This window comes from Dermochelys coriacea, chromosome 15, assembly GCF_009764565.3.
Source record: "Dermochelys coriacea isolate rDerCor1 chromosome 15, rDerCor1.pri.v4, whole genome shotgun sequence".
Classification (NCBI taxonomy): domain Eukaryota; kingdom Metazoa; phylum Chordata; order Testudines; family Dermochelyidae; genus Dermochelys; species Dermochelys coriacea.
The window spans coordinates 20,562,572-21,139,287 of record NC_050082.1 but is presented as its reverse complement, the minus strand read 5'-3'; the positions used below and the strand labels follow the sequence as shown (position 1 = coordinate 21,139,287).

Sequence of the window (576,716 nt, the reverse complement as noted above, 5' to 3'; positions counted from 1 at the left end):
GAGCAGAGCAGCTTCAGTTACTCCCTGGAGCTTGAAGAGGACTAGTTGCCTTGCAGGCTGAAAGCAGCAAGCACCCTGGGCAGAGCAGTGCTGCAGGCAGAGACTGGGGGAGCTAAAGGCAGCTCCTGGCAGGCTGCAAGGACCTGCAGGCTGAGGTCATGAGGTAAGGACAAAGAGGGTGCTGGAGCCGTGAGGAAGTGGCCCAGGGAAACCTATTGAAGAGTCGGAGGGGGTGCCACAGCAGCAGCTTTCTACAGGATTCCAGTGCTGGGACCTGGAGTAGTGAGCAGGTCCAGGTCCCCCCTCACTCACCACTGGGGAAGTGGCTAAACGGTAGACTGTGCTCACCACTGAGAGAAGTGGCTGGACAGTGACTACAGAGATTTCCCCTGGAATGGGGAAGCACCAAGTGTGGCATGGCAAAAAGGCTGTGTCACTGAAGAGGATATTGTGGTCCTTGGAGGAATGTGGGTCCAGGAGCAGAAGAGGTGACAAGTGAAGCACCACCAAAGCAAGGCACACTGGCTACCAGAGCTAATTCCCATATTGGCTACGAGGAGGCACTGGAGTGGTGAGCGTACCATGTCACAGTCACATAGAAACCTATGGTCTCAGAGTGAGAATAAATGAAATCAGCCTATACAATTCAAGAACCTCAAGAAGCTGAGATCATCTGTTCAAGACAGCCACTCTGTCTCGTGCAGTTACTTACACAGAGAAAAGGATTTTTAACTTAGAAAGTAGCAAAGCTTATTATCACATCCGGCAGTTCCTGTTCAGAATCCAGGAGGAGGATTGTATCTAAATGTCCGAGACTTTAAGTTTGTTGGATGCTGTGGAAGCAGGATGCAAGAAGCCCTTTGATACAGCTACTTGACTGATGGGGGGGGGGGGGAGGAGGGGAAGAAACAACAACTTTTCATTCACTAGCAGATTTATCAGACAAGGTTCCCTGTTCTGAGCCTGTGCATTCTGACTATTATTTTGCCATTCTCACACCCTGCAGTGAATTCCTCCCCTTCACTCTAACTTGATGCATTGGAATGTTTAACTAACAATGTGAAGTGATGTGTTTAAAGAGTCACTGTACCATTGTTACTTTTTGCTACAGTGAGTGAAGGTGAACAATACAACAATAATTCAGAAGCAAGAGACTGAAGGAAATCAAGGGGTAGGAGAGAGGGTTGTGTAAGGGAATGCCTGGAAGGAACTGACCTTTGGAAGAACTAAAGAGGGAGTGGAGTCATTATGACTCAAAACTGATGTGAATAAAAGGGGCACATAAGCCGAATGGCTTTCAGCCAGGGATTGGAGGAGAAAGCAGCTTTAGAAATGATGGCTTCACCCATCCCACCATTGGTTGGTATGGCCCATTTTTTATTAGTAGTATTATTTTTAATAATGTATGTATTTGTATTGTGGCAATACCTAGGAGCTCCAGTTGGGCCAGATGGCATCGTGCCAGGCGCTGTATGAATAGAACAAACAGATCATCTGTCCCTTAAAGAGATCATTTGTCCCCACTAATACAAAAGCACATAAACTGGGCCATTGCGCTCCAAGAGGCAGACAGCAGTAAGAGCAGGGTAGGACCAGACCACTGCCACTTGCCCCCTGAGATCTGGCTTCTGTAGCCCCACCCAAGAATGAGTGAAGCAGAGAATTAGGCTGTGGGTGGAAGGGGAGAATTACTGGTAAGGAGCTATCGCATCTCTGGAAATATGTATCCCTCCAAAATTTATCACAGTACTTTGCCAGCAAAAGCTGGTATAGCTTAATTTGCTCAGGAACTGGTATAAATTATATTGGCTAAAGCACTTCTTTGCCTGTATAAATTGCATCTACACTACACTATTATATAGTGAATTATTGTCAGAGTAAGAACTGATTATTCTTTGTATAGTGCAAATGGATGTAAAGCAACTCTACAAAATAGTGACAGGTTTCAGAGTAGCAGCTGTGTTAGTCTGTATTCACAAAAAGAAAAGGAGTACTTGTGGCACCTTAGAGACTAACAAATTTATTAGAGCATAAGCTTTCGTGAGCTACAGCTCACTTGATCTGATGAAGTGAGCTGTAGCTCACGAAAGCTTATGCTCTAATAAATTTGTTAGTCTCTAAGGTGCCACAAGTACTCCTTTTCTTTCTACAAAATAGTGTTACTCCCCTCTACACTTTTTGGGTTTTACTTCCACTGTCTCTTTTTTTTTTTTTTTTTTTTCCTTTTCTGACTACTGCTTCATGTTCACTGTCATCTTCCTGACCAAATATTTTTCATCACAGAACCAGTTGCACTATGCATTGTATCCCATGCAGGTGGCCTGCAAAAAGCTAACTGATCACATGGTGCTGGCTATTTGTTTGCATCTGTTTAGATGCACTAAATGAAGTTAAAAATGCATGTACTATTTCCCTAATAATCTTATTTTCACTAGTAAGCAACTGTTGGACAGTGGGGGAGGGCCAGGGGGCTGGGGGAGAGTTGGTCCATGCTATCATGAATGGGAAGACGGGGCATGAAACAACTTCCTGTTAAAATGTGGTCTATGCTCTGAAGAGGTTTGAAATCTTCTGGTAAAGTTCCAGATCTCTCAAAACACTGAAAGGCCACTGCAGAGTTGCTAACACTGTTATTGTGCCAGTCGCAAGAAGATGCCAATGAGAGTTATTTGCTGTCACTTTCAATCCAAGCCAGCAGGCATAAGCTAATGAAGTAGCTCTGCTGAGATGACAGACAGCACAATAAAAGCCATGACTGAATCCAGCTTTTTTGTCTCCCATGTGTATAAAAACAATGCTACTAACATAACATGGAATGCCCAGTTCATTCATTTGCTCACAATGCTTCTTCCTTTAGAGGTGAGGCATGGCTACTGCATGGATGTGGAATGACTTATTCAGCTACAAAGAAAAATCTCTTCCTTTTGTTTAGATTGTTCTCAAGCTACGGTAGCTGCTACTGACACTGACCTAGATAGTACAGGTTACTTGTCTTTCTAAGAGTGGCTGGAAAATGGAAGATCACAATCTGTTTTGTCAAGTCTATGAGATCTTAGTGCTGCTATGCTTGTGCCTATTGCATTTGCTAACCAAAACTAAGGAATATATTGGGGGAGTCTAGACGAGAGAACTTTAAAAAAAACAAAACAAAAAACAAACAAACAAAAAAACCCCATGAAAATATTTGCTCCAGTGGATGAATTGTGTATTACTAAAGCTAATGATAAATACAAATTAGCAGCTTAATTGGGCCAGAGGGAAAGTAAGAATCAAACTGGGATTTTAATTACTATACTGATGAATATAATAGAAGTATGAAGTACCTTCACTGAAGTCATTATGGATATATACTGGAATAACTGAGAGCAGATTGATGTTGATCAAGTAACCTGTGCTGAAGTCAGAGTTCTTCATGTCTTGCTTGCTATGTTCCTCTTAAATCACAGAGACCCAAATCCCATAATGTACTTGAGTCTTCTCTGACCCCCACCCCCTATTTTAAGGTTAGGTGCAAACTGGATTGGACAACCTTTCAGGTTTTTGTCTCTCATTCTTCAAAAACTTAGGAACACATTACATTTTCAGCTTCTGAGTGGTTTTCCCCAGTGGTTTCAAATGGGACTGCTCACATATTTAAAGGTTTCAGAGTAGCAGCCGTGTTAGTCTGTATTCGCAAAAAGAAAAGGAGTACTTGTGGCACCTTAGAGACTAACACATTTATTTGAGCATAAGCTTTCCGTGAGCTACAGCTCACTTCATCGGATGCACGCATCCGATGAAGTGAGCTGTAGCTCACGAAAGCTTATGCTCTAATAAATTTGTTAGTCTCTAAGGTGCCACAAGTATTCCTTTCCTTTTCACATATTTAAAGTTAAGCTTATGTGTATGTGTTTGCAGGGCTGGAGCATTACTAAAATACTAAATTACTAAAATAAATCTTTCTTTCTATGCTCTAGTGATTCTGTAATGGAAACTCTGGTGAGCCATCACTTGACTTGATCTGCTACAACCAGTAATTGCAGGTTAGCAATTGCAGGTTAGCAAATAAGGATCTCTTGTGTAGCAGTCTGGTACAAAAATGAGCATGCTATGTTGTGGCAGTGCTCTCCCTAGCAACTAGTTTGAATGTTGCTTTAAGAGCAAATGAATTTTAACAGTGACTTCTTTTAGTATATGCTATTGAATGAATGAGGGGTGCAAATTCAGATGCAAAACATGGTGAAATATAAAGTTTTTCCATCTTCATGTGCTGTCTTGTGCATGTTTTAAGTACTGGCTATATTTTTCCCCCCCATGTGCCATAATCAGTGGGCTCAGTGACACCATCTTTTCCTCTCTGAATAATATGCATATGATCGCAGACCTAAGAAATTTCCAGATCCATCCCCTCCACCTCCAGACTCTCTTCTGTATTTCTAGCTGACACAACAACACTCCATAAAGATGATGAATTTAGCTCATTGGGCCCTTCCTGATGATTTTTTTTTAAAAGAGGTTACATCCATGCAAGCCCTCTGCTGAGCAATTATCCTAGCAGCAGGCAAAGTATTGCAAGTACCACCTACACCAGTTGCTGTAGGTGGTTCTTAAATTTTAAAGGCTGTATGACGTGACTCTTCAACTAGCCTTGATCTTCAAGCTAAAACTCATTTTCCTTCTTACAGTCTCCCACCAATCCCGTCTCAAGCTCAGCCCACTGGAGGTTTTTCATAAGATGACATGCATTTGAAAGGCTGAAAATAGGGCAAATGAATCTGAAAGTAACTGCTTTTCCCAGACCCTTTAGAAATAAACATTTACTGATTCAAAACCAGGTGCATTTTAAACGGTGTTGTCTTTTTTTTTTCTAAAGTTGCCCTTGATTTTGTGTCTGTTCCTGATTCCTCCCCCATCCGTGTAGTACTGTCCCTGATTTTTATGTCCGTGCTGAGTGCATCTGATCAAAACATAGCAAAGTTGCTGGTTCAGCACACACAGCAGGGGAGAGAAGAAATGGGCTATATCTTATCCTACCTTTGTAATCGCTGTCACAAAGCAACAATGCTGCCAGTTGTAACAATGGCAGATTTTGGTGTGGAAGATAATGGCAGGTGCTCAGACTTCATCTGGGACAGTGTGTGTTTGAAAACAAACCCATTAACAAACTTGTTTCAGGTTGTTAGGTTTTTTAAAATGTGCTTAGGGCTCAAATAACAACCTGCCACATAGTGTGCAAAGTACTGAAAACATTGGGAAAACTAGCGCAGACTCCAGAGTAATGTTTGAGTATGTGATTGTGTTAAATTATATTTATATTCAGCTCTGCTTTGAATGGAGTGGCTTTAAGGAGCTGAACTAGGTAGGGTTTTTTTTTTTAACTTCAGTTTAAGAAAATTTTGTGGGAGGAGTCACTTTGGAAAGGTGGGAAAGCCTTTACCCTCAGGTTGCCTCAGTAAGAAGCTCCTGCTGTGATACTTGAAAGCCCAATAGACATGTCTGAATTTATAATGCACTCTTGAAGTATTCACTCATAATCCTGTAGGGATTTTGAAAGCCATGAAGCGGATGTATTTCTTTTAACTGGCTACAAGAGAAATATTAGTTCCAGCTGTAATAAACAAATAGCCTATTTTGGTGAAAGGGGAAGAATTTGAAGAGCTGGAAGAATTTTGAGAAGTTGGAGCAAAGAATGGAGCACACGGTACTTAGAATTTTTGTTTTACTGAAGAAATAGTGCCTCTTGAAGCATTTGTTTTCTGAAACATCTGGCAGTGGCCACTGTCTGCAGACAGGATACTTGTCTAGATGGACCATTGGTCTGCCCCTGTATGCCATTCTTATGTTATGTTCTTACCAAGCTGATATTTCTGAGACCTCACTACTGGGGTCAAGCCAGAGTGCCTCAATAGGCCATCTGTGTTTTTCTTTCTCTCCAGAGGCTATGAACAGTTGCCAACAGTCACAAGTTCTTCAAGTAGTGTCCATGTAAGTGCTCCGCTCTAGGTGCACTTGGAGAAGTCTCACAGCAGTTTCTGTTTAGCCCACCCATGCATGGTACTCTGTGTCGTGTTCCATGCTATTTTTACGTAGCACTGCATGAGCGAACTGCCCTCAGTTCCTTCTCAACCACCTTGGCCTGAGACAATCACTACAGACAAGTGGGTTTTTGAGATCATCTCCACAGGGCACTCCATCCACTTTACTTCTCTTCCACCTGCTAATCCTCCTTCCCCATCCCTCTTCAGGGACCCCTCTCACAAAAACCAGCAATGACAGAAAATAGACTCTCTCCTACTCTTGTGTACTACAGAACCAGTTCCCATGCAGCACAGAGGGAAGGGGTTTTATTCCAGATATTTCCTGATTCCAAAAAAGAACAGTGGTTGGAAACCCATCCTAGATTAAAGGCTACTCTTCACCTTTATGAAGGCACAAAAATTCAAGATGGTGACACTTTCAGCAATAGTCCCATCACTGGACCAAGGGGATTGGTTCTCAGTCCTTGACCTTCAGGACACATTTCCATATAGTGATCCATCCATCTCACATAATATTCCTATATTGTACTATCATTCAGGACCATTTTCAGTACAGGGTGCTCCCTTTTTGGCTTTTCATCTGCCCCCAGGGTTTTTTCAAAAGTTATGTCAGTAGTAGCGGCACACCTCTGCAGAAACGGAATTCTGGTGTTCCCTTACTGAGCCAATTGGCTTCTGAAATATGGCTCTGTAGACATAACTTCATGGAAAACTTGCAAAGCCATAGACCTCTTCCTCAAATTGTGCCTACAACTGAATTTTTAAAAATTCACCTTGTCCCTGTACAAAAGTTAGAATTGATAGGAGCTCATCGTGATTCAATAGCAGTAAGACCCTATGTCCCAATGCACAGATTCCTGGCCTGAACCAACATAGTCAAGACAGCTCAGATCATCCCTCAAACCCCAGTCAAAAACTGTCTTCAGCTGCTGGGCATAAGGAAACAGGCACTGTCATTATAGACTATGCAAGACTGAGAATGCTTAGCTTTCAAGGGTGCTCAGGACTATTTAGTCACCAAACAGACAGTCTGACTACACTACTTTCCATACCCATCTTCATAAAGGAACTTCTCAGTTGGTGGAAATACCCTCAGAATGTTTGTGCAGGAGTCTCTTTTGCCTGCCTTTCTACAAAGGTTGTCATAACAATGGATGCATCCCTGGTGGGGTGAGGAGCTCATCTAGACACCCACATGGCTTGGTGCAGGTAGATGCCTCAAGAAACCACTCTGCAGATCAAGCTCCTGAAACTCAGGGCAGTCAGACATGCCTGTCTCTAGTTTCTACCATTAATCGGGGCAAACACATAAAGGTCATGACAGACAACTTGTCAGGCATGTTCTATATAAACCGGCAAGGCGGGGTAAGATCCCTCTCCCTCTGCACCAATGCTGTCAAGCTTTGGAACTGGTGCATATGCAATCAGATCAAATCCAGTTTAAAGGAAGGTAGTGTAATTATAGCAAATGAATATGGATTTATGGAAAATAGATCCTGTCAAACTAATTTGAGATCTTTTTTGGATGAGATTACAAATTTGGTTGATAAATGTAATAATGTTGATGTAATATACTTAGACTTCTGTAAGGCATTTGTCTTGGTACCACATGGCATTTTGATTAAAAAATTAGAACAATATAATTAACATGTCATACCTTAAATGGATTAAAAAATGGCTAACTGATAGGTCTCAAAATGTAATTGTAAATGGGAAATCATCATCAAGCAGTTGTTTCCTGTGGTGTCCCAGAGGGACCAGTTCTTGCTCTGTTTAACATTATTATCAATGAGTTGGAAGAAAACCATAAAATCATCACTGATAAAGTTTTCAGATGACACAAAAATTGGGGGAGTTATAAATAATGAAGAGGACATGTCACTGATTCAAAGAGATCTGGGTCTTTTGGTAAACTGGATGCAAGCAAACAATGTGCATTCTAATACAGCTACATATTAATGTATACATCTAGGAACAAACAGTGTAGGCAATACTTACAGAATGGGGGACTCTATTCTGGGAAGCAGTGGCTCTGAAGAAGATTTGGGGGTCATGGTGGATAATCAGCTGAACATGAGCTTCCGCTATAACTCTGTGGCCAACAAGATTAATGCAGTCCTTAGTTTAGCAAAGAGAAGTTTAAAGGGTGACTTGATCACAGTCCATAAGTCTCTGCATGGGAAACAATGTCTAATATTGGGCTTTTTCATCTAGCAGAGAAAGGTATAACATGATCCAATGGCTGGAATTTGAAGCTAGACAAATTCAGATGGGAAATTCAATAAATTTTGAACAGTGAGAGTAATTAACCATTGAAACAGTTTACCACAGGTCATGGTGGATTCTCAATCACTGGCAATTTTTAAATCAAGACTGGGTGGTTTTTCTAAAAGATTTGCTCTAGGTATTATTTTGGGGGAAGTTCTATGGCTTGTGTTATACAGGAGGTCCGACTAGATGATCACAGGGGTCACTTCTGCTCTTGGAATTGCTGAATTCCAACCCACAATAATACCTAAACTTTGCATTTAGTGTAATGGAGTCTCAAGATATTTAATTCAATATGGTTTTTCAGTGATGATATTGCAGGAAATTGCCACGTCAGTTAACTTCCCCTGCCATCCCGCTGTCTCCCGCCAACAGAGAGCCCACAGGTGAAATTCACCCTTCTGCAGCAAGCTAGCACAACTCCTGGATTGTGAGATTTAAGTGATGTGTTGACCTCGTTCTGTCCCTGTGCAGGTGGGTGAATGTCACCAACAGAACACAGGTACTGGCTAGGAAATGAAGGCAGGATGGCTGAAAGCTGACTGTCCTGACTTTGCTGGCATCTCCTCTATAACCTCTCCTTGTGGTTGGGAACCATGAATTTAGAACCAGGCTTTCCTATGGATGTCTGGCGTATGTAGCCTTCTCTGGTTCCACTTTCTGCTCAGCCCACAGTCCTGCCAGGTTGGTGGAGGGGAGGGGGAGTGAGAATGAAAGCCCAGCAGCTGTTCATGAAAACCTGTATCCCCCCCCTTCTTCATTCATCGGGAAGGGAGTATCTGGCCTATTCTTAGTTATTTGGAAGTATGCTTGATTTATACAATGATATTCAATAAATACAGGAGCCAGTCAAATACAAATTCCTTTATATAGTCCCTCTTATTTACATATCCTAGGTCACTTTGCTTACCACTGAATTGCATCCGCATCTTGGATTGAGAATAGCAGCTGTTTAACTCTGCACAGCCACATTGCACCGCAGTGGAGGACAGACCGAAGGAAAGTGCTATATCTAATTAAAGCTGCAGGGGAATTGTAAGTAGGTACAATGTAATTATCTATTTTGGAATGTGATCAGAGCCTTTGTTTTTGTTTTTTAAAGTGCCTTGGAATCCTTTAATGATCATAATTAGTCAGGATTGAGTTGAACTTGCTGCATCACCAAGTTCCTTGTAGCACTGGTGGTTCTTCCTAGAAATCTGCCAACGGAGCACAGAGCCAGCCCAGGTCTGTTCAGCTTGTGAAATCACAGCCTGAGGTGGAATGGCTACAGATCAGACTATTTGCCCACAGCAAAGGCCCTCCACGAGATACACATCTAAAGTAAGATAATGGAGAGAGAATTAACCTTTGTATTACCAGTGGTTTTAACCTACCCGAGTTACCAGTGGCTCCCCTGAAGAAGGGAACATCTCTCAAGGTGTCCCTGGTGACTGTTTCCTTAATTATACAGCTGCAGTCAGTGTGCTGGTAAAGACAAAAAGAAAAGGAGTACTTGTGGCACCTTAGAGACTAACAAATTTATTAGAACATAAGCTTTCGTGAGCTACAGCTCACTTCACCGAATGCATTTGGTGGAAACACGGCTGCTACTCTGAAACCTGTCATTTGGTAAAGACAAGATTCCCATTGCTGTGTTGTAACTTTCTATTTGATTAGCCTTAATGAATTAATTTGGATGGTAGCCTTGTATGAAGGCTTCTAGAAACCAAATAAATTCTAGCCAGCAAAATAATTCTAGCCAGCAGACTGCAGTATAAGCACTTCAAATTCACCAATGCTCATTCACTTTACCATCTGAACCTCCCTTTGCCCAGTCTTCTCTTAGCTTATTTGGAAGCTGAGTGACAGCAGGGTTTTATGTTGGTAAATCACTCTCAACTCAGTTGGGAAGCAGTACGTTGGAAGAAGCACTTTCCATTTTAAACACATTAATTAGAGGTTTCAGAGTAGAAGCCGTGTTAGTCTGTATTCGCAAAAAGAAAAGGAGTATTTGTGGCACCTTAGAGACTAACAAATTTATTTGAGCATAAGCTTTCGTGAGCTACAGCTCACTTCATCTGAATGCATCCGATGAACTGCGCTGTAGCTCACGAAAGCTTATGCTCAAATAAATGTTAGTCTCTAACGTGCCACATGTACTCCTTTTCTTTTTACGTTAATTAGAGTCCACTCTCCTCACTTGCCAATGTATAATCCTAATGGGAGTTACGCAGGCATGTTAGGTGGCTGGAAACTTCCCTTTGAGCCAGTGTATGCTGAAATGTGTCTCATTGTGTACAAGGTACAGCTTTCATTTTAATCACATTTCATTCTGCTCTGGGCAAACAGAGGGTTCTCTCACTGTTACTATTTTAAGACAGGGCCTGAATCAAAACCCAGGGGTCTTGGGAAATTCAGGTCCAGATCCAAAACTTCAGTGCTAGTTCCCACCAATATAATAGACTGAATGAAACCCTCCAAAGTTTGGTGGTGTTTGGATTTGCATCCCAACTTCACAGTTTATGAACATTTTTTTATCATTTATCATTTTACTTTTATTTATTTAAAATCATATTGAATGAGGAGACTAAATTTAGTTACAAAATTATCTAAATGATTAAATAAAAACACTCTTCCATAGCTTAGTTTCAAGCAGCCCTCTTTATCCTGTGTCTTTTGGATCTTTATTTCACATTTGAGCCTTTGGGCTGTTGAAAGATATGGGATGCATGAAAATTCAAGCCAACAAAACACACTAGGACAAATTTTACTTTCATTTACTCCTATTCAATTCCATTTGCTTCAGACTTTCCTCCCAAGCCCTACTGAGGCACCTCCCTAGTTCTAGGCACCACTAACATCCTATTTAAGCCCTATTTTCAGAATTTGGGTAAAGCATGGGCCTTTTTCAGGCTCTTTGCACAGGGGTAATTTTCATTCTGAGAGCAGAATTTGACCCATTCTCTCAACCCCTTTGCAGATTAGTTCCTTCCTTGCCACTTCAGTCTTTTAAACAACTGTCCTTGTTCCCTAAAATCAGCAGTTAGCAATACATATTTTTGAATCTGTGAATACCATCATTTTCCATGCATATAACACTCTTTCCAATCCCCAGGAGGCCTGCATCCACATTCAGTTCCAGAAGCCTAAGTATGAATTCCTCCACAACGTGTATTGATTTGGAAAGAGGTTCCTTCACAGGCTGAAATATCAAGTCTCAGAGCATTTGACTCACAATTGAATTTCCTCTTTTCCTTCACAGTTATCACTCTAAATGCAGTTCAAAAAATGCTCTTTCTTTCACACAAATATTTCTAAAAATGTCTTGTCATCTCCAGTTAGGGAGTAGCTCACTGCTAACAACCTAGACTTCACAATACTTCACTCTGTAGATAGAAACGCCAGTCTGTTTCTGTTTTATGGCTTTATCCAACTATCATTGAAGTCAATGGTTTTAGGATCTATCCAACTACCATCTTTCCTCTCCAGTATCACTCTGTGGAATTCAGAAGCAAAAGAAGCTTTTTCAAACACTGAGCTTGCAAACATGTTGACAGTCTGTAAATTAAATAGGGGCTCCCATAGGGCACAGGCTATGAAATTGAAACATAAAGCACCTTAGCTGTGATAAGTTCTTCAGCTCTAAGTGTGATTAGAACCTATCCGGAGCCTCTCAGCAATTCCGCAAGACAAATAACAATCCGTAATTAAAAATCAGCTTAGCCAATCAGGGAACTCTAACATATACCATGTGACTCAAATCGCATGATCTAGCCACACAATGCAAAACTGAAACACACCAAGCCATTTTAATTATCCGAGAATTGTGCAAGTGTGGGGTTATTTTTTTTTTAGACATTTCACTTCCCTGGTTGATAGTGTAATCAGAACAATTTCCTTGTAACCTAACCTATCTCACATCCCAGCACTCCCTTAGTCCTGACAGTTCTGTGGTGTTAGTTGCGTATTAGACCTAACCTTCTTATTGTTGTGATCTTTAAAATGTATCCGTCTGTGCACAGCGCCTATTTCAAGGCAGCATTTTGCATTTCCTTTATTATTCGGTTCAGAAATTCTTTTTCTTAAGTATGGCTTAAAAACATCAATATTGGATGTCCAAGCCTAGGTTCGCAATCCAGTTGATTACTTCAGGTGACGAGGAGAGGATGGACAAGCTACCACATGGGACATCGGTTGATGAAGTGCTCCATAGTTTGAAGTTTGTTTCTGCAGTAACAAATAGGATTGTGTCTCATTTTCCATTTATGAAGGATGTAGGCACATCTGCTGTGTAAAAAGCAGATGTGGTTCATAATAGACCATATTTTCCATGTAAGTTAAAAGGCACTGGATTTGTTTGACTGGGTCCTTGATGAACTGTTTGTTTGGGATGTTGGTGTCCTTCCCACCTTGCTTACCACTGATCTTCGGGGGAGAACCCAGTGCTTCAAGCTCTATTGCTGCAAGCCAAAAAGATTTTCAGGATTTGAGTTGGAATCTTGGTATGCTATTTAGGTTATTATGCATTAGAAGATTCCGCCCCCCCCCTTTTGATGGAACTGCCAAAGGAATCTCATGTTGTGATGAATTTGGGATGGCTAGATGTACACTCGTGTGAGAAGCCATGGTTGTCGCATTGATTTCACCATGTCCATAATGATACACATGACCGTGTTAAACTAAGAATGGGCAGGTGATGTGTGGGAGCTATGTGTCCAGATAGGGGAGTAGTATTTGTGGTAGAGACCAATATCCAGTGAAGAAGTCTTTAGAGATTTTGCATCAGCTTCCCAGGTCATTCTTGCCAGTTTCTGAATGAGATTTTCATGTATCTTTATTTTGTAATGGATATTTTTCAGGTGCTGGTGATACGTGAGGCTTCAATCTAATGTCACAACAAGCATTTTTGGGTGGAATCACAGAATCATAGGATTGGAAGGGACCTTGAGAGTCATCTAGCCAAGTCCCCTGCACTCATGGGAGGACTAAGTGTTATCTAGACCATCCCTGACAGGTCTTTGTCTAACCTGCTCTTAAAAATCTCTGACAATGGAGATTCCACAACCTCCCTAGGCAATTTATTCCAATGCTTAACAGCTAGGAAGTTTTTCCTAATGTCCAACCTAAACCTCCCTTCCTGCAATTTAAGCCCATTGGTTCTTGTCCTATCCTCAGCAGTTAAGAACAATTTTTCTCCTTCCTCTTTGTAGCAACCTCTTGTGTACTTGAAAACTGTTACATGTCCCCTCTCAATCTTTTCTTTTTTCCAGACTAAACAACCCCCCCCCTTTTTTTTTCAATCTTCCTTCATAGGTCATGTTTTCTAGACCTTTAATCATTTTTGTTGCTCTTCTCTGGACTTTCTCCAATTTGTCTACATCCTTCCTGAAATGTGGCACTCAGAACTGGACACAATACTCCAGTTGAGGCCTAATCAGCGTGGAGTAGAGCGGAAGAATTAGTTCTTGTGTCTTGGTTACAACACTCCTGCTAATACATCCTAGAATGATGTTCATGTTTTTTTGCAACAGTGTTACACGGTTGACTCATATTTAGCTTGTGGTCCACTATGACCCCCAGATCCCTTCCCACAGGACTCCTTCCTAGCAGTCATTTCCCATTTTGTATTTGTGCAACTGATTGTTCCTTCCTAAGTGGAGTACTTTGCATTTGTCCTTATTGAATTTCATCCTATTTACTTCAGACCATTTTTCCAGTTTGTCGAGATCATTTTGAATTTTAATCCTATCCTCCAAAGCAGTTGCAATCCCTCTCAGCTTGGTATTATCCGCAAACTTTATAAGTGTACTCTCTATACCATTATCTAAATCATAGATGAAAATATTGAATAGAACCGGAACCAGAACTGATCCCTGTGGGACCCCAATCATTATGCCCTTCCAGCATGACTGTGAACCACTGATAACTACTCTCTGGGAATGGTTTTCCAACCAGTTATGCACCCACCTTATAGTAGCTCCATTTAGGTTGCATTTCCCTAGTTTGTCTATGAGAAGGTGATGCGAGACAGTATCAAAAACTTTACTAAAATCAAGATATCCCACGTCTACTATCCACAACGCTGTTACCCTGTCAAAGAAAGCTATCGGGTTGGTTTGACACAATTTTTTCTTGACAAATCTATGCTGACTGTTACTTATCAGATTATTATCTTCTAGATGTTTGCAAATTGATTGCTTAATTTGCTCCATTATCTTTCCAGGTACAGAAGTTAAGCTGACTGGTCTGTTATTGCCCAGGTTGTTCTTATTTCCCTTTTTATAGATGGGCACTATGTTTGCCCTTTTCCAGTCTTCTGGAATCTCTCCTGTCTTCCATGACTTTTCAAAGATAATTGCTAATGGCTCAGATATCTCCTCAGTCAGCTACTTGAGTATTCTAGGATGTTTCATCAGGCCCTGATGACTTAAAGACATCTAACTTGTCTAAGTAATTTTTAACTTGTTCTTTCCCTATTTTAGCCTCTGATCCTACCTCATTTTCACTGGCATTAATGAACTGTTAATGTGCATCAGCAGATCTTCATGGACAGTTAGTTCGCAGCAGCCTAGTGCTGGGTAGATTCACACCCTACCTTGCTGGAAAACTAATTGTATAGACAAGTCCTAAGAAAATTGTTCCAATCTTAACTTTTTCCTGGAATCCCACCTTAATGTATGTTAAAGCTAATACATGGTCAGCGCAGCTGTGGCCTGGTCAGAAACCTGATTGTTCATTCAGTAACATTGCTTCTACAAGCAGTGTTATCCTTGCCAATAATATTCTCTTCATGAACTTATACAGCATGCAAAGGAGTGATACATTATCTGGTATGAGGAAGGAAGGATTATTGTTTGGCTTTCCAAACTTGACAATGGCAAAGACCAGAGCCTTGCACCAGATCCTTGGGATAAGCCCTGAGGAATGGCTATTGGAGGACAGTGTTGCCAGCCATTTCCATCCATTGGCTCTGATGTTTTTAAGAAATTCTGGAAAGACATCATCAGGTTCTGCAGCTTTTCCAGCTTTCATGAATGAGAGGGTCTTATTTACCTCCTCAACTATGAAGGACAGTGATGGTGGGGTGGTGGGTAGTGAGCTAGCTGTTTGTTGGAGCTCTCTGCACACTTTGCACTTAGATGACTTGTGCCCTGGTGCTTTTGAGTTCATAAGAAATGTTCTTGTGATTGCATCAGCTGATTCCTCAGGATTTCAATATTTCGGTTTGTTGTTTTTGCAACCTCCAGCTGATATAACAATGGTCAGGCTTTGCAATTGGAGTGACTGAAGTCCAGAGCTTCACCCATCTTAATCCATCTTTGATGGTGCACTAAATTCAGTGACTCTATTAGGGATGTTGCAGTGATCAGGTCACCAGATGTGTGGTGCTCCTTTAATAGTCTTTCTGTTTCTAGTTTTCAGCATGGGATATATCTTTTTCGATAGCCACAAGAGATGAGTTGTTGTTGTTTGTTTTTTTTTTTTGTTTTTTTTTTTTTGCAGCTATTTGGCTGAGCCGGGTGAAATGATTGAAGTTTTTGGGCTTTGGTGGAATCACATCAATGGCAGCCTCAATTATCGAAGTGAATCCTGTCTAAGTTGCCTTTTGAATGTTCCATCGCATTTTGGGTGATGACATGATTACTGGGAGTTCAGTCCCAATGTGGATTATCACCGGTTAATGCTGACTATGTGGGAAGTTGCCAAGAATAGTTCTGGAGGCGTTCTGATGGATTCCAAACTGGTCTTTGGTGAGGAAACAATCAGCAGAAATAATAAGCATGAAAAGGTCAAGGAGCAGGACTGTGGTGGAAGAATGCACAAGGAACTGGCAATTCTGTGTGATGGGCAGCAGAAAGGGACAGAATTGCTGGGAATCAAAGAGACCGTGTGCTTCTGTTGTAAGATAACTGTCACTTCTAATTAAGAAGAGTGGAATGTGAAAGCTTGGTATTCTGTGTGAGACAGTTAGAATTTGTCCTTCTTAAACTCCTTTTGATTAAAGCAATTACTTTTGTTTAATATTTAATAAATAGAGACTTGATATGTCTCTGCAATAGATAGGGCAATGCCCAATTCAGCGTTTTCCTAATACAGAAGCTTTCTGTTCAGCTGGTCTCAGAAAGTAGCTGCTGGAATATAGCTCAGGCCCCAGCTATATAAGCTGACTTGGAGAAATACTGGGCAGAGTGAGATGGGCCAGAGGCAATGACCTAACTCAGCGATTGGCAACCTTTGGCACATGGCCCACCAGGGAAAGCTGCTGTCAGGCCAGGCCAGTTTGTTTTCCTGCAGCGTCCACAGGTTTGGCCGATCGCAGCTCCCACTGGCCGCGGTTCGCCATCCCAGGCCAATGGGGGCTGCGGGAAGTGGCACGAGCCGAGGGAGGTGCTAGCCGCCCTTCCCGCAGCTCCCACTGGCCTGGGACAGTGAACTGCGGCCACTGGGAGCTGCAATCGGCCAAACCTGTGGATGCTGCAGGTAAACAAACTGGCCTTGCCCGCCAGCAGTGTTCCCTGGCAGGCTGCGTGCCAAAGGTTGACAATCCCTGACCTAACTTATCAGAGAGGAACAGTCTGCTGATGAGAAGAATGGAGGGAAATATAGAATAACTGTAGCAGGACCTGCTAAGGATGAAAACACATTATCTCCCTTTCATTCCTCTCTGGTATTTTGTTCCTTCCCCTTCATCACCCAGCTCCACAAGCAAATTTCTAAGATGGCCACCACGCTACATCTGTTTCCATCTGAAGTGGGGTTCACTTGGGGCTGGCAGGCTGTGGCTCAATAGTCTCTGAGTCTTGTGATGCAGCCTTGTGAGGTAATCAGAAGGCCTGGCAGCTGAGTTACAGTCCACTGTCCCCTGGTGCTTCCAGGTTCCCCTAGTTAGGCAGAGGAGGGGTATGAGAACTTATACCCACCCTCTCCACCAGGTCCCAGCCTAGTCCCCTCTAGCTGGTACAACAGATCAGCCCCCTGGGCCACTTCCTACCTCACCCTGTTCTCTCTTCAGTTTGGGGTGTGGATGTGGTGCTGGGTTTCCTTCTCAGCAGAGGATTGGTGCCACAGTCTCAATAATTCAAACAGTCAGTTGGGCCTTCCCAGTTCACTTTCCAGTGTTTGAGTTGTTCCCCCTTATTAGGGAGAAGTGGCAGGGGAGAAAAGAGTTTAGGTCTTGGGCATCCCTGATGGGTCTTAACCCCAGTCCAGACCCTTCCCCTTTGGATCCCTCTTTCTCAGAGGCTACAGCCTGTCTGGCTGCCTGGAGCCAGACTCTCCTTCACTCTTTCCTCTTGCCTATCTCCTTTTAAGCAGGCCCTCCATCTGGAGCAAGCTCTACAGCTGCTGAGGAGTGGGGCCTTCTTGGCCCAATACTGCTCCACAACTCCATTAGTCTTAGTGTGGGGTCTGTAAACCCAGTCACACCATCAGAAATGAATTTTGTTTTGTGTCAAATGACTTAATTAAAGGATGACCTCAGATTAATTTTCAGTCTCAGTTACAACTTTCATAGTTTCTGGGTTACAGAGGAAATTACTGAAGGCGACACAGAAAGGATGAGCATTTCAGTAGACGAAGATTTTTCCTTTTCTCCACTAAAATCCATGATAGCTGGCGTTGACTACTGAGAGTCCATTGATTCAGAGATTCCGAGGCCAGAAGGGACATTGTGATGATTTAGTCTGACCACCCGTAAAGCACAAGACAAAGAACTTCCCCAAAATAATTCCCAGAGCCAATCTTTTAGAAAAAACATCCAGTCTTGATTTAATAATTACCAGTGAAGGAGAATCCACCACCATTTTTATAAGTTGTTCCAATGGTTAAGTACTTTCATTGTTAAAAATTTACACCTTCTTTACAATCTGAATTTGTTTAGCTTTCAGCTTCCAGCCATTGGATCATGTTATGCCTTTGGCTGCTAGATTGATGGGCCTATTGTTAAATATTTGTTCTCTATGTAGGTAGTTATAGACTGTAATCAAGTCACACTCCTTAACCTTCTCTTTGTTAAGCTCAATAGACTGTGCTCTGAGTCCTTCACTGGAAGGGATGTTTTTTAATCTTTTAATTATACTCGTGGCTGTTCTTTAAACCCTCTCCAATTTATCAACATCCTTCTTGAATTGTGGGCTTTAGAACTGATCCCTGCCGACCCCACTCGAAACGCACTCATTCGATGATGATTCCCCATTTACAATTACATTTTGAGACCTATCCATTAGTCAGCTTTAATCAATTTAATGTGTGCCAGGTTTATTTGATATCTTTCTAATTTTTTAATCAAAATGTCATAATGTGGTGATCTGGAGGAATTAAAAATAAAAGATGTTAGGGCCATATTATGAAGTTATTCTGGATTTACACTAGTGTAACTGAAAGTAGAATTTGAACCTGTGCCTTTAGTGGTAAAAGGAAAAATTCTGCCCTCAGATATGTGATGAATAGCACCTACTGATGCCAATAGAAGCTGCACATGTGTTTCTGAGAATAGAACAGTACAGCTGTTTCCAAGAACAAACCTAGGAAAAAATATGTTGATTTTTAATATTGAAAAAAATCTGGTGACCTTTCCTTTGAAAACCACTAGCTACTTCATGCTTTGTAGTGGGGACTTCAAATTTGGCAGGGGATGTCCGTTGGGTTAGGGATTTGCCTTCTGCCGTCCGTACGAATATCCTCCCAAAATTTGGCTAAGCTATAAGACATTGAAAAATAGCAGTTCACACATGCTAGCTCAGTACACATACTAGAGTTTAATAGCCAAAAACTCCAAAGATTCTGCCCTCACTGACCACAGTGAAGTTTCTCACAGCGGTTAGTGCTGACAAGATTGCACATGCACCATCCCCACAGAGCAAATGAGCATGCTGCAGTCCAAGGTTACAGGGGCAAAGTCATCATTTCCTGTCATGACCACTCATGGATGCTCCAGGCCAGGGTGGGACTGGACACTGGAACTGAGAGAAGGGAGTCTGTCTCTTCTGTGCTCTCAATGACCTCCCTGTTGGCACACAGGCATAAGAACATAAGAATGGCCATACTGAGTCAGACCAAAGGTCCATCCAGCCCAGTATCCTGTCTACCAACAGTGGCCGGTGCCAGGTGCCCCAGAAGGAGTGAACCTAACAGGTAATGATCTAGTGATCTCTCTCCTGCCATCCATCTCTACCCTCTGACAAACAGAGGCTAGGGACACCATTCCTTACCCATCCTGGCTAATAGCCATTAATGGACTTAACCACCACGAATTTATCTAGTTCTCTTTTAAATCCTGTTATAGTCCTAGCCTTCATAACCTCGTCAGGCAAGGAGTTCCACCGGTTGACTGTGTGCTGTGTGAAGAAGGAACTTCCTTTTATTTGTTTTAAATCTGCTGCCCATTAATTTCATTTGGTGGCCCCTAGTTCTTATATTATGGGAACATGTAAATAACTTTTCCTTATTCACTTTCTTCACACCACTAATGATTTTATATACCTCTGTCATGAAGGAGGAAGGAAACTGACTCAAATAGAGAGGAGACAAGAGCCAGACCTAGGACATTGAGGGATAGACCATGGGCAGTAAACTGGGACAACGAATCCAGGGGGCAAAGACTGGGACTGGGAGGTGGCGAGTCAGACTGGAGGTTGGCAAGAAGGTGGAGACTCAGACTGGCTAGATACAAAGACTAGGTTTGGAAGCTAACAGGGCGTTAAACTACACAAGCAACCTTAATTCTGGGATTTCTTAACTTTTGATTACATGACTTTGCAACTTTAATAGTGTTTTTAATGTGCCTGAACTCAGCCCTAGTGCAGTTACACTGTTGTTGGAGGCTGTTCTAATATGGGTTAGGCTTGACAAAGCCCTGGCTGGGATGATTTACTTGGGGATTGGTCATGCTTTGAGCAGGGGGTTGAACTAGATGACCTCCTGAGGTCCCTTCTAAGCTTGATATTCTATTCTATGGGTAGCTATTTTTCTGTGCAGATACACCTGAATGTGCAGCATTGGCTAGAGCATTGCTTGATTCCCGCTGGACTGTTTTTTATACATTTTACATAGATTATTGCCCAAGACTGAGATAGTTGTAGCCATAACAATAGCACACAACATTTTTGTGTCAGCATTGCAAGGAAATTGTATAATTGGGTTGAAATATGCTGATAGTGGTACCTCTTTATGGGTTAGGAATCCACTGAAATTAGAAACTGAAAAGGTCTCATCGGTCTTCTAGTCCATCCCTTGGCTAGTACAAGATTCTTACTTACAGTCTGCCCACCCTTAGGAAATGATGTAAACCTTCCTCTTTGATAAAGTTTTTTCTACTCTAACCAGAATGATGCCCATCAAAACAATTACCCTGCCCCCTCAAATGTAAACAAAATATTCCCCAAGTAGAGTTTTCTGTAACTGGAAAATGAAGAGGAGCCAGAGGCTCCTTAAAGTCCACTAGAACAGGAGTTCTCAATGTGGAGTTCATGACCTTTAGAGATGGGGTGGCAAACAGATGTCGGTGGGTTATAACCACCTGGCCTTTTCCATATTATTAAATGGGAGGAAAGGGGTCCCAGCTACAGGGGAGAGAGGCCCAAGGGGGTTTATAGTACAGAACAGGTTGAGAGCCCATACAGGAGGGACTTTGCCAATCTAATGAACATGGATGGCACACAGCTAGTACAGAGCTGTGAGGCAGCATCAAACTTAAGAGAGACTGTGTTTTTCTACAGATTTTCCCAGTTCATTTTTCCTTTGTGTTTATTTTGCAATATCAGCTATTATTACAGCTTATCACCATTTCTAACATCTTTGAAAACCAGCCAAGACAACCTTGCTATATGCCTTTTGACAGAGTTTTGACTTGGAATTACTGGTTGTCTTGTTCCATTCTTAAAAAGAATAGCTGCTAAGTTACGTGGATGTGAGTCATAGTGGAAATATATTAACAAAATGGGCATAGCACTTCAAATGATGAAATAGATACAAGTGTAAATGTCTGGCATTGCTGCTGTTTTACAAGCTGATTGGGATAGGCACTTTATGCCTCAAAGTCCATCATTATGGAGAACACAGTAGCAGGACACACATCAAGGATTAATGCAATGGATTGGTGCATTGCTAAAGGCCTGTTCTGAAGATTTAAGTGGGACTTAAGTGTTGCGTAAATTCTGTTATGGAAGGCACATTTTAGCACTAGTTGGTCCCCAGCCTCTTCTGATTTTCCTATAGTCTCTATCAGATTAATGTTAGAGATAGGTTTCATGTAAAGACTTGTATACTCATAGTTTTTGTACTGCTTTAACTATATCAGTTTGAAACCAGTAGTGGATGCAGTCATATCAATATAAAGATGCTTATATCAGTGTAGCTTATTCCAATATGTTAAAATAAGCTATACAATTATAAGGCAGCCTTATATCAGTATAACTGTGTTCACACTAGGGGATTGTACTGGTATAAACCTAGCAGTACAAAAATCACACTCCTATCCAACCTAGATAAATCAGAACAAAAACTGTGTAGACCAAGCTTTACAGTCTCTCTAGGTGCTTATGGTAATACAAATAAAATAACAATAATAGGCAGGAAAAGTGCTCCAAAAATGTTAACATATCACTTGAGAAAAGGGCTGGAGCATAGATGATTGGTTTTGTGTCTTGACTCTTTCCCCCTGTCACCCACTGTCCCATCCTGAATATTTAATCGGATAAAACTATGTATGTTCCCCACAGTAAGCTGTCAGGCACAGCTAATGGGCCAGATTCTCAGCTGATGTAAATTTCATAGTTCCACTGACTTTAGTGAAAGTGTGTTGATTTACGCTGGCTGAGGACTTAGCTTGTTACATTTTATATTTTTGATTTATTTTCCTTCCGTAAAGGATTACATCTTTCCAATTTTACATAAAACTACTGTTTGGGCAATAAAGTAACCCTTGTTTGTTGTGGCACATTGAGTCTGTCTGAGTTATTGTCCTACAGCATGGAAAAAAACAGAAGGGAAGAGGATTTCACCCTGGTTTAATGTTTTCCACTAAAGTCCTGTGGCAAATCAAGAAGGAAATGTGATCCATGGCCAGAGCTGGCTGAAAATAGGAGGATCCCTTTTTATGAAAATGTTCAAGATTTTGAGAAAAAGTTTCATCCCAAAGAGGGACAAAACATCAAAATCCCCCAAATTTTCACCAAAAGGGATTTAAGAGAAAGCCAAAAAGGAATTGTTCAGCTTCCCATCAGTGAAACTGATGAGCATTTGCTTCTTCGAACACCCAACTCTGACAGCAGGAGCGGTGCTACCCATCCACTGGCCCTGGGGAGAAGGCAGAGATCTACAAAAGTTTCAATGAATTTGCACTAGATTTGACAGAACACTTCATTAGGCTGAATAAGCATTTTCTGAAGAAACTAAGTGTAGCTGGAAAATTTCTGATCAGCTCCAATCATAGGATATATTTGCTGATAAAGGAGTGAGCTATGGGTGTTAATAGTTAGTTAATTGATAAGGTGCTAGTAGCTGGCATTCAAGAATATATAACACAATTCCTGAGTTTTGTAGGAGCAAAAAAACAAGGTTGTGGATTGCAAATGGCTTCCTTTGACAGCTCTTATATCCACTCTTAAGACCTGACACTCAAGCTCTTTGGGAAGATTTCTGAGGCCCTCCCGCATGTATCCAAAATCTGAGCATGTCCTCAGGTATTAAGTGAGGGTAACACTTGCTGGAGAAGGAATCACACCAGGGATCCTGTCCAGGCTGGCTTCAGAGAATGTGATTCTTGAATGCATGAGCTGCACCATTGTCTATGTATATTTTACATTAGAGGACAAAGACCACATTATTTTCTTGGTTACACTGGGCAAACTGGAAAAACCTCTGCCAAAGTTGATGGTGTTACACTGGTGTGTATGACAGCAGAATTTGACCCTATGTTTTGTTTTGCTTAGTTCTTCCCCAAATGTCTGCAAGGAACCTAGGTTTGGCTGCATATCAACAGGGAGGAAAATCCCAGGCTCTTCAATTTCCTATTGCAGGCAGATATGTCCAGAGAGGATGGACCAGAGACAGCAATGCCTGATACTACTTCTTTTCACAGGTTGGATAACAGAATCACCTTTGCCTGAGTGGGTGAGTTGCAAGACTTTTGCAATTCCCTAGTGGTGACTAGATTATTGTACCAGTATTTCATTTTATCCATGCATTGGAGAAACAAAACCCAAGTGAAGCAATTTCTGGTGAAGGGGAACCCAAGACTTTGTTGAGGGGTGAATGGGAGTTTATAGCACTATTACTTTCATCTGTACAGGAGGATTTTGACTATTGTAACAGGATTGAGCCTGTATACTCCTAGGTGATTGGGGAAAGGTACAGAAAGGCTGCCCCATGCTAAGCAGGGACCTTTTATACTCTGTGACTGTCAGATCTGAAGGAATGAAAACCACTGGATAGCTTTGTCGTAGCTAAGGTAATGATTCTTGTTGACTGTTTTCCTGTTGCTGGGAGAAATAGGAAGAGTCACATTGTCTGACATCTAAGGAGATTCTGCAAGTAATTTGCCTGAGTCAGCAGGCCCTTTGCTACAGCTTGCAGATAGAAGGAAGCAGCCAGAATTCTGCTATCTGCATCATACCTCCAGGAGAGTACCAGCATAATGTCTAGAAAGAGGAAGGGGTTTTCATGCCATACTTTTATATATAAATAACATGTATATGGCTTCATTCTTCATGATGTTCTTCCTTCCTGATTGGTTCTTTACTACCTCCCTCTTTCCTAACTGCAGGTTGTCACTTCTCTAAACCCATCTTCTCCCTAGCCGCTTAAAGTTAACACCTCTTTATTTCAGAAATTGGCTTTTTAAAAAAAAAAAAATTTATACTCCACTAATTGGCTTTTTCACACTCTGAACTTCTTTTGCTGCCTTTTGCATGCAACTGGAACCCTTTCACCGTTTAATCCCCACTTTTCACACTCTGATTACACTATTCTCTCCTTCCTTCCTTTTATTTCATTTCCAGATTGGTTTGTTCCCTTTTGCTACAGCTCTGGTGCTAAAAATCACTCTCTGAATTTCTATATCTGCCATTTGCAAAATAAGGATTCAATCCTGTAAACATTTATGCACATTCCTAGTTTTATGCGTGAAGTCAGTGAAACGTGTAGCAGTGTTGCCAACTCTCTCACATTTTATGGATCTCATGATATTAGGGTGTTTCTTAAAGCCCATATCCCTGAATCCATATGATGAGAGTTTCAGCTTTCATTTTAAAATAAAATTTAAGTTTCTAGATCTCTTGTTTGTGGAACAGTTGGAAAATACAAACTCTACAGATTCAGGAACCAGGAGGCAAATAGAAACAACCCAACATTTATTATTTTTAAAAAATCTCATAATTTTCAAGACAGTCTGATTTGTTGGAGGCTGACTCATGAGTTCTGAAAATTTGGAGTTGGCAATACTCGACTGAAAATTAAGCATGTTTATAAATGTTTTCAGGAGCACAGTCTGTCATTATTGATTATTACTACTACACTTTGCCCAAGATTTTTGTTAACTCTAAACCTAAAAGTCAGCAAGATGGGCTGCACGTAACTAACAGAACAATACTGCATGCAATGCATTCAAAAGGTTGAAAAGAAGAATACCAGGGAGCCAAAGCCATGCTGCCCCAAATATATTTTAGGAACATCTGATCCCTACTGGAAAAAATATTTCTCTAAATATGTTTATAAAACAAAATCTTTACATATATTCAAAAGAAAAACTTTAATGAACAGACTTTGATCTGCAAATGTAATTAGCATTAGAATTAGAGATGGAATTAAAAGCATTAATTCAAATCCCACTCCAGATTTTTCTTATCAGTGCTGTAATTCTAACAGTGCCTGTGGCAGATTCAGAAATCGGAAGAAAGGGACAAGGGCAGTAGGTCTCCCACTGGCAAAAAAAAAAAAAAATAAAAATAAAAATAAAGAGAGAGAGGAGTGTGAGATGGAATTAATCTATAATATCCTCAACCCAACACTGTTTTTAAGGTATGAATTATTTATCTTCCAATCTCCTCAAAATGCCAGTAGAGCTGTAAGCACCATTACTTTGATCTTACGGTGCTTTCTGACACCACAGCAACTACAGTAAGATTGCAGCTAAAACCTATAGGCTTCAGGTTTATTTAACTTTCATAACGGCGCACATCTCAACAGCTGGTTGCTTTCCAGTAATTTGGAGGGTAACCTATTTGTGTCAAGCTGTTGCTTACTTCATATTCCTATCAGGATGGACATGTGTACAGGACCAAGTTCTGCTTACAGTTATACCAATCTAAGCTTTGAGTTACTCCAGATTTGCAGTGGTGTAACAGTGAGCAGAGTTTGACCTGTGGTACACAGAACATGAACTGAAGCAGAAAGGTTAAAATGGTCTTCTTTGTAATGTGTGGTCCTTTGTATTAAGATAGCTAATCAGTGTTTGAAAGGATGTTTGAATTTAGGATTAACCTCTTTGCCTAGTACCATGAGCATCAGAGCATACAGACTTTCAGACAAAGCTTTTTGTTTAGTCAACAGTAATACCCTCTTGTGCCCTTTTCAAAGGGGAAGCGAAGGCTGCAATGTGCTTTAATTCATATATAGCCATAGGTATAAACACATAGGGCCCTTAGGTCTATTCATGAACACATTTTCCAAATGTGCTTCTCAGTAGTCATGATAAAGCTGTAAAAACCTTCCAAACCGGTGACATACATTCAGTATAATAGAGTGTATTCTGGCTAACTAAATGACTGGACTGTCTGCTGCCAGTCAAAGGTTAAAGCTGATATTCATAACGTATTTCAAATCTATTTCCAGCTTATTCTCTTTCTAAACTGTCCCCATGTTCTCTTTAAAATATATGTAAACACTTGAAATTTACCTACTCACCATGGAATATGTCCATCCTTTGACCAGTGCATTAATGGATTTTTTTAACTTTTTTATTTATTTTTGGAGGGTGGGTTGGGGGTTGCTTGTTTTTTGTTGGTTTGTTTTGCTTGATTGTATTACATTTACAGCTTTCACCTTCTCCCCCCTCCCACCCCCTGCAAGAAAGATAATAACTTCAGTGGGAACAAAGGCTGAGAGGCTGAGCAAAAGGCAGCTGTAAGAGTCTTATCAAAGCCCTAACAGAGTGGGAATAATTATTCACACTCTGTTGGGGGTTCCAGCAAGACCATCTGAGGAAAAGGATCACTCGGTCTTTTCAACAAGAGAAATTAAAAGAAAACCACAAGAAATTCAGGGGTGGGGGAGGCCTGAGGGAAAGATGTGAAAACTCCTCCCCTACTTTCTACACTGTATTAGCTGCCCATTCCTAAGACCAGGTTGTGCCAGATAATGACAGGAGTAGTCATTTCTTAACAGATTTCTATTAATAACCTTCGTGAAATGACAAATAAAAGAGTTGAAAACCTGACCTTTCCCTTTTTATGAGTCCAACTGAACTGAGGTGTTCTGTTCCTCTTCCAACACTGACCCGATTGCTCAGTCTGCATATACAGGTCCAAAAAATATTCAAAACTACCTCTGGGTCGGCCTGGTCTTTCAATCCGCTGATTTCAGCTGTGGTTAGTAATTGCCATCAAGAGAGTATTTAGCAACAGCTCTTTAAAAAAGCTCTTTTAAAAAGCCAATTGATAATTAAATAAGTATTAGGAATTGTACAGCCATAGCATTTGCAGCAGCTAAGGTACTTTCTATAGTAAATAAAAGGAGGTATAATATATTTAAGGTACTTATATGGGCCCTGTTACCTCAGTATTTGAATCCGTCACAATCTGTAATGTATTTGTCCTCTCGACACCCCAGCGATGTAGAAGAATAATATTTAAAGAATAATTTCTCCGTTCTACAAATGGGGGAACTGAGGTGTAGAGAGACCAAGTCACTTGCCCAAAGTCACACAGGATGCCTGTGTGAATGCCAGATTTGAATGCAAGTCCGCCCAGTTTTAGCCGAATGCCCTAACCACAGAACAATCTACCTTATTTATTTATCTTAGAGAGAGCCACTTGAAAAACGTTCAAAATCTGATATGTTCCATGGAAATTTTGACCAAAGAAAGGACAAATTGCATGTTTTTTGCAATTTTTTTTTTTTTTTTGGACTGACTATAATCTGTGGTAGAACAAACACCTTTGTAAGGGCCTACTGTGTGCTGTCGCCTGGAGGCAACCCTTGATGTACTAGAATATTAGGCAAAGAATGTTTTGGCATTTCCCCTCCCAATTTACCTGTAATCCAGGTTCCCACTCCAACGTGCAGCGATGAAAAGACCCCTAGAGAGAGCTCACATTCCTTATCAGAGTTCCCTTAAATGTGGCATGCTAAGGGGTCACTTATACTTAACGCAGGCTTCAGTTTAACTGGTGTTGCTACAAAGATTGATTCAGAGATAGCAATCTCCAGGTTTGACTCTGAAATATTTTGTATTATGGCTTTCTTCAGAAAACTGCTTGCACTCACTGGATGGAGTGTGCTGCCACATTTGTTCAAACAACTCACAATCAGCTAATTCAGCATGTTATTCCATTCTATAGATGTTTTGTTTAATAAATATTAATACAGCATTTGTGAAGGTTGCTTTACATTAGTGCATGATTCATGTCAACACTGGCAAGTTTGAAATCTTCAGCTGTAGTGAAAGATCATTGTTGGTCCTTATGTGAGTGGGAATTATTTTTACAAATAGATCCATGTTTAAAATTGCTGGCTGATTTTCATTAGAGATAGGTCTGTATAACGGCTGAGATATCCTTAGCAGGTTCATTCACAGTTTCTTGAGGCTCACTCTACAATTAGACATGCCCACAAGGACATCCCTCTTCCCCCCTCCCACTCCCGATGAGCAGGCAGAAGACTCCAGATCATGACTATCATCTACCCTTCTCCAACACACTAAGGATGAGACTATCCAAGCCCTGGACTGTGCAAAGGATAAGGGAGAGTAAGGCCCCACCTTACTCCCTATTCAAGTTCTGACTCTGGCTCTGATGAGGAGAACATAGGCTGCTTCCCTATATTCCCCCCCATTGTGAGCAAGTAGGTGGAGAGGAGCAGGGAGTTGTAGTCCTGTTCACCAGATGGAGTATCTGGCCAGCTCTCTGACTCTCAATTTTTTTCTCTGATCAGATTCTGAAACAGGACAGAGTGTAAGGGTACAATATAGCCCTAAGAGACGCAAGAGGCTGCATCTCCCCAGTTACTATTGTGGTGTCCAGGGAGCTCTGTACCACTAATTGCCTTTGTGGGTCTGTGAGGGGTGAAATTCATTTAACCCTACAGGTTATTTTGGGTTTGTGCATCATGGCCCCCCCCCCCCCCCCTTTAGCAAACTTCAGAAACAGTATCTTTGGGCATGGGTACCATTCCCGTTAGAATAACTGTCTCATATGGCATTATGGGAGGGCAGAGCCTGTGACCCTACCCCAGGAATAAGATATTGGGGGGGTTAGCTCCAGCATCCCTAACTCAGCATTCTATGGCTACAGGAGATTGAGCATTCCTGTCTCTGAACAGGGAGAAACCCTGACTACAGTTTCTGGGGCCTGGGCAGGTGAATTTATTTGTCCAGATAGGGCACAAGCTCATGCTTTATAAATACAAAATGTCTGACTATGAAGAAATGGCAACCAGACTACAAGATGGCACGTATACAATAAGGAACAATTGTGCATTGGCTGAAGGGATGAACTAGATGACCCTAAGATCCCACAGACAAACCAGTAGTATCTAGATGCCCCAGCAATGATTGGGGCCCCATTGTTCTAGGTTCTGTATAAACTATAAACACACAGTAAGAGACAAAGCAAAGGACAGGAGGGGAAGCAAAGTCACAGAAAGAGAAAGTGACTTGTTGGAGGTCAGTGGCAGAGCTGGAACTAGAACCCAGTTCTCTTGAGTTTGATGTAATGCTTTCCCCACTGGCTGTGCTGAATCTGTGTGCTCAGTCTGGTTGGGTCCATGTTAGTAAACAGTAAATCTCCAGCAAAAAATTGCTTCTGCAATATTCTGTTATAAATATGTTATAAATGTGCTGGATACCAAGGGAAAGTGTTCTCTAGTGTCAAAAATTGTTGGTTTTTTTTTTAAATAAAAATACTTTCAAAAAGAAAGAGGATTTTTTTCCTTATTTTAAGGGGGAAAAAAGCAGCAGGGAGTTGCTTTTCTAAATCCATGCCCTTTAAAATCCAGCTCAGAATACCCTGTTAATTTATTATCTCTTTCTTTCGTAGCATCATTTTTTTTAAAAAAAAAATGCCCATCCCATTGCAGATCTGTGGCTAAGTTATTCTTAGACCCAGTTCAGTGGTGGAGAAATTACAAACAAATTTTTCCCCAGTAGCAGTGACTGGTGACCACATGGAAGAAGCCTGCTGATTTTTCCACCAAAGCAAACTAAAGCAGATAAGGTTTGTTTCTCTCCACTGACACACAACGTAAGGATGTGCCACTGGTGGACTCCCTGTGCCACAGCTATTGTTAGCAGGTCAAAGCACTGAATATCAATAGACTAATTCTTTCACCCCTTCAACTCGATCTCTGACTGGAATGTAAACTTCTGTTGCACAGCTTTCACCTTTGGCCTTCACCATCTTCATGGCTCCACACTTCAAAGAATGCTGTTCATGTAGAAAATGCCTTATTGAAGGAATGGTCATAGCTACACAATTATTTCAAAACACTCCACATTGTATTTCAGCTAAGGACAGGAGAACTGGCTAAAGTCTGAATCACTTTCAAGATCCAGATCTAAATCCTAAGGTTTAGAAATATGAAAGTCAAAACTACAATAGTCCAAACTGACAGCGCCTATTTTTTGCTCCTTGAAATGTGGGGAATTAAAGAGCTGCTCTCAGTTTGACTACTCACCTTTCCATTTTTGAGGCACCCAACAAAGTTATCTGTGCTAATGAATACATTTTTTGATTGTTGGATTACACAGATTATTTTCTGTCATCTTCCAGTCCTTTAAACAATTGCTTCCTTTGAAATCCCTTACTCAAGAAACATATGACCTTACAACACTCTTATTTCTCTTTTGTATTTAACATCACAGGCCTCTATCTGGTTATACACAATATGGGGAGTGCTACAGGTCAGGGTTGTGAGGTGGTAGCTTAAAGCACAGAGTGCTCGATCATTGAAGTTAACACAGGAGATACAAAAGGAGAGGAACTTGGAAGATGATTTAAAAGTAAACACTTTTTTAAAAGATCAAATATAATCATGGGTAGTTTTAAAGCTTCATAAACAAGAAACGTCATTGAGTATATGCAGGACAAGGTATAAATTTGTGGGGACAGCAGGTAATGAGATGAGTTATGAAACAAATATTAAACCAATCTAAAATGAGAACTGATTTGGAGAGAAGCCAGTGGGTCCCTATTTGGTTGGAATTTATATTGACAACTATATCCTGAGCTCTTTGTGCTCCCCCAAACACTCTCTTGTTGGCCCCTTAATACTTTCCTATCATGACTCTCCCATGAATCTTCCTATTGTGAATCCTCACCTGACCAGCCTGTCTTCTTCAACATTCTGCTCTCCTCCTAAGTCGTATTCAGCTGCTTCTCTAGGGATTTTGGCACTTCCACTTTCAATTGTGCATGCAGTCATGAAAGCTGGTCTAGAGCACTGAAGAGAGAAAATGAAGTCACTGCCCCAGAGCCTAGCAGAGAAGCAGCTAGTCCCTGCCACTAATACTAATAAAAAGAAAAGGAGTACTTGTGGCACCTTAGAGACTAACAAATTTATTAGAGCATAAGCTTTCGTGAGCATCCGATGAAGTGAGCTGTAGCTCACGAAAGCTTATGCTCTAATAAATTTGATAGTCTCTAAGGTGCCACAAGTACTCCTTTTCTTTTTGCGAATACAGACTAACACGGCTGCTACTCTGAAAACTAATACTAATAAATACTTTACATTTCTGTAGTGTCTTCAATCAGAGGATCACAAAGCACTTTACAAACAGGAGTTAACTTGCCTTCTTAGCACCCCATGCAAGGTGGTAAGTATCACATGGGGGAAACTGAGGTACAGAGATATTCAATCCTCTGAGGTGTTGACAACCTGCTGAGATATGCTGAATACTCTCAATTTCAAATGAAGGCACAGACCGGATTTACACACAGTGGGGCATATCTTCACAGGTGGGAGTTTTGTGCAAGTCCTGGATGTAGGATTTTGCCTGTTGTATGGAATTTAGGTTGGGATTTAAGTGCAGAGAAATGCTTTGGGCATAACAGGTTTGAAATAATAAAACAATCATAACTAAATCTTACTTTCGGTTTAAGATTTCTGTTGACAGAATCATGTAGTCAAAACCCAAAATTATAATTCATCAGAAATATTTTGTTTCCTTTTTCTCTGCCAATGGTCCATATTCATTCCATGTACATAGTAAACTATAAATCAGAGCTAATCAAGAACTATATTTTCTGTTTCATGGGAAATGGCACAATTTAAAAAAAAATTCCATTCCAAAATTGAATAGAAACAAAACACTTACAATTGACTGAAAAACAAAATTCTGAAAAAATCATTCGTTTCAGGTGAATTGAAATGGTTAGTTTTGATCAAATCAAAACAATTTGTTCCCATTTTGATCTTGTAAATCATTACAATTTTTTAAAATAAAAAATGTTTTTTGTTTCTCAAAGTAGTTTCAAATTAAAAAAATTAAAATGTTCCATTCCAAAGATGTCAAAATAAGAAGTTTCAACATGATCAAAGTGCTTCATTTAGATTTTTCTTTACAAAATGTCGAAATTGATGCTTTTTTGAAATGTTTCAATTTTGATGAAAATGACGTTTGTCAGAAAACGTTTAGACAAAGATTTCTGACCAGCTCTGCTATAAATCTGAGCTATAATCCAGTCAATAAGAAATTACAGACTAGATTCTGATTGCCTTCGAATAGTACCATGAATTCAACAGGACAAGTAGTGGAGTCAGGTACTACTCTATGGGTATGTCTACATTGCGATAAAAAACCCTCAGCACCAAATCTCAGTGCCTGGGTCAGCTGACTCAGGTTTGCAGGCTTCGGGCTACAGAGCTAAAAATACTAGTGTAGACGCTCAGGCTGGAGCCCATGCTCTGAGGCCTTGGCTACACTTGCGAGTTATAGTGCAATAAAGGAGCCCTGGATGCACTAGCTCACTACCCGTCCACACTGGCAAGGCACGTAGAGCGCTACAGCGCTGCTGGTACTCCACCTCGGCGAGTGGAATAACATTTGCTGCACCTTGGCTACAACATCTGGGTTTCAGTGTGAAAGAGGTGTTGCATTACTGCGCTCTGATCGGCCTCCGGAAACGTCCATAATCCCCTTAAGTTAAGTGGCCACTCTTGTCATTGTTTTTGAATTGCTGCAGGAATGTGGATATGCCCTTTCAAAGCTCCGTTTCTGACAACCGGCTGCTTATCTGCTTCGAGACAAAGCAAGCATTAATGTGGAATGCTGTGTGTGAGAGAGAGAGGCGGGGGAGGAAGAGGGGTCTGCTGCTGTCTGAACTTACAAGACAGCATGCTGACATGCTCTTAGCCCCCCAAAAACTCACTCTCTCTCCCCCCACATACACACAACACACTCCCTGTCACGCTCCACCCCACCCCACCCCCCATTTGAAAAGCACGTTGCAGTCACTTGCATGCTGGGATAGCCACCTATAATGCACCTCTCCCAATGCCACTGCAAGTGCTGCAAATGTGGCCATGCCAGTGCGCTTGCAGCTGTCAGTGTGGACAGACTGCAGCGCTTTCTCTACTGCGCTCGCCGAAGGCGGGTTTAACTCACACCGCTCTACATCTGCAAGTGTAGCCATGTCCCTAGACTCTCCCCTTTCACAGGGTCTTTTATAGCCCTTCAGCCTGAGCCCCGCGAGCTTGAGTCAGCTGACCCAAGTCAGCTGTGTGTCTTTTATTGCAGTGTAGACATATCCTATAGGCGTACAGGGTTTCAGAATCTGACTTTATACATATAGTATGAAAAGCAGTAATTGCTGAGAAATCAGATGACAGGCAATTAAAAGTAGGGTGACCGTACAGCAAATATGAAAAATCAGGACAGAGGGTGAGTGGTAATAGGCACCTCTATAAGACAAAGCCCAAATATCGGGACTGTCCCTATAAAATCAGGACATCTGGTCACCCTAATTAAAAGTACTACCTCAATGTATCCAAAACCAATTGAAGTTAGTGGGAATCTTTCCATTGATTTCATTGGATTCTGAATGAGGCCCTGAGGGCCACATTTTAAAAGAGCTCAGCTCTCATTTAGGCATCCAAATAAACAGCCAGATTTTTGGAAAAGCTCAGCATGTTGGCTGTTTTGAAAATCTGGCAAAAAATGTCACAATGGGAGCTCCTGAGCGCTGGGCACTTTTAAAAATATGACTCTTATTTAGATACCTAAATGGGAAATCTCACACTGCTTCCACTGAACACTTGAAAATCTGGCTCTGAGCTCTCTGAAAAAAATCTGTCTCCACCTGCTCAGAAAGGCCAATTTCCCAAAGCTGTTGCTTCATTCTGAGCAACACTTTTCCACGGTATTGGCTATGGGGGAACAGCAGCAAATTCTGTGCCACCATGTCAAAGAATGGTGTAAACTGTACCGTCAGGCTCATCACATTTACTGTGCGTGTATATATATTAACAAATACACAATAGTGTAGTGTGGTATAATGGTTTTATCCTTTAAGTTACTCACAAAAGACTTTGCCATGTGTGAGTAATACAGTTGTCCCAGGAAAGTACCAAAAAAGCCTTTATAACACCCTACAGCACATGTCACATATTCTCCCAAGTAGTAGGGAGCCCAACTTTTGCACATCTCAAAGCTGGGCCTTACATGTGATAGAAGAAAAGGGCAATGCTGTGGTTAAGGCACAGGACTTAAGGTCAGGAGCCCTACATTCAGTTCCTATCCAAACTTACTATGTGACCTTGGGCAAGTCACTTCGCCTTTCTGTGCCTCAATTTCCCCAGCTGTAAAATGGTAAAAATCTTCACCTTCCTCAACAGGACTGTTGTGAGGCTTAATTAGCCAAAGTGCTTGGAAGTCCTCAGCTAGAAGGAGCTATAGAAGAACAAGTAAGTCAGACAAAAAAGGTAAGCAATATGCCTAACTGTCTGTACAAATACAGCTTGTATGTATAGTTCCAAAGTTTTGCACATGCAAATTTGGATGCCACAATACAGAGGCCAAATTTGAAAATATCCTTTTGATTTGAAAACACACTATTATTTCACAATCACTGAATTTTCCCCAATACTCACCCATCTCTATAGGAAAGTAACAAGAGCTTATTTATAGTTATGGTCACAGGGGGCTCTTAGATAGAAGAATGTCCCTTTGACTCACTGCAGAGTGATTTGAAACAGGAGGCTGTTCTGACAGGAGGCTGAAATGCTTTAATCATTAATTGGATTGTGGCTGGTTTTGCAAAGAATGCATTACATATCCTTTTGGGGACAGCATGTGGTATGCACTGGCCATTACTTCATAAACGTTTATGTTTAACCTGTTAATTTTGTGCATAGAAGGTGCTCAGGACATCAGAGTGTGCCATGTGGACTGGACTAGATGACCTCTCAAGGTCACTTCCAATCCTACCATTCGATATGCTTTTTGTATGTGATTTGGGTTTTTTTCCCTTGTATTCAGATCACAGTGGAGTAAGTCTAACAATTTGCATCTAGTGACCAGGGGATTTTTGTCTACCTCACAAAATTCCTCAGGAGAGCAGAGCTCTACTCTCCATCCTCCTGTCTGATTGCAAATCATGCATCGCTTGACAGAGCAGCATGGAAAAGCTTGCTCAACTCTCCCTGTCTCTAGCAAGTTTGTGCCAGCCTGTGGCTTCCACCAGTCATAAATGCACAACAAATTCACCTAAAATAAAAAACAAGGAACACTTTGCAAAAACATTGGGGCACTCTGGGTAATGCCAAGTAGGCACAAAAATCTTTAGCCATGCCCACAATGCACCAAAATTAGGCGTGCCCATCCCTGGGTACCAGGCAGTCATGGATGCACCTGGCTCTATCCCCTGGAAATCATTTAGGAAACTAATTGAAAATGACGCACCTGCTTAGATGCCAAAACTGCTTTGAAAGTTCTGGCCCTAGCTTCCAGAGCATTGCAAGGAAAAAATATTTTGTTCCCTGTGGTATTTGATCTTACACAGACCTACAAGTTCACCGTAACCCCTTACACATCCAAGGGTTAACAAACAAGCAAACAACAGACTTTAATCTTCTGAAATAGGCACCTCTCCAAGAACATAGAATGCCATCCAAAAGCTCTATGGAAGAGTCACTGAAAACTTGCATAAATGACTGAAGTGCTAGTACCGCTGAAAAGGATCTGGGAGTTATAGTGAACCACCAACTGAATATGAGGTGTCAATGTGCTGCAGCTGCAAAAAACGTTGATATCATTCTGGCACGGGAGGTAATTGTCCTGCTCTACTCGGCACTAGTGAGGCTCCAGCTGGAGTACTGTGTCCAAGTCAGGGCACCACAGTTTAGGAAGGATGTGGCCAAATTGGAAAGAGTCCAGAGGAGAGCAACAAAAATGAAAAAAGGTTTAGAAAACCTGACCTATGAGGAAAGGTTGAAAAAACTGGGCATGTTTAGTCTTTTGAAAACAAGACTGAGCGGTGAACAGTCTTCCAATATGTTAAGGGCTGTTATAAAGAGGACAGAGATTGTTCTTCATGTCCACTGAAGATAGGAAAAGAAGTAATGGGCTTAATCTGCACCAAGAGAGATTTAGGTTAGATAAGAAAAAAATTCTTACTCTACTGGTAGTTAAACTCTGGAATAGGCTTTCAAAGGAGGTTGTGGAGTCCCCATCGTTAGCAGCTTTTAAAAAGAAGTTTGACAAGCACCTGTCAGAGATGGTCTAGGTTAACTTGGTCCTGCCACAGTGCAAGGAGCTGGAATTGATGACTTCTTGAGGTCCCTTTCAGTTCTATGATAATTACAGATGGACTTGTCATAAAAGTGCTGTCCCCTGACTGCCCCCACAACCGGGCAGGAGGGTCTCGTGGGCCACCGTAGTGAGTGCCCACCCCACCCCTAAGAGGCACCCCTAAGAGGGGGATGAGGTGGGGAGTCCTGGTGGTGCTTACCTGGGGCAGCTCCCAGGAAGCATCCCGAAGGTCCCTCTGGCTCCTAGGGGCGGGTGGGGGGGGGCGCAGCCGCTCCCCCCACTGATCATATCAAAAGTGGCACCTTAGGCGCCGACTCTCTGGGTGCTCTGGGGCTGGAGCACCCGTGGGGAAAATTGGTGGGTGCAGAGCCCCCACCGGCAGCTCCCCACCCCGCGCCCGGCCCCAGCTCACCTCCGCTCCGCCTCCTCGCCTGAACCCACCGCCCTGCTCTGCTTCTCTGCGCCCCCCCCGAAATCAGCTGTTCGGCGGGAAGCCGGGGAGGGCTGAGAAGCAGGCGGCGGCTTCGCGCTCAGGCCGAGGGTGGCGGAGGTGAGCTGGGCCGGGGAGCGGTTCCCCTGCGTGCCCCCTCCGGGTTATCTGCTGCGGCGCGGGCGGCCGTCCTCGGGCCCCCCCGCCTGAGCTCACCTCCGCCTCCCTGGGCCTGAGCTGGAAGCCGCCGCTTGCTTCTCAGCCCCGCCCCCGCTTCCCGCGCTAACGGCTGATTCGCGGGAAGCCGGGGGGGGGGGGGGGGCAGTGGAGAAGCAGAGCGGGGCGGCGCGTTCAGGGGAGGAGGCGGAGCGGAGGTGAGCTGGGGCCGGGGGTGGGGGTGGGGCGGGGAGCTGCCGGGGGGTGCTCTGCGCCCACCAGATTTTCCCCTGGGGTGCTGCAGCCCTGGAGCACCCGTGGAGTTGGCGCCTAAGGCGCCACTTTGGGCAGGTTAAATTTAGAAGCCCTTTTAGAACCGGTTGTCCCTCCCGGAACAACCGGTTCTAAAAAGGTTTTTAAATTTAACAACCGGTTCTAGCGAACTGGTGCGAACCGGCTCCAGCTCACCACTGCCTTTACCTTGTGCAAATTGCTGTGCTGGTTGGTGTAAAATCTGCGTTGTTTCTACATTTAGGTATAAACCTTAATTTCACACTATTACTTCAGCCACAGGCTTTTACTATCTCCTGAAGTGATTTAGTCTTTATTAACTTTGACAATAGTTGTGCTTCTTGTCATGCCAGTAAAGTTATTGGAATTGTTTCCTCAGGCTTGCTGATAAGCACAACCTCTTTAGCATAACGCAGACTGCAGCATGTCTCTATGTTTGTGCCATCATCATAAACTATAAAGCATAGTAAACTAATTGAAGGGATTTACTTGCCCCAGCCTGTGGCACATACAAAGGCAAACAAAAGAATTTGCTGTACGTGGTCAGCCATATACAAGTCCAATATCAAATAAAAACCCCTCTTGAAATTTCAGTTCCTTCTCTGAGTACATCTGGTTCTGATCCTGCAAGTCTTGCATTGAATTAGACTACTGTTGAAATCAATGGGAGTTTTCTGCATGAGATGACCTTTCAAAGTAATTATTTCTAGTTATGGAAAAGTCCTGCAGAAATTAATAGGGATGAAACCAATAGGGTTCTACAGAAATTACTTACTCTTAAAGTTATACAATTCAACAGAGAACACAACACTTTCTATAAGTTTTTTAGAACTGTCATATAGCATTTATAGCAGGGACATAATTACATTTTGGATGAGTTAAAAACACACAATTATTATTTTCTATTAAATGTTGTAAGGCATAAAGTCTAAAAGAAAAATTAGGGCTAAATTCTCAACTCTGCACTTGTCATGTTGTTGTATACGATAGCCATCGGAAGGCCAACTTGATTCTCCACTGCCTTGTACCTTGGGCAGACATTCATACCTGGGTGAAGTGGATGTAAAATGCTCCCATTCTGATTTTCTAGCATTTTATATCCACTCCAGATTAGCGTATGCAAGAAGCAAGGCAGTGGGGAAGTTGGGCCCTAAGTGCTAATTTAAGGATCCATATTTGGAGTTTGGATAGCCTGTTCTGGCAGCCTTGTCTGGAAATTAGGTTCCCTTTCAAATGCTTGTCCATATACATATTCCATTACTGGTGCACGTGTACCTCATATGCCAGAGATCAGAATCTTTTTGGACAGTAAAAAGAAAAGGAGGACTTGTGGCACCTTAGAAACTAACAAATTTATTTGAGCATAAGCTTTCGTGAGCTACAGCTCACTTCATCGGATGCATAGGGCACACATTCAGTCCTTGTGCGTCTGTGTCACTGAGAGGCCATATAAGGGTGTCATTCAGTTTCTCTCACTGCCTCATGGCTTAGAGATGGAGCCCAACAATCAGAGAGACTGCTTTTAGATAATAGCTTTTACAGTTAGTTTTATACTGTCGTTTTAGTAGTTTTAGTCTTTCAGTTGCCTGTTAGTAACTGAGGGTCTGGTGATAGGGCCTATTGGACTAATTGAAGACTGACTAATTGAGAACTGAGCCCAGGGACAGGGCTGCAGACAAAGCCTTTGTTGAGGGCTCCAGAAGGGCCCTGTTGGATGTGTACCCTGGAAGGTGTCTGTTTGTACACCCACAGATTGTTAGTGCTGAGTCATCGAACACCCGCCTGAGAACACTAGGATGATTAACAGAGGGCACCTCAAGCAGCACAAGCTGTGAAGAGTGCAGGCACACGCACACCCAGCCAGGGGGCACTCATAGAACTTCCTTCTTCTACATCCCCATGCACATGCAGTAAGTTCTAAGGGCATAATTCTTCCCTCTATACCCACAGTGAGATAAAGATTAGTGTAGGGGGGTGGCAGAATTGAGCCCCTCAGGGGTCACTCACAAAATAATGTACCTCTCAGTGTGGGTGATGGTGGCAGAATTCAGCTCTCAAGAAGCCGTGTTTCCATTCCCTTATAGTCTTGCAAGGCTGAATTGTTGGAATTTGGAACTTTTTGCTGATTAATATAAGTCAATCCATAGGCTTTATAGGTATTCAAGGTTTCATATCCCTATTACTCCTTCCTGATACCATAAACTGAGAGTTACAATAGCACCTTTCTAGAAAGTACTTGATACAGTCAGTTTCTTTAAAGAATAATCAAAAATATTTTATCGACAGCTGTTAGAAAATTCAATAAAAATACTTCATCTGGGGAAGTCAGTGAATGGATCATGATCAAACTTTTATATGGGATTTAGGCTGGATTTCAAGTTTCTATTTCAAAGCATAGCATCTCCTCCAAATTCCTACAGTGCACATTGGCATCAGGATTGCTTTTGAGAGGGAGCACGTGGATACACTGAAACTAAAGCTAAGCTCAGAGTTTGCCTGCTAGTAGAAAAACAGGAATGTCCTTCATATTCTCTTCTGAATACACAAGCAGAACTTCCATTAATGCTATTTTGAAGTTAAGTATCAGGTGACTCACACATCACAGGACATAGAAAGTGCAGATTTTGTCCTAGCAGGGCCAGACTTAAGCACAAACAGTGGCTTGCCACCTCACTCTTTATCAGTCTCCATGTCATATGTAAATTTTGCATCTCACAGGCTATGCCTGTTTCCTCTTACAACTCTTGGACCAGAACTCACCACCCTACAACAGCCAGACTAGAGGGGAGACAAATGCACGGCTTGATTTCCCACTTTCAGAAACTTGTGGCCCCACCCTCACTGAATTCCCACAGAATAGGATGGGGTAGGGGTGGATCCCAATTCACCTGCATGTTTTTGTTCATAAGTTGGGTGCAAATCAGAAAAGGCCCTGGTTTTCCAGATAAGGTTCAGATGCTGCCAACATCTTACAAGAACAGCTTGCCTCACAAGGACTGCACCTTTCAGGATGGCAGAAATCTTACAAGATCAACACTTGGCCAAAATCTCAAGGGAACAGCTCAAGGGAATTCAGGGTTGCCAGGGATATGTGCTGCTTTCAAAGGAGCAGTAGTACATACAGCTGTGAAGCTCAGCTTTCCAACCTGAACTATCCTGCCCTGCCATGCCAGGAGGATGGTTGGAGTCCCACAGGTCCAGCACCTCTCTGCTCCATGATTCCCTCAAGTAGGGAGCCAGAGTTTGCTATATATGTTCACAATGAGAAGTACCTTGTTCCTTTTTGCTGGTAGAGCTCCTTCTGGTGTTGGATATTACTCCGCATGAGTAAGCATGGCAGAATCTGAGCCTAAGAGCATTATTCTTCTCCCATGTAACATTATAGAGATGGAAACGTTTTCAAAATATCCTTCATCTTTTCCCAGGGCCACTGTGCCACTTCTTGGGGGTACCCAGGGTTTTAGGGCACCTAGCTACCATCTGCCTTTAGCAAGAGGAAGCCTTGCCTATGCCTGCCTGGGTCAGGTCCCTGACTCCACTGGCAACACAAGCCCTCCCATCTCAGCCTATGCAGGCTCCACTGTCTCTTTGCAGGTTAGCAATAGGAACACTCCAACCCCTGTAAAATTCTGTGCATCTTCTGTGCCCTCTGCCAACTGGCATCAAGAGGTTCTGGGGTCACTTTCCCCGCCTTTACTTGATGCAGTAGGGTCAGCGACTAGCTAATCCGTATGCATCGGCTCGGAACCTTCTTGCCTTGACAGTGCATCTGCCATCACATTTTCTTTGCTTTAATGTGTACAGTTGGTACATATCATACTCCTGCGGTGCTATGCTCCAGCATAGCAGTTTGGAGTTGGTACCTTTTGTTCTGTGTAGCCACACTAATGGAGAGTGATCAGTTGGACCCAGAACTTCCTGTTAAACAGGCAAAGCCTTAACTGCTTGACAGCCCACACAAGTGGGCTGTCTAACATTCTCTTTCTATGACAGAGTCTTTCTGTTCACAGAGGATTAGGGTTTTTTTAACTTAAGAAAGCAAGAGGATGTTTTTTATTGCTTTTTTCTGCTTGCATCAGTTCTGCTCCCAGGCCTGTGTCAGAAGCATGAGTGCACAGTTCAAACCCCTTGTCAACATCAGGACTGTCAAGAATAAGCTTTCCTGGGTCATAGCCATCTCCACGGTTCTGCTAAACTAACCCAGCTAAACATTCTATCCCAGCAAGCTTGCATTTGGCAGCCTGAGCAGAAAGCACAGTGTGAACATTAGGGGCTGAATTCACCCCCTACCCCCGTAATTCCACTGGTTTTGTAACTCTCACCCCAATACCGCTTTGTACGCAGATATTCTGCTTTATAGCTCCCATCTGAAAGAAAGTTCTCCCCCTTTCCAGTGGGGCAAAATTGTGCCGACTTTACTTACTGTACAGTACCTCCCTCCTCGGGTTGATCCATGAAATCAACAGGGCTACTTGGAAAGCAAGATACTAATCAGTGTGAGTGAGACTGGCAGAATCTGGCTCCATAGAGGCTCAAATTGTGGTCTAACTTGGGCAGCTATGCTGGGGGAAGAACAGCCAAACCCAAACATGTGGGTGGGGAATGGGTGAAGCATTGTCTCTGCCCCTTCATGTTGTACCAGTAACTATGTGTCTAGTCCAGGACATAGGTGGCCAGGCCTAGTGGTTAGCATGGGGTGGGGGAGAAAGAGACAGGGTCAGACCCAGATGATCAGGAGCGGAGGTGAGGAACCACAAGTCAGATACCAGGAATCAGAGGAGGGTTCCTGCAGATCTGAGTTCGAGGCCTGTGTATCATGACACTATGCCAGGGGAGATAAGCTATGCTGGGTATAGATGTGATGCAATGTACATCTTCCCTTTATGCTCAGAAAAAGGGAGAAAGTGGGAACTAGATTGTTGCAATCTGTCTGGTTTCCTTCTGGGATAGCACAACAATGAATGGCTCATGGAAAAAGCCACAAGTTAGCTCATAATTAAATCTGTGGAAATATCTAGATACCAAATGCAGTGGACTAAGTGCAAAGAATTTCCTCCAAACAGTTACTGGGCCAAATTTATCCCTGGTGTAATTAAATGGGCTCAAGAAATGTCATTCAGCTTTCTCAAGTGGGTAGATACAAGGCAGCCAAATGCAGCTTATATACAATATGACATTCAAAAAACACATTAAAATAATATTACGGTTGCAAAGTCAAGAACAGCTAGGAAATGCCATAATTAAAGTTCCCCTTCCCGGTGCTGCTAGCCCCCTGGGACTAACAGAGGAGTTATCTCCCCGTTCCCACCCATCCTGCATGTGTTCTTCTTTCCCTCCTCCCCCCTTCCTTTGCATTCAAGTCAGGTGGCTTCCTCTTCCTCCAAGCTGCCTGGTCACCGTCAGGAGGCCCTGTGAGAATACATTTCTTGTGCCTGGCACCTCAGTGACCACCACAGAGGAGTAAATACAAGAAAAACCCTGCTCAGCCCGTGCAGCCCTAGGCTGGAGCACTCACGGCCAATGTACCATCCAATCAGAGTTAGGAGTTGCAAGGGATGAAGCATGCTTAGTGCAGACAGAATCTTTGGAGAATTTAGCTACCAAACTGAACATGTGTGGACAAAGATTTTTTGGGGGAGATTATAACTTGGCCCCGTTTTCACTAGGGTGGCAAAAGCACATTCCTCACACATTCCTCCCTGCCAAATTTCAAGTCCTTGAACCAAACCATGGAGGCAACAGAGCTTCTTAGCGAAATGGTTATAAGAATAATTTTAACCTGGGGGAAAATAATGTATGTTCCCCAACCTCATTCTTGGAAATGGCTGAACCATTTTAGCTGAAACTTTTTAAGAATGTTCTGTCTTAGTGAGATGTCCAGCATGAAAAATTTCCACTCACATGCTTAAAGTATGGAAAAGCTTTAAGCAATTCAAAGCAGAGTTTTATAATGGAAATTGTCAGGCACCTTTAGCAGTAGGTTCCGCTACCTATTCTACCTATAATGAACAGTTAGTATTTTATTTATTGTTAAATATTTGTCTATAGTGTCTAAATTAAACGCATGTTTGAAAATCATGGTTTAAACTCTAACTAGAATATTTCATGATTCTTCATCCCAGGGCTGAATCCATTACCATTGTTTGTAGCATGTGCTTAGATAATAAACACAAGCTGACACACAGCATGATCTCAGGGGCGCTTTCCCATCCCCATACTTAGGAATGTGATGGTAATGTCCATTAGTGCCAAGCAGAGTAACATGCATAATTCTCCCATTCACGGAGACAAGAAAATTACACAACCTGATATTCCCATTCAGCTGTTAAAATTTTCCAGCTGTTAAACAGTTCCCTGGATCCAAATAAAAGTTTATAGCTGCTGTGGGGTAAAGATGCCAATGAACTAATAAAGCAGTCAGGATGGAATTGCATTATGAAGAACATTCATGATGGCTCCATGGATCTGATTGGAAGCAGGTCAGCTGCCCTCAGTTGAATATGCTACATAGTTATGTCCTTATATCCTTGATATCACTGTTTCTCCTAACATTTTCTTTCTTTCTTTCTTTCTTTCTTTCCCAACACCCCCATCTCCCATTATTTTATCATTAAAAACTAACCTTTTAAAGGGATATTTCCAAACTGATGTGCCACTGGAATGTAGTCATATGTCCGTGCCATCCCTGTGAACGTACATCTTTAAGGCAGCCCCAAGCGTAAGGCTAACTTACACAGGCAAACAGATTTACTTGTTTTCATTTATATTTCCTTATGTAAATGTTTGTTGTACATCTTTATTTGGATGCCAAGTGTGTGAATCTTTTATTAAGAAACTGGAAGAATAACGGATTGCAGTTGTGTATTAAGAGCCAATGGAAATAAAGTTTAGAAAAATGAATATGTGATTATCCTGTTTTGGCTGATTCAGCAAAGCAGTAAAGCATATGCTTAATTTTAGGCACGTGCTTAATTAAGTCCTATTAAAGTTAAGGACATGGAATAAGTCCTTTATTCAGTAGGGCAGATTGTGTGTATATAGAGTGAAATTCATCGCCGTACAGAGCTGCCCAAATGGCCACTAAGGTTTAAGGCCCAGATTTTTAAAGCTATTTGGGCATTGCCTCATTCCACAGTGCAACACCTACCTGATTTAAGAGTCTAAATCTCATTTTCATAAAGCAATTAGGCACTTGGGAACCTAAATCATATTGACTGATGGAATTTAGACACCTCAGTGCCTAAAGCCCTTTTTGAAAATGAGATTTAGATTCCTAAATCAGTTAGGCGCAGAGACACTGAGCAGAGCAATACCTAAATAGCTTTAAAAATCTGGGCTAAAGGGGTTAAATGATGCACCAGCCAGCTGCCCTGGGGAGAGTTTCACTCACAGTGAGAGATAACCTAGTGGAATGAACACATGACTAGGAGCCAGCCACTCATGAGTTCTAACCGTGGGTGGAACAGCAACTCTGGCCTTCCAACAGTCTCTCTGCCTCAGCTTGCCCATCTGTAAAATGAGGCTAGTAGTGCTGTTATACCTCCCATGATGCCTGCCAGGATCACTTGGGTCAGCTTCACTAATGGATCTTCAGTGATATAAATGGGAAATATCCTTGCACAGCACCATTGTGTCAGAAAGTCTACTGGGGACAGGAGTCACAGCAGTGCAAAATGGATGCAACTTGCGATAGACATGGGGAGGAAGCCAGCAAAAAGTGAGCAGGGCTGGCTTGAAAGAGGCACAAACCTAATGGCAGGGAGATATAGCTCTTCATTGCATACCCTGAACCGCCTCCCTGGCGGGGCTTTCATGGGGCGCTATCATGGATTATAGATGTCCCCACGCCTCCCAGCAGAAATCCAAAGGGCGGAGAGGGAGTAACACCCCCTTGGGACAAATGCTCTCCAGGAGCTTGGGAAGAGAATGGAAGAGTCATTTAAACCACTACTGAATCCAACCCAATGTCTGAAAAGTGTTTTGAAGAAGGAAAACCTTGTGTAAATCTTGATAAGTATTATTGGAATCATTTAATTCTGGGGTTTTGTAGGATCAGCTACTGAAAATTCCATGTTTCAGAGTAGCAGCCGTGTTAGTCTATATTCGCAAAAAGAAAAGCAGTACTTGTGGCACCTTAGAGATTAACAAATTTATTAGAGCATAAGCTTTCGTGAGCTACAGCTCACTTCATCGGATGCATTTTGTGGAAAAAACAGAGGAGAGATTTATATACACACACAGAGAACATGAAACAATAGGTTTATCATATTGTATCCAGTTTGCAAATTTAATTCCAATTCAGCAGTCTCTCGTTGGAGTCTGTTTTTGAAGCTTTTTTGTTGAAGGATAGCCACTCTTAGGTCTGTAATTGAGTGACCAGAGAGATTGAAGTGTTCTCCAACTGGTTTTTGAATGTTATAATTCTTGATGTCTGATTTGTGTCCATTCATTCTTTTACGTAGAGACTGTCCAGTTTGGCCAATGTACATGGCAGAGGGGCATTCCTGGCACATGATGGCATATATCACATTGGTAGATGCGCAGGTGAACGAGCCTCTGATAGTGTGGCTGATGTGATTAGGCCCTATGATGGTATCCCCTGAATAGATATGTGGACAGAGTTGGCAACGGGCTTTGTTGCAACGATAGGTTCCTGGGTTAGTGTTTCTGTTGTGTGGTGTGTGGTTGCTGGTGAGTATTTGTTTCAGATTGGGGGGCTGTCTGTAAGCAAGGACTGGCCTGTCTCCCAAGATCTGTGAGAGTGATGGGTCATCCTTCAGGATAGGTTGTAGATCCTTGATGATGCGTTGGAGAGGTTTTAGTTGGGGGCTGAAGGTGATGGCTAGTGGCGTTCTGTTATTTTCTTTCTTGGGCCTGTCCTGTAGTAGGTGACTTCTGGGTACTCTTCTGGCTCTGTCAATCTGTTTCTTCACTTCAGCAGGTGGGTATTGTAGTTGTAGGAATGCATGATAGAGATCTTGTAGGTGTTTGTCTCTGTCTGAGGGGTTGGAGCAAATGCGGTTATATCGTAGAGCTTGGCTGTAGACAATGGATCAAGTGGTATGATCTGGATGAAAGCTAGAACATTTCAATCTCTCTGGTCACTCGATTACAGACCTAAGAGTGACTATCCTTCAACAAAAAAGCTTCAAAAACAGACTCCAACGAGAGACTGCTGAATTGGAATTAATTTGCAAACTGGATACAATTAACTTAGGCTTGAATAGAGACTGGGAATGGATGAGTCATTACACAAAGTAAAACTATTTCCCCATGTTATTTTTCCCCCCCACCCCACCCTGCACTGTTCCTCTGATATTCTTGTTAACTGCTGGAATTAGCCTACCTTGCTTGTCACCATGAAAGGTTTTCCTCCTTCTCCCCCCCCCCCCCCCCCCCGCTGCTGGTGATGGCTTATCTTAAGTGATCACTCTCCTTACAGTGTGTATGATAAACCCATTGTTTCATGTTCTCTGTGTGTGTATATAAATCTCTCCTCTGTTTTTTCCACCAAATGCATCCGATGAAGTGAGTTGTAGCTCACGAAAGCTTATGCTCTAATAAATTTGTTAGTCTCTAAGGTGCCACAAGTACTGCTTTTCTTTTTGAAAATTCCATGTATCTCTAAATTCTGAGCCAGGTGGGATAGAGCAATGTTCACCCCCTGCAATAAGGCCTGTGATTGCATCCCGGTGCAAGATTTGTTATACTAGTGCCTAATTTCAAAATTACAGAGATAAGGGACACTTCCACTGCAGTCTCTTATCAGTGCTGAAGACGCAATTGATTTCCCTCTATCAGCTCTTCCAGATGTTTATTCTGACAGAGTGGGACAACAATAACTGACATCTGGGCCATGCCTGACTCAATAGTATCAGTCTTTTGTCAATATCTGTACATGCCAAATATCCTTACATTCTGTATAGGCTCCAATAATAGTATACAGCACATAGGCCGCTTAGGGCTATGCAGGGTAATGGTACCTATTTCCAGAGGAAAATTTAGATTAGAGTGTTTGGGGTTTGTTTGTTTGTTTGTTTTAATATCTGAGGTATCAATGATGTAGTGGAAAGAACATTTCTGAAGGGAACAGCAACTTTTAAAGGCAGCAGCTAATAAGGCATCAATAGCAGTATTTTTTTTCTGCATTTTTCTCTGGTTATTCAAATCTTTGTTTTTAAAGATTTAATTCTTTTAATGTGGATTTACCACAGGCAGAAGATGCTGGACTGACAGCCATGGTGAGTTACTGCTTAGACATCAGCAGGACAAAATACCCAAACTCTGTCCCAGCATTGTCCATCGGTTGTGATCGAGAGTTGTGGTTCTCAACCTGTTCTGAATTGGGACAAATGGGACATGCTCCTATTAGCCAGGATCTAGCCAGGATCCCGCCCCAGAACACCTCTCTTTTAACAATATGGTAAGGTCAGGGTGATCATGATGCCCTGATACTTTGTTACCCCCTTAGGGGGCATGACCCCCAGTTTGAGAACTTCTTACCTAGAATAACTGGCTGTGAAAGGATAATTGAGTCTCCATGCTCATTCCATTGAAACTTTAGCCTCTATTGAGACTGCCAACAAGGTTGCATCCAATGAAGTGAGCTGTAGCTCACGAAAGCTTATGCTCAAATAAATTTGTTAGTCTCTAAGGTGCCACAAGTACTCCTTTTCTTTTTGCGAATACAGACTAACACGGCTGCTACTCTGAAAGGTTGCTATTGATAACTGTGACTTTTGTTATGTGGGTACCTGTCCACAGTCAATTGGACTGAGGCCACCAAAGTCACTTCATAAAGGCCACTTAAGAGCTGGCAGACAGTGATAGTTTTGGTCACTATTAAAACCTGGTAAACAACTGACAGTGAACAATTATTTAACACATCCTGCACCCTTTGTGAATTAGATGCAAACTGACTTCACTTTTTACAGTTTTGTAATTTGCACTTATTTGACTGGTGTTTAATCAAACCTTCTGTGGCTTATTAGTTGCTCATCAACAACTTCCTGCTGGCCTAATTCTCAGAGGTGCTGACCAATCCCACAGCACAAGCAGCAATTTGCAAGCAGCACATACTCAAAGTAATAGCCCTACAGACTCATTCTGAGGTGCTGAACATATGAAGCTCCCACTGAAATAAATGACGACACTCAGCACTTTGGAGACGTGGCCCATAAAAGCAAGCTAGAGAGTCCTACCAGAACTTTGACTGAGACCCGTAATTACTCAAGACAATTTAAACATTCAGTGGGACAGATTGTGACAACTCCTGGAAATAAGGATAATGCTGCCCCCAAATGAGGACGGTAATAAGCTCCTAAGAATAGAAATGGATTACAGGAGGAGTGGGTGCTCTGCATAGGGGAGTTGTCTGATTAGGGAAGATGAATATGCACATAAACACATACAGACTATGCTCGCTGGACGACCAGAGCTGCCAAAGTTCCTTCTGTGCCACTTTGCCCCTGCTTTCCCAGCTCATGGGGTGTGGCTTGGAGTAGGGGTCATGGCCAAAGGGGGCATATCTACATCCCAAGATACCCAGCTACCGGAATGGCTCTTGATGGTTGATCTACTTTATATTTGGTCCCAGGCCAGCCCCAAAATTGGGAGGTGGGCATGAAAGTAGTTTCACATCACCCTTGTCCACCCCCATCCTCTGAGCTGGTTGGATGCAATCCAAAATCAAGGGCTCTTGACTTCACTGAAGCTGCTCCTGACATACAACAATGTAAGTAAGAGAAGAACCCTAATGAATACCTAAGTGAGATTACTGTGGTTAGTCCAGGTGATTCACAGCATGTGGCTACACGGAGTTCCATCTGAACACCAGAATAGCAAGCCCTTGTCAAACCTGGACTTAAAGTCCTAGATGAGATAAAGGCTAATGCTGAGCCCACCAATAGTATTCACACTTGCCTTGGTAGGAAAGAATTTCTTAATAAAATTAGATCCAGAAGAATTTGATATATTTTATTTAATATAAGCAGCTCATCCATGTCTCAAATTATGAGATTTTTCTTTACATTAAAAAAGGGGGGAAATTTGACTAGGCTGAATGTGTATGCTGTATATGCTCAAGCAGGCTTCAATAATAAATGACAGATAGTTCTCTCCTACCTGCACTTGATTCTGATTCAAGTAGCCCCCCTGCTGGTCCATGAAAAAACTGTTTTTATTTCTAAATTCTGCTGCTTTCCTTCAAATTGCAATGCACAGTCTCCCCAAGATAGCGCAATAGGACAGAAATTGGAAACCTGCTGTCAGTTAGGTATAAATTGCACTACTTTTGCCTGTGCATTTGCTAGTTTTTATTCTTTCTTCTTTAGTGTCTTGCATAGAGTGGAAGCTGCTTATAAGAACACCAGCTGTGTGAAGGGAGTGAGGCTGCAAAAATAACAGTGTGTATTATCTATGCACCCAAAACAGAGAAATATGCTGCAGTTTGCATATTAACGTTAAAAATAATCTGCAATGCTATTGCATCTTTCATTTGAAAATCAGAAAGCCCTTTATAAACATTAACTGACACACACAATAGTCTGCTGAGGTAAGAAAGGCATGCATATGTCATATCAGCCATGTCCCTGGTGAAAGCAGCACCTGTTAAAGGGCAGATCATGCAAGGTGCTCAGCACCTCACAGGGCGGGACCATAGGATAGAAAGTGAGGGAGAACACTGCATCCAAATGAAAATACAGGGAAAATTAAAGTCAGCAGAACATAATTCTTGGAGTTACCATTTTGCCAGGACACCAAGGCTAGCACCCCTTCCGGTGTGGATCTCCATTTTACATCTCATGCAAAGATCAGCAGCTCAAGCCATGCTGGAGCCCTGGTTCAATGCTGACTTAGGAGGAAGAGTGCCCCATTGGGAATACTTCCTGCAGAATGTAGGTCATCTTAAGGGAGTTCTTTGAAGGCCTTCCACCCCAGTAGTGGCCTGACTGTGACCAACTAGTAGGCTCACTACATAAAGTAGTATGGCTGATAGATTAATACCCTTGTTGAAAGACAAGACATAGAAAATGGAGCAAGTGAGGTTTGAATTTTATTTTATTTTTGTATTTTGCGAGTTCACAATTGCCTATTACAGTTTTGTGAATTTCATGAATTTTGTGAATGAAATTTAAGGTTGTCTGTTTTGGTGTAAATTAAGTGTGATGGGATCTTTAGTGAGAGGGGGGTTTTTATGGATTCGCGCAAATGGAAATTTTGTAATGGCTTACTGGCTATTTGTCTTTTGATATACCAGTTTTATATGGTTCTCCTGAAATGGGATGGATTTTAGTTTCTCTCTCTGTTTGAAAATGTATGCAATGTAAACATTTTCCCTGCAATCAGAAGGTGGAAAAAAGCAAAGCATGAGCTGAAGAAGAGGACTTGAAATGGGACTGTTCATAAGCTATTCAAAAGAAATAACGCCCGCATTTGTATAGAAAAGACATAAAGCAGCCAGGACTTGGGGCTGAAGAGCATACAGAGCTGAGGAACTGGAAGGTTCTGGGCACAGAGAGAAGCAGAGACTGTAAACAAAATTGAAGAAGCCCTTAAGAAGTTGGGAATTTGTGGGGCGGGGGGGGGGACGGACTTCATTCTGCATGAAATTGCTCCTGTATAGTCTTGGCTCAGGTAGGACTTTTTTAGAGTGAGGTTAATTGGACAAGCTGTTTTTGAATGCAGAGACTCTGATAAAGTGCTGGGTTCTCAGTTCTTTAAAATGTTGTAATTGTTTTTCTTTTGTCTACTCAGAGTGCCAAAATGATGATGTATAGGCTTCAGATTTGTTTTATACATTAATCTTCTGGGAGGACTAACACACAGAATCGGTTTTACTAAATTGGAGTGCGGTAACTGAAGGGAAGTTGAGCACTTTATTATAATCGAAGAACAAGGAAGCATACAATGATGAAAAAGGCAACAAATTTAAAACTGATAAAAGAAATACTTTTCATACAATGATAATTAGTCCATGGAACTCATGGCCACAAGATATTATTGAGCCCAAGCATTCAGAAGGATCAGATATTTATACAGCTAATGAGAACATTCACAGTTACATCAGAGAGGATAAAATGAAACTTTAAAAGGGGGTTAAACCTTCCTGCTTCATGGCATAAGCTAAACATTAATGGCTTGGGGTCAGGAAGAAACATCTCCGATGGGCAGTTTATTCCATAATTCATTGGCCACTATATGTATCTTCTTCTGAAGCATCTGGTACATCCCTCTTTCAAAGGCAGGAAAGTGGACTTAGATGGTTTGATGACCGGATCCAGAATGGCAATTCCAAAGTTCTTATGTAAAAACTTGTAGTTCTTAGAGGATGAATCTCTAAGTGTGTTATAGCTTCCTTCAAAGGTCTGACAAATGCTTGCAAGCTCTGCTCCACCTAATCTAAGCTATCATTTCAAAGAAAGTTTCTAGCCTTTTCACTGCAAAGATAGCTTTCATAATGAAAAATATCCACTAGACTTTTAAATTTGTCCTGGTGATTTTATCTACATACCACTGTTTATTCAAGGTGACTTTTAGGCAAATGAAAAGTTTCTTTTAAATTACATTAAAAAGCCCCCCTCCCTCCCCCACAATCTATGTGTTAGTGTTGAGCTACCTTTCAGATAAATAATCTGAAGATGGAATGAATTGGTACTTTCAGATTCAGATCAGCTTTTGCTAATAATAAGAACGATATCTGGCTCTTATATAGCCCTTTTCATCTGTAGATCTCAAAGTGTTTTTCAAAGGAGGTCAGTATCATTATCTCCGCTTCACAGATGGGGAATTGAGGTAACAGAGAGGTGAAGTGACTTGCCCAAGGGCCCACAGCAGGCCTCTGGCCAAGATGGGACTAGAACTCAGGTCTCAAGAATTCCAGTCTAGTGGTCTATCCATTAGACAAGGGGTAGTCAATTAGTTTTTGTCAAGGTCCAAATTTCTTGGTCAAGGTATAGTCAAGGTCCAGCCCCTAGAGAAAATAATAATAAAAATAACAATAATGATTATAATAAGCAAATAAAAAGAGTTCAGCGTCCGTTCAAAAGTGTTGGCAATCCGGATTTGGCCCACAGTCCTCTTGTTGACTACCAACCAGTGTGACCTGAGTAACTGTTTACCCGTGCGAGTACCAGGTTCACAATCTGGCCTTTAGGAAGCTTGAGATGGTGTAAATTACCTTCCTTCTGTTCCCCTCAGTGTACTCATTACACTACTGATTCCCTTACACCTACTTCCCAGTATGAAGCTTACACCATCTTAAAGACCACCTCTGAATTTAGCCCATTCTGTCTGTGGATGTGCTGGGAATAGACCCCGGGTGAAATCCTGGCCCCAGTGAAGGTGATGGGAACTTTGCCATTGACGTCACTGGGGTGAGGATTTCACCCCACGAATCCCATCTCCCAGTACCCTATTCATCATAATCAAAAAGGCTGACAAAGGAGGTGCTGTCGTCTAGGAGGTGCTAGGCAGCTCTCCAAACCACTTTCTACAAGCCATTACCCTCTGATCCCACTGAGGGTTACCAAAAGAAACTACATCATTTGCTCAAGAAACTCCCTGAAAAAGCACAAGAACAAATCCGTACAGACACACCCCTTGGAACTCCAACCTGGGATATTCTATCTGCTAACCAAGATCCATAAACCTGGAAATCCTGGACGCCCCATCATCTCAGGCATTGGCACCCCTGACAGCAGGATTGTCTGGCTATGTAGACTCCCTCCTCAGGCCCTATGCTACCAGCACTCCCAGCTATCTTCGAGATACCACTGACTTCCTGAGGAAACTACAATCAATCGGTGATCTTCCTGAAAACACCTTCCTGGCCACTATGGATGTAGAAGCCCCCTACACCAACATTCCACACAAAGATGGACTACAAGCCATCAGGAACAGTATCCCCGATAATGTCACGGCAAACCTGGTGGCTGAACTTTGTGACTTTGTCTTCAGCCATAACTATTTCACATTTGGTGACAATGTATACCTTCAAATCAGCGGCACTGCGATGGGTACCCGCATGGCCCCACAGTATGCCAATATTTTTATGGCTGACTTAGAACAACGCTTCCTCAGCTCTCGTCCCCTAATGCCCCTACTCTACTTGCGCTACATTGATGACATCTTCATCATCTGGACCCATGGAAAAGAAGCCCTTGAGGAATTCCACCATGATTTCAACAATTTCCATACCACCATCAACCTCAGCCTGGACGAGTCCACACAAGAGATCCACTTTCTTGACACTATCGTGCTAATAAGCGATGGTCACATAAATACCACCCTATACCAGAAACCTACTGACCTCCAGCTTTCATCCAGACCACACCACACGATCCATTGTCTACAGCCAAGCTCTAAATACAAGCGCATTTGCTCCAACCCCTCAGACAGAGACAAACACCTACAAGATCTGTATCATGCTTTCTTACAACTACAATACCCACCTGCTGAAGTAAAGAAACAGATGGACAGAGCCAGAAGAGTACCCAGAAGTCACCTACTACAGGACAGGCCCAAGAAAGAAAATAACAGAACGCCACTAGCCATCACCTTCAGCCCCCAACTAAAACCTCTCCAACGCATCATCAAGGATCTACAACCTATCCTGAAGGATGACCCATCACTCTCACGGATCTTAGGAGGCAGGCCAGTCCTTACTTACAGACAGCCCCCCAATCTGAAGCAAATACTCACCAGCAACCACACACCACACAACAGAACCACTAACCCAGGAACCTATCGTTGCAACAAAGCCCGTTGCCAACTATGTCCATATATCTATTCAGGGGACACCATCAAAGGGCCTAATCACATCAGCCACACTATCAGAGGCTCGTTCACCTACCAATATGATATATGCCATCATGTGCCAGCAATGCCCCTCTGCCATGTACATTGGTCAAACTGGACAGTCTCTACATAAAAGAATAAATGGGCACAAATCAGATGTCAAGAATTATAACATTCAAAAACCAGTTGGAGAACACTTCAGTCTCTTTAGTCACTCGATTACAGACCTAAACGTTGCAATTCTTCAACAAAAAAACTTCAAAAACAGATTCCAACGAGAGAGTGCAGAATTGGAATTAATTTGCAAACTGGATACAATTAACTTAGGCTTGAATAGAGACTGGGAGTGGATGGGTCATTACACAAAGTAAAACTATTTCCCCATGTTATTCCCCACCTCCCCACCCCCCACTGTTCCTCAGATGTTCTTGTCAACTGCTGGAAATGGCCCACCTTGATTATCACTACAAAAGCCCCTCCCGCCCGCCTGCTCTCCTGCTGGTAATAGCTCACCTACCTGATCACTCTTGTTACAGTGTGTATGGTAACACCCATTGTTTCATGTTCTCTAGGTATATAAATCTCCCCACTGTATTTTCCACTGAATGCATCCAATGAAGTGAGCTGTAGCTCACGAAAGCTTATGCTCAAATAAATTTGTTAGTCTCTATGGTGCCACAAGTACTATTTTCTTTTTAATAAATTATGAGGCTTTTCAATTTAGGACATTCCATTGTCTACTTTACCAACGTTTTAAAAATTATTTGACAGCATAAAAGCAAATAAAAATACCTTGCACTACCCAAATGACTTCAGGCGTAATATTATGGGCTAGATCCTCTGCTGGGGTAAACCAGTATAGTTCCTTTTTGCGCTACACTGGCTTATATCAGTGGAGGATCTGGCCCATATGTGGAAGTCACTCTACAAATAGTCACATATGTAGAATAAAAAAAGGAGTACTTGTCGCACCTTAGAGACTAAGAAATTTATTTGAGCATAAGCTTTCGTGAGCTACAGCTCACTTCATCAGATGCATTCAGTGGAAAATACAGTGGAGAAATTAGTCCACTGAATGCATCCGATGAAGTAAGCTGTAGCTCACGAAAGCTTATGCTCAAATAAATTTGTTAGTCTCTAAGGTGCCACAAGTACTCCTTTTCTTTTTGCAAATACAGAAGTAACACGGCTGCTACTCTGAAACCTGTCATAATTTATTGCAGATCTATGGGAGAACATTTGTAGAACCCATTTAATTCATTTAATAGTAATGCAAACATTGATATAAATTAAGACTTCAGAATGCTCTCTCACATCTTTTCTCTCCCCATGAGAGGTGAGTGAAAATGGTTTATTGCTTGTGGATTATAATTGCTTAAAATAGGTTATTGATGTAAAAAAAAATCTAATCCCTTCTACTAGGCAGGAGCTAAATTCTACAGACAGAAAAATTACATCAAACGCCAGTGCATTAAGGAAGAAAACATGCTTCTTCTCCCTTTGGGGAACTCTCGGAATGTCTTTTTAGAACCATCAAATTCACAAGCTGTAATAAATTATGCTTTTCATTACCCATGTATTAAGTAGGCTGTTTGGTATAATGGCAGAACAATTCTGTTTAATTTTTACAGTATTACATGACTGTGATTTCTGATTTTGACCAGACTAGAGTTATTAAGAGAAGAGATGTGTTTTGTTTTATAATTGGGACCATTTTTTCATCAAATTCGATGAAGACAACTTTTTCAGCTGTTATATTGCTGCCTGTCAGAATGGCTGTGGTGTTGAGGAAGCAGGCTGGCTCAATGGGATTGCCAACCTCAGGTTAGATCTTATGAAGAACTTTGATTGCAAGTTCAGTAACTTGCGCACACAGTATCAGATGACACATTTTCCGCAATCTTTTAATATGTCCAGAATGCTCAACACCCCTTTATATCACTGAGCACCTATGGTCTTTACCTATCAGAGCACAGGTTTTGGAACAATTTATGGTGAAAGGAATCCACCCCACAGCTTGCAGTAGTTTCAAAAAGGGACCGAAGTACATTCTAATATATATTCACTCTCTTTGTAATTACATGAAGAATGAAAATAAACTAAAGGGATGACATAAATTGGGCTATTGTGTTGAGCAGGAAAGTGGAGGAAAATTCAACTGAAAAACAAGTGAGCATAATAACATCTTAAAAATATTGCAAATATTGCTCCTTTATCATATCACTTACAAGGGGTATCACTAACATTAAGTAGGTGTGAAAAATCATCTACAGCTTGTGAGAGAGTGTAGACTAGTGGATAAGGCCCCAGCCTGGGAATCAGGAGAACTAGAATCTATTCCTGGTTCAGTCATTCACATGTTGAGTGATCATGGGTAAGTCTATTATTTATGTTATGGCTTGCACCCAGATGCACCCATCAGGACTGGGCTTCATTGCACTGGGTTCTGTACACAGAAGAAGACATGGTTCCTGCTACAAAGACCTTAAAATCCAGGCCAAAATAAACCTACTTCTCTCTGCCTCAGTTTCCTCATCTGTAAATTGTGGGATGAAAATGATAACCCACCTTTATGAATAATTTTGTTTGAGATCTTCAGAAGCAAATACGATATAAGTGCTAAGTTTTGGTTTTGGGTGCAATAGGAACTTGTACTCCTAAGTCCACTTAGGCAATTTTGAAAAATCCCACCCACATGAAAGGATGGGGATTGCTTTACTGGGAGTGGTTGGGTCATTATAAAACCTAAACTTAATTTCCCCAACACTAATTTCTCCCTACTGTTACTCACCCTTCTTGTCAACTGTCTGTAATGGGCCACTCTCTTACCTCTTCAAAAATTATTTTCCTCCCTTGCTATCCTGCTGTTAATTGATTTATCTCTTTAGACTGATCTCACACTTGGTAAAGCCAACCCCCAGCCTTTCATGTATTTATACCTGCTCCTGTATTTCACTCCATACATCTGATGAAGTGGGTTCTAGCCCACGAAAGCTTATGCCCAAATGCCCAAATAAATTGTTAGTCTCAAAGGTGCCCACTAGGACTCCTCGTGTTTTAGCCAATGTAATGGGCTATGATGATTTACAGTAGCTGATGATCCAACCCTGGAGCCTCCCTGTGTGCACACTCTTCCTGTGATCCACTGTGTCTCCTGTACCGGACTGTGTGTACACTCATCCATTCTAGCCCCCCAAAATAACAGCAGAGGGAAAGAAAAATGACAAGGCAAGGCTGAAGTGAGATCTATTTTCAATGGGATTAATAAAAAAGAAAAAGAAAAAAGTGGAAGATGGGTAAGGAATAAAGCAGAAAGACAGAAGAAAAGCTACCTCGTCCTCACACCCTCTGAACTATAACAACAACCTAGGAATACTTGCTTGTTAGCTTGGTCTGAAAATATAATAAATAACTAATAAATGGTGGTTATAAAACCCGCATTGTATCTCACAGCCAGAAGCGATGCAAAGCTGCTTCTTCAGCTAGGAAGTGGATTACATTTTTTATAACTAATCCCCAGCTCTTTAACTGAAAAGACTTGATAACACCTCCCACCCACCCCCTTTTTTTCTTTTGCCAGTGTGCTTTAAAAACATGATCCCACCTTCCCCCGCCCCACCCTACAGCACATGCCTGGAGTGTTTTTTTGAATTTACCGAGCATAACCTCATTGTGCCCAGTGTTGGTAGGACAGAAATCAAATTGGAAAAAAAAATACTTAGGACTTCACTGATCCATAAAATTGTTATAGGCAGCATTTCAGTTTCAACAAGTGGCCAAAAAAATCTTTTTTAGGATATAAAAAATAAGCAGAAACAAAATAACACGGCTATTATCTCTTCATTAAGTTAAAGGGATGAAAAGGAATCGCTTAAAGTATCATTTCTTTACTTCACCACAGATTTGATGCCCCCTGCTAACTCAAATGGCACTAAAAGCAGTGGTTAATATTCTTGGCACAGAACCAGATTGTGGTTACTGTAGTTTTTACATTATTTTTAAACAAAAGAAACGTTCAGGGTTGGTACACTCATTGCTGAGTATTGAAAAGGGTGCTGTTTGTGCTGCTACTAGCAATATGTCAATTTGCAGACATGTAATAGCAGCTCAAAAAATCACATCGTCAATGCAGAAGGATAAAGTCTATAACGGTTGCCCTGTTTGTTCTGTGGTTTCAAATCAGACATGCAATCACTGGTTCTCTCTGTCTTGGCATGTGTCTGGGCTTGCAAGAGGCTTCAGTGAAATATGGACTGTGTCCATCCCAGAAGAAGTTGATAGATACCCCCTAAGAGGTGCAGTCTCTCACGGCTTCCCTGTGCAACTGCCATTACATTTCCATCCCCCTACCTACTTTAGGTTTGCAATAGTGTCACTTGAAAAACAAAGCTAATTGCTAATGGAGTGACATCATTGTTGTGGTTTATGGTTTTTGTGCTGGCATTTCTTTACTGTGGGGCCAGCTGTTAAGACCACTGATTGTGGTTGCTCCTGTCTGGCAAATGGTAAACAACAAAAGTAGGGGAAAAGGAAGGCTCAGATGTTTGATCATGTGCTGATACTTAATGGATGTGTTTGGCGGAGCTGAGTTGAGCAGGCTCACTTAAATCCATGTTATTGGGTTGCGGGGAGTGAAGAGTGTTTGATCCTTTTCAATGTGAGGGTGGTTTAGTCTCCATTGCACAGTCGGTTTTTTAGCCTTTTAGGTTGACGACAAGGAAGTAAAGGCCTGATCCTGAGAGATTGCAATGTCTTTTGAGTGGTGATGAGCACTTAAACTCAATTGGCAGAATCATGAATTTGCCTGCGCAGGGAGTAAGGAGGCCATGAGGAGTCCTTTTAGTTCCTACACAGGCTAACTGTATTGTCAGATCCTGCAGAGCAACTGCTAGCATGCTACCATTCCCCTTCCTGTGCAGGTTAATGGGGGTGGACAGAATATTGACTCTGCCACCCATATGTCAGCTGGTATTTCTGAGTCAGTAAAGAGAGGAACATAGGAACAGAACTGGTGCAGATTATTCCTCCATGGAACAAGGAGGTATTAGGGACTTTTGAGTCACAATTCGGTCTCTGACCTTATTCAGAACAGATTGCAAGGGGCCACCTTAACCCAGAGGGAACTGAGAATGCTCAAGGCTTCTCAAGAGGTGTTTATGCACCTGGCAGGATGCGCTCTGTTAGTGCCAGTTGTGATGCTGATTTTTATTATGTGGATGCCAGAATCTGGACTTCCGTTTAGCTGCCTCAAATATCTGGTTTCTCTCCTGAGATGAGAGAACAAAGCACTGGAGAAGTGGTATGGCAGTTACATGGAGTTTTCTAACATTTGGTATTTCTGAAAATGTGTCTGAAGTTAAAGAGGTGCTGGTCTTAAAACAGAAACTGTATAAAGAGAGGACACTATGATTGAAATACCTTCTTTATTTGTGTTGCTATAGTTTTACAGGCCCTTCAGTGATCACCATGGCTCTTCCCCGTGACTTCACATTGCAAGAAAAAAGCAGACATTTCCAGTTAGCCCATTGGAAGGCCTCTGTTATGCCATGCTGCCAGTGCCTAGCAACTAAATTCTGGTATTTTCTTAAGTTAATTTCTTCTGACATCCCCTTTGACTCATCTACATCTTCTCTCCTAACTGTTCTCTGTGGGCTGGCTCCAACATCCCTTGAAAAACTCTCAGTGGTCTTTGCATCAAGCTCCTATATCTCCTTCTACCATGCTTGGCTTCCCGTGCACCTTGCTTGGAGCAACCATGGTGAGGGGGGTCTTATCAGTATGTTAGATAAAGATACTCTGCTTATCTGAATTAGACCATAAGCTGATCAGTGCAAGCCTCTTATCCTCTTGTCATCTATAAGAGGAAGTGTACATTTCCCACATTGTATTATGAGCAAGCTTGTAGCACTGCCTATTATTACACTTGCCATTATAAGACCTTGTTTCAGTTGCTTATAGATTTGAGAAACTTAGATTTGACTGGGCAGGTTATCTGCCTCAAGATGGATTTTTTTTTAAGTTTCAGTCAAACTGAATTAGCTGTTTCAAAACATGGGGTTTTTTTGCCCATGTTAAAACAGTGTGTGACCTTTTCTTTGAAAAAATTAAATGCCCCCATATTTCAGGGCAGGGACTTGAAATTTAACCAGAGGTGGTCTTTGTGTCAAGGATATTCTTTTTGCCATCTCTGCTGCCCAAATTTGCCCAAGTTATAAGTCTTTGAATAATTACAGTTTGAATATGCTTAGTAGAGACTTAAATGTTAGCAACTAAAATCTCCGAAGATTCCATCCTGACTGAGCATGCTTGACCCTCTTGCAACTTCTAGTGTGGACAAGACTGTGCATAGAGCAATTGAGCATGCTCCATCCCCTCATAGTTCCTACATGTGACCACTCTGCACATGCGTCATCTTCCGGCCTAGGGCTACATTGATGAAGCCAGATAGCCCTGTAATCCTTGCTCCAGGCTGGGGTGGGGCCACACACTGGAAATGAGAGCAGGGAGCCTGGCTATCCTGTGCTGTCGGTGACCACCCTACTGGCACGCAGGAAGTGTGGAGGAGGAAAGCACCTGACTCAAATTCAAAGACCAGGGGAGGGAAAGGATTAGATTAAGACAAGGAGTCTAGTGAGATGGGGAAAGGAAGGAGGGGAGAGAGAAGGGGATTGGGACTGATTGGACAAGGAGACTGGGGCAGGGAACCAGGAGGAGGGAGGCTGGAACTCGTTGAGCAAGGAGACTGGGAACCTTTGAGGAAAGGGGGATGGGACTGGGAGCCAATTGGCTGAGATTGGACAAGGAGCAGAAGAAATGTAGGAGATTGGGACTAGCTGGACTAAGGAGACTATGTCTAGGAGCCAGTGTGAGGGAAAGTGAGGTGGGGGTGGGGAGACATATCTGACAAGGAGCTGGGGTGCAGTGGGAACATTGAGACTGGGACCGGTTGACCAAAGTGACTGGAAGAAGGAGCCAGGAAGGTGGTAGGGAGGGACACTGAGATCATATGAGGAGCCCGGGGAGAAGATTAGGACTAGGAGCCAGGGAGGGAAGGAGGTCAGGAAAGGGGAGAGAGAGATCAGAGGAGGAGTCAGGAGGGAGGAATTTGACTGACTGGGAAAAGAAACTTGGACAGGAGGTGGTGGGAAGCTGGAAGTGGTCTGGAAGAGATTGGGACTCCGACAATGAGTCTGGAGGGTGAGACTAGGCCTGGCTGGGCAAGGAGACTGGGATTGGGTTGAGAAGCCTGAAGAGTGAAGACTGTAATTGTGTAGGCAAAGAGTGGGACTGGGATGAGGAACCCAGGGTGGGGAAGAACAGGACTGGGACAAGGACAGGGTAGAGGGGATGAGGCATGAAGGGTCAAATGGACAGAAAAGTCTGTGCCCTCCAGAGCCTGGAATGGAACTCAGGGTTCCTGGATCTCACCGTTCCTCTGCTGTCCAAATATCTGTGAAACCACTGACAAAATGTGTGTCTCATGCCCCTCTGGTATTGGTACCATGTAGAGCATAATCATCTACAATCTGTCACTCAATTAGCTCAAGGGGCAGAGGTATCTGTGGTTGGATCTAAAGGTTCCAACCCTGTGATGTACCATGTGTGTGTCAAAATTGATGCCACATAGTGGCATTTCTCTCATATCGATTTGCCTTTTTAAAAACCTAGACAATTACACACACACAAATATTTTGTTAAAATTATTTAAGCTGCAGAGGTAAAGCATGAGATTGCCTGTGCAACCTTAAGTTGGCCGCTTTGTGCCTATGCATTATGACCCAGTCTTTAGAGGGACATGATCATGTACTAATTTCCCATTGGCCCTCCGCTCATTCAGCACACAACTCATTTTATAAGTAGCTATTCAGGTATCTGCACAGACAATCTAATTCTGGCATTTCCTAATTTTTGAGTGCTTGACTTTTCAACCTGAATAATATTCTTCTAACATCATTTGTATGTGTAAAAAAAATATACAATAATAACAATAATCCAATATGCAATTATTCCATGTAAATAGCTGCATTAATTGCATATCCTTGCATCAGCTTGGTCCTGGGACCACAAAAGGGATTCATTCCCGGGAGAGGACAGTAGGATTTCCACCACAAGTATCCCTCAGGAGTTTCACTGCGGGAGAACAGAGAGTAAAAATAGCAGTGAATATGCGGTGGCATGGGTTTCATTGGGCTAGCAACATGAGTACTTACCCGGGTTCCCAGCATGGGCTTGTACAAGCTCGCACTGAAGCCTATGCCACTGTGTTTTCACTGCCAGTTTTAGACATGCTAGATTGAAGCTAGTGCAGGTATTTGTGCCTACGTTGCAATCGCACTTCTGACTGCAGTGTAGACATACCCTATATGGGCCTGACCAAAGAGTCATCTGAAGTCTTTCTTTTGAAATGGGCTTTGGATCAGGACTTTAGGCATGAGGCCCAGAGGTAAGCCTCAGGGAGGGCCATATTTTACATCCTAATATAGTACAGTTTCATGCTGCATCTTGCTGATTTTTTACTGCATTTATGTTTCACTTTGTGAAATGTTTATCTTGAAGAGAAGGTTTTTTTTTAAGCTTGGCTAAGCAAAAAGCCTTTTCAAGAGGGGGAACGGCTGGCTTACATTTGAGATGGCTGTCTGTTAAATGTTATATTAATGATAAGAACCTAAAAGACCTAGTTGGGGGAGTGCAATCTTTTTCTTTTCCTTTTCACACTATCTTTGCTGGAGTTCCTTTTCCATTAGCAGTGGAGGGGAGCAGTTTTCTTTTTCTTTCTTTTCTTCTTTTTTATCACGGACTTCAACTATAGGGTCAGCTTTGATTTGGGTAAGTCAGAATCATATTTATCTCTGAAGTTCTCCCTCTGTGCCTGGGAATGATGTGTATCTCTGCATCTCAGAAGAAAAAGACAACAAGCGGTGCCAAAAAGAGTGGCAATGATAGCTATTTGTTTGACCCACTACATTAGAGGCCTGATTTATATGCCTACCAATGCGTATGATTTTATACTGTTTTAATTCCTCCTTGATGATGTTTATACTTTGTTTATAGAAAGAGATCTTCACTCCAGATTCTGGGATGAACTCTCCTAAACTCAAATGATGGCTGCAGCAGGTAGAATTGACCTAGTGCTCACTCGGTGGAAGAGCTGTTTTATTTTTGCAGGCATTCCATTAGTTGCAGGAAGTACTCAAGCCTTAATCTGGACCACTTGTCTGATAGTGAAAGGAAACAACAAATTCAGGGAGAAATCCTCTTGAGAAACCATATGCAACCTTTATAAACAGCTCAGCAAGCCTGCAAATGCTGCAGGCTTGCCTTGAAATCCTCAGTTTAGGATGAGCTCATGAGATTCAAGTTTCTTTCTCAGTAGTCCAGAGGAAAAGTCAGGTGCAATGCTCTCCACAAATACCAATGAGCATCAATAAGTTTAAACATATGTTTGCATGCTCTGGTCTGCATGTCCTTCATCTGTGTTCCTCGGCAAGGCAGGTGGACAGGGAGTTTTGGTTCTGCAATATTTTGGGGATAGTGGGATATTTTGGTTCTCAGTCTAGAACAAGCATCTCCAGTCTTTCTAAGATCCTGGGCTATTTTGGTCCTTTGTAGCATGTGCCCCAGAGCAGAAATACATGCCACGGACTGAGATTTCATCATATCTGTGCTGAGGGTTATGTATTGTCAGTGCTTATATGTGCAACATCTGCTATTCTTGACAGTAGTTCTTAGTGGGTAGCAGATATCTTGACTGGAGTCTTAGTAATATGACTATGGCTTCTATGACTCCCATTGCTGTGTCCAAGGTAACTGTGCTGTATATATACACCTAATATTGCCTGTACCAGGCAGTCTTACCTGGGGTCTTTCCAGGTGTATGGGGCAGCCTGACAAGGAACTAATACAGTACTGAGTTTCACAGCAAGCAGTGTGTGCCTCATCTTTCCCCAGGATCTGGGCTCTCCCTCTTTTCTCAGCAGGTAGATCAGATTACACCAAGAGTGTCCAAAGTCAACATTGGCAACTTGCCAGGAGTTACCTTGCATTTTGTTAGTCTCTAAGGTGCCACAAGTCCTCCTGTTCTTTTTACGGATACAGTCTAACACGGCTGCCACTCTAAACCTTGCATTTCTGTTAACCTAAATTCTTACACTCAAAAATATTTACACTCAGCTGCTTTTCACACCTTGCACAGGCAAAGTGGGTAATTTGCTACCAAATCAGAATTCTCCACTCATTCCAGGGGTAATGTTTAACAACCTCTTTGCACGAGTGTAGATGAGAAGGTGCCTCTGAGAAGCATGCCCCTCGTATCAAAGTTCTCTGTAAGCACTCATTCAAGCAGAGTTAATTGTATCCAGAAATAATCAATACATGGCCAAATGAGAAAAATGATTGGGACTGCGAATGGGGTGAATCATGCTTTTCCACCCTAGCAGTCTGATTCTTTTTCAGTGAGACTCCTGATGTAAGGCAAGCAGGATGTTAGTCCAGTATTTAGAAACAAGCAATGTTTTGAAACTAGCAATACTAGTCCAGTGCCTGCTCTGAGTGACACAGATGCAGCCCCAGTAGGATGGCCTTCTCCAATAGCAATTTTCCTTTTATTCTCTGTATAAGCCACTAGAGATCTTCATTAACTTAACGTCTTTGAGACCAAACAATGGTCTGATCAAAGATAAATGCTTTTCTGTGTTTTAGTGAATTCCTATCTAATGTATCTCACTAGAGGCCTGTTTTTCAAAGATGCTGAGCACCTGGGATTCCAAATGAAGCCAATGGCAGCTGTTGATACTCAGCACCTCTGAAAATCAGACTCTAGGCTTTTATACTACCCTCATCACAGGGGCTTCTGCGCACCATACACATTCTAAACGTACAATAAAAGAGAAGAGGTGAAGATTTCTCAGATTAATCAGGGTCCTAACCAAATTCTTCTGATGCATTGGTTGCATAACTGGGAAATGGAGACCAAAATTATATTGTGAACAATCTGAAGACAGAACTCTGAGTTTTACCGTAATTTATCCCATTGTATCTAGATAGATCAAGGAAACAGGTTCCTCTAGTAATTCTTTGAAGTAATCTTTTGGTTTCTCCATAACAAATCCCATTTGTACTGTTGCATTTACTACATTTCTACGTGGTCTACTCATCTAATGCTATTAAGATAGCTCCTTTTATACAACTAAACTATTCTCGTGGAAAATGAATCTATGGTGAGGAATTAGGTAACACAAAGAAAAGGGACAAGTAATACACAGGTATGAAAACATGAATAGAAGTTATTTTAGATACTGCCCTGCTTTTCTGTGCAAGTATAATGCTATGAAGCAGATCTTGCTTTACCAGAGTGTCTATCTTATGATAAGATGCACACTGCTCCTTATGGTAAACACCGAGTGTTAATTTAATGTGTTATATTGGAAATACAGATCTTCTTTCTTCAATGATGGGATCTCAGCTGCCCAGAACATTCTTTCTAGCAGCAGGTTATATATTTGATTAGCAGTTTCATTGAAATGGACACTTCTTAATGAATCAGAGCCAAATTCAAAGCTGGTATAATCACATGAACACTTAAGCCCAGGATTTAATTTCACCCAGTGTGTTAAATACTACAACAACATGTTCTGTCCTATCACCAGACAGTTCTTGGTTTGCTGAGGTGACCATTGAAATATTATTTCATAGAATTATGTCTAGTAAAAAATATTACTAACATATATTGACATTAAACTTCTAGTCACAGTGCAGTTTGGGTTACAAAAGGAGTTCCTCTTGTTACCATTAAATGTTTCTTCAACTGTTTTAATATAGATACTTATGACTAACCTCTGAGGGCTTATCAGTGTAAATTGTCACCATTCCACTGAGTTCACTTGAGCTATGACAGTTTACACTAGTCCAGATTCTGATTCAGAGGGTCCAGTTCTCCCACCCCCACTTTCATTGAGAACTACCTTACTAAATAAGTAGTCTCCTTAATGTCAGTGACTATTTGCAAACCCAATCCTGTGATCCTGTCCCATGCAGGCAGACCCATGATTGGAGGGCTAATGAAGTCAATAGGGCTCAGTACAGGCATAGATGTCTGCCCATATAGAACAATTGGATTGGAATTTAGAGTGCTACTCTGCCGGAGTGAATGGGACAATGGCAGTCCTTAGGTCCAAAAGCAATAGCCATCCCCTGCATGGGTTATTCCCACACAAGGACAGGAAATTCTACAGCATGAAAAAAAAGTTTTACAAAGTAGTGCTACTAATCTGATGCATGTTTAGCTTCACCCTGTGTTCACACTGCATGTCCAACTGCCTCCAATTCTACCTGTCTCTGAGCCCAATTCTACCACCCTTACTGATTTCTCAAGCATAGAAAAGGCCATGGAATTTTGGCCTGACTGTTGCCACCACCACATGCCAGTCACTTGCAGAACCAGCAGTGATTTTGTCCCTGGAGATTAATAAATCCTTGAGATGTGCACAGTTCTTGAGAGACCATGGCAGTCAGTGTCATCCATTCTGCTACTTCTTAGCACGCCCTTTCTCCTGGTTTCTATATCACCACACCTCCTGTGGGAGCCCTATTGCCTTAGTGTTACTGAGTCCCTTCACCCCACTTGGGTGGGGTGAAGGGAAGCAAGGGTTCACTGACTGGTGAGGGCACCGGCATAACAAAAAAAGATAGGTCAACATATTCTGGAAGTGTCTGTGGGACCTATGAGGGGACAAGACCAGGGAGAGCCCAGGCTTTCCCTATTCATGGACCCTAAACCCATAATGCATTTGCACAGGATCATGGCTACAGAGCTGGTGCCCCCTTCATGTCATCCTCTCCTTGGATCTGTTTGTATCCAGATCCTCTCTACTTACAGGAACAGCTGGCCCTGAACACAGACCATGTGAATGTACAGTTTAATCTTTCTTCACAGTTAGCTTTGGATGAGATTTAATGAATTAATGGGTTAAGGAAAGGGATGTAATGGAAATAATTTATCTTTTAATACTTTGTTTTAAAAAGCCCCTCACACATCCTATTCTTATCAACCTGAAAAAACAAATGGAAAGTTAATGAAGCAAACTACTCAGTCTAACACAAAGATTACTAGACACCCTGGCAAAATGACATACATAAATAAACAGGCTCTGTATTCCTCCTCCTGACAACGCTGCCCTCTCATGGACCTGAGAACACACCCAGTGCAATGAATCATTCCTACTAGCACTGAACGGAGTGAAAGGCTAAGTGAAGAACTGAATGACAGAATTGTCAGATCATTTTTCTCTCATAACTTAGAGCACACACACCATGATGCATTCCTCAACTGTTATTAATTTAAAGGATTTGGGGCTGAAGAAAGGAGATGGTGGAAATGTCATGCTGGCCATTTGTGGGTTAGCTTAGGTTGAGGGATCTGTGCTTTTATTCTGATTACAATGATTCAAAGTATCTTGCTGGAGGACTCTCATTTGCTTTTTTCTCGCTAGTATTTCTCTTTAATCTTAAACTGAAGAAGACCAAGATGTAATGTTCTGTTCAGTGGATTGTCAGTAAAACATTAAAACTAACTCAGACCTTGAAACATAAACTGCCAGTAAATCATTACAACACTACTAATTCAGAACTTGAAATATAAATTGTCAGTATATCAGTAAAATAAAACGAATTCAGACCTTGAAACATAAATTAATTTTTTCAAATACATGCAGGTAAATAATAAAGTAAAGGATTTTCTGCTTTGATATTCATAGCAACCTCTGTAAAAATAGGATCATTTGTGTATCATGAATGTATTCTTTGGAATAATGTTGACCTTCGCAGAGAAGGGAGCATAAAGATTTTGGCTTTTTTCCATCTTTGAGATATGTGACAAAGAAATATATTTGTATTTGGCAAATTAAGAAGAGTTCCTTTGGGGTTCATTTTAGTAATATGAGCCTCAATTCTGTACTGTGATCCATGCACCCGCAAGGAAGCCCATTGACTTCAAACTGTTAACGTGATTTGAACTTGTTTTCAAGAATTAATGTGTCTTATTTGTGTATTGTATTTTCTTGTATTTCTTGGTCCTTTTGGGAACAGTATAGTTCTTTCTTCACATCTCTGTAATGGAAGAATATCCCACTGCTTAAAAAAGTCTCCATTGCAGAGTTCTGTTTTCATTTAGGATCATAGGAAACACTAGACTGGATCAGGCCAGTGGTATATATAGTCAGGTATCCTGTCTCTGAGAGTGGCCAGTGCCAGATGCTTCAGATAAGGCTGAAAAGAATGTTTCAGTTGGCAGTTATGGGATAATCTTCCACCAGGAAAAGTTGCCTTCTAACCTCCATTAGTTAGAGGCTATCTTATGTCCTAAAGCCTGAAGCCTTTCTAGAACTCGTGGGTTTTTTTTAATAGTTACTACTATATGTTCAGGTTTCAGAGTAGCAGCCGTGTTAGTCTGTATTCGCAAAAAGAAAAGGAGTACTTGTGGCACCTTAGAGACTAACAAATTTATTAGAGCATAAGCTTTCGTGCTTATCGGATCGGATATCACATCGTGCTTATCACATCGGATGAAGTGAGCTGTAGCTCACGAAAGCTTATGCTCTAATAAATTTGTTAGTCTCTAAGGTGCCACAAGTACTCCTTTTCTTTTTACTATATGTTCAGATATTTTTGTTATCCATATTAGTGCCTAATCCTTTTTAGAATTCCCCACAGCTCTTGCCCTCAATGGTATCTTGTAGCAAAGAGTTCCACATGCCCTCTGCACACTGTGTAAAATAGCTTTTTTATTTTTATCAGTTTTGAGCTTGCCACCATTCAATTTCATTGCCAATGTTCAGACACATATTAAAAAGAGACATTGCTCATTGTAACTTCTCACACAATAGAACATTACATTTTTAAACTTATTTTGAATTGTCATACTGATCAGAGATTGTTTAAACAACAGAATCATTTGATGAGACACAATATTTTAAAGATGCAATTTTCTGTGAAAGAAGCTAGTTAAACATGTAATTTTCTTCTGTCTTTGATGGATCATTTGCTCAGACATAAAGAATTCTGCTGAATCTGATAACTTTATTTCTAGTAAAGTAATCATCGTAAAATAATGAGCTACTGTACCATGATTTTTGCTTTGTTTTACATTGCTCGCCTTATTCACATAAAAAAAGTCCTTGAGCTCTTGATTAGTCTTCTTGGCTTAAAGGACTTGTCTTTTTCAGGTTGAAAGAAAAATTATTCAGATTCTTCACTTTTTGTCAGCATTACTCAGAATAATGATACTGTCATTTCTTTTTATGACCTGAAACATCAAATGTAGCCCCCTAGTCACGACAAAAAGGTATAGGTCCGGCTTTTTTATTAGGATAAAAATTTGTTAATAAATGTCAGCACAGTGGTTCAGATACTTTAGCCTGTTAGACTTCCAACAGGAGAGCCTTAGATTTTAAGAAGAAGAAAAAGAAGAAAGAGAAACATAGATTCATGGGAGAAAAGCGAAGGGGGAGGGGGGAATGTGATTTCAGATGCTGTGAAACAAAAGGAGAGGATGTTCCCGTTTGTTCTCTCCCACCAGATTTGCTTCTGCCCAGTTCAAGGTTGGCATCACTGTTCAGGTCAGAGATTTATTAAAATGCAATAAAGTGGCAATGTTTCTGGAAGGCTCAGTGTTCACCTTGGGAGAGAAAGGAATGCTCTGAAGAATCCTCACTAAGGGGCCTGATCCAAAGACCACTGAAGTCAACAGGAGTATTTTCACTGACTTAACTGACTTTTTATCAGGCCCTAATTTCGTATAGTGTTGAAACAAATGCTGGAGTAGCTTGTTGCCTGAGTGCAGGAGTAGAGGACAGCTACTATTGCTATTAACAGAATTTCATCATTACTGGAACCAGAATATCTCTCTGATGTAGTGGGGATAGCTCTCTGCCTGAAACCACCGTACAATGAAAGATATTACAAACTTGATACAGTTGAAAGATTTGGGATTGTTTTAAACTTAATCAAAAGGCTGACACCCTTTGTATTGGCACTTTCAGAAAGTTTTTTCTGAAGCACTAGTCTTTATTTCTGTTCATAAATATTTTAAAAGTATATGTGCTTTTCAAATGCTATTTCATGTCCCTTTCTAGAGAATGACCTCTAGTATTCTGTTAGACTTGGATATTATTTTTACAGAAAAGAGATCTCTTTAATCAGCTTGAAAAACATTGTGAATGGAAACTGCTCTTATTTAAAAGTTTAACTTTACTTTCATCAATTTATAATCAGAGTCCTTCTGGTATGTTTGATTCCTGACAAACAAGGATAAAGTCTTGTACCCCCATTGCTAATGAGATGATAAAACAGCAGGGATCAAGTTTTTAATTACTACAGGCTATGCACTGGAGAGGTACCAATGATATTTTCTATTGCATGTCTAAGTTGTAACTTCAGGCTTATGACAGTCATGCTGTGTTCCTCTGCCTTTGATGATCACTCATCTTTGTCTCCTGAGAACATACAAAAATTTCTGAGCTCGGATCCTGGGGGGCTTGCAATTATTGCTGTAACCTGGCACAGGTTCCACAGTAGTACCATCATTGCTCAGTGAGGATCCCATGTCTTAATGCTGCCCATTATATTGAAAGGAGAATAGGTTGTTCAAAACATCCATGAACTTTCCTACTCAGACAATATGGGCTCTCAATCTAGCAGCATGGGATTTCTATTAATAATTAGATATTTAATTAAACTGAGAACCTTTTAGTATTAAATTTCACTTTTTTTCCAGTAGGTACACAATCTCTAATATATGTACATATAAAGAGTAATGTCTGTGGACGTGCAGTCACGTGAAATTTTTCAGCACTAAAAGACTCAAGACTTGGAAAGTTGACAATATGTGCATGTTGCATTGAAAGGGTTGCCATTCCCCATACACATTTATGCAGTGTGGGGAGAAGTTTTTGTCTCTGTGAATAAAATGTTGAGGTAAGAGATTGAAATTGGTGGTGTGCCAGTGATAAATAGCACTGTTATTAGGGATGGCTAAATTGAATAATTAACCCCACTTCCTCCCCCCTCAGTAAAAATCACAAATCTCACCCACATTTGCCAAACAGAATATTTTTAGCCACTGTTCTTTCTATTCAAATATTTATTTGCCCTTTCACACTCCATCCCTGGCTCTCTACGCAAGCATAAAGATTTCCTTTGGACCTAGTGTGACACAGCTGATTGAAGAACCACCATTTGAGCACACTCATATAGACAAGGCCTAAGTGAGCCCAGAATGAGGACTTTGATAGATTATGTGGAAAGATACCTGTGAGATACCCAGGTAGCTGGATCACTCTGCCTCCCACTATAAAATTGTGGGAAGGGTTAAAGGAGGGGGAAGATTCTGTGGGGTTCAGCTCAATGTTCCTACCAGTTTTCCATCTGGAGGCAGGGTTTGCCCCCATCATGGAACAAGCTGTGAAGACTGCCCACAAATCCTATAGCCTCAGAAATCAGCAAAACACCAGCTAGATGGACACCCTTCGCCTTCAAAGCCTGCTCTGTGCCCCTGACAGCCCTCCTTCCCCACAGAACACCACTGCCCATACAGTTCCCCATCCACGAGAAAGATAATACATCCCAAGGCTGTTATTTTTTCTGCTTAATCTCCACAGGGCCAGAGGCAGTGAGGATTCTGTGTGTGTTTGTGTGTGTGTGTGTGTGTGTGTGTGTGTGTATGTATACTCCATCCAAAATGGGGCTACCCATTCCATGCCCCAGCCTGCTCATTGCCTAGTTACTCTCTGCGGGTAAATCCTAATCCCGTAAAGATCCTTCTGTGAGGGGAAGAGATGATACCACAGAGATGGCTGATATCCCCTTTCCACCTGGAAGAGGTGAATCTGCATACAGAGTGTCCCCTCTGTGTATCTAGGGAAGATGATCTGGCCCTAGGAAAAGCTCTGTTTCCTTTGTCCGAACTTTAAGATGCACAATATTTTCTAATGGAGTGGTCCTAGCCCAAAAAGCATCAACAAAGAAGGTGCCATTCTTAGTGATTCACTCTCACAATGCAGAGGCACTGGGAATACTGCATGAGAACAAACTTTAACTAATATATTCATTTCAGCAGGGTCTGTGTATTCTGACTTGGATTCTCTAGAGATTTCATGTCAGATGAGCTCTAGGGAAATCAAGAGATTTCAGCTTCTCTTCAGCTTGAGGATAAAAAAACAACTGCTTTTGTAGCCTCATCCAAACTGACAGTAAATAATCATTCTTTTAAAAAAATATGTTTATGGGTAGTAACCCTAGATTCAAAAACTATTCAAAAGTTTGGAAACTTCTATTTAACAACGAAACATGATTAATGAGTTAGTTGTAGCATTCAAAAATAAATCATCAGGGAAACTTCAAACTTGTTTTCCTTTAACATTGATGTGACAGATCAAATATGTGAATGCTACAACTACTGTATTGACTAGAAACCTCATATACTTTAAACACACCAATTTATTTTACAAATGCAAACTGTCCAAGAAATAGACTATTATTCTATCGAGGAAATCAATGCCACCTAAAAATTATATTGCTCATATCAATTCATATCAATGTGTAAACAGAATCGAGGCATTTAATATGCTACATAATAGAACATGAAATGAAATTGGCCATAAAATGTGTAATCTAAACTGCAGAAATCATTCCAGTTTTAAGGACCTACACACTGAAATAATTTAAAAGATTGAGCAAAACATGCACACCGACAGAATAAATAATTCCAGGTATCAGCTTATTATATCATGAAAATAGTATACAGATCTGATAACTTCAAGGACTCTAATAATTATAATTAGACTGTAACTAAAATTTTCTTAATTTTTAATGAGTGTTTTTCTACCCACAGATTAAGTCTTGCTGAGGCCAAAGAAGCCAAAAGAATCTGGAATTAAAAAAAACTCCAAAGCCATTTTGACATGTGTGCAGAAAGAGCAAATTGTGCCACAATGTGTTGGATTCAGGCCCAGATCCTGTTCCATTTACTCACTCAGTGAAAACATACATGGGATAAGGCAAACAAGATTGGGTCTTTATTACAGAATTGTTAAAGTTAATGCTGTTAGCAAGTTCCCATGCAGTGAGAACTCAAAGCTATGCTTTATTAAGGACCAGTCTATACTAAAGAAATTTGTATCAGTGTAACTACACTGATGTCATTTCATTATTGCAGACCTCCAATGAAGATATACTGTACCAATGTAAACTCCAGTATCTTACAGGGTTTGGTCGCACTACTGTAAATCCTACTTTGTGTTGGTACATCTACATTAGGAGTCTCAACCAATGTAATTACATTGGTACAAAGAAAAGGAGGACTTGTGGCACCTTAGAGACTAATAAATTTATTTGAGCATAAGCTTTTGTGAGCTACAGCTCACTTCATCAGATGCATCGGATTATACTGGTACAAATTTATCTCATCTAGGTAGGGCCTGAGATGAAATTTTATGTCAAGCACAGATGATCATTTGGAGGACTCCTAAAATATTGCAAACAAAGAACATGCATTCCCAATTGTCGTTTCCAAACATATTGAAATGTTGGTAATTTAATAATTAAGGAAATGGTCCAATGCCCATTAAAGTTAATCACAGATATTCCATTGACATCTCTGGCCATTGGATTGGCTCTCAAAGGAAACGTATAACTCCAACGGCCAGATTTTTGAATGAACTCAACTGCCGTCATATATGAAGTTTTATTCACTGGGAGCTGAACACCTTTGAAAATCTGGCCCTAACAGCATCATTCTTACTTTTTTTAGTTTCTGTGACAGGACTTGTGCAAGAAAAATCCTAAGGCTGCAGTAAGATCAAATCTAACCTAACCATTCCAGGCCTACAGCCCAGTCCTACTCCCATTGAAGTCTCTGGCAAAACTTCCACTGACTTCACTTGGCCCCTTAGGGCCCAATCCTGGAAGCCTGTACTCCTACAAGCCCATGTGCAGGCATCTAGTTACCTGGACTCGTGAGGAAGAACTGCAAATTTAATTAAGGGGGTGCAAATGTAGGCCAGTTAGGATATGGTCTATTTCCCACTGAAGTCAGTGGGAGTTTTGTTGATGAGGATCTTGGGTTGTTAGCCCTTGGGACAGAGATGGGGATCACATGCTCTCTCACGTTTAATAAGTTTGTATATTATTTATGTCACAGACAGTGGAGATGAATGAGTGATATTTTATGTTGACAGTGCCCCTTTTAAATTGAGAGGTTTGCTAGCAGTTTGCAAAGGATGAATATCTCACCTGCATGCGGTAATATGCAAAAAAAAAAAAAAAAAAGAAAAGCTGTGTTGCTTTCTTCCTACGTGTTAGGAAGCTATAATATTTATGAGTCATGCACAGACAGATGACATCTGTCACGAAAGGGCCTCCTGCTGTGCCTGACTCCCTATATAATTAGTTGTAGTTTTTAGGTCTGTGGTAACAGGCATGATTATGGTTGTCAGCTGACATAAGTAGAAATGAAAAGACCAGTCCTACATCCCTTATATTTAGAAAACTCGCTTCAAAGTTTGCATAAGGATTGCAATATCAGGTTCAGAGTTCTGTATGGGTGTGTGTAACAACCTATAAAACTATGTTATTGCAATGTTTAATGTATATATTTAATCAGAAGAAAGTACCATTCATACAGAAGTTATGGGCGTCAGATCCTCCGCCCTCATTTGGCTGTGTTGCATTGTTCTGGTGGCATAAAGTAGCTGTAAAACTGGTTTAACTGCCTCTTTGAGGATTTCCCCCGCAAAGAGGAATCCCCACTTGATATAGGGCTGCTCTAGTACCTCCTCCTATTCCACTCCTCTTCCAGTCACTATGGAGCATGGTCAAGGAAAAGGCAACTGGATATGCCCTACTGGATATGTCCTAATGATCTCCAGCAGACAGAATTGCCCCTTTGGGCAGTGAGCAGCCACCAGCCAGAATAATTTAACAGCCTTCAGCAAGTCTAATCAAAATGGCAGCTGCAATGCATGTGCACTATTGGGAACATTTTTATATGTGGGCATAAGGGCTCCCATTCATCCCTGCATTGGTGCTGATCTCAGCGCAAAGAGCAGAAGAGGGCAGTATTCCTCCTGTCTCTGTGAAGAAGGCATATATTTTTATTCCCCAGAATAACTAGCCATTGAAGTACTATAATAAAGCAAAATTCAGTGGTGTTTCATAAAACAAGGTTTTCTTTGCCATTGTCGTATTTGTTGCATAGTGTAGTTAAACAACTACAGTAGAACCTCAGAGTTATGAACACCTCAGGAATGGAGATTGTTCGTAACTCGGAAATGTTCATAACTCTGAACAAAACATTATGGTTGTTCTTTCAAAAGTTTGTGACTGAACATTGACTTAATTCAGCTTTGAATCTTTACTATGCAGAAGAAAAATGCTTCTTTCCCTTTATTTTTTTTAGTAGTTTACATTTAACACAGTACTGTATTGTATTTGCTTTTTTCCTCTCTCTCTCTCTCTGCAGTTGCCTGATTGTGTATTTCCGGTTTCAGATGTGGTCTGTGGTTGACCAGTCAGTTTGTATCTCTGGTATTCGTAACTCTTAGGTTCTACTGTAATCAAAACACATTGGTGTTTTCTTGGTGAGATGATAGCTGCGGATCTGGAGGGAAGGCTTGGTATGAGTTGGTTGGCTTCTTTCTTTTCTTTCAGAAAGACAAGTTAGCTAGTCCCTGTGCCATATGCCAGCACTAACAGCCTGCAGGAAACAAACCCTGCTTCCAAATGGATTTAGGAGAATGATAAGGCAGAAATAGCTCATCTGAAACTTAGTCTTTTACGAGTAAATTTAGCAAATGTGGGATGATTAAGGGCCCAAACTGCCAGTCCTTACTCAGGAAAAAAAACTCTCTCATTGACATCGATTTAACAAGAAACTAAGGAAAATTGATATTTAGAAAGAGAATTTCTTTTCCATAGTGCACCACTGGAAACTGATGATATATATGAAATAGTGAGCAGAGGGAAAAAATCACAAAAAGCCAATATGCATAAATATTATGGCCTAACTTGCAGTCACAGACTGACCCTGGTGATGATGTTAATTTCCATGAGAGAATTATTTGAATAGGAAACTGCCAGAGAGAAAGAAAGAAGGAATACAGAACAATAACTACAAAAAGATATTTTCTGCTTTCTAAAAACAGGCTAATTATTCACCACTCATTTTGTTAAATAAGGAAGTTCTAGTGGTGGCTATATGCAAGGTACTTAACCCAGTGAGACTGAGTTTTTTATATTATTTGTGCCCAGGAGACAAATGTGTAACCATATGATTTTTTTCCCCCTGCTATGTTAAAATGCATTTATATTTTTTCAAGCCCACCCCGATTAAGGAGGGCACATCTGTTTTAAGTCCATCTTTATGAAAATGACTGAGCTTCCTCGGAAAGCTTATCTTTTAATTTCAAAATTCTTTGTAGCAATAACTTAGATAATAACCAACCATATTTCTGTCTTCTTTAAAAAGAGAGAGAGAGAACCATTTTGAGCTTTGAACTCCCCCTCCCTCCCCTCTTTGCATCCCCTTTGAAAGAGCCCCCCTCATTTGCGTTTAAAATGGATGTTTCATACTGGTTGATTAGTGTTAGTATGGGATACCAGCCGCTCTGAGCCCAAGGCTCAGCTTGAGATCTGCAGATTATTCATCAACTTCCCCAGCAGGGGGGACCGTTTCTCACTTTCACTGCACAGCAGCAAAGTGTTCAGCTTTGCTTTTTAAGATTTTTTTTTCTCCCTTTTCACAAACTTTTTTCCCTCTTCCCCCTGAAAGGGTTATGTGAGTGTACATAACACCAGATCGCTTTTTAATACCAAACACCCCCACTCCTTCCAGCATTCTTGGTTTGAGTGGCGCATAAGGGATGGGCCATATTTACCATATGTCTGTCTGGTTACGACTATTGTTTAAGGCTAAGGTTGTTTAAATACATGATCTGGGATTTGGAGAGGCACTCGATGTTAACACTATATTATGGTTATGTTACAGCATCTTCCTTTATTCTTAAAAAAAACAACAAAAAGAACAAACACCTTGGACCTAACTGTTACAAGTTAGAAAGATATACAGAACGAATCTTAGGTCGTCTGTTCTAGGCTTATTTAGCTAATATCTCTCATCGTTGCTACCACTGTTTAGAGTACCATATCTAACCCTGCTTGGAACAGGTCTATGTGACACTGTGGTTAAAACATCAGTGAACTTGTCTATATTAATATTTCCACAACTGATGGAGCTGAACCAGTGGTAACACTAGTAAGAAGGCAAGGCCATTAAATACAGAGCTTCCAGGAACAATCTAAATAAACACCTCTCTGGTACGTGTTTGTGTATATATATGAAAAATGTCACTTAATAAAGGTCCTTTTTGTGCCCCATCTACCTCTACTTCTGTCAGTGAGAGCTCTGTCTAGAGGATCAGGCCTTTATCATTATCTAACTATATGTAGATACGAGTAATATTCCATTATTACTTCCTTAAGAGATTTACACATTTTCCTTGTCAGCATTTTTTTTCTCCTGCACTTCCAGCTGCCTATAGAAATTCATCCTTCTTTGAACATTATGACCAACCAGAACAAAATGACAACAAGAAAGTGAATTATGATCAATGTGTTTATATGAGCAAAGGCAAGGTTAAAAAAGTGTGTCTTATATTTGGAATGAAAGGTGGTGAACTTTGTAGTGGTTCTTAGAACTAATTTAGTAACTTCCTACTAACCCAATTAGAGTAGTAACAGAGGTGTTGGACTCCTGCTGTCAGGCGATGGGCATTTTCTAGCAGAGACAGAATATTCAGTGATGGTGATGATGACTGGGGAGCTGGCAAGTGAATGCATGCTGCTAGAAATGGCAAGAGATATTTTACAGACTGTGCTGCAAGGAGGGTCACAAATAAGACAACGAGCCTTGAAGGTTTCACGAAGGACCCTGAGATTTTATCAGAGTAATATCTGGCTAATTTCTCATACTCAGTTCATGTAAATTGGTGCAGCTCTCTTTACTTTCATGCTTTACTTTATGCTGATTTACACCAACTGTGGATCTGGCCATATAACTATTCTTTTGTCAGTCACTCTTCTAAAAATTTCTCCAGACCTCCAGATAAGACACTGAATAACGTGGCTAATGTTTCAAATAGTTTATTTTCTCTGTCTCCTGTGTTGCAACTTAAAATAAGTATGTCTTTTTTAAAATCTAATCTGTTGAAGTTCTGATTAGAGAAATCCTAACTTGTCACTGTTCTTGAAGTGTGTGTTACTGACCCATCCACAATTCCAGAAATTAATAATGCAAAAAGGCTTTAACAAGAGGAACTGCTGCTCAGGCAGAGAGGATGGTGGGAATAGAAGTTGTCCTGACTCAGCCTAAGGATACGATGAGGACAGAGTCTAAGAGAACATTTAGATACAGCAAGTAATGGAAATTGTTGGTTCACTGTTTCATTAGGGAAGATGGTAAACTTTGGGAGGCAGGGACAGTGGTTTTGTTATGTGTTTGTACTGTGCCTAGCACAATGGGGCCTCATTCATGACTGGGGCTCCTAAGTGCTACAATAGTATAAATAATAATAAGCTTGGTCTTCAACATTTCTTGGTTTCCTCCCATCTGAATTTTAGGTGTGCTATTCTTTTCCCTTTATTTGACAGTTGCTTCCTCTGACCAGCTAGCATGATGCTTGGCTTTAGAAAGTCAATCCATGGTATATCTTTTCTAATCAGTGCATTGCATGCCCTGTATTATATTGTGTGTGCGGTACAAAAAGTATTTTGAAGTAAGACAGTTGGGGTGTTGTCTCCCTAAGACTCTCAAAGTAAAGAGACAGGTAATTTAGGAGGCTGCCACGGTGAGCAAAACTGCAAATAGGTAAATAAATACAAGAACTCAAAAAGCCTTAGAAGGTTGGAAAATAGGATGGGGAAACAGTAGGATGGAGATCTTAAAGGGCACGCAGTAATTCAGATCTAGGCTCCGATCCTTGGGTCTAGTAAAGCTGTGCTTAGATCTACCTTTACCCTCTCTGGATCCCAAAGACAGCATGAGTCCAAACTGGCTCCCAGTATAAATTAGAGCAGAGTCAAGACTACTCTAACTTTTATGTTAGCTTGTAACAGTCTATACTGGGGAAATCCTTAGCTATCCTATTAGGACAGTTTTATAGTCCCTTTACATGGCCAGACCAATGCAATGAGTAATATCAGGACCAGAATCTGGTACTACTGTTCTACAGACTGTGCCAAATTTTTAATTCAGTGGAGTTACTGCAGATTTGCACTGGTGTAACTGAGATCAGAATCTTTGCCACTGTGCTTGATATCACCACTTTCCCATTCTGATCTTTTGGAAATTAAGCTATAAAGCAAGGGCATTTATAATATAGTCAATCAAACTATGACTTGAGGATATTTTTCTCCTTTCCAAAGACATAATAAACACTACTAAACCACTGGTTTAAAATATTAACCAAAACAGAATTCTCCGAAACAGCTCTCTGTAAGTTTTCAAAAGAAGGAGTGCAAAATGATTATGAGTTTGTTGAGTATAGATAGTTTTATACTTTTAGCCTCACTTAAAGTGAAATGTGTGGGATTCATTTAAATTCAGCTGCAAAAATTTGTTTGAAAAAAGAATTAAAAACACCACTTGGTCTCTAGAGATTGTTCAAAATAAAGGTAATAAATTAGCTGTTTATTGTTTTGCTTCAATTTACAACTGTGCTATAAATAGCTGACGAGAAATGATGACAAATAAGCTATTGTAACCCTTTGGGAGTTTATTAGGTCATTTGTGAGAGTGTTGAATAGAGTCATTTGTTGCCCTCAGGTGTCTGAGAGCCTCTTTACCCTTGGGAAAGGAATTTAACAAAGGAGTGTATTTCAAAGAAGGCACTCTGTGTTTTCCACCCTTTTTCTGAAGTGTTTTCAAACATACTCCAAGATAAAAATTCTTAGAAGTGAGAAAAGGAGGTATATATCAGACAACCCCTGAAGCAGCTGACAATCCCAGGGAGCTGAAGATAGGGTCAAATTCTAGATGCTTGAATCCCAAATACATTTTCACCATAGGAGGCCCTGATTTATTTTTGCCCCACCCACTGGGTCCAAACTTTGAAATGCACAATACAAAAGCTTTGGACTAATGCCCTACTTGCATTTTTTATTCTGCTGAAATGTGACATGTCTTAGTTTTGTCTGCTTCCAAAAAAACAACGGGCAGGTCCTTTGTTGCAGAAGAATATTGCATCTGCCTTCATTCATATAGCTTCTCATATTAATTAAGGGTTAGCATTTGTTTAGGCTATAATAAACTGGGTTGTTAGGAGATATCAGGACAGCTATTGTATGGCATTTGTTAAACATAGATTTTAATTTTTGTTTAAAGCCAACTACTGCTGTAATTATATAGGCAGAGCTAAGAAACAACAACAGGCTACATCACTCCTCTGGCAAAAAAAAGCATGAGAAGGGAACCAGTGGGCAGGGTGCGGGGCACAGGAAAATGCTGAAGTGAGTCTTGCACTGTTCTGTCTTCCTTCTTTACTTGCCTGACTAAGAGAAGCAAGTTTTAACTAGGTCTGTCTATCTAAAATACATAGACTGATAGATTCCAAGGCAAGAAGGGATCACTGTGATTGAATAATACAGGCCATAGAACTTACCCAAAATAATTCATAGAGCATACCTTTTAGGGAAAAAACATCCAATTTGATTTTAAAATTGTCAGTGATGGAGAATCCACCACAACTCTTGGTAAACGGTTCCACTAATTGCTTACCCTCATTGTTAAAAAAGTATGTCTTCTATTCAGTTTGAATTTGTCTAGCTTACACAAAGAGAAATCATTTTTAGCATCATCTACCTTACATCAACTTCACAGAGGTGGTATGAAGTTTAAGTCATTAGTTCTAATTAATTAAAGTGCTTTGAGATCCCAGATGGAAGGAGCTGTGGAAGTTCAAAGTGTGGTGGTGATGACAATGAAATAACAATGGAGCCAAATTGGTGAGAAAAAATTGGAAGCATGTTAGCGATACATGTAACAGCAGTTGGTGGAGGCCTGCTGGTAAAACAAATATTTTACTCCTTGTTGGATATTGCCAACAGGTCCTGGAGAACTTTATTTATCCTAAGAAAGATCCTTACCTACCTTGCATTGTTTCTGCTTTACATGTTGTTTAAAACATCTTTGATCTGTTCATCTGTTGGTGAGCTTTCTCAAATACAAACAATAAAAACCACAGATTAAGAGAGACAAGAAAATTGCAATGTTGTGGGAAGGTGCCACAACAACTGGAGTTGTGACCAGTCTTGCTTGCCATATTCATTCTGGACAAGGCGGCAAACAGCATGTTAATGAGATTCACAGATTGCAGCTGGGAAGTTCTAGTGGATACAGAGAGAGATTAGAAACATGGGCAGAAAATAACAAGAGGAAAATAACCTTGAAAAATGCAAACCAACACACCTGAGCAAATTTAATGCAAGACATAGATATTCAATGGGAGGGAGGAACCTGGAAACTAGTAACACCAGAAGGTTAATAGTTGAGATCAAAATATTCAGCACAATATGGCAGGAAAAGAGGTCCATGGAATTTTGGACTGTTTGTACCTTCACATCATGGAACAGTTTGCAGATAGTTCCTTTTTCTACTTACTTGGTGGGTCTGCCCCTGAAATACTGCACTCATTTCTGGGAACCTAATAATCAGAAAGATATAGGCAAGCTAGACAGATTTAATTAAAGAGCAATACAAATAATTGTAAAAAGAAAAGGAGTACTTGTGGCACCTTAAAGACTAACAAATTTATTTGAGCATACGCTTTCGTGAGCTACAGCTCACTTCATCGGATGCATTCAGTGGAAAATACAGTGGGGAGATTTATATATACAGAGAACATGAAACAATGGGTGTTACCATACGCACTGTAAAGAGAGTGATCAGGTAAGGTGAGCTATCACAAACAGGAGAGCGGGGTGGGGGGGAGGAACATTTTGTAGTGATAATCAAGGTGGGCCATTTCCAGCAGTTGACAAGAACTTCTGAGGAAACAGTGGGGTGGGGGGGAATAAACATGGTGAAATAGTTTTACTTTGTGTAATGACCCATCCACTCCCAGTCTCTATTCAAGACTAAGTTAATTGTATCCAGTTTGCAAATTAATTCCAATTCAGCAGTCTCTCGGAGTCTGTTTTTGAAGTTTTCTTGTTGAAGAATTGCCACTTTTAGGTCTGTAATCGAGTCACGAAAGAGATTGAATTATAACATTCAAAAACCAGTCGGAGAACACTTCAGTCTCTTGAACACATTCTTGTCAACTGCTGGAAATGGCCCACCTTGATTATCACTACAAAAGTTTCCTCCCACCCACCCTGCTCTCCTGCTGGTGATAGCTCACCTTACCTGATCACTCTCCTTACAGTGTGTATGGTAACACCCATTGTTTCATGTTCTCTGTGTATATAAATCTCTCCACTGTATTTTCCACTGAATGCATCTGATGAAGTGAGCTGTAGCTCATGAAAGCTTATGCTCAAATAAATTTGTTAGTCTCTAAGGTGCCACAAGTCCTCCTTTTCTTTTTGAGGATACAGACTAACACAGCTGCTACTCTGAAACAAATAATTGTGAGGCTTGTGAGGCAGGAAGGATGGCTATTTTAGACCAACATTATGTATATGAGTGTGAGAGAGAATATGTGATGGTATGGTGATACTCTGGGTCAATCAACATGAATATGCACGCCTCATTAATCACAAGTGGTAAAGTCAGAAGTTGGTCACATAGCTCATCCCAAATGAATACTGATCCTTTATGCCATACCACATCATCTGGCATCGTGTATGTGCCACATACCATACAGACAAGTTATGCTAGAAATGTTTTAGAGTGTTTGTATTAGGACCCTTCACCTGTAAAGCCAGGTGCCTTAGTTACCATGAGTCCAACTGTGCAGGGCTCAGAGTGAACCATTAAAAACTCAGAATAACCTAAAATACATTTTCCATACCTAAAAAATGTCACTTCTTTAAAAGCCTTTCAACTTGAGACCTTCCAGGGCTGGTTACAAGTGCTGGTTATCTCATTGGGAGTCTCAGGAGTTTCCCCTTTCCAGTGACATAAAGCTGCTGTTCTTAGTCCAGGACTGCATGTTGCCCAACACAGGCTTAGGACAGGTGTAATTTCTGTAAGGAGATTCCACATGAAAAGGAAGAGAGAAATCTTGTAGTTGGTTCATTTAAAAAATAGCAACCATGTTAAGTTACTCAGATGTTTGTGCTGTTGGAAAAAGTCTTGAGGTTCGAGGAGAAAGAATTAGTGATTAGAGGCATGTGAGATGGCCAAATGTGCATGATAAATTCATTGATCATGTGGCTCTGCACCACACATCTGATGTATGTGTGAGCATTCCTCACGTGGTACTTCCTGAGTTAGGACTGGACACAACTGCAATCTCTGTGTTCTCCTAGATGTAGGGCCTGCATCCTGCCAAGTAGCCCCAGAAGGGAAGGAGCCTTGTTTCTACTTCCTACTTTCCAGCTGTGCAGGGGAACATAGACTGCACCTACTTCAATGCCTTCTAGTGCTGCTCTAGCCCTAATAGACCTCTGTGATCCGATGGGCAGATTAGAGTTAACTGGGTGTTTGAGGCTGAAAAAAAATCAATATAGAATATCAGGGTTGGAAGGGACTTCAGGAGGTCATCTAATCCAACCCCCTGCTCAAAGCAAGACCAATCCCCAATTTTTGCCCTAGATCCCTAAATGGCCCCCTCAAGGATTGAACTCACAACCCTGGGATTAGCAGGCCACTGCTCAAACCACTGAGCAATCCCTCCCCATAAAGCAAAATCTTTTTAAAAACCCCCACCTCTTTCCATATTCTGGATGGGCTTTTGTTTTCCTAGAACAAAATCTGAATTAGTGGGCATTTCTGGCATACATTTCTGGGAACCAATCATTGCCTGTCTCTGCATATATAACACATAGAAAATAGCATAACACGGTCTGTGTTCTCACCATGTACTGGCATACAGGGATTTGTTCACTTTCCCCACCCGTCATAGCTTGCTACAGATATTCCCAAACAATCCCAGAACACTCTCACATACTTACCAATATGTTCACTGCATAATTGTTTTATCACTCGAAAGTGATGCTTGAGGAAGTTTCTAGCTACAAGAGATATTGAAAGGGATATTGGGCTCCACATCCGAGACTATATAATCAGGAGGAGGTATTAAGCCTACTCCCCCATTGACCCTAGTGCACAATTGGCCAAACATCTGATGTAGGTGATTTAGATTATTATTTATAGAGGGCCAATAGGAGCCTCATAGTTTTACAGACAATCAGTTGCATACTAGAAAATACAGAAACAGGCCATTTCCTGAAACTGGTTACCAGATTGAATGGACTGTTTATGTGTGTCAATTCCTATTGTCCTGTGCACCTACAGGGAATATCTATACTGCACTGGGGAGCGAGTCCCGCAGCCAGAGGTGTGAGAGTGGGATTGGTTTGAGAGCCCAAGCAACAACATCAAAGCCACATCTACACTGCTATTTTTAGCATGCTAGAAGGAGCCTGTATACCCAAGCTGGGAGGCTCGCTCCCAGATGCAGTGTGTGTGCTGGTAGTGGTTAATCTGTCTTGGGCTGGTCATGATGTCTTCAGTGAAATGAGTTTGGTGGTCAGAACCCACTTCTCATCAAAGTGCAGATTACAGTTCCCCATACTCGCCAGCTAATTGGCACCCTTGCTGATAATCCAGACAGAGAGACCAAAGACTGAGGAGACATAGGAGTTAAGCTAACAATCGGCCATCTAGATAAGGTGGATATATTAAGTCAGATCCTGAACTGAAATGGGCTCAGGATTTGGCCCACTGGGGTGGCATTATCTAAATTTGCACTTTAGTACCTCAGACTGTGCTCATTCAGTCTAGAACACTGTTAATCCAGCCTCTTTTAGAAATACTAAATTCACACAATGAATAACTAACACGGCTGCTACTCTGAAACCTGTCAATAAGATCTTTGTTAGAGATAAGAAAGGATCTTCCAGAAGTTAATTACATGGGGAGCCTAAACATTATGGTACTTATGTCCTTCCGATTTCAGCTATGGGCAAGCTAGACACAAATTTACTCTGGTTCTACACAAACTGTTTTTGCACTTACAATGTAGATTATTTACATCAAACACGCAGAATCATGAACCGAAAGTTATGGAAATTAATGTTATTAAATTCATGTTAAAGGAAAGAAACCCACATCATTTTTAGCATCTTGCCTTAATATCCATAATTTATGTGGGATTGGTGGAACAAATGCACTAAAATGCAAACTAAGGCCTTGATCCTGCAAACATTTATGAACTTGAGTAATTTTACTCTCCTGAACAGTCTCAATTAATTCAATGAGGAAAAGGGTAAAGACTAAATTCTAGGGGCTAGATATTGAACTCAGTGAGACAACTCAGATGAGTAGTTACTTATGTGCATGAGTGTTTGCAGGATCAGGCCTTAGCGTATAAACATATTTCAGAATTACTTAAAAGAATCCTGAAAATCATGAATCATAGTTTTCAGACAATGTAAGTCTTTCCGAGTAGCAATTGGTAACTTCAAAGTGCATCAACAACCAAATCAGTGAAGTAGCACTTTTGTAAAACTCATCAAGAAAATCAATGCTGCCTGAGCCAATGTACGAAATGGTAAGATAATAGTAATTTCCTATCCTCATAGCTCTTGGTCCCAGTCCTATAATAATTTTGCTAATGACAGCCTTGCACCAGTGTGCCTGAGGGCAAGATCTAGTGTTTGACATTTTATAATAAAATATTACAGAGATTTTTCTTACACTCATGTAACTCATGCACTGGCTGAATGTGTGGTGCTCAAGTTTTTAATTCATTTTAAATGTACGGGAAATATCTTGCCATGTTGACAAATGTTCTTTCTTTATGTATAATACATAGCACTAGAGATTGAGCCCTATTAATTATACTACACTGGTTTATGCATCGCATTATCATGATCGATTAATTCTAAACTAGAGATGTTAAAATAAGATTTATTATATGCAAAAGGTATAAAACTAAGATTGAGTCTTGGGTATTTGGGTGTAAAAATAATTTAAATCATCAGCAGCAGTTCAAAAAAAGGCTAACAGGATGCTAGATTATATTAGTAGAAGGATGGAATACCAAATAAAAGAGGCAATGCATTTAATCTGTGAGGCATTTGTGTAGACTACATCTGAAATAATATGTGCAGTCTTAGTCAATACACCATAGAAAGAATCCCATCATGATAGAGAGGGTGCAATGAAGACCAAAAAATCCCAATACCGGGTCTCCATAATCAAAAGTAGGAGGAAAAAAGTCAAGGAAGCCTGGTTTATTGTCATTGGAAAAGCTTTAAGGTGATCTAACAAAGTTTTTTAAAACTCTGGATTTATAAACAAATGGATAAACACTGGCCTGGATCCTAAAATGTGGCTTAGTCATCACTGAAATACTACAGGATCCTTTTGGTTGGACCTTGACATCTGCATGGAATCCTATTGAGTTCATAAGGGTCCACCCATGCAGATGCCTTTGAAAGATGGGGTCCATAGAATGTACGTTCTTTGAGGCAGGGAGTGTATCTAATATGTTTGGACAGCACCTAGCACAGTGTGGACAAGACTGTGGACATCAAATAATGAATAAGAATAATGATAGTTTGAGGTTCATTAGTTTAAGATTAACGTTAGTTTAGTTTCTTTGAGATATTGCTATAAATTCTTACCTGGTTATCTAATTAATTTTTATGACACATACTGTCGTTTTATCCTTTGACTGCTCCCTTCTCTCCTATATCTCGTCTACCCTATCAAAAAATCATTAAGGATATGTAAATGATTCCCTAATTCCTAATGCTTCTCAAACATGGTAGGTGTCTTATTTGGTAAGACAGAATTCACAATCACTAAGTACTGCAAATTGTTGCCTTTACTGATAGCCTGTTCCAAACGCTTTGTAACTGGGAGGTGAAAAGAGCCATGTGTTCTTGGTAAGGGGACTGGCTAGAGAACATAGAAGCAAGCCAGATCTGTGACAGTCTGATTTGTTCCTGGAGGATAGAATTAATAGTCATAATTGCATGTTGAACTCATAAAACAAGACAGCCTAAACTCCAAAACACTCAGAACAAGGCAGGGATTCGTGTCCAGTGATTACAGCAGAAGACTGGAAACAATGACTCTTTTCTTGACTCTGCCATGAATTTGCTATGTGACTTTGGGCTGGTAAGCCTTTTTTGTACTTACCCCTAAAAAAAGTGTGACAAGCCTTTAAGTGATGTTCGTAAAACATTGAATTTCTTGTATGAAAGATGCTAAAGAAATATATAGTTTATAACATAAGTAGTTTGGAACTAACACGGACATATTCTGTAACTTTACAGACAATATTATTTTTGTCTATAGTTCTTATTGCTGTATTTTCTCCTTTGATTTATGCAAAATATCATCAGTAAACACAAATGTGGCAATAAATCTGAATACTGATTTTTTTAAAAAAAACCTTTATAATATGTTTACTGGATCACTTACATGGAAAAGGCAACAGAACTGTGGCTAAGTACTACATTTTGTGGAAAGAGTGGTGCAAGATTTCAATGGCACCCACCTTGAGGAGGGCCATCAAATGCTGATTTTACATTCTTTCTGTTAGCTTGAAAAAGGCTACTGTTATGCAATCTACTTCATTTAGAATAAATGAATTACTCAGGGAGTTGTGTACAAGAACCATGGCAGGTCCACTGTATGTGTAGAAACATGTGGGCCAGGCACTGTTATGCTCTTCCATTATTCCTTTCACAGAGGCCAAACCAGACCCTCCGTCTATTTGTAGAAAGCCAGAATTGCAGTGTTCTTCTATTTAATCTATCAGTTTATGACACCTAGGCATTTATTCTACATTTATCACCATACTTCTCATATCTGAGCATATTACGTTCTACAACACTTGGTTTGTGTGCTTGGTTTTTCCATTGGCAGCATATACATAGATAAACCAAAACTTGACCCAATGAGCTGCAAAAAATCTTGGACTGGGTCTAACTACAAATATTATTAATTCACTTGCTAGCGTAGTCCCAAGAATCCTGATTATGGGCCTAACAACTTCAATGGAAATTCTGTGCACAGAGCAGTGGCAAGACTGGGCCCTATATAAATATCTGTGACAATGCACAAATCTATTACTTTGGTCACAAACAAATGCTGCTCTGCAAGTCCACTCTTCTCATGCAAGGCATTGATGGAGGTTTCAAAGAAAACATTTCAAAACTGCTTTTGCAACTTAAGAAAACATACTTCAGCAATTACCATTTCCTTTGCCATGTAACCAAATTCACTGTACATGACAGGTTTAAAGCTAAGATCTAAGGTTCAGATCAACTCTTTAATCCTGATTGTGGCTTTGGGTACTTCCTGATATTTATGAGAAATGCTCCAGGCCTGCAGCTGGGCTTTGAACAAAACAAAAACAACAAAAGAACTTACTTGACTGTGAACAAAGTTTTATAGTATTTTTTCAAAAGTGAGGCTATGGCATTTTTAAAATCCTATACTAAATGGCATAACCCAATCTCTCTGCACAATGCAGGAATATTCAGGTCAATCAGAAGACAATTAGATGTAACCAGGCTGCCAGCGAGCAGCAATCAACATATGTCACATAATCTAAACTCTAAAGTACTGATTAGATTCTCTCTGCTGAAATATGTCCAGTTTCTTTTTGGACTAATCTATTGTTTTCTGTGCCATATACTGTATGATGCCAAAATAAAAAAGCTGTCGAAATATAATTAGGGCTTCTGGTTTTTTGGGTTGATTAATTTTATTTTTCATGGTTTATTTTTAGCAATTTTCGAGTTTCATGTAGATGTCCAAAATCAGGGTTTTTCAGGGCTTTCTCTTTGCACAAAGTGTCATGAATAATACATATTATATACATTACTCATTAGAGCAGTATATATGGTAATGAATAATCTCCTTGCAATGTTCCCTGGTGCACTCTCATGTCGTGCTGTTTCAAACAGCACTATGTTAAAGCGGACTAGGGGAATCTTTAGAGTGCACCAGCAGCATCTACATGGACAATTAATGCACAACATGCTAGTGTGCTTTGGACATCACACTCCCATAGTCTGCATTATTGTTCCGTGTAGACAAGCCCTTAGATACAGGTAACCATTTCCTGTGTTTTTCTGGTGTTTAATGGATAAACACCAATTTCTTTTTTTCATACGGGGGGCATTTTATCTGTGATTATCAGCGGGTCAGGGCCTGAATGAAAAAAGAGACAAGAGGAGAAAGTAGATTAGATAATCATAGGTGGAATCCAGTTCTGAAAAATACGTCCCAAAAGGGGGATGCATTTATTTGTATTTGTTATGCAGCATATTGTAAGTTATACTACTTAGTTATAAAAACTCTAGTACATGCATGTTACATTCTGAGTCATGATTTCAAAAATAATGTACCTTTCTCCCCACCAACGGTGTTAATTAAATACAGACATTCCTGGGTAAACCCATGTCAAAGTTCATCTTTCCATAAGTACATTTATAATAAATTGGATATAAGTTTGACATTTAAGACAGTACAATTAAGAAGCAAGGCTGTTAATTCATGACTTATCTCAAACAATGAAACTCACTCGTAAAGCCTGGTCTTTCTCTCTTGCCTTTCTGGTTTAAAAAGCTCTAAAAGGAGGTGCAAAAATGCTGTAAGCCAGATTTTCAAGCATGCAGCATTTACAATAGGAGCCAGAATTTCTAAAGTGTTCTGCACCCAGCGGCTCCCTTTGTGACACTTATAGGCCATATGTATTTCTGCATCGTTACAGGTACAACACTCCTGACAAGTGAGATTCCTTCTTAGATACATTGGGGTGTCTTTCCTTCTGGTACTAGAGTGCACAGAACCATTGAAGTTTGGACTTCAGAACACTTGCATGAATGCCTTTAAAAGAGTTTGAAGGCAAAACATGCAGATTGTTTCAATGGTAGTTTCCAGTACGCTTGAACATCATCATAAAGATAGTGAAATGTGTGTTCACTGTATGCATTCATATCACACAATTCTGTATCCCAAAGTGCTGCTAACAACACAATTTAACAGCTGTCTGCTCGTGCAGTTCCTGACTCCTGACTCCCCAGGCATCGTTTTCCTGTTTATACTTGTATATCAAATGGGCCTTTGGAAAATTCCCTGATTTTCTTTTGTTCTGTTTTCTTTGTTCTGTTTCCATGCAGTCTTTTCCCCTTTGGAGATGACATGTATGGGAAATGGCCTATTGTAGCAACAGGAGACAGAAGGCAAAAACAATTGCATCATGGGAAAAACAAACATCAAAGCAAAGTTCAAGCCAAGTAGCTGTGAAACAACTATTTCATATTTTGGTGTGTTTAAGTACCGGAGTTGGATTTTTTGGCAACATACCAAAATTAGAATAGGAACTTCCCCAAAGCTGCCATTTTCAAAATGTCATTTTCCTCTACATTTCTACTCAAAACCAGCCAGAACTAAATATTTGCAGCACCTGTTGCAGTTTGTACATTGCCATTCACATGTTTCCTGTGACTGTTTTGTAGAAATTATGTATACCTTTAGAGTTACAACTGTAGCTGGGCTTGAATAAGTAAAGCATCAGCCATCTGTGCAAATCAGAAAGACGGTCAAAACCAAATTGCCATGTATCTTTCATTAGACACTAATTCTCTTAAGTCTTCCAAGTCAAACCACTCATGAGTAAGAACTAGGGGGCTGATTTGCTGATGTTTATTTATTTATTCAAAAAGGATTGCCATAGGAAAGCAATGAATTGATTCAGCAACTTTTAACAATTTGCAACTAAAATTAATTAGGATCTGCCGTGAAATGTGAGAAATTTGGATTTTTTTTTAAAGTTACAATTAGTATGGCAAATGCCTATGTTTATTTGTGCATTAAAAAAAAAAAGTATTTCCCCTCACACACTTTTGTTTTCTCCCCCAGTTCATGTCACTTAAGTGGGTGTGAATAGATCTTTATATTCTTTATATTTACCTTTTAAACAGTGTTGATCTAAGACAATCTCCATATCATGTTTCTGCAGCTTTAACCCTCTGACTGTCTGGAGAGTTCTGCAGTAATAAAATTTCCCACTGGGGTAAAGAGCATATGGCATGCAGTAATCAGTAATCTTAAAAGCAGCGAACATGCCTTGCATAAGCATATGTGCTGAGTTAAATATTTATCCAGATTTATATTTGATTAATAAAAACTACATGCTAACTATACTGTAACTTTCTCTGTGTAGTGATACTCCCTCTTAGCCATGACATTTTCAGTGCCTTCTTTTTTAATTTATAAAAGAGAATTTGGTTTTCTAAATGGGATGCTATCCTGTCCTCAATTATAAATAATCCAAATTGAATTTGGAGACAAGTCACAATCTAAACCAAGCAAATGGAGAAATTAATGAATATTGTTTATGTCTTTGTTACAGCATGTACCCATTACAGCTTGGGATAAGAGAGAGCAAAGGTCAGTAGAGAAGGGGGCCAAACCCTGTACCCATTGAAGTCAACTGCAAAATTTTAAATGGGAGCAGAACCAGGGCCTTGTTGTGTTACAGTTTGTGGGCTGATTTATTTAAGGCTTGATCCGATTGGGCAGTTGAGAAGGGAGGTTGTATAGGCTTCCAATTTCTATGCACAAAGAATGGAGAAAAGTTGGGCACAATTGTCTCCCCTGCAGGAGTGCTCAGTTCCTAGTCATGAGATTTGTTAGTTCTGCTAGGTGTGATGTGTCTACATCAGAGGGCATACTTGTAAATGAGAGGCTGTGGATTGGTAACTGAATGGGGTTTGGTATATAGAAAAAGTAGTTAACATGAGTATATTTCTGATCTACTAGAGAATGTAGAGTATCTATGGGGCAAGGACTGCTTCCTACATTCTTAGTTTGAATTGTGTTAACATTTCATTAGATTGTGGCCTGCTTTTCTTTCCAATAACTTCTGTATTTGTCCTCTGTGGTTGGTAGCTACGGGTGAGGTGCTCTGCTCTGGTTCGATGATGATAACAGTTGGCTGCGTGCGTGTTCCCTCTGTGTGCTGCCCCAGCTCTGCACAGATAGCTGACACAGCAAACCCTGAGAGAACCCCCAAAGACCACAAACTCTAGTAAGGTACTAGAGTAAGGTACCAGGTTTACTGTCAAACGAAGCACAGTAATAGTTTTCTATAGACTCTACAGGACATACTACGAATTTGTGCCCCCTGGCAATGGACACAGCTCAGTCAGTGTCGGGACACTCCACTGCCCCTAGGCTGGACAAAGATATGTTGATCCTTGAGCGGATCACTGCGGACTATGTGGCTCTGGGAAGAAGGATAAAGGAGTTGGAGGCGCAAGTGGTGTTCTCGTCCATCCTCCCCGTGGAAGGAAAAGGCCTGGGTAGGGACCGTCGAATCGTGGAGGTCAACGAATGGCTACGCAGGTGGTGTCGGAGAGAAGGCTTTGGATTCTTTGACCATGGGATGGTGTTCCATGAAGGAGGAGTGCTGGGCAGAGACGGGCTCCATCTTACGAAGAGAGGGAAGAACATCTTTGCCAGCAGGCTGGCTAACCTAGTGAGGAGGGCTTTAAACTAGGTTCACCGGGGGAAGGAGACCAAAGCCCTGAGGTAAGTGGGAAAGCGGGATACCGGGAGGAAGCACAGGCAGGAAGGTCTGTGAGGGGAGGGCTCCTGCCTCATACTGGGAATGAGGGGCGATCAACAGGTTATCTCAAGTGCTTATATACAAATGCACAAAGCCTTGGAAACAAGCAGGGAGAACTGGAGGTCCTGGTGATGTCAAGGAATTATGACGTGATTGGAATAACAGAGACTTGGTGGGATAACTCACATGACTGGAGTACAGTCATGGATGGTTATAAACTGTTCAGGAAGGACAGGCAGGGCAGAAAAGGTGGGGGAGTAGCACTGTATGTAAGGGAGCAGTATGACTGCTCAGAGCTCCGGTACGAAACTGTGGAAAAACCTGAGTGTCTCTGGATTAAGTTTAGAAGTGTGTGCAACAAGAGTGATGTCATGGTGGGAGTCTGCTATAGACCACCGGACCAGGGGGATGAGGTGGATGAGGCTTTCTTCCGGCAACTCACGGAAGCTACTAGATCGCATGCCCTGATTCTCATGGGTGACTTTAATTTTCCTGATATCTGCTGGGAGAGCAATACAGCGGTGCATAGACAATCCAGGAAGTTTTTGGAAAGCGTAGGGGACAATTTCCTGGTGCAAGTGCTAGGGGAGCCAACTAGGGGGAGCGCTTTTCTTGACCTGCTGCTCACAAACCGGGTAGAATTAGTGGGGGAAGCAAAAGTGGATGGGAATCTGGGAGGCAGTGACCATGAGTTGGTTGAGTTCAGGATCCTGACGCAGGGAAGAAAGGTAAGCAGCAGGATACGGACCCTGGACTTCAGGAAAGCAGACTTTGACTCCCTCAGGGAACAGATGGCCAGGATCCCCTGGGGGACTAACATGAAAGGGAAGGGAGTCCAGGAGAGCTGGCTGTATTTCAAGGAATCCCTGTTGAGGTTACAGGGACAAACCATCCCGATGAGTCGAAAGAATAGTAAATATGGCAGGCGACCAGCTTGGCTTAATGGTGAAATCCTAGCGGATCTTAAACATAAAAAAGAAGCTTACAAGAAGTGGAAGCTTGGACATATGACCAGGGAAGAGTATAAAAATATTGCTCGGGCATGTAGGAAAGATATCAGGAGGGCCAAATCGCACCTGGAGCTGCAGCTAGCAAGAGATGTCAAGAGTAACAAGAAGGGTTTCTTCAGGTATGTTGGCAACAAGAAGAAAGCCAAGGAAAGTGTGGGCCCCTTACTGAATGAGGGAGGCAAGCTAGTGACAGAGGATGTGGAAAAAGCTAATGTACTCAATGCTTTTTTTGCCTCTGTTTTCACTAACAAGGTCAGCTCCCAGACTGCTGTGCTGGGCAACACAAAATGGGGAAGAGATGGCCAGCCCTCTGTAGAGATAGAGGTGGTTAGGGACTACTTAGAAAAGCTGGACGTGCACAAGTCCATGGGGCCGGACGAATTGCATCCGAGAGTGCTGAAGGAATTGGCGGCTGTGATTGCAGAGCCCTTGGCCATTATCTTTGAAAACTCGTGGCGAACGGGGGAAGTCCCGGATGACTGGAAAAAGGCTAATGTAGTGCCCATCTTTAAAAAAGGGAAGAAGGAGGATCCTGGGAACTACAGGCCGGTCAGCCTCACCTCAGTCCCTGGAAAAATCATGGAGCAGGTCCTCAAAGAATCAATCCTGAAGCACTTAGAGGAGAGGAAAGTGATCAGGAACAGTCAGCATGGATTCACCAAGGGAAGGTCATGCCTGACTAATCTAATCGCCTTTTATGATGAGATTACTGGTTCTGTGGATGAAGGGAAAGCAGTGGATGTATTGTTTCTTGACTTTAGCAAAGCTTTTGACACGGTCTCCCACAGCATTCTTGTCAGCAAGTTAAGGAAGTATGGGCTGGATGAATGCACTATAAGGTGGGTAGAAAGCTGGCTAGATTGTCGGGCTCAACGGGTAGTGATCAATGGCTCCATGTCTAGTTGGCAGCCGGTGTCAAGTGGAGTGCCCCAGGGGTCGGTCCTGGGGCCCGTTTTGTTCAATATCTTCATAAATGATCTGGAGGATGGTGTGGATTGCACTCTCAGCAAATTTGCGGATGATACTAAACTGGGAGGAGTGGTAGATACGCTGGAGGGGAGGGATAGGATACAGAAGGACCTAGACAAATTGGAGGATTGGGCCAAAAGAAATCTAATGAGGTTCAATAAGGATAAATGCAGGGTCCTGCACTTAGGATGGAAGAATCCAATGCACCGCTACAGACTAGGGACCGAATGGCTCGGCAGCAGTTCTGCGGAAAAGGACTTAGGGGTGACAGTGGACGAGAAGCTGGATATGAGTCAGCAGTGTGCCCTTGTTGCCAAGAAGGCCAATGGCATTTTGGGATGTATAAGTAGGGGCATAGCGAGCAGATCGAGGGACGTGATCGTTCCCCTCTATTCGACACTGGTGAGGCCTCATCTGGAGTACTGTGTCCAGTTTTGGGCCCCACACTACAGGAAGGATATGGATAAATTGGAAAGAGTACAACGAAGGGCAACGAAAATGATTAGGGGTCTAGAGCACATGACTTATGAGGAGAGGCTGAGGGAGCTGGGATTGTTTAGTCTGCAGAAGAGAAGAATGAGGGGGGATTTGATAGCTGCTTTCAACTACCTGAAAGGGGGTTTCAAAGAGGATGGCTCTAGACTGTTCTCAATGGTAGCAGATGACAGAACGAGGAGTAATGGTCTCAAGTTGCAATGGGGGAGGTTTAGATTGGATATTAGGAAAAACTTTTTCACTAAGAGGGTGGTGAAACACTGGAATGCGTTACCTAGGGAGGTGGTAGAATCTCCTTCCTTAGAGGTTTTTAAGGTCAGGCTTGACAAAGCCCTAGCTGGGATGATTTAACTGGGACTTGGTCCTGCTTTGAGCAGGGGGTTGGACTAGATGACCTTCTGGGGTCCCTTCCAACCCTGATATTCTATGATTCTATGATTCTATGTGCTCCCGGACCTTTTTTTATACAGTTGCGGGACAGATTACTCATCCCTACTGACGTATTGAGGTACAGTCCCTTGACTCATTAGGGTGCTGTCTCCCCCTTTGATCATGTTAGTTCAAACAAACAGATCTGTCCATCATGCTGTCCTTTTGACCCTGTCTTTGGGATGTACTTGGCTGTTCCTTGTTATCTCTGTGAAGTGTCCTCGTATCGGGATGTCCAGGTGCCATCTTGGCACACGTTCCTCTTATTACTACTTATATCATTAGCGCATGCTTTCTAGGAGCTCTTTTCTTGCCAAGTTCTGCAGTTAGGGCCTGCCTCTGGCTCACAGCCCAGCTTTGCTTAGCAATGCCTGGAAGTACTTTGGTTCAGGCTTTAGGCCTCAGACTAGACCTCTGATACAAGGGTTATGTTTCAGGGTCTCTTACTATATCCTCATTTGAGCCTCCCTGTGGCAAGAAACAGGAATATACAGTATTGTTAAGAGTGACCGACACACACTGTATTAAAATAAGAACTATTTACAAGCCAGGCAATCAGCTTAGCTTTTGTACAAAATGTTGCTATATTTATTTGGAACTCAGGATCAATGAGGTGTTATAAGTCAAAAACAATTTTCATGCAAACAGTTGTGGTTTTGGTTAAGGTGACTGGAAAGCAACAATATAAGAAGATGATGGTGTATGAGAAAATCACAATAAAAATGCATGACTGTTTTTGAGGTATTATTATACAGCAACTGGACAATGGGAAGAGCACTTTCCAAGAGCATTGGGAATTGGATGTACAAATCCTGTTAACAATAATTCAAATTGAGTATCAAATACACACTGCTCTGAAAATACACCTCCTGCCCCCCATTTCTGTAACGCCTCCATCTTGTTTATCTATATGCCAATTCTGCTCCCTCTTTACAGAACAAGTAATTCTAATAAGTGTCTGGATGATGTAAAATGAGCATGAATTAGTATGTGTGTGTGCATGCACATGTCCATCCTGACCAAATAAAGACATACTGGATTTCATATATTTGGTATAGGAAATCTGTTTTTGTCTCTGATAATTACATACCCACATTCATTCCTCAGACCTACTATGTGTCAAGTGGTAGCAACCAATTCTGGAGCAAAGAAGTTCAATCTGAATGTTAAAACTGTATAGTTTGGTAAAATGAAATAATAGAATCGTAGGACCCAAAGGGACCTTGAGAGGTCATCTAGTCCTGTGCCCTGCACTCATGGCAGGACTAAGTATTATCTAGACCAGTGGTTCTCAAACTAGGGCCGCCGCTTGTTCAGGGAAAGCCCCCGGCGGGCTGGGCCGGTTTGTTTACCTGATGTGTCCACAGGTTTGGCCGATCACGGCTCCAACTGCGGACGCGGCAGGTAAACAAACCGACCTGGCCCGCCAGGGGCTTTCCCTGCACAAGCGGCGGCCCTAGTTTGAGAACCACTGATCTAGACCATCCCTGACAGGTGTTTAACCTGTTCTTGAAAATCTCCAGTGATGGAGATTCCACAGTCTCCCTAGGCAATTTATTCCAGTGCTTAACTACCCTGACAGTTAGGAAGTTTTTCCTAATGTCCAACCTAAACCACCCTTGCTGCAATTCAAGCTCATTGCTTCTTGTCCTTCCCTCAGCGGTTAAGGAGAACAATTTTTCTCCTTCCTCCTTGTAACAATATGCTCAGTTATATTTAGATTTCACTTTATTATAGTTCTCCAGAGATTTGTTTTTGTGATGCTGATTTATATCCATAAGAACATAAGAACGGCCATACTGAGTCGGACCAAAGGTCCATCTAGTCCAGTATCCTGTTTTCCGACAGTGGCCAATGCCAGGTGCCCCAGAACAGAACAGAACAGAACAGGTAATCATCAAGTGAACCATTCCCTGTTGCCCATTCCCAGCTTCTGGCAGTTTCCAAGGCATATTAAGTGCCAAATCAAGTCCTTTGGTCCTCTCATAGTTTGGATCTCTGACTCCTGTTGCCAAAAGGGGTGTAGTGGGGTGGAAATCAGCCACTTCGTTGGCACTGTCCTCTACTTATGGAGAGTTCTGTGCAGGGCTGGGATTATGTAGGTACAGAAGAGTCGGGGACATTCATCATCTGCCTAGGTTTAAAGATGAAGATGCCATTCAATGTTCCTTCTAATTTTTTACATCCATGTGCAGAATGAATTTTGTTATGTCTACCAATATGTAGGTGATGTGTGCGGGGGTGGGGCCAAGGGGTTCAGAATGTGGGAGGGGGCTCAGGGCTGGGGCAGAGGGTGGGGGTGCAGGGGTGTGAGGGCTCTGGCTGGGGGTGTGGGCTCTGGGGTGGGGTCGGGGATAAGGGAGGGATTTGGGGTGCAGGCTGCCCCAGATCTGCGACAGGGAGAGAGGACTCCCCCAACCCTCTCTTGCCGCAGCAGCCCAGGGACAGGGGAGAGGCACCTTTACCCAGCTGTAGCTGCTCCAGGGCTGGGGCTGAGGCACCTCTCCCCGGCCGTAGCACCTCCAAGGCTGGGGCCGGGTAGAGGTGCCTCTCCCTAGCCGCGGCAGCTCTGAGGCTGGGGCCCAAGAGAGAGGCGCCTCTCCCCAGCCGCAGCAGCTACGGGGTGGGGCCAGGGGAGAGGCGCCTCCATCTGACTGTGGCAGCTCCGAGGCTGGGGAGGGAACTTAGATTCCATTCCTCTATCTCCTTTTACCTGAGCTCTGCGAGATGGCTAAAGATTGGGCGCAGGCACAATCAACCAGAATCTGTGCTGCACCTTTCATCTGTGTTTCTAAGGGCTTGTCTCACTGGTGAAATTTACTGGCATAATTATATCAGTTTAACTCTTCTTTTGGACAATCTGATTCTGGAAAAAGAACGTCCACACAGGGAGTTATACCGGTATAATTATGCCTATAAATTTCTTGATGTACACAACCCCTAAGACATGTTTGTGCCTCCCAAATTCTTAGTATGCTCTAATTTGTCAGCCTTGCCCAGCTCCTATGGGCTGCAAGGCCACCCAGAACACTGATAGCAAGAGCTCTCTGGCCAGTCTCCCTCCCATACCCAGCATGTCCCTTAATTGAGAGTTGTAAGGGGTTCAGAGGAGCTCAGGAGGGATTCCCCAGGAAGCTATTCTAGCTTCTTGACTAGAAGCTGCTTCACTCCAGAATCTACCTCACTCAGTGTAGAATCTAATCCTAGTTTCAGTAGCATTTTTGTAGATCTTAATGTTAATTATCAGATCTGAGGAGCAGTTCTTTCACTGAAGTGGCCCCACAAGCGTTAATTTCTTGTTTCATTGCTCCACCTTCTGGCAGAATTATATAATGTTTATTTTCCAAAATACAGATGGCAGGGACACCCTTTTATCCCACAAACTCTCCTCTCTCTCACACACATATACGTACATCCCTAAACCATTACTCTAATATTTTACTTGTCTCTTCTTTCATAGTACTTTATTGTCCCTGTAAGTGGTTTTAGTAGCATAGAAACCAAACTGTTTATGAAGCCATGCCATCTGTAAAATGAAACTTTAGGGGGGAAAATAACCCAAATTATTTGTCATTTTCTTCTGAAAGATGTGCCCTCAGAGTTTTACCCTCTGATTTCAGCAAATGTTTTGCTGCATTGCTCACGGAGATTAAAACTGTATTTAAAAAGTCCAAAGAACTGCCCGGTCACATGCTTTCATGTTATGTTCATTTAGACCTTAAATAGGCAGGGATGCAAAACCATGCTCTGAACAGTCCCTAACCTCTGTTTGCTGGAAGCTGGGAATGGCTGCCAGGGAATGATCAGTCATTGATTACTTACATGCATCCGATGAAGTGAGCTGTAGCTCACGAAAGCTTATGCTCTAATAAATTTGTTAGTCTCTAAGGTGCCACACGTACTCCTTTTCTTTTTGATTACTTATACAGTTCATTCCCTCTGAAGCATCTGGCACTGGCCACTGTCAAAAGACAAGATACTAGGCTAGTATAACCATTGATCTGACCCCATATAGCCGTTCCTATGCCATCACCAATACTCAGGTGTCACTTTCCACACACAAGGCAAGGCAGTAGAGAACAGGGCCAGTATACGTATTAAGCTTTGATTTTAATTTAGGAAAATGGTGGAAGAGAGGTTGCAACTCCACTGGAGTTTTCATTTATGCCTTTGGTAAATCTGGCCCACATACTCTCCAAAATGATTGCCAGGCAGAAGAAATATCTGCCAGGATGGCATTATTCATTGATATAATAGGGTTAACTGTTAATTAGTAACACTAGCCATTTGATTAAGCATTAACGGTGCGAATTAATAATTTAGTTAACAATACAAAGTAATTAATTTGATCAAATACTAATAACAACAACTCTGCATTGGGAGCTGCACCCAACACGTGGGGTCCCGCTTTCGGAACTCAAGTCCCGCTCTCCGCGCGCATGGGCCGGCCCAATGGGAAGCCGGCAGGCCAGAGCCCTCCGGCACTTCTCGGAACCCTCCGCTCCCTCGCCAGCCCCCTTCGGAAATCTTCGGCAGCCTCGACTCTACCACCCCGTCGGGAAACTCTTCGGGCGCACGCGCTAGCCCCATTCGGAAATCTTCGGAAACGCGGGGGTGCCCGTCGGCTCTCCGGGGGCGGGCACTCGCGGTGTCGCAGGCCAATCAGAGGCGAGCCCGCCTGCCGCCGCGTTCTTGCTGGCCGCCACGCGCCGCTCTCACGGCACGAAGACCGGGTCGCTTCACCGTCTCCATGTGATGTGCGCATTCGCTCGGAAAACGAATCCCCAGTCTCTGCACCGCCACGAGAGGAGATGAGCCCGACGGGTACCGAGAAACCCCTCGCCTAATGCGTAGAAGCGGCGGAGGCGGATTCAGCTGTCCTTAAGGCAGCGGCAGGAGGCGGCGGCGCAGCCGGCGGAGTGAGCCTCACGTGGCTCGCCCCAGTGAGGCGGCCGTGATAACCGTTGGGAAGGCCGGTGCCTGCTTTGTATGGGGGCCGCGCGGGGGGCAGAGGGCAGGTACTAACAGCCATTCTCCCGCTGCTACCGAGCCAGGAGGAGCCCGGCATTGGGAGTTACCCGCCGCCTGCAATCAGATGCCAATGGGTCCCCTGCCTCGGTTGGGGCTGACGTAGCTAGTCCCGGGGGAATGGAGGCGGGCGGTTGACTGAGCTGGGTGAAGGGGAGCGGCCTAGGGCTGCGCAGCGGGGTAAGGGGCAGGTTGTAGGGAAGGGGGTCTGGCAACGCCAGCAAGCGTGGGGGAGAGCGGGTCGCTAACACTGTGGGTGAGGGGAGGGAGAACCCCCAGGGCTGAGTAGGGGCGGTACTGTGGGTGGGGAGCCCCTACTGTGGGGAGGGGGTTGCTAGGGCTGGGGAAGGAGAGCCTGGGGGCAGGGGAGCTCCTTGTGGGGGGGGGGGGGAGGTACTAGGGCTACGGGCCGCCGAGGGGGGGATTGGGGCTGGAACAGGGAAACAGGCTGTGTGTGCTGCAGGGAAATCGGGGTGAAATGCAAACGAATTCTGTTCCAGAGGGGGGGGCATTCCTTTGCCAGGCTGCCTCTTCCAAGCTACTTCTGATATTAGGGATTGCGTCTCAGAGGGAGCTTTCTAAGCTGAACAAACAACTAATATGTTCGCAAAAAGAAAAGGAGTACCGGTGGCACCTTAGAGACTAACAAATTTATTGGAGCATAAGCTTTCGTGAGCTACAGCTCACTGCATCAGATTCATCATGCATCCGATGAAGTGAGCTGTAGCTCACGAAAGCTTATGCTCTAATAAATTTGTTAGTCTCTAAGGTGCCACGGGTACTCCTTTTCTTTTTGCGAATACAGACTAACATGGCTGCTACTCTGAAACTAATATGTTGTAATACTAGCAGACTGTATTTATAAAGTGCCTGCCTGCTCTGATGATGGATGATATATTGGTTAATACTGCGCTTTTTAAGTAACTAATAGGGGGCATTGCAGCTGCTCAGTTTAAAAACACATGGATTTGTAGGCCATTTTTCATTAAGCCTGAAAAGTATGTAAAAGTAACTGCTTGAGCACTGACTTACAATTGAGTAAAGTCTGTCTTATGGTGTCATGTACTCCACTGCTTCTGTGAATTTTGGTATCCAGACTAAACACTTAATTTGCAGTTGCTAATTGAAAATTTTTCTCTCCATCCAATTTGTGAATTCATAGTTGCATATCATAAAGAGAAGTAGGCCTTTTCAGTGTAACTTAGCAGTAGGTCACTCTTGGGAGAAGTTGGACAGGTTTGAGAAACCAGTCAAAATTCTGTGCAATGTCCAGTATATTCCTTACTCAACCTTGCCAATTTCAGTTTTGCTCAGAAGTGCTTTGTTTGTTTAACTTTTTGGCAAAGTTTTAAAATGTTCTCTAACAGTTTTTTTTTTTAATTATGTATAGGAGTAATTTGCAGAAGCTGTCATCAGGGTTGCCTAAACCATAACTTTTTGTACCCCCCCCCCCCATCATTGCTACAGGGGACTGGATAACTGTCACTGTTTGAAGGCCCGGGTGCCTAATGTTCAGACATTTACGCATGTGCATAACTTTACTTAGTTGTAGTGATTTCAGTTGAGTCATGTTGCATGTGTTTAAATGTTTGTAGGATTGCATCAGAGCAGAGCTGTAAAACCCACTACTGAGAATTCTGGCAGCTACTATCACCTTAACTAAAGTAGTGATCCCCTTGGTGGCAGCAGCAGAAATCTTAACCAAAAAAAGTAGTGTAAACAGGGCCCTAGAGCACAATGGCTGGGCTAATATAGCTAGATTAATCTTTCTCTTATACTGAACAAGAGACCACAAAATAAAACAAAAAAAACCTCTGCTAAAAATTATACTGTCAGGTTTTTTTGTGAAGATTGTGTCATATAACTTGTAGCTGGTTTCTCTTAGAAAAGAAAATGACTGGAAGAGCTAGAGCTAGAGCGAGAGGAAGAGCTCGTGGCCAGCAAATTGCTGTACCTCCTGTAGGAGCAGCTTCTGTGAGTGTTCATTTTTCAGATCCAGCACATCTACATTTTGAAATATTAAAATTCAGAGTTGTCTGCTTCCCATGTAGTTGTGTATGCATCAAGGGCTTCATTTCAATTCAAACCTTTTTGCCTCACATGACTGATAAGCAAATGCACTGCCACAGTAAAGCTGGTATATTCCTCTAAAGCTTTGTGGGTGTAGGTGTTATTGACTTGCTAATGACCATTGTGCCTTCATAGATAGGAATTACTTTCCATAAGGACATGTAGGCTCCCTCAGATGCCTGAGATTGAGTGCTGTATCCAGCAGTATATGGAACACAGAAGATGTTGCCTCCTGCGTTGCACTAAAATATATATAATTCTAAAATTGGGTCTGTTGGGTATAACAGACTTCCTTTCTGCAAAGTCAGCTGCCTTTTTTCCTGTAGTTTTTGTGGTATTTTCTGTAGTATCTTGGGGGACGAGGAGTTGCATTTCGTGTTCCTCAGATTGCAATAATTGCGGAGCTTTTTTTAAATATAGAGGATGTGGTGGAGAGCAGCTTTAAGCCAGCTTCAGTTGACCAGTGATAGATACAGTATTGCTACATGCAGAATAATCACGCTGTTTTAAGGCGGGGAGGGTGCATTTCGGTAGTGCTGGCTTCCAAACTGAATGAGTAATTTTACTGAATAACTTTTTGGCAACTTAGGTTAATATGTCACTCTTTATTAAATAACCTATAGGCAATTTATTTCCCCACTATATTAAATAACTGTCATAGGGACTTGGCTATGCAGTACACCCTCCGGTGACTTCATTTGATAGTACAGGTTTTTTTGGTGATATCAGTGAGTGCTGTTCCTAAGTGCAGTGGACTTTGCAGGGTCAGCAGCCACCTAGCTATGTGCAACCTAGACCTTTGCAACCTCAATCACAGCCGCCATCAGAGGGAGAATTTGTTGGCCGTGGACGACAAAGAGGAGCTCCTAATCTTCCACAAGGTAAGATGGAGGACAGGGGGAAGTGAAGCTTACTGTCTATAGAACAAGTATTTAGAAGACTTAATGGTTTAACTACGATAATTAAGTATATATTGAAGATGGCATTTATGATTTTTTTACTTCGAAAACTAGTTAAATCTGAAGTACTGAATTTTTTTCTGATGTGGTCTCATAATGGCACATTATTTCTCAAATTGCCTGAACTTTGATGGAGCTAAATAAATAAAGCAAAGCTTACCATAGACAGGGTGGATAAAAATCAATAATTTAAAAAAAAAATTAAAAAAAATCTTTTTTAAAAAATTTAAATAGGATTTTTTTTGATAAAATGCGTGTTTTGGGGGGGAACTATCTAAAGATAGATACATTATAGCTCAAAGATATTTCATCATGGAATAAGGATTATAAATACTAATTCTATAGTATGAGACAATATATTCATGTAATATTTAAGAAAAATTTTGTAAATGAGTTCGAATATTTCATGGATTAGGGACCCAATCTTATGGGGTTCCAAAGGCTTCTTTATAGATTATTTAGGTTAATCTTTCTATCTACCCAATGGGACTCAGTGCTCAGTCTAGAACAGGGGTCAGCAACCTTTCAGAAGTGGTGTGCCGAGTCTTCATTTATTCACTTTAATTTAGGGTTTCGTGTGCCAGTAATACATTTTAACGTTTTTTAGAAGGTCTCTTTCTATAAGAGTATATAACTAAACTATTGTCGTATATAAAGTAAACAACGTTTTCAAAATGTTTAAGAAGCTTCATTTAAAATTAAACTGCCAATCTTATGCCACCAGTCAGCTCAGTCCGCTGCCAGCCTGGGGTTCCTTTCACCTAGGCCGGCAGCAGACTGAGCGGGGCCGGTGACCAGGACCCTGGCTGGCAAGGGGCTGGCGGCCGGGACCCCAGACCGGCAGCGGGCTGAGCGGGGCTGGCGGCCGGGACCCCAGACCGGCAGCGGGCTGAGCGGGGCTGGCGGCCGGGACCCCAGACCGGCAGCGGGCTGAGGTTCAGTCCGCTGGCTCCTGCCAGCCAGGGTTCTGGCTGCTGGCCCCACTCAGCCTGCTTCCGGTCTGGGATCATGGCCCTGTCCACGTAGAGCGGGTACCTACCGTCTCCCTGGTTCTAGCCCAGTCTCTTCCTCTCCCTCTGCACTGAGCTGAGTGTGGGAGTGCACTGAGCACAGGGCTGGGGGTGAAGGAGCAGGCTGGGGGTTGGGGTGTATGGTCTGGCCAGGAGCTAGAATGAGGGAGTGGGCTCAGGGTTGGGTTTGGGTGTGGAGTGCTTACCTGGGCAGCTCCCATTTGCTGCTCAGGGTGGGGGTGTGAATGTGGGGGGTGCAAGAGTCAGGACATAGGGGTGTGAAGGGGCTGGGGGCATGTGTAGGGGGTGCAGGAGTCAGGGTAGGGGGCTGGGGGCATGTGTAGGGGGTGCAAGAGTCAGGGCCGGGGTCATGGGGGGTGCAGGGCTCATGGCAAGGGGCTGGGGTCGTGGCGAGGGTGCAGGGGGCTGCGGGTGTGGGCTGGGGTTGTGGGGGTGCTCCCAGCTTCCTGTCCAGAGTGGCTCATGGCAGGGGGCTGGAGGGGATATGCTCTGATTCCACCCCTCTTTCCCCAAGGCCCTGTCCCCACCTCATCTCCGCCTCCTCCCCGGAGCAGCGAGCGTGCTGTGGCTCCACTTTTCCCCCACCGGCTCAAGGGCCATCAGCTGATAGGGGTCAGGGAGGGAGAGGAGGAGGGGTGGCAGGAATGCAGCACGCTGGGGGAAGAGGCGGGGGTGGGGGGAGCTTGCCTGCCCTGCAGCAGCAGCTGGCGGGGGGCACAGAGAAGAGTGGGCCGGGGCGGGCAGGATTTTTAATGGCATGCTGCTCCCTGTCGGGGTCCCGACCTGGGTTCGGCAGCAGGCTGAGCAGGGCCGGTGGCTGGGACTTGGCAGGCAGCAGCGTGCAATTAAAAATAGGTTCGCGTGCCATCTTTGGCATGCATGCCATAGGTTGCCGACCCCTCGTCTAGAAGATACCATCAGGGATGCTTAGTTTTGCAATTCTCAAACTGTGGGTTTGTGTCTCCAGAGGTAACATGCTTGTTAACAGCAAAAATGTTTAAAATAAATATATAGAGGTGAGAAATAATAGATCTCAACTCTGTTGTCCCTCTGCAAATTTGTGTACACAGAGTCAATCCCTTATCTCTCTCTAAAAGAGCAAAGTTTCAAAAAGTTCAATCCAATAGAAGATTATTGGGGACGGACTAAATCTGGACAAGGAGAAGAAGTCTGGAGATACATGTGAGAAGCGAGGGACATATAATAATATAACAAAACAAGCATATGTTTGCTGTTGAAGATAAAAATGCAAAATATGTAAAGTTGTTTGTGTTTAGTTAAATAAAACAATTTAAATGTCTGTCTAGTAATGTTCTCCTGTTACAGTATGGCAAGAAAATCCTCCAAATATTAATGATTAACCTGTTGAATTGGAGATATTTATGAAGTCATTGGGAGGTGAACTATCTGCTTCAATTACCTTTGGTAAATAAAATAACCAACCAGCCAATCATTCATTTTCTGATATAGCTATAAAACTAATCTGAAAAGTTTTCAAAATAAATCACTGTTTAAAAATGTATAGTGTGTACCTTCTAAAAATGAAACTTGCATCTATCTCTGAGTTGTGAAGAATGTGTATTAAGGTTGTAACAACCAACAAGAATGCACTTTTATGTAGAAATGATTAAATCGAGTCTTCCTGACTAGTGATTTAAACCATGATTTTAAATCAAATCCACCCTGCCATTGGGTCCTGCTTATTCTACAGCCAGGCTCTAGTTGTCCTTGCTGTAATAGAATTAATAGTTCTGAGTGTATCCCTTCACTTTTTCTGCAAATGGTGCAGATTGAAAGCTCTGTATAAGAAGCTGTTTTTCAGAGCACATGGTATTCATTGGTTTTGCCGGTTGAGGATTGATGTTAAACAAGCAGACTGGAATTTCTTGTGATTAGGAAATAGAATATATTTACATAACTTGTTTTACCTGTTCCATTTTTTCTATCCTGAATTATTAGTAAATACTTGGGCTGTCAAACAGTTAAAAAAATTAATTATGATTAATCACAAGACTTTAAAAAAAAAATCACAATTAATCGCAGTTTTAATCTGTCTGGAGCAGCTTGGCCGGGGTGGCTCCATGCGGGGGAGGAGGAAGGAGCAGCAGTGGAGCAGGACAGCAGGAGGAGGGGCACCCCTGCCCTAGAGGCATGCAGCGGCCCCCCATGAGCATAAAACCCTGGGTGGTGGCCCCCTTATCCATTCCTAAGGCTGGACCTGTCATGGTGGGGAGGGGATGGTTTGGGGCGGGCCTGGGCTCCTCTCTTCCCCCGGCAGGTTTTAAACCAGCTCTCCCAAATTGCCCACAGACTATGGGATATGGTCATGATCAATTAGTGCAGTGGGGGAAGGGGGACTGATAGTCATCCAGGGGGTGGGGTCCTGTGGCAGTGGCTCCAAAGCACCCTTTCCCTGCTTTGCATCCTTGTGGCTCCTGGTGATTACCCTTACCCCTCCCCATCTGTAAAACAAATCAACAGGGGGATGGGTGTGAGACCAGCTCAGAGGAATTGGGAGGCATTTCAGTAATCTGCCCTTCTGGTCTGGATATTATGGAGTCTCACTGGATATTATGGCTGCCTCCTGCTTGCTGCTGTACCTGGTGCTTCCCTCTCCAGAGGTGTGCAATTAAAGCTTGTTAAAAATAGTGTTGTTTGTTTTGAGTTAATCACATGCGTTAACTGCCATTAATTGACTCTTTGCCACTATCCTAATGTAAGTATTTACTAAGGGCCCCAATGGGGTCCCATTGTGGTGGGTACTGTACAAAGAAAAGACCATCTCTGCCCTGATGATGGACATTTGTTCTTTAAGAATGGCCTGTGCTGTTCTCAGCTCCTGAGATGCATGTGTTTACAGTGTTGCAAGTTCATAATCATCTGGAAAGTGAGTATTGGGGCCATACGCAGGCCCCCTTGTGGATTTGAACATTTCTTGGAAGAGATCTAAAAAGCTTAAGTAACTTGGATCTAGTGAAGTCTGTGTTGAGAGAGGCGGTAGACAATGTCTCTGTTCTTTGCAATGAAGTCTTTGGATTGTATCCAAATTGTTTCATTTCCCTCTTTTTTTTTTTTTTTTTTTCCCCCTTCCTCAGTAGTTCATGTTTTGGAGGTTTTAAGATATCTCCTGGTACTGGAGAAGTTGATTCCTCTTCAGTGCAGAACTTCTCCCTCAAGCCTGTCTAGTACCTTAATTCTTCTATAGGTCCACTGTTGGACTGAGATTCACTTATTCAGCAGATTGGCCTAACAAATTTGTAGGGCAAAACATTCAGCAACAGTGGGAAACTCATGATGATCTCATCACAGTCACTTCCTGCGTTGGCCAATTCAGCTTCCTTTAGTTGCACACTTTATTTATAATTTTTAGTTCTTTTCTTATTATATATTGGTCTCTCATTTCCATGCTAATTCTCCTCCCCCGTCAGTTGTTAGTTCAAACCAGTTTCTTCTAGCTGCGTGGCTACTTTTATTTTCCTCATTAACATGATTGTTCTGTATCTTTGTTATAGCCGCGCAACAGTAAACATGGTTACTCTGCAATTTCTTACGCATGCACAGTTCTATTAAAGAGCATGCTGTTAAATCTTTTCAGAATAGAGTCTTAAAATTCACGGCTGACTTCTTATTAGGCCTAAATATGCCCATGCTCCTAACATCCTTTTATTCTTGTGAATACTTGGGAGTCTGGCATTAGTGCGCAGTATGGTTAGAGGAAGTGTCAGATATGTAAGGAGACTTTTCAAATTCTCATCACCAACAGGCCACCTTATCTTCAATGAGAACGTTTTCTTTACTTGGATACATTTTGAAAGATGATCTGATGAATGCTTTTGAAGAAGGGTTATGAAAAAGAGCATGCTGGTGGAAGCAGAAACTGCCCCCTTTTCCTCATCTGATGGACAAGTGGAAATCACTTCAATCTCTATCCCTCATAACTTCTTGGAAGCAATACTGCTTGGGGTGTATTTCTAAATATATGGATAATGAGCTCTTTATGATCTAATCCCTCTGCCTATTTCACAGAATATTAGGGTTGGAAGAGACCTCAGGATGTCATCTAGTCCAATCCCCTGCTCAAAGCAGGACCAACACCAACTAAATCATCCCAGCCAAGGATTTGTCAAGCTGGGCCTTAAAAACCTCTAAGGATGGAGATTCCACCACCTCCCTAGGTAACCCATTCCAGTGCTTCACCACCCTCCTAGTGAAATAGTTTTTCCTAATATCCAACCTCCCCCACTGCGACTTTAGACCATTGCTTCTTGTTCTATCGTCTGCCACCACTGAGAACAGCTTAGCTCCATCCTCTTTGAAACTCCCCTTCAGGTATTTGGAGGCTATCAAATCTCCACTCACTCTTCTCGTCTGCAGACTAAATAATCCCAGTTCCCTCAGCCTCTCCTCGTAAGTCATGTGCCCCAGCCCCCTAATCATTTTGTTGCCCTCCACTGGACTCTCTCCAATTTGTCCACATCCCTTTTGTAGTGAGGGGACCAAAACTGGACGCAGTACTCCAGGTGTGGCCTCACCAGTGCCGAATAGAGGGGAATGATCACTTCCTTTGATCTGCTGGCAATGCTTCTACTAACACAGCCCAATATGCTGTCGGCCTTCTTGGCAATGAGGGCACACTGCTGACTCATATCCAGCTTCTTGTGCACTTTAATCCCCAGGTCCTTTTCTGCAGAACTGCTGCTTAGCCAGTCAGTCCCCAGCCTGTAGCCGTGCATGCAATTCTTCCTTCCTAAGTGCAGGACTCTGCACTTGTTCTTGTTGAACCTCATCAGATTTCTTTAGGCTCAATCCTCCAATTTGTCTAGGTCACTCTGGACCTTATCCCTACCGTCCAGCGTATCTACCTCTTCCCCCCCCCCCCGCCCCCCATCTTAATGTCCTCTGAGAACTTGCTGAGGGTGCAATTAATCCCATCATCCAGATCATTGATAAAGATGTTGAACAAAATCTAAATTCGATAATTTAGAAGTGGATCTAGAGAAGTATGTGGCCCTTTCCATTAATGAAGGATTCATTCATCTTGTGATCTCAGGTGTTTTTCTGCATTTATCTTTCTTGTCCAACAATAGATAGGCTTGACTGGATTCTTTAGGCCAGTGGTTCTCAAGTAGGGGTACAGTACCTCTGGGGGTATACAGAGGTCTTCCAGGGGGTACATCAACTTGCCTAGATATTTTGCTAGTTTTGCAACAGGCTACATAAAAAGCACTAGCAATGTCAGTTCAAACTAAAATTTCATACGACCTTTTTATACTGCTTTATATAATACACACTGACATGTAGTACAATATTTATATTCCAATTGATTTATTTTATAATTTTATGGTAAAAATGAGAAAGTAAGCAATTTTTCAGTAATAGCATGCTGTGTCACTTTTGTGTATTTTTAGGTCTGATTTTGCAAGCAAGTAGTTTTTAAGTGAAGTGAGACTTGGGGTACGCAAGACAAATCGGACTCCTGAAATGGGTATAGTAATCTGGAAAAGTTGAGAGCCACTGTGGTAGGATTAGGTTTAAGTATTCTTTACGCCGGCCTTGCAGAGGTTTGCAAGAAACTCTTTATTAATTAGGAAGGAAGTTATGCTTGTTAGCAATATTGCAGCTTAAATTTGTCCGGTATCTAACAGTACTGGTGAGATGACTTTTCTGACTAAGGCTGGTTGTTTATCACATATTGTGTGTTTGGGAGGGGGAGGGGAAATGGAAAACTCGCATCTTAAATCCAAAGCAATGTTATAGTATCTTAAAACAATTTCATAACTCATAGCTTAGACTTTAAAAACAGATTACTATTCTACTAGGCTGGATATGCATAGATCCAAATTCATATTTTTGAAAAAATATGATAGCATGTTCCCTTTGCTCTAGCTTATTCAGTAATAGGCTGGTTGGAATGAAAAAGACCATACTTGGCAAATCCATTCACATTTTTATCACAAAAATCATGATGTTGACAAACATTTGTCCCTATATTAATGAGGGACGGTTTGTCTCTCTCCTGGAATGTTTTATAAAGTATGCAAAGAAGGAAGCAAAACAGATTGTAGCTGAGGGCCACAGTCTCCAAACAGGCTCTGGGTTGCCTGTGATGTCTCTGTAGCTGCAAGCATGTCAAACACAACAAGGATTGGAATGAGGTGCTCCTCTTGGTTGAACTCTTACTTCCTATTGGAGCCTAATTGTGGTGACAAAACAATCGGTTAAAAAACACCCCACCATTTGGCCCTCTTTTTGTTCCCTTTAAGATGGGCAAAAATTTTACTCTGAAGGGGACTGGCACTTGATACTGGAGTGTGTACTCCGTCTCAATCCTTGATTGACAGATCTGATAGAAACAGTTGGGAGGCTTACACAAGAAGGTAGTATGTGGCTATTATGTTTTTAAATGCACTAGTTACCATATGGCTTGCTTTCAGCATTGCTTGGTTGAGGAAGTTAGAAATGATGCAACGCACTTCTAGAACCACTACAGTTTCTTCTCTTTGACAGCTTGCATGCACAACTATAGTTGTAATAACTACACAAATTAGATTGAATTTAAGAGTTAACACTCTAACGCTGAGAAGAATTAGAGCATTTAATCTCTATATATGCCCCCCAAATAGTTTGATGTTGCCACTTTGATATCACTGCTCAGAGGTTCATGCTCTTTAGGTTCCAGATATAGGCTTATTACCAGGAGATCTTAAGGCATACTAGTACTACACAAAGCAGGCTTGTTTTGTTTGCGTATAGAAAGAAGAAAGTGACAACACATTGGTTCTATGTAGCTACTGCATATGGACCTGGAAGTACAGCCAATCTAATCAGAGACCCATGAGCCTTCAGGCAATTACACACAAGAGAAAACAGTTCTTATAATAGTAGAATGTAACTACCTCAGTTCACGGGGCCCCAGACACCTGTAATAGAATCTGACTAGTAAATCTTAAATATTGGAAAAATAATAGTGCAATTTCAATCCATGTTGCCATATTTCTCCAAAGGAGTTTTGAGTTTCTAGTATGAGTGCAGACAACATAATTTGAAAACTCAAGTTACAAGTAATTTTTTTCCCTTAAATATTTTGTTGAAATGCAGTAGATTACAGGAAAAATATCTGAGAACCTAGGTCGAAATTTGGCGTATTTCATAATTGAAATTAAGTTTTAACGAATAGTACTAAATCCCAAATTGGAAGAATGAATATGTTGAAAATTGGATTTAAAGTATATCTAGCTCTCTTCATTGTTATTTGAACTCTGTGTAATAACTGTTTCAGTCTAATCCTTATAAGGTCTTATAGCACTTTTAGAGTTGTAAAATACATTTCAAATACCTACAGATATTTTTATAATGACGTTGTTCTGAGAGTTGAAGAAACCTTGAGGCTTCTTCAGATTGATTGTGCTATGGCAACTGCTCTGGCTTCTTCTGTTCAAGGGTTCAGTTCTTAGCATCCTCAGCATTCTTTTGTTTCTATTTCACGTTGTAATGGTTTGGTTAATTTTACCATGATTTATATTAATTTATTAATTTCTCCTCTCCCCAAAATTCCAGGACATGATATTTCAGTTGGTTTTCAGGAACTGTCATTAGCAGATAGGGGTGGACGTCGCCGAGATTTCTACGACCTCGGGGTAAATACTCGGCAAGCCATAGAACATGTTAAAGAGTCAAAAACAGGCAAGTTAAAATTATATTGTGGTTTCAAATATAAAATATGCTCATAGAAATATAGTGTACTGTTTGCCATTGGCTTTGTCTCTACAGTTGTTAAACTAGGATTATTTATATTTCTGTAGCACCTAGAAGGCCAAATCAGGGACCAAGACTTCATTGTATTAGGAATGTCGTAAAAGACGGGGGAGAAATAGCAGAAAAAAACTGGCCTTGCTCCAAAGGGTTTAAAAAAAGTTTAACAATTAAATTTTGGGGTGGGTGGTTCAATATTTAAAAGTTGTTGAAATGCTGTAAATTGGAAAAACTTAATTTTATAACTAGCTATTTTTGTCATTTTAGGTACTTCAGGTACCACAATAAGATTAAGTACGAACCATTTTCGGTTGACGTCTCGTCCACAATGGGCTTTATATCAATACCATATTGACTATAATCCTCAAATGGAAGCTCGGCGTCTTCGCTCAGCTTTACTCTTTCAGCATGAAGAACTAATTGGGAGGACACATGCATTTGATGGAACAATATTATTCTTACCAAAAAAACTAGAAAATAAGGTGTGTGTGTGTGAGAGAGAGAGAGAGAGAGAGAGAGAGAGAGAGAGAGAGAGAAATGCGGCTAGATTCTATTTGAGTTTTATTCTTGCATAGTACTTTCATTCTATTTGGGGTAAAAAGAAAATGAGTACTTGTGGCACCTTAGAGACTAACAAATTTATTTGAGCATAAGCTTTTGTGAGCTACAGCTCACTTCATCTGTAGCTCTCAAAAGCTTATGCTCTAATAAATGTGTTAGTCTCTAAGGTGCCACAAGTACTCCTTTTCTTTTTGCGGATACAGACTAACACGGCTGCTACTCTGAAACCTGTCTATTGGGGTGAAGCTCAATGAAGTATGAGTAGGATTGCTATAAAATATGCAGCTTTTAATTAGGTTGAGTTTCCAAGAGTTCATTATTTGACTTGAAGTATGGGAACTTGATGGGCTAATGAAACTCAAATCATACTAGCCCGCACCCAAATTCTTCAGGCCCAAATAATCCTGTATTTCTGCACAGAGATAATGGAGTTGAGTCAAAACTCCTCTTCTGACCTCTAGTGCCTTTAGAAGTTTGAAGGTATCAAACAAAAAGAGCATCTTAAAGTTTTAAGACTGACTTGACTGTTCTGGTGCCTACAAGCTTGGGCTTCTGGTAATAAGCAAAAAACTTACCTATGCTCAGCACCAAGCCACCTTCTTCTAAGCCCTCTGGGTACTGCCACCTCTTGGCTCAGTACAGGCATGATGATGGCAAAACTTCAATTTTGTCTAGTCTGGCAGAGAGAATAATCTCCGCTTTACTGGCACTGAAGAACTGGTACTGACTATGCCTTTGATTACTTGTTTGTTACTGTCCCTGTCATTATTGATGATTTCTCTCAGTACTGTTGATGCCACAGGCAGGTAGGACAGCTAAGGACTCAATGACACCCTGACTCTCAATTGCTTTTTTTTTTCCTCAGTTTTTGGTGGGTGGTAGTCAGGAGTACTGGTACAGACTTTGTTGCATGAGCCACCTAGTATGGGAGAAATCTTCTGAGGTTATTCCTCTAGCTACTCCATCTGGTACCACCCTGCCTTCACCAGAAGATTATTCATTTTCATCTTCTGAGTCAGCCAGGAGCAGGGAGGAATCTCCATTACCATACTTGGGCAAAAGACACTCATCTCCGATAACTCCTGGATGGGATTCCAGGGTGGAGTTCTAACACTCTGGGCATAGATCTCATTCCAGGGAGCCCACCCTGCTGACCTCCAGTGACGTAGGCTGGCCAACCTACCTTGGCTTTATTGGGCACCCTGTGGCATTTACTGTCCCTCGAGAACAACTTCAATAATGCCTCACAGCCTCCAGTTTCCAAGGTACAGCCTGAGGAGGAGCTAGAAGATGACCAGCACAAGATACAGCTGTGTTTATCATCTTCCTCAGTGGATGAGGTAATGGGGCTGATTCTAGTCCATCTCTATCTGTGGACTACAAAGCATTCCAAGAATTGATGAGGAGAGCAGCTACAGCATTAGAGCTATCTCTGGAGGTCTCTTCAGTCAGCTCTCGATGGACCAGAGAAAGCAGCTTGATCTGCGGTCACAGCCGTTGTAACGATCATTGTGGTGAACACTTTGGGTATCCCTAAGGAAGTGGAGACGACTGCTTCCCAAATGGGTTTTAAACAACTCGGAGACAACTACTGAGAACCTTCACCTTGAGGGAGACATTATTTGTGGTAAGACAGACAAGGCCTTGCACACTCGTAAGGACTCTTGTGCAACCCTAATGTATTTGGGGGGTGTATGTACTTCCATTCAGAAGGAAGCAGTATAGGCATCAACTTTACTACCAATCGCTCTCTTATGCACCCAGGCAGCCTGAACAGGCAAGGAAAAGGCATAAGTTCCCAAGTTGGAGCTAGTTATCTGTTCCTGCCTCAGCAGTCTCACCAGCAGCAGTCTCCTAAACAGTAGATTTGACTGCCTCCTCAGGAACAGAGTTTCAGTTGCTTTAAAACCCATTTGGGAAGCAGTTGTACCATTTCTGCAATGTCTGAAATACCATCACCTCAAATCACTTGATTCTAGATTTGGAATTGGGATACACTACACAATTTCAGTCTCCACCCTTCACTATTTCTATTCAGGAACCTCATCAGATTGCATTGTTTCAGGAAGTGCAGGCTCTTAAGTCTTGGTGCTACCGAGGTGCCACCCTTCAACAACACTAGAGGAAAAGTGTTTTTATTCTTGTGACTTCAAAAATAAAAGGGGGTTAAGGCCCATCCTACATCTGAGAGACCTGAAATCTTAATAAAAAAGAGAGTTTGGGATGGTGTCCTTGGCCTCCCTCATTCCTTCCCTGAACCTGAATGACAGATACACAGCTGTCAATCTGCAGGTCACTTATTTTCATGTGGCCATTCTACCCTGCCACAGAAAATTCCTTATATTCATGGGGGGGGGGGAAAATATCATTACCTATATACGCTTTTACCATTTGAGCTATTATTAGCACCTCAAGCTTTCACTAAATATGTGGCAGTACTAGCAGCTTATCTAAGGCATGTGAGCATCCAAGAATTCCCTTATCTGGGCGACTGGTTAATCTGTGGCTGCTTCTGCCAGCAATTCACAGGGAACACTTGTCAGATCCGGTGTCTTTTCAATCACTTGGATCAGAAAATAAAAAGGGACAAATCCATATTGACACTTAGGCAGAGAATTGAATTCCTCAGTGCTTTTCACAACTTGATAACTGCAACCACTTATTTTCCTCGGGAGAGATTTTATTCCCTCTTCTACCTGTATGCTAGTCTCCAGTCTCATTTGTCAACAGTCAGAACGTGGGTTGCTTGGTTACATGTGACATCCTGTACATATGTGACGCTGAATGCCAGTCTATACCTGCAGTGTTTGCAAAGCTGGTTGAAGTCTGTATGTTGTTGTTCAAAGAATATCTACTTGGACATGCTAATTCACATACTAGTGCAAGTCTTGTCTTATTAAACTGGTTGATGAGTCTGGAAAATGTGTCCCTACCTTTACCTTTAAAGACATTAGTAGCAAACAGTTCGAGGACAGATTGTGGAGCACACATGGACTGAGCATGAACTTCAGTATAGACCTTTGCAGAGCAGCAACATGGTAATCTGTTCACACAATCATGAAACACACTATTTAGGCTTTGAGGACAGATGCCAAATTTGGGAATTCTATTCTTTGATCTTTGCTCAAGTAACCTTAGAGTACCCACCTCCAGTTTAACTACTGCTTGGCAGTTTAAAGTGGATTATGTGTGTGTTGTGCACATACATATTCCACAACCTGTTGTCTGTCCCCATTACTCAGTCTAATTACATCCAGAGTCTGGTGCCAAGGAATAGAGATGAGGTTGGGGCAGCCCTGCCCTTTTATATCCTCAATTCAAGGAATGAGGATATGCACCTCCAATAGTACTGGCTTGAATGTGCACACATCAAAAGTGAAATATATATGTGCACTATACATCTCAAGTACCAGAGTTACTGTACAGGTAAGTGTTTCTTCTCTTCGCTAAAAGGATGCTGTAGGTTAAATCCTGCTCTAAGTCTGGAGCAAGATGGATGGGGAAGAGTAGAATTAGATGGGTGGAAGGAAGCAAAACGGGAAGGGCATTCTGACCCATCAGGGTGTACTCATGGCAGACTGATTACTGATTACTAGCTTTACTGTAAGGATTTAGAGTTAGTCTGACGATAATATTACTAGGCTGAGACTTGCAAAGCAGTCCTAGGGGGTTTAAGCATAAAAATTAATGGAATATAAGGCTACATTTTCTAGACTGCTTTGAAAAATTCAGTCGTAGCTTATGTTTACATAACTCAACTTCAATAAATACTCCCTTTCTTAGCTTACTGAAGTGTTCAGTCAGACCCGAAATGGAGAGAATGTCAAGATTACTATCACCTTGACCAATGAGCTACCACCTACTTCACCTACATGCTTGCAGTTTTACAACATTATTTTTAGAAGGTTAGCTTTTTATTTTACAATTCATATCTTTCTTACAGGAAGCTAATTGAAAAGTTTGGGTTTAATCTTTAGGAATGGGGGGGCTTAACTGCTAATCTCATGGCAAATATTACATTTTTTTTATTCCTTATCTGTGGTGGCCAAAGGAAAAGGCTTGTCAGCTATCCAATATTGATACTTATCATAACCAGCTACAGTTTGGCAAGTGATTAGACATATCTGTTGGCGTATCACTTTGAAATAGGTTACTTCTATATTCAAGAATAACAAGTAGCCTCTGATGTTAGCAGAGTCCTGGGTGGGAGCTCTGCAAACAATTTCTGTTCTGCTAGAGGCATTAGCTTATTCTTAAAGGCCTAGATGGCAGTGCAGGGCCTCTGAAACTGGTATGTTTCTGTTTGTGACCTGGTCTTTCTGCTCATTTTGATGCCTTCATCTGAATGGGGGGGGGGAACCTGCTGAGGCCGCTGTCAGGAGGCATGTGACTCAGCCCACGATAGGGGGACGTGTTCTTAATCCGTTTTACTACGAGAACTGAAGGATTAAGTAATACCTAAACTGTAAGCATTTATTTAAAGGTCGCATTGAAACAAAACTCTACATCAGCATCTTTGTTCTAGCTTAATATAGCAAAAGCAAGGCATGTAGCTCTAAATGTAGGCCTACAGTATTTTGGATGTTTTGATAAACTAAATAGTGCTATTATTTGCCAATTACTCATTCTTTCCCAACTTCTTTTTAGGCTTTTGAAAATAATGAATTTGCAGCAAATTGGACGTAATTATTATAATCCAAATGACCCAATCAGCATCCCCAGTCACAGGTTGGAAAATGAGATTACAAGTCTTGCAAGGGAGAAACGGTCTTTTGATATTACTTCAATGATTTATCATGTATTAAAATGATTTTTTTCAACTTGTATAGTCTTGAGAGTTCTCAACACATGTACCTAACTTCCACTTTCTTCTAACTATGGGGGTAACTATAAAATCTGACTTGATCTAGATCCATCCTTGTGTGTTCTACGTAAACAGCTGAGTAAAACACGAAATCTCTCATCTGTCTATTTCTAAGGCTTATTTTCAGCTGAAATGGAGCCCCTTTGAGTATTTTCTTACCATCTGCTACATAGGCAGCAAAAAATTTAACATTCTAACATAGGCAAATAGTGTCTTGTAGACTTGTGTACAAAGTAGTGATATTTAAGGCATTTATTTTCGGGTTACTTTCATTAGGTGATTTTGTAATCTTAGGGCTAGATCCTGAGGTTCTCCTTTCAGTGCAGCTTATATTGCTGCATTGCCAGACTAACAGTCTTGCATCTTAAATAGATTAGATAGCTACATAAAGCATTCTCTAGAGATGAACAAAACACAAAGGCTAAGGAATCTGAAGTTTTTGTGGCTTCATGATTTTCCAGTTTCTGGGAGAGATGTAAAGAAATAATATCTAAATAAAGGATAGAGGTATTTGATATTAAAGCATTCCTTTTTATTAAATTCCTTAGTTGATAATGTTAGTGAATTCTAAATCTCTCCACCATTTACTTTTCCACTTCAGAATGAATTAGCTTTGGTAAGTTTCTTGTAACTTGACACTACAGTATTTGAAAAGGAGTACTTGTGGCACCTTAGAGACTAACATTTATTAGAGCATAAGCTTTCGTGAGCTACAGTTCACTTCATCGGTGAGCTGTAGCTCACGAAAGCTTATGCTCAAATTTGTTAGTCTCTAAGGTGCCACAAGTACTCCTTTTCTTTTTGCGAATACAGACTAACATGGCTGCTACTCTGAAACCTGCAATATTTGAGTTGCAGATGCCATAAGGCAGTATTTAAATGAAAACAAATGGCTGTTTGACATTTTTAACTTAATAAAAATCTTTAATTTGTAGTTCTGTAAAACTAATGAAGGTAAACTTGATCATCATTAAAATCTATAGAACAAATTGGTAGTTCTTTTAGATATATGAAAAGTCAATTTGTGTTCTAAAATATTCTGTTTGTTTTCCAACAGGTTGATGATTTGGCCAGGCTTCGCTACTTCTATTCTCCAGTATGAGACAAACATCATGTTGTGTACAGATGTGAGCCATAAAGTTCTCCGCAGTGAAACTGTGTGGGATTTTATGTACAACCTGTATAAGCAGGTTGAAGAACAAAGATTTAGAGAAACTTGTGCTAAGGAACTGATAGGGCTAATTGTTCTTACAAAGTAAGATGATAGTGATTATTTTTAAAGTACAAACTGTGACCATTAATGCTGTTTTGTAACTGAAGCACAAACTATTTCAAAGATATTTAGGTACCTAGAGATGCAGATAAATGCCTAATGGGATTTTCAGGCATCTAACTTGCTTGGGTGCTTTTGAAAATCCCCTAGATACCTATCGGTATCTCTAGGTGCCTAAATACCTTGAAAATCTGATATTTTAGAAGTTATTTTGGGATTTTCGCAAGCTAATCTTAACTATAGCAGGTGCAATGTGTATCTATTTACAGTGGAAGTCTTGGTTGGCTCTTAGGGCTAGATTTTTCAAACAGCTGGTTTATACTTCATATTTTAAGAATGTCTCTTTCCTCTTTGCAGATAAAATAAATTTTAAGCATTTAGAAAAAATTCTAGGCTTATTCTTGGCACTGATTTACTGATACTGCAACAGTTCTAATTCCATTAGTATTTTAGCTGATAGCTAAACAATGTTTGACATGTAAAATGTAATATAAACACTCCTCAAATGTTCAACCCAGCCTTACAAATTAAGCTAGTTTTAGGCCTTACTGTGGCAAAAAAGGACTTTTAGTGACCCAAGATGAGACGTGGTATCATCTTGGTAGATGCAGGCTCCCTTATGTTGAGCCTACTTCTCTTTCCCTTGTCTTCTTTTTGAGACTTTTCTGGGGTGTTACATATTTTGCAGGGAACAAGAGGCTAACAGAAGGCATGAAGCTAAAAAAGCTCTTAGTCCCCTGCTCAAGTTAATGGCTAAACCAAGTTGATAGTATATGAAATTAACTGTATATATACCAGTCTGCTTCCTGACGTACTTAAAATCAATTCAGTGTATTCTAACATAAACTGCATTTGAAGCTAAAGTGTATCAATTGTAATCTGAACATGGAAGTTATTATCAGCAATAAAGTAACAAAATTTCTATTAAAATTTTAGATTACCTGATATTTTCTGTAACTTTCTGCATTTCTCTCAGTCCTCCCTGGCCTGTTTCCATGCACCTGTGAATAAACTGTTTACTATCTACATGTAAGACAAGATCAAAAGAATTTTTAAAAATTTTTATTCAGGTATAACAACAAAACATACAGAGTTGATGATATTGACTGGGATTCCAATCCAAAATGCACCTTTAAGAAAGCAGACGGTTCTGCAATCAGCTTTGTAGACTACTACAAAATGGTATGAAATTATAACTAAAAATGTCATTTTCATTCTCCTTACTAGATTTTGTTGGACTTCAGAGCATCATCTGTGGATAACTATTACTATTTAATTAGCATTCTGTCAGAAGACTATGCTTGGTACTTTTTTTTTTACTTTCAGATGTTAGTTGTTTACATAACCATGCTTCAAAGTGATTTCTAGTTGTCCAAATTTTTAGAAGTATCTTGAGTCGTACACCAATGGTCATTGTTATCGATGTCAACTATTGTAAAAATCTACTAAATATGTTCCTTTTTCTAGGATTACTAAAGGGACATTATCAACTATATATCTGTTTTTAAAAATCCAAAAAATTCTGGCTCACCTACATTTTAAATAGCATGTCATGAAGTGTTTTAAAAACCCTGTTAAACTTTTTTAAGGGTTTTTTTTTTTTCTTCTGCTCCACAGCTTAACATCTTTTTTTCAGCAAGTCTAACTTGACTACATAGGAATATATTGAAACTGATCAGACAGAAAGTACTGTCAAATGCACAAAGTAAACCAACTTAAGTGTTTTTTGGTAAATTCTTTGCTATAGTAATCAAAGGTAATACTTTTAACTAGTAGGTACAAAATTTTCAAACAAGGTTTGGGGTTTTCAAGTTAATTCTGTCCCCTTCCACTCCTGATGCCAGTATGTGTGAGTGTGAATTTTGTTTTAATAGCAGTATCCATTGGGTCTCCGCCCTGTGCTGTAGACATCCATGTGTCCCTTTCCACCCAAGGGCGGAGCAGGCCCAGCTATATCTTAGCTCCTTCTTAATACCTGTGGCAACAAGACCAAACATCGGCAATGTCCACTTCTCTGCACACTGCAAGTTCTAATTCTATCTAGTTATAGAAGTTAGTGTAGTCATTAGTATTGTTTATGATAGGGTAGTTTTTATGTCCATTACGTAAAAAATAAATACCCATGCTCTGTAATTTATTCAACGTTTTTCCCATACCATAGCTGCTCTGGGATGGCAGAATGTGTCTCCAGGATTTATATTGTTTCTCCTTTAAGGCGGCGACTTTCTGTCAGTGATGGACACTTTTTTTTTTTTTTAAATGCCTCGTATTTAGTGAAACACGTATTGCAGATAAGTGTCCTTTTATACAAAGAACAACATAAAGCAGAGGACTTCTGTCTTAGTCTTAGTCTTTGTCTACACTACGGGGGGAGATGGATCTAAGTTAAGCAACTTCAGCTACACGAATAACAGCTGAAAACACATACTTAGATCTACTTACTGCGGGATCCATGCTACACTATGTCGACGAGATGCTCTTCTGTCAACTCCCCTTGCGCTTTTTATTCAGGTGAAGTACAGGAGTCAACGGGAGAGTGATCTGCGTTTGATTTAGTGGGTTTTAACTCAACCTGCTAAATTGACTGCTGATGCGTTGATCCCCTGGTAAGAGTAGACAAGCCCTTAAACTTCTCTTAGCATGCTCCATGAGGGCCGCCTCTGAACCTGAGCAAAAGACGACTGCCAGACTGGATCATACTATTTCAGTGAGTGCTCAGATAAGCTCTGGGTTTACCCTGTGTACCAGGGTGCTTTTTCTTCCTGAACTAAGCTGCACACTTTGACTACTGAGTCTGGGCAGAAGAGGACTTAGGAAAAGTATCTATGGTAGGAAAGAGCACTACTCTCAAGATTACAGCAGACACAGATTTCCTTCTCCAGAACTGGGTAAATCAAAGCAGAAATCTTGCAATGTATCAGCTCCACCTCATGCTCCTTAGCTAACTGACAACTCAAGTCCCAGATTGAATCCAGCTGATGCTTCTGCACTAGCTGGTCACTGAACAAGAATGGTGCTGTCTGAGGAGCACCTTTTCCTCTTTCAATACTAATGTATGGGCATGTGGCACTGCAGCAGTGTAGTATCTGATGATGTGGAGATTCTTCTGCCACTAAACTTCTAGGTATCTGAGATGTACGATCCCAAGAGACATCTCTCCCTCTTAAGCTCTTGGCCTCATTATTCCCTGCAGCTGAGTCCTCTTTTACTAGTGGAGGACAGAGTGATCAAAGCTTTTCTGGTATTTGGTTTTGATGAATCTGTCAACAGTGTCTGATCTCACACTACCAGTTCAGCCCAGTGTAATTATTCAGAATGGGGCCAGATCTTACATCCAGACCTAGCTAATGATCACAGACAGAACATCCTCCACTGAAGTCCAGAACACTTCAGCTTTTTAGCAGAAAGGACTTCTCTAGAGTTACTTTTGCACCAAAATGGAAGAGGTTCTCTGGGCAAAAATACTACAAAAATATTTACTTCCCTTTGAAAACTCTCTAGAGTGACTATTTATTGATTGCTTGTTAGCTCTAAAACACTTCAGAATCTGCATCAACGTCATAATAACCCATTTAACAGCACTCTCAGATCATCACCTTTCTATTAAAGGCCACGTCGGTTTCTCACACTTGACAGTTGCTAGGTTCCTCAAGGGCCTCCTGCATATCTTTCCTCCAAGCAGAGACCTTACCCTCCTGGGATCTTAGTGTGATTTTTAAGAAGCTTGATAGGGTTTGAACCTCTCTCTGCCTATGAAGATTGTCTAGTCGCTGTAACTTCATCTCAACTAGTAGGAAAGAGTCAGGCTCTCAGGGTGTTTCCACCATACAGTAGAACCTCAGAGTTATAAACACCTCGGGAATGAAGGTTGTTTGTAACTTTGAAACTTTCGTAATTGAACAAAACATGGTTCTTTCAAAAGTTTACAACTGAACACTGATATAACACACCGTTGAAACTTTACTATGCAGAAGAAAAATGCTTTCCTTTTTTAATAGTTTACATTTAACACAGTGCTGTGTGTGTGTTGTGTGTCTCTTTGCTGCTGCCTGATTTGCATACTTCCAGTTCCAAATGAAGTGTGTGGTTGACTGGTCAGTTTGTAACTCTAGTGTTTGTAACTTTGAGGTTCTGCTGTATTTGGTATTTCACAATGACAAGACCACACCCACTATTTTTGCCAAAAGTTGTTGGACTTTCCCCTGAATTAAGTGATCCGTCTTCCAGTTTTCTTTCCTAAACCTTGCTCTAATCAAGGCTAACCGTCACACACTTCTGTCAGGACAGGACAAAACCCTTAGGGCTATATGTAGACATGCCCTAAGTTAGGCTGACTTACTGCCACCACAGTGATTACTGTGGTGGCTGGTATCCACACTACCCTCCTTATGTTAGTGGTGCACATCCTCACCATAAGCGCTTCTACCCACTGAAAAGTGGCACTGTTGGGGGCTGAGAGCCAGGGCGCTAAGTACACAGCTCTGCCCCTCTGGGCTTCTCGCCTCCCAGCTGGAGGTGGGGGGGGGGGACAATTGACCAGCTGAGAGAGGGGAACCTCTAGCTGCTCAGCCTTTTTGTCAATATCATGGCTCCACACAACTCATGTAAGTAACCTGCTGTTTAGATAGACTGTGTTGCCCTAACTACAGTGACAAAAGCCCTATGCCTCTCATGGAGGTGGAGTTATGTCGGTGTAGTAGGGTGCTTACGTCGGGCAGGACAAGGCTGTAGTGTGTACACTGACATAATCAGTGTAGCGTAGACCAGATTAGTGTGTACACTGACTATTTGTGTAGTGTAGACCAGGGCTTAAACTCTCCCAGACTATTTCTGGCCTTTGCTGACAGGTGAAGGATCAATTTACATCCATCCAAAGGCTATCTAAATAGGTGTCTGACTATTAGAACTAATTTACTTAGATTCCAGTCTGCAGATTACAGCCCATTCTATCAGAGGCCAGGGGAGCCTCTAGCTTCTCAAGGAGACATTCTGATCTTGAGATGTAATGCAGCTACCTGGAGTTCAGCACTACTTCTTAGTAGAGGGTTCCAGATTTGAATCTCGCATTGACAAAGCTGTCCTGCAATTGTTAAAACAGACTGACTACCGAGAACTTGGCTATGAAGTCGCTGCTTGTGAGCTATCAGAAGTGGAAGAATACAAATGGATAGTCACTCAAAGGAACAGTAACTGGTGGTTCTTTGGGTTGGGTTGGCCTCTCATAGTCCATGAGCGACCCTCATTTTCCTATGTACATTCTTTTAATAGCTGGATTCTGTTTTAGTGAAGCATCTCAGCATCTGTTGGGCCTACTACTCCCTCTGCGCTGTTGGGTGCAGGGCACAGGGGGATCTGGGTGCAGGCACAGCTCCAATAGTCACTGCTATTCAAAAGAATCTAATTATGTGTAGTGGGTACAAGGCTACGTGCACACCACAAGTGGAATTAATGCAGAATAAGTAACCCTTCTTTCTTAATGGCAGGAAGGGCAAAATGTGCTTTTCACCCTTCCAAAAGACATTTCCCATCTATCTTTTACCAGTAGTATTGACTTTTGAGTAGAATGACACTTTTACCTATTCTAGTGCAGGATGACTGTTTTTAGGGTTCAAGAATTCATGATGCCATTTTGTTGGCTTGTCTGTTTCTCTGGACAATCTGCAATTTTTCCTTTTATAATGCTTTCTGACTGGCTGAAATGTTTTGATATTGAGGTTTTCCAGGAGTGCAAGAGGGTTTAGTGGCTAGAAAGGATGCTTGCTTACTGTCAGCATGCACAACACAGACATTCCCTTTCTAGATTTGGGTTCTATGGTTGGTTGAGAGATTGAACAGCACCTGTAGAATGCAAAGAGAGGCCACAGGTCACCTTGATTTTTATTGCTGTCTCACCAGTAAGGCAGTACTGCTCTCATATGTACAAGCTGGAGAAGGGAAGAATATTGGTGTACTTGGGCTTATACATTAATATGTCAGCATGAACCTTAGTATGTTCTTGGCTATTGGTGACTTTAAATTTTATTTTATTGGCTACCCATCTTAAGCACAGACAGCTTCTGCTGTCTGCTTGAATAGGCGCAGGTCTGGGAAAAGTGCTCAGTCTATGCATTTGATACACAGTCAGTACACAAGGTAATGTGTTTCCAAATGTGGCTTGCTCCTTAATATGTGGATTCTACCGTTCATCCTGTCAGTAACTTTATGGAAAAAACCTTAGATAGACCTGAGTGTCTGGCTTGTTTTGAAATTAAAGATACAGTACTGGTATCTCTACTTGTTAACAGCTGAATGTTTGAAAAAAGTGTGATGTTCATTTAGTCTCCTAGAAGCACTTGATGTCTGACTAAAGTGTACTATGTAATTTCTATACAGCAATATAACCAAGAAATCACTGACTTGAATCAACCAGTTTTGGTCAGTCAGCTGAAGAGGAGGAGAGGACCTGGAATGCCAGGACCTGCAGTACTCATTCCTGAGCTGTGCTACCTCACAGGTATTCTATTAATAGTTTCTCTATATAGAAGTACCCGCCATGCAAATTGTATTAAAATATACCTTTCTCCTGTGACACTGTGATGGATTGATAACTTTTTTGATGAATTAGCCAGGAATATTCCTTGATATAAACATAGATTTGGTGATGAAACCTGTAAATGTACTAATTAGAGATTTGTGTGTTAAAATTTAAGGAATTACACACTATTGTTGTATGCATTGTTGCTGTCAGTCCTAGGATGTCACAGACCAGGTGTGTGAGGTGGTAAATTTTTTTTTTATTGGATCAACTTATGTTGGGGAGATTAGACAAGCTTTTGAGCTTACACAGATCTCTTCTGCAGGTCTGTGTAAGCTCAGAAGCTTGTCTAATCTCGCCAATATAAGTAGGTCCAAGAAAAGATATTGCCTCATCCACTTTGCATCTGTAAAATTTAGCTAAACATTTACAATAGTGTGTAATTCCTTAACTCCACAAAATTAAAACATTTGTGCCCCTCTGTAATTAAGACTTCCTCCTTTTAAAAACATTTTCCCCTTCTTTCAGTAACTCTAGCCTTTCCAAATGATGATTGGACAGAAGAGGAATACATTAAGCACAATTGTCAGTGACTCTGCAAGCTAACACCACCTTGTTTGATGAATCTAGCTTGTGTATTCAAATCTTGTTTGCTTTTCACTACTGCTTTGTTTTTTAGAGTAGCAGCCGTGTTAGTCTGTATTTGCAAAAAGAAAAGGAGGACTTGTGGCACTTTAGAGACTAACAAATTTATTAGAGCATAAGCTTTCGTGAGCTACAGCTCACTTCATCGGATGCATTTGGTGGAATGCAGAGTCCCCTCTGTTTTTTCCACCAAATGCATCCGATGAAGTGAGCTGTAGCTCACGAAAGCTTATGCTCTAATAAATTCGTTAGTCTCTAAGGTGCCATAAGTACTCCTTTGCTTTGTTTTTACTTACCTCTTGTTAACACCGCAGAGTACATTATGTGTGAGCTACATACTGTTCCTACTCGCACATCAACATTATTTAAATTTCAGTTTTAATCTTCATTAGTGATTTTTTGATGCCAGAAAACACCACTTCTTTCAGGTACCTGTTTGAGTAGTGGCAGTTAACGATGTATCTTTTTTGAAACTTAATTTCCTATGAGAGTCAATGAAGGTGGTGACTTCTCTAGTGCTGTGCAAAGGGGGCTCATGCAAGATTTTCTTCATTTGTTTAAAAAAAAAGTTTAAATTTTGTGGTTTAGGTAGCCTAGTGCAGTCTTTTTATGCATTGGCACGAACTGTGGCTTGAGACCGATGTGTGGAGCCAAATGATGGTTTTTAGATTCTTGGTGACGGGTAACTTACTGCAAAAAATTAATATATTCCCCCATGCTTTTTCATGTGTGTCACTAAGAGCACAGCATATCTCGTTTTCTAGAGGATGGAGTTAATAGCTGTCTCCTTGCTAAGTATTTCATTTAAAATTTTGTGGCTCTATGTTCAAAATAAACTGAAGACCAACCTTCCTAAAAAGGATTTTGCTAATTTTTAGGATTGACTGATAAGATGCGTAGCGATTTTAATGTAATGAAAGACTTGGCTGTTCATACAAGACTGACACCTGAGCAAAGACAGCGTGAAGTTGGAAGACTCATTGACTACATTCACAAGTAAGTTACTTCAGAACTTCCGGTTCTTTAGGAATGAAGGGTTTTGTTTTGATTAGTTATTTTCTTTTTGGTAATGACTCAGTTGACTCCTTTTTTTTCTTTTCTTTTCTTTCTTTTTTTTTTTTTTTTTAAAGCTCCTGTCAACGTTTACTGGAGAATGTCACTTTAACTCTTTGATCCTGGAAAAGTCTTTCCCTTCATGTACAAAATATATTACAATTTAGCCAGAAATCCTGACTCTCACTAGGTGATTAAGTGATTAATGGTTTTATAATTTGTTCTTAAATTTTAACAGGGATGATAATGTTCAGAAGGAACTTCATGACTGGGGTTTGAGTTTTGATTCCAATTTACTATCCTTTACGGGAAGAGTTGTTCAAGCAGAAAAAATTCATCAAGCAGGAAAAGTGGTAAATAAGTAATATTTTAATAAATTAAACATCTTTGAACAAAACAGATTTTTTTTTTTTTAAAGGAGCACTGTAGGGACATGATGATTCACCAGCATGGCGCCTCCTGCTGGTCGTCCTGGGAATTTGCTCTTCCAGCCCTTAGCGCCCTCTGCAGGTTGGTGTCTCGCCTGCTGCTGGCCCCCTGTGTCCTTCCCAGACCCCAGTGCCTTTCTACATCAGGGTTCTGCCCCAGCAGTAACCCCACGCTCTGGGTCTCCCCTCCCAGGGGAACCCTCATCCCTCTAAACACACCTTGCCTCAGTGGCTACTGACAATCATCATCTAGCCCCCGCTCACTGGGGCAGACTGCAGTATAATGGCCACTCATCATTGGCAAGGGGTTAGGACCTGCTGCCTTTGCCTATCCTCAGGCTGCCCCTCTGCAGCCCCAGTACCTTTTGGCCTTAAACAAGGCCTGCAGCCTGGGGGTTTACCAAGCTGGAGTCCCCAGCTCCTTTTGCCCTTCCCCAGCACGGCTCCACATCAGGTACCTTGCTCCCAGGCAGCTAGAGTGAGCCTTCTCCAACTTCTGGCCCACAGCCCTCTTACCAGGGCCAGCTGGGCCCTAACTGAGGCTGTTTTCCCAATCAGCCTAGCTTTTCCCAGCCAGAGCCCTCTCCAGGGCTGCTTTTAACCCCTGCTTACTGGAGTGAGGCAGCCACTCCACTACAGGCACTTAATGGCAGTTCAAAATTTTTTAAAGAAACATCAAGAAATTCAGTTTTTTACCGAGCACTCTCTAAATAGTAGTCCCAGAACTTTCTAAAAGTTCCACTAAAAGCCTCTTGAGGGTTTTTCTGTTAACTTATATAAAAGCCTCTTGAGCAAGGGAGAAGTTGACCAAAGTATTTTCAAATGCACAGAGTAAACTGGGAAAAATAAATTCTTTATTAGTCATCTCAGATGTTATAACCAATAGGAAAACTCTTTTCACTTAAACATTTTTAAGTTCTGTCCCTTTCAACTTAGGGGACTGGAACTGGCACAGGACTTTAATTACATCAAGCTACGTTGAATTTGCAAGATGGGTAACTTGGATTATGGTTCCCACAGCAAGTGTAAATCAGCATTTTTATTATCGCTTGTCTTGCTCTATTTTATTCTTTAATAAGTAAATACAGCACTAGTTTACTGGGGACTAATTTTTAGTTTAATAAAACTTGAGACAACTATAAAGTTGAATTGTTCTTGCAATACCTTAAGGCTTGATTGAGCAAAGCGCTTTCACACATGCTTATCTTTAAGCATGTTGATAGTCCCAGTGGAGTCAGTGTGCTTACGTACATTGAATCAGAACCTCAGAGAATTGAGTATATGTTCAAAACCAGTGTGTTACACTTTGTATAGCTGTTTGACTTGTCTGCATACTATTTTTTATTTGAACATTCTTGCCCATATTTGGGTCAAACATTTAGACAAATACAACTGTATCCATCAAATTTAATATATTAACTTTTTTTGGAATCATGGTTGTTATGCACATACAATACTCCTGGGGGGATTCTGTGCCAAAAAAATTAATGCAAAATTCTGCATATTTTTTTGTCAAAGTAATGCAATATAATCACACCAGTTTCAATGGTTTTGGTAATTTTATTTAAATTACAGTACAGAAAAAATTCACTAACTATTCAGCATTTCCTGAACATATGAAAGTTAAGTTATGAACACTTGGAATGCAGCGTATTAGTTACCAATTACAATCCTGGATTTTCTTTTTTAAATTACGTTACAGAACAAACAAAAAAAAGTAGAATGTCATTTTAAATTGCTCAGACTTTCACACATGAAAGTCGTACCGTTTTGCTAATCATTGTCCTGGACCTGGGTGGGTACTTAGGACAATCAGAAGCAAGCACTTCCCGAACGTTTTATTGACTGCTTGGTAAACGTTTTATTTGCCCTCAGTCTGTTTTTTTTGTTTTTTGTTTTTTGTTTTTTGTTTTTTGTTTTTTGTTTTTTGTTTTTTGTTTTTTGTTTTTTGTTTTTTGTTTTTTGTTTTTTGTTTTTTGTTTTTTGTTTTTTGTTTTTTGTTTTTTGTTTAAATGGGTAAGTAAAATAAATCCTGAGCTGTAATCTAGCCCCATTGTGCCATTTGGCTCAGGAAAAAAGTGAAAAAGCACATAAATCTTCCTAGCTGATGGGCTTGTATACACTACACAGCTAAAAGTCGGGCAGTGTAGCTGCTGTTTGTTGGCTCTCCTGCCGACAAAAACCCAATGAGCAATGCTATTCCAGTGCTTACATTTTCTAGTTATAAGGATAGTTTTCCTGATATCTAACCTAAATCTTTTTTGCTGAAGATTAAGTCCATTACTACTTGTCTTGCATTCAGTGGATATGGAGAACAATTGATCACAGTCCTGTTTATATATGCTAAGGGCTGTTACAAAGACTATTATTGAGTTCTCCCCTCAGTTGTCTTTTCTCAAGACTAAACAAGCACAGTTTTTTTTAACCTGTCCTCATAGGTCTGGTTTTTTAAATTTATTTTCCTTTATGTTGCTTTCCTCTGGACTCTCTCCAATTTGTTTACTCTCCGACCCTCCTCAGAACTGAGCCGGTCAGACTCTGCACCTGGTACCTGGGCATTTGTGTGGAGTGCTCCTCCCACTGTGAGAATCTCTTGGCACGGTTCTCCATCGCTGGTGCCAAAAAAAAAAAACAAAAAACAAAAAACCAAAACCCCAAAAGAAGCAGCTGGCTGAGAGGGGAGTACTAACTGACTCTGAAGAAAGCCAAGCATGGGGAGCACAGCAGAGTGCGACTTGAGTCTGGCTATTCCTCTGCGCCCACTCTGAGAGAGGCACCATTGACTCCTTCATATATGCAGGTCCATTGAGTCTGGTCCCATATCAACTTTTGGCGCCAGAGGGACAATGCGACACCAGCAAGACTGTAGTACTGTCTACCCCATAGGAGTTCGTTGCAGCCAGGGACTTGCTGGACTTTTGGTACTGCCAACTCTTGCACTTCCATCAATGGCAATGTCGAGCAGAAGCGACCATGTTGCCCTGAGCTCCCTGGGTACAAGGCCTCTCAGTATCACCTAGAGGGAAACCATCCCTGCTGGCCTTGATGCAGGTCTCCATGTCTTGGCACCATTCCCCAGCACGCCTCACCATGGTGTCCCCAGAGGAAGGCTTGTCATCTGACTTGGAAGTGCACTCATATCCCCAGATCCCAGTACCCCGCTGCTCAGTCTTATCTTGTTGTGGGTCTGGGTGCAGGGGTACCCCTGAGTGCTTAGCACAGTGGGTGCTGGCCTATATAGATGCAGTGGCCTTTTTGGAACCTGTGGGGTTTTCCCTCACTGCAGGGGCCCCCATCCAGGCACTCGTACTCTGTGGTCTCAGAGGAGAGCACCTCTATCCCATTGAGCAGCACCCGACCAAGATTCCAATACCAAGCCCGGTACCAATTATCAGGACCTAGAACCTTGGGACTGGAGTGGTGCAGAAGAAAAGGACCCTCTGCCAGTGCAGGTCTCCTTCTTCCCCCAAGGCAGTGTCAGGGTTGGTGCATTGCCTCCACATGATGACTTAAAAGCTTACTCTTTTCGACAACTCCTGGTGGCCTTTAATCTTGAACTGGAAGTGGAGGTAGTTAGTCCTCACACAGCCTGGTCGATATTTTGACTCCGTGGCCACATTGAAGGTGGCTCTCCTGCTCAATGTGGCCATCATGGGACCAGTTAAAGCACCGTGGCAAACCCCACCCTCCCACCTCAAGGAGTGCTGAAAAGAAGTATTTTGTTCTGGCTCAAGGGCACGAGTACTTGTACTCCCACCCCCCTCCTGGGTTCCTAGTAATCTTGGCAACTAGTGAGAGAGACGGACAAGGGCAACAAGCAGTGCCCCCTCCCCCCCCCCCAAGAGAAAAGACTCAGACTTTTCAGTAGAAAGGTCTGATTCTACTGGGGGTCTGCAGCTCCACATCTCCAGCCAGCAGGCATTGCTGAGGAGGTACGACTTAACTTAATGTTGAAATTAAGGACTCGCTTTACCAGGAGTCCAGGCAGGAGTTCTCTCCTCTGGTAGAGGAGAGGAAGTCTGTAGCCAGGGCTTCCCTGCAGGCCACCGTGGACTCCAGTGGTTAGGGTCCATGGCTTCTGTGGTGATCATGCGCAGATGCTCTTGGCTCCAGTCCTCGGGACTGGTAACGGAGGTCCAGCGGTCCATTCAGGGCCTTCTGTTTTGAAGGTGCTTCGTTCTTCTCAGAGCAAACGAAAGCAGAGCTCCCTGGCCTGAAAGACTCCCTCAAGTCCCTACGTCTGTATGCCCAGGCGCTTTTTAGGAAGCACTTCAGTCCCCAGCACTCCAGCCATTTCTCAGTTCCATTGCCCCATCAGGACCTGCAAAAGAAATGAAGCAGAGGTTTTAGTTGCAGGCAGCTGCCCTCATCCACCTGAGCATCCCTGCCTGGCCCTCCCAGATACTTTGAGTGGGGGGAGAGAAGAGAGATAAGTGCGGGAGCCGCCAAACAGAACTTCTGATGGGACGCCCGAGGGTATTCTTCTAGTTCCCATGCCACCAGATCGTGTCTCCCTTTTTGTTTTCGACAGCCTGTCCCACTCAGCGTGGCATGGTCTCATATCACCACGGACCGCTGGATGATGAATACCGTGGAAAAGGGTTATACGCTTCAGTTTATTTCCACATGCCCTCCCTCCCCATCCCACTTCAAGAACCCTTCTCACAAACAACTTCTGGCCCAGGAGGTGCAAGCCCTTCTCCGAATGGGAGCTGTGAAGGAGGATCCGCAGGACTTAAGAGGGAAAGGGTTTTACTCGTGCTATTTCCAAAGGCCAACGGCGGTCTCCAACCTATTTTAGACCTGCGTCGTCTCAACAACTACCTCAAAAAGCTGAAGTTCCACATGGTCTCCCTGACCTTGATCATCCCCTCCCTGGATATGGGGACTGGTATGCTGCCCTTGCCTTGAGACACACTTACTTATTTTCACGTCTTGATTTTCCAAGGCCACAGGAGGTTTATCAGATTTATTGTAAACCAAACTTGCTACCTATTTATGTATCGGAGGGGTAGCCGTATTAGTCTGTATCCACAAAAACAACGAGGAGTCTGGTGACACCTGAAAGACTGACAGATTTCTTTGGGCATAAGCTTTTGTGGGTGTAAAAACCCACTTCTACAGATGCAGGCAGAACTATACCGACACATGAAGAGAGGAGAGTTACCTTACACGTGGAGAGCCAGTGTTGACAGGGCCAATTCAATCAGGGTGGATGTTGTCCACTCCCAATAATTGATGATGTGGTGACAACATCAAGAGAGGGAAAATTTGCTTTTGTAGTGAGCCAGCCACTTCTAGTCCCTATTCAAGCCATAAGAATGGCCATACTGGGTGAGACAGACAGGATACTGGGCTAGATGGACCCAGTCTTTGATCAGTGGCCAGTTCCAGATGCTGCAAAGGGAATGAACAGAACCATAGTGCATGTTATACACTTCTGCTGACATGTTATAATGACATAGTAATTAAATTTTATTTCAGCTGCTGCTTATCACTGAAACATCTTATCTTTTTCTAGATCAAATTTTCTACATTTTCATTATTGCACAAACAGGAGACTTTGAAATAGAAAAGAAAAGATGTTTCAATCAATGCTAAGTGGCAGCTGTCTCTAATGATTTTAAAAATAAAACAGGATATTTTTGTCATATTATGCCCTACTACTTACTGATGTCATTAAATAATATAAATATTAAAATGTAAAAATTCAAAACAAAATTTCAGAATTCCAAAATAAGAAATTTCTGAAACTGAATTTTTTAAAAAAACTTGTTCCATAGGAAACTCTTTTGTAAATTCTCAGTTTTGATCAGCTGGAACTGCAAAGGTAGATGTTGCTATATTCTGGAGTGTATTAAGACATAGATTTTGTGAAAGTTAGTTATGCTCCAGCAGAACTTAATTTAATCTTTTCTCATTTCCAGTTTGACTACAATCCGCAATTTGCAGACTGGTCAAAAGAAACTAGGGGAGCTCCCTTAATTAGTGTAAAGCCACTGGATAACTGGCTGCTAATATACACACGGCGCAATTATGGTGCTGCCAATGCACTAGTTCAAAATCTATTTAAAGTCACACCAGCCATGGGCATCCAAATGAACAAGGCAATCATGTAAGTACTGTAGAAATGTGATAAATAACTTGCTCAGAAACTGATAGCTCTTTAAATTTTTCAGTAATCGTGTTAAATGAGGAAGGAGTTCTCATATTATCTATTTCTGTAAAACTCTTTTTTTAATTGAATAAATCTATTTATCTGAAGTGCTCCAGAGATGGTTAATTACTTAGCAAAAAGATTAGGTTTTGGAGCTAGTGTTTCAGTCCATGGAAGCTTTAACTGACGATTAGAGAGGGTGCTGCTCAGAGGAAGGATTCTGCTGGATGTTGAAAGTTTAACTATTCTAATTGGTGGAGCTGCTGTTAATATAAACAGGAGTAGCAGCGGCACAAATTCAAGTGTACAGTAACTCTTCGGTTAATGTTATGTCGCTGATCTATTAGAGAACATACTCATTTAAAGTTGCACAATGTTTGCTTTATAATGTTGTTTGGCTGCTGCCTGCTAGTGAGTGGGGGCTTGGAACCAGGGTGGGCCGGCAGCCCCCCATCAACTCCACTCTGCCTCCCCTAGTGCCGCCTGCCCGCGGATCAGCAACTCCTCCCCCCCTCCCCCCCCCGCATCTCTCGCTTGTAGCAATCGGCTGTTTCGCAGTGTTCAGGAGGCTGGGAGGTTAGGGTTAGGGGGGTGGAGTGGGGATGGGCTGGTTTGAGCACTTGATTTTCCTTTATTCTTACGAGAAACTCTGGTTCAGGAATGTTTCCTTTTAATTCTTAAGTGGTAGAGTGAACACCTTAGTACAGTGTGAATACAGTAACTTTGCTAAAAGCTGTAAATTTAAGCTACCTTGTACTTAATTTCTATTGTTGCATGGGTAGCTTATGTTCTTGTTGCTGCTTCACGAGCTACTCTAACTTTAGCTACAGCCATATCACTTTTTATTTTCTTGCTGTTCCCCTTTTTAGGATTGAAGTAGATGATAGAACAGAAGCTTATTTGAGGGTCTTGCAACAAAAGGTTACCTCTGACACACAGATAGTATGTATGCTAATTCCATAATTTCAAAGCATGTTAATCTCTACTTTTGGCTATGTATTGCAGTAATATCCTAATAATGAAATTAACTCTGTGGATTTACACTTACGGAGTTATGTGACTAACCTCCCAAGTGTCAGATGATACTTATGAGGCAAGGCATGTGTAGAAAATTATGTATTTAGGTAGTGTCAGTGCTTAAATATAGAATTGTTGAGCACCCACCACCGCTGGAAATCAGACCATTAGTTTTAGGCACTGGAACTTAAGCACCCAAACTGTCTATATATGTCACAGAAAACACTTGGGATTTTTCTGTTGTGCTGGAAAGGGAGCTATAGCAGTGTACTGTATGCAGATCTTTCAAACAAATAATAAATTTGATTCTGCTGTAGTTTTTGTTTTTTAAACTCTTCATTTTAATTTTTAAGGTAGTTTGCCTTCTATCCAGTAATCGTAAAGATAAGTATGATGCTATCAAGAAATACTTATGTACTGATTGCCCAACTCCAAGTCAGTGTGTGATAGCTCGCACTCTAAGCAAGCCACAAACTGTAATGGCTATAGCAACGAAAATTGCTTTACAAATGAACTGCAAGATGGGTGGAGAGCTCTGGAGTGTTGAAATCCCAGTAAGTAGCTGGCTTTGTCTTCATTAACCTTGAGACAGTTAAGTCCTTCTATTTTTTTTTATTTTTTTTTCCCCTCTGAACTCTGATCACATTTAAAGAAAATACTAGAAGACTTTCTTAACTTGTTTGGTACAACTTTTAAACATTTAAATGAGTATTCAGAAAGGCACAAGATGATTGATTTACTACTTCTAAATTTCAGTTGGTTACTTGTAGTGTATCCTACCCAAAATAACTTGCTTCCAAAAAGAAAATGCCAACATGGATAAACTTAACGCATAGGATACATGAGGAAATAAGCAGCTGATAGAACTTTTAATTGAGGATGCAATTGGAGGCATTAGACAGTTCAGTTGTAAAACGTAGGCTTCTGGCTGTCAGCACAGATACTTTCAGTAGGCACTCCATAAAAACAGAGTCATTATTTTAAAATAAACATTTTGGAAGTAAACAGTATCCTGAATAGTGAAAAAGCTGTGATTATTTTTGAAGTTGGTGCTTTGTGTGTAATACTTCAGTGCATAAATGTTTGCTTTTTGCACTTTTTGTAATATACTGTGAACTATTTTCTTAAAGTTGAAACAAGTTATGATTGTGGGAATTGACTGTTATCATGACACTACAGCTGGGCGGCGATCAATTGCAGGATTTGTTGCTAGCCTGAATCAGGGAATGACACGGTAAGATACTTTTTGGCATTTAGTATAAACCGAAAGAACTTGATGGATCTGTAATCTTAAAGAAAAAGCCTAATGTGATGAGCAGCCATTTAAAAAGTAACCTTGTCTATGTTGGTTTAACTTAATATTATACATTTTTACGAACACTGAGTAGGCAAAAGCTCCTGATTAGCTTACTACTAAGTAGCTGTACATTATTTTCCAGACTTTTCAAGAATAAGAGGATAAACTGACTGACCAGTAGAGAGAGTTCTCTCACTCTCAGGTGCACTGCTGTGTAAATATTACTTCAAAAAAAGCATGCAACACTGCCTTGAGTTCAGAGACATGTATGCTGTTTGCCTCACCTGTTCGCTGCCTACCACATTTTATTGCAAGTGTAAATAACTCTGTCAGTGATTCTCAGACTTACTTGATGGGGTCCCCTTTCTTTGTGTCTGTAGTAGTTTACATAACTCTCAAGTTAAATATACTACTGCCCAGCTCTGAATGCAGAGTGAAGTATAGCGGTTGCTGCCTGGGCGACCAGCTCTGAAGGCATCACTGGGCCATCAGCAGCACAGAAGTAAGGGAGGTAAATGTGAAAAGTGATATTTTCCAGTATCACTTTTCACAGCAGACTTAGTCCCATGGCCACCCTTACTTCTGTGCTGCTGCTGGCACCTTGGGGGTGACATCCAGAGTCCCACCGGCCTCCCAGTGAAGTTTGGGAGGGTAGGGAGGAGAGCCGGGGTAGTGGGGCTCTTGCACAGCCCTTCTGCATGAGCTCCCAGCCATCTGGGGCTGACAGCCAGAGCTCTTAGAATAATTAATAATAAAAAACCCCACACAGCTCGTGCCTCCCTTGACACATTCGTATGTCTCCTTTGGGAGGGCCGCCCTATAGTTTGAGAACCGCTGCTCTATGTGGTAGAATCTATTATCTGATATATCTGCATGACAGATAAGTTGACAAGTCTTCCTTTGCTGTTTGCATCCAACACAATGAGGATCAAAGATGACCCCTTTTGTATACGGGAAATGGAAAGACAGTCCACCATTAGAGAATCTCTTCAACTTACCACTTTTGGTGGGGGAACAGAAGGCTAAAAGCTTGTGCTTCGGTGCTGTGAACTCCAGAAGCACTTACATGCAAGCCCAAAATACACTGCTTTTATGTCTTCTTATGAATCCAGATGTTCAGTGCAAGGCTGTAAAAAGGACTGGCTGCCAATGCAATTTTATTTTAATGTTTGCTCTTATCCATTAGACTCTCATCAAGGCCAGCATTCCACAAGGAATACATAATTCTATTCATATACTCTGGTCTGTAGCTCAACCAAAGAAGTCCATTTTTTTTTTTTTTATGATGCATCTATGATCCTATATGATCCAATCAATTGCTGGTCTTCCTTGAGAGTCAGGAAGGTGAAGCAAGATAGCGCATTCATTTTAACTTACGTCTCTGGCGTAAGTTAAACGGACTGATGGATTAAAGAATACGCTATTATTTTTCTCCAGGAGGTGGTAGCTTCTAGTTCAGAGGTGGCCAGCCTGAGAAGGAGCCAGAATTTACCAATGTACATTGCCAAAGAGCCACAGTAATATGGCTCCCCACCTCCGCTCCCAGCACCCCCCCACACCCACCTGCAGCCCCACTGATCAGCACCTCCCCCTCCCCCCATCAGCTGTTTCGTGGTGTACAGGAGGCTCGGGGGGGGCAAGGAGTGAGGGCATGGCAGGCTCAGGAAGGGGTGGAGTGGGGGCAGGGCCTGTGGCAGAACCAAGGGTTGAGCAGTGAGCAGCCCCCAGCACATTGGAAAGATGGTGCCTGTAGCTTCAGCCCTGGAGTTGGTGCCTATACAAGGAGCCACATGTTAACTTCTGAGGAGCTGCATGTGGCTCCGGAGCCACAGGTTGGTCACCCCCTGTCTCCCAACAGTGGGGCTCTCCAGAGACTGTACTTGACATAGAAAGGAAGGCTTATCTGTAACTAGCAGTCTCAAATTACTTTAATTCTGCAGATCTATAATTTAAAATTCTCTTTCCTGCTTCTCAGGGAGTTGTTAGCTATTTTGAATATCTAAAATAACTGAGGGAGACTGGGCTGTGGTCCCTTTATGTAGCCTCACATTCAGTTTGGATCTATAAAGGGAACCGTAAGTTTGGCCCAAGGTACACATCTGCTCCAGGTGTCTGTGGAGACAATGTACATGTATGGTACTCAAATTCAAGTTAGTGTGATTATTCACATTTTTGCCTGTTGACTGTATAGGACATACTTGCCAAAATTAATTGTTTAAGTTTCTAAAGTGATATAGATTGTAATAGGTTTTCTTGATTTTTCTCTAAACAGGTGGTTCTCTCGCTGTGTCTTCCAAGAGCGTGGACAAGAACTTATGGATGGACTCAAGGTCTGCTTGCAAGGTAAAGTTTTCTTCCTACAACAGATAAGGCCTGATGGGTGGCAGCTGTTCCTTCTCAGAACAGGCTTTTGTGTTCCATTGAGTAAAACATCAAATTACACTTGAGTAAAAATGGATTGGACGTTTATATATAATTATCACTGACAATTATCAGATTGTTTATGTAGCTTCTCCTGATTTGCATGGTCCTAACAGATACCTTAATTGCTATATACAGTGTTGTTGTAGCCATGTTGGTCCCAGAATATTAGAGAGAGAAGGTGAGTGAGGTAATATTTTTTTATTGGGCCAACTTCTCTAGAGATTTTATATATAATATATATGGGGGAGGGGGAGATAGATAGGGAGAGGAAGCACGCTCCTTTTCAGAGAAGACATTGGTCCAATAAAAGCCATTCCCTTGTCACTGTAATTGTCAACAGGGACATAAGCTATATCTGCACTACAAGCACCACAGTGGCACAGCTGTGGCATTGCAGCTGTGCTGCTGTAATACTTGATACAGCAATAGAAGGAGTTTTTCTGTTGTAGTAAATCCACCCCCTTGAGAGGCAATAGTTAGGATGATGGAAGAATTGTCCCATCAGCCTAGTGATGTGTACACTGAAGCTTAGATCAACTTACTTACGTTTCTCAGGGGAGTAGATTTTTCAAGGCTTCACAATTTATTGCCATTCATTGAGTAATACAGATCCATTCTGAATTTTAACTTCTGAAAGACATTCCCATTATAGTTGCATAACTTTAATTTGGTTTTCTTAAAGCTGCTTTAAGAGCCTGGTTCAGCTGCAATAACCATATGCCTTCTCGCATTATCGTGTATCGTGATGGTGTAGGAGATGGTCAGCTAAAAACCTTGGTTAACTACGAAGTACCCCAGTTTTTGGATTGCTTGAAATCTGTTGGAAAAGATTATAAGTAAGTCTCTTATGATGTATGCAGTGATGCAATGAAAGGCTTTAGTGATATAAAATGTGCACTGTCATGCTTCAGAAAAGCAATAAGGCTGCTAAAAGATTGTATACCTCTTTACACTAGTGTGCACTTGTATCCGATAATTTAGTAAGTGACGCAAACAGCTTCTTTCTTACTCATTCAGTTTTTATGATATTGGGTATTCTTTTACAAAGAGCATACCTCATGTTGATGTGATATAACTGGATAATTCCATAAAGATATCCTTACTCCTTTTGATGCTTGTGATTTTACGTCTTCAATGTACATATAAATTATGAATTCTCCCTTTGAACTATCCAGTCACACCTCATCATGACCACATGTGAATTCTAGATTAATCATGCTTCCCTCTTTTGGAAAGATTACCAGTTGTCTAGTTATTTGTATTCTCATAGTCCTCCATCTTCAGTAGTTTGGGTAATAGCCTTAAATTAGCTCTAAAATCTGTCAGTGCTGGTACAACCGAGTATTGAAACTGTCACTGGAACAAAACAGCATGCTAAACAAAAATAGGCCAGTTACTGCCAGTGGTGATGGAAATACTTACTTTTTTCTCTATTTAGCATCTGGCAATATTTTTTCTGCATATATTTTTAGTGTATATCAATAGATGTGTGCCATGTTGAGTACACCTAAAATAAGGGAGAGGAAGAGAAGAAACCTTGTATAGTATAAGTATTGTTGTAGGGAAAACTTCTACTCTTATGGTCCCAGGTGTTTGCAGCTATGCAAGTGCAAAAGTTAATTTGGTACCATGGTAATAAATTATGCTGAAATACCTGAATAGAAGCAATATATTGAGTGAAGGCTTAAAATACTAAAACCTGCATATTATAGTTTATTTAGAAGTCTGGTTTCTAATGGATCAGTAAAGATGTAGTTTCCAAAATCTATTTTAAAGAACTTTAATGGGAAAGTTCTCTAAATTGAAGTTTCAAAAAATTGCTCTTATGTTGCTCATATAATCTTTTCTAGCCCCAAACTTACAGTAATAGTGGTGAAGAAACGAGTGAATACTAGGTTCTTTGCACAGGCTGGTGGAAGACTTCAGAATCCACCCCCTGGTACAGTTATTGATGCAGAGGTTACCCGACCGGAATGGTAAGTAATCCTTTTAGGGAGATAATAGCTCTTTGATGGTAGGAATCAGTTGTTTGGCTTGCATCCTGCTACCAAAAATGGAATCTGATGCTCACTCAAAAGAAATGAATAGGCCAAATTGGATGTATTGTTAATATGACTGTAAAAATGGCATTGCTAGCTGGCAAATTTATGCAAATAATCTTTCATACTTTCTCAGTCTGCAAGTTCTTGTTGTCCACCACTGAAAAACCAATCTGGAATATGAAAGTCATTGTACTTCCTGGCTGTTGCCTTTTTCTCCCAGTAATAACCAAATTCTGAATGTAGAATATTTGTGTTGGTGTATGAGCCATAAAATAATCCTGCTCACTCTCCCAATATCTCAATTAATTCTTCATTGCTAACAGTAATGAATTTTAAGTAAAACATTCTGAATACATACAGTGAGCATATCTGAGTAATAACGAGAGATATAACATTTCTGAAAACTTAGAAGGCAAGGAAAAAACAGTTTCCCTCCCCCTCACCACCTTCCCGTTTTTATTGGGGGACAAATTATGGGAAAAATCAAAATATCTGCAATAATTACTTATCAAAACTAAACTTTCATTTTTTAAGAGTGAGAAATGTTTTATGTACAGTTTAGCTAGCACATAGAAAGTACTACTATGTATATTTATAAAAGCATACATTTTTACATGCTGCAGAAATTGGAGCAATATGTGACAGATTCCCAGATTGCACTCTTGGACAAAATACCTTAATAGGTTCTGTTCTCTAACTTTTGAAAGTACTTTTCTAGTCATCTAGTTAGAGATGTATTGCTTGTTTAATAATCCAGTCAAATATTGTAACAATGCTAGGCATCACTAACATTACTACCTTTGAATCTTGGATCTAAGAGGTTTGCAGCAACATGCTTTCCATCTACCAATTAAGTCCTTTGCTTGTACTTCTTCCTGACTTGTGAGTGGAGAGGCACTTAAAATGAACTGGTTTTGAGCAACTGTCTTGGCTGCAAGTAGAGGAATGTCTGACAAAAGTGCTTTGTCTGATTCATATACAGTGATTGCAGAAACAATTGGCTGTAGTCTTCAGAGAGTTCTGCAGGTGAACCCAGAAATTATCCTCAAGTACAGTGTGTTATACATTTAAACTACTTTAAAATCTTCTGTTATCACTGTTCCTTGAAGAGCTCTTCTTTATTTTAATAAACTTTCAGGTGAAATCTCTATAGTTCCCCATCTTGTTTTGCTAGAAGTTTTACCACTTTATTCTTACCATGCTTTCCTTACTTTGTTTTAAAGACTGTATCTACAATATGCATAGTTTTCATATACTTTAGAACTTTTTTGCTGATTCATGGATCTTTTTGAGTGTTCCACTTCATGAAATCATTAAGAAGCAGACTTAGGCCATGAGAAACACCTCCTACTCCAGTATTCAGAGTAGCAGCCGTGTTAGTCTGTATTCGCAAAAAGAAAAGGAGTACTTGTGGCACCTTAGAGACTAACACATTTATTTGAGCATAAGCTTTTGTGAGCTACAGCTCACTTTTTGTTAGTCTCTAAGGTGCCACAAGTACTCCAGTATTACATGGCTATTTATGATGTCTCATGCTGCTTTCATCTTGTTGGCATTGTCAGTTAGTCAGTCAACAAATACTTTCCCACTTCCAATTTTCTCTAGTACCTCACATATTTCACTACTAATATACTCTGCAGCATGTCGGTTTTCATGCTCCTGTAACCCCTCTGCCAAAAAAACAAAACAAAACTGTTGAGGTGTTATCACGAAGTTTGATTCCTTCCCCCAGTTCATTTGTCCACCCATAAGTAAGTACTGCCAGGCAGTGCTCCACTGATATTTTGTTCTTGTACAATTTGTATTATATAGTCATATTCTTACTGTAGAAGAGGCTTGCTCAAAGAACATCTGCTGGGTAACACGTATGATTGTTTTAATAGTTTAAATGCTGCCTGCCAATAACTGTTTTCAGTTACTGATAATGGAGTACCAGAAGCTCTTGCCAGAGCTTGGTCAAATTTTTATCTATTATCAGGTTTCATCTTTTCTATAAATGAAGTCATTATTGGGAGTCTTTTGTATATAGTTGATTGAGATAAGATGTTTTCCTGATTTGATTGATTTGTTTGAGTTGAACTTGTACAATACTTTCAGAAGTGATGTTGCAGAAACAAAAGTACTCCTGGATTTGAGAACATTTTGTTACAAGTACAACCGCTCTGTGTTCCCTTCCTCACGCTCTTCTTCTTGATGTTCATTTCTACTCATGATGGATTTTTTTTAATGTCTGCAGGACATTTCATACATGCAGAGATGTTTTTGGTCATCCTGGTAATATTTGGAAATGCATGGTTCCATTGGCAATGTTTACAAAATACAGGTTCTCTTTTGTTTGATTAACTTGGTGTGGAAAAGTTTCCTTCCATATATTAGAAGACTGTTGCACTATTTTTGCTGAGGGAGGAGAGGGGAAAAAAAGAACTCCTCCGTACCAGTTGCAGTTGGTTCCTGCTGTGGATCTAGGGGGACTCGAAGGATGATCTACCCCTGCTCTCAAGATTCTCCTCCAATGCCCTGCAGGTGCACACCTCTTGCTATCTGCCCGGCAGGCAGCAGACTGTTTATTTCCCTGAAGGACTGATGTCTGGCATGAGTGGGCTGCTCACCAGGGCCAGTCAGGAGCACCTTTAGGGTAGCAGCTGCTTCCATTTCCAGAACAGAGGTTGGCAGGAAGCAATCCACGCGAAAGGGCCCTGTACTCTCTCCTGCTATCTAGTAAAAAGGGCAGTGCACGCCAATGACTGAGGGCTCTAATATGCCCCAGGGCTTACATCAGTGTATATATGGTATATAGTCCTGCTAGTATATAGGAGTTGTAATTGCCTAATACCATAGGATTTGAAATAAAGTAATTTCATTTGAAATACTTTATTAGGGGGAGTTTTTTTCTGAAAGTTTCCTTTTTTTCCTGACCCTCACATCTTTAGTAATAACTAGTAATTGTAGAGAACTTTTCATTCCTAGACTTCCAAGAGCATGTGTGTAGAAGAGGAATCTGAAGTATAAGAGAAATGAATTATCTAGTGTCACACAGGAAGTCAGTTGCAGAGCTGGAAATAAGCAGCTAGTTTCCTGACTCCAATGTATTGGGATGATGGTATGAGAAATAACAATTTTTACACAGGCATAGTCTACATGAAAACATTAGGTCAACTCAGTTGCGTCACTCAGTGGGCTAGACCTAACCTCTGGTGTAGATAGTTCTAGGTCAATAGAAAAATTCTTCTGTCAACCTAGCTACCCCTCTTAGGGAGGTGAATTACACTACTCTGATGGGAGAGCCCCTCCCATCAGGGTAGATGGTGTCTACACTGAAGCTCTGTTACTGCATTTCAGGTGTAGACAAACCCATAGTAATTTCTGAACATAACTGTACTTAAAAGATTGTTACAAAACCTAATGTTAAATCTTGAACTGACCACATGTAAAGCTGCAGGAAAAGTACAGATTTTGTTGGAGTGTGTAGCTTGTATTCATTAAGGAGCAGTGGTTCACCGCCAACAAAATAATTGGCTAGGAGGATAGAGGTTAGAGGGAATGGGAGAAGAGAAGGGTAATTTAAGGATTCTAAAAAAGATGACTTTATTTTATTTTTAAATTGCCATTGTGTTTGGTAGTATCTTATACCCATATTACTCAGAAAGCTATGTTAAAAGAACGTAAGTAAGGTTGCAAAGTCAAGCACTCAAAAATTAAGAGGACAGAATTAAGGTTTCCTGTGTAACCTTAATTCAGCCCCCTTGTGCATGTGTTATGGTACAATCCTTAATTATATTTTTCCACAGGACCGCTGCTTCTTTTATGTACACTTAATGAACAGCTGTTTAATGTCTTGTTTTCCTCTTACTGTTCAGTGGGTGGTCCCATGCCTTATGAATTATTCATTCCCTCATGGGTTTTTCTATGCGAAATGCTTACCAACGTTAATTTATTTTCACACATCCCCAGTGAGATATGTGGGTATCATTATCATTCATCATCATCCCCTTTTTACAGACAGGGAACTGGGGCACAGAAAGATTAAGGTCAAAAGTATCCACTGACTGGGTGCCCAATTTGAGACACCTAGAATATGATTTTTTTCAGAGTACTTAGCATTATATAGCACTTCATGTTCCAGTTACAGCTCTGTCTGACATTAATGGCACTTGATGGTTCCAACACACACAGAATTCCTACTCTGAGGAGGTGACAGAAGTTTATATATAGTAGAAAACCAATGACATGTCACATTTACATTTAAAAGTGGAAAAGACTCCCCATCTGCTGTATTTTGAAACAAATAACCTATCTTCCCTCCCATTAATACTAAATTACATCCAACACCTCAAAAAGATGGGATTATATCTCAGCTTGCTAAAGGTGCACTTCGTGGCCAAAACGGTCTTCCACCAGCAGATAGACAGATATGCAGGATTTGCACACCTGTCAACGAAGAGGTTCCTCAAAGGTATGAGTAACCTCTGCCCACAAATCAGACATCCCCCACCAACATGGGACCTTAATTTAGTCCTCAGGAGCCTAACCTTTTGAATCCATGGACGCATGCTCCCTTGTGCATCTGTTCATGAAGACAGCTTTCCTAGTAGCCTTCACCTTGGTGTGAGAAATAGGAGAAATAGTGGCTCTAATGGCACACCCTCCTTTCACTATTTTCTTTAAGGACAAAGTCTCACTGAGACCACAACCAAAGTTCCTCCCCGAAGTAGCCTCATCTTTCCATATGAACCAGTTTATTCACCTTGAACCGTCCCAAAATCTGGGTTATTGCGGTGAGGCAATACTACATACGCTGGATGTCAGGAGATCCTTGGCATCCTACCTGGACAGGACAAAGGAATTTAGGAAATCCTCTAAGCTGCTCTCCATTGCAGACTGTACCAATGATTCTGCAATATCATCTCAGTCTCTCAAACTGGGTTTTGAACTGCATTAACCAGTGCTATGGTGCCTATAATCTGCAGCCTCCATCTGGTATACAAACACACTCGCCGACAGCAGAGTAATAGTGAGGCTCAGGAATCGTGGATTCATTCCAGACTCTAGAGAAGAGGTCTAGCAGTCTTACTCCTTGTGCTCGGTCCTGTCCCTCACAAGCTTGACTCCTGGTCTGTTCCTGTCAGAACTATATCTCCTTACCCACTGCTCCTTATTCTGGTCTCCTTGCATGGTCAGTCTTAGTCTCCCCCCTAGATTCCCAGTCTCTCTTCCTGGTCTCCAAGTCCATCTCCTTACCCAGCCAGTCCTGGTTCCCATTCCAGCCCCTTGCCTGAGCGGTCTCCCTTCCTTCAACCTGCACTCATGTTTTCCTCCAGTTCCCCTCTTCCCATGCTCCCTAGGCTCCTTGTCTCACTCTGCTCCCTTCACCAATCCATCTATTACCTGTTTGCGTTTGAACTGGGTAGCTTCCTCCTCAATGTTGCCAGGGTCCAGCATGGTGGAATTGAGACCAGAGGCAAGACAGTCTCTGCTTTAAGTTCTGGTGTCTGGACTCAGACCCTGTATAGGCTGCAGCCACTCAGAGTAGTACTTGTCAGGAAAGTCCTGCTTAGCCCTAAGCTTGAATATGCCCAGTGTGGACAGAATCTCTTCTGAGGTTTTAGCTGTTAAACTCTGTCTCTATTCAACAAGTGCAAACTGCAATTTTTCAGACTCAGGTTGTCCAGTTTTGAGTGAATTTTCACATGGATGGCAAAAAGCATATCCTGATACAAAGGCCACCGCCTATCAGATTTCAAGTCTCTGCTCCAGAGCGTGGAGTCGCTATAGCAGTTGAAAGAAAAAATATCAAGAATTTAATATGATCAAAACCAATATATTTTTCTCTAACCTCATTATTGGAAGCAGCTGAACCATTTTGGCTGAAATTTTATAAAACTTCAGCTTGAATGGTTGAAGTTTGACAAAGTTATAAACTGAAAAGAGGGTCTTGTACCTGAAGGTATCAGGCAACCTTAATAGACTGTTAACTGCAGAGCCTATAATGTATATAAACTTGCTGCATCTTTCTCACTTTCTTGTTGTGCTTACCATGCTGTAGTTTTACAAAGGCAAATAGGTTTTCGGTTTTTTTTAAATGCCTGGTAAATTGATTTAAAGGCCAACTTTATATTTTGTGTGAAGGGCTTGGATTTAAGTACAACTTCTAGTTTGTATTTTTTTTTCTTCAATTTACAGGTATGATTTTTTTATTGTGAGTCAGGCTGTGAGAAGTGGTAGTGTTTCACCAACCCACTACAATGTAATCTATGACAACAGTGCATTGAAACCAGATCATATGCAACGTTTAACTTACAAGCTCTGCCACATGTACTATAACTGGCCAGTAAGTATCCACTTCTGCAATGCATAAGTGCAAAACAAAAAGATACTTTTTTCCTGTCCAGGAGTGATATTCTGAGTATATCATGTTAAATAGCCCTTATTTTGGGGTCAAGGCTGAAAATCTTTGGGAGAGGGGAAACTATGAATAAAAAACTGCATACTGAATATGCATAGGAATTTTTGCTTCCAGAGTAATGACCTGGATATTATTTGGCCTTGAGCTTAAAGAGCTCAGGCACCCATAAAGGTTTAAAGTGATTTAAGCTGCCTTGCTCAGCTGCTGTCTCTAGCCTAAACATTCTAGTCCTTACAGTCTGTACATGATCCCATAGTCTCTCATTGGAAAAACGTTTAACTCTGCTCCAGTGAACTTAAATACGACTGGATTATTTTTACTAATCTGTACAATGTCAGACTTTTTTGGGGTGCAGGAGGGGTTCTGGGAAGGAACAGTAGTGCAATCTTGTCTCCTCCTGGGATTGCCTTAGGACCTTTTTCCCCATATTTGGCTAGCTGGTTGGTCTTTGTGGGATAAGGACTCTGGCTCACTTCTGAGAACTTACTAGAGCTGTAGGCACAGTATTGATAAATACTACACAGGAACTTCCATGACCTGTTCAGATACCAGTGCAGGACTTACAAAATCAGACCTTTGCCTCCAGCAGTGTGCACTTGTTTCCTTTTTCTTAGTGTGAGGTTTGAAACACAATGGGAAACCCTAAGGTGCCACAAGTACTCCTTTTCTTTTTGCGAATACAGACTAACACGGCTGCTACTCTGAAAAAAATGGGAAACTAAGTGAAAGAAAAAGGTAATTCATTTAAGGTTGTACAGTTAAAACCAAGCTTGGGAACTGCAGAAATTAAGGTTCATATGATAGTATAAACTCAGCCATAGTAGAGTAGTGTTCTTTTGTTAATTTGCACTTCATATGTATCAGTTTATAATCGAAAAGTGACTCAGGGTTCTGCTCCATGGTTTCGGAGACGTGATGGGATTTTCATAGATTCATAGATACTAAGGTCAGAAGGGACCACTCTGATCATCTAGTCCGACCTCCTGCACAGCGCAGGCCACAGAATGTCACCCACCCACTCCTATGAAAAACCTCACCCATGTCTGAGCTATTGAAGTCCTTAAATCATGGTTCAAAGACTTCAAGGAGCAGAGAAGCCTCCCTCCAGTCAACCATGCCCCATGCTAGAAAGGAAGGCAAAAAAACCTCCAGGGCCTCTCCAATCTGCCCTGGAGGAAAAGTCCCTCCCGACCCCAAACATGGCAATCAGCCAAACCCTGAGCACATGGGCAAGATTCACCAGCCAGATACCCAGGAAAGAGTTTTCTATAGTAACTCAGATCCCATCCATCTAATATCCCATCTCAGGGGATTTGGCCTATTTACCCTGAATATTTAAAGATCAATTACTTACCAAAATCCCATTATCCCATCATACCATCTCCTCCATAAACTTATCGAGTAGAATCTTAAAACCAGATAGATCTTTTGCCCCCACTGCTTCCCTTGGAAGGTTATTCCAAAACTTCACTCCTCTGATGGTTAAAAACCTTCGTCTGATTTCAAGTCTAAACTTCCTGGTGGCCAGTTTATACCCATTGTTCTTGTGTCCACATTGGTGCTGAGCTTAAATAATTCCTCTCCCTCTCCTGTATTTATCCCTCTGATATATTTATAGAGAGCAATCATATCTCCCCTCAACCTTCTTTTAGTTAGGCTAAACAAGCCCAGCTCCTTAAGTCTCCTTTCATAAGACAAGTTTTCCATTCCTCGGATCATCCTAGTAGCCCTTCTCTGTACCTGCTCCAGTTTGAATTCATCCTTTTTAAACATGGGAGACCAGAACTGCACACAGTATTCTAGGTGAGGTCTCACCAGTGCCTTGTATAACGGTACTAAAACCACCTTATCCCTACTGGAAATGCCTCTCCTGATGCATCCCAAAACCGCATTAGCTTTTTTCAGTCATATCACATTGGCAGCTCATAGTCATCCTATGATCAACCAATACTCCAAGGTCCTTCTCCTCTTCCGTTACTTCTAATTGATGCGTCCCCAACTTATAACTAAAATTCTTGTTATTAATCCCTAAATGCATAACCTTACACTTCTCACTATTAAATTTCATCCTATTACTATTAATCCAGTTTACAAGGTCATCCAGATCTCCTGTATAATATCCCGATCCTTCTCCAAATTGGCAATACCTCCCAGCTTTGTATCATCTGCAAACTTTATTAGCACACTCCCACTTTTTGTGCCAAGGTCAGTAACAAAAAGATTAAATAAGATTGGTCCCAAAACCGATCCCTGAGGAACTCCACTGGTAACCTCCCTCCAACCTGACAGTTCGCCTTTCAGTAGGACCCGTTGCAGTCTCCCCTTTAACCAATTCCTTATCCACCTTCTGATGTTCATATTGATCCCCATCTTCTCCAATTTAACTAATATTTCCCCATGTGGCACGGTATCAAATGCCTTACTGAAATCTAGGTAAATTAGATCCACTGCATTTCCTTTATCTAAAAAATCTGTTACTTTTTCAAAAAAGGAGATTAGATTGGTTTGGCACGATCTACCTTTTGTAAAACCATGTTGTATTTTGTCCCATTTACCATTGACTTCAATGTCCTTAACTAATTTCTCCTTCAAAATTTTTTCCAGGACCTTGCATACTACAGATGTCAAACTAACTGGCCTGTAGTTACCCGGATCACTTTTTTTTCCTTTCTTAAAAATAGGAACTATATTAGCAATTCTCCAATCATTCGGTACTATTCCTGAGTTAACAGATTCATGAAAAATTCTTGCTAATGGGCTTGCAATTTCAGGTGCCAATTCCTTTAATATTCTTGGATGAAGATTATCTGGGCCCCCCGATTTAGTCCCATTAAGCTGTTTCAGTTTCGCTTCTACCTCTGATATGGTAATATCTACCTCTATATCCTCCTTCCCATTTGTCATGCTACCATTATCCCCAAGATCCTCTTTAGCCTTATTAAAGACTGAGGCAAAGTATTTGTTTAGATATTGGGCCATGCCTAGATTATCTTTAACCTCCGCTCCATCTTCAGTGTTAAGCGGCCCCACTTCTTCCTTCTTAGTTTTCTTCTTATTTATATGGCTATAGAACCTTTTACTATTGGTTTTAATTCCCTTTGCAAGGTCCAACTCTACTCGACTTTTAGCCTCTCACTTTATCCCTACATCTTCTGACCTCAATTAGGTAGCTTTCCTTGCTGATCCCTCCCATCTTCCACTCCCTGTATGCTTTTTGCTTCTTCATAATCACCTCTCTAAGATGCTTGCTCATCCAGCTTGGTCTACAACTCCTTCCTATGAATTTTTTCCCCTTTCTTGGGATACAGGCTTCCGATAGCTTCTGCAGTTTTGATTTAAAGTAATCCCAGGCCTCCTCCACCTTTAGATCCATAAGTTCTTCAGTCCAATCCACTTCCCTAACTAATTTCCTTAATTTTTGAAAGTCAGCCCTTTTGAAATCAAAAACCCTAGTTGCAGATTTATTTTTGTTAATCCTTCCATTTAGTTTGAACTGAATTAGCTCATGATCACTTGAGCCAAGATTGTCCCCTACAACCATTTCTTCTATGAGGTCCTCGCTACTCATCAAAATTAAATCTAAAATGGCATCCCCTCTAGTCGGTTCAGCAACTACTTGATGAAGGAATCTATCAGCTATCGCATCTAGGAAAATCTGAGCCCTATTATTATTACTAGCACTGGTCCTCCAGTCTATATCTGGGAAGTTAGTCTCCCATGATCACGCAGTTTCCATTAGTATTTACTTGATTAAAGACATTTAAAAAGGGCTCTATCCATATCCAAATTAGATCCCGGAGGTCTATAGCACACCCCAAGCACTATCGTAGGAGAGGCTTTACTAGTTTTCTTCCCCAATGTAATTTTTGCCCACACGGACTCTGTCTTATCCATTGCATCGCTTCTTATTTCTTTACATTCTACCTCATCATTGATATACAATGCTACTCCACCCCCTTTACCTTTGTTTCTGTCTTTCCTAAACAGTACATACCCTTCAATACCTGTAGTCCAGTCATGACTACTATTCCACCATGTTTCTGTTATCCCTATAATATCTGGTTTCACTTCCTGCACCAGTAGCTCTAGTTCCTCCATTTTGTTACCTAGACTCCTCGCATTGGTGTACAAACATTTTAATTTTTGCTGTTTGGCCTCGCTCACATTTTGTACCCTATTAGGCACAGTCATTCTACAGCCAGTATAACCTATTAGACTAGTATCCACACCGCCCTCGCTCCTTATATACATTCTCCTACCCACGGCTGTATCCTTTCTTACTTCATCTTCTTCCCTCTCAATGCTAAAATCTGGCGTGGAGATTTTCTGGACATCTCCCATCCATCTCCCCCCAATTCCTAGTTTAAAGCTCTCTTTATCAGTTGTGCCAGCCTTGATCCTAGAAGTCTATTTCCTTCCCTACTCAGATGAAGTCCATCCCGAGAGAACTGACCTCTGTCCGTGAATGCCTCCCAGTGGCCATACATCCCAAAGCCCTCCTTATAGCACCACTGCCTAAGCCATCTGTTGACGGTCATAATCTTATCAGACCTTTGTTGCCCTTCTCTAGGAACAGAAAGGATCCTGCTAAAGATCACCTGAGCCTCAATTTCCTTAAGCGTCTTCCCCAGCCTAGCATAGTCTCCCTTGATACTTTCCAGCGAGAATCTGGCTGTATCATTTGTTCCCACATGAAGGATAATTAGGGGATTCTTTCCCGCTCCCTTGAGGATCCTTTTCAACCTCAGGTCTACATCCCGTATCTTAGCACCCGGAAGACAGCACACCCTTCTATTCTCAGGATCAGCTCTAGTTACAGGCCTGTCTATTCTTCTCAATAAAGAGTCCCCGATCACATAGACCTGCCTTTTCCTGGTGACAGTGGTATTCTCCAGTCTCTCCCCTGTTCCCTCTGGCTGCAAGTTCTTTCCATTCCTATTTTCCCTTACAATCCTCTTCAACCCATCCTGTGTCCTCCTGGGGCTCATATTTGGTGTAGTCTCCCTTGACTCTTTCCCTTTTCCTATAGGACTAGCCTCTCTTCTCTTCTTCCTTACCGTTCCACCTTCAACAAGTACCTGTTGAGCCCCTTCTTCATTTTCCAACTCTGCAAACCTGTTCCTAAGCTCTATTTCTCCTTCACTAGCCCGTCTTTTTCTCTGCCTGGTTCTTTGAGTCACATGTTTCCACTGACCACTTTCCTCACCCAGTCTCTCCTCAAAATTCCTCAGCCCTGCTTCCATCTGTGAGTCTGAGCTTTTCCCTTCAGATACCTCGTGTCTTTGCTCCATCATTTGCTCAAACCCCTTCCTAAACTCAACCAGACTTTCCACCTGCATCTCCAAACCTCGGATCTTTTCCTCCATCAGCTCTATCAGACGGCATTTCATGCAGAAAAAACTCTTACTGGTTCCCCCCCTCCAGGATCATGTACATACCACAGCTTCCACATCCAGTCATCCTCAATGTGTCTTTCACTACAGGAGTCACTCCCACAGCTGCCTCTGTATCTGTCATCTCCTTCCCACCTAAATCCTGTTAATCTGGGAAACACAAGCCACACCAAAAAGACCACCCCACCCCAGCAAAAGCAAACCCCAAACAAGCACCACAATACAAACTCCCACTCAAACTCCCCTGTTTAGAGCTCTGTTTGCTAGCTCCTGTGCCGCTGCAGCTGTCTGTGTTTTGCTTCCCATCTTTAAACTCCCAAACTTTTTTCAAATCCTTCATTTTAGACACATTGTCCCTAAGTGGACCTACCTTCTCTGTTCCATAGTGTGAACTCTTAATCATCATCTTTCACATCATCTTTTTGCAGTGAAAATAGCATTTAGTTCCCATACCGCCAGCTTTTTGTTAGCTAGGGAAATCTCCAAAACGGCTCCTGAGTCCGACCCCGATAGAGAAGGATGTCCATTTCCAATACACAAAGGGTTTTTGGCTACCATACTCTTTTCTGTTGGATGAAGCTGTGTACACTACACTAACTTGGTAACATATGGGCAAGACTCGTCTCTGCCAGTGAAGTTCCACTTTACACCATGGTATTTCCATGATCTCGGCTGAGAAAGCTGAGGCGTTCACAGTAGAAATCTGTAAGGCAACTTGCATGAACCTTGCATCACTCTTTAGTTATCTGCTACCAGGTTGATATGGATAGCACACACAAACTTGGCTCTTAAAGCTGCTTATTCAATAAAATTGCCATCTCTTATGGGTCTGCTCACTGCCTTTGTTCTCTGGAAACTTGTACAGGATGGGCGAGGGAATGGCAAGGGGAAATTACATTCTGGTAATTCAGCTTGTTGAAGCTTGTCCCCCTCTTGTATTATGAGGAGTTGATTTTAAAGCAGACAAGGGCTGGTGGATGGGGTCTTAAGCAGAGTGGTAGGAGGGACTCAACCAGTTGAATCTACTGATTAATTTTTTCTTCTAACTATAACCACCTTTTATGTAATTTAAACTATACAGACTGTACAAGAATCTAGGAACATGTATGTGTGCAATTTCTGACTTGAACTGTACAATCTCAATATTGAATTAATGTGACTTGCATTTATGAAATGTGTGTGGCAGACAACCTGAAACAAGCACTTCTGAGTGGATTTTTTTACATATGGAAAACGTATACAACTATGAGTACACAATTTTATATGTATTTGTACAATATATTTGACACCAAGGGAAAAACAAATGTCAAATACAAACTTTGAATTTCAAATTTTTGTTTGTGTAGCTTTTACTGAATATGTTAAATGGCTTTTTTCTTCTGTAGGGTGTCATCAGAGTGCCTGCTCCTTGCCAGTATGCCCATAAACTGGCTTTTCTTGTGGGTCAGAGCATTCACAGAGAACCTAATCTGTCACTCTCAGACCATTTATACTACCTTTGAGCTACAGAAGTGGATACTGGATACAGAAGTGGATGAAGTTTGTGGGACTTTCTATGGTACCTGTTTTTCTTTCTTTCTTACTGAAGTTGTAGTTTTCTACAAAACTTTTTTGGTGTAAATATAGTAAATGTGCATGGGAAAAATGCATAACTTTGCACAAGGGTAGTGTTTTCATTGTAGACAAAACTAAAATAGCATAAAAAGGCAATTAAGTTCAACTACCTTTTTAAATTGACAAGGCAAAGTTAATATCTTCATATAGCCTACATGCTGATCTAAAAGCATTTTCCGTGTGTATGTGTGTTAGGTTTTTTTGGCAGGGGAAGACTACAGCCATCACAGTTGCTCTTGTGGGAATCTGTGCTTATGTGTACTTCATGATTTGAATACACTAAATATAAGTTGCACTAAGCTAAACCAGACTTCTTTGGTTCCTGTACTAATTGTTGACTTCTTAAAGCTAGATATGGCTATCAAGTATATTGAAAAAAGGCAAGATGTTGACCCTTAAATTTTGCATACCAGCTGTCTCCTTGGAAAAAAAAAATATATATAGGCATTGTGCTCAGTGTTCTTAGTTATCAAGGCTTATTTTTGTGATGTTTCTTCCAGTCACTGAAAGCATGATATGTCACTGCACTTGTCATTCTGATTTTCCTCTTGCATATGCCAATAAAGTTAAAATATTAAAAACGGCCCAGTGCTAGTTTCTTGCTGGTCTTTGCAGCTGGAAAACATAGGCTTAACCAGTTACACCAAACCTTCAAACAGAGGTGCTCCAATGAAGCATATAGTGAACATAAAGTAATTTTATTGGTTAGTCAGACAATAAGTTTAGAAATGAAAAATACATATTTGAAATGGACTGGATGACCTGCAGGAGCAGGACTGGTTCCCACTTGTTGGCCCAGTCTACTTTGAAGTCTCATTGATGGGGCTTCCACCAGTTCCCTTGGGGAATTGGTGGAACAGATAAAGTCAATGTTTTCCATCTGCATAGAGACAAAATATCCATGAAGATGTAGACAGGGCCCTCAAATGTTCTGTGATATTTAGCCCAATTATCCCTTTCTTAATTTCATCTCACTACTTCCAATTACTCCTTTATGTGATCCAAAATAACTTCTGCAGCAGTTTCATTTTTTTATGCTCATTGACTAGCACTTGGTGTTTTGTAATATTTGGGTTGCTGTGCTAATATAATATGGACATATGAAAACTAAGACTTTTCAAGTATTTCTGTAACTAGTTTAAAATTTAAACTAGTTACAGAATAAATTCTGACGTGATGTAAAGTACTGTAGCTTAGGACCACAAGTATCATCCTTTTGTTATTATTTCAGGTACTTCCTGTGTACTTTTTATATAAAAAAGCATCACCAAACAAAATTGGAGTAGCTTACTTATGTGGATGTCTTTTGGATTAGTTGGACTGTTTTATTAGAAAGGTACATTTTGTTTAAATATAAGCTCATTGTAGTAATTAGGAAGAACTTTCAAGTTTTCTCTTGATAAATTTCAATAAAGTTTTGTTTAAAATATTGCATTTGTTTGCTCATATTACTTTTATATACAAATATAGTTTGAACCATACAAGAATCCAACCTTTTAAATGCCCTCCTATCTGAAGGCCCCATAGTAACTTTTAACATGAGTACAACATCCATCTTTGCATATCCCCTTGTTTAAAGCACAGATTTAAAAATCTGGTGGTTTGGGAAAATGGCCCAAATTAAAATGACGCCTTATCCATAATCTATTGTGTTCAGTCATATCTGCTTGTTTTAGTAATAAAACAAGTTTTTACAGCAAGCCTTTCAGTGCTGGTATAGATAAGTAAATTGGTGTATTCTAGTCCTCATTTGTGTATTAATCCAAGTTGAATTTGCAGGTCCTGGATGGGAGTGAGGAAGGGCGTTTAGAAAAAAATATTTAGACTGAGCAAATGCAGTTTGGTATATTTGAGTATACGTGATCTGGAAATCATTTTTAACATATTAATAACCACAATGCCAATTTTTAGAGTTGCTTTTGGAGTAGAATTCTCCTTGAGATCAAAATTTTATTGTATATATTGCAACCAGTACTGGTGGAATGCAAAATTGCACTTTATCTGTATGCACCATTTGGAATTAGAATACTGTATTATCAAACTTCATTCTTCCAGCAACGGTTAAGGTTGAGTAGATATGATGATTTGAGTAAAGCCATTATAGACATTTTTGTAATGCTTGAGTTTTGAGATGTTAAAATATCCTCAGGTTGCAGAGTAGCAGCCGCTTAGTCTGTAGTCACAAAAAGAAAAGGAGTACTTGTGGCACCTTAGAGACTAAGAAATTTATTAGAGCATAAGCTTTCGTGAGTTACAGCTCACTTCATCGGATGCATTTTTTTTCCACCAAATGCATCCGATGAAGTGAGTTGTAGCTCACGAAAGCTTATGCTCTAATAAATTTGTTAGTCTCAAAGGTGCCACAAGTACTCCTTTTCTTTTTAAAATATCCTCATAATGGCTTTTACTTGAACTAAATTTTTAATGTATTTTTGGTCTGGAAACATCCTGGGTGCTTTATTAAAAATTTAATGCATGGACACTAACATGAACTTTTTAATCTTCACCCTACTAGAAATAAACCAACAAGCAAATCAAAGTTTAACTTCAACAGTTCATTCTGGCCTTTCCCCATCCTAACAAACAAGTTTACATCCAGCAAGCAGAAGTGGTCAGGGACATGAAGTAAAGGGCACTCCATTTGTGGAAGACGCATAGCTGCTCCTGGGTAGTAAAGAATGATTGATTGTGACATGTTCAGGAGTTGTGGTAAAATACAAAAATGGGTGATGTTCCTAGTTATACCCATTAAATATTTTTGGGGGAAGGGGAGGCATTTGTCGCTCCATAATCTAAAAATATCTATAGGTAATTCTCCCATACATTTTGCAATGGAAATTGTTCTGATGATTGCATTACAAATTGTAGATGGTCTCAGGTTGAGTGTCCATAGAATTACTCATCCTTTGAGTCAAAGCCCAGCTGCTGTTAAAGATTAAGATACACAGGACCAAGCTCTAAACTAAAATGTTAATTTGGTCTGTTGGCTTGTTAATGGTAAACAAATTAAAGCATCAGAGTTTGAACTGCAAAGTGAGAAATTTTAGAACCCAAGGGATCACTTAAGTATCCACATTACTTAAATGTAGAGTAGCAATATGCATATTGAACTGAACACCACCGTTTAAAAATGCACTACCAAAAAAGCAGAACTGCACATAACATTAAACAATGCATACAGGCACTGTCTACGGTGTTGTTCTGAACTTAAGGGAACTGGCTGTGGCATGAACACATAGGAATTTGCTTCCCCAACAAACTCTACGGAGTGAGGTGCAGCTGGAAAGGCTGATATGAAATAGAGGATCAGGGAAGAGTGATCATCTCTAAGGTGCCATAAGTACTCCTTTTCTTTTTGCGAATACAGACTAAGAGGGCTGCTACTCTGAAACCATCATTGAACAGTGTTAAGTGATAGAAATTATAAATAAACATGTCCTGGACCAGGATTTTTTTTAAAAAAGAGTAATCTTCAAGGGCAGTTGATACATGTTACAGCTATATTGTCACTGCAACAAATCTGTCAACTAACTGATTTTCTTTTTAATCAGTGGTGGTCACTATAAGGTCCTCTACGGCACGTGACTCTCTTAGGACCTTCTCTTCTAGATATCTGGAAGCAGCTACTTAAAGAACTTCTTTACCTGAAAATTATTCTTTGCATCTGCATTGCTGTACACTTGTCTGAATACCTTAACAGTGTTGGGATACAGCCTGCCATTAGCTAGTTAACATTTGATGTCATGGTTTTGTTTTTTTAAGGGTAGGGGAAGGCTAGCACAGTGACTATTTGAAAGTAAACATCCAGAACAAACATTCTATAAAATATCAAATTTATTTTATAAAATATTTTACACATGAATAACTGTACACATGCACACGCCCACACAATACTTTACCACAAATTTAGGCCAGTAGTTTTCTTTAATTTCATAAATCTAGCACACAGTATCTTACAGTAATTTACATTATAATTCTTTGAAGACACAATGGGGAAAGCTTTGATCCTTCATTTATAAACCTTCCATAAATTACAAAAGAAAGGCAGTCTGAAAAGTATGTATAAACAGTAAAAACAATTTACAAATGGACAAGAATTACAAAATAGTAACTGCCAATGTCTGCCAGCAAGATTGTTTTAAGCAAGAAGCCAATATTAGAATTAGTGTTTTGAAAGATTTGTAGTGGTAGAGCATTTTAACTGGCTACAGCTTGTGTGTATAACATACACCTCTTTCATTGCTGCATCTAGGACATGCATTTTATCTTGATTCTGAGACATCAATAACATGAAAAATGATTTTAACTTAAAACTGCACTTCACAAGAGAGAACACTTGGGGAGCAAAGATGATTATTATTTAGAATACTGAAATGTTCACACTAGTGCCAGGAGCTATAAAACAAGATTTTGAATGATTAAAACACTGTGTGCATTCTCTGGATAGTTTAGGCGCTACATCATGTTAGTATACTGAACGTTTGCTAAAGGAACTCATACAAATGTTTAAAAATGCATCCTGCACAACATTTTCAGCCTCCAGAAAATTACATCAGACATTAAATGGAGTCAATAACACATTACCTGATCTTAAATTACCATGTCTGTGAGGTTGAAAAGACATTTGAATACACAGTACATACAAAGTATACGCTGTATATTTAGACAGTACGAATGGTGTATTAATAAGGCAAAACATCAAGACTGAGTAAACTAGGAGTTTCAAGACCATTTTCGTTTAAGATAAACGTTAGGCTAGTTTGGAGTGAGCATTTTTGAAGAGAGCTCAAATAAGATTTTACTGCTTCCCCCAAAGTTAAAGGAGAATAAAGGCAGAGATTTATCCAATAGAGTTAGAGGTGTGGAGGTGCCTTGAAATAAAAAGATGACATCCTTCTAGTCTTAATTCCCCAAAATCTTTTTTTTGAAGAAAAACAGATATTGACAACATTGCTCTGAAGTCCACTTCTTTTTTTCTTGCTGTTTTGATCAAACAAGTCTCATGATTCTCTGGTGTTAGAAAGGGTTAAAAATGCAAAGGTTCTGTAAAGATGTATGTTATAGTCATGAAAGCCCTAGTTTGAAGTTCTGTTTTTTGTTTTTTGTTTAAAAAAAAAAACAAGCTTGGAAGCTTTACAAGTTGTCCAGAAGTAAATGAATCATTTCACTGCACCCAGCTTTTTCAGCAGTTTCTTGCCTTTGGAAAGCAGCCCCTTTTTCTTTTTCGAGGACATTTCCCTGCCTCTCCCAGGACTACCAGAACCAATAGATGACGTAGGTGACCCAGAATGGAGATGGACTGTGGGAGATGGTGCTCTCCTTGATGTACCTGTATTCTCAGGAGGAACCTATTAGGTATATTATTTTAGTTTACTGAATGTTTGAAAGCACTCATCATCAAGAAAGTTGGTAACAATTTTTGTCCCATTACCCACTTAAAAAAAAAAAAAAAAAGGGCTGGCTCAATTCTTCTTTCAATAGTTTTAAGTATGCCATAGGGAAATGCAGACAATACATAAATACAGCTTCCCACAAAAAATGGTGAGCAAAGGTATAGACAGCAAAAAATACACACTTCAGTAGGTCCTCAAGTTGGTTACATTTTTAAACAGAGCTGGAGATTCTTACTTTGCCATCGTTTTGGCAAAAATCACAAATTTTGTATTTCAGCACTCTTAAAATTAAACAGCAAAGTGGATTATATACTATAGATCCATCTATATATACCAAACAATTTCCAGAAGGAATTACTGTATGTTCAAACTGTATACGATTATCACTTAGTTTTTGATGTCCTTTGAACATGTTTTGTTAAAACAGGTTAGCATACTGTATATACGTATTTGAGAAGATGGCACAGTGGTTGAAAGAAAGGGGGGGGGAAGCTAAAATGAACCTTAATTGCAATCAAAGAAAGCTTAAAGACCCTGATTGCTTGGTGTATGCTGCAGCTATATGATTTCCTGGTGAAGATAAACCCTTGTTGTACAATACTGAGAACATGACAGCATTCCTTAGTATTTTAAACAAAGCTATTTTAATCATCAAAAGCACTTGAATGAAACTACTATAACTATTTATACGCATCCTATGGCAACTACTGTGCCCTGCTGACAAAATGTGGTACTGTATGTTGTAAGATGATACTGTGTAGTATAAACCATGCCTCAGGGATCCCTATTATCTTTAATTCCAGTTAAGACAACATTAATACATTTAGCAGTTTGCTGTATTATTGTGCAACAGTTTATTAAGCAAAGGGACTTCAAGCCTACTTTGATTTTTAAATCAAGGTCTAATTCTAATGAAAAACAACTTGATAAAGCACCCCAACGTACACCTGAAGATACCATATATTTAGTCTAATGCTTCATTGGGTGAGCTGCATGTTTCATATTGACACTTTTTATTGCATTGGTAAACCAAACCACTGCTAAAGTGTTTCATAAGCATTTGCACTAATACGGACAGTCCTAGTAAATTGTGGCATACGGGGGGGGTGTGTGTATTATTTCAGAATTACTGAATGGATATAGTCATAGCAAACGGGGGTACAATTGATTGTGGGAAACAGATTTTAAGCAGATATTTGTGATTGCGTTTCAGAACTCTATACATCTGTAAACTTCTGTACTTATCTGCTTACAACTCATTTGCTTATTATTTAAGGGTGGGTGTTGTGCTTTTTTCCTGTATTTAGGAACTTAATGAATTTGTGTATCTCAGGTTAGCTAACAATGCAATAGGCAGCTTTCGTCTGTAGCACAATTAGACATTGAACACTTCTTTTGATGTAAACAGAAACATTTAGCTCATGGAGAAATATGTTCCAAATGCTGACTTTCATAAAGTTAATCCTAATTAGATGGGGGGGAAAAAAACCCTTTAATAGCCATGTCAGAGGATTTTTTTGTCTCATGCAAACACTGACTTACAAGTACATACAGTAAATGTCTGTATCCTGTTACTTTGGGGCCATTGATTTTTGGAGACATATTTCTTTTTTTCACAGTTAAGTTTCAAGTCTGTTGCATTAGATATTGTCAGGTGGCTTTAACTGATAACTTTATTGGTATCTTCAGTTGCTCACTTACGTGAAGGCTACATTGCCTTATTAAGGTGTGAAATGAACACTCTTCTTCTGTTTCCAAGCAGATGAGCAAAAAAATAAAAATATATATAAAATATATAATATATAAAAATATTGCAGTGATGAAACAAAACAAAAATGAAATACTCTGTACATGAATAATTTTTCATAAAGTAGAAGGTTTGGGCAGTTAACCCTTTTAAGATTTTAGTCCTACTAACAATAGTTAAAATTATTGTTAATCAGCTATCTTTACATTTTATATTTCAGAGAGTAGTTGTCCCACTCCTTCCCCATCCCCAGCTACTTTTCCTGTTTTAATCTAGGTAATGTGTATGTGTATAGTTTTAATTTTGAGGAAGTAAGAACTTTCACTAGGAAAGGCTAATGAAGTTAAAATTTTATTTCATTCACCAGAATCTCTTAATTTAAAATTTAGGTTCATAATTATAAATGCTCATGATACATTAGTGTGAAAGATCAGTGCAATCTTTCCATATTTAAGAAGACTCTTAAAAATACCTAAAATGGGTATGTGGATTTTAAAATGTCATAAATAATATCCAAACTAAATGAGATGGTATAACATGGAAAAATTGAAAAAAAAATTTTTTAGTGTAGTTGCTTACCCTTTTTGCTTTTGTACGCAGTGGTGTATCTTGAACATATCGTGATGGTGCATCAGAAAGATAGACTTCTACATCATCAGGCACTTCTTCAAGAAAGTTTGAAGGAACCAGCCCCTTCTGTCCATTAAGTTCACCCTGCAATATGATAAACAATTGCTCTTGCAGTTATTTACAAATATGAATGCCTGTAAAGATGCAACACTCCTATGAGATAGAGAGCTAATCGTCTGTATTTCATGAATGGAGAAATGAAGGGAGCAAAGAGCAAGTGACTTGCCCAAGATCACACAGAAAATCTGATGGAGCTGGAAACAGAATTGAGTTTTCTGGCTCCGATCCTGTGATTCAGGTGCAAATTATCTTGCAGAAAAGAGGCTAAAGAAAGGCAGAAAGTGTTCTGTAATTTCTGGTGAAGTTTATGGGTCCATTATATTAAAGGAATGTGTTTAGATCACCTATGGTTAAGCTATGCATCCACTTCTTTGACAATATTAAAGTCACTGTGGGGGCAGAGAAGGCTATGCCTTGTATTGAGTAGCGAAGACCTTTTAATATCTCCTTTTGCATTTATTTTTTTGACTTTGCAAAGGGATGTGCAAAGCCCTCCACACCATTTCTGCCCTAGATAGCAGATGCACAAGGGAAAACAGGTGAAGCAGCCTCTTAGGGGTGTTTGCCCATTTCCTGTCCCTCCTGTGCAATATAGGATAGAGATAGATGGAGAAAAGGTGCCATGTTCTTGTTTACATGGATCCAGGGGATGCAAACACCTTTACAGCTACTGGGGAGGGGCTGTGGCTCTAATTTCAGCAGACAACTGTTATTCCAGCTGCTAACCATGGGTGAGAGGGGTGTATTTCACCACCCCAGTTGCTCTGCACTTTTCCCCCATAGAGCCGTAGTGCACAGGCTTTATGTAGATGGAGTGGATTTCACCCCATGCAAGTAACCATGGTTTACTAACAATCTCAGTGTAGTTCTAATCTGTGTCCCTTTACCGACTGGAGCTTGCAGCAAAAGGGTGGCTAGAAACATTTGATTGGAACAGTGTTACTTCAGCTGTGGAAGTTACAATTTTATTAGCTATTTGGGCATATATTCACATTGCCATGCTTCTCACTTGCCGTTCAGATACACTTATTGCAGCTAAAGTCACTAGACCAATGTTCTTGTAACTTGTAGAAATGTATGAAGACAGATACAAATCTGAGATGCAGGAACAGCACTATTTACATTGTCACTTTGTACCTAAGAATTAGGGTATAGCATCACTAAGTGGCATGTTTAATAAATTTGCTGATATAGTAAATATTCAAGATGAAATGATAACCTGAATGAAATCCTCCCAGATCATGCTTAAATAGTAATTGGAGATGCTGTTAGTAGAATGAGCTATTAGACACTGGGGCACTCTGCTTCTTTAAGAAACCAACGAAAAGAAAACTTACATAGTAAAACCCATCTTCATCTATTTCACCAAAGACAGTGATAATGTCTCCTGTACAAAAGGTAAGCTCAGCCTGTGGAAAGAGGAAGGTGTCTGGTTATGTTGTTTGCACAGTAACACATTAACATTTTCTGCACTGAGGGCACATCAGGTTCATAATTTTTTTCCAATCATGTTAGTAGACAATGGAATGAATCTGCATGTTGAATTAGCAAAATATTCTTCAGAACAAACCAGAAAGCTTTTTTTTTTTTTTTTTTTTTACTATCATACTCTGGGCATTTTCTTGACGAACTGAATGTTAAATCCCTGGGTTCAGCTCATCCTAATGTGTGGGAGGAAATCACAGTAAGGATCCCCCTGTGGAGTTGGGGGTGAGATATGACCTCCTACAATCTGCCCCAGGATGCTGGTAACATAGCTCTATTGGAACCGTGCTACTAAGGACACTTCCTCGCTGCAGCAGCCGCATACTCTCTGGGAGGTCACTCTTTCAGGGAATCTCTGTGGGGTTGGACAGAAGACACTGCATGACCGCTTTGCCCCTGCACAGACCTGGGCACAAACAGCAACCTTTTTGGAGAGGCAGAAGGAGGAGATGGGGGACAGTGCTCCTGAAGCAGAGGGAGAGCTGAATGCAGAACTGTGGGGACAATCTGGGCCCTGTTTATTTAAAGGCTTTACAGTTTTTCCGTTTACGATAACAGAGAGAATGCTACCGAGTTTGAGAATTAGATCTGATTAAGTGATGGAGATAATATGAATTAGTAGGATACCAAGCACTTCCAACGCACACTATGTAGAAAACTGTTCCACAGACAGGCTATGGTCTGTTTTAAGTAAAAAAATATGGGGAGATTGCAAGCTTGGTAGGTATATTTTGCTTTGCCACATAACTTCATGAGTAGCCTGCTACTCCTAGCACAATGAGTTTGGCCTGCTCTCAAAAGCATGCTTCAAATTCTGTTTGCTGGAGGAGCTCCAAGATGACATTGAAGGTATCATATGCAGGGGAGAGAAAGAGAGCCTGTTGGACTGGGCCTGGTACAAGACCCGAGGCCTGAACCATAGTCAGCAAAGTCAGGCCATATATTGAAGCAGATGCTTCCAGTTCACAGGAAGTTGGCACGGGCACTACTAAGAAGTAACAGATACTGGGTATGCGTGTGAACACACTCCAAAAAATTAGCACCAGATAAAAGGGTTTGACAGAAGTGATGAATAGGGATGTTTTGCCCAAGACACCTGGAGCAAGATACAAGGTAAGGTAACAAGCAGATGTCATGAAACACATAAGTGGTACATAAGTTGTTTTTGTCAGTCTATAAATGTTGGGGTGTTTTGCCTTAACCCTTTGTCCAGCCGAGGTGGGCAGTGGAAAGTCCCGCTGCTGAGCTGAGTCCATTGGGATGGGCATACATATTAGTATATCTGTGACAATGGACAATAAAGCCGAGTGCCTTTACTACTGAGCTGCGTCTGTGGTCTTAATACCGAGGTCTGCTGGGCCAGCTATCTGCACAGAGCTGGTACAGCACATGGAGAGAAGACACAGACACACCAACTGACAACTTCATAAACGGGCTTCATTGCCTGCTTTGTTGCTGATGGGAAATGTATGAGGGTAGAGCATAGGTTTTCAACCCATGGCCAGTGGGCCACTTGTGGCCCAATCAGCACAAAGCTGCAGCCAGGTGACAACCTCAGGGCCATACAGGTAGTATATATATTGTGTGGATGTGACCCACATAATACACACAGCTGCATATGTGGCCCACAAGTAAATAGGTTGAGAACCACTGGGGTAGAGGGAGGATAGACCCATGATGAGGATTTGGGCAACAGTCCATAATTTCTTAAGATACCATTAAAAGGGCATGATACAGACAGATTACATAGAGAGTTAGACGACATACATTTCCATGAAGCCAAGTGGATCACTAAGGGAGAAAATTTGATATGTTATGAATGCATGTGTTTAGGATTTTTTGCATCTCCATGTTTCAAAATCAATTGTGCTTCAGGCTACGTGCTTTTTGGAATGAGTTGCGACACTTCTGACAATCATACTCTTAAGGAAGGATGCTATGTGCATTTGGGATTAAATATTCTTTCCCTCTTCACTTTGGGAAATGTTTATTCCCATAATTTACCATATTTTCAGGTAGGCCTGTGATATAATACAATCATGATTTTTTTGGATCCACAAGTCAGCACAGTGGAGCCGAATACTGAAAGATGTTCATGAACATGTGTTTAAACCAAACCCATGAATTCAATGGATATATAAATGACAAACAAAAAAAATTGTTTTTGTTTAAATCAATACCTCCACGTCAACGTTAGGAGAACTTTCTCTTGGATCATAATCGTATAGTGCCACCATCCTCCGTGTTGACACAGAATGCTGTCTGCCACTCCTTCTGTTCCTTTCTGTTCCAGTCAGAGGGAAAGGGGAGGAAAGCTATCAAAGTTACTTTGAAGAAAAAAAAACAGCATGGTGCAATTTTTTCTTCTTGTTATTTTCTCAACAGTGTAGTAATCAACTCAAGACTATTTCTCTAGCAAGCTGGACAGGTGACCAAAGAGACATACCAAATCTATTAACATAGTCATGGATTTCTGATGCAAGCTGGACATCGAGTCCAAAGCAAGCCTTTAATTTTTAACAGCTGGGTTGATCCTACTGTTTCTAAATCATCTCAGCAATATATATAAAGCTACTATTTGTTATGCCTTTTTTTATCTTTGTGGTTAGAAGACTCATCAGGTGCTACTCCCCCAGGCTTTTGGATAGTAGATGTTCAGGATTCTATCCTGTTTAACTTCAAGTAGAATATCACTTTTACTCGCTGGTCTTTTTTTCCTGCTAAAGCCAACAGGAATTTTGTGCCTGGCATTATTCTTCCCCTTCTTGGCGGGGTAGTTGGACAAGAAACAGAACTGTGCTCGCTTGATCGAAGACAAGTGATTTATCAATTTTTTTAAATGAATCTGAACATTTCCATTAGTCTTGTGGTTACAGAAACACACTTTCAAGTATTCCATGAGTTTACAGCTTTCCTTAGCAGGCGACAGAAGGAAGGAGGTGAAACTTACAGCTTCCAGAAATTAGATGAAATGTTTACTGACTGACATTAAACATTTACAGGGAAGCCTGTGATGGGCTTAATTTTAAAACTGAATGAGAGCAGCATGATTCTTGCAGATGATGCCACAGCAAGAGAAACATGCTTGTTAGTTTTACTTACAACAGGCATAGAGGGCAGTTCTGATGAGCTAGAGAAGAGCATTATGAAATGCGATAAAGGAAAACTGGTTAGGAGCAGTTTTAGGACTCTTGGTCCAGTGAGCCTGGAGCATTCTAGGGTGGGCTAAGGTAGTAGGGGAAGACTTTCATCAGTGGGGAAGTATGCAGCATGCACTCTGGCTTTCACACCTAATAGCTAGGAATGAAGCATTCAGTCAGAAGAGATTGCAGCACACACCCAGTCAAGGGGAACGTAAGCAATCTCAGCTGCTGATGCAAGGAGGGATTTATACAGAGTGCAAGGAGAAGTCCAAAGTGAAGGGCTGGTTTATTACATAGTTAGGATCCAATTCCCCTGTGGCTTGGACCACCTCATAGTGACTGCCTTGAAGAAGCCATGGGTCCCTTTGACATACTACTCTGCTAGGACAAGGGAAGGCCTGTTCTCCAGTGCTAGGGGCCCCTCTGCTTCTAAAAGATCTAAGGCATAAAAAGTAAATCTAGACAGCTCAAAGCAATTCAGCTAATTTACAGCTTGAATCAAGTTATTGTTTCTTAGCACAGACCTCTTTTAGACTTTCTGGATCTGCGGTGTACAGAGCGTGTGCTCTCTTTGAAACGGTCACAGTTGACTTCAGGAAAGGAGTGCATACAAATAAAAGAAGAGGAAAAGATATGAAGCTGTTCAAAGTTCTTAATTTTTAAGGATTTAATGTGGGCAAAGGATTAAGCAAAATTAGTCATAGCTGAACACAGCATGTTAATTAAGTGTTTGATCTGACATTCAGACTGAAGCATGTGTAATAACAGCATAAAACAGACTGGAGATTTAGGGCCTGATCCTGCTAGCAGTGTCGCGTGGGCAGACTATGTGACAGAAGTGGGTCTGAAAATGTGAATTTGTTTGCACATTCAGGCACTTGGTTTGTATTTAATTCAAAATTAAGCCAAACTCTCCATATTCTCTGAACTCTAGGGTTCTTTGTGCATTTACTTTAAAGTGTGACTAGAAAACTTTATCCAGATTTAAGAGAAAAGCCACTTGCTTTTAAAGTGTCAAGATATTTAAAAGTGAACTGCAGTGGGGGGGGGAGGGGGTTACTAGCAGTTAGCCCACTCTGGAACATTCCAGACTAAGAAAAGTATGCTTACGGATAGAGTGGCAGTTTAATATACAAGTGCTTTCCCCCTCCTGGAAAAATCTGAGATGCAGACTTCTTCATTGCTCTGCCAGAGTGAGGGACATCACCAGTAGCATAACAAAGAAGCCAATGGCGCTTGCAAAAATAGCTCGCAGGATCAGATCGTTAGAATGGCCACAATCTGCCGGGACTAAAGTTAGGCTCCTAACATTGTATTTAGACACCTAAATAAATTATCTCATTTTCAAAGATGTTCAGCATCTACAACTTTCACTGACTTTGACAGGAGCTGAGTGCTCAGTACTTTTGAAAATCAGGCCACACTGAGTTAAGTGTTTTTAAATATGGAGTTGGGGTAAAAGATTGCAGAAGTGCGTAAGGGTATGTCTGTACAGCAAAAAAAACAAACAAACAAACAAACAAACATCGGCAAGTCTCAGAGCCTGGGTCAAATGACTCAGGCTTGTGGGGCTCACGCTATGGGGCTAAAAGTAGCAGTGTAAATGTTCCCACTCGAGCTGGATTCCAGGTTCTAAGATCCACCTCCCACACTGGGGTTTCGAAGTCCAGGCTACAGCCCACATGCGAACACCTACACTGCTCTTTTTAGCCCCATAGCCTGAGCTCAAGTCAGTTGACCCAGGCTCTGAGACTCGCTGCCACATTTTTTATATGGGTTGAGTAAGCCTAAGAGGCTAAGGGCTTGTCTACACTTAAAATGTGCAGCTGCAGCACTTGAGTGCTTCAGTGAAGACACCACTTAAGCCAACAGCAGGGCTTCTCCCATCAGTTTCGGTACTCCACCTCCCCGATAGGTGATAGCTAAGTCGACACAAGAACTCTCCTGTCGACCTGGCGCTGTCTACACTGGGGGTTAGGTCACTTTAACTGCATTGTTCTGTGGTGAGTTTTACACACCCCTGAGCGATGTAGTTATACCAACCTAATTTCCTAGTGTAGACCAGGCTTTAGGATCCTAAGTTCTGTATTCAAAAGTGACTTAGTGCCAGATTTTCAAATATATTTGGGTGCCTAAAGATGCAAACAGGCACTTAGTGAGATTTACAAAAGCACCCAAGTGGGTTCTGCACCTACCTCACATCAACTGCAAGGAAATTAAGTGCCTAATCTACCCAGATGCTTTTGTAAAACTTACTAGATGCCTATCTGCATCTTCAGTTTCCTAAATACTTGTCAAAGCTAGGCATTTAGGAGCCTATATCCCAGTAAATGACTCCTAATTCACTTAGGCACTTTTGAAAATGTTACTTCTAGGCACTCAGGTTTGAAACTTTTACCCATGGTTCTTTCACTCCCTTTGTTTGATACATGTCTTAAGTCCTTCTGCTCTGGCACACAAATGGGGAAATAGTGAGCTGAGAATTCCGAGGATCTTAAAGAGCCTATAATTGTTTCATTTTGTGAAAAGTACTTTAAAAAAAACCCCAATGGTAAGACACTATTTTCATTTTATAATCTTGCAAACAATTCTGGAGAGATTTTTTGTTTGTTCGATTGTTTTTGTTTTTATGTAGCCACATTTACAGTTCACTTTTAAACAAGATTGAACCAATGTTAGTAGTTTACTGTCTTTTGTTTTATTGCTCCTTTGAAAGATTTAAAATTTGTTGATGGCGTTTCCTCAAAATATATTTGTGCATAACTACAATAGGTCTCTGTACAACATTGAACCACTGATTTAAGGTTACTGGTTCAAAACAGGAAAGGTTGGTTTGTGATCTCAATATCTTTTAAACTTTTTGACTATGCAATGTTAACCTGAATATTGTGAGGCATAACCCTTTGCCACCATCCCTTTAAATTTATGGTAAAGTAGGTTAAAGTAGAAGAGTAAAAAGAACAACAAACAAGTGATTCTTTTTATGCTTTCCAGCAGTGAGCCTAACATTTATCAAACATATCAGCACTGCATATGCCAAAAGCAGAGGGATCTTGTTCTGTGTCTACAAATTTTTCAGAAAATCAGTCTCTTAAAAAAACAAACATATGTGCAGTACTGAAATGCAAGACCTCATTTGTGTTGTCAATAGTGAAAATGCTTAGTCTGAATTTTTTTAAAAACACAATCAAGATACTGACACAGAATGTATCCCATAGTGTAGCAGACTGCTGTAAAATTTAGACACATGTTCCAAATAATCAAAAAAAGCTAAAGCGCAAACAGCCAAGTTAACAGCACTAAATCGTTATTTTCTAGACATATATTTTCCCCTACCTATTTTTTCTATAGGGGTATTCAGAGGAAGAAACCCTTGTTTCAGAAGCTGATCCATCATTTCTTCATCATCTGCTTGGATTTCAGAGACCATATTACATGGAATAAGGCCAAGTCTTGTGCAAGTTTCTCCTCGGTAGAATCCATCAGCATCTTTATCTCCATAAACCTAAATATTCAAAGCATAAAAAATGGATCAATCAATGTTGTTTTGATATTTGGGATTTATTACAAAACAATCCCTGAAGGATTGCAAGGTTTCTATGAATTTGGGTTTCTTTACAGCTACTCTGATTTTTCTTTTTTTAACAGAGCCCTAGGTTTTTTTTAGGTACCTCTGAATTGTGATACCATACATTTGAGCAGAAATCAGCTGTTTTGTTACCTATGACATAAATATAATCGAGGAATACCTTTAAAACCTTCCCCCCCCAAAAAATTTCTTAATATTATTTGCATCACTATTTATGGTGGTAGAGGCTATAGTGAGCATTTGAAGAATTGGATCAGTTTTATTATTTTAAGTAGATTAAATTTTTGGCAAAATCAAGGTTACGCCAAGAAAACATTTAGTGTGAAATATGATGTGTGTATCTAAGATTTATGCATATCTCACATACCAGATGCATTTGAAGAAGTGTGTTTTTTTACCCATGAAAGCTTATGCCCAAATAAATCTGTTCGTCTTTTTAGGTGCCACCGGACTTGTGTTTTTGTCACATACAAGAAAGTATTTTACCTATAATAGAACTGTATCCGAAACTCCATTCCCAATAACAGGTGAATCCAAATTAAATCAGTTTGTCCCATCTTTGATACTAACCAAAAGCTAATGAAATGAAGCTTACAGTAAGAAACTGTCTTTGTGAAAATATTTGAAAATTCAGTACTGTATGATTCATTTATTATTTCTTTGCTCACGATTTGTACCATGCTAAATTTGGGTGGTAACTGAAATTCAATTAAAAGTCACAAATTGCATTTTCAAATTGTAGTTAATTAAATAAAATCTACTTAAATGTGTGGGATACCTAAGAAAAAATAAGTATCAACACGTTTCGCATTTAAAACTAACTGATTTAAGAAACAAAAGACGTGTAACTGTGGTTAGTGAATTGAACTGATTGTTTCTGGAATTCAGAATTTTAGAACCCAATAGATCTCATCCTCATACTTCATTTTTATCCGTAGCCTGTAAGAAGAAAACAAACATTCCTGTTTTTTCAGCTCCCAGTTTCTCAACTTTGAATGAACTAGTCATTGAACTGAACTGGTTGGATACACTGAAATGAAGACGATATTCTCTTTGCATCTGCAGAAAGAAGTACTGCTGTCAAAAGCTGATTTAGCACATCAACAAATGCTGATTCCAGGTGCTTAGCCAGTGACTTCCATCAGTTCAGTGGTTTGACTTTCTTTAAAGTTTTGGCCGCAAACATGGACTGCTTGAATATTTTTTATTTAAGTTATTTTAGTATATTGTAGTAAATTTAGTCCTTAATATGGATTGTCATAATTTCACATTTAATTTTAAACAGGTTCATTTTTTTAAAAAGAAAGTATTTAACTTAAATAAAAAATGGATTGAAATGAAAAAAAAATCTCATTTAATTTCAAAATATCAATTTTTATCCACTCTGCCAGGAAATACAGGTCCAGCGTGTTTGGTACCCAAACATAGCAGCCTGGTGAGTGTCCAGAAAAGGGAGGCTGCTCGGGGCTGGCATCATAACTGCCAATCCTGCAAGCTCTGCCTAGAATTTGAGAGGCAGTGAAAGAATTTGGGACACTCATTGTACTGCACGAGAAGGGGCTTCGCTATGGCCCTGATTCAGGAAAGGAAAACAGCACCTAAGCCTGTCCCATTCATAGAGATTAAAGAACATGCTTAGGTGGCATCTTGACTAAGGATTTAAGCACATGCTTTCCTGAAGAGGGGTTTATAAGCTGTTTCATAAGCTTCCCCCTTGAAGGTACTTATTAATCAAGCCTTATATTTTATTGTAAACAGTTATTCTCCTAAGCACTTAGTAAAATATACATTTTGTTTTCAAAAGTGTAATTCACATGTTTTGTATCTGCTAAACAAATACATAGAGCCTGATCCACCCATTGTTACGGTCTTTACAAGTAGGATGTCAATTAGCTTACATTAGGAAGTGAGTTAATGTCATTCTTATCTGGCAGTGGATGTTTTGGGCGTGCAAGAAATGCAACATAAAGCCTTAAGAGTGCCCCAGACCACTGGCAATGCAGGGCTCGTACAGACTAGTGATGTGGTGAAGATATCTATCTAACACATATGTAAACGGAGAAATCTGTCAGATCCCTCAGCAGGAGGGCCAGACGCAGTCTACCCACAGCAGTGGGGACATCACAGCACTTGCACAAAGACAATTGGGGGCATTGGGAAACATAAGGCAAGCATGAGCAGGAGCGACATTTTTTCAGCGGCTGGGACATGGGCTACTTAAAGGGCTGAACTGGCTTCAGTGTTTAACTCAGGAGAGGAGAGAAACACCTATCATCAGCTGGGTGGAGCCGGTCAACTGCATAGGTGTCTATGCCCTGACCCTTTCTGGGACATTTTGTGCTTGGCTAGTGTAGGTGGCTCCCTGCTCAGCTTACTGGTTTCTGAGGTGCCTAACTCTCCCAAGCACTTAATGGGGAGCCTAGCTCAGGACTGATTATGCCAAGTGGTAGGCCACCTAGGGGGTAGGTATTGCAATGGTAAGCAGAGCACTGCCTAAGCATCTTTGATGACCTAGGTCTAAGTAACTTTGGAGCCTGCCATGAAAAATTTATGGGATGTAGGTGCCTAAATCACTTAGGTGCTTTTGAAAATTTTACCCCAACTATCTCATTTTTTAAAAGCCATCAGTACTAAGCATGAGACAGTTCTCAACCCCGTGATACGTAAATGTGTATGGCTCTAAAGAAAAGGTCTTGGCACTGATCCTAGAAACTCTTGTGTGAATGGACCCAGGAGGGCCAGTTTGCATGATCAGGTCTTTGGTTTGCTTTGTTTTTAGATTCCCACCTTAATGATCTGTCCTTCTTTAAATGGTAGCTCTTCTTCTGCAGCATCAGGATTGGGGGACATTGTCAGTGGATCATAGTCAAAGAGGGCAACAAATATTCGAGGAGAAATATCCTCTGTGCCAGGATCTGTTTCTGATTCTTCATAAATATCTGGAGAAAGATGGTCCCGACTACAGTATCCATCTGTGAAAGTAAGATCAAAAGGGAGCAAAAATTCAGCAATGCAAGTCAGAATAATTTTTCAACTTGTTCAATTTAGGTCTGAAATTTGTTCCTAAATCTCTGTTTGAAATGGGACTAAATTACTGTGCACTCGGGAACTTATAATGTGCTCCAGCAGGGTCTACACAGGCCAGTTAGAGTGTAGCCCGCTAGTGCACATTAGAACTTGCATCCCTCTACCATGCACTAGTGCACTGTGCAGACAAGCCCTGTGTTTCCAGTGCTCAGAGGAACGGCACTAGAACACGACTAGCCACAAAGGTGTTTAAACAAAGTTATTGCTAGCATGGTCCCACCTTTCATGTGAATGGGACTAAGGTTAAACCAATACTATAAAAACAACAAAATATGTTTATGGTTCCCATACAGTTGTTTCTTGCCTACAGTTGTGTTGTAATCCATCTAGACCTTTGCATTTAAGCCAAATACATATTGACCATATAAATATATATATATTAAGACACTGATCCTGCATTGAACTTTGTGCAGGTGAAAGAGCCCAGTGCAGGATTGGGAATTATACCTTTGTCCAATGCATAGTAAAAGCCAGGTCCCTTCAAAGTACATCAAGTTGGGCACCCAAAACACAAACCACCTAAATCACTCAACTATTATCAAATTTTTTTTTAAAGGCCTGCTTTATATGTTAAATATATATATATTTAGGCCCATATTTCTGCTTTAATAATATCTGCATAATACAGATTGTATATTTATTGAAATAATTTAAATGTTTTATTTAGGATTTATTATAGAACTTTTTTTAAGATGACCCTCTCCACTTTCCCTACTCCTAATGCCAGATCACTGTTAAACAATTTTTTGTAATTAAAAAAAGGTCAGTTTAGAGGGGTACAGCTTCAAGGGAATGGCTACTGAAACTTGTGTCCAGAACACTAGAAAGAAGGTGGTTAAGGAAATGCAGAACAGCCAAAGGGTGGGAAACACAGTTCAGCCAGGAAGCTTTACACAGGCACAAAGCACAGAAGGGAAGTGGAACAAGGACAGGACATGAACAAATGACTATGGAGATTTCCCCCCAGTTGCAATGATGTTTTATTTCCACTGTCACATGGACTGGAAATGCAAAACAGGGTTTTTCTTCAGAGTATTGCAAATTCTGTTTTTTAAGTGAGACAGGTCAAATTATGCCCTCCTGGACTGCCTTCAGCTGGAGTTAGTTACAAGCATGATTTGTGCACAGACTTTATCAAAACAGTTCTGAACCGGAATGGTAATGATTCAGGATGGTCACATGTCTGTTTCAGGCAATCAGACATCTTGTGAGCAGCTCAGTTATTTATATTCTGCTCAGAGGCTATATATATGCTGCTTGACTGGCTGCTGTAGGCCAGATTTTCAGCTGATGTAAACTGAGCGACTCCTTGAACTATGTTGATTTATGCCAACTGATGATCTGGTTCAAAATATTCAGAGCTTTTTGCTCTCAAACCTAAAAAACCTAGATACCTACCTGTAACTGTTGTTCTTTGAGACATGATGCTCATGTGTATTCCATGTGGGTGTGTGCGCACCCTGGGCACTGTAGCTGGAGAACTTTGCCTAGCAGTATCCATAGGGGTGGTGCTCACACTCTGGAGCCTAGCCCTTCCTCTGCCCCAGCGTCCTCAGTTCCTTTGCACCGAACATCAGAAGTACAGACTCCGATGCCGAGGGGACAGAGGATGGACTGTGGAATATACGTCTGCATCACATCTTGAAGAACAGCAGTTATGGGTAGGTAACCATTTTTAGTTCTTTGAGTAGGTCCAGTTGTGTATTCCATGCAAGCAATATTTGCAGGAGGTGGGGCACAGAGTCTATTTAAAGGAGGACGGCAGGACTGCCTTCCAGAAGTTTGCATCTGATCTGGACGTAGCCATGATGGCACAGTGGTTGGCAAAAGTATGCTCAGAGGACAAGTTGGCCGCCCTGCAGCTGTCCAATATAGAAATGTCATTTAGAAATGCCATTGACGTTGGCTGAGCTCTAAACTAACATTTAAACTAAACCTAATGTACTACTACTGCTATATACAAGAAAAGGTTTCAGAAAACAGAGCAAAAGCGTCTGGTGAAGACACCACACAGCATTCTGACTCCAGCCATGGGCGGAGAGAAGGAACTGAAGGGGTTGGGCCAGCACTGCTCTTATACAGCCAGAGGAGGGGCTAAGGCTGCATCTACTCAAAGAAGAACACTTTTTTATTATTGATTTGTTTAAATGTTTACTTTGGCTTCTTTTTTGCTTCATTTGAAAGATGAAAACAAAACTTAATGCTTCTCCCAGCTTCAGATCTGGCCTAAGCTACTTTTAGGTGGGAACTGTGTAAAGATCTGAAAGGTTGAGAATTTTGTACAATTATGCAATGGCTTCTTATGTTGATGAAGCAGCAAACATCAATAATGGGTGGGAGACAATTACTACCTTACATATGTCAGTTAGCACTTGTAGTGATACAAATGAGTACACATACTTTTTAAAATAAATTTTATTTTTACTTTCACTTAAGGTCTGATCCAAATCCCAGTGAAGTCAATGACAAGGCACCCATTGACTCCCAGGGGCTTCAGATCAGCCCTAAGCCAAACCAATAAACTAGGAGTGATGACTGAGTAGCGCTGCTTCTCACTATGGAACGTTTGGTGATAATGAACCTCCCCATTTTGTCTCTGTCTAGTGCTAGATTTATGAATCAAGTTGAAAGCTGATCTTTTAGATCAATGAGTGTTCAAAGGTGCATACATTAGGTGTTAATTGATGTTAAACAGCCATGGAGGATAAAGGAGTAGCTTCACAGAGGTTCATGCAATGCAGTGTGCTTTGACTTGTTTCAGTATGGAAAGCTGGTTGCATGACAGTTATCAGTGGATGACTAAGGGCTCTTCCTCCCTTACAGCTGAGCTGAATAAACTTACCTGGAAGCAGGGCAGACAGGACTTAAGAGTTAGCTCCCCTTGCATTCTGCATTGCATGCAATGTTGTCATACAGAAATGGCACTCATTAAACACCCAGCTCTAAATGTGTCTGTGTCAGAAAGGAGGAAGAAGGGTCGGCATACCGTATCTATAGTCAGAGGCCATGGTACGCTGCTGAGACCATTTCTTGTGTCCATCAATGCTGCGATAATAAGCTTCTTCTTTTACAGGTGAAATATTTCCCTCACTACCTGACCGAGACCGACCGCCTTCACTGTTACTGTCCATTGTAATTTCTATGGAGAAAAAGGGAACGATCTATTAAACATACTTTATAGTCTTCTCAGTGGAGGCTCCTGTAGGACAAGCTTTGCCTACCTTATTTTCTGACTCAGTTATAGCAGGATGGTTAACCACCTGCAGAACTGTGTGTGGCAGTTTTACTGACTGATTCTCCAGTGATTCTTCTATAGCAGAGGCACACAGAAAGGGGAGTTTGTTTTTTTAAAGGGTCTTGCCTTCGTGCTTTTTAAAACTTGCCTGGATTTCTGGAGGGTAAATGCAGACTCTGAGTTCTGTGGGGCAGGAAACTATATTTTTGTTCTGTGTTTGTACAGTGCCTAGTACAATGGGATCCTGGTCCATGATGGGAGTTCCTAGGCGCTATGATAATACAAATAATAAACAACAACAATCAGTGTTGTAATCCTATGTCCCACTTTGGCAAGGTCAAGGTAAAAATGTAAAATACATTTTATCTTTGGAAGTAGATTATCTAAAACCAGAATTAAGTTGAAAATTTTCTGTTTCCAAGGAGATGTTAATGGAAATACCTTCGTAATCTAACAGGGAAATAATCTAAAATAAGTTTAAAATTGGGGGCCTTTTGGATAAAAGATGTGTCCCAGGAAATATTTTTCGTAGAAGTATCACAATTTTGGAGTTCCCACCTGCTAACTATTCCTTCCGGAGTTGATTTATCACTTTTATGGACTTCCTTTCATTTTATATCATGCAGGCAAATTAATAGCTGGAAACTCCAGCTATCACCATAAGATTTTAACTGTGTTGTTGATTGACTTGAAGCTAATTTTCAAGGAGAGAACAACATATGAACAGTGAAACCCTTATAAAAACAATATTACTGACCTAAGAATAATAGTAACATTTTAGTGATGCTGAGCAAATTTGCAGTGCTCAATATATTTCTTAAGGGAATAAACTGTGACACTGTAATTAAACCCATACTGATAAATGTAGGCAGCCCTATGTTCTTTGGGCCTTAATGGAATAAAACCTCTACTAATTGCAGTCAATGGGAGTTTTGCTCCAATAAAAACTTTAAAAAAAAAAAGTTGGGCCAAATTCTAAAGAACCCTCTTTTTATGATGACAGAGCCATATCTGTTTTATTCAGTCCTCATTCAGGCAAAACTCCCTTGGAAGTCAATAGGAGCTTTGCCTGAGTGAGGACAATGTGATCAAGTTGGTACAATGATCTGTTACAGGGTTTGATTGGATACATTGGTTTTATTCAGTCTATCTGCTCTGCAGATCTATTCCCTTTCTATTCTTCTGTAGCAAGCCTTCAGAGGATGACTATTTTGTGATTTTTACCCAATCCTTGTCTTGACTGATGTACATTATTGACGTGGGTAATTATTACATCATGGGTACATATTTATCACCAATTAGATTTTTAATAGCTAACAAATCGGTTATGTTGATTTTATTAAATACCCTGCTGAGTTAAGAGAGCCATGTGTACTGCATGCCTGGTAAAGCAGCTTCACATTAGTTCTGTTCCTGTGAACACTCTTAGAAATCTGTTCTCTTTGTTTAAACATGGCAATAACATCAAAGAAGTCAGCAGTTAGGAATCCTGGACCATAACCACATCCCATTAAGAATGATACTGGATAGGGTCTTTCATCAATTTCACAGAAGACTAGAGGGTAGTTCTTTCATTAGATATTGAAAATACTGCCACTGTGGATTATGTCTTATCAGTGTTAGACAATATTGTAATTCAATCCTAATGCGACTTCCCCAGAAAAGCATTCACAGAGCATACTTACTGCAAAATACACTAACGCATTCTTGAACTCACACTAAAGAAGCAGATTAGAGCCTTATATTTTATTCTCTGTTTAATTATCAATTTGAATGTGGACTGATTATAAAAAAATGAATTCCTTCTTATCTACTTCATAAAATGCTGCTCTTTAGCTACCGAACAGTGAAGTCATTATTTAATAGTTCCTTGGGTTCCAGTCTTGGTTAGAGAAAGCAAGGCCTCCTATATTTATTCAGGCTCCCGCCCAATCTACATCTTTCCATTAAAATCAAAGTTAAAGGAAAATCCAAAGGATTAATTTAATCAAAATTATTTCAGATCCCACCCCCAACTATTTGTTGTTAAATTATAAAAAAGAAAATCTTAAATGCACAATATATTTTAAGTATTCCAGGCCTAATTCCCCCCTCTCCCCCCCAAAATATTTACTCTTGGGGGGAAAAAGCTACAAAAAACAAAAGGGAGACATTGATCTAGCAAACATCAGCCTAAACGGAGAATGTTTATCAGCTGATAATTATCTGGCTCAAATAAGTGTCACAGGTTGATATTTGCATATGCACTTTCTGGACCTGATTTTCTCTTTACACTTTTTTTTTTCCTTTAACACCAGTAATTCCATTGAGTGAAGTTACTTCTGATTTGTAGCAGTGTAAGTGGGAGGAGAATCATACTCTCTACATATACTTATTAAAGGCACTTGGCATGCTTTTATGAATTACAGTTGTATTTTTTTTAAAATCCACAGTTATCATAAATTACTATTGTGTCCTTAATATCCATTAGTTTTCCCCTTCAGAGCAAAATCTTGCTAACTTTACAAATCTGTAGAGGGTGCTATACACCACAGAAAAGTTTTTGTTTAAATTTCCTATATGGTTATTCTGCTGTGTATCCATTGGAGGAACTGGGAGAAAACATTTCATGTTTAACAATTAAAAAACCCGTGTTGCTTTATATTAAGTATCACTATGAGGTTGCTTTCTGTGTGGAAAGTTTCTCATTCACAGATAAAGTTTTAGGACAGAACTGCTTAATGTTGCCTTGAGTTCTCTGGATTTCTGTGTACACTGTTAATAAGGAATCATCTAATGTAAGCACAGGCACCGGAAGAATTACATCACATGAAGATTTTATTTTTGTACATAGTCTACAGTTCTCCATTTACACGCCTGTGATTCTTGCATTTCTGTGTGGTTGTTCCTAGTTGTTTGTGTGGTTTGCAAGTTTTGGTGAAAGTGTTTTTGTGCTTGGTGTCTTGATTCCATTATCTTGTCTGCAGTACTTTTTGGAATTTCTTGCACATGGCAAAATATATATTTTAGGTCATGATTTAACCAGAACAGAGATGGCTTGATGAGAAAAAGCAAATCTAATGGACATACTTCAGTCTTACTTGCTCATTTAATTTAATAACCTCAATTTTCCTTGCTGAATTCCAAAAAGTAGTTAAGAGAATGGAAGGTGAAGGCAAATTGATGGTAGATGAATGGAATGATGGATGGATGGATGAGTGGGTGATTGCAATTATTTTAGGTATCATATTCATAGCATGTCCACGCCTTAATTTATTTTAAAGAATGAACTGTCTACTGTAGGGTTTAAATTGTAGCTATCATCAACCAAAGCATAGATATTGATCCAAAGCTCACTGGAGTCAATGGAGAAACTCCCACTGATGTCAGCAGGTTTTGGTTCAGACCCTTAAAAAATCTTCAGTACGCTCATATTTAACCTAAGACAAAGTTGGTTTTAATCTTCGTTCATCTTATATGAAGGATTTAGAGTTATTGTGGTTGAAAGGTTTTGGGCTTTGTTTGTTTGTTTGTTTTACCAATCCCCCAGCTCGGCGGCTGTAAAGAATAGAAATGCACCAATCAGGCCAACTAACCAATGGAAGGGACCAACATTGGTCGAGACCTTTGTGGGACTGCACTGGCATGAGACAACCTTCGACCCGTGTGCTCCACCCTGTCAGGTCGTCCAGTGGATGATGGATTCCCTAAAAGCTAAAAAACAAAAACAACAGGTTTGCAAGTTACACAGCTGGGTGCATAAAAAGGGCACGTTAATCATGTCAATCACTTTCCGAAGCATAAGCTCTAAAGGCAACTAAACTTAGTTTTTAACTGAAAGGTTAGCTGAAAAGTTCTAGTGATGCCTTCTAAACCTGCAAAAGAAAAACGGTTCCCTGAAAAATGGCGCACCCTTTGTAAACAGCAGTCACACATTAAAACAAAGAAATAATAATAATAATTTTGGAAACATTCTTTTGCCTTTGTCATTGCTACTAACTTGGCTCAGAGCACTTTTAACTCTCCCTGAAGAGGACTAAGACCACTCATATTAGAGCTGTGAAGACAGTATATGATGGGGTCAGGTCACTGCATTTAGTTTTTTTACCTAGATTGTTTTGCACACTTTGCAGCACACTAACCAGTATATGTCCTTTTCCTCTTGGGGTCTTTGAGAACACTGCTCCTCTCAAAATGCCTTTTGTGGTTACAGGCTTTTTAAAAGTCACTAACCCTTGCAGAAGAGATTCATACAAATTTCACCTCACACCACAGCTGGTTCTCTTTCTGTTCACTAATTTGCAATAAATATTATTTTAATGCTTTCCAGGGTGTCTCTTTCAACAACTGAGATTAAATGCAGCCTTGGCACCAATTTTAATAGGAGAATTTTTAAATGATCAATTCAGAATAAACTGCTGGGCTAGACATACAGCAGCAGCTGAATCTACTCTTACATAAGACATTAGATTGGAGACAGCCAGTCTTTGGACAGTTGCAGACTGAGAGGCTAAAAACTTGTTTAGTTCTCTTTGGGAACAGAGAGGCCTAAAGATGCAAGTTCATGAAGGCTCTCTTGTGGGTTAACATACAGAAATGCAAATAGGCAGGATCACAGAGGCACCTTGCGGATTAAGATGTGGAATGGCATTGGCTTGTCCCTCTGGTAGAAGCTGTTTGCCTGCAATCTCATTTGGAGATGCAGTCTGCAACTTCAAAGGCAAGAAGAGATGGTCTAAAAAAGAGGGCAAAGAAGTGACAGTGCAGGAAGAAGGTGGAGAATGGAAACACGGTGAATCCTGTGACTCCAAGAAGCTTGCTTGGTCACTGTCACTGGGGGGAGAAGATATTTTTTGGTACTTGCCCAGAGAGAAGGACTGAAGATGAAGAGCAATTCCTGAAAATCTGGGAGCGAGGAGAGCAAAAACAACATGACAAAATGGAATCTTAAAGACAGACCATCAAAATAAAAATTCGTGAAACACTTTTTCTTTTTTTCCAGTTAAAGATAAAACCTATTTTTACTTTTTAAAGCAATATTCTGATAGTCACTTTAAAGATAAAAACAAACTTTTGGAAAATTATAGTTCAGCTAACCCTTAATTAAAATTTAGATTCAGTTGTCCTTTAACAAAAGCAGCCATTATTGTAATTTGTTCTGTGGGAAAATCATTGTTGTAAAGCAAATTAAACTGATTTCAGCATGCTACAAAAGAAGCTTGTGAAGCAAAATGCAGATTAATAAATAAAAAATCATGGGGGGAGTAAAGAAATAAAACCACCACCAGTAGATAGGTCCCAAAGATGGATTTTAAGAAAAAAAATCAAAAAAGTGGGAGGAGGAAAAGAAAAGAAAGAAAAGAGATGGATTTGACAGGCAGATGTTAGAAGGAAGTTTTATTTCACACACCAGAGAGTTTTCTGCATCTCTGTGGGATGGCTCTGCATGTGGAACAGCTGCCCTAGAGTCATTCACTTGTAAGTTGATCTTCCAGAATCGCTGAACATCTTTGCTAGTCAAATTATCTGTTCTATTGCATTTTTGAGTCTCAGACTTCTTCTCATAACTGGGCTTGGCCTCCTCACTTCTGGGCTCTATAAAGGAAGGACCCAAGTCGTCAAAGTCTTCTTCAATGCTGCTTTGCCTGGTTAAAGTTTTCCTGCGAGCAAGCAATGGTCTTGTGCTTTTTCTGCATGAACAGTTATCTGTCTCTGCACAACAGCTAGGCACAACATTGGCAGAAATCAAATCATAAGCATTTCTGAAAGTAAAACGAGATTCTTCTTCCTCACTTCCACAGTCTAGTCCGCTGTCAGGGCTTCTCGTTAAGGATCTACTGTAGTTATAGCCTTTGTCTTCTGAAGCAAAATTCTCCATGCCTGAAATTCTGTGCTTGGCTGGGTACCAAAAGTTATGCTGTTTGTCTTGATTGTAGGGTCTAGGTGGTCTAGTGCATCTAGCTACCATAGGTTTCATTTTATAGGGCATACCAAAACCCTGTTTCTGCAATAGTTCAGAATATTCAACATCCTCTTCGGCTACTTCTGGGATACTGAAAAGCTTTTTACTGTGGTGTATCTGCTGTGAAAAGTCAGGCTGTTCCAAAAAAGCAGCTTCAGTGGTCCTATTCTTAGAGCATTCCTTAACAATATGTGATGTTAAAAAACAGGTGGGGAACAAACAGCGCGTGATAAAAATAAAATGGGAGGGAAAAGGGGGAGGAGGAAAGAAAAATAAAGACAGAATTAGTTTTAGAGCAATGGCAAACATAAGGCATGCAGTTTATTCAGTGAGGGGGGATGTCATGCTCTGAACAGGAATCTGAAAATAAAGACATGATTAAGTTGGCTTGGTGTCAGCTAGAACACGGGCGGTCAGTAAAAACACAGCTGATATTGTGATGCTTTAACAAGAATAAACCCATGCATTCAACACAAAGCAATAAAAGCTGCATACAAGTTTAGCCGTGGTGAGAGTGGAGGTGAAGTTAGAATATGGCGCTAATGCTTAGTGTTCTTTGTGCTCTATGCCAAGCTGGGATTGTTTTAGTCCGTGGAGCGTATCTCGGAAAGCTTTCTACTGCAGAGTTTTCTCTCTTGCTTTGCATCTGTTAAAGTATCCTAGGTGATTAACAAGAAACTCCACAATGCCATCCTGCCCAAAGACAGCAAACTCAGGGCAGGTATGAAGTCATACAGGGTTCCCTGCAAATGTCAAAATAGGAGTTCTTGTGTCCTCCATAACCTCATAAAAATTACACCCTCGTTAAGCGTGGCTTCCACAAAAAAGATCCTGAGAACTGGGGGCTACCTGCAGCCATTGGTCCATGCTGGATCTGTCATCCTAAATCGGCTTAATAAAATTCTTACTTGACAAGCAACCTGTTACTTGACCCAAATATAAGTCTCGGTACATACCAGATGTAAGTAAGAACTACAGTGGACAGGACAAAATCTGAACAGCTTAGATAAATGAAATAAAAGACACATTTTATTTTTAGGCTTACAAAAATTGAGGAATAGTGTAATTGAAGGATCCTATGCAAGTGTCTCTCTCTGGGACTCTGAAGCAGATGCTGAGCTATCCAAATTAATGAGAAAAGAGGTGTTGGCTTTGATCTATGGAGTCCTTAGCTATTTGGGTCATGGAGACCACCCCTCTCTGCTGTCATTGGGGTAAAGCACAATCAGCTTGGGACTTCTGAGCAGATAGCGCCTGGATTCATGCACGTGGGTAGTGAGGGCAGGATCTTTCTTAATGCATCCGATGAAGTGAGCTGTAGCTCACGAAAGCTTATGCTCTAATAAATTTGTTAGTCTCTAAGGTGCCACAAGTACTCCTTTTCTTTTTGCGAATACAGACTAACACGGCTGCTACTCTGAAACCTTAGTGACTTTGGAATTCTCCTTCCCCTTTGGTCCAACAGAGCCGTAGTTTGCTGACATTCCAGGGACATTACAAAGCCCGTTGCTCAGGCTGTCTCTGAGCAGACAGACTGAGCTGGCTATTGCTTTATTTTTCTTCAAAGGCTAGGGAGTTTTTAAAAAAATTAATTTTTGACACTACAGTAGAACCGTAGAGTTACAAATACCAGAATTATGAACTGATCAGTCAACCATACAGCTCAGTTGGAACTGGAAGTATGCAATAAGGCAGCAGCAGAGACAAAAAAACCAGCAATACAGTACAGTGCTGTGTTAAACGTAAACTACTAAAAAAATAAAGGGAAAGCAGCATTTTTCTTCTGCATAGTGAAGTTTCAAAGCTGTATAAAGTCAACGTTCAGTTGTAAACTTTTGAAAGAACAATCATAACGTTTTGTTCAGAGTTATGAACAACTCCATTCCTGAGGTGTTCCTAACTCTGAGGTTCTACTGTATTCATGTGAATTATTTTTTAATACACTTTTTAATTGTCTATTGTGTTCAGAGCTTTTTTGAAAAGGTTTCATAAATATGGAAAAAATATAAATAAATGTGCATTAGGAATAGTTTTGAACAGACTCCAAACATCCTCAAGTTTCATGGATGCTCCAACCTGATATTCAAGTTTGGATCTCTTTCTAGATTACACATCAGCCTTCATCTGAAGAGCAACTGAAGGGAATAATAACCACATAGTAAAGTGAGTCATGCATCTGGTACACTTTCCTTTAGCATAAGGGTATCTATTAACTTGGTACAGAATACTGAACGTTAGCTATCTGCAATCATAGCTCAAAGTGCATGGGTTGGTGTACTTTCAAATGCAAATCACATATGCATTTGAAAGAGTTCAATTCGCTTAATGTGTTTTTTGTTTCTTTTTTAATTACAGCAGCTGCAAAGCTGAATTGGATTTAGCAAAACAGGGACACAAGTATTTTAGTTCTAGAACCTGATCTAAAACTTAAAGTAATATAGTTATAAATGCAGTGGTAAGTGTCCTCCAAATTCTAAACTTACTCCCTCTGCCCTAAATTTATGTGCTTAAATTCTGCTTCTGCACAGCCATTCAAACAACAGATGTTAACCATGAACCTTGGGGCTGATCCTCAGATTGCATTAAATCAGCATATACCCACTGACTTTAACATAGATATGGTGATTTACCCCAGCTGAGGATCTGGTCTGTGTGTTCAAAGTTGGGCTGATAGTACTGTTAATGCTGATGTAAAAAGTAGTAGTAAATAAGCTACTGATTCATAAAGAACTAGAGAGGTCTAGGGATAATTCCGTGTTTGTCTAGTGGCAGTCAGAGCCATTTCATTTTCAAGCTTTTACAAGGATACTAAAGAGGAGAATGAAAGATTTTTTTCTGAAAATGTACTTGACAGTATCTCTTTATAAGTTGCATAAATCCTAAGTCTGTGTATAAAATATATAGAAGCAGTTATAGCAATGGTTACAATATCCCTATGTATGTACTTTGCATAAAGGTATAGCATGTTCTTTAGTAACCCAGCATTTTGGTTGTGGGAAGAACGGCCTGTAGGTTTCTGTATAGTTTCAGTCATATAGCTTGTTAAGAAGAAGCATCTTAGCATGGTAATGGTATATACATAAGAGGCAGTTACTCCGTCATATTACAGAAAACAGAAATTCTATGTTGGGAAAGTTTAGTGTTTGCAGTGTGTATTTTAATCAGATGAATAAAATCACCTTGTAGGATGAATCCTCCCATGCAGTGTTTGGGACATCATTCCTGACATATGTTCACCATTGTCTTCTCTGCCACCAGAAGCTCATTAATGATCGCGACACTAAGATTAATTGACTATGGGCTTTATCCACGCTATTGGGAATCCATATTGCACTGAATAAAACTCCCCAAATCCATTACCAGCATGCACTAGAAGGATCCCGTGGGGGTAGTTCCAAAAACCTGGTCAGTAATATGGAGAGGATGTCCACAGGATATTTAAATTCAAAGACATGTATGTGGATGTGCATGCATGCACACATCAGAAAACCTCTAGTGGTCTGGGTACACGTTCCATATACTGCAGCACAGCTGCACCCCCAACTGTGCAGCAAAACAGATAATGGCATAACAGCCCAAGGACAGTCTTCAATATGTGAAGCTCTTGGCTAACACCAGAGAACTGAGTATTAAGTGGATTTCATAAGGGGTACTTTACATTATGAACAGCATTCATCCCAGTTCTAGTCTGTAGGCCACTGTGAACGGTAATGTCCACAGCAGACTAACAAAATGATAGGGCGTAGAAAGAAGGAAGAACTTGGCTTGCCCTTCTCTGAAGCTTAAGCCCCCCTTTTCCGTCACTCTTACCTTGAGTGTGTTGTGTGATGTTACACTGACTCGTCTTCTTCCTCCATCCTCCAGCTGCATTTCTGAGTACAACTCTTCTTCATCTTCCTCCATAATATCGGACAAGTCGGAGCCCCTACTGCTCTCCGTGTGGTACTCCTCACTCTGGCAGTAGTGTGGCTATTGGATGGGATGGAAAAGAAAAAAGGCTGCAAGGTTTAAAATCTGAAGTGACAGTGCCCCCACAAATGGGGGGCAAGGCAGCAACTGGCAGCTTGAATATTGCAATAATACCTTGTGTAACCCACACTAACCAGATGCAACTCTCGGTAGCCCTCAAGTGGCTAGATAATATACAAAGGTTTATTAGCTTGCTCACACTTTAAATTCCAGAAATCGCAGATTCAGTCCCTGCATATCACCCAACCAGGGGCATCATTACACTTGCACTTCCACTACACCACAAACCTCATGAAACCCTGATTTAAAAAAAGCTCTTTGATTTACAGAGGCCCTGCATGTGTCAGTGGATTTGCTGACCATCTGTGAAGCCTCCAACTGAGATAGTGAATTCCATTCACATGTAAGCTACTCTTCATTGTCATATCTGATGTTTTCTATATCTAACAGTAAACCCCACGTGACTCTTCAAGAGTACCATTTAGTTCTTACATAATGTTTCTATATTGTAAATTTTCACTGGCTGATGAGGGTCAATGATCTCATTCTATTCAGGCATCTAGGGAGCAGAATTGATAGAATTTTAATGTCCTTCTAGAGTTAGTTCCACTAAATTAAGTTGTCTGTGTTTTCAACTAGGTGGAACGGATGGAAGAAATGAGCTATGTTATTGAATTGCTGGTGTTAAATTTAATCGTCTTTGGTAAATTCTTGTTTTGTTTTACTAGTGTCATGATTTATATCCACAGGCCAGATAACAAACCAAACATTACTGTGATTCTACATCTACAGGTACATTTTTAAAATGAGGCATCTAATTTTCTGTACAAAATCACACTTGTGCTTCAGATCTGTCAGTAGTTTCATTTGCTTGTGCAAATGCTTAAGTCGAGGCCTACTTAAAATTTATAGGCCCAAAAGTCTCACACATGCACTGCATAAAAACTAAAATGCAAATCTCAATGTAGCCGATAACACATCTTCCTACTTTGTTGGTGTAATCTTCTCATTCTCAAAATACGGACAGCAAAAAAGTACAGATCTTTATATACAGTTTGAGTCTGAAGCATAGCAATTCAGGATAGGGTAGGCCCAAACAGAAATTCCAGGTCTGAATATACTTTAATGTGAAGTTTGGCTCCAGATCCGAATTTCATGGGGCAGATCCTCAACTGGTGTATTCCAGTGTACACTGATTTATGTTAGACAAGGATCTAGTTCCGCATCTCTATAATGGGCCAGATCAGAGGCTCAAATCCAAACACCCTTCCATCTAGATATGTTCAGATTCAAATGTGAACTACATAGCTCAGTCCCACCTTCAGTGTCAAGGAAGTGGTACTATATGCTGTAGAGACAATTTCCTGTTTGCCTCAGAAAAAGGATTTTGGAGAATAAGTTACTGAAATATTAGATTGTCAGAGAGCAGAAGTTACTCTTTCCCCAGAAGAAATACTACAGCAGAAGCAATTTTCGTAGAGCAGAATCACTTCCTATAGTTCCATAATGTATTGGCATCAATAAACTGCTGTAAACTTCCAGAAATGAAATGAAATGTCTGCAGTAAGCAATTATCCTGAAGTGAAAATATGTTCACTCTCCAAATATTACAGCAGACTTGCACTCTCTTGATCCCTAGACAATAGTTCTGGAGATCTCAGTGTGTATCTCTACAATGTGCCTCAGCTGTATGAGATGTTCATTAATGCTAAGATCCTTCTTTCATTACTTATGGGAGCCAGCTTGGTCCAGTAGATCAGGCACTGGCCTGGGAGGCAGAAGACCATAGTTCTATTCACAGTTCTGCTGCTGACCTGTATGACTTTGGGCAAGTTACTTCTCCTCTCTAAGCCTCCATGTCCCCTACTGTAAAATGCAGATAATGATACTTACTTTCCTCTGTAAAATACTTTGTAGTCTATGTATAAAAGCTAAGAATCGTTATTATTGCTATCCAAGGGAATGGGATCAAACCCATGAATGTTTTCAGTTTCCCTTAGTTGTATTACATGAGGGGGTAATTCTAAGAATAAAAGCCACTGCAGGAATTAATACTTTCAGTTAGTTTATGAAATGAAAGAGTCCCAGAATTTGGTCTGATGCTCTCACTTTCACCCATGCCATTCCAATGGAGTCTTGCTTCCAATTTCAGTGAGTCAAACCCTGTTCTCGGTTATAATACAGACAATACAAGGGAGTTCATTGCGGACTGCACTGTGTAAATAAGAGCCACGTTTGTGATATCATGTAGATTATCAAAGGTTGTTATTGCCAGAGAAAAGCTGCACAGCTACATAGCAGGAACCTTTCAAACTATATCCAATGCTTATCTGCTGTTGATTTAATAACAGAGGTGTCTGTTAAATACCCACCAATTATTTAATGAAAACCTTCTAATTGAGGTGTTAGAACTTGTTAAGACATGTAATGCAATTAGCTCAAATTTATGTAAGAATAATTGTACAATTACATTCTGTGTTAGTAATAGATTAATTCGTTTCAAAATATTGAAGCATCTAATGGGCATGTAACAAGATATTGCAGCTCAAACAATTTGAACAGACTTTTAAAAAAATCATTGTGTTTTGGGCCCCCATCCTGCAAACACATATGCACATCCTTAATTTGAAGGCAGTGAGTAGCTGCAGTGAAGTCCAGGGTAAGCCTTGAATATTTTTATTTCAATGGTAGTTAGCCTTTAAAAATCCTAATTGCCTTGCCCAAAGTCACACAGGAAGTCTGTGGCAGATCCAGTGACTGTTTTGATTTGGAAGGGATGTGATCTATATAATCACAAATGGAATTTTTTAAAATCCATATATTATGTTACACAGTTACAGAAATATAGACCACAGCAGTCATCTCCATTAGTATCAACAGAACACCACTGTTGAACAACATCGTTTTAACCTGTGTTTGTGGTTGCCTGCTTTGATTTCTTTCTTTCTATCTACTTCATGCATGAGACACAGCAAGTGAGACTATGCCAAAAGCTTTTAACTGGGCATAAATGCATAGTATGGCATCAACTTCAGAATACCAATGAGTACACACAGACTAAAGCCACACTATAATAAGCTAACAAACTATTGATTGCCTTATAGTGAATTAAGCTACCAGATTCTTTCAAAATCACAATTACGCCTAAAATCTTATTAAAAAAACACCTCCTATTAAACTTCCTGGTTAGGTCTGGATGTAGTAGAATTCCATACAAAAAGTACAGAAATTGGCTCTTTACTAACAAATTATGCAGTACAATTTTTCAGTTTTCTTAAATAGTTAAAATGAGCAATTAAGCTGCAAGTAGGTGCCTCTCTTATATAGCTGAAATATAAACAGGTAATAATCAATTTGTATTGAATGAACACAGAACAGCTGCCTCACTAAACAGAATTCATCTGTTGAACTGAGAAACTTTAAAGTGTTACTTTTTAGGGGAAAGGAGTAGGGTATTTTGGCACAGTAGGTGTAGGGTGACCATATGTCCTAATGTTAGGGGCTTTGTCTTATATAGGCAACTGTAGCCTCCCCTGAAAATAAAAGTGTCCCATTTTTTTTACACTTGCTATCTGGTCACCCTAACTGGGTGTGACCCTAAGAACCCCTCAATGTGAACTGGAAATGGGTTCACTGTTCCGTAACAGTAACTCCTGAGAGGCCTGACAAACTCACTACACCCAACATGTTTTTATAGTAAGAGGGTGAAGTGAGGTCTAATAAAAGCTTATGTCATACTGGTCCTCATCATCATTGTGAGATATATGTAAGGACGATATTTAAGGAATTGTGTACGTATTCGGTTTTAAAATCTGAATCAAAACAGGGTTGTCAGGCAGGTTTTGACCAGACAAACGATGTATATTCACCTGCCTGCCTCAGTTCATATGTAACAAAGGCACTGTAAGCCAACACAATGGAAGGCTGTTTGCATACAATGTCAACATGTGGCTGTGTGGCCAACATGGAACCAACACGCCAGGGAATAAACCAAGGGGGTTCATCCTGACTCAGGGAACAAAATCATGAACTTTGGGGATATAAAAAGAAGGCCAAACAGGACACCTTTTTATCCTTCACGGAGGAAGCAAAAAGGACAGTGATTTTTGCATTCATGAAAAGGGGGATCCCAGCCATGTTGGTTGGAGATGCTGAGAGAGAGCTTTAGGGAGAGAAACTAGTTTAGACTGTTAGCCTGTTAAAGTTAAATTTAAACTCTAGGAAATGTATTATACTTTTTGTTTTATATGTATTCATATCTCTTCCATTGTTATCCCTACTCACCATCTCTTAAATCTTAGCCTTTGATAATAAACTTATGACTATTCTCACCATAAATATACCTCAGTGCTGGGATGTTGTATTGGAGCTGATCCTCACTAAAACCAAACAAGCGGGTGTGTGTACTGGTCTTTTGGGACAGCTTCCCTGGTAATTTCTGTGAGTGTGAAGTGGTTAAGGGCTGGACACTGCAGGGGAACACCATAAAGGGGTCTGGAGGGTACCTATAGCTAACCTGTAAGGCAAAGCAAGGGCTGGCATGGCCCTGAGGAGATTGTTTGGGTGGTGTCACAGATCTGACACCCAGTTAAGCACAATCAAGTCTCTCTCTCTGAGACAGGGGTTACAAGGAGATTCACAATCCTGGGTACCCTAAGAAATTGTCACAATGGGTTAATGAGCTTAGAAAGTGTTCTATCTCTAGAACTCAGTAAAACAGAGAGGGGGTTCAAAGTGGGCTTATAAAAATGGAGACAACCAAAATCGTAGTTTTCTATATGATTCCCATTATTGTAGTGTCTGAGCACCTTACAATTTTTAATGTCCTCTCAACACCCTTGTGATATAGGACAGTGCTACTGTCCCCATTTTACAGTTGGGGAAACCTAGGCAGAAAGATATTGAGCGACTTGCCCAAGGTTACACAGGATGTCTGTGGCATAGTAGGGAATTGAACCTAGCTCTCCAGAATGCCAGGCTAGCACCTAAATAATGGAGCAGACTTCCTTATGAAATCAATAGTTGCTTTAGAAAATCTTGGCCTAGAAGCACATAAAATAATTTTAAATTGTATTATATCTATTGGTTTAATCAACCTGGTGCACCTTTAAGTTTCACCTGCAAACTGCTCATTTGCTGCACAAGTCAGGTAATTGCATGTGCAATCAGATACTTCCATTGTGTTTTGAAACACAATTCCCGTAGCTGCAGACTCAGATGCACCTTGCACATGGGTCTGGAGAGAGCGTATATAGTTTGTAGGTGCAACCTGAGTGCAGGAGTTCTACAAATTTGAACTACCGCCTCTACAGATGGAACCAACCCCCCAAGTCAAACATCTTTAAGGGGATTTGAAATCCAAAACAACATCAATATCTTACAAATGTCACTCTCTTGATAACGAGCTGAACCAAAATCCCAGAACACCCGGGTAACCTGCGTGTGCAAAACACATGTCACTGCTTGGACTCATCTGTAGCCACTGGTTTTTTTTTATTTGTTGTTCATTTATTGTGTGATGTTATGATTAACTAACATTCTATGTCATATATAATCATTGTATGCTAAATAGAATTAAATTGTAAGATTATAGAAGTATAAGCTTGATCTGTAGTTAGAAGGGATAAGTATGCATTAGTTATCTAAGTAAATAAGGCTGAAATACAAGGCCTACAGGCCTTTAAGATTTTAGCTTAGCCATACTAGGCAATTGGCTTAAGAAATGTTTGACATAAGTAAGTGACCAAAGAATGACCCTATGCTACAAGATTACGGGAGTGGGTGATATTGCAAAAAATTAACAGTAAGAGTAATTTTTTTGCTTACAAGATACCTGGTAGTCACATTTTTCTAATACATGCCCTAATTGCAAGGTGCATGATGTGCCTAACTGCTAATGAGGTACAGTCAGAATCACAGTAGAAAAAGGGGGTGCCCAGATTAGGAAAACTGAGCTTCCTACAAGAAAACTCCAGCAGGAACCATCCCTCTACTGATGATCAACCCATGAAAGATCCATCAGACCCTAACATTATCTAGGAAGATGCGATCGTAACCATATTTGTAACTTGTGCATAGGTCTGTAAAGAATTTCTATATGCTTGGGCAATCATGAATTTAATTGTGTAACATTAACAAAACTTGTACAACAGACTAGACCTTGTACTTGTGAATGTGTGTGTGGTCACTAGCCTTGGTCTTTATGTGTTACTAGAGACTCTAAAACTGAAGCAAGTAGCAGAGGTGACTTTCACTCTGTTAAGCTTGAAACTGTAGCTACCAGAGTGGTGTAATACCACATTAAAAAAGTCACTTTAAATAAAATGAAAGGCTACACATCTCTAATTATGTCCAATATCAGAACTTGGAAGTATTCTGCCAACAAGGTATTGTAACATGCTAAGAAAAAGTTCCAGCCCGATTTTTACTTTACTGTAATAGGGGGCTCAGCTCACTTGAAAGTAAAAAATTAAATTGTCTTGTAGTGCTTTCAGTAGGGTGAGGCTGAAGACTGGCTTTAGGAAATTCTTTTGAGAGCATCTTTCTCCCTGCTGCAGCATGCCAGGGACATATTGTGTTAGCTCCTTGCTTGTAAGGAGGACATTTCATGGCTTTCAAATGACACAAAAAATTCCAAGCCCTTTTTTTGTCTTATAGCACTTCAGTATACGTAAAAATAAAGCATAATGCAGAGAAAGCCCAGATTAAAAAATATCTCCACTTACCTTCTTTTTCAGTATTAAGGTTGTTGTTAGTTGTAACTATCAGAGATTCATATATCAGCCTTTATAATATACCAGCCTTTATAATGAGCAAAGGGCCAGACAGTTAAAAAGACTTTGCAGCTTCTAGTATAATGCTGTAGGAGTAGAAAAGCCTATTCATCGAACTCCGTACAGGTCTGGTTGCTTAGCCATAGAGCATATCGATTTGACAGTTAGCAGAACGATAGTGCTGTGGTTAATGTGTTGAGCATCATAAAATATTTTCAATACATTGCAGACCTGCATCTCTCCTTATTACTATAACGAGGTCACATTAATTACCTGCTTTCCAAGCTCTGAGCCTTTCAGGAAATCGTCGACTGAAGCCCCTCTCCTTTTAATGCTGGGAGAATCATAGCCATCTTCCTCCTCATCTGAGTTTGCATAATGCACCATGTTACTCCTTTCGCTAAACACACTCCTCCTCTCCATCTGGCAAAACACCAACATGGTAAAGAAAAGCAGGCACCCCCCTTCACCTCCATTGTTCCCAGCAAGCCAACAAAGAGATGTTAATGATTCCAGGTCTGCTGCCTCTACGACTCCTCAAGAACACATTAAATATCCCTATGTCTTAAACTCGAACGATAAACTTCTGGTTCCTTTAAATCATAGCCCTTTCACTGGTCTCGCTCACCAGCATATACTTCCTTGTGCTAGAATCCCATCACATTTCACGAGTTAAGCGAGCGTAGGCTGGGTGGGTACTTGGATGGGTAATCTCTAAAGAACACCAAGATGTTCCAGGAAATGGTGTGGAGGATGCAGTAGGTAGAGCTCTTTCATTGAGTCATTACTGAAACAAATGTCTCAACATGATGTTGAAGGCACAGTGTTTTCAGAGATGACATAAAACCAGAGTTCCGCCCCTGAAGATGCTGAATTTAACTGTGGACATTACTACTCAGTGCCTCGAATTGTGTGAGTTAGGACTAAGTGGAGAACAATCTCTCCTTTTGCATGTGCCACTTTCCTGAAAAGCACAGGACTTTACACCCATAGGGCACTCACTCTTGGGGAGAACAGAAGGTGTTTCTTTTAATTTCTATTAAATCCTTTCTTTAATCTCTCCTAGGGGATCCCACAGGAGTCCATTGGCAGAAATTGCCTAGACAATGCACAGATGGTGACTATGTAAAGGACTATGGACTATGCAAAGGACCAACACAATGTCTGTGCACCACCAAAACCTCACTAACACTTTCTTATTGTGAAGGTGTAAGCACTTGTGGTGATCCACTGCACCAAGGTGAATTTCACCCTCAATCACTAGATCCTGCTGACCACAAGCCCTCCTCACTCCACACCATCCAGCTTTCTGGTTAGAGGTACATGAGGGCTCCAGCAGCTTACACCACCGCCACCCAGTACAAAAGGGACTTTCCACTACTGAGGACTATGTACCATAGGTGTTGCTGGCAGAACCTGGCTTACCCCAAAGCAAATCTAGCCCCTGAACTTTTGCACAGTCCCCTGCATTGAAACTTTGAAGATTTACCAATTACTAGCCCAAACGTGAATCTAATTAAACCTGTTTTGGAATGTAGATCAGTGATTTTGCAAAAACTAAAAACAGTTTCTCAGCCCCCTTTCCTTAAACTGCGGTCATTCTCTAGCTAATCACCATTGCTCCATCTATCTTACAATCAGGCCAGTAGCCATCCAAAACAGACCCACTTGTCCTCCTCTAATACATAACCTTGTGTCCAGGTCATTGGACCCTTCTTTCCGATTTGCCATTTGCTTTTTTAAAAGGCTCAGTGGTCATGCAATTGGCATCCAAACTTGCTTGTCATTATATAACTGGGTTTGGTGTTTTTGTTTTCCTTTTTCCCCTACCCCCGCCTAAGAATTTTAATTTAGGACAGAATCTCATTCTCATGAGCTGAGCTCAGCTGTCAATCAGATAAAGTTTGTGCACTTTTGACAAACAAATCAAGAAAAAGGAGGCTAATCAATGTGTATTGGCCCAGGTGGCTTTTCTCGTGTTGCATTCATTTTGTAGCGTTCAAAGGTCTCTTCTGTTGCATGAGGTATCCAGAGAACATACCATTAATAGGTTTTTGCAGTGTTGTGTATAGCAGGTCAAATAAGAGAAAATAAAATATTTGGTGTTAATATGAACTAATGGGCTAATTTGACTTACACCTCAATCCTGCCAACAAATGTTTAACTTTACAGACCTACGTCGCTCCACTGAGGTCTATAGGACTTTATTCTGGTGGGCCAAGTTATGCCCATGCATAAGGGTTTGCAGAATCAGAGCCTTAGTTTGCTCACCCATTTCAGTGTGCAGTTTTAAATGACCCTCTTAGTTGTTAGGGCCCTGTTTAAGCAAAGCATTTAGGATTAGATTTGAAAGATATTCAGGTACCTGAGGTGCCTAAAAAACCTTTAAAAATCTGAAAAGTAAGCACTTGTTCAACTTTTCTCAGATAGGCACAAGTTTATCTTTTGACTTCTATGAAATATCCCTCAATGCTTTGCTGACCCAGAGATGGACATAAGCATTTGTTTAAGTGCTTTGCAGAACTGGGGCCTATAACACTTGTTCCATCCCACCTCAGGGAACCTTTCTCTCTGCCCTCTTCCCAATCACTCCACTCATCCTCCTGTCTACACTTGCACCATTGCTGGGGTGACATCCTTCTCCTTTCAAAGTAGTAGCCGTGTTAGTCTGTATTCGCAAAAAGAAAAGGAGTACTTGTGGTACCTTAGCGACTAATAAATTTATTTGAGCATAAGCTTTCGTGAGCTACAGCTCACTTCATCGGATGCATTCAGTCTCCTCTGCAGCTCTGCTGTGCGGAACAGCCTCTAGGTGAGATCTCTCCATCTCATTGACTGCCCATAGTTTTTGAAATCTCATCCAAAAATGTATACCCTTTCCCCCTAAACTATATCTCTCCACTTTACTCTCCTTCTGCTGTTAATTATTGCTCTAACATTAAAACTGTCTTATTTAATTGCCTCATGCATTTGTGGGGATAGATTGCCCCAAAGACCCTGCAGCATTGTATCATTTAACAGAATTCATCAAAACCAAGAAACCATTCTCAAGAACATGAGCCACGATACACCAGCATTCCTTACACTGCCTCCATTTCTGACGGTGTTCCCTGTGGAGTTTGGGTGGTAAATAAAGCACAACATGACAGTCATGCAGAGTTATTCCTAGACAGAGCATACCCATGTGCTAATAACTTAATTTAATTAGTTCACAAGGAATTTCAAGCAAGGATATGAAAAGTAAAATTAATTAATTAAATATGAGTATCACCTGACATTTTAAAAGCTGCGGTCTTGGGAAATTGCCCCATGTGGGAAATAGGAAATGATCAAATGTTTTCAGAAATGTTTTATGGTGGGTTTATTTTTGATACTGTCCAGTTCATCTGCACTGGGCAATGCCCTGTGGCTGCCAGGCAGATTAATTTGAGGGCAAGATGAAAGCAACAGCTACAGGATGCTAGTTTCATCTCACTCTACAAGGGTTTGCTTGCATGGTTCATTGGTCATTGAGATGAGCACATTGATTCAGCCCTTTTTTGGGGGGGAGGGGGGTTTGTTAGATGTTTACCTCAGGATGCTATTGCATAAAGGCCAGATTCTGCCCACAAAAGTAACAGCGTCCTATGGAGATCCAAATCAGATGGGACAGGTTAGTGAAAGAAATTCTTTAGCCTTTGGGGTTACAGAGCTTCAGCTGGATCTAATGCAATGAATCATCCCTTCACACTGACTGAAACACAGTGTTCTGCACTACCTATTCACATCTGGTGGTGTTTGATGTGTCGGTGATGATGTAACAAGCCCTTCATGCGTGAGTGTTTACATGGGCTATGAAACGTCACCTCTCACTACTCTCCCTCTTAGATGTTGTATTTAACCAGACTGCTCTTGATGTCTGTTCCTGGGGCTTAACTCTCTGAGACTGCAATTGCAACCAACACAGCGATTTCAGTGAATAAAGGGCCCGCACCTCTGCAACCTGCTCTTTCTAGTGACCTGTCAGAGCTCAGCATCAGTGAGCTCTGGGGGCTTAATGTATAACAGCTCTTTGTTGGTCAAACTTTCGCAGAGATTTTTCTTGTTACAGATCAAGTGGCTCTGTTCACAAGCCTTGAGGCTGAAGGCTTAGTATTTTGTTATTGACTGTTTTAACTGAAGTAAGAAGCCCAAGTGACACAGTGTGGGGAGCCAAATGTTGAACTTAATTGGCCAAAAATAAACCAGATTTTTTAAAAATATATTTCCATTTTTAAGAATCGTTGGAGTTATCAGCAAAAGATCAAAGGATAGCACATTACAATATCTCTGTGTTTTATGGTCAGAGTATCCACTCAAACACCTGGGAGTAGATTTTGGTCATGGTTTATATTAGTGTTGAATTTATAACTGGTTTATAAAAGGTTTAATCAATTATGCAAGCTTTAGATTTAATAGATTTCATTCATATAAGATTCCATGTACAGATATGATGTTCCAGATGCTTGAAAGCACATCAGTAGAAAGAGTTATAGATTGTTATTAGACATATTATAAATAACCTACAGACCTATAACAATTGATTGACTTTTTATTAATCAATTAACCCTTTATAAAGTATTTATAAATGGAACTTTAATATAAAAGGTGATCTACTTTTTAAAACCCTTTTTCTGCCCTAAATGATTTGCAACCAAGCCACTCTATGATAGGGTATAAGAAAGAGCTTGCCTTACCCTGTTGTTCTCTGCAACCCGCTGGGCAGCTTCTCTCGCCATGGCTTTAGCAACAGTGTTGGGGATGGGTGTGCCTTGCGGCTGAGGGAGTATTCGATTAGGCGAGGGAGACCTCCTTCCTTGAAGCGGGCTTTGAAAGATGGGGGCAGGAGGCTCCAAAGTGTGTCCATGAATGGGGGATGCTGAACAAGTCTGTTCCCATGACTCATCCATTTTTAAACGTGGACTTAAATGTTCTTCTTTGGTATCTGGGGCCCCGGCACTTGCTAATGGCTTCGATTTGGGAGCTGTCCGAGGGTGAGGGATTGGAGGCACCAATAGGTCAGATGGAATGGCAGCAACACAAGAATCCTCAGACTCCCCTTGTGCAGAAAGTGTTCTCACGGTAACTTCCTTAGCTTCTACATTTCGTATTCTCATTAGCTCCACGCAGGTGTTCTCTGCTGTTGGAAAGATCACCTCTGCCACCTGAACACATAAACAAGCAACTTAAAAGTGTGAAAAGATATTTCCTCCCATAGCCATCTTGAAAGGCTTCCTATGCTCTTGCAAAGTGTTGCCCATTGGCTGCAATAATCAGCGCCGCAGGTCTGTATCAATTCGCACCAATCAGCTGTAACACTTCCACTAGGCTTGTCTGAACAGCTCTGTCTTCCTGATGAGTTTACATTCAGGAACTCCACAGCCAACTTACAAACCAGGCAAATAATGAAATGACAAAATAGCTGCAGTGAAACCCAGAACAACTCGGCAAACCTTGAACAGCTGCCTTTACCTGGTAATCTATCTGCATACCTATAGCTGCTGATCACTGTAACAAGCAAAAGAAAGCTTACCCTTTGGCCTTTTGCATAAACACCATAGCCAGTAACATTTGCTCCATTGGAGGTCCCTGTGGATGTAAGGGTTGGTGGTTTCCAGGACACCTGTATAGTAGCTGGTGTGGACCCAGCCTGTATGGTAATATCTTGAGGAGGAGCTGGAGGACCTGGGAGAACAAAAGCCTTGTTTACCATTCAATTCTTTTAGGTTTCATGCTTTAAACTAGGCAGACCACTTCAAGGTCTGCTGTGATTCTTGAGGACTGCAGATTTATCATCACCCTCTCTGCATATAGGGAAGATACATTTTCATACATAACAGGGCTAATTGTCCTCACACCTTGAACAGTGGGAAAGGTTTGTATTGAATTCATTAGCCAGACAGGCTTTCCTTGCTTTTTTTTTTTTATAATGATTAGGAAAATATATGGGTCAAACCCATCACTTTTAATTTGGGTCCATGATTCTCAAAGCACTTTAACAAAGGAGAGCTAAGTATCACTAGCCCCATTTTGTAGAAGGGAAAACTAAAGCACCGAGATGTGATGCGACTTACCCAAGATCCCAGAGCAGGTTAGTCATGGAGCCATGAATGTGAACCTAGAAGTCTAGTGAAACCAGACCCTGCTCCCTCTCCCTCTCGGTTGTTTTAATCACAAAATGGAAAGGGAAATGCATTGTTTCTCCTCCTGTACTTACTTTTTCCCCTAGCTCTTGTACAAGTGCTTCAATTCTTCTGAATGTGGGGAGAGGTAAATATTAAAGGTGGTGGGAGAATTTGGCAAGGAGAGGCATTAGTGTGTATGGAAACCTGTTATGACTGGCTACAGACTACCTCGGGCCATGTCTTTGAGACACAGTTCAGTACAGAGCACTGCGTGCTGGGAGCTGATTTTGAAATTTCAAAGCACCACCAGTAGAAGACGCACATGAGGAGGAGGAGATGGTGGTAGGAAATGAACCAGGCTCCCTGCAGACCAGAATTTTCTTGAGATACTTGCCAAATACAACAAAATTACAGCAAAACAGACCCATTTCAGCAGTGCTCTGAACCAGTGAGGCTGATACACAGCTGTTTCCTCATCCCTCCACACCTTACCCTTTGCAATATCAGCAGTAAACTGGTGTTAGTTTAATTACCAGCAGAAATCACTCGCCTAGGTGATTTACACTGGTGTTTGTGGTACAGTAGAACCTTAGTGTTATAAACACCTTGAGAATGGGGGTTGTTCGAAACTCTGAAATATTTGCAACTTTGAACAAAATGTTATGGTTGTTCTTTCAAAAGTTTACAATTGAATATTGACTTAATAAAGCTTTGAAACTTTACTATGCAGAAGAAAAATGTTGCTTTCCCTTTTCTTTTGCAGTTTATGTTTAACACTGTACTGTTCTTGCTTTTTTAATTTAATTTATTTATTTTTGGTCTTTGCTGCTGCCTGATTGCGTACTTCCAGTTTTCAATGAGGTGTGTGGTTGACCGGTCAGTTCATAACTCTGTTATTCTTAACTCTGAGGTTCTACTGTACATAATCAATGCCCTTTGTTCTGCATCAGTGATACCTGGAAGGCTGCTGCAAGGAAGGGCTGGAATAGTGCCTATATTAGACACCATCTTACTTCAAATATTACTGATTTCTTTTCCGCTTAGTGGGTATTGTGGGAGGGCTGTGAGGGAGGACGACAGGAAAACATTTCAAACCAGCTATTGCATGAAATTCAGAAGCACCATGCACTGTATCAGATTGCTTCTTGCTGAGAAAAACACAACATGGGGGTCCTCTGCCTGCAGAAATTCCTTGAGTAATATGCCTTACAGAATACAGCTCCATTTTAAAAATAATATATGTGCTACTTACTGTCATTTTTATTATGCAGAGAATAACTTTTAATATTGCCTGCCATTCTGGACACAATCGTGGTTTCATTTGTAAAGAAAAAAATAAAAACGGTGAATGCAGAAGTCCAGAAGAAAGCTTGCGTCAAGAGACACACAGAATGCCAGCCAAATTCAAGGACGTGGGGTTATGGCTTTATAAAGCATGGGATGGACCATGGCTGGGGATAGACTGTAACTGCCCCTTGTGAAAGACTGTGTATTGGAGGGGCCAGAGGGATGAAAGGGGCAGGCTGAATCCTGTTCTCAGAGTGTAAATGAGAATTAGGCTTAAAGCCTCCACTCTGCACTGGAAAAAAAAATTAAACCAAAACTCAGCCTTTTAAGGCATTTAAAGTACATTAACCTACTAGCATGTTCAGTACATCCCTAATTAAAACACATTATTGAACCTACTCTAAATAGTCCTGTGTTGGCTGGAAACCCAAAGTAAAAATATCTTGGAGATTATTAGTTCATGTATATTTCATATAGCCTGTTGTGTTAATTTAACTGTCAAATCCTGGTAAGTTTATCATGTTAAAAAGCTCGCAAAGCGGGGGTGACCTGCGGCCACCCCCATCTTTCTGGAATTGCTCGTGGAGGACACAGTTGAGCAGTTGCAAATTTCTTTTTTCGCCATAGAACTTAACACAACCAATTTCAATTTCTCTATCAAGGGTAACACAAGAACCAACACATGTCGTTCCTGTGTGCACTCATTTTCAGAGAAAAGAAAACGATGAAGCTGTAAACTAGGTAAAACATGGGTCTTGGGAAGCTGGCAAGAAGCCAATAGGGCCATCGATGTTACCAAGTTCTGTCCTCTGGAGGGCATCAGTACACACTGTAGCCATTTCGTTACAGTTCAGGCCATTATAGGCAGAAGGGGGCTTTACTTAGGTAAGGTCAGAGACAACTAAACAGCCTCTTAGCACCTCCCCCCCGTAAAAATAAATGTGGCGTGATCCATGCTGCGTCTTTTCTCCTGTGTTTTTGGTTAGCAAGGTGGTTCTCTGACTACAATGGCGCTTGCTTGTAGTGCTTCTGTGAGCAAAGTCCACGTGCAAGCCAACCTTCCAGTTCGTGGGGAAACCACAGCTGAGAAGAGGAGAGGGGGACAGGAAATTTTTACACTGAAAGATGCAGTGGCTATTTCAGCTTCTCCAGTGCAAGTCAGTTCCTTACGGCTCAGCCAGCAAGGCAAAGGAGAGCTGTTCAGTTTTCACGTCAGTCCATCACAACCCAAAGAACCTCTTGAGACTTGTACTAATTCATAGCTCCATGTGGGCGGCAGTCAGTCATGAAACCCGAGTTTTAAATAAGCACTTTGTAGGGCTTTGTCTTTACTTGTAAGTATAATCATAATTGCTGTGTTTGCCAAAGGCTGAGGAATATGTGGTTTATAATGAGTGTCTCTCGGCTAAGTATATTTAATAACCTCACAGGCCCTAATACAAACACCACAGAATTTACACCTCCAGGCCCTGCTTTTAAGAGGTGCACTTAAAACTCCACAAGAAGTTTGTATGAAATGGGGGTACCGAGCACATGAAAATCAGGCAGCTAGTCACCACCTCAGTGCGTAAGACCCCCCACACACACACACAACTGGTTCCATCACACTGGTGGGAATGAGTCAGCCAAATTGATCAGCGGTGTGGAGGAGTCATTGAGTGAGCAACTTTCAAAACTGAAGGGATCATGGGGCAGGTAACGGATATCAAGACTAGATTACAGTAGGTTACACATTTGAATTTTTCCATGGCCCTGATTCAGCAAAGTACTTAAACCCCTGGCTAACTTTAGCATGTCTGTAATCCCAGACTTCAAAAGGATTCCTCTCATGCTTAAAGTTAAGCCTGTCCCTATGGCTGTGTCTACACTACAAAGTGTGGTAGTCTGACGTTCTGTCAGCTTCCAAAAGTCATCAGCTGCACGTCGCTTGAGTCCATGCACTTGGCAGCTTGCACTGATGCTGCACAGCACCTCACACTGATGCTGCACAGCACCTCACAATAACTTGTCGCATCAAGAGACGATCTGGTGCATCACGGGTAGGTATCCTAGTCCGGTGTAATGTCTTGTGGGAGATGTTTGCAGTGCTTTGTAGGATACCAGCAATTTACCCAGGGATTTCTGGAAACTAGGAGTGAAGTTCCCACAATGCCACTTTCTATATCCCATCATGTTTATTATAGCCCATAATTTTTGTGCCTTTTAAAAACTTCCCACAGTTTCATGTACTGCTTTTTAATCTCTGCTATCTCTCTGGCAGAAGCCTGGACTCTGCACAGCTTAGTGCTATTCTCATGTCTGTTGCTAATACAGGAAACATGATACCCCTGTATCTGCTTCAACAACTACCACTACAACTGGTGATCTGATGACGAAGACAAGATGCCAGAGGACAAGGAATGGATGATGGAGACAGCGAATAAAAGTATCATGTTGTTGGAGGCATTCACAGATTAACTCCACATAGTGGACAGGCACTTCTGGTCCAAGAAATGAGCACTGAGTGATGGGATCACATGATAATGCAGATTTGGGATGATGAGCATAGGTTGCAGAACTTTCAGATGTGAAAGGCCAAATTCCTGGAGCTGTGTGCCAAACCTGCCCCAGCCCTCCAGCGCAGAGACACTGGAAAGAGAGCTACAATGACAGTGGAAAAGCAAGCGGTGATCACGCTGGATGTCTATCAGTCAGCAGTTTGAAAATCCACAGTGGGAAGCACTGTCATTCAAATGTGCAAGGCCAGCAAGCATCTTCTGTTGCACACAAGTGCGACTCTTGACAGTTGGCAGGAAACAGCAGAAGGGGATTTGAAGCAATGGGGTTCCTGACTGTAGCGGGATGATAGATAGGATGTATCTCCTTATTCTAGCACTGACCCATCTTGCCAGCAAGTGCATAAACCAAAAGGGATATTTTTCATGGTTATGGAAGTGCTAGTGGATCACCAGTGATGCTTCACTAGTATTAACGTGGGTGATCAGGAAAACTGCACGACGCTTGCAGTAACGTCAGAAACTTACTGAATAAGCATCTTGGTTTGTCTCAGATTTAAAACTGTTGCATTATTTTTGCAGTTCTCTTTTTAGTTCCATTACACTTTATGCTACAGTTTGACCTTCTTGTCAAAATAGAAAAAATCAATTACATCAATACTTTTTCAAGGTCTTTGCAAAGGGAGAAGGTGAAAAGCACAGGAAACAAAATATCCTCGATTCCCATAGCAGATATTTCTCCCTAGTTCAAGGCAGCAAGTGGCTAGCTTATGCTGCATCATGTGTGTTTGTATACTAGTCCTCATACAAATAGATTCATAGATACTAAGGTCAGAAGGGACCATTCTGATCATCTAGTCCGACCTCCTGCACAATGCAGGCCACAGAATCTCACCCACCCACTCCTACGAAAAACCTCACCTATGTCTGAGCTATTGAAGTCCTCAAATCGTGGTTTAAAGACTTCAAGGAGCAGAGAATCCTCCCTCAAGTGACCCATGCCCCATGCTACAGAGGAAGGTAAAAACCTCCAGGCCTCTCCAATCTGCCCTGGAGGAAAATTCTTTCCCAACCCCAAATATGGCAATCAGCTAAACCCTGAGCATATGGGCAAGATTCACCAGCCACATACTACAGAAAATTCTTTCCTGGGTAACTCAGATCCCATCCATCTAATATCCCATCTCAGGGGATTAGGCCTATTTACCCTGAATATTTAAAGATCAATTAATTACCAAAATCACATTATCCCATCATACCATCTCCTCCATAAACTTATCAAGTAGAATCATAAAGTCAGATAGATCTTTTGCCCCCACTGCTTCCTTGGAAGGCTATTCCAAAACTTCACTCCTCTGATGGTTAGAAACCTTCATCTAATTTCAAGTATAAACTTCCTGGTGGCCAGTTTATGCCCATTTGTTCTTGTGTCTACATTGAGTCTACATGGTGCTGAGCTTAAATAATTCCTCTCCCTCTCCTGTATTTATCCCTCTGATATATTTATAGAGAGCAATCATATCTCCCCTCAACCTTCTTTTAGTTAGGCTAAACAAGCCAAGCTCCTTAAGTCTCCTTTCATAAGACAAGTTTTCCATTCCTCGGATCATCCTAGTAGCCCTTCTCTGTACCTGCTCCCGTTTGAATTCATCCTTTTAAACGTGGGAGACCAGAATTGCACACAGTATTCTAGGTGAGGTCTCACCAGTGCCTTGTATAATGATACTAAAACCTCCTTATCCCTACTGGAAATGCCTCTCCTGATGCATCCCAAAACCCAAAATGTCTAATTCCTTTTAAAGTCCAGCTAAAAGGACTTTATGTCAGCCTTAGTGTCAGCTTGTGGCAGCGAGTCCAACCAGCTGATTATGTGTTGTGTATAAAAACAATAATAATCCCAAAGCAACACCATTATTTCCTTTTGTTTGTTTTAAATAACCTTTCAGTTTCATGGGCTACCTCCTGTTCTTGTATTAAAAGAAAGGGTAGATAGGAATGCCCAATTTATCTCCTCTGTATCGATCATCATTCTGGATACTTCTATCATGTCACCTCTTAACTGTCTCCTCTCTAGATTAAACAGTCCCAATCCTTTCAATCTCTTCTCACGTGGACATCTTTCCAAATCTCCAATTGTTTTCCACTCTATGACCATCTCTATTAAATTGGACATGGACATATGGACATTAAATGTCCATCTATAGACATCTTCGCTATCATGGATATTTTCATGGTCTTGTTTCCCTCTCTCCCAACCCCTCCAATCTCATTCAGAATTTTGTCCTTCCCTGTGAATTAAATGGCAACTTTCTTTAGCCGCTAATTGAATTCCCAATAATACCTGCTAAAAGGGATGAAAATAGTGCTATTTTTTAAAATCAATGAACTGCCTCCTGAAGTTTTGATCAAACTAAATGTAGAATCAAAGCCTAAACAGTGGCTGAATTAAGCACAAGGCAATGGGTGCAACTTCTGCCTATATGGGAGTTTGTCAATCCAAAACAATTCAGCTAGTGCCCTGATAAAACCAATTCTTAATTATGCTTAGCCACGTCACACAGCTATTAAAGTACATGCACCCCATTGTAATATCTTCAGAAGCTGGTTTCTTGAGTTTTTATACTGTACCTAATTTCATGTGAATGACTGATTACGCTAATAACAAATTCATTGCTAAAATTAAGAGCGGTTTTCCCTGGGAACATTTGTTACTCAGCAGTTCCATTATCAGCATCAAAGCACAGTGGCAATTCATTTTAAGGGACAATGATGAGCATTCTAGGGCTTCTTTGATTTATTTTAACGTAACATCAACACTTTCAAAGAGCTTAATCTGCTAAACAAGGCACTAGGGTGTGAGAGGAGAAGAAACAATGGAATGATATAGAATACATATGGGTGACACACAAATATTTGCGGCAGGTGTTTACTGATCAGGACATGCCGTTGACTGAGGCATGGGTTAAAGCAGCAGATCGTAAGTTTATTAAGATAACACTGAGAAGGAGTGCTAGCTGCCACATTTCCTTGAACTCTCACATACCAGGCATTTAATTGAGTCCAGTGCAGGAGTTACAGGGCTCCCATCATATAACCCATAACTCAGGATAGACTCTCCTGAGCCTACCCCGATGATTAAGGTTACTTTTCTGAATCCTCTCACCTTTTAGGGGTGACCAGCTAGAGGGACAGAGGGTAACAAAGAGGGACCTTTGTCTGTGAAGACTTCAGGTCTCTCCTCTCCCACAGGCCCAAGGTCCACCAACAAAATTCCAGGTATCTTAGTTCTGGGAACTGGCCCTTTTGCCTTTCATCCGCACTGGACACTGGCTGCAAGTTGTGATGAACTAAACATTAACACAAATGACTGATGCCTAAATCCTACTCCTATTTAATCTAACTGTGCCTCCTAGAAGCTGACAGGTGAAAAAACCCACCAGACCGCTGCCAATTTGGCCCCAATGGAAAAACTCCTTCTTGAACCTAAAATTGGTGATTGGTCAGACCAGATATCCTAAAAACACAGTTCCTATACTACGATGACATGGAGGGAGGGTAGGACAGGCAGCTAAAATGGAGCAAGAAGAGCAAGAGGCTCCCAAAGATCCAGCCAAAGGTTCAAATTAAAGGAGGGGAGGGAGCAAAGGACCAATTAGTGTTTAAATTTAAGCACATGCTTAAGTGATCCGCTGGACCAAGAACTAAAGACCAACCTTCGCAGCACTAAAGAGTCACTTAAAAGCTGTTGATCAGATAAAAAGGATGTGTGTTTTCAAGTATTAATCATGCAAGCATATGACTTTTTGTGCTATGACAGGAAACAGTGAGGGGCAGCCTCTCTTGGTCCTGTATTTTAAGGCAGTTGCCCTCTACTGCTCTGGAACTTGGCTGGTCGCCTTGTTCAGCATGCTAAGAATTCACATAGCACATTTTTTTTTCCTTTTGAGTTTCCAGAAAGTCTCGTTGCATTGTCTGTGATCAGCTGTAAGGACCACTATTACCACATACAAGTGGTTTTCCCTTGAGAGGGTACACACTACTGATCAGGAGAGTGTGAGGCTTTCCAACCGTCAAAGAGAGTAACACCATCTATTCACCAGTAGGCACCTTTGAAACCTTTTGGAAAATGCCAGCATGAAAGTTAACAGCTGCCTGTGGCCATTTATGCTGTGCTTCACTCTGTACTGTCTACTAAAACTGACATTCGCTATGGCAACACTAGATCCTGGGACACCTACTCACACATATGCATCTTTCCTCAAAACAGCACAATAACAATGTGCCCTTCAGACAAACTATCTTTATTACTTTCTCAGCACCTTTTAAAATAATCTTTGAAATACGATCCTTAACAGTATAGATCATAAGGTTGTGGTTTAGGTGGGGGAACAGTCCAGGGTCACAGAGTAAATCAGTACATATAAGATGGTAAGAACAGCCCTGTTAAGACATCTGACTTTCTTTCCATCCATGTTCGCTTTCTCCTCCTTTTACCTGGAGTTTAGAAGCAGGGAAACATGGTTGCTTACTGCTGGTAATACCTGCAAAAGAAAAACATGGAACATGCTGTAATTTTAACTTCTATTCCTGTCCCTTATTTCACAGACATCTCTCCCTTTGTTTCAATATCTATAATGCTGCAATTTAAGAACCAAACTGTTAACTGTTCCTCATGGGCAATTTTACTTTACTGTGAAACAATCAGAAACTGACATGGATTTGCAACAATGACCCTGGTTGGGTCATCTGCTGCGACTGACCCTGGGGCACCTGGATCTGAAAGCATGAGTTTTTGCTGCCTGTTAGCTCCTATGCAGTAGCTGCCTGAAACCACTTTACATGATCTAGCAACTAGGGGGAGACAAAGAGCTACACGGGCTTAGAGCAGGACACGTCATGTCATCAGCACTGAGTACAGTGAAATTTGGTGAGCATTTTCACCAGGGATGTCTCTCAGGTGCGGGAGGGTTGGTAAATACTGATGAGGCCCCCTAGTCACTAACTGACGTAGTCGTATAACTGGCCTTATCTGATTCCCATTCAATGACTTCAACTGACAGATCAGGCCCTGTGAGCTACATACAGTCCATATAATTTCAAACACATTTGGGGCTTTTTAAAGCAAAATTGGACATTAGGATAAAATGCGCAAACCTTCCATTCTGACATTTTCTATTTTGTTACAAATATTCCACACAGCCCTAAGTGTCACATGTCAAGTTTCTTCCCCTTGCTGCAATTTACTCTCTTGGTTGTTGAAAATACCATATTCATAAGCACCATCACAGCATGCTTATTTGGCTAGCTTTGTATAGCATTTGGGACTGGGAAGTTGTCTCTAAGTGGGTCTCTTCAATGCATACAGACCTCTTCCTTGCTGTGTTTTGTGGGTGAACGGTCAAGCTACCTTCTCTTCTTTCATTGGTCTTTATGATGAAAAGAGAAATAATGGGAACACTTCGGATTGCTAAAGAAATGGACTGTACTCAGTTACTGCTGTACAGAAAATGGTATGGGGATATCTGTGGGCTAAATCTCCTCAGATCCTTCATTCTTACTTACCCCATCCTTATTTAGGGTATGTGTACACTTAAACCGCTACAGAACCACGCCTGCAGCACTGCTGTAGCATAAACTCTCACTGCAGCAACGGGAGGGGTTCTGCTGTTGCTATAGTTAATCCACCTCCCTCAGAGTCGGTAGCTAGGTCAATGGAAGAATTCTTCTGTTGAGCTAGCGCTGTCTACAACAGGGCTTAGGTCAGTATAACTATCTCTCTCAGGGGTGTGGATTGGGAGGAATAGCTACGCCACTGTCAATTTTCAAGGTAGATCAGTTCTCAGGCAACTTCCTACACTTCAACAGAAATGTGCCTTAGTAAGACAGAGTAAAAGCCAAGGAAGGCCCTCGGGATTTGGACCTATACTACTAAGCAGCACTTTCTTCTGTTTATGTTCAGCATATGAAATACAGATAATGTTGAGAGAGTGACTTGAACTCACAAAGCAAATCAATTCAGAGTTGAACCTGAAACTATCTCTCTGCTAATAGGGCTTGCAATGCACCACATACAGAGGTAACAATTCCCCCTTGGGAGAGTACATCTGTGTTACCACCTGTAATGTCATTGGAATTTACACACCTGTGCAGAGAAGGGTTGGATGATGCCACAGACTTGGAAGCCGAAATCCTATGCCAGTATGATGCCAGGATATGGTCCATAGCATGTAACTCACTATGATAGTCAGCCTGGCAGCAGCCACGGCACCCAGATGTACTGATTCAGAGCATCACCTGGGCAGCCTCTGCTGGCTCCTGTAGAGCAGAGGTTCCCCAGCTCTTTTTGCTGCACCCCCTCTCTCCATGGGAGTCGTATAACCAGCCCGTCTGGGGCACAAAGTGGATCAGCAAGGGGAGCTGACAGCTCACTTCCAAGGTGGTGGCAGGACCCAGCTGGCTCCATCCCCGGAGAAGCCCATGGCACAGCAGCATGGAACGAACTGGGGCTGGACTCTGCAGCCTCTATTCCTCCTGCCCAGAGCCACTCACTCCCATGGGCTCGGGAGGGTTTAAATGACATGAGGCTGCAGCTGGCCAGGGGTCCGAGCCAGGGCAGGGCAGCAGATGGGAGAGCCAGCATGGAGTTCCCAGCAGTCAGAGAGGGAAAGAGGTGAAGAGCAGCACCTAGGATGGGCAAGACTGGGTTGTCGTCCCCCGCCCTCCGAATACTGGGGGGACATTTTTCACTCTCCCTGCTGCCTGCTCTGCCCAAACAGCCCCACCTTGCACCTCCTGTTAGGCTCTCCACCCCAGGCTGTGCACCACACCATATAAAAAGCAGTGCAGTGGAGTTTACATCTGCCAGTCCCCCTCCCCTCCTGCACAAGGCATAGGCAGCGCTGCCACTTGCCCTCCCACAGCAATAAATGCACATTTCAGCACAGCTGTCCCTGTGGGAGTAAGGGTGTGCATAACACACCCCCCGCAGGAAGGTTGGGGGGTGGGGAATCAAGCCCAGTGTTTTTATACTTGACCAAAGAGTCCAAGCTGTCTTTTATGTTACTCTTTACAAGCTACCAAAATGATTTAAAGCTGTATTTCTTACAACACAATTCATGCCTGAGCTGAGGATATTTTTGTGCAAAGTTATAAACCAATGCACTTTCAAAACCGTTGAGTTACAATCCTATTGGCTCCCTACTGGACACCGCTATTATCCTGCATGTCTCCTTATACGAAAACCACCTGAACGAGGAGGGTGAGGAGGAAGACAGAATCGACTCCAGTTACTTTGCTGAAATCTTATCACAACAGGCAGCCAATCAAGTCACAGAACAGTACATGCCATTGGACTGAAATTTCACTCACCTTGAGCCACATGTAGTCCATCTCTCCTCTGAACCGCATCTAAGGCAGTCAGTCCTCTGAAAGTCTAAGTAGATGAGGAGTTCTCTCCTTGCAAATGGCTCCTTCTAGTAGGTAGATGAACGAAGGAAAGCAACTGCATTGCAGTGCAGGTGGATTGTTGCCATTGTCTTTATTAGTAACGTTCCTCACTGGGGAGGTGTTTGAATTCTTTTAGATATTGTTGGCGATGATCTCTGGATCGTGCTGCTGCTCACGTCACACATACCACTGATGCTGTGACTGTCCTTACAAACCATTTTGTGTTACATCATTTCAGCTTCATTTCTGAAACATTCCTTGGTCTCCTTCAGTTGCTGGGGCAAGTTTGATAATGTCGCTCAAACGTTGGTAATCAAACACAACATGGAATAACACAACCAACTACCCCTGGCTTTTTAAAGTCTGTCAGATTTATTAGCTTTAAAAATTCAAGTTGTGCCTGTGGACAAGGCCCCAGACGGGAATCAGGAGAGCTGAGTTCTACTCCCTGTGCTTCTGCTGACTAGCTGCGTGATCTTGGAAAACAGTTAGCATCTCTGTGCTTCAATTTTCCCAATGGGAATAAAGATAGTGACCCACCTTTGTAAAGTGCTTTCAGATCTACAGCTGAAAAGCACTACAGAAATATTATTAACTGTAAGCAAAGAAAATGGCATTAAAATTGGTAGCTATTCACATTTCTATAGGTAGATCAATTATAAACCCAGGGAGGTTATTCTGAGTAGGCTCTGAATGTGCAACATACAGGAACACAGTACTTATGGGCTCAATGATGATGATAAACTTGGCTGTCTCTAATTTATGATCTGGCAGGGGTATCTTCCTGAAACACCCCAGTCTCTAGACAGAGCAGGGGACAATGCTGTAGTAGCTGGACAGGGATGAACTAGAGATGCCCTACAAGGATTTTTCCATCTCTAATTGCTAGGTTTCTATAAAATGAAACATTGTCTACTATATTTTAATACTGTGGGCCCTTTAACTTCAATTAGCGGAACCACTAAGGTGAGCAAGTTTTACTTCATGTAAGGGTTGCAGAATCAGGCCTTAGGTTAGGAAAATGTTGATGGACAAGACCCCTGTAATTCTAATATCACAAGTATTTTTCAATTATTAGGAGCTTTGTACCAATCTGAACCAGAGTCGTAGGTGCAGAAAACAGTTCAAATGTTATCCATTTTTTTAAAATGATGATCTCTTTAATATCAGTTAGTATTTACTTCTCCTCCAATCCCCCACAGAAGTCATGGCACAAATAACTGCAGGATTATGCAACTTGGCATACTCCAATTATGCTAATTTACCACTCTTGGCAGTGAAGTATTTTTAGTAACATAATAGAAATCTCATTAGAAAAACGATTATCACTGTGAGATGCCAAGGTTCAGGAGCTTTGCTGCAAGCCACTCAGCTTTTGTTTGTTACTTAAGATGTGCAAAATGTATTTACTTAATAAATGTCTGATTTTCATTTTCTAAAATCACAGATTAGTTAAAACCCATTAAGTTCAGTGGAATCAGACCAACTTTAGATCATTATTAATAAAACCTCCCGACTTTTCAGTGCGTTGAGACCGAGAAATATGTGGTGGTACACACAGTGTTCTAACAATAAGGGCAAACTACGGCCTTGCTGCAACTGAATCTACACTGAATCTAAAGATGGTGGAGTAGCATTGTATATCAATGATGAGGTAGAACGTAAAGAAATAAGAAGTGATGCAATGGATAAGACAGAGTCCGTCTGGGCAAAAATTACATTGGGAAAGATAAGTAGTAGAGCCTCTCCTACGATAGTGCTTGGGGTGTGCTATAGACTTCCGAGATCTAATTTGGATATGAATAGAGCCCTTTTTAATGTTTTTAATAAAGTAAATACTAATGGAAACTGCGTGATCATGGGAGACTTTAACTTCCCAGATATAGACTGGAGGACCAGTGCTAGTAATAATAATAGGGCTCAGATTTTCCTAGATGCGATAGCTGATGGATTCCTTCATCAAGTAGTTGCTGAACCGACTAGAGGGGATGCCATTTTAGATTTAATTTTGGTGAGTAGCGAGGACCTCATAGAAGAAATGGTTGTAGGGGATAATCTTGGTTCAAGTGATCATGAGCTAATTCAGTTCAAACTGAATGGAAGGATTAACAAAAATAAATTTGCAACTAGAGTTTTTGATTTCAAAAGGGCTGACTTTCAAAAATTAAGGAAATTAGTTAGGGAAGTGGATTGGACAGAAGAATTTATGGACCTAAAGGTGGAGGAGATTACTGGGATTACTTTAAATCAAAGCTGCAGAAGCTATCGGAAGCCTGTATCCCAAGAAAGGGGAAAAAATTCATAGGCAGGAGTTGCAGACCAAGCTGGATGAGCAAGCATCTTAGAGAGGTGATTAAGAAGAAGCAGAAAGCATACAGGGAGTGGAAGATGGGAGGGATCAGCAAGGAAAGCTACCTTATTGAGGTCAGAACATGTAGGGATAAAGTGAGACAGGCTAAAAGTCGAGTAGAGTTGGACCTTGCAAAGGGAATTAAAACCAATAGTAAAAGGTTCTATAGCCATATAAATAAGAAGAAAACTAAGAAAGAAGAAGTGGGGCCGCTAAACACTGAGGATGGAGTGAAGGTTAAAGATAATCTAGGCATGGCCCAATATCTAAACAAATACTTTGCCTCAGTCTTTAATAAGGCTAAAGAGGATCTTAGGGATAATGGTAGCATGACAAACGGGAATGAGGATATGGAGGTAGATATTACCATATCTGAGGTAGAAGCGAAACTCAAACAGCTTAATGGGACTAAATCGGGGGGCCCACATAATCTTTATCCAAGAATATTAAAGGAACTGGCACCTGAAATTGCAAGCCCATTAGCAAGAATTTTTAATGAATCTGTAAACTCAGGAGTTGTACCAAATGATAGGAACTATATTAGCAATTCTCCAATTTTTAAGAAAGGAAAAAAAAGTGATCCGGGTAACTACAGGCCAGTTAGTTTGACATCTGTAGTATGTAAAAAAAAATTTTGGAGGAGAAATTAGTTAAGGACATTGAAGTCAATGGTAAATGGGACAAAATACAACATGGTTTTACAAAAGGTAGATCGTGCCAAACCAACCTGATCTCCTTCTTTGAGAAAGTAACAGATTTTTTAGATAAAGGAAACGCAGTGGATCTAATTTACCTAGATTTCAGTAAGGCGTTTCATACCGTGCCACATGGGGAATTATTAGTTAAATTGGAGAAGATGGGGATCAATATGAACATCAAAAGGTGGATAAGGAATTGGTTAAAGGGGAGACTACAACGGGTCCTACTGAAAGGCGAACTGTCAGGTTGGAGGGAGGTTACCAGTGGAGTTCCTCAGGGATCAGTTTTGGGACCAATCTTATTTAATCTTTTTATTACTGACCTTGGCACAAAAAGTGGGAGTGTGCTAATAAAGTCTGCAGATGATACAAAGCTGGGAGGTATTGCCAATTCAGAGAAGGATTGGGATATTATACAGGAGGATCTGGATGACCTTGTAAACTGGAGTAATAGTAATAGGATGAAATTTAACAGTGAGAAGTGTAAGGTTATGCATTTAAGGATTAATAAGAATTTTAGTTATAAGCTGGGGACGCGTTAATTAGAAGTAATGGAAGAGGAGAAGGACCTTGGAGTATTGGTTGATCATAGGATGACTATAAGCTGCCAATGTGATATGGCTGTGAAAAAAGCTAATGCAGTTTTGGGATGCATCAGAAGAGGCATTTCCAGTAGGGATAAGGAGGTTTTAGTACCATTATACAAGGCACTGGTGAGACCTCACCTGGAATACTGTGTGTAGTTCTGGTCTCCCATGTTTAAAAAGGATGAATTCAAACGGGAGCAGGTACAGAGAAGGGCTACTAGGATGATCCAAGGAATGGAAAACTTGTCTTATGAAAGGAGACTTAAGGAGCTTGGCTTGTTTAGCCTAACTAAAAGAAGGTTGAGGGGAGATATGATTGCTCTCTATAAATATATCAGAGGGATAAATACAGGAGAGGGAGAGGAATTATTTAAGCTCAGCACCAATGTGGACACAAGAACAAATGGGCATAAACTGGCCACCAGGAAGTTTATACTTGAAATTAGATGAAGGTTTCTAACCATCAGAGGAGTGAAGTTTTGGAATAGCCTTCCAAGGAAGCAGTGGGGGCAAAAGATCTATCTGGCTTTATGATTCTACTTGATAAGTTTATGGAGGAGATGGTATGATGGGATAATGTGATTTTGGTAATTAATTGATCTTTAAATATTCAGGGTAAATAGGCCAAATCCCCTGAGATGGGATATTAGATGGATGGGATCTGAGTTACCCAGGAAAGAATTTTCTGTAGTATCTGGCTGGTGAATCTTGCCCATATGCTCAGGGTTTAGCTGATCGCCATATTTGGGGTTGGGAAGGAATTTTCCTCCAGGGCAGATTAGAAGAGGCCCTGGAGGTTTTTCGCCTTCCTCTGTAGCATGGGGCACGGGTCACTTGAGGGAGGATTCTCTGCTCCTTGAAGTCTTTAAACCACGATTTGAGGACTTCAATAACTCAGACATAGGTGAGGTTTTTTGTAGGAGTGGATGGGTGAGATTCTGTGGCCTGCGTTGTGCAGGAGGTCGGACTAGATGATCAGAATGGTCCCTTCTGACCTTAGTATCTATGAATCTACACGGGCAGCTCCAAAGGCAGGATCATGGTCTATACTGTTAATTAATATACAACAATGGGAAGGAATGCTTTACATTACTATTTTTGTGCATGAGGATGATTCAGAATTTCAACACTAAAGGAGTTTTATTTGGACTAGTCTTAGTGCACCTGTCATTTCTAGAGCAATTGTATTGCAAAGTTAAGGAACAGGAAAAAAATATCAAACCTGCTGGCAATGTAGAAAATTCCACAAAGGCTTCCTTTTTTTCCCGTTGCTCCAGAGGAAGCTGCCAGGGCATCTGATGGGGCTTTGCCATGACCTTCACCTTGTAGGCCAGGTTGGGCTTCAAATTAAAAAAACGGTACTTGTAGCTAGCAGACTTGACAATGTCGAACTCTTCTTCATTCAGAAAGATCACATGACTGTAATTACTATTGGTAGGAAGCCAGAACAGCTCAGCAGAAATCTGGGTTATGTTGTCCACCTTAAGATGAGAGGGTGCTACAATTACATCCTTCCCAACTAACAAAGTGCACAGTAGCTCATCTGAGGTACCCCTGCTCGTAATGCTCTGAATTGATATTCGGTATGTGCAAGTAGCAGTGTTAAGTTTTTCTATAAGAGCTTTAGTTCTGCTTCCAAAGGACACATTCATCCGTATTTCTTTGTCAACCAGGACATTGTAGCTATTAATGGTTCCCCATCCAGGTGGCACTACTGGTGGCTCCCAGCCCACAATAACACTTTTGGCTAGTTGTTTAATAAGGGTGATTTTTCTAGGATAAGGCACAATGTCTTCTCCAATTTCATCAATGTTCATATCAAGAGTTCCCGTGCCATTGTTGATTACACTGGACTCTATGTGACTCGGCGGATTGAGCTCCAGTAGACTATCTCCTTCCAAAGCATGACCCGAATGGTTGATAAAATTCTGATCCTGCTCGCTGCCTATGGTGCTTGACAAACGGGACTCATTATCTTGAACGAAATCCACAAAGTTTGAAGGGACCAGTCCTCTTTGTCCATCTAGAAGTTCACCTGGTGAGAAAGAACAACCCAAATATCATTTGCAAAAGAACACTCCTCTCACACTACTGGCCAAGCTGTCTTCTAGAGCAGTGCTTCTCAAGCTATCTGATGTGGGGGACCGGCAATTTTTTTCCCAATGTGTGCGTAGACCGGCAGCCGATGGCTCGCGGACCGGCACTGGTCCATAGACCACCACTTTGAGTAGCGCTGTTCTAGATGACTCTCTCCTCTGGTAGTGTTGGGTTGAAGAAGTACATTAAATAATATGAAATACTGTAGATCAGTTTTATTAGGTGAAGATGAATTAAAGCAAAGCTATGCTATTGATTAAAATCCCGTTTAAAAGTATAAGCAGCCATATTTTGTGTTGTAGGTCATTGCAAGGCACTGAGAGGTCCCTGGTGAACAACGGGTTAACTGCAGCTCAGATATCCTCCTTCCCTGGCAGAGAGGCTCAGAAAAAGTGCCTTAAGAGGCTGATTGTGAAAGTCTGCCTTCTCAGACAGGAATCAAAGGACTAGGTTGAACTCCGAAGGTAGGGAGTTTTCTGTTTATGCTTTTTTCGCTTTTTGCTCACTTACTTTGCTCTCTTGCTACAGACATTATTCTTTAAGAAAAAGAACTGTTTTGTTCTGCAGAGTTACTGATCCAGCTGACAGTTCCAAGTGGTTATAAAACTCAGTAGAATACTGTTAATATCCATTCCCCAAATACACTCAGCCTGTAACCTGCACACTAAAGCCAATAGCCTCTCCCCACCTCCCATCAAAGGTTCAATAGCAGTGTCCTTCATATTACAAGGACTCCATTACTGTTACACAATTAAACCACGTGCTAATCATTTTCACTGAAGTCCATGAGAATCTCAGGCATACGACACAACCCAGGATTCAAGCAAATGAACAGGATTATTTGATCTCTCATATTATGAAGTTGCTTTGAATTTATTATTGCGTGTCTTTCAGTAGCCCTGAGAGGCCTCAGCTGAGATAAGGGCTACATAGCTCTAAGCATTGTAGAATTACACAATAAGAGATGATCCTTGTGCAAAAGAGCTAAAAGTCCAAAAAGACAAGACAGACAAAGACTGTATCATCATCCCTATTTTAAAGGTGAGTAAATAAGGCACCGAGAGACTAAGAGACATACCCTGAGTCACCCAGGGAGTCTGTGGCAGAGCCAGAAATTGAACCCAGGACTCCTGAGTCCCAGTCCAGTGCCTTGACCACAAGGATTCATTTCAGTGGGGATCCCTGATTGCATGTGTAGTCATATTTGTATACGAGCATGTCTCAGCGACTGCTAATTGGATTTCATTAGTGAAATACCACACATTGGCGGGTCTTTCTGAGTTCAAAATGTGTATTAGCAAAAGTCTATAGTTTTCATTTAGGCCACCAAATAAACTGTTTTGTCACTAGCTAATACTGAGTTATTTGAGGTACAAATGAAGTTGATACATTTAGATAATGAAATTACTTATCAACTGGTTTATCATTGTTAATGTTCATGAAACACAAGCCCAGCTTTAAATGTAGGTATTAGGGAAGCAAGTTAAAAAGTGGGTCAACGTGTTGTCTCGTACATACCTTCCCATGGGAAGCAAAAATAAAAGAAACCAAGGCCCCAGTTCTGCAGGACACAATCACTTATGTAATTTTCCTGATATGCAATCCCACTGTAGTCAATGAGTATGTCTACACTGCAATGTAAGCCCAGGGCTCAAGCCTAACCTCTCTTCTGTCTACTCACAAACCACACTAACCCAGGGCTCAGACCCCGGATCCCATGGAGGTGGTGGGTCTGAGCCTGAGTCAAGCCAGGACTCAGGGTTCAAACCCTATTGCTTTGCTGTTTAGATGCAGCCCTACTGTTCTCGTGCTGGGAGTCCAACAAAAGTATCCCACAATCCTATGGGCTGACTTTCTTTGTCCTCTGGACAGTCGAATTGGTGGACAGTCAAGTTTTCCCACACTGCACCACAAACAAAGGGTTAGAGCAGCCACATTTTGGGAGGGCACTAGGAAGTCTGGGATATGGGTTGTTGGACTCGGGCCTACACAATGCAGTGTAGATGTTGGAGCCTCAGGTTGGGACTAAGGGTTCAACCATTTCTAACTGGAGTTACAAATAAGTGTAGATGCTCAAGCCATAGGTTAACAAACCCAGAATCTGCTAACTTGAGTTCTACTAAACCTGGAATTACAGTGTAGACATACTCAACGAGGCTACTTATCTTAGCTAAAAAGAAAAGGAGTACTTGTGGCACCTTAGAGACTAACAAATTTATTAGAGCATAAGCTTTCGTGAGCTACAGCTGTAGCTCACGAAAGCTTATGCTCTAATAAATTTGTTAGTCTCTAAGGTGCCACAAGTACTCCTTTTCTTTTTGCGAATACAGACTAACATGGCTGCTACTCTGAAACCTATCTTAGCTAAGTTATGCATCAACTGCAGTGCTTTGCAAGACTAGGTCACAAGAACCTTTATCATATTGCTTAAGTTGTCAATTCAGAAAAGTCACTGTGTGCTAATGATGTTTGATATCTGCCACACTGCTCAAGACTACATCAGCTTAAGTGAAGAACAGCCACCTATGGAAAAGATAAGATATGAAGTCGATGTTGCAGGGAGCAACTTCAGAATGAAAGGGAATGAAAAGTAAACAGTATTTAAGTGTCGTTAATCTATTCGTATCAAACCGCTACTTGCCACCTCGTTCCAAGATGACTTTGTATCAGTGTCTAGCAAGAGGAAATTCTACATAATTAGAAGAATCAAACATTCACAGCTTGAGGAGAGTCAAGGATCTTTGAGGCAAAAACTGAAATCTCACTAAGCTTTCTTGTCAGCACAAATCTTGCCAAATGGGAAATGCTGATGGTTCAGGAAGTCTTATAAATTAGCTATAAGCGGAAGGAGCTGCTTTGCTGGTGTGCAAATTCTCTTAATTAAAGGGATGATCATGGGGGTCTTTATCAATTGATTTTGGTCGTAGATAAATCAACATGGGAGTTACATTGTTTCAAATGAACATAAATTAATAAGACGATATAAATAAACAAAACCTTCATAGAAGCCATCTTCATCCATGTCTCCATACACATAGAGGTATTTTCCTGCTGTAAGGGGGAGCTCTGCTTCTGGATTTTCATTTGGTCCATCAAACGGGTTGTAACTGCAGTGAAGCACAGATGGAAACTTCATTCACGCAATGAGTGTTTTGAGTGAGTTACAACCCACACACCACAGAATAATAATCGTACAGCAGAATGTAGTTCTAAAAACTGCACGAGAGTAGCTATACAGTCCCATCTTCTTGCCTCACCTTTTGAAATACATATTTTGGCAGGAAGCCTAGGGGAGTGGAGTCCCCTTTATATTAAATTATTATTGTTATTTATTATTCGTATTACTATGACACCTAGGAGCCTTAGCCATGGAGTAGGACCCCACTGTGCTAGGTGTACACAGAAGAAAAAGAGGGTCCCTACCCCATAGGGCTTACATAAGAATGGACACACTGGGTCAGACCAATGGTCCACCTCAGCCAGTATCAAGTGAGCTGTAGCTCACGAAAGCTTATGCTCTAATAAATTTGTTAGTCTCTAAGGTGCCACGGGTACTCCTTTTCTTTTTGCGAATACAGACTAACACGGCTGCTACTCTGAAACCTATCTTCTGACAGTGACCAACGCCAGATGCTTGACAGGTAATGAACAGAACAGGGCAATTATCGAGCTATCCATCCCCTGTCATCCAGCCCCAGTATCTGGCAGTCAGAGGCTAAGGACACCCAGAGCAATGGGGATCCATTTTGTTAGTTTTATACCTGCTGTCTATTAATTTCATTTCATCAGGTGACCCCTGGTTCTTGTGTTATGTGAAGGGGTAAATAACCCTGCCTTATTCACTTTCTCCACACCCCTCATGATTTTATAGACTTCTGTCATATTTCCCCTTAGTCTCTTTTTAATCTCTTCTCCTGTGGAAGCTGTTCCATCCCCCTCATCATTTTTGTTGCCCTTCTCTGTACTTTTTCCAATTCTAATATATCTTTTTTTGAGCTCAGGTGACCAGATCTGCACACAGTATTGATTTATATAGTGGCATTATGATATTTATTCTCTTATCTATTACTTTCCTAATGGTTCCTAACATTCTGTCAGTTTTTATGACTGCCGCTGCACACTGAGCAGATGTTATCAGACAACTCTCCATAATCTCTTTCTTGAGCGGTAACAGCTAATTTAGACCCCATCATTTTGTATGTACAGTTGGGATTATGTTTTCCAATTTGCATTACTCTGCATTTATCAACACTGAATTTCATCTGCCAGTATGTTGCCCAGTTTTGTGAGATCCCTTTGTAACTCTTCACAGTCTGCTTTGGCTTTAAGTACCTTGAGTAGTTTTTTTATCATCTGTAAACTTTGCCTCCTCACTGTTTACCTCTTTCCAAATAATTTACCTAACTAACCCTTTTAGGCTCCTTGAATATCCCAGCCTATGTCTTTACTGAATTTTAAAACAACTATACAAAACCTTATATGGGTCTTTTCCTAAATCATCTCTATCAGGATCTGCTAATTTTCATGAATTATTCTTCTCCATAAAGCAATCAATTATAGCAAAGTCTGACTCACACTCAGAGAAAAGCTTTTAGAAGGCATAAAGCATTTATCAGATATTTGCACTACATTATGAATTGGCAAATCCTGCTGAATACCCATGATGGATAATCATGCTAGTAATAATTCCTTGAAATTCTTGTGCTCTTAGTAGGCCAGCAAACAGTTTATACCTTTGCATCCATCAGAACTTCAGGATTAAGGGAACATTAAGGGCCCAATACAAAGTTTACTGAAGTCAACAGGAGGCTTTGCATCAGGCCTCAACCCCTCCAGCATAGGCCATGTGCTGGACTTCCATCTGTGGATCAGGAAAGCATTTCACATGCATTGATGGAAGAGTCCTTTCAATCCCTCTCTGATGAGCTAGGCAAGTAACATGACCCACATTTATACATATAAGGAATGTGAGGGCCAAAGGGATTCTGGGCCTGCCTAAAGTCAAACAGTGAGGAGGTGTCAGAACCATGCTCAGGTTCTAGGTCTCTGACTCCCAATTCCTCCGCTCTAACCACAACACTGTGCTGCCTCTCTAGCACTTGGAGATGTTGTCGGGGGGGTTTTTGGTGGTTGTTTTTTTTTTTTTTTTTTTGGCATTTACAACAAATACAATTTTCCTTTTCTTTAAAAAAAAAAAAGAACATAATGTCCAAATTGAACGTAAATGTTCTATGTTGAGCATGCCATGTTAGACTTGCTCTGATGTTACAAGCCAATGGAAAGTGCATTATTTTAAATCTAGCATAAAATAGAAATTGCACTGTTACCTATAACAACAGGTTTGGGTTTGTTTGTTTTTTAAAGCCTACAAAGAAAGCAATCTTCATCTGTTCTTTTTCTCCCGGCTCTTCAAGTATGACTGCAACCACTTAAAGTTGATATATAAGGCATTTAGTCAATCAATTAATAATCTTTTAGTTTCATGCTGGTTTGTTTAGGAACTTTCTTCAGTTGGGTGAGCTTTATAGTACTTGTTGCAGAAATGAAATCATGTTCCTCTAGAGAAAATGAGTTTAATTTGAGCTCAGCATGGGCTCTGCCTTCCTCTGGGCTCTGAACTGTCTCCTCTAAACTCTGCAGTCCACTGAATATTACACTGTAATGGAACTGGGACTGGCATGAATCCTCCTCTTTGTTAGCCAGGTTAATTCTAGGGAAATTTAGACTTAAATTTAGTATTAAAACATTTTGATTACTGAGATTTGCAGTATCAGGGAGTGGTACTCGTGACGGCATTCCGCGCCAAAATATTTAAAATTCTGCACACAATATTTTAAAATTCTGCAAATTTTATTTGTTAATAAATAAATAAATGTGGAGGCTCCAGCATGGCGGCAGGGAGCACAGGCCACTGACTGCACAGAGGTAGGAGATAACCCTGCATCCTCCTCCCCCGGACATGGACTCGGAGGTAAAGTGGCACTTGACTCTGACACAGTGCAGGGACCAGGGCTTTCCCAGAAACATCCCGGGGCCCTGCCCCTCCATGCCAATCACACTAGATGTAGACAGGCAGGCTCAGCACACCAGGATCCAAGTATGGAGGTGCTTAGTGTAGGGAGATCCAGGTGTGGGGTGATGGGTGGGGCCCGGATGCAAAGGAGATCTGGATGAACACGGGCTCATGCGGGGGGGGGGGGGTTCTGGGTGCAGACACAATGAGACTCTGCAGGGGGATCTAGGTGAAGGTGGTGGGGCTCAGCACAGGGGATCTGGGTGTGAAGGGCTCAGCAGGGAGGTCCAGGTGCTGGCTTAGTGGGGTGCAAGTCCGGGTGCTGGCTTGGTGGAGAGTGTGGGTGTGGAGGGCTAGTCAGGTTGGTCCAGGTGCAGGTGGGGTGAGGTTTGTCGGGATGTGGGTTTGAGTTCAAAGGGGTCAGTGTGGGGGCATTCTAGGTGCAGGAGTGGGATCCAGAAGCAGGGATGTGGAGTTCGGTGGGGGGGGCTAGGTGCAGGGGGGCTCCAGATGCAGAGGGTGAGTGAGGCTTGTCGGGATGTGGGTTTGGGTTCAGGGGGGTCAGTGTGGAGGGTGTTGGGTGCAGGGGGTGAGGTTTGGTGGGGCAATCTGAGTATGAGGTGGGTCTGGATACACAGGGGATTGGGCGGATGGGGAGCAACTCTCCATATAGTGACCCCTCCCCACCATGGCTAAGGAGCAATGGGGGCAGGGAGGGGGGAGGTGCGGTGCTTCCTGCAGCCAGAGAGGTTTCTGGGGGTGAGTCTGACCCAGCCCTGGCTGCCAGGCCCACAGCTGGGGGGGGGAGGAGGGGGAAAGGAGGCAATTGCCCAGGGGCCCTTTTAAATCACTCCAGCAAGCCATGCGCATTTGACCCTCTGGCCCCTGTGCTTTAGGGGGCCCCGTGGGCCACTGCAGTCAGTCCTGGAGAGATGGCATCCCTGGAAGTTGACGCATTCGTCATTTCCACCCAGGGCCCTGCACCCCCCCATCCTTCCCAGCCCAGCTCCTTACAGAGGAAGAGGAAGTCCCATCCTTCCCAGCCCAGCCAGGACTAGGTGAGCCTGGTACAGGGTAGGAGACACTGGCTGGGGCATTCTCCTCCCCAGTGATTTACCACTCCATTGGCTAATCCTAGTGCCTGAAACAACGCATTCATGTTGCTGGGGAGTGATGTACGACCACTCTTGCGGCTTCCCTTTGCTTCCCTGTCAGAAAGTCATTTTTCTTTGGGGAAGCAAAGAAATCTGCAGGGGAGATGAATTCTGCACCCACACAGTGGGGCAGAATTCCCCCAGGAGTAACTGAGTGCCAGCAGGCTCAACACACCCAGATCAGTCAGCAGACAAGCCACACTTTCACAAGAGCTCCCATGCCATCTAGAGAGCCTGTGTGCAGGTGCACTGCTGGCACTGCTCCTCTCAGGAAGGAAGGAAGCTGAAGTAGAGAAAGCACTTCTAAAAGATTAGGCTTGTGTCTCTATTGAAAACCTTTCTGTAATGGTCAGACACAGAGCCTGAATTAATGTAGAATGTTATCATTTACATTCTGAGACTACCCTTTGCTGATTTGAAGCTATTTATACACTGAGAAAGACACTATTAGCAGGATCCCTTCTGACAAATGTTGTTTGCTCTTCCCTGACCTCCATTTCCCAGGCCAGCTGGTCAGAAAATGACCTGGGCACAAACCCGACCCCCATCTGTCTGTAGGCAAGTACAACCCAAAAGGCAATGAAAAAAACTGCATGGTTCCACTGTGCAAGAGCATGGGGGTAGGATGCGGAAAGCCTGCACAAGAAAGCCTGCACTCTCTGTGAACCACACAGCTGTGCTTTGTATTTGCATAGGGGAGCTCCATCCACTGCAGTCATGAAGTTGCTTGGGGATGAATGTGGGAGGGGTCTTTGCAGATGCGAATTCACCAGACAAACCCATTTGCATGGAGGGTGGGGCACACCTTTTGCCCAGGTTGTGGAAGTAGGGTGTGGTTAGGATTCTGTCCATTTCCCTAAACCCCACTGTGATTCGCCCCTTTACTTAGGGTTGTGTCTGAACAGGACTGGGGCCTGGACATTAATTACATCTCCAAAAAAAAAAAAAAAAAAAAAAAAAAAAAGTAAAAAAACCCCACAATTTTGGAATTATATTTTTTTCCCCCAGCTGTTTATGTTACCTATAACGGGCGATGCAAAGATGGACTTTCCCAGAATATCTTTGCTTTGAGGTATTGGAATTCCGTTCATTATCCATCTGTAAAGAAATAAAGACAATAGGATTTATACTGTTGCACCCACTGCTATCCTGAAGCTATCCTATATAAACTAGCCTGAGTACATGCAACACTCCATATGACATGAAACAGAGTCAGATATAGGCTTTCGGCAATTCATTTTTATTTAGAAATATGTAGACTAATAATTAATAGTAATTTATCCAAAGTGTGCTGTTGTATTTTAAGTAAAACTTCAGCAAGTTAGTCCCAAGATGACTTATTGTAAATGATTAACCTAGCATTGTATACAGTGTTAGTTGCCATTAAAATGTCAACATTTATACAGTTAGCTCATAATGGCATCCTATAGTTAGAATAGGAAATAACTGTGGTACCTTAGATACCATTGACTTGTAACTGTAAGCGAACGTTGATTTTTTTAAGTTGTGACCAGTGTTAACTTGAGAATCACACCAAATAAAACTCTCCTAAATCAGTCCCCATCTGCTGAATTCCATCCGCTCCACTAACCCAGTGGAAAAATATATTAGCTCTGAATTCACCATGATGCTTAATTCAGCACAAAATAGCAAAGCCATAATTTTGACTCCACCATAAATTGATGAGTAGAAAACCTAGTGATTAAACTGTTTCGCTGAGTCAACATAAACAGATCCCATGTATTTTGCATCTGCATCAGATACGTTCTTGAAATTCAGTGTACTGAAATAATAAAAACTCTGTTTCTCCTGCTTGATACTGGGCAGAGTTCGTAAAGGAGGGATACGTTTCTCACTGTCCCGTTTTACGATTTGCTAGACACCTCTAGGAGAACTGGGATAGCAACTTCTCCTTAAAACAGAAGTACCAAGTTAGGCTATGGAGTCAAGCAGGGAAGCTTTCAGAGGGCTGGATGGTAACCTCATAATCCAGGAAACAGGCAGGTACCAGACTGTGATTTGGAGTCACCCTCTAGTTCCTGCTGCCCCCTAGTTCCAGTTATGAAGCAATGTGCTCCAGCAAAAATGCTGGTGCAAGTCATTTTCTTCTCTGCGCTGGCTTTGGGGCATGGGCTACTCTCTTGGTGGGCATAACCAAGACTCCGGACACTCCCCATGCTTTCTTGCCTGCCTGCCTACTTGTCACCCACCACATGGGAATGGGAGCAGCAGTTGGCACTGGTGATGTGCGTAGCCTGTACAGTGGTGTATGGATGCTCCTTATGTCCCGACTCCCTACATATATGTGTGCAGCTTAATGATTACCCTAGAAGCAGAGCCAGAATTCTTACTAACTGTCATGGAAGTTGCGGGGATGTCTTTGTGGAATGGACTGAGCTCCCTTTTGATGTCAGAAATTACAACAGCAAGTACCACTCAGATTTTATATTTAAAAAAGACTGATTTCCTTAAGGTGTCATTTATATACTTTTCTCCTTGGATACTGGATATGGTACCTTGGTGTGTAACTAAACTTCCTTGTGTATGTGAGAGGTATGCAGGGACCACATAATTACACTTAGAAAGGCAAACAATGAGCAATTCAATTAAAAACTGCTTGACATTCTCAGTGAGAGACAACTGAAAAATAATAGAAGAAGGGAATTAAATGTGACATGCACTTGTTCTGCTCTGTGCTGTTAGTTCTGCTTCCTTACATTTGGTTGCTATGTTGCCTCTTCTGGCTTCACTGCTCCTGATGCAGCCTATTCACCAAGCAGGGACTGCTCACACCTCCCACTAATGGTATTAAGAGTTTATCTGTATGTGTTTCTTGGTCAATAGACCCTGAGATGTGGATATAGAGTGGCATATTAGTAGAAGCTAGTAGGAATCTAATTCTTTTGTAGAATATCCTGTATTACACTTGGATTTTTAACGATGTCCACAAGCATTTTGATGTAATAAACTTCCTGGGGTTCAGCTGCAATCCCTATGTTATAGCCACAGCATCTGAACACAATTTCAGGCTATTTACTTTTAAAATGTTTGACAGAGGGAAAAATCAGGACTGTATCCAATAAAATATCATTCCAACCCTCACTGTATTATAGTTCTATTTGCCCTCATGGAACAGTGTTACAGAATTTAATGTAAAATAATAGCCTTTTTATAGATTTTTTTAAAAAATGATCCCATATATGTTTTTAATAGAAAATGAGATCCCACTGAGAGAATTCTTTAGCCTGGTTAAGGACACCTACAGATAGGACCTTATTCTCTATTAAATCTGACTGGGATTTAAGAACATTTTTATAGAACCCTATAACATTTCTACAAGAGGCTTTTGGGTTTCATCCTTATTCACGTCTATAGGAGTTTTTTATGTGGGTGTTGAGACTGTGCCCATGGTGAGATGAAGGAAAAGGAGTCATAATCAAGTACATTGAAGAACTTGAATGGTGTTTCAGTGGATTTCCTGCTAGTCCTGGGATGTGTGAAGATTAGCAATAATAAAATATTGTGAAGACCTCTGCTGAATTTTTCAAAAACTGCAAATAAATGCAGATATGGTAGGAAGCTGGATGGCTGAGGGGATTTTCCAGTTTATAGGCTCAAATTTAGCTAAGAATGGTACCCTAGAAATTGGTCCAGGTGGCAATATCATTCCAGTTACTAATGAGTGGATTTCCACATCATGAAAACAAAGCAAAGAACAGGTCAAACAGAATGATCCACTTCTCACACCTAGAAGTGGCCTTTCTAGAACAGAGCTGAGGCACATTGGCAGGGCATCGGGTGGAATAGTGCTCTTACAGGTGCATTATCTGTCCTGTGAATAGAGGATTTACGTCAATCTAGCACCACTAATGGGCACAAAAAAGATAGACAAAAATGTGATACATTTTACAAGGACTAAATAAACAATCTAAGCAAAAGACAAGAATGCAAGGCAGTCAGCAAAGATAAAAAAACATAGCTGATTTTCATCCTACGTATATATGAGGCTCAGAACAGAACAGCCGTCTAGCTATAAAACACTGCTTAAACCATGCTGTCAAGGGCTGGGATTTTCAAAGACATCTAAGGGGCACCTAACACTCTCATTGAATGAGTGGGATTTGGGCACCTAACTTGTTGAGACTCCTTTGAAAATCGCAGCTCAGGTTTCCTAGGTGGGATTTTCAAACCCCCTATGGGTTTGAAAATAATAAATCCCATTATTTGTGCTCCCAAATGGGTGCTTTTGAAAATCCCAATCCTTGACTCTTTAGAAGTGCAGTTAAACACTGAGGTGCAGCACACCTGTCCCATTGAAGAAGGAAGGCTCTGGCCGATCAAACACATTCCCAATGTCATCAACTTAAAAAGACTCACGTCTGAATCAAATCTGCATCTTGGGCTGCCGGATCTTGACCTGGACAGAAAAGTAGGTTTGACGGACAACTGTTCTGGTTTGTCACCGGATATCTGCAGGGGTCGTATAAACTCCGAAATCACACAACGACTTCCAGAGGGGCTTTCGTTACCTACCCGTAAATAAAAACACAACAATTGGTGGCACCCTGGTTGGCAGTCACAGCAGAGGCATCACATGCTGAATGGGTCACAAAGTGTGAATGACATCTGGCCCCTATTAATGGCCCTTTCAGAGAGGGGCTGACAAAGAGTAGCATGGAGCAAACATCCATTGCCACTTCCCATTCTGTACCTATTCAGTGAACTAAAAGTTCCGAAAAACTTCTAATGGACAATTATAGGGAATGTGAAGACATTTTAATTTCAAGATCAGAGCTAAGGAGCAAATAAACATGAATCACATCCCAATTTTTATCGACCAGTTGGAAAAGAGAAAAGATTATTATATGAGATGACTATGTGTTCTAGTAGTTTCACACACATGCTAAGATTATTTTTCATGTTGGCATGAAAAAAACCCAACAAGCCTGCTTGTAAATACTGTCTATTTATTGGCAATAATAATATTTAGCTTAGTACTTTCATTAAAAAGTTTTAACTAATTAATGTTCAATACCCTGTAGGGAGATAGGTACGCACTACTGGTCCTAATCCTCATTTATAATAAGGCACTTTTACGTCACCGTGCACGTGCAATGGGACTTAACCTAAGTGAAAATATATACGCAATTTCAGATCTTTTCACTGCCAGAGAACAACCAAGTTCTACTATCTCCATTCTGCAGATCAGGTAACAATGTCGGGTAAGTGTCTTGCCCAATGCTACATGGTAATCAGAGTCAGAGTAGAATTAGAATTGGGGTTTTTTGTTCCACAGCCCATATTCTAAGGCACAAACACAATCATTAAACTGTCTAAAAAATGCAGGACACACATTAAGGGAAAAAGGATAAAATTCTGGAGACACTTTGAACATTTTTTTTTGCTTGTAAAGATGATGCTAATAAAAGATAGAATACACCCCACTGTTAAAGGAAAAAGAGACCTGATCCTGCAAGATGCTAAGCAGCCTGAAGTATTCCCAGGGTCAAGCCCTAAAGGCTTGTGAAATACGCTTTTAAAAAATGTGCTACCCAAGGCTGCAAGGGGGATTGATAAACGTGGAATATAAAACGCTGCCCTACGTTTTCCTTCACCAGACTACTCCTCTGGAACCACAAGAAAGAAAACAGGAAACAACAAGCTAGGGCTAATTATATCTAAAACAGCAGCAGCTGCAGCAAAACCACAGCAAACAATTTGGGCACTGCTGCCACAATCAGATTTCTCAGCCTTCCTTGCCTTTCTTTTTAATACAACTAGTCCAGGCCCTTATTTTCAAGTCCTGGTCACGTGTGAGGTTGGCAGCTCCTCTCCAGTTGTGCTAGGAGTTTGAAACGTGGTGTTCTGTTCTTGAAGTGCCTGCTTCCTCCGGTTACATGCCCCTGAGAATCATCCACTGTACCACAGAGGAGGATGAGTTCCAAAAAGACATTGTCAGAGGGTTTTTTGGTATGTTCCTTGGTCCAACTTGATTCATTCGCTTTGCACCATTTTAATTTTACAGCACGTCCACTTAAGCACCTTGACGGCAGGGAAATATACAAGGCCGAACAAAAGATTTATTGCAACCAGCCCTGGTTGCAGCAATCTCCATACTGGCAAAGGGCACATTTTTTATTTTTGGAATTTCTTTCATACTTTTAATAGAATAATGATCCCCTTTCAGAAACCTGTTGCTAACTTGGCTCCTTCCATTCACTGTTAATGCGTTTGCCACACCAGACTGTCATTCTAGAGTCTACAAATAATTGCTCCAACTGCAACAATATATTAAAAGGAAACCAGTTCTGAGGCTCATGTCTATTGAATTTTCCTTGGTTTCATTATATACACTGCAGTGTGAGTTCTTCCTAGGCACCAGGTGAGTGGAAAGTTCCTTCGATACCCTACCCCTTGCTGTGTACCGGATACAGGGGATTGGCCAGAATTTGAGCCTACATTAGATCAGACAGAACAACCCAAAAGCAAGATCCTGGAACACTGTTCATGTCATGGGAATTGATGGGGAACTCAGAAAGGGATGTTGGAAGAAGTAAGCTTTAAGGAGGTATATGAAGGAGGAGAGAGGGTGCTCAGCAGGAGATAACAAGGAGCAGCATGATAGAAGGTCCAAGGCTGAGAGTGGAAACATGAGATAAAAGGCAAAAAGGACTGGGAAAAGCAAAGACAGAGAGAGAGAGACAGAGACACAGAGACAGGGGAGATGGGAATAAGTGCCCAGATGAAGAGGGGAGCCAAATTATGGGGGCTGTGAAAGTCAGGACATGGTGCTTGACTTTGATGCAGTAGAGAACAGAGAGATGCAAATGCAGATGATGTGGTTGAAGCAGCAGAAGACTTTAGCAGCTACATTTTGGACAGACTGGAAAGGTGAGAAGCAGGGGAGGTAAGAGAAAAGGAAAGATCACAACAGTCAAGCAAAAGATGATTGAGGCATGGAGAAGGATTTTAGCCGTGACGGACAGGAAGGTAATGTGGGTTTTGGTAACAGAGAGAAAGTAGTGACAGGACTGAGCAAGAGACTGAATGTGGTGGGGGGAGAGAAGAGAAGAATTACTGCTCAATTTTAGAAAGAGGGAAATAGAAAGAAATTAAGTAACTTGCCTTGAGCTTCTTCATTCTACTGGATCAGGCATGCACCTGAGAGACAAGAGGCCTGAGTTTTAATCCTGATTCTGACATTGATTTGGTGTGTGACCTTGGGCAAATCACTCCTACCCCTTCTGTGTCTCATTTGCCACACCTGTAAATGGGGACAATGATGTTTTCCTACCTAGGTCAGCGAAAAGTGGCAGAGGGAGACACTTCAGCAGTAATTCCAACCATTCAAGAGGGATTTGGTTTCCAAATCTGATTTACTGCTTCCTGAAATGTCACTTCCCTCTCAATTCCCCCTTCTCATTCAGCTATATCCTTTCTCCCTTCCTCTAACAAGTCCTATCCTGAATGCCAGCAACTGTTAACTTCCTATGCAAGAGTTTGTGAAATGACAACTGCTGCTCCTGAAGAAATCCCTCCTCCCTGCACTCTTAGCCCTACAGGGCGTCTTCCATCTCAGACTGTAATAAAAGCAATTTCCTGAACCAGCTTAAATCCATCACTCTATTTCCAAGGTACTGTACCATACTAGGTAAAAGGTAAAAATATGAGAACAAACTATGGACTAGCTACAGTGTAGATTGTTAATTGTTAGCTATTGGGGACTTTGTACAATTGAAATCATTTTTTGTTGTTGTTGTTGTTGCTGCTGTTTAAGGTGATGATTACTTATTTTTAAATAAAGTGTCTTAATTTGTCCAAATTCCAGCAACCAAGTAGAGTTTTATGGTTTTTTAATTCAACAGAGATTTTATAAAAAGCTACCGTAAGTGCAAATGACTTCATTAACAACAATCAACATCAATTAGCAAAAAGGCAAATTGAAACTCATATATGAAACATGTTGTAAACCTCTTGAACTCTCTTGCTCTTGGAGTTCTATAGAAGAAGCCAGCCCCTTTGGATTAAGTATGCATAGATATAGTAACATAATGCTGCATCTGTAACTAAGATTAATTTTACAATCAGAATATGTTGGGATCGCAAGTTATATTCTCTTTTCACTCTGGTGCAATGCCTGTGGCGTCACTTGGTTTGCATCACAATAAGTACCAGGAGTTTTTGGTCTTATACGGACGCTTCTCCATTTATGAACTCGTTGGAGACTAGGAATACATACATCCTTCCCCTCAGCCCAGTAGTCTGAAAAGTAACAGTAATAATAATGATAAGGATTAATAATAGAATTCACTGGAGGACAACAATGCGTACATGTTTCCTGAAGGCGAGGGTATTGGCCTGGTTGAAGTCACTGCTCTGCCTGATTCTCCACAGTTTTTCATATCAGATCAGTTCCAATCAGGCAGAGCAGAGAGTCACACCTTTTGGGAGTCTATAATATGCAGGCAAATATTTTTTTCACCACCAATTTCCAAGCAAGAGAAAGCTTGTTCTCATAGTGTTTTCAGTTAGGACCAGGAGTTGCACTGCTAGTAAATTTGCAAGATAAAGCCTTGTTTTATGAAATTTTTCATAAAAAAATATGTAGTTTTCCTTGTGAAAATACAAAACCCAAATCTATGTAGTTTTCCTTATGAAATACAAAACCCAAAATATGTAGTTTTCCTTGTGAAAATACAAAACCCAAAATATGTAGTTTTCCTTATGAAATACAAAACCCAAATCTATTTTACTTTTCCAGCTTCTCTTCATATTTATTATAAAGCAATTGTTCAAGAATCCTCAAAGCCTGATAAGGCAATGAAAAATTATCTCACAGCAACACAACAACTGTGAGCATTCTATTGCAATGTTAGTATCTCAGAGTGATGCCTGAAGAACATTACAGTTTGGTGTTATCGATCCCCAAATATCAGCACACCAATTGTCCAGAATTGATTTTCTTTTCTCCTCCTCCTTTTTAATTGGTTTATTCCCTTGCATCACGGAAAATGCCTCCACTGACAAATCCTTCTTTCCTTTAACGTATGTAGTTTTCCTTGTGACAAAATCCACGAAACTAAGTCAGGAGGTGTTTGGAGCCAGATCTTCTTCTGGTGTAAAGTGGTGTAGCTCCATTGACTTCAATGAGGCTATGCCGATTTACACCAGCTGATGATCTGACCTGTTAACTTAATTGAAAAGAAAGAAAGAAAGAAAGAAAGAAAGATCATGATAGAGAACAAATGTCACTGATTATGCATTATATTTAATTATTATTTGCATTGCCATAGTACCTAGAGATCCCATCCAAAGACCAGGGTTCTCTTGTGCTAGGCACTGTACACATAATCACTGCGCTTTTCAGCACTGACAGTCAGGCAGCTGGGTGGAAACTACATTATGGGTCCCTTCCAACTATCCTCAGATAACCTCCTGACCAACAATACTGCCTCAGTCTTTAAAAATTGTTTATGCGTAAGAGGCAGTGAGCAAACTCAATTAGTCACAAGGAGGAGTCGCCTTTGGCAAAAAGAAAAGTCACCTGGCAAAAGCTCAACACGCCTCTTTGGGAGACACACAATGAAGGGAACAAAGTAAAATTGAGACAATGATATGGACCTCCCTTATGAAGCATTTCGAGATATACTGCAGAAAACCACTGTATAAAAGCTAGGTGATTATTATTATTATGGTAAGTAAGGCACGATGAGAATGGAAAATATTTAAACATATCTTCCTTATTTTTAAATTAAATTCATTCATTTAAAACCTTGTTTTTACCTTCTTTTTAAATTAAAATAAAGGGGCATTTTCAGTCAAGTTTCACTGTGGCTAAAATGGCACTTTAATCCATCATCACTACACTGACCACATCCTGTTAAGTATAATCAACATTCTAGGGAAAAGTAAAAACCTAACAGATGTTATTTGCATGGAGGGCTTCTCAAAGTATTCCATCCAAACTTTTTGGATGGAAAACTGAGTTTTCATCAAAACTAACATTTTTTGTGGAAACGTTCTGCTTTCCTCATTTTTATTTATTTATTTATTTATTTTTCATCAGGTTTGTGGTTTTTTCACAAGTCAAAATTTTCTGCTGAAAGGTTTGACTAAAAAGAAAATATTTTCTTTTTTGTTGAAATTTTCCACAGAACACCTTCATTTTTAAATCCACTCTACCTACAGATTCCTTTCACAGAAGGAAAGAGAGGGGAAAAAAAGCAAATGTAACTGACACTAAGTCAGGATGAGTCTCTGCCCCCCTACAGTCTACTGCTGTCTCCAAGCTAGTGAGACAGCTCCTTTAACCCAAGGACCTTCTATATCCAGAGGTCCTATGATCAGTTCCCACAGACAATCCACCCAGGGGATCATCACACAAGTGGTGACCTATACTGGGATATGAACTGCTCTTGATCTCTGACACTCAAGACAAGCTTCCCAAAGGCTGTTTTTTCACAAATAACGAGGAATGATCGTTAGGTCAAATTTTACTCTCAATTACATTAAATCTCAGTAAATTCATTGCAACTCCAATGAAGTCAGAGAGCTACTCAGAAATGGCTCCAGGGTATACAGCTGAATCAGAGCCAAATTCTGCTCTCTCACACACACACAAGCAAATCCCATTGGGATTTGTTTATATGAGGGTTTAATTTGACCCCTAATTCAGCACATTCCTTCAAATAAAAGTATCAGCTCTTACCTTTGCCTATGGAGGTGGCTATTCCGTTCATTAACTGGGACAGAGATTTACTAGGGGAGCCAAGAACATCTGAGGATGCTACTGAGTTACTGCTCAAGAGATCAATCTTTCCAGCTTGCTGCCGAAACTTCTCCAGTTCCTTGGAGAGGAGGTTGAACTGTTCACTCTGTGTCCGACATTTCTCCTCTAGCTCTCGTACCTTGGCCTGCACAACCAAGACATAAGAGATGCATCTGAATGGGATCACAGAGAGCTTTGGTCAGATCAGACTGTCAGAGAGTATCCAGAAGCAGGGATGGGCAAACTAGTTTGGATCCCCCTCTTCCTCCTCCTAAACATTTTCCCATATTTAGAGTCACACCCTTTGGGAGTCTATAATATGCAGGCAAATATTTTTTTCACCACCAATTTCCAAGCAAGAGAAAGCTTGTTCTCATAGTGTTTTCAGTTAGGACCAGGAGTTGCACTGCTAGTAAATTTGCAAGATAAAGCCTTGTTTTATGAAATTTTTCAGCCCAAATATTGCTGATTCAGAAAAGCAGCCCAGCTTCTCAATGATTCTCCAAACCAACCCAAAATTCCGGATCTCTTTTTGAGGTTTGCCCATCCTTAGCCATTAAATCACAGCTTACTTAATTGCTATACTAATGTTTATAGAAAAGCAGCGATGGTTCATGCAGAATGTTGGTCTAGCTGTTGGCTGAATTCTATTTCAAAATTAATGTACACAACTAGATGTGCCAATCTGTCCAGAAGTAATCCAGACACCAGCCAACAGGGTATTACTCATAAGCTTGAGTGTAACAAACATTTTGTCATTGGCAGGCTTTGCCTTTTTGTTTTAATTCTGAGGCATCAAGCTGTGACACAGCAGAAATTATGTGGAAATTATGTAACAATCTGATGCATTATTTCCTAATTTGATGTTTTATCACATACCAACATTCTTTTCATCCCATTTAACCTCCTTCCCTTCCATAGCCCAAGGAAAACAGCCATGATAATGAGTGTAAACTGGCTATGAATTAGATCCATTTTTCCCCATTTAATTGTTGCTACTGGAACTTTTTTTTAGGGGGGGGGAAGAGCAGAATTTTTCAAGTGGTGCATGAGAAAGACAGCTGAATGGCTACTAGTTTCTACATAAAAACCATAGCTGTATTACATCCAGATGCCTCACTATGGGCACCAAACAATTATATGACTCATGGCAAGGCTAATGATGGAATTCATTCGCGGGCTCTCCTGATGATGAGCCTCAGTAATTTAAAATGTTCAGTAGTTTCACCCACATGCCCCCTGGAAGAACACATGCATTAAAATGTCCCAGTTTCCTGATATAGAATGGAGTATTATTTTCTCATTAATAAAATATTTCTAAAAATACAAGCAAATCCGAACGTATAATTAATCTCTTCAAATTCATAAAATGCAAATTGGTTTAATCTTGCTATAGAAATATGAACACATTTGGCTGATGTGAGTATTCTGAATGGAATAAGAGATAATTGGAAAAGACAGAGACAGTGTGAAGAGTTCTAAACAAAGTCGAAGCGCCTTTGTTTTTTATTCTTCCACTGTTGGCTTAGGGTACCCACATACGAGCCTTTTCTATTTGTCACTTTGCCACTGATTAGCAATTAGTTGAAAACTGGCAATAGGGCTTCTGCGTGCAATTTGAAAAGAAAATTAAATAGGCAACAGCAGTAAAAGGATTTAGGTTTCTAGAATCCCAGTCTTTCCAATGGAGAGCTTTGGGACTAGTTATCAACTCTGTGTGCAAGAAATACCCTGAAGCTTTCCAGTATACAACCCAAGCATTCAAAAATCATGAGTCAGACCCTGAAAAAATCATGAGATTGGAAAATAAATAAACAAACATGGGGTTCTTTTTATTTGCCTTTTGGGCTTTGAGTCATTAGCATTCACAATTTGAACTTTTCTCGGCAACCTGGAGGGCTAGAAGCTTTTTTTATTTTTTAAATGGAAGAAAAGATTCTGATATGATCACAGAACTGATGCTTTAAGGAGAAAAAGTACCATGAAACTTGCAATAAAACAGAGCTGCCAACCCTGCATGTGCTTGTTTTCTAACACTAGACAACTGGTTGCTTGACTATTAATAGCAAAAAATGAAATTCAGATCTGTGCAAGGGCTCAGCCCAAGGCCTATACACCACTTAAGTCCCATTTAAGACCTATTATGAGGACTTTAGGGAGATTTAAATGCTGCGCAGACCTTCTGCACAAGGATGAATTTCACCCCACTAAAATAATGTCTACAGAAATCAAAACAGACCTTCAGAAAATTACACAAACACATCTTGCTGTCATTGATAATCTCTGACTCATAACTTAAACACAGCTAAATAACCGACACAGTCTTTTCATTCATGTCACCATCTTTAATATTATATGTAATATTTTAAACAGGACTTAATTTATGAGCAGATTTATGTAAAAATGACTGTTCTTGGCATATACCAAAAATGGCTTTAAACTTCACACTGGTAATCTGCTAACAAATGCACATATGGATTCAGATTACATTCTAACATAAAATACTCCTGTGAATATTTGAAGTTATTTACCGGTTTCTGACGTATGGTGAAAAGCTCTGTAGATTTCATTTATAATGATCTGATTTTAAGTTAATGCTCTTGCCCTTCCAAATCTAAATAAAATGGCTCAGAAGAGGCTGGTAAATGGCAAAGGTCATTGAGTTCTTACTGAAATTAAAGTATTAGCTACAATTGTTTGAAAAGATGCATGGGAAATCTGCAAGTCAGGAATGTTTCTGGTGGTACTAAACACAGTACTGTGATAAAATAACACTGAAAAGCTACACAGAAATAGTTGCATTATTATAACTCTGCCTATTGCTAACAGAAACCACATGCTAACCTCCCTGAAAAAAATGTAACAGTCTTCCCCACAAAACCACAATCAGCATATACTCTCTCCTACTACAACTCTGCTGCTCACTTCCCATTTCCAGATCATTCAGACAATATTGACAACCACATTCCAACATCACATGGCAACTGCCAACATCCTAGATGCTCCCCAATTGTACTTCACATGGCCATACAGCAAAACATGGCGACAGCCCTAGTGGCACTAAAAGAGGACATCCTTATGGCCAAGGAAGGAGGCCGCATCTAGAAGCTCATACTACTTGACCTCTAAGCAATTTACGATGCAGTCACTCACATTCTTTGGTTGGCCTTTCTGCATGACAAGGCTAGAATAGAAGGCTTAGCATTGGTACAGTCATTCCTCTCCAATGGGACTAAAAATATGGCAATAGACAAGTGCTCTGCTTCCTCAATTGCCCTCGCTTCTGGAGGCCCTTTGGGAGCTACTTTGTCCCTGCCCTCTTGAATATCAAAATGAGACTCCCTGGAAGATGTGGAAAGATGCCATAGACTGAGCTGCCAACAATACATTGATAACACCCAGCTGCAATCAACACCATCATGAAGATGTCATCATACCTAGAGGAGAGCAGCTCCTGGTTGAAGAGTAGTTGGCTCACACACAATCTGGGCAAAACTGAAGAAACTCTTTGAAGAACTAGCCAGGGTCCATATGCCCCCCGTCTCCTGTTCTTCAAATTGGTGAGAACTCTGACTAGGGTGACCAGACAGCAAGTGTGAAAAATTGGGACGGGGAAGGAGGGGGGTAATAGGAGCCTATATAAGAAAAAGGCCCAAATATCGGGACTGTCCCTATAAAATCAGGACATCTGGTCACCCTAACCCTGAAAGTCCTGTTCAAAACAGCAATTAGCTTAGAAAACCAGTTGGCATCAGTGACACTGAAAAATGTCTCACTAAGAAGCTTCACCTCTTACTGCAGATGGGGACTGTGACTCACTGTCTCTGGATCCCAAGGTAGCATCAACTCGAGATTCCAGCTTGTGCATAACATGTTTCTCACCTTACTCTTATGCACCGATCTTTCCACTCACTCCTTATCTGCTGCTGTTGATAGTTCCAGGCTTTCGTTCTGATCATCAGAGCCATCAACAGGTTAGGACTCAGCTACATCAATGACTACGTTTCCATCCACCACTCACCAAGACAGCTGTGCTCCTCTGGGACAATACAGTTCACAACACCATGGGGCAGCCACAGACAATTAGCTCTACAATGAGGGGGATTGGCTGTGGAATGAGCTGCCATACACCAGAGTCTTGCCAACTTCAGGGTATGCTGCAAGACACTCCTCTTTGACAAAACTTTCCCACCATAACAAAATTAACAGGATGGGGAAGAAGGAAAGAAGCAAAAGCAGAGATTTCTGTACCAGGGAAAGGAGAAAAGCCAAACACTCTTGATATCCCTTAGGGACCTTGCTATGAAGACCTAATTGATCTGTGCAGTGATCAGCAATATAGAAAAACCTAATAAAAACTACAGATAGATAAATTCGCCATATTCCATATTGATAAATCACTGTTTACACTGCCTTGTATCTTCTATTAAATAAGAGCCACCTGCAGGATCAAACTTCTGGAGTCTCTGATCTGAAATCCTAGAGCAAGTGGGGGTAGTACAGTACGTGACCATAAGAGGCTACTTAGTTCTTTATATAGCACTTTTCATCGTTAAAGAGCTTTACATTTGTCAGAGCTGTCAGGAAAGAGATCACAGCAACAGAGACTTGTCAGTAAGGAAATGGGGATTAATAATATGAAGAAATAAAAGCCCAGTGATGTATTTTCTGAGAGTTCTTTCAACGTGTATCTTCATTTTCATAATACGTATTTACAGTTTGGAAAATTTCTAATAGGCACTGTTTGTTTAGTGCCAAATTCTCTTTTTAGATGGCCCTATCTCCCTGAATAACCAGAAAGGATTGATATCACCTTTCATATTCAAGACACGATCCCCTGAAATTCTGTGTCCCCTTCAAAAGCATAGGGGAAAGATTTTCAAACAGAGCTTAGTACCCAGCAGCTTCTATTTTGGAACCTAAATGAAATATTTTCAAAACTGTTCATTACTTTTGACAACCAATGGGGCTGCTGGGTTCTGAGCACTTTTGAAAACCTGGCCACTTAATTTAGGTCTCTAAACTGGAACTGAACTCTTGAAAATACAGTTTCAGATCATAAAAATAAGAGCAGAGTTTGGTCAAAAGTGGGCAGTTTACAACAAACCTTGAAGATTTTTCTAAGCTACCCTCTCAAACGGGTGTCTCTCTAATTCATTTCCTATGCATAAATGCAGACGCCTTTATGTATCAAAAACAGGGAAGATGTGTGAAGGTTCTATTTGACTACAAGACTTTTGCCCCACTTTTTGCTGTATTGGAGAATCAAATGGAAAAGTGATTATATACTCACTTTTCAAGTACTCAGATATCAGGTGCGTTTCTGACATAACCTGGAAAACTTTGGATTCATAAATCAAGGAGTAAACCACCATGATTCACATATACATAGTAGTATATGATAGTGCATAAGTAGTGATCAGCAAGCCACAAAGTATTGAGGTACAGTTAACCTCAAAAAGTGTAGATATCTAATAAACTGTGAATATCAGAAACAAAGGATTATGATTCCATTAGAGGATAAAACAGAAGCCAGAGCGTCATGGAGAAAACTCATCACAGATATGCTGAATTACCAATAGTAGCAAGAAAAATACAGGAAATCACAGCAAAAGTAAATTGCTTTTTGTACAAATGCACAAAATGTTCAGATTTCAAGTTTTCTTTTATGCAAAAATTTATGTTTAAAGATATTTATATACAGTATGGCAAAAAATACCTTTCATCAGCTTCAACATTAGCTTGTTATATTCTGCTATAGTTCTCTGATGACTTAAAAAAACTCATCAGGCATAGAGACTCAGACAGTGTCATACCACTGACAGTTTTTAGGAAATATAGAATGCACATTTTACATTTCAGATATAGTGTTATCTTGATGCATTAGGATTTATACATATAGAAGAACATTCATCCCACATACAGGACATACATAAATATGCTGGATCTCTTATGATGCCAGGGGTCTCACTGATTGCTAAATTTTGTTGGGTGGCTGGAAGGCATTTTTCTCATATGGCAAAACAGGCAAATGGCTGTGTGGGTATTTTCCACCTTCCATCCAGCATCCCAAAAGTCCCGCTCTGGGGTTTACAGCATTACATTTGTTGCAACTTTAGCAGGTTCCAGTGTGGTGGTGGGTTTAAAAAAAAAGGGGGGGGTTAATGCGAGTCCTTGTACCCAATGGGCTTCTTGGGCATGGACCCCAAACACAACACGATATGGTGAGGGTGTATACTTCTCTGTCTTGCACAGCCAGGGATTCCCCATTACTCACCTCTCCACTTCTGGTGAGGATGAGGGGAATGAGTTGGGACTCTGGCTTCCTGCCAAAGTCCCTAGGCAGCCTTAGTTCTGTAGAGACTGTGCCATTTGTGCCCAGCTGAATTCCACACTGGAACAACCCTCCTAGGTAGCTCCATCAGTGGTTCCTCATTGGTTAATAGTTTAATAAAGTTGCTGCCGCCACATTTAATCATATGATGGTGGGCATGTCTCATTGTTTCTGTATCTGCCTCAAAGTATCCCAATGCACAGAGGCAGCACAAGACCTAAGCACCACTTCTGAATTTGATACTCCATTCCATAGCTTTATCAATCCAGCTCAGCTCTAACCAAAATGGGATACTAATCCATGGTTTCCTTAAATTAGAGACCACTTATTGTGCCCAACTGTGCAATAGTTTTGTGAGAAAGCCATTTTCCACAGCAGACTGGATTGAATCTATTTCACGTGTGACTTTCCAAACTTCTTATATAAATATTATGTATAGTGAACACTGGCGCTTTAAAGCCTAAAATGGTTTCTAAAATCTAGAATGAAGCAGATTTCTTCTATTACAGGATAGATACTGTTTGCACAAGGCAGACATAAGACTAGATGAGCCGCTTTCCAGGTGGATAGTTTGAATTCAGGCTAATGATGAAATCACATTTTCTGCTCCCAGAATATCACTTTATAGATTTTATCTTTTCATGTAGCCGCAGTACCTTTTGGTAAGTGGCTGAATAATTTAGCCACAGGTGAATACATTTGTAAATTACTGCATTGTAAAATTTCCTTTACATTAACAAAGAATCTATCTCAATTCAGACACAATCCACACAGTCTGAAAGTCACAACTTTGCATAAAACACTGAACCATTCTTACTGAGCATACTCATAAGAACACTACTTCAAGTTTGGTATCTGAGCTGCTATTAAGAAATCATGCCATGTTCAAAGGCTAGCCTCTTGCAGAAAGAGTTGGTGGCTTTGGTAATTTGACTTGCCCTCCTCCCTGGGTTGTAACAATACCAGTGCCAAGCATGCTTGCATAACAATGGTTCTATCATGTATTCCATGCAAGGGAAGGCAGGACTATCACATACATTTTGAATGGAGGGGAATAGGGAAGGGAGAATTTATGCCCTAAAATACCTGCATGCTGTCCAAGGTGTTCTGGGTGAAGTGCAAAGCAATAAATTCCAAACAAGACACAGTAAACAAAGAGATGTGAAATAAAGAAAGAAATAAAATACAGTTTTGAACACTTTTTTTTTTTTACATTTCTGAACAAAATATATTGAAACAGTTACCACAAGTAAAAACATGCATTAATGCAAATCACACTGTACATTTCAGAAACCAGAAATCAATACTGCTGCTGATCTTGAATTCAAAAGGCAGATTAAATAAACACAATGGTAAAATGAATAGGCTTAGTGAAACATAAAACAAAAGGCTAAGAAACTTTGTTTGATGGGGTTATGCAAAACAGAGGTAGCAGACAAATCAGGTAAACAGAAATTTTGTTTGGCTTTCAAGGTATATACATTATCATTTGTCTGCTTTATTTCCACTTATTTCCCCTGGTCTCATATACTTTCCAGAAGGCACTCAATTATTTTTTTAAAAAAATCAAATATATATGATAATAAATTAAGCATATGAGTAAAGCTTTTCCTGTGGAGAAATACACTTTTCAAGGAAATAATACATAAATAAATTAACTAAACAGAATCTTTTTCTATAGATGATCACTGCAACAAAAAGTTCTGTCTTCCATCAACACATGGGAGGTAGGTGCGTGGATGGAAGAACTGGTTGCACAGAAGAAAGGGAGGACTAGAAAATATATATTTTTTCCAAATGAAGCATTGAAAAGGTAGTAGCTGCAGCCAACCTATTTATGGGTATCGTCTTTCTAATGAATTTATATATTATTAAGTGGTCATTAATTCATAGTGACTTGTGTGACATTTGTGTCAGGCAGAAAGGAACAATTTGTTACTCATCACTGACAATCTATTATGTATAAAATAGAAATGAACAATAAAAAGAAATCTGGCTGCAATTAGACTGCCATTTTACTATTTCATATATACTTATATATGTTACTCATCCAAGTGCTACAAATAACACAATAGGAAGATAAAACAAAACCAGAATATGTAGTGACCAATACTGAAATTAACTGAGAGGTATTGCTTACCACAGGGACTTATTCATAGCACCCAAGTGTATTAGTAATATAGACCTCCACAACCTTTTCAGCCATCATAGGACTATGGGCCAGAACCTGTGAGGTGCTGAGCACCTTCAACTGCTAGAGAAGTAAATGAGAGTTGAGGGCACTTAGCACCTTGTAGGAGGTATTCTACACTTCCAAACATCAACCACAGGTTTCAGAGTAGCAGCCGTGTTAGTCTGTATTCTCAAAAAGAAAAGGAGTACTTGTGGCACCTTAGAGACTAACAAATTTATTAGAGCATAAGCTTTCGTGAGCTACAGCTCACTTCATCGGATGCATTTGGTGGAAAAAACAGAGTAGAGATTTATATACACACACACAGAGAACATGAAACAATGGGTTTATGATACACACTGTAAGGAGAGTGATCACTTAAGATAAGCCATCACCAACAGCAGGGGGGGGAAGGAGGAAAACCTTTCATGGTGACAAGCAGGTAGGCTAATTCCAGCAGTTAACAAGAATATCAGAGGAACAGTGGGGGGTGGGGTGGGAAGGAGAAATACCATGGGGAAATAGTTTTACTTTGTGTAATGACTCATCCATTCCCAGTCTCTATTCAAGCCTAAGTTAATTGTATCCAGTTTGCAAATTAATTCCAATTCAGCAGTCTCTCGTTGGAGTCTGTTTTTGAAGCTTTTTTGTTGAAGTATAGCCACTCTTAGGTCTGTGATCGAGTGACCAGAGAGATTGAAGTGTTCTCCAACTGGTTTTTGAATGTTATAATTCTTGACGTCTGATTTGTGTCCATTCATTCTTTTACGTAGAGACTGTCCAGTTTGGCCAATGTACATGGCAGAGGGGCATTGCTGGCACATGATGGCATATATCACATTGGTAGATGCGCAGGTGAAGGAGCCTCTGATAGTGTGGCTGATGTGATTAGGCCCTATGATGGTATCCCCTGAATAGATATGTGGACAGAGTTGGCAACGGGCTTTGTTGCAAGGATAGGTTCCTGGGTTAGTGGTTCTGTTGTGTGGTGTGTGGTTGCTGGTGAGTATTTGCTTCAGATTGGGGGGCTGTCTGTAAGCAAGGACTGGTCTGTCTCCCAAGATCTGAGAGAGCGATGGCTCGTCCTTCAGGATAGGTTGTAGATCCTTGATGATGCGTTGGAGGGGTTTTAGTTGGGGGCTGAAGGTGATGGCTAGTGGCGTTCTGTTGTTTTCTTTGTTGGGCCTGTCCTGTAGTGGGTGACTTCTGGGTACTCTTCTGGCTCTGTCAATCTGTTTCTTCACTTCAGCAGGTGGGTACTGTAGTTGTAGGAATGCATGATAGAGATCTTACTACAGGACAGGCCCAACAAAGAAAACAACAGAACGCCACTAGCCATCACCTTCAGCCCCCAACTAAAACCCCTCCAACGCATCATCAAGGATCTACAACCTATCCTGAAGGACGAGCCATCGCTCTCTCAGATCTTGGGAGACAGACCAGTCCTTGCTTACAGACAGCCCCCCAATCTGAAGCAAATACTCACCAGCAACCACACACCACACAACAGAACCACTAACCCAGGAACCTATCCTTGCAACAAAGCCCGTTGCCAACTCTGTCCACATATCTATTCAGGGGATACCATCATAGGGCCTAATCACATCAGCCACACTATCAGAGGCTCCTTCACCTGCGCATCTACCAATGTGATATATGCCATCATGTGCCAGCAATGCCCCTCTGCCATGTACATTGGCCAAACTGGACAGTCTCTACGTAAAAGAATGAATGGACACAAATCAGACGTCAAGAATTATAACATTCAAAAACCAGTTGGAGAACACTTCAATCTCTCTGGTCACTCGATCACAGACCTAAGAGTGGCTATACTTCAACAAAAAAGCTTCAAAAACAGACTCCAACGAGAGACTGCTGAATTGGAATTAATTTGCAAACTGGATACAATTAACTTAGGCTTGAATAGAGACTGGGAATGGATGAGTCATTACACAAAGTAAAACTATTTCCCCATGGTATTTCTCCCTCCCACCCCACCCCCCACTGTTCCTCTGATATTCTTGTTAACTGCTGGAATTAGCCTACCTGCTTGTCACCATGAAAGGTTTTCCTCCTTCCCCCCCCTGCTGTTGGTGATGGCTTATCTTAAGTGATCACTCTCCTTACAGTGTGTATGATAAACCCATTGTTTCATGTTCTCTGTGTGTGTGTATATAAATCTCTACTCTGTTTTTTCCACCAAATGCATCCGATGAAGTGAGCTGTAGCTCACGAAAGCTTATGCTCTAATAAATTTGTTAGTCTCTAAGGTGCCACAAGTACTCCTTTTCTTTTTGAAAACATCAACCATTGACTCAATGAGCTTTTAATCAGTCTCTAGCAGACTACATTACTACATTTCTGCTAGAGCTAGGTGGGAAACAGAGCTGGAAATTTTTTTGAGATTTAAAAGGTTTTGCCCATTCTGAATCAGGACAAATCACCAAAATCTTGAACATTTTTACAAACCAACAATCATAAAATTTTTTAGTTTGGGTCAATTGAAATGGTTTGTTTGGATTTTGACTTTTTTTGTTCCTTTTTTTAAACAGTACAATTTGCTTAAATTTCAAAATCAAAAATTGTTTAGAACAGAAAAAACAGAATTTTAAATTTGGACTATTTAAAAAAAATCCATTTTTTTTTCAAAATTAGAAGTTTGTCAAAATCGATCCTTTCCTACAAACAGTTTCAGTTTTGACAAACTGGCATTTTCTGATGAAAAAATGTTTTGCTGAAAATTTCTTGACCAGCTCTAATTTCTGCTGCCTTTGGTTGCCACTTGCCCTGGTCCAGCAGAATATTTTGGGCCACCTTACATGCCAAATTCACCACACTGGGAGGTAAAAAAGGTGAACATTAATCCCCAGGAAATGCTCTGTGCAAGATCATAATTGCTATAAGAAGTTGTTAATGAAGCAAATATAGATTTTTTTAATGCTTCCCTTTTCCTCTATTCTCCCTCTCTTTAACAGTAGGTAAAATTTTAAGGGACTTATGGTGAAATGTGTAAAAAGCTTGATTTAAAGTAAAAATAAAGGAACTTTTAAGCATGTATTTCTGTATTTTTTCTCCTGATAGATGACTAGAAGGAGTTTTGATGGACACATATTGCTAATGCAATCTTACCATTAAATGTTATGATCTATAAACTGACCTTAGATTCTTTTGCAACAGAATGATGGAAAATAAACAATAATAATACTTATATAATAGCACTTCTCATCCATAGATCTCAAAGCAGTATACAAAGAAAGGTATCATTATCTCAATTTTATGGATGCAGAAACTGAGGCACAGAGACGTGAAGTTACTGGTGGTAAGAGAACACAGGTTTCTTCGACTCCCAATTCAGTGCTCTAGCCATTGGACCATAACAGCATCCTCTAATGCATACATGAGTTAAAAATGAAGAGGAATATTTACCCATGAATTACTACAGCGTGCTAGAAGCAATCATGGTCTTATATTACTATAATGAGAAAGGAACTGGTATAACGGTCGCAAGAATAAACAATGGCTTCCTTACCTCTAGCAGCTGAACTGCGCCTTCATGTTCTTTCTTTGCTTCAACCTGAGCCTTTTGTACAATTAAAAAAAAGGAAGAAACCAGGTTACTTAGTCATGCCATATTCATTTTGCACTAGAATAAAACATAACTACAGGTTTGCCTGAATATGATACTTTTAAATCATATTTTTATAGTTTTATATTCAAATAAAATACAATTAAATCAAGTTTAATAATCAGAGCCAGCATTATAGAATATGTCACTTGTTAACTCAACAAAATGCCACTGATTACTATCCTGTATATGGGTCTGATCCAAAGTCCATTAAAGTCAATGGGGGCTGGACCTGGCAAAACACTGAAGACACTGGCCACAAACCAACACAATGTATGCTTAACTTTAAACGTAAGTAGTCCTATTGAAGTCAAGTAACAAAACAATTCATAAAATGCTGCAATGCCATCAGACGTTTTGTGTCAATGTTATTGAGAGTACAACATTTAGGGTTCACATCAAATGTGCCCTGATTGGATTATGATTCAAGAAAATGAGAGCTGTCTTGTGATCTGTTATAACCTAAAACCATTAAAAGATTTTCAACGTTTTTTTTAAATTTAATTTTGCTACATAGCAGATAGATATCCTTTTTGTTTTGCAATTTAATTGATAAAGCCTTAAAATCCTAGTGTTTGATGGTTCTCACCCTTTTTTATTCCAGGTCCATACTGAGACCCCCGAGATATGCCTATCCCATCAAGATGGGATCCTTTATCCATACAGCAGCGTGAGAAGGGTAAACTATTGTTAACAATTCCAAACTTTGCTAACAATGTCTCTCTATAGCATGTCTCACAGGGGTTGGTTTTAGCTTCTCCACCAGCAAATTCAGCTCTAATTCATTTTCTATTGTGCCTTATTAAGGGCCAGTTTAATAAAAATTTATCTTAAAACTATGTTCTGGAAATCTGAAGTAATGCAGAGGTGCTGAAAAACAACCATGTGCAAGATTTGAAGTGGAAACCAGTTTTATGTTAAGAGAATCTTTCCCTGCATCAAAGGAATAATTTAGGTAAATTACTGCTTGCCTCACTAATAGGAGTAGCCCCATTAAAGTCAATGGAAGTAGCAGCATGAGGAAGACAAGACCTTAATAAACAGATGATCTGTGTCCCCAAATATGTCTGCATATCAGTTATAGACAGCTACACATTGATGGTACCTGCAAAACTGCAAGTGTAAACAAGAATGTAGGATTAAGAATGATCTGAAAGCTCAAACCTAAATATCCAGGACCTGATTCTGGGAAAATTTTGCCTGGCAAGGATGCAGACTTTGGTTCCCTTATTGTTTACCTGTTATCTCTGAGAGAGAAATATAGGATTCTACTGAAGTTTCTGAAGTCAAACTAAAACTCATTTTAAAAGCCCTGGTATAGCTCATGTTCATTTTTGTCTCTGCAAAAACTGGACAAATCTGCAAATTTATGATTATATGACAGGCATCAGGGATATGTGGGGAAATTAAGTCAATTAACTGTTCTTATATCAACTTTATGGTTTCACTGAAACTACCATTTAATAAAGATTTTTTTTAAGGTAACAGATATGGCTGGCTGCCTGCTTCATCACTTCTGGGTAGGGTCTCCTTTAGAACCGAGATTTTGGATTAGGTGAGAATGAGTGTGGCTCTGCTCAAATACTGAAAAATATTGTCACTGCTTAAATAAACTAAGAGAAGGACCCTGGAGATGCTACATGAAAGCCTCTCAAAAATTCAAGTAACAAAATATAATGGCTAATAAAAATCTCTCTATATCTATATAGGACTTTAAAATAGCATTAATATGCTAATGTTTCAAAATGCTCTATGAAATTAAATTTTAATTAATGAATCCAAGTTATAAAATGTTTAATCTTAATGAATGGATCTTAATCAAATGAAAAATGTTGACGAAATCAGCAAATTAAACTACAGCTATTTTCCGCTGGCAATACATATGGCATGCTTTTTAAAAAACAAGCAAACAAAAAACAAAACAACCTCTGATAAATGACCATTAAAATCATCCAAGTTAAGCGACAAAAATTGTTTCCAACAATAAATTTCATGCTAAAGGTGTTAAATGGAATAGAATTTTGCCACAATGCAAAAGGTGGTGGGCAATTATGTACAACAACATTCAACTCGACAGTATAAAAACTGGCAATAGTTAACATTTGCTTTAATGGGGCTGTTTGATTATTGGTAAAACTGTGTTAACTGCTGATGAAAAAATGTTCCATTTCATTGTAATAAGATATGGACATTTAACTAGTGCAATGGATTGGAAGCAATATTTAAGACTAATGCCTGAAGGACATGACAGCTTAAATGTAGAGGAAAGTTTCGGCAGCTAGAAATTCAAAGAGAAAATGTACATGTGCATAACACTTATTTAGTCTTGGGGCTCAAATCCAGTAACAACAGGTAGGTCCTAATTTGGCAAAGCACGTAAACACTTTGGTATCTTAGCACACGTCAGATGCATTGCATCTGTAAAGTCCTTTTCAACTATTTAATCCTTCCCTGACCAATTAGCTGTTTGCATGCCTCTAGCAAGTGCTTCATAAACCACAGGTGGCCCATAAACAGTTTGGGAACTGCTATTTATGTTATAGTTTAGTTAAATTAAAAAAATATAAACATACTAATTGTAAATGGGGCATGTAGGTTTCACCAATGGACAGCACAGAAGATTATATATATAAGTAAAATCTCTATGCCCATGAAAATATGGTGAAATTCAGTTAAAACATCAGTTTCATGACAGGTATCCCAGTTTATATAAAATTACTATCCGAATGTCACATATTTAATCAATAGGTTTAAAAACTCTCAGTGCATTTGGATAAGTCTAAGTTTAGTTCTGGGTCCTTGACAATCTAGGTTGCTACAACTGTAATTTCACAGAGAAATTGTACAATTTTAGCAGACATATAGTGAAAACTCTACCCTAGGTTTATTCCAAATTGAATGAACTATAAAAGAGGGATTTTTTGGGGGTGGTGCACGTACGTACTGTTATGGTTATATAAACACTTTGTGTATCTGGAAAGTTTACCCAAACTAACACTAGTCAATATAAACATGATCTTAAAAAATAATGCTCAGTGGGGTAACTACCCAAATGCAGTAATGGGCTACATCATATGTTAAGGTTATATTGCACACTACAAAGTAAATAAATGTATGTTGATTGATCTGAGTTAACACTTGAATCAACACCCTTCCTAAACCAGTAGGGGGTGCTCTGGTACAAGAAGTGTGTTTTTCAGATGGCTGTGTGGCCATTAAAGATCTCAGAACATTAGCGTCCTGGCCAAATTACAATTTTATAGTTTGTCTAGCTAAACAATGCCTGCATTTCCATTTGTACTTCCTGTCTTCAACTGTTGTGCAGCATTCTTGCGCACTGTTCCACTCCAGAGGTGACTGTATTTCTAGTGGGTAAAATTTTATCAGTCTCTCTCTTTCCTGTGTGCTGGTGCATTTTGGGGGATTTATTAACATTTGTAAATTGTTTTATGATCCTTAGTTGAAAGATGCTAGAGTGTGATCCTTTGTAAGGGAGGTAGGCCTAAGCCTGGGCTTTTGGTAACACTGAAAAAGGTGGGGAGAAGGGGGTTCAAGAGGAGAGACTGTGGAGCATGGGTCGACCCCCCCAAACAACACACAAGGTGTTTTTCACTGTACATAAGTGAGAGACAGAGAGAGAGAGATGTCTAGCATAGAATTTTGTGTTTTGTCCTGTCAATCACAGATTCAGTTATCTGAGTCTGGTTAGGAAGAGCCAAAGGCTTTAAAGAAACCTCAAAGGAATCCGACAGGTTTCGGAGCAGCAGCCGTGTTAGTCTGTATCCGCAAAAAGAAAAGGAGGACTTGTGGCACCTTAGAGACTAACACATTTATTTGATGCATCCGATGAAGTGAGCTGTAGTTCACGAAAGCTTATGCTCAAATAAATTTGTTAGTCTCTAAGGTGCCACAAGTCCTCCTTTTCTTTTTTCAAAGGAATCTGCAGCAGTCAGTAATTTCCTGCTAACCTCATTTTATCTCCCTTTCAGTTTTTCCATCATGAACTTTAATGAAATTTGCTCCAGATTTGTGAATCTGTCAAAACCTTTTGTTAACCATTATGCCAGGCAGACAAAATGGCACACTGGCTATCAACTTGCTATACAAGCCTTACTCCTGCACATACACACGATTATAAGCAATCCTCATTAGGACAACCATTTCCTATAAACATTCCAGTATAACAGGGCAGAACCTCCACTGATGTACATGCTGCACTAACTTCTCTGGATTTGACCCATTGGCTACAAAGGCCCGATCCAACTCTCATTAACATCAGTGGAGAGACTCCTATTGCTCTGTATTGGTGTTGGATCCGACCTTAAAGGCACTGTAGAGGGCATATACTGAAACTGAACGCTAATCTGTTGCACGATAACCATCTCCCTTGGCACTGATAAATATTCATATTTCTTCTTGTACTATAATAATAAGTCTTCTTGCTAGCATCTGATAAAATATTGATTCCTAGAGTGTCAGGAAACATATTATGACAGGTAACAGAAAGCGGCGCATTATCAATCATCACAGGTTTAATAAAATCTATCCAGAATACAAGCTCTTGATAAATGATCAGGAAAACTGCATCAATAGTTAAATCCCCCTTCCATTGCACAGGCTCGTAATAAACTTTGCTGGTGAATCACTGTTTTATCTGAGTCTGTATCACAATAAAGTCTGGATTAACAATATTATGTTCTTCTTTTTGGAGATCAAAGGACTGGATAAACACAGCGTGGTGGGGATAAAAGCATCCATGTACATATAAAAAGAAGAATTACTTATTATTCTATCAAAACAATACAGCAAAGGTACCAGAAAGCAGCAGTTATTGGCTTAGTTTAATAGGACATATTATCTTGGAATCTCATCATATTAATACTGGTGATATGCAAATTCCAAATCTATCACACCATCACATTACATCCCCAATGTATGCTGGTAGTATTTGAATGTGCCTATCTAAAGCAATTAGATATATCCAGCAAAAACAAGGGGCAAGGTGAACCTAATGAGAGCCTAACAGACAACTGGAGAGGTTAGCCCAGGTTTTGAATGTGAGCCAGTGCTGAATTTTCAGGGAGCAGATCAGTGCAGCCCTAATGTTAACCTCTGTTACTAATTAATTTAGATGCCGTTTCTCACATTGTCTTTCAGTGCACGGAACAGCCTCCCAGTTCTGGTCAATCTATCTAAGTTCTTATATGGCCCCCACTACTATATATCTCAGTGCTCACAATCTATTAAGGTATTTATTTTCACAATACCCCTGTGGGGTGTTAGCTCCATTTTAGAGACTGGGAATTGATGCACACAGCATCAGATTTTGAAAGGTATTTAGATCCCTGAAGATACAGATAGTCTCCTAGTGAGACTTTCAAGAGCACCAAAATTGGTTAGGCATTTACCTCCCAATACAATCAACAGGCACAAACCTGCTTAGGCCCTTTTGAAAATCTCATTGGGAGCCTAAATATCTTTGAAAATCGGGTCCAGAGGGACAAAGTGGCTTGCCCAAAGTCCCCCAGGATATCAGTGGGGGAGCAGGGAACTGACCCCAGGTCTCCTGAGTCTCAGAGTAGCACCTGAACCACTTGGACCTCCTCATCCATCTGGTTTGCCAAACCAGGCCCCTCACTTTTGCATTTCTACAGAATATTCGCTTTAACATTATAATTATTTGTATCACAGGAGAAGGTAGAAGCCTCAACCAAAATCGGGTCCCAAGGTGCTAGGCTTGGTACATACACACAGCAAGAGAATATCCCTACCCCAAATAACATAATCTAAATAGAAAAGCCATCTCTAGCCTTTCATGAACGGACATGTTAAGTTGTCAGGAATCTGTGTGATGAAAGACAATGGAAAAGACACACCAAGAACCTCAATTATATTGTGAAGGAGAACGTATGGGTCAAATTGAAGCCAGGATGATCAATGTGCCAACTATTGACGCTCGCGAGGGGGTCGTGGAGGAGGTTTGTTACAGACCACCAAATCAAAGCAGATAACAGGATGCATTACTCCTTAAGCACCTGTTTGTTGTATGTGAAGGAAAAACAGTGTTGTTTTGGGGGACTTCAATTTGGGAGACCTTTGCTGGAGTCTCAGGCAGCTAGTAGTAAATCATCAAAGTTTTTAAAAATTATAGACGATAAATTTCTAACAAAAAAGCATTACAGCCAACTTGAGCTACCTATTTTGGACCTCATTATGATGGCTAAAGATGAATTACACTGGACTGGAAGTTGGTGGTCGCCTAGGGGGATCCAGATTTCAGAGTAGCAGCCGTGTTAGTCTGTATCCGCAAAAAGAAAACGAATACTTGTGGCTCCTGCTGATAATAGCTCATCTTAACTAATTAGCCTCTCACAGTTTGTATGGTAACTTCCAACTTATCTGTATGTGTTACCATATGTTCCATTCTATGCATCTGATGAAGTGAGCTGTAGCTCACAAAAGCTTATGCTCTAATAAATTTGTTAGTCTCTAAGGTACCACAAGTGCTCCTGTTTTTCTAGGGGGATCCAGTGGACATAGTGTACTTAGATTTCAAGAAAGCCTTTGACAAGGTCCCTCACCAAAGGCTCTTACGTAAATTAAGTTGTCATGGGATAAAATCCTTTCATGGATTGAAAACTGGTTAAAAGACAGGGAACAAAGGGTAGGAATAAATGGTAAATTTTCAGAATGGAGAGGAGTAACTAGTGGTGTTCCCCAACGGTCAGTCCTAGGACCAATCCTATTCAACTTATTCATAAATGATCTGGAGAAAGGGATAAACAGTGAGGTGGCAAAGTTTGCAGACGATACTAAACTGCTCAAGATAATTAAGACCAAAGTAGACTGGGAAGAACTTCAAAAAGATCTCACTAAACTAAGTGATTGGGCAACAAAATGGCAAATGAAATTTAATGTGGATAAACGTAAAGTAATGCACATTGGGAAAAATAACCCCAACTATACATACAATATGATGGGGGCTAATTTAGCTACAACTAATCAGGAAAGAGATATTGGAGTCATCATGGATAGTTCTCTAAAGACGTCCACGCAGTGTGCAGCGGTAGTCAAAAAAGTGAATGGGATGTTAGGAATCATTAAAAAAGTGATAGAGAATAAGTCGGAGAATATCTTATTGCCCTTATATAAATCCATGGTACATCCACTTCTTGAATACTGTGTACATATGTGGTCTCCTCATCTCAAAAAAAGATATACTGGCATTAGAAAAGGTTCAGAGAAGGGAAACTAAAATGATTAGGGGTTTGGAATGGGTCCCATATGAGGGGAGATTAAAGACATTAGGACTTTTCAGCTTGGAAAAGAGGAGACTAAGGGGGATATGATAGAGGTATATAAAATCATGAGTGATGTGGAGAAGTGAATAAGGAAAAAGTTATTTACTTGTTCCCATAATATAACAACTAGGGACCACCAAAGGAAATTAATGGGCAGCAGGTTTAAAACAAATAAAAGGAAGTTCTTCTTCACACAGCGCGCAATCAACATGTGGAACTCCTTACCTGAGGAGGTTATGAAGGCTAGTACTATAACAGGGTTTAAAAGAGAACTAGATAAATTCATGGAGGTTAAGTCCATTAATGGCTATTAGCCAGGATGGGTAAGGAATGGTGTCCCTAGCCTCTGTTTGTCAGAGGGTGGAGACGGATGGCAGGAGAGAGATCACTTGATCATTACCTGTTAGTTCCACTCCCTCTGGGGTACCTAGCATTGGCCACTGTCGGCAGACAGGACACTGGGCTGAATGGTCTGACCCAGTATTGCCATTCTTATGTTCTTATATTCTAGGGAGCAGTGATCATGATATGATTACATTCAATATGGGTAAAGAGGACAGAGATGCTTCAAAAGGGCTAATTTCCTAAAGCCGAAGAAAATTATGAGAAACATTGATTGGGATGAAATATTTAGACAGAAAAATTTGAATGAAAAGTAGGAGTTCTTTAAGAAAAAAATTATTAACTGGGCAAAAAGCCACAATTCCACAGTCAAGAAAGAGGACAACTTTGGTTAAAAACCCATCCTGGTTCAGTAATGAAGAGAAAGCAGCAATTAGAAATAAAAAAGCAATATATTACATATGGAAAAAGGAGTTAGGAAGTTCAGAAACTTGATAAGGGAAGCAAAACAGATCAAGGAAAATTCCATGAATAGCAGAACTAAGGACAATAAGAAGGTGTTTTTAAGTATATTAGGAACAAAAGATGGAGATGGTCAAATCGTTAATAATAATGCAGTAAAAGTCTGTAAAAGAAGTGTTCATTAAATATTTCTGTTCTGTATTGGGAAAGAAGAAGGATTTTTATCATATGAGAATAATGAGGTACTTTTCAGTCCATTAGTAACTGAGGAAGAGATCAGACAAATCTGTAGGATTAAACATTTTTACACCAGCAGGCTTGGACAACATGCACCCAAGAGTCCTAAAAGAGTTGAGTGAGGAGATCTCTAGCCCACTGTTGTTAATTTTTAATAAATCTTAGAATACCAAGGAAATTCCAGAGGACTGGAAGAGCACTAAAGTTGTGCCAATACGCCAAAAGGGCACCTGGGGTGACCCAGTAACTATAGCGGTTAGCATGATATTACTCGTGAGCAAAATAATAGAAAAGTTGATATGGGATTCAACCGATAAAGAATTAAAAGATAGGAATACAATTAGTGCCAGCCAACCTGGATTTATGGAAAATAGGTCTTGTCAAACAAACTTGATTTCATTCTTTGATGAGATTACAAGTTTGGTTGATAAAGTTACCTGCGTAGATATAATATACTTAGATTTTGTAAGGTTTTTGACTTAGCACTAGATGAGATTCTGAAGTATTGGTCTTAAAATACAACAAAGAAGATTTAGGTTAGACATTAGAAAAAACTTCCTAACTGTAAGGGTAGTTAAGCACTGGAACAAATTATCTAGTGAGGTTGTGGAATCTCTGTCATTGGAAGTTTTTAAGAACAGGTTAGACAAACATCTGTCAGGGATGGGACTAATTAATATTAATCCTGCCTCAGTGCAGGGGGCTGGATGTTGAGCTTCAAAAGTTAAAGCTTTATAGACACTAAAACACAAATTGTCAACATCACGTCAAAATATACAAAGTAAATATCCTTAAATCAAACTCTAATATGTTCTCAAGAAGAATATCTCTTACTTTGCTTATGTGTAATTTTCAATTTCAAATCATCAATGGAAATATTTTTTCATCTCTTTGGGTGTGTACAGTAAAATAGATTTTTTACTGATATTAAAAGAATAAAACCTTCCAAGCCTAAATATAGCTATCTACATCAAAGACTGAGACACACATGCACTACTACTGCATGAGAAGTCAGTCTGAACATTTTAGAAAAAGAGGAGACTGAGTTTTGGAAAGTAGATGCTGGTTAGATGGATACAGATTACACTAAACTAGACTCAGAGATCCATTTCTTTACCCATGCCCAATCATGGCAATTTGCCATTTTACTTGGTTTTCTTCACTTACCTTCTGCAGGAGTTCAATTTCCTGCTGTTTTGCATTGAGAACAGCCAAGGCTTGCTCATGCTCCAACTCCAGCTGTTGCCGCCGTTCAGCAGCCTCTCGCATATGCTGTATCGGGGAAAGAAAACCAACTCATCAGGAGTTTTTAATGTCCTTTTCTGAAATCAGATATGCTAACATTTTAAAGCATGATGCTGATCTCAATATAAAATCTCTTTGGTATCCAGGGTATGCAAACCAGATAGAATTTTTATTCTATCAGGCCACAGGGGCATATTTCTACCGCAGTGCATGGTTAGTTTCATTTGAATCTCCATTAGTTGATAGCAATACATGGTCCATGGCACACAGTTGAGCCATTCAAATTCCATCCAGTAGAGGGCAGAGTTACTGCATACCCTAGACACCTCATCAGAGCACTGTAAACTGTATCATGATAAACAGTTTCATCTCAGGAAAATTTTAGCTTGACAAATTCCCTAATTAATTCTTTATTTGGAATCCTGTTCTCTCATTTGCTTCATGCATGTTTATCATCAAGAAACATTCTGACCTTGATGCTTTAACTGCCTATTATTTATAACACCACATACACAGCAAAAAGAAGATAGGTGGATTTGGATAAAATTGACGACATAGTACTGAAAAATATAGGGTTTTTTTTAAAAGAAAACCTTCAATTAATGACCTAAACTAATATGATGCAGGACTCTTCAGAAGAGCACAAACTGAAGACATCCTTTGTAGATACTAATCTTTTTCATGACAGGATAACAAAGTTCAGCTTCATATTACTATACTTTCAAATCACCTTGTGCAATAAATGGGAATTAAAAAAAGATCTCTGCCTAGATTCCAATCTCTTCCCTGCTGAAGCCGATATTACAGATTGAGAGCACAAGTACAATACAGTACTTGTGGCAGTGAGGGTTACTATGTGAAAGCCATAGCAGGTAACTGTGCTTGAGGGCAGAAATAATACTGGGTTGCCACTGACTATAATGGGGTCAGAATTTCTCTCACCGTGTATAAGAGAAAGGACTTACCCAACTGGGTCTATTGTTTGTCTTCTTTAATGAGTCATCATTCTGGGCTACGTGGTATTAATAACAAAGGGGGAAAATATAAAGAGGCTGGCTGGTACCAATATGGATGTATTTGCTAAGAAGACAGCAATATCTTCAATATTCTATCTGGTTTCATTTTGGTGGTTGAGTTCTTTACTTTTTATTGATGAGTTAGTGAAAAACTGCAACCCAAGATCTTCAGAACTACTGATTTGGGGTTTATGAATTATTGGGTGGGTGCCCAATCTGAGACACCTTAAGAAGGCCTGGTTTTCAGAGGGTGGATGATTATCACTTTCTGAAAATTGGGTCCTTTTAAGGCATCTCAGCTTGGCTGACCAAAAATCAAGCCATCCAAAAATCATTAGTCATTTTAAAAAACGTTGTTTATGTTGTGTAACTTTCAATCTGTTAAGCCTTCCCCCAAAGCTAATATAGCCTAAAAGCTGCTCGTGTGGGTTTAAATCTGCTCCACTATCCCCAGCATAGGTAACTGACTGTTCTGTTCATTTAAGAGTTCCACAAGGCCCATCAGAAAACAGCCCCCCTGGGAAGAAGTTAGCAACTTTTTGTTATGCTCTGCAGCACTAGTTCTCCTACTGGTACTTTCCTGCTGACGTCTGTGAGGAAATAAAGCAATGATTCAAAGTGGAGCACAGCTCTAGTAAATACGAGCAAGAGGATTTAATATACTTTGTTACCTAGAGTGCATGACTTGGAACAAGAATGAAGCCTCCCCTATGCCTTTAAAATAAAAAAGACTCTGGCATTAGCCATTTGAATGAATTCAAGCAAAGTTCAGTGGCTATTTCAAAATTCAGAGTTGACAGGAATACACCTTCATTTGTGGGCTAAGAATCGAGAACAAAAGGAACTAAGGGACCAGGGCTGGAAGTGGCAGACCAGCATTTAAACAGAAGCTGATTCGAACCATTCCTCGTATGAGTAATAAGCAGCTGCTGAACAGCTTGACAACAGTGACAAGCATTAATTAAAAACCCTGTTAGTGGTTAAAAAGCCCACATTCTGTGAAAATAAAGTCCTTCCTATTCCTGTAGATTGGACACGGGCAGGTTGTTTACACAGTCTGTTCAGATGCCACTGCTGGTGGAATTAGGTGAAGGCGGTGGAAGGTGTGTGTGCAAATCACGGATTCACACACATAAATTGGGTTCTCAGATGGCACCCTGCTTTTCTAACCTTCTGCAATGGTGTTTGCAACCTACTTTCAAGCAAATGGCTGCTGCTCAACTCTAGTGTCTAAAAATATTTCACTCTGAGAAAACTGTACAGCACACTTAAGTCCAGGAATATCTTGCTAATAGTAGACACACAACGCCCAGAATATTATCAGTGGAAGAGAAAGGTTAGCATTCCGACTGTATCCCTTTAGAGAAATGATATTATTGAACCATCAGTCACAGAGGCACATGAAAAGGCACAACACAGAAAGCCAATGCACCTTATCTGCCTTCAAGACAAGTCTGATTTCATCCCACAATTGTGCACTTCAGGGGAAACTATTCTGAACTCTACTTAGGGTTTTGCACAGTTTCTGTGGAGGATTTAGCCTCTTGACTGCAGAGTTTATAACCAAGGCTGCAGGCTTTAGATCCTCATTTGTTTTACAAAGTTACCCTGATATGTCCATGAGAAATACCTACTTTTCTCAGCATTTGGCAATGGCCAAAGATTGTGGGACTGATTCTCATCTCACGTACACTGGGGTAACTCCATTGACTTAGAAAAGTTACTCTTCATTGACATTAGAATCAGACCCTTTGTCTTGCACCCAGGTGCTTTCAGCAGCTCTCGTGTAGATGCCTAAAGGACTCATACACTGATGGCGCGACCTTAAATTTCTTACATTAAGGGCAACACTGAGTCAGAATGTACACAGTACAATACAATTCTCACTCGGATAATCTGCAAAGACAAACATTCTTACAAAAAATCCAGTAACCTCATTCCACTCCTCAAAGATTTCATAGCAGATTTGCTGTAGCTCAGTCTGATGTTACTAGGACTTAATTTTTACAAAAACTAACACAGCGCATTTACTAGTATACTGTGAAGAACTATAAATAATTAATAATATTAAACTAGATCTATAAAAATAAATGGACAAAGTACATATGGCAATACAGGGGCCCTATTCATTGAGCTTTTTTCTTTTCTTTTGCCAGTTTGCTTAGTCACAATATTTGGTAATCAGGAATTCATAGAGTCATCAATTTCAGGGAACATTAGGTCATCTAGTCTGACCTCAGTGTATCTCAGATTCATTTTTGTGCAAGTCTACAATGGTGTGTTATAATTGCTGAAATGTTGCTTTACAATCTAACCACATATGTTGGGACAGCAAAAGCAGGTGAAGGAGGAGATAGCATTAAGTTTTCAGAGAAAACAAAGGCAAATCAATTCTCTTTCTTTGGTGTAAACAAAACCCTTTCTTTTCAAAGTTTCATCCTTACGAGACAAGGATCTGCCACAGGTTTGAGCACTTTTAATTCCCACTCTAAAGCTTTAAAGGCAGGTGAAACAGAAAGTTGCAAAAACCTGTGTAAAACCTAACTGCTGACTTCAGGATGGAATTCTGAGTCTATCACAGTGGCAGAGCTGTACAAATGTGGTTGCATTCCACCTGTCCATGCTATGGTTGGCTTAGCTAGTGTTAGCATGCTAGAACTTCACTAAACATGAACATTCATTCCCCCTTTCCCCCCATTCTCCCCTCCTCTTAAAAAGGATTATTCAGTTCCCAAGCATGGAGTCATTCAGATGTCATGAAGAAAATATACATTTAGAAGAGCACACAGAAACCACAGAAGAGCACACAGAAAACACGGGGAAGACCACACATTTAAAAACACTAGGGCAGGTCACTTCTTCCCGCAGAAAAAACATGGGAAGGAACCTCAAGGTGGAGTGGAGGGGGTGTCAGATCTTGTAGAGTTTCCCCCAGATCAGAGACAGGATTCCCACTCTGGAGCACATAGTGGCTTGGCAGAAGCCTCTTTATTGCATCTTAGCCCTATGCAGCTGAACTCCAGCTCCCTGTCTGCTTCTTCTACCAGGAGTTGCCTTTGGAAGCCCCCTTAAAGGATGCAGAGGGGCTCTGCTCAGAAGAAGCCCTGACTGTGTCAGCTTTTGCGAGCACCCCATCCCTCACAACAAACCTGCAGAAAACTTGTAGAAAACCTTACCATGGGAGCAGAATTATTTTTAAAGCCCTGATATTTATAACTGGCTGTCGACATTAACACTGACTCAACTGACTTTCAAATATCAGAGCCTTGTTTCCTAACGATAAGTAGGATGTGACACTGAATGTGGTGCAAACTTAATTCACACCAGAACATAATGATCAAAGGGCTTGCCATCTACTCTTTCAGACACTGCTGTCACAGCAGAGTGAAAGGGAAAAGATGGCCTAGTGCACATCAGGAAAAAACTATTTTCTGTGAGAGGCTACCTATATTTAACTTTTCAGAGTGTTAGCTAATTCAGCACATTCTGGTACTTACTCCTCAGCTGAGTTAATACATCCTGACATGATAGAAGGAATAACTAAATTTCTTTCTTAACATGAAAACCAGACTTAATGGTCTTCAAACCTTTTCAGAGATGGGAAACCAGCTGGCCATTTTTAAGCTAAGTTTTTCCAGGGTAAAATGAAAATTAAATAATACCCAGTTAATTCCATCCATTTCCTGATGTACATTAAGCCAAACAGCATGCAAAAGGTTGTTGTTATTTGCACTGCAGTAGTGTCTAAGAGCCCCAGCCATGAATCAGGACCCCACTATGCTAGGCTCTGTGCAAGCAGACCCAAAAGATGGTCCCTTCCCCAAACAACTTACAACCGAAGTATAAGACAAGAGACAAGGCAGATGGAGAGCACAAAGAAATGGGGAGACAATATTGATCAGTATGATAGGCAGTGGTCTCAGCACACTACTTGCCTGCCCACTGCACATTTTTTGTAGGTATCTCAGCACAGGCGGATTTTAAGAAGGGATTTGAAGGTGAGCAGTGAGCTAGGTTTGTGCATATTTACAAAAGTTACTCCCAAGCAGTTAACTTCAGAGATTGACCATAGATCTATGAAACGGGTTGAAATTCATATCCAAACCAACTTTCTTGTGCTACATTCCTGATTCTATTGATAAAAATGGTGCTGCACAGGTACCATGAAACCTAAGAAATATTACCCTATTTGATAATGTGATTTGGACATAACTACATCATTTATCATGTATAATACTCACATTGCATATGTTAATGTCCCTTCCAATACAGAAATAAGACAGTTAAGTACAGTCAGAAAAAACATATATATTGGAAACTGTAAAGCTGTCCCGACCATTGTCAGTGGTTAAATATGTGATTAAAACAAGCACCTGTAATTTTTTTAAACTAAGAGGAGTTTTTATCATGTAAGCCATTCAAACTGTCCACATCTCTTTAAAAATACCACATATTTGCAGAGCTGTCTTGAGAGCAAAGCCTCTGGAGTAGTAAACTGCCTGCTTCTCAATACCAGTCCCCAAACTATACCTCTACTTTCCCAGAGAGCTCTGGCAACTTTTATCAGGGATTTTCTTTCAGTACCTAGTAAATGAGTTGGAAAAGATTAATTAAACCAGAAAACTACAGCTCAGGGTATTTCGTTCCCAGCCAACACTGCAGAGAATCGATATGCAATATCATGAATGCTTGAGGTGAGGGAAGAGGAACCCTAATGAGAGAAGAGTTCTCGGAGAAAGGGTGAGTAATCTAACCCTTTGGTTCTATGACACAGTGTTTTCTAATGCATCTCCCCAGTCGCTGGCCAACAGAGAGTAACTGCAACTGTGAGGGGAAAATGGCAGGACTACTATACAGGTAGACTTGGAAAAATTAGATTTTTATCAGTAAGAACCTGTAAATGTTGATTTTGCCATACAAACACAGATGAAAAGATATCTCCATCGATAATAATCAAAATTTACAAATACTCAAAGTAAGGAAAATGCTGCTTGAGAACTTATTGATAATTTGATTTAAAGATATTTACTTTGAATACTTTGACGTGATGTTTACAATGTGCGTTATAAAGTTTAATGTTTTGAATCTCAACATTTACTGCCATTAATTAAATATTGTCAGACCCCACCCCATTCTCTTATCCCCTCCCAATTTCCTGCAACTGTGAAAGTTTAAATTAATAAATATAGAAAAATTCTTAAAATAAACAGATATTATTCATCAAAATTATTATTTTTTTTGCCATGCATATTATATATATATGCACCAAGTAATTTGTTGTGTATTGGTTAGAAGTAAGTCAGAGCAAAACAAGTCCACCTGCACTCAGCTTCCAGGGTACCAGGACTGCATCATCTTGTCATCACTGATTCTTACCATCCCATCCCCCCACGACCAGTCACTTTAATATCACCAGAATCTGCCCTTTCCTCATTATCCTCAGGGCTAAAGCCCTTATCAATGCATTGAAGATTCAGCCTCCTTAGCCATCCTAATTTTTGCCTCTGACTCTTCCAAGCCAAAAATGTCACCGCTGAGATCATATTCCTCTCCCATTACTGAAACAACATAACCATCTCCTTCCTTAGAGGTTTTTAAGGTCAGGCTTGACAAAGCCCTAGCTGGGATGATTTAGTTGGGGATTAGGTCCTGCTTTGAGCAGGGGGTTGGACTAGATGACCTCCTGAGGTCCCTTCCAACCCTGATATTCTATGATTTTATGATCGTTGGAAGTCCCTCAGGCCATTTCTAAACTGCAAAGAGAACACAGAACTCACTATGGAATGGCTTCCAACGTAACTGTGCTCTGTGTACATTTTGCTAAATGAAACTACTCTGGTAAGAGATATTCCCCAGGATGCAACTGGGCAGAGAGACTGAGTAAACGAGTTTATGGAGATTGAAAATTACCTGGGCCACAGTAGCACCACAGCTCTGGTTCTGAGCATTACTTCACTGATTGTGACCTCAGCTTGCAATGCTAACTAGGGATAGGTTCCCTTAAAGAAACTAGTGTAAGCCTTTGCTTTCTCTTGTGAAAGTGCCCAACCTCCCTCCTGCCTTCATGTACTTCTCAGAGCTGCTGGTTTGCTGCAAACTATGGTCTATGTGCTGAACTCCACCACAGGGTGTAGAGAGGGGCCAACTTCAGAAATATGTTGACTATAGTGCAGAGGGCAGGGATGCAGTGAAATCAGTCCCTTCTATGTCTGGCCAGGCCAGGCCAGGCCAGGATTTAGGGAGAACATGTGTCATGACCCTAGGAAACACAGTCTCTCACCAGTCTGGAAGTTAGAAAGCCTACAGAGAACTACAGGGTCTTTTACCAGCAGCATGGTAGTACCATAAACGTGTAATGTGGTGGATGCACTACTAGGTGCAGTATCACTTGTTACTGCCTAGGGTCTTGTGTGTATGGAGCCGCTCTAGCCTGAGTCCCTACAGGCTGCAGTGCAACTGGCCACTAAAAGTCCCCTAGCCTCCCCAGCACCTAGACTGCAGGCAGCAGAGGAATGAGGACAGAGCACGGAGTAGAGGATTTTGTGGGGCTAGCCGCCATAGGCACAGTAAAAGTTGCATTTGCACAAGTTCCTGCAGCCCCAGGCCAGGAATCCCTGCAGCAATTGAGCTACAAGCAGTCGAGGGTTGCGGCACAGAGCAGGGAATCTAAGCTTCTGCGGGACTAGACATTTTTCCTCATAGAAACGTATTTGTGAAGGAAAAATCTGACTTAGAGGAACATCACAAACACTGCCTTTGCTCTGGCTTTTGAGGCGTGAGAGGATCCAAAGTCCCCATAGTATGTAGTAAAATCACAGTCATTGGCTTATGGGACCCAAAGCTACTTTAGGATCTTTAAACAACTGAAAAAATTATGTATTGTCAACAAGCTAAACCTCGTCTTTATTCAATTACTTCCTCTTTTTCCTTGGACAAAAAAGCATCGTTTGCTTATGCATTACAAAGCAGTCTTTCAAAGAAATGTTTGTGTACTGAGACAATGTAGCTACATGATAGAAGGGATGGGAATAGTTCCCAATGATGAAAATATTGACAAACACTTATCTTATAAAACAAGGAGCAAACACTGTACCTGCTTCACTCAGATCCATCTGCATAAACTGAACATTGGATTCAGAAGCATTCCCTAGAAACTGGGAATCATGAGAACCATGTGAAATGAAACGTGCAAAGGGCCACCACTAACAGACAAACTCCTGTCTTAAAAGATCACCCCAAGGTATCCCGCAATGTACTAACTACTGTGATACTCGGGACTGTTCCTTTAAGGGTTGAGCTTCCCAAGCAGTGAGTCCGAGCAGGAAACCGGGAAGCTCTTGTTGTTATGCAGAACCAGTTGGATCTAGCACAGAATAAGGCAAGTACCTTAACCACTGAGTGATCACTGAACACAAGCACCACTGTGCTCCAGCTTTATTAGAACATCCGTCTCTTTAAGTGGCCAGTTTCGGTGGCTATTTAAAACAGGCTACAAAAACAGCAGTTTTCAGCTTCCCTTCTAGCTAGTGCACTAAACTTGCTGAGTCATCCATTCCCACCTATCTTCCAACATAGTTTTGATGCCATTCAGCACTTCCACAATCTTTGCTCAGAAAAAGAAAGAAAAAGAGGCTTGGTCTTGAAGCCAAGAGTCTAAAATGTTCTCTTAATACACTCGGGCTTAATACATTCCCACTAGGTCATGACTGAGGTGAGCTGGGAAGAAGCAATCTGGTAAAAGTACTTGCTCTTTAACAATAGCCCAGAAGAAAAAAAGACAAGAGATTTGCTTTTGGTAAAGGCTCAACAACGCTTTATCTCATTCCTTAGAAAACGAGCCCCAGGAAATCTCAAAAAAGAGCTATGAAGCAGACTATAAAAAGTGACATCGAGATTTAAGGTCAGGTATGAGGCCAGTTCCTCATCCCACCGGCCAGAGGTTTGGCTCTGATAAAGACAAGACAGTGCTAAAAAAAAAAAAATCCATAAAATAGAGCATCCTGAATAAGAGCCATTTATAACCTGAAACCTTAGGAGGTTTTTGTCCAGAAGCTAAGGAGATGCTCTGAGCCATCATCTGTTTTTAATAACTTTATATTGGCTTAGCAGTTTTGCTGAGAAGTCTAGTAAAATATATGACACATTTTGATGACCTCTCATGACTTTACTGGAGCCATATATGAAGAAAATAGAGCCACGGGAAAATAGAGAAATAAAAAGTGCAGACTTGAAGGGAGACATTAAAATAACTGATTGACTTGGTGGATGAAAACTGCTTCAAAGAGGGAGTAACAGTGGCTTATCCACTGACGTATGGCAGGAACAGTCATGCCAAAATAAGTTAATAGCCGATTATCCTGTTACTACACCAGAAACTTCAGAGGAAGGAATAAAATGCCAGACACTTCACAATAAGGTGTGATTTGTGTAATAGTACAGTATGAGAGAAATATCCTACTCGCTCCAACTAATAAGCAGCTTATAACCTGTACATCAAGCCTTTAAATTTTGTTCTGATTAATATAACACTGGATGCTCTTCTTATCCATGTATATATTTAACCCTGCTTTAATTTTAGTAAATTATTTGTCTCTACAATAGCTTGCAGTAGTGAGTATCACAAGTTAATGGTATGTTGCATTAAAAAGTATTTCCTTAGAATTCCCAAATCAATATTTTCAACCACCCAAATATTCAGTTCACCCACCTTCCCCAAAGGCTGGTAAAAAAGATGGGCTTTGCATTATGCATGCCCTGAAGTTTAAGAGACCCAGCACAGGGAATCGATTTCCAAAGTCAAGGGGCTCTCCTTCTGAACACCTGTCCACTACCCTTTCCTACTGAAAGTAGGGGAGATCCAGCTCAAGCACCAATGCTGATTGCAACTGCGGCAGTAAAGAGTCAGCTAAGCATACAGAGGTCCAGTGTGTAGCACACTTCCTTCAGCGTTTATTGCATAAGAGGCAAGCTGCGGCATGTTCCACTAACTGGAGCAGCTCTGTGGCCTTTGCTTTCATCCTTAGGTACAGTACACGGTCACATTTTCTTTGGACAGACCTTGTGAATCCTTTATATTGTTTTCCCATCTCCATATCAACATCTCTGCCTGGGTAACAAAAAAAGCGCAGCTTTATAACTGTGCTCAGGCAAGACTGAATACGACCCCCTAGTTTCTTTCTCAGAAGCCATAGATTAAATGTGCGTTCATGACTACTCAAAAGATAGATGGAAAGGGGGGGGCAGAAATGTGTATCTAACAGGGAAATAAGCATTCACAAGTGGGGCTGTAGCTCAGGTGTGAAAGAGGGCTACGTGGTAGAAGTCACAGAGGAGAGATTTTAGAGGAACAGTTCTGTTGGTTATAACATCTTTAGTAAATGAAGCATTACAAATTACTTTTACTTTTAAATGTCAGCCTGCAGTATGCCAAACTTCTTCCTTAATATGAGGCTTTGGGGAATTCAGCTATGAGAAAGTGTTTCATTTATGGAGGAATACATGAGATTTGAGAAGCCATAAACTGGAGGGAAATTGTGTGTTTACTTAATTTAGTTCCTAGTTTTTCACTTTTGGATTAAACCTGAGAAGAATAAATGCTGTGTTACTTTGATTAGATAATTGCAATAAGTCTAAAATAGATTATTTTAGCCATAACATCTGACACAAGGCGCACAGCTGGTAGTTACAGGTTTGTCTGAGAGTAAGAGTTCAAGGCATAGCTGAGTCCCTAGCAAATCTAAATGCAGCTTAATGCTCTTGGCTCAGGAACTCATGAAAATATATTTTAAAAGCTTGTCCGCAGAACCCTTTAAAGACAAAATGGGAATTTAGGGAGCTCAGCACCTCATAGGATTGGCCCCTAAAATAGCCCTGTTGGAAGATGTTAGATCGACAACACACTGAAGATATCTATTGACAGAGGAGCTGGGGTGACAGACAAGCTGAAACAGCAAAACAAGTTTCCTCACACTGCCCCGCCAATGCACCTCAGCTTTGACCTGGCGCGTCCATCTTTAGAAGTATGACGTGGTCAATCTCTTTGGCTCATTCTATCTTTAGCTTTCCTGCTAAACTGCCAACAAAGGGGCCAATCAGTGCCAGTCACCGTGGTGGCAAACGTGATATGGAAAACTGTTACAGGAAAACTATTACAATAGACCATCATTACAGTAGAAATTTAATCAATAAAAAAGTCTGTGGGGAACATGCTTTAAGTTTAGAGATGGAATAAGTTACAATTACCCTCAGAAAGGTCACTTTTATGAAAATTAACTGGATAACAAATGCGTATGGAGACATCAGTGCACTGCAATATTAAAAAGCATGCCCGCAGCTTCGTGTGCCAGGAAGCTGCAGCAATTCTAGGCCCATAAGGGATGTGTGTGCACAAAACATCCATTGTACACTTGGATATTCACTGTAAACAAACACGCTTGTGCACTTCTAAAATTGGGGCCCTAGTGTTGAGATAATTTGCGTTTTAAAAGCCTTCAGAGAAGGGGTGAGGGGAGACAGAGAGAAGCACAGCGTCTTGCTTCTCACAACTTTTACAAACCTTGGCAAATCATGCAAACATGTTGAGTTCTGAAATGAGCTCAACATGTGTGTGAGAGAAAGAGACAAAGCAAGAAACGAATTCCATTATCCTCTTTTGGAACCTTTTTTGCCTGCATGTTACTGGAATGTGCTTTGTCTGAGGACTCTTGCTCCCAAAGACTCTTCTCTCTCTCTCTCTCTCCCCTTAACAGCAAAATAATTATAAGCATATTTACTACAGCTGTTCAGAAGTTTTTTCACAGAAAGCTTTCTCATTAAAAATAATGGGATTTCTTTAAAAACAATTTTTTGGAGGAAAAAAACAGTTTTAGGATGAAATATTCATCAGCTGAAAACCACTGGCTTCAAAATGAAAACTTTTCTGTTTTAGTTGCCAAAAACTGTAATGTTTTGCTTCTTAGGGTAAAGAGATAGCACAACAAGATGGAAAATATTACGGAAAATATTTAACTAGATGGGTTGCTTTGAAGATCAGAAAAAGGGAGTTTTAAATTTCACAAATATTAATTTATTTCACCTGTATTTCCTATAGATTTCAGAAGAGAACATAAAATGCATTCAGTTGCCCATAGCAGCAAATCCACCGGGATCATGCTCACTTTTGTCTCATACAAAATATCAGGGAAAAAAGCACTGATATCATTACAAATGTTCTTTTAGTGGAAACCAAGTCAACAGCACTTTCAAACAAAGACCCTGCATCAGGTCTGCTCTACAACGGTATAAAATGGAGTAATTCAGTTCAAGTCAATGTATGCTAAATTCCAGATCCAAGCTGTGTTGAGATGCATACTCAATCAGATTACCTTCCTGAACTGTGTGTATGTTCTTTACTCTTTTTTTGCAATAATCATCAATTAACAAGCCCTCAGCTTGCACTCATCTGCCTTGCAGAGTTGCAAGTGAAAAATGTATATCTATGGATCTAGTAGACGAAATATATACTGAACTAGAAGACAGATTTTACTGCTCACATAAAAGTCTACTGGTGCAAGAGCCCAGCCAATAACAGTTCTTATTTTGACACTAAACTTGATTAAATGCAAATTACTGTCAATTCACAGCAGTCTATTTTTCAGCCGTCTCATGAGCCATGGATTTACAGTTCATTTCCTTTTTTGGTTTTCTTCTCTCTGCTACATGCCCCTGGAGTCAGTGAAGTTCTGCATCTCTCTAGCTTGTGTCCCAGGTTCATTACATAGGGATCCCGACCAAGTCCCTTGTGAAATGAACTTTGGTTTTCTGTCAAGGTCCATGGCAAATGCTAGAGCATGGATCAGAGTGGTGTAACACATCATTCAGCAGTGTTTGTTTCTATTCCCCAGAAGCCCAGGAAGGAAATAACCCAAAAAGTAAATTAGCTTGCAGCCCAAGAGAAGGCATCCCTTCTTGCTCAGAGGGAAGGTCACATTGGTCTCAGGGAGAGGACAGTACATCATACCTCCACTCAAGAATGCAGTTTAATTTTCCTTTTCCATTACATGCATTTTTTTATTTGCACCGTAATTTTCAATTCGTTCTATTGGTGCCAACTGTCCACTGGCAACTAGAACACTATTAATCTCCTTCAGAGCAATATTCAGGGTAGTGAAGAGCCTGGGCCTTATCCAGTGACTATGGCTCAGGCCTCCTAAAGCTTGCCGGGGGCAGGTCTACACTACAGCCGGGATCGACGCTCTGAGATCGATCCACCGGCGGTCGATTTAGCGGGTCTAGTGAAGACCCGCCAAATTGATAGCAGATCGCTCTCCTGTCGATCCCCGTACTCTACCCCTGACGAGGAGGGTAAGGTAAGTCAACAGGAGAGTTTCTCCTGTCGACCCCCCATGGTATAGACCCCGCAGTAACTCAGCCTAAGGTACATCGACTCCAGCTACGTTACTCACGTGGAGTTGCATAGAGTAGGTCAACTCATCGCGGTAGTGTAGACATAGCCTGGGACAGTTAAGCTTGTGCAGCAGCCAGGTTTGCTCTGACATTCCCACAGTTCTCTAGTGGTTCACTGAGATGCAACTTGTATCCATTATTGATCCCCATCCTTTAAACTGAAAGCCTTTTCTTCATGTCTCAGTCAACATTAAATAAAAGCTATGGAGAGAGGTTTTGGAATGGCGCGTTCATGAAATTGCAGCAACACGAGACTTCTCCATGTCAACGATTAGAGAGGCAAGCACCTGCTTTCATCATCACATCTATCTCCAAAGACCCAAAATCAGCTTCTGCTGCAGCCAATGGCAAAACTCCCATTGAGGTCCATGGGAGCACAAATCAAGCACCAAGTCTTTGCCAAACCCATTTCTAAATACATGGTTGGCATCTACAACTAGAGCTGAGTGAATAATTGATTTTTCGGTTTAGTGTCCAAACCCAAAAAATCCAAAACAATACTTTGGCTTGTTTCAGTGCTAAAGTGAATGTTTCCAGTTTCTCTCAACAAAATGCAAAAACTCCCAAAATTTTATTCAGGTCAAAAAACAAAACAAAACCATTTTAAAAAATGTCATTTTACATTGACATTTTGTTTCACAAATGGTGATTTGAACTAATGTTGTCCAAACAGTTTGTTTCAACTTTTCTGAATTTTTTGTTTTCAAGGTTTTGGGGGTTTTTTTGGCCAAAACTATTAGCCAAATCGGACTAGAATTTATGAATAGTTTCAATGCATCGAAAAAATATTGCCCAATTCTACCTATGACAAACATCAGCTCGAGCTTGCCAGCATTATTAATCAAACATTCTTTGCAGAAAACTCTTATTTGTAACCTTGAGAGTTCACTGAAGAACTCAGTCCATCTATTTTTATTTCTACTTCAGATACTCCTCTTCCTCTATTTCATCTCTTCTTTGCTCACTGCTTCCGTGGTTTGAAAAGGGAAAACTTCGGGTTTTTCACCATGTCAAACAAACCACAGCCTGGCACCCATGTCAAAAAAAAGCTCAACACTGGATCAACATTCCATTCGAAATGTCTGAACACATCCTCAGTCTTTCCAGACTGTGAAGGTATGTCTGACACACAGGCTGTTTACAACGTGCTTTTCTCTTAAAAATCACCACTGTAGCACTACCAGCAATGCAGCTCCACCATTGTTAGAAACAGTGGTAGTTCTAAGATCCCAGCGTTTTTATTTCTGTGTCATGTGACTTTTTAAAATACATCTAGATGATGTGGTAAAAACCATGGGAAAGGCATTTGTAAACTAGATAGCCTCAGGGAGAGCAGAAACCATTCAAAACAGTGTTTTTGAGACCATATTCCTGGCTCATTTCTCCAACAGGACCACGTCACACCCCACTTTGCATCCCTCCCCGACTCCATTTTTGCACCCCCTCAGACACAAAGTCCTTGACTTTAAGAGCCATTTAAGGCTCTTCTCCATTTAGTCACACTCTCCCCATCAGACCTAAAGGCTTATCTTGCTGCTAGCCCTCGCCTTTGCTCTGCAAGTGATGGTCCACTTGCCTGACCACTTCTCACTCAAGCACATCTGTGCTTTCTCTTCATGCTGCCCATCTTTGCATTGGAAAAGCTCCCTGGTAAAATCCCTCCTCAAAAGCTAACTGAACAATATCTACAATGTCTGGGCAAGTGATGAGCTGTAGCTTCTTTTTCCTGATCAGCTCTGTTTTACTGTTCACTCTGACCTTATCCTCTCAACTCATCTCCACTCTGTTTGTCTGTTTCATCCAGACAACACAGCCCATCACATACACACCGGGAGCTCTCCAGGTCAGAGGCTGCCTTTGTCGTTAGATGTCTGTACCGCACCTAGCACAATAAGGCCCCAATCCTTGACTGGTGCTCCTAGCCCTTCCATAAAAGAAATAAATAACTGGGGGAAATTTAAGAAAAAATTCAGTGAAGACAACACCATGGTTTGTTGGTCTCCATCCTGAGAAAAACTGGGAGCTCCTAATTAAGACTCTTGCATTTTCAGTACAGCCATAATTCACATTGCGTTATACAGACGCAAATTACAATGCTGTGAGAGGTGAACATTATAAGAATAGAGCAAATGATATATAAAGATTCATAACTCAATTTACAATTAACATGAATATCCAGATTCTGACAAAATACGTAAATAAGGGTATCACAATTTGGCCCTACCACCTGAGTCTATTAAAGACACACCAAAATAAACCACCTATGGAGAACATTCAACAGAATTCTGCCTTTAGTGAATCAGAATACACATATACGCACTTTAAAAGCTACAGTGTGATAGGAGGCAAATATTGACAAATCCTGACAGAGCAGAAATGGACTACTGCTATCTGTGTTCCTACAGTATGCAGCCGCTAGTGGAAAATGAAATTATTTGTTGATTGAATTATTTAATGGAAGCAATGCTACACATACTATTATACAATCACCATCTAAACAGAAGTATGATAATACCCTTAACATACTATAAAATCCCAGACTGAAAGGATTAAATGTGTGATTAAAAATAAAGAGAATTTGTTAAAGTTTAAAAGGAAGTGTCAAACTGATGACTCTGCAAAGTAAAAACCTCTGTGTCTCTACAAAACAGCTGGAGCATGGACACCGGCTGCATAAGCTTCTCCCACAAGTATTCAGCCTCAATCTGGAGGGATAACATCTGGAGTAAGAGAACATATTAGTCTCTATGGCTCTCTCAGTCCTTGAACACTCTTGTAAGACTTCTAACAGTCATGGAATTAGATCCAAATATGGCAGTGGGCTTTATTTGGTGGGTTGTGGACACCTGTCCATAAGTAACTGGACTGACACCCACTAGCTTAGATCACCAGGTTAGAAGCAGCATTCAGCTGGCAATGACTTTCTATCACTATCCACATGGACAAGATTTGACCCCATGACAATCTCTATGCCACTGCCATCCCCGAAAGTGAACCACTTCAATCCTTTACCCACACAGCTGATTTTAATACTTTCCTCCTCAGATCAACTTGATTCCCATTCAGTAACTATGAGCACAAATCACTCGAACAGCAATTTATAAAATCCTAAATGCAGCTAGAATTTAGTTTATATCCCCTCCCTTTTTGTTTGATGACTCCCTCAAAATGGTATCTTCATTATTTATTTCATTTTATTCCAAGACCATCAAGGGGAAAAAATAGTAATACAAGTCATCTTTAGCTAATGGTCAGGAAGGCCCCATCTAGCAAAGCAAGTAAGCACGACTTATTCTGTGTCTATTGTGCAAAGCATTTAAGCACATGTTCAGGTTCCAGTGACTTCAAGCGCATGCTTAAGTGTTTTGCTGCATAGGAATGAATTTACTTGTGCTTGAAGTAATCATCATCAACATGTTCCCATACGTGTTTTGCTTAATTGGGATGCTAAACAGGCAACAGAATCATCAGAGAAAGCATATTTCTTCTAGCATTCTATTACAGCCTCTTACATTTGAAATGAAGAACATAGTCATGTTATTAGACACTGGATTACCAGACTTCATTGTATTAGCCATACCTTTAGGACCTGCTCTAAGTTCTCCAGCTTGGCTTGGAGCTGGTGTTTCTCCTTCACAGCCAAATCTCGTTCTTTGGTCACTATGGTGAGGGTTTCTCTAAGCTGAACATAGTCTGATTTCACCTAAAAATATAAAAAAGTAAAATAAAATAAAAAAGAAGAGTGAGAGGTAAAGTACTCTCAATGTAGACAATTTACCAAGAGAAAAGCACATCTGAAATGACCACCAGTCGCTTGTGCAATTCTGCCCAAGGCCATCAAATGAGGACAGGAAAAAATATAAAGCAGAAAATAAGAGATAAGAAACAAAAGCAAAAATTGAAATTAGGTAAGGAGTTAAACTTGAGTGAAAAAAGGAAACAGTAGAAGAAGGCAATTGTGTGAGTATATCATGTGCATGAACATACACACACGCACACAACCACTGTCATTTGGTACAGTTACAAACAATCTGACAATCAATATGTAATTAGGCATAAGTTAAAAAAGTAAAAGGAAAAGGCTAATACATATACCAGTAAATGTGCAAAATAGATAAAAGTAACTCAGATCAAATAGTTTTGTTACACTTCACTCCACTCTCACCTTTTTGTCTGTACGTCGTTTATCTGGGCTCCAAACCTGCACAGAGATCTGTTAGTGTAGATTTCTGATACAGTGTTACTCCAGGCAGATGTAGGGAGCTGCTAGACAATGCCGCTGTTTGCAGGATCAGAACCCTCAACTGTAAACACTGAGGCCCTGGTCTCGCAAACATCAGTGCATGTGAGTAACCTTATTAATATAGATATTTCCATAGATTTTAATAAGGCCACTCGGATGAGTAGAGAGACACATATGCTTAAGTGTCTGCAATATCAAGCCTTGTGTTTGTAAAGTGCCTACCACACTGGGGTTCTATAAATAAAAGCAACATCTTAAGATTTTTCCTTCTCATCTGAGTTTGCAGAGATGTGAGTATAAACAGATCACACGTATACCATTTCTGATTTAATCTTTTGACTTCATCAAGTCAGCCTGTTCTAAATTAATAATAAGCATGAGCAACAGAGCAGAGTTAAAATGTACAATCAAATTATTTTCCGTTCTGAAGGAAAAGAAATATTCACATGCAGCAAAAATTGTGTTTTCCCTTAAAATCTTTGTACATGTCATATTTCCAAATAAGACAATGTCATGAGGTTAAGTTATTAAGCAAATAAGGCTTGACTTCTTATTTATTTACCCCAGAGTTAGCTTAGCCTTTCATCACCTCCCTTTCCCCACCACATTATATTTTTACAATGTACATCAAGCAATCTGAGCAGCGAAAGACAATACCAAGTACGGAGGAAGTTAATAACTTGTACTGTAGCTGTAACTCAGTACAAAATAGAGCATTTTGGGAACCTTCAAGTCTGCACATAATATGGAGACTATGTAATATGTAGTACACATATACATTGTATATTTAGAAAATAAATTATTCCATCAATATTCCATGGACCAATTCTCTTCCTTGACCTTTTGATCCACATCTTCAGCTAGTGTAAACTGGTTTCAATGGAGTGTACAATGTGAGAATCTGGCCCTTTATCTCTCAACACTGTCTAGGTTTAAGCACAAACGATGAGTCCTGCAATGTAACAATTACAGAGTATATCACATCAGGAATTGAAATCTTCAGAACATAACACCACAAAGAACATTAACAATTCAAATCCACTACTAATAGATACAGAAGATAGATATATAGCGTTCACATAAACATGACAAACACACATCTTCACAACGCTGCTCACAAGTACATAAATGAAACAAAGCCCATACCATTTTTAGCTCAACAACAGTCTGGACAGCATCTGTTTTCTTTGTCAAATTGACAATCAGAAATGTAACAGTGAAAACAGGATTAGTGAATGCAGGGCTGGGTAAAGGAAGGAAAGGCAGTGCAATAATTATAGGGAAAAAATGTGTAGACTCTGATCGTGGATCAAAGTTAGTTTCTCCTTTCCAACACAGCTATAGAGGGGACAAGTTCTCTTTTTGTTTGATTAATAAAACTGCATTTTTTTTTAAATCCAAAGACATTACACAACTTCCTACAGTGATGTCCGTTCAGAGAAACCCTGGAAAACCACATTTTCCCTCTGGCTCCAGTTTGTTAACTCGTGAATTTCACGATGGTTCAAATTGAATCTAAACTGTTCAATGTGACCCTGCTATTTGTCTTTACAGATGGCTTTTCAGAACACAATGGACTGGAAAAGAGAAAGAACAAATCTTGTTTACCATGAGAACTAATGCAATTAGCAGCAACCTCAGGAATTTTTTTTTCCTCCATGTATATTTTATTTTCCCTTTCCATTCAAAACTCTTTACAGTAGGAGACATATTCATTTAAACAATGGCTTTTCAGAAGTTATTAACTTCCTCCGTACTTGGTATTATCTTTCGCTGCTCAGATTGCTTGATGTACATTATAAAAATATAATGTGGTGGGGAAAGGGAGGTGATGAGACATTGCCATCGACAATGCAAGCGTGTTATTGTCTGTGATTCTCAATTGATTTACTAACAATGGATGAACCACAAAGATTTGGAGCAAGCTCTGAGAAGGGGTGTACAGTTCAGCATGAAAAAAAATAATTATTTAATTGTGATAACTTGGCTTGAACCAGGACCAAACTAAGGTCATTACCTGGGGCACCCAATTCGGTCATCTAAAAATACATGCCAGGTAAAGAAGACACACACAAAAAAGCCAAAAATTAGGGAATGTCTTGGGATGAGAAAAAGAGAGAGAGAGAGAGAGAGATTAGAGGAGGGAGAGAAGGAGAAAGTATGGATGGATAGAAGGATATCTAATGGGTTGGGAGATGGGGGGAAGGGAAAAAAGAACATAGGCAGGACTGGCTCTAGGCACCAGCAAAGCAAGCGGCATTCTGGCCACCCTTTTTTTTTGTTTTTTTTGTTTTGCTTGGGCAGTTGTGCTCTTGCAGCTTGGGGCGGCAAAAAACCTAGAGCCAGCCCTGAACATAGGAATGCAAGTCCTGGAAGAGAGGTTGAGAAAATAGTGTCCTGTGATGGGAAGAGAGCTATTATGGGTGGGAGTTGTCATGATAGACATGACAGAAGAGACATCACGATAAATGGTGTCAGAGGAGGGAGGGAAGATTTTGTAAAGGATATCTTTAGTGGGAAGGATGTGAGGGGAGACCAAAGGGAGAAAAAGACTTGGGACAGGTTGTAGGTAGACCTGAAGTAAAGGAAAAAAAGGGGGGTGGGGAGATTACACAGGAACTGGGAGATATGGTATAGGGGGAAAATGGGGGAAACAGAGGAAAGAGAATTGGAGAAAGAAAGCAGAAGTGGAAACATAACAAAAGGTGGGGGAGCAGACAGAGAAATGGGAGGAGTAACATGAATATAAAAGGGAAAGAATGAAAGCAAAAGGACAATCAGAGAAAGAAATAAAGAAATGGAAAAAGGAAGAGAAAAACACAAGGAAACATGCATTTCTTTAGGGCTATGGAACTTTATTTTGATTTTATTCATGCTGCTATATGTTTTCAGATGCAATCCATAAGGAATGAAGGGGACAGGAAAGGTGATGCACTGGGGAAATCACAGATAAGGGCCTGGCTCTGGGTTACAAAGGTTACTTGCCAGCAACTGTGGTTGCTAATTATAGCTGAGAGCAGATATTTGGAGGGCATGGGAAACATGGTTGTATGTACTGTAGGGAGGCAGGACCACGAGAAGGCAGGTGTGTGGTGGCACTGCCTCACCATACACACGAAACATCACGATGCAACTCTCTTAGTGTGTATCACAACTAGGTTTGCAAACATTACTGAGGGCACCCTAAATCTTAAGACTGGTCTTCTAAAAGGATGAGAACATCTGCCTATTGACACAGAAAATAACAGCAGTACTTTTATAAAAATAAATGAAAGTAATAGTAAAATAGGCTTTGTGTCTTGAGCTTGTGATGGTGTTGTCTAGTGGCTGCTCCACTGAGAGGATAAAGATAATGCTGCCAACTATGACAAATCTCCTTAGTCTGGGGGTTAAAAGTTACAAGTCTATGCATTTGGATCAGAAGGACCACAATTCTAGTCTTTGCTCACCTATGTGAGTGATTTATATGAGGACTGTATCTGAGAAACACACGATTTTGTTAAAACAGGAACTTCCTGCAATAAAGTTAGAAGATGACAAAGAAATGGCAACCCAGTGGTACAGAAAATGCAATTTTAGGGCAAATTTATTTTGGTTTTAAGACATGGGGCTTGTCTACAGGGGAATAACCCAGAACAGCCATTGTGGAATAGCTATTCCAAATGAATTCCCAAGTGGACACTCTTGTTCTGTGGTAAGAGTGCCTTTGTGCAGTTTAGCATAATCCAGGTGGATTAGGCTGCGAGTGTGGAATAGCTATTGCACTTTAAATTCACATGATAATTTATTTTACAAAAGCTTTCCTCTGTAGACAAGCCTTTAGTAATAGCCTACTACCCCAAAGTAAGCATAAGGTTTTTATCTATTACTGATGACAAACTGACAAGTCAGACGGATTCATAATTAATCCAGCATTTTGAATTAGTAAGAATGTGTTTAACTTGTTAGCGTGACCTAGTGGATAACTCACTAGAGAAAGACTTAGGAGGCCTGGGTTCTATTCTACTGCCACTAGCTTGGTGTATAACCATGGCCAAGTCACTTCACCTCCCTGTGCCTCCATTTACCCATCTATAAAATGGAGATGATACTAACCTCCTTTTTTAAATGCTTTGAAATCAATGCAGGAAAAGCACTATATAAGAGCTAGGTATTGTTGTTATTGTTTCAATCTCCAGGAGGTATATATGTGCATATATGCTATATTAAATAGGATGACAGATAGATGTATGTATACTTCACTCATTAACAATTTTCTCAATAAGCTTATTCATAGACAATTATATCTAGTACGATATATCTACAATATAGCTCAGAGATCTAACCTACAATAATTATATTTGAAAACACAAACTAAAGTCAGATTCTATTCTCAACCCATTTATACCAGTATAAAAGAGAAGCATCAGAACTAATGTCCTACTTGTTGGAGTGTGCATTTGTACATTCATAAATTGATCATTTTCCTTAATAATAAATCTTATTCTACAGTGTGGCGGACAAACATTCCTATTAGATTTTAATAAGGGATTACATGGTAATATGGTACATCCATTTACCAAATGATTTCCCATTTTCTTATGTCTACAAGTAATAATTATCTGGATTTAAAAAAAAATTCTTTGACGTGTGCCGAGTATTCCTTGTTTCCACTGTGGATTTTTTTTCACGTGGGAAATAAAGGGCCATGGGACCAGACAGCACATCCCAGAGTTCTTCTGACAATGTACCTTGGGAAGATTTGTATTAGAGATGTGTGGAATCTGCAGAGGTTTTATGTGCCTATCAGAGACAGAATATTTCATCCAAGGATCTCAAAACCCTATAAAAACACTTTAAGCTTAATGATTATCCAAATGGTCCTAATAATCTGTATCTAATCCTCCTCCTTTAAAGGTTCAGGTCTTAATAAAACAAAGATATCTGTGTATTTTCACTCTGTACCTTGGGAAGAAACGGGGGAAACGCATCTCCATAAATAAAATAAAATAATAAAATAATAATAATAATAATACTTTGTACTTCCACAGCGCATTCTGACCAGGACTTTCTCCTCTTGAGGATTTTGCATTAAATCACACAGACAACTGTGATATGATTTCTTATATACAGTACCCAGAACAGCAGCAGATTGTTCAAGGAGTCTATCACTCACTTATTTTTGTTTTACAAAATATGCACTAAAAGTGATTTTAATGATCTCTCCAACAAGCTGTCTGTTTAAGAACATATGGGATATGCATGAAATTGAATTACAGATTGAGCACATCTATCAAAGCCCCCAGTGGCAAAGACAGTTGACCTAGATAGATCCATAGTAAACAGTCATGATTTCATGAGAGAAACAATGGGAACATTTTGCTCTGTGATGACTCTGCATTAAACGCACACAAATGTATGCGTCATCCACAAAGCTTTTCATTCCATATATTACTACACATTAAACACTTCTGTCACTTGGGTCGGTTATGAAATCTATAATATTAATGAAGTACCTTCAGTTTTTCGTAATACTTAAATCCAAAGACTATGGAGTTACTAGAAAAATCCTGCAGTTTATTTCATTGGTAAGGAGCTCATTTAGCCAAGCAGTGAAAGAACATTTCTCCCTGTGCCAAATATAGTTTACTTACACTGATAAATGCGCTCTGCAGGCCTGCAATTTATTCTGCCATAGGCAGACCATAACTGCTGAGATCAGACTAATTTACCTGTTACAGAGATAAGCACCCTAATACTCTCTGCTTTAATACTGGATGTTAGTGAACCAGCCAACTTCTCATACTACTACTGTCTCTGAGAAAACATCATCCCATATAAGGAAGAGGTTACATTTTCCATTCATAATGTATGTATTTTAACATACATACACATAAAATATATATGTTAGAAACATATTTTAAACATGCAATGTACACACTACCCATCTTTATATATGCATATCAGTAAGCAACCAAATCAGAGCCTACATAAACTGCACACCCTTTCTGTATGCAAAACCTGCATATATGCATAGTGAAGGATCTTCTCCCCCAGGCAGATGGCCAGCACAAGAGCTATGCACAATTAAATACTACTTAAGACTTATTTTCGAGGCTTAAGTGTTGTATAGTTTCTGTGATGCCCTTTGCATAGGAATGAGTTTTTCCACCCTTTGTGCTGTGCACAAAACAATTAATGGTTCCTCTACCAGTTTGGCCTGTTTTCACACAAAACTGCCCTGGTTGTGTGCATATATCCTTATTTGTGTTCATAGAATTGCTGGTGCAATTTAGGTGCCTGTTTTTCAAAATTAAGTCTTAATGAGTTTAAAAAAAAACCCTGTACAAAAAGAAATGAAAATGGTTCTTATTGTGATTCGTATGTGACCATAATGAGCTTATTTTACGTGTACTCTCTCTCTTTGAGGGCTGATCTATCATAGTGTTAAAAAGCTTCCTATCTTTAATACGTAGCAGTTGCGGTTTACATTTTCAAATATACTAGACAAACTAATCCATACTCCCAAATCCCTCTGGCTATTATCAGTGAAAATGAGGCACAGAAGGTTACATGATTTGCCTAAGTCCACACAGTAAATCTAAGGATAGAATTCAGAATTCCTAGGTCCCAGGCCTGTGCTTAGACTACACACTTCTGCCTCATGGCTTGTTTTTCTGCCTAACGTTAGTTTATTTTTCATTACACTTTAAATTTTTCTATTTCACATTTTTTCCTAAAAATTCTTCCTTACAATATACCCTCCAATTATTTATTTTTGCCCTATCAATTTGGGAAGGCAACATGCTCATGGTAGCCTAGAAAAATATTCCACACAGAATATTAAGTATTTTTGTATTGGAATACCAATTATCTCCATGCAGACTTTGAGGAACGAGCAGAACAGAAGCACCTCTGTGCATCTGTAATTAAGAATCCTGATAATGAAGTTCACTCTCTTAATCACAGCTATCAGTGAACCGATTGCCAAGCCTGACTCAGAAAGGTTTCAGAGTAGCAGCCGTGTTAGTCTGTATTCGCAAAAAAGAAAAGGAGTACTTGTGTCACCTTAGAGACTAACAAATTTATTTGAGCATAAGCTTTCGTGAGCTACAGCTCACTTCATCGGATGCATTCCTTGATGAAGTGAGCTGTAGCTCACGAAAGCTTATGCTCAAATAAATTTGTTAGTCTCTAAGGTGACAAGTCCTCCTTTTCTTTTTGCGAATACAGACTAACATGGCTGCTACTCTGAAACCTGTCATAAATGGTGTGGGTTAACTAAGAAGTAGCTTCTCTCTGCCTCATATATTGTCACAATTCAGATGTCTGGAAGCAATGGAGCTAGAGCCCTTTTAATCTATATGAGATGGGGCTGCTTGTAGGTCATTCCTGAAGAAGCCCTCTCTTGGTTGGCCAGAGCCCAGATTTGTTAACCTTCAGGCATGCTGCAAAACTCATCTTTTCTCCTTCTTTGTTAACACGGCTGAGGAGAGCGTGTGCTGAGGTGGATCTACTTATGGGAAGTCCCTTGTTTATATTGATACTGTCATTTTGAATGTAGGGAATAGTTACCCAGAGCACTACATGAGTTTTGGTGAGCTGTATTCTATACATCTTAAGAAACAAATAAATAAACAAACACAATTGGTGAAATCTGAGCCCATTTAAGTCAATGGTAGTTTTGCCTCAACTTTAATGGGGCCAGGATTTCAACCTCTGTATTTTAAAATTTGTTTTTGCAAGGTTGTTTAGTACCTTGGGCAGAGAGAGGTGCTTTATAGCTATAATTTTTTATTATTACCATTACAACTACAATAAAGGTACTTAGGGCTAACATTCTTCAATACTTTCTTAAGCCTTCCCTGCATTAGCCCCACATGCTACATTTGTCTGAGGAAGAATGTAAACTGCATGGGGTAGGGACCTTATCTTTATGTGGCTAGTGAAGGGTACATTTAGTGAGCTCTGTAAACCAGTGCTTCTCAAGCTATCTGATGTGGGAGATCAGCAATTTTTTTTTCCAATGTGCGCGCAGACCGGCAGCTGATGGCTTGCAGACCGCCACCGGTCCGTGGACCACCACTTTCAGTAGCACTGCTGTAAACAACAGTAGTTGGGAAAGGATGATGCTGGAAAGGTATTTAGAAGAAAAACATCATGAGAGAGAAACACTAGACAGATGGGGTGGATAGATCTATATAAGCCATATGGCTTCTTTCCATCCCAAAATATTATTATGCTCCTGATTTATATAGGAACCACTTTGATTCCTCTCCAATTTGCTCTGAAGAGCAGAAAATTTCAGTTCTGTTTAGAGACCATGTGCTATGTATGAAGTCACATAGTACATACATAACCACCCTCTATTCTCAACCGTTCACCTTTACCAACCAGTCCTGGCTGGCTCAGAGATTAAACAGCACAAGTTTTAGCTCAGAATTTCAGTCCTGAGTCTACATATTTGAAATATGCACTTCAAAGGGGCCTAAGTGAGCTAGGCAACCAACTCCAGTTGATCTTTGATGTTTGCAGTGTTGTTGCAGTCTCTGATATGAGTTACTCCTGGGGGAATTCTGTGCCACTGCGCATGTGCAGAATTTATGTCCCCTGCAGATTTCTTTGCTTCCCCACAGAAAAATCACTTTCTGATGGGGAAGCAAAGGGAAGACACAAGAGCGGTCATGTGACCCTCCCCAGCAGTATCTTTCAGGGGCCCATGGCAGCCGGCAGAGAGGTAAATCACTGTGGGGCTGAAGGAGAGACTGGGGAAGACCCGGCGGATGGCTCTTATCATGCGCTGGGCTCAGCTGCTAGTCCCGGCTGGGCTGGGGAGGATGGGACTTCCTCTTCCCCTGCACGGCATCCAGGGCCGGGTCAGCCCCATCCCCCATATTTCTCCCCTGGCTGCAGGAAGCTCTTCAAACTCCCCCCTCCCCTGCTGCAGGGAGAAGGATCCCTGTACAGGGAGCTGCTCTCCCATCCGCGCAACCCCCAGACAACCAGACCCCCTCATACCCAGACCCTCTCACCAAGCCTCAACCCCCACACTCAGCGCTCCCCCTCCAAGCCCCACCCCACTGCACCTGGACCACCCTGATGAGCCACCTGCACCCAGATCCCCACCTCACTGAGCCCCAACCAGCTGCACCTAAATCCCCACCCCACTGAGCCCCCACACTCAGACCCTCCTGCTGAACTCTATTCCCACACATCCAGACCGACCCCCCTGCTGAGCCCCAACCACCTTCACCCAGACCCCTCTGCAGAATCCCATTACTGTTGCACTCAGAACTCTCCAACAAGCCCCCCACATCTGGATTCCGCACTGAGCCACCCAGAACCCAGATTGCCCCACACAAAACCCTCTCAACCCACACCTGGATCCCCCCACACTTGGATCCTGCCTTGCTGAGTCTGCCTGCCCATACCTGGTGCACCTGGCATGGATTGGCAGGGCCCTGGGGTGTTTCTGGGACAGGCTCGGTCCTTGCATTGTGTCAGGGTTGGGTGTAGCCTCACCGCTGAGTCTGTGTCCTGGGAAGAGCTGCACAGTGATCTCTCACCTTTGTGCAGCCAATGGCCTGTGCTCCCCAATGTCATGCTGGAGCCTCCACATTTATTGACAAATAAAATTTGCAGAATTTTAAAATATTGTACGCACAATTTTAATTTTGTTGGCGCAGAATGTCCTCGGGAATAATGAGTTGTGTGCAAGACTAGCCTTCTAAGCCAATGTAGAGTAATATTTTTGGCTCAATCTAAACTTGTTTAGGGACTAGATTATGAGTATCCCTTGTGCAGCCACAAAGTACCTCTTTTCCCATCTTATATGCTCTATGCACAGTCACTTGCAGTTATAACCACTGCACTCAGGGAAATGCAGGGAGAGTTCCCTTGGTGTCCCTCCCTGCGGAAGGGGGCACATTGCCCCAAACCAGGTGGGGCTGTAACTCTGCCTCATAGTACTGGCCAGGTACAGCAGCCAACAGAGAGAACTCTCCTAATGGATGACTCAGCTTTCTCAGTTTTTCTGTGCCCTGAGCCAGTCAGGGTGCAATTGTGCCTTGTTTTGGCACATTCTCTCCTTGCACTCCTTCTGGAGCAGTGCAGCACAACACCACCCCCAATGTGAGCAAATGGCTATATGCTAGTTTGGCCCTCAAAAGCCACAGCTAATCACTCGTGGGAAAGGTTCAATTTATCACCGTTTTCTTGTCAGATCTTGCTCTAGTTGAGGCTTATAGCTAGACTGAGTGCAGCGCTCCAGGGGAAGGTTCCAGAAGGACTGTGCCTCAGGAACCATAATCCCTTCCTGAGTTGCTAGGTAGACAGAGGTAGAGCACAGGTTGCACCAGTCATAAGTCCCAGCCTTGCATCCTCCCCAGCCATTTCAGGCTGAGGGATTCATGAACTTCCCCAGACACACTGTCCACTAGGCAGGCACAAGATGGCGGAGAATTAGATGCCAGAGAGTCAAAACTAGAAGTGGTTAAAATTTTTTTTTTTTTTTTTTTTTTTTTTTACAAAACTGAAATTTATTGCTACATTGTTAGTTTTAATTAAAGAAATAAGAAAAATTGACAAAAATCAGGGGGAAAATTGTTTTTGTCAAAAATTTACATGGGCTGGGTGGGAATAATTTCCTGACGAGCTCCAGTGAAAACTACTGCAAACAGCAATTTTCGCCCAAAACCTCATAGGAATTTAGAGTACACTGAGAAGATGCTTCAGTGACAAAGCACATCTCAATGTTTGTCTGCATGTCTTAATTATTCATTTTCTTCTGGGGAGTAACATTTGTTCACCAAAAAATACACTGTTCATGAATTCAAATGTGGTTTTAAAACAAAGCATTTTAATGTCCTTTGTGGGTCACTAGCAGAGAAGCAGCACGACTGTGCGGTCTGCTTTTAGCAGCTCGGCAGTGTGGTGTCAGAGATAAATGAATGTGAGAATGCTATTAGCATGTCTTCCTACTGAGATGTTACCTGGTCATATTGCAGTGCTTTGTGGGACAGACTAGCATATTGAAGGCTCAAGCGATTCTTCTCTTGCACAGCATCCTTCAGTTCATTTTCCTAGAACAGAGGAAAAGGTGTTATAGGCCACTCTGACATTTTTTTAAATTGCATGTATCTTAAGTAATCAATGGGTGTGCTTTATTGGATATTAATACATCCCTATGCATGCAGTCAAGCACAAAGCCGAAGATCCTGAAGGTGCAAAACCTGCAGGGCTATTATTGACTATAAATGACTGACACCACATTTTTCAGTAGGGAATTTGGAGTTGGTAAAGTGGGTGAATCTGATTAAAGACACAGATGAAGGGACATGACTTGACTCCACAGACCAGACAACTGAAATACACAACTCCCCATGGTGTTAATGAAGAGCCCGACCCTTGCAGCAGCACGACTTGAAGATGGCAAGATCCTTGCCCTAGCTTTTCCTGAAGAACCAGAAGGGAAGAGAAACCAGCAGGACCCTCAAAGTCAGAAGCTCACAATACACCACAGCTACAACAGAGAGTCAGCAGCTACTGAGGATTCTCTCCATTTTCTACTATCCACTTACAGCACCTGGATACCACAGTGATAGGCACTTCAGACATAAGAACAGAAAGATAATATAGCCCCAGATATTCTCTACAGCTGTAGCTAGATATACCAGCGGGCAACACGGCTGTAATGGGATCCTCGGTGGGCCGAGAAGCCTAGCGGTTAGTGTCTACTCAGTCACGGGGCAGTGGTAGTGGAGACCGGGTCCACCCACTCCACCGGGCTCTAGCAGCATTTGGTATCCAGGAGGGGCCCTTTGAGCTACCTTCTGTGGGCTGCTTCCTATCACTGCTTCCTTCCCTCAGCTTCTGGTCCCAGATAAGGGGAAAAGAAAAAGTGAAAAGGAAACCCCAACTGCCAGCCTCGGCTGGGCTCTGCTCCTTCAGGGAGACTTCTCCTGCCCCTTGCGGAAGGAACCTTCAGGGTAGGTCTCCACTTCTCCCCAGCCTCCCCTTTCTGAGCTGGGCTGCTCTCTTTTCAAGGCTGCCTGCTGTTGGAGCACGTTCTGGAGGGTTGGAGGGGCAGGGCTATGTGGGCCCAGTATCGTCATTTAACCCCTTCGGTCCCAGTGTGGGGTTTGTATACCCCATCACAATGGCACTATAAGGAGCATGAAATAAGAAGAGTTAACAAACCACAAAAGATTAGGTGGTTAAAATTCTGTCTTTGGGAACAAAAGAGGCGATTTCAGGTGACATAACTGAGCATTTATGTAAATCCTAAATCAGGCAGGGTCCTCTGCCTGTTCTGAAAACCTCTCTTTTTGCAGGAGTTCAAGAACAGTGACTATATGAAATCAAAGTCTCTCAGAGTCATCCCAAGGAAAATGACTGCTGAAAGCATTTCGGCAATGAGTGAGACTTGACTGAAAGAGCTGGGTAAAAAAAGCAGTTACACTGCTGTGAATTTTTCCAGTAGAGTGGATTTTAGATTCTGTTCTTTTATTAATAAAACCATATAAAAGTACAACACATTCAGTCATTTCAGTTATTTATTTTTTAATTTAAAAAGCTAAAGTAGGCTGACGTTAACCCCTCATGAAAGTTGCAATCTCAGGGCTAACTTTAGGATTTTTGCTGACCTACGTAAAATGGAACTGCCTGACCCACAAGTTTTCATTATGACAGTGCCAACTGAAAATTCAGCTCAAGTTAGACAAAAGAATCATGAGATTTGTAAACCTCTCAACAGCCCCACTGGCTCCCAAACGTGGCTCTTTGAAACTCCACTGATCTGCTTGGCACACAGAGCTCTTCTCACTCTACTTAGGTATCAGGCAAAGCAGCTGGAATAGAACTGCTCAAAAGTTTTCACACACAATATATTGTTTTGTGAAAATTTCTTTTAAAAAAAGCACACTTTCTGTGAAAAATTCTTCCAATTAACAATAATTTCCCTTTTTGCAAATTTTTCACAATATTTTTAACCAAAGATGTTTTGAAATTTCAAACAAAATCATTTTCAAAATCACTATCATTTTTTTTTATTTACCAAAAAACAGATTTTCAATAAGATGCGCTTTTCAGTAAATAAAAAATTCCATTTCAAATTTTTTTCCATGATATTTCTACCATACATTTTCTTTAAGCAAAATCATTATCCATATTTTTTGTTTACCAAAAACCAGGTTTTGAGTAAGAGAATGTGGTTTTCAGTAAACAAAAAATGTTGATAACAATTTAGTTAAAAATGCCAGTTAAAATAATTGCAAAATATTTCACAAAAAATGGAAAATGGGTCCACTTCGAATTATGTAAAATGGAAACAACTTTGGAATTTAAAATTTTGCTTTACATCTCCTTCTCTCTCTCTCTCTCTCTCTCTCTCTCTTTCCCCCCACCCTCACCCTCTTTTACAACCTGCTCAAAGTTGCAAGCTGGAGGGAAACGGGACTAAAAGAAGCCTAACTGGCTTCCATACTATGTGAAAAAAACTACTTCTATTGAGCTTCCTTGTGCTTGGTTGCAGCCCACAAACACAGCAAACCTCAAGCAAAGGCTGAATTTGAAAGGGGGTTGATACTCAGTGTAATTAGCACAGCTAATTTTTTACATATTAAAATATCATCCTGACTCTCTCATCCCCAGCACAATTGTAATATGTTTTCTCCTGACTTTTCTGAAGCTCTCCTCTGGCTATTAAATATCGACTGCTACTATGTTGAGCATAAAAAGAGAAAGGCTGTAGTTTGCAGAGTATTCAGTCTCCTAGGTGCAGATGCATCATCTCACACATAAGAAGCTCATTAATTATAATTTCTCAAATTCTGTTCAATCCATTGATCAGGATGCAATTAAAAGTGGCAGTCATACTCTGTGGGATGCTAGACAGTTCTGGGGGGCAAAACAAGGAGAATTTTATAGTTTGTGTTCCATTTTAAAAGCTGTGAACTAAGTCCATACGTATTTTGAGGATATGAGCAAACTGCACAAAAATAGAACAAACCCTTGGATATGCTTTTTTTTTGCATTATTAAGCATTAAAAGTCATTTGTACAAAACCATAAATTTGCACTGTACTTTACAGAGAATAAGACGTGTCACCTGCTCTTTACATTTTATAAGTCTTACCCTGCATCACCAAAGACGGATGGAGGTTTGCCATTGACTTCAGTGGGTCAGATTCTCAGCTGGTATAAATCAATATTGCTCCACGGACTTCAATGGGACAACTTAACAGCAACTGATGGTCTAGCCAATGAGTGAAGGATCTGACCCTAAGACAGCCATGTCAAATGGCAAAATATGAAGTAAAGGAAAACAGTTCAATGGAGGGAGAGGGTAACATGCCTTATCCCAGATAGCTTGTGTCTTCAGCAGAACTGGATTTCAATATATAGTTTCAAAAGGGTAAAATACTGGCTCCACTGAAGTCAATGGAACTTTTGCCATTGACCTATAGAGTCAGGATTTCATTCATTTAAAACCGGAAGGAACTGGTAGTCTGACATTGAAATTAATGTATTACCAAACACATTTTTTATGTGGCATAGATAAAATCGTAATTGCTGTAAGATTGTTATGATCTAATATGATCTCTTACATAACACAGGCCAAAAAACCTCACCCAATGATTTTGGCATTGAGCCAATAACTTCTGTTTGAGCTGTATCATATCTTCTAAAAGGAGAGCGAGTCTTGATTTAAAAACTTCAAGTGACAGAGAATCCACCACATCCTTAAGCAAGTTGTCCCAATGGTAATAGATGTCACTGCTAATATTTGTACCTGATTTCCAGTCTGAATTTGTCTAGTTTCAGCTGCCAACCACCGGATCCTGTTACACATTTTTCTGCTAGACTATAGAGCCATCTAATTATGAGAAATCTCTGCCCTCCCATAGGTACTTGTAGAATGTGTTCAAGTCACCCTTACCCTTCTCTTGCATAAGCTAACTAAAGATTTGTCGTTTAGAATAGCACAGATGTTTGTCATACATATTGCATAAAAATCAAGGCAGTTGGACAAACTATGAGCAAATTAAATGTGTAGTATAACACTGGTTACTGCAGCAGACACTTAATCTAGTCTTTAAAATTATTATTACGAGGAAATCAGGCAGAAATAAAAAACAAAATGAATGCAAAAACTAGGCCAGCATGCTTCAGACTGTTTTAATTCTCCAGAAGGGAAACTGGTTTATGAGACAGAGTGCAGAGCAATTGGGCTGGCCCTTAATCCTACCTGAAGGGAGATATATTTTATCACGTTATTTGCAAGGATGAACTAAAATAGGACAAAAAATAACTCTCTCAGTTTCACTGTACCTTAGTTCTAAGCTATTTGTTTGCACTTACATTTGTTGTTCACTATGGTTGTCATTCCTTTCACTGATTTGTTTTATGGAATAAGTCGCCTCATGACATTTGCCAAAATAAACAACCGCCCCTGCTTCCCATCACAAATACAACTTTAGGGATAAAGAATCATCTGTGACAGCAGCATCTGCTGGCAGAATTCTAGCCTGAACAACATATAGAAAATAAACCAGGCCTGGTCTACACTTAAATTATGTCAACACCCGTGACCAATGCCGCTATGCTGACTTAGTCCCCAGTGCAGACATGGCCATGTTGACGGAAGAATGATTCTGTTGATGTAGCAGCTAGCATTGTTCGCAGAGGTGGTTTTCCTACATCAATAGAAAAAACCCTTTGTCAGTTCAGGCCACATCTACACTATGCCAGCATAACTATGTCAACCTAGCTATGTCAGTATAGTCTCCAGAGTGTAGAAATACCCACAATCACAACAATCAAGACACCAAGATGCTTACGTCTTTTCCTGAAATTTCTACAGTGATGATATCATTTATTTATAAGCTTTCTGACGGTATTCATCTCGGAAGTATAGGTGCACCACACATACATCAATAGATGTATTCTTACAACACCTTTATCTTCTCTCTTTCAGAGATGCAGAGCAAAGGCACAAAGAGGTTAAATGACATATCCAAGGTCACACACACAAAATCAATGGCAAAGCCAGGAACTTCTGAGGTCTGGTTAACACTTAAAATTTAGGTTGACATAGTTGTAGGGCTCTGGGGTGTGAAAAATACATATCTCTGAGAGCAGTAACTTTGCCAACCTAACCCCTGGTGTAGAGGCAGGTAGATCAGTGGAAGAATGCTTCCGTCGATCCAGCAAATTACAGGAACCACCAACCAAATCATTCAATACTCCACCTGGATGTCACTCATCAGTTCCCCTTCAAATGCTCCACCACCATCACTCAGAACCTACACCTTCATCCTGAAAAACCAACACTTGGCCTTAACTCTGACCATATTAGTAGTTACGTGGTACGTCCATGTATTCTGAAGATTAATATAGCACTGGTATGGCTTTTATAAATTACACGGTTCGGAGCTCTATTCTTTGGTTTGGACTAATCTGTATTAAGTGAGGTGGGTGTCAGATAACAAATGGCAGCTGAGAGACATGTTTTCCTATAATAGTTAGAATAAGTTTTGTTAATGAGTAATCTCTGTTGTTAGCACCCAATGTACGTAAATGCACAATCAATTTGTTAGTAATTGTTCCAAATTTGGTGGTAATTTTTTATATAGAAATTTCAGAACTGAATTCTGGATACACACACATAGGGGCTATACACTCATGCATGTGTGGTGTGTGTGCATAAGCATGCACAAGCTGGTGTTTTGTATTAATTTTGGAGTTAAGGTTGTGGGTGGTAGAAGAAGTAGCTGAGGTTGAGAAGAGGTGGGCATCAGGGTTGATAGTTATTCACACTGCTAGCTATCAACATTGATACATATGCCCCCCCTAGCGTTCTGACACATCTCATGCTATCCCCACCCACACTTCTTTGCCTTCAAAGGGTGGCACCCCATCCCCTGCACATTCCCTGCTGTATCCCATTCCATCCATGCCCCAATCATCCCCATGCTTCCTCTGTGCATAGCCCTCTTCCTCTCAGGTGACTGGTCAGAGCACAGACCCTCACTACAGAACACATTCATTACTAAATTCACTACATTTTTAAAAAAATGTGCTTTGCTGTCCCTGGATGGAAGGCCACATGGAAATTAAAACTATTATTATTACATGTACCCTTATTATTATGTTTACCCTTCAACTCCTTAATAGGATTTTTGCAACTTGTGGGATGTGCTTGGAACTTTGGAAAAATATATGAACCTGAAATGTGTTGGGGAAACACTCTCAGCCAACAACATAAAACGAGCTGCCTTGCCAGAGTTTTTTCACGGTGAATGCACTAACTTTAATTTTTTAATTTCAAAATACTTATTTTAATGCTTTTGTGTCTTTGGTATGGTCAGATTGTTGACCTTGCAGGATGAGACACAGATATTGCATAAGGGCGCAGAGAAGTATTTAGATGAAGTATGCATCTCACTAGCAAATCTCTCTAGGATGTTCTTATGGGCATTCACTATGAAACTTCCACAGCCTATATAAGTTTAGTGTGCTGGGAGCATAAAGATGAAGAAGAGTTAAACAACCATCACGCCTGCAATGAGAGTTCTGTCTATTCAAGAACCTGACACACCAACAACCCACATGATTTTTCCCATGATAATCTCACAGTCTGTGCCAGCACACAGTATTTCTAGGCCTGTTTTTTCCTTCTTTCAGTCTGCCCCTTCTTTAATGGGTAACAGGTACAGACAACGCCTTTTACACATAAGGCACAGGGACTTAAACAACTACAAAATGTCCATAGCATATACAGAAAAACATATACATGTCTCATTTCTCTCACTGTATCTACCACCAGAAAACATAACTAAAACAGAAAGTGCGTGTAACTACCACGGTTGCGATTCCAATCGTTCTCTACAGTGACAACGTCAACCATTCTAGCTCTTATAAATGCTAATTCCAAACACAGCTCCCTTCCTTTACAGCCTCCTGCTGAGGGGGAAGAAGGTCAAGAAATGCACCAACACAAATGACAGACAAGCTGGCAACAGGTCAGATACGTCCTCCTCACCTCTAGCTTGTCACTCAGGATCTTCTGTTACCTACAGCCCTACCCTCGCTTGTACCAAGTTATTTTGCCAAAAAACCCTAAAAGAACCGTGCAGAGAGAGGCTGATCTGAGTGTTGGGCTTGAAGAAGATACGTGCGATTAGTTTAGGAGCTTCCATAAATTGGATTCAGGGTTTTCTCCACTGCTTGCCAAACTGACAGCTACCCAATTCAATTTAAAATGGAAATCTGTTTAAAATCATTCTAGTCCCACCCCTTCTGTGTTTTCCTTTTATACAAATAGCTTTGGGATGCTGCTGATTCTGGGTTTTGTTTTGTTTTTTTATTTATTTTAAACTAGGGAATTCCCCCTCCCCCTGACCATTTATTCACAGTGCATATCGTTCTGATAATTTAATTAATATAGCCACATACTATCCCAGAGTCAAATGAGGTCTAATGTTTAACCTATTCAAGTCATTCTCCCTCAGCTGTTGATAAAGATGATTAAGAACTCATCAAGCCAATACTCCAAGACACTGTACATAAACATATGACAAGGAGAACACTGATTAAATGTTACCAGACTAATGTGCAAGTAAAAAGAAAACAGTCTTTCATGCTCCCAAAGCAACTTCTCATCAGCTTCTGCAGTCTTGACAAAGCGTTTAAATTATTAGCCAAGCAGCCTGTTACCCCTTTCTAATGATGTCTTTAAGCAAATATCCATTTTAAAAACCAAGGAGTTGAAGCAGCTTCCATTATTACTCTGATATAATAGAGAATGTGCATCCAAAATTTTTGCAAACAGGGAGATGAATGCTGGAAATTAAAGATAAGAGAACAAACAATAGAAGCTTAATTTAGAAATATCCCCTCATAGAAATGAAAGTATTTGCTGTGACAATGAGGAACAGATTAGTATCAACTAGATGCAAAAAAAAAATCTGAAATTTTTTTTTCTAATAAAAGTAGATACTACTGTATGGAGCTTAGATTTTACTAGCTTAAAATGAGAATTCTTTCCCTATTTAAAAGTGAGAAACACCAGTCATGCTTATGTGTATTATCTGTGTGTTCGAATGACACATGCCAGTGCCACATATGGAACCTTCCTCAAAACAAACAAATCTGAACACCAATCTTTAAAATATAATATATTGAATAACAGTCTTAAAAGCGAAGGTTTTTCCAGCTGAATGCAAGCAATGTTCTTGTTGTTCTCAAACAGACATGCCATTTTAAAAACAAGCATATTTTACATGTGACCCTTTCGGAAAAGTAAATCTAGTCGGAAAATTAGGACTCCCCCATCCTCGCCCCCACCCATTCCCAACATTGTTCCATTTTTAACATAAACTTGTTCCATTTTTAACAGGGGACTGCATAGCTTTAAACATGTATACTCAGTAGCACCCTGCACTAAATACGAGTCCATTAAATGAACATACATGTATGCAAAATTAAAACAAAAAAAAGGCATTACCTTATATATCAGCTGCATCTTTTAAGCATAGAAACGAAAGTAAAACGTGTGTTCAGGTTTGAAATACAGCAAAACTAGAAATTCCCTCAACAGATATGAGAAGGACTGACTATGAAAATTCACAGTAGGAGGATGACTTCTGTAGATTTAACACAGTCTGACACTACTGTCTGGGTAACAAGGTTCTACATTGCCTGGAGTAAGGCATCTGTTGACTTGTGTGCTAGTTTGCTCATCCATCAATTACTTTTATTTTAAAAAATGATGGTATATACTATTTTTTGTTTATTTGGGGCTTTTTATTTTTCTTAAGACAGTTTAGTGTTTACAGGTGACCTGGACTGGAAATATTGGAACACTCGCTGATTATAATTCTATACTTTGTATTGTCAGAGGGTAAATACCTAGAATTACTCCAAGATTATAATTATAGGAAATGGTTTGAGATACAGGTGTTCAAGAAAAAAAAACACCCTGTGATCTTTTCTCACATCTTCTTGCCCTGCAAATGACTCACTCTAAAGTCAGATAGAGCAGTGGTCCTCAACCAGGGGTCTCGGGCCCCCTGGGGAGCCGCGAGCAGGTTTCCGGGGGTCGGCAGCAAGCTGAAGCCCCACCGCATGGAGCTGAAGCCTGAGGCCCTGAGCCCTACCACCTGGGGCTGAGGCCAAAGCCTGAGCAGCTTAGCTTCACGGGGACCCCAGGTAATTGCACTGCTTGCTACCTTCTAATGCCGGGCCTGGCTTTTATATGCAGAAAACTAGATATTGTGGCACAGATGGGCCGTAGAGTTTTTATAGCATGTTGTGGATGGGAGGGAGGGCTCAGAAAGAAAAAGGTTGAGAACCCCTGAAATAGAGCACTGTCTACTTTTTTTTTTAGGCCTGATTTTGCAATGCTTACTCATCTTGAGTAGTATGTACTGGAGCTACTTGTTCAAAGTACTATTCAGTGTGGACAGAGATTACAGAACTTATTCCCAGAGGCACTGTGGGTTCCATAGTAGTTGCCATCAAAGCCTTTATTTTTCCTCTGCAAGTAATTATGACGATTGAGAGAATAAGAGAGAATTAGTGTTGGGATCTCCCTGCCCCGCCGCAGTGGCGGAGAGCTGCGGGGATCCCCCCTGCCCTGCTGTAGCAGCAGGGGAGCTGCAGGGCCCCCTACTCACCCAGAGTGGCTGGAGGGCTGCCGGGGTCCCCTTGCCGCTCTGGCTGGTGGGGAGCTGCAGGGATCTCCCTGTCTCCCACAGCAGCCATGAGCTGCAGGGTACCCCCCAGGGTGGCTGGGAGCTGAGGGGTACCCCTGCTGCCCATGGCAGATAGGAGCTTGGGTGCCTGCTGTCTCAGGTGGCGGGGGTATCTCACGGCTCCCTGCCACTGCAGGAGGAGGTGGGACCTTGCAGCTCCCAGGCGCCAAGGCTGAAGTCACAGAGGTCTTTGGAAGTCACAGATTCCGTGACTTCTGCGACCTCCATGACAAAATCGCAGCCTTAACTATGAGAAATAGAGCCACAAGGCTGAAATAAACCCTCTATTGTCAAGACAGGAGTAGGCAGAATTTAACATTTATGTTTACTTATAAATAAGCAAGATAACATACAAAGTGCATAGCCATGAACAAATTAACTTGTGTTTCCCTCAGGACAACAAATGGACCAAAGTCCCCAGGCTCAATTACACAAAGTTTCTGCAATGTGGCAAGAAGAAAATAAAACAATGTAAAATTATCATTTGGCACCTTTATCTCCCTACTGCCTGTTAATGTTGGCAGGTTAATTTCACTATTGAACACCAAATGCAGAACACTGACAAGGGAAAATCAGTTTGTCTATTGGATAGGCCCAATGCAAAACTTCAGATCTGAACACTGTCAAACTTTGGGGAAGGCTAGTTCAGAATCCTAAATTTGCAGGTTGGGCCAATCTATAATTTGAATTATATCAGTTGATTAAATGACTACTACTAAATAAGAATCATCCAACTTGGGAAAGATAAAATAAGATTCAACCCAAAATTTTGCCCACAATTCAAACTAAATCTAGACTTTTCAAGAGGAATATAAAAAATTGGACAGTAATATTATTTGTTTGGCATCATCAGGGATGTCAAATGCTGGCCTTGTGGGCTTCCCAATGTAAATAAATCCAGGAAACCCATTCTAGCAAGAGCTGAAGACCTGTCTTCTACCATAAGGGGCTTGGATAGCCTTCCATACTTCTGGATGCTGCTTCTCTGAAACAAATCAAACCTCCAAACTGTCGGAGGTTCTTCTATTACTACTATTAACAAGAGAGTTCTCGAGGACTTATGAACAAGACATGGAGCTGGTGATACAAGAGCCACTCTGCTGGCACCAGGGAAGGATAGGTAAGGGTGGTCAGCACCACAGGCATTCATTGCTGTCCTTTCATAAAGGAGCAGTGCATACACCTGGCTAACAACATCCTTCCAGCTGGCTGGCGGCTTAGGCCCAGTCCACATGGAGAAGAGGTACACCTGCCAACCTGGCAGCTAGCCCTAGCAACTAGTACTCTTGACCACTATGTTGGAATACAGAAAGCAAAAGTATGCCCATAAACAAAGTGGGTGAAAGCCTGACTCCTTTAAAGTCATTTTGCCATTGACTTCAATGGAGCCAGAATTTCACCCACTGTGTTTAAGTCCTACATACAGTCATCCATGTGCCATGTAACGACTATTAAATGCCAATGCAAAGTAATTAAATGACAGCCACTTGTTTTAAGGTATTTTATGATTTAAACATGACACTTTAAGTGTGAAATGTGTAACCACCCTTAAAGGGGGAAGTATATTCTGATATTTAAAGGCCTTAGTATAAAGCAGAGGGGAGGTAGCCCTGCACATAGAATGCTAATGCACATGCAGAGCTCAGCTCCACTGCCACTCTCATGACACAGAGGTTTTATTTAGAAACATTTGCATTTTAGATAAGGCCTTTCTACAATTAGATTTTCTTCATTTGTTAAAAAGGAAAATGCCTATGCAAATTATATTGTGTCCTGAAAAAAGAAAACCCATACAGTTTCTACTCTCTCCTTATTAGGAGGCTACACTTCTTGTAGGAAATACTGTATAAAAATAGCATGTCTCAAAATGTACTACCTGACTAGAATCATAGGAACTAGGGTTGCCAATTTTGGCTGGACGTATTCCTGGAGATTTAATCACATGACATAATCTTTAATTAAAGATTCATCTTTAATTCCCAGAGACTCCAGGCCAATCCTGGAGGCTTGGCAACCCTAATAGGAACTGAAGTACTGGATCAGATCTATGGGCCATCTAGTATCTTGGCTCTGAGAGTGGCCAGGACAAGAAAAAACAAAGAAAGATGACTGATTTCCAATGACATCTGAGAGCTTCACTTTATGGATATTTGCTGGGTATGCCATGAGTCCCTAAAACAGGAAAGCACTTAAGTATGTGTTTACTCTAAGTTTATTAGTAGTCCCACTGAAGGGATGTCTCACAAGCTTAAAGTTAAAGCTAAGCACATGCTAAAGTGACTTTCCTGGATCAGAACTTGGGATAACATTATCAGGGTATCTGTTGGGGGGATATGGGAGCTCCTATATGTACTGTGTCCTAGACTGGAGAAGGTTGAATTATGTTACGTACAATTTGGTGTCTTGGTTTCATCAGCTGAACAGAAACTGAACATTTAACGATGCTGCTGAGACTTTCCTAGTAGAGGGTAATAAAAGGCAGCCTTTCATCACTTTGAATCCAACATGGCCCTGAACAACAACATAATAACAACAAAAAAATCTGCTCCTAACTGTCATGGGGTTCACACCACTCACTGCTAGGGCACCTCCTTGTGGCTAATTGCAGGATAAGCTCATCATTGGTTTTACACCTCCTCTTGTGGTTTCTCAGCCCCTTGTCCCAATCTCTCACTCAGCAACCTCTCTCACGCTCCCCGAGCTGCAGCACTCTATCTTTGTGGCTTGGCCCTCCAGCCAGGGCACTATAGCTTCCCCCACCTCAGGGTATCAAAGTCTCTCTATCCAAACCACCTCAGGCATCTTCAAAGTCCATTACGCTGTCCGTGCTACTACCCTGATGGCTGGTAACAGAACCCAGGCCCACCCTCTACACTGGGTTCCAGCCTAGGGACCCTACAATCGGCAGTGAAGGTCCACGTGGGCTCACTCTTGCTGCTGTTTTCCCTAGGCTTCTTTCTACTCCTTTCTCTCAGCCCCGAGAGCGATTGCCGATTCTCTGCCCCTGGGCACACGCACACCCAAGTGGAATAGATGCCCGCCCCCACAACTCGAAGTAGAAGAACTACTCCCTTTGCGCCTCCCTGGACACAAAAATGCTCCAAATGGAGCAGGGAGCAGATAGGGCCATGGCACCGCTTGTTCCCACACACCGGCTGACCCAAAAATCAGGCTGAGCATGCTGAACAGCTTATGCATCTCCCTTATCGGCTTGGGAAGTACAATCCCTCCCCCAGTTCTGCGGGGTCCGTGCCTCTATTCAGGGTGGTATCTAAGTGCTAAACTAGCTAAGCAACTAGTTCAAACTACAGGGGTGTGAACAGCATAGTGCACCACAGTGCTGCACTGTAACTCCCTGTGTGGATGCTGCAGGAGTGAACTTCAAGGTCCTGAATTCACTCTAACGTAGTCCTGTTTGAAAAGGACTTCTTTGGTGTGACTTGGGGCCTTTAGACAGTTACAGTGCAGCACTTTGATGAATGCTGAAGTTCAAACCCCCCACAGTCCAAAATGCGGGGCAGATGTCCACCCCTGTTTCTCGGCAATCAGAATGAGAAAAAAGGAACGAATATCAAGAACAAGTAGAGGATCAAGCAACTGTAACAGTCGCCTCACCTAGCAGGAATCCTTGTCAGGTTTGCACCACTGTGTGACTGATAGGTGAGTTGGAAAGTGGTAAGAGCAGGCTCCTGAACTAAGGGAAATACTGCAAGGTAATTATTTTGCAGTGATAATATGACATGCCATACTATCCATTGAGAAAGAAACAGGACAGGGGCCAAGGGAGTTCACTCTCTGGTCATTTAAATACAGAAATAGATTAAACATGTGCAAGTTGTGAAAAATATTGCAGAAGCCAATTCGTTTGTCCTAATCACTCAAACTTTTATATTTAAATTACTTGGTACCATATGCTTCTTTGACTCTTGGGCCCTCTGGAATTCTAGCTCTTTGCTTCCTTCTGTGTGATTCCATAAATAATTAGATCTCCCCCACACCATCACCACCTGCCCACTCAGATAGTTCTGTTTTTTATAGAGAATACTTGGTCTACTGCTGTCTTGTGCTCCAGATAGATAGCAGTAGTTGTAACTTTGCATTAAAAAGTAGAATCCATTGTTTCCTCATTCTCCATTCATTCCCACACTTTTAGACACCACATCATCTCCCTCAAATGACCCCTGAAACGTCTTAGTAAATGTTAGCAATACCATGTTAAGCCTCAATTCAGCAAGGTGCTTAACTTTAAGCATGCATATTCCCAGTGACCACAGGAAAGTCACATGGGGGAAAAATAAAACTGAACATTTTTTCCATTACTTCTTTAAAATGATTGTTGGTTAGGAGTAGAAATTGATGGATTAAAATACAGCCTGTGATTTATTAAAATGGCCTATTCAAAAAATCCCATTAAATACCCTTAGAGTGAAAAAAAATCACTTTTGTTCTTTTAATATAATCAACATTTAACTGAAGTCTTTCCAATATTTTTAAGTGAACATCTTGACAATTTTTCCCCCAGTGATTTTACCATGCTTAAGCAAGTCTTATTTCCATTTCCATAGGCAAACATAAAACGCTGTTGTGTTCTTCAGAAGAAATGACTGGAAAGGAAAAATCAAAGGGTCATTGTGTTTGATCCTCACAAACACACATGGCAGCAATCCCTGCTCCATCCAAAAGAACATTTAAATTAACTGGGGATTGGATACACATTTGCATGTGGAGATAGTGAAGACTCCTGCATCAGAAGGATAGTCTTGTGTTTAAGGTACAGAATTGGCCACTGAGGTAGCTGGGTTCTATACTTGACTCTGTCAAGTACTCCATATAACCCTTGGCAGATCACTTTGTGCACGTCACTTAAATGGGCACTTTGGGTTCCCAACACCTCTGAAAAACAGGCCCACTAAGCTTCAGGCTGATCACCCAAAAACTGAGGTACCCAAAAATCAATGGCTGTTTCTGAAAATTTGTCTCTAAGTGATTTGCCCAAGGATATGAAGCAAGTCATAATCAGAAGCCAAGATTAGACTCAAAAGGCATGGGGGTCCCAGTCTTGAGCTCTGATCACTACCTTGTGTCCCCTTCTCTGAGTACAAACCTTTTAAAATTAACACAATAATATTAACCACTAGCCATTTAAATGTCTGATAGATCCCAAACTATTTGCATACATCTCCATAATAAGCCTTAATGGCTTCTTTATGTGGGGGAAAATAAAAACTATTTGAACATAAGCTTCTTCAATGAAAAGCAAGCTTTTGAAGTTTCAGAAATGCCCACGGGCACTTCCCCATCTTAGGAGAGCATCTAGTATGGAAACAGCCTTAAAAGTTGCACTTTAAGCTGACAAAATCTTACAACATAACATTAACTGTAAATATATTTAAATATTAATATTAAGCACCCACTCTCTGCGCTTTTCTTGATACCCGCTAGATCACACACTCCTCAGAAATCTCTCCTCTCTCACTAGCCTCTGTCCTCTCCCCAGTCTTCATAACATAGCCTAATTTTAGGCAAATCAGTTCTTCTCACCTATTTAGCTGTCTATGCAATTTCCCCTAGGGGGCGATACTTCTCCAGACTTATTACCTACATAGGGATTCGCATTAATTACCTTCCAGTGATTTTAGTTCCTGCAGGAAACATTTCAACTCCCTCATCAAGCCAGAAATACAATCTCTTGCTAGCCCATAAAGATAGAGAATGGTTATAAAGTTGATACAATCGTCCCTGAAAAATCCATGTATTCATAATATCTCTCACAACCTCATTTTCCTTACCTATAAAATGGTGATAATGATACCTGCTCACCTCTATTAAGTATTTTGTGATCTTCAGATAAAAAGTGCTATAGAAGGTCTAGATCTTATTATATCAGCTACATGGCCCTATTCTTCATAAAAATACAGACTCTTGAAATTCTGATGCTGGAGTTTGTAATGAATAACTGACTGTGCAATGTAGCTAGTGTTTTATACTTCTTTCACTATTTGATCGTATGTATGTTATGGCCACGGCAGACAGACATAAATAAGAGTGCAACAAAAATGTGGACAGGTTTATTCACTCCCAATCCCAGCATCATCTAACATTTGCTGTTTAGTATTTATTATGAGGCTGTTTTGCTTTTCTCACCTTGAGCTCTGTGATATTCCGAGTATTCAACACACACAAATGATTTCCTAAAACACAGAGTGGATTTCTCCGCATACCCCAGCCCCAACACACACACACACACACACACACACACACGACTGGAGTCTCTGACGGACCATAGGTGGGAATACTTGGCTTTTTGTTCATTTCCACAGAATACGCCAAGCAATCTGAGCCCTGAAGCCAAACACACTAGCTGCCTAAACATAAACATGTCATCTTTCCTAAAGCTTCCTGGCAGTTGACATGAATTGTTATCACTGGATAGCTGTCTAATCCCTTGAGGATACAAATACATATAATGTCCTTGTGGAAAAGGAGTATACAAATGCATTTTTGATAGTAGAGGAACAATTTCAAGGCAACCGTAGGCCTCCCAATTTCACTGAATTATGGAGAGTAGGGGACACACCAACAATCAGTTTCTCATCAATAATGAGTCATTTATGTATGTTAATACCATAATACTCTTATCCTAATGCATAAGGCTATTCTACTAACTAAAATTATGCAATACTAATGGTGCTTTCATGAAGGCCATACGAAAATTAATCTGAATGGACTACAGGCTTGATTCTTCTCCAGTACAGATTTTATACCAATGTAATTCCATTGGCTTCATTGGAGTGTCTCCTGATTTAGCTCCTACCACTTGAGCTAATGGAGTAACATTAGACAGCTGCCACTAGTCATCCGTGGGGCCACCCACTAACGGGCAGCAGGCAATCACACACATCATGCCGGTTCATAATGAATTACACATACGTGAAAAGAGAAGCACTTCCACCATTTGTGCCCTACTGACCACAATATTTCTGACAAAGTGGAGAAACTTAAAGCCTACTGTTTTACAATGAGCAAGATATAGACTTTTCTATTTATTGCAAGAGATGTTTGTTGAGGCTGTTCAGTTCCCAGTGCTGCAAACCCTTTGGTCATTTGGAAAACTACAGTTACATGAGTAATACTTTGAATACTCCAACTGAGTTCAAGTGGGGTATACAAGTGAATAGTTACATGCCCAGGTGTTCATAGGATCAGGACTTTAAGTCCTGCCTTATAGGAATTCTGAACAAGTCACATTCATTTACTTTGCTTTAGCAGTTTCTTTGCCATTGGCCATGTAGCCAAAGAGGTTGCAATGTTCTGGTGCTCCAATAGAGATAGATCATATCTTCCTTAGTTGTGGCTTAGGGCCCTACTTCTACTGTCAGCTAAGCGAGCACTTTAGCTCAAGAAAATGCCTTTATGGAGCCAAAGATCATGGGTTCTATCCCTGGTGCCAGATCTGAGCAGTTTTAGCTGCTGGATTTACTACAGGGTGAACACATTCAATTTGACCTTGTGGAAATTCAGTCAGACTAATGCAGAAACTGAACTAACACAGAAGTATAGTCCAAATCACTAACAGCCAGATTACTTTTCCACAAAACTGCATTTAAAGAGAGTTAACCCGTACTTTTCAAATTAAAATGTATCATGAAAACACACTCTGTGTGGCACTATAGTATATGAAGTAATAAGATCTCCAAGGCTGCTAGGGATTCTTTAAAATGAAAATCTAATACATTTTTTCAAGAAGAATTTTGTGTAATGGGAAAAAGCAACTTCCTCAGCCACTAATCAAGTTGCCAGAGAGACTAGTCTGATTGCTGCATTTTAAAACAACCAGAACTTCATGAGTTCTTGTGTGCACTGGAGAAACCTCTTTGTATCAAAACTGAAAATCTGAAATGAAATCCACCATTTTTATCTCTCTCAGTGGAAACTTGTTCTCTTTTAACAAAGAACATCAACATTATGGAACAATGGCTGGCCCTCCTCTGGGGAAATTTAAAAGACAACTACGTCTAACGCAGACCAATAGTGACAACTGCACAAAATGGAAGCCATAGCTAGGATAACAGTCATATTTCCACTATTAGATAGCTCAATCTATCATTCACACAATGGACACCAGAAATCTTGGGAGCTACTCTGTCACAGATAACCCTTTGGCATCTAGGCAGGTGCAGTGCCTATCAAAATGGATTTATTGGTGAGTTTTTACCATTTTTAGAATGGGAGCTGCTGGGTGCTGAGTTATTTTGAAAATCTGGTCCTTACCTTCTAAGAACCAATCCTGCAAACACTCAGACATATCAATAACTTCACTCATGTGAGTAGTGCCCACTGAAATCAATGCAAAAGTTGACGTGAACAGAACTACCAATATGGGTGAATTATTCATGTGCCTAAGTGTTTCCAGATCCAGGCCTCAAAACAGAGACACAGAGGATAGATACTCCATTCACAAGGAGCAGTATGGAAAAATGAACAGAGCTGGGAGTGGGATAAGGAAATGAACAAAGCTTCAAGGCTGGCACCAATGGCAAACCCAGGAGTTATTCATCCAGCTCTGCAAGATGAGCTAATAATAGGAAAAAAAACACCACTAAATTCAAGTACATAATTTACAGTGTTTTATTTAACCAGCTCTAGTGAACATTAAATCAGACAGTCCAAAAGAGTTAGTTCTAGCCTCAGTCTGCTTTCACAGAAATAGAGAACAAGCAAGTAGCCTATTCTCAGAAATAATCTGCATTCAGAATATGCCATTATAAAAATAACCATCATCATCTTTCTGTTCTAAACTGTAAACTTTTGTTCCCAATACAAGGTCAGCACATTTAAAAGCAGCCTCTCCTTTGTAACCTAGCCATGGTAAAACAGTCACCTTTCTGCTGCACAAGAAGGTTATTTGGACTTCGGGCTTTTCAAATGTAGGGAACATAACCAAGGCTGACATGTTTCTGAAGATGCATATATTCAGAGTGAATGGGAACTCAACGAAAATAGGTAAAATGCAACTATTTCCTAACTCTCTTAAAGGATTTGGCAAAACTTTGCATCATAGCTTAGACTAATGGCTGCTGAGATTGTATCAAACCTGGCTCAATTTTAAGACTCCAAGTCAAAATTTAATAATAAATCAACAAACATTCCTATGCTGGAAACAAGGTAACCTTAAGTAAGATTAGCGTTCTTCCTGCTGGAGTAGAGGAAAAAAAAACAACCTGATTTATTGCTCCATGTCAAAGTCCAGAATAGAAGATCTTCCAGTACAGGGCTGCATTGTTACCTGTTCTTTGTCACCTCTGAGAGGCGATTCACCACTGCAAACAGGAAACTTCAAGTAAAGCAGCAATATAAGCACCTTAAAGGCTGCTACTAACCTAAGAGCAGAACCATGACTAAGGGTATGTCTACATTACAAAGAAAAATCCACGGAGCTCCATCTCAGAGCTCAGGCTTGCAGGGCGTGGGCTGCAGGACTTGGGCTGGAAGGCTAAAAATAGCAGCTTTGACACACATTCAGGCTCAGGCTAGAGCCCAGGCTCTGAAACCCAGCAAGGGCAGAGGGTCTCAGAGACCAGGCTTCAGCCCGAGCTCTAATGTCTACACTACTACTTTTAGCCCCACAGCCTGAGCCCTGCGGGCCCAAGTCAATTGACTCAGGCCCTGAGATTTAGCAGCACAGGTTCTTCTTTGCAGTGTGGACGTTCCCTAAGGCTCTGAATTCAGGAAGTCACCTCAGCAGGTGACTCAGGGCGAGGGGGAACCACTGGCTGGGCTCTGGGTACGGATGGGGTTTGGGTGTATTGGCTGGGGGGGCTTATAGATGGGCTCTGGGGGGGAGGGGTTGTGGGTGTCTGTCCCCCCAGCTGGGCTCTGTAGGGGGCAGAGAAACAGGAACTGGGTGGTCATAGGGGTTTCTTTAACTTTCTACTCATGGGGGAATTTGTGTGTGTGTTTGTATTGTTACAGACATACTTGCTGACAGGCATTTTGAAATAAATTACAAAAATAATTGAAATTGGCATGATTATGTAGTGTTATTTTCACAAATGAAATCTGCAGAATTTTAAAATGCTGTGTGTGCAGAATTTTTAATTATTTGGTGCAGAATGCCCCCAGGAGTAAGATATGTATGTATGACATCCCTCTGATCTATAAATACATGGCACTTATGAGAATCCCATTTGTAACAAAACCGAAGGCTGATCTAAACCCAACCACTTTAATCAAAAGAAAGTCTCCTAGGACAACCTTAGCAATTAAATATGTGCATTTGAACGTCATACACACACGCTTAATTACATTGTACAGTAGAGAACAATTCTGCATTAGCAAGGAGACAGACTAGATGATCTAATAGATCTTTTCCCTTTCTAACATCTGTGCATTTGGAATCTGCCTATAAAAAGGGAGTCCTAAAGTTTTAAACTACAATGGAAGGCGGTCAAGTGAAACACAGCCTTGACCCTTGAACATTCTGGCTGTAGTACACAGTCATTCTTGCCCGGCAGGGTGAGTAGGGTGATCAGGTTTCCAGTTTTCAACCAAAACACCCGGTCAAAAAGGGACCCTGGCGGCTCCGGTCAGCACCACCAACCGGGCCATTTAAAGTCCGGTCGGCGATGCTGCGGTGCTAAGGCAGGCTAGTCCCTACCTGTCCTGGCTGGCACCGCGCTGTGCCCTTGAAACGGCCAGCAGGTCCTAAGCGAGGGGGCCGAGGGGCTTCACGCGCTGCCCCACCCCAGAGCCCTCACCCCCTTCTGCACCCCACCTGCCTCAACCTGCAGCCCCTGCCCACACTCCAAATCCCTCAGCCCTACCTCCCAGCCTGGAGCCTCCTCCTGCACCCCAAACCCCTCATCTCCAGCCCCACCCCAGAGCCAGCATGCCCTCCTACACCCCAACCCTCTGCCTCAACCCCCTCCCACACTCCAAATCCCTCGGATAAACACCCCAGCCTGGAGCTCCCTCCTGTACCCAAAACCCCTCATCCCTAGCCCCACCCCAGAGCCCACAGCCCCAGCCAGAGCCCTCACCCCCTCCTGCACCCCAACTCCCTACCCCAGCCCGGAGCCCCTGCTCACACTCTGAACCCTTCATTTCTGGCCCCACTCTATACCCCGCACCCTCAGTTAGAGCCCTCACCCCTCCTGCACCCCAACCTCCTGCCCCAGCCCAGTGAAAGTGAGTGAGAGTGAGGGATAGCGAACCACTGAGGGAGGGGGTTTGTAGTGAGCGGGGGGCAGGGCCGGGCCTTGGGGAAGGGGCAGGGTTAGGGTGTTCAGTTTTGTGCAACTAGAAAGTTGGCAACCCTAAGGTGAGTTCAGTGAATGACTCCCTCTCCTTGCAGGAGAGGAAGACTTTTAAAAGACCAGCACTCTATAAATATTCTGAATAATTAAACTACCAGAAATGAGGTGGTGATATCAAGGGCATAAGAGGACGAGATGTCACAGAGCAGTGACTTGCAGGGCCCATTTGTTTCACACGGCTTTGGAAGAGAAGTCAGTGGGATGGAAGCGTAACCCAGAATTTGACATTCCTGTGTGCTACCCGAGAACTTCACAATGCTGCAGCTAGTCACCTTCTGTGTTTCGCCACTGTTGGCTAAAACCCAAACATCACATAGCTAGAATTAGTTTTAGGAAAAAGAGAGGCCAGGCCGTGCAATAGCATGTTTGCCATTTTTTTATCAGAATGGGAGGATGGGAGAAAAAGTGAACGTATTGTGAGAACGGAAGGAATGTTTGGACAGCTGACCTTGGTTTTAAGTATCTCTGACACCTTTGATATGTAACTTTTATTTTTATTATGACTATAAATGTTTTGATAAGAGAAAATGAGTAGTCTTGTTGAAATTAAGAGAATTGGTGATCCATTAGGGACTACTATGGTGACCTACTAAGAGTCACTTATGTGTTTTGTTTGAAGTTAGCGCTAAAAGATTAGGCAAAAGAATTTGCTTTGGATCGGTCCTAGGAAGTTTTCTTTGGGCAAGGATCTGGCATTCTACTGTCTCCAGCAGTCAGACAGAAGGAGGGCCCCACCCTGAAGCCTAGCCTTTGTCTATGTGTGAGAGAAAAACACCGAAGTTACCACTGCTTAGGGTTCTGAAAACCCTGGGTAATTGAGTGCAGGCTCACGTGCTGGCTGTTAGAATTTGCATTTTGGAGTGTTTGTATTTGTCAATAATTGTCGGAGCGCTCAGAGCTTGTGAATGGGCCCTTATTATTTATTCTCTATAAAAGGAAAGAAAAAAAGAGAATCCCTGCAATACACTGCAAAAAACAATCAACCAAATAATATTGATATTTCTGCAACAGCCAGTTGCAAGGTTGCAATGAGAGCAACACACCTGACTGTTTCAGAACCTATTTCAATTACTAAACTGCCCATTGGGTCTCCTGCTAAAATAAAAGCGTATCTAAATGCCACTGCGTCACCAGGGTATCAGCTTACTGCTGATAATGTACACAGAGCCACGCATACTGTAGGAATAAATTTCCACTCCTGTTGTTGCAACTAAATCACTGCTAACCATTATATGCCAATGGTGTTTTTCCTTGGGTGATATTAGAATGTTAATTGATTTAATTTGTGGGCTGAGGGAAAGCAATATTCTTTGAGGGGTTTTTTCTTTCGATTATCTTTATGTCTGACCTAAATAAATGATTCATTGTACAGGAGAGATAGAAGGCCTAATTCTGTTCCCACTCACGCTGGTGTAATTCAACTGAGTTCAGTGACATTACTCGTAATTTACACTGGTGGAAGTAAAAGCAAAGTCTCTTGAATTATCCACCACTAAGGTGGAAATGAATGTGTAAACACATTGTTATGCCCTTGCTCATTATAGGGGAGAAGCAATTCAATTAGGTGCTTGTAACAGACTGGCAGTGCTTGCTTGTTTCACTCCTATCCTCATGGAGAAGTTGAATCTGCTGGGAAAGAGTTAAATGGGTTTGCCTGACTGGATGGTAAAGCTAGCTCACTGCTCCACAGCAATATAAGGGAGATGAGACCAGATTTCTGGAGAGGAAGGGAGGGAGGGAGAGAGAAAAAAATGTGAGCTAGGGTCAGACATGTCTTGAGGAAAGGAATCTGGGGGGTAACAAACCCTGGGGAAAAGCCATAGGTTGGGGCAACACAATCATGGGGTGAAGGAGGCAGGTGTTTAAACTGGGTTTTTCTTTGTTTTGGAGGTATCTTTTTGTTAATAAGCAAGACTCCAGCAGGCATAACACTTGATTATTAATTATATTATTAATTATCATTATTAATATTAATAAGTGTACTATAGCAATGTGCAATTCTGTTCAGAGTGAGAGGGGATCTCCCCTGGTTTACATGGTTCCAGAGTTCCAGTAGCCAGTCAAGACGGCAAATAGAATGATCCACATTTTCACTAAAAACCTCATACAGAACAAAGTAATACATTCTGAACCTTATTTCACAGAAGCAATGAGGACGTGTGTTTCAAAGGACAATGTGCAGAAAAAACAAAACAAAACAAAACTACAGTGCAAACATTCTCTTGCCTTAAGCCTCACACTGAAAACAGGATATGCAAGTGATAATCTGAAAAAATCTGGGTAAAATTTTCAAAAGTGGCCAATTAATTTAGGAACCTAAATCCCATTTTCAAGTGATGCAAGAGCCTAACAGTATGTCTACACTGCATTAAAGCACGCACAGCTGACTCGTGCCAATTGACTTGGGCTTGCAGGGGACAGGCTGCGGGGCTATAAAATTGCAGTATAGATGTCTGGGCTCGGGCTGGAGCTCAGGCTCTGGGACCCTCCCAGTCATGGGGGAAGTTTATGGACAGGGGATATAGCTACATTAAGTTAATGGACATTTGTTAGTTAAACCATTCACAATAAGCAGAGCCAAGTTCCTGAACGGGCGGGCGGGGGTGCGGGGGAGAGAGGGACACTGATAATACAAGAAGATGGAGTGAAACAAAAACATTTATATCTTCCCTTCTTCCACCCACACACCTTTTCTCCAACCAGCTATGGTGAGGTGCGAGTCTGGCAAACTCACTCCCAGCGGGAGCACTGGCACTACAACGTTAAGCAAGGAGTTACTGTACTAGAGTTTGATTCAAAGCACAATAGCATGTAAAGTTCTTGAATCTAGTAAAGTGCATTTAAAATAAATCTTTACATAAACTTGCTATACAACACATAATCATGGTTGCAGTTATGGATAAAACCGAGCCAAAACCCTAGGTTTGGACACCCTCACAAACTCTGAACAATTTCAGATTTGGATATGAATGTTGTGACTTAGTAAATTGCAACTCAAGATGGCCCTTAGTGTTCAGTGAATTGTGATAAATATGGGTTTCTCCAGGTCAGTTGTAGACAGCCATCCGTGGCAATAAACAGGTGGCAGCTGACTTCCTGAGCTCTGTGCGGAATTTTTCTCTCATTTTGGTCTGAAATACATGTTTGATTTTCCAAGTGTTACAGAGAAACAAAACAAAACAAAAAAAATTGATCATGTTTCATAAAACAGTATTTCTGACCTTCTCCACTCCAGATCCACAGCCAACCAATTAAGAGCTGTGTTCAGTGAATTTAAATATTTTCTGCCATATGGTCAAGCCTACCTAATACAAGTTTATAGCTACAGTATCTGAAATTTTAAGCAGTAAATCTTCATATATGAGAGGCAAAACTGTTCATCACTTAGAGCAGGGTACCGGGACTCAGAACTTCTGGATGCCATTCTTTGCTCCCTAACTAGCCATGTGATGTTGAAGAAATTATTTATTCTTTCTGAAAAACACATTTAACAATGGAAGTCACGAGGCTTTATAAGCCAGATCTTCAGCTGATGTAAATCAGCATCACTGCACTGAAGTCAATTGATTTACACCAATACATATTGCCCAGAGTTTGCTAAAGGTTTTTAAATATTTAAAAGGCAAAGTAAACATGAAACATTTGCTAGTGTGACATGAGTTTTAACATTTGAATTAAAACACTATTTGCAAATGCATGTAGATTAATCCAGTGGTGCTTTGTATTTCAATAACTAATTTAACCAACTTGCTCCATTGCTCTCCAGTCCCATTTTCCTTGTTTTAATAATCTATGTTCCACATATCTCACCAACTCAGTACAAGATAAGAATCATTGCAACTGAAGGACATGATGTCTTTGGTGGAGGTACGGTGACCAGATAGCAAGTATGAAAAATCAGGACATGGGGTGGGAGGTAATAGGCATCTATGTAAGAAAAAGCCCTGAATATCGGGACTGTCCCTATAAAATCAGGACATCTGGTCACCCTAGGTGGAGGCAATGTTGGCTCTTATGTAGCACTTTTCATCCATAGGGCTCAGAGTGCTTTACAAAAGAAGATAAGTATCATATGCATTTTACAAAGGCGTAAAGCGTGTCATCCAACATTACCCAGCATATGAGCTGCAGAGCCAGAAAGCCAACCCAGTTCTTACACCCAATGGCCTAGCAACTGGAATAAAAAGGTACTGAAGGATGGGAACATAGGTAGCTACCGTTGTTATTGGATATACTTCCACAAAAATAAAGTCCTTCCTTCCAAGGACTGTTTGTTAGATTAATTTAAAAATAAACCTGTCAGACTTAGTAAGAAAGGTCTAAAATACAACTATAATTTTGTCCCAGCGTACCAAATATTAAACTCTCATTAAACAAATGTTAGCAATACAAACATGTAGTGCCAGAGGTACAACCAGCACTAATTTATTTATTTTGTGTATGTAAAATTGACTTGTTTAGTGTTCAGGAAATAGACTCAACCTTACTAGATCAATTAAGTACAAAAGCAGAAAATGTAACTGAAGTCTGTCATTTTTTGTTTGCTGACCATGACTTCCTAGACAATGTTCATCTCTCATATAATTGTATACTGTAAAAATCTACCATGCCCGTTTTTCCCTTGTTCATTTTACACAATTCTCTAATGTTCAAATTTGACCATTCAAGAGTAATGTAAAATATATACATTCAAATGTACAAAAATAGAATGATTTTGAGGAAGTTAAGGTCACAAAACGATGGTCATGAATTGTATTAGACATGGGGAGAGGAAGGATTGTGTTGAAGTTAAGGCAGATGAATGAGAGACAGGAAGATGTGGGTTCTCTTCCTGCCTCTTCTTTTGTAATCAGGAGCATGTCACGTAGCCTTACCATGCCCTAATTCCCCCATCTGTAAAGAGTATGGCGACATTTCACCCTACCTCCCAGGGATGCTGGGAAGCTAAATTTATTATTAATTGTGGAGATCATCGGATCCTTTCACAGCTGATCTTATCTGTTGCTTTTTCAGATTTGCCACTGCCCTTTTAATCCAGGTTTTCAAAAAAAAAATGTCCACAGTCAAACAAGATGGGTAGGAGAAGCGTGAATTTATAAGCTCTCTGGGGCAAGGACCATTTTCTTATTCAATGTTTGTGCAGCATCTAGCACAATGGGGTGCTGGTCCATGACTGGAGGCCAGGGCTCCTAGCCTGTAGGTGTTAATAAAATAAAATCATCATAATAATAGTAGAGCCTAGCTGGGACAATGTAAATGCTGACTCCTATTAGTCAATAGGAATTTTACCATTATTTCAATGGGAGCAGAGTTGGGGCAGTGCTGTCTGCTTTTGAAAACCCCAAATGCACAGACCTTTTTCCCTGCCAGGTGGAAGTGGCGGGGAGGGGAATTAAATGCAAACAACTGTATTATTTGTAATGTTAAGATCAAATATTTAAACACAAAACGAGGAGATGCCAAAAATTAGAGAAAGTTGTAACGTTGTACATAAATTTTCAAAAGCTTTATCCTCCATACCCTACACACAACATAGGTTGCGCCATTCCCAAGATGATGGGAAAACCAGCTGGGGCTTAAGGCATTTGAGAATGCTAATCTACAGTAGACACTATAAAGGCAACCTGAATATATACTACCTTGCTGACCATCTCAGACATTTGTCTACTGTGTCTCGTAAAATGGTTTAAAGATTTTAAAACATTACACAGATCCAAATTGAGCTGAACGTTGGAAGCAAACTCTAATCTAAACAAAATACATAAATGAGTGTGACACACTACATATATTTCAGAGGACTTAAAGTTGCACACATTCACCATTAAAAAGAAATGAAGAGAAATGGAAGACACAGCAATCCATTAAAACATTAATGAAGAGAAATCTAGAAAACTTCAAGTACACATGGATGGATGCTTCATCATCAGCAGAATCATGATCACAAGGGACTGCTTTATTGAGATTGCTCTGATGATAGTTAACAATCCATGTTGTATGTAAAATTCTGTTGCTGTTCATTCTGAAATATTGATTTTTAAGAAGTTACTAAACCAGAGTAGTGTTTTTTTTTATTTCAAGAATTTTACTAAAACAATTAAAGTATCAAGTCTGATAAAGCAGATATTTCAGTTATGTACTTTAAGTGATACAATTCCACACCAGTAGGTAGCAAGAGTATTTGGACAAAAGAATGTAACTAACAAAACAAATTAATTACACAGTATATTTAACATCCAAGGCCTGGTCCTGCAATGGGCTGAGTACCATTCAACTCACTTGACATCTGTGAACATAGAAGGTATTGACAAATGACTATCATAAATCCTCAATATCAGCAAGCTGCACTGGTCCCCTGATTTAACCAGGCATTTAAATTCTGCTTCTGGTATTATTAAAATAGGCATTTAAATCACTGTAAAGAAAAAAGGCCAAGATTTTCAATTGTGACTTGTGAATTTAGGGGCCTCAGTTTTGCAATGTTGAGACACCTTAAAGAAGCCTGATTTATGAGCAACTGACCCTCTGAAAATTAGACACCTTCAACGTTTCTCAAGCTGGGCAATCAAAGTCACCTTTGAAAATCTTGATCAATGATCTCAATTTTATTTGCTATTACAACATTATTTGTTAGTTTGAGGTTGTCAAGAAAATATCTGGAAAGCTCCCCCAGTCACCACTATCTGCCAAAGAATTAGAGTTTCAAAAAATAATTTCAATAGGTCTGGTCATTTTTCACATCAAAATTCACTCCCTGGCTAAGAATATGCATGTTGAATTTCTATGAGAGTTAAACTAAAACTACAAGTAATAGAAATGCTTTCTCCAAGTGACTGAGTCAGTAATAGATCCAAAAATAGAAGCCTGAACTTCTGTGCTTCTAGAACCATGTACCCCTTTCGGTTTTTCAAATCATGTGATTGCCTGAAAGTATCATTTGGGCATCTTATAATCAATGAGTGTTTGAAAATTGGACTGACTGTACGGTTATCCCTGCAGAACACACGTGAATTTCCACTTAGAGAGCTTTTGACAATTAATTAAGGAGGAATTCACAACCATCCTTCTTCACTTATCTTTATTTCACTATAAATAACATACACAAAGTATGTCAATCCAGCATACTCAGAAAAAAATTATTCTGATGACCACCTAAAGATTGATAAGAACAAGTGTGGAAATGAAAGTGACTATAAAATTACCTACTGTAGCATTAAGGATTCTTCTCTCCTACCAACAGAATAGATAGAAGATTGGTCGATTCCAGTGTGACCTTGGAGTTCTCTCAACAGAATAGTTTACAAGGTCTTCTCATGACAATGCAAACTAATATTCTACCTACAGTCCAGTTGTGGATGTTGTCATATAGGACTACATTATAGCCAGCTCCTATCAACCTTGACTAAATAGTAAATGTCAAGTACTTCTACTCCTTAATCTATTTTACGACTAATTAAAATGAAACTACGCAAATCAGGTTCCATAAATATTTCTCAACAAGCTTGCCTTATTGTAATGCACAAGGACGACAGAATAGCACACAGGAAAATCAGTGGTTGTCATGGTAACCACATGGCCCAGCAGGTGAAAAATTCAGTCCTGTGGCACTCAAAGACAGGATGAAATAAAATGATTTCATACGTAATGTCGAGTATAGCTTACAAGCTAAATGGTTTTTGACTTTTTGATTTAAATTATATTTTTAGAACAGTAAATGTTAGAAAGAAGTGTGAACTTCAGTGTCACATCAGTAATTAGTGAATTATCCCTTGTGGGTATTATACTGGACAGAAGTTGACACTGAAACACTGCATGATTCAAACCTCTATATTAAGTTCACACCAAAAATATATTGCAACCGACCTTTCAAAAGCAGAAGATGACTTTTCACTTTAGACAGAAAAGGAAAAAAAGATATAGACAGACAGATGCTGAATAATTTTCAGTGTTTTACATGCAGGGAGTGAAGTTCTAAACAACTCAGCAATCACCAAAGAATTTCAATTTTCAAAACAGATAAAATGCACATGTAGAACTTCTGAATCTGACTTTCCAATAAATGTTTCGTCTGTCTTTAAAACAAAATACCATGTGTAGAATTTGAAATTAAGCTGACAATTAACCAAACTAAAATGTGACGGAGCACCATATTTATGAGATTTCTTTTGCAAGCCATCTGTATATTTTTCTGAGCCTCTGTCAGACCTTCTTTAATTAAGATTAGCTAGAGACAAGTGCTCTCCTAAAACACTAAATATTAATATATTGCTACTGATACAAACACAGCCTCTCTACCCCTTTGCCAGTTAGTGCATGCAAGAAGTTAAATCATGCAGCTTGCCCTTTACTTAAATAGCTCTTAATGATGAAAAATCACCATGGCTAATATTTTATTAATAACATTTTAAAATCACTGTAAATATTAAAAAACACAACTTTAGAATACGAAAATCTATAAGGAATTTCTAATATATTAAGTTATTTAAACAATAAAAATAAGCCTTTAGTCCCCAAAGTTTGTTTAATTTCACTTTCATTATCCATTTAGTGAAATGCAATCATTTTAAGCACGCACAGTTGCTTGATTGTGTGTTTGCATGTTTGCAGTGCAAAATGTAAAGCTATACACATGCTTACTACATATGGCCTGATATAAGGAAGACTAGATAATGTGGTAAAAAAAAAAGAGTTTATCAATATAAGTTTGGAAAAAATACATTACTCATGATGAGTCATGGCAAAGCAGTGAGTGAGTTATGCAGTTATCCCAAGGAAGTGCCAATAAAGACTTTATATGGCACATACAGGATACGTGATGACATGATATATTTTACAAAAGACTCTTATTGATGTTTTAGAATGTTTTTAAACATTATATTAGCCCCTTTTTGTATCCTTCCATTTATCTAACTTTAGTTATCCAGAGCCCAACTGCACAGGCATCAGAGAAAGAGAAAAATTATAACTAAAAGATATTAGAAACCATAAAAATGACCTATAATAGCCTTTCCAAATAAAATGTCATGATTTTATTATTTTGTATTGTGGTAGCACCTAGGAGCCCCACTCATGGACCAGGACCCCTCTGTGCTAAGCACTGTACAAACAGAACAAAAAGATGGTCACTGCCCTAAAGTATTGATGTTCTAAATGTAAGACATGAGACAAGCGATGTACATAGACTAACAGACTGGGAGTATAGGGAAACAATGAGGCAATTTTATAGGTCCAATATCTGGGGACCTCCCTAGATAAGAAAAAAGAAAAGGAATACTTGTGGCACCTTAGAGACTAACAGATTTATTTGAGCATAAGCTTTCTTGAGCTACAGCTCACTTCTAGGGTAATTTTTGGGTGGGGGAGCAGGGGGAGAATTCCACACTTGGGGAAAAGAAGAAAATATTTATCTTGCTCTTTGGTTTTGTAATTGTTTTTATGGTGTCTCTTCGAAGCTGCTCATGGGCTTGGAATGTCAGAAGTAACCCCTTGTTGGAAAGATTATTGGAAGAGTGAATTACTAAATGCAATTTATAATATAGATATCACCTCCACATACGTGCCATGTGGATATATCACTCATACAGACATACACATACAAATACACAAAGCACTGTCAGTGGCACGTGAAGCAAGAGTAGGCATATAAAAGTGTGAAATAGTTTTGTTATTATGTAGCACTTTTCAGCTGAGAATCTCAATGTGCCCTAGGATAAACCAGTGAGGTATATATGATACCTATTTTACAAAGAGGAAACTGAGGAACACAACTGTTATGGAATTTCCAAAAAACAGGCATTTTTTGGTGTCTCTAGTCACTCCTCTGAAAACAGAGGGACTCAGAAGCAATGAACACTTTCAGAAATTTGGACTTAAAACATTTGCCTGATGTGAATCAAGTTAATGGCAGTGGCAGAGCCAGAAATTCAAAACTAGAATTCAAACTTCTGTAAACAACATTTCAATCCGTGGAAGTGTGGGAGCCTGGCAATAACAAAATTTTGAAGACTTTCATCTTTAATTCTACTATCTGAAATCCGTTCCAAGCTCTCTATGCTCTGTGAAGACAACTTTCCATGCATTTGGGGGACAGCACAACACAGAGACCCTTTAAGTTTATCTCACAGAAAAGGCAACAGATACTTGTGGAAAATTATTTTATATATCTATATATAGATATAGATAGATATCATTAAGGCCGTAAAGCAATCCTTTGCATAGTCTTAACACAAAACCAAATGAAAAAGTAAATCATTATGACCCCAATCCTGCACATTTGAGTCCATGTAGGAAACTAATTGTTTAAGAACTGTGTATCACTGGAACAGTTTGTTCAGAAATCACAAGTTTTTTCCCCTTCCACCAAACCCCGGACACTAAGCCCAATAGATCCCTGCTTCCTATCAACAGGTTAAGGAATCACCAGCTACAAATGTATTATATTGCAATCAGAATTGTCTCTTTACAGTTTCCCTTATGTTCCCAATTAGTTTCCAGACCTCTAACAAACATGTTACTTTGTTGCTTCAATTAATCGCAAATTCGCTTCAACAAGACTAATTAGGTATATTTCCCCCTCAATCTTAAATTGCTAATTATTTCATTCACTCAGAAGCATGCAGTAACAACAACATGCATTTTACTCCAACTTACTCAGAAAGCAGTGCCACACACATGCAGTTGCATCCACCTGCCCTCCTCAGTGATACAGGCAACAAAAAGGAGTGAGAGTTTCATTCTGCTCACCCGTGCTCTATTGAAGCATGCTGATCAATTAAAATTAATCTTCCTTACAAGCTGGTGCTGACCTTCTAGTGACTTCCTGGAAACAGAACATCACTCCCTTGGGGGCTGTGCAAGAGGAGGTCCTTAATGTACCCCCACAACTTCCTAGTCACTGTGCCGAGATGAAGCAAAAGCCCATCATCAGAAAAGGTAATTCTGTAATGCACCATTAACTTTATTTGCACAAGGATGGCCATCAAGCCATACATAACTTCCTGCTTCTCTGCAAGCCATCCAGTGAAGTCTTTAATGATCTGGAACTCGAGTAAATAGTTACTTTTTTGTTTGTTCTTTACAAGTTGACTGCTAAGGACCATAAGGATAGGTGAATCTAAGCCCTGATTTATCCCCTGGTGTCCAGCATTTGGGGTAGCTCCATTGGTATTGATCCCTCAGTGGAAACGAGGGCATGCAGGGGGTTGCATTAACTGAGCTAATCAAAGTTTATCCCTTGTAAGAGGGGTAAAATAATGATTCGTCCTTGTCAGCACTAGTGCTATTATATCAATTGCTGAACTGGGGCTATTCCAAAGTATAGACATGTGTGCGCATGCGCGCGCGCACACACACACACACACACACACACACACACACACACACAGAGCAGTGATTATGGTTCATAAATGTTAAGGCCAGGAGGGACCATCAAAACTATTTAATACAGTTTTCAGAGTAGCAGCCGTGTTAGTCTGTATTCACAAAAAGAAAAGGAGTACTTGTGGCACCTTAGAGACTAACAAATTATTTGAGCATAAATTTGTTAGTCTCTAAGGTGCCACAAGTACTCCTTTTCTTTATTTAATACAGTGTTTCTCAACCAATTTTTGACTTTGAATAAGGGAATCACCAATCTGAAAAGACTAAGTGAGAAACAATTAGTCTAGTTTGACCTCCTGCACAACCCAGGCAAAAGAATCTCACCCAAGAAATTATGAGCTTGGTGCAGAAATTATGTTTGTGCTAGAGAATATATATTTTAAAAATAGGCTTACTTTAAAGAATGGGAGTGATGGAGAACCAGGGGAACGGACTAGCTGATCTCTCGAGTCCCTTCCAGCCCTATGATTCTGTTAGCCTTACTTTCTCCCCCACATTCTTTTAAACTCAAATTTTTTGGTGCTTAAGGATCTAATCCTGTTCCCAGTGAAATCAATTGGAGCTTTGTCATTGACCTCAATGGGCAGATGACCAGGCTCTAAATTAGAAGATTTGCTTTCTGGCATTAAATGACTTTGGGAAATGAGCCATGAGAAATAGAAAGATGAATTTTTTTACAAATTGGATTAATAGAATGTTACAAATGTATATAGAGTTTATGGGCAAATATATCCAAAGCCATAAGACATAATAAAGAAAATTAAAATTTCTTCATTGGCACTTGTACGAGATGTGAAAAGCATTGAATTTGAGATTTTAATAATTCAACAGATTTGGGGAGGATGAATATAATTATTAATTCATAAATAACTTTTATGATGGGATGTTTTAGGGGATACAGAGCCTCTCCCCTTTAGCACACCAATTTGATCTGTCACAGATTGATAATGAATTAATGTCATCACCATGCAACACTTGGATTGTGTCCTGTGTTGGATGACCCAGTCTGGTTCCCAGAGGACAGGAATTGACACCACAGAACCCACCACAGTTTACATACTTAGTAGCAGCATTAATAGAGAAGTAAAGGATTGAATACACAGAGAGATTGAACTAACTTCTCTCACTCCTGCATGGGATCCGTCAGTGCTTAGGCAGAATGGCAGGATACGGTGGAGGAACTTCCATTGCTACCCATCCTATACCTAGTCTATGTAAACAGAGGAGTCCATCTCCAGCTTTGTCAGTCCAGCAACATTCACAAGCAATAAATTGCCCCCTGCTGTAGTAGATTGGCATCTCTTCACTGCCCTTTCTAGAGCTATTGCAATCTACATTAGCTAAGGATTTGGCCAGTCATTTTTTTTAATCTATTGAATAATTTAGTATTTTTTCCTTAGTTTCTTAAATATTTCTGTTATTGTGCCTCTCCGTAGATGGAAATCTATGGTCTGAACTGGCTGAAGATAAATTTCAGCTCAAGTGGCACTTGCCCTTCTAATGCCATGAACACACACATTTTGGACAGAGCATTTTTCTCTCCTAAGGAAATCCTAGAACTTGGGAGTACGTACAGAAGGGCTGTTGCTGGAATCTACTACTATCTTTTACCAAAATGAAGCTTTGAAAATTTCTCATGCTGAATTAAAGATCAGAAAGAAAATAATTAATTCTGATATTAATCCTATTTTACTTTAGGTGGTCTTTACAAATTATTTAGCACTTAATTTCTTTGGTATTGCAACATAAATTGCCAAGTCAGCTGCAAATTTTATGCTTACATTTTAGCTTCCCTAAAGTCTGGAAGGGTTGAGATCTGGGATTTTTGTTTGATAAATTATCAAAATATAAAAATAGTAGGAAAGCTCATGGCTGAACTGAGATCTGAGCTTCCTCAAAGTTTCAAGGTTATCTGATCTATGTGCCAATGATGACTGATGATTAGGATATCTTCGAATCTAATTCTGAGAAAAACCAACAGATCCCCCTCCCCCCAACACAGCAAAGAATGTACAGAAACAACATAATTTCTTTTCTGTACAGGACTATTTACAAGTATTACCAAGATCAGCTGAAATCAGTTCACGCAACATCACCCCTTTCAACTGATCTGCTGCACTGGATTTAGTCAGTCAGTTTGGTTATTAACACTAGCCAACTGCCTTCCCCACCTTGACAAACTGTAGTAATTTTGAGGGATGCATTTAAAATGCTACAACATCAGGCTATCAAATGGCAAAGGATGATGGATTGTTATCCTTATACTGTCCTTTTGGTCAGAATTAGCCGATGTCCCCTGCCCATACAAAATATTCAACAGCCTTGTTTATTTTATCCAAGAAATGGCAACAGCCAAGGAAACGAGTAACTACTGGAAAATAAAGCAACAGTAATGCAAACTCCTGTTTCTTCATTATATGACAAGAATGGGTTCAGGAAAAGAGACAAAGCTAAAAACAAGACTATTGGGCATAGAGGGAGGGAGACTGAGCTGATTCTGGATACAGTGAGCCAAAACTTCAGCTGACAAATTACTGTGGGTCCAATGAAGTCAATTAGTTACACCATTTAACTCAAATTGAGGATCTAGCCCAATAGTTCCACTTACATTAACAATATAATTGAATGATTTAACTTTTCAACAAGAATAGTTAATACATTTTATATACACACAAAAGTAAATATATATAGTATGTCTCCTGTAAACAATGTGCAGTCTCTCATATTTATATACGATTGTTAGTTTATAATAGATATATAGATATAGATATAAATGCAATTATTGAACTGAGAAATGCCAGCGTAGAAAAGTTATTCTGGGAAATGGATGTAGCAGCTAATAATAGCAAGACTGTGAATAGCTCCCCACCTAAGGGTTGCCAACTCTCCAGGATTATCCTGCACTCTCCAGGAACTAAAGATGTCATGTGATGAAATCTCCAAGAAGGCAACCCCACATGCACACTTTTTTATTATTATTAAATAATTTCTAGTTACATTGCGATCACTTAGGGAACAGATGATGAAACAGGAGGAAAAAAGAGTGTGTGTGTGTTTATATAAAGCAAAACTGTCAAATACCAGTGCAATTGATTCAGCACAATGAGATATAATGGTAAACCTGATATTTTAGCTAACAGATAGAGATGTCTGCTAAAGGCCAAAGTTGCATAATAGACTGCAATTATATGATGTCTCCCTTTAAACATGCCTGTTTGAATAATACACAAAAACAGGGTTTCTGGGAAGCAATTTACACTACCACACCAAGAGTCTGATCAAACTCCCACTCAATAATCATTTAATAGACTCTCAGTGGCATCACTGAGCTTTGGTTGAGGCCCCTAGAGTACTGTATATTAGTATCATCATATGATTGTACAACAGTGTTGATGAGTACCTAGTTTGTGATAAATAGTTTACTTAATAAATTTCACTTTTCTGTTTTTGAATTTTTCATGAGTAGACTACAGAATTGTCAACTCTAGTTGTTTGAAATTATTTGTACACTTTTTCCACTGAATAAATCTGGGACGGTGGACTGCTGGTGAATATCCAAATTTAAATTTTTGCAATCTGAAATCCTCTCTCTGTTGGTTCATTGCATAAGTCATTTGATCAGAGAACAGAAACAATATCATGTGATTTATGCAACAGTGCAAATTTCAAGTTGTATATTCATATGAAACATTCATAATTTGTGCTGCATAGGTTAATTACATAAACTATGTGATAGTGGGTTTTGTTCCTTCACTAGATGACCTACGTAGCTAACTAACATATTGTGAATTAACAACATAACATCATTTGAAACTCCATTTTTATGAATATTCAAACACTTTACAAGTTTTTTGCTCCAATTAGGTTTGAGCACTTGACTATTGATGGAACAAACCTGAAAGGGTGGCAAATATGATCAAATAAAAATCTACTTTCAAATTTGAACAAACATTCATTAGTAATTCATAGATACTAAGGTCAGAAGGGACCACTCTGATCATCTAGTCCGACCTCCTGCACAGCGCAGGCCACAGAATGTCACCCACCACTCCTATGAAAAACCTCACCCATGTCTGAGCTATTGAAGTCCTCAAATCATGGTTCAAAACTTCAAGGAGCAGAGAAGCCTCCCTCCAGTCAACCATGCCCCATGCTACAGAGGAAGGCAAAAAAACCTCCAGGGCCTCTCCAATCTGCCCTGGAGGAAAACTCCCTCCCGACCCCAAACATGGCAATCAGCCAAATCCTGAGCACATGGGCAAGATTCACCAGCCAGATACCCAGGAAAGAATTTTCTATAGTAAATCAGATCCCATCCATCTAATATCCCATCTCAGGGGATTTGGCCTATTTACCCTGAATATTTAAAGATCAATTACTTACCAAAATCCCATTATCCCATCATACCATCTCCTCCATAAACTTATCGAGTAGAATCTTAAAACCAGATAGATCTTTTGCCCCCACTGCTTCCCTTGGAAGGTTATTCCAAAACTTCACTCCTCTGATGGTTAAAAACCTTCGTCTGATTTCAAGTCTAAACTTCCTGGTGGCCAGTTTATACCCATTTGTTCTTGTGTCCACATTGGTGCTGAGCTGAAATAATTCCTCTCCCTCTCCTATATTTATCCCTCTGATATATTTATAGAGAGCAATCATATCTCCCCTCAACCTTCTTTTAGTTAGGCTAAACAAGCCAAGCTCCTTAAGTCTCCTTTCATAAGACAAGTTTTCCATTCCTCGGATCATCCTAGTAGCCCTTCTCTGTATCTGCTCCAGTTTGAATTCATCCTTTTTAAACATGGGAGACCAGACTGCACACAGTATTCTAGGTGAGGTCTCACCAGTGCCTTGTATAACGGTACTAAAACCTCCTTATCCCTACTGGAAATGCCTCTCCTGATGCATCCCAAAACCGCATTAGCTTTTTTCACAGCCGTATCACATTGGCAGCTCATAGTCATCCTATGATCAACCAATACTCCAAGGTCCTTCTCCTCTTCCGTTACTTCTAATTGATGCGTCCCCAACTTATAACTAAAATTCTTGTTATTAATCCCTAAATGCATAACCTTACACTTCTCACTATTAAATTTCATCCTATTACTATTACTCCAGTTTACAAGGTCATCCAGATCCTCCTGTATAATATCCCGATCCTTCTCCGAATTGGCAATACCTCCCAGCTTTGTATCATCTGCAAACTTTATTAGCACACTCCCACTTTTTGTGCCAAGGTCAGTAACAAAAAGATTAAATAAGATTGGTCCCAAAACCGATCCCTGAGGAACTCCACTGGTAACCTCCCTCCAACCTGACAGTTCGCCTTTCAGTAGGACCCGTTGCAGTCTCCCCTTTAACCAATTCCTTATCCACCTTCTGATGTTCATATTGATCCCCATCTTCTCCAATTTAACTAATAATTCCCCATGTGGCACGGTATCAAATGCCTTACTGAAATCTAGGTAAATTAGATCCACTGCATTTCCTTTATCTAAAAAATCTGTTACTTTTTCAAAAAAGGAGATTAGGTTGGTTTGGCACGATCTACCTTTTGTAAAACCATGTTGTATTTTGTCCCATTTACCATTGACTTCAATGTCCTTAACTAATTTCTCCTTCAAAATTTTTTCCAGGACCTTGCATACTACAGATGTCAAACTAACTGGCCTGTAGTTACCTGGATCACTTTTTTTTCCTTTCTTAAAAATAGGAACTATATTAGCAATTCTCCAATCATTCGGTACTATTCCTGAGTTTACAGATTCATTAAAAATTCTTGCTAATGGGCTTGCAATTTCAGGTGCCAATTCCTTTAATATTCTTGGATGAAGATTATCTGGGCCTCCCGATTTAGTCCCATTAAGCTGTTTCAGTTTCGCTTCTACCTCTGATATGGTAATATCTACCTCTATATCCTCCTTCCCATTTGTCATGCTACCATTATCCCCAAGATCCTCTTTAGCCTTATTAAAGACTGAGGCAAAGTATTTGTTTAGATATTGGGCCATGCCTAGATTATCTTTAACCTCCGCTCCATCCTCAGTGTTAAGCGGCCCCACTTCTTCCTTCTTAGTTTTCTTCTTATTTATATGGCTATAGAACCTTTTACTATTGGTTTTAATTCCCTTTGCAAGGTCCAACTCTACTCGACTTTTAGCCTCTCTGACTTTATCCCTACATCTTCTGACCTCAATTAGGTAGCTTTCCTTGCTGATCCCTCCCATCTTCCACTCCCTGTATGCTTTCTGCTTCTTCATAATCACCTCTCTAAGATGCTTGCTCATCCAGCTTGGTCTACAACTCCTTCCTATGAATTTTTTCCCCTTTCTTGGGATACAGGCTTCCGATAGCTTCTGCAGTTTTGATTTAAAGTAATCCCAGGCCTCAACTGCCTTTAGATCCATAAGTTCTTCAGTCCAATCCACTTCCCTAACTAATTGCCTTAATTTTTGAAAGTCAGCCCTTTTGAAATCAAAAACCCTAGTTGCAGATTTATTTTTGTTAATCCTTCCATTTAGTTTGAACTGAATTAGCTCATGATCACTTGAGCCAAGATTGTCCCCTACAACCATTTCTTCTATGAGGTCCTCGCTACTCACCAAAATTAAATCTAAAATGGCATCCCCTCTAGTCGGTTCAGCAACTACTTGATGAAGGAATCCATCAGCTATCGCATCTAGGAAAATCTGAGCCCTATTATTATTACTAGCACTGGTCCTCCAGTCTATATCTGGGAAGTTAAAGTCTCCCATGATCACGCAGTTTCCATTAGTATTTACTTTATTAAAGACATTAAAAAGGGCTCTATCCATAACCAAATTAGATCCCGGAGGTCTATAGCACACCCCAAGCACTATCGCAGGAGAGGCTTTACTAGTTTTCTTCCCCAATGTAATTTTTGCCCAGACAGACTCTGTCTTATCCATTGCATCGCTTCTTATTTCTTTACATTCTAACTCATTGTTGATATACAATGCTACTCCACCCCCTTTACCTTTGTTTCTGTCTTTCCTAAAGAGCACATACCCTTCAATACCTGTAGTCCAGTCATGACTACTATTCCACCATGTTTCTGTTATCCCTATAATATCTGGTTTCACTTCCTGCACCAGTAGCTCTAGTTCCTCCATTTTGTTACCTAGACTCCTCGCATTGGTGTATAAACATCTTAATTTTTGCTGTTTGGCCTCGCTCACATTTTGTACCCTATTAGGCACAGTCATTCTACAGCCAGTATAACCTATTAGACTAGTATCCACACCGCCCTCGCTCCTTATATACATTCTCCTACCCATGGCTGTATCCTTTCTTACTTCATCTTCTTCCCTCTCAATGCTGAAATCTGGCGTGGAGAATTTCTGGACATCTCCCATCCATCTCCCCCCAATTCCTAGTTTAAAGCTCTCTTTATCAGTTGTGCCAGCCTCGATCCTAGAAGTCTATTTCCTTCCCTACTCAGATGAAGTCCATCCCGAGAGAACTGACCTCTGTCCGTGAATGCCTCCCAGTGGCCATACATCCCAAAGCCCTCCTTATAGCACCACTGCCTAAGCCATCTGTTGACAGTCATAATCTTGTCACACCTTTGTTGCCCTTCTCTAGGAACAGGAAGGATCCCGCTAAAGATCACCTGAGCCTCAATTTCCTTAAGCGTCTTCCCCAGCCTAGCATAGTCTCCCTTGATACTTTCCAGCGAGAATCTGGCTGTATCATTTGTTCCCACATGAAGGATAATTAGGGGATTCTTTCCCGCTCCCTTGAGGATCCTTTTCAACCTCAGGTCTACATCCTGTATCTTAGCACCCGGAAGACAGCACACCCTTCTATTCTCAGGATCAGCTCTAGTTACAGGCCTGTCTATTCTTCTCAATAAAGAGTCCCCGATCACATAGACCTGCCTTTTCCTGGTGACAGTGCTATTCTCCAGTCTCTCCCCTGTTCCCTCTGGCTGCAAGTTCTTTCCATTCCTATTTTCCCTTACAATTCTCTTCAACCCATCCTGTATCCTCCTGGGGCTCATATTTGGTGTAGTCTCCCTTGACTCTTCCCCTTTTTCTATAGGGCTAGCCTCTCTTCTCTTCTTCCTTACCCTTCCACCTTCAGCGACTACCTGCTGAGCCCCTTCATTTTCCAACTCTGCAAACCTGTTCCTAAGCTCTATTTCTCCTTCACTAGCCCGTCTTTTCCTCTGCCTGGTTCTTTGAGTCACATGTTTCCACTGACCACTTTCCTCATCCAGTCTCTCCTCAAAATTCCCCAGCCCTGCTTCCATCCGTGAGTCTGAGCTTTTCCCTTCAGATACCTCATATCTTTGCTCCATCATCTGCTCAAACCCCTTCCTAAACTCAACCAGACTTTCCACCTGCATCTCCAAACCTCGGATCTTTTCCTCCATCAGCTCTATCAGACGGCATTTCAATTCTTGGGCTACGGCTATTTACTTATCTTATAGACAATTTGAGGCAGGGACTGAGTCTTCCCTAAAGTGTGGACAATACCTAGCACATATAGGACTCTACCATAATACAAACAAATGATTATGATTATTGCCATTACAAAATCTGTTTACTCCACAATGGATGACAAATTAAGATTATTTTAGGGGGGAAATGTCATTTTCACTATTTTTTCAAGTATTATATAATGTTTTCCTTCTGTTTTTCCCTGATATTATTCTCTCTCTCTCTACATATATATAAAAATAATATTTGAATGGATACACATTACAAGGAATTCCAGTTAGAATATCAGGGTTGGAAGGGACCTCAGGAGGTCATCTAGTCCAACCCCATGCTCAAAGCAGGACAGCTCCCCAATTTTTGCCCCAGATCCCTAATTGGCCCCCTCAAGGATTGAACTCACAACCCTGGCTTTAGCAGGCCAATGCTCAAACCACTGAGCTATCCCTCCACCCATTCTCTGAGTCTTCACTTTATCTCTACCACACATGCACCTGGTATGATACTGGGTGATATCTTGACCTAACTGAACTCAGAGTTTTGCCATTGACTTCAATGGGATCCAGATTACAGCCACAGTGTACTACTGTAAATTACTAATTTAAAAAATACTCCATCTAGACTCTGAGGTAGTAGTAAAACTTATATCTGTTGAAGAAACCAGTTCCACATCATTTCAAGCTGCTGCTGCTTCTATTTTTAGCTTCTTCTAATTTGGGATTTTGGTTACACAATTCAAAGGTCATAGCTGAACCATACCATATGAGGTATACTCTAATTTAAATATACTGTGCATATGAAATGTACCTACCCTCATGGACAAGTGCACATTGAGAGAAGGCTTTATATAATATGATTTATGATAATATACCATCAAACTCAAAGCATTCTCAATGCCTTTCGTTTCTAGCGGCCAATCAATGTAGCCTTTTAAAACCATTAAAAGTTTAGTTCATGGATTTGTGTCTCCATGCAAATGAGAGATACACCTAGCAAATTAGCCTTACCTTGCTCTATGGTAAATCACTTAAATATTGCAGATCTTAGATGAAATCTCTCATTACACCAACACTCAAGTTAAATTGTACTAAGTACCACTGAATTATCTGATACTGCCATATGGCAGGAAAGCAAAATGAAGCGTGATTCCTGAAAACTGAATAAAGGCTCAGAAGATTGTACATTTTCTAGCATACCTCAAAGTGAACTTTATCTCCCTGACTGATTTCCCCATCTAGTCTCTAATGAAGGCTGACACCTGAATGAGAAAAAAAAATCTTTTTTCCCCTTTTGCTACAAATTAGAGGTCTGGCATATCTCACTTCTCCAGTGGCAATCAAAATGTCTGTCAGCCTAATAGGCACACTTACACACACAGTATGAATACGTCTCCTAAATTTCCTAATGCAGAATGTACGGCTCCAGAGTTTAAGTATTTCTAGCCCCTGCAGCACTGAACCAGCTTCCATCTTTGACATAAATGTTTTGACAAGAATGTACTTTTATTAGAGTGATTTGTTAGGGCCTCACTGTAAATGATATGTGTGTGTGCATGAATGCTGCTACTCTGTGAGCTAAGGTTTCTGGGTGAATATACATTTTAAAATAGAAGATGCATGGCCCTGGCAAAGCAAATGTAAATATTTGAAATGTGCTGGGGTTATTGTAGGTATTAGATTAGAGGAAAAGGAATATCTGAATACACTGCGCTTTACTTTCTGCATGGCAAAGTGTATATCCAGTTTTAGTTTTCCAAATTAAGGCCCCCACTCTGCAACTGAGCCCATGTAGGAGGACAGGATCAGGGTCTTAATCTATGAATATAAACCAATAGGGGCTTGGGTTTATTTTGTTTAATTTGCACACAGACAGCGTGTTTCCCTGCTAACAGAGACCAGTCCAGCTGACACAGGACTCTCCAAACTCTGTGAAAGCATTTTGAAAGCAGATAAGCCACAATTTATTTCTGTAGAAGCTAGTAGCAAAATGAAGAATTGCCCTTAAAGCTATCTTTTCCTGACTTTCTGCAAAGCAATAAAATGAATATGCCAATGGACAGGCTTTATACATTCACTGGCAAAGTAGCAATGATTTCTGAATAGCAGGTTTTGGAGGAGGGGAGGGGAAAAACAAAGAAAGAAATGTAATGTGCATAATAATTTAAACATGCTGAAATAGGGTTTCTGTTAGAAAATGCCCATCTCCAGTTTATTTGTTACAGACTAATTAAAAATCATTGTTGTAATATAGGTAATAGACAAGCTCCAACAGCCTGATCTTACAAGCATTACTTGCTCATATATCCTGTTGGAAGTCAGATTAGGGCATGAATGCAGGATTGGTCCCAACATCAGGTATGGTGATGCTATACCCTTGTATAGCAAATGCAGAGTTTGGAAATTTTATATGTTTCAGAGTAGCAGCTGTGTTAATCTGTATCCTCAAATTTTTAGCCCACAAAAAACTTATGCTCAAATAAATTTGTCTCTAAAGTGCCACAAGTAGTCCTGTTCTTTTTGCGAAATTTTATATGTTACCCATTTCAAACGTGCTGTTATTCCTCTAAATCAGCACTCACCCTCTCCATTTTTCCCCACCTCCAACATACTCTCAGTGGTAGGTCTACTGTGGTTCTATTTTATAATAATCCAAGCTCCCTGCAAATCAATATAAAAGTGTTTTACACAGAAAATGTAATATAGCCCCTCTTACTTAATCTCACTCCTTTATCCTCCAAATTGTGTTATATTTAGTGGGAAAAATTATTTTATTTTATTTGAATGACTTCTGCTGCGACTGCTGATTGTAATCTAGAGGATTTCTCTTCTTGGCTGTCTTTGGCTAATTCTTAGAAAGAAGCTTTAATTATGTAACAAATTGGTAGGGGAAGAGGCGAAGAGAGAGAGAATGTATTTAAGCAAAAAGCAATTTCCTGTTCTCTATTTCTCTTGCTATTTAGGGTATTGATAAGCAGTGGATTTAAAAAAAACATTTTTCCACTATCAATTTAATAATTATATTTTCAGAGTAACATTTTACTTAAAATATACAGTGAAAGGTTAACAGTTAAAGTTTCCTTACTATATGTTGGAGATTTTGAGAGCCAAGTTCATTTCCCCAAGCCATATGGCAAATTTTGATTCTGTTCTTCCACACATTAAAGGTAAACGAATGTATAATTTTCATGACCACTTACATGTAAATCATGTATAGGTTGGACAAGAAAATTCACTGCTGACTGCAATTTGATATACAAGGGGTCAGATTTCTGTAGAGTTTGCAAACTCTTCTGTACAGGGTTCTCTAGACAAAGACAACTTGGTTTGCAGTTGTAACTGTCAATGAAAACAGTGCAACGGCATTGAACAACCTGTGGTCATGCCTTCCTTCTGCAGAATCCTCACCCTACTTAGTATCTTCCCTTTCTTCCTCCTAATATGTTCATCTGACAGTACCCAGCAAGTTTGAATGGCTTTTTAGCTGGGTTGCAGCACTGCACATGTAAAGGTTTGTTCCTTGGAGCCTAGAAAATATGAAGTGAATACTGAGACTTGTCAAAGAGACAACTAGATACATTGGGCTGCTAAAGATGTGGGGGAAGGAAAAGTGGAAGAAGGTTCAGATATCATTCATTATATGTTTAAAATGGACACTTTGACCAGTTTTCTTGCCATAGTGCTCATCCTACCCCTGTGAGGTAGGCAAGTATTATTATGCCCATTAGTGAGGCCCAGAGAAGTTAAGGCTGCTGTCTTTTTTCTTCAAAAAAGCCTAAAAGACTTGGGTACCCAAGTCCAATTGAATTTCAATGAGATTTGAGCACTCCACTCCTTCAGGCTGTTTTGAAAATCCCAGCCTACGTGACTTGCTCAGCCCTGGAGTCCTGGCTAAGACTCACCTGTTCACTCAGCAGACCGCACTTTTACACATATACAGTCATCTCCAAAATGATGATTTATTTATTTATTGGCTGCCTACCTTACTGCACCCAAGTTTATTTTAGAAGTTTTCTGTGGGGCCAACTACAGTTAATGAGCAAAGAGATAAACCTCTTTGCTTTAATACTCATTGTACCTCATGCTGTGCAGAATAAGCATGATTTCCTATGACACTTCTCAGTAGCAGTGTTCTAAAGCCCAGTGCCCCACAAAACTATCTGAAGTCACCGTGATCTTCTTTATGTTACTTTCTTCTTTTGGGGTCCTATACATGTGTGATCAAGTTCAATATAATCACTTTAATGTGATGTGACCTCTTGTTCGTTACATGCACCATTAACAAACCCACCCTCGACTGAAGCAGGATTTAGTTCATCTGAGGGAAAGATCACCACAAAGGCACCAAATTCTGGGATTCTGCTCTTTTGCTAAGCTGACCACTATTTAAAGGGAGACTAATAGCAGCATACCTCTTACTCAGCAGATGAGGTTAGAACAAGCTTATTAAATGAATCTGAGGGCTGGAGCACCATTCATCACCACTAGCAAAGAAACCAAAACCACATCAGTACAAATGCAACCTCTTCCAGTCCCCAAGGAAGCAGCTTTGTGCCTAATGTAGGTTGGGTTAGGCTTTCAACCATCCATTCTAAATAGAAGTTATTCCATGAATTTGGCCTTCAGTTACCTTCATAAAATTTTCTTCAGATATTTTTTGAGAAGGAACAGTCATGCTAATTACTCATTCTCCTGGGGGAAGATGTCCTCAAAGAATGGTAGCTCCATCTGAGTTTGTAGCAATAGTGGTTAAAAGCCAACTTGTGAGATAGGAAAATAAAAGGCAGGTTTAGTTAAGAACTGAAGAAACTTGCATGGGGTGAGGAGAAAGCTCAGTTCCCACACACCATCATCTGCAAAACTGCCTCCAATCATCAAAGCACTCAACCAAAGAAACACCCCAAGTCAGAAACTTTATATGATCAGAACAAACTCACAAGGGGGCAAGGATTCTGTTTCTAATCTGTATCACCAATATTTGCATAGAAATTTTCATTTTCAAATGCACGTTACATATATTTCTGACAATTAACAACTAGCAATCTATCTAGGTATTTATATGGTCCCTGTCACCATGGTATCTGAACATTGGTTTCCACTAATTGTAGATTTGGAAAGGTGCGTTTTCCAAATCCCTTAAAGTATATAGAGTTTTTCATCTGGAAATATCAATACATAACATCTTGGAGATAGATAAAAATTATCCCCATTTTACATATGGGGAAACTGATAGAGTTCAAGATCACAGAGATTGTGCATCTGCACTGTGATTAGAACCTTGGTGTTCCTAGCTCCCAGTCCTGTTCTCAAACCAATAGTACTTTCTGTCCCTCTTTTAACAGGTCAGAAGGTAACATTTTTCACTGTTTGCACTGCTAGTTAAAAATTAAAATGACTGGAGGCTGGAAGAGAATCAAGAAAACTTATATTTTTCCACATTGTCTGTCAATGTCTTTCATTCATTTAAAAGAGATGTAGATGGAATGCTTTGTTCACACTTTTTACTGGAAAAAATGTCCTCTATCTTAGTTTACCCTTTAAGTAGAACTAAAGACATTTTTTCACTTTTGTAAAGCACTTTGAGATCCTTGTTTAAAACAAATTAAGAGTCAACAAATTATTATTATTGTTAATGCAGGAGGAAGTCACGAACATCACCTTCTGCTTTCTTTGAAATTTCTCAGCATGCAGTTGGGAGTGTTTTAAAGAGAGATTATCTGTTTAATCCATTCCCTTCACTTAGGCATTTTTTATTTCATATAGCTATGCAAAACTTTGTTCTGCTTAATAGATCTGTGCAGTTCTCTGCAGAACACATGCAATAAAGTAAGAGGGAGGGAAAATATGTATTCCATTGAATAATAAAGAAGTATATTAAAACTGAGAGAAGCGAACCGGAGTGGCTAACAGGGGAGCTTTGCAAGGCAGTTCTCCAGGAGAAGGAGGAGCGATTACGTGACCCTTAGGGTAAGTTTGCTGTCTGTAGTGTGTGTGTTTGTGGTGTGCTTTCTGCTTGACTGAAATATACCATGTGATCTGTTTGTTTGGGGGAACATGTGTTGAGCCTAGCGGCCTGCTAGACAAGACTGAGAGTTTCTTAATGAGGCTTTGATCCTTAAGCCCTTAAGCACCTATGACAATCCCATGCAAAGAAGTCAAGCATTTATTTTCCCCTTTATAGAATTTCACAGTGAATCATGACCAATATAAACAAGGAAATTACTAAAATGAGAAAAATCCATAAAACAGATTAAAATAAAAGCCACTGTAAACAGTAGATTGTTTCTTATTAATGAACTCAGCGGATGTTATGAATAAATGCAAGAAGATACATTTGACAAAAGGAGACTGAATTAGGCTTTCCCCTTTAACCTGCTTGCGGAACATGGTTCTCTTTGTTAATATCACAGAAAGGATTGCAGAATTGATTCCAGATAATTTGACAACTCATTCTCTCTCAATTATCCAAGCTGAGAGAGGGGGAGATCTGTCAAACCAAAATATACTTTAAACATCATGCCACTAAAATGACAACTGATAATCTTTCTCAGTTTGAAATACATAATATCTATAGAATATAAAAAGCCAGCTCCTTCCCTTACCTCCCTCTATTTTTTAATATCATTATCTAAGTGTAGAGTCGGGGATCAGCATATCCGGTAATGCAGGGCCACTTAATCATGTTGTGCCTACCAAGAGTTTAGGATGATAACTAAAGAAACTGTTCACCTGCCAAATTCATGTTCAGGGCTGATATATGTGGTGGTTTGCTTTGGGATATGAAAAGCCTATGACTCAAGACACCTGAACTGCTCATTTGTGGAGAAACCTTTTTTCATCTGTTTTTTCTTTTTCTGCTGCTCTACTGCCATACTTCTATATTGGAACCAGCCAACAACCACTCAGTTGATATTGTCTGCACTGAGGCAAAACTAGCACAAGGGGATTTCCAAGGTTTTGGATGTGGTAGGATGTTCATGACCTTACATGAATCCTAACTAGATGGTGGGGGCCTCTAACCAGAATAATTAATCCAGATACCCCCCAAATGAAGGTTTAACTCTGATCTGATTCAGAATCCAAACTTTGCAAGTCAAGTTAATCCTGGAGGGAGGGGACTGGAGGAGGAAAGGAAACATTCATAAAGCATTAAATACTGCCCCATTCTTGGGTTCATAGACACAAACACACACACGCGAGATCCAGCCCCTGCTGCCTAACAGGTTAATTCTAATAGCATAGAAAACCTAGTCTTTCCCAAACATTACAGCAACATGCATGGCTGCAGAACAGTAGCCAATCAGAGAAGCTGATGAAGTGACCAATCCAGGGCTCTATATAAGACAAGCAGCAGAGCAGAGAAGTCAGTTGTGTGGAGTTCGAGGAGTGAAGCCTGGGTGACTGGCTGGCAAAGCAGCAGTACCATGGACAGCTCACTGTAGAGAGCTCACTGCAGGCAGGACTGAAGCCCAGGGAAGGCTGCTGAAAACTGGGTGCCTGGCTGGTGGAAGATCTGTGCAGGCAGGACGGAGCCCAGGGGGATTGAGCACAGAACCTGGCCAGGCCAGTGAGGGTACCGAGATGGGCCCTGCTGGTCTGGGTTGAAGACTGAGCCCAGGGAGGCCTGCTTAAACACCACCAGCTGCGGGTACTGAGATGGGCCCGGCTGGGTGGTTAAAAAAGGCAGTGCCTCTGGAAAGAGACCGAAGAGCTACAACCCCACACCAGGGCTGTGATAAGAACTCGGGACGTGTATACCCCAGAAGGGGGAACAGTGTATGCGGCTCGGCCAGAGGGCTGAGTCGCTGAAGACTCACCAAGAGAGCCATCAGCAGCAATTTAGTCATGGCAGCAAACATCCAGTCAGATTCATGGATACTCAACACAAGTTCAGCCAAGGAATCCAGGTTATTAAAATGGGATGTGGATCCCCCTGAAGCTAGCAAACTTATGGCCAGTGGAAGCTGCGATCAGCTGAACCTGCGGACGCTGCAGGTAAACAAACCATCCTGGCCAGGCAGCGGATTTCCCTGACGGACCACATGCCAAAGGTTGCTGATCCCTGGTATAGCATATGTGGATTACTGCATTGCTGGGTAATATTGCCATCTAGTGGCTGGCTCAGAGGGAAGATAAGTGCCTTAATACAACCACCACCATGTAATTGACGTGTGCCTTAGCTCAAATGGTAAAGGCCTGTGCTTTTAGAACCGAAGGAGTAGGATTCTAGTTCTCGCATCCAAGGTGGAGCTATACTGTGAGTTATGGAATGAATTGTCTCATGTTTACAACACAGGGTTTCTGTATTGTAGGAATTTCCCTCTCTTGACTCAGGAAAAAATAGATGTTTTGTAAGTGAAGGTCAGCTTCTGCCTTAAGCCATGAATTGCTAGAAAGACCAACTGCCAACAGCATACATACAGCAATCTGATGATTCTAATGGGACTGACAATTATATGAAATAAGAAGAGTTTGCATTTGTAATGACCGTATTGCCGCTTGTCACATATAAAATGGAATGAAATCTGTGAAGGGAAATAGCTGAAAATGTGTTAGACACTGATCAGTGCTGACTATGATTCTGAGCGTGTGACTGAAGCCAAGGAAACTAACAATACCATTGTGGAAAAGGTATTTTACCTAAAGTCAACCAAAATTTGGACTCTGAGAAAACGCATGGACCCTATCCATCACTCTAAAAGGTAATAGTAGCAAGTTTCTGCAGAGCTATCCTCTGGGTGTGGTGTACCTCAAGAGATATTTCATCCTCTGATTACCACTAATAAAAGTAGAGACAATGGATGGAAGAAAAACAAGGCATTTCTCATACAATGGCAGTACTGTGCATTTTGTGGTAGAAATTGGTGAGAGGAAGCTGGAGAGTGTAAGATGCAGCTGAAAGGTGATCAGTGACCTGTGATCAGTGAAAAAAGGTTGCTCCAGAAAAATCAGGGTAGATATGAGAAGAGCATGTGCACAATGAGTTGGAACAGGGAGGGGAGAGAAAGCAAGAGAATGAATTAATATGCATGGATTATATTCTTCAACACAAATTCAGTCCTGCCCCTACTGTTGAATCCACAAATCAAGTAGTTCATCTACTATTTGCACCCCAATTCATCTAGGGTTGCCAGCTTTCTGATTGCAGAAAACCAAACACCCTTGCCCCATCCCTTCCTTGAGGCCCTGCCTCCTGCTCACTCCATCCCCCTCCCTCCACCGCTTGCTCTCCCCCACCCTCACTCACTCATTCATTTTTACTGGGCTGGGAAAAGGGGCTGCGGTGCAGAAAGGGTTGCGGGCTCTGGGGAGGGGAGGGGATGAGGGGTATGGTGTGTAGTAGTGGATTCTGGGCTGGGGCCAAGGGATTTGGAGTGTGGGAGGGGGCTCTGGGTTGGGGAAGGGGGTTGGGGTACAGGAGGGAGTTCGGAGTCCAGGCTCTGGGTGGCACTTACCTCAGGCGGCTCCCAAAAGCGGCCAGCATGTCCCTCCAGCCCCCTGGGCAGTCAAGTGGCTCTGCACATTGCCCCGGCTGCAGGCATCGCCCCCACAACTCCCATTGGCTGCCGTTCCCAGCCAGTGGGAGCGCAGAGCCAGCATTCTGGGAAGGGGCAGTTCAGAGCCTCCCTGGCTGCCCCTGTGCCTAGGGGCTACAGGGACATGCCATCTGCTTCTGGGAGCCGCACAGAGCCAGGGCAGGCAGGGAGTCTGCCTTAGCCCCCACTGAGTTGCCAACTGGACTTTGAACAGCAGTGCTGACATGTGCTGCAAGGGTCCCTTTTTGATCGGGCATTGGCAGAGCAATCTGGGTGAGGTGGATCCAGATGCACAAGGGTTGAGAGGCCAGGGGAGGAGCTCCCCATACAGTGACCCCTCCCCACCACGGCTGAGGAGTGATGGGGGTAGGAAGCGGGGGTGGGGGTGCAGAGCTTCCTGAAGCCAGAGAGGTTGTGGCAGGGGGGAGGTCTGACCCAGCCCTGGCCACTCCTTGCAGGGGAAGAGGAAGTCCCATCCTCCCCAGCCCTGCTGCAACTAGCTGTTGAGCCTGGCACAGGGTAGGAGCCACTGGCTGGGGCATACCCAGCCCCTCCCCCCCAAGTGATTTACCTCTTTGCTGGCTGCTCCAGATGCCCGAAGCAATGTACCCACACAGTTGGGGAGTGGCGCATAACCGCTTTTGCAGCTTCTCTTTGCTTCCCCATCAGAAAGTCATTTTTCTGCAGGGAAGCACAGAAATCTGCAGGGGACATGAATTCTGTGCAAGTGCAGTGGCACAGAATTCTCTCAGGTGTAATAGGACCAAGAGCCATCAATAGGGTCAGGAGCTATAAATTCTAAAATTCTAATCCACAATGTGACATTTACTTGCTGCAACTCCCTTTCTATCATTGTAAGGCAGATAGTTACATTTTTGTTACGCTTTCCCCAGGTATCACTGTGGGATTGTTAATAATAATCATAAAGTGTAAAACTGGCAAACCTGTCAAATCTCCATTGAAAGATGGCATCTTCCATTGCAGTGTCAGTACCAACTCTCAGCAAGAATGCTGGCACTCATTTTAAACAGCAATGTTAAATATTCTGCCCTGTTTTTCAATCTGAGAACTGATGTATCTGCCCTGAAACCCAACAGTGAAATAGCAGAGTATTTCCTTTTTGATTTTGGTACCAAAACAATGTATTGAATGACCTTAGGCAAGTAATTTCACATCTATGTTTCCCTTCCTGCCCTCCCTCTGTCTTGTCTTATTTACACTGTAAGCTCTTTGGGCCAGGGATTATCTCACTAAGTGTATAGTGCCTAGCACAATGGGGCCTCAACCTCTGTTGGAGCCTCTGGGCTCTATGTAGGACACCACCACAATAAGTTAGTAACATAGCAGAGAAAAGAGGCCATTTCTTACTCCAAACCGAAGCCCTAGCCAGCAAGCCACACTTCCTCTTAAAACACATCTCTATTACAACTGAAACTCCCTGGGCAGCTTGAATTTACACACGGTCAGGATCTATGGGGTTTCCTGAAGTAATTATTCCATTAATGAGCCAGAGTGAATACTTATAACGTTGCCCAGTTGGACAGATGCATTCACTTATACAGATACACAAACATTTACACATACGTCCCTACTGAACTGGAGCAGTGGTTCCCAAACTTGTTCTGCCGCTTGTGCGGGAAAAGTCCCTGGTGGGCTGGGCTGGTTTGTTTACCTGCTGCATCTGCAGGTTTGGCTGATCGCGACTCCCAGTGGCTGCGGTTCACTGTTGCAGGCCAATGGGAGCTGCTGGAAGTGGCATGGGTTGAGAGACGTACTTGCTCAAATACATTTGTTAGTTTCTAAGTGCCACAAGTACTCCTGTTCTTATTTTTTTAGATGAGCATTACATAAATTTATAGTTGTGTCTACCGTATGTAATGATAGGCAGAACAGGCCCAGAACAGCTTCTCTTTTCTACTGGGAATCCTTCCAATGTGAACCAAATAGAATACGATTTCTAAAAATAAATCAGTTTTATTTAGTGAGTTTTTTTCATTGCTCTGCTTTTCCTATTATTGCAATTTGTGAAAAAGGCTCATTTCTCTTCACAAATCCCTGCACATGTTCTAGCAGCTCAACCCAGACATTGATTTTTCATCCTGCTTTAGAGCCAAAAGAGGGATTTTCAGTGTAGGATACATTAATGTCTCTTGAATCAATTCAACAGAAACTTTTAGTGGTCTATTCTAAAGGAAAGATCCAGAAGTAGGGCTGTGAAGGAGGAAAATTGGAAGGGCAAATCAGAGTGGAAATACCCTGCTGCCTACTTCTTCTGCACAGACTCGTGGACTAGTAATTGAAAAATCAATACTCTTATTTCCTGCCATAGCGTCAATAGTAACATTAAAATTCAGTCTGGTTACCCACTGTAATCACAACCAAACACAATTATCCATTTCAAGCAGAAATATAACAGAAGCCCCAACAAAATACAATTAAATGCCAGTGTTTCTGCTTATGCCATACCGCAACCAAAATAGTCAGAGACAAATACATTATTTTTCATAATTGAAATCTACCCAGTTTTCCCTCACAAATCAAACAAGATATAGAAACTCACTGTCAGATCAAAGAGTGAGAATTTCACATCTGCATCTAAAGCAAATGCATCATGCTTTGATTCTATTCTATATAGGTTCTTATATCATGCTTATCACTCTAGTGTCTGGTTGCCTTTCAGGTGCATTAAGCCACATGACTAACACCTGTCATGTGTTTATTCGCTCATCCTCTGCCCAAGGAAAGAACTTTGTGCAGTGGAGTTTCTTATTTTGATAGGGTGGGGCTTTTTTTCCTTTTTCTTTTTCTTTTGGTGGGGGAGAGGAGTTGTGAATGCTGAAATTTGAGCTTTTTGTTAACATACATGTTGCTGTGCATTTATGGAGACAAGGTGGATGAGACAGTATCTTTTATTGAACCAATTTCTGTTGGTGAAAGAGAAACTTTTGAGCTTACATAGAGCTTTTCTTCAGGTTCTGCTATGTATGCTTGAAAGCTTGCCTCTTTCACCAACAAAAGCTGGTCCCACTGAAGATATTACCTCACCCACCTTGTCTCTCTAATATCCTGGGCCTAAGACAACTACAACAATATTGCAAACACTTTGTATTTATTTATGTTAGAGAAGACAAGGTCTAAGATATGCACCTTGTACTTGGAGTGGAAAGTGGTGAGGTTTGTGATGGTTCTTAAGTTTCTGGAAAAGCTCATTCTATAGTCTTGGGCTGGCCCCCAAGAAAGCTCCGTTTCCCATACATAGGAGCTTTCCCCCAATTGTAGGGAATTCCATTTTGCCAGAGGAGCAAATTTGTCAACTACATCGTGTCAAAATATCAACTATGGTCTTCATCTTGGAGCGCGAGGTGCTCTTTTATATATGCTGGCCCCAGGCCATGGAACACCTTGAAGATAAGAACCGAGACCTTGAACATGATTCAATATTCTATCAAGTCAGTGTCAAGAATAGAGGACAGGTCCGATGTGATCACGGTAGCCTATGCTGTTTAGGAAACATGCTGCAGCTTTTTTTTACTAATTGGAGTTTGTTAAGTTCTGAAGGCTTCATGCCAGATATATTACATGTTTTTATATCATGTCTATGTATTTATTACATATCATGCCTGTACTTCAGAAGCTGCACTGGCATCCAATTCATTTTCAGGTGAAACTCAAGATACTGGTTTTGATCTAGGAAACACTTTATGGTTTGGGGATCTAAGAGACTGTAGCTGTTCACCCCAGAGCCCCCAGTTTTACATATGGCTAAAAGAAGGGCACTTGAGTCTGGAATTGGATTCCTCCCTTAAGTTTTAGAGTCCAATTTTGTTGGCCTTCAGGCACATTGCAAGGTTCATTTATTTATCACAGCTTTTTTCATGTGTATGGTGGGGGACGTTGTTAAGATATTTTGGTTATGATTTTTGTGCCATGTTTCTATTTTTAATTTTGTAAGTGTGCTTAGAGTAGGGGTGGTTACACCTTTCCATAGGGTGAACCACATCTTAGCTTGGATCATTTGGTGAACCACTGTCTCATCCATTTGCAGCTGCCTGGAACACCCTTCCTCCTCTTGAAGATTTTATTCACAGCTGTGCCACATGGCTGTGTTGATTACAGAAACTTCGGACATGAAGACAGAGCATCTGGAAACAGAAAAGTTTCCAGCCATACAGATATCCAGGCTATAATGACAAGCCTAAATGTCTGCAGAACTAGTTGGAAACCAGAAGAAGCCAGCATCAAGTGATCACTTCACTCCACCACTACTTTGTTCTCAGTGGACCACTCATGGTCCACAGACCACAGTTAGGTAACTGCTGGCTTAGACATGTGCAATAAGCACATTATAAATACCATATATAAGACAAGCCATGAGATCTTTGAACACCTTCACTCTAAACCATTGAAACCAATTGCAAAGGATGAGTGCAAAAGAACAGCACAAGCATATAGGGACAAAATCAGAAAGGCGAAGGGACAAAATGCGTTACACCTAGCAATGACCATAAAAGGTAATCTGAAGAGATTTTATAAATACAGCAGGCGATACAGAAAGTCTTAGGAAAATGTAGGTCCACTACTTAGGAGGAAAGAAGAGCTAATAACAAATGACACCAAGAAGGCCGAGATGTCTAGTGCTTATTTTGCTTCAGTCTACACTAAAAAGGTTTCTTATGACCAGATGCTTAACACAATTAATATTAACAACAAGAGGGAAGAAACACAATGAAGAGGACCCAAGGAATAATCAACCAAATAGCTTAAATTTGATACCTGGAAAAATACTGGAACAAATTATTAAATCATTTGTAAGCACTTAGGATAATAAGATTATATGTATTAGCTGACAGATTTGTCAAGAACAAATCATACCAAACCAGCTTTCTTTGACAGAGCTACTGGTCTGGAGAATAGTCTGTGGAAAGCAGCAGATGTGATATATCTTGATTTTAGTAATGCTTTTGTCAGTCCCACCTGACTAGTAGTGATTGGACATCTAACATAATGAATGCCAGTGAAAATGAGGTAGGATCAGATGCTATAATGGAAAAAGAACACGTTAAAAATTACTTAGACAAGTTAGATGAATTCAAGTTACCAGGGCCTGATGAAATACATCTTAGGATACTCAAGGAGCTGACTGAGGAGATATGTGAGCCATTAGCAATTATCTTTGAAAAATCACGGAAGATTGAAAAAAAAAACATGGGTTTGTTTAATCTGGAGAAGAGAAGACTGAGGGGGAGACATAACCGTTTTCAAGTACATAAAAGGTTGTTCCAAGGAAGAGAGCAGTAAATTCTTCTCTGAGGATAGGAGAGGAGAAGAGGAAATTGCAGCAACGGGCAGTTTAAGGTAGACATTAGGAAAAGCTTCCTAACTGTCAGGGTGGTTAAGCACTGGAATAACTTGCTTAGGGAGGTTGTGGAATCTCCGTCATTGGAGATTTTTAAAGAGCAAGTTAGACAAACACCTGTCAAGGATGGTCTAGATAATATAATACTTAGTCCCGCTATGAGTCGGAGGACATATCTAGTGGGGTCCATCCTTGGTCTAGTACCATTCCATATTTTAAATAATGACTTGCATACTGGAGTGGAGAGTATGCTTCTAAAGTTTGTGGATGACACCAACCTGGTAGGGGATGCAGGCACTTTGGAGGACAGGATTAGAATTCAAAACAACCTTGACAAATTGGAGAACTGATCTGAAATAAACAATTTGAAATTCAGTAAAGATAAATGCAAAGTACTACAATTTGGAAGGAAAAAAGTCAAATGCACAGATACAAAATGGGGAATAACTGGCTATGCAGCAGCTGAAAAGGTCTGGGGGTTATAGTGTATCCCAAATTAAATCTGAGCCAACAACATGATGTCAGTTATGAAAAAGGCTAATATTGTTATAGGTGTATCAATGGGAGTGTTGTATGTAAAACACAGGAAATAATTGTCCTGTTCTACTCAGCACTGGCAAAACCTCAGCTGGAACATTGTGTCCAGTTTTGGGTGGCACACTTTAAGAAAGATGGGAATAAATTTGAGAGGCTCCCAAGGAGAGCAACAAAAGTGATAAAAGGTTTAGAAAACATGACTGATGAGGAAAGGTTCAAAGAATTTGACATCTTTAATCTAGAAAAGAAGAATAATGGGAGGATATAACAGCAGTCTTCAAATACATAGAAGTTTGTTATAAAGAGGATGGTGATGAATTGTTTTCCATGTCCACTAAAGGTAGTACAAGAAGTAATCGGTTAATCTGCAACAAGGGAGATTTATGTCTGATACTAGGAAAAACTTTCTAAATATAAGGATAGTTAAGTACTGGAATAGGTTACCAAGGGATGTTGTGGAATCCCTGTCATTGGAGGCTTTTAAGAACAGATTAACAAACACTTGTCTAGGTACACTTGGTCCTGCCTTAGCTTGGGGAGGATAAACTGGATGACTTTTGTCCAGGCTTACATTCCTATGAAGGCCCTTGACATCTGCTGGCTAAAATGTTGGATCAAGTAATACATGAAGCTCATCCCCAAGTTAGAACTATTATTTCTATTACAGTAATGCCTAGGTGCCCCAATTGAGACCGGGGTCTTCTTGTGCAAGGTGCCGTACAAACACATACAAGGACAGAGTCCTGCTCTGAAGAGTTTACAGTCTAAATAGACAATACAGACAATGAGTGAGAGAGGAAAAGGAGACACAGAAAGGTGAAGTGACTTGCCTAAGGGCATAAAGCAAGTCAAAGGCAGATTCAAGAATAAAACGCAGAATTACTGAGTCCCAGTCCAGTGCCTATGCACTTGACCATATTATCTCCCAAATTCCTGCCCTTGCCTTATTGGCTGAAAACTAAGCTAACAAACCTATATACCCTGATCACTGTTTCTTCAATTCAGTGGGCATCAACCCCAGACCTACTGGAAAGGGAACTGACTATATACTTTATAAAATTCTAGATTTAAGTTGAAGAAACTATGATAAATCCATGGGCAAAAAAAAAAATGTACTGTTCCTGTGAAATCTGACTTACTTCCAGTTGACCACCTCTTGCATAAAAAGAAAACAAAACAAAAACCCTATTGCTTGGATGGGTATAAGCTAAGGTTAATTTATTTCACCAACATTGTCTAGCATCCTGAAAATGTTTGCTTTGTTTTTTGTTTGTTTAAACTACTTTGGTTAGGGTTTGAAGCTTGGGAATGTTACATTATTCTGATAACTAGCAGTTCGGATTCCTCATGTTTACAAATCTGTCTTTATTATATCTTCATGTTAAAAAAATATTTTCTCCTAGTGTATCTAGCAAGTTCCAAAAGGAGAAAAGCTGAAAAATAATAGCTTTTCCTTCCTCGGGTGAGAGAGAAGATTTTGGACGATAAAATGCGGTCTCCAATGATGAATTACTTTTTTTTTTTAAATCCAGTAGCAGAGTGAAGATTTCAAGTCAATGCAAATAATGAAAAAGAAGCTAAGCTATGCAACTAAAAAGTTATCTGAGGGCTTTCCAGGAAAAATAGTGTTTACCAGCACCTAAACAACTCGTATAGAAAAAGCACAATACTCTGTCTCCTCATTAAATTCAATGAGTGAAACATAGTGAGAACAGACCTCAAATAATGGAAAAAATAATAGTTTGAAATGAGTACACATAGTAATTTATAGCAAAGCCTTGGGAAGTTCCATATATCCTGTCACTGCTATATCATTCAGAGTTTTGTTTACATGTAATTAAAAGCAAGCAGCTGGAATGATGTAGCTAATAATTAAGACAAGCAAATGGCCTTTATATATGCTGAACTTCCAAAAGTATAAACTTGGTTGTATAAGTTCCTGGTGCACATATTTAAACAATGTGCAAATGAATTTGCAATGAATCACTGTTGCAGAGCATTAATGGAGGTGTAGATCAAAAAATTAACTGGTTGGCAAGAATGTCAGATAGAGATGGAGTAAACTTGGTTCAAAAGACTTTTGTTTACCTCTGAATGCAGGAGGCTTGATTATATGCTAATAGCAATGTTCTTCCATTACGTCAACAGTTGGTCTTATAAAAGAGCTGACAAATTTCTGGTCAGTCATCATCAATATCTCACAGGATCCAGAGTTACTAATACTGTGTTTCTTGTGACACCAAGTCCAATTTGTAGCTAATGAAGGTGCTTGCAATATAAACAATCTGCCACAAAGAGCAAATTACCAAACAAACTGCCAAAGAAGGCCATTATTATTTAGAGAAGTATATTAACCTTAGTGGAGCATACAGGGAAAAGACCTAAAAGGAGGGTTTTGGTTGAACTGTCAGATCTTCTGCCTAGATTATCCATTAGTAAATAATCAAATAAGAAAGTTTATCCTTAATAACGTGTAGTGCTTTTTTTCTGCCCCTCAGGCTTTGCTGCAGCAATTTTCTTTTTGCGTATCTGATTTTCTTTGCTGCAGTTACCGCTTCAATGGAGTTTAGAAAGTATCATTCTTTTTTCCCTTTAATGTGAAAGCCTTATTTACAGTCTTTTAACAATCTTCATTCAGCTAAGATACACTTTAGAGAATATTAAGTGAGCAAGAATCTAGAAGATACTATTGGAGACTGAAAGAAAATAAACAGAAAAAGTTCCAAGTCTTAGACAAAAAAAAAAAAGTTCAGATAGCAGAAGTGAAAGTCCAATAAGATAAAGGCACAAGAATTACCTCATTCATTCAGCAGAATAAATTAACAAAAAATGCCTGAATTCCTATTCTCTAAGAAAATTTGTTTTAAAGCAAATATGCATAAAATGAAGTTTGCATAAAATGTTAAAATAATATTAAATGTCATAATAATGTCTGCTAATCTTGAAGGTGACAAAGAAAAAGGTCTTAAAGGATTTTGCTTTTGGGAGGATAGAGTATAGATTTGATTTTTAAAGTTTTTTTTTTCTCTCATGGGTTTTTTACATTAGAAATTCATATTTTGTCTACAATGGAAGACTATACTGACTAGTGAAATAATATCACAAGTAAATAAACTGAACGCTGCATAATTTGAAAGGAGAAAGAGTTAGATTTAGAATACTTAAACCTTTTTGTTTCCCCCTTATTTTAACTAGCCCTTCTTTAACAGCTAATGACTATCTTGGAGAACATATGTCTGGGTTAAAAATGAACCTCTCCTCCTTCAATTAAAGGGTGTCAGAGCAAAGACTCCAAGCAGTCCTCCAGCAAAACCAGAGCGGAGTAGGGATTCTAATGTGGGAAGCCATTGTTATTTAACAAAGTTGCATATGTGCAAGCACGCTTATCTGCAACAAATTGAGGAGGACACAAAGGAAAAGGCCCTAACTTTCAAAGTTGCTATGGACCTGCAGCTCCCTGGGACTTCATTTGGCAGCATGGTGGCCCTACAAGCTCAAATTAGCCATGATACATAGTACTGGTGCAGAAGGCAGTAATCCTGTGTTGTAGTTTCCAAAAAATGAGCACTTTCCTTCTCTGTTGCCTCTGCTAATTAAAAGATCAATATCATTTTAACCAGCCCACTGTGATCTGCAAGGAGAGCAACTTTACTAGCTTCTCACAGATGTTCCTCCATTTCCTCATGATAATTTCCCTGGATGGACACAATTGCCATTTAACTTTTTCCATGTACGTTTTGCACAATCTGCAAGTATCTAAACTCCACTGAGTTTTGTGCTCGAGCTCCTTACTATGCGTTTAGATGCCTTTAACAGCCTCTTTTGCACCAAATTTCTCAACCTCACCCAGTAATGTATCCCTGTTTAATATGGCAGACTTTTCAAACATAGATACCAAATTTAAAATGCTCATTTTCTGTTTTGGGCACTCGGGCACCAAAAATGTATATGTAACCTAACGTAGATATCCCAGATCAAAAGTTGGGCCCTCATTGTGCACCTTTTCAGGCCATGCAACTATTGCTGCTGTGCAACTATGGGAAACAAGGCTAGGTTGTAACTAGGCTGCATAGGAATGGAAGGGGGTAGGAAAAGAGAGGGCCTCCCCCTTTTCCCTGTTAAGTTTCAGGGACTAATCAGAAGTTTCGTCTTTCTCCTTCAAGAGCCTGGAGTTGATGGGCAATACTAACTTCCCCAAAGGACAGCAGGGCTAAGTGCATATTGCATTGTTTCAGAGGGTTAGCAGTAGCTGTGATCCTGAAGAAAAGCTACCTGAGTCACACACAGTTTATCTGGCAGCTCCAGCTGGAATAGTTATTCCTGGGGGCATTCTGCGCCAAAAATTAAAAATTCTGCACCAAACCATAAGAAGTCTGCACCAAAAGTTAAAAATTCTGCACCAAAACCTAAAAATTCTGTGCCAAAAATTAAAAATCTGCAAATTTCATTTGTCAAAATAATACTACATAATCATGCCAGTTTCAGTTATTTTTGTAATTTATTTCAAAATACCTGTCAGCAAGTATGTCTGTAACAATACAGACACAAACAAAAATTCCCCCAGGAGTAGAGAGTTAAAGAAATCCCCTATAACAACTCAATTCCTGTTTCTCTGTCCCCTTCCTCCCCACAAGCCCAGCCATGGGTTCCTCCTAGCCCAGATACCTGCACGTCCTCTCCCCCAGAGCCCAGCTCCAGGGCCCCTCCTCCCTCCAGAGCCCAGCCATAGGGCTCCACCTTGCCCAGACACCAGCCCCTTTTCTCCCCCAGAGCCCAGGGATCTAGAGGAATGCCTGATGCTCGGTCCCAGGATTGCATGGAGTTTCCTGCATGCCACACTCTCCTTCCCTCAGGGCGTGCTGGGAACTGCAGCTGTCAGGAGCCCTTTAGCTCCCTCCTGCTCCCTGCAGCAGTGTCTTTTGTGTGCAAGCTGGGCTCTGCTGGGTCCAGCAGCCCCTAGTGGCAGCCAGCAGCACTGCAGCCCATTTCATGGCTGGGGAGAGGAAATTCTGCACGCACAACGTTAATTTCTGCAAAATTCTGTATTGCGCAATGGCACAGAATTCCCCCAGGAGTAACTATAATAGTGTACCTCCACACCAAACCCTGCTGTGCTCACCAGCTTGGATCTGGCCCTTAGTCAGAATTCTTAGTGTTTTCCCCAAGTTCAGTTTTCTAGCATATTAAGTGTCATTCTACTTTTCCAGAAGGCTGGATATTTTCCAGTCACACTTGAGGAGTTGTCTTGTTTTTAGCATAATTGTATGGTAATGTGGTCCACATTTGTTTGTTGGTTTTTTGTTACTTCGGGGGCTGAGATTTGCATTTCACAGATCAGGATGCAGCCCTATTTCGATGACATGATTTCTGGAGTGTGAAACACTGAGGCATCTTGCAATAGTTGAGTACATGCATGCCCCCACTTGCCTGTCAGTCCAATTCACCTGGCCTGTTGTGAGTTTCACTCACAAGACCCACATACAGAAAGCAAAGGAGCCAGCACTGAAGTAAAAAAATATTCTGATACAGCAGCAGAGAGTCAAAAAAAACAAACAAACCCCACAATAGTTTTCTGTAATAGTGGTGTTTTGCAAAAGAAATTTTTCTCCATTATCTGTAAAGCTGATATACAGTTCAGAAGAGAAACTGCAGTGCATAGGAAAATAACTACACCAAAAGTCAGTCATTTGATTCAGTTAATTATTGCATTCTGTTCACCAGACCTTTATGCTCTGCTGTTCGCAACTGTTTCATCCTGGACATAAAAGTAGAGAGAATTTACCAATAGGCAAACATTGCAAGGGCAGGACGTAAGTAGGGAACCATTCTGATTAGATTTCCATCACTTTCATGTGTCAGGCTTAGACCTGAAAAAAATCATTTCTTTCTCTCACACTCTGTCTCTCTCTCTCTCTCTCTTTTTTTTTAAAGACTAAGGTTTTATCATATTACCAAATAATAACTACAATGCCCAATGAACATGACTGGCTTTGGAAGGATTTTAAATGTGGTTAGGAATAAACCAAAGACTGAAATAGTTTCAAAAGAATGGTTCCTATCTTACAGTAACAGCGGTTCTTAAGATGTATCATCCACATGGATTCCACTCTTGGTGCACATGCATCCCATACTTGTAAGATCTGATTCTTTTGGCCACCCTGTGCCCTAGATGATCTCACACTCTAGCCCACCCAAAGGCATAAAAGACAGTCCATCACATCTGTCCCCTACTTTTGAAGCTGTTGTGATGGCTACTAAAAAGGCAATCTTCACAGATAAGTGGTATGGCAAACAGATTGCTAAGGGCTCAAAGGGAAGACCTATCAACCCTGCAAATATTATATTGAGGCCCCAAAAGAAAAAGAGCTCCCAAAATGGAGAAAAATCATGAATAAGACCCTTAAGGAACCGTGCCACTGTTGAGAGAGAAAATACAATGTAGCCCTGAATAGGAGGTGGTGCACAGATACTGCTGCCAGAAATTCTAGATTGTTTCAGGGCTAGTAGATAATCCAATATTTCTGAAACAGATGTCAAGAAAAACAGCTGATGCTGAGATGTCTAAAGAGAAAATTTCTTCCACTTGGCTTTATAAATCAATCTAGTTGAGATTTTCCTGCTTTGGAGCAGAATGTTCCAAACTTCAGCTGAACGGTTTCTTTTAGTGAATGTCATTTCGCTGGCATCCAGGCTATCAGATGTAACAATGCTGGATGTGAGTGTTGTTCTCTAAGATTACGTCAAGAAAAGCAGATGAGGTGACAAGTCTGTACTATGAGATTCATCAGATCATAATATCAGAACTGCCTGGCCCATGCTGGGTCTAGCATAATGACCACACTTGCATCTTGTCTCAGTTTCCTCAGAATCCTCGTTATCTGATTAGATTATGACCATGAAAATCATTTTTACTACCACTGTTATATAATTGCAATGAATTTTATACAAAGTGACGTATGGCCAGAAAGGGTTAAGCAGCTTGCAAGCTAAATGACCCAGAGGCAACCTTTAGGGACATGTTAGAAAAGTATGTTAATGGTAATTAGGGCCATTCCATGGTAGATAGGCTAGAACTTAAAATGTAAACCTATATTGTTAGAAATTAGAGGTGATACTAATTATATGTGTGTACTCATGTCTTGTTAAAGGATAACAATGTAGTCAAACAGTCCCTGTCTATGCTGTATTCTGTTAACTCCGAGATCAAAAGGAAATGTTAACATTTAAATGAACTGTAATCACAGTGATATCATTGTATTCATCTCTCTTTGAAATGTACAGCAAATCATCAGTGAATTGTGGAAAACAGGCAATTGCCTTATGTTAATCCATATAGCTAATTACCGGTGATGCTTAGGAAATGGGTCTATTTCAAAGTCTCCATAATTGCCTATTGTTCACCTGAGGATTCTGAGCTGCCAAAGACGACCTGGAACTGTATAAGAATGTCTAGCGCCCTGATCCTTTTTATCTCAGATCTGCTTGATGCTTCATGCAGGGGAAGCTTAAGCCAAAAGGATGAGATCTCCAGTCCTAACCTGGAATCACTCTTAATACAAACATTGGACTATAACCTATGAACTAATTGTGAAAGAACTCTTTGCTACTACAAAGCTCACCATCTCTACTATGAATCTGAATCTCAAGAACTGTATGAATGTCTGTTTGTATACTGATCTTTTAGCCAATACTCTCTCTCTCTTTTCTGTTTTAAAACATTTTAGATTAGTTATTAGCAATTGGCTGTAAGCATGTATTTGGGTAAGATCTGGAATATTCATTAGCCTGGGAGGTAATGTGTCTACTGATCCTTTGGGACTGGTAGAACTTTCTTATATGATGAACAAGATTTTCAGTAATCCTCATCATATTTGACTTGGGTGTCCGGGTGGAGGCCTAAGGCTGGGTTGCTTTAAGGGAACTGTGTTGTTGACTTCTGGGTAACCAGTAAGGTATTACAGAAGCTGTTTTGTACTGGTTTGGTAAATCTAAGTACTGGAATATCCACCAGCTTTGGGGATTGTCTGCCCCATTCTTTGCAGTTCACCCTAATTGAGTGACCTCAGTTGGCTCCCCTGGGATTCCAGTCACACTTGGAGTTCAGTGTAAAGGCATTTATCAATCCCAGAGGATGAGAAAGGTATCTGTCAGGGAGGCTGGGATGGAACTCCTTCTGAATCAAGATATCTGATACTTCTTGTTCTGAAGTGCCTGATCTATTCACCAATACTGCCATTTAACGTGGTTCCCTGGAAAACTCTAACAAAAGTCATTGCTCTCCACCTGATACCAGTGACAAAATTCCTGCTTGCAAGTCTATCTAGAAAGAGGCTATTCCACATGAAGGCACACACAAGAGTGAAACACATGACCCATGCATCAGGTCAACTACCTTTCTTTCCCAAAGAGACCCGGTTTATTTCTGTCCTACAGAAACCTAACTTTGTCTCATTATAATCATTCATTTACATCAGGAATATGAAATAACAGAAAATGTCATTAGTGTTAAAGAATACAAAATTCACACTTTTTCAAGCTGTTTTTTAACTCAACTGAAATTTAGACACTGACAGGTTGTGAGGTGTGACCAAAACTGAAGTAAGATTGTCTGATGCACTTTTACATTATAGTAAACATGGGATTCAAGTGCTGGTCAGAGATTGCTGGATATAGTCTGCCATCCTGCCCAGCCTCTGAATCAAGTGCCATTAGGAAACAGGCAGCAGTATGAAAGAAAGGTTATGAGAAAGATCATACTGGATCAACCTGCTGAGAACATCTTTGGACTCATTTGGAACTTGGCTTACTTCCAAGCTTCTCAGCCCCAGATTCACTATAACAGACAATGTTGCCAAAATAGACAATGAAATAATGGACAATGGCTAAAACACACACACAATATAATGTTTCAATATTTGCATTTTATACAGTACTTTTCACACAGTGATCTAAATGCAGTTCAGAGACATTACATGATTAAGCCTAACACCACTCTGTGCTGCATAGGTGCAAAGACACTCATCCAAGGTTAAGTTATAGGTGCTTTGCAGAAGTATTGACTCAGTGTCTCGTGCTCTTAACGATTGGGTTGTGTCTGCAACTCTGAAAAATTGTGTTGACCCTCACACGAATTTAACCACCAACAGCAGGCTGTAGATTTTTTTAAATTATTTTTATTGTTGTTTAAAGCAGGGACAGTATTTATTAAAAATGGAAATTGGCAGCTTTCTACTGGGACAACAAAGCACTTCTCTCTAAAGCTCCAGGTTATTGGAATTTAAAGTCATGACATATTTATGTACAGTAGAGCTAATTCAGTACATTTTTGCAGGCACTTTAAAATTATTACTTTTAATTATCTTGTCCTTCAGAGTTCTGTACATTCAGACTCAGTGAATCAAATTTTCAAAAGTAGCCTTTAATTTTGGGTGTCTCCATTTTTTTGTCCAACTTTGGAGACCTTGGGTTTTATTTTCCAGTGGTGCTAAGCACCAGAAGCTCCTCCTGACTTTTTTCAAAATGGACTTTGGCCTAAACAGTCTAAAAGTTGGCTCAAAAAATCAAAAAGGAGGTTTACCTTTACTATTAGGTGAGTGTTGCACGTTCCCCTCTCTCCTCAATCCACAGGGGATATGAGTAGAGCTGTCCAGAAGAAAAAAAACCTCATTTCGCAACAACTTTTGAGTTTTTGTTCTGCATTTATACAAAGCAGAACAGTTCCAATGGGGGTGACGGAAAGATATATATCCCAGAAAAGCCTATAGCCCAATGGTTAGAGTTCTCACCTAGATTGTCCAAGCATAGAAAAGCACAAGAGTAAACAGAGCATACTATAAATCAGCAGAAATATGAATAATTATTGTATTGTGGTAGTGTTTAGTAGCCAGTCATGGACCAGGACTCTGTTCTACTAGGCGCTCTACAAACCTAGAGCAAAATGTGTTATTTGTATTCTAATAACTTATCTAAGAAATAAATATGATTTTTAGAATTCTGTTTTAATAAACAAACCCTGTTTTTAGTAACATAGGAAAAGACATTTTATTTACAGTATCGGTTTATATCATTATTATTATTTAAGAAGCAACAGTATCCCCTTTGCCCATCCATCACATCAGTGGGAGACAACGATTTAAGAAACTTCCAATTCAGTCTCTCACGAGGTCTGACTTTTTGAGCAGCAGCTGCTTTGTAACTTTATCTGGCCTCCAAAATTCACTCCAATCATTAAGTTGGACTCTTAACTGACATGTGGAAATGGAATTACCTGCAGATCCTCTAGGCTTGCAGAAAGCTTTACTTATAACAACTTTCTTGTGTGCCAAAAGACGGTCTAAGTGGCAACCATTCTTCAGTTAACCGGTCTATAAAAATTACAGAACTTTTGACACACTTTTTAAATTGCCTTTAATTATTAACATTTACAATTCCTCTCAAAATGACAAAGTGCCTTGGCTGGAGATACATTTAAATGTTTAATAACTTTGGAGAAAGCAAAGAAGCAAATCTCAGACCCTGTGTTTTAAACACATACAATATTCTTAGACTTGGCAAAATTCAATTAATTTGTTTAATAATTTTGATGGATAATACTGATGTTTATTTTAAGCACGTTTTAGACTTTGAAAAATTATGCATTTTAAGCATTTTTTCAATTTTTATCAATTTACCTTTTCACAGTTGTGTGAAATAGGGGAGACAAAGTCAGACAATTATGTAATGACAGTAAACACTGAGATTCAAAAAGTTTAAGCTTTAAAAAGGTTAAAGCACTAAACTGTCAGCTTCACATGTGAGGATATACAAAGTAAATATCCTTAAATCAAACTAATTCTCAAGCAGCATGTTTCTTACTTTGCCTCTCTGTCGATGGAAATAGTATGTGTGGTGACATCAAAGTTTTCTGACATTTACTGATAAAAATCTAACCCTTTCAAACTTCAGTATCCCATGGTATGGATATGGAAGTACTGAAATAACATGATCACGTTGGAGAGCAGGTAGAAAAGAGGCAAAAGTTCAAAAGGTTCACACAATGGGCTTATCAAAAAATTACTGGTGCCTCCAAACGCAATAGCAATGGTCTCCCTCCGTTCCACACGGCCCAAATGTTTCTCCTGTTATATCCGATAGTTCCAGGAATTCGGTCATTTAACAGAATGGTGCGGCTACGACAGAATTCAAAGGCATAATGGGGATTGTACTGCCTTCCTGTTTGTTTCCCAGTAGCCCACTATTAAAATGAACCAATATATTCAGACATTGCAATAACCAATAGCTGTGCACTCTCTTAGTAGGTAGGCTGCATATTCATACAATTATTACAACTCACCCCACGTTCTTCACAATATCCTAATCCTTTTCCATTCTATATGGGCCTTGATTCCGAGAAGCATTCCTATTCAGGACATTTGCAGAAGCACTCTCCTGATAGCAGGGCCGTAGCATGGTGCATCTCCTGATTTTAATCTAGATATTGTTATAGCTGTTTTCCTCAGGATTTTTGCAAGGATGCTGAAATTACACAAATGTTGTTGCCATCAGACTTCTCCCACCCCAGATGGGCTGAGAACTTTATCTGAAGCAAACAGCCACACTCATTGCCAGAACTCCTGAACACCCACACTCAAAAACTCTGCAGTATCTGGAACGTTAACCAAAGTACAATTAATGAGCCAGAATGTTACTAATAGCTCCTTGGCTGCTAAGCCTAGTGCCACCAGGCAAATGTCCAGGAAAACAATACCTGAATACTAAATCCCAATGTGAGAAAGCCTGTGATACTGTTGGAACATCACCATGGACTTACTGCACATGTCTAGAATATTTAAAAAAAAAAAAAAAAAAAACCCTAAAGTTGGCTATACAATAAACAAGAATTTAAGTAGTCCCATAGCTGCTGTTATACAACAAGAAAGGGATTAAACAGCTATAGGAAAAATACCAGTAAGTGCTGGTATTTCAACAATCCCCCAAACTCAATTTCACCATCCCTAAATTTTATTCAGGTTTGGATAGATCCCTCCATCCAATCTTGCCCCTGCCTTCAAGCCCCCAATTCCTACCCTTTCATCATCTTCCCACTCTTGGTCCCCACACTATCCCCTTTCAAGATGGGGCTTGTCACGTTTTTGTCCCCTCTCATAGTACTTGGTATGTCAGCTGCTGTTGTGTGTGTCCCAAACAGCACCTTGCTCCTCTGATGGAACTCCCCAGAATGCTCAGTATATAACTGAGAAGAGGCCCTGGAGCAGGAAATCTTGTATGTTTGGAGAGTTTTGTGTTAGAGGCAACCTGTTTACTGTTGGGGCACAAGAAACTGGACTGATCCAGGGGAAGGTTGGTTGATGAGGGGGAGACTTTTGCAACAGACTTGATAAAAAGGAGGTTCAGATAAGCACCCGAAGTTCAGGATGACTTCAGGAACTGAAACATGTCTCCAGACTTTTGAGGTTTTCCCTACCACTAGTTAGAAAGAGAGGAACTGCACAGGAAAGGCTGTGAGAACCTTACAGAATCTGAGAGTCTGGGACAGCGGAGGAGAATAGTTTTGCTCTTGTGCTAGCACACAAGACCCAGTGCACTTCTGATATTTCTTTTGGACAACACCCGCACACAACCCTCAAATCTATCAAATACAGACTAGTGCGTGACAGATATGCCTAATCTGTATGTACATCATAGCTGACCAAACTACCAAATACACTGCACAGCAGCTGTAGTAATAAAGGTGGGCCGAGAAGGAATTACATTATTAGAGAGAAGAATAAAAACACATTGAAAACATTTTTCTTCTTTCCATTGCTCTCCTATCATATGCTTCCTAGATTCTTCTTGCTGACCATCATTTTTCTCCTACCATTAGTTTCCCCATTAACCTCATATTAAATTATTCCCACTGTTTCTAAGCCTGGCAACATTTTCTTTGGGAGGAGAATGGGGAAAACACACTTTTACCAATATATTTTGTCAGCTTCGACTGCCTCTCATCCACTCCTTACTCTGTAGCCTCAGTTTACATTTAAGAGTACAACAGGAGGTGGACATATTAAATCAAACCAAATGTCAGGTATTAATTAATGGCACTCAGTTTTCTGTGTGCTCCTGCAAGCAGCAGAATAGACAAAAACATATTTAGTTATCCATTTTCCACTCTTTCGCAGGCCACTGGCCTCCTGGCAAAAATATCCTAATGTACATCAGGTTGGGTACTAATATTAAGAATTAGTTTATCGTCAGCAATGGCCTGCAGTTTGATTACTTAATCAAATTTGCTATGAAATTGGTGCAGCGCTCTGGAGAATAATTCTGCCTCAGAGCCTACAGCATTTTAAGATAGGTTTCAGAGATTCATAATTTAATTATCTTCCAGCAAATCCAAAATCTCTCTCCCCCCAAACATAAAATTAGCAGTCACCTCCAGCAAGCTCCCCTTCACATGTTACAAAGCTATATAGTTTTGAATTGGTATAAATAAAATTCAATACATATATTATTTTGTTTATTTCCTTTTATCTCTTAAGTAAAGACATTACATAGAACCTACATTCAAAGGCATATACTTTCAAATTAATAGGTATATACAGGCTAGCAGGTGACATCATCATCTCCAGGCTTCTTTTCAAACCATCCTAGGAACACAGAAGAGACAGTGGTTTCACAGAAAAGGCAAACATCTAAAAATGTTAGGTGCAACACGAGAGAGAGCACTTTCAACTTCCATTCAGAGTTTTCTCCACTATGAGTGGTAGGATTAAAGTCAGAGTTCTGAGGCAATGAACACAGCTGACGATGCAAAGAAGAGATTAGGGATGGAAGGATCAGTCCTCTAGGATGAAATTAATACTGAACTGAATCTTTTTTCAAACTCAACAGAACTTTGAGGTATAAAAGAGCTTGGTATCTTTGAAATAAAAGAAACCCGCAGGTAATCTGTGCTTTCTGGTAGCAGCTGGCACTGAAAGCAATGAAAACCTGTCTTCCCAAGACAGGAAGCAGGAGTACTGTACTGGAAATCTCGTAAGAAACTTGTTCTTGTGAGTTTTCAGGTCCCGCTTTTGAAGATGTCAAAGGCTCTAACAGAAAACTTCCTCGTGGCTGGACTTTACAAAAACTAGACAAGCCATTTACAAAACACACTTTGATTCTCTACAAAAGAAAAAGGACACTAAGCTATCTAAACTACTATATGCCACAAGGGGCCACAACAATGGTTCCCGTAACCCACCCAGCAATATTGTTAATCTATCCAACTATACTCTTAGCCCAGCGGAAGAATCTGTCCTATCTCGGGGCCTCTCCTTTTGCCCCTCCACCCCCACGAACATGATACAGTTCTGTGGTGACCTAGAATCCTATTTTCGACGTCTCAGACTCAAGGAATATTTCCAACACACCTCTGACCAACATATTAACCCACAGAGACCTTCCTGCCAACACTACAAAAAGAAGGATTCTGGGTGGATTCCTCCTGAAGGTCGAAACAGCAGCCTGGATTTCTACATAGACTGCTTCCGCCGACATGCACGAGCTGAAATTGTGGAAAAGCAGCATCGCTTACCCCATAACCTCAGCCATGCAGAACACAGTGCCATCCACAGCCTCAGAAACAACTCTGACATCATAATCAAAAAGGCTGACAAAGGAGGTGCTGTCGTCATCATGAATAGGTCGGAGTATGAACAAGAGGCTACTAGGCAGCTCTCCAACACCACTTTCTACAAGCCATTACCCCCTGATCCCACTGAGAGTTACCAAAAGAAACTACAGCATTTGCTCAAGAAACTCCCTGAAAAAGCACAAGAACAAATCCGCACAGACACACCCCTGGAGCCCCGACCTGGGGTATTCTATCTGCTACCCAAGATCCATAAACCTGGAAATCCTGGACGCCCCATCATCTCAGGCATTGGCACCCTGACAGCAGGATTGTCTGGCTATGTAGACTCCCTCCTCAGGCCCTTCGTTACCAGCACTCCCAGCTATCTTCGAGACACCACCGATTTCCTGAGGAAACTACAGTCCATTGGTGATCTTCCTAAAAACACCATCCTAGCCACTATGGATGTAGAAGCCCTCTACACCAACATTCCACACAAAGATGGACTACAAGCCGTCAGGAACAGTATCCCCGATACTGTCACGGCTAACCTGGTGGCAGAACTTTGTGACTTTGTCCTGACCCATAACTATTTCACATTTGGTGACAATGTATACCTTCAAATCAGCGGCACTGCGATGGGTACCCGCATGGCCCCACAGTATGCCAACATTTTTATGGCTGACTTAGAACAACGCTTCCTCAGCTCTCATCCCCTAATGCCCCTACTCTACTTGCGCTACATTGATGACATCTTCATCATCTGGACCCATGGAAAAGAAGCTCTTGAGGAATTCCACCATGATTTCAACAGTTTCCATCCCACCATCAACCTCAGCCTGGACCAGTCCACACAAGAGATCCACTTCCTGGACACTACGGTGCTAATAAGCGATGGTCACATAAACACCACCCTATATCGGAAACCTACTGACCGCTATTCCTACCTACATGCCTCTAGCTTTCATCCAGATCATACCACTCGATCCATTGTCTACAGCCAAGCGCTACGATATAACCGCATTTGCTCCAACCCCTCAGACAGAGACAAACACCTACAAGATCTCTATCATGCATTCCTACAACTACAATACCCACCTGCTGAAGTGAAGAAACAGATTGACAGAGCCAGAAGAGTACCCAGAAGTCACCTACTACAGGACAGGCCCAACAAAGAAAACAACAGAACGCCACTAGCCATCACCTTCAGCCCCCAACTAAAACCTCTCCAACGCATCATCAAGGATCTACAACCTATCCTGAAGGACGAGCCATCGCTCTCTCAGATCTTGGGAGACAGACCAGTCCTTGCTTACAGACAGCCCCCCAATCTGAAGCAAATACTCACCAGCAACCACACACCACACAACAGAACCACTAACCCAGGAACCTATCCTTGCAACAAAGCCCGTTGCCAACTCTGTCCACATATCTATTCAGGGGATACCATCATAGGGCCTAATCACATCAGCCACACTATCAGAGGCTCGTTCACCTGCGCATCTACCAATGTGATATATGCCATCATGTGCCAGCAATGCCCCTCTGCCATGTACATTGGCCAAACTGGACAGTCTCTACGTAAAAGAATGAATGGACACAAATCAGACATCAAGAATTATAACATTCAAAAACCAGTTGGAGAACACTTCAATCTCTCTGGTCACTCGATCACAGACCTAAGAGTGGCTATACTTCAACAAAAAAGCTTCAAAAACAGACTCCAACGAGAGACTGCTGAATTGGAATTAATTTGCAAACTGGATACAATTAACTTAGGCTTGAATAGAGACTGGGAATGGATGAGTCATTACACAAAGTAAAACTATTTCCCCATGGTATTTCTCCCTCCCACCCCACCCCCCACTGTTCCTCTGATATTCTTGTTAACTGCTGGAATTAGCCTACCTGCTTGTCACCATGAAAGGTTTTCCTCCTTCCCCCCCCCTGCTGTTGGTGATGGCTTATCTTAAGTGATCACTCTCCTTACAGTGTGTATGATAAACCCATTGTTTCATGTTCTCTGTGTGTGTGTGTATATAAATCTCTCCTCTGTTTTTCCACCAAATGCATCCGATGAAGTGAGCTGTAGCTCACGAAAGCTTATGCTCTAATAAATTTGTTAGTCTCTAAGGTGCTACAAGTACTCCTTTTCTTTTTGCGAATACAGACTAACACGGCTGCTACTCTGAAAAAAGGCTCTAACGGTGCTGATAAATTTGTATGAGCACCCAACAGTTGGGTGCTTAGCTAATCTGAACTCTCCAAAGCTCTTGCAAGTTCAACATCACTTGTCAAAATGTCCCAGGGAAAGCTCCGAACAGTGCTGCAACATCCTACTGCCCAAGACTCTGCTTACCTATGCTACTTCCTTTTCCCTTTTGTGTCTCATCAGTCATCCTAGTGATGTCTTGCATTCAGCCCATCACCCAAATCTATGGAACATCTTAACACAATGCTACAGGCATAGTGACATGCTTCTAGTTTCTTGGCTGGGGACTTAATTTTTCATTCAAAATCTCTCCTTCCCAGCGCTAGTCTTAAAATGGAAGAGCCCCTAATCAGAACACAAGCCTTGCAAAGTGTGTTTTCATTCTGGAGTGTTACACTACACCAGAGAATGCATCCGATGAAGTGAGCTGTAGCTCACGAAAGCTTATGCTCTAATAAATTTGTTAGTCTCTAAGGTGCCACAAGTACTCCTTTTCTTTTTACACCAGAGAAAACATTGTACCAATATACCAGATGATGCTTTCAGAGATTATCTGAAAAACTTGAACACAACGGTGTCAATCTTTTACTCTGTTAAGTTAAGGGTAACTTACCACAGAAAATGCATTTTTCCTCTTGATTCATCTATGTCATAGTCCTCCTACAATTGCATAAAGCATCCAATGAAGCCATGAATTTCAAGTCTTCAACCAATGATGGTGCTGACATTTCATTTTTTCCCTTCCTCATTAAGAGGAAAGATGGTTAGAGCCCTGCGCAGACAAACAAATGTGTATCCGCATCTGATCTGCAATCCACAAAAATTATCTGCAGATATCCTCATCGGCAGATATCTGCAGATTTGCAGGGCTCTACACCAGGGGCCAGGCTGAGGCTCTGAGACATCCCCCTTGCCAGCCAGGGGGAGAGCCTCATGGGCAACTGTGGGGAGCCAGCGCAGAGTCACAGACCCTTCACCTGCCCTTGGCCAGGCGGGGAGCCTGGGGACAGGGACACGGTCAGGGGCTGCTCTCGCCTCCCTCTCCCTCTGCACCGCAGGCAGGTGGAGGATACACCGCAGCTCCCCATGGCTCCCCGGCTGGGCTCCACGCTGGCCTGGCCGGGGGGAGACCTTTGGAGCTGCTCATGGCTGCTCGGGCCCCCTGACCAGGGCAGATGCAGGGTCCACCATGGCTCTGCACAGCTGCCTGCTCAGCTCTTACCATGGCCGGGCTGCGGCTCCAAGCCGCCCCTCCCTGTCCAGAACTGGGTCTGGGAGAGCCAAGCTGGCAGCTGCGTGGAGCCGCAGTGGACCCTCCATCTGCCCTCGACAGGGGGCCTGAGCTGCCCCCAGCCCTGTGTCGCTGTCCCCTCACCCCCCTGCCCAGTGACCCCAGCCCCTCTGCCCAGAGCAGGTGGAGGGACCCAGGCTCCCCACAGCTGCCAGCATGGCTCTCCTTGACCTGGCTCAGGTGGTGGTGGTGGGGGGCGGGGAGGGAGGCTCGGAGCCACAACCCAGGCACAGTAAGAGCTGGGCAGGCAGCTGTGGGGAGCTGCAGCAGACCCTCCACCTGCCCTGGGTGAAGGGCCCAGGCAGTCCCCCAGCCCAGTATCCCTGCCCGCCCCAGACCCCTTGCTCAGGGCAGGTGGAAGATCCATGCTGCAGTTCTCACAGCTGCCCACCCAGCTCTTACCGTCAGAGCCCTGTGCAGATACAAAATTAGTATCCGCATCCACGCTACTATCTGCAGAAATGGTCCATGGATATCGTGGATATAAAGTGGATACCCATGGATTTGCAGGGCTTTAAAGATGGTCTTTAGGTTAGAGGCACCCGGTTAGGGGCCAGGATTCTAATTAATGCTAGATCTGTCACACACCTCTTAGTAGCCTTTGAATAAGTCATTTAACCCTTTTCAGAGAGAAAGCACTATGCAAATAATTTATTATTTTTATATTACTGAGCAACAGAGGGAAAAGCAGATGAATTGCGCTGGTTGATTAGAGCACTTATAACAACGAGTGAAATAGCAACAGTAGGCTACTATTATCTACACTGAGGAGCCCATACAAGAGATGGAACAAACACCATGGAAGAGTCTTACAGGTGAAGGAAACAGAGCTAACGCTTTACACAAATCTAGCCACTCCCATTTCTCCTCGCTCAGTAATCAATCCTTCATAACCCTTTTTGAGTTGATTTTGGCCAGTTCTTAACAAAAATGATACCTTCAAAATCTACAGTATCTAAAGAACACTCTGATTATTTAAATAGTAAAAGCAGTGCTGCGGTACTGCATTTTATAAGTAATCACTTGTATGAAGTGCGTATGAAAATACTAGAGAATGTCCTAAAGAAAAACACATGTATACTATCCACAAAGAAGGGGAGAAAAACCCTTTAGTCTGTAAGTAAACACAGCTTATCCCTTCTAATGAGCCTCTGCTGTGGCAAGTATTTTATGGTCAAGTTCAAGTTCTATATATAAATCGAGAGTAAATCCTCTAATAAGCATGTCCAGAGTACTGCACCATGGATTCAGACACCCAGAAAATTCTCATTAAGTAACAAACTTAATCCTAAAAGGACAAAGATATTCGTGAATTGCTGCATATGCCTGATCCTTAATTAAGGAGAGACTAATTAGGTTTATATTTAATATACTGAGACTTAAGTCTGCAGACTCACATTCACTCAAATGAGTTCTGACTAACTGCCATTTCCTCAACATTTGAATATCTCACTGGATTTCTGATGCATCATTTTCGTAACAAATGTACTACTCCAAAATATTCAATGCCACTATTTTGCTTAGTTATTCACTATTCTTTGTTCATCGTACCATGCGCTTCTTTACATGGATGAAAAACACCACATTCTTAGTCTGCAGTCTTTAAAATGATCTATCCTAAGTGAGTCATGTTTTTTTACTTCCCTGTTTGCATCGTAAATGCAGTAACAAAATGGAAGGTAGTTTATGCATCATAGAATCATAGAATAACAGGGTTGGAAGGGACCCCAGAAGGTCATCTAGTCCAACCCACAAACAGAACAGAAAAGAGCCAGAAGAATTCACATTTACTCATCAACTGTGTGGCGAGACATTTTGCCCCAGTTGCCTGAAATGCCTTGGAACATAGAACACTTTAAATTGAAGGTTTGCAGAAAAACCTCGGGAAGGAGTTTAAATTCGGAGAAATTGTAAATCTCTTAATTGGATATAAAATGAGTGGTGGTAGTGTCAGGACCCTGTGACATGCTTAGAACAGTAATTAGTTTTAAGAATAAAGCTTTAATTAGTTTAATTAAATAAAAATTAAGAACCGTTTCAATTAGAAAATACAGTAATGGCGGCTACAGGGTTATGTAATGTAGTGGGAAATTCCATAGGAATACATGAGAGACCACAGAAATGAATGGGGATGATGCAATCAAGGCAAGGTATTGCATCACTTCCTATGGACAAAGACTCGGCAAAACCCCACAGGAATACGCTGTCGCCCATAGAATCAAATGGGATTTCCAGACAGGAAGTAGGTAGGGTTCATTCAAAAGGTCAGCTGAAAAAGTCTACAGGAATACATTGAGCCCATAGGCCTAGAGGAGGAGGTGCTACCAGTACACGTGACTAATTAGCATATAATTAACATACGTCAATATCTGAAAGCTGATTGGCTGAGTTTGAGTGTCACATGGTAGCACACGTGGCATGAATTAGCATATGCAAATCCCTGAAAGCTGATTGGCTGGATTATGATTATAAATTATAGCTAACGAGCGGCAAATCATATATAAAGGCGACAGCCGGCAGGCTCACACCTTGTAGGGAGCAAGGACTGGCTAAAGAGAGGAGCTCTGCCAGACACTTGCAAGGAAGAAGGCTTACGGACCAACAGCAGCAGCAGAACCCAGCAAAGGAGAGGCTGCTTGAAAAGCAGCTACCGCAGCAGCAGCAGCCGCCCACCCAGGGATCCGGGGTTGCCCTTGGCAATGGCCACTCATGCCACCCAGCCAGCAACAGGCCTTCTCAGCAGCCACGGAAGCAATTGCCCAGCGGGCTTCTGTCTCTCCTGCCCGAGGAGCCACTTTACCTCAGGGAAAGGCAGCAGAACAACACCGCAGCCACTAGCGCACGCTCAGCGACTAGCTGACCATCGCCCGCCGGCATCATGACAGAGCAGAAGGACCGTTCCAGTGACAAATCAGAGGGATTTTCAGAAGGCCTTTGTAAGCCAAAATCTTCCTCTGTTTTATCATCCTGGAGCCTATGGGTTTCAAGTGTAAATAAAGCTGGATGCTTGTGGTCTGCGTGAGATTTCCCTATCCATTTAGTCACTGCCAGGCCAGCACTTACTGGATGTTTGGTTTTAAGTGTTTAATATTGAATGTTAATTAATATATTGTTATATGTTTAATTGCTATATTGTTATAAGGTATAGATATTAATAGAATGATTATATTATTGTTATATGCTATAGAGTTAATTGAAACTGTAATTATATCGTTGCGTCTTTATTTGCTGTGTCACTTCATTCCTTTTTAATTATAACTCTATTATCTCTACTCTTTTACTGTACTCACTCACTTCTAAATAAATATTATTTTCGAAGAATTTACTGCTTGTTTGCCTATTCTTGATCAGAGGGCTGTATCTGTGTCCTTTTAAGGGGAAGTTAGCGAACTGCGGCTTTCTATGGAAACTCCTTTAGGGTGGGCCACAACCTTAATTACCGGAATAGATCAATTAGGAATAAAAGGTTTTACATTAAAAAGCAAATCTTCTCGTAACAACTGTTGGTACAGCCTTGACATTGCTTAACCTAACACTCTGTTAAGGACATCAAGATGCAAATGGTAGATTCAGCATGGAAAATTCAGAGAGCAGAAACTTTGTACAGTACATTTATAACAATAATAGACTCTACCTTCATTTTCCAGTTATCGCCCTACAAAATATATATCCTGGAAGTATTTGCATCATATTTTCAGGAATCTAAAAGCCTCCAAACTGGTCCCACTGCATTTGCATGGTTTCCTCACCGATGGATGAAGGCTGAAGTTCTAGCTTTTAATAGGCAAAAGGGTAGAGAATACAGTTGACGTTTCACACACACACACACACACACACACACACACACACACACACACACAAAAAGGTCCTGAACCAAACCTTTCTCCAGTTTCAGAAAAAAAAATAGATAGCTATTCTATCCACACCCCTCTCATTGTTTTATTTTTCTTGCAGACTCCTGTATTTCTAGGTTCTGATAGGACTGAAAGAAATTCACAAAGACAACCGCTCTCTTGAGAGTTCTAAGTATTTCACATCTAAGCCACTCGGGTAAGCATCTGAACAGCATCTTTTGATGTTTGTCTCTAAAGGAAGAGTGTTATTGTAATTTAGTTCTAGGGCTGTGTGAAATTCTTAATGACTTTAAAAAAAACCCTCAAAATTTGAGGTTTTCCAGTTTTGGTTGGATTTTGTGAAGGCGGGCCAATCCAAAATCTGAAAAATTTATCCTGTTACAAGAAGAAAGAGACATATAATGAAATTAAAGAATGGCAAATTTAAAACTGATAAAAGGAAACGCTATTTCACACAATGTACAGCTGGACTGTGACATTTATTGCTACAGGATATATAATTGAGTCCAAGCGCACAACAAGATTCAAAAAAAGATAAGACATTTTATATGGATAACAAGATTATTCAGAATTAGAATAATAAACACAAATAAGCAAGTACTTTAGAAGAGAGATGAAAAATTCAAGCTTCAGGGCATAAGCCAACTTCTAACGGTTTGAAACTTTCCCTGGAAACTGGAAATCCAATAATGGCCTAATACCAAATTTATTTCCCTAAAGCATTTTGAACTGGTCAATGTCAAAGACTGGATACTGGAGTAGATGGACATCAGTTGTGATCCAACATGGCTGTTCCCATGTTCCTATTTTCAAGTAAAATCCTCATTACTTTTGAAAGTTTGATATTTCGTTTAAAAGGCAAATCCATTTTCACGTGGATTCACACCAAAAAAAACCTGAACGGTGAAACTTTCCAACTGCAAAATGAGCCTGAATGAAACTGCAAGTATTATTCACAAAGATTTATGAAAAAAATATTAGCTAATTCTTTCCAATGACAAGTTGCAAGACTAGGCTTGAATTCTATCCAATTCTACTACTTAATTCTAATCAATGATTATGTGCAAAAAAATCAAGTCACAGTGATCTGGCCAGAATTTTGGTAAATACAGTGGAACATTTACTAAAGAATTCAGAACCCATTTCAATATTTAGGCCCCAACTCAAAATATTTAAGCACATGTTTAACTTTAACATGTGTTTACATCTTATTGAAGTCTGTGGGACTTAAGTATGTGTGTAAGTGCACTTCTGAATAGCCATTACAAGGTGGCTTGCAGCTTGTAAAATACAATACTTTCCCTGGTCTTACACAGGATTGCCCCCTCCCCCCTGAAAAAAACTTGTTTCATACATTTCCCACCCAACAACCCTTCAAGTTCATACTCAGGCTCCTTCCCAGCAATTACTTCCCTCTCCCTCAACTCCTCCATTTCCCCTGATTCCCCCACGCCTTTACACTGCTTCTGGAGGGTGCGGGAAATACAGTTCTGTATTTTAGTTTAAATGAATTATTACTCAGAGTTCTGCATTACTATGCCAAGTAAGGAATCTATTTGTAAAAAAACATTTCCTGAATCTTTTTTGTCGTCTGTATTGTTACAGACACACTTGCTGACAGGTATTTTGAAATAAATTACCAAAATAATTGAAACTGCTGTGATTATATTGTGTTATTTTGACAAATAAAATATGCAGAATTTTAAAATTTTTTGTGCAGAATTTTTAATATTTTGGTGCAGAATTCCCCCAGAAATAAGCACTGTTAGATCTTAATGGGTCTGAAAGTCTTTCTTGTGTCTTGACTTGATTTTTTCAATGCTCACATGATCTGAGGCTTCCTTGAGTCAGGGACCAGAATACAGGGCGCATTTCTGACCCGGGAAAACCCTGGAGAATGCAAGGTGTGAAGCTAGCTTAGGTCCAGAAAAGAACATCAGACCTACTGAGATGTCCCACTGTGGCCATGCTGGGTTACCAGAATCAGAAGGGAAGACAGTCACAGATTCCCCTGGTAAAGGGAGGAGAGGAAAAGGAAGTAAGGATCCAAGCTGGAAATAGCCACCAGAGAGCTACATGTACTCAAAAGAAGGCGAGAGAAAATGGCAACAAAAAGGACATTTGGAGGAAGGAGCGGTAGGAGGAAGGAGAAGAGGTTTAAAACATCAAAAATGGGTCAAGAGAATTTTTACCACATATACCCCATGGAGCATTCTTAGAAAAGATGCAATCGTTCAACCTAGTCCCAATTAACAGTTAATTGTTTTCTTATGGTGAATGAATTAAAATACGTCAAAAATTATAAGAATATTAGGATGGGATTTTTAAAGGCACTTAAGGGAGTTAGAAGCCCAAGTTCCATTGAAATTAGTCACTCAGACTCTTTGAAAAACCTTAGCCTTTGTCTACAATTGTGTTTATTTTTCTGTCAGTTAAAACAGTATAGCCAGTAGTGAACTGGAGCCGGTTCGCACCGGTTTGCTAGAACCGGTTGTTAAATTTAGAAAGCCCTTTTAGAACCGGTTGTTCCACGAGGGACAACCAGTTTTAAAAGGGCTTCTAAATTTAACTTGCCAAAAGTGGCGACTTAGGTGCCAACTCCATGGGTGCTCCAGCTATGGAGCACCCAAGGAGAAAATTTGGTGGGTGCAGAGCACCCATTGGCAGCTCCCCGCCCCACCCCCGACCCCAGCTCACCTCTGCTCCGCCTCCACCTTCTCCCCTGAACGTGCCGTGCCGCCCCGCCCTGATTCTCCGCCCCCCCACCCCCCAGGCTTCCCGCGAATCAGCTGTTTGTGCGGGAAGCGGGGGCAGGCTCAGAAGCAGGCTGCGGCTTCCCGCTCAGGCCCAGGGAGATGGAGGTGAGCTGGGGGGGGCGCGAGGAGGGAACCGGGGGGAGGGGGCGCGCGCAAGGGAACCACTCCTCGTCCCAGCTCACCTCTGCCACCCTCGCCCTGAGCGGGAAGCTGCCGCCTGCTTCTCAGCCCTCCCTGGCCAGCTTCCCGCCAAACAGCTGATTCGCAGGAAGTGGAGGAGAGGGCGGAGAAGCAGAGCAGGGCAGCGTGTTCAGGCGGAGGCGGAGCTGAAGTGAGGTGAGCTGGGGCTGGGCACGGGGTGGGGAGCTGCTGGTGGGTGCTGTGCACCCACCAAATTTTCCCCGTGGGTGCTCCAGCCCCAGAGCACCCAGGGAGTCGGTGCCTAAGGCACCACTTTTGATGTGATCAGTGGGGGAGCGGTCCCTCCCCAGCTACACTCCCCCGCCCCTAGGAGCCAGAGGCACCTGCCGGTTGCTTCCTGGGAGCTGCCCCAGGTGAGCAATGCTGGGACTCCCCACCTCGCCCCCCAGCAGGTCCCTCTGGCTCTTGGGGTGGGGTGGGCACCCACTATGGTGGCCCACAAGACCCTCCTGCCCAGTTCTGGGGGCAGTCAGGGGACAGGGTCCGGGGGGGAGTCAAGGAACGCGGGGGGGGGGTTGGATGAGGCAGGAGTCCAGGGGGGCAAGGGTGGGCAACGATCCCCTCGCGGGGTGAGGAGGGAACCCGTTAAGATTTTGGCAGCTCATCACTGAGTATAGCTAATAGAATTTGTTTCAAGTGTTTATGTCAGACTTTCTTCACTTGAAGATACCACTGTCATTTTTGTTTCCTAGTACTTCAATTGTAGGAATAAACTGCAGATATTACTGTTAACTGCAGCTGTGTATAACAATGCTCCAGTGCTGAATTTATTGCTATAGTTGGGAACAATGGAGGTTAAAAAGGTTATTACTTTCTTGATACAGAGGGCCTTATTTCTTACTGTATTTTCCTTTTATGACTACATTCCATACTGTATTTATCATGTTACAGAAAGACACACACAGAGACATTCAAATCCTGCTTGCCATATTGAAACAAGTAGTCCCACTGAAGATCTGGGGATTATGCAGAGGTTTGCCCTATATAAGCAGAAGGTTTTTTAAATGTGTTGCTAATTATTTATATGCCTCATCATATCCTTGTTGAGCTGAGCACGACTCACCTCACTTGTCCACCCACAGCCTATCAGGTAAAGATAAATTGGATTGTTCAAACATTTCTAAAGCTATGAGTTTAAAAAAAAAATCCACAGTTCTAAAATGTAACTAGTTTGGCATGAATGTATCACGCAGGACAGAGAATGTACCTCACAAACTAATCTTTAAAGACCAGTTACACAGAAATTGAATTGTTGTCCACAAAAATCCAGAAGATCTCCAACAAGAACACATATTAAACAAAACTGAAATGGAAGAATGTTTTATCCTATTTAATCAAGTAAAGAGATTAAGAATAAAGCAGCTATTTTATGGAGCATTCTGTGTGAGACAAAGAGAAAGAGAAGGTAAGAAATGATGAATTGACTGGTCATTTGACATTCTAGGGACAGATTTTTTTGCCTTAGGACACAAGGAAAATATCACTATTATTATGGCAACAGGACTCATAAATAGGTGATAAATAGGAGTGGATGAGACATTACAGATGTCAGTGTGGGAAGTGTCCCATGAATAATTTAGTTAGCTTTTCTTGTGCAATTATTAATTGTCGATTAAGAGACTGTTTGTTTCTGAAGAATTATTAGTTCTCTTATTGTGGCACCTAGAAGCCCAGACTGAGGTCAGGGCCCCAGTGTGCAAGGTGCTGTTCATGCTCATCATGAGACAGCCCTTGCCCCAAAGCGCTTACAATCTAAAGAGACAAGGCAAAGGGTAGGAGAAAGTTACAGATAGGGAACTGAAGCACAGAGATATTAGTGACCTGCCCAGGGTGAAACAGGAAACATGGGTTCAACTCCTATATTCTGGTCCAGAAGATCATTTTTCCTCTCAGTTGGAGTGCTTTCATCCATGTAGCTATAGTGGGTTTCAAAATGGCAGAGAAGGAAAAGAGGAGACAATTGGAGTTAAAAAAAGCAGAGGAGTGGCTGAGCTCAGCCACAACAACAGTCAGCTGTTTCTGCAACACTTGGTTCTGCCCTCACGTGTGGGTCTTATCACGATATGATCCTGACAACTCATGGTGAATAGCCCCTAACCCTTGAAGGCCCGCAAATCTTAAAGAAAAATAGCAAATAAGGGCATAATCTTACTCATTTTATTCAAGTGAGCATTCCCATTGGCATCACATGAAGAAAACTAGCAGGATTTGGCCATTAATCCTATAGGGTGTAATATTCTTGGCTGAAATCAGTAGTTACCGATGGCCACAGGCAGCTCAGTTTTTAAAATTGGGTTCTGTTAATACAGATTTTTTTCCTCTCTGTTTACATCAGATGGAGCATCACACATTACTCTGAATTATTTTTTTGGAATCAGGAATATATTAACCAGACCAGCATTAGAAAGATATGATGCCCGCTTATCCATGACAGTAAAGAAATAAAAGGGAAAAAAGAGGATGTTTTTATTAGAAAAAGTTTCTAGATCAACTATCTTTTTAAAACTCCTGAACACTGAAATAACTATGTTTTAGGGGATTGAGAAAAGGTCAGCCTGCTTTCAAGATAATTAGTTCAATACAATGACTCAGTCTATTTTTCCTTATACCGGATATTTCTGAATGGCTTGAGGTTTTAAATACCTTTTATAGCCTTTGCTCAGTCACATTCAAGAATGTAACAAGCTCACTGAACTTTAGGAGAAGGGAACAAGCTTTGCTTCCCCCCTTCTCCTTAAACTAAATACAGTTCTACTTTTGATAGAACTTTCTCTTGAGGACTTGTTGATAGGAAAGTTCTTTATCCTACCAGTGCTATGTTAATCTAGTCAAGTCAGATTTCCATGTTTGCAAAGAGAATAATTATTTCCAGAGCAACAACACCAGAAATGAAAGGTTATGCAAGTAAATTCATTTGTGGAAACGAAGAATAAAATGACAGCATTGCCAAGGGAAATAAGGCTGTCAAAAAAGCCCAAACACTATTCACAAAGACGCACAAAAATGACAAAAAGGTGAATGCCTATATGGCAAGTCATTACATTACAGAGGTATCAAAAGCCAAATGCTGCTCTAATCCATAGACATTATTGTTTGCTTCCTGCAAAGAATATATATATATATATTATATATATATATATATAATGTGCTGCAGGGCGAACGGGGAAGAAAACTCCTCTTAAGTTTCTTTTTAGGGCAGTCTATCGACAATGAAATATTAAATGTCACTTCTGAAGCCTGCTTTCTTTGCGCTAATGCATTAATATTCAGCCCCATAGTTGGCCGTCCTAAATCAGAAGCATCTCTGAATTGCACACCAAACTCTCAGTATTTATATATTTTTTTAATTATGTTTACATTTTTCTTTCAGCTGAGCTTTTGCCTAACATGCTGAACATCAAGCATTGCCATCCTTGCAAAAAATAAAACAAAGTAAATGCTTAGAATGCATAATACATATTGTTTTCCCCTTAACGTAGAGACAGGAAGACTTAAAACAAAGAACAGTATGTACTGGAGAGAACACTATGGATTGGGAAAGACAAAAGCAATTACAATTTTTTGATATACAAGCATAACCCGGCAAACTGATGCTGCTTGAGTAGCTCTTCTGACACCTTGTTGCTACAGATGGAAAATGGTATTATGCCTGCATTAGTGTCCTTTTAACAGCCTCAATTCCAAACTTAAAGCACTTTAATTTACAGTCAAGGAGCTACAAGTCATTTACTAGAAGCTGTAGCCAGAGGCAAATGATACTGTTGCTTAGTAACTATCAGGTAACTAGTGAAAGCCCCAGTTATATTTATGTACAGAGCAAGCTAATGATAGAATATGAAGGAGATGTATGTTTGTGGAAATAGATTCCATCTAGTTGTTAAGATACTGTGGGATTTTTCTTGTAATGAAACATTTGTTTAAATAAAACGCACCAGGAAGGAGAATTGAGCTATAGTTTTCTGACCTTCGGTACACATGATTAAATGAACCATTGCAGATGTAGCTTTTTCAGTTCATTAAAAAAATGAATGGGTGTGAAAACTATGTTATCCCCAAGCAGCTGATGTCATTCTGAGAGGCCAGACTGACAAACCTGGAGACTAAAGTTCATTGTTTATCCATAGGGCTGCTACCACCCAGCCAACAGCTGTTTAAGTTTTCTTTACGCCCCCACAAACATCCCTAAGCCAACCATCTTTCAGAGTAAAACGGGTCATTCAGTCTTCATGTACATTCATCCCTTGGTTTCTTGGCTGAGACTTCAAACAGTGGTGTCAATTAGCACTGCCTGTGAAGGAGGGCTTTATGAAATCGACTCCTATCTAACCTGTATTGGAGTAGAACTAGTAACACAAATAATAAGCACTATGCCCCATTATCAATCCCATGAGCCATCCAGTCACTCAGGGTTCTTCTTCATTAAGAATACATACTTTGGGCACAATTCCTGAACCAAATGAAATTAATGAGAGTTTTGACATTGATTTCAATGGTATCCGAATCTGGCCCCATATGTTAGCTATGATAACTCTACTAACAATTATCTATGTTCTCAAATGCATTCTATTAAACAGAAAACTCACATAACACAGGCTTTACTTTTCACCTGAACAGGAACATTTTTAATCAAAAACGAATATTCAGTTCACCTCACAGCCGTATAGTTATTCTTTTCATAGAGATGTAAAGCAGGCATTAATAATAGTTCAAAACATCACATTTATAAACTTTTCTCCCATCATATTAAACATAAATACTTCAGATGAAATAAAACTCCAGCCCTTCAAATGGATAAATTCCCCAACAAAATTAGAATCTCAAACTTCAGAAATCAGGCTTTTAAGCAAAGTGTCAGAGTTATGCCTTCACTTGCTGTTCCATGAGGTACAATGTCAGGAGAATAAGACGACCAGGCTAAAAAAAAGTCTAATTTATTCTTATCTACAGAGGGGTTTATTTTTAGGAATTTTCTTTCAAATTAGTTAGTTAATGATTGTCAAGTGCTTTGAAGATCAAAAGCTGTGTAAGTGCTGAGTATTATCTGGAAACCAAAAAATGCATACCAAATAACTAACCAACATACATGCTACTCACAGCACTAAATCACAGTATCTTAGAATTCAACAGCAGCTTTCAATCCCAAAGGATCTGAAAGGGCTTAAACTATGGCCAGAGCCTGCAAACAGATCTAGATGTGTGGATCCTTAGCCCTTCACAGTGTCCCATTTGTTTAAGTAGGACTCTGTGCAGTTCTATTTGCAGGACTGAATCTTGACTAAATACAGGAACCATTTTAACTAACCACCATTGAAATGCAGCTAAATATGATGTGGAATACAAACGTTGTTTAGCGCACCATCACTACATAGCAGCTTCCTTAAAATTCAACAGAAAATAACTTCGTAGGGTAGATATATATCTATCTGTCTAGCCTATAAAATTTGAGAGAGACTTCCACAAAATTAAAAAACCTATAGATTTGTACTATTCATTAACAAATTCTAAAGGAGATTAAAGTAATTTCTATAGAGCCCTATTTAATTCCTGTAAGACATTACTGGTTGAATCTCTCTTAAATTTCACTCTTCCAAAAAATATTACTGGATTGTTAATAACAATCAGTGCTTAGGAACTGCATTATGCCTCATTCAAAAGACAGTATGTCTACAGTGACCTGTATACAATGTTTCTCTTTCAACAAAGAGACTCTCTAAGGCTTGTACATTACTTCAATGCATATTTATCCTGTTCCTTTTAAGGCCTTAAGTTTACTTACTGAAGGACAAATAAGGAAGGTAAAACATTTACATATCTACAAAAAGAAAAGGAGTACTTGTGGCACCTTAGAGACTAACAAATTTATTAGAGCATAAGCTTTCGTGAGCTACAGCTCACTTCATCGGATGCATTTGGTGGAAAAAACAGAGGAGAGATTTATATATACACACACACACACACACACACACACAGAGAGAACATGAAACAATGGGTTTATCATACACACTGTAAGGAGAGTGATCACTTAAGATAAGCCATCACCAACAGCGGGGGGGGGGGGGGGGGGGGGGGGGGGAGGAGGAAAACCTTTCATGGTGACAAGCAGGTAGGCTAATTCCAGCAGTTAACAAGAATATCAGAGGAACAGTGGGGGGTGGGGTGGGAGGGAGAAATACCATGGGGAAATAGTTTTACTTTGTGTAATGACTCATCCATTCCCAGTCTCTATTCAAGCCTAAGTTAATTGTATCCAGTTTGCAAATTAATTCCAATTCAGCAGTCTCTCGTTGGAGTCTGTTTTTGAAGCTTTTTTGTTGAAGTATAGCCACTCTTAGGTCTGTGATCGAGTGACCAGAGAGATTGAAGTGTTCTCCAACTGGTTTTTGAATGTTATAATTCTTGACGTCTGATTTGTGTCCATTCATTCTTTTACGTAGAGACTGTCCAGTTTGGCCAATGTACATGGCAGAGGGGCATTGCTGGCACATGATGGCATATATCACATTGGTGGATGCGCAGGTGAACGAGCCTCTGATAGTGTGGCTGATGTGATTAGGCCCTATGATGGTATCCCCTGAATAGATACGTGGACAGAGTTGGCAACGGGCTTTGTTGCAAGGATAGGTTCCTGGGTTAGTGGTTCTGTTGTGTGGTGTGTGGTTGCTGGTGAGTATTTGCTTCAGATTGGGGGGCTGTCTGTAAGCAAGGACTGGTCTGTCTCCCAAGATCTGAGAGAGCGATGGCTCGTCCTTCAGGATAGGTTGTAGATCCTTGATGATGCGTTGGAGAGGTTTTAGTTGGGGGCTGAAGGTGATGGCTAGTGGCGTTCTGTTGTTTTCTTTGTTGGGCCTGTCCTGTAGTAGGTGACTTCTGGGTACTCTTCTGGCTCTGTCAATCTGTTTCTTCACTTCAGCAGGTGGGTATTGTAGTTGTAGGAATGCATGATAGAGATCTTGTAGGTGTTTGTCTCTGTCTGAGGGGTTGGAGCAAATGCGGTTATATCGTAGCGCTTGGCTGTAGACAATGGATCGAGTGGTATGATCTGGATGAAAGCTAGAGGCATGTAGGTAGGAATAGCGGTCAGTAGGTTTCCGATATAGGGTGGTGTTTATGTGACCATCGCTTATTAGCACCGTAGTGTCCAGGAAGTGGATCTCTTGTGTGGACTGGTCCAGGCTGAGGTTGATGGTGGGATGGAAACTGTTGAAATCATGGTGGAATTCCTCAAGAGCTTCTTTTCCATGGGTCCAGATGATGAAGATGTCATCAATGTAGCGCAAGTAGAGTAGGGGCATTAGGGGACGAGAGCTGAGGAAGCGTTGTTCTAAGTCAGCCATAAAAATGTTGGCATACTGTGGGGCCATGCGGGTACCCATCGCAGTGCCGCTGATTTGAAGGTATACATTGTCACCAAATGTGAAATAGTTATGGGTCAGGACAAAGTCACAAAGTTCTGCCACCAGGTTAGCCGTGACAGTATCGGGGATACTGTTCCTGACGGCTTGTAGTCCATCTTTGTGTGGAATGTTGGTGTAGAGGGCTTCTACATCCATAGTGCTTGTCACCATGAAAGGTTTTCCTCCTTTCCCCCCCCCCTGCTGTTGGTGATGGCTTATCTTAAGTGATCACTCTCCTTACAGTGTGTATGATAAACCCATTGTTTCATGTTCTCTGTGTGTGTGTATATAAAAATCTCTCCTCTGTTTTTTCCACCAAATGCATCCGATGAAGTGAGCTGTAGCTCACGAAAGCTTATGCTCTAATAAATTTGTTAGTCTCTAAGGTGCCACAAGTACTCCTTTTCTTTTTGCGAATACAGACTAACACGGCTGCTACTCTGATACATATCTACAGGCATACTAATAAATATGACATATGAGCAACAAATTACACACCTGGCTCTCTTTTCCAGGACACACACACACACACACACACACACACACACACACACACACACACGCTCCCCCCCCACCCCACCCACAAAGCCAGCATAACTCATGCACTACTATAAGATATCAAAGAAGCATCACTACAGTCCATCTTTGCCAGCCTACCAATTTGTTCAATACACCAAAAACAAGGACCTAACACAGGACTAATAAAATTATCTTTATCACTGGAGAGCTCAAAATGACTGATGCCAAAGTTTAGGACTTTATGAGATCAAGTGAGCACATGCAGTTTTCAAATTTTGTTTTGCAAATGCAATTAAAAATGTGCAATTGATTTAGTACTGGAGAGTAATGACATCCCAGTTCATTTGAAATTAATATATATCGATAAAATGGCATTAAGCTGAGACATTAAGTCCTGAGGTATAGATCTAAATTAAGGGTCAGGAAGCTGCTCTGCCAGGTTTCAGATTACTTTGAACACAGACAGTGTAACTGGCCTAAACTACTACATTCTTAAACTAGTACATCTGAATACAAAACCTTTGAGACTCTGGGCTAGATAAAGACAGGCCCAGGGACAGAACTCAAGTTCAAGTCAAGCCCAAATCAGAATATGGACTCAATCCTGGAAGACACTAAATTCCTCTAGAGAGGCACTGAGCATTTGCAACTTCCCTTTGTGTCAACATGAATTATGAAATAGTTTAAATAGTTTCATCATGGCGTAACCCACCTATGGTAACTTTTAAGTAGGTGCCTATCCCAGCATTTTTCAGTATATGTACATGCACTAAAGGCCATCTCCGTTCACTAACATTTTAACTTGTAGTGTGTTGTTTAAAGTGTCTTGTGAGGTTTAGAGTACAATTTGGCTCAGCTTTTAGTGAAAGATAAACCTGCACTTGATGATAGATTTTTTCAGGTCCTTTTGGTGCTCAGTTAACAAAGTTTCACTGTTCCTTTATATTAATCAATTACTTGTTTTTGCTCTTTTCTAAATAACTCATTATAATCATACAATAAAGGCAACCTCAAGAGAAAGGAAAGACCACAAAACAGATCCAAACTTAGCCATAGATTTTATTACAGAATATGTCACTATTGAATCTAACTGGTCACTATTTCTTTTACATGTGGCAGAAAACAGAAAAATGATATTAAACTCATCCATGCACCTTCCAATCCTGCATTTACAATGAGACTGTAAAAGCTAACAAACACAACATGCATTCACAGTTTATTTATTAAAAGGCATTTCTTAGCACCAATCAGATAATATACAGCAGACTCACAACAGAAGAAACTAAATTTAAAATAATAGCTGTTGCCGATAAGGAAGGGTACACGATTTAGAAAGGTGGGCAGAAAAAGAGGTCCATAATTGCAACTGGCACTCCATGATACTATAGTGGTGGCCCTCAGAAGCTTATCTTGGGCAAAATTGAAAAATATAAGGTTAACTTCAGATTTTCAAAACCAACTTCTGTTTCCCTATACACATGCCTATAGGAAATACCATAAATACAGCTGAAAGTGGGGTTATTTAACTGCAAATACTTATTTAAGCCCCCAACTTACACGCTGATCCATGCCAATGGAAGAGTCCACCCACTCACATCCGATTGTAGGACCATGGGCCTTAATTATCTCAGGCAATTGGCAAGTTTTAAAAGGCCATCACCGTACACGATAAGTCCAATTCCCTATGCACAGCTGCATTCTCTACTGAAAACTGATCCTGAACAATTTAAGATAAGTCAACTAGTTCAATTTGGTTTTAGGCTGCAATATAATTTTGCTACTTAATGGTATTTCTCCTCTGAAATACCAAGCCAAAAAATGTGTTTACCACTTTTTACAGCACAAGCAGAAATAACCCCTTGTGCAGTGAGAAGCAAAAGTTGATACACAGCTATTACTTATATACATCAAATGTCAATGCTGCATTTGCAGATCTGAACAGTCAACTTTAAAAAGTCAGCAAATTCTGATTTTAGAGCAATTGGTTGAATGAATCATTTATTTGCTTTCAAACTAACTTGAAAACCTGTCACTCTTCCTGCTTCTGGAAGAATTCAGAGTATCTCCAACCCCACCAGACCTTCTTGGAATGACAAGACACTACTCTTCAGACCTTTCAAAAAAAGTCTTTGACAACTGTTCTCTTTTCCTAGAGCTACTACATTCTGAAAACAACCTCTTCTAAAATATTCTACTGATGGCACATTTTGTAATCTGTAGAGAGCGAGAATGCCACACACAAATATATGAATCCAACTTCTGCTCTGAATTATAACCAGACAATCCAACTGAAATCTATTTAGCTTGGAGCTTCACTGAACTACACCAACTGAGGTTCCGGCCCCATGACTTTGTGCCTAAGACAATGCATCACAACTTTGTTTATCAACGATAAATTCTCCTTCCATTTTATGCATATGGTTCATCTGGTTCTTTCTATTATTTTTTTCAGATGTTACTACTGTATTACAGTTTTTTAATACTCTATTTTAAAACTTTGATACCAATGCAAAGTATCTAAGCATTTAAAAGCATAGCAAAAGTAATAAATAGGCTGAGTTTAGTTCACTGCAACCTTTGGAATTAAAGAATCTTTGGACTGCAAAAATCACACTTGTGTGTAAATTCACCATTCAGCTAAAGTAATAAAAAAAAGAACAACCAGAGAGGACTTACTAAAAATCTCCAATGATGATTCTCTTGAGTTAGTGTTATGACATTAGATTGAAAAATCTGGGTTTTCTCCTCTAAAAATCCGATCTGATCTAATGTTTTCTGTGGCACTGCAGGTTGCAAATATGGTAGATCATTTCTAAACTGTAGGGAAACAAAAACCAAAAACAGGTAAATCCTTACATTTGTTTAAGCCACACCTAGCAGCATGCATCTTTTCCACAATATAATGTGATTTACATCAGTGGTTCTCAACCTTTCCAGACTACTGTACCCCTTTCAAGAGTTGGATTTGTCTTGCGTACCCCCAAGTTTCACCTCACTTAAAAACTACTTGCTTACAAAATCAGACATAAAAAATACAAGTGTCATTGCACACTATTACTGAAAAATTGCTTTCTTTCTCATTTTCTCTGTATGAAATTTTAGTTTGTAGTGACTTCACTAGTACTTTTTATGTAGCCTGTTGTAAAGTTACAAATAACTAGATGAGTTTATGTACCCCCGGAAGACCTCTGTGTACTCCCAGGGGTACATATGCCCCCCCCCAGTTGAGAACCACTGATTTACATGATTTTTTTAATAGAATGTCTCTCCATACGTGGTTTGCAAGTGATGGTTAATAAAAATATTCTATACATTAAAAGCCAAACTAAATTAATAAGTCTTCAAGAATCCTCTGAAGCATACCTCATCATTTATAACGGTGGATATGTGAAAATAAAATGTGCATTGCTTTCACGCACCACTTCAATTCAGTTTCCCCCATTCCTGTAAAAACTAATTTACCAAAGGCTGTTTAGTTCTTACACCATATGCTGGCCCTACGCAGAGGGGTGAATTTCTCTGGGTCTCAGTTTTGGGGGTCTGATTAGATACAAACTCTAGCATAATGCTTACTACTGTACTTTTCTTAGCATCTTCCTTTCTTGCCAACAATCAAAATATCATTTATTGAGCTTAAAGATGCTAGTCAGAAATTTAATGCTCAGGGGCAATCCAGAGTTGAAGTCAAAGGAAAGACTCCCATTGACTTCAGTAAGCTTTGGGTAAAGGGTGAAGTGCACAACCTGTAATCTTGGGCAAAACTTCAGAACAAAAGGGAACTTTGCATGACTAAAGTTAGCAGGGATCAAGTCAAGGAATTTTAATGACAACTAAAGACATATTTCCTGTGACTTCATCAGAAGGGAAAGTGAGAGGAAATAGGTAATTTATAATGCTGCATCATGGACTGTATCACATTTTAAATGAATCACTGTTTGTTATAAACTTCACTATGGAATGTGGTTCATTTACTCTTACCACTTCCAGTAGACATACCTGGCCTGTCAAAAGGCTTAGGCTTTGTCTACACTAGCACTTATGTCAGCTAAACTTTTGTCCATCATGAGGGGTGTTTTTTTTCCCCACACCCGACTGACATAAGTTTCACTGACAAAAGCACCGGTGTGGACAGCGCTATGTCGGCAAGAGAGCATCTCCCACCTACATAACTACTGCTGCTCATTGGGGGTAGTTTAATTATGCCCACAGGAGAGCTGTCTCCTGCCGGCATGGAGCAGCTGTACAGGAGACCTTACAGCAATGCAGCTGCAACGGTACAGCTGTGCCATGGTAAGGTTCATAGGGTAGACAGTCTTAGTCAATCAGGGCCTGTGTATTTTATAAGATACATATATGGAGAGTATATACTTAATGCACAGCAACAACTATATGGGTTTGAACCAACTCCCACTGAAGTCAATGTGAGTTATTCCACTGGCTTCTACTAGAATTGCATCAGGCCCTAAGTTAGGTTAAGAGGGAGGATGAAGGGAGGAGAGGGGAGGGGAGAAGAGTCCATAATTACAAGAGCTACAGAGAAATCCTTGAGCCAGGTAAAGGAGTAAAAGAAATGTCAATGTAAGGGCAGGATGGCAACAAACTTAATTTGTGCCGGAAAGAAACCCACATATCTGAAGGGCTAATTCCCCTTGAAGGCCTCAATTTGGCGAGGCACTTAAACATATGTATAACTTTAAGATTGGGAGTAGTCCCATTGGCTGAATCAGGACCACAGCCAGTAGATTCATATGCCTATTCACAAGCCAGCCCTAATGAGTTAAAACAAGCTTAACACATTACCAGTCATGTAATTGTGGTATGGTAATTGTGTACCAGTGAGCGTGTCTATAGTGGAGTACTAGGTATATATTGTAATTAACAGAGTAGGTTGCAATTAAAGAAATACTATGATTTAGTGAGTTTTAGTTTCTCACTGCTATGGATTAAACACTACATATAAAAAAGTATACAAAGCCATGCATGTGTCGCTACATCTGAGTGTTATTTTTTGTCATGAACCCAGATTGCAAATTTTCTGGAGCAAAGACTGTCTTTTCTACTATATTTGTTCAAGGCCTAGCACAAAGGGGCCCTGATCCAGGATTGGGGTCCCTAAGCAGTACTATAGTATAAATAAGAATACATTTTAAATAGACAGTGTGTGTACATAGCAGCAAAGAGTATACATACACACATTTAAAAATATACTTGCAATATTTAATTAATCCTCACTTATCCTGAATAAGCACTACTCTTGTAACAGTAAACTAATTATCTTCCTCTCAGGGATATTATGGTTTTAAATCATTTAAATATTTCACAGATCTCCATTCACTGAATCCATTGTTATCACATGAATCTTGCTGCAACTAAATAAAAAGCCTCACTAATCTGAAGACCTGAGCAGGTTGGCTAACCTTTTCATTTCTGGCATTTCAGTAAACTTTATATTGGTGCACTTTGTAAACTGGAAACATACCAAAGATTGATTAAATTACTTTTTCATCAGTTATAAGACTCTATGAGCTCAGACCAATATTAGACATGATCTTATCCTACTGAACTCATTGGGTGTTTTGAAGTTGATTTTCATAGGAAAAAGAGCAGACCCTATGTCTTATAAGCTTTTCATAAACTGAACATTTGAACCACAAACTCACCCCCAGTCCATCTACTGGCAGTTTCCAGGCCAATTTAACTCTATGCATGTGGATTTGAGAGCACATTGAAAAATTAGCTTTAAAACGGAAACTGTGTTTCAGCCTTACCTATGGTGTGTCTGAGCAACACCCCTTAATATTTGCACATAAGTCACATTCCAAAATGAAGAAATATAGAGTAGAAGTTTGCTGATTAAATGTGTCATACATTTATGTGATCATGTTATGTTCTTCTAAACTACTCATGTCATCAGATGGCAAAAAGGGGGTTGATTTATTCTTTGTTGTCATTTTTATAGTACCCAAAATCATGCTAAGTACCTGCCCCACCTATCCTCTCTTCTACTCTATTGAGATATCAGCTCCTGCCTCCTCTCTGCCAAGAGTGCCAGCCTTCATCACCCTTTTGTTACATTTTCAAATAAGTACCTTCACACTTTCTCCCATGCTTCCCCTTATGCTTGGCAAGAGCTCCCCATAAACGTCATTACTCTCCTTCACACTCTAGTCCACCATAATGCCTACAGGAGTATTTGACAATGGTTAAGCAGCTGGTGTGCCGAGAATGCTGCTTTTCTTGCTGACCAGTATTGCCCCCACTGTTTCCTTGTACTCCCTGTCTGTCTGTTGTATCCATCTGTTGTCTTTTGTCTTATGTTACATTGTAAGCTCCTTGGGGCAGGTGCTGTCTTTTTGTTATGTGCATGAAGCATAACAGGGTCCTGGTCTATGACTGAGGTCCACAGGTGCTACTGCAATACACATAATAAATCATGACAACGATGATAACGACAATAGCACTAAACAGCATGGAACAGTAGATATCTGGAAGACAACATTATTTGCTTCAGGTTTCATAGTAGCAGCCGTGTTAGTCTGTATTCGCAAAAAGAAAAAGAGTACTTGTGGCACCTTAGAGACTAACAAATTTATTAGAGCATAAGCTTTCATCGGATGAAGTGAGCTGTAGCTCACGAAAGCTTATGCTCTAACAAATTTGTTAGTCTCTAAGGTGCCACAAGTACTCCTTTTATTATTTGCTTCAATTGCTGATAAGTATAAGTGAGTAGTTCTATCAAAGCTTTTAAGGCATCTTTTTCACCAAAGCTGAGTTTTATAGATATCTTTTGACAGAGGCCTCTTTTGTCACACAAAACCTGCAGACCGCATGAACAACCAGTTACCTGCAAAGTGGTCAACATAAGAGCCTATTAAATCATGAAGAAACAACAGCAACAGGCATTCTTAATACCACACAATATAGCTCTAAAAGGAATCAAACAAACAGAAGAATCACACAAGGCTGCAGTGGCACAAAACCAATTCTAATAAATATGAAAACTTGGAAACATACTGAGGTTTATTATTAGCACAGAACAGTATACACAGCTGATCCACATACATACATCCAAATCATTAGCAACAAACATTCAGCTTGCTGGTGCCTTTAAATGTCTGTACTTACCACAACGTGTGATTCCTTCTTCAGCACCAACTCAATTTTGATGACACCACCAATGTTGGATTTCTGGGACACTGCTAATAATACTGGAAAGTGGCCCTACACAGCCTTCCATTTCTATGTTAGGCCTGGGCCTGGAAGTGTAAAGCTGTTTATTTATTCATGGGTTTCCTAAGCTGCGCTTTGTGTCAGCTGAATAGGACAGTTACTCAGTCTCAATATGGGACCTGTTCAGTATTTAGCAGGCACCTTTATGAATCATTCAGACAAAGAACTCTGCCCTCATAACAGCAATATGGCCTTTTCACATGGATATTCTTTTGGACAGGTAATCCTGTGTAGAGATACAAAGTTTCATCAATGTCCCTTTTTGAAGGGTACTGGTCTCTCTTTAAAAATATATTTTACATGATACCTGTCATTTGCAACCACAAAGGCAGAAGCTCTCTTACTATATTATCTGCAAATAGTCAGGGTTGTGAACAAGATTATCATGCAAATAGTCCCAGTGAATTCAGTTGGGACTACTCAAGTGTGTCAAGTTAATCACATACCCAAGGTTTCAGAGTAGCAGCCGTGTTAGTCTGTATTCGCAAAAAGAAAAAGGAGTACTTGTGGCACCTTAGAGACTAACAAATTTATTTGAGCATAAGCTTTTGTGAGCTACAGCTCACTTCATCGGATGCATCCGATGAAGGTGCCACAAGTACTCCTTTTCTTTTCACATATCCAAGTGTCTGCTGGCCTGAGGGCTATGTTTATAGAATACGTAGTATCATGGGGCCTTGATCTTGACTGGAGTTGCGATACTGGCAGACTAGGTGGCGTCTCATACCAAGGCCTCTTGGCCTTACAAACACTGACAAATGAATAGCTAGAAATCAGTCTAGCTCACCTGTGTGTTAGCATTGTTAAAACAGATGTTAAATTGATAAGAATGTGTTTAGTATTTAGACTTGATGAAATGCTTGTAGGATGCTGCATGCATTGCTCTCACTTAATGTCTGTAGCACATGGTATAAAGTTATTTTGAGTGTTTGCATTGTAAACCTCTGTAACTGTGTAACTAAAATAGGAAAGAAGCATTAATTAATGTAACCTGCTCATTGTGCATACAAGAAGGCCCACTGAAACCAAAATGAGTCATTGTGAAACATGAATGGACAAAGACTTTGTTGATTGCCCCTCATCCCCAACCCATGAAGAGGAGACAGCAGAGGTGAAAGTAAGCCAGTACGATACGGTATGGCGTACCAGTAAGAAACGCCAACCGTACCGGCAGGGCCGCTGATGGGACGGGGAGACAAAAGGGGCAGCTGCCTAGCGATTTAAAAGGGCCCGGGGCTCCCAGCAGCGGCCAGAGCCCTTGTCCCTTTAAATCGCCACCGGAGCCCCAGGCCGTGCAGACTGGGCAGCACTGAAAGGCTGGCTGTGAGGAATTTGGCCCCAGCCCCTTCCACCTAAGGCCCCACCTCTTCTGCCCGAGGCCCTGCCCCTTCTGGGCGCCCAGAGCCACCCCTTCCTTGCCCAGGACCCCAGCCGCCCTGCATACTGGGAAGTTCATTAAGTTACTTTCACCCCTGGGAAACAGGCACCAACACTTGTCCCATCACTTTGAACTCTGGGGGAAGGGAATAAAAATCCCTGACTAGAAGGAACTTGAAATGTGGAGAGGGCAATTTTTCTAAGCATAAGCAAAAGCAAGAGATCCCCAAGATGCTTAGTTTGGGTTAGCCCTAAAGGACATCTAGAGCTATAGCAGCTACTATCGCTTTTTGGAATCTAGGACTGTAACTCATTTGTGTGTGAGTGTGCTGCTCTCCCGTCAACATAGCACAGTCTACACAGAGGGGTTAAGGTCAGCATAACTACCTCTCTCAGGGCTATGGATATTTCACACCCATGAGTGATGTAGTTATACCGACATAGGTCTATAGTGTAGACCTGATCTCAGTATAGAACACACAACCTCTTTGCTTCTTAGCAGTTTGCCCTGAGGTCGGCACTCACGGTCATGAGCCACTCTAGACAGCGGCTTTTAAATGCCATTCTAGAACAATTAATCAATCATACTACATATGACTTGGATTATAAGATTCTTGGGACAGTGACTGTCTTGGTACAGCACCTAGCGCAATGGGCTCCTGGTCCATGACTAGAGCTCCTAGGCAATACAAATGATAAATAATATCTATTACTTACGGAGACTATCACTAGGTATGGAAACTACTACCTGATTTTCATTCGCTGTAAACCTTGCTACCATAGCAGACATGCACAAGCCTTATAAATTGATCTATTTTCAAACTGATTAAAAATACACTGATCACACTGCTGCCAACTCTCGTGATTTTTTCTCTTGAGTCAAGTGGGCTGGGTTGGAACCAATCTTGTGATGACACAAGAAGCGCCAGCCATCTAGTGAATTTCAGCCCTGCCTAGAGAGGACCACCCAGCAGCTCAGGGAAGCTGCACCCCCATCGACGCCTCCATTGCTGTGTACAATGCAGACAGCTCTTCTGTTCCTCCCCACTCCTGCAATCCTTAAGCTAAGCCAGAAAGGTGGATAAAAAAAACAACCCTGGCTCTGCCCTCCAGCCTGCAAGAAGGTGAGGGGGACCCTAATGCAGCCTCCACCCAGCCTTAGGGGGAGGGGTGACGAATCTCAGGAGCTGCAAGAGGACCCATGGTGAGGCTGGGCGGGGGGCGGGGGAAGACGAGAGTTGATGGGGAGCTGGAGGAGCAGAATGGATGGGTCACAAAATTGACCGGGGGGGGGCCGACAGCTGTGGGGCAGGAGACATGGGCAGATGTGGGGATGACAATTCCTGCACTCCAAAACCACAATTTTTTTTTTTTAAACCAGTCTCGGTTTTGGAGAGGTTTGACTCATGACTTTTACTAAAAATATCCGTGACAAAGAGGGTAGGCGGATTCAGCACCCACTGCTTCTGCTGTGGCTCCCAGTTCACCCATCGCGACTGGGCAGCTGCAGGGGCCCCCCACCAGGACAGGAGCTGGGAGCTGCAGGGCCAGGGCTAGCTTGGAGCTCCAGCCCCGGGGCAGAAAAGGTCACCGAGGTCAATGGAAGTCATGGATTCCGTGACCTCCGTGACATAATTGTAGTCTTACTCATGATTTTTGATCCCCTGGAATTGGCAATACTGTTGTCTTGTATTGTATGGCAGTGGCACATACAGGCCCTAGCCAGCCCAGGGACCCACTGTAGTAGGCTCCATACAGACATGCAGTAAAAGACGGCGATGGACAGGTTGTGCTTTTCCAATTTGAGCTCTATGCTTGTTGCTCCCATGTACTTCCGAGAGGCCTGGCAGGCAGCATAGAAACATCTAATATGGGGGACCATGGGACCAACAGGAGATACCATCTGCACAGAGCGGAGCTGGTTCCTTCTTTGCTGAAATACAGAGAGAGCTGCGCAGTCTCTTACCTCAGGGAATTATTCCCCTAAAGCGGGACCTCCCCCCAACTCCAACCGCATGCTCTGGAGCTATAGGCACAAAAGCTGGAAGCAGCAGCTTCCTGGTAGCCAGGGCATGTTGGAATCAAGTGAGTAGGCCGGAGAGAACTGCTGATGTATAGCTTCACACTGCTCCCCCAAAGCTAAATGCACAGTAATGCAGACACCCACTCAGATGAATAGGAAACTTGAAATACCAGCGTGATTTTCCCTCCCCGTTTCCTTTCCTTGGCTTGTCCTGGGAGGATACATTTTGTAACACTTGCTAACTACAGGGTGGAAGAAGCTATGGGGGGCAAACCCTTTAAAGGTTTAACAAAATGTAACCCCACACACAAGAATGGGAAGGTGGAGGGAAAGTGAGCCAGAAGTCCATTAATCTGCTCTCCAGTCCTAAGCAAGGCAATCCCATTCAGAGTGTTTTAAGGGTCAAAGACTCTAAGGAAAGTACTGTATTCTTGGTAAGAGGTGTATAACAACCAGCACTATTGTTCCTTTCCAGATATTTCAACATAAAACACACTGCTGAAAAAATATAAATGAGAAATCCAGTGTCTCATCTCCATCCCCTTTATACCTGCTCTGAACATTAAAAAACAAACAAACAACCAAATAAAAAGGGTTGCTTGTCACTAGCATGGCAGTGTAGGAGACAGGCTAGGCAGGCGAGTTAAAGGGGGCACAGTTGCTCAACAGTCCTGATTGTGCTCTGGGGGATGTCACAGCAGCTAAGTCCTGAAAATTTTATTTGGCTGAAACCATTCAGCAAATTAGTGTCAAAATTAGTGACTAGTTTTGGCAAATAACCTATTCATCCAAAAAAACGTCACCCAGCTCTGTTGCTGACTCTGTTAGATAACAAGTTGCCTCACCTACTGAAATCTGCACGGTACTGATGTCAGCAGGAGGGGAAGGCATACAGCATCCCGGATCCCGGAGCATACAGGATCAAGACTAAATACTAGTTTCTTATTTCCCCCCTCCCCACACACGCTTCTCCTTTTGTCCTGGCTTTTTCAAAATGCAAAATCACACTGAAGTCTAAAACAACATTTCATACAGATTATGACTTTTTATCTATTTGTTTATGAACAGCTAAACTCTTTCTTCCTGGTGAGGTATAAATACTCCAGGGAATATCTTGCAATTTTGAAGGCAAAACAATATAGCTACAAAAGCAAATCACACTAATAATATTTGCCAGAGGTAGGATGTAGTGCTTTAGAAATTAATGGGAAGTATATTGTCATCTTGTGGCATATTTTACAGTCTCTAACAGTGCATTAAAAATAATCCAGTGAGGGTTTTTGTTCTTACATTGAAAATTCTTCAACCACATGACAAATGCACTGTGGTTGAAGAATCATTAGCCAGGTTACAAGACAGAGAACGACATTCAATGCAGTAGGCAAAATGTCAGCAATTATAAAGGTATCCATATGCCAGGGAGTTCTGAAATGTTGTATCTGCATCAAAAGACATTTCAATGAATTTCTCTTTACAAAATTACATTTCTACCTTTGTAGAAGAGTACTTTTTCTACTCATCAATTGAAATGATTATCCCTGACCTGCCCTCATTTTTAACTCTTGCCCTTTTTCTTTTGCCTCTATCAGTGAAATAATTTTTTATTCTGCAACATTATTATTCCTGGCAGATTGATCTATATGGAATGCAGATATATTTACACACACACACACACACACACACACACACGATCCAATATACTGGATACACCCACACTCCAATGGAACTCAGCAGTGAAATACATTTATTTATTGCCCATAGCTCATATGGTGGGTAAATCTAAAATGACAGACAGTAAGTAGCGTATCATGGTGGCTGGCACTTTAAAGGAATCTGGGCCCAACCTCACCTCTGATGGATCACCTACATCCTGGCTGAAACTGATCAGATAGGCATCAGGTGACTATAAAAACCAGCAAAGGACTCAGATGAGAAGAGAGCTGCCTGGTACAGGCACACTCTGGCAGGAAGACCATGGGTGAATTGGGGAGAGCTACAGAAAGCAGAATAGCTTCTGTGGGAGGCCCTGGAGCAGCATGACTCCCAGGCAAGTAGCCTGTAGAGAGAAAAATCTGTAAGGAATACATAAGCCCCTGCAAAAAATTCTAGGTTAGGGGGAAGGGACAATTGATGTGCAGTATTACTTCTATGTGGAAGCAATAAAGCTGAGGCCCTGAGAACAAGGCCTGACCCACACTCTGAAAGGACAGGCCAGCAGTGTACAACCAGACTATAAATTCCTTAAACTAAAAAGGCATAATTACTCCACCTCCGTGAGAGGCAGAAGCTAAGTCAGTGGGAAAGCATCTCCTGCCGACACAGTGCCAGTGTGGACAGCACTTAGGGTTGCTGTAATTTGCTTCTATTTCACAGCCCTGAGCAACACACGTTAGAGCGACTTAAGCAGTAGTGTAGACCTGCCCCCAATGTGTGCCTATGCTGGCTTAGTGATGAGCTCTGTTTACAATGAATTTCTCTTGGGCTTCTTCCCCTTGTATTTTGTTTTTGAGTCCCATAGTCTGATGATGCAACATTATAACAGCCACACTTCTCTTTAAGGACAAGGGTATATATTCTGAGCTGAGATTGGCCCAAACTACAAGGTTTAGACCAAACTTCCCCGTATCCAGTTCTGTGAGTGCTTTGCCCCAACAATGGAGGAATGACTCAGTGAATATACTACAATGTACACTAGCATGAGAATCTTCCTGCGCACCTAGAATGCTCACTATTAGAACAACTTACTCAGGGTTGTGGTGGATTCTATGACACTGGTTAATTTTAAAATCAAGATTGGATATTTTTATAAAATATGTCTTGTTCAAACAGGCATTAATTCAGAGAAGTCCTATGGCTCTTTTTACACAGGAGGTCAGATTAGATGATCACTATGGTCCCTTCTGGTTTTGTAATCTATGAATCTATTCATCTAGATAAAATTAGAATTTGTTCCTCTGTGGTTGATCTCAAATATTCACTGCTAGGTTAGGATGATGATCAGCAGAAGTGGCCCACAGAGCCTTTTTGGGACACTTGGGTCTGAGCCCCAGTGCCTTGCTCGAGTCCGCAATGGTTAGAATTATTGCATAGGCTCAAGAATTATTCCTTTGACTGATGAAGACAGGGAATTCATGGGCTCTGAATGGGATTGTAGCTATTCCCAATAGGTGGAGAACAACTGTGACACAGGGCTTCCAGGTCAAAGCAATACCCCAAAGCGGGGGAAACGGGTACTGACAGGACAGCAGAGACTCTTCAAGGGGAAAATAAAAGTTAAATTCACAGCTCTATACAGCAGACTATTTACACCTCATCTTTTCCCCAGCTTCAAACAATTTTGAAACCAATTAGTTTCCCCTGAGATAGTTACTCTCTTTAAAGGTTTAGATGTCATTAACTTCAGACATTGGATAGAATTGCCAAAATAAAAGGACTGCCAGGTTAGTAGTAGGTGCTTAAGTGAGAGCACACACACCAGTGTGTGTTCACGGAGATGCTGCAGTGACCAGACAAAAAAAAAACATTAATTTGAAATAGCATCCAATCTAGGTTAAGCTGTGTGGTTCTCATGAGTTAAAACCCCACCCCTTTTGGAATGTATCATACCTCCCTGCAGCTAACATCACCTCATATGCAATATTGCTCAACACATGAGAAATTTAAATAGATGCTGCTTTCCTCATCTCCCTCCATCCACCCACACTTTTGTTTTTTAAATGCAGGCTCAAGTTGGCTCACCTACTAATGTATACAACCTGCCGTGCATGGTTGGGTGTTTTCAAGCTTATATGGAAGCTCTTTGGATTTACGTTTAAGAATCCCATATGGTAGATGTAAGGCATGGCCTTGAGCACACCACCACATGGCATGGAACAGCCCTGCAACAACTTACTCTAAGAACGCTAGTCTGGGAAGTACTCCAGAGTAGACTGAAACTGCTTCAGCAGTATGACATGACCAGCTTTCTAAGGTAAAGTTATCAGGAGATAATCACACCCTACTGACTTACTGCCACTCACTTGCACTCATGACATATAGCGTCCTGGTGAAAAAGTAAATTCACAATGATTTTATAATACAGTGTGAAACAAAGGAGCAAGATGCATCAGAGTATTAGTGAGAATAAGATACTGAATAATCATCATATGAAGCAGTTATTTAGACTCTTTACCTTTTCAAAGCAATACACAATACATTAAGTGATTCACACAGCCAGGGACTCACATTCATAGACTATGTAAGGGGCTGCCTAGGACAGTGGGGACCCCTGGCCCAACTGCTACCCCTGCATACCACCAGGCAGCATGGGTTTAGCTTCTTTAAGGGCACCCAATTGCATCCAGCAGCAGATAGAACGTGGGAGCAACTGCAGTGGTGCCTCTGTAGCCCAGCCATCTCTCCACCCCCCATCAGCTGGGAGATGTAGCAGTGTGCCTCTGGGCCCTTTCAAGATAGCTCCTCTCCTTGTACCAGCATTAGCATGGCTCCAGCCATAAAATCCCTATGTAATGACAGCTTTCATAGTGAAAGTGGATTGCTTTGGGCAGAACAACGTCACAGGCCACACATAAGTCAGTGGCAAAAATTGAATTAAGAACATAGAAGTCTCAGTCCCCATCCCTGTGATCATTCTTCTAGATCATGCTGCTTCCCACAGCACTCTTAATCCCAAATGATCCCGACAGACAGACAAACTATTCACAGAGATCACTTCACCCAAGACCAAAATGCAGCCACCACTAGCGTGAAAAACAACAGTTCTTGAACATTGCATAGAAATACTCTGCAGCAATTTATGGGTGGAAACGGAAACTGCAAATATTATTTAGTTACACGGAATGGGTCAAATTTTGCAATTCTTACTGAGTACAATGGGAAGTTTTATTTAAGGATGCAGAATAATATATTATAAATGATATTCCATAATATTCTATATTATAAATTAATACAGAAATTAATACTGAGGTGAACATCCCACTCTTGTGAAAAATGGCATGGGATCTTTAATGACCACAAATAGCCAGTACCAGATTATTGTACCTCTTCCAAAAGATGTCAATTTCAGTAGCTCAGTGACCCTGAAAACTAAGATGGGGGCACTGACACAGAGGGAAGTATGCCATTTTCTGATGCATCAAGATCACTCCCTGCAGCTCCTAGGTGTTCTTCTGATCTTTCCCATCCAGTCACTGACCCAAGCCTACCTTGTTTAATTTATCAGATCTGGCAGGGTCACAGCGTGGTTTGGTTGCAGGCAATCACATTTACAAATGAGATGCATAATGGACAGAGACCACTCTTATCCTTCGCATGTTGTTGTAAAAGAGAAAGCCATTTAATGTGCCTTGCGGAGTAGCTTCCCTTTTCATTTTGTGTATCAGGCAAGAATTACTATGATGTTATTTACAACTCTGCAAAGCCATAAAATCTTGGCATCTATACTGACGGATCTCCAGAATCACTGACCCAGAAGAATGACTGAGGTCAGACTGTTGAATTTTTATGGCAGGGAGAACAATTTGTCAAATTCTGAAACTAAGGAAGACTGTAGGGTAGTACAAAAGTACAAGCTCCCCACACACACACACAAATTTGTGTGAGATACAGTATAGCCATTAAAACAACTACTGTCAGACTGTAATCACATGTGAAAGGCCATTCCTAGCACTGGCCTCGACAAAGTCACTCACTGTCCTGCACTGGTCTTTTGACTTTTTTTTTTTTTTTTTTTTTTAAATAGGGAGATGCTCAGTATTATTCCATATAAATCATCCTGCAAAGTGAGGTGATACTTTAAAGTTCCTCGATTAAAATTCCAAGATGGGTGTTAACAGGGAAGTGGTTCATTTCCTTAGTTTTTCAGTGGTCATGGAGGGAAGGTATTTAGCTACAAGGAGATGGGGTGTGGTAGGCACTGCAGAATGGATGCCCTCTCCTCTCCTCTGAAAATAACTGGCCTCTCTATATCACTAGTTTGCCTGGACTTTCTGTATCACTAGTTACCTGATTCTTCACCAGGAATCAGCCAGGCGGAGGCAGTTCATGGTTGTAGGCCAGACCAGGGAATAGGGAAGAAATGGTATATATGCTCCAACACCCATCACTGAGAAGGAAGGAGGGGAGGGGCGCAGGTGGCATTGTAAGATACATAGGAAGCATGGGATTCTCAGAGGGAAAGTTTGTGAGAGGAGATTAAGAAAGTAGGAGGAGTTCCATCTTTTGAAGGAACGGGGAAGAGCTGGGAGGGAGACATGGTTAGTTGGAGAGGAAAAGTACTAAAGATCAGCATGTTCACCCTCAGAGTTAGAAGGGTTACAAACATTTCCCCATAGGTTTTACCTGACCTTTTCTGCCCATCTATATTTATATATTAGTGTCACAGCTGTTCAGTTACCTAGATGGCATGAAAAATGAGGGGCAAAATTAGGTGCAGTGGGCACACCCTCGATGTTACAATATAAAAAGACAGAAATTAGAAGGATGGAATACACTGGAAGGCAAAGAAGTTGGACTGTGTATTATATTGGGTTCACTTCAAGTGGGCGTCCTGCAAAAAGTGAAGAGATGGTGAATCAGGATTGATTGGACACTGCACACACAGGGGAGGCAATGGTAAAAATGACATGCAATCTTTCCCAAGGTTTTCTTTGGGTGAAATATTTGCAATTTGTGAGTTTGGGAAGAGGAAGCATCAGTAATCCAGTTCAATGTGAAAACTTGCAGGAATGGTGCAAACTGCCACAATGAAAGCTTGAGAGGGAAGGTGGAGGAAGTATTTCTCACTAATAATTTTAACGTCAGTGTTGTTGAAAGGTTTGACTTTTTCCACAGAAAAGGATAAAAATCATCTGTATTTTCTCATGCTTAGATTTCTTCTCAGCAGTTTTTATTCAGCTGGAACTAGAAACTCAGCTGCAAGCTACAGACGCATTTTAAAGTGAAAATAGTTGCTTACGAAAGGTGCCAGATAGACATCCTGGAAACGGTCCACAGAACTGATACAGCACATGAGATGGCAATGCAAGCTCCCACCAACTTAGCTCAATCTTGACCTGCAGAATCCATGTGTAAGGTTACAACAGTAGCTTACTTTCCTGGCCCATTCAATCTGCTGAGCGGGCCTACACTGTTGTGAATTGATTTCAGTTGAGTTTGTGGTTTTATGACGTGGATTCTTGTCCACTAGAAACTAACTAGACAACCAAACTCATTTCAAATAGGCCACCGAACAGCCACTAGTGGTAATTTTTGGTCACTACTGACGGCCTGGGTTCAACCAACAACCGAGAGATAAAAGTGGAATATCTCATTACCAGCTTCCTGAGTTAGTGAGTGTCCTACCAATTTAATTTTATGCAGGATCTCTAGTAGGATTTAGCATGCTGCATTCATGATGATCAGCTAGTTCCTTGCAAACTTCACTTAACTCAAAGTGCAATTTAGCTGTTACTTAAATACATCACTATGGCCCTGACTCTGAACAGACTTACAAACATGCTTAACTTTATGCACTATTAGTTCCACTGACTCCAAAGATTTTAAATCACATGAATAAAGTTAAGCAAGTGCTTAATTATTAGTTTGCAGGACCAGGGCCTAACTTTATTTTCCTTTCTCTGTACAATTGGGCATAGGGAGCCACTTAAATGGTATATGGCATGTAATCAAAGAGTTTTTTTAAGTGATCTGGAATTTTATTTCATAATTTGCTCTTTGAAAGTCATAAAACAAAATAATTAGCTAGATTATGCCATCTGATCTTAACTCAAGGGAAAAGACTTTTAGTGGCTGGAGAGTTAATTGTTTCTTACAGATGATTTACTAAACACCATTAAGACTTATGCCACACAGACACATTTTCAAATATCAGTTCCAGTGCAACTTCCTCCCCCCAGTTTAAAGAAGAGAATTAATTAAGAGTTACAATTAATGAACCTTATAGGCTGTCCCCATTCATTTGCTGCTGTAAATAAACAGTAGAATATAAAACAAGAAAACAAAGAGCAATGAACAGGACTGTCAGGCCTGGATGAGATACTTGCATGATACCAACAAAACCCTAACCTTAGCTCCAACAGCTGCAAGTGTTCTTCACTTTCAATTGCTCCAAATGCCCCCACAACAAATACAGAGAAAACCCATGGCAGGTTGGGTGTTTTGGGGGATTCCTGGTGACTTAAAAAAATCTTCCTCTCTGAAGCCAGGACACAATTTTCTAGTTACACTGATAGCTAAAGATAAATCACAGGCTCTTCTGCCATAGAATATAAGGACACATTGTGCTGTAAGGACACACTTTTTATGTAGGTAGGGGATAATTATAAATTTGTCTAAACATCCTGCCCTGACACACATTGTGTGTAAGATATACAATTGAATATTGATGTTTGCAGTGTTGTTGTAGCCATTTTACTTGTAGGATATTAGAGATAAGGCAGGTGACGTAATATCTAACAGCCCACTTCACCTTGAATGGGCCCTTTAAATATATGTTAACTATTCATGCTAAACAATCTGTTCCACCTTGTATTGAGGTGTAAGACCGAGTACCTTTCCCAGACCTGAAGAAGAGCTGTGTGTGGCTCGAAAGCTTGTCTCTCTTACCACCAGAAGCTGGTCCAATAAAATATATTACCTCACCCAACGTTTCTCTCTAACTGAATACTGAGTCAGTGTCAATGGCCGCAGGCATAATCCATTTCAAAGAAGTGTAACCATTTAAGACAAAATCTATATCTTTGGGATGTAGGGGAGGGAGAAGAGGAAGGAGGGAAGGATTGCGTTGATAGACAACTTCGTCCAAATCCAAAAAAATCAAAATACAATGCATAGAACAGTTTATTATATACATGTATTGGATCACATTGGGCTTGCAGTTAATATAGAGAAGGATTTGCCCTGTGGTGATTAAGAAAGAAAAGGGTGTGGTTTGGTAATGAACATAACTGAACAGTCACTCTTTCAGAGATTCTAGACTGTCTATTCTTTAGCAAAATCAAATTTTACCTTTCGTGCCCTCCCCCCCGTCTCACCAATTTTATTATGTATAATTTGCTTCAATGTATTTCACTGAGGGCAAAAGATCTCTCCAATATTTCCATCCAAAGTTGCCATTTTTAGCCTGGAATCTGCAGTGTGAGAAAAGCTAGGCTTTCAGAAGTGTTCCAAAAACATAATGTCTGCATTTACACACCAGTGATTATGAATCTCCAACTTCACGATTTATCACAATTAAAACAATTTTTGGCCTTTTCTAAAACAAACTGCTTTTCAATTTATGGGATGTTAGTCATGAAATTAAGATGTTGCTTTTTATTTGAAAGCTGACCTTTTCATCCATTCATAATGGGAGGGGTCAGCATCCTTCAAATTGGTTTCAACCCATCCACCCACTATCAGAGCTGATCACAAAGATAAATACTCAGACGAACAAACATTTTGCCTACACCAAGAAAAACATAAATGTATACATTTAGCACAGAGAAACAGAGCTAAAAAGAGGAAGATAAATTGAACTTGCAAGTGAGTCATTTGTTTTTCAATGTCCTTAATTAAATGTAGTACTTTGCAATCTAATCTCCAAGACACCATTTAAAAATCTGTTTGTGTGCATGCCACAAAAATCTATAACAACCTCCAGTAAAATTTGAATATTCATACACATAGTTACTAATCTGAGGGAAGATTATGGATCTAATGGAGGAAAGTGTCTCATTTCAAGAGGCAGAGCTGTAGAGCAGTGGTCACCAACCGGTCGATCGCGATCCACTGGTTGATCCTAGAGACTCCCCCAGTCGATCACGATCTCCAGTGGTGCAGTGGGGCTGCCGCTAAGGCAGGCTCTCTGCCTGCCCCGACCCCACACGGCTCCCGGAAGCGGCCAGTGCAGCCCCACGCCCCAATGCGTGAGGGGGAGGGGGATGCACAGAGGTCTCAGCACGCTGCTCCTGCCTACAAGCATCTCCTCCACAGCTCCCAATTGGCCAGGGAACTGTGGGAGCGGTGCCTGCAGAGAGTGGCAGTGTGCAGAGCCACCTGCTGCCCAAGGTAAGTGCTGCCCAGTGGGAGGCTGCACCCCAACCCCCAGCCCGGAGCCCCCTCCTGAACCCAAACTCCCTCCCAGAGCTTGAACTCCTCACCCCCTCTTGCACCCGTGCCTGGAGTCCCCTCCCACATTCCAAAACCCTGGCCCCAGCCCAGAGTCTGCACCCCCTCCCGAACCCCAACCCCCTGCCCCAACCCACTGAAAGTGAGTAAGGGTGGGGGACAGCGAGTGACAGAGAGAGGGAGGGATGTAGTGAGCAGGGCGGGGCTTTGCGTAAGGGGCGGGATCTCGGGGAAGGAGCAGGGTAGATCCTGGGTTGCCCTAAAGTGATCTTGGACATAAAAAGATGGAGACCACTGCTGCAGAGCAACATGTGCCTAATAGCTATAACTGGGGGCAATTATGGCAGGTGCTGAGCGTCTTCCAGGACAATTGGGACTTGTGGATTCTCAGCACATTCACAAGAGGATCTCAGCCCCTTGTAGGATTGGGCCCATCCTTCTAAAAAAAGCACAGAATTATATATTCATCAGTTCTAGGGACTGTTATGTTTAATATGAAATGCCCATCAACAAAAGCATCAAAACCTGTTGCCTAAATAAATCCTCCCCTCACTGAGAAATACGCACCTAAGCCCTCTATAAATACAAGATCTTGCTTCATGCTGTGTCATAAATGGGAGCATTACAGATTCCAAACCTCCTGTGCATTAGTATTCAACCAGTGTGAAACTCCCACTGAACGCCAATCAAGGCTCTGGGAGGTTTGGCTTTTTCCCCACCCAACAATCTATTTTAAAAGCCGGGGGGAGGGGAAATCCATCTGTATTTGCCAAAAGAGTCCTTTAAATCATAAAAGCAAAAGACTAAATCAGTGGCATAGTGCTGGGGTAACAAGAGGCAATTCCACTCCTGCCCTGCAAAACCTCGATAGGTATATCGCATATTAACAGCATGTTTTCTCTCCAGCCAAGGATCATTATTTCCCTTTGATGCATTTAAAAGAGTAGGCAGTGCACATGCAAAAAATGTGTGATGACCAGTGGCAGGAACTGATTACATTGTAAAAAGGTACCCGGGTTGGTAAATAAATGTGAATAAAGGTAGGTATTGAAGCTGTCTTCTCAAAAAGGGAAAATTAAGTAACATTTCTGGAGAATATGAAAAATTCTGTTGGAAGCCAGGAAAATAAATTTTAAAAATAAAAAATATTTTCTCTTCTCTCTTCTGTGCATCACATTCATCTTGGACAAAGGGCATCAAGTAAAATAAGCAGGCCTAGCCATTGATGTTTGAACCTAGATGGGTAGTACTTAGAGTGCTGCTAATAATGCAAATGGCCTAGCGGCAAAATATATATCATGTATATATGCAAAGGTTGTCATTTAGAATGCACAGACATCTGAAAGGACACTTAGGGAGAGTTAAAGAAGTGCTTTATCGCAGCACAGAAAGTGAAAACTGGGGTAACAGAAGCCATCTTAAGATCAGTGAGTCTTAAGCATGTGTTTAAATATTTTAAGGAATATAAGATGGACTTACACATATGCTTAAAATCTTTGCTAAAACTGGGGCACAAGTTACTTGCCCCAAGTCACATATTAAACATTTGGCAGAGCTAGAAACTGAATTCCTGTGTCCAAGTCCAGTACTTTAACCACAAGAATATCCTTCATTTTTTTTTTTAAATATGATAAACATGTATATATGTCAAAGGCCTAGCACCATGGGAACTGAATCTGGCTGGCATCGCTAGGTGCTACTGTAATACAAATAATAAAATAAAATAATAAATATACACACATATGCATTAAATACATAGATACACATATATTAATAGGATACATCTCTCATACTGGGCCCAAAGCATACTGGTTTTCACAAAGAGTTGTCATAGCTCTAATTCTAAGCAAACCTTTATATGCCCTAACGCAAAATTTACAGCAGCATCCTTCATTTTAAGAAATATCTGTCTTCCTTTACAAGTGTGAAATCAAGGGTGCCAAACCCTATTTTTAATGGATTACAAACTCTCAATTATACTCATCACTTTAGTAATGTATTACTTGTAACAGTAAAAAAAATACACACACAGAAGGCAATATTCCTAAACCTTCTGTTTTGGGTTGTTTTATTTTTTTTTTTTTGTAATTTTAAATTTATTTTGTTTTAGTTATTAAGGATGCAGGCAAAATGCACATTTCCCAGTAGAAGGACTGACTTCTTGAATAAATGTGGCAGGCTTTCATTCTTCGAGTGGAGTGTTTTTGCAAAGAACCAGTGGATACCAATTGTTTAAATTGTAGGGAAATAAATGTTATTTTCTCTGCATCAAAGAGAGAGTCTGATAAACTCTCTCTCTCGCTGTATTAAGATAAATTGTACAGTGCTATCAGCATATTTTCTTCTTCTTCTTCCACATGATATGATGTGATTTTGTATGCCACATAGGTGGTCTTTAACACCAAGAAACCACACTGAACAGCAGTGATAACTCACAGGGAGCCACACGAATGCACTACATTAAGAAAGAAAGAAAGAAAGAAAGAAAGAAAGAAAGAAAGAAAGAAAGAACTCCAGCCAAAGAGTGCCGTTATATTGGATATTATGCCCTGAGGTGCATATGTATGGCATAGGGAGACCACAGATCCAGATATTAGAGGTTTTGTCTTACATAGGCAACTATTCCCCTCACTGAAAAGACCAATTAGGTCGCCTTTCTCCTTACATCTCCAGAATATAGTTAGCCTCCCAACAGGGGATGTACAGTAGCAAATATTAAAAAAGTGATTCTATGCTTGAGAAAGAGAAATATTACCTTACATCAGCAGTTGCATGTGGAGAAGAATTGACACAATGGCATGTGTAGGGGGCTCATTTGAATAAGTAACAAGAAGAAAGAAGAGAAAAACCCGTGATTTATGTCCATTTAGTTATTTTAAGTGACTGAATGCTTAACCACAAACTGGCTACAACTGGCTTTGTTTAGTGGGCAAATACCCTCTTTGCAGCTGCTAGAGCTCAATGCTCAGCACCTGAAATATAAGACCTAGCTAGTACACTGTAATAATAATATTTAACTTGTTTTTCACCATTTAGAATTTTTTCCAGTGACTATTTTTCCTGGTGTGTATGTACTGATTTTAAGATTTCAGAATCACAATGCAGAAGACCCATAAATATGGAAAGGCAATCTTGAATATACACATGCAGACTGTCTGGATGGATAGCCATATTTTTTCACTGAAGAATTTGTTTAGGGTAAATAAAAGAAACAGGCAGGAACCTGGCGGGGTTCATTTGGTGGTGCTTTCTTTGTTCTGCTTCGCTTATCAGCATCCAATAGATCCCAAGGTAAGGCAGTTGTTTGTTGCTAGGCCAAAGTGGCGGCCTCCCACCCTAACAATGCTATCTTCATATCATCTGAGCGATGGGAGCCATATTGTGATGCTTTGGCAGTTTTGTTAAGGAGGTTGCTAGGTTGATTGTTAATGCTAGATTGATGTCATACTTGCTATCTGGTCATCCTAGTATGGCACCAGGCAAAAGCTGAGCCTGTCCCCCTAGGCTATGACTTCTGCATAACTATCCTTATTTCAGATGTGTTGTTACATTAATAAAAATGCCATATTACTTTCTTTTAACTATCAATTCTAAAACTGTACCAGGATCTCTGCAGAGGGATTTGAGATCACTTATAAAGAAAAGATGCAATTAAAAATAAAGTCATTGTATTAATAACAATTGACAATTGAGCACATGGGAACTTTGCTGGTTTAATAATACTTTTAAAATAACCATGTTCTAATTTGTACTATTTTATGACCACATATGAAGCCACATCTTTTATTTAGATTGCTATTTTTTTAAATGACATATTTCTCAAAATAACCATTATAAAAAAAAATACATTGTTTACATTAGTTGGCTTAAACTCATTAACATCAGCATGAATGCTAAGCAAGCCTTGGAAAAGAAAGACAGGCCTCTTCCAGGCAAGAAGGCAGATTTATCTCAGATTTATCCTCCAAATCTAGATTTTTAAAGTGTTTGCATAAAAAGCTGCACTACATGTATGAACAGTTTGCAGTAAATTGCAGTTCCGGTTTAGAAAGGGATGTTGGTATGTGGACGCAATTGACCCTCCCTGTTAGATTGAAGTGTTCCTAACGCGGGTTATATCGTTCATAGTAGAGACGGGCCTGAACTAGAACCTTAGTTCTGAACACCCCTTTAACTCTGGGCAAACTCAGATTTGCATCAGGATATTGTGGTCCAGGTCCATCTCTAATTCAAAGTCAAAGCATATAGAAAGCTATTTTCTACTCAACAAGAGATGTAGGTAACTGCCAGAAATTCCCACATGTAACAGGAGAGAAGCAACCCCCAAGTGCAGATGCCTGTGTTCATGTGCTCATGTATCTAGCTAAAAAGAAGTGTATTTGCTAGTTAGTTAGTGTTATTTTCACTCTTCCATATTCTCTCACCTTACTACATGTCGATCCTTTGCAGCAGTATATTTCCACTATTGCTGCCACTAGTAAATGCTCAATTTCAGAGGAAAGGAGCCAGATACTATCCAACCAGTTGCTACTGCACTTTTTGCATACTGAAGTTAATGGGCGCTTTCCCATCAATCGGAATGGAATCAGACCCTTTGTGAAGTCTCTCAACTCAACTCTCTTTTGAGTTTAAGCCAATAAGTATATTTTGCATTCTTCATGTTTTTGGCATTTCACACCTATTACGGGTGCATTCTGAAAATCATGTTGCTGTGTATAAATCCTGACCTCAATCCTTTGACCAGAAAAGCCTAAATTTAATCTAATCTTTCACAGACACGGATATAGCCATGCCATCTATCCAAGGAATTTTCTAACAGATCACTACTGTTTTAAATACAGACACACATGGGATGAAGGAGAAGCTATTTTTTCTGTTTTCAACAAAATAACTGTATATACATTTCAAATCAGATCTATTTGGTTAAAAACTAATCTATTGGTAACTGACATAAGTCTACTTCAGACACCAGATGTAAGCTTACTTCTCTCAAGGCAACTACACAGAAGAGGGCCTAAGCCTAAAAGAAGGGCAAGTTTTGGTGGTTCCTGCAATGGGAGAGAGCAAAAGGACAGGACAGGTTAGGTCCTGCAAGATTTCCAGCCTCCACAGGACTTCTAGGGCAGGCTTGAGGTCTTACGGGCTTTGGCCCATGATAAGAGCCTTGTGCTGAGAGCCACTTCCTGTTTGCTCGCTTCTGGCAGTTAACCCACCCTCTCCCCCTTATCTAGGTCGCTGCAGGCTATGCTAGTCATGGCTTTGGGGCTTTTCCCCATACCACCAGACTAGCCAAGGCTCGTTTGGTTTTTTGCCTTCTTCACAGAGAAACTGATGGGTTGGGTTTAGGGTAACAAGAGGGCTGGAATTCTCCCCTTTCTGGAGGACATAGTTTGGATCTGTATAAGAGTTGGTTAGTTGTCGCAACTTTTAGCAGGTGCCCAGTGCAGGAGCTCAGTGATTTTAGTCTCTAGATGCTAAAAGGTAACATAGTGGGAATCTCCTTACAAGATGGGGGCATTGTGTGCCCCCTGGAGGCAAATGAAAACCAGGGTTGGGGCACTATCCCAGGAGGACCACCCCTCCAATGCTCTTGACACTGGTGCTGGCTGGGGGTCAAGGTTTCCTCTCGCTTCAACCCCTCAAAATGGGAGGCATGCTAGCAGGCAAGTGGAGGCACCCAGAGACCCTCCTAGTATGATGATTGGCTCTCCCTGCTATGAGAACCCCCAAGAATCAACAAAGGATCAATGGGATGCAAGTAACTGCGCTGGGCTGTCCCCTGACAGGAACCTTAGATGTGATTTAACCAATAAAGTTGCAGCCTGGTTAAAACCCATACCATGTGCCCTTGCCTTTCTCCACACAGTGAGCACACCAAGATCTCAGATAGCATTTTCTTGAACAAAAATATTCCCTTTGAATAAACCTGCAGACTGTTTCAGAAATATCAAAGGTATTATGCTAACTAAACACACAGGAAGAAAATTAAAATCCTAATTTTCCTTTGTGAGAGAAGGAATCCTGGGGACTAAAGATGAAAGCACATAATTTACCTCATTATCTATCAGCACCCCATATTTACAATAAAGGTGTAAGATTTTTCTTTTCATGAGACAAGCACAAAAATGTTCCCTGGCAACACATTTGAGAGCAGTGAAGTGCTGCTGATATTTTAAAGTAGGTTCAAACAAAAATATTGCCCATTAATCTGCCATAAATTTTATATACCAGGTGTACACGTGATTACAGCCAGGAAAAGAAAGGGAATAGTGAATCTATTTGTGATCCCACTTAAACATTTTCTCTTGTAACCAGAGCCAAAGAAGGACATCTGACCACTTGGCATGAAAACACACATTACATGGATTTTTCTGGAACTGCTTATACTTTGGTCCTGAAAATATACTGGGCCAATCCTTGACTGGTGTAATTTAGCATAACTCCATTGATATCTACAGAGCTGTACCAATTACTGATCTACCATTAGTGCACCTGTAGGGGGATATTATGGAAGTTCAGTTGCAGTTCCATTGTTAAGGCTGAACTGAGCATTGCATTTAATGATGGCACTTACTCTGAGTACAAAATTAATTTTCTGAGTATATACCATTCAATTAGTTAGTTTCTAAGTTTAAAATAAAGTAAAAAGGAACTTAACACATAATGTCAGACTGTGTCTTGTTGCTGAACTATCTTAACAAAATAATGCAGACACTACAAACTTCTCATGGTCAAAACTCACTGAAATCTCATGTGTTAGGTACATTTCAATAATTCTTTTAAGGAATTTTCCATCTAAATTTTTTTCCTATGCAAAATACAGTGTTTGCAAAAATCAAAATATTCCATAGAAAAATTTCAATTTTCAATTTTGACAAATTTTTGATTTTCCATTGGAAAAACTGAAATTAAATATTTCATTTTGGGTTAGGTTGATCCCAACTGAAACATTTCAGTTTGTCAAACCAAACTGAAAAGTTCAATTTTGGGTCAGTCCAGCTCTGATGTGTGTCTGCTTGAGCTGCTGTGGTGCCTTGTGGGAGTTGTAGGCCGGGTGTCTCATGCCCCCACATTCTTCTCCAGGGGCTGGGCTTCCCGGTTGTACTACATTCCCATGATGCACCATGGTTCACCTTTGGTTGAACTGGCACAGTGCACTCTGGGACACAGGCTAGCTGGGGAGACTGGCCCATAAAGTAGAATGGGGACACGAAGCATTCTAATTGCAACTCCCAGGAGGCACCATGGCAGGTCAGGGGGAACACAAGTTAATGTCAAACCAAGCCAAAATGAAATATTTAAATTCAAGTATGTTGAACTGTTTCATTTTGATCATAAACATTGTAGCAAAACGTTTCAAATCTAAATTTTACTGAACTTTCTGTTTGATGAAAAATTTCAATATTTCAACTTTATGTCCCAATTCAGGACAAAAACAAATTTTGAAATATTAGAATTTTCCACAGGATATTCCAATTTTCAACCAGTGGTAATATTATATTACATACATACATACATACATACATCTCTCTCTCTCTCTCTCTCTCTCTCTCTCTCTATATATATATATATATATATTTCCATCTCCAAGGAAGATCCCACAAAACTGACTACTAACAGTTCTGTGCTTAGAATGGCTCTGCATCTCTTTTGGGAGAACTACTACTGCTTTCTGCAAACGGTCAACGTCTGTGAGAGACAGAGCATGGGCACTGAATAAGAATGCCAGAGGAAAATACATCAGAGGGATAAAACAATGCTACATTCTGTTTTTAAAGTTGTATTGACCAAATTGCCAACCTCACAAGAGATTTCTTGCCGACATATATTTTCCACTGTAAAGATGATGGACTGGCTTGCCTATACCATAAACAGCACCAATGGGAGTTTTTAAAATCTTATATTTTCAAGCAGCTTGAATAAACTGGTCTCTGTTCAATCACTAGGCTACCGCTTCTGTATAACAAAATACAGTACTTTGCATTTTACCAGCTAGTGAGTACCTCTTGGAAGTTTAATTCCATGAAACAACAAAAGGGTGCTGAAAATTATGACTAGTCATGTCAAATACATAGGTTCACTGAACCTGCTGTGATTAAGTAACGCATTTTCAATATGCCCCCTTCTGTGCTATTACAGAGCTATTATATAGGCTAGAGAGCAACTCTGGGTCCTCATTACTGAATCCTCAACATCTACAATTTATTAAAATGAGAGTGAATTTAGTGATAGTGAAGAGTACCTGATTGGGCTGAAGTTCTCAATTTATCCACCCAAGAGGTACAGCAACAGGATAGTGGGGCAATGCATTTCTCATCAATATGAATCAACTATGAACTAGAGCGGGTGCTCTTGAATCATTCAAACCTTGGCCTCTCTGATCAGGGTGACAGTAAAACATGGCAGATTCCATCAATGTGCCCTGGTGAGTAGTTTATGTGCACTTAGTATTTTTTTGGCCTCATCACTCCTAAGTCCTAACCAAAGTACATTCAAAAAAAGTATCCTATTAATAACAAATTAACCCCCCTAGGAACAGTGCCTATAAAGTCTATGAAGTTGCAAGGAATTTTTTGTGCGTATTTGTTTGCTGCTGTGTTCATACCCGCTTTGTGCTGGATTTCCAATTATCCTAGCAAACAAGCTGGAACTTTAACTGAAACACCAAATTTTAAGTGAATACCAGAGCCTATTCCTAGAGAGATCAAAATTTTGGATTCGTAAACAATTTACACAAGAAACCTGATTTTTAAGGTTATTCTCATTCAACTGAGGAATATGACTTAAGTGTTCCTATCTGAGCAACTCAAATCCAAAATATTGAATACCAACAACAGACTTTTGTGAATTAGTTGCCAACCAAGATTATTATGAATTACTTTTATTATGTTAGCACCTAAAGGCTCCAATAAGGGATCAGTGTAGGCACTGAACTCATAAAATAAAAGTCTTAACTTCAAAGTGCTATTGTTCAATGAAGAATTTTGAATAAAGAATAAATTTATGAAAGTGGCATATAATTTGTAAGACCAGGAAAAAGGTAAACATTATTTATTGCATTATTAGTTACAAATTATTTGCCTATCTCTAGTATTTATAAGACCCCCCACTCACTGTGGCATCTGGGAGCTAATACTAGTAATCATAATGCTCGCCACTGATACATAAAACCTGAAACCAATTAACTACGTAAGCAGTGCGGAGGTTGCCCTCATCCTCTCTCCTGCTGATACCCTCTGCTAAACTCGGTTGGTATTTAACACTAATGAAGTACCACACTGTGGTTCATGTTGTGCAGAGGATGCATCGAATCCTCAGTAAGTTAATTAAAAATAACTTAGTTGAGAGCCCATCCCCACCGATACATGTGTACTGGAGATGAGGTTTGGTCTGAGCATGGGACTGAGACACAGGAACACATGGTTCTGAAACAGATTCTCGCTCGCTTGCTGGGTTTAGGCAAGTCACTTAGGGTAAGTCTACACTACAAATAAAACCTGCAGCGAGTCTTAGAGCCTGGGGTCAAGTGACTTGGGCTTGCACTATGAGACTACGGATAAGTGTCGACATTCCCGCTGGGGCTGGAGCCTAGGTTCTGAGACCCACCTCCCTTCACCAGGTTTCAGAGCCCAGCCACCAGCCCAAGCAGGAACAGCTACATTGCTATTTTTAGCCCCGTAGTGCAAGCCCCATGAGCTCGAGTCACTTGACCCACACTCAGACTTGCTGCCACGGGTTTGGTTTTTTGGTTTTCTTTGCAGTGCAGACCTACCCTTAAGCAACAAATCGTACAAAGGCATCCATGCAGGTAGACCCCTTGACGTGCTCCACTGAGGGCAATGTGCTTCAGTTCAGACACACGGCTCTGCCCAGGTAATTCAGTTGCTGGATCATCCTCAAATTCCATTTCCTTATCTGTAAACATGGAACAACAACATAGTAGGCAGTGGTATTGCCACCTATAGTGAAGTTTGCCTAATATTTTCCATTATAAGATCCTCTTTTCAGTTGCTTAGAACTCTGCCAAACTAACTGTTCAGGCTGAAATTTTCCATGACAGACATCTGCGTCAGACTGAATGTTTCAGGAAAATTTTAGCTAAAAAAAGAGTAACTGTTTCTGAGAATGAAGTAAGGGGGAAAATGCATTGTTTTTACCACATTAAAGAGTCCTGACAACTGTTTTATTGAGAAACTCTAGTGCCTCCTTGTTTTGGAGCAAGGACTTGAAATATGGCAAGAAGGGGAAGGTTGTGCTAGTGACAAGAATGTGCCTTTTGCTGTCCCGATGAAAATCCACCCAAATTTGGCCAAGTTATGAGGCACTGAAAAATTGCAATTTGCACATGCTCATAGAGGTTTATTAGAGGCTAGCAGCATTGTTCCCCAATTCTATCTGCACTGAACATGCAGGAGTCATGTGGAAAATGACTATGTGATCACATAATTTAAAACTGTATCATAATTCATAGATACAAGGGGGTCAAATGAAGATTACACAGGCAACCTAAATTCTGGCATTTTCTAACTTTTGAGCAATCAACTTTGCAACCTTAACAGTCTTTTAATGTAGGTTTTTCATGTAATCATGTATGCACATCACTGGGGTGCTACAAGGGCTGTTGTTTTTTAAAGCACTATGTAAATATGATATTTACTGTGGAAAACCATTGTCTTGCTGGAACACTTTGTGGAGTCAACAAAAACAGCCCTCAAAAATCCCAAATAACAAAAAGGTAAATAAATAAAACTATCAAGCACTTGAATCTTCAAATACATTGTTCAGCGCCATTTTACAGCACTGCCACGCAAGCAACAAGAGCCTCCACGAGGAAAGGGATAGTAGACTACCTCTACATCTGGGCAACGTCATTAAAGAGCCATACTATGTCCATGATGTATCAATGGAAGGCCCAAATACCATAAACTTGTAAATGTAAAATCTTGTTTTTACAAACAGGCAGGTTAATTGGCACCAATTCTATGAAAACAGCTCCCAATGTTACCACAATTTAGCCCCAAATTCAGCAAAGCATTTAAGCACACGCTTAACTTTAAGAACATGCTTAAGTTCCGTTGACTTCAGAGGGACATGCTAATGTGTTTTGCGGAATAGGGATGGATTTAAGCATATGCTTAATTGCTTTACTGAACTGGGGTTGTAGTCACTCTGGAGCGCTACTAAAAGTCAATGAGAGCCTGTAAATGCAGAGCAAATTGCAGAATTGGGGGACCTTACTTATACAAAAGCTACTATTTCCCATTAAAAGCCCCACTTTTTTTTAAAAAGGGTTTACAATTGTGACAATATCAGATCAAATGTAGTTGAAACATGGTGAGAAGGTGACACCCTGGTTGCAAGATATTGTTTTTCAAATTATTTAGACTAAGTTCCTTGGAAGCAGGACTTTGTTTTGGGACACATAGAACAAGAAAAAATAATAATAAAAGTGGTTTAAATACATTAAGAACTTTGGTTATTCCTTATTTATACACTGAAAATCAGCTCAGATTCTGATCATCATCAAACCCTCTGCTTCTTACCCATTAGCTGATAGACAGAAGGAGGTCAAATGGTTTGCCAATGGTGGCTTGCCAAGCGTCACACTGTGGATCATTGGCTCAGCTGGAGTTAAATATGTCTCATTTACAGAGTACATGAGTACTATGGAGCTTATTTTAGAGCCTGCTGGCCTGATTTCCAGACATGCTGAGCAGTTCCTAGTGACGTCAAAGGGAGCTGCAGGTGCTCAGCACCTCTGGAAAAAAAATCAGGCCATGTTCATTATAACAGAAAGAGTTGGCCACATATATCCTTTCAATTAATAGTCACACTCCCATCTGACCTCAGCTGGAGACAGATTATCATGTGCCTGTTGCTAGAAATAGTCACTGCAAAGTACTTTGCTATCTTCAATATTTGTCTTGAAAAATATTCATGTGAATAGAGCAAAAATGTAACTTCCAAAAATATTTCCAGATCTGTTTTTACTTAAGAAAAAAAAGCGCTCTCTCTCTCTCTCTGTGTCACACACACATACACAAGCATGCAGGCACAAGATGCAATTTTAAGTATGGTCACAGTGTTGCTGGGAAAACTGTGCGGACAGAAGCAGATGAAATTAATAGGAAATTTTAGTGATCATGAACCTTACAGACTGACAGTGCTGGTTAGAGGAAAGGCATAATATACAAAGTAACCAGTGCACCTCTATCTTGGCCTTAAGTATCCTCATTATTCCTGTTCTTGAGCTCCCTTAAAGAGAGACCACTGGTCATATTTGGAATGTGTGTAATTTTGGGGTAGTCCTGTAATCAGTGGAGTACAGAGACTGAGCCACTCCCTATTGGGTGCAATGGGAGAAGGCTTCTTGTGCCCCCTTTTCCTTTTGTGCACATGCACGAAGACCAGATACCACCACCAAGCCTTAAGGCATGTAAACCATGTCCAGACTGGCTTTTGCTTAATCTCACACTGCCAATAGCGCCAGTGGAGCTGCATCACTGGTAGTGCAATGCAGCAATCATAGGATAAATGCAGACACCAGCAGTTTTACCACCAGCCTCCTTTTAGAGCTGCTGTGAGCACTGAGAGATGACAGGGCTGTACAAGCATCATCAGCCTGTCTACACGAGTGATCCCATCATTGTTAGCAGTGGCAGAGCTGCATTAGCAACAGTGGAAAAATATAAGAACTAATGCCCATGTAGATATGGAGAGCAAGGCATTCATCAGACCACTTGTGTATATCAGTAACTTTAAGGGTGCGAGTGGTCCCTTGACTTCAGTGGCATGACACTTGTGCTTAAAATCACACACGTTTCAGTGCTTTACAGAATCAGGGAATAAGGGGTTGATTCTCCATTGGCTTGCACCTTGGGTTATCAATTATACCTTTGCAAAGTGGACTTAATACACTAGTATTTTGATCTGGCATCATTTGACACCAGTGGGTCTTAAGCATGTGCATAAGTGCTTTCCAGACTCACGGCCTTATGATGGTAAGGGTCATAATGCAGAACTGAGTAACCAAGTTTACAAACTGGACAAAATACCACTGCTGCAAGTGATGCAAGAAATTCAAAAAAAAACTTTAAAAAACAACTATTTATATCTTTCTGATATTTTCAAAGAAGCAGTTACAATGTCTCATTTACTTGTGATAACATTTTAATGAGGCTGAAGGCTGCACATCTTTTGTACTCTTCCATTCAAGTGTAAATTTCTCTCATGAGTTTTGTAGAGGAAGGAAGGATTGCCATTTTGGCAACCATTGAAGAGTTGGATTTTCTTTAGTTTGCCTTAATTTCTTTGCTAATAGTAATATCACTGGTGAAGAAAATGAAGTGAATTAAACATGACAAAACAGAGTTAAATAAAAAGATCTAATATAAACCATCAAAGAGAATTAAAAAGAATGGATGCATTAGAGATGGTCATACAAGCACCCCTGTTTTCTCTCATCCATTTTTAGAAGTATAAGAGAGCACCTGATTGAATTAAAATATAAACTTAAACTACAGAGCAGTGGTTCCCAAACTTGTTCCGCCACTTGTGCAGAGAAAGCCCCTGGTGGGCCAGGCCAGTTTGTTTACCTGCCGCGTCCGCAGGTTCGGCCGATTGCGGCTCCCAGTGGCTGGGGTTCGGTGCTCCAGGCCAATGAGAGCTGCTGGAAGTGGCGCGGGCCGAGATACCGCTTCCAGCCGCCGCTTCCAGCAGCTCTCATTGGCCTGGAGTAGCGAACCGTGGCCACTGGAAGCCACGATTGGCCGAACCTGCGGACGCGGCAGGTAAACAAACCAGCCCGGCCCGCCAGGGGCTTTCCATGCACAAGCTGTGGAACAAGTTTGGGAACCACTGCTATAGAGGAAGAAATTAGTGCTATTTTGTTTAAACATGCACATATCATTAAACTATGGAACTCACTGAAGTAGGATACTATTATGGTAACAGCTCAAATGGGAGTCATGTATCTAAATCAGAATAGCATCTATACTCACCAGAGAGCTAGGATGATAAAATTTATAAGACTATCAGTTCCTATACATTAGGACATAGTTGATCATGTGCTGTAGCCAGGCAGAGGTTTTCCTTTGAAGGTACAGTATATGATTATTAGGATTTATCATTTGTATTATAGTAAAACCTAGAAGCCAGAGCCCCATTGTACTAGTCATTGTACAAACACAGTCCCGGTCCTGAAGGCCTTACAAAGAAACAGGTGGATAAAACAAAACAGAGAGCGTAAGGAAACAATACTGATCAGCATGGAAAGCAGCAATCAGAGCATATCAGCTGTCCAGTCATTGTAGAGTGTTTTGTAAGCAGCACCGCAGACAAAAGTTTTAGGGAGGGATTTGAAGGAAAAAAGTGAGGCAAGACACTCCAGTCTTCTTTTCTGGTCTGATCATTCCTATAATTAAAACCATTGGGTTCTTATCTCATTCAGGTTGTGTTGAGCTTATAGTCACCCAGGAGTGCAAAAAACCTTCTTGCGGCTCTGACCTAAATAGGCCATCTGTATAAGTGCAACACAAAAGGGGTGCTAGGTGAAATCTTTTTACATCACTCTGAGGTGCAGCATCCATACCAAAGGAATGACCTTCAGCAGAAGAATGAACATTGTGCTATTAGGAGAGTAAAACAAAAAGTCTGTTTACCTCATGGATTGTTCTGAATGCAAGAGAGATGGTAGTCTGGAAAGCATAACCCCACCCTTTCAGAGAAGTGCAATTTAATAAATGTTTTATAATGGAAAGAACCTGTGATCCTAAGAAAACCTTCAATGCCAACTGGCAAACGGTTCACTGTACGGCAAAAACTCATATTAGGCATGACAAACTCAATACACCTAACAAGCTGTTTTCATATTACTCCCCCCAAAAAGGGTCATGTGAGGCATCTAATAGAAGCTTGCATCATACTGAGCCTCATAATTATTGGTTGACTGTATTCCTGAAGGTTTCATCACATGATGTAAACTTTTATTAAAAAAGATTAATTTTGAATTCCTGGAGACTCCCGGACAATCTTGGAGGGTTAGGAATCCCAACCAGGAAGCTACGGCTGAGGTAGGCTTTTGAAAGAAGCATAAAATCAGAATAGGTTTTGGGGATAATACACTTTTCCTTATTCTGGACAAATTCTTTTTCCTGGGGTTACCCCCCGTTATATGACAATAACTAGCTCAGTTTTTGTCACCATCCTTTTTAGATAAATACTTCAGCATCATTTCACTGAAATTCTATCTCCCATTCTCGGATAGCTGCTCTTTAAGTATCCATGACTGATCAACATGACGGTAATAAACACCCAAATCTTCTGAACCAATATTTCCTTTAAAAATAATTAGAAGCAAATACAACTAAAACAGCATTACCCACAAACCTCAATTCAAAAACACAGACAAAACATGCATTTCCGCCTACAACAAAAAGAGACCAAGAGAATCATATTTCACAGAGCAAATTAACAAAAGGTCAAAAAGCTTGATATTTGCCACTGGTGTACTCTATCTGAAATCTGAACTGCCATTTAAATATTTATAGGGGAATGCTGTAACTGCAGGTTGAAAGCGGTTATGGCAATGCTGCATGCACAACAAAGCAACCTTGGAAATAGTTTCTGAAATGGCAGATGTTCCACCAATTGAAGATTTGGTTGGGTGTGGGGGAAAAGACACATAAGTTTGGTATTGTTGGCTCTTTCCTCAGCAGGATACATAACAAGGAGGCCACAAGCATGTGGGTATTCAGGCTTAGCAGCTGAGGTTTCACATAATCATAGCATGACCAGTGAAGAGCAGACAGCCACCTCCAAGGCTGCAACATCACAATGGCAACTAGCCAGGTGCTCAGCACTGCTCTTTCTACTAAGGTGTCAGGCAAAAAGGTAACTTCTCATACATCCTGCCAAGTATAGTCCTCTACTGTGATGATGTACATCATAGAAATGCCTATAAGTACAATATAACGGTACTAAAGTACAAAACAGTATTAGCTGCACTATTATAACCATCTTCAGTTACCAACTGACTGGTAGATCCACTCCTTCCTTCATTTACAGCTTCACTAACCTGTGTAAATGGGCTGGAATGAACAGCTGGAAATACTATACATAAATGCTAGGTCAAAGTAGTAAGTCTGGTGAACATATTCCAGGGGCACTACAAATTCTTTGGGAAAAAGTGTGTTAAAAGATGAGGCAAGGTGATATCTGCAGAAGCTGGGGTACTTGTATCAATCTGGGATACATTCTTCCACTCTCCAAGTATGTGTGCAACTTCTAGTTTAAAGCACTACTACCACATGTACAATGTTTCAGAGGAGACAGAGTACAAACATCTAACAATACTGACCAATTGCAATGTATTTAAAGATACAATATAGGAGGGCTACAAAGTCTGTTTTAATATTAATAAATTGAACCTATTTCTAAAAATTACACACACACATTCTTTCTCTCCATAGCTACATGTAAACACATTTCCTCCACTCTTCCCCCATCATGACCAGTGGTTTGGGATGCCTCAATTTTTGGACATCCTATGAGACACACCTTAATGGGGGCTGATTTTCAGGCAGTGCTGAGCACCCACCTTGGGAATTCAGGCCCCTGTAAGACATCTCAAATAAGGAGCACAAAATCACCAGAGACTTTTGAAAAAGCGGGATATAAAAATCCTCTCCGTGCCACACCGGTGGGAGTGGGGCTGAGCAGAGGTTCTCAGAGCTCATCTGTTGGAACAGGTCAAGACAGCTCAGAACAAACTGTGGACAGAATGTTCTGCAGCAGCTTTTAATGTTTTGCATTAAACCTTTTGCAGAAAGGTGTAGTTGCACTCCTCCCGACCCCATCCCCTGCTTGTCTAGGACTAAAGAGAGTGAATGTATTATGGTATTTTCCCTATAATAACTGAAGGGAACAAGTTCATTACCATCACCCCCCATTTAAAGGAAGAAAATGTGTTAGTATTGCAGAATGCTTTTCACTGGATTGTTCTAATTCAATATTGGAAGTTGTCAGTACACAGTGCCAAGTATATTTAGTGAAGGACAAACTGGAAGAAGAAGAAAGGGAAGTTAGAGAATAGAAGCTTTTGAGACCAATTGCCAGCTACAGACTTGCCTAACAGAACTCTCTCATACTCACTGCATCTATTAACAGAGCCTGCTACACTTCTAAGAACATAAGTTGGCCATACTGGGTCAGACCAAAGGTCCATCCAGCCCAGTATCCTGTCTACCAACAGTGGCCAATGCCAGATGCCCCAGAGGGAGTGAACCTAACAGGTAATGATCTAGTGATCTCTCTCCTGCCATCCATCTCTACCCTCTGACAAACAGAGGCTAGGGACACCATTCCTTACCCATCCTGGCTAATAGCCGTTAATGGACTTAACCTCCATGAATTTATCCAGTTCTCTTTTAAACCCTGTTATAGTCCTAGCCTTCACAACCTCCTCAGGCAAGGAGTTCCACAGGTTGACTGTGCACTGAGTGAAGAAGAATTTCCTTTTATTTGTTTTAAACCTGCTACCCATTAATTTCATTTGATGGCCCCTAGTTCTTATATTATGGGAACAAGTAAATAACTTTTCCTTATTCACTTTCTCCACATCACTCATGATTTTATATACCTCTATCATATCCCCTCTTAGTCTCCTCTTTTCCAAACTGAAGAGTCCTAGCCTCTTTAATCTCTCCTTACATGGGACCCATTCCAAACCCCTAATCATTTAGATGCCCTTTTCTGAACCTTTTCTAATGCCAGTATATCTTTTTTGAGATGAGGGGACCACATCTGTATGCAGTATTCAAGATGTGGACGTACCATGGATTTATGTAAGGGCAATAAAATATTCTCCGTCTTATTCTCTATCCCTTTTTAATGATTCCTAACATCCTGCTTGCTTTTTTGACTGCCGCTGCACACTGTGTGGACGTCTTCAGGGAACTATCCACAATGACTCCAAGATCTTTGTCCTGTTTAGTTGTAGCTAAATTAGCCCTTCGTCATATTGTATGTATAATTGGGGTTATTTTTTCCAATGTGCATTACTTTACATTTATCCACATTAAATTTCATTTCAGTCTGACCTTCAGCCTCCAGTAGTCTACATCAGTGGCTCTCAACCAGGACCATGTGTACCCCTGCGGGTACAAAGAGGTCTTCCAGGGGGGTGCATCAACTCAATTAGGTATTTGCCTAGTTTTACAACAGGCTGCATCAAAAGCAGTAGTCAAGTCAGTACAAACTAAAATTTCATACAATTACTTGTATATACTGCTCTGTATGCTATATGCTGAAATGTAAGGACAATATTTTTAGTCCAATTGATTTACTTTATAATTATTTGGTAAAAATGAGAAAGTCAGCAGTTTTTCAGTAATAGTGGGCTGTGACACTTTTGTATTATTATGTCTGATTTTGTAAGCAAGTGGTTTTTAAGTGATGTGTAACTTGGGGGTACTCAAGACGAATCAGACTGCTGAAAGGGGAACAGTAGTCTGGAAAGGTTGAGAGCCACTGGTCTAGATAGTCAAAGCGTCTTACCATTCATGCAGTGTCTGCATTCAGCATCCTTAATCTCCCTCCCTCCCACCTCTTTTAGTCATTAAAAAAAAAAAAAAGGCAAATTCACTCTCTATTCTCTGGTATAGAAGCATACTTTGATAGATGTTTGGATGTTCTTGTTTTCTAGCAGATGATTCTATTCAATACTTTGTACATCCGAGAGAGATAATTCCTAGAAGAACTAATGTCCTACCTCTGTTTGGTTTAAGTGAATCACATTCTTTCTGACAAAAAGAAAAGGAGTACTTGTGGCACCTTAGAGACTAACAAATTTATTCGAGCATAAGCTTTCGTGAGCTACAGCTCACTTCATCCGATGATCCGATGAAGTGAGCTGTAGCTCACGAAAGCTTATGCTCGAATAAATTTGTTAGTCTCTAAGGTGCTACAAGTACTCCTTTTCTTTTTGCGAATACAGACTAATACGGCTGCTACTCTGAAACCATTCTTTCTGACCTAGATGTTGAGAAACAATCTTACAAAAATTCAAAGTTTGAAAATGCGGATAAGTATGCGTGTGGGGTGGGACCACTTAAGCTATATTTTTTGGTCAATATATACACAATAGAGATAATTCAAATCAATACCATGGTATAATCACTCCAGACTCACAAGTATGCTGCAGGTGTCTGTTAGCCTGGACTTGAAAAAAGAAACAAGGGTATTTGTTCATTTCCCCTGCCCACTTCACTCCCTCTTGTATAAATCACTCATATAGGCAGCATATTTAATGCATTGATATAACATAGCTATTTCTGTCCACGATATCGCTAATAATTCAGTAAGATTCTACGTGAGAATGCTACGCCAAAATTTTAATAGAACCTATCAAAGTTGCTGCTTGCATAATTCCTTGTTGATTTTTTTAAAGTAAATAAATGACTGCACAAAACATGTTTATTGATTACATTAGCAGACATTTCAAAATATTCCACTGATGACACCTTGTGGAGCTACAGAGAGATTTCTACCAGCATTGGGCACAAATTTCAGATCACTGGCTCTATGGGTGGCACCAACAGGAATCTGACTAAAGAGCTGCATATGGTTCATCAGTGGACTAGTACTATTCAATTTGGTATAATAGGCTAGTCAAAGGGAAGTGTGTGTGTCATGGAATTTACAAAGCCACTCACTCTAGAGTGCTCTAACCAAGAGGCCTCCCTCCAAGCATTTCTCAGAAATAAGCTAAACATGGAACATTTTAAAGAGCTGTAAGACCCCATCAGCAATTCAAGTCCTTGATTCAGCATAAAGACCCTTAAACAAGTTAACCATCTGCAAGCTCACCAGCCAATGACAAAAATAAATCCCATAAAGCACAAACATCTCGATCTTGAGCGAGGATTAGAGCTCAGGAAGTAACTGAAGCAAATTATTTTTTCAATGAGTTCAGCCCCTTAGTCTACTTGCAAATTAGCTGTGAACAAACCTTTCTTAAGAAAATTATTTGTTATGAAAAGTTATTTTATGAATTATGCAGATATATTTAGGACTGCTGATCAATCGCAAACAATTTGCCATGGCTACTGCTTTGAGTATTCACTATTCCATCTTGTGCAATTGATCATTCAAATCACATTGCAGTGTTTCGGCTCCCTGATTTTGGGCTCGAGAAGCATGCAAAAATGTCAAGATGACAACTCCAACACTTCTAGCCTAAATACTCATGCAACAACATATTCACAAAAGTATTTGCAAGACCTTCTCTTTCCACGAGCATTCCTATTAACAAAATTGTGATTACAGGACTACTGGAAACAAATGAAAAGGGTCCTGGACACTGTCCACAAAAATTCAGTTTATTCAAAGGAAGGATTGTGAACAGTATTTTGGGGGCAATGCAGGTAAAGGAAAGGTCAATATTTCACCCAGGTCTACTCAGAACAGTATTACTAATCGACTATCTTTTACTGGGCCTGATTCATCTCCTAATGGCAGCTCCGACATTAAAAAAGAAGTACTTGTGGCACCGGAGAGACTAACAAATTTATTTGAGCATAAGCTTTCGTGAGCTACAGCTCACTTCATCGGACGCATTTGGTGGAAAATACAGTGGGGAGATTTATATACACACACAGAGAACATGAAACAATGGGTTTTATCATACACACTGTAAGGAGAGTGATCACTTAAGATGAGCCATCACCAGCAGCGGGAGGGGAAAGGAGGAAAACCTTTCATGGTGACAAGCAAGGTAGGCCATTTCCAGCAGTTAACAAGAACATCTGAGGAACAGTGGGAGGTGGGGTGGGGGGGAGAAATAACATTCCAACAGAATAACCTTTGGGCTTAACATGGAGAGGAATCCCATATTGCAGCATTTGATGGAGAAAACCCATCCTCTCTGGATTATACTGGAAGACAGTCAGCCCATCACCTCTGAAGCAACCACGCTTGTGCATCATCCAACTCAGGGCTTGACTCAGAATGCAACTATTCAGCCCATTAACTCTTACTCTGCCACAGTTCTGTCCACGTCTGGCAAAACTCACATTATTTTATATGGGCTGGCAAGATAGAGTGGCACACATTTACCTGTCTAGGACCTAATGGATTGAAGAAATTAATAAATCTACTCAAGGCAAGATGCCAGGCACAAAGCCACCCACAGAAAACAAGGCACTGCTGCTTCAAAATTACATCCTAAAGCTCTGCATCTGGGTTATACGGCAATAAAAATCCCAAACCTTGCTTGTGTATTTAAATTCTGGCATAGGTGTTAAAGCATAAAGATTAGAGAGTATCAAAGAGAAAAGACCGACCAGCCAGAAAGCAACATGCTGAAAAATACAGTGTTTATAAACATAAAACTAAAACACAGTTAATTATCATGAAACTGTCATAATTATACCTATCCTGACACAAAGTTGTTACTTATTAAGTTGTGCTACAAAAAACTTCCCCTAACTCTAACTGTACTATAATTAAACTTCTAAAATGTTTTGCCTTTCCAGTATTTTCATGGGACAGAATTGCAGAGCAACACAGCCACTTAAGTGTTCATGAAGACTTAAAGAACAGGAAGAACCAGTTGCCAGTTTTAGAGAAGAGTCTGGATGTTAAGATCCAGATCAATCTCTAAGCTCTCCCACAGTTCAGAGAGAAGAGCGGATGGAAACTGAGGTTGCAGTTTAGGTCCAACGCTAATTTTAATGCAAAAGACAGCCTTTACCAGTGATGTATATGTCGACCCCAAGTCACTGCCAGTGATCTGTACTGGCATTAGTCAGCTTTTGTCACCAACTGAACACTGGAGCTGCCACTACTTAAACCCAAGAACTGGCCTAAATGAGTTAGAGTCGTGAATGTCCCCTGCATGGGAATGAATAGAAAGTGTATAATTTAATGAAGTAAGTGGGTACCAGAGGTTTGACACCAAAATGTCATATGGCCAACTTGACAAGAGCCCAAGGACAGAACTCAATTTGCATTTATATCTACAAACATTATCAAAAATAAATATACAAAATCATATTTTCTTGTGTGTTTTCTCCTTAATAAATAAGTAGAAATGTAGTCTTCACTGCATTCAATAGTTAATTTGCTTTGTCTTCACCGTACAGCTATAAGAACCTGGCAGGGGAAGACTACAGTCCACATTTTAGGAGTCCTTGAAACACACTCTGAACATACACATTATAACAATCCTTCACTGTTGAGTTTTCAGGTAGATCCATCATAAGTTTTAAAAAAGTATTCTTTTGTTACCAAGTCATAGTGAACTGACTAATGTCACCATTGCCCATTACTGGATGGACTCAAAACTGCTCAGTGGTATGCCCCATCATACGATTCATACAGCTAGCAGCTAACAGAGATCATCTCTTTAGCTTAAGTGGTAGTGGCCAGTGGTTTTGAAGGAGGTGGTTTTGAGTTCTGAGGCCTGGAGGCACAGAAAAGCCAGGAAGTGTGCGGGTGACCCTAGATTTGCTATAGGGTGTGACCTGGATTTTCAAAGATGCTGAGCACCTACAGCTTCCAGGAACATCCATTGAAATTCAGTGTGCTCAGCACCTTTGAAAAATCAGATCTTCAGGAAAAAAATGGCAATTTGCAGAAAAGCAAGCTTGAGAAGCAACTCCTCAAAGGTCACTCTCTGGGTCAGGTGTAGAAAGGGTGCAACTTTTGTTGACTTTGCATCCTCCCAAGGTTCAGATTGACAGTGACAGAGGTACCTCAGATGGATTTTGTCTCTCTTCCACAGGACCAGTACTAAGTAAGGAAGTACAGTTTTGTGGTTAGGGCACAGGGATGGGATTCAGGAGACCCAGATTCACCTCCTGGCTCCTCCACAGATGTACTGTGTGACCTTGGCCAAGTCACTTACTCTTGGTGATTCAGTTCTCAGTTTTCTCTGTAAAACAGGGATAACAGCACTTCCTGACTGCACAGCATTGCTGAAAGTATCAAATGTATTCATGACTGTGAGTTGCTCACATATTACAGTGATGGTGGATCATACAAGTATCTCAATAGACAGAAGGAAAAAGAGTATGTGGTTCAGAGAGGTGATTTCAAACTTCAAGACAAACCTGAAGCAACCTGTCCATATCAGCCAAACCACCTTTGTGGGGACAGAACACCACCCACTTCTAGCAAAAATCACCGTCTCTCAATGCCTAGGATCTCTCTGTTCATATATGCTCCCAACCTTCACCATACTGAACTATTCCCATTACAACTGGAAACAGGGAAGAGGTGCTACTGAAAAGGCTAAATCCACCTTATGGGGGATTGTTTTGATTTTTCTTTTAATTTTTGGATAAAGACGGCACGAGTTGTTAAAGGAAAGACTGTTGTCAGTCAAAGTTTACTAACGAGTTTAAAAATTAGAATTCACATGCTGTTTGCAAAGAAGACAAAGTGTCACTCAAGGAAAGAAACAACACTAGTGCAGTACTGACTGATTAGTTTGCTTTATTGCCCAGCTATCCAATAACAGCACTCAAACAGATACCTCCCATAATGTGTGTGACCCAACTAATGAGACAAAGCCACCAAGCAACTAACCAACAGTCAACATGGAAAGACCCTTGGCAAGACAAGCCACAGATTGGACAAGACAACACCAACACACTAACTTGAGGGTGAAACTTGTTTCACAGAAGATTGCCTTCTTTGACTCTCTAGGGAATTTTTCTAGATGAAGCACTGTAGCAAAATACAGCTAAATATTTTGACCTAAAAACCTCAATATACTCTTTAAAAATATGGGAAATATAACCATAACAAAGCATTAAAGGGGTGCCAGCATGTCTAGTGGCTAGGGCACTGGACTGGGAATCAGGAGACCTGGGCTCTATTCCTGGTTCTGCCACTGCTCTGCTGTGTAACTTTAAGTAAGTCACTTCCCCTTTCTCTGTGCCTGTTTTCCTCCCTGACCCTTTGTCTTGTTTGTTTAGATTTTATGTTTTTTGGAGCAGGGACTAACTTACTATACGTTTGTGTCTAGCAAAATGGGGTTGTGATCTCAGTTGTGGCCTCAATGCACTACTGTAATATAACTAATATACAAATAATGGAAATTAGAATAGAAGTTTCTGCTCAGTCGGTTCAAATAGTGGAGGTCCCCAACCCAAGGAATCATCCTTTCTTGATGTACAAGAACATTACCTGAAACAATGGGACCCCCAATCCTGATGGGAACTACTACTTGTCTATGTAGATAAATAATAAAAAATAGTAATAATTTGTGCCAACTCACATAAGTATCTGGCAAAACCAGTCTGATCCCTAACCTCCTGCTTTAGACCATACACCAAATAAAATAGTAGGTAGATTACCTCATACCACATAACTGTTATAAGGAAAACACAGGTTTTTCAGTGCTCTGAATTTATAGTCTGCATTTCTTTTTTGTTATTCATTCCCCACTTACGATAGTTGGCAGTGTGGTCACTTAGCTAGATATTCTTCCTTAAAGATTCCAGTTTTATATCAGCTTGGGAAAATACTTGTTTCTTACAGTTTATGCTAATAAGCAGAGTTTTATATTTGATTATATGTACATTTGAAAGCTGAAATTTCCCCCCAGCACACCATTCCACTCCATAATCCATCTCTCCAATATTTTACTGACCCTATTTTAAAACAGGTTTCAGAGTAGCTGCCGTGTTAGTCTGTATTCGCAAAAAGAAAAGGAGTACTTGTGGCACCTTAGCGACTAACAAATTTATTAGAGCATAAGCTTTCGTGAGCTACAGCTCACTTCATCGGATGCATTTGTATTTTCCACCAAATGCATCCGATGAAGTGAGCTGTAGCTCATGAAAGCTTATGCTCTAATAAATTTGTTAGTCGCTAAGGTGCCACAAGTACTCCTTTTCTTTTTATTTTCAAACAGTTCAGGACGTCGTGCTCATGTGGGGTGCTGACTTCTTTTGAAAATCTGGCCTTTATTTTGGTACCTCACTGGAAGCTGAGCTCTTGAAAATCTGGTCCCAGTTGTGGCTATTGAGACCTTGGAAATCTGGCCCTGAACCATACTGAAAATCTGGCAAAATGTATGTATTTAGTTCCTAAACAGCTCTTTTCACAGCACACATCATTCATGAACTGTACCATAGCTGTCACAGAGAACAGGCGGCCAACATCTCCAAGTTGACTTCTGTTACTACATCCTGGGCCTCCATATTTTTCAAGACCATGAATTGTGCAGCCTGCCTTTCTGAGGGTTTAAGTAGCAAGTGACCTCCTTAAATACGCCACCTGGTTCCCTAACAGTGCTAACACATTAAACAAAGTTGCCATCCCCTTGGGTATCTTAGTCCTCAGTAATTACTTCTGCACAATTCTCAGCATGTGTACCTTGATGGCATCTCCTGTCAGCAGGCCTAGCATCTCTTAAATGAATCAATGTCAGCTTGTGCGTTATGTCTTTGCAGCCTTCACTTTTTAAAGCAAAGTGTTTGTCAGTTAAATAGATATCCCTCGACCTTCTGAACACTGACATCTGGATTCCTCTATCTAATTGATTGCTCTTTGCAAAGGTACCAGCAATTGCAGCTGCAGTGAGCAAAGACAAGCCACATCCACAAATGCCTCTATCACCACCAGTGTCTTCTTCCTTCATCCTACACTCCATTAAGGATTGCATGTTCATTGTATAAAATTGGCAGGCTGTTCACAATATTGTTGAGGCTACGGGTCTTGGTTGGTTGAACATCACAGATTATTAAATTATTTTTATCATCACAATTCAAAAACATCCTCAGTCACCCTTGTTTTCTTAATGGGCCTTGCCCTAGCTGGTGTTATATGGAGCGTAAAGCAGCAATTTTTCACAAAGGCTTGTGGGTTGTAATGTTTTGGGTTATTTACCTGATTAAAAACCTGAAATATAATGATTTAGGCTAAACAAAGTATTTAGCCATCAACAGAAATTAATAAGAAAAGCTCTAAGAACTTACAAGAAAAGCTTTTTCCAAAACTTTCAAGATAGACCCAAATCTCACTGCCACTTTGCCATGTAGACATGAAGACTTGATGGAGACAAACTGTGTGTTACAGTGCTACATCATAAAAGTGGTTCTGACTACATGACTCAAGGAGCAGAATATGACAAAACAGATCAATAAAACACTGTGGCTAGAGCAGGAAATGTGATCCTTAGGAGTTGGCGGGGGGATGCCTGTCTGAAGTGAGGTCGATTCTTACCTTCTTTGGGAAATAATATTTTAAAAAATACAAATATGAATGAGCAAAACTGATAAATGTAATCTCTATAATGACAGACTGTATTTCTTTCAGGAAGACTGAACTATCAAATAATTGACCTAATTTATCCAATTAAGAAATGGTAATTTATTACAGGGATAGTCTAGTACTCCATTTTATTCATCATACAAGCACAGCCATCCTTTGCGCACAGAGAAAGCTAGTATAAGAGATCACTCTTGGGATAAATGTGCCCATAGGTGTCTGTCATAGAGTCATAGGACTGGAAGGGACCTCGAGAGGTCATCTAGTCCAGTCCACTGAACTCATGGCAGGACTAAGTATTATCTAGACCATCCTTGACAGGTGTTTGTCTAACCTGCTCTTAAAAATCTCCAATGACGGCGATTCCACAACCTCCCTAGGCAAATTATTCCTGTGCCTAACCACCCTGACAGTTAAGAATTTTTTCCTAATGTCCAACCTAAACCTCCCTTGCTGCAATTTAAGCTCATTGCTTCTTATCCTATCCTCAGAAGTTCAGAAGAACAATTTTTTCCCTCCTCCTTGTAACAACCATTTATGTACTTGAAAACTGTTATGTCCCCTCTCATTCTCCTCTTCTCCAGACTAAACAAACCCAATTTTTTTAATCTTCCCTCATAGGTCATGTTTTCTAGACCTTTAATCATTTTTGTTGCTCTTCTCTGGACTTTGCCAATTTGTCCTCTTTCCTGAAATGTGGCACCCTGAATTGGACACAATACTCCAGTTGAGGCCTAATCAGCAAGGAGTAGAGCAGAAGAATTACTTCTCGGGTCTTGCTTATAAAACTCCTGCTAATACATCCCAGAATGATGTTTGCTTTTTTTGCAACAGTGTTACACTGTTGACTCATATTTAGCTTGTGGTCCACTATGACCCCCAGATCCCTTTCCACAGTACTCCTTACTAGGCAGTCATTTCCCATTTTGTATGTGTGCAACTGATTATTCCTTCCTAAGTGGAGTACTTTTCATCATCTCAAAGCATATGGAATCTTTGCACTTTACTCTGATTAACTCTTGTCTGACTAAGCTTCCTTTTGCATCAAAAAAGAGCACCAAGTATCAGAGAGGTAGATAGCCTCCACAAAAACAATGAGGAGTCCAGTGGCACCTTAAAGACTAACAGATTTATTTGGGCATAAGCTTTTGTGGGTAAAAAACCCCACTTCTTCAGATGCACGGAGTGAAAATTACAGATGCAGGCATAAATATACTGGCACATGAAGAGAAGGGAGTTACCTCACAAGTGGAGAACCAGTGTTGACAAGGCCAATTAAGTCAGGATGGATGTGGTCCACTCCCAATAATTGATGAGGAGGTATCAATACCAAGAGAGGGAAAATTGCTTTTGTAGTGAGCCAGCCACTCCCAATCCCTAGTCAAGCCCAAATTAATGGTGTTAAATTTGCAAATGAATTGTAGTTCTGCAGTTTCTCTTTGAAGTCTGTTTTTGAAGTTTTTTTGTTGAAGCATGGCTACTTTTAATCTGTTATTGAATGTCCAGAGAGATTGAAATGTTCTCCTACTGGCTTTTGTATGTTACCATTCCTGATGTCTGATTTGTGTCCATTTATTCTTTTATGTAGAGACTGTCCAGTTTGGCCAATGTATATGGCAGAGGGGCATTGCTGGCACATTATGGCATACATCACATTAGTAGATGTGCAAGTGAATGAGCCCTGATGGTGTGGCTGATGTGGTTGGGTCCTCTGATGGTGTTGCTAGAGTAGATATGGGAACAGAGTAGGCAACTGGGTTTGTTACAGGGACTGGTTCCTGGGTTAATGTTTCTGTGGTGTGGTGTGTAGTTGCTGGTGAGTATTTGCTTCAGGTTGTAAGGTAACTCCCTTCTCTTCATGTGCCAGTATATTTATGCCTGAATCTGTAATTTTCACTCCATGCATCTGAAGAAGTGGGGGTTTTTACCCATGAAAGCTTTAAGGTGTCAAAAAAGAGCACGTTCACTTACATGGAAACACTACATACAGCTTTGAACACTACTCCATCATTAGGTTTTTTATCTTCCCAGAAGATGTTGCTTCAACATGAAAATTGACAACATCTTTTTCTGTAATACATATATTTATATTGCTCCTTTAATCCCAAAGGATCCTTTCAAATTACAGCCCTGATTCTGCAATCAGCTCCACATGGGCACAGAACTACATGAATCCCTGCCAAAGTCAATTGCGCTGTTAATGGGTGCAGAGGTACATGTGCACAGAATTGAACACAGGATCAGGGCCGACATAATTAGGCCCTGATTCAGCAAAGCACTTACACCTCGATTTAACAAGGTGCTTAAGCAGATGCCCAACTTCCAGTGACTTTATTGCTATACTGAAAAATCCATGATGGCCAAAATACTACCGATCCTTCCTACTCTGTGTTAATTTTTATTCAGATGTTTTGAAGACAGAATTCTACATAAAACAGGACAGATTTTTCTTCACTTGCACCCAGGAAACTGGTGTCATCCTCAATGGCATCATTGCTGAGTAAAAGTAAAAGGAGAATCAGGCTGCTGTAAGTGCTAAGTATTATCAATGTCAAATGTAAATCTTTTAAAAACTGATTTGGCGTGGCTTCTTTATAATAAAATTAAAGTCAGGAAAATGTCATGTTGTTTATGCCAAGGAGAATTAGACAAGAGGACACCCAGGCTCCAAGACCCATCTCTAAAAAGGATTCTGAAAGCCATATAGTAGCTGAAAGGCATCTGGTAACATCTGATGCTCTGTCAAACAACAAATCATCAGCATTTGACCGCCCCATTTTGGCAATAACAAATAGGTCTTAATTTTCCATCACTGGACTGGTGCAAATGAACGTGTTTACTGAGAACACCTGGAAGGTGAACTGGAAAAATCTAGGATTTGTCTTCTCTCCCCCATATTCAGTAACTCTAAAGGGTTACATAGGCCAGATGAAAGTATTAGGGTTACACTGTTTAATTCTGTTTAAAAACCTGGCATTGGGGTTGGGCTGATAATTACAATTTATTCTGTTGCTGAGTTTCAATGCAATAGTCTGCCAAAAAGACAACTAAACCTGCAGAGAAAAGAGTGGTTTGGGTTTTTTTTTTTTTTTAATGAAAACGTAAATGCTTGGCATAAGCATTATTGGATCCATGCCTATACAGGCAGCCAAAAAGCTTGGCAAACAGATTAACACTGCAGAAGACCCGACTGAGCACTGGAGGCTTCCCCCTGCATTTCAACAACACTGCAGTCCACTGCTTTCACTGTGCAGGTAGATAATCCGTCCTTTTGGCTTGCTGCTAATGGACTGCTCAAAACAGATTTTCAGCCTGTGGAGTAAGATACGTGAATACTTCATGCCATAGCATCACCCTAGAGATGTGTCAGCTACCACTTTCAAAGGTAAGCAGTGTCTGGCACGTTAGGTGGCAAGCATCTTCCTACAGAGATGTGGAAATTATACATGTGAAATTGCCAGTGCTCGCCATAATCAAAGATTAAAACAAAATTGTATCCAAGAGGGAAAGGAAAAATCTCTGAAGGACGGTGCTTCAACATTAGAGTGCTGATGAGTTATTTAGGGACGACAATAAAAAAGCTTCTGATGCCTCAGAACAAGATTAAATTACCCACGGTGCGCACATGAATCGGATCTGAGGGAGGTTTGCACCATGAAGTCCCATAGGTATGACTGTCATTGCCCATCTTCAACCCAATTTATATTGGGGGTTAAATGACTGTATCTAAGTGGAGCTCCTCTCTCTGCCATTAAGGACTTGGGCTCCTGACTCAGCAAACCACTTGTATATACAAGCTATAGTCCCATGACATTGAATTGGAACTTTATTTTACTCAGCTATCTTTTGGGTAATCTGTAAGCTTCAACATTATTAATTATTATTATTATTTATATTATAGTAGTGCCCAGGTGCCTTAGTCATGGACCAGGACCCCATTGTGCTAGGTGCTGTACTATTTTATTGCTAGATCTGAACACACACTTACCTGGATGACTCATTTGTTTTTGTTTTTCAATTCATGGATCACCTAACCCCCTGTTCACACCAGAGCTTGTCCTCATGTTGGAAACCAGTTTCACCAGAGGGTTTTTTTTTGTCTCCTCTGAAGAACAAATGCATCTATTATTATTCAATCTCCTCATCTTTAGCGTTACATTCATGCCACAGGAATCAAGCCCTTACAAGTTCTGTGTTTATTTTGGTTTCCCTATTAATTTACGATGATTAGTTGAAAGGCCTTCTTTTTTCCAAGCTCCCATTTCCAGCCTTTATTTTTAAAGGGCTAAAACTATATTATGAGATGCATTCCTATCTTCCTCTTTGATCTTGTTAATGAGAATGAGCTGTTTTCTAGCCTTGTTGCAGTTTTCTGCTCCTAATTCATTTTATCTGCTTTGAAGAGTCCTTGCAATTTATAGAATCTTGTCCTTAAACTCTGGTTCTCTTTGCTATTCCCATTTCTTCGTTGTTACCAATACTGCAATTAATACAAATTCTCTGTATATGGTATTCAAGCTCAATCACTTCCTTCTATGATCCTGCATTGTTCCATAACTTCTTACATACTAGCCATTCATATCTCACTTATGGCTCCCTAAGCAGTCAATATAAATGATTACCAATTACTAGTTTAAGTACCAGGTTGGAATCAGAAGTGTAATTTCACAAGTGCTCATAAAGACTGAACAAGAATTTCTCAGTCATATCGCCCAGGCCAATAGTTCAGTTTGTAAGAGCAGACAGATCTGGCAATACCCTCGTATGACAGGCCAGAGGAGCCAGTGTCAGGTATTGACCAGCACCCTTAGGGTATGTCTACACTGCAGTGTAAACCCAGGATTTGAAGTCATACTCAAGCCTATCCTTTTCCATCTACACATAAATCACGCTAACCCTGGGCCCCATGACCCCACAAGGATGGTCAAGCTGGGACCCAGTGTTCAAGCCCTATTGCTTCACAGTGTAGACACACCTGCACTGGACTCGTGCTCTGGGGAAAGTATCCCAAAATTCCATGGGCTAACTTTCTTTGTCCTTTGGACAGTCAAGTTTTCCCACACTGCACCATGAACAAAGGGCTAGAGCAGCAACATTTTGGAAGGGTGCTAGGAAGTCTGGGATATGGATGTTTGGACTCTGGCTCACATAATACAATGTAGATGCTAGAGCCCTAGGATGGGACCCAGGGTTCAACAATTACAAATATAGCATTACGAATTAGTTCACATGCTCAAGCCCTACGTTAACCAACCTAGGGCCTGCTAACTCGAGGTCTACTAAGCCAGGGGCTTACATTTCAGTGTAGACATATCCTTAGGGTCCTGAAATCCACCTGTCTACAGATATTACCCGGCTTTGCAGAACCTGCTCAAAAGAAAAACAAAACTTTACACCATTATAAAAACCACGCTGTAGACTATGCCCCAGCTCATCTCTAGTACAGTTAGGTTATAACACAGTTTGTACCTTGCTGCGTATGAAGACGATTATTACAAAATTACAAAGCCCTTGTTTGGACAGGACCTTCGAATAGTTAAAATGCCCCCCCCCACACCCCAGCTACAACCATATTGTCTGCAGCTAAACCACCCTATACATATGCTGATGCTATACACAAGAATGCGAAGCAATGGGATAATCCAACCTCTAGTGCTTGCTAGGCTGCACATCACAAAGCTCAGCCCTATGCAGCACTTTGAAGGGGTGGGGGGGGGGAAATTAACTTGCCACTGCTCTCCCAGCCCTCCTGTGCTGGCAATCCCTGTTGCTGAGGCATGCAGCTGTTAGTTTGCTTTACTATCTCCCTGCTAGGCCATAGACTAGGTAAGAAACAAACATGCTGGTCAAAGTTTGGCAGGTCAACCAGTCTTGGTATTGAGGTGTGCTGTGAGTGGTCGATATGGGGAGAATATTAAATATCAAGCAATATTTGGAATAATCCTGAAGTGTATTTTACCATTGTCCATGTTCAACAGAAATAAGTTACCACCCCAGTGTCAATTTAAATGTAGTTAAAACTGTAACTTACAGGAGTTGTAAATGAAGTAATGCACTAGTAGTTTCTAATTTAATAATAGGGATAGGCTGAACCACATCCCCAGATAAGAACATCCCAAAACTCTCAGGAAGCTCACACCCAGATTTGAACTCCACAGCTGGGGCTTGTTCTATAAAAAGACCCCAACCGAAGCCATCTTCCAACAGGTTTGAATTTGGGGGACGTCTGGATCCACCTTTGGCTGAGAACTTTGTGGCTTGAGCTCATATTTACTATTATTGTAAGACAAGCGGACAAAGGCTGGTCTTTCAACACACAGGAGAGCGGTAACATGTACTGTTAACAACATAGGTGGGAGAGCAGAATATCAGAGATCAGGTCTGCACTGCAGACAGGAGGAAATTTCTGCCCCATTTACCACTAAGGCTGCTTGAGAAAGTGTCACTTTGCTGCAACAGGCACAGCACAAAGGCACTGACGTCTCTATTGCAATGCTGTGTTGTGTGCATCATGACAATAATAAATAAAACCAAGCTCTTATACAGCCCTTTTCAAGGAGATCGGTGTCATTATCCTCATTTTACACGAGGAAACTGAGGCACAGGGAGGTGCAGTGACTTGTCCAAAGTCACTTAGAGGTGCAGTGGCAGAGCGGGTAATAGAATCTGGAGATGGGGGAGAATAATAATACCACTTAGTGGTTTTCCTCCCACATTTGACAGCTAATTCTCATTTTTCTTCCCTAACATATGAAGGAAATCATACAGTTCACGCACCCCCGATATATTATTTGACAAGGCTATGTCATTTCCAGATCCCTGGATTTTAGGGTAGGGCTATGAATCTCTCAGCAATTGTTTGTGCATGAATAATAGCAACTATAGAACTTTCTTTTTAAAAAAAGGCACTGAGTACTTTGGGAGAGGGGGAGAGAGGAGTATAAAATGGTTGGTGGCTTTTGTATTAACCGAGGTTTTAATTCCACACATTGGACAAGAGTGAGCCACAAAACTGCTTTGCTGCTTAGCCTTGTTATTAGCGTCTCCTACCTAGGGCAAGAGAGCAATCCAACTGAACAGATATGAACAATCACAGAATATAGGTAGTTCTTCCCCCAAGTACAGCAGATTGGTGTATATTTTATTCTACTGCTTCATGAAAAACGAGTTTATGCCAACACCAGAATGCATGAATAAAAAGCAACCTCCTTGCAAGTTCTGCATGGATGTCACCACTGCAGGGTTAAGCACAGCACAGTGGAAGGAATGCTAAAAAGGCTCCAGAAGGCAAAGGTTAATGTTGCTGCTCTACACACTGATTAGGGTCACCACCAAGGGGATTCCTGCAATTTTTAAATTATCTGTTACTCTAGTGACTGCATTACTATAGCCTCCTATGCAGAGAGAACGCTAAGTGAATCAGACTTTGGCCCATGTTGCAAGGGTGATATTTTCAAACAGTTTTTTCTTCTAAATCCTTAAAAAAAAAAAAAGCCAAATCCCATGCAAACAAATTTGGGAAGATCCTTTCTTTAGAAATTCATGTTAAGCTCTTGGATCTGCTCTCACAAACACATTTGTGGCTCTGTGTTTGATACAAAAAATGCACTGAGACACATCATCTGGGATGAATACCATAGCTGCTCTTCACATTCATTGATGAACTCACACAGATGGACTTTGGCACTTTTATTCTGAGTCAAAATGTAAGAAATTGATGGGAAACGATAACCATTAATAAAATGTAGCAGCTTAAGAAAAATCAGATAAGAGCTCTTAACATCTCTGGGTTAATTTTACACATTTCCCTCTATTTGAGTTAGTTGTTATGCTGGCTGAGATTAAAAAAAAACCTGGCAATATATTGCAGTGAAGTCAAAAACAAAAACAAAAAAATCAATTAGGGATCTGGCCTAAAGTAGCCAAGGCTTCACAGTCTGCAGAGAGAGAGTAACTGGTCTTACCGAGCAGTGGGGATGAGGTTAGGACACCAGCATGCAGCTGTGTATGTATATACACAGTGGCGAGCTGGAGCCGGTTCGCACCAGTTCACTAGAACCGGTTGTTCCGGGAGGGACAACCGGTTCTAAAAGGGCTTCTAAATTTAACCTGCCCAAAGTGGCGCCTTAGGCGCCAACTCCACGGGTGCTCCAGGGCTGCAGCACCCAAGGGGAAAATCTGGTGGGCGCAGAGCACCCACCGGCAGCTCCCCGCCCCACCCCCGGCCCCAGCTCACCTCCGCTCCGCCTCCTCCCCTGAACGCGCCGCCCCGCTCTGCTTCTCCACTGCCCCCCCCGGCTTCCCGCGAATCAGCCGTTAGCGCGGGAAGCGGGGGCGGGGCTGAGAAGCAAGCGGCGGCTTCCAGCTCAGGCCCAGGGAGGCGGAGGTGAGCTCAGGCGGGGGGGCCCGAGGACGGCCGCCCGCGCCGCAGCAGATAACCCGGAGGGGGCACGCAGGGGAACCGCTCCCCACCCCAGCTCACCTCCGCCACCCTCGGCCTGAGCGCGAAGCCACCACCTGCTTCTCAGCCCTCCCCGGCTTCCCGCCGAACAGCTGATTCGCCCTCCGGCAGGTGCCTCTGGCTCTTAGGGGTGGGGTGGGCACCCACTACGGTGGCCCACGAGACCCTCCTGCCCGGTTCTGGGCGCAGTCAGGGGACAGGGCAGGGGTTCTGGGTGGGGGGCGTCAAGGAACGCGGGGGGGTTGGATGGGGAAGGAGTCCCGGGGGGCAGCAGTGGGCAACAACCCCCTCCTGGGGTGAGGAGGGAACCCGTTGTTAAGATTTTGGCAGCTCATCACTGTATATACATAATGACGCCCCATATCAGAGCTTGTCAGCAGGGATTAAACCCAGGACCTTCAAAACCAACAGTTTTACTGTTGTGTTAAAGGGAGAAATGTCATCCGGACCAGTCATTAATTAGAGAGGGACATGACACACAGCTTCCTGAAGCATGTGACAGCTGCATGACTACAGATCTCCATACAGGTCCCAGTTAGCAATAACCCATCACCACATCTCCTAGAAACTAGGATCTTCAGCACTCAAAGCACAGGCCCCTATCACTCAAGCGATGGGAATTGCTCCTGAGCTGGAGATAGTAGTAGGGTGTATAGTCACCGAGACCAGACAAGATCCCTGGCTGTGATCTAAATTAATTCCTGATGCCTTGATCTAGAGATCACCAGAGAAAGAGACAAACACTACTGAATTCAGAGGAACTGCAGAACAAATAGAACTCTGTTGGCAATCAGACTGGGTCTCAGACAAGTACCAAGTAGCGTCTTACAAGGTGGCACATTATTGAATAAAGGTGGGAAGGAACAGAAGCCTCCTATGTAACACATATAAAACTAAAAATACCTTAACAGTTAAATGGAAGACAACACAATTTGCTAGCAGCAGCACGAAGACAATTGTAAAAAAGATACTGTAGTTGTTCCATTCCATCCAAAATGCACTGTATCAGCAATCTGTGTACCAAAAGCAGTGAAAACTAATGGTTGGAAACCTCAAGCAGCAAATGCACAAAAAGCAATTTTTCTACAACAGAGATGATTCTGTTGTGTGTTAGAGTCCAGTTTTGACTGTCCCAAGACCCATGCCCACCTCTCTTATGTCCAGGGTGCAGTTAACAAGCCACATTTGCCAAAATGAGTCAGCAGCCAGCAATCAGTATCTTCCTGTAGGTATTCACCATCACTTCCTAAAAGGGTGGGTTAACAAAATAACCCTGCTCCTGTGTCACATCGACAGAGGATTCCACCTCCCACCACCCCTGCTGTGGATATTGTACATTATTATTTTGTTTCCTATATTTATTTCTCAGGAACACGAGTAGAAAATTGCAAGCTGGAAATGTTCATATCTGCAGGGAATTAGGGTTCTTCTGTATATATGGCTGTCAATCTAGTGCGGAGTGGGTAATAATTTTTGCAGGGGGGCCACTCCACGAATTTTGCTAAGTTCATAGATACTAAGGTCAGAAGGGACCATTCTGATCATCTAGTCTGACCTCCTGCACAGCGCAGGCCACAGAATCTCACCCACCCACTCCTATGAAAAACCTCACCTATGTCTGAGCTATTGAAGTCCTTAAATCATGGTTCAAAGACTTCAAGGAGCAGAGAAGCCTCCCTCAAGTCAACCATGCCCCATGCTACAGAGGAAGGCGAAAAACCTGCAGGGCCTCTCCAATCTGCCCTGGAGGAAAATTCCTTCCCGACCCCAAATATGGCGATCAGCTAAACCCTGAGCATATGGGCAAGATTCACCAGCCAGATACTACAGAAAATTCTTTCCTGGGTAACTCAGATCCCATCCATCTAATATCCCATCTCAGGGGATTTGGCCTATTTACCCTGAATATTTAAAGATCAATTACTTACCAAAATCCCATTATCCCATCATACCATCTCCTCCATAAACTTATCAAGTAGAATCTTAAAACCAGATATGGGCCACACATTTCTCCTATATTAATGGAGGGGGTGCGGGGTCTGGCAGGGAGTTTGGATGCAGGAGGGAGCTCTGAGCTGGTGCAGTGTGTTGGGGTGCAGGAGAGGGCGAGGGGTGTGGGCTCTAGGAGGGAGTTTGGTGCAGGAGGGGGCTCTGGGCTGGGGCAGGAGATTGGGGTGCAGGAGGAGGGTTTGACCTGCGGTAGGGGGTTGAGGTGTGGGAGAGGGTACTTGGTGCAGGCTCTGACCGGGAGGCGCTTACCACAGGTGGCTCTCGGCCGGTGGCGAAGCAGGGTTCTGGCAGGCTGCCTGCATGCCGTGGCCCCACGCCGCTCCTGGAAGCGGCTGCGGCCGGCTGCTGCTGGCACGTCTCTGCACCTCCCTTGGGAGGGAGGGGGGCAGCGGGTCTCCATGCGCTGCCTGTGCCCGCAAGCACCACCCCCGAAGTTCCCATTGGCCGGAAACCGCTGTGAGGACAGTGCAGGAGGCAGAGGCAGCACACAAAGCCGCCCCCTCCCCCCCACCACCCGGGGCACGCAGAGATGTGCCAGCAGCAGCCAGCCACTTCTGGGAGCGGCCATGGCAGGCAGCCTGCCTGAGCGCCTCGCTGAGCCATGGGCCTTTCAGCAGCCCAGACCCGGAGATCACAAGGGGACAGAGAAGGATGGACAGAAATGTTAGTCACGGCGGGCAGGACAGAAATGTTAGATGGGCCGGATCCTGCCCGTGGGCCATATTTTGCCCACCCCACATCTAGTGGGTGGAAAAAGGAACTGTGGGAGTCAGGACTCCAGGGTTCTATTATTAACTCTGCAATTGACTCACTGCGTGAGCTTGGGCAAGTCACTTTGCTTCTTTATGTCAACTAAAGATAACAATCTCACTTGCTACACAGGAGCCTAGGGAGCCTCAATTTATTAACATTTGTAAACTGCACTGAAATCCCAGGATGAAGGACTAGAAGTGCGTAGTACTATCACATTATGCCAGGTTTTATGGATCCAGGCTAACTGATTTAATATTTCTTAACCATTATGAAGCCCTTCCTTGTACAAGTCAAACTATGGTCATCCTGCAGAACTAGCCTCATGAACAAACAACTCACTGCGTGTAGCCAGGAACATAATCACAAAACACAGCTATGAATGCTATAGTCGCCAAGCCCCCTTTCACCTCTCTGAGGTATTAGCTTCAAAGCTAAGCTGGAATCATTCAAATGCTAACATGATCAAACAAGGCTGCCTAGGAAACAAATGTGCAGCTGCAATCAAAACAACTTTATAAGTGGGGAAAAAAATAATGATCAGGCATGTTCTCGCTGATTAGTTCCATGCTGGGCTCTCCCTTGCATCACCCAGTCCTACCCAAATAGAGCTGTCCTGCCACACTGGAGAGAGATTTAAAAAACAGCATCAGTGCTAAGCAAGCCAGGTAATAAAGATGAGACTAAAGAGAATACAAAGTGGTGGCAAAGAAGGCCTGGATCATTCCTTGCCAAATTGGAGAGCCTCCCCCATTACGTGCTTCACTTTTTATTAGTATGTCCTTATCTTCCCATCTTTATGGAAACAAATCTGAATAGCAACTGGTAATCTGCTCCATTCAGAGCAGACACATAAAGCTTGTCTCTCTAGATTGCTTTTAGCTTTGTGCTTGCTTCCCCTTCCATATGGTTAGCTGTCTTCATGGTGCTGTGCCCCGAGCCCCTTTTCAGAATCATTGGCAGACTGAGCATTTTTAGACTAAGGCGACTTTCTCATGGCACTTTAGGAAATGGTATTGTCAGTAGGGAGAATGGGGAGAGAGGAAAATGGCAGTTAGTTTGTTTTCTTTTTCAAGAGCCTCTGGTGATAAGTTTGGAAGTGTGACTTCAATTTTCCTTTTACAGCTGGATAGAGCAATGCTGGCAGGATGCGCTAGGCCTTAAATCTCTTTTCTAGTGTTCGTAAAGAGCCTGTTGTGCCATGGGCTTCCTCACCTACAATAGAGGGGAAATGGGGTCTGTGTTCTAAAGCAGGTTCAGATTGGTTCCAGAAGGTTGCAAAACGACCAGATTTCCACCTAGTCACAGACTCCCTCCCTTCCTGCATTAATATCCCAAAAAGGGGACGCTATTCCCACGAACATCTGTCTTGCTGCCTACAACTGTCTGCCTTTCTGAGAAAAGAAAAGGAGTACTTGTGACACCTTAGAGACTAACAAAGATATTTGAGCATTTATTGAGAGCATCCTTGGCATATTTTTAAGTTGTTCAAATGAGACGAAAGCTCAAGTTCCATTTTCTTACCCCTCCACCCCCAACCCAAGTGACAAATTGGCCACAGTTTGGTCAGGATTTTTTTTTAGTCTCACTTGAAACCATGAAAAATGGAAACAGATTTTACTCGTCAACACATAAAAAAATGTCTCCCCTCATTAGCAAGAAGTTGCTTACATGTAAATCACCTAGGGTAGGTGAAGTCACCCTCTGTTAGGGGCATGAACTCTGTTGCTTTCCTTGCTTGACTGCAGGAAACCCCTGCTGTGTGAGCGGAAGGTATCGAAGATTACATAAACTGCTTTTTGTGGATTTGCTGCAGGGAGTCTTACTAGTTAGTTAGTTTTCACTGCCTTTGGTACAGAGATTGCTGATCTGGTGTGTTCTGGGTGCACTGGAACAGACATCTTGCTTAAAATTGTCCTCATGGGCTGCTAGCAAGTTCTATTGCCCGCTATTTGACCGTTCCTTCATAGAGCTGTTCCATTCGCTTGCCTTATTGCTCATTTCAATAATAGATGTTCCCCTCTGGGTTTGCATTAAGGCGGTACATTCCCCTGGATTCCTTTCCCTATCTCCATGATTTACTTTCATTTGGCATAGAGTTTAAACAGCTTATAAGGTATTCTGGGGACAACATGAATAATAACCCCATCACACTTGGTCTCTTAAGAATAGCAGCTTGAAATAAGAACTTGTTTTTCTAAGGAATACCTCTAGGGAAACCACAATAATTGACACAATAATGGATCAGCAGAACTGCCTACTGATCTGTATAGTTTATGCTGGTGACAATTAAGGGAACCCCACTGTTTCCAAAAAAGGGAGATCAATTAACTTTTAGCTGGCAAATTAGTCTGCATTTTAAATTGGTCAATGAGCTGCACAGAATGAATAACAGAAAGGGAGGAGGGGATAGCTCAGTGGTTTGAGCATTGGCCTACTAAACCCAGGGTTGTGAGTTCAATCCTTGACGGGGGCCATTTAGGGATCTGGGGCAAAAATTGGGGATTGGGCCCTGCTTTGAGCAGGGGGTTGGACTAGTTGACCTACCTCCTGAGGTCCCTTCTGACCCCGATATTCTCTGATTCTATGACAGGGCTGTGAGGACAAGAGAGGAAGGTTTTCTACTAGTCAGGGAGCTAACCTAGGACTTCAAAGTCAATTCCCAGTCTGATAATCTTTTGTAGTTTAGGGTCAGATTCGACTTTACTGGATTGGAGCCTAAATCCAGGCCAGACCTGTAGGGACTAGAAGTTATTTAACATCTGTGAGCTGATTGGTGAGCAGACAGGTGTCCAAATCACAAAACCACCATCACAATTTGGAGACCTTTTGGGCAGCCTCAGTAAGAGGCCAAGTCTGGTTTGGCCTGGATAATGGACTCACCTCTAGAAGGGGTGTGGATAAATTGGAAAGAGTACAGCGAAGGGCAACAAAAATGATTAGGGGTCTAGAGCACATGACTTATGAGGAGAGGCTGAGGGAGCTGGGATTGTTTAGTCTGCAGAAGAGAAGAATGAGGGGGGATTTGATAGCTGCTTTCAACTACCTGAAAGGGGGTTTCAAAAAGGATGGCTCTAGACTGTTCTCAATGGTAGCAGATGACAGAACGAGGAGTAATGGTCTCAAGTTGCAATGGGGGAGGTTTAGATTGGATATTAGGAAAAACTTTTTCACTAAGAGGGTGGTGAAACACTGGAATGCGTTACCTAGGGAGGTGGTAGAATCTCCTTCCTTAGAGGTTTTTAAGGTCAGGCTTGACAAAGCCCTGGCTAGGATGATTTAACTGGGACTTGGTCCTGCTTTGAGCAGGGGGTTGGACTAGATGACCTTCTGGGGTCCCTTCCAACCCTGATATTCTATGATTCTATGATTCTAAGGGGTCTTTTCATATCAGTCAATATACATTGGTCAGGTGGGATAGAAGGGAAGCTCCCACTGCTGCAGCCTGCCCAGTGCCTGTTCTGTTGGTAAACACAGGACTCCAGTCTCCAGGACTCTGTTTGATTGTGCATTAAATTCACACAAAAATCATAGCACTTTAAAACATTTGTCTTTCAAATGTTTAAAAGTACATATAGATTTTGTTTCAATTATTATTAATGATGGCAACGCTGTGATCTCATTTCTCCCATCTTTTTTTTCCCTGTTGCATGAGAATAGTAATTTTCATATGATATGTAATACAGAATGGGACGCTGTGATAATTCCTCTGAATTATTTATCAGATGCTTGTATTATTTATATAATAGAAGGCTTTTATCACTCCAATAATGATTGATGGGGATAGTTAAGCATTCCTTTGAGACACTTGATAGGGCCTCCGTGAATAAGATCTGTGGGGGGTTATGAGAATACCAAGCTGTTCCCCGTCCTCCCCCTGTTAACTTGCATTAAAGTCCTCCTTAGAAGGACAGCTAGTCAACCAATCAGAAGACTGCAGGTGCAAGTATTGGAAGAGCTCTATCATTTAATTGAAAAAGAGACATTCAGTTGAGCCATTATGCAAGAGAATGGACTGTATGAGCCTCTTGAGATCCTTTCTAGCCCAAAAGATATTATGATAAATTAAGCCTACAAAGAGTTTCTGGTGACATGAAAACCAGGATTTTTTTTTTATGGCATTGCTGCCTTTGGAGTACATTATACCTTTTATTTAACCCATACCAATAATTATAATTTTGATGAATATTGCAGATAATGAAAATAAATGGCATTTCATATCACTAACATCTATATTTTTCTTAAAGCCATGAAGGATATAGAAACACTGTCCCACCAGACCCTTTCCACAAACATCAGATTGCTTTATCTTCAAGAAGGACTCCCTTGAAGTCAGTGACAATGCTTACTTCTGAATTTTATTCTTTGGTGGATGAGGAGAGGGAAATATAGTCCAGAAAGGAACAAATGCACAGATAAAATCAAATTGTAGCATGTGGCAGAGCATGAAAGGAGGATCAATGCCAAAGAATTCAGGATGATACCATCACTTGCCGGCTGTTTGACTGACAGTATTTTCACATTCAGTATTAAACTGACTGATTTAATATAGATGTGTTATACTTTAAAATAAATAAGTTAGTCCAAAGTCCAGATGAACAGCACAAAAACTCCCTCATATATAGGTTCAGACAGGTACTGCCTTTTATACTGTATATTTATCTTTAGGATTTTTCACTCCCATTTCTTTCCTGCTCCCTTTTGAAGAGTATTTAGTTTTCATTATGCCTTCTCTCTCAAATATACATTTTTCCATTGTATTTTGTTCTCCTGCACCCCTCTCGGCTTCTCCACTGCCTCCAATCTCCCCTAAGCAGACAGCAAATTCAATAATATATAGATCAAACTTTTTAGCCCGACATATGAAAGGGTTCAAAATTAGGCAAAAATAAGCTTGCCTATAGCCAGAAGGAACAGAACTGCAGGACATGGTTTGGTTTATTTCTCCAAAGATCTGTCTCCTTTTCATAATGAAATGTATGTAACATGAATATGCTTCCACCCAAATGCTGTGGGGGCACTTAACCACCCAGGAACCATGGCTACTCTGGGTGGGGGAAGTGAAATTTGTTAGACGCTTAAATCCTCTAAAGAAACCACTGCCAATGCCTCTTGCCCCAATGCAGCTTGTAATACTGACCTCCATCCTTATCTTTGGAGATAAGTAGTTTGAAAAATTAGTCTGGTTTTGGTTCGATGATACTGAAAATCTTACTGCCTTTAAAAAATAAAATAAAAGCAGCGTGCCCAACTCATGTCAGTAATGACCAAATATTGTTATCATCTAACATCTGCACACTGGAGTTATAATGAAAGGAGTCACAGGAATTGCCATACTGGATCAGACCCAAGGTCCAGCTAGTCCAGTATCCGATCTCTGATAATGGCCATTACCAGGTGCTTAAGAACTCATAGTAAGCAGATGTGGAATAATCTGCACTCCATATAGAGACAAAGATGAGCTCTAATAGTTAAAGACTAGCTTACATCTTGAAATACAAGGCCTTTACCCCTTCCAAATCAGTCAGTTGTTTTAGTTTTATTTCCTGTGGACATATTACAGTACCTGGCACAGTTGTGTTAGGGCCAAATTTACGGCAAGTATAAAATAAATTAAAGCTGATGTGAGCCCTCCACATTGAAAGCATCATCTTTATGCCAGTGGTGAATCTGACTCAAGCTCTGTTTAATTGAGGGGTATTAAAGAGAGCACACTGATAAATTTTCTGTACTACACTTTCAACCTGTGTGATATGTTTTTTGGGGGGAGAAAAAAAAACCCCCACACATGTTCTACCTTTAAAGGTTTGAAGGTCAGACAGTCGGACTTGGGAGGGTGGATGGGGGGAAAAGTGAATCAGAGGGCTCAAGTGTTTGCTAATTTGTTTTCTTTTCATGGCTCATGATTCAGGTTATTTATAACAGCTGGAAAGAATGAGAATAGGGATCGAGAGGACTGTGTCTATGGGTGGGTTGTTTTTATTTTGTTAAGACAAAAACTATTCTGGAAACACTGACGGAAACTTCTGCAACCACAAGGACAAAAGGCAACTCAAAGCAGAGAGTCAAAAGCTTGTATTTAATTAATGAATGTACCAGTTATTATATGGAGAAGTATTATCCCTGTTTTACAGATGAGAGGACTGAGGCACAGGTGTGCAGCGATTTGCAGAGGCTCTCGCAAAAAGTCTGTGGAAGAGTTGGGAAGTAAACCAAGATTTCCTGAGTCCTAGATCAGTGTCTTCATCTCAAGACCAGTTCTTCTTTCTTTCCATAGCAGGATTTTTCAGGAGAAATTTTTCCCTAACCCATAACCCTTAAAACTACTAATCCAAGGCATCAAACAAAACTGAGTGTAGTCTGGCTGTCTACACAGAGAAAGTTCAGCAGAGAAGCATTGCTGCCAACTCTTGCGATTTTATCACAAGTCTCACACTACATTATGTTGTTGTTAAAAGCCCAACTTCTTGAGTCATGTGATTATTGAGAATGTCACTTTTGGGGGGTAAACTTCTAGCCCTAATAGTGACAGATAAGAGCTTGAAACCCTGAACTCTAAAGGATCAAAAACCATAAGGCAAATAAGATTCCAAATATTTATTACTTTTTTTAAAATCTCAGGATTTGCAGGAGCCTGGCTTGTGATTTTTGAACACCTGGAGTAGGTGACAGTGAAAGCAAGACATCATGGGAACATAAATAAGCATAAGACAGGGATCTGGAGGGGTACAGTGAAGAGCCCTACACAACCAGCTGATATATACATGACCACTGCCTATCAATATTTATTTATCGTTATTTTGTGCTTCCCCATCTGTTGTATACACCTGTTGTCTCATACACTGAGTAACGAGTTATAGGGCAAACAGTCTCTTTTACATTTGTACAGTCCCTCCTACAATGGGGTTGGGCCCTCCAAAGCTCTTAAGCACAACAGAGCTGTAGCTCACAAAAGCTTATGCTCAAATAAATTTGTTAGTCTCTAAGGTGCCACAAGTCCTCCTTTTCTTTTTGCGAATACAGACTAACACGGCTGCTACTCTGAAGCACAACAGAGTAAGCTCACCTGGCTGTAGTCAATATCTAGTTAGAAGCTTTGCTTGGAAAGAGATCAAAAAAGTAAATGTTTCAATGCAGCATTATTTTTAGAAGCACATACTTACTTATTGCATCAAAGTGTGCAGTTGTGTTTATGAAACATATGGGGATTTATTTACTATATACAAATGCAATGTTTGCTCTTCAACGCTTACTGCTCAGAGCAGGTTTTCATGGTTAACACACCTGAGCCCTGTACACCATTGGTGGCCGCAGTGCAGCCACACCATTGCTGAAAAATGGGGTCTAAAATTCTTAGGGCACATCTACATTGCAGCTGCAAAGTGTACTTCCCAGCTCAGGCAGATAAACATGTACTAGCTCTAGTCCAATTAGCACACTAAAAATACCGGTGTGGCTGTGCTGGCATGGGCGGCAGCTTGGGCTAGCCACCTAGGTATGTATCTAGGATCTTGGACGGGGTTGTATTTGGTCAGCAGCTCAGGGTAGCAGTCCATGCCACTGGGGCCGCACTGCTATTTTTAGTATGGTAGTTATGGTACCCAAACCGGGAATTAGACCTCCCATCTGCAGTGTAAACATAGCTTTAATGTATGTAAGATTCATGCTATCTGTGTACAACGAATGGTTTCTAGTATAACAAAGTATTTTTACCAAGTCAGCCTATATAGCTATGAGAAACACACATGGCATGTGCCCCTATAACTGATCACTCATTACATTATAGAGCACAAAAAGAGGTTCTTTCTTAGCACTTATATAACACTGCAATTAAAAACCCACAACTGGCCTGTGTCTGCTGACTTGGCCTGGCAGGACTCTGGCAAAGGGGCTGTTTAATCGCAGTGTAGACTTGCACTGGAGCTCACGGTCTGGGATCTTTCCTCCTTGCAGGGTCCCAGAGCTCAGGCTCCAACCTGAGCCCAAATGTTTACATTGCAATTAAACAGCCCCTTTGCCTGAGCCCGATGAGCTTGAGTCCGCACCAGCCAGCCCAGGACATCTAATTGCAATGTAGACATACACTGTGGCACTCAATCGGGCACTCAAATGACTAAAATAAATTAGCCCATTTAAAGGCTCATTCCTGATTTTTAAAGGGAAATAAAAACTTTTTAAAATATGGCTGCTTTATCATAATTTAGATAAAAGCTTAGCCCAACAATCAAAATTTCCATTCATATAAACCAAATAAAAAAACAAATTTTACTAAGATATATTTTACCAATTTGATGTATAACTCCTTTCAAACTGAGGTTTTACTCTCTTGTTAAAATGCACTGTAGAAACGAAAGTTTAATACCCTTCACATAAATGGCATCAAAACTGATCACTGAAGGCAGTCTTTAGCCAAAGCATGCCTCAACTGAATTTTGTTTCTTCAGTTTTATTCATAAAGAGCCAGTGTTAAACAGCTTTTCCACTAACCTCAGAGTCAGTCTTTAGTACTCTGAAAAATGGTGAGATGTGCTTTTGTTACTGGCTCAGGAATGTGGGAATATCCCCACTAATTTAAATTATATTTGATAGGCTGAGATTTTCAAAGGAGCCTAAGGAAATTAGAATTTTAATGGGATGTGAATATTTATGTGCCAGGAGCATAGAACATATGCAGGGTGGCAGTGGGTATGTACATATGGGTCATTGCCAAGTCAGGGACATACACACAGGAATATGTGAGTCAACACCCAACACCCAGATCACTCCCATCAGCAACTCAACTCCTATCGCATACAGCCTGTACAGTGGCCTCTCTGGGGATTTCCCAAGGAAGCCAGAGGCAGGGCTGAAAACTTGTGCCCCTCATTTCCCATGAGTGTTTTCTCTAAAGAGAAATCAGAGCCAAAAAGTTGGAAACCAGCTTTTGAAACAGCCATAGCTCGGGGGTCTGAATTAGGGATATTAGTTCTGGTCCATCTCTGTTTATTGGACTGCCAAATGCCTGCCTGCCTGAAGTTCTCTGGAGGAATGTGACCCATACAGACAGGGGCTGGGCACTCTGTCCATATTTCATCCCTTCTTCATGCTATTTAACATTTCAAGAAATCATTCAAAAGGACATTCTAGGGGGTGGTTTTCCCCCACAAAAGAGACTTGCCCTGCAAATTCAGAATAAGCATAATTTTGATCCCTTTGTGTTTTGTAGTAAGATCATTCCCTAACTGGTTCTTTTAGCCCTTATCACCACATACAGCTTTTCTCTTTCCCTCTCCCCCAGCCTCTTTCTGCTTAAACTCTTTAAAGAAAATTTCCAATTCTAACATGCCAGGCAGAAATTATTTATTTATAAACCTTATATCAATGGGCTATATAAGTAACAGTCGTAGTTCCTTAAAAATGACAGATAGCATGACCCTCTTTTGGATTTCACATACCTTTGGCTGCATTTACTGAAATTCAGTGCATGCTTTCTCAAAAAATCAAATCAAGGTTAAAAATTACACAACATGAAGTAGATTTCTAATTATCAACATCACCTATCAAAGGTAAAGCTAGCAAAGTGCTCATTTTCTTCCAACACCTGTTGATACATGCATACAACCTTCCATACAATAAGGCTTTTCTGTAGAGTGGCTTTACTCTGACTCATACCCTGCCACAGAACAGTATAATCTCTTAGGCCTGGTCTACACTATGGGGGGGAATTGATCTAAGATACGCAACTTCAGCTACGAGAATAGCGTAGCTGAAGTCAACGCATCTTAGATTGACTTAGAATCACTTACTTCACGTCCTCATGGCGCGGGACTGACGGCCGCTGCTCCCCCGTCGACTCCACTTCCGCCTCTCGCCCTGGTGGAGTTCCGGAGTCGACGGCAGAGTGATCGGGGATCGATTTATCGCGTCTACACTAGACGTGGCCTAAGAAACACACCTCTCTCTTTAAAAAGGATCACTGGGGAAGGCTGATTAAAAATAGCCCTACCACCATTCTTAGGCACATAACCTCAGTGGGTTGTAAAGTGTCATAGCTCCACTGTTGTCAACAAAGCTATAACGATTTTGCATCAGCTGAGGATTTGCCCTTTACTTTTTTGTATAGTGCCAACTTTGTATTAGGCATTCTATAGGCTGGGATCCTACACTGAAGTTCTAATCTTCCATGTTTGTTCTTCCCCCTTAAATAACCCTTGATGGAATTCTTAAGGAGAGACCTATCCAAAGACTGACCTCTGCCATCCTGCCTCCAGAACTGTGCACATTGTGAATGGCTAGCCAGGTAGCAAGCTTGAATTACAGCGGGCTATACCGTGCTAGTCTTACTATTACTTTGTCTCCCTACCCCCACCTGTTTGTTTCAGCCACCTGTGTGGTGTCTTGACCTAAACCCAGTCTGCAAGTTATCCAGGGCAACTTTTACACTATGTTCATATCATCATTTTAGCCCAGTGGAGCCTGGATCTCTGATGGGGTCCTCTAAGCACCATCATAATACAAATTAACAATTATTTAGCATGACAGCCTCATTGACAGGATCTCTTTAATGCACAAATCATTACCCCCCCCCACCCCCGAATAGCTGTATAGATGTCTCATTCACATAACAATTTATGCCACAATTTTTCCATTTTTCATTTATTCAATGAGATTAAGTTAACCTTGGAGAACTTACATTCTTGAGAATGCGTCCAAAATCAGTGCTTAAAAAGGATATAGAATATTCAAACACAGATCTCAAAGTATCTCAAAGAGATACTCTTCATCCGCAAATCTCAAAGAACTTTACATAGGTAGCTAAGCATTATTTACATTACAGCACACATATACAATAAGCCAGATTCATCCCTGGACAAACCTCAGTGAAGTCAATGAAATTAAATCACAGGGAAATTTGGCCCATTATATCTACAATTATACACATTATCTGGATTATCTACAAACAGACACCTACATTAGAACACAGACAACTATCCCATGCCCACCATATAAATGGGCAGAGAGAGAGAGAGAGAGAGAATGTTTGTAACTGCAGTCATACATAGTAATAATGATAAATTTAAAATAAACTAGTAATCCAGGGCTTGGAAATTATATTGAAGGCATAAAGGCGAGAAGTGCCCCCCCTCCAAAAGTATAACAAAACAAAAAAATCCTAATTGTTTTTCAACCACTCATGTTTTAATTCTTTCCCCTGCTTCCATCGTGTGTATGTTGTCTAATACACACAATAATTACCTCTTATATGGATTAATAAAGTCATAGATTTTAAGGACAGAGGAACCATTTACATAATTTAGTCTGGCCTCTTCTACAACACAGACCATAGAATTTCCTCCAATTATTCCCATATTGAAGCTTTTGTCCCAAGGTTTCAAAGTGCTTCATAAAGAAAATTAAATATCATTAAGCCCATTTGCAGATGAGGACACAGAGGTATGATGCGACTTGCCCAAGGTCATAGAGCAAGTCTGCAGCAGAGCCAAGAATAGGAGCCAGGTCTCCTTAGTCCCACTCAAATGCCCTATCTATGCAAGTTTGGAAATCATTTGAGGCATGGACATGACCTGTGTATCTACGAAATGCCTAGTACATTTTTGGGTAGCGTGTAAGTAACATTAATAGTACCAAAAACAATTATTGTATGCATATAAAGCCAAAGGACAAAATGCTGATTTAGGGAAGGAAGGAGAAACCATTATTTGTATGGGTCTGACAACATATGTCATTTAAAATAAAAAAAAACTTCTTTTGTGAAATTGCATCCTAATAAATCATCATGCATTAACATTTTATAATCTCTACCTAGCAATTTTTTAAACTTCTCCTTTGATTCATGGTTCATTTTGCATAATGCATAAACAGGCCAATTAGGATGTGTTTTCAGGGGTTATTTTAAACCAATGAGGTTAATTTAAATCCATGGTGAACATGCTATTAGGAATTTAACAAATACCTGTGAAGGAGGAGGAGGAGGATGTTCCAATGTGCTACTTCATCTGGATTGTTACCTGGCATATCAGGGCATCTAAAGACAGACATCTATTACTAAGGTAGATGTACACCCCCCCCCCACACACACACACCCCTGCAGAAAAGAGAGACGCTGCAGACTGTAAAGCATTTCAGGGAAATAAGACAATTGGCCAGACAACTGAGGGCACAAGTCATTTGCCGGAACAAACTGTGCACAAGGTTCCTACAGTCATTCTACATAAAACTGATCAGACTGTTAAGCTTCAAACGGAGCCTTATGTCATGCGCAGGATGACACAAGTACATTTTTCCAGACGACTTAAGGGTTATGTAACAGAGATCTGCAGAGCTTTAGCAGTCACATGACATGGCACAATAAGATTTAAAACTGCCACCTACAAAATGTAATTAGCAGGCAGTAAACAAGGGACAGGAGGAGAAAAATACTCAGACTCAAGAGAGAACATGCTTCTTAACATTATGAACAATATACATGGATTCCTTTTATGGGAAGAGGAAGGGTGGGGGGGTTGTTTTGTTTTTTTACATTTACATAAAACTATGACTGCCACAGAAATAGAGAAATGCAGTGAGCAAGGGACAGGCTTAAATACCTATTGCTTGTTACAGTGATAACTATGGGCCTCATCCAGCTGGGTGCCCAGCGCCATAAGCTCCATTTGCCTTCAATGGGGATCAAGGGCACTTGCCCATCCAATGAGGCCCTCAGAATTAGGTCTTATGGATCACAGTCTCAGCTGGTATAAAGCAGCCTAGTTCTACGAAGTTATTGTTTCTTTACACCAGCTGAGGATCTGTCCCTTATTTATTTTTTAAAGAGCATTACAACAAACCAGAAGAGAAATAATTATTTCTGGAACATGGCAACAAAAAAGCACCCTGATTTTCTAAGGGGGCATAGCCAAGACAGGTTCCCACAGAATGGAGATAAGCCATATTCAAACTATGAGTGGGGATTGAGGGGCTAAGGCAAAATATTGCACTCTGGTGGAATTTCCTCCTCCTCTCTGGATTCTGTTAAACCATCCCTCAGCAGGATTAATTTTATCCCAGGTTCAAAGGGACCCTTTCTGCCTCTGGTACGTTCTAGATTTCTAAGAATATACCTGAAGCTGCCTGTGATGCTTTGTATAAGAAATATGACCATTTGTATCATTATTGCTACCATTGCTAAACAATTGCAACAAATCTTGTACAAAATATGTCATGTAAGGTGTCAATGGAAAAGTTATGATTTGCTAAGTATGATTATTCTATTTATATGCATGTATCATCCGTATATCTGAAGTTATGAATATTAGATATATACTTGTATCCTAAACATACTTAATATCTTGTGTTGTTGTAACCCACACACCTCCTGGGTGTGGTGTTCTGTCCCATCTAGTGGCACCAAGACCACTTAGAGAGAGTTAAATGAGTCTGTTCTACAGCCTTAGCTAATAGTCAGTTGGCTTTTAGCTCATGCGGTAGAAGCTCATGCACTAAGCTCCAGAAGTCCCCAGTTCGATCCTGCCCACCGACAACCAGGGTCTGTCGGTGTTACAAGTGGAGGCTCGTCCGGGATTTCAACTGAGAAGTCTCTGAAGCTCGGGATGCACTTCTTCAGCTAGGGGAAGTATGTAACCCACACACCTTCTGGGTGTAGTGTTCTGTCCCATCTAGTGGCACCAAGACCACTTAGAGAGAGAGAGAAAATGAGTCTGCTAACAGGCAGTTGGCTTTTAGCTTATGAGGTAGAGGCTCATGCACTAAGCACCAGAGGTCCCAGATTTGATCCTGCCCACCGCCGACTGGGGTCTATCACTGTTACATTGTATTCATGGGTAGAACCCCATCCCCCACCCAATAGAATTTTCATTAGGGCTAGACAGCTATGTGTTGATGGCCTATCAAGGACACTCCTCTCGCACAATTGGCAATTGAAGAAATTCATCTGTCCAGATAGCCCTTCCTGAGGATGCCTCAGACAGCAAGGAGCCAATAGCCACCTACTGTGAGTCAGCAAAACGTATAGGGACATGTGATATATTCATGCAATCCTGGACTCCATCTTGGGCCAGTAATTTTCCACATACAGGGGCTGTGGGCTTTGTCTGGGACAGTAAAGTTTCCATGCACATGGCAAAGGATATAAAAAGACACGTGAGACATCTCCATGTTGCCTCTTTCCTGCTCTAATTCTCTGGACTGTGGATTTACATCTAAAAGTAGCATTTTGAACTATGGACTGAGGAGCTTCCAATCTTTTGGAAGTTTCCAGAGAGACTTTACAAGCCAGCAATCTATTCCATGACTGCTACAAACCTGATATAAGGACTTTGCAATCATTTGTGTGTGTATGATCTATTAACCACATATAACTCTCTTTTGTTTTAGTAACTAACTAAAGATTTAATAATAAGAATTGGCTGACAGCATGATATTTGGGTAAGATCTGAGATTCATAATGACCTGGGGATATGTGTCTGATTCTTTGGGATTAGAAAGAACCTCTTATATGATAAAATGGGTTTTCAGTAACCTCTCACTATATTAGATTGGGTTGTCTAGATGGGAGCCAACGTCTGGAAAGCCCAAAATCTTGAGTTTGGCTTCTGGTTAACCAGTGTGGTACTATAGTAGCTCTTTTGTTACTGGCCTGGTGAATCTAATTATAGAATAAACCACCAGTTTTGGGGATTGTCTGCCCTATTTCTTGCAGTCTGCCCTGAGTGTGGCCTTCTTCGTGTGGCCCATCCCAGGCACCTGGCACATAGTATGTTGAGCTTTTGTAGACAGTTCTGCAAATCAATCAGGGCCTGATCCTGGGAGGGATTTCTGTGCCCATCATCCCATTGTGCTCAACATCTTAGTGAATCAGGCCCTCGTTTGAACACTAGGGAGGAGATTACAAAAAATCTGCAGTCAGCTCTTGACTGTAAAGGCCAAAAGGGAAATAGTATCTAATTTTGATTAGATGAAATAGAGGAAAGGAGATTGTGTCCTACTGTTATGTTCCAAGTGCCTTCCTTTGGTATGTTCAGAAACAGGTGTACATGGCTGCCGATTAATAATAATAAGCATCAACCATTTTCCATAGTAAATGTCACATTTATCATCTTAAAAAGCACTCAGTGTTATTATACTGCTTCTACAACATAATGTAGATGAGGTGAAACTTTATTAAAGTTAAAGAACTGCTTCCTATTCCCTTCTCCCTACATGCTGGATTTGGTCATGTGAATATTTTCTAATCCCCATTGCCACAATAATCAGAGGAACGTACACTTCATTACACACGGAATACACCTGTGTTCACAATGGAAAAAAAAAAGACATTTAATAAATCACATCTGGTATTCCAAAAGCTCATGTGAATTCAAGTGTTTCTGGCACTTAGAGAAATATTTGTCTAAGAATTAATAAACTGAAGCCAAATACTAAATGGTACTGGGCATTGCAAAATCTTCAGTTTATAAGTAGCACCTAGAAGTCTCAATCAGAAATTGGGCTCCTTGTAAAAGGCATGATATATTTCATAGACACATAAGAAGAGAGTCCCTTTCTGAAGAGCTTAGACAGACAAGACACAGAAGAACGGACGTATTATTTTCCTTATTTTACAGATGGGGAACTAGTCACCAAGAGATTACATGATTTGCCCAGGGCCACACAGTTTGTCTGTGGAGAGGTGGGAATTGAACCCAGATTTCCAGAGTCCCAGTCCAATTCAACAGTCACCTGCCCTTCCCCCTAGAGTCAGAGTTACAGATGCTTACCACATTTCAGAATTTAGCCCGTCTTGAATTAAGGGAATTGCTCATTCTCTTTTCCTTAAAAAAAATGACAACCTTACACTTCATAGAATGTACCCCAACAGATAAACACCGTGCTAAAGTTAATAAATGTTTTTTTTTTACAGTTATGGAAAGAGAAATAGAACCTGGGGGTTATTAACACTGATCATGTTCAAACTTCAATGACTGTCAGCTGCCCCATGGGATACTTAACTGTTCTACCAGGGCAATTACAGCATCTCCCGAGTCTTCCTCTATGGGAATGAGCCCAACAGCACAAGCCCTACGTTTTCACTGGTAAATAAATAGGGTAGTGCTTGCAAGGGAGCACCATTTTTTCAGCACTGTGGCTGCATCTCAATTTTCTATTTTGTGCTCTGGGCATATTCATTTTTTAAAAATATGTATTTATAATAGAAATATAAGCAAAGGAATTTTGTTCATGCCAGTGATGATCTCTGTGATACTGGCGTTTAGTACACTTGCATAACCAGTCAGAGAGCAACCGCGAGCATCTTAAGAAATAGCAGCATCAGCTGTGCTATGCTCTCTTCACAGTTTCTTAAAGCCACCTCAAATACATTTTAGCCACCGCAATACAGCCCAAGGGAAGCTGTACACAGTGCTAGAGGAGTTTGCCATCAAAATGCCATTCCTATCAGACAGCTCATTGGATGCAATAAGCTACTGCTAATAAAAAGGCAAAGGGGAAATAAAATACAGAAGCATTTGTGCAAAACTTGGCTCTGGGCTAAAGCTTCTTCTAAATACTAAAATGTAAACAAGACAGGAAAAAAAATTCATTCAGCCACATCAATAAATCAGACAACAGTGTCCTCGATCTCAGAACTCTTGGGTGGCTCCAGTATGAATTCACTACATAGCTCTACTTCCATTATAGTGCTGTACTGAAAAACTGACTTGGCTATCAAAGTAATTTAATTATGGAATGGGTAGGACAGCTTAGTGCATGACCCCACTTGCTTTGGGGTAAAGTTAAGTGTGTGTTTTTAATTTTCTAATGGCAACCAGGTGATATGGTGCCTCACTAAATCCTTGTGATAGAAGCATAATTGTGTAGTGATATAATAGAACTCATGCTCTGTAAACTACAAAAAGAATTACCATACCAAATCAAACCAATGTTCATTCCAGAGTGGGATCCTGTCTTTGGCAAATCCAATCCAGAAGTGCTATCACCTCCCATTGTGAGAATGTAAGTCAATTATTACAAAGACGTACACATTATTTTATGTTTATATTTATAGTATGTTTATGTACATAAGTACTGAGTACATAGATCAGTGCATGTATTTGTGTAGGTATGTATATAAAATATTAGAGATCTGTGTGTTTGTGCATTATACACATGCATATATTATACAATAAAATATTGAGTATCTAAAATATTGAGTGTGCATATTCATGTAATACACAGAGAAGTATATATTTTATATACATACCTAAACATCTATACATGCTCATATGTTTATGTATTATCACCTATCAAGTGAGGTCAACCATATGTAGCAACATTTAAGGTTTGTGCACTATGCTGCAATTCTCTCTGCTTATCAGTTAATCAAGGTATCAAGTATCAGCTACTCTTTTCACATTAGGGTTAAAGTTCTGAGTCCTCTACTGACCCACGTTGTTACGGCTCATGTTCTCAGGTTTTTAAAAGACCATGTGACGTCCTACAGCTAAAATTTGCCAATATTAGTCTTTAAAAAACAGGCACCAAATTTATAAACAGATAGTCCATGTACATACTTGTATCCTATTCAGTGGCACGCAAAGTTAACCTGCACTTCTGTGCATGTAGCCTTTACCACAGTCATGCTGCATAAACACAACACAACATGCTAGGTACTAAGCAAAGCAACCTAACACCAATTCAGTTGTCTAGCAAGCAGCAAGTGACGGTGCCCTCAGTCTGCAGAGAGTATAGCCACTTCACTAGTTCCACCTGATGCAGGGTTTTTTGTTTGTTTTAATATCATGTCACGTCAAATGCATTGTTCAGTGTAGCTGGATCTCTTCATTGATAAGAGCAGACAGCAATAATTTATAAACAAACTCCAAGACACTCGAAAAATACAAAATTTTTGAATATTATATCTTTAAGTAGATAAACCCCAGTGGACACCAAGAAGAGTTATTTCAAATTGCTTTCCTCTCTCCAACTGCGTGTACCAGAAAGACCCTCTCTAATCATAATGAAACACCTTCCAGTCATACAAACTGAACCACAAAGTGACTACAGTGACTCTCACAGCATACAGTTCACTTCCACATTTTTTTTTCTCATTAATTTTAAGCAGTTCCCTTTCATTTCCATTCTATGGCTCTCTCTATGCCTCAATATTTCATGTTGTTTTCTTAAGGTGGCTCTTACCTTGCTCTGAATTACTCCTTATTTATATTTTGACAGTGGCAGCCTTCATTTTCCCTCCTTCTCTGTATCCACTTGGTGCAGTTATTTAAACATTAATATGAATGGCTGCATTTTTATGCCGTGCTTCAAAATATTGTAGGTACTTTAGGGACCTGTCCCTATTATTGCCAGATGCAATACCAATCCACACTGATACATTATTCTGTGGAGCCATTTATTTATAAATTTCTCTACATGGTCTTCTGCATTGGACAGAGGTTGGACAGTGCTTATCATTAATGGGCAACAAAAGGCAGTTGCATAAAACTTTGAGTGCATTTAAATCTACAACAATTAAAATACTATTAAGACCATGCACAATTGTAACACTGATGAACAAATCACTTTTGGATAGGAATATGCTTTTTGCCCTACACTAGGCATTATAGGAAACAACCACAACTTTAAATAGAGGTCAATAATAGAAAAACTGCAGTATCCCTTGTGTATTATAATTCCCAAATAATACTCATGAATGGATATGTACTACATGCTAGCTGATTTACCAATATCCATACATGCAAGATACAGTAAAATTTCATTTGTATTATGCATACATATACACAGTACCTATCATACAGACACTAATATTATATGCAACACACCCACGTATGTCTAGTATATACATCTTATACACCAATACACACAAAATCTCTCCTTCCCTCCCTTTGGAAAGGGGGGCCTTTTCACAAATCAACTAGTCCAATTTGGAACACAGGGTCTGCAAATTACATTTAAAATAAAGAAGCTTTTCCCACCCATTGGGGTCATTCCCACACTAAGGCCTGGGAAAGACTGCAGATAATTGCACTAACAATCTCTCCGAGGGAAGAGCAGTCACGCCGACGACTTTGCTAGGGCACCCCTAGGGCGAAGCACTGGGCGTCTGCACACAGCGCTCGAAGGGGGGATAACAACCGCTAGCCAGTTTGGTTACTAACTTTGCCCACAGCTGCTTACGCAGGGAAGAAACAGGGCACCATTAAACCCGTGTCAGCCCGTATCTTATTTTAATAGGAAAGTGACTAGCAAAAATGACACAAGAGGAAACATCAACGGCAGGGAGGATGGAATCGTCTAAGCAAAGGCTCAATCCCTCTACCGCCTGCTCACGCACAAATAAGACCACCTTTTATCATTGTAAGCAGCGCCTGGGGGGGGGGTAATAAAACCAGTGAAGGGCACCCTCAAAATTACAGCCGAATCATAAAGTTTGCCTGGCTGTGCGCAGAGTTCCTGCTGCAGTCGTGGCAGCATTAGGGGGGAATCCCCCCCCCCACTCCACTCCACTCACCCCCCTTTTGTGCGTGTGTGTGTGGGGGGGGGGGGGTTGGCCCATAAAGCAGCTAAAGCGGGCGAGCTGGGTTTAGCGGGGTGGATCGGAGCCTACCTGGCGAGGAAGCGCCCCCGACGTCCCGCCGCAGAGACCTGCCGTGTGCCGGCTCGGGGCGGGGGAGAGGCGGCGGGGGCCGCCGCGCCGCCGGGCTTCCCAGCTCCCCGCGGTTCACTCGCTGTCGCCAGGGCGGCCGCCAGCCAGCATCACGGGCCGTGCAGCCGCCGCCGGAGCCGGAGCCGGAGCCGGAGCCGAGGAAGCCGCAGGGCCGGGCGCTGCGCGCACACGCAAAGATGGCTTTCCCCCGCAGCGCCCCGTTCCCCTTCGCGGCGGATTAAGCCCCGGCGCTGCAGGAGGGAGCATGGGGAGGGCCGGAGACAAGGCGCGAGTGAGATCCCAGCCGGGCTCGGTTACCAGGCGGGGGGGTTATTGCAGCGCCAAGTAACGCCATCGCATCGCTCCCAGGGGCTGCTGCCCAGCTCGGCGCTGTGGCCAACGGGGACGGGCCCACGGACCGTCATGGCGAGCTTGGGCTCGCCCCCCCCTCCCTTCGGCACTGCGAGGCAGGAGGGTGTTAAATCAGATGACCTGGGCCACCCCCAACCTTTCCGTCCTTTTCCTTTACAGAAAGCGGCAGCCGACCCACCTGCAAAACTTCAGCCGCTAACTATGCAGCCTAGCAACTGGAGGGGAGATACTGGGGGGAGGATGACAAAATAAATTTAAAAAAAAGTCTTCCTCAAGGGGAAGCAAAACCTTTCAGCCCTTATGTAAAGGCACCCGTATAGGCCTGAGGGTCTCCTATAATGCACCTTCATTTTAGCTATCGGATATGTCAAGTTAATTGCCTGTACAGCTCATGAAGGAATGTGGAGTGGAGCTTCCTGCATTTCCACGCGAGGCTTGGCAGTGCAAGGAAATACTCTATTCCCAGGGAGTTTAGAATCGTTGTAGTGAAGCCTTCCAAAGCAGCTACAGAAATATACTTCTCCATTTAATAATTTTTCTCCATTATTCGTAAAATTAAATGTGCCTGTGGTTGAAAGAGGCAGTGAATGTTTACAGCCCCTTTTCAGACATGGTTCCTTCCACCCAGCAGCCCCTGTTTTTCAAATGAGCAAACTGAGGCAGAATTTTCAGAAGGGCTCAGCGTTTTCCAAAATGGCTCAGCTCCTATTTAGGAACCTGAATAAGTGGCCAGATTTTCAAGAGAACTTATTTTGTTGTGTCCATGCTGGGTGTTCAGCTCTGCTGCAAATAGGACCCATCACACTGGATTGGACTAGGGGTCCATCTAGTCCAGTATTCTGTCTCCAATAGTGTCCAGTACTAGATGCTGTAGAGGAAGGTGTAAGACACCCCCCACTGACCCCCAGCAAGCATCTGTGAGATAATCTGCTCCTCACATTAGGTCTGATCCAGATCTCTAAAAGCTAGAGATTGGTTTAAACCCAGAAGCATAAGGTTTAATATCCCTGCCAACATTTGCTAGTATTAACTATTATAACTTTGGATATTTTTCCTATGCACGTAAGCATCCAATTTTTTTAAATCTTGCTAAATTCTTAGCCTCACCAGCTTCCTGTGGCAATGAGTTCCTCAGTAACTGGATTCCCTTTGATCAGTTTGAATAGAAATTCTGGTACAAAGTGTCACAGTAGGAGCTTCTGGTTGCTGAGCACTTTTGAAAATCCCCCATTGTGGATACTGAGCACCTGAAAGTCTCACTCAGAGAGATTAAGGCCAAAATTTTCAAGAGTGCCTTATTTTGTGTGTGCCCATCTTGACATACCTTAAAGAGGCCTGTTTTTCAGAGAGTGCCAAGTATCTGCCCTCTGAAAATCATGCCAACATAAGGCATGTAAAGTTAGCCCCTCAAAATCCCTAGTCGCTTTTGAAAATCTTGGCCTAACTGACTAGCCCAAAGTCACCCAGCAGGAGAAGAGTGGGATCAAGAAAAAGGCCTTGTATGTTCCTATCCATGACCACATATCCATTCCTTACAGGCAAGTGGATTAGACTGCGGTTCTGAGTATGTTACAAGCACAGCCATGCTTTTGTAACCCATGCCCATCTTCTGACCTGGTAACAGTAACAACAACAACAAAGACCTGTGGAGTTGTGTCCACACAGCAGATTTTGTTTCCTCATGCACCCATGTTTGAATCCCTCTACCTTCCAGGCTTCCAACTGTATTTGTATCAGTGTTGGGGAGGAAGGGGGAGGAATTAGGCAGCTACGCCGTAGTGCCTCAACAGCGGAGGGAGAGCCTGGAGGACAAGCATGCAGAGCAGTACCACCAGCATGTTAGGCAATGCATGCTGGGAGGTTCTACCACACAGAGAACTGGGAGGAAGGAGGACTGGCCAACCCAGTGACACGAACAGAATTAGTAGGTCCAATCTATGTTACTATTTAAAAAGAAAAAAAAAGTATGCCGAGACAGTTACAGGAAGACAACCAAGGCCACGAGCATAATGGTTGCCATGATTTCTAACAGATTACTATCCAGGGTGTATGTAGACCAAAATCATATTTAGAGCCAACCATATATAAACTCAGCTGTAATGTGGAAAGAGCCTAAGCGGTGGATTCTGTCCTATGCCTGAGCGTTGTTCAACCTGGAATGAACGTGTCAGGGAGTTGGCTCCACCTCCCCAATTTTAAAGGCTGGCCACAAACTCTACACAATTTAGAGATGCAGCCAGGCGGCAGCATTAAGTTATCCCACTGGTGGAGACTTCTTAATGAAACCTTCGGCAAAGAATGACTGTTATAGCATAGTGGAGTTCAACCATACCCTTTCCCTGCTCCACATGCTAGAAGAGGGTGGAGGCAGAAGCACAAAGACTGACTGCAGCACAGACACACTAGCAGGGACTTGTCCTATGCTGGGTGAATTATCTGATAGACATTTGCCAGTAGATTATGGCCCCTTTATGCCCCACCTGAATGAACAGAAGAACGGCCATACTGGGTCAGACCAAAGGTCTATCTAGCCCAGTTCCTGTCTTCTGACAGTGGCCAATGCCAGGTGCCCCAGAGGGAATGAACAGAACAGGTAATCATCAAGTGGTTCATCCTCTGTCACCCATTCCCAGCTTCTGGAAAACGGAGACTAGGGACACCATCCCTGCCCATGCTAATAGCCATTGATGGACCTATCCTCCATGAATTTATCTAGTTCTTTTTTGAACCGTTATAGTCTTGGCCTTCACAACGTCCTCTGGCAAGGAGTTCCACAGGTTGACCATGCATTGTGTGAAGAAATACTTCCTTGTGTTTGTTTTAAACCTGCGGCCTATTAATTTCATTTGGTGACCCTTAGTTCTTGTGTTATGAGAAGGAGTAAATAACACTTCCTTATTTACTTTCTCCACACCAGTCATGATTTTATAGACCTCAATCATATCCTCCCTTAGCTGTCTCTTTTCCAAGCTGAAAAGTCCCAGTCTTGTTAATCTCTTCTCATATGAAAGCTGTTCCTTACCCCCAATCATGTTTGTTGCCCTTTTCTGAACCTTTTCCAATTCCAATATATCTTTTTTGAGATGGGGCAATCACATCTGCATGCAGTATTCAAGATGTGGGCGTACAATGGATTTATATAAAGGCAATATGATATTTACTGTCTTGTTATCTGTTCCTTTCTTAATGATTCCCAACAGTCTGTTCGCATTTTTGACTGCCACTACACATTGAGTGGATGTTTTCAGAGAACTATCCACAATGACTCCAAGATCTCCTTCTTCAGTGGTAACAATTAATTTAGACCCCATCATTTTATATGTATAGTTGGGATTATGTTTTCCAATGTGCATTACTTTGCATTTATCAACATCGAATTTCATCTGCCATTTTGATGCCCAGTCACCCAGTTTTTAAAAGATCCTTTTGTAGCTCTTTGCAGTCTGCCCAGGTCTTAACTATCTTGAGTAGTTTTGTATCATCAGCAAATTTTGCCATCTCACTGTTTACCCCTTTTTCCAGATCATTTATGAATATGTTGAATGGGACTGGTCCCAGTACAAACCCCTGCGGGACACCACTATTTACCTCCCTCCATTCTGAAAACTGACCATTTATTCCTACCCTTTGTTTCCTATCTTTTAACCAGTTACCAATCCATGAGAAAAGGAGTACTTGTGGCACCTTAGAGACTAACAAATTTATTTGAGCATAAGCTTTCATGAGCTACAGCTCACTTCATCATCTGTATTTTGCAAATATTTTGTATTCATAGTCTGTATTTTGCAAATACAGACTAACACGGCTGCTACTCTGAAACCAATCCATGAGAGGACCTTCCCTCTTATCCCATGACTGCTTACTTTGCTTAAGAGCCTTTGGTGAGGGACCTTGTCAAAGGCTTTCTGAAAATCTAAGCACTCTAGATCTCCCTTGTCCACATGCTTGTGGACCCCCTCAAAGAATTCTAGTAGATTGGTGAGGCATGATTTCCTTTAACAAAAATCAGTGGTGCAAAGAGGCCTTAAATAGGCTTGAGAATCTGGTCCTCTGGCTCTAAATTTTGTCTGGAAGTGGCTGTTATGGGGACTCTCTCTCACTGACTGTTTTTTTTTCCTTGTAAACAATTTCAGAAGGTCTTGTTTTTTGTTCTGCATCATAATGAAAACAGTTTTTGAAACCTCAACATTATCTGGTCAGCCCTCGTAATCATGTCATTTTCTTTGTTCCCATTTCTCATTTCAGTTTAGAGATGGGCTCAACCTGCAGAAGTTCAGATCTGGATGCTGAGTTAAACAAAGTTGAAGGGTGTATGGTTCTAAGGGTTAAAAAAAGAGAGCATCTTCAAGACACCACTGACTTCCTGAGGAAACTACAGTCCATTGGTGATCTTCCTAAAAACACCATCCTGGCCACTATGGATGTAGAAGCCCTCTACACCAACATTCCACACAAAGATGGACTACAAGCCGTCAGGAACAGTATCCCCGATACTGTCACGGCTAACCTGGTGGCTGAACTTTGTGACTTTGTCCTCACCCATAACTATTTCACATTTGGTGACAATGTATACCTTCAAATCAGCGGCACTGCGATGGGTACCCGCATGGCCCCACAGTATGCCAACATTTTTATGGCTGACTTAGAACAACGCTTCCTCAGCTCTCGTCCCCTAATGCCCCTACTCCACTTGCGCTACATTGATGACATCTTCATCATCTGGACCCCTGGAAAAGAAGCTCTTGAGGAATTCCACCATGATTTCAACAATTTCCATCCTACCACCAACCTCAGCCTGGACCAGTCCACACAAGAGATCCACTTCCTGGACACTACGGTGCTAATAAGCGATGGTCACATAAACACCACCCTATATCGGAAACCTACTGACCGCTATTCCTACCTACATGCCTCTAGCTTTCATCCAGATCATACCACTCGATCCATTGTCTACAGCCAAGCGCTACGATATAACCGCATTTGCTCCAACCCCTCAGACAGACACAAACACCTACAAGATCTCTATCATCCATTCCTACAACTACAATACCCACCTGCTGAAGTGAAGAAACAGATTGACAGAGCCAGAAGAGTACCCAGAAGTCACCTACTACAGGACAGGCCCAACAAAGAAAACAACAGAACGCCACTAGCCATCACCTTCAGCCCCCAACTAAAACCTCTCCAACGCATCATCAAGGATCTACAACCTATCCTGAAGGACGACCCATCACTCTCACAGATCTTGGGAGACAGACCAGTCCTTGCTTACAGACAGGCCCCCAATCTGAAGCAAATACTCACCAGCAACCACACACCACACAACAGAACCACTAACCCAGGAACCTATCCTTGCAACAAAGTCCGTTGCCAACTCTGTCCACATATCTATTCAGGGGATATCATCATAGGGCCTAATCACATCAGCCACACAATCAGAGGCTTGTTCACCTGCGCATCTACCAATGTGATATATGCCATCATGTGCCAGCAATGCCCCTCTGCCATGTACATTGGCCAAACTGGACAGTCTCTACGCAAAAGAATGAATGGACACAAATCAGACGTCAAGAATTATAACATTCAAAAACCAGTTGGAGAACACTTCAATCTCTCTGGTCACTCGATTACAGACCTAAGAGTGGCTATCCTTCAACAAAAAAGCTTCAAAAACAGACTCCAATGAGAGACTGCTGAATTGGAATTAATTTGCAAACTGGATACAATTAACTTAGGCTTGAATAGAGACTGGGAATGGATGAGTCATTACACAAAGTAAAACTATTTCCCCATGGTATTTCTCCCTCCCACCCCACCCCCCACTGTTCCTCTGATATTCTTGTTAACTGCTGGAATTAGCCAACCTTGCTTGTCACCATGAAAGGTTTTCCTCCTTTCCCCCCCCTGCTGCTGGTGATGGCTTATCTTAAGTGATCACTCTCCTTACAGTGTGTATGATAAACCCATTGTTTCATGTTCTCTGTGTGTGTGTATATAAATCTCTCCTCTGTTTTTTCCACCAAATGCATCCGATGAAGTGAGCTGTAGCTCACGAAAGCTTATGCTCTAATAAATTTGTTAGTCTCTAAGGTGTCGTAAGTACTCCTTTTCTTTTTGCGAATACAGACTAACACGGCTGCTACTCTGACAGCTGTGAAGTTTGACTCTAGAGCTGAATATCAATGTTTGAAGGTGTCTGGATCTTAAGTTTTGGATTGAATTCATCTCTAGTTCTTAGCTGCATGAGAAACAATGTGATTTTTAAGTACCTAACAACATGAGCAAAGCTAGTTTGTGGTGCCAAAATAGGAGTCCCTTTCAAAACAGTGAGCAACGCTGTGCTGATGGCAAGCTTTCAAAAAATGTCTTTTGTGACCAGTAGCCATAAACCTAAACCAAAATCTTAAAAACTTAATGTATTCAATCTGTTACTCTGTGGCAGATAAGCACCCACAAGATAAGTTATTGCTGTTACCAGTTGGAATGATAAGATATTAAAGCATTTCTAACATAAATAATTTACTGTTTATCTAGTGCTATACATAGTGAGCTCTGCCAGATGTCAAGTGAGCATCAGATGCTGAGTATCTCTGTTGCCATTTAAAGTTTTACAATTGTCTTTAGGGAAGGCAATATTAACTCAAGCCAGCTCTTATACAGTATAACTCTGCAAAATGCCATTTCAATGCTTAACCTTCATTCATCTTCACAGCCATTTCTAAAGGAATTGCATGTTCTTTGTATCCTACAGGAAATTATCTGCAACTGTTTTTAAAAAGACATACTGAAACTGATTCTCCTCTCATCCCTGCATAAATCAGAAGTAATGCCGTTGAAGTCAATGAAGTTGCAATGATGTGAGGGGAGAATAAACTGCTCCCATTCTGATTCCTCTTTGCACAGCAAAATAAGACTAAAAAAAAATTAAAAAAACAAAATACCCAACAATAATGAAGGAACTCACCTTGCTAGCTGACAAAATGCACGTAGGCCCTCCTGTAGAGATGAAGGACAGCTGCCTCTGAAGCCACAATAGCTCCTTCTGAGACTGTTTCAATAACTCCTCCATATCACTTGGCTTCTGACCCATCAGCTCTTCCTGTATGACAAAAATGTTCTTCAATAGCTGTTTTTTAATGCACAGTGATGGCAATGTACAATTTATCATCACTGGATTTCTAGGTAAACAATAACATCTGCCAGAGTAAAGTATCTATATTTATGCATTTGAAATATTAATGATCAGTAAACCAAGAAGGAAAAAATGTTCCTGCTGCATCACACTTGAGTTGATTTTTATATTGTAGGCAGTCTTGTACCATACAGCATCCACATAAGGGATAAAGATTGTGCAATAAAAATAATCCAAAAGGCACAGAAGACTGGAATTTCTTTGTCCTTAATTTAGAATTGTCCATATCACAGACTTCTGCCATCTAAAAAGTTGATACATTGCTTATGGCATAAGAAACTCAAAATCCTAATGTTCTTCTAATGCATTAACTCATTCTACTTAAATGATGGTGACTCAATTGCTGGGACCGATAATCAGGTTAGGGATTGTAATTCCCGTGCATGGAAGCAAATCATTCAAGAACTGGTTAGGTTGGGAAGCAAAGTTTTGATAAATCCATGGTCCAGTAAAATAATGCAAAACAAGCTAGAAGGCTGGGATGGAAAATTTAGAGACAGAAAACAAGATGGCTGACTCAGCAACTTTTCATCAATGTTCATGTGAAGGATATCTCATTACACAATGCATTGTGAGTATATGGACATTAGTGATTTTACAGCAGATTAAAAATGCTGGCAGAGCAGGATAGAAACTTAGTTCAATATGTATTATCTGCAGGTTTTTCTACCCCAATGTTTGTTATGAGAGCCATAATTTAAAATTACAGAGATACCAGTCAGACTGTTAATCCAGAGTACATCCATTAATGAAAGTCTGAACTCAGGGCCAATCCAGAGCATTGTGAATTCAAACCCAAATTGGCTTCTAACCTTGATTTAGCTTGCAAAATATTTATTGTTAATGAGCTCCTGTCTTTTGCTGCACTTGCTTTAGTAAACGATGGAGATACAGGCTATATTATAACTCACTCTCTATTTAATGACCAAATAGTATCTGGACTTCCTCAAAGTTTTGAAATACTCTAATTTGTCTTAGACTGTCATCTCAACAAATGAGGGCTCTTAGCTGGCAGATGTGAGGATTAGATTTCCATAATAAGAGCACTGTAAAAAATGGTGGACAAAATATAGACGTTTCTCCTCTCTAGAAGTGGCAGTGCATTTTCTTTAGTCCTGCTAGAGATTCCAGCTGGTAGAAACAGAAGCAGACCACGCAAGGACTGCTGCACTGGAGAGTGGGTAAAATAGGACACAGCCAGGGCTACCTCTTTCTGGCACCTCCCTTGACCCAGAAGCCCCTCCCTACTCTCAGGGCACAAGGACCCTTGGCAGTGCTTCTTCTTTTGCCTTACCACGTGGCTTTGGGGGACAAAGAGAAGCCAGTCAGAGACTCCAACCAGTAGGAACAGGAGCAGCCAAAGCAGAGACCTTTGGACATTCCAGCAGAACCATAGAATGTTTTCTGGCATTATCTACCCTGTGGTGATTGGCTGTTTGCACCAACCTCCCCGCACCCTCGGTCACTTCACCTCAGCTTCACTCCACACTTGCCCCATCCTGCTCAGCCCCCTTCCTTTCCCTTTCCACGTAGCTGATTCCACCCTAAGTCAACCCACCCCAAAAATACTGTGGAACTAACATGCCACCATCATCTCGTTCACGCTGCTTGTGTGTTAGACCCCCTTCCCCTACTCTGTGTCTGTCTTGTCTATTTGGATGGCATTGTCTCGTTATTTCCATGTACTCCCCTGGTCTGTCAGTATCCATCTGTTGTCTCTTATATTATACGTAGGTTGTAAGCCCCTGGGGCAGGCACCGTCCTTTTGTTCTGTATCTGTACAACACCTAGCGCAACGGAGTCCCAGTTCATGGCTGGGGCTCCTAGGTGCTACTGAAAAACAAACAAACTAGTAACAGTCTTGCAAAAGTCTACCTACCCCCTCACATGATGGAATAATATTTTAGTTGGGGCAAGTAAAATGTCTTAAGCATTTGCATTATGATCACTATTTAGGAGATTGTAAGCCTGGGGCAGTAAATTATAGTGGTAATTTTGTAAGGCTGGCCTTGATAGCTGTTATTCTCAAATCTTACTATCAGCTTTCTTCCTGAACATTAATATACAGATTGGTATCAATTTGTCTTGAATTGGGAATTGTGTAACAGCATTTACTGGTGTGATGTGTGTACAGGGGAAAGTGTGATAGGATTACACTGGGACAGCAGGTACTGTGCCCTGTGCTGTAATGGTACAAAACAAAATGGCCCCTATCCCCTGCATTTTACAATCTAAGACATACATTAGAGAACAGAACTATTGAACACATATGTTGAATGTCTGACCTTCGAGTGGTGCAGGTTTTACTTTTCAGGTATAATATTCTTGGTCATCCCATCTCTATGCTTTACTCAGGACTTCTGGAAAGTTACCCACTTCTGGAAAATCTAATAATGTTCTCTCCAATGTTCTTCTCCACTCCCCAAGTTTTGTCTCTTCACTACAGGTTGATGTCTTCAATCACTGTGCTATCTGATGATACTGGACTGTAAGCCCCTCAAGCACAGAACTTGTCTTATGTAACTGTAAAGCACCAAGCGTGCTAAGAAATGCATGGTAATAGAACTGTGCACCCTGGCAATCTCTCGTTTCAGAGTAGCAGCCGTGTTAGTCTGTATTCGCAAAAAGAAAAGGAGTACTTGTGGCACCTTAGAGACTAACAAATTTATTAGAGCATAAGCTTTCGTGAGCTACAGCTCACTTCATCGGATGCATTTGCAAATGCATCCGATGAAGTGAGCTGTAGCTCACGAAAGCTTATGCTCTAATAAATTTGTTAGTCTCTAAGGTGCCACAAGTACTCCTTTTCTTTTGGCAGTCTCTGTTAGATGTGGAGTGAGCCAGCTTGTCCAGCAAGGAACCCCACCCCGCAACTTTAAGCTACCATGTTTTGCTTACCCAAGGCTTCATTCTTGAAGTGCAAGGTGTGCTGTTGATAAGAAATGGAAAAGGGGTAAACAGAAAACTTGTCTCTGGGCTGCTTGAGTGAGTCTTCAGTCCTGGGCCAGGATCTCATGCAGAGAGCACTAGACTGGCAGTCAGGAGACTTGGTGTCTATGACCAGCTCGGCCACTGACATGCTTAGTGGAGAAGTCACTTCACTTTTCTATGTCTTCATTTCTCCTCCCACTCATCCGTCCTATTTATTTATACTGTAATCTCTTAGGAGCAGAGCCTGTCTCTCACTATGCATTTGTATAGCTCTTAGCACAGTGAGGCCTCTAACACACGACTATATTATAAAAAACTACCTAAGGAGAAAGCTAACTCCCTGCCTATTATTGATAAAATGAGGTCTGTGCACTCTCACATAACTGAGCATGTTGAAGTATCAAAATAAAACAAAATATATTTAACTCTAAGCAAAAAGTAACCGATTACATTCTTCCTGCTTGGTTATAGAGTCACTGTGAACTAGACCCTTTTCAGTTCACAACAGATGTGGTGGATTTATATTTACCCTCAAGCATCCTAGTCGGTTTTTGAGCTCTTCGCACTCCACTTGCAGCAGGTGGATCTCCAGATCTTTGATACCATAGGACCGATGGTTAATGTTTGGAGGTTGCAGGGACTTCAGGTTCACTGAGCGTGTTTTGTGCTTTAAAGGAAACCTTTTGGTAGTAGTTCTTGAGGTGGTGGAGGATGATGAAGAAGCTGAAGGACTTCTGTCCTAGTAAAAAGGAAGAAACACTGCATGTTATGACCATGGCAATTTTCACTCTTGCTCAAATAAATTTGTTAGTCTCTAAGGTGCCACGAGTCCTCCTTTTCTTTTTGCGAATACAGACTAACACGGCTGCTACTCTGAAACCTGGGAAGAGAGTGTGGCTTGATTTCGCTAATAGTGTGTAGAGTATATTTTATTCCTCTAGATTTTGCTCAATCTTTTAAAAAAATGTTTTACAACAGACAAGAACCAAGCGTGGAAAATGTCAGCGTAGAAGGTGAGTTCTGTAGAAATTTATAAGCGTGTAATAGAGAGTTTAAATGGAAACAGTTTTCCAATCTTAACTAGGGTGGGTGGGTGGTATTAGGGCCTGATCCAAAGCTCATTGAAGTCGAAAGGAGTCTTTCCATTAACTTCAGGGGCCTTTGAATCAAAACCATATTCAGCAAATACCTGTTTTTTTTAAATTATTCACACACACACCCCAAAAAAACCCCTTCATTTAACATTAGTTAAGGTTGCTCTCAGCAATAAACTGAACCATAAAAAATTAAGATGTACAAAGATAAGGATTAAAAAAGGATTAAAAGGATGCAATAAAGTCAAGTGCACTCAAGTTAGAAAAGGGCAGAAATAATGTTGTCTTTGGAACCTTGATCCAGCCGGCTTTGTATATACACTGTGGGATAGCCTTTTACATGCAGAAGTGATTACAAGTGAAAAAGTTTGGTGTAAATTATTTGCCTAGCATCACATAGGAATTTGGTTGCAGAAGAAAGGATAGTATCTAAGTTTCCAGGGTGGCATTCAGCTGCCCGAACCATAAGATCATCCTTTCGCTTCCTGCAATCACTACACACCTTCCAACTTCTCAAAAAATAAGGCAGGGGATCCTACAGATAACAGACTCCTTCAGTACCAGGGCCAGATTAACCATTAGGTTAATAAGGCTATAGACTTTGGCCCTCCTATTTTTTAGGCCCTACTGGTCAGGCAGGGGCGCAGCTGGGGCCGGGTGGGGGGGAGCGAGCTTGCTCATGTAGCCCTGCTGGAGCGCTCCTGCCAGCAGGAAAGGCAAAACAGCCCCCTGTGGCTTGGAAGGATCCCAGCCGGCAGCCAGCCAGCAGCCTGCTGCATCTCCCCGCGCTGCAGGAACACACTGCCAGGTATCCAGTTAACACTTGTGACCAGACTCCAAAATCCGGTTACCATGGGAACCTGTGCCAGCCATGGGTGTAGTTTGAGCAGGCATTTCCCCGCCCCAGCTGCCGCCACCCCCAATTTCTCCCGACCTCTGCTTAGCTGTCAGGGAGGGAAGAAGCTCCCTCTGTCCCTCTCCTCCGCTGAGGCTGGCAGGTAGCTCCAGGATGCTGCCTCTTGGGTCCTAGTGCCTGTCACTGTCATCTTCTATGTGTGGTGGGTCCCATTTCTGGACAACTGGTGATGGTCTGTGGAGGGCAGGGCAGGGCACGGGGGGGAAGAGGTAGTACCGGAGCAGTAGGGTGAGAAGTTTGCACATAACCTGCACACACTCTATCCAGCTCCAGCCAGAACAATTGCCCCTCCCATGCATAAGGAATGAATTCCAACATATTTGTAGGAAAAACAAAACAAAACATCCCATTCTGGATACCAGTCCTTTAACTTTTACAGAAACTTCCATCGAGGGGCTTCAGATTTATGATGCACTGTGTTCAGTACTGTCTTGAACTGTTCTAAAAATCAAAGAAATCCAATTCTTTTTTTTTTAATGTATTTTTCTATACTGGGATGCACAGGCCACCAAGTTCTTTCCTTATGCTCAGCCTAGTTCCACAGGCCCAATGCATCTTTGTACTTTTAAGGGGCTGCAAAAGCACTCGAGGAAGCTCAACACCCAATGTTGTAGGTTTCTCTCTCCCCTCTCCTTCAAGGATTTTAAATCCACTTCTTAGCAGACTGTGATAGAAAGACTGGCTGAATAGGCTAAAGGCAGGTTCTGTCCATTTGCTGGTTCTCTAGCAGTTCAATAAAAGTACCTCACATCTGATTTCTTTTGAGTTTCATTCCAAAAACTTAAAGTTCAATAAACCTGAAGTTAGTCCTTATTTTTCTGCCCCAACTCAAACTAACTTCTTTCCCAAATGGAAAATGTTAGGTAAGCATGGAATGTGATTCGAGGAGGGAATGAGGCCAATTCTGCTGACAGTTACACCTGTTTCAGAGTAGCAGCCATGTTAGTCTGTATTCGCAAAAAGAAAAAGGAGTACTTGTGGCACCTTAGAGACTAACAAATTTATTAGAGCATAAGCTTTCGTGAGCTACAGCTCACTTCATCCACTGCATCCGATGAAGTGAGCTGTAGCTCACGAAAGCTTATGCTCTAATAAATTTGTTAGTCTCTAAGGTGCCACAAGTACTCCTTTTCTAGTTACACCTGTGTAGCCTTATTGACTTCAACGAGAACAGATTTTTGCACAAGAATAGATTTTGGTCCCTTGTGCTTTTTCACACCTGGTATAAGCAGAATCTCATTCACTTTCCTCCCCTAAACTCTGAGCACTTTAAGGAAGGGAAAAAAAATAAAAATAAAGAAGCAAGGTCTGCTTGATTTACACATGCAAATGAAACAGGAACACCAGCCTTAAACAAACAAACACCAGACCTGCTGTAACAAAGGTGTCCCTACAGCAGCTTGGTTGGACTGTTCTTTTGAAAGATCCTTAATGATTCTTTTAAGATGCTGATTTTCGGTGAAATCTTTTTGTTCAGAGGGGCAGAGAACACAACAGGGAATAGCTCTGTTTTGTCAACTCCTAGTCATTCAAAAGCTGAAAGGCTTTAGATTAAGTTTGTTTAATGTTTGTACAGTGATTCGGAAGAACTAACACAGTACAGAAGTGCTAAATATTATGACTGGGGCAACCATCTAAAGATCTCTGTCACTTCTAGCTGTTACCTTTTTTACAGAAAGCTTAAAACATATGCAAACTGTAGGGGGCTGGTGCACACAGAACTCATGCTTAAAAAAACCTCATGTCAGAGCTGCTGATTACACATTCTAGAATAGATAATACTTAGTCCTGCCATGAGCATAGGGGACTGGATTAGATGACCTCTCAAGGTCCCTTCTAGTCCTATGATTCTATTCTATTATTCTAATTGTGGAAGAGCTGGTGACAGAATGGCCTGATGTGGTGAATCACTGGAGATTAATTACACAAACTGGGTATCATCCCACAAATGATATTTGGGTTCAATGTGAAAACAGTAATTCATTTTCCTCAGCCAGTGCAATACTGGGAGGCAGCTTTCAGAGCAAGACAGCCTAAAATACAATGCCACCCAATAAGAAAAGGAGTACTTGTGGCACCTTAGAGACTAACAAATTTATTAGAGCATAAGCTTTCGTGAGCTACAGCTCACTTCATCGGATGCATTTGGTGGAAAAAACAGAGGAGAGATTTATATACACACACAGAGAACATGAAACAATGGGTTTATCATACACACTGTAAGGAGAGTGATCACTTAAGATAAGCCATCACCAGCCACCCAATGTAATTTTCCCACTACTACTTCCTCCACTTCAGTGGATATTACACCTGAGTGGTTTTCTTTTACATAACAAAAGCTGGCTGCCTCCCAGACTGCAGTTAGCCTGAGATAGGGTGTGTGGTGTGTAGAGTCCATAGCTTGGGGGAAACACCTGCAGGGCTTGGCTTTGCACTGTGCCATGTGGAGAGCAGAGGGTAGAAGCACCAGGTTGAAAGAGGTGAGCAGGATGGGGAATGTTGCAGGGGTCATCCTCATACAGGTGAGCACTCCACTACCTCAGCAAAAGGAGGCCTAAGAGAACGACAGCGTAGCATCCCTCATGCTACCCCTTAGGGTATGTCTGCACTGGAACCCTCCCACGGCAGCGCATTGAAGTGCGAGTGTGGTTGCGTGTGGACGCTGCAAGAGACCTCTCTCAGTGCTTCTGGTAATCCCACCTCCGCTAGTGCTTTAAAGTGCTCAGACTTGCTGCACTCAGGGGGGTGATTTTTCACACCTCTGAGCCAGCAAGTTAGAGCGCTATAAAATGTAAGTGTAGACATGCCCTTGATCAGAAGTATCTGTTTGAAGAAATGAGTATAGTGAGAATAGAGTAAACTTGTTAATTTTACATAAATAAATAATATGTATGTAGATAAATGTTTGATGATGTCATAATTTTTTTTGCAATATGTCATTCATACTTAGGCCGCTCCCTCCCTTTAGCCATAGGCCCCTCATAACCTTAATCCGGCCCGGGTCACTACACAACCCTGATTCATCCCCAGAGCAGCTGCATCCCATGCACTGAATGAAGCAGGGATCTTGTGTAAAAAAACAAGTATTGGATCATGTAATAATGGCTGTATCATAATGCATATGCACAAGGGGCTGGATTAAGATTCCACAGTTTTTTAATCCTTAACTTTGCATTTTCTATTTTTTCGTGGTTTAATTTATTGATGAGAGCAAGCTTAACAAATGTTAAATGAAGTTTGTGAATTTCTTTAGCATTTTAATAGAAGCAAATCTTTCATATATGTGAAAAGAAAAGGAGTACTTGTGGCACCTTAGAGACTAACAAATTTATTTGAGCATAAGCTTTTATGAGCTACAGCTCACTATGCTCAAATAAATTTGTTAGTCTCTAAGGTGCCACAAGTCCTCTTTTTCTTTTTGCGAATACAGACTAACACAGCTGCTACTCTGAAACCTTTCATATATGTGCTATTTACATAATAAAGCACTTCCACATTTGTTATCGTCATTGTATATTTTATTGCCATTATCTTTGTGAAGCTTCATATTTCACTGCTCAGTGCCATGTTGATTAATATATTGAAACTAATTAAGCTGTATGCAAGAAAACCATATTTTTAATGCAAGTTCAGTTTTACCGTAACTTCTAAATCACACTTTTTAAACTGAATAGAAAACTGAGTAGGGACTCATATCTATAATATAACCCCTCCCTTTTAAAAAAGAATGTAAATATTCAGAAAGCAGAAGCCTACAATATGTAAGAAGCACATACACATGAAAAAGAACTGTAATTTTGCATCTTACTTTTATTAATCCTTTTTGAGGAATGTAACAAACAATCACACTTTGAAAAGAAACAGTACAAACCCAAAGGAGAATAGCAGGAGCTTATCAAAACACAGTCTGTTTTCATTACAGCTCCTCCTGGGAGCTGTCTTTGTAACATTATGGTTGACTGAGGTAAGTCAAAGACTGTCGTTGCCATGACAATCAGGGCACTAGTGACTCTCCCCAAATATGCAAATGATCTAGAGGAACTAAGTGATGAGTGTTCTGATTACCTCTGATGTCACAATGTTACTGCTCAGGGAGCTGTGCAGCAGCGTCCTGTCCAGTTTTTCCAACGTTCTGTTTTCCCCAAACTTCCTAAAAAACCTACCCATACCTGCAAAATACACAGGGGAGAACATTCCACACACACATTAATTAGCGACCGATGAAGCGAGCTGTAGCTCACGAAAGCTTATGCTCAAATAAAATTGTTAGTCTCTAAGGTGCCACAAGAACTCCTTTTCTTTTTGCGACTGAAAGTTGGTTCCAATTCCCCACAGCATGTGAACCAAAAAGGGCGATAAAAAAAAGTTAGATACTGAGGTAAAACCCTGTAAAACATAAAAATCTGATGCAACCTTAGCTATGGACTCACTATCCCAAGACCATAACACAAACACACTGTGAATATTGCAAAAAAGTTTTTCAATATTTGCTCAAATACTATAATGAAGGGAACCAAAAGTAGCACTGGGCAGGAAACCGTTTTCCCGTCCTACAACAATGTATAAGGTATTGAAAAGTTTTCCCAACCTAAAAATTTCCATGAACTGAAAATCCAAATTTTTTTGGTATGGGTCACTCAAAATGTTTTGTTTTGATAATTTTGAAATGTTTTGTTTAGTGTTTGGCCCCTTTTCACTTTTTAAATTTCAGAGCAAAGTTGTTTCAACCTGAAAAAAACTATAACAAAAAATATCAAAATGCTCTGTTTTGACAATTTTGAAGCTTCCCCCCAGAAATATTTCAAAATATGAAATTCATTGACATCAACCCCTTCCTGCTAAAAAGTTTTGGGTTTGACAAATTGGTATTCTCCAAAAAAAAAGTTACCCCCACAAACCTCCCCACGTACAGATTTTGTTGAAAAAATTACTACCCACACCACCTAGAAGCTCCTACATACATTTTGGTTCATTATATGCTCACACCCTTGCTATATAAGCTTTCTGTGAATGTTCACATGAGGTAAATTTTTCAAAGGGTATGTCTACACAGCATTTTGAAGTGAGCCTCCCAGCCTGGGTTGACAGATTCATGCTAGCCCGACTCTTGCTGACACTCTACAAATTGTTGTATAGACAGCTCTTTGAAGTTGTGGCTCTGGCTGACGCTCTGGCTCTGAATCACATCGCCCTCCCATTATGCAGTTGCTTGTACCTTTGCTGAATTTTAGTCATTTGGGCTGAAATTTTCATGCAGAGTGTTTGCCTCATGCAGAATTCTGCTAAAATGTCAGTCAAAATGGTTCAGCTGTTTCTAAGGAGGCAGCTAGTGAATACATTATTTTGTCCACGTTAAAAAATTCTGGCATCTTTTCTTTAAGTGGCTCTAGGGCCCAATGCTTTGGAGCAGGTACTTGAAATTTTGCAGTCGGGTGGACTTCAGGATTTTATGTCTTTTGCCGTTCCTGTAAAAATATTGGCCAAATTTGGCCAAGCTATCGCTTTTGAAAAGTCACAGTTCAAATGTTCTCAGTACAAACTTGCTAGACATTCAAAGCTAAACTCCCCTAAGATTCCATCTGCAATCAGCATGCTCCTGTCTAGGGCTAAAGCTGGACTTTCCCTGCAATTGCAGCTCTGGGCTACTGCAGGCTGGGCAAAAACCAGAGCCTTGGAATCAGGGGTGTAGGAACAATTTTTATAGTAGGGGTGCTGAAAGTGGAAACCATGTATTTGGTTATTACTACTTCAAATCAGCGGGGTGCTGCCGCACCCCCAGCACCCTCAGTTCCTGCACCCCTGCTTGTCTCTCCTGCGCCCTCAGTGTCCCCCTGCTGGGCACAGACAGTATGGAGGAGGAAACTGCCTGATTCGAATGCAGAGGAGACAAGAGTCAGACCTGAGGGAGGGGACAGAAGATTAGGACAAGGAGCCTGTAGATGGAGAAGACAGACTGGAGGCTGACTGGGGGAGAAGGAAACTAGGTCCGAGAGTTGGGAGGAGAGATTGGGACTGTAAACCATGGATCATGGGTGCTGGAAAAATTTGTATAGTGGGGGTGCTGAGAGCCATTGAACCAAACTGTAAACCCTGTATATAATGGAAACCACTTCAAGCCAGGGGGTGCAGCAGCATCCCCTGCACCCCTAGTTCCAGCACCTATGCCAGGGATAGAAACAGCAAGGCAGAGAGGAGGGAGTGAGACAGATTGGACAAGGAGGCGGGGTAGGAGATTGAAAATAAATGAGATGAGAGAAGCTGGTGCGGAAGAGGGGAGACTGATCTGATGAGGAGCCACATTGCACTGGCGGGGCAAAGAGACTTGGATGGGGGAGTGGGGAGAGAACACAGAGATTAGGCAAAGAGGCCAGGAAAGCAGACTGGGATTAGGAGAGTTTGGGATGGGCAACAATGTGCATGGTGGGGGAGGTAAATGGAGTCCAGGAGGGGAAGAAGACAGAGATCAAACAAGGAGCCCATAAGGAAATTCAGAATTATTTTCTTCAGAGCAGGATTTGAACAATGTGCAGTAAAATAGGGTATGGGGTCACACATTGAACAATGAGGATAAAACAAACACTGAATTGCTGTAATTAAGTGACCACTGTCCATCTTGCGCACTGAATGAGGCCGGTGGAGAAAATAGTATGTGATCTTGTAATTAAAGATTATTATAATGTATGTGCATAAGATGGCACAGACATTCTTAATTCTGACATTTACTAACTGTTCAGTGCTTCACTTTGCAACCTTAATGTTCTTTAAACATAATTTTGTGTGTGTAACATGCCTAAAGAGAACATTTAAAACACAATCCTGTTCCAATTGAAAACAAAAAAATGGTGCAGTGATGTGATTGTTTTAAACCTTATTTTTTATTCAGGCCCCACATTAACAAGGTTGTGCACACATGCTGAGAGAGAGGATTTTGCATAGCCCTATTTGTATCTCAGCATTTAAAACAGTCCGGGGTTTTGTTTGTGGTGGTGGTAGTTTGTGGGTGTTTATATATCTCTCACATAGTGGCAACATTAAGTTCCCTTAAAAAACAGTAGGGTAATGTTTATTTCTGGGATATAGAGGTTCCCTGTGTTTTAAACCCAAGTAATTCCAACAGTTGCATTATTTGTTAGTATCTATAGTCTTTTTACAGATGTTTATTACATTTAACCTAGCCTGCAAGTAAACTCATTTAAAAAATAAAACAAATGGTCAGAAATTCATATGCATCCTGCAGTCTTCATTCACTCAAGACTGTCACTGAAATTAATGGGAACTTTGACTGGGCGAGGTCTGCAGGATTTGGATCCGTTACTTTATATACAAGATTTTCCTGGTGATGTAAAAGAATATGCTCTCCAGAAAGCTGGCTTGCTGCTGCCAAGATGACTGCAGCATTAACTGTTATGAACTACTCTGCACCTGCATACCAAGGCTGAAGTCTCTGAAACAGCAATATGAAAGAAAGCACTAGCCTGGAGAGGATTAAGTACTTTATTCCAGAGCCTCCTGTCATAATTTTCAGATCTGTACTCTGAGATGCAATCTGCAAACTGAGGCCCTGATCTTGTGGTTAGATCCAGTAAGGCAGCGTTTCCCAAAGTTTTTTGGCCACGGAACACTTTTTAGCCTATTACGGAACACTTATAATATTATTTTATTGTTGTTTGGTTTTCAAATAAAAAATTGCGTTATCTATGCTCAAATATAAAACAAAGCAAAAATACAAATTTAAAATAACTTGAACTAAGAATTTCTAACTGCAAAACATGTATAAAGTAGTACAAAAATCAAGTGCAAGAGTCAAAAACAGTGTTCTACTTAAAAAAACTGTTTATACACACACACACACACACACACACACACACACACACACACCCCAAACAAATTAGATTTTTATTAGAAAAATCTATTTTTATAAACAGAAATACAAATTTGGATTTAATGGGATTGGTTTTCTGCGTTTTTCTATCACAAATTTGCTTAATATTAGGAATAATGCTGGAAGATGAATCCTCATGTCAGGTGCTGCATTAAGTCTCTTCCTATATTTGGTTTTTGTTGCAGTATAATATGAAAATCCTGTCTTACACAAATAAGTTGTAGCTATGGAAGGAGCACGCAAATTGCACATTTAGCCACATTAGGGTACTCTTCTACTAGGCTGCTCCAAAAATTATTCAGCAGAAGATCCTTAAACTTTTGTTTCAGATCAGAGGCAGAAATTTGGTCAATTAGGCTTTCATAATCGTACACAGTAAAGCTGACTGGTTTGGATGTAATTACAAATGGTTTTCGAACCCAAGCATTATCATCAGGAGTTGTAGGAAAATATTCTAATAAAGAGGCCTGCAAGTCACATAAGTGCTGGAAACTTCTTCATGGACTATAGAATTTATTTCAGTCAGAAATTCATGTAGTGTAGGGAAGCAGTCCAAGTTATTCTGTTCTACAGAAGATGCCCAGAATTCCAGTTTCTTTTTTAACGATAAAATTTTATCCATTGTAGTAAAAATGGTCACATTCTTTCCTTGCAGCGACAGATTAATTTTATTTAATTTTTCAATTCAATTTTAATCAGACAAATACTAGTAGCACAGCAAGTCCTGAAACGTCAGTGGACTCATCTAACTGCAATGAATACTCATGGCAAATTTTCAGTCGGCAAACTAGCTCTTTTTCTATGTCATCGGCAAGATCTTTAATACGGTATGTAACAGCATTATTTGACAACTGTACAGCATCCATTTTTTTTTTTTTTTTACCAAACTGCTCATTCAACATGCACGTTACAATATCTTTCATGCAAGGCTTGATAATACTCCAATATTGTGAGCTTCTCTGGCAAGCGCTATATGGTAACTTACTCAATAAGATGCCTCTGTTGCACTTTCGTTGTCTGTTTTAGCAAATTTAATCATCGAAAGTTTACAATTTCCAAGTGAGTCATGCTGCCTCTTGAAAAAAACGTATATCTTTGTCTTTGTATTCAGCATGCTTGGTTTCCAAATGCCTACAAAGTTTAGCAGGAGCCAGTGAACTGTTTTCTAGTATTTTGTTGCATACGACGCACTGTGCATCAGGAACATCTTTATTTCCAACACACATAAAACTGAAAGACAAATAACTTTCATCATACTTTAGTTTCAGTCTTTTAACACCTGCCTCTTCTTGTTTTTTGATATACTTCAGTGGAAATTCTTTCACCTTGGATAACTCACTAGTACTAAGTTTCAGAGTAGCAGCCGTGTTAGTCTGTATCCACAAAAAGAAAAGGAGGCCTTGTGGCACCTTAGAGACTAACAAATTTATTTGAGCATAAACTTTGGTGAGCTACTTCGATGTGTCCGATGAAGTGAGCGGTAGCTCACGAAAGCTTATGCTCAAATAAATTTGTTAGTCTCTAAGGTGCCACAAGTCCTCCTTTTCTTTTAACTAGTACTAACAGATTTTTCGGCAACAAAAGACTGTGATTGTTCATCCTCACTTTTAAGTGTTACAGTATTTTGCTCGTTTATTTTGGCCACAGTTGGAGTACCAGAAGAACTTGCTTTTCGTTTCAAAGTTCCTTCTTTTAGCCACAAATCCATTGGTGATTAGGTTTAGTAACAATATTTAGAAATACTGATTTTTGTCAAATTTTGTTTGTCACAAATATTTATATTGTTTGAGTGAAGCTAATTTAGTTGTGCTTATCGCACACACGGTAAAGATCCACAGGTTTGAACGTGTTGAGTGAATATGTTATATTCAACATGGCGTAAAGAGAATGGTGTGTGCATACCGCTGCCGTTCGTGCAGCCTCGAGCAGAAGGGATACAACGTCACTAACTGAAACATGCCCAAAAGGGGTAGACGTCAACATGCGTGCTGTGTTCTCTTTATGCCATGATAGTCAATACGAGATCTATCAATAACCGGAAAAAGAGTTTTATGTTAAATTAGAGTCATTCAAAAAGAGTTGTAAACTACTCTTCAAATATGCCAAATTTAAAATTTAAAAAAATTTAAAGACCCTTTTTTAAAAATTACGATTCTTTCACAGAACACCTATTCACATCATGCGGAACACCAGTGTTCCACGGAACACAGTTTGGGAAACACTGCACTAAGGTGCTCAGAGATTTGTCATCACCAAACTTCAAATGCTGGAGGCACCTTAAGACAAGACATCCTGGTCTAGGTGGTCAATGAAGAAATCTCTCTGGATAAATGATTAAAAGGGCAATAAGATAAACTTCCTCCATATTGTCTCGCAAGTCCAGTTTTGGGTTAGGGTGGGATTTCCAGAAGTGCTGCATTAGTCTTCCTCTCCTCTCATTGAATCCATGGGACTTTTGCCATTGACTTGAATGACAGCAAAATCAGGCTAAAGCTAAGCACTTCTGAAAATCCCAGTGTTGGAGTTTATCAAAAGAATGGGGAAAAATTTGCAAATGTGTGGGAGCAAACTACTCCAATTCGATTGACTCTTGGAGTCATGTTATCTGCTATTCACAAATATTGAAACTACAATGCCCGGCATTCACAGAGCTGTTTATAATTCCCAGGAGTATCTCAAATGCATACTAGAAATGCATTATGAATTATTCTCTTGTGTTTCCCTCATCTAATCACGGAGCAGAAGACAATACCACCTGTCCAATCACAAGGTACAAATGATGGGAGAACCCAGAAGAGATTAAAAGAAAAGAAAAATGCCTGCATTTGTAGAATTTGATTCATTAAATGAACTTGACCAGCCCAAATGATTATTACATATATCAATCAATTTACCACTTGATGGCACCACAGTGCTGCTACTGGTTCACTGTTTCTGTTGTTCCATGTAGCGTTCTGCCGTATCCCGACACCTTCAGCATTGCAATTACCTACTTTGCTGGTTCCTTCAGATATGCACCTGAGCATGGCGCCATGCACCAGAATATGTCACTTCTCATGCCATCATTCCAATGGAACACTGTCATGTTCTGCCACAGCAAAAACAGTGCAGTCCTGTTATGCAGTTAAACACCAATGACTGAGGCTCTGGAGTGGAAATAGTTGTGTCCCCACCCTGAGGCTAGAGTGCTGATGAAATGCAATAAGGGCTTTACACTGGTACTCCTGTGGTCCAGATTCTGCCACCTTTATTCCTTGCCAGTCCTGGTGGTCTCAATGGCATAAGCTTGAGTAAAGATACTGGAATATGGCCCATTGATTAGAGGCTGATTTGGCAGAGTAGCATTCATTGTCGCCCAACATGCTAAGGTGCAGTGTTGAGTCCTTGGTCTCCCATTTACCCTCAAGGCCCCTTTACACTGCTCTAGCAAAGTGGTGTTAAAGGTGCCTATTGTAGTTAAGAATTAGCATCCTTGGGTTGTAGGCAACCAAAATTTTCTGGATATCCAGAAAAGCCCAGTAGTCGAGTACATCATGTATCAAGACTATTTTAGTGTATAGTCTGGGGCATATATACCATAAATATTAACTAGTCTACCAGAGGCTTAGATCCACTAGTCATCCGCACAAAAGAGGTACTTTATGTAAGGAGCAGCACTCCTGGAACCCAGCATGATCTTAACACAAGCTCCTTACACTAACATGCCTGTCTGTTCTTCCCTCTCCCCAACCAAATGTCAAGACTCTGAAGAGAAAATATTGACTCATAAGAGCATGCACTAAATGAAGGTGTTCAGATACCACGAAGAGGAGACTGGTAGGAGAACCTGAAGAATATAAAACACAACAAAAATAATCTGACTGCAGACTTTGACCTACCAACTCATAAAATAAAATAAAACAAAACTAATCTGAACTCTCTCATTTTTAATATAGGAAACTACCTCATTTCTCTCACATCTTTGCACTTTAAATCTGGATGAGTTTAAGGTTATTTGGAGATGACTAAAATTCTTCTCTCATGCTTGGCATTGTACATATCAAGTAGTTACCTATTGCACAATCAGCTTTTCATCTCCGACCCCTTCATTTACTGTAGCATAAAAGGGATTTCCTTAGCCACCTTTTTTCATATTCCATCAGAACAGGGCCTTATACTATCAGTGTGAGCAAAACATTTCATTCCACAAAGAGCCCTTCACTGAAAGCAATTGCAGCAGTGTCCTCTAGTGCTCAGTTCAATTGTATGCACTCAGCAGCTAAGTCTTCCAGTAAAGCACAACATGGGATCAAGGAGGGCAAAGTCCATTAGTGTAAAAAAATAGAATAAATAAATCTGAGACAGTGGAACAGTGTAGTTAAAAAGGAAAAGACATTAAAATCTTTCATCTTTTTCAGCTTGAGAGCTGCTCAGGACTGAGATGTTATGGACACTGAAATCTCATTCACCCCTTGAGAAAAGGGTCCTTTCAGGTCAGGGTAAGCATGAGGAGAGTTCAGACTGAAGGGGACCATTTGTATTTGTTTTTTACAGGTAGGGAAAACTTATTACTTTTAATTTTAGAGAATAATTTACACACCCCTTTGGTACCCTTGTGGGCCTTCTCACTTCACACCCAACCATTGCAGGTTCAGGCCTTACTGCCCGGAGTTTTACTTGCTGTTAACGGATCCCAGAATATGAAGATGCATCATCCCCCTAACCAGGTCTAAACATTTCTGTGAACAGCCCTATATGTTCAGATAAATAAAGCACAATTAGAATCCATTAAGGGGTTGTGGGTGGGGGAACAAGCAGTTACATAAATTTGTGTGTCTGCACAAAACATAATTAGCATCCATATTCCAACAACTGCCAGTGACAGTACAGTGGCTCCAACAGTAGCCAAGGCATAAGCTTTATTTACCAGCTTGTCATGAAAACCTGCTCATTGAGGTTTTTATGAGATGGTGATAGAAACACTGAGTTCTGGTCTACCGTAGTAGCTTACCACCAGTGCATTGCTGGCAGTTGCTGGGGCAAAACGATTAATTTCTCTAGTATTGGCAAAGCCTGAGTGCAAGGCAGAAAGTTTAACGATGAAATTTTATCCATTGTAGTAAAAATGGTCACATTCTTTCCTTGCAGCGACAGATTAATTTTATTTAATTTTTCAATTCAATTTTAATCAGACAAATACTAGTAGCACAGCAAGTCCTGAAACGTCAGTGGACTCATCTAACTGCAATGAATACTCATGGCAAATTTTCAGTCGGCAAACTAGCTCTTTTTCTATGTCATCGGCAAGATCTTTAATACGGTATGTAACAGCATTATTTGACAACTGTACAGCATCCATTTTTTTTTTTTTTTTACCAAACTGCTCATTCAACATGCACGTTACAATATCTTTCATGCAAGGCTTGATAATACTCCAATACTGTGAGCTTCTCTGGCAAGCGCTATATGGTAACTTACTCAATAAGAAGCCTCTGTTGCACTTTCGTTGTCTGTTTTAGCAAATTTAATCATCGAAAGTTTACAATTTCCAAGTGAGTCATGCTGCCTCTTGAAAAAAACGTATATCTTTGTCTTTGTATTCAGCATGCTTGGTTTCCAAATGCCTACAAAGTTTAGCAGGAGCCAGTGAACTGTTTTCTAGTATTTTGTTGCATACGACGCACTGTGCATCAGGAACATCTTTATTTCCAACACACATAAAACTGAAAAACAAATAACTTTCATCATACTTTAGTTTCAGTCTTTTAACACCTGCCTCTTCTTGTTTTTTGATATACTTCAGTGGAAATTCTTTCACCTTGGATAACTCACTAGTACTAAGTTTCAGAGTAGCAGCCGTGTTAGTCTGTATCCACAAAAAGAAAAGGAGGCCTTGTGGCACCTTAGAGACTAACAAATTTATTTGAGCATAAACTTTGGTGAGCTACTTCGATGTGTCCGATGAAGTGAGCGGTAGCTCACGAAAGCTTATGCTCAAATAAATTTGTTAGTCTCTAAGGTGCCACAAGTCCTCCTTTTCTTTTAACTAGTACTAACAGATTTTTCGGCAACAAAAGACTGTGATTGTTCATCCTCACTTTTAAGTGTTACAGTATTTTGCTCGTTTATTTTGGCCACAGTTGGAGTACCAGAAGAACTTGCTTTTCGTTTCAAAGTTCCTTCTTTTAGCCACAAATCCATTGGTGATTAGGTTTAGTAACAATATTTAGAAATACTGATTTTTGTCAAATTTTGTTTGTCACAAATATTTATATTGTTTGAGTGAAGCTAATTTAGTTGTGCTTATCGCACACACGGTAAAGATCCACAGGTTTGAACGTGTTGAGTGAATATGTTATATTCAACATGGCGTAAAGAGAATGGTGTGTGCATACCGCTGCCGTTCGTGCAGCCTCGAGCAGAAGGGATACAACGTCACTAACTGAAACATGCCCAAAAGGGGTAGACGTCAACATGCGTGCTGTGTTCTCTTTATGCCATGATAGTCAATACGAGATCTATCAATAACCGGAAAAAGAGTTTTATGTTAAATTAGAGTCATTCAAAAAGAGTTGTAAACTACTCTTCAAATATGCCAAATTTAAAATTTAAAAAAATTTAAAGACCCTTTTTTAAAAATTACGATTCTTTCACAGAACACCTATTCACATCATGCGGAACACCAGTGTTCCACGGAACACAGTTTGGGAAACACTGCACTAAGGTGCTCAGAGATTTGTCATCACCAAACTTCAAATGCTGGAGGCACCTTAAGACAAGACATCCTGGTCTAGGTGGTCAATGAAGAAATCTCTCTGGATAAATGATTAAAAGGGCAATAAGATAAACTTCCTCCATATTGTCTCGCAAGTCCAGTTTTGGGTTAGGGTGGGATTTCCAGAAGTGCTGCATTAGTCTTCCTCTCCTCTCATTGAATCCATGGGACTTTTGCCATTGACTTGAATGACAGCAAAATCAGGCTAAAGCTAAGCACTTCTGAAAATCCCAGTGTTGGAGTTTATCAAAAGAATGGGGAAAAATTTGCAAATGTGTGGGAGCAAACTACTCCAATTCGATTGACTCTTGGAGTCATGTTATCTGCTATTCACAAATATTGAAACTACAATGCCCGGCATTCACAGAGCTGTTTATAATTCCCAGGAGTATCTCAAATGCATACTAGAAATGCATTATGAATTATTCTCTTGTGTTTCCCTCATCTAATCACGGAGCAGAAGACAATACCACCTGTCCAATCACAAGGTACAAATGATGGGAGAACCCAGAAGAGATTAAAAGAAAAGAAAAATGCCTGCATTTGTAGAATTTGATTCATTAAATGAACTTGACCAGCCCAAATGATTATTACATATATCAATCAATTTACCACTTGATGGCACCACAGTGCTGCTACTGGTTCACTGTTTCTGTTGTTCCATGTAGCGTTCTGCCGTATCCCGACACCTTCAGCATTGCAATTACCTACTTTGCTGGTTCCTTCAGATATGCACCTGAGCATGGCGCCATGCACCAGAATATGTCACTTCTCATGCCATCATTCCAATGGAACACTGTCATGTTCTGCCACAGCAAAAACAGTGCAGTCCTGTTATGCAGTTAAACACCAATGACTGAGGCTCTGGAGTGGAAATAGTTGTGTCCCCACCCTGAGGCTAGAGTGCTGATGAAATGCAATAAGGGCTTTACACTGGTACTCCTGTGGTCCAGATTCTGCCACCTTTATTCCTTGCCAGTCCTGGTGGTCTCAATGGCATAAGCTTGAGTAAAGATACTGGAATATGGCCCATTGATTAGAGGCTGATTTGGCAGAGTAGCATTCATTGTCGCCCAACATGCTAAGGTGCAGTGTTGAGTCCTTGGTCTCCCATTTACCCTCAAGGCCCCTTTACACTGCTCTAGCAAAGTGGTGTTAAAGGTGCCTATTGTAGTTAAGAATTAGCATCCTTGGGTTGTAGGCAACCAAAATTTTCTGGATATCCAGAAAAGCCCAGTAGTCGAGTACATCATGTATCAAGACTATTTTAGTGTATAGTCTGGGGCATATATACCATAAATATTAACTAGTCTACCAGAGGCTTAGATCCACTAGTCATCCGCACAAAAGAGGTACTTTATGTAAGGAGCAGCACTCCTGGAACCCAGCATGATCTTAACACAAGCTCCTTACACTAACATGCCTGTCTGTTCTTCCCTCTCCCCAACCAAATGTCAAGACTCTGAAGAGAAAATATTGACTCATAAGAGCATGCACTAAATGAAGGTGTTCAGATACCACGAAGAGGAGACTGGTAGGAGAACCTGAAGAATATAAAACACAACAAAAATAATCTGACTGCAGACTTTGACCTACCAACTCATAAAATAAAATAAAACAAAACTAATCTGAACTCTCTCATTTTTAATATAGGAAACTACCTCATTTCTCTCACATCTTTGCACTTTAAATCTGGATGAGTTTAAGGTTATTTGGAGATGACTAAAATTCTTCTCTCATGCTTGGCATTGTACATATCAAGTAGTTACCTATTGCACAATCAGCTTTTCATCTCCGACCCCTTCATTTACTGTAGCATAAAAGGGATTTCCTTAGCCACCTTTTTTCATATTCCATCAGAACAGGGCCTTATACTATCAGTGTGAGCAAAACATTTCATTCCACAAAGAGCCCTTCACTGAAAGCAATTGCAGCAGTGTCCTCTAGTGCTCAGTTCAATTGTATGCACTCAGCAGCTAAGTCTTCCAGTAAAGCACAACATGGGATCAAGGAGGGCAAAGTCCATTAGTGTAAAAAAATAGAATAAATAAATCTGAGACAGTGGAACAGTGTAGTTAAAAAGGAAAAGACATTAAAATCTTTCATCTTTTTCAGCTTGAGAGCTGCTCAGGACTGAGATGTTATGGACACTGAAATCTCATTCACCCCTTGAGAAAAGGGTCCTTTCAGGTCAGGGTAAGCATGAGGAGAGTTCAGACTGAAGGGGACCATTTGTATTTGTTTTTTACAGGTGGGGAAAACTTATTACTTTTAATTTTAGAGAATAATTTACACACCCCTTTGGTACCCTTGTGGGCCTTCTCACTTCACACCCAACCATTGCAGGTTCAGGCCTTACTGCCCGGAGTTTTACTTGCTGTTAACGGATCCCAGAATATGAAGATGCATCATCCCCCTAACCAGGTCTAAACATTTCTGTGAACAGCCCTATATGTTCAGATAAATAAAGCACAATTAGAATCCATTAAGGGGTTGTGGGTGGGGGAACAAGCAGTTACATAAATTTGTGTGTCTGCACAAAACATAATTAGCATCCATATTCCAACAACTGCCAGTGACAGTACAGTGGCTCCAACAGTAGCCAAGGCATAAGCTTTATTTACCAGCTTGTCATGAAAACCTGCTCATTGAGGTTTTTATGAGATGGTGATAGAAACACTGAGTTCTGGTCTACCGTAGTAGCTTACCACCAGTGCATTGCTGGCAGTTGCTGGGGCAAAACGATTAATTTCTCTAGTATTGGCAAAGCCTGAGTGCAAGGCAGAAAGTTTAACCTGATCTAGCTGTAATACCAATAAAATAGCCAGTTGCAATCTGTATCATTATCAGTGAATAAAATTAAAATGTCTGGAAATTACAGTGGCATTGGTAGTAACTTCCATAGTTAAGGTTTCACTGAAATTTACACTTAAAGTGGTTACATTTCTTCTGTTTCTCAATTTAACAGATTAATTTGTCTCTGTGTTTAACACATGGACTCTCCAGAGGAAAATTGAATTCTCCATCTTTTTTTGTGGCAAAATATTTAAAAACTTTTGCATTGCAATCATTTTTAAAATCCCCCTTCTTGAAAGGTTGCCTTGTCTTCTACACATTTTTCTAGCAGTTGCTCTAACTACAACCACGAAGCCCTGACAGCCTTCCCAAATACCAAATTTCTCTTTCCCCTCTCCCACCCCGACTCTGATAATAGTTCAGACACAAGCCAGTTTAACCTTTTCAAATAAAGCACATGACAAGTTATCCCCTCTAGTCAGGATTAGAGCTGGTCAGATATATTCAAACAGCCATTTTCCATGAGAGCGCTATTTAGAAGTCAAAATGCTTTGTGAAATTTTGCCAAAATTTCTTTTAGGAGAAAAAAATGCTGACAATGTCAAAAGTGCTGTTTTGACACCTTGGAATTGAACTTTTTTATTTTTTATTTTGAAACACCTTTTTTTTGTTTTTTTATATTATATAATATAAAATTTAAATTTTGTAATATCAAATTAGAATGGTCAATTTTGTCAAAATAAAACATTTCAACTAACCCCAAATTAAATTTTGTTCAGAATTTTCATTTGCGGAAAATTTCAAAGGGGGAGAGGCATTTGGAAAAAAAGACAAACATAGACCTCTCAAAATCCTTCATAAAACAGAGTTTCTATCCTCTGCACAGCTCTAGTCAGGATACACAAACTGAATTTTGCCAGCTGCCCTGGCTCCATTGCTTGGATACTTTCCTAAATCCATTCCTCACAATGGCCTCCTTAGGCAGCCCCTCACCATAGCTGCCTGGACAGATTAATGAGGTTGGAGGCCCAGGGCTAATGTTTTTCAGGGGCCCCTTTTCCTTAACATGGTATTAATGAAAGCAATAAAGTACCCATCTTATGACAATCAACAAGTCCTATATATTAGTGAAGAAAAATGAAAAGAAAATTGAAGACAATGAACAGGTTATATACTGCCTAGAAAACATAAAAACATTGAAAGTCAAATGAAATGCCATGTGTTTAAACTGGCAAGCTTTAAGTGCCACAGATTCACTTATTGTATCCTCAGAAGACAGTATGTGAAGTAAATCCCATTCAATTGACATGATAGCAAGAATAATAAGCTTTGTTTCTACCATAGCTGACTGAGAACAATTTTTTATCAAGGCTTTATCAACTTTGCTTCACAGCTGGCAATGAGAGCAGTCTCAATGTAATGAAAATATTTGGGAAGATATTACTCAGATCTTTGACATACAAAAATTTGATGGTTTCAGTAGCATTCTTTTCTTGCATGTCACCATATCTTATAAATGCTAGAAATTGATACATTCTGGCAAAAAACGAAGACTCTAGATCATTCAGGAAAGTGTCGAGGAACATCCAAGTGCATGTTTTCATCTCCTCTTCACTTCATGGTTGATCAAGAGATGTAAGGAAGCCAAATCTTGTGGATAGTAGAATAGCATTTATTTCTATTTAATTCATAATTTAGCGTGTCAAAGAGAATATAAAAGCTCTCAACCTCGAATTTCCTTCTTCCTCAAAGTTTCATGTCACTTTTGCCATCTGGAAATTTGTGTGTTACAATACGTTTGTATTCTTCCCAATAGGACTCATCAGCATCACTTCCCAATTCTTTTTTCTTGCTCCTCAAAATCGTGAAACTGAGATAATAAGCTTGTGACAAACTCTTGCAAGGAAGTCAGCAAATTAAAAGCAACATCAAAATTCAGGCTTGGCTTTTGAATCCTTACACTAGTGTTGACAAACTTTTCTAGTATCACATTCCATAAGATACTCATAAATACAGTTCCCAGTCCCCATGTTTTCTTGTACAATGATAGTGCTTCTCTTCGAGTTTCACTTTTTGCCTCAGCATTGTCCATAGTTTCCTTCAATGCCCTCATAGTTCACTATAATTGATTTAGAGAATTCAGCATAACAAGACCATCTCGTATATGACAGAATTTTTAGGACGAGGAGAGTTCCTTGTTCACTCTTGCACAAAAGCTGCCATCAGCTGGGGCAACGCCTCAAAACAAAACCAAACAAAATCAAACGTAGTTTGAACAAAACTGAAAAAGTTTCTAACTTCCATGCAAGAATCAACTCTGCAAGTTCCAACTTCAGCGAATGAACTCTACATGGCATATACACAGTTAATGGATTTAGTCTTTTGTTCTGAGCTTGAAGACCTTCATACTTTCCAGACATGTTGCTTGCATTATTGTATGACTGACCTTTGCAGTTTTCATGAGCAATGTCATTTGCTTCCAATAAAAGGATTTCATGGTCTGGAAGAGTGACTTGCCCATGTGGCTTTAAATCAGTATAAACCCAATGACAGGTTTCAGAGTAGCAGCCGTGTTAGTCTGTATTCGCAAAAAGAAAAGGAGTACTTGTGGCACCTTAGAGACTAACAAATTTATTAGAGCATAAGCTTTCGTGAGCTACAGCTCACTTCATCGGATGCATTTGGTGGAAAAAACAGAGGAGAGATTTATATACACACACACAGAGAACATGAAACAATGGGTTTATCATACACACTGTAAGGAGAGTGATCACTTAAGATAAGCCATCACCAGCAGCAGGGGGGGGAAAGGAGGAAAACCTTTCATGGTGACAAGCAAGGTAGGCTAATTCCAGCAGTTAACAAGAATATCAGAGGAACAGTGCGGGGTGGGGTGGCGGGGAGAAATACCATGGGGAAATAGTTTTACTTTGTGTAATGACTCATCCATTCCCAGTCTCTATTCAAGCCTAAGTTAATTGTATCCAGTGTTAATTGTAGGATCTACAACCTATCCTGAAGGACGACCCATCACTCTCACAGATCTTGGGAGACAGGCCAGTCCTTGCTTACAGACAGCCCCCCAATCTGAAGCAAATACTCACCAGCAACCACACACCACACAACAGAACCACTAACCCAGGAACCTATCCTTGCAACAAAGCCCGTTGCCAACTCTGTCCACATATCTATTCAGGGAATACCATCATAGGGCCTAATCACATCAGCCACACAATCAGAGGCTCGTTCACCTGCGCATCTACCAATGTGATATATGCCATCATGTGCCAGCAATGCCCCTCTGCCATGTACATTGGCCAAACTGGACAGTCTCTACGTAAAAGAATGAATGGACACAAATCAGACGTCAAGAATTATAACATTCAAAAACCAGTTGGAGAACACTTCAATCTCTCTGGTCACTCGATTACAGACCTAAGAGTGGCTATCCTTCAACAAAAAAGCTTCAAAAACAGACTCCAGCGAGAGACTGCTGAATTGGAATTAATTTGCAAACTGGATACAATTAACTTAGGCTTGAATAGAGACTGGGAATGGATGAGTCATTACACAAAGTAAAACTATTTCCCCATGGTATTTCTCCCCCCCACCCCACCCCGCACTGTTCCTCTGATATTCTTGTTAACTGCTGGAATTAGCCTACCTTGCTTGTCACCATGAAAGGTTTTCCTCCCTTCCTCCCCCCTGCTGCTGGTGATGGCTTATCTTAAGTGATCACTCTCCTTACAGTGTGTATGATAAACCCATTGTTTCATGTTCTCTGTGTGTGTGTATATAAATCTCTCCTCTGTTTTTTCCACCAAATGCATCCGATGAAGTGAGCTGTAGCTCACGAAAGCTTATGCTCTAATAAATTTGTTAGTCTCTAAGGTGCCACAAGTACTCCTTTTCTTTTTATAAATCCAGTGAAACACTCAGATATGGCACCATGTAAGCAGGATCAGACAACAGATAACTGATCAAAACAGCAATATCAGGAGTTGAAATCTACTATCAAAAAGAGTTGTATTTTGCCTGTTTGGCTTCAGTTACAATAAACTAAAAAAAACCTTACGTCCCATTAGCTCAATGAATTCATCACAGATTGGATTTAATATGCTCACTTAGAAACAGATCTAATTCGGCAATGGCTTCAAGAATATGTAGATAAATTCTGTTCTGAGGAGAGCTGATAACTTCCTCCCTTCCTTTAAATGCTAAACCACATTCAGCAAGAAGCTTACCAGATGTCATAATATGCCTTAAAACTTCCTTCCGTAAGCAGTTTGGATTAGAAATAGCTGTACTATCACGCTGTTGATGCAATTGTCACACTGTCTGGTGTGGTTCACAACCATGAGTACCAACCCCAGGGCAGACTGTCAAAAAGCAGGGTAGATACCCCTAACTGGTGGTATGATTTATAACTACATTTCACCAACCTAGTAACAAATGTGAACTTCTGAAGTACTGTGACAGTCTCACCACAGAGTCACAGACAGTCCCCTGGGGCACTCCAGTCAATCTTGCCACCCAGGCAAGCTGGACTTAGTGATAAACAATCACTTGCACCAAAGATCACAAAATATTCAGCTTGCTTACAAGTCCTAAGAGACCAATCACTTACCCCAGGTCAATTTGTACCTTAGATCTCACACCAAAGACAATGCTTGTGTAAGCTAAGGATTTATTAACTAGGAAAAAAAAACATTTATTTACAGTTTAAAGCAGGCAACATATATACACAAGTGAGTTACAGTCTATTGTTCCAAAAGGTGACAGGATTGTAGTAATCTGTCAGCACTGAATGTCTTTTAGGGCTAACCCAGTTTGACCTTGTGGATCTCTGCTTCTGTTTCCTATTTGCAACCCTGTGGGAGTCCAAACAGCAAAGGAGATGAAAAATTTTCACGTCAGCTATCTTTATTTCCCTCTTCCAGAATCCAAATTGATAGGACAAGCCTTCTTCACATAGCAAAGTCTTGGTATAGTGATGTTTCACAATGGCCTACTTCGTTTTGATTGTCCTCCTTGATGGGTGGGGGAACCACTCTTCCTGCCTGAGTTCAGAGTAGGCATTCTTACAATTATAAAGCAAAACTTACATATGACCTTATAGCAGGGATGGGCAAACTTTTTGGCTAGAGGGCCACATTGGGGTTGCGCACCTGTATGGAGGACTGGGTAGAGAAGGCTGTGCCTCCCCAAACAGCCTGGCCCCCGCCCCCTTCCACTTCCCACCCCCCTCAGAATCCCTGACCCATCCAACCCTCCCTGCTCCTTGACCCCTGACTGGCCCCACCCAGGACCCCCCACTCCTAACCGCCACCCGGGACCCCACCCCCTATCCAAACTCACTCCCCCCACTCCCTGTCCCCTGACTGCCATGACCCCTATCCACATCCCCGCCCCCTGACAGGCCCCCCGGGACTCCCACGCCTATCCAACCCCCCCGTTCCCTGTCCCCTGACCGCCCCACCTTTGCCCCATCCCATCGCCCCTCACTCTCTGCCCCCTTACCATACTGGAGCCAGCCACGCCACTGCACTGCCCGACAGGAGCGACGGGCCAGAGTGCTGCCTGCGCGGCGGCGTGGCTGCGGGTGTGGGAGGCCAGCAGGGGAGGGACTGGGAGCTCAAGAGCCGGGCAGGATGGTCCCGCAGGCCAGATGTGGCACGCGGGCCATAGTTTGCCCACCTCTGCCTTATAGCGTGGGATACAGACATTACAAGCAAGATTAATGCACTTACAAGCATTTTATAGAGTCTAAATACTAAACACATGCTTACAAGTCTAACACCTCTCTTTATCAATACTAACATACAGGTGAGCTGGTCTGGTTTCCAGTTGTGAATTTGTCAGTGCTCAGCTGACACCTACAGCTGTGGCAAGAGCTGGCACACGAAAGCTTATGGTTAAATAATTTGTTAGTCTCTAAGGTGCCACAAGTACTCCTTTTCTTTTTGCGGATACAGACTAACACGGCTGCTACTCTGAAACCAGTGAGACAGTGATTCTTGCCTTGAAAATGTGCTAGCCATGCAAATGTGGTATTGTGATGTTCCACACTGTGTTCCTGAGAACATGTCTTCTCCTTTGCTTTTCTCCAGTCAGAAAAATCTGGGGTTACAAAGGTGCTATAGGGGATGAAAAGAGTTTGCACCCAAAACAGAATACTGCTCCAGTGGATTTAGAATACATCAACCAATGCCTCTGATAATGCTCTCCTCTAACTGGAGTTTTTGTTAGAAAAGTAGAGCTGACAGAGACAATTTCTGACGTTTGTACTGCTCTCAGATCTTTCCCGATACACTGGGTGCGAAACTCTTCCATTATCAACTGGATAACTGGATCTTGTTTGATGCTAATGGGAACAGCACCCTCTTTATCACTGCTATTCTAGCCAACTTTGGTATGGGCATGTAATAGGAAAAGTAGGTCATCCTTTTCATTATCACTTTTGTCCTGGATTACAGGAATTCTCGCATTTTCAGCCGCACACTCCTGAGGGCACAAGTCAATACCCATATCTTCACTTTGATCATCATTTGCAAGATGATTCTGAAGCAGTACTAGCAGAGAAATAGTAAATTTGGGTAACTTGCTTACAATTTTCTCTTTCTAACTTAACTTTCCTTTTTGCTGCTCTGCTTGGAAACTCTAGACTGGACATCCCATTGAAGCAAGGTTAAAACACTACTAAGGAATTACTGTGCAGTGCTATCATTAGCGAACTTTATGCCTCCTTATAGGCATGTCTCTTCTCCCTCTACGTGCCCTGGGAGTTCCCCATGGAGTTCCAGTCTGATAAAGCTCTTTGTGGTTCATCAGAACAGAGCTTTCCCTCTGGCAAACTGTGGAAATTCATCATACACAGAGGCTGCCTCAGCTGTGGAATTCAGAGCTGGAACTCTGCCTGTGAGTTTCCCCCTCTCTCTGGTGCTGGTTGCCAACTTCCTATCTGCAAACTCAACACATGAAAATTTCCAAACTGGCACAAAAAGATCCAAAATGAACAGCACAAAGTGGGAAGAATGCTACTCACAATACCACAGAGAAGCTTTTGGAGTAAGACAAAATCCTTATTTCCAAAATTACCATAGAGATGAAGAGGAAACATCTCCTAGTGAGACCTGTTACACAGGTGCAAGCCTGATACATGGTGCAAATAACAGAATAGAGAACATGTACAGACAAGCTACATACACTGTTCCTCAACTGTCCTTTATTAGGGCATAGCTTACCCATCAAGGATGCAAAGGGGGTCTAAACCAAAAGTCAGGAGTCAGTCTATATTAATCCTTCCATTCCCAAAAGTTAGTCATCATTTTTAATGTGTATAGATCAGGTGGCTGGCATGTAAAAACTCCAGTGCCTGCCAATGCACACTGCACATGGCAGGAAGTGTGCCCCCCAGGAGACTGCTTCTTCAGTTATAGTTTCTATCTTGGAGGAATCCTTTGAGAGGATCAGTCTAGTTTTGAAGGAGGTCTCAGAGGACCAGAGATAATTTACAATTAAGACTAGTCACAATAATAATAGGATTCATATTATACTTACACAAAATCTAAAATTTTGCACACACACACACGCACACACGCACACACACAAGTTTTGTCTTCAGTTAATCCTGCAAAAGCCCCCTGGGCTTCAACAGGTTTTATCAATTATGCTTATATCTAGAGAGAGCAATCAAGAATGTCATTGATATAACACTATTACCTTAAAAGCACAAACTATTTTAATGCAACATTAAACATTGAGATATAAAGCACTCATAAAATCATGAAATCCCAGGAGTTACAGTGTGCTGGTAGAAAGCATATTTTATTTTATAGATTAAATAGAAAAACATTAATGTGAGAACATTCCATTTAATAAGGAAAAGCCAAATAGAAAATACAACAGGTGGAGTTAATGTTGCAGTAGAAAACTTAACTTAGAATTTCCTAAATTGAGTGCTTGATTTACAAAGTTTAACATTGCACAAAACAATTCACCTTTGCACAATTTCAGCCCTAAAGGAATTTTTTTTCAGAAGTAATCAGCAACTGAAAAGTAGAGACTATAACCAAACCATGTAGAACCCCCATGACAGGAAGCACAGGTAGCCAAACATATTGTACAAACCTCCACAGAGCTACCATTTTTAAAGGAGTTATTTCAGTGTCAGGCTGTGCATCACAAGAGTTTAGGCTTTCTTGTGGGATTTCATGTGCTCTCTGGAACTGGCTGGGCTAGAAATGCCAAAAAGACAGTTGCATCTCATTGTTTTTGCTGATACAAACTAATACAGCTACCACTCTGAAAAAAAGACAGTTGTGTCTATTGCTATGTTGGTACTGCTCCTTTGGGCCCTCTCCAGAATCAGAGAGGTATGAAAACGAATGGATGGTCAAAGTTTGAACCTGGGCCTCAATTTGCAAATGGTCTCTAACTTTATAATACACTGAACTTTGGGGTTTTTGAAATCAACATCGGAATTTGGTGGCTTGGACATATCTCCAATATTTAAATACCTTTGGCAGCTCTTCTAAGGGAAATGGAAGACTAACCAGAATTCTAGAAGCAATAGGACATCATTTATGAAAAGCTAATTTCACTTAGATTAACTAACCTAAAAACTGACTAAATCAAAGGACTTGCATAAAATACCTATGTCCCCAAGCGAGTGAGTGCTGTCAACAGAACTGCATATTTTGACAGAAATCTGAAAGTAGGGCTGGCCAGAAAACAGGAATTCTGTTTTGTTAATTATATATAGGTTTTGACATTTATCATTCCACATTGGGATGAAGATGAGACATTTCAAAAAAATTCAGGTCTCTCCGTCTCATTTTCTCCTGTTGCAACTGTTCCACTTTATATAAATAATTAAATATTGATTGAAACAGAGAGAGGAAGAGACAATGGCTCTACAGCCCACTGGTTAGGGCATTCACTTCAGATGTGGGCACACACTCAGCTGAAAGGTGTGAGACAAAGATTCAAGTCCATGGTCTAAATCAGGCAGAGCAGGGACTTGAATGTAGTTTCGCAGCTGAGTGCCCTAACCACTGGGCTATTGGCTATTCAGGGATGAGTCTCTCTCTCTGTCTCTCTCTTTCAGATTCCATCCTGGACTTGAGAAACTTTCCAGTCTGCAAAAAGTTTGCTTTGGACAAATTGGCATTTTCCAACAAAAATGTTTTATCAAAAACGTTCTGTCCATCCTTTACTTGCAACACTGCTGTTGCAGTCGGATGCTAAATTCCAAAGCTGGGTTATTCAGACATATATACCATATCAGTTCTTCCCATCCCAGGTAGAGGTTGGTCTAGCAATCTAACCACCACAGGATTCATGGATACTCTCCTGAAATTAACATCTTTCATTCTCATCCATTTAAACAGTGGAATGAGAAACTTGGCACACCTTCTTCCCACAGTGACAGACTGGAAGTAATAATCCAGTGAGATAGATAAGAGTTCTGTGAACTGAATATGTTTGAGTTGACATAGTAGGAGAAGGGCCTATTTCTGAAGCCAAAAAAGTCTCCAATTTGAATGCTGATGACTCTACCGCTTGATGTTGGAATATTAGCTGATTCTTATAAATGGACCCTGATGTTGACCTTGAATGAGTAATTCAGTTGTTACTCTCTGGCAAATGCAATTTCCAGTCTCTGAAACAGTTCATTTTGTCATGAATGAACAGAGTTAGGAAAATTGAATCAAACTGTGATGTGTTACATCGGCTAAATCTGTACATGAATATTTAACAGGCGAGTGCTCATGAAGCATTAAAACACTGAGTAAATGGTAGAGTAAAAAAGGGTAAGTGTTGCCAAACACTGGAATATGTATTGATTTTTAAGTGAATGTTTAATGCTTGTGAACGGTGCTAGATTGGGAGCCAAGGACAATGAAAACCTCTGTCCACAGAAGAGAGACAGCCTTGGTAGTAAAGTCGCAATTTCCCCCGCCCTATTGCCTTGACAATGTGCCTCAATATTATTTTAGAAGAACCATATCTCAATGGATAAAAGTTAAGTTCTGTCTCTATAACCCAGGCTCGTTCCCCTCAGTCATTCTGTTCTCCCCACCTCCACACCAGCCCAAGCCAGATTCAGCACCTAAAGAGGAAGACTGCAACTCCTTTTTGCCCTTGCCTGAATATCCAAGCCAACATTATAATCCTGATTCAGCCTCTTGTGGGGTCAGAGCTCGGACTCTTTTTCTGAAGGGCCTAACACCGGGCAACCCCAGTTTCACTCTCAGATTCATTTACTGTAATGCCAAAAGAGACCACACTGGTCCGCTAGCTCAATTGTCAGATGCTGGCCTGACTCCCCAGCCCAGGAAAGGCTGACATCACACCCAAAGTCTTTCAAGCCTTTCCTTTAGGGCACAGTTGTATTCTTTCAACACAGACCTTACAACCAAAGGAGACTGCAGGGCCCCATAGGCCATTCCCTTTGTATCTTTTCCCCGGCACCAGAGCCTGCCACAGGAGCTAACCTCCTTCCTGCAGTGCTCTCCAGTTGAGCTGTCCCAGTCCTTATAGGGACTACCTTTCCCTTTTCCAGCAGGATCTGATAATTGAACAGGCTGCCTGGCCCAGGCCCTCTTGTCTTTAAGGGGCAGACCACCCTATTATCCTGACCTCCTGCATACAGCCAGCTGCAGCCCCCACACTCAGTTCCAGCAATATGAAATATATGCAACAGGTTTGGGCAAACAAACAGGAAGAAGCATCACCAAGAAACAGTTAAGAAGATTATTGTCACTGACCCCTCTGCCTGGCATCAATGTGAGTGCTCAGGGAGCCCACTCCACAAATCAGCAACACTGCTGTGAAAAACGATCCTGCCCACCAGGGCCCTCACTGATGATCCTGCTCACCAGGGCCCTAACTCTCCACCCGCACAAACTCTGGCTGTCTGGAAAGCTGGCTGGAAATCCTATCCCTACTCCCTGCTGCCAGCTCTTCTGACATTGGAGAAGGGACTGTGCAGGCTGCTGGGGCAGGCACATGAGGTGATAGCAGCTGCTGCTGCAGGGACACAGCAGGCTGAGAGGCTGAGCTCTGGGCTGGGCCCAGGAAGTGTCCTGAGCATGTGGACCCTGTGAACTTGCACCATAGGGGGGAAATCAACCAAAGTCCAGAGGAAAGGAGGCCCCTGATCAGTGACTGAGAGACTGATCCTGGTGGCCACTGGGGCTGGGACTATTGCTGACAAAGCCGAATGTTGGTTATTGTTAGCGGTGTAGGAGTGATGTTTGGGTGAATTCTTGCCTCCTCCAATGCTGTAGGAGGGTCTCCACCCTAAGACAAATGGAAGGAGTTTGGAACAGATGACCACAAAAGGGCACCCCTATACATGGGCTCTTTATAGAAATTTGGCATTCTGCATACCACAAATTCAGAGGAGAGCACTTCAGGGCTCCAAACACTAGGTTCTACAGACTCTTGCCCTTCATGGATTCCCATTAAACACACACACACACGCACACGAAAACAACACAGGATTATTTGCTAGGGCTGGCAGAAAAGAAAGGCTGCAGATGCCTGAGGCTCAATGGCTTTAAGGGTTACAATTAACTCAGTCTCTAGGGCAGCCCATTAGAGGGGTACATGGGTGACCATGCTCCATGGGGCTCTTCCAGCCTAGCTCAGAGGACATCCCTCCTAGTCCATATCCCTCTCTTGGAGGACAATTAAATGCAGGTTGGTAGGTCCCACTGGCCCAGGCGCACTTACCATAAGCAGTGGCATGTCCCTCTCTGGCTCCTACACAGAGGCATGGCCAGGCGACTCTGCTGCTGCCCCTTCCACAGCCGCCACCCCTGCAGCTCCCGTTCACCATGGTTCCCAGCCAATTGGAGGTGTAGGGGGCAGCGCTTGGGATGGGAGCTGTGTGTGGAACCCCCTGGCTGCCCTTACCCATAGGAGCCGGAGGAGGAACATGCCGCTACTTCCAGGAGCTGCACGGAAAGCCCCCAACCCCATTTGCTGGCTGGAGCATGGAGTGGGGCAAACCCTGGAACCCCTCTCCAGTGAGAGCTTGAGGGCCGGATTAAAAGGTCCAACAGGCCAGACGTGGCCAGCGGGCCATAGTTTACCCACCTCTGCTGTAGTGTCATGTACATAAGCTCTTAGATACCTAGTTTGGTTAAGCCAAACAAACAACTTATTGATCAGAAAGCCCTTTTGCTCACCCACTTACTACCAGTCTATTTGTGTACTCCAGTTTCTCTCTGCAAGTTTGTGCTGGGTATATCTGAGCAAGGTACATTTCTCTCTCCAATTTATACTTTCGTTCCTTGTGTGTGATAATTAAGTTTTTACCCAATGTTGACTCAATTTACAACAAACCAATATAGCTTTTGCTGGAGCAGAGTTTAGACTGTAATCTCCTTGGGGCAGGAACGATCATTTGGTTATGTGCTTGTACAGCCCCTAGCACAATGGTGTCCTGATCCCTGACTGGGGCTACTGGATGTTACCACAATACAAATAAACAACTAAGTTTTACCTTTCAAAGAACAGGTTTTCCTATCATGTTGCTTTAAGTGAGTTTTTGCCTGTTTCATTGTTTAGGAGCTACAGATTTGTATTAAAGGTTTGCTTGCCCAATTTTGCTGATTACATTTGACCCTCAGATATTTCCATAAAAACCCAGAGGATGTTTTCCTTCAACACCTTTTGAAATATAGTCTGTCATTACTATGCAGATAGAATACAGCCTGTTTCCTGAGATTCCAGGTAGGTAACATATCATATTTCATTGGACCAACTTCTGTTGGAAGAGAGACAAGCTTTTGAGTTTACACTGAGCATTTCTTGAGGTCTGGGATAAGCATAACAGCTAGAACCAGAGTGAGTTAAATAACTTGTACTACGCTAAGAACTACAATTCTCCTCAGAAAGGCAAGGCACGAGATGCCAGTCTCAATGCGTGAGGTGTTAATAGCAACTTGAATACCAGTCTATTAGGAATGGTAATGGGATCACGAGACTAATTTCAAACAGCCTGTGGACTTCTAGTCACTGCTTTCTTAGTCTGGATTTGAACTAGTGATTTAGCTAATAGGATTTGGAGCATTTCACCTCTATCTCCTGAACCACCCAGTCTACAAAATAGTGCAATAATCCAGTCCACTCGATCCTGCAAACATTTATTCAATGGAAATTGTTCATGCTCATGCTTAGTAAATGTTCACTGGACTAGAGCACAATACAGTGATGATTTGGTAGATAAACCTCACAATTTATGTTTATGCCTATGATTTTCAGCTAATGCCCCCACAATTTTAATGTGTAGATATTATGTGATTTAATCATAAAACCAAAACACTCCAAAGTCCCATAGAAATCAGAAAAAAGAAAAGGAGTACTTGTGGCACCTTAGAGACTAACAAATTTATTAGAGCATAAGCTTTCGTGAGCTACAGCTCACTTCATCGGGAGCTGTAGCTCACGAAAGCTTATGCTCTAATAAATTTGTTAGTCTCTAAGGTGCCACAAGTACTCCTTTTCTTTTTGCGAATACAGACTAACACGGCTGCTACTCTGAAATAGAAATCAGAGAAGCCCATGACATTTGAAATTTGTGCTTCTCTCTCATCACCATTTCATACTGATATTTTTATGGACAATGTTACATATTTAAAACATTCCTCTGCAGTGCTGAAAACACAACACAGTGCAACAGAAACAGGAAGTTTCAGGAACAGAGTATAAACCAAAGATGTAACCATCTGGAGCTAAGTGCACAGAATAAAAAGACTAAAACAGTGAAAAATGAATTACACGTTCATAAGGAAAAAGAACGAGGAGTACTTGTAGCACCTTAGAGACTAACAAATTTATTTGAGCATAAGCTTTCATGGGCTAAAACCCACCCAAATTTATGACAGTAATGATTAAAAAGATAACCAAGAGTTTTAGAAGGGATAGAAACCTTCATTTTTCAGAGCATAAGGCAACCTGTAATTAATGGGGGTCAGGAAGAAAACTTCCCTGTGGACAGTTTCATCTCACATTTGCCTACTGCAAGGTTTTGTGTGCCTTCCTCTGAAGAATCTTGTATTTCCCACTGTTAGACATCATACGGGGCTAGGCATATAAGGAAAAATATTTTTATGGGAATTCTTTAAAGTAGTGTTATAAACCAACTGTGAGAACTTAGGGCATGTGACTTAGCTATAAACTTTACCTTGGTCTTCTGGACAGACATAGAGGCACTTATCTTCTCTGAGGTCCTGGCCTCAAGTCTGCGGTTTAGAGGCTTCACTGAAGTTTCTTTTGCTTCCCTGCTGTTTGTTTTGGACTGTGGAGAATAAAACATTGATCTACCATTAGGGTATGTCAAGGTTCCTTCCCCACTCTGAGCTCTAGGGTACAGATGTGGGGACCTGCATGAAAATTCCCTAAGCTTATTTTTACCATCTTAGGTTAAAACTTCTCCAAGTACAACTATTTTACCTTTTGACCTTGGACTTTATTGCTGCCACCACCAAGCGTCTAACAAATATATAACAAGGAAAGAGCCCGCTTGGAAACGTCTTTCCCCCCAAAATCTTGCCCAAACCTTACACCCCCTTTCCTGGGGAAGGCTTGATAAAAATCCTCACCAATTTGCATAGGTGAACACAGACCCAAACCCTTGGATCTTAAGAACAATGAAAAAGCAATTAGGTTCTTAAAAGAAGAATTTTAATTAAAGAAAAAGTAAAAAGAATCACCTCTGTAAAATCAGGATGGTAAATACCTTACAGGGTAATCAGATTCAAAACATAGAGAATCCCTCTAGGCAAAACCTTAAGTTACAAAAAGACACAAAAACAGGAATATACATTCCATTTAGCACAACTTATTTTATCAGCCATTTAAACAAAACAGAATCTAACGCATATCTAGCTAGATTACTTACTAATTTCTAAGACTCCATTCCTTTCCTGTTCCCAGCAAAAGCATCACACAGACAGAGAGAACCTTTGTTTCTCCCCCCCTCCAGTTTTGAAAGTATCTTGTCTTCTCATTGGTCATTTTGGTCAGGTGCCAGCAAGGTTATCCTAGCTTCTTAACCTTTTACAGGTGAAAGGGTTTTTTCTCTGGCCAGGAGGGATTTTAAAGGTGTTTACCCTTCCCTTTATATTTATGACAGGGTATAAAACCAGAATACGTTTCCCGTTAAGAGCACCCAGTGGTGTGACTGGCATGAACATAATTTGTCATTGCATGGGAAATCCCATGTTTTGGGGAGTGGCCTTGAAGAAGGGCTGATAGCACATATTGCATATGGCACTCAGCCTATGGATGAGGACATAAGATCTTTGGGGCCAGACTCATCAATTTTTTTTGTGTTTGTACAGTACCTAGCACAATGGGCCTCTGGCCCATGATTGCAGCTCCTCAGTGCTACTACACTACAAATGGCAAAGAGTCCTGTGGCACCTTATAGACTAACAGACATATTGGAGCATAAGCTTTCGTGGGTGAATACCCACTTCGTCGGATACACTACAAATAACTCCACTCTTAAAATGCCCTCTAATAGTTATATGTCACTGTGTCTCCCTACCAGCTGCTAGGAAAGAGCAGTACTTGTGTGGAGCATGTATGTGGGTGAATGCTTGAGGATCTCCAGCTCATCAGAATTGTTAGCTATGGCTAACAGGGGGACAAGGGATACCCTTTGTCACATGTTTCAGAGTAGCAGCCGTGTTAGTCTGTATTCGCAAAAAGAAAAGGAGTACTTGTGGCACCTTAGAGACTAACAAATTTATTAGAGCATAACCTTTGTCACATGGTCTGATTGGACTTAAGTGTGATGAGAACACACATGCACAGGGATCTTTGAGCCCCCTATATATGCTACCCAAAATAGAATGAGAACAGAAGAAAAAAAAAAGTCAACAGCTCTGTTCCAAGTGTATTAGAGGACTGGGTATTTATTTTTAAGATGTGGTGTACTGTTAAACCGCTGCATTTAGACTTTCTTTCTCCCATAAAAACATTACTTTGCCTTTAATTTTGCTACATGCTATGCTTATGAAGGGGAAAGTCATAGCATTGGCTTGAGCAGGATATTCCACAGGAAGCTGTTGGACACACACACAAAGCTTTGCAGCATGCAGGCATCTTGAAAGAACTCCTAGTAAGGTAATCTGGAATGAATCATTGGAACTGCCACTCGTGCTGGATTGCACTGTCATTTGTGAAAATGTATTGTGTTGTGACACCTTCATCAAGCTCCTTTCCATTTGTCATGCAAGTCCCTTGAAAGCCAGCACACTTTCCCATTTCATCACCTAGCCCCTTGATAACTGCTGTGGAATTAGAGCAGCTATGCCCTAAAAACACCCCTCTCTCCTCCCCATCATGCCCCCCGCCCCCAAGGGCTTGTCTATGTGAACAATTAGTTCACTGCAAGCTGGGGCATAAATTTACACCACACTACCCAACTGCCATGGATTAACACTTCCCTCGTGTGCTTTGATCTACTCCCATTTCAACATGGGACAAATCAAAGCAAGAGAGGGAACTGTTAGCGCATGGCAGCAGTGTCCACGTGGACACTGAGTGAGATAGATGTATACCCCAGCTTGCTGTGAACTAAATGTTCATATGGAAAAACCCTGAGCATAAAAATCTATAAAGACACTATACACAGTTTCGGTCACATGATTTACACTTCTATAGCATCTTTCCTTCAGTTCTCTCAATGTGCTTCAAAACCATAAATTTAGCCCCATTTTAGAGCTGAGGTGACAGAATCACAGAAAAGCTAGAGGATTTACCCAAGATCACACAGGAAGTCTGTGGCAAGATTGTAAATAGAACCCAGCGGTCCTGACTTTCAGACCTGTGCGTTAACCACAAGGCCATCCTTTTCCCCACATTTTTCTTATATTTAGACTTATGCAGAGTACAATAAAAGAGCACCTATATAATGCTCGGGGCATTCTTAATTTTTGTTAAAAAATATTACACTAAAATAGTAGATACATGACTAAAGAATAACAATTCTACCTCAATTGTATATTGGGCCACTTATTGGAGAGCTACTCAAGTTTACTCAAGCTACTCAAGGCTCTACCTCACATACTATCAGGTATGCATATCAGAAATATGCACAATGAAACATTACACATCAAAAGGATGCAATGCCATTTCCTCTTGAGCACTCCTCTGGTGACTGAAAGCACCCCTGTATTCACACCCTACATGCTATTGAAAGAATCTTTGTGCAAAATATGCCTTGTGAGGTATTTAAAAATTAACAACACACTGATCATCAATATTCTTGTGCAATGTATGTACAAAATACACATTAAGAGTTATGAATATAAACAGAAAGTATGACTACAATGTGTTTACCTGACAAGTCTGGGGAGTGGGTAAACCGGTTTCTCAAAGACAAAGGACAAGCTGAAACCTTAGCCAGGTGCCATCAAAGCTGATTGGCAATCACCTGTCAATTGACCATTCTTTGGCAAAGAACGAGGGGCAGGAACAGATGGATCTGCATTTTAGCAAACAACCGCATGCAACCTTTTTCACCATGAAAGTCCATGGTTCTGTCCTCACAGCTGGAATGAACTTTATCTAGGGGTAACCCTCAGGAAAATGCTTTTCAAAGGGTGACTGGACTGTAAAAGTGAGTCGCAAAAACACGCCAAGCTCTCTCTCATCACCTAAGATGAAATTTCTAGCTCTGGCAAAGACTTCCACTGTGACCCTAGGCAAATCACTTCAGTCTCTGCAGCTCAGTTCTCTGTCTGCCAAATTAATATTTCTTCTCTTCCATCTTTTGTATGTATGGGGGGCAGGGATAGCTCAGTGGTCTGAGCATTGGCCTGCTAAACCCAGGGTTGTGAGCTCAAACCTTGAGGGGGTCATATAGGGATCTGGGGCAAAAATTGGGGATTGGTCCTTCTTTGAGCAGGGGTTTGGACTAAATGACCTCCTGAGGTCCCTTCCAACCCTGAGATTCTATGATTCTATTTACACTGTAAGCCCTTCAGGGCAGGGACTGTCCCTTCCTATGAGTTTGTACAATAGCTAGCACAATGGGATTACTAATTTTGGTTGGGGCCGCTAGGAGATATCATAATACAAATTTATAATTATTAAGAGATACTTGCTATCTATAGTACAGCAGTATCCAAATGTGGAAGATAGCGAATCCTAGAAGATAGAGCACTGGACTTGAGCAAAGGAGTTCTTGGTTCTGTTCTTGGCTTTGCCACAGCTCTGCTGGGTGACCTTGGGCAAGTCATGTCCTCTCTGTTCCTCAGTTTCCCCATCTATAAAATAGGGATAATGATCCTATTTCCTTGTAAAGCGCTTTGAGAGTTACTGATGAAAAGTGCTACGTAAGAGCAAGGTGATATTATTTATTATTAAGACAATCCATGACTCAGAGAGCTTATGTATCTAAATAACAAAAAGACAAAGCAGGGATGGGATTCAACAAGCCAGCAAGACATGTTATTCATAAGAAAAGGGACTTGGCCATTTGCATGTAATACTTTGTCCACTGGCCACATCCTCCTCTGTCCCTGCCTTTGAGGAAAGTCAGTCCCTCCTCTTTTCCCCCATTTATCCTGGTGTAGAGGAAGGCAAGCCACAACTCTCGAGCCCAAAGGACAATAATGTATGAAATGACAGAGAGGGCCTGAAATGGATAAGCACAAAGAGATTCCTTTTCGGTCAGACTGAAGCAGCCTGCTCACATCTAAAAGCTTGTGCTGGCCAGGGGATTCCCAACAGGAAAGAGGCCATGGCTCTTACTATCCACTCCAGGACCTTCTACTCTCTTGACATGCTGGCCTTTCCTTACTGCAGAAGGGAAGCTGGTGTTTGCTTATCCCTTTTACAGCAGGTTTAAATAGGCACCTCGTATAATGGAGTTCCCAGCTCTCCCCCCTTTGCATGCTGCCTGACAGTTCCAGCAAGCAGCTGTTCCTTATCTTTACATAACACTTAATCTTGGATAACCAAGAAGCCAGTGAAAGAGTAAACAGAAGTGATTGACAGCAACGTCTCCCCAGCCCCCTGATCCCCGCTCTTGAGGCAGGTGGTTCAATGATATAGGCTGAGGCTATTTGATCCCCATGACCCGGTACTTGGTACAATTTAAAGAAGATGTTGATTGAATAGTGCAGATGAATTGATCTTTATTCTTTGAACTCAGCAATAGCAAATGAGAGGGCCTATTCAAAACAGGGATTCTATAGGCTATTCTACCCTTAGTTTGCCCCCGTGATGACAAAAATAACCCAGTAGAATAAGATTGCAGCAGGAAAAAAAGCAGCAAAGCAAACTGGAACTGGAGGAAGACAATAGGAGGGATGAGTGAACTGGTTTGAATCAAGAAAGAATCCACCTGAATTTGAATAAAACCTTTCCAAGCAGATATTCTCCAACCGTTATCTGTGGAGCACTGGTGGTACTTGCAGTTGCTTCTGCTACGAAGACCAACTATCTGTCAGTCTTCTACTAGTGATGCTTCCAGCTAGTTGTAGTCCAATCCATGAGGCTTTGGAGGGTCACAGAGGCTTTTGCCATCAGTTAAACTAGAGAGGGGGGTGGGAAATGCACCTCTCTCTATACCCTGTGCATCTGCTTCAGGTTTTTATCTGATGTTGCTTAGTGTAAATCCACCAAATTTGCAGAGGATTCTGAAATTGCAGGGGTAGCAAACACACAGGAGGACAGAAGCAAAGTGACCTAAAGAGATTAGAACAGGGGAGCTGCAGGCAATGAGAAGAGATTCAGTACAAATAGATATACAAAATGCTTTGCATGCATTCTTATGTGTATTATTAGTCAGTAGTTTTTTTCTACAGGCATGTTAGCTAATCATTTGCTTTACCATAGGGAAAGATAGCCCTCAGTTTATATGCAGTTTCTATCTTGCTTCAAGCATGAAAATCCATTATTTGATATCATAACATTGAATCTGGATAATAAAATCAGATATCAACAGAAATAGATAGGGACGGGCTCTTGCTGAAGTGCATATAAATATATATATGCATTTTATATATATATAAAATGAACAGTGGATGCAATTACCTGCCCAATGCCACACTATTCATAGCTAGAAATTAGTAGCAGGTATTTTTAAATTAATTTTTCATAACATTTTCAGGGGGAGGAAATCTCAGTAATTTATGCCAAACCATAAATAAGTTAAAAGTACTGAGTCTATTTGGTTTAGTAATAAACATTATTAGTATATATGTTATACAGCCACATAGAATGCACTGTTTAAATGTGTAATTAGCTATATGAGCAAGAAAGATGCACTGTTATATCTTACTGTCAAGATTTGGCATAATCTAAGCCACCTGGATCCAAAACACGTTTGAACTCTGTAAACAAGTTTAGTTCCAGATTCAAATTTGTAACTTGGGCCCATCTGTACTTACTACAAAAGTTTAAAACAATCTTAAAGATATATCTTTCATAATCAATGCTTTCCAAAATCTAATCAATGGAGTTTATACAAATTATCATTTGAGGCACTGAAAATGGGCCTTATTTCAGCATTTAATGTGCACTTTATGAAAGGAAGGATCTGGTTTGCTGACAAAGGCTCAGTGCATGCAGATATCCAGATGTAACCAATTTACCCTCCCACATCTCTTTGATCCTATCAATTGCATGGTCCTTTCAATGTTGAACTATAGAATGAATTAACATGTGATCTAGTGGATAGAGCATCGGACTGAAAATCAGAATATCTGACTCCTATTCCTAGCTCTTCCACTTCTTGCTGAATAGTTTGGACAAGGGATGATTTAATTTCTCTCTGCCTGCATTTCCCAGTCTGTAAAGGGGGGATAATTATATACACTCTTCTTGGTAAAGAATTTCAAGATCCCTAGATAAAAAGCATTTTAAGTATTTTGAGTTACTTAAACTCAGAACTTTTGGCCAACTTCCAAAGTTTTTATACCCCCTTATTTCTAAAACTTGCAACCCAGTTTTCTCCCCATCTTTATGTTGATTGTAGCAAGAACAAGAATGTGAGTGTAATCCAACATATGTATTAATTTTGACAACCACAGTTCTACAATGGCTCAGGTCCACTTTTTGTTTACATCCCTTGTTTTCAACTGAACTATGAAAATCAATATGCAGCATAGTAATTGCAGTTTAAATATGACAGACAGTAACTAACTGGCTCCTCTTTCATCCCTTAAAGATAATTTTTACAAATGTAATTAGTCATTTCAGATTTTTTCCCCTCCCTAGAGCAAAAGGCCGGAGAGTTTTAAGAGAGCGCTCATTTGTGTCTGTGGAGGACAGAAAGCATGGTGAGATCTCTAATGGGGAAACCCACAGAAGCACTCTGGTTAACCAGGCTACATGAGTCATTCTAAGTGGCAACGGCTTGCCTAAAGCTTAGCAACCAACTTTATTTACCTGGCTAGGGAACAAATGCAGAGAGCAAATAAATAATATAAAAATCAACTCTTCTATATGTGGATCTGCATTGTCCCTATTTGACCCCAGGAAAAGGTAAACAGCCACTGAGCCTGTACTGTTCTGGGCCCCACTTTCCAAGCTTGTTTGAGATTACAGTAATTTCCATTGTTACCAAGACAGATAAAAAATTGTAATTAAATATAAATTCTGTGCCTCTGCTGCTCAGTCAGTGGTTTCCTATCTTTTTATCTATTTCTTTGAAGGTATGCTGTGACTAATTTACAGCTAATGGATGTACTTGCCTCCTAGCACTAGGGAAATCATCTCTGAAGACATTCTGTAAAATCTGACAAGTAGCATCAGGGTTAGGTGAATAAATATCACCAGCTGTCAGACTCTGGGACCTGTTCAGACCCACAGAGCCATTCTGGTGCCTCACCCTGGCAGACAGACTATGTGAGTCTCCAACTCAGGACCTCAGGCTGAAGCCTACATTTTCAAACCTGGGTGACCTACAGTTAAGCTCCCAGGTAGTGGTCTAGTTTTCAGGAGCACTGACCACAAAGTATCGTCCACTGATTATTTTCAGAGCTTTTGTTAAAATCGGACCCCTCATTTTGGCGCCCAAATATGGTCTCTAGGGAAGCTAATCTTAGTGTTCCATTTTTTAAAATCTTGGCCTGAGTACCCATGTGGGAGGGAGAGCTATTGGGAGGGACAAGAAGCCTTTGTGTTTTAAGTAGAATCCTGATTTATGACATTTAAAGACATTTAAAGACCACAGGATGGGGTGAGTGTTTGGACAGCAGTATAGTCAGTAGGTACATTGTTAGTGCAGGGAATATGGCATGGAGCAACCATTAAGAACAATGCAGATGCAGCAGTTTTACACTGACAACATCCACTAGCCAGGGACTGTATCCACAGACCATATCTGAAGCTAGCAGGGGGTAACCAGAATTTAACAGGTTATCTAAGGTCTCCCAAGCTCTAGGACATCCCTGCTTTATGGCACAGAGAGCCTTTGGAGGTATGATTACAGCTACAGTGTTAACTGCAATACGCCCTTTTTGTAACCAAAAACAAGGGAGATGAAATATTATTTATTTAAAAGGCCACATGAATAGCTGAGTTCCTGGTTGCATTCAATGTGTCCTCTGCCCTCTTACAACGTACTCAAAGTTACTAGGCAGGCTGTGAAGTGGATTAGGTTATTCGCTGGACTGAAGACTATACAGTACATACTTACCGTTTTAACCTCCTCCTGCTGTTTGCTTGAGGATTTTTCCATTTTTGGAACCAACTGAGACACCTTGGGGGATTCAAGGATAGCATTGCCATGATCCAGATCATGGTTGATACTCTTCTCCTGGAACAGAAAGACGCAGTACTGATATCACCATGAGAGCATTTAAACGTCTATTGAGAGAAGCTAAATGCTGTCTTTCAGGACTTCCAAAGGGACACTGTTCCACGTAAGAAGGAAGTAAAGGTGAGAATGGGGGCTTGTCTACACTATTGTTTAAGCCAATTTAAGTTACGTTGTTTGCGGTGTGAAAAATCCATCCATCTGAGTGATGTAACTTACATCAACTTAAAGCAATATCTACACCGCACTATATTGGCAGGTGATGCTCTCCCGACGACATAGCTTCTGCCTTTTGAGGTGGAGTAAATATGTTGATGCAGTGGCACCGATTTAGTGTGGTAGTGAACACAAGCCCAGAGATATTACCCCACAGAAATAGCTTTGAACTCTCCAAACTACTGGATTTTCATAATCACCATTCCTCAGGAATACATGTATGAAGAACATTGTTTTGCTATTTATTATTTCCCTGTTAATGTGCCCTTATCCTCTCCCTCCAAAAAATTACATTGCTTGCCTTTCCTCTTAGGTCTTCACACTGGGGGAGACAGCTGGATCTCACTGACATTCCTTTCAAGTAAGCTGTACTTCTCCACAGATTAGAATTAGGAAGGGTTTGCAATAGGTGGATGCACTTCCTACTGAGTCACAAGAGTCATAAGCAATCCTATAGGATCTGTGTTGCTCAAAAGGAAAGGGTAAATCTACTGCAGATTAAGGGGTGTATGGACAGGGTGATGCAGCCTGACCAGTCTGTTCAGTGGAGATTTCCCTGCTGTAGAATTCATTCAGACTCCCAGCCCATTGGAAGACCAGGTCTGGCAGCCTTCAAGGCACATTACATTTAAACAGACATCCTCAATTATTTGGTTTCAGAGTAGCAGCCGTGTTAGTCTGTATCCGCAAAAAGGAAAAGAGGACTTGTAGCACCTTAGAAACTAACAAATTTATTTGAGCATAAGCTTTCGTGAGCTACAGCTCACTTCATCGACTGCATGCATCAATGAAGTGAGCTGTAACTCATGAAAGCTTATGCTCAAATAAATTTGTTAGTGTCTAAGATGCCACAAGTACTCCTTTTCTTTTTGCTCAATTATTTGGTAAGTGGTGGCAGGTAGGACAGCTATCAGTGGAATGGCAGTTTCCAATAGTTAGACTAAAGCCCTTGGGGACAGCACTGTGCCTCCCTCCCTGCTTTGGAGAGCAGCGAGTATAATAATGTCAGTGCTCAACAGATACTCTACCCCACAGGGGTTCTCACACTTCATTGCACCACAACCCCCTTCTGACAACAAAAATTACTACAAGACCTCAGGATGGGGGACTGAAGCCTGAGCCTACCCGAGCTCCACTGCCCTGGATGGCAGGGGGGCCAAAGCTGAACCCCAAGGGCTTCAGCCCTGGGCAGGGGGGCTGTAATCTGAGCCCTGCCACCCAGGGCTGAAGCCCTTGGGCTTTGGCCCCGGGCAGTGGGGCTCAGTCTTCGACTTTGGCCCCAGACCACAAAAAATCTAACACCAGCCCTGGCCTTAAAATAGGGTCGCGACCCACAATTTGAAAACTGCTGCTCTAGATAATGGAACAAACAAAGCATCTTTTACAATCTTTCCCTGCTCCCAAGAATAGATTGATTGTACTTCGCTTTTTATAAAAATTGTGCCTTGAACCCATACAGCAAGGAACGGCAAAATCAGAGGTGCACTGAACTTAACCTACAGACAATTCCCTGGGCCAGGGATCAGTGGTAGAGCTGGATCGAAAAAGGTTTTCCCCATCCCATGAAAATGAGATTTTGAAAATTTTCCCCATCACAAACTGGAACAAATAGTTGAAATCTTGAAAAATTGTTACTTGTAATACAGTATCATCTAGAAGCCCCATTGTGCACATCTATAGGAAGAGACACACTCTGTCCTGAAGCATTCACACTAAATAGACAAGGGGAAACAGAGGCACAGAGAAGGGAAGTGATTTGCCCAAGGTAATACAGCAGGTCAGTGGCAGAAGCAGGAACAGCACCCAGATATCTCAAGCCCCAGTCCAATGCCCCATCTGCTGACCCACACCACCTCCCAGTTTATCCATCACAGCATAAGAAGGGTAAAAAGAACAAGTAGGATGTACTGTTTTGTTTGGCATTACCTGGAGTTGCATTAACATTCATACATATCAAGTACTTTCCTTCTGTTGCGGGGTGGGGCAGGGGGGAAAGGTGTCTGGGAACAAACTAACAGCTACCTTAGGTGCTTATCTGTCCCCTTTACCATATTATCTGAACACAGGCTTTAACATAATTATCCGTCAGCACCCCCGTGAGGTAGGACAGTGCTATTATTCCCATTTTACAGATGGGGACCTGAGGCATGGAGAGACTAAATGACTTGCCCAATGTCACACAGTGTCTATGGCAGAGCAGGGAATTGAACCCAGGTCTCCTGAGTCCCAGGCTCTGTCTGAATCACTGGTGCATGTTTCCTCCCTGGTAAGTCCTAGTGGAACAAGATGTAACTGTGCAGGGTAGGTTTCACGTTTTCTAGGCTGCAGGGCATTTCCAGGTTGATCAGACTCACACCACGTGCTGGTTCATTACACACAGACAAGCTGTTGACTTCATTCTGACACCAGACAACATTTAAAACACCCTGACTGTCAGAGTGACAGCCTAGCAGGCAGTACTGAAACCCCACTGCTTCTGATGACTTCCCAGGCCAGCCGTGACGCCACGACTTCACACGAGAGCAGGAGAGAGAAGCACAAAACATCAATCAGCCCTCCAAAAACACCTCTGGTCTAAAAATATCAGCTACCAAAAGAGAAAAGTCACTCAGAGAAGAAGCACTTTAAGGAGAAGGAAACGGGAGCAAGGATAACTTGACAGCTTACATTAGTTTACGAATTACCACTCGGTAACATTGTAGCCTTCAGAGGTTGGCTTTCCATAGATAAAACATCAGAAGACAGCAGGCCTTAGTTTCAGTTCATTCTATCCAATACAAGACTGGTCATCAGTAAAACCAGCAGAACCCATCCCACAATCTCAGATTAAACACATGCCCTTGCATACGCCCCTCCACCCCCACAAAAAAACCACCTAGACTGGTACAGCTTCCTCCAGCCTTCTGGTCATTCAGTACAGTGGAAAACCAGAGAAGGGAAGGGAAGAGTAGTGAGCACATTTTTCACAACTGACCTCAGATGGAGTCTCTAAGGTGCCACAAGTACTCCTTTTCTTTTTAAAGATGGAGGGAAGGATCCTAGGCAAAGAATCACACCCACAAGGTATGCAAATCCCCAAGTGCATTTAGCATCAGCACCCTAGAGAGAGACAGCCCATTCCACAGTCTTGCTCCCAGATCCAATAGAACTGGCCTGTCAAGGACACCCAAATCTGCAAGACTTCACAGACGCTACATTAACTCTCTTTGCAATCTCCATGGGGTAGGAAAGATGTGATATGCTACCTCTCCCCCTCCCCCACCTCCTTCATACCCCAACTGCATTCCCTGATCCCCCATGCACGCCTCAAACTGCACAGAAAGCCCCACATTCAGGGTTAGAACAGGTTTCAGAGTAGCAGCCGTGTTAGTCTGTATTCGCAAAAAGAAAAGGAGTACTTGTGGCACCTTAGAGACTAACAAATTTATTAGAGCATAAGCTTTCGTGAGCTACAGCTCACTTCATCGGATGCATTTGGTGGAAAAAACAGAGGAGAGATTTATATACACACACAGAGAACATGAAACAATGGGTTTATCATACACACTGTAAGGAGAGTGATCACTTAAGATAAGCCATCACCAGCAGCAGGGGGGGGAAAGGAGGAAAACCTTTCATGGTGACAAGCAAGGTAGGCTAATTCCAGCAGTTAACAAGAATATCAGAGGAACAGTGGGAGGTGGGGTGGAGGGGGAGAAATACCATGGGGAAATAGTTTTACTTTGTGTAATGACTCATCCATTCCCAGTCTCTATTCAAGCCTAAGTTAATTGTATCCAGTTTGCAAATTAATTCCAATTCAGCAGTCTCTCGTTGGAGTCTGTTTTTGAAGCTTTTTTGTTGAAGGATAGCCACTCTTAGGTCTGTGATCGAGTGACCAGAGAGATTGAAGTGTTCTCCAACTGGTTTTTGAATGTTATAATTCTTGACGTCTGATTTGTGTCCATTCATTCTTTTACGTAGAGACTGTCCAGTTTGGCCAATGTACATGGCAGAGGGGCATTGCTGGCACATGATGGCATATATCACATTGGTAGATGCGCAGGTGAACGAGCCTCTGATAGTGTGGCTGATGTGATTAGGCCCTATGATGATATCCCCTGAATAGATATGTGGACAGAGTTGGCAACGGGCTTTGTTGCAAGGATAGGTTCCTGGGTTAGTGGTTCTGTTGTGTGGTGTGTGGTTGCTGGTGAGTATTTGCTTCAGATTGGGGGCCTGTCTGTAAGCAAGGACTGGTCTGTCTCCCAAGATCTGTGAGAGTGATGGGTCGTCCTTCAGGATAGGTTGTAGATCCTTGATGATGCGTTGGAGAGGTTTTAGTTGGGGGCTGAAGGTGATGGCTAGTGGCGTTCTGTTGTTTTCTTTGTTGGGCCTGTCCTGTAGTAGGTGACTTCTGGGTACTCTTCTGGCTCTGTCAATCTGTTTCTTCACTTCAGCAGGTGGGTATTGTAGTTGTAGGAATGCATGATAGAGATCTTGTAGGTGTTTGTCTCTGTCTGAGGGGTTGGAGCAAATGCGGTTATATCGTAGCGCTTGGCTGTAGACAATGGATCGAGTGGTATGATCTGGATGAAAGCTAGAGGCATGTAGGTAGGAATAGCGGTCAGTAGGTTTCTGATATAGGGTGGTGTTTATGTGACCATCGCTTATTAGCACCGTAGTGTCCAGGAAGTGGATCTCTTGTGTGGACTGGTCCAGGCTGAGGTTGATGGTGGGATGGAAACTGTTGAAATCATGGTGGAATTCCTCAAGAGCTTCTTTTCCATGGGTCCAGATGATGAAGATGTCATCAATGTAGCGCAAGTAGAGTAGGGGCATTAGGGGACGAGAGCTGAGGAAGCGTTGTTCTAAGTCAGCCATAAAAATGTTGGCATACTGTGGGGCTATGCGGGTACCCATCGCAGTGCCGCTGATTTGAAGGTATACATTGTCACCAAATGTGAAATAGTTATGGGTGAGGAGAAAGTCACAAAGTTCAGCCACCAGGTAAGCATCTATAGGGTAATGCTTCCTGTTCAAATTTTGGGGTGGGGGGGGTCATAAATTGGGTTCATACAAGCTCAGACAAACCCAGACAGGAGGGCTGTGCTTGGTGGGAACCCTAGCTCCTCCCATATGGAGAAGAGGAGCTCAATCTATGAAGTACCACTTCATGTGTGATTGTGTGTGTTTGGGGGGTGATCTGGGCCCACAGAAGCTCAAAAAGACCCTGTAAAAATGAGTCAGCACCTCCTGATTGCTTGGGGTGGCTCTGCAGCACTCTGCTGTCTTGCAGGGCTCCTCAGTAACTCCACCTAGTCCATAATGTTTAAAATGCTCCCCTTCTGGAAGGGGATCCAGTTATTTAGTTCATTCTCACACTGGTCCCATCCAGGCCCCAGCCCTTCCCCTTAGTAAAGGAGCCCACAGCCCTCCTTCCTGGAGTCATGTAGTACTTCACACCACCTTCACCCAGCTGGCCCCTGTAACCACTGGTTCCACAGTTCAAACAGTTCTCTCTCCTTGAATCAGCAGCCCCCAGCCTTCCTTCTTGGAGCTGGGTCATAATCCAAACCAATCCTTTACTCCCTATAGATGTTTCCTCAAGCCAGCTGCAGCCTCCCAAGGCCTTTGTCCCACTCAAGCATCTTACTCTCCTGCAACCCTGGCCTGAGATAGTCATGTAACCTTCTTCTCACATGAAGAAATATTTTTCCGCCCATCTGGGAGGGGAGCTGATCTTGTCACAGATAGTGACGAGGCCCATCTCCCATTAAGGTGGAACTGGTTAGCCAGCCGGAGACCAGATGCAGATAGACCCCAAACAGCAGTCTTCTGATTCCTGTGACTTGAGCAGGTCTCAGACCTTCCTCTCCAGCCTGTGTTGTTTTGCTCAGATTGTTCCTCCCGGCACTTTTTGAGTACTAGACTGATCTTTTAATCCTCACATTTGATGGTTTTCAACAAGCCCCTGAGATTTACTAATGTTAGTACAGATAAAAATTGCTGGGCTGGCAGCCCTAGAGAATGAAGTCATTATTTATCCACAGAAAATTTACAGCAGAGGCAGTGGCAACACAAAACTATGCACACACTGTGGACCTGTGAGGAGTTGAAGGTAATTTAGTCTCAATGCCCATTCAGTCCTTGTGCTCTCTTCCAAGACTGTGAACATGGATTCCAGCAGATACCATTGATAGATGTAGGTAATATGTCTATTAATAACTAGACCGATACCAGCTCAGATCATTTCATTTCAAACACCAAATGGCCATCAAATGTCAAGAGCAATTTTCATTACTTCTGGTCTCGTTCAAACAGTGACCTAAAGGAAAGGCTCTATCTCCCACTAAAGAAGTGACAAAACAGGCAAGCATCCCTTCTGAATTCCTTCTTTCCATAGATGCTTCAAATGCTGTGACAGAGTAGGAAAGGTCCTAATGTTTTCTCTGAATACTGTGTGTGCCTCAGTTTCCCCTATTTTTCACAGGTTTCAGAGTAGCAGCCGTGTTAGTCTGTATTCGCAAAAAGAAAAGGAGTACTTGTGGCACCTTAGAGACTAACAAATTTATTAGAGCATAAGCTTTCGTGAGCTACAGCTCACTTCATCGGCATCCGATGAAGTGAGCTGTAGCTCACGAAAGCTTATGCTCTAATAAATTTGTTAGTCTCTAAGGTGCCACAAGTACTCCTTTTCAGTTTCCCCTATGTGTTACTCAAATATCTAGGTGGTGGAATAAGGGTGTGTGATCATTGCAGAGACCCCAAATGGGCAGACGTGATTGCTGACTGTGCACAGAATGGCTGACACTTTGTATCCTGGCAACTGGAGCCCGTCCCCTGCAAGGAGCCAACCAAAGTTGTTGGAGAACAAAAAAACCCAGGTGACCTGTTTGCCTGAGAGAAAGACAAAGGTCGGAAGAGGGGCAACAGGGGATCTGAGGCTGTGCTGCTGAAAGCAAGTCAGTCTCGGGAGGCGGGGGGACCCAGAGCCCTGGGCTTGGGATCCCCCCCAGGATGGGCTTCACTGCGTGTTCCTGATTTCTGTGCTAACAAGATCTGTTCTATGCTGTGTTCCTGATGACTAATAGACCCTTCTGTTTTACAACGCTGGCTGAGAGTCACTGCTGACTGCAAAGCTGCATGGCCCTTTGGGAGTGTTTAATGCTTCCCCAGGTGTCTCATCCAGGCGGACTCACGGCAGGGAGCTCACGGTGTGAACAGGGTGTACTGAATGATCCAAGGTCAGACTCAGGAAGCACTGAAGCTGAGGAGGCCTCTTGCCCTCCTGAGTGTGCGCCCTGAGGGGAGACACACTGCACTAGAGTCCTGTCCGAACGTCATTCAGAGCGGTTTTAGAGCACCAAGGCTGTGACTCCGTGGCAAAAGGATAGCAAAACAAAAAGCAATCTTGTCTTCAATGGCAATAGCAATAAGCAAAAAATGGGTAAATATACATTTTATTGGCCAAAGGCAGCAGCTTTAAGATGTATCACACCCTCATACACTTTTCTGCTTGGGCAACGCCAGTGGCTATCTGGATAATATACAGAGACACTAACTGGATATGCAGTATCACTTTTGTTTTGCTAATAATTTTGATTTATTCTGTCTGCCATGTCTATTTAGACCATAAACAGTTATGGTCTCATGGGCAAGGACTGCGTTTGTATAGTTAGTACGGTACCTAACACAGCAGGGACCTGATCCTGGCTGAGACTTCAAATCACTAGTGTGAAAATACTGAAAGCCCTCAGCAGGCAGAGATTTTTCACACTAACAGATAAGGCAAGTAGCTGAAGCTAGCCCTCAATATGTAGAAGTCAAACTGAATTTGGACTAGAAGGGGGTCAAACTTTCAGATCAGATCTCAAACTGCAGCAAAGATTTGAGCCCGAGTTTTGGGCCAGCTCTATATTAGATTTACACTATTAACTAAAGATATTAATGAAACATAATTAGCACAGGTTTCAGAGTAGCAGCTGTGTTAGTCTGTATTCGCAAAAAGAAAAGGAGTACTTGTGGCATCTTAGAGACTAACAAATTTATTAGAGCATAAGCTTTCGTGAGCTATAGCTCACTTCATCGGACTCTCCAGATAATCATTAGTGTTCAATTTCTAAAATGCCTGCGTCATGTTTCAGGGTGTCCTTTTCTCTCCAAATTTGAAAGCTATGATATCTCTAGTTCATCTCTGTTCAACTGTTCTAGCAGCATTTTATTTTGAGCTTTTCAGCTTTGAAACTGGGTTTAAGTAAACAGTGCCCATAACCTACCTTTCCAAGCTGTCCTGAGCTGCAGGCACACTGTCCCATTTAGAGACCAAAAAACCAAGAGCAGGTTCCACAGGAAATCCCCATATGCATGGAGCATGAAGTTTCACCTATACCCAGGGAAGGTTCAAGAATCACAAATGCAACAGGCAGCTCCTCATCAATTAAAACACTATCTTAAGGAGCTGGCAGCTGGCTTTCATTTCAGTAGCACTCAGTACAATAAAACCAGACTTTGCTTTGCTTTACAAAAAGCCTTTTTTACAATTCTGATTGATTTAAAAATCAAAAACTGACTGAGAATAGAAATATTTTACATATATATTATCCCACCAAGGGAACTTTGACACTTTAATGTCAGAACAAACCCCAAAACAATTTGTAGAGTTAATATAGATTCGAAAAAAAGATTAATCTATAGAAGTGCCATAGTGTCTTTCGCAGCAAAACTGTTTCCATAAACTCTTTCAGTGCAGTGTAGCATTGGTGCTTCACTTTTAAAGCAAAAGCATCCTCTGTCTAAAAATAAAATATAAGCAAACTGTTCTGTCACCAAACCATCGTATCGCACATGCACAATTCTGATCTTCACGCTTAACCAACACAGTGAAAATCCACAGTGAGGAAAATTATCTGTGCAGCCTTTGGTCACAGAAGAAGAGGTAGAGGGGTTCCATCTAAGCTTCCTGGATCAGGTGAATAGAGAGACAAAATACAAAATGTGACTGCTCCGACCAAGCAAACACAGAGCTTTCTACCTAATGCATTCTCAGTTGTCCACGTGGGATTGAAAAGCTGATGTCTGTGGGATACAAACTAAAGTCTCACTCTGAAGATACAAGCCTGCTAATGCCTAATGCACTGTATCATTTAATGTGGATGTAAACACACTTACTGACATCCTGCTGCAGTCACTATCCATTATATCATGCATTTTGTCAGAAAGGCAGAAGATGTACTGTTTCTGGTTAGCAAAACAAAAACATTCCTTGTGAATTTGCAGAGATGAAAGACACTGTTATTGTTGTTGAATGAGTTGTGCTCAGTGGCACTGTAGGTTAATGCAAAAGTCTTTCACCTTAGGAGACCTGGGTTTAAATCTCCTTTGCATTCAGTGCCTGATCCAAGTCCCTTTGAAGCCAATACGAATATTTCTATTTACTTCATTGGGGGCTGAACTGGACCTTTAATGCTCACTTTAGATCTCCCTGCTTGAGTAGTACTTCCCTCACCAATCAAGGAGGATCAGCAGCCCTGAGGAAACAGTGCTGCCCCAAGACAGGGAGTGCCCTGCCTCCGCTTTTTTCAGCGGGAGCTGCACCTCAAAAGCTCTTTCTTACTTCAGCCTCTTTTAGCATGTAAAATATCTCAGCCAGCTCATTTGTGCATGTCCAGATTTTTCAGACACACTTAATGGCCCATTCTCAATAGCTACTTGTGCTAAGTCTTCATTACTTCTTAAATGGGACATTTTAAAATTTGGTTTTCTTGTTAAGGAATTCAGTAGCTCTCACTCATTTTAGCATCAGTCTTTAGGGCTTCTTTGTGGGTAGACAGACTGTCCTGTTGGGAGAGCATGCAGAACTACTCTGTACTCACTGTCTCTCTCCTTTTTCATTGGGCTTTCACTAATATACTAGAGACAATATGGAATAGACTTTGATTGCCTAAGAGGTCTTGCCCATCTCTAAATTCTACCATATTCTAGGATTCTCCTGCTCTACCTTTCCAATTCCCATTATAGCTCCACTCCATTACAGATTCTCCATTCTGGACATTTGCTTTAAACCTGTACCTTGTAGGCAAGAAATCAGTGCTCCAATCCAGCTTCCATTGATGTCAATGGAGACATGCCCATTGATCTAGCCCCAGATGAGCTGCTTCCAGAAAGCGGCACTGCTGAAACACCCATAAGAGAAAAAATTATTTAGCTCTTCTCCCCAAAGCAGGAGAGATGTCAGCTACAAGACTTTGGAGCCTCCCTAAGAAAGGAGATTGAGATTGTTCTTAGAAACTTCTAAACATCAGAGAGTCATAACCTCAACTGCTGTAAACCAGCATAGTTTTATAGAAGTCAATGAAGCCATGCTTAGTTATACCAGCTGAGCACCTTGCCCAGAACATGCCTCCCTGGGGCTTAGGTCTATCTAATACTCTGTGAAAATACTACTACTGACACGCCCGAGAAATGTGGTGCACTTTAATGGCTAATTTTAAAACATTTACTGAAAATACCAATGAGATTTGATAGTAAAATAGATGAATCATGTCTCAAATTTTGTTTACATTCCTCACTTTTCATAAAACTGTAAAAGGAGCGATATACACATGAAAACCTGGCAAAGTTTTTGTTTTTTTAAACCTAATTTTGAAACCAAACTTTCTCCTGACCCTCAGATTTTAGAAGAGGAAAAAAGAAAAAGTTCCCTGTGTGAGCCAAGCTTCCTTTGAAACAAGTTTTAACAGGTATCAAGGGAAATGCTGAAGCAAATGTTTCTAGATTGATGCAAATGCACCAGTAATATAGTGCATCTATAAAACCACACGGTATCTAATAGTCTCCGTTTTATTTCAGCCATAATACACTTGCTCCAAATATGGAGAGTGTTGTAAGCAAGATACAAGTAGTAATTCTTCCACTCTATTCTAGTCTGTGTGGATTAGGCCTCAACTGGAATACTGTGGCTAGTTCTGGAAGCCACATTTCAGGAAAGATGTGGACAAATTGAAGAAAGTCCAGAGAAGAGCAACAAAAATGATTGAAGGCCTAGAAAACATGACCTATGAGGGGAAGATGGGAAACAGTGGGTTTATTTAGTCTGGAGAAAAGACAACTGAGAGGGGACATAGTTTTCAAGTATGTAAAAGGTTGGTACAAGAAGGAGGGAGAAAATTTGTTCTCTTTAACCTCTGAGGATAGGACTAGAAGCAATGGGCTTAAATTGTAGCAAGGGCAATTTAGGTTGGATATTAGGAAAAACTAATATCTTAGGAAAAACTAAGGGTGGTTAAGCACTGGAATAAATTGCCTAGGGAGGCTATGGAATCTCCATCACTGGAGGTTTTTAAGAGCAGATTAGACAAACACCTGTCAGGGATGGTCTAGATGATACTTAGTCCAGCCATGAGTGCAGGGGCATGGACTAGATGACCCCTCGAGATCCCTTCCAGTCCTATGATTCTATGTTGAAGACAGCTAAAGAGGACTATGTGCATTGTAAATAAGAGATCTCATCCTGCAGAGCTCTCATCTGCAATGGACTACTTAAGTGAGTAAGGTTCTCTCAAATGAGTAAGACTGTGCAGGGTCAAGTCTTAGGTTTCTATCATGAGATTTTTCTACAACAAAGACATTTCTGATATATTTTTTCCTAATACAAACTAAATTGTATAGCAACACCGTGATTTATTGACAGGATGGCTGTTCCAAACAAGCATAATTAGAGAGCCTAATTATCTTCTAAATACTCATTGTATATAATGCTTCAGATAATTACTTCATTAGGTTTCAAAACACTGTCCTTTATTTTCCCGAGATTCCACCTACTATCTCTCATATGAATGGTTTGCAAAAAGGAAAAGTCAGAAGCACAGTATAAATACATGCTGGAAATACAATTCATCTTTCTTTTAGAACTTACCTTAGAACTAACATGCTGTGAAATGTTTTGCACCAGATTTTGGGACGGTTCAAAACTACTTTGATTTTGAGCGTTCTATGAATGTTTAGTTTTATTTCCAAACAACATTCGGTCATAAATTTGGTTAGTTTAATGTGTGTGATTGGAATTTTAAAAAGTAGGAATGGCCCAACTCCAAGGGACAGGTTAATCTTGATTTTATCCTGACTGTGTTTTATCCAAACACCTGCAAAGTGATAGATATAATCACTTGACACAACTGCAAGAAGAGGGATCCAATAACCTCTGGATGCCAACTGAAAGAGTACATAGGGGATATGGAGGAAAACAGGGATCCCTTGGGTTCATCAAAAGAATGACATGTAAGGTCTCTAATGAAAGCCTGTGTCACACTGGACATCATTAGTGTTGCAAAATGTGTGTATGGATGTAGTGTAAGGAATTATGACTATATACTGGAAAATACATTCTTAAGATTTGTGACGAGCAACTGGTCACCAGAAAGGTGAAAAGCCGGTTCTCTTTCAGGCAAGGGATGTTTTTCTGTCTATTTACATGTAAATTAAGTATTGTACAGCTCACAATGGGCCTCCATTTACAGTCTGAGCTGAACGTTAATGAAGGATTGTGAAATCTTCAAAGAGGAAATTTACAGGAACAAGTGAACCATCAGGGGACACTCTTGTTTACCAGCAAGGACAATGGACTCTTCAGGGTATAAGTAAGGGATCTGAAGGCATACCCTCATTCCTTTAATCTGTGAGGACAAGCTGCCAGCTGGCTTGATTTTACAAGAAGGGTTCTCAATAGTGGCATAGCTGGGAATGGAAATGTGGGTGGGCCCTGACTTTCGGGTGGACGGGCAGTGACAAACTGTGCTACCTCAGCTTCTGCCCCAATGCCAGGCTCTCCTCCTAGCCCAGGTGCTCCCAGACACAGGGCTTCAACTGCCAAGATGGGCCGTGCATGCCTCACCTTGGGCAATCACCACCAGCAGCTTTTTCGCTGCCGGGCTCAGCTCCCCTCTCCTGGGGGGGGAGCCATGGCACCTCCTCCTCACCTGCTGTGGCACCTGGCATTGTTGAAACTGGCAGAGACCCGGCCCAGCATCCCACGTGCCCGCTATCTACTTCCCCTCAGGGCAGCTACCTGTGGGGGCCCAACCATTCTCCCTCCAGCAGAGCGGGGAGACACAGCATCCACCCCTCACTTTGCATAGGGGTGATTTCCTGGCACAAAAAGCCCATGCTGCTTTCTGTGTGGGCGAGGGCCCATGCCCCGTGCCCAGGGTGCTGGTTCCCGTCGCCTCCTTTCCAATTTCAATCCTCTCCCCACCCCTGCATTAGTGACCTGATGGTACGGCCGGGCGGAGGCAGGGGGGTGGGATGGCAGAACAGCTAGGGCACTAATATGTCTTTGCAATGCTGTCCTTCGCCTCTTCATTGTGTATGGCTGCTGCGTGTGCTCCTGTGGCTCGGAAGCCCCGAGGGGTCAGGGTAGCAGGGATCCTCTGGCCTGCAGCTCAGAAAATAGCAAGGCAGAGTTGCCGGAGAGTAGCTTTCAGAAGGGCAGGTGCATAGCTCCATCCTGGATTTCAGGTGCCTGAGTGACACCCCAGGCTGCTGTGGCAGCTTGACACCTCTGCTCAGGTTTGGGTGGGTCTGGCTGCTAAGTAAGTGGGCTGCAGCCCACCCAGGCTCACCCATGCCTACACCCCTGATTCTCAGCCGAAGGTTTGAAAATCCTGGTGAAAGAACATGTGGTAAGTGGTCTTGTGGAGATAGGATAACGTTGTGTCGGTTAAGTTTAGCATGTTATGATTTTGTTTAATATGTAACTGGTTGTTTCCAACATTCTCACTCTCTGTCATTTGAATCTCTGTTCTTTGATGATAAATTTATTCCTGTTTTCATACTCTCTCTTTCTAAGTGCTGTGTGTTCAGTTAAGTGATGGTCCTGAGTTGAAATGTACTAGTTGGTGTGTACAATTCCTTTGGGACTAGCGGATCTAAGAGCAATGTGAATGTTCAATCGAACAGGAGCGTAGCGCTCCAGAGCGACTCTTGAAGGGATTCTTTATAAAGTATTGATAAAAAATGGAACACAATAAAGACCTATGAGTCTCATCTACAGCAGCAATATTTTGACAGTGGGAATAAATGTCCAGTTATATTAGCCAAGCTGAGTAACAAAGTAAACATTCCCGGCTACATTTCTTAGAAGACCGTGACAAACTATTTATCTTGGAAACTATCCACAACTGAATTTTAAATGCCACCAGAAGAGGACTCCATAGTCCAATGTGGTAGTGCCATTTTATCACACTGGAATGTGGGGTTTTTTTTAAAGGATACTCAGGCCAAAATTTTAATCACAGGTTTCAGAGTAGCAGCTGTGTTAGTCTGTATTCGCAAAAAGAAAAGGAGTACTTGTGGCACCTTAGAGACTAACAAATTTATTAGAGCATAAGCTTTCGTGAGCTACAGCTCACTTCATCGGATGCATCCGATGAAGTGAGCTGTAGCTCACGAAAGCTTATGCTCTAATAAATTTGTTAGTCTCTAAGGTGCCACAAGTACTCCTTTTCTTCAGGCCAAAATTCTATCCCTGGATTTCCCATAACCTTCAGCCAAAAGATTTCACTGAGAGCCACAGACATATCTGAGGGCAAAATTTAGTTCTAAATATTTTTTACAATTCACAATCTAAACCATTTTTAACAAAATGGGGTCACTCTGGACCACCATTCATGCCTTGAAATCACACATTCCATCCTGCCTAACTAATCAAAGGGCAGCTACCAAGACCCCTGATGCCCTTCAGTGTTGCCATTACCCTCTTCTGTACATACACAACAAGATAGGGATAGCATAAGAGAGCCTGACTACAATGGCCTAACCAGAGGGAAAGCATCAGACCAAGCAGAGAGAATAACTTTGGAGAAACTCATCATCCCTTGAAGCAAAGTGTTAAATTGAGAACCTTGTCCACACAAGGAAAAATGACTGTTTTTCTGCAACAGTGCATTTCCATCAATGCTGCCAACAGTGGAAACAAATGGCAAATGTTTTTACCACTGAGTCATGGCAAAATTTCCCTTCTATGAATAGTCAAATTCTTGCCCTCCAGGATGGCGACAGGAAAATTTGATGATTCCAATATTAATAGGTTTTATTAACCAGAAAATCATACAACATATCACTACTTTTCCATTCTTATGTTTTCATTATAAATTTTCTATTAGAAAACAAAAACAAAACCATGGTACAGTCCCTCAGAAACATTTCTCAAATCCTGTCAAGAAACTGACATAAAAAAATTTGACCTCATACAGATGAGAAAGAGATATGCAAATGCAGTTCTGGGTCACAGAAATATAGAAAGAGAGTGTCACTCTTCTCAGATCCTGATTTTAAAGACAATAAAAAGAACACATCCAATTTGTATGCAGTCTAAATCAGAGTGATTTATTCCATTGTGCAATTGCTAGGACCAGGTTTACAATTTAACAGCTGCTACTGCAGTGAGTAATAAGTTGGACAAGATGCCCTACTGCAATGGACTTTGCAAAATTATTTTTAAAAGGTACTATTACTGCAACATGTAAATCTCAAAACATTTTTTTCCCCAAACTTTATTGCTAAAATGCTGCATTCAGGCTCTTCCTGCCACTGATTTCATTTGAGAGATTACTGAAATCCTCTACTTAACACATCTACAACTGAATACAATATTTACAAAACATTTCCAGATCGACAGTCCTGAAACCTGAAGTTCTTCTTTTATCCACAGAACAAGGACAGTGTGGACGACAGCAGAGAAACACTATCCTGGCAATGTGTAGCACTCCTAAAAAGGGATCATTACCATTGGCTTCTTCCCTGCCAAGATGGGAAGTGGGGGCCAGGGCAATTTTGATGACAGCTCTTTTGGTTTTTTTGTATATGAATCAATGAAAAGTTGAAAAGTGAGAACAGTGAAGGGACAATATCTGCTGCTGACAAAATTACTACATAGAGAAGGCTGTGAGGACAGGGATCTAACAAAACTAGGTGAATGGGCAGCAGAAGGGTAGATGAAATACATTGCTGATAAATACAAGGTATTGCAGATCAGAAGGAATAATTTTAACTGTGCATACATATTGCTGGATTCTAAATTAATTGTAGCCACTCAGGAAAAGACCTGGACATCATTGTGGATGAATCCACATGCCCTGATAAGTCAAAAACACAGATACAAAGAATAGGATAGAACAAATTGAAAATAATATGCTATATATCAATCAGTAGGATACAAAAACTCAGATGCTTCTGGGCAAAAGCTAATCACTAACTGAAGAGGGTGAAAAAGATTTTTTCCAGGGATTAGTTTCCAAAACTCCAGTGTAATCAGTAAACATGCAGATTTTATACAGTCTTGGTGGTTCTTAGTTTTCCCTCTGATGATTCTAATACTGGCCAATGGTGGAAACAGGATTCTAGGCTAGATGTACCACTGGTCTAAACCAGCATGACACCATTCTACACTACAGTGGGTTACTATGAAAACAAGCTTTAAACTATCTTTTCATAGATGTATCCAAGATTCTACACTAAATTCCCTTAGAATGCACGGAGAGGCAAGTGTTGGTAGATATGGCCCCTATGTAATTTCCAGTTCCCTTCCTCCACTAGTTTATTACACTCTTGACCACCTAATATATTAAATACTGAAGTACCACAATAATGTGCAGAGCTCAATTCTGTGAACTGAGTAATTATCGTTAAAGACTATTCTAATGACTATGATTTAAAACTAAATTTCTAATGATATTTCAGTTAGTCCAAGACATTTAGTTGATTCCTAACATTCCACTGTCTTCCTGGTTTGTGAAATAAAATTACTTCTACAGAAACCATACCTCTTAAGTTGCATTTTCATGTCACACTTGTAGCCATCATTACTTCATGACCAAGACTAAGTGGATTGGGATAATTAATAATTCCTGGCTGTTTCTTTTGCTTTGAGCTAATCACAGAGAGGACTTGAGTGCTCTATTCTAATTGTTAGGGCTTGATTTAGGCTTGCAGCAACAAAAAACTGAATCTCCTTACCACCAGTTCAACAAAGAGGAGTGAGTGACAGTTTGATATTGAATCAGCAATTTATACTCTACTTGAATTCTTGGTTGCATCAATATGAGTCTGCTCTTCATTTTAAACTGTGTGATATACAATTCATCTGAATATCGTCAGCAAGCATTATGAATATCACATAATAAGTAAGAGTTAATATTGTATGGAATAAACCCATAAATCCTGACTTAAAGCTCAAAATATAATGCCTAGGTTTTGTTAACCCATAGGATTACCTACGTGATCCTTTGACTATTTTGCTATAGGTGGTCAGTCTTAGACATCCTTCTTAGAATGAACCAACCAGCTCTAGTGCTAAATTTCATTGCTTTTGTTGGTTTAAATCATCCCCATTCTATTTGGTCTTTCCTCTATAAACTTTTGTATAAACCTAATCTTCATTCTCAAAATTCTGTCCAGTTTAGGGTGTGGGGCTCTTTTACAGCTGACTAAAGCAGCAGCCTGCATGGACATTAAAGATCCCATGATATTTTTTGTAACGATAAAGGGCTTGTGATCTTATCCGTAGGCAAAACACACTTTCCTTTCCTCTTACCACCACAGTTCTACAACAGCTGTCCACTTGACTGCTTCTTCTCACCATAGAAATAGGAATATCGTAGTGATGAGGCACTTATGATTTGTGAAGCATTTTGGGACCCTTCAGGATTAAAGGAACTATATAAATGTAAAATATATAGCTAGCATGATCAATCAGTTCTGTTATGCATGCCAGACTACCCACTGATAATTCAGCACTCCAAATGCAGAATGCAGAATTATTCAGGCAGTTTCCATACACATCAGACTTAAAGCAATGCCCCCAGTTCACTGGAAGTCAGACCAACTAAATGGAAATCCTCCTTCTGTCAAGGGAGATCAAATGCATTTGGGGGAAAATATTGATTTTTCTCTGAGCCCAACTTTGAGAGTAAAGTATGGGGAACCATGCAGATTCTGAAAAGTTAATATGGCATAACCTGATAACACTTATGCCCAAAGACTCATAGGTCACATGGGATTCAAGTATCCTGCCTAAGATTCATCCTTGGGTTCAAATCCTGATAGATAGCATGGTAGTAAAGAGAACCTATATTATCACAGAAATCCACATGCCCAAAATGGAATAGGTGAAGAGCTATAAGAACTCAAGACTATGCAGCTCACGTGATGCAAGGGCTTGTGAGATACATGGGACCACAATCCACCATGAGTGTGAAAGCTACTCTTAAACCATCTCTTATTCTATATTGTAAATATTTGCCAGAACAGGAGTGGGGAAAATAGAAGGTCCCGGGCAACAAACATCTAAGAGGTCTCATTGATCCAGCCATAATCAGGAAATTAAATCAAGCTGCCCACTTCCCCATTTTTAAAAGCTTTGGATTAAATTAAAATAAAACAGGTTCTTAAAATACTAAGTATCCTTTATGAGAAAAGAGGGATCGTGACAGGGAGCCACTACAATGGCAGGTCAAACTGCCAGGTATTTCAGTATTCCTTCCCCATGCACATCAGTGATCTAATGCGTTATTCTGCAGAAATTCTCAGGACTAGGTGTATAAAAAGTAATATTGCAACACCCTGATAAAAGGCTCTACACTGTAAAATGCTGATTTAAGCGATTAGAGCAATCACATAAAACTGTTCTGAAGATGAACTATGGAGTGAAATAACATTTTTGCTAAGCACCAAATGAACAGGAGGAGTGGCAGAGGGAAGGGCTGTGACACTTCTGAATGTGTAACTGATGGAAGATTGGAACTACTGTAAGGGGAAAAAATGACACTTTCTGCCTCAGGACTAGGCATCTATACAATCAATTGCACTCCAACTTTTATCATAGCTTGGACAGGAGCTGAAAAGATACAGCATATCAGTTTTTCCAGGAGGTTATCCATAGCCATCCTTTGTAACTTTCAATAGGGGACTGATTCAGCCCTAAGGACATGTCTACACTACAAGGACTACAGCAGCAAAGCTGCAGCCATAGCGTAGACACTACAATGACAGCAGGGGTTTTTCCATTGCTGTAGTAAATTCTCCCCCTTGGAGAGGCAGTAGCTAGGTTGACAGAAGAACTGTTCCATTGGCCTACCTGCATCTACAGTGGGCATAGGTCAACCTAACTAAGTCACACAGGATGTGAAATTTTTCACAGCCCTAAGTGATGTAGCTAGGTCAACCTATGTTTTAGGTGTAGACCAGGCCCCAGTTACACTCGTGTAACTGAAGGATGGCTGGGAAGAGAGTAAGGTCCAGTGATTTAATCATGAGACCACCTGCCAGCTAGCCCAGGCATTGACACTAATTTCCTCTGTGGCGCTCAGCAAGTCTTTTTACCTCTCTACCTCAGCTCTACCCTTTGTAAAATGTGGATAATATTTTAATCGCAATGGTGTTGTGGGGATTAGTGTTTATAAAGTAAGACACTTTGAGGATGAAGCCAGAGATTTTTCAAAACCTGCCTAAGTAATTTGGACCCCCAGTTCCCAGTAATTAATATTATTCAATGGGGTTGCAAGGTCCTAGCTGTTGACAGAATTAGGCCCTTGGGTTTATACATGTATTACACGTTTCCTTCCTCCAGCTGAAATAACCAGCAACATACAACTGCTTACTTTTCAAAACATATTTTAAGAAACACTGTTACGTGACAAAGTTCTACCTCTACCTGAGCTGGCAAAACAAGAATTCTTACAAGTTCTTTGTTCCTTGGCAATACCTGTTAGGATGCAATATAAATATTAATTACCTCACTAAGATTATCCTTTATAAAATTACATCACTTCCTTCTTGCTGGCCAAATTTAGGCAAAAAAACGAGGGTTTTCTTCTAATTAGAAACTGAGGGGGAAGGATGGTTCAGTGCTTAGAGCAATAGGTTGAGCTTTGGGAGAACTTGATTTAGGTCTCTGCTCTTCCACAGTTTTCCTATGTGACCTTGGCCATTTCACTTAGTCCCTTTGTGCCTCAGTCACTCAACTGTAAAATAGGGATAATAGCATATCCCTGTTTCAGGAGAGTTATCAGGATAAATGCACTAAAGATTGTGGGGTGTTCAGATACTAGGGTAATGGAGGCCATAAGTACCTTGGATAGAATTACAAGTGAAGCAGAATGGTGCTATTGACTTCCAGAGTTGAAATACCATTCTCAGACTGTAGTATCTTACTTCACAAGCCCCATTGACTTCATGGGATAAGGTATTACTCAGCATGAGTAAGGATATCACAATCTAGTCCACAGATAGTGAACTAAAGCTTAAAAATAGGTTTTATTTGTTTCCAGAATTACACTTCTCCATCTTGTTAAAAATATCAAAATCGAGTTTTTAAAAGCTATTGGTAGGTTCATTTTTCAGGGCAGCTTAACTTTCTAGCCTGAAATTAGCCCATCAGAATAACCACCTTAAATTTTTAGCTAACAAAATCTGGTCTATGATCAGGCAAGGCAACAGGTTCTCCTTGGGGCCAGATTCTGATTCTCAGAGGTTTTAGACAAGTGTCACATTACTGAATTCAATTGACATTCTGAGATCATGCCAGTATAACTCTATTGATGCAATATCCATCAATAGAATATTAAATGATTATAGTGTAAAACCTGAGAGAGATCTGAATAAGGCCTTTGAACTAATCAGCTTTACACTTACTTTTGAGAGTTAGAGAAATTCACGACTTCATGTTTCAGAGTACACCACCATTCCCTCAATGGATTACATAATTTCATCATAGAAGCTTTTAATCCATGCATTGATATTTACTGTGGACCATGTTAAACAATTCAGAAAATAAAAAAAAATTAAAACAGAAGTCATGGACATAATTTTTGTAGCATATCAGTTCTTCTATGCCCTGCCACCTACTCTCTCAGTGTACTACGCCAAGACTTGATTCCTATAATAGAACCCTATAGATTTGCAAACACTGTTGCATCATATTCCAAGAAAGCTCAAAAGAAAACTTTCTCCTTCAGTTTAGCTGGAAATTGATTTTATAACCATGTGCCAAATCCCAAGTGAGAACTTTTGTAGTTTTCCTTACAACTACCAAATGCCATGAGTTTGTATATACTCTATGGCAGTACCACACAAACATATAGCTGGAGTAATCTTGGCAAGTATCTGTTTAAACTGACTGCACATTTATTGTAAGATTGCACAAAACCATTGCAACTGTGCTGTTACATAGGGTCGTGCATCTGTTGAGTCAATATACAGGCTGATGAATATTCTAAACTCATTAACTACACTGAACTCCCTGTACTGGTTTGAAGTAAGGGCAGCTCTCTGTTTAGATTTGTTTTTCTCAAGTGACAGTAGCTCCCAGGTGGTGATAATCAAACATTTCCTTGTCCTTCATCTTATGACTGAGCTTGTACAGAAAAATATCACTTACACACGAATTGTACAGTTGATGAAAGGTTTTGTTTCTAACCTACAATGAAAATAGTCTGAAATATATTTAGCTATTTGTAATTGGCAATAACTGTTACCCATTCAGCAGACACTTTACTATTACAGACATAATTCCCCTTATTCTCAGTGAATTAAATTAATCTGAACACAGTATCTAAAGGCAGTATGAAACACACTGAATATAGTAAGTACCCATCTCAATAGTTTGACAATACTTACTATTTCCATTCTTTTTTCTTTTGGAAAAAGTATCTATCCACGAAGCACTTTTGTTTTTGCACACCTGAGATTTTATTGTGTATTCCTCAGATTATCGGGACTTTATCCCAGATTGCTGTTTGTAAAGAGTTTGCTGTTTGCAGATTCAGACACTGCATGTTCGATAGTGTTAACCAAAATAGTCTGTGACTGGCACTATGTAATTGAAGAGCCAATCACTGTACATGACAAAAAAGTTTGAGTTGCTTCACAGGTGCACAGACTGACCCACTGACCCGAGTATGAGGAAGAGTGCCATGATTATTTTTAGAAAGGCATATGAGTCACAAGGACACATCAGAGTACATTTAATTTTAGTTAACTGGAGCCTGAAGAACTTCCAAAGTAAATGTGCCTCAATTCCCATTTTGTGCCTGTTTGTCAAAGGAACCATATCAATGGTGGCAGTTTAAGAATGATAAATTTCAAGTGGGAAAACAAATCTGCTTCCTCCACACATCCCCATTCAGCCATTCTATCACCACCACTTTCTAGATTTCCCCTTTATTTTATTGTGCAATGCAGTACTAAAGGGATGCTTCATTGGAAAAACTGCTGCCCTTAGATGAAACATGTAATAATTGCTGGTATCCATCCAGAAGGAAGTTTCAAGTCTCACCCCAAATGTGTTTCTGTTAGCGCGTAATACACTGTGTACAGGTACCTAATGTATTTTTCCAAATAAAAAACTACAGCATAAGACTTGTGTTCTAGTTAACATTCTCTTACAAATTAGCCAGACTCGAACATCCCATGCTGTGAGCATATCTGAATCTTACAAGCCTTTTTGGGATTGGACTAAAGCTGTTCAAGCATCCTCATTCAATCCTGAGGCAAACTGTAAAGAATTCTAGGATAATCGTAATGTCCCAAACGAATATCTGATTGCAGACCCTACAAAAGAACTTCCAAGCTTCAACCTGGTCTGAAAATGGTCCACATTGAATCATTTTAGAACATTGCATGGTAGGTGCGGTTGTCTCATCTTTCCCAAAGTGTAAGACAATGCACGTGACTGGATGCCAGTTGCAAATTATGGGCCATATTGTAAGTCAGTGCCAGCTTCAATCATTTGCGAGTGGCATCTCAGACTTACAGCAAGCCACTTCGAAATCCACGACTAGCTCACTAATCTGGACTTGGTTATTTGAACATTGCTAGTCACCTCTCTTGCCATATGAAAGTAGCAGAGCACATCACTACTGCATTTGTCAGTACAGATGTTGCAACAACTAGGATTCAAATTCAAGTACAACCTGAAACTTAGAAATACATACTTACCTGAATAACCTGATGGAGTATTCTACTGACTTCCTTGGTACTACACACCTAAGTAAAGTTTCTCAGGTGTGTGTTTGCAAGATTATACATTTAAATATCTTGAATATGAAAGTGGATATGCATTCTTTATTCCCACAGAGCAAAAAATCTAATATGGAAAAATGAAGTTGCTGACTGGAGACTTAACATTAATGCTTAAAGATTGGGCTGTTCAAATTTGGTCATACAGGGCACAAAGTGAAGCAAAAGAAAGACTATTAATGTTGATTTTTTAAAAGAACATAGTTTAAATATTTTCTCTAGTCCATTTGTTTTAATTTCTTGTACTCTTCCACAACTGCACTGCAATGAGGAGTACCACAGAAATGCCTGTATGAACAATAAACAATTTGAGGATCATGTTTGGTAGTGCAGACCATTTGAAGAAAAGCAAACACTACTCCCAAGCTCTGACATTTCTGCCAGTCACTCGACACTTTTCGATGGGGGAACAGTTTAGCTTAACTGAATGCTAAGTTGAAAACCACTACTTTCATATACTATTTCTGACACCAAGGAAAATAGCTTTAATTTAGACACAAGATTGTGCTATTAATCTTGTATTTTCATCTTGAGAGTGATTTCATGGAAAAGTGTATTTTAGTGCACATCAGAACCGTGAAGTGCCAATAAAGGCAGCACCCGTTTTGAAGTGCACAGACTAAAGGAGAGGATCCCCCTGGTGCACATCTGAGCTCAAAAGTACAGTGCATACAGTGACTTCTTTGACAGTGTTCAGTAGCTGGCATTAATGAGACCTGGTTAAGCAGAAATTTAGCCCTTTTGGCTGAGGGAAGGAGAGTGTTATCTTTTTAAAGGAAAATAATTTCTCCTACCATTAAGGAAAACTTCTGTGTATAACACTGTTAATGTCTGGTTTGAAAGTCACCACTAGTGGGCAGAAATACTATATCTTTAGCTACCAGCATTCTGTTCTGGTGCCACTAAATTTCTGCATTCACACAGTAAAATTCTTATGATTCAACTCCATTAATTGTATTACACACCAAACAGATTAAATCAATATTTTTAAAAGTTGCAAAGTCAAACACTCAAGAGTTAGGAAAAGCTAGAATTAAGGTTGCCTCTGCAACCTTAATTCAACCTACTTGTCCATATGAATTATTATGAATGCAATCTTTAATTACATGCTCACATATGATTTTTTCCCACTGGGCCCTGCTTCATTCAGGATGGCTAGTGTTCACTTAATGAGAAGTGATTCAATATTGTTTTATCTTCTTTGTGTAATGGATGGCCCCAGACCTCATTTAATGTACACTACTCAAATTCTACTCTGAAGATAAATTTATAAATTTCATTATGGGCTTTTGTAGAGTGCTTCACAAATATTTGCGAAGCACTCAGATACTTCTCAACACCCTAGCAAGATGAGAGGGTATCAAAATTAGTGCATGTTTTGACCTTAATCTCTGTGGCCTGGTCTACACTACGAGTAGTGCACCTGTTCACACAACTAAGCCATTTTTTCAACATAAAGGGCTCTTAAAACCGATTTCTGTACTCCCCCCAACGAGGGGATTAGCGCTGAAATCGACATTGCCATTTCGAATTAGGGTTAGCGTGGATGCAATTCGAAGGTATTGGCCTCTGGGAGCTATCCCACAGTGCACCATAGTGACAGGTCTGGACAGCACTCTGAACTCGGATGCACTGGCCAGGTGTACAGGAAAAGCCCCGGGAACTTTTGAATTTGATTAAGGGGACATTGAGAGGTGCCCGTTCCTACTGGGCTGTTTGCCTGTGGCTGAAAAGAAATCCTCCCCGCAGTTAGCTACGCAGTGGGGGGGGGGGGCCATTGGCGCTGAGCTGTTCGCGTTTGGCAGGCAGGGATCTTCCCTGATACCAGCCAGGCGGTGGGGGGGGGGGAGGGGAAAAGCGATCATCCCAGAGAATTGGATGGGGGGAAGGGATTAGTTTGGTGTCTGCTTCTGCATGTTAACAGGAAAACTGCAGCACTAATTGGCCAACTCAACAGGCTTTGCTTGGTATGGGAAAGGAGGGGGCTGCTGTTATGAAGGTTGCAGAAGCCGAAAGACTATGGCTTACCATGGCTGCCTACAAGCCGAATTCTGTTGCCCGGCCCTGCGTGTGTGATCTCTAACACCAAAGCCACAGGCACTCAATATAAGATGCAAAATGTGACCTTGTACCAAAATCACATGAGCTATGTAACGTGAATAGCGTTCACCATAAAAGAGTATAGCCATTGTTCTGTAAAATGTATCTTTTTAAATACTTCACTCCTTTTTTCTCCTCCAGCAGCTGCAAATGTTTCAAGCCTCTCTCCTCCATCCCACAGGCTTTCTCAGATAAGGTGGCAAAAAAACCTGCACACCCGCTGATATGTTCTCTGAGCTCACGCAGTCATGTGGCACTGACAGAGCTGTGTGGAGGGACACAATAGCAGAGTAGAGGACAGTGGCCAATGAACATGAGGAGGGGTAGCGGCAGGAAGATCAGAGGAGGCATGAGGAAATGCTGGGGCTACTGCGGGATCAAATGGACGTGCTCCGGCATCTGGTGGAGGTTAATGAACAGCAGCAGGATCACAGACTACTGCTGCAGCCCCTGTTTAACTGCCCTCCCGCCTTCCCAAGTTCCATAGCCTCCTCACCCAGACACCCAAGAACACAGGGTGGGAGGCTCTGAGCACCCAACCACTCCACCCCAGTGGACAGCCCAAGCAACAGAAAGCTGGCATTCAACAAGTTTTATAATGGCCTTTTCCTTCCCTCCCCCCCTCCTCCCACACCCACCCAGCTACCTTGTGAGTTCTCACTCTATTTTTATAATCAATTAATAAAGAATACATGTTTTTTAAATGATAGTGACTTTATGTCCTTTGCAAGCAAGCTGTTATCGAAGGGGGGAGGGCGGGTGGCTTACAGGGAATTTAGAGGCAAGCAAGGGGGCGGGTTTTCATCAAGGAGAAACAAACAGAAGTGTCACACAGTACCCTGGCCAGTCATGAAACTGGTTTTCAAAGTTTCTTTGATGTGCACCGCTTCCTGCTGTGCTCTTCTAACTGCCCTGGTGTCTGGCTGAGCGTATTCAGCGGCCACACGATTTGCATCAACCTCCCATCCCGCCATAAACATCTCCCTCTTACTCTCACAGAGATTGTGGAGTACACAGCAAGCAGCAATAACAATGCGAATATTGGTTTTGCTGAGGTCTGAGCGAGTCAGTAAACTACACCAGCGACCTTTTAAATGTCCAAATGCACACTCTACCACCATTCTGCACTTGCTCAGCCTATAGTTAAACAGCTCCTTACTACTGTCCAGGGTGGCTGTGTACGGCTTCATGAGTCAGGGCATTAAGAGGTAGGCTGGCTCCCCAAGGATAACTATAGGCATTTCAACATCCCCAACAGTTATTTTCTGGTCTGGGAAGTAAATCCCTTCCTGCAGCCATTTAAACAGATGCAAGCGTCATGAACCTTTCCCAGCCATCCCACGCTGATGTTGGTGAAACCACCCTTGTGATCCACCAGTGCTTGCAGCACCATTGAAAAGTACCCCTTGGGGTTTATGTACTGGTTGCCCCGGTGGTCCGGTCCCAAGATAGGGATATGCATTCTGTCTATAGCCCCACCACAGTTAGGGAATCCCATTGCAGCAAAGCCATCGAGTATGACCTGCACATTTCCCAGAGTCACTAGCTTTGATAGCAGCAGCTCAATGATTGAGTTGGCTACTTGCATCACAGCAACACCCACAGTAGATTTGCCTACTCCAAATTGATTCCCGACTGAGCGGTAGCTGTCTGGCATTGCAAGCTTCCACACGGCTATTGCCACTCGCCGTGAACTGTGAGGGCTGCTCTCATCTTGGTATTCTTGCGCTTCAGGACAGGGGAAAGCAAGCCACAAAGTTCCATGATAGTGCCCTTACGCATGCAAAGGTTTCAGAGCCACTGGGAATCGTCCCAAACCTGCAATACTATACAGTCCCACCACTCTGTGCTTGTTTCCCGGGCCCAGAATCGGCATTCCACAGCATGAGCCTGCTCCATTAACACCATGATCTCAAAATTGCAGGGGAAGGTGGTTTTAGAGAAAAGTGTGTTCATGTCCTCATCACCACGCTGCCATTGCCTCCTCGCCTGTTTTTTCAGGTGGTGGTTGTGCATAAACTGCACGATAATGCATGAGGTGTTTACAATGGTCATAACTGCTGTGGCGAGCTGAACAGGCTCCATGCTTGCTGTGCTATGGCGGCTGCTCGGGCAATCCAGGGAAAAGGGCGCGAAACAATTGTTTGCCATTGCTCTGGTGGAGGGAGGGGCGACTGACAACATGGCTTACAGGGTTGGCTTACAGGGAATTAAAATCAACAAAGGGAGTGGCTTTGTGAGAAACAGAATGGCATCCTCAAGGATAGAACTCAAAACTGGGTTTAGCAGGCTGTTGATTTCATGGATGGAGGGAGGAGAAAATGAATACAAAACAAATCTGGTCTATTTCTTGTTTTGATCCACTTCATCTATCTTTATACATCTTGCTGGCAGCAGACTGTGTAGTACGACCGCTAGCCATTGTCATCTCCTGGGTGCTCCACAGAAGACGGTGCAGCATGACTGCTGGCTATTGTCTTCTGCTGGCTGCTGATTAAAAGACTGTGCGCTGCCGGTAATACTGAATCACCATGAGACGAAACTTAAAAGGGAAATGACCTGGCTGAGTCAATCCCATGTTTGCCCAGGCGCCCCTGACCTCATCGAGGTCGGTTAAAAGAGCACCCTGGACTACGTCGACAACGGCTACCAGTGATACTGCACTGTCTGCTGCCAAAAGGCAACAAACTGCTGCTATGTAGCAATGCAGTACCGCGTCTGCCAGCACCCAGGAGACCTATGGTGAGTTAGCTGAGCGGGCTCCATGCTTGCCATAGTATGGCGTCTGCACAGGTAACTCAAGAAAAAAGGCGCAAAACGAGTGTCTGCCCTTGCTTGCACAGAGGGAGGGCCTGACTATATGTATGCAGAATCACCCGCAACAATGTTTTAGCCCCATCAGGCATCCAGAATTCAAATGGGCGGCAGAGACTGCAGGAACTGTGGGATAGCTACCCACAGTGCAACGCTCCGGAAGTCAACAGTTGCCTTGGTACTGTGCTGTCACTCCGCTGACTACATGCACTTAGAGCATTTGTGTGGGGGGACACACAATCAACTGTATAAAAATGCTTTCTACAAATCCGACTTCTACAAATTTGACCTAATTTCATAGTGTAGACAAGGCCACTGTGCCCCAGTTCCTGTTTGTAAGCATAATGAAACTGCTCCTCTGAAGAACTTTAGATAAGAGAAGTATTTCAAGCTACAGAGTTTATGCTTTTCAAACTAGGGAATTGAGCACCCACAACACCCACTAGTTTAACAGCCCTGATAGGGTGATTTATGGCCAGAGTGAGATACCTTTACTCATGTTGCATATAATAGTACCTTTGTCTGCTGGACATCCCATGGAATTCAATGTGATGTTTTCATAGACTAAACATTGTTCAATCAGATTAAGTGCATCAGAATCTGACCCTTAGTGATCTGAAATGACAAGGGCTATTTGGAAGCTGAGCTACAGATCCCAGCAAGGTTGAAAGTCGTTCATCTAAGTTACATCAAGTACCTGACCCATGACTGGGCGTCCTAGGTGCTATAGTAATACAAATAAATAAAATTCCATGCAGTTAACAGGAGTCTTTCATCTGAGAGCAAAGGACCTGTCTGCTGTGCACACATATTAAAGATACTATAGCTCTACAAATAGTCAGAAGGAATTTGCTTGTTGTAGTGCTTAGTCAAAATTCCCAACTGACAGCTCTGAGCTGCCCACTTGATCATTATGCATCCGATGCACCTACATTAACTTATCCAAAAGAAAGGTACAAGCAGAGTCTGTAGCAATCTAGACTTCTTCAGCTTCCTCATCAATTTGCATCAACTCTGACCTATATGGATTAAGCCTCTACTGTTGTCTTTATGTCCCTCCAATCCATGTGACTCAGACTGTTAAAAAAATGTGCCAGTTCTTGTTTGTGGATACTTGCCCATTAAGAACTGGATGAGAGAAAATCAATTTCCCGTAGGTAACTGAACAGCCCTTAGAATGGATGGTAACACCTTCTGGTCACTGCTAAATTTAGTTTACCGAACTGCACCTATCCAAGCATGTACAACCTAATTTCTAAAAATGTAAATAAAATCAGACAAAAATCAGCTATAAAAGTCCTCCTATTTCACCAAAAGTGAACTTCTACTGCTTCAACCCAAATAAGAGATTTTGAAGTAGATGTGTAATCTAGCATTAAACCAGCAGTATGAGGTTAAAGATTTCATGTAGAATAACAGGCTGATACCACACTGCAGAGCCCTTCAGGAACTCCCCCTCCTTCCTGTGAGTTAGTAGGAATTTTTAACTTCACTTTACAGTAAACATTATGAGCAATTTGAAAAAACAAACCAAGCACCTGAACCTGCAAACACGAGTACCATTGCAAAAAATGAGTAGCTCGACTGACTTCAAGATTTTGTTTGATAAAAATAATTGTTTTCCAGCTTTTTTAAAAAGTTAATGGGATTATTTCCTCTTCTAAAGTTACTCATATGTATTCATATGTGCAGTATTACTTCAGGACCTTATCAGGGATTTTTTTTTTTAAAAGAAGTGCTTAATGCTATGGCTTATTCTTGCTCATTCCTATATACCTGTTTATTGGGACTTTAGAATTGCTATGATAATCATACCACCCACATTTAAGTATTTCCAGTAGTCTGTGTAAACATTTACAATAAACTCACCAATATAAAAGTAGTCACTAGTGAAATGCTTGCATAGACAAATTTATTAGCGAATGGGAAATTAGCGTTATTTTCCATTTATTTAACTAGAAACCAGTTATTTGCTCCTGAAGTGACAAGGAAGTAAGCACATGCACCTGTGTGCAATTTTAAATATACCTGTATATTTTTTTTAAATAAAATTGTGAGGCAAGTATATGAACAAAAAATATAAAGTAGTAAATGATCCTTTTAATTTATATTCTGAACAGAGAATCTCTTGCAAATGAATGCAAAAAAAGTTACACACTTCTTTTTTGGTAGATGTAGATAATCCCCTTCTATCAACAGCACTATCTGATATTTTTCTGATATAGAATAATCTGTACATTTCTATAAATATGTTTTATTACTAAATACTAGAAAACAAAGCTATTAAATAAAAATACATTTTACTGAAGAACTGACATTTCAAGTCTACCAACTGTTTCAGTATTTTGCAAAAAGACCTCCATAGTCAATCATGGCTGTCCACACTTAAGAAAAGGTAAAGAAATTTGTTCATTAATTAAGATGAAAATTTCAGTACATTTCTTGATAGCTGATTTGTAAGAGTCCATGAATAATCTTTTACAAGTGTTTTCAGGATAAAATTACTGAATCAGGATCACATTTAGCAATCCCAAACGCAATGCAATTAAAGAAGCCTATTTGTTCCTATCTGCTTTCACCATGGATCACCATTTGCAAAATACAATCTGAAGAGAATTTCACAGTATATTTGGACAGCATCAAGCAGGAATATCCTTCAACAGATGGCATACATTGTAAATCTTGCTAAACATTAAGAAGCATTTCAATTGGTTATATTTTAATGTATAACCTGCTTCTCAGACATTTTAAATAAGAACATTTTAATGTGTAATGAGTCAGCAAACTGTAGTACTAAAAAGTTGCAACATTTAACATTATCTAAAGCAAAATGATATTTGTAACCACCCGAAAACAGAAAAATGAAGAGATGTAAGCCATGTTTTAAGAAGGCACCTTTTCTTTTTTCAATTTCACTTTAAGTTTAAATATATCTACATATCTACATGAACATATTCAAATGAGAAATCAAAATACAAATTATAAATATTTTACACAGAAATGATACAAGAACAAAAATAACCTGTAACATTCAATTAAGCTATTTTGGTTAATTTTGAAAAATGTTTAAAACTTTAGTAATAGCTATCATAACACATGTATTGCTGCTTCTAAACTCTTCATACTTGTTACATAAATTCACAAAAGTAAATTTCATAACAAATCAGTGTATTATTAGCAAATCCAAACATAATGCAATTAAAGAAGCCTATTCGTTACTATCTTTTCTCACCACCACTTGCAAACATTTGAAAATTAAGTCTTGATTTTTGCTCTTTAAGGAACAAGATGAAATGTGCCTTATGGCAATCTGATCAAAGTTGTAAGGCTAAATTGCTCTGTTGGTTTTGTTTTCATATGCACAACGAATTTTATTTTGGAATATCTTCCCAAAAAGTTCAAAAACTATATCCGTGCTTTATTATTGCATTTTTATACCAGGAAAATATTGCAGCCACTGTCTTGATTATTTTCAGAGTAGCAGCCGTGTTAGTCTGTATTCGCAATAAGAAAAGGAGTACTTGTGGCACCTTAGAGACTAACAAATTTATTAGAGCATAAGCTTTCGTGAGCTACAGCTCACTTCATCGGATGTTTTTTCCACCAAATGCATCCGATGAAGTGAGCTGTAGCTCACGAAAGCTTATGCTCTAATAAATTTGTTAGTCTCTAAGGTGCCACAAGTACTCCTTTTCTTTTTGTCTTGTTTATATAGATTAGACAAAAATTTTGAGCAATAAAGCACAATAAATCTCAAAGTAAATAGAACAATAAACTTCATAATAGAATAACTAGTGTTTTTTTTAAAATCTAAGAATTCTAACAATGAAACAAGCAGAACTGGACTTAAGTGCAATCTTCTAAACAATCTTTACTGGAAGGTTTTTAAAAACAGTTCAAGTTTTATAGTCACTATTAACAGAATGCTATTTGGTTGCTTCATAAGCTTTCTGGAAGCAGGATTTTCCCCTTGAATTAAAACACAATTTTATAATATCTTTAAGCACAAATTGATTTTTAAAATAAAATGAGGCAGCACTAGTTGAAGAGGGAATTTTTTCTCCCTAAAAACCTGGATAGAGCATGACGACTAACCAGTAAATGTTTTATTTAAAGTTATGGCTACATCTCCTACAAAACAGTGCTCAGAGAATCAATTATTTTGCTAACAAGACCATCACAAATGTGATACTAAAATTCTTAATTAGAATTGCATTAGAAGTGGAAAAATTATACCAAATAGCCATAACTCAATAGTTCCACAATTCCCTAATTAAATTATGCATTTATAACACTGAAATATCAAAAGATGGAATTCCCAAATCACTTTAGTTCAAAACCATTAAAAGCAGGTTTCACACTGACAGATCCATGTAATTTCTGATGAAAATCCAACTGATTTCTCATATACGCTTTGATTTACAGATATGATTAAACATTAGGTGCCACTGTATTTTCACCTTTAAATCGATAATGGTAAGTCAGCATTGAACATCATGTGTAGCAGGGTGTAAGGCATCTTTTACCAAAAAAAAGTTAGGATATTTGGTTTCATTGCAGATGTGATTTGGAGCCTGAAGATTCTTAAAATCTTGGAATGTGCTTGCTATGATAATGCAACTGCTAGGATAATTCCAAGGATCACAAGCAAGACAGTTACACAAATAATTATGAATGTCATTTTCTGCAAAAAAAAAAAAAAAGAAAAATCTAGATTAATGTATTATATCAGATTTTAAATCTATTTTCAGTAGTACATGCACATTTTAGAACTATAGCGAATAGTGTATATGGATAGAAAATGTTGACATGTAGTTGAAGATTTTGAAAAGCACCCCAATACAATGACACACTTATTGCCAGTATTTCTCTTCCAAATAGTACATATAATTGCAGTCAATCACAGCAGTCTTAATTTAACTTTTCAATATTTGCTTAACAACTGTGTGTTTTATTTCATGGAATACTTGTGTTAAAATACATAAACAAATTCTGTTGATAAATTACTGTTTGCTACATATGGAAACTGAGAGTTGATAAAGCATGTTTATGTCTGCAGTCATAACTGGAGATTTGCGAAACTGCTTATGTTCTCCTTTATTTGGATATTGTTCATTCTTATTAACACATACTGAGCTGAATAAGAAAGTCAATAAACAACTGTTACATATTTGATAGCTCACCAGTAATTATTGCAGGAACAAAATGGGTTCATTGGACTACATGTGTCAGATAGGCTAATGTAAGGTTAAGTGCCCCGATTCTATGGTTTAATATGCAAATGACAGGATTTATTAAACAACAAATTGAGATGGTATTGTATTAGTAACTACAAAAACACACTCCATGTTAAAAAAGTGATAGTTTAAACAACTTTTCCTGATGAACTGTTTGAAAGAGAATGCTGCTCCTAATTATTTCAGTATTTCCAGGTTTTAAAGATACAGAAGTAGCTATAGGTTGTTGTGAAGGCCAAAAGTATAACTGGGTTCACAAAAGAATAGGTAAGTTCATGAAGGATAGGCTGATCAATGGTTATAAGCCAAGATGGTCAGGAACACAACCCTGCACTATGGGTGTCTCAACCTCCAAATTCCAAAAGCTTGGACTGGACAACAGGGGATGGATCACTCAACTGCCCTGTTCTGTTCATTCTCTCTGAAGTATCTAGCAATGGTCCCAGTCAGAAGACAGGATACCCAGCTAGATGGACTATTGTTCTGACCCAGCATGACCATCCTTTTAGTATACAGACTATCTAAGAACATAAGTACAATAGAGTTTCTCTTTCAAGTTCTGAATCATTGACCTTTTCATCCTTGCAAATCATCGGTGTAGTTTGTGACTGAAGAAAATGTTGCTATGTAGATGACAATAACTTGTTCCGCAAATATAAAAAAGGCTGAGAAGTCTCAAACTCACAAATTTGCATTGTTATTTTAGAGTTAGTATCTTGTGCAGATTCCCACTTCTAAATATTGCCATCTCATAAAAAAAAAAAGAGCGGATTAGAAAGCATACGATTTAAAAAGTCTGGTTTCTAACTGGGAAATCTTAACACACTTGTTGCAAAACACACTCTGGCTTCAGAGTGACATATATAATATGGGTCTGTCTTGAAAGCTCTTTATAATTGTAAACACACTATGATAAAAGTTAAACTCCATGTGAAAATAATTTCTCATCTTGGGCAGATCCTCAGCTGGTGTACACTTTCCATGTAAAAGTTAACAGGCTTATGACAATTTACACCAGCTGAGGATTTGTCCCATTGATTTTTAAAAACTCAAAGATCTTACATGAGGTTGAAATCTGTAAATTACATAAAATTACCACTAGATCTCAGTTTTCATAATTCAAAAGATATCTACTTTTGAACATACATTAGGGCTTTTATAGCAACTAGAGACTGACAAGATTCACTTCATCAGGTCCAGCCCCCCTGCCTGGTCATTACAATATTACACTATATATGTGTTAAAGGTTGGTACAAAATAGCTTGTTTGCTTAGTGAGTTCTTTAAAAACTAAACAATAACAATGAAGCAAATTAGTTGATTAGTTACTTACTGACGCATTGGCAGAGACATGCATGCCAAAGTTATCCAAGCATCATTGAATACCAACTGACAAACCAACAATTAGAGCAATTATGGCAACCAACACCAGCGATAGAATGACAATTATCCACTTTTTCTGTCAAAGAAAAGCAAGGTAATTAGTTTCAGAACACAGTGTTAAAATAGGATCTGGATTTATTCTCGATCTTTAGAAAAGAAATTCAGTCTTTTTAGTGCCACCTTAATTTTTGAAGCCTGAAATGGTCCTGGCTACCATTTTTGACTGCCACCTGGTTTCTTAAAAGGATCTCTATCTAGTGAGGCTAGAGTTTACTGCAAATGTCAGTTATTAGCTTTTTTGCCAACATTTACAAGGAAACATTTGGGCTCCCATATCTGATATCTACCTCACTTTAAACATATTAACAGTTCCCAATACGGAAAAAAATTATATATTTATTTTATGTAGAGGGTAATGGGACAGAGAATATATACACCTCAAACAGACTGTGTATAATCTGCTTTTGGAACTGAAGATTATTTATCTATAAATAATCTAAGTACAATTCGACAGTCTCTACTAGAGTTAGGTCTTTCCATATGACTTGCCTGCTCTGAAGCTACTTAACATGCCACGAACGTAAGGAAAAAATCTTGCTGTAGGCTCCCTTGCCACCTCCCCCAGCCCCACTTTATTACATAACTCACAAAATTCCACTGCAGTTTTAAAAGAATTTTAATATAATGCAGATGCTAGACTGCAAAACCATTAGTGTTCAGAGGTCAAAAAGCAATTGTTTTAGTAGATTACTGACTTCATAATGATTCATCTTGGGGGCTGAAGGGAAGCATATGCATATTGAAACACTGAAGCATTTTCAGTGTCAATGCAAGTGAATTAAATGCGGCTTTTAAAAATAAACCTTTCCAGTGAGATCACATCATTTTGTTTCTTTGAACCAGGTATGATGCCCATCAAATTATGATGATTCATACATTTATAGAAGTGCATGTCTTTGATAAACTATGGTCCGTGAATTTTTGAAAATAATATGGTGTGAATGAAATTTCCACTTTTGCTGAAGGAGATTTACCATGCTAGCAGAAAAATCAAATTAATTTTAAATATATTATTACAACCACATGTCCAGATAGGTCTTTCAATTACAGAGGTTGAGAGACCATTTATGGTCTATGTTGAAGGATCTGCTCAGATGACCTGCCAAGCTATTTTGAATCTACATCAGGCAACATGCCGAGAACGATGGAGCTCTGTATGCTGAAATTCCATAGCTTGACTCGCTTCCTGGCACAGGCTCTCTGACCTAGTGCCACCCCTTTGTTCACATAAAATGCCACTGTGGTGGTGAGCACCTGGACAGTCTTGCCTTGAATGGGAGGTAGGAAACGCTGATGCATATGGAATATTGCTTGCAACTTGAGGATAATTTGTAACCTGTATAGTTCACAAACCCTTAGTCTGAAGATCACCCAGATGTGCTCTCCACCCCATGACTGAAGTTTCCATTACCAAAGTCATGGAAGGAAAGCAGTTCAGAGGGGGGGAACACCCCTGCACACATTGTCTTGGCTCATCCACCAGCTAAGAGATGATGCTATCATGTCCAGAACGCATACTAATTTGTCTAGATAACTCTGTGGATGATAGACTGATCAGACCCATGCTCATAATGCTCTGAGATGCAGCCTGGCATTAGGAATAATATATGTACATTTGGTTATGTGACCTAGGAGCCTTAAATGATTTCTCAGTCGTCTGTGGATGATCCTTGAGGGGGACACAGATATTGTAGAGTCTGAAATCTGGAAAGAAGTCGAGTCCAGGACCACTCCTCTGAACTCTATTCTTTGCAGAGGCAATAACATGGACATTTCTTTGCTTTGTTTCAGGCCCAGAGTATTGAACAGTGTTTGATGGATCACAGCCTGCACCTAGTGTCCGGAGCAACCCCGAAATAACCAGTCTTCCAGGTAAGCATAAACATGGATGTCTCTCTAGTGGAGGTAGGCTGCCGCCACTGTCATGCACTTGGATAAAGATCCTCTGTGCCAATGATAGACCGAATGGCAGCATGGTGAACTGGTAATGATCCTCCCCTGCCATGAACCTCAGAACTTCCTGTGGCCAGGATTGATCATCACATGGAAATAGGCACCTTGTAAATTGAGGGCAGCATATGCTCTCCCCTGGATCTAGGGAACACCATACAGGACTTCATGTTCTTGATATATTTGTTCAGGTTCCAAAGGTCTAGGATGGGTCTCAGACACTCTCTAGCCGTAGGTATTAGAAAATATTGAAGGGGAACCTCTTCTATGGCTCCCAAAGAACACAGAGTCTGCACTTCTTGCCTTAGTGCAGACTCATGAGAGGGGGTCCCTGAAGAGGGACTGGAGGGTGAGGTGGGTGGACAGAAAGAATATGCAGAGTATAATCCTGATTCCATCATGCTTCACACACACACTTGTCTGGGGTGATGGACTGATTGCTAGGCATGTAGGAAATGGGACATTCTGTCCAGGGGGCGCAGATGGGAGAGGGAAGGATCAGGTTGTTCCAGGTCTGGTAGTATGCTGTCTTTGACATAAGAGTCAAACCAATACTCAGCGGCCTGGGGATGTTTAGATGAAGACACCAGGGAAACAGAGGGCAACAGCCTTCCGCTCTGTGACCTCCTTTGCCTTCCCTTAGAGCAGTCAGCCTGATGGAAGGGATAATACTGCTGTCTATGCTGGAACTGAGGATGACAATTTTGTCTGCTTTGCAACCAAACTGTAGAGACCCAAGGATCTCAAAACCACTCTCAAGTCCTTCAGCGTGTGCAATACTTTGTTTGTTTTAGGTAATGTGACAAAGTTCCTCCTCTACCTTGGTGGGTCTTGCGCTTATTGGCGGATTTGCTCGCCTTGGAGCTTCACGGCAGCCCTTACCTTGGCTGTTTTTCTGAACCCACAGTCCTGGTCGACTCCTCCTGTGTCTGACCAGGAGTTGGGAGGTTTGGGGTGAACCCGGGCCCCGCCCTCTACTCTGGGTTCCAGCCCAGGGCCCCGTGGAATGCAGCTGTCTAGAGTGCCTCCTGGAACAGCTGTGCGACAGCTACAACTCCCTGGGCTACTTCCCCATGGCCTCCTCCCAACACCTTCTTTATCCTCACCATAGGACCTTTCTCCTTGTGTCTGATAATGCTTGTACGCCTCAGTCCTCCAACAGTCCGCGTTCTCACTCTCAGCTCCTAGTGCCTCTTGCTCCCAGCTCTTCACACATGCCACAAACTCAAGTGAGCTCCTTTTTAAACTCAGGTGCCCTGATTAGTTGCCTTAATTGATTCTAGCAGTTTCTAGATTGGCTGCAGGTGTTCTAATCAGCCTGTCTATCTTAATTGTCTCCAAAAGGTTCCTGATTGTTCTGTACCTCCACAGGGATATCAAAGGACTGCAACTAGGAGCAATGACGCATAGTGAGTGCTGTCACCATAGCTCTCACTACAGAATCCGCCACATCCAAGGAGCCTGAAGAGCTGATAGAGAGACAAGGCAGCCCTCAGCAGCAAAGGACTGAAGAACCCTGTTCTCTCAACTCCCTGTCACATTATTGGCAAACAGATTGCCTCACAGTTAGAATAGCCATTCCTCATCAACAGTGCATACTGATTGATACTACAGAACTGTAAACTTGCAAAAAAACACAAACGCTCTGATGACTGACATGGATGGTCAGAAGGAACTCAAGGAGAGGTGGCGCCATCATTTATACCACTTTCTTCGAAGCACAAGGAGGTTGGGAATGGTTGGGGCTGCCCCCAAATATTGTTAGGGAAAACTCTCCAGCACCGGTGCATGGGACGTGCACAGACCCACAGTGGAATGGACATATGCAAGTACTCAAAGAACATCAAGTTACAGCATGTGAAGTTAAGAACAATAAAAACTACCTTTTGTTATGCCATATTAATTGAGTTAATGAAAATCCAGAAAAAAACCTTACCCTTCGTGCTTTACTTTGATATTTAACTGCCTTTTTTGTCTCCTCTTTAGCATGTTCTACATAATCTGATGCATTCATCACATTCTTTTCTATGTTGTTGATCATTTCACCCTTAAAATAAAATTAAGAATTTTTTTTTTTTTTTTACCATTACTGGAATTTTCTGGAGCCCTGCATAATGAACCTGAGTAAACATATCAAAATGATTTTAAACATGGAAAAGAATTATGTATTAATGACTGAAGTTTTTATTTTTGCATCCACATGTGATGGAAAAAGGAATGGGAAGCAAGGTCTCATAGGAAAAATATTTTAACCTAAAAATAAAAAAAAGTATTGGTAAGGGCAGGTAGGGACAAAATACTGATAATTTAAAGCATATTCCTAAGAGAAAGGTATGCTTTAATAGCTAATCTACAACTGGCATACTAAAGAATTCAGAAGTATCTGAAGCAGCATATGGAAACGGCAAGGATACCTACAAAACTTTAATCCAAAATTATTCACAGGTTTTAAGGAGGTGGATTCCTCCAAACTAACTACTTAGGATGCCAGTACATAATGAATTTTAGCTCAGTTATGATGAATGAACTTTGGGAATGAAATGCAAGGTCTGGAAAATATTACAGTAGGTCTGTTACCTGTGTTTCTGTCCATCAGAAGACATAATCAGCAGCAGTGAACAGCAAAGCATTAAAATTGATGCACAAATAACTTGTTCATTTCTGTACAAGTTTATAACATACCAGTAATTTTCACACTTATTCATTTTGTGTCAAGGCAACATATCAGACTTTTAGAATGTGAAATCCTCCAAAAAAGGATATGCTAAATATAGGCTCATTATTCATAGTACTACCCACTGAATTCTTTCACAGTGGATCTAACACAGTTTACTTTCACTGAAAAAAAATAAAAGCCAGCGAATCCCAAGAACAGAGTTTATACAGGTCAACTGAATACAATTTTTCATATTTTTATAAATACTGCAAATAGAGTTAATTGCTTTTGACCCTAAATGATCTTTTCTTCCCACCTCCTTATTATGACAACATTTAGGAAGTTGAAAGGTGAGGATACTGGCTATCACTCTCCCACTTATGGATTTTGCTCCCATTAACGTGAATTGAAATTATAACTAAGTATGGGTATGTAGCATGCCAATTTTCTTTCTATATCACTGCCAATACACTTCTCACCCCACATTTAACTCACCACCACCACGTTAGTCTTCTGCAATAGCTAACAAATTCTGTTGGTTGGTTTTCAATATATTAACTGCCATTATGGCCTAGCTAGACCAAATTTACTCTTACTTTATGATCTAAATCTAGATTTGCATTCAGTGTATTCACCCACCATATATTATCTACCCTGATCAAGATATTACACTATTGCACTAAAAACAGTTTTATACTTGTACTTAAATATATACTGCAAAAATCTCATCCTTTAGCGTCTGACACGTTTTTGTATATCTTATGGATCTCAATGGCAGTTATTCACTATCCCTAGCAGATGTGATCAGACATGGAGCTCAGACTAGATTATGACTTCTGGTCTTTTAAAAAAAAAAAAAACATCTTCGATGTGGAATCTTTAGTAGTTTGCCTTTAGTTTTACAAGGTTGTGATTACAGTGTTTAGACAAAAAATGGTACCTATAAAAATGTTGCAGTTATCTAGACTGTCCTGTATTGTTTTCACAGGAAAACTACAAAACATGCAAAGCACTTCATTACTAAGACAATATTTGAATTGGTTCAGTTACCTGAGTCTCAACAAACATAGCCAGGTCCATAAACATGTCACGTAGCTCCCGTATACTGGATTCCAGTTTCATAATATCTTTGTGTCGTGACTCAATTTCATTCAGAGCTTGTCTAGTAATTTGGGAGTCCGATATAATCTTTGAAAGAGGAAAATAGGAAATAACTAGTAAGTATGTGAATGACATATACCTGAATAGAAGAAATAGAATATGTGATAGCCATAAAGTGGACTGTGAATACGTACATCAGAAGTGAAAATAGAAGCATTACCACTTTCTAACATTTCTTCCAGTTCTTCATCAGTGGTGGTTTTTCCAGCTAGGAAGAAAGTATATTTTAAGGTTATAAAGTAGTAGTACTTTATCTATTCAACATAAAGGTATTTTGCTACACCTAGAAGCTTGAGAATTCACCATGAACAATAATCACATACAGCACAAAAACAACTTAAAATTTGTTAACTAAAAATTAACTAGTTGCCTCTCTCAAACCCAAGTATTCATTGTGTTTATGGGGAAGTGGTAGCAATGAAGTTATATTACAATCTCAGGAAGAATGTGCTAAATCCAGAATTAGCATACAGGAGTTATGGCTCACAATCCTATACTCAGACCTTCACTCCACAAAAAGTAACAGTTTTTAATAACAATTAGCATCCAAACCTCTTGCCATTAAGCACAGTATGAGAGATTCTTGCAGCATGAAAACATCTGCAACTGTAGTAACAGAACAGAAAACAAGGGAAAAAACCCACCTCCTGAAGGTAATGATTCTAGTTTGTTGCATAGTCAAAACAATACCATTTTTTAAGAAAGCTATTTTCCATAATAATGTATTCCCCTATTATGGTGTCTCTATAAGGCTAAGACTGCGAACTAAGAAACATGAGGTTTTTAGGTTTCAGAGTAGCAGCCGTGTTAGTCTGTATTCGCAAAAAGAAAAGGAGTACTTGTGGCACCTTAGAGACTAACAAATTTATTAGCGCATAAGCTTTCGTGAGCTACAGCTCACTTCATCGGATGCATCGGATGAGGTTTTTAAAGACAGTTTTCTACAGAAATGTGTCCTTGTGCTATTAAACTGTTATTCCTGAAGCTATTTCTGAGGGTAAGTAGTATTGCAAGAATCAAATATTTTTGCAAACACACAATAGGAGGTTAAATATAATGAAAAAATAAAATCATGAAATTCAGTTTTCATGTTTTTGGATAGGAAAAATTACTTTAATATAAAATGATAAGCTAGTTAACATTCATGTTTGTGCAACTCCTATATTATATTGAAAATATTAAATCACATGAATACCTAGGGAAACTATTTTCAAAATAAGAATCTAAATTTTTCTGTGTACGAGTAATGAAACAGTATTACAAAGATGATATTAAAATTATTTTAATACAGGATTCAGTTCATATTAGCACAAGAGTTCTCAAACTTTACTGCACCACAACCCCCTTCTGACAACAAAAATTACTACATGACCCCAGGAGGGGGCCCCAAATCCAAAGCCCAAGAGCTTCAGGCAGGAGGCCTGTAACTTGAGCCCCGATGCCCTCGGGCTTCAGCCCCAGGTGGTGGGGCTCGGGCTTTGGCCCCAACAAGTCTAAGCCAGTCCTGGCGACCCCATTAAAATGGGCTTGTGATCCACTTTAGGGTCCCGACCCACACAGTTTGAGAACCACTGCATCAGCATAATAGAGAAAGTGATCGTCAGTTATATTATACTATAGAAATTCAAGTACTATGTTAAAGGTTAATATAGTTTATTATTCAGCACCTATGTGGACAGGGCTCAAAGTCTGCATAAACATGAAAAAGGAACTGAAACTCATATGTAGCAAAATTACCTCTTAGCACGTTCAAGTAGTTCATATTATATAATTTTGTTAAACAATGAGCAGAGAATTCAAACAGAGGTTTCATATTCTACTTATCTTCCCACAGAAAAAGAAATTCTGCAGCACCTTATATAAAATTCTACTTTTCTCAATGAAAACAAAAGCTATAATATCTAAGCAGTGCCTTACACTCAGATACTCTCCAGGAGCTGCCTCCCTTCATTTAAGTCTTCAGTGCACACAAAATGCTAAAGACTCAACTCTAGTCAGATACAATAATTTAAATAACTTTAAATAAAAATAGCCATAACTTGTGATATGTTAAGATTTTTTGTTTGTGGGTGAGTGGAGAGGATGGTAAACTGCCAATAAATAAATAAATAAATAAAACCAATCAAGAAGTGCCATTACCTTGGCAGGAGAAGCCAACAGAAAGCAGCAACTCAGTTACAAAAGAACTCAGTTACTACAATGACAAAATGAGCAGCAACCAAGAGTTTTAATTCTCCACTGCACCATAAGATCTTCCCTCTCTTTCCCATATAATATGGTAGAGGGTTGATCAGATTTGCTGTCCTAGATTCATCTTAGGTCTCTTCGGTGTTACTGCTTTCAACATAGCTTCTCCCACTGAATAGCTGGGTTGCAGACCTTCCACTCAGATGTATTAACTTGTGTTTATTTTGGTTGAATCATATTGCTTCTCGCGCATATTTCTAATTCTACATGCAAGTCTCTGTTTTGTTCCTCTAGACCACTGCTCTTTGCAACACCTCCTAATTAGTGTTGGCATCATAACATGGAGGACCCCAAGCTGATGGAAGGGGATCGGCAAGGAAAAACGTGTCCAAAACCAAAGGCATAAGTTTCCCCCTTTAGCAGTAGCCAGAAGATGGCTGGGATAGGATTTCTAGTAGTAAATTGTTTCCTCTCTCTCTGGTTTCTATGGTGCAAGGAAAACTGGGTTGAGGAGTTCATCTTTTCTTTCCCCCACTGATTACCATTCCTGAGAGGGATACAGGACCAGCCTGTGAAATGAAGAACCTGCATGGGACACAGGATCCCCCAGAAAACCTTACTTAGCTAGTGCTCAAGCAAGGCCTAGTTTTAATTTGGCATCATTTGAGTATATTTATGTCTTCTGGTTATTTAAGTACAAAAAGTTTCCCAGAGATCTTAAATGTTAAAAGTAAACATATGAATACAAGCCAGGGATAAACTTAAGGGATATTTATTTAGTTTAAAGACTATCAATTGTCTTCATTTCTATTACTACACCAGTCATAGCACATTTTGGCCACAAATGATTGTCATTTGTTGGCTGGTTCATCCTTGAATTATTTCTTCATTTCTCACTAAAAAACAAATATTTAATTTAAAGTATACAAGTATGAAACACTGAGTGGAGAGCAACAAGTTACAATGAAGTAATGCATTGGTGGCAGCCTATTGAAAACTCACAAGAAAAAGATTCAAATGATTTAGGATACTGCAACAACCAAATGACAATCATTTTCAATTTCTGTATAGTATCTAGAGATGTTTTACAGGTTCAGTGCAGGGTGAGGTAGTCATTTATGATCATTCAGTGCTAGAGGCAGGTTGAAATGTAACAAATACTGTTTGTGGTAATAAGAACAGATCATGAAAGAAAGCGTAGAGCTGTTTAGAACTTGAATTTATCAGGCAAAAGAGACTTGTTTTTAGAGATATATATTACCAGATTGAATGTAATAGGAATTTCACAAAGATCCAATCTGGTTGTTTGCTAATAAGGTCATATGGTGCTGGCTTCTTCCGCCTTACTCCAGAGTCCACACAAGTTGTGGTACATCAGAACTTACCGATCCCATTATTGGATTTGGCTTTAGTCACAAAAGGAACTCCACAAAATCCTGCCCAAGCTATCCTTCCAGGCTTGGTTCTCCTCTCCTAAGGTCTTCTTGTTAAGGACTGCTCAGCTACACCATATCTTAACATTTCCCACCAGGATCATTTCCTGCTAAATAGTGGGGTGGTCAGGCAAATACAGCCAGACTGCTACCAATGCATTAAATAATTTCTTCATATTACTTTTTCATATAAGCAATTGCCATAGGGATGTAACAATCAAAAACTAGAGAGATGATGGTCTGTAAAATCATGAATGGATGGGCAGGAAGTCCACAAGAACCTCTGTATTAAGATGTTGTCCACAAAATATCAGAGTGTGTGTTAATTCCAGTTTGAAAAGTTTATTCTGCAATTTCTTTGAAGAATAAGTTCTTGATTTTTGTTACAACTTGACATGATTCTGGTTAAAAAGGCAGAGAAAAAAGCAGCTAGAAATAATTTCACTGTTTTCTAATGTGGAAAACTTTGCTCCTCCATTAAGTTAGGTGGAGCTACCAGAAAGCAGTGATCCCCCACAAGTTTAATCCTTCTGTTTGAAGCACTTACAATAACTGATATTGTAGCCAGGCAATAAACAAAGTTGAAGAAACCAGAACAAACAAAATCTCAGATGTGATTTACACTTCCCACAAACATGTCATCTCAATTCATAAGTTTGGATACAACACAGTGAAGATTAATTGTTTTATCCAATTCATCCTCTTTTAGATCAAATATTCAATGACTTGGGCAGCATCCCTACCAACATAGCCACACTCATTTAATGCTGGGATTTTCAAAGAAGCCAAAGGGGATGTCCAAAACCTACTGACTTTCAGTGACCTGATTCCCTTTGGCTTCTTTGAAAATCCCTGCTTTAAATTATAAGACATGTACCTAAACAGTGAGGAAGGGAAAGCTAGTAGTGAAACTCCCAGTGTTACCAAAATAGTGATATTTCACTTCCTCCAGAGATATTCTTTGATGGTTTTATGAATTACACTAATTGTTAAATAGTGAAAAAATCAAGAAAAGTCAAACCAAGTTTTAAAAACCCCAACAATGGGATATCCAGTAACTTCTATTTTACACAAATAACCACACTGCACCTTTTGGGGGGGGGGGGAGAGTGTGTGTGTGTGTGTAGGGGGGAAACATTGTCTGGCTTGCCAGGGGGGAGAGGGAATACTGCTTTATGGGCTGGGGAGGAAGGCTTAGAAACTGCTGCAAAAGGGGGAAGAGAGTCAGCTTGGCAACACACACACACACCCCCCCACCCACACACACCCACCCAGGTACTGGAAAGGCTGGGGAGGAGCAAGCCTCTTTTCCCCAGACCAGGTGGAGCACCACTCACCCTCCCTCCCACGGAGGTGGCAAAATACCAGGTTTGGTCAGGACCTCCTGTGGGGATCACACTAGCCACTCCTTTCTAGGGGGGCTGGGAAGGAATTTTTCCCTTGCCACCAGATTGATGGAGTAGGGGGTTTTCCCACCTTCCCCATAGCAGGTTCAGGGAGTGCTGTGTTATGGTGAGGAAGGAAGGGTGTTAGACTATTATGTCACCACTCGTTATGTAAGTGCGCGCGGATGTCCAGTGCTAATACTCCAGAGGGAAGGGATACAGTGACTGGATAAATGGCTTGGTAAAGGACTTAAAAAGGAGGTGTTGGTTAAAGGAATGGAATGGGGGGGGGAGGAGAAGAGATCGGGGCTCCTATGACTGATATGGCAGGGAACCAACCCCGCTTTCTTATAGCCACCTTAATCCTTGTGGTGGCGGGGGGGGGGGAATAGTAAAGTCCAAGGAATGGGTTGGCTGGTGGACCTGGATGGAAAAAAAGAGGGGGGCTGGCAGAAGATATTAAATGAACATGAAGTTTCCTGCACTGTATACTTATCTGCTGGGTTGTTCCAAACATCTAATAATAAAGTTATGGCCTGATTAAAACCATATCAAGTGTTTCCTGTACTTCTTTCGGTATAGCCAGACAATACAGGCTACAATTCTAAGAAGCAGGAACGGTGTAAGAACATTCAACAGCACAGGTCGACAACCTTTCTGGGTAATAATTTGGCAACACTACAGTGAGTGAAATTCTGATTCACTGAAGTCAATGGGATTTTTGCTACTGATTTGACTGTATATTCAGAAACCATGAAGATAACTTTAGTAAAATATCTATTGAGAACAAAATCCACATTTAAACTACTGTAGATAATCGTTCATTAGCCCGTTCGTTTATAAGCCGACCCCCCAAGATGGACAGGTAAAAATAGTAAAAACTGTATGACCTTTTCTAAAGCCGACCCTATATTTCAGGGGTTGGCAAACTTTGGCTCCCGGCCTGTCAGGGTAAGCCACTGGTGGGTCGAGACGTTTTGTTTACCTGGAGCGTTCACAGGCATTGAGCCCCTCAGCTCCCAGCGGCTGCGTTTCACCCTTCCCAGCCAATGGGAGCTGCGGGAAGTGGCACGCCACTGGGAGCTGAGGGGCTCCATGCCTGCGAATGCTCCAGGTAAACAAAACAACAATGTATTAGGTTTCAGAGTAGCAGCCGTGTTAGTCTGTATTCGCAAAAAGAAAAGGAGTACTTGTGGCACCTTAGAGACTAACATGCTCTAATAAATTTGTTAGTCTCTAAGGTGCCACAAGTACTCCTTTTCTTTTAACAATGTATTAGATATTCAATTCAATGATTTCAGAGTTTAAAATCAGCAAATTCTGGTGTAGGCCAATTAATAAGCCGACCCCCGCTCTTTGATGCGGCACTTTTTTTTTTCCAAAAATATTCGGCTTACGAATGAGTATATATGGTAATCATTCTTCAGGTCAAGGTAAGTTCTTCCATATTAAAGTCTATTAGACAGTTACAATTTAACCAGCTATTTATATTATGTGTAACATAAAAACAAACAAGTAGAAACTTGTGTGTTCATCATCTAAGGAGTTAAGTTCCAAAGGAGCAGCTACAGAGAAGTATGCAGGACTACATACAGGTTTTTAAGGTCAGGCTTGACAAAGCCCTGGCTGGGATAATTTAGTTGGGGATTGGTCCTGTTTTGAGCAGGGAGCTGGACTAGATGACCTCCTTCCAACCCTGATATTCTATGATACATTGCCATTTTATTGAAAAAAACCTTGTCTGGTGGTACAAAATAAGAACTGGAATAGAGGAAAATAAAACTAGAAGACTGGGGGTATTATTTCAATTCTGTATAAACCAAAACAACAAAAAGATGTCAATAAAAAACAAAAACAAACAAAGACCATTAAAAAAGTTAATTCAGCCATCTATATCGGAAGAAAATTCAGGTCACTTACTTATTTCTAACTGTCGCTGTATCCGTCCTTTGCTGCGTTCTCGAAACAGGGTCTGGGTCTCATTGTATTCTGTCATGACGTCCACAAACTTCCGGGACAATACCGAGTGCTAGTTTTGAGGAGTAAAAATATAGTACTTTATTTTACAAAATAACAAAATGCATTTGCAAAAAGTATAAAATAGTACATAGGCTCCAGCAAAGTCCAATTCTTCCCTCTCCCCACCCCACAATACTGTGTCTCTTCTGGAGCTTAGTTGATTTTGTTAAAATCCTCAGATTTCCCCATGCAGACTTTATGATCATACCTGTGTTTTTCGTATCCTGAGGTCAACTGATGTTCGATTAGCATTCCCATCTTGATCAGAACTTTGTTCAATAGCTAGGAAGAATATAAGAATTCATACTGTAAGGTGTTAAGAATACAACATATAGTAAAAGTTAACAAATATTTACTATTTTATAAATCATAATTAGTACTGTTTTCCTGTTTCCTATCCTCAAAAACGTAGTTTCTCTTTAGAAAGATTTTCCACCACATAATAAAAACTAAACCTATTAAATGATATAGAATGCAAGGTTAAGAATATAACTGTTTACATAGCCAAATTAAAAACAAATTTTTAAAAGTATCTGGTTTGTTGATAGGTATTATCATCTTTTGTGCTTGGAAGGAGCCTAACAAATTGGGGTTGCTACTACTATCTGAATAATAAATGTTGTTTACTGGACAGAAGAATTTTATTAAATATTACCCTTAAACCTAGAAATCTATCACTGAAGAAAAGAATGACCTTAATGTAATTTAGTGGCACTAGGGAAAAAAAAAACATTGTTATGTTTAAGTTGACATATGCTGAACAATTAAGACTCCTAAATTAGTTGCCTAAATAAGGAGCCTGATTTTCAAGAGTACTCAGGAGCAGATATATGAATTTTGGGACAGACTCTCAGCTGGGGTAATTTAGCATAGCTCCATATCAGTTTGTACCATTTGAACATATGGCCCTTATTTTTAAGTGTTGATTAAATACATTAAACACTGGGCAAATATTTTAAATCTACAATTCTTTTCTTTCGTCTGATAAAGGGATATGTCTTGATCATTTTTGATAGAATGTTAAAATGTTTCACTTATTGTGAGTTCCAAGATTTTCTGTAATAATATATTATATTTTCTTAAAGTTTGGAACATCCCACTATGATACAAGCTATGAAAACCAAATTTGTATATACATATATTGACCCCATTAATTACATTGAGGGGCAAATTCCAAAGTTCTTGAGACTGTTCTAGCACTCCTAATATCACAAATACATTTATAAGGCTTTATATAATAGTTAAATCATGGGGGTTTTTTTTTGCACTTACCCTTTAACTTAGCTCGAACTTTATTAGCAATTTTCTTGATTTCTTTGTTCAGGTCCTCGAGTTCTTCCTTTGTTCCTTTTTTAAAGGAATGTGAAACATAGCTTTTAGAATAAATTAGTGATTGATTCTAAGACATACTGATGAGCAAGTATACCTTTTGGAAGGTATCCAAACAATCTTTTGGGTATACAACCTAAAATTTACTACAAGCATTAAAGGATGGAAACTATACAAGTGGAGGATTGTTGGAGGGGATGGGCTGCCTGAATCTTTAAGTTACCTGGCTTACTTGTAGTGGATTTATTAAATTTTATTCTATACTTAAGGTATTTGTGATGTATTTTAAATTATGTTGAGGGCACCCAAAATGTATTAATAAATACCCTTTTTCAGCATTTATATGCATCTCAATAAGTTGATTAACTTTCCAGTTACCTGAGTAAAATAAAGTTAGTGAGAAAGTGTGGTGCATGAATTCACTAAAAATTGCATCATTTTAAAAGAACAAGAAACTTCAGTCAGCCCCATGCCAGCTGCCTAGTCCATTGCATAAAACAATGGACAGGGAGACGAGATCTGGGTTCTATGCCTGACTTTGCCACTCTGCTGCATGAACATGGACAATTCCCCCTCTCTCTGTGGCTTTGTTTTCCTAGTGTAAAACAGGGGATAATACTTGTTTTCCTTTATTAAGTTCTTTGAGATCCTCAAGTAAGAAGCTGTATAAGAGAGACAATTATATAATTAATGTGAAAAGAAAAGGAGTACTTGTGGCACCTTAAAGACTAACAAATTTATTAGAGCATAAGCTTTCGTGAGCTACAGCTCACTTCATCGGATGCATTTGGTGGAAAAAAACAGAGGAGAGATTTATATACACAGACACAGAGAACATGAAACAATGGGTTTATCATACACACTGTAAGGAGAGTGATCACTTAAGATAAGCCATCACCAACAGCAGGGGGGGGAAAGGAGGAAAACCTTTCATGGTGACAAGCAGGTAGGCTAATTCCAGCAGTTAACAAGAATATCAGAGGAACAGTGGGGGGTGGGGTGGGAGAAATACCATGGGGAAATAGTTTTACTTTGTGTAATGACTCATCCATTCCCAGTCTCTATTCAAGCCTAAGTTAATTGTATCCAGTTTGCAAATTAATTCCAATTCAGCAGTCTCTCGTTGGAGTCTGTTTTTGAAGCTTTTTGTTGAAGTATAGCCACTCTTAGGTCTGTGATCGAGTGACCAGAGAGATTGAAGTGTTCTCCAACTGGTTTTTGAATGTTATAATTCTTGACGTCTGATTTGTGTCCATTCATTCTTTTACGTAGAGACTGTCCAGTTTGGCCAATGTACATGGCAGAGGGGCATTGCTGGCACATGATGGCATATATCACATTGGTAGATGCGCAGGTGAACGAGCCTTTGATAGTGTGGCTGATGTGATTAGGCCCTATGATGGTATCCCCTGAATAGATATGTGGACAGAGTTGGCAACGGGCTTTGTTGCAAGGATAGGTTCCTGGGTTAGTGGTTCTGTTGTGTGGTGTGTGGTTGCTGGTGAGTATTTGCTTCAGATTGGGGGGCTGTCTGTAAGCAAGGACTGGTCTGTCTCCCAAGATCTGAGAGAGCGATGGCTCGTCCTTCAGGATAGGTTGTAGATCCTTGATGATGCGTTGGAGGGGTTTTAGTTGGGGGCTGAAGGTGATGGCTAGTGGCGTTCTGTTGTTTTCTTTGTTGGGCCTGTCCTGTAGTAGGTGACTTCTGGGTACTCTTCTGGCTCTGTCAATCTGTTTCTTCACTTCAGCAGGTGGGTACTGTAGTTGTAGGAATGCATGATAGAGATCTTGTAGGTGTTTGTCTCTGTCTGAGGGGTTGGAGCAAATGCGGTTATATCGTAGCGCTTGGCTGTAGACAATGGATCGAGTGGTATGATCTGGATGAAAGCTAGAGGCATGTAGGTAGGAATAGCGGTCAGTAGGTTTCCGATATAGGGTGGTGTTTATGTGACCATCGCTCATTAGCACCGTAGTGTCCAGGAAGTGGATCTCTTGTGTGGACTGGTCCAGGCTGAGGTTGATGGTGGGATGGAAATTGTTGAAATCATGGTGGAATTCCTCAAGAGCTTCTTTTCCATGGGTCCAGATGATGAAGATGTCATCAATGTAGCGCAAGTAGAGTAGGAGAACACTTCAATCTCTCTGGTCACTCGATCACAGACCTAAGAGTGGCTATACTTCAACAAAAAAGCTTCAAAAACAGACTCCAACGAGAGACTGCTGAATTGGAATTAATTTGCAAACTGGATACAATTAACTTAGGCTTGAATAGAGACTGGGAATGGATGAGTCATTACACAAAGTAAAACTATTTCCCCATGGTATTTCTCCCACCCCACCCCCCACTGTTCCTCTGATATTCTTGTTAACTGCTGGAATTAGCCTACCTGCTTGTCACCATGAAAGGTTTTCCTCCTTTCCCCCCCCTGCTGTTGGTGATGGCTTATCTTAAGTGATCACTCTCCTTACAGTGTGTATGATAAACCCATTGTTTCATGTTCTCTGTGTCTGTGTATATAAATCTCTCCTCTGTTTTTTCCACCAAATGCATCCGATGAAGTGAGCTGTAGCTCACGAAAGCTTATGCTCTAATAAATTTGTTAGTCTTTAAGGTGCCACAAGTACTCCTTTTCTTTTTGCGAATACAGACTAACACGGCTGCTACTCTGAAACCTATAATTAATGTGGACTTCATTATTGTACTTCAGCTTCTTTCCACTGCTCATATCGATTTAATCATGTTTATTTAATGCAGACATTCACTCCTATTTTCCTGTTTATTATTCTGTTACATATGCCAGAGGGTAGTACACTAATTTGTGTGCCTTTAATAGAAGAAAACTGCAAAGATTAAAGCTTCATAGCCCCTAAAAGAAAAATAATACTGGAGAAGTCACATTTGTCCAGAAGCGTTTGGATACTCGGCATCAAAACCAGAAAGAGGACTCTGACTTGGTGTTTCTCTAGAAATACGTTCGTCTGACACTTTAGATCAGTTGTCTCCAAACAGCGGGGTAACGTTCAAAGGGTGCCGGGGGGTGAGTGTGGGTGTGTAAAAGCCATCCCCCATGAGGGCAGGGAAGGAGCATCAACCAGTCCTGCTCTGCCCTTGGCCCCACACCTGCCCCCAGCCTCGGCTCGCTTACCCCTGTTTGCATCCTACCCTCAGAAGCCGTGGCCCTGCTCTCAGCACCCAGGTCAGGGTGTGGACAGAAGTAAGGGGTGCAACCCTGAAAAGTTTGGGGACCACTCCTTTAGATGTAAAAGGATTTTAGTTTATATTAAAAGCTATTACTTTGGCCCACAGCAAAGGAAATCTGAAAAGGGAGGCATCATGATCTTTGTTGTACGATGTATTAAGACAAGATTTTACATAAAGTCAATCAAACAAAAGCTTAAAGTATAGATGGCTCTCTGCCATATTTCTTCCTGAATGCTGGTACAATTATACAAGAAAAAGTTATTGAAATTACAAAAAAAAATTATTTGTCAGAAAATGTTTGAGCTGTAATGTTTGATTGCTGATATGATCACGTTGTGGAGCAACCCACTATCATCCACTCCCAGCTTTGGGCAGTCAGAGGCTAAGGACACCCAGAGCATGGTGTTGCATCCCTTTCCATTTTGGCAAATAGCCATTGATGGACCTATCCTCCATGAACTTATCTTATTCTTTTTGGAATTATACTTTTGACCTTCACAACATCCCTTGGCAATGAGCTCCACATGTGGACTGTGCGTTGTGTGAAGAAGTACTTCCTTATGTTCCCTACTGTCTATTAATTCCATTTGGTGACCCCAGTTCTTTTGTTATATGAAGGGGTAAACAACACTTCCTTTTTCACTTTCTCCACACCATTCATGATTTTATAGACCTCGATCGTATTCCCTCCTAAGTTATTTCTTTTCCAAGCTGAAAAGTCCCTGTCTCCTCATATGGAAGCTGTTCCACACCCTTAATTTTTCTTGCCCTTCTCTATACTTTTTCCATTTCTAATGTATCTTTGAGATGAGGCAACTAGAACTGCATGCAGTATTCAAGGTGCACGCGTACCAAGTCTGATTACCTAAAGCTTTCCTAATGGTTCGTAACATTGTTAGCTTTTTCGACTTCTGCTGCACATTGAGCGGATGTTTTCACAGAACTAACTAAAATGATTTGAAAATCTCTTTCTTGAGTTGTAACAGCTAATTTAGATATCATTTTGTATGTATAGCTGGGATGTTTTCCAATATGCGTTTGTGTATTTATCAACATGAAATTTCATCTGCCATTTTATTGCCCAGTCACTCAATATTGTGAAATCCCTTTGTAACTCTTTGCAGTCTCATTTGGACTTAACTATCTTGAGTAATTTGTATCATCTGCAAATTTTGCCACCTCATTGTTTACCCCTTTTTCCAGATCATTTATGAATATATTGAACAGCACTGGTACAGAACAGATCCCTGGAGACACCACTATTTATTGCTCTCCATTCTGAAACTGACCATTTATTCCTACCCTTTGTTTCCTGTCTTCAACCAGTTACTGATACATGAGAGGACCTTCCCTCTTATCCCATGACTGTTTACTCTGCTTAAGAGCCTTAAGGGACCTTGTCAAAGGCTTTCTGAAAAGTCCAAGTACACTATATTTACTGGACCACACATGTCCATATGTTTGTTAACCCTTCAAAGAAGATGAATAGATTGGTGAGGCACGATTTCCCTTTACAAAAGCTGTGCTGACTCTTATCCATCATATCATGTTCATCTATGTATCTGATGGTTCTGTTTTTTACTATAGTTTCAACTAATTTGCCTGCTACTCAAATTAGTCTAACCAGACTGTAATTACCCAGATTGCCTCTGGAGCCTTTTAAAAAAATTACTTGTCACATTAGCTATCTTGTAGTCAACTGGTACAGAAGCTGATTTAAGCGATAGGTTACATACGAGCTAGTGGTTCTGCAATTTCATATGCGAGTTCCTTCAGTACTCTTGGGTGTAGACCATCTGGTCCTGGTGACTTATTACTGTTTAATTTATTAATTTGTTCCAAAACTTTCTCCACTGACACCTCAATTTGGGGCAGTTCCTCAGATTTGTCACTTAAAAAGAATGGTTCAGATGAGAGAATCTCCCTCACATCCTCTGCAGTGAAGGCCAAATCAAAGAACTAATTTAGCTTCTCTGCAAGGGGCTTATCTTCTTTGAGTGCTCCTTTAGCACTTGAATCATCCAGGGGCCCCACTTGTTATTTGGCGGCTTCCTATTTTTAATGTACTTAATTGTTACGGTTAGGCTTTGATTTTTTAGTGAGCTGCTCTTAAATATTCTTTTTTGGCCTGTCCAATTCTAACTATTCGTCAAAAACATTTAGCCCAGCTCCAGATGTAGATGATCTAGAAAATGAGGACCTAGAAGATAAGGAATCTTACAAAACAAAAAGTCTTTAGAAAGATATAGTTGACACTGAATAATTGCGATGGTTGTATAACATTTATATTTCCTTAGGAGATGTCCCTCAGAGGCACCCAAGGAGGGAGAGGGAAAGTATTAGAAAATTATGTTGTATAAAGACTTTTTTTAAAAACAAAAAACAAGAGTGTTTGGAGAAAACCTAGTGAAAACAAATCAGAAGAAAACACAAGGAATTCTCCAACCTCATGAAGTTTATACCAGGTGCACATGCAACTTAAATTTCTATCAACTGTAAGTGATATATATTTTTGTATATATTCCCATAACAGAAGACAGACCTTATTTGTAATATATAATATAATTTGTAGTACCCCATGTGAAGCTTCATTTGAATTCATAATAAAGAAGCAAAATATGTTTCCTGCATAATTCTAAGACAAATTTAATAAAACAAAAGACAGAAAGTAAACATGCAGATAAACACCAGATAGTGTGTGATGTTGTTCACTATTTTCAAATAATAAAGCTAGCTACTAGTCTTTTACTGTGTAATTTAATTTAATAAGTTTTAGTTGTACCGAGTACTGTAATTTCCATAAGTATATAAAAGTTGGCCATAAACATATTTCTCTTCTGGAGAACTAGGTTCAAGTCTGATGAGACAGTAATTAACTGATGTTTCAGGTTGCAAGTAGTCAGAAGAAATTTCTGGAAATGTTCAGTAACATCTTAAATTAAAAAACAAAAAACAAAAACTTTTTATCCTAAATAAACAATACATATGCAGAGCTAAAGATTAAAACCCATCCAACAAATTCTGCTCTTAAGATTAAAAAAAAACAGGTACTTATACAATGTAAGTGAGACACCACCCTGTGCTAAACCCCCACAAACTTGAGTTTCTCATTCTTCTTTCCCTCCTCCCCTCACTCATCTTACATTTGAAATTTAAACTCATGTCTTTCACACAGGGGGGAAAAAAGGTAATTTAAAAACATTCCTCTTAGAGCAAACTATTGTGTGTTTTTGGAAACTATTTCACTGAAACTATACAGCTTTCTCCACATACTTCCTTCCTTTAGTTTCCCATTTCCTCCAGGCATAACACACAGCTTTTCTAAATGTTACCGACATCATAAAAAAAGTGAAACATACTTCTTTCACACAGCAGCTTCACCACAGGCCAGTATATATGAACTCTTGATTCTGTCATGCACTTGTGGCTCAAGTAAATTCCAGTTAGCTTTTATTTTTAACTTAAAATTATTTTTCCATCTTCTATAGCTGCAATGTTATTGGAACAAAATTAAAGCAGTCCCTTACCCAAGACTGCTTTCCTTGGTGACTTCCTGGTCCCTACTAACTCTTTTCAGTACAGGGTCACCATCTTACAGAAACAGCCACTCTCACCCAGCAGCTGTGGCCCTGAAGTAGCCAATGTGTATCTTGCAATTATTTGTTGCATCTCCTCCTGTAACAGTAACCAGTTTTATTCCCCACCCACCAAGTTTTCTGCTTTCTTCTTGCTGTCATCAACTATGTGCTGTGGGCCTGAGTCACCGCTGCATTACTCCAGTTTTAGTGAAGTTACATTGCCATAAAAGCAGTGAAGTCACTCCAGATTAAAACAAGAGAAGTGCAGAGGTGAATCAAGCGCTAAATCTGCATCAACAGTGAAAATTTTAGGTAAGTTTTGTATCATTGCTCCAGCATTTGTGCAAATTCACTGCTGCTGATAACCACCAGTTTGTGGGAAAAATCAAAGGGAAACACAAACCCTTTGTGAATTTTTACAGACATAGTACATTCAGTTGGCATAGGCAGACACAGAAAAGCAAAGATTCCTTTGGTATGACAAGATTAGTGCATATATCAACTAAACAAAATACTAATATTATGGCAAAGTTACATTTATAGGAGGTTAAATCTATTAATGTCCACATATGAGTAAGGATATTTTGAGTTCTCATAGAATGTTGCTTGTGCTGATAAATGGGAAAATAATCTTAAGTAAAATTATTTTAAACAAGGCAAACGAACAATAGAAATAAATTGTATTGCTGATAAACATTTAGATAAATTTTGTTTTAAATGAGACTGATCACTCAAATAGTAATTTCACAAGCAAGAAAGCTGAGGGCTATGTATGCTCAAACTTGTAATGTCACAGCATTGAGATTCAATGGAAGGCACACAAAGAAGGATCCTGGATGTCCAAATTCGAAGTCCTTCTCTAAGTTTCATTATTTTTTAAAGGGCCTATGTGATTTCACATTAGGAGCAGGTTAGTGTTTTTTATGTTTATGTTTGTCATGGCAGGTCTTTAAGCTTGGGAAACTTTACAAGTAAACTCGCTAACCAAATCAAGTCACAGCAATTCAAATCTAGTTCATTAAGAAGGTTACTTTAAAAAAAAAAGTAGGATTTACTTTTTGGTCCAAATTTAAAGTTCAACAACTTAAAGTGCACTGAGTTTTTAATTAAGGGAAATTTTCAAATAGTTTTTTTCCTTATAAATAGTTCATTCTATCTTCCATCTATCACTGATTCATTGTTTTCCCCCTAATCACATCATTGTACCAGGCACTGCCCATTTTTCACTTGAGAATATTGTATACAGTCTAATTAGGAGAGATTTAGCTAAGCCTCTACAGTGAATCTAAGCACAGGCAGCTATAATTAGCCTATGATTAATACCATTAGAGACATTTAAGGGTGAGATTTTCAAAGGAGCCTAAATTATTTGAGAGCACAAGCCTCACTGAAAGTTGCAAGACTTGTGCTAAGTCACTTAGGCACTTTGGAAACTCTGGTCAATAATGCTGAACTTGCAAAAAGGGGTGAAAAGTGAGGGGTTTTTTTTTTAAATCTAGAATGCATAAAAGTGATGTTTTAGGCAACTGTGTTGTAACTAAGCAGCTTTTTAAAAAATATGCAGTATTACAGTTTTAACTAGTTTCTCAAAGCTTGTTCTACGTCAGCATCTTCCACTGATTCTGAAGGCAATTTTATATTATACAGGCTATTTCTCACCAATGACTGCACATTGACTCCTGCATGTGAAAACAGTAGCTAGCTATTAATAACACTTCAATAATTACAGTAAGTGTATGAGAGAAACATTGAGTGAAAGTAAATGTTATCAGTACCATTCAAATGAAAGCAGTGTCTTATGCAGTATAATATTCTTTGCAATAAATACAGAGATGTTACTGTAAATATTCAGGTTGAAAACAAAGTTTTAAAAGATTAAGGATTCACAAATGGGCAAAACAGTAATTCTTCACCACTGAAAAGTAGTTTGTGTACACAACTTCAAATGCAAAACATGCATATAGGCAGTGATACTGAAATTATGTATATTTGATCCTTTTGTCCATTAAAAAGAGAGAGTGTTACAAACTTTACCAAAGGAAGCTTCAAAAACAAATTTAAGATAGGGATTACCAATATGAATATTTTGAGCTGATCATCAGGTCTCTTAAGACCCATTTGGGCTACTGACAGTGCAAAGGGGCTGTAAAGCTGGTTTAAGAGGCCAACTAAGGATTCTCCCAGTATAGAGTAAATCCTCAAGTGGCATATTCAACCCTATATCACTCCTACAGCCATTGGAATAAGGAGTGTGGCGAGAGGGCTTCAGTGATCCCCAGCTGCCAGAATGGCCATCAAGGGAGACAATGCAGCTGGATGCAACTTAGAGCAACCGTGGGACTGTTCTAAATTCAACCTGGAGTTAATTCAGGCCCCTGCCACCTCTTAAATGTAGCTTTGCACCCATCCCCCACCTTGATTCTTAAGTCAAATACAACTCAGTATGATCCAAAAACTGTGTCCATCTTATTTACATAACTTCTAAAAAGTCTTTATCTTGAAGCCTGCCAACCATGTATATTGCCAGTTTATGTAATTATGTGCACCTATCACTGTTTCCTGCATCCTCCTGCCTCCAAACATTCCAAGAGTTTGTTCAAACCCATTTGTTGCCTCTCGCCTTAAATTAGAGTTCAAGTTCTTTGGGGGTAAGGGCTGCCTCTGAGCTATGTATCTGTACTGGTTCCAGAACAATGGAGTAAATATCATTGTGATTACTGGCTTCTTAGAAAACCAATATGAGGAGGTTTAAACAGTTATTTAGCAGCAACCAGTTTTGAAGATTCATTACATGCTATGATGTGAACAGAGTCTTTCCCCATCAAGTTTGAATTTAAAAAAAAAAATCTATATTTAAATAAAACCCTTTCCCCCCCCCCCCATCATGAATTCATACTAATTCATTTCAAAACAAAGAAAGGGGGAAAAACAGAACTGTGACCAAAAGAAAATTTAGAACAGAATACCAGTTGGTAGAAAAAGCCCACTAGTGAATGGAAAGAAATTAGCTTATAAACTCTTCTACTCACATCCAAAAGTATATAATTTTAGTAGTCTTGCTATCCTCTAGATAATGAGGACTTGTATTTACAATATTATTTAAGTTTTATTCTGTGGTTTGTTTTGCTCTCAGCATCACAAATATCTCTTTCCCTATGGCCCACCTTCAATATACCTGGTAAATGTGTTCCTTTGATAGATGAGGTCAAGGTAGTGGGCAGCTTTCACTGGAGACAACATTCTTTGTTTTGGAAGTGCACCTTTGTCTCTAAACTGAGGGCTACTACTTCCCAAGTTGGTGCTCCTGATCTGGGACTTCACCATTACTGCGGAACAGTAAAGTAGCTTGAGTGGAACAGTAGGTTCTCATTATTGGAAAATGGAGGAAGGAAATCAGTCTCACAATTCCAACAACGTGTCGTTTACTTGAGATGTGAGGCACTTTCAGACAGAAAAGAGATGTCTTTGAGTTATTATTTTTAGAAATTGATCAGGTTAAGTTTTAGACTGACTTCTTGGAGTATTATGGAAACAATGTTTTGAAGACATTCCTTCTTTTAAATGTGATCTTAAAGCTGAAATGGGCGTTTTCAATTTATTTTATATCTGAGGCATAAAAAAAGTACCACATTTCATAAATTTTGCAATATTCACTCCTACTTAAAAGTTCTATTCTCAATTAATATGGCTGCATAGCCATTAAGAGTACTCATTCAGGATCACTATCCATACATATTAAAATGTCTAAAAAAGTAAAATACTTACTGTCTTCAGGATTTGATGCAGACAAGATAATGCTGTGTTTCTTCTTAACTTCTTCCACATTTTGTGCTATTTTTGCTATACTGTTTCTGAGTTCCTCAACCTACAGGGAAAGAAAAATGTGGCAATGAAGATGCAAGAAAAAATTTACTACCAACAGATTAGGAAGAAGAAATGCATCAGAAATGCTTAGAATCAAAGGAGTGAAAGGATAACTAGTCATTAGGATTGTCAAAAGGAAGGGAATGCCATACCGTAAAACCATATGGAGGTCAAAAGAAAAATATCAGTATTGTAGATTCTTTCATTACAAACCAAAGTTATTCAGATTTGAATACCAGGAATAAATGAAGATGGGCCAACAATGCAGCCCATGAGAAAATGCAAAGAACCTTCTACATCTAAGCAGCAATCAATCATGATTTGTGTCTTTCCCAGACTGAAGGTACATCCAATTATGGTTTCCCAATATAGGGAAGGGAAATCCCTTTTTTCAAATATAGACCAGGTTCTGTCAGTATTTTAACACAGATAATATAAATAATTTAAGATTTAAAAAAACTATATGCATAACATTAAGATCAGTAGGTAGGGTCAGGAAGAATCTTTCCAAACCCCCCACACCAATATTGCACAATATTCCTCTGAAGCATCTGGCATTAGTAATTGCTTAAAACAGGATACTTTGTCACTTCCGGCATCAAAATTCCTACATACCTGAAACCGAAGGCAAGATATAGTAAAGGAAGTTACTTTGAAGTTTCTACCAAACAAATTTGACTTATGTATTTTGGGTTGGAATTTTTGTATTGAGAATAGACTGACTATTTCAAAGATCTCTCTTTTACAGTGTACCTTAAAGTCATGGAAACCTCAGGGACTTAGTTGTCAGTTGACTTAGCCTGAGGAACTGTTTGAGACACCAGTTCAGAAAATCTTTCCTATTCAGATCAGCACTCAAACATATCCTTAACCTTAAGCATGTTTTAAACCAGGGGTCTCCAAGTGCTGGCCAACAGGCCATCTGCGGCCCAAGAACCTCCCCACTGCGGCCCACAGAAAGTTTTTAAAAAATTATTTCATCTGGACCTCATGGCTGCCAGCCGAAGGGAGAGGGGGGTGAAGGAGAGATTCACATGCCCCTCCCTCCAACATTGCTCCATCCTGCTGCTCCTGGGACCCTCCCAGGGGTTGCATGCGGCAACGTGTCATTCACCTTGGGTAGCTCGGCTCCCTGCAAGCAGTTCCCTAACCCTGCTGTTGCCCGCTGAGCTGTGAAGGAGAGACCCAGGCAGCCATACTGCCAGCTGTCTGCTGCAGGCACAGCCCCCCACAGCTCCCATTGGCTGCGGAGAGGGACAGATACCATCACTAGTTGCCGGGCAGAGTCAGCCATGGAGGCAGCATCATTAGTTCCTGGGCAGAAAGAAAAGGAGTACTTGTGGCAACTTAGAGACTAACATGGCTGCTACTCTGAAACCTGTCATTATGCAAGGCACTGAATTTAGCCGTATGGAGTGGAAATCTATCAACTTCATGAAAAAACTCATACAGATATTTATTTTACAGACTAACACGGCTACTATTCTGACTCCTGGGCAGAGTCAGCCATGGAAGCAGCATCACTAGTCGCTGGGCAGAGTCAGCTGGGGCAGCATAAGGTCAAGGGAGCAACGGAAAAGGGTGGGAAACGGGCTGAGAGGTGGTATAACACCATCTTCAGTAACATTATTGGCCCGCTGGGAGGATTTGAGGATTGGCACTGGCCCTAAGGTAAACTGAGTTTGAGACCCCTGATATAGATGAAGCAGTTGAAGCTGATAAAGAAAAAAGTGATAATAAAAAGCAAGATCCTTGAAGAGTTGGCTTGCTGCCTTTCTTTTGTAGTTGCTATGTGTTTGTTTCATTTGTTTAATTTCATTTTTCTTTTATAACTATTTAGGTTTGGATGCTAATATAACATTGCTAAAGAAGGTGGTAATTATTCTTTCATTTTTGAGAACTTCATTTCATTGTTCCACATTTTTCTGAATTAAAATAATTTAGCTAAGGTACTTGTTTTTGTAATTAGGCATAAATTTAAGGCTAAGCCTATTGGAGACCATAAAATCTTGCTCTTTTTGGTTACATTTGTTGTTTTAATAAGTTAGTGCATTAAGATAGGTTTCAGAGTAGCAGCCATGTTAGTCTGCATCTGCAAAAAGAACAGGAGTACTTTTGGCACCTTAGAGACTAACAAATTTATTAGAGCATAAGCTTTCGTGGGCTACAGCCCATTTCATCGGATAGAACATAATGTTCCATAGAATGGAACATATAGTAAGAAGATATAATTATACACACATACAGAGAAGGTGGAAGTTGCCATACAAACTATAAGAGGCTAATTAAGATGAACTATTATCAGCAGGAGAAAAAAAACCTTTTGTAGTGATAATCAAGATGGCCCATTTAGACAGGTGACAAGAAGGGGTGAGGTCCTTAGAATCTAGAATTGTAAAATTTAACCTTCTTCCCCAGTTAAGCATGAATTAAGTTAATTTTGAAAAAAAGTAACTTCCCCCCATATATTATGCAATTTCTTTGAACATGATTAAAATATAATCCTGAACATACATATGATTTTCTTGCTGAAAGATCTCTTGCTCTGTAGTATCTGTTCACATTTTTACTACAACCTTTTTCCTCTAGCACAGAGCAGCACTTTTTAAAATAAATCAAATACCTAACTACCACATGAGAGCTTCCATCCATTTATAACAATGCAAAGCTTCTCTCAGTTATATGATCTACCTGAAGTACCTGCTAGGTATACGTGTTTGACACTATACACTAAAGTAAGACTGTGAGAACGAAGCTATGTTTCTAGTTTACATTCCTAGAGGGAAGTTGTGCTAGAGTGATTTTAGTAGGAAGTCTTACAATATATTGGCAAATAGTACTCTCAGTTTTGCTATTTGTTTGGTTTTGTATAGTGATTTTAGCCATCATGGTTACACACTATAATTTCTGCAGTATTATTTTTATATAATCCACATTTTCTTTATATCATGATGCCTCAACTTTTGCCTCCTGAACTGACAAAGCTGGTTGATATAACAAAAGGTAAGGCTTAGTTTATTTTGGATCAGAAGGAAACAGAAATAATTTACAGAATATGGTATTAAAAACGCTTTTTTAAAAAAGTTGAATAATAAGAGAAAAACCATTACCAAGACTATTATTACACATATTTTAAACTGGTAAATGTTGGAGAAAATTATCTGTCCCTTGTTTCATTTTACCTCCTGGAAGAAATCCTCCATAAAATGATCTTTTTCGACAACAGTTGTCTCTCCATCTTCGTTTTTTTTACACTGTAAAACAAAACAAAAAAGGTATTTAATTTGAGCACGCCTATAAAATGAAGCACAGGGATGTGTTCTGAAGCAGAATTAAACAACTGGTTACTTCTAGTTAAATAGGCATAGCAACAAAGCTATGACTAAGTACTACCGCTTTGCCCTCTTTCCATTTACACTTTCCATTCTAAATCTTCACCATAACAGCCAAAATGAGCAATATAAACAGTCAACATTAGCAATACAAACTAATGTTTCCTCCTCCATACTTATGATTCATGGGCAAGTAGAAATGCAACAACTTTTGCTGCAACACAGACACATTGGGGAAATAAATAAAAGGAGTACTTGTGGCACCTTAGAAACTAACAAATTTATTTGAGCATAAGCTTTCGTGAGCTACAGCTCACTTCATCCGATGAAGTGAGCTGTAGCTCACGAAAGCTTATGCTCAAATAAATTTGTTAGTCTCCAAGGTGCCACAAGTACTCCTTTTCTTTTTTGCGAATACAGACTAACATGGCTGCTACTCTGAAACCTGTTATTGGGGAAATAGTTATACATCAAAAGCTCTCTCGTATAGTCACACTTCAATATATTTTCCCAATTAAACAATTCTTAGTGTTCAGGCTAAAATCATAATATAAAAATCAAATACTTTATTTTGTAGTAATATTTTTCTCTTTTCCCTTTTCTCAACAGAAAACATTCCAAAAAAGTTAGAAATCACTGGGAAAAATGTTACTATGGCCCAAATCCTGCAAACATTTACATACATACTTAACTTTCCTGTTTTCACTGAGACTATTCACAGTAGTAGTTTAGCATATGCATAAATGTTTGCAGGATTTGGGTCTATATTACACCTTAAATATGTATGAGATAGGCTGGCTAAGTGACAGCTAACTGGTGATAGGAAAAAAATGACAACTCCTCAGATATTATATTTGAAAGCTGTAAACACCCAGGAAATGTAGATAGTACAATGGATTAAAACGAAGAATAATAGGATGAAATCACAAAGTTTCGTAAGGAAAAAATCCTAATATAATTATAAAACTATGGAAGAGTCTCCCATAGGAATTAGCAAAATCCTGACTCCTTGAGATATGTATAAACAGACAAAGCATAGCACTAGAAGATATATCATAGGGATCCACTATGCACTACTGTCAAATTTATTGTCCTATCCAATAGACTTCTTCCATGTTCTTATGTATTTATGTGTAATATCACCCATTATGTGCTAAGTGCTTTTCAAACACTTAGAGCACAGTTTCTGCTACAAAGGGTCTTGTAATCTAAAAGATAAACAAGTAGACACATTGGGGAAAACTACATCTGACCACTACAAAATTTCAAAAGCTAGAGTATTTTTTTCCCTTTACACAAAATACCTCAGACCAAAAAGAAAGCCTACTGTGGATTTTACAGACTTTAGGATTCAAAACCACACACCAAAAGTTGCAGTTTCTGTATCATAACCCACATTTTACAAAGATACTAATGGACTGACATAAGCACTGAAGATATTTTCACCTGAGAAGGCCATTCACCTCAGGTAGGATAACAGCCTACTTCACTAATTTCCAGATATGAGGGCATGTCAACTATTCTCACAAAATCATGTACCAAAAATGATGCAACTGCCTTCTCCATAAACTAGTCAACCAAATCTCTGTCCAAGCCAAGAGCACCTTAGCCAACAGAAGAAAATGGTGTCAACCTCTGCCTACTACCTTTAGTTCTTTGGTGCTTCATTCAGAACTGATATCCTACATTGAATTCAGATGTGTTCGTTGTGCCCATCCAAGGCTGTTTGTGTATTATAAAATTTTCTATAAAAAACAATTTTAACATTATACCACAGTGTCCAATGAGGCCTACACCCACTGATGACAACAAGATCTACTATATCTTTCCATCACTGCTTTATCATGCATGTTAAAAGATAAATATCTTATTCAACATAAGGGCTAAAACATTATAGTAAAAGCTGTGTTATCTGCCACTTTATCAACCAGAAAGCTCTATTAACTGGCATTTCTGATCTCCCAATACAAATCTTCAATCTAGTAATTGGGACTAGTATATTGCCCAGGAGGTTATGCAATTGCACTTTCTGCACTGTACTTTTATGCAAAAGAAGCAGAAGACAAGCAAGCTGCTATCAGGGATTTATTCAAAAAAGCAGCATCCAGGTTGTGTCAGAGTCATTACAGATTCAGCCCAATCTCCTACACCTTCTACATCTACAGTGATAATTGATGTTGACAAAGATGACCCTGAGGCACTGCAAGATCCGGAAGTGCCTTCTGAATCATAAAAGAAAGATTAAATTATGTTCAGTACAGTTTTACTGTTAAGTGTATTTTGAGTGATCGGGTATACTCCATGTAATGCCCATAGTAATATGTAGTGTCATAAAATAACCTACTGTATAGAAAACTTTACTTGTATATAGTACACCTAAGTGCTTCAAGAAACGAACCACTTCGCAGTGCAGTACTACTACTACTGGATTGGTGAGTAGCTGTATACTATTTTATAGTGTATTCATTTTATTGTATTCTAATTCTTTGAAAATTGGTATTCCATTGGTAAGTATAACTGTTAGTTAACCCGAATTTTTGACTAACTGGCACCCCCGTTCCCCCAACATGCTGGATAACAAAGCTTTTACTGTAATAGTGTCACAAATGATAAATTAAAGTTAATATTTGTATTTCTACTATGGTTCTTTCTCCCCACAAATTCTGAGAAGCCACCTGAGTCCAATGCCTATGCTAGCATCATAAGCAATCCAATTTCCACGTTCAAGGGGAGCTATAATGTCCAAATTAAATGAGCAGAAATTTACAGTTTTTGTTATCCTCCCTCCACAAAAGAGGCCTGTCTACAACACCAACTCTATCCAGGGGTGAGATCATATTATTATAAAGGCACTAGCTCTATCTCCATAATTAAGGTTGAGGTTGTGTTCCATTTTGCCCTTGAAACAAGGATTCAACCTGATAGTATGAAAAATACAGCATACTCTCCTCAAGTTTACTGAATATAAAATGAATTTTCTGAAAATTTATAAAAAAGCCTGTTTAATTAGTTTGTGTGTTAAAACTGGATCATTTAAGAAAGTTAGCATCTAAAGGATCTTAATAATGGAATACACAATCTTTAAACTTTCCATTTAGTTAAGACTCATTGAAATCTTGTGCAAAGACTATAGCTGAAGTTAGGTTGCAACTAAGCTAATTTATTAATAACTGTGTTATAGGTAGGGCCCTACCAAATTCACGGTCCATTTTGGTTAAATTCAAGGTCAGCAGATTTTAAAAACAGTAAATTTCACAGTTTCAGATATTTAAATCTGAAATTTCCCCTTTGCAGCAGGAGAGTGCTAAGCCTCAGAGAGAGAGAGTACTGGTGGGTATTCAGAGGAGACTAACCCAGTTATGGATTATATAATTAAGAGCCCTGTAACACTGATGCTAGTTATGGGCTTTATGGTAAAGAACCCTGTAACCCCTGCACTGTAACCATTAAATGCTTAGTACAGGAGAGTATGGGAGATGGCAAGTAGCAACCCCTCCGCAGCGTTAAAGTTAAATGAAAGTTGAGGCCTAGTGCTTAATTGCATGCATATGGATGTTCTCATTTTGCCACTGTGTCCACATCAGTTACTCACTGCTCACTTTTAATTCTCTCTTCTTTAAGAGGGCTGTGCATTAAAATAGCACTCCTGTAAAATTCCAGCTTGACAATCATGGATAATGATGTCCTCTGTCTATTTTTCCTAGATCCACTGCTCCCATTAAAAATACTTGAGGCTGTTGGCCCTTTTAACTCTGGGCTAGGACCCGTTCACTGAATCTTTATTTTAGAACATTAAAAACATCACCACACACATGGCTTAAGGCTGGTTCAGACTAGTGTAAGTTAAACAGTTTGGACAGAGAGTGAATTGGATCAAACTATGTTTAAATCAATTAACATGAATTGTTTCATACACAGTTTAATTCCCAATATGAACTTTTACCATATAGGAACTGCTTTATCTCAGAGAGGTGAATGGCAGGAAAATAAGCACAGGATCACCTGGGAGCTCCTGGAATAACTATAAGCTGGGGAAGGGAGAGGAAAGAAGAGAGATAAACTAGGTTTCCTCACTGTCAGGCACAAGGCCATGGCTCCCATTCTCCTTAACCTTCTGTGGTACCACATGGGCTAGGAGCGACAATACAAAGTTCTATTATATATAGGCAATTAAAAACAAAAATAAAAAAAAATTTCCCCCTTTAAAAAGCATAGGAAATTTGCATACAAAAAACCTACATTAAAAAGAAAGCTATTTAGGTTGCAAAAATCAAACACTAGAAAGATTTAAAGTGCTAGATTTGTGGTTGCCCATCCAACCTTAATTCAATAACCTTGTGCAATATACAGGCTAGTCATTACATGAACACAAACTATTTTTATCGTAACACCTATGCCTCTCTCAGTACATAGGACAAGCACACAAGGGAGCAGAAGAGAGGTTGCATAGGCAACCATAAAACTGGCACTTCCTACCTTTCAAGTACCTGGCTTTGCAACCTAAATAAACTTCTGTTTACATATAGAAAATGTTACATGTGTTATCACTCACATATTATACATCGTAGTATATCTTAACGTAAGACTGTAAAATATATTTAATATTTATACTTGATTTCTCAACTCTAAGTTTTCATTAATATCAATTTCTGCCTGCAAATTTTAACATTAATTAAAGCATTTCTTCAACCACCCCACATGAAACACTTTGAGAGTCAGATTCTCCAAAGAGCACTGATCCAGATATCAATCAATATGCACAGATCGGAAAGGTCTTAAAATATGTGATGTTAAAACTGTACAGAGACCTATTTACACTGACTCTTGAATAAAAGACTTCCCAATTTATCAATCTACAGACAGTTTAATAGGTTTATCTGTATGTTTTGATATTATCGAGTAGTTAAAAATGTTCTTAAACACTCATCTCCACAGAATCTATTTTATTTATGCAAAGGAACTAAGTAAACTGAATTCAAAGAAAGCCACCCAACTATTTTCTCTAAGCAAAGAAATCCTGTCCACAAGTTTAATGCTTTTGCATGTTCTTTGCACTGTTGCAATTCTACCAGTTACCACAGATTCCAGGGATTTGTAGTTAATTTCTTCTCTCCCCCCAGCCCCATACTCCCACACATATTTTACCAGTCATTAGTTAACATGAATTGCTTCATGTACATTTAAGATGCATCGTATTAAGAAACTATCAATATCTTCAGTTCTGTTCACCAAGTTACAATCCCTTTATATTTTAAAACTAAAGCACGATAAATAAATAAAAATGTATTTCCCAAAGGCATCAGTTACACTGATAAAGAAAAAGACACAGGATAGGTTTATGAAGATGGCAAGATGCATTTAACATGATGCAAACAAAGCTCAAAGCAGACATGACAGATAATAGGATGGTAAGCTTTACACCAAATTGAGAAAAAATACACCAAACATTTAGCTTCCTTAACAAAGAGAAGGTTTATATCTAGACTTTTTAGAGTGACTTTTTAAAATAGAAAGAAAAAGATTTGCACGTTTTATTGAACAGATTTTTAAATGCTGGTTGGATTTTAAGCCTTTATATTGCATGTGTATTCTGAGCTTGTTATTTGAATACAGACTATAAAAATACAAGATTTCTAAAATATATTACTATTCCTTTGGTGGGGCAGGTAGAAGGAATCCAAGACTGAATTGGAATAGGGTTAAAGATATTTAACACAAAGCTTTGGACTTGAGCTCCAGTGCAGTTCAATTCTTTCCTGGGATGCAAAAAGAGATCATTTTCACAGTTTTAACCATCCACAGAGCAGACATTACAAAACTGCCAAGAATAATTTGGAAATATCCATACAAGAGAAATAAGACATAATCCCCCACAAAAAACAACAAACGCATCCAGGCCCGTTTTCCTCTGGAAGGACATGTGTGACTAATGGGTATTCCTCAGTACAATGAGGGAAAACTATGAACACTCGTATCTGAATGTTGCAGTTGCTCTTCTCACATTTGTTCCGCTTTAGGAACTGTTTTAGCTAGTGTCGCCATCCTATCCAAAAATTCCATAATTTTATTTGTCTAGAGACCAGACTTACCAATAGGGAAATACTTGTTAACTGTATCAAATTAATAAAGATTTAACCCCCCCCCCCCAAGCCAAACCCATCATTTCTGTGCTTGAAAAAAAGCAGAAATTCACTCTGACAAAAAAGCTGATGTAGTGATGAAGACATTCATTAATATGAGCAAAAACCTGTCATTTGTGATATTACAGTGAGGAAAATTTTGGGGAGATGCGAGAGTGACGACTTGGTTGTCCAAGTTTTCTCTAAAAGTTAATTTAGCCTACATGATATCATCCAGCACGTGTTCTGTTTTACATGCGTCTCAGAAAGTAAAGCTATACATTTTAAGTGATAAAGTTTGGGTTTCGATGGTTTTTGCTCTTCTGACTAAAATAAGTGTTGAAACGCTGAAAAATTGTATGCAGGTCAATCCATAACAAGCACCTCGGGATTTTAAAATGAATTTTACAGACTGTACTTGAGATACATTAAGGCAAGTATGAAGTATTTTACTACTACACATAGTGTTTACTCTAAAGTCATAATTACACAATTACCATACCTGTTTCATATATCTTTGTCTGAAGCATTACTAGATACTAACCTACGAATTACTACAAATGGATAGCATTTTTTTTAAATTAACGTCAAAGTTAACTCTGTTCTAAATGAAAACAATATTGTTGCTTCGTCTCCCATTCCCAGTCAGACTGAACTTTGAATATGCTAAGTATCACAGATCTAATTCAGATTGTTGCTGCTTTCTTCTCTCCCTGCCCCCTTTTAAAAGTGTGCACTATATTATAATTTGACACCATATAATCTGTAGAATAGAGGTTTAGAGTTTAAAAAAAAAAGAGAGAGAGAGAGAGAGAGAGAGAGAGACTGGAGGAGGAAGAAAATCACCTGAAAAAAAATACACTTTTCATTAGGACAGTAACAAACCTGACACACAATCTTTTCTGGTTAAGATTACTGTAATAAGCATTCCAAAAGGCCTCCCACTCCTACAGAGAATAGAGGAAAGAGACTACTTATTCGACTTACAAGCACAATTTCAATATTTGATTTTTTTCTATTCCATAATATATTATTTTTAAGTGAACTGGTACCCAGTCCTGCAAGCAACTTTGCATAAGTGAACTCCTGTAAACATCTGGAGCCCTGACTGATTACAGAAACTCCATTTGATGTGCATTCTCCATTTTTCCCCTTCTGAAATATATTCAAAACATTCTTATTTTGTTCGAGCCATATCCTGCTGAAGTCAAACAAAAGGCATTCTCCCCAAATTCCACCCTCTCTTCTTTTCAGGATAAGAACGAGAGGAAGGAAAAGAATATAGAAACATACTGAACTACCGCTTTGTAAATATATACAAAAACATACAGTTGACTTAGACATCTTATTTCTTAATCGGATAACTTAAAACAAACAAAAAGAGACAAAGCCCTTCATTTCACTCTTGCATTTACTATCTCACGGTAGATCATTCAAGCACACAAAAATTATTATCCGTTTCCTCCGTCACTCAAATATTAACATTTGGGTATGGGGGAAGGTCTTCACCCCCCCCCCCAAAAAAAAACCACCAGGATTTGAAGTTTGTACGAGGAGCCCAATAGCTTTCGAAACGTCTCCCCATCTCTCGGGAATGGATATCCCGCCGCCGCCTCCTCCTCCTCCTCCCAGAGACGGGAGCTGGAAAGGAGCCTGGAGCAGCTCAGCGATCTCGCTGCCTCCAGGGACGTGTCTGGGGCGCTGCCTAAGCGGATCTTAGCAGAGAGACTCGCGAAGGTCCCCATCCCTGACCGTCAAGCCCTCCCCGCTGAGCCCCGGCCACCCCACGCTGTCCCCGACTCGAGGCTTTTTGTCCCCTCCAGCACCCCCTCCGCCCGCTACCCCTCCCGGCCTGTGGTCCGGTCCCCTGTCCCTGAGCCAGCCCCCTCACCGCTGTCAGCTCAGCCAGCCGGTCCCTCATCCCCGCAGCCTTCACACCGTTACTCGTCCGCCGCCGCCGCCGCGCAACGCCTGGGGCCCGGGCCGCAGCGGCACCCGCCGCCTCCTCCCTTCTCGGCGGGGCCCAGCGGACGGGTCGCGCCGCCTCCCCTCACCCCGTCGGCGGCACAAATCCCCCTCTCCCTCTGCCTGCTGCCAAGGCAACCGTCCCACCCAAACCCGCTCTGCGCATGCTCCGCGCTGCTGACTCAATCACAGCTGGGGGGGGGGGCGGGGGGAAGAGCCAGGACCACCCGGTATGATGGGGGCTGTGCAGAGGTGGGGGCGGAGCTATGCAAATATCAGCTTCCCAGCGCATAGGGTGACATCAGCAGGTAAAGGGCAGCGTGATGAAGAGCCGGTTGAAGCTGGACTCCTGGGTTCCAGGCCCAGCTTTGGCACTGAATGTCTTTGGACTAGAGGCCTCTGTGCGCCACTGAAATCAGTGGGGGGTTTTCCAAGGGGAGCAGAATCAGGGACTTGGAGAGCTTGGGCTAATTACATCTCATTTTCTCCCACTGAGGTATCAGTGCAATGTAACATGCATTTTTACAGGAGGAGAGCTTTATCTTCGGGATAGCAAAACCCTTCATGGCTCAGACAATCAGTGCAGAACTCTTCGTTGCACTTTCACCATGTCTTCAGGGGAGATAAAGCAGAATCTAAGACTGTGAAATTGCTTCAAGTTTGCACCAGACATGGAAGGCAATAGCTGCTATGAGTGGGGTTGCAAGGGAGCCCCACTGAGGTTACTTAATTAGGGAAATCTGCAAAGAATGGGGCAAACAATCCCTAAAGCTGGTGGTCCTTCCAGTACTTAGATTCACCAAGCTAGCCTCAAAACAGCTTCTATAATACCTTACTGGTTACCCAGAAGCCAAACCACAGTTCCCGTAAAGCAATCCAGCCTTAGGCCTCCACCCAGACACCCAAGTCAAATCTGATGAGGATACTGAAAATCTTATTAATCATATAAGAAAGTTTTACCAATCCCAAAGGATTGTATACCTTACCTCCCAAGTTAATGAATATTTCAGATCTTACACAAATACATGCTTATAGCCAATTCTTTTTAAATAATATTTTTAGTTAATAAGAAATGAGTATTGGTTAAAAGAGCAGCATACATACAGATATGAGTACCATTCTGAAACAGGTTTTATAGTAGAGATGGTGAGCTTTGTAAAAGCATCATTTCAGAATTGGTTCATAGGTTATAGTCCAATGTTCATATTCAGGGTGATCCAGGTGGGAATGGAGATCTCAGTCTTACGACTCAAGCTTCCCCTGCATAAAGCAT

General features: G+C 40.8%; 3 protein-coding genes and 1 long non-coding RNA gene across 36 annotated transcripts; 2 read left to right on the top strand and 2 right to left on the bottom strand.

Moving 5' to 3' along the window:
- The first annotated feature begins 9,049 nt into the window (after nucleotides 1-9,049).
- LOC122456804 lies at nucleotides 9,050-39,068 on the top strand. Its single transcript, XR_006275883.1, has 4 exons — nucleotides 9,050-9,089; nucleotides 9,182-9,320; nucleotides 34,314-34,400; nucleotides 38,858-39,068. It is a non-coding gene; the product is annotated as an uncharacterized LOC122456804 (long non-coding RNA).
- Nucleotides 39,069-100,453: 61,385 nt separating this feature from the next.
- On the top strand, nucleotides 100,454-154,562 carry PIWIL1 (piwi like RNA-mediated gene silencing 1). 3 transcript variants are annotated; one of them, XM_038373599.2, is made up of 21 exons: nucleotides 100,454-100,633; nucleotides 102,529-102,617; nucleotides 103,477-103,594; nucleotides 112,261-112,386; nucleotides 112,723-112,937; nucleotides 116,800-116,921; nucleotides 117,664-117,744; nucleotides 118,938-119,135; nucleotides 120,224-120,335; nucleotides 125,526-125,646; nucleotides 127,191-127,308; nucleotides 127,604-127,718; nucleotides 133,721-133,908; nucleotides 134,820-134,892; nucleotides 135,321-135,521; nucleotides 136,098-136,201; nucleotides 138,537-138,607; nucleotides 139,371-139,524; nucleotides 140,539-140,664; nucleotides 146,911-147,058; nucleotides 153,912-154,562. In XM_038373599.2, exons 2-21 carry the CDS (start codon nucleotides 102,537-102,539, stop codon nucleotides 154,026-154,028), a joined length of 2,589 nt encoding a protein of 862 aa, XP_038229527.1. In that variant the 5' UTR covers nucleotides 100,454-100,633; nucleotides 102,529-102,536; the 3' UTR covers nucleotides 154,029-154,562. The 3 variants fall into 3 exon arrangements, with proteins under 3 accessions (XP_038229527.1, XP_038229529.1, XP_038229532.2); XM_038373601.2 differs by lacking the exon at nucleotides 100,454-100,633 and adding an exon at nucleotides 100,680-100,823; XM_038373604.2 differs by lacking the exons at nucleotides 100,454-100,633; nucleotides 146,911-147,058.
- A 3,394-nt stretch (nucleotides 154,563-157,956) lies between these two features.
- On the bottom strand, nucleotides 157,957-451,776 carry RIMBP2 (RIMS binding protein 2). 27 transcript variants are annotated; one of them, XM_038373954.2, is made up of 26 exons: nucleotides 451,629-451,767; nucleotides 376,467-376,607; nucleotides 284,623-284,712; nucleotides 272,990-273,112; nucleotides 255,872-255,976; nucleotides 246,267-246,317; nucleotides 241,651-241,671; nucleotides 234,171-234,375; nucleotides 227,768-227,991; nucleotides 224,484-224,560; nucleotides 219,293-219,402; nucleotides 215,421-216,233; nucleotides 198,744-198,895; nucleotides 197,908-198,375; nucleotides 193,466-193,615; nucleotides 186,261-186,419; nucleotides 181,899-182,630; nucleotides 180,085-180,202; nucleotides 176,261-176,413; nucleotides 172,975-173,159; nucleotides 169,935-170,103; nucleotides 167,123-167,188; nucleotides 165,636-165,739; nucleotides 163,308-163,379; nucleotides 161,860-161,994; nucleotides 157,957-161,281 (listed from the first exon to the last, which is right to left on the bottom strand). In XM_038373954.2, the coding sequence occupies exons 5-26, from the start codon at nucleotides 255,971-255,973 to the stop codon at nucleotides 161,255-161,257; spliced, it is 4,293 nt and encodes a 1,430-aa protein (XP_038229882.1). In that variant the 5' UTR covers nucleotides 255,974-255,976; nucleotides 272,990-273,112; nucleotides 284,623-284,712; nucleotides 376,467-376,607; nucleotides 451,629-451,767; the 3' UTR covers nucleotides 157,957-161,254. The 27 variants fall into 27 exon arrangements, with proteins under 27 accessions (XP_038229882.1, XP_038229874.1, XP_038229879.1 ...); XM_038373946.2 differs by having other exon boundaries at nucleotides 157,957-159,488; nucleotides 451,629-451,766; XM_038373951.2 differs by having other exon boundaries at nucleotides 157,957-159,488; nucleotides 227,840-227,991; nucleotides 451,629-451,764.
- A 49,075-nt stretch (nucleotides 451,777-500,851) lies between these two features.
- STX2 (syntaxin 2) lies at nucleotides 500,852-575,604 on the bottom strand. 5 transcript variants are annotated; one of them, XM_043497955.1, is made up of 12 exons: nucleotides 575,370-575,397; nucleotides 569,006-569,104; nucleotides 567,210-567,281; nucleotides 563,929-564,028; nucleotides 553,327-553,401; nucleotides 552,263-552,336; nucleotides 551,956-552,064; nucleotides 545,165-545,238; nucleotides 544,920-545,057; nucleotides 543,150-543,260; nucleotides 504,283-504,402; nucleotides 500,852-501,349 (listed from the first exon to the last, which is right to left on the bottom strand). In XM_043497955.1, the coding sequence occupies exons 3-12, from the start codon at nucleotides 567,228-567,230 to the stop codon at nucleotides 501,224-501,226; spliced, it is 948 nt and encodes a 315-aa protein (XP_043353890.1). In that variant the 5' UTR covers nucleotides 567,231-567,281; nucleotides 569,006-569,104; nucleotides 575,370-575,397; the 3' UTR covers nucleotides 500,852-501,223. The 5 variants fall into 5 exon arrangements, with proteins under 5 accessions (XP_043353890.1, XP_043353889.1, XP_038229909.1 ...); XM_043497954.1 differs by lacking the exon at nucleotides 569,006-569,104 and having other exon boundaries at nucleotides 500,869-501,349; nucleotides 575,370-575,604; XM_038373981.2 differs by lacking the exons at nucleotides 500,852-501,349; nucleotides 504,283-504,402; nucleotides 569,006-569,104 and adding exons at nucleotides 536,296-537,268; nucleotides 539,154-539,279 and having other exon boundaries at nucleotides 575,370-575,598.
- Between the last annotated feature and the right edge of the window lie 1,112 nt (nucleotides 575,605-576,716).

Coding starts and splice junctions, on each gene's coding strand:
- RIMBP2 (XM_038373946.2), bottom strand. CDS start 255,973: ATGCGAGAGGCTGCTGAACGGCGGCAACAGCTGGAGTTGGAGCATGAG. Junction 173,160..176,260: donor GGCCTCTGACTATAGATACG/GTATGCCGACCC, acceptor TTACTTTCACAG/ATGGATACTGTAGTCGGGAC. Junction 159,489..161,859: donor TGCGTACAAAAGCAAAAAGG/GTAAGCAACTAC, acceptor TATACCTAATAG/GTTCCTCCTGAGAATACAGG.
- STX2 (XM_043497954.1), bottom strand. CDS start 575,399: ATGAGGGACCGGCTGGCTGAGCTGACAGCG. Junction 552,337..553,326: donor AGTTCGAGCTAAGTTAAAGG/GTAAGTGCAAAA, acceptor TATTCTTCCTAG/CTATTGAACAAAGTTCTGAT. Junction 543,261..544,919: donor CTATGTTTGTTGAGACTCAG/GTAACTGAACCA, acceptor TTTTATTTTAAG/GGTGAAATGATCAACAACAT.
- PIWIL1 (XM_038373599.2), top strand. CDS start 102,537: ATGACTGGAAGAGCTAGAGCTAGAGCGAGAGGAAGAGCTCGTGGCCAG. Junction 120,336..125,525: donor TTGTAGACTACTACAAAATG/GTATGAAATTAT, acceptor ATTTCTATACAG/CAATATAACCAAGAAATCAC. Junction 125,647..127,190: donor TGAGCTGTGCTACCTCACAG/GTATTCTATTAA, acceptor GCTAATTTTTAG/GATTGACTGATAAGATGCGT.